This window comes from Siphateles boraxobius, unplaced genomic scaffold (genome assembly GCF_051911475.1).
Source record: "Siphateles boraxobius isolate OS27281-9 unplaced genomic scaffold, OSU_SipBor_1 41, whole genome shotgun sequence".
NCBI lineage: Eukaryota > Metazoa > Chordata > Actinopteri > Cypriniformes > Leuciscidae > Siphateles > Siphateles boraxobius.
This window is the reverse complement of record NW_027509042.1, coordinates 14,991,856-15,464,743: the sequence shown is the minus strand read 5'-3', so window position 1 is coordinate 15,464,743 and position 472,888 is coordinate 14,991,856. Positions and strand designations below refer to the sequence as shown.

Below are 472,888 nucleotides of genomic sequence, written 5' to 3'. Positions count from 1 at the left end.
TTAAACTAAAGAAAGATGTGGAACAACAACTGTTAATTGTCTGTTTATGGTGTAGTCAAATATACATTTTAATATAGCTTATGAGAAAAGACTGCTTTTTACCTGACATAATTTGGAGCCCTTTGTTGCAGTGACTAAAAGCAAAATGATGTTTACAAAGACTGAGACAGAGGAGCTGAAGCAATACACAACAGCGTGTTCAGTGCCGTTCGCACAACCTATACCGACTCAGTAACGTAAAAATGCATCTCATTGATACCTTTAAACTTGAATGTTTTCCTTACATCTCGCTCGGATCATCTTATTGACCGAATACACACTTTATTCTGCATGAAACTAAATATTTCCTTAAAACACCAGCAGTGTTTTTCATCTCTGGACTTCTATAGACTCAGCTTGAGCAATAAGCCATGGGCCCTCTATGTCCAAGTGACATACTGCAATGAAAATAAACATGTTGCTCCAGCTCCGCTTGAAATATCCTTCTATAACCGGTGTTTCATGTCTTATTCAGACAAGTTATGGCACAAAAGTACATGAGACACTGATCTATTATAGATGTCAGAAATCCTCTCTCTCAGTGTTTGAATATCATTGTTGCTTCAGACTTATCAGTATTATTCAGTTACAATTTCAACCACAAAGCATTTTCTTGTATCTGTTTCAATAGTTTGTATTGGTTGTAGACTCTCCATTGTTATGAGGTGAACTCATGTATATATTCAATGGAACTCCACATTATTCAGTTCTCTTGCAGAATAAAGAAAATATTTTGTTCAAAATCTCTATTTCTGCATATTTTTCTGTGGGATCAGTCCTTTTTTTTTTGTTATAGTCTATATGGTAGTAATAGTAATACAATTTTAAATGTCTTTTAACCTTATTTTAATAATTTAAATATTATTTTAATAATAATTTTAAATATGTGTAAATCCTTAAACTCTCTTTGAGTTTTAAGGCTGCACATTTGCTGGTAATGTACCAACTATTTTAGCTACAGTAAATATTAAACGTATTGAGAACTATTCATTTAAATGTAATGCAATCTCTTAAATTAGTAAGTAATACAGTTATTCCCAATTGCTAAGACTCATTTCTTGAAACACAAAGTCAAATCTTCAAACTAAATTCTGGAAAGGAAATATAACTACCATACCTCTTGGGATTCTAATTGAATAACCCTGCTTTAGGAGTTCTGTTCTGTTACAATGCTAAAAAAAAAATGAGAGATTAATTCTGCCTTAGCATCACGTCTTCATGTTGGGTCCAGCCTGGGGACTTTGTCACATCACAGGCAATGTTGTCTCTTGCCAAGCAAAGGGAAAAACCCTCCCCATGCATAGCTCTTGCTCGTTTTCGTCCTCATCCTCTTCCTCCTTGTCCACCACCTCTTACACATACTCTTCCTCCTCTACCTGTCAGATTGTTTCCATCCATTGTTGGTATCAACATTCAGTGTGCCACCTGTGCACTCTGATCTGGCTTATATTTTGTACAGTTGGTTTGATCACAGAAACAAGTGTGAACAATTTAGAGACTATGTGTGTAATTTATGATAATTGTGTTTTAATATAGTGTTTAACTTTATCCGCTCGTTTACGATTTTCCAACACGTGCATCACAGTGTTTTAATGAGTGAGAATGTGTTTAGAGTTTTGCAGAAAGAGCGCGTGAGAATTGCAAATTGCGTCTAACTACCTGAACTCGTTTAAGGTTTTGCCAAATTAGTGAATTATTTGACAAATATGTTTAGGCTACTGAGCATTTGGATCAGAGAATGGGGTTTAGAGTTTTAGCAATATACATATAGTGCTATCTTTATACGGATTAACACTGTCAGATACATAAGTGGAGTTATGTCAAATATTTTAAATATTGACAAATCTTTTACCTTAATGAATGAATTGAGACAATATGATGTTTCAAACATATAACGCATATAAGCATATAACGAGCAGCAGGTGCGTCGCATATTGTTTTACGCTGAGGAGCCGAGACGTGTTCAGCTGTACATCAATGGTCAGCAACCGTGGGGACGTTACATCTCCCGTTCCCTCCTTCAGGGAACGAGGGTTACATCGGTAACCGAGACGTTCCCTTTCAGTTGCTCATGTTCGACGTAACGTCGACGTGACGACGTAATTGAGATCCCATGGAAAACGCCACGGTTGTCACCACATATGGAACCCAGCCTACCACAAGTTCCACAAGCATACGAGCACTACGCCATGCACCGGACGCTCCACAACGTCCGACTGCCGAATGGGTGCGGAGGAACTCTACAGGTTTCGCCTGAGTGGGGAACTCAACTGTGGCAGAGAAGCGCACGTATCCGCTCCATGTGGAGTGGAGTGGCGCCGCAAGCCGACACTAGAGCGGGAACTTCGGTGTTACCGGCTGGTTGAAGGGAGCACAAAGGAAGAAACAGGCGCAACACGTAGGCTATAAAACCTAGCGAACGTGTTAGGTGTCGCCCAGCCCGCAGCTCTACAGATATCTGTCAGTGAGGCGCCATGTGCCAGCGCCCAAGAAGAGGCCAGTGGGTCATCCAGTGGGCCATCCTCTGCTTGGAGACAGCCTTTCCCTTCTGCTGGCCTCCATAACAGACGAAGAGCTGATCTGAGGTTCTGAGGCTTTGCGTTCTATCCACGCAGAGCGCGGATGGGACAGAGAAAAGCCAGGGCTGGGTCTGCCTCCTCCGAAGGCATCACTTGCAGGTTCACCACCCGGTTCCGGAAGGGAGTGGTGGGAGCCTTGGACACGTATCCGGGCCGGGGTCTCAGGATCACATGAGAGTTAGCCGGGCCGAATTCCAGGCACGATTCGTCGACTAACAAGTACGATACTTAACAAGTAACAAGTAACAATACGACTCAACTAACAAGACCTGCTCCTCGTCCTCCCTGACCTTGCACAAGGTCTGTACAAGAAGGCTCACTGGGGGAAAAGCATACTTGCGTATATCATACCAACATACCAGCTGTGTGCCAGAGCATCCGTGCCGAGGGTCCCCTCGGTCAGGGAATAAAACAACTGGTAGTGAAACGTATCTAGTCAGATCTACCTGTGTGGTGTCGAAGCGCCTGAAAATCAGCTGGACCACCTGGGGATGGAGTCGCCATTCTCCCCGTAGCACTCACTGCCATGAGAGCTCGTTGGCTGCACGGTTGAGCAGGCCCGTAATATAAATGGCACGAAGCGACCTCAGATGCTTCTGATTCCAAAGGAGGAGATGGCGGGCGAGTTGTGACATGCGGCGGGAGTGTAGACCACCCTGATGGTTGATGTATGCAACGGTTGCAGTGCTGTCCGTACGGACCAGTACATGCTTGCCTAGTAGTAGTGTTTTGAAGCGGCCCAGCGCAAGATGTACTGCTAACAACTCGAGGCAGTTTATGTGCCAATGCAGTTGAGGCCCCGTCCACAGATCTGAAGCTGCATGCCCATTGTACGTGGCCCCCCAGCCGGTGGATGAGGCATCTGTGGTGACCACAGAGTGCCTGGACACTTGCCCACGGGAACGAAGGGTCTGACCACAAGCTGAGAGTTTGGCGACAGTGCGGGGTTACTTGGACCCGGAACGAGCCGTTCTGCCACGCCCATCTCGGGACTCAATCGTGGAGCCAGTGTTGGAGCGGCCTCATATGAAGCAATCCGAGCGGCGTTACCGCGGCTGCAGATGCCATATGCCCCAGGAGCCTCTGAAACAGTTTCAGTGGTGCCGCTGTTCTGCGTCTGAGCGTGAAGGCTGGGGGACACCGGTCGAACTGAGTCGCATAGCCGAGTCTGATGGTATGGATGAGCCAGCGAGACGGGCTGAGAAGCACTAGCCAGGCTCCCAGACACCGTACAAGCGGGACCAACGGCACAACAGACGTACCCGAGGTGGGGTAGCGTGGCGGAATGCAGGGACCCGACTCGGACGGCATAGCGGCCCAAAGTGGGGTCTGAGTGTGCAGTGCAACACTAACCTGACTCCACTGATTGGCAGGGGATGAGTGAGATGGCATAGGCGCGGCCTCGAGCACATCAGGCTACCGCTGGCGAAGCAAGAGGGGGCAGAGGGTGGCAAGGCATAGCGTCGCACACCGCCAACCTCGCTCTCGGACCCAGAGATAGAGAAGCTGCTTTGCTGAGAAAGCAGCTGACTCTGGGTCGCACGTCTCAGGGCTGGTGAGACAGGTGGTGCCGTCTTCCTGTGAAAGCTCAACGTCACAGTAGAGCTGGCTGTGGCGGAGGTTTTTTTTTTTTTTTCGCAGGCAACTGACACCCTTGGCGACAAACAGACTGAGGGGCAGCCCACCAGTGACTCAGGGAGCACATTGTGGCAAGTTTTTGATTTACCTCAGCCTGCTTTTGAACTGCGGAGAACCGCTGGGCACAGTCTCCAACAATGTCGCCGAAAGGCCACCTCGTGAGATGGGAGCATCGAGAAAGAAAACTTTGGCGATGTGTCACACCTCAGCAAGGTTTAGCCAGGGGGCACTTCTGGACCACTAGGGTAGACATCATCTGTCCGAGGGCCAGTGCTGTGATTTTAAACACGGTCAGTCACCAGGCGCAGCTCAACCCCAACCCAGAACTACCCTCATGCATTATGACTGTTTTGGTCTTCCACACTTTTTTTTTTTGCAGGGTGGCTGTCACATGCAGGGAAGAGACGATCTGCAGTAGCACTGCCGCCCCATCATTGATGGTAGTGAGAGAGGAAAAACTTTTTGCAGTTTTTTTGTGATGGGAAGTCCAGTTCACCAGTTCTTTTACGTCCTCACGTAATGACGTCAATTTTATCATCCTGGCGGATACAAAATACTTTAAATTAAAGGCATTTGTAATCATAACTTCAGTTAAATAATAGTACTCATCGTCATAATCATCTTGTATTAGTTTATTACTTTTACGTTTTGCAAACGAACCCTGTAGCCTACAGGCGATGTGCAAACGCGGATGTTTTACATGTCTTAAAGTTATAAAGTGCATAAATGGTCTTCATCATTTTATTTGTTATTAAATAAACGTACATTTCGCTGAATTCGGCCCCTCATTTAAATCCTCGGTTCACTCGTGCTGCGTGCTCATGTATCAGCACATCATCAGTTGGCCGAAATAAAGTTCAGTTTAGAGACGGTGCTATCACGCATGCGCAGTATCTCCAGCTCATCGGTTCTCGGTTCTGTACTGGTGATCCGAGAACCGCTGTACCTGTGCGTTCGCTAGTACGGGCATGCGCAGTATCAGCTGCTCGTGCTCATCACTTCTCTCAGCACCAACATGTCTCAGTTCAGTGAAGTGGAGTTACTGGAGTAAAATATACTCCAGGATATTGGTTTATTTCGATTCGGAGGGACTGTCAGGCATGTCTGAAAGTGAGTAACTAGTAACTTGTGGATCAGCACTGACCCAAGACGCGAGCTGTTTCGAACGATTCAGTCCGATTTAGTGTACTGGTTCGACCGGTTCACTAAAAAGAACCGGTTCAAAAGAACGATTCGTTCACGAACCGGCCATCACTACCGGGAAGGCACCGGGGAAAGGTGATTACGCGTTGCACTGCGCCCCCAGTGTAACCCGGGAAAGCATGGCTGTCAAGTCTGAATCTGATTGAGCATGAGCATGCACACCATTATAGTGGGAGCTCAGCGTCATCTGCATTTCCAGAGTGTAACAACCATCTCTCTGATGCAGCAATCGACGTCTAATCCTCCCCTGGAGCCCCAAATGAAATGCTAGGTCAATCATGAGAATGACCAGCATCCCATCCAAAAGCTGCCAGGCATGCGAGACAGTGAATGTAGCCATCAACTCGCAACATTGTCACAACATTTTTGCGATGCGATAGAGGAGTGAGGGGCCCATACTGATTGGTTACCGGGTGGGGAAGCCCTCACCATAATCCTCCGGTCACCCTGGCTATACTTAGAAGTAGCCCTTCTCTGGTGCACCAGAAAAGGAACAAGATCAGGGCATAGGCGAGGGGATTCCACCTCGTTAGAGGCACTTGAGTCTCGGCGAACGACGCGCGCAGGGTTGCCGTGACAACCCATGTCAGCAGGCAGCTAGACGGCACACGGCACGCTTATCACTTAAACCTTAATAAGAAAGGCAAGACAAACAACGTGCCCGACGTTGTCATGCTCTCAGAGAGAACATAAACCACCCACGAGCACAGTTTCAGCACACTTAAGCCCAGGCATGTGAAACAGTGATGGTGGCCGTCACATAAGGATAGGAAACGACCGCATCGAGAAACACACGGTTTGAATGACGTCTTAAAAAGACGCAGACAAACCGTGTATGCTCTTTCAGGAAATGCTCTCTCTGGTGCTGAAGCACCCAGGGATGACCGCTACACAAACACAAACAGGACGATGGTGCAAGTCTGATGTGATGTGAGCACTCACATTCTCATTGAAGGCGCAGCATTCTGAGCTGTGAAAACATCTGTTTTGCCGGCTCTCTGTGAGATCGCGGCCAGCGCTGTCTGTGTTAGCCTATAATACCAACACCAGCTTTGAAGCGGCGTTCTCCTGAAGAGCAGATGCGTTTTCTTCTTTTGAAGTTTAACACTGTCAGAAGATTGTAGAACCGCTCGGGTCCGAAGCACAGGGCCGCCGTTAGAAATTTTGGGCCCTATGATTTCCATTACACGAGAGTAGGTGTTAAAACGTCATGCTGATTTGTACTCGGCTTTCGCCAAGATAATCACCAACTAAGACGTAGCTTTACGTAGCTTTTACTCGACTGTGACTCTGGCATCCCAGAGTCACCCCCCTCCGTCCCCCACTCAACTCAGCCCAGCTTACTGACCTCTACTTCCCTCTTGCTGCTGAGACCTAACCACAATCTCTCCGCAACCCAACCATACGCGCCAACCCGTTTGACTAAGGCTGTCGAGCCCCACTGGTGCGTTAATATGCAGTTTCAGTGGCAACGGTTCCGTATGGCATACCACCTACCACAAAACACAATATCTGCCCAAGCACCCGTCATTCACGCAATATACACAGGAACATAATGACTGTAAATACTATACAACCTATACAAATAAACCAACAGACTCTTCAAGTTTTCAAGAAATCTACGAAACCGTAGCATGGCGGCCTGTACACAGCCAGCTAGAATCTTTCCGTCTCAACCTCAGCCAGTTGCTGCTCCTTTCTGCTGCTTCAGATAATTCCTTTCTGTGCGAATTCTTTACTGTGCGACGCAACTCTTGGCCACTGAATCCGACGTCTCTGAGGAACCGGGTTGTAAAGTGTGCCACAAAACCTCGACAACCCACTTCCACTGGATAAACCTGGACTCTCCATCCTCGCTGTTCTGCTTCAGTGGCCAGATGAGCATACCACAGTTTCTTCCTCTCATATGCCTCACTTACCGCATCCTCCCATGGCACTGTTAACTCTATCAGTTGAACAATGCGTGCTGATCCAGAGCACAAAACAATATCTGGTCGTAGGTTAGTGGTGGCAATCTCAGGTGGAAAAATAAGCCGTTGATCAAGATCAGCCAGCATCTTCCAGTCCCTAGCAGCTTCCAGTTGTCCTGGGTGAGAATTGGTGTTAGCACCTTTTCTTGGTGGTTGCTCGCCTGGGCGGAGGAATATTGTCTTCTGCGTGTAATGTTTTGCTAGAACAGGCTGCAACTTATTGGTCATACTACGCTTGCCTTCCAATGCTAAAGCCAAACATCGCAATACTTGGTCATGGCGCCAAGTAAACCGACCCTGGCTAAGAGCCACCTTACATCCTGTCAAAATGTGCCTTAATGTGGCAGGTGATGAACACAAAGGACAAGAGGGATCCTCTCCTACCCAGAGGTTTAGGTTCTGCGGTGATGGGAGAACATCATATGTTGACCTAATAAGGAAACTGATCCTACTCTCTTCCATTGAACAAAGGTCTTGCCAGCCCATTTTGCGTTGTTCCACACTCTCCCATCTCATCCACTCTCCCTGCTTGGCCTGGGAAATGGCCTTTATACATCTCATCCTCTCCTCCTGCTTTCACACCTCGTTGACTACCAGCTTCCTCCTTTGAGCTGGGCCTGCCTTGTGCCATTTAGGAGGAGCTAAACTCAGCCCAAAACCCCCTCTTCCATGCTGTACCTGTCCCACGATATCCCCAATTTGAAGGTCAGCCTTTGCCTCTACTACAGATTTCTTTGCTGACCACTTTCTACCAGTTTTTACCACAGGGGCTGCCTCCCTAACACATTTGTCGCGTGACTCTGCTAAAGTCATTTCCAGTCTGACCTTGGCACACTTAAACTCCTCGGTTAAAGCAGAGACTGGCAGCTGCAATACTCCTTTACTATAAAGTCCCACTCTGCTGAGGCAGCGTGGAACTCCCAACCATTTCCTGATGTATGAACGTATTAACGCTTCCAGCTTATCCACTGTTGTCAAAGAAACCTCGTACACAGTCAGTGGCCACAGCAACCTTGGCAGTAGACCAAACTGAAAGCACCAGAGTTTCAGTTTGCCTGGTAGAGCACAGCTGTTTATGCTCTTCAACCCTTCCACTGCTTGTCATCTAACTTCTCCCACTCGAACTGTGTCCTTTAGATCCCCATCGTACCATCTCCCTAGACTCTTCACTGGCTTCTGAGAAACTGTTGGTATTGGGTCACCATTAATGAAGAATGTTTTATCTACTACCTTGCCTTTAATTATTGAGATGCTCCTGGATTTATAGGGCTTAAATTGCATTCGTGCCCATTCAATATTATCTGTTAACTTCCCCAATAACCGATTAGTGCAGGCTACCATTGTAGTCATGATTGTCATGTCATCCATGTATGCTTTGATAGGTGGTAGTCGCATCCCAGAAGCCAAGCGCTCTCCTCCTACTACCCATTTTGATGCCCTAATGATTACTTCCATTGCCATGGTAAAAGATATGAAAGAATATGAGGTTGAACCCCTACCGCACCCATTCCATTAATAAAACTTTATTAACTTTTGCCCCCATGGCGGCGCCCCTGTGCATGTGGCTCAGTGGTTCATGTAGGTTGTGTACAAACCGAAAGGTTGGTGGTTCTATCCCCGGTTCCACCTGCCAAGTGTCGAGGTGTCCATGAGCAAGACACCTGCTCCCGACGAGCTGGATGGCGCCTTGCATGGCTGACACCGCCGTCGGTGTGTGAATGTGAGGCAAATATGTAAAGCACTTTGGTGGCCATTGGGTCTGTGAAAGCGCTATATAAATTAAGTCCATTTACCATTATGTTCTGAGGATGGGTAAAGAGTAAATGGATAAAATGAAAGGAAATGTAATATATATATATATATTTATATTACATTTCCTTTCATTTTATATTACATATAATATATTTGTGTTAAGAATAATCTGGTTCATGTAGGTTGATGTAGTAGGTTCATGTAGTGGTTCATGTAGGTTGTCTACAAACCGAAAGGTTGGTGGTTCTATCCCCAGTTCCACCTGCCCAAGTGTCGAGGTGTCCATGAATGAGTGAGTGAATGGGTGAATGTGACGCAAATATGTAAAGCACTTTGGTGGCCATTGGGTCTGTGAAAGCGCTATATTTGTCCAATGGAGATTTGTCTAACCCCATACAGCAGCACTTAAAATAAGGTGTAACTGAATCATCTCTGATTAATTTTAAAGTTAATATGCCTATTTTCAAAACTAATGCCAGGTAAAATGGTTGTGTCGCATGTCTGTAGTATCAGTGAGCTGTGGAAACCTGAATTTGTTTTGGTAGAGAAAGTTTGATATTATTCCTGGATTCGTGGATATTGTTCATTTGGCCTTCATAAATGTCCAGACTGTTCTGACCTGCTCATGACTCTGGATCAAGGGCTAAGCTTTGGCTAAGTCCTCTGAGCCAAGTCTTTATCAGTCAGCACCGTGATACACTTTGTGCTAAGACGTGTATCACATTAAACACAGGTGTAATTAATGATAAACGTAAACATCAAATTCAAGGTATTCGTCCAGCTGCATGGATGATCTTCATTATATGATCTGATACAATCTCTGGATTTGTTCAGAAGCTACTTGAAATACTATGAAAACATGAGGCTTTGTTATCGTTTCAGGTTCTCGGCATATTGTACAACCTCAAAATTTAAATATAGTACATTTAGCAGACGCTCTCATCTAAAACTGCAATGCCCTACACAATATATAATTATATTTTTATAATAACTTTTATTATAACAGCAGCCTAACTCTCTTTAAGTGATTTTGCACATGAGCAAAGATGCTAGAATGGACAGTGTTCATAATGCATACGGCAGACCCAGAAGTTATTGTTATCAGGCTCATTAAACTTGACGTAAATCATTTGAAATGGAGATGAGATGTGCTGACAGCTCATATTCGTTAATCTATAAAGGCCAAGGGGCAGCTGATCTTTAGGTCCTTTATCAACTGTACTCGTCCAGTGGGAGCGTGGGGTCATTGGGAGGGATGGAGTTTGTGTCACCTTGCTAGAACTTCAGAAAACACAATAATAGCAAAATCAATAGCCTCCAAGTCATGCTGTTCGATAATATCGTGAGTTGATAGTTTCAGTTATTAAAAGGTGAAGTTTCCCTCAGATCTCACCCCAGATATTAATCTGTGATTTGATTGTTTTGCTGAACTCATTAAGTTTTTTTTCCCCAGTGCTACTTTAGTTGTGTAAATTTGATCGCTTTAAAGAAATGATCGCCTTTCAAAACTGTAACCTTTGAAAACTGCTATCAAGGCATTTTTTTTTAGTTCTGTCAGAAATCATGGCGAGACACTTTTGAGTCATCTCACCTCTCAACAGGCTATCGCTTTGGGCTCTTACCCTGCCTTCATGTCCTCTTTGGATGTTCCCAAGTAAAAAAGTCCCATCTTATTCACAAGTGGCTGGATTGTTAAACAGCTGAGCCAGCTGAGGATCCCACAGCACTATCCTAATAAACTGCAAGAGAAAGAGCCCCCGATTGGATTTTATTGATGTGTCCATCAAAATTGTCGTATTTGCCTTTGTCTCATTACATATAAACAATTTATAAACAGAGATGGAAGCATTTCAGCCAGTATTCAGAATCTATTTCCTAAAATTCCAAAAATAACAGAATCTATTTCATATTATTTTCATATTTCATTTTATTTTTATTGGTGCTTTATTGATGTTGATTCAATGACCTACATTAAAGTCATTACATTTATTGAAAAAAATGAATGAAAAAAAAATATTATCAATGCAACAATTACAGACAGTCTTATGGGGATGACTTTACAAAGATAGTCTAGGATGTTATAAGTGCATGTAGACTGTTTATATACCAGGTTAATATTTTATTACAGTCCATAGTCATAAAACTTACATTGGTTTTCCAAATCAGAAACTGATGCTGTACAATGAGGGTACGTTTATGAGACAACAATGTTCTAAAACCGGAAACGTTTTTTGCATGGATGTCGCTGTCGCTGATTGCTGTCAAAACGATCCCCGTTCACACGGATCCGCGAAAACAATTAAAAATGCTGTATTATGATGCCAGGCCAATAGTGGGCAATGTCACTTTGTAAAAAAACATACACACATATATGACGTCACCGCTTTCACAAATTTACATTTTGTGGTTTATCCGGAGATGATAACGGTATCGTTTTCAAAAGTCTTCGTTTTCAGGCCCCCAAAAGGCCATTGTCGTGTAAATGAACAGCCAAAATGCATAAAAACATTTATTCTTTTAGTTGAAAACTGTTGCATAATCGGCCCCTAAATCCTGACTTTACGTTAATGTGCAATTTCCCAGTGGGATAGCGCTTCAAAACCATTTTGTCCTTGGTTTGTTGATTGGAGGTGTCCATGTTCAGCATGTTCAATTGAAGAGGAGGGAGACATCCTTTAAATTTTGACAGTGATTAAATTGGATCAGAATGGTGCAGACAACCAGTTTAGTCACATTGAAATATCCTTTTTTTTTTTTTTTTTTTACAAAGTGATCATCTATTAAGCCATCCAAATAGCTTCCTGCTGATTGCAATCAAATAACTCAATTATCTAATTAGTCATTGCATCATCCTTTTACCTAATGGGTGCACATTAGATCTCTCTCTCTCTTTCTGTCCATGTACAAGCAACATTCAGTCCTAATAAAAAAATAACTTCATAGTTTTCCATTTCTTGCTCCTTCCATTATTTCATATTCATACAAAGTTTCCTTCCTTTTAAATTAAATGTTGACTTTGTTTTGGTGCCCGGTCGAGGCAGATGTGGACTGTATAAAGACAGTGTGTGAAGCTGCTATGACCATTCAATGACTTCCTTTCTCTGACAGGTTATGGGTTTTGGAATTTGCTGCCAATCCTATCATATTTCCCTGCGAGTGCTTCAAATATCTGGCACAGGAGACTGACATAGAGAAACTGTATTTCTCCACATCCCTCCTTTGGTTGTGCTGACTCGTTTGCTATTGCAGACAAAATGCATGGAAAAGGATGAGAATATCAATGTAGGAGACTAGCCTAACTAACTATACGCAACAGACACTACTAACTTAATTATATTTTACAGTAGTGTGACAGTAGTTCTTCTGTGTTCAAAGCAGTGGTTATTGTTAACTAAAATTTAAATTAAAAATCGAATAATCGAAAAGTTAAAGTAAAATATAAATATTACATTACAAAAATTAAACTTAAAAATTACTAAAAATTACTAAAAATAAATTGGAAAAAAATTAAAGCTTTGAAGAAGAATGTATAGTCATATATATATGAATTTAGAAAATATGTATAACAACTCCTTTAAAATGACAAAAGCACATAACAAAATTACTTAAACTTATACTAAAATTAAAAGATAATACCGTTAAAATAGTTTTTTTCCCAGTAAAAGGCCATTGTAGCAACACAATGCTACATTGCTGTTTAATCTCTCTCTCTCTCGCTCTCTCTCTCTGTCTCTTTCTCTCTCTCTCTCTCTCGCTCTCTCTCTCTCTCTCTGTCTCTCTCTCTCTCTCTATCTATCTATCTCTCTCTCTATCTCTCTCTCATTTTAGAAAGTTCAATTATGCTCATCCAAACAGTTCATAAAGTCATAAATAAACTTATTAAACGTAGTGTATATAACTACCTTTTCAAAAGAGAAGCTTGTTTTTTTTAGAAATCATGGTCTGCTTGATCAGCATAGCGAGCTAGTTTCAAAGTAGCTTCCAGGCCTACTAGACTAGAGAATAGAGCAGAACTACTCCGAAAACTTTTTCGTCAAACTAGTGAGTCCGCTTTTCCCGCTCAGAGGTTGGATGCTAGTTTCTATAATGATAGTGGACAGTTTTCGTTTGACTGTATTTTTGGCTTCCTCACAGATGATCTATTCAGTCTGTTTCCCCAGAAGTGAGTTCCACTGAGGGGGAGCTGCTGACTCTGCAGCCAGGAAGTACAGGTGACATGTGTCAGACTGTTCTGGCAGCCCAAGGCCTCGACTACTCCCAGCTAAGAGAGAAGACGCAGTCTGCCAGATAGCAGTAATCATCTGAAGCCTCTTCACCTATAGCTCTCATATCTCTCCAACATCATGACAAGGATCTTTCCAGCTCCAGACAGACAACCTTCAGAGAAAGGTCTGTGCTGAACCTTGCTTGATGTGATGCAGACCCCCGTGTACTGTCAACTATCACAAACAAGGCCTGAGTTCTGATTAATGTGTGTTCATAAACCGAAAATGACTCACTGGTGATGTGACCGAGGGCAGTCAAAGCTTACACACATAGCATCAGTAAAATGCTAATAAAATGGCATGTAACTAAAGCTGTGCTTGTGATTCATCAGCACTTAGGGTATTACTGGCACAAATTTTACATTAAAGGCACAGATTTTCCATTGAAGTCATTACAAGGAGTAGTTCACTAAAAAAAAAACTTTTATGTCATTCCAAACCTATAAAACTTTCTTTCTTTTGTGGAAAAAAAATAAAGATAATTTATGAAGAATATCCAGGTTGATCTTTTCCATGTAATGAAAGTCAATGGGGACTTGGTCACTGCTTGTGAGAAAATGCTGAAAAAACTTTAACTTTAAAAACTATTCATATAATTCTGCTCGGAAAGCAGAATTCTGGCTAGTTTCCATCATCTTTGCAGCAATGTTTCTTCAGGCACGCGTTTGCTTTCGTTTACACTTCATCAGGTTCTGGAGTTGGATGTTGTTGAGCCAAAAAACCACTGAAAAGAGCCTGGTTAAGGAAAACAGAGAAAGAGGGTTTGTAAAGGGGGGTGTAGAAAGCGAGTAGAAGGGAAAGGTGGATGTTTGTGTTACAGATGTTGACAGCAGTGGATGAAGATGGTGGAAGAGCAGAGAAGAGAGCTAGGCTTTGCATATATCACCAATAAAAGGAAGAATAATCACATATACGTTTAGTTAAGACCTATGGGGTGATACTGCGGGGGTCTGCCAGTGGTATTAATTATTAACTCGTTTTTGTGAAGAAACGAAAATGTGTTAAAGAAAACGTCTCGGTTACGTATGTAACCCTTGTTCCCCGCGTACAGGGAACGGAGACGTGTTGTCGGGGGAGTTCCCTGACGAATTGGGATCACGCTAGGGAGCCAATTGCCTTCGAGAGAATTAAAAACGAGCCAATAGACATTGGCATTCAAGATTTGCATTCCGCGACCCGCCTACCAGCGCGGGTATAAAAGGCGGAAGTAAACATTGCGCAATACTTTTCGCTGAGGAGCCGAACAGTGTCCAGTCCTCCGCGAAGGTACAGCAACATGGCGAAGGGACGACACGTCTCCGTTCCCTGTACTCAGGGAACAAGGGTTACATACGTAACCGAGACGTTCCCTTTCGTCCTGGCGAATTGAGATCCCTAATAAAACGCCATGGTGCTGGCCCCTTCCAGCGCCCAGCTAAGCTACCCTGCAGCAGTTTCTTGTAATAAGTCGCGGGAGCTAGCAAGGGAATCACACTGCTGTTCCGCAAGACCCGCACAGTGGATATTGGATAACACTAGGAAAGCATTCCCTCAAGAGAGGGGGGAACGCTGCGGAAGCCATAGCCTGACTAAGGAAGGCCAGGAATACACATATGTACTAGCCCGAAGGAAAAGTGAAGGAACATATGGCAGTCCCTGAGGTAGTCCCAATCCAAGGGAAGTGGGAGGGTACTCAACAGGGACGACGATCGAGTCCGTCAAGGGGAAGACACGGCTGAACTGCACGTGGCATCATGGGTCACAATAGAGACCACTGGAAGCACCCAGTCTACTAACAACTCCTTACTAGAGGTAGCAGACCTGGCGCCGGGCGGTCCGCCGCGCCCAGCACCGAGGGGTGAAGGAGGAACTCACGAGGCTCACCGACGTAGGGCGCCATACGGAGCAAAGAACGCACGTATCCGCTGCGAGGCGGAGTGGCGTAGCAAGCCGACACAACCTATTCCCTCGACCCACTGGCCTTAGCCAGAACTCGGGAGGAAACAGGTTCCACACGAAGGCTATAGAACCTAGCGAACGTTTTCGGTGTCGACCCAGCCCGCAGCGCTACAGATGTCTGTCAGTGAGGCGCCTTGAGTCAAAGCCCAGGAAGCGGCAACACCTCTAGTGGAGTGAGCGTGCAACGTGGGAGGACAAGGCTCGCCCAGAGACTCATATGCTCGGGTGATAGCATCCACTAACCAGTGGGCTAACCTCTGCTTGGAGACGGCCTTCCCCTTCTGCTGGCCTCCGTAACAGACAAAGAGCTGATCTGAGGTTCTGAAGCTTTGCGTTCTGTCAACATAAACCCGCAGAGCGTGGACAGGACAGAGAAAAGCTAGGGCTGGGTCTGCCTCCTCCTGGGGCAGCACTTGCAGGTTCACCACCTGGTCCACGAAGGGAGTGGTAGGAACCATGGGCACATATCCGAGCCGGGGTCTCAATACAACGTGAGAAAGCCCCGGCCCGAACTCTAAGCACGATTCGTCGACCGAAAAAGCTTGCAGATCCCCGACCCTCTTGAAAGAGGCCAAAGCTAACAGGAGCGCTGTCTTAATGGACAGGATATTAAGCTCTACTGTCAGAAAAGGCTCAAAGGGAGGACTTTGAAGAGCTCTAAGTACCAGAGCTAGGTCCCAAGAGGGTACAGAGTGCAAAACACGAGGTGGATTTAACCTCCTGGCACCCTTAAGGAATCTGACGACCAGGTCGTGCTTCCCTAAGGACTTACCTTCCACTGCATCGTGATGCGCGGCTATTGCGGCGACATACACTTTGAGGGTGGAGGGAGACAGCCTTCGCTCCAACCCATCTTGCAGGAAGGAAAGCACGACTCTGATCGGGCAAGTTCGGGGTTCCTCCTGACGGGAGGAACACCAATCGACGAACAGGTTCCACTTCAACGCATAGAGGCACCTTGTAGAGGGGGCCCTAGCGGAAGTGATGGTGTCCAACACTGCCTGTGGTAGACCACCTAGAACCTCCGCGTCCTGTCCAGGGACCAGACATGGAGTTCCCAGAGGTCCGGACGCGGGTGCCCCAAGAATCTAATTGGGGAAGAAGGTCCTTCCTCAGAGGGATCGGCCAAGGAGGGGCTGTCGTGAGGAGCGTGAGTTCCGTGAACCAAGTCCTGGTGGGCCAATATGGCGCCACTAGAAGGAAATGCTCCTCGTGAAAACCACAGCATGCCTGGAAACCTGGACTTGGGGCACGAGATGTGAAAGTACGCGTCCTTCAGGTCGATCGCTGCAAACCAATCCTGGGGTCGGATGCATTCGAAAATGCGCTTCTGCGTGAGCATTTTGAACGGGAGTTTGTGCAGGGCCCGATTCAAAAAACGCAGGTCCAGGATTGGCCTTATCCCACCGCCTTTCTTGGGTACAATGAAGTAGGGGCTGTAAATCCCAGACCACATCTCGGCAGGAGGGACCGGCTTGATCGCGTCCTTCGCCAGTAGTACATCGATCTCTTTCCGCAAGACAGGGGCATCCACCGACCGCACACTGGTAAAGTGGACACCCCTGAACTTGGGAGGCCGGCGTTCAAACTGAATTGCATAGCCGAACCGAATGGTGCGGATTAACCATCGGGACGGACCCGGAAGTGCTAGCCAGGCTTCCAGGTACCGTCCCAACATACCCACCCGAACCACCGGCGTACCCGCGGAGGGGCAGAGAGGTGGAAGACAGGGATCCGGCTCTGGTGGCGTTGTAGAGACCGAGAGCAGAGTCTGGGTGCGCTTGACACCAACCTGCTTCCACCGAGGGGCAGACGGCAGAGAATGCCCGTGGGCATTCTGCTGCGGGCTGCATGGTGGCAAAGGGAGGGGGAGAGACAAGGAACGAGGCCCTGACTCCTCGTACCCTGGTCTCTGCGCCTCCGGGCCCAGCCGCAGACCGGAGTGACGCAGGTGAGGCAGCGTCACTACTATCAGCGAACTGGGAAGAGGGGAAGGGGGGGTGTTGCCGCATGGGGGCGGCACACGCTACCATTCTGGCCCTCTTGGACGGGGGAGACTCTGTGCCCACCAGTCTCGGCCGTGGATGGCCTGGAAGAGGAAGAAGAAACTGCTCTTTTTTTGAAAATTTGGGTACCGCCGACCGAGTGGTCAGCAGCGGAACAGAAACAAACAACAAAGGATTTTCCGCCCGGCCCTCCCCCGGGGGAAGGAGGTGTGTAGGGGCACCCTCCCGAAAAGCAGAATCCAGGTTCTCAGGTCTCAGGGACGCTTTCCGCCCTTCCTTTTACGGGAAGGAGCCGGAGGCGTCTGAGCAGGCTTGGCCGCCCTCTTACGACCAGACCTCCGTACTCCAGGGGTAGACTGCTGCCCTGAAGGAGGAGTGGCCGCAGGAGGGCGAACGCAGCCGCATCCAGAAACGCACGGGTGAAACGACATCCTGAAAAGGACGCGAAACACCCGTGTTGCTCTTTTAGAAAAAGAAAAGAAAAAAAGCTCTTTCACGTGCCGAGGCACAGCGGGACCACCGCGGCAGACACAACGGGGAAACTGCAAGCCCGTGTGCTGCACTCACCCAATACCAGCCGTTAAAACGACTCTTTGTTTTCTTCAGAGAGGAAAACGGCCAGCAGTAGGAAGCGATGGTCACTAATGCAACGTCACACCAGCACAAGAGGATCCTTTCTTCTTAAAAGAGGACTCGTAAGTTTAACTCACTCTTTGGTACACAGCAGCTCACACAGAGACACACTGGATGGCTCCGAAGCAAAAAGCATTGCGCAATGTTTACTTCGGCCTTTTATACCCGCGCTGGTAGGTGGATCGCGGAATACAAATCTTGCATGCCAGTGTCTATTGGCTCGTTTTTAATTCTCTCGAAGGCAATTGGCTCCCTAGCGTGATCCCAATTCGTCAGGGAACTCACCTGACGACACGTCGAAGTTCCCAGGACGAAAGGGAATTTTAATTTTACATATTTGATGTATTCATTATATCAAGTTAAGCTAAAGTTCAGCTAAAAGAAAAACTGTAATGTACATACAATTTTCTCTTATGCTCATCAAAGCTCAATTTATTTGATAAAAAATACAGTAAAACTGTAATCTTGTGAAATATTAGTTTGAAATAACCGTTTTCTATCTTTACATATTTTAAAATATTTTTTATTCCTGTGATGGCGAAGCTTTCAGTCTTCAGTGTCACATGATACAATCGTCTAATATGCTGATTTGTTGCTCAAGAAATATTTTTTTATTATTATCACTGTTGAAAACAGTTGAAAGAATATTTTTCAGGATTTTTTGTTCTTTAAAATAATAGCATTTATTTGACTAAATTTTGTAACAATGTAAGTATCTTTACTGTCACTTTTGATCAATTTAATGCATCCTTGTGGAATACAATTATTTATTTAAAAAAAAATCTTATACTTTGAACGGTAATGTATGACTCCATACATCAAAATTGTTATTTTTGATTAATAAAAACATGTAAATGCATTAATGTGGTACTATAAAATGCAGCACTCCGTTTTATACAAAATGTAACAGGAAGTCTCTGCGGCATAAATTGGTATGAGAACCAGAGAAGATGTTTAGAATGCTTTCTTCAGAGCCATTTTGTGAAAGCAGTATACATTTGTTCTCAAGACTGAACCTGTCACCTGACTCTTGGGTGGAAAGTGGAGCACTATCCTGTGACAGTGTTTACATTAGGGTGGTGCTGGGTGTGTGAAAGAGGGTTAAATTACAGGATATGTGGTCAGGCCACTAAAAAAATCTGCAAAGTAATGTTTATAAATATAGCAGTGACCTACAGGTCCCTTTCAATGGCCTCCTTTTAACCCTGTGTCTATTTCAGGTCTGTGATGTTGGCTTGCGGTGCAGTGGGCAGTTTCTGAATGAGTGCTAGTGTTCTTCTGGACCGGGGGAAGGACTGTTACACTTCAACGGCTATGTTTGCCCACCCTGTGCTCAGGTTAAAGAAACTCTGGAGTATTTGTTCAAGCCATGGCCTTGTTTTTTTTGATGCTACAACCCAGACCGCATGTTTGAAATAAGCTCTAGTTTCCTCGGCGGTGGCTGAAGTGGACAGAAAAGCCACAACATTATGAGAACTCTGCAGCAGATGTGCAACTCCTATTTCAATGGTTTAATGAATGTTTATTTAATGTTAAGACCTGGCTGTCTATTCTTTCACTAGCTGGACTGCAGCAATGTGAAAGGATGTGCGAACAGTGTGACTGGAGATTAGTTCAGGTATTTACACACTGTTGAGTGCTGTACACTGACATGAAACAGAATATGTGAACTTTTGCAAAGCTGAAGACAAAGACAAAAAAGGCACATAAAAAACTTTAAACTATTCGATTTTATAAATGACATGCTGTTTTGTACTACACAAATTCACCTCACTATAAAGGAAAAACTGACTTAAGAATTAACACCGCACAACATAAGGTGCACTTTAAAGAGTCAACGACAGTTACACAAACTTTCCTCTGTGATACACTAATGGAAGACACAAAGATGTCACTTTAGGAATTTTTCTTAGACCAAAATGCTAACAAAATCAGGGAAATGGGAGTGAAGGAATGGAACAATAAATAGGGGCAGGGTTAGACAAACACAACGGAAAGGGGAAATTTACTTGAAATATCCTCACATGCAAAATGAAAGAGTTTTACATTTAGAAGGGTGTGTACATCTGCTTAGACAGACAATTAATATAATTTTGTTTCTCAATACTCAAGACTTGACACGAGGCATTCAGTTAGACCAGGAAATCAGAAAAGGAGAGAAGACAGACACTGAGGTGTGGCAGTCTAAATGTGTTTACTGAATCAAATAAACTAATTGTATTATTAGTATACGTATTATTTAAAAGCTGGACATATGAAATAATAGTTTATTTGCAGTTTAATGAACCTTCAGACAAACAATAAAAAAAACAAAAAAATATGTATAAAAAATGGTTTGCATGTGTTTTTTGTTGGGTATCATATTTGATACATCAAGATTTTATGGCTCTTATTGTATAACATAAGAGAATATGGAGCTCATACTCAAGTAGGAAATAAGCACCTTGATTTATTTAGCTTGTAATATAAATCAATGAGATCTAGCTATATAGCAGACTGCTTACCTAAAATGCATGTAAATATCAATTGTCCCTCTATATCTCTTAATGATATGTATAATATGTAATATGTATGATATGTATAAATGCTTAGTTTTATGAACAAAGCTCTGTATTGTGGGGGGCAACACATATAATCCAATGCAACACAATGATCATTGAGAGAAGTACAAATTAACATTCCCCTAAAAGACTGATGTATCATATTGGATACTCACATTTTAACAAAGTTGCTTCAGTTCAGTAAGTGTTCATCTTGAAATATTACTAACAATATAAAATTTACTTTATAAAAATCAGTAAAGTTGTTCATGCAAAAATATGCGTGTACCACAATCTGAAGGTGGGCATCTTTAGAATTATACTACATTTATTAGGCATTTTACTTGCTAAAAAGTATATACTATCAATAAGAAGGCAGAAGGCATGTAGAAGATTGTGAACAACAGCAAAGTTTTTCAGCAAAAATTTCATCATGTTGCTAATTTAGAGACCTTAGAAATGTGCATATTAAAATGATCAGTAGGTGAAGTAGTTGATGGTAAGTGCATAAAGGATTAATATTAAATAAAATATACAATTATGATACATATACACAGTTTAAAATAAAAAAGTACACACATTACATGGTTAGTATTTAATATTAAAATTCAAGAATATATCAGTAATATTTGCTGTACAATGAGCATTTAGAGAGGCTCAATCCTTATTTTAAAGAATTCAGACTGCTGATTGAATGAAAACATTTGGATGTGGGTTTTGCAATATATCATTGTGTAAGTGTATTTAAGAGCATCCATGAAAGCATGTTTGTAGTCATATGATAAGACATAATGATAATATCGTATCATGTTTATGTTTGTACATGACTGCTACATGAAGCTAGGGCACATACAAGTATACAAGTGAGTGTGTGCGTGTCAATCGTCAGCTCTTTCAAGCTCTCCCACTCCATCACTCCCAAATGGTGGACCCCACCCCATCAAGTAACACTACCTTTCCTTCACTCACACTAATTATAGCTTGTGTGTACACTACACACATATACACACACAGCCCGCCACACTACTTCTCTGCCCTGAAGGAGAGAGGCGAAAAGCCAGACTTCCATGAGTATTTTTAGAATCTCCGGTTAGCAGGCCTGTTCTGATGAAATGCATAGAAAATGGAAGAGGGAGATTTTTCTTCAACTAGTTTTAGAGTTCTTCTGAAAACAAGGAGCAGGATGGAGGAGAAACAGACTAAATATCAGTTTTTATCAACAAAGACACACATTGTGCAAATACATAATGCAAACATCATCAAACAAGAGGCAATGGACAGAGTGGTTTACGAGGTTTTTTTCTTTGTCACAGTGTTTGCAGTCTTGGCCATATGACTGGATCACTATTGTGCTTCTGTGTGAGAGTGAGAGAATCGCAGAAAGGGAATGCAAACAGAGACAAAAGGCTTCACTGTCCCCGCCTGCTGAATCACCGGTTACACATCTCCGGATGAACCCAGGCCGATCCCCTGGGCCAGAAGCCCAGCAGAGGGGTCTGGAAGTGGAGCGGGGTGAGCTGAAAGGCTCCATACAGCAGTGGAGAGTGGCTGTGTTGGTTGGAGCCGGAGCCCATTGAAGAGCTCAGCTGACCACACATATTCAGTCAGTCGGGCGCTCCTGCCCTTATCACATGCATAGGTCACGCCAACACCTGATACCAGCACAATGTGGCTCTGTTACTGCCAGATTGGGCTCTCTATTTGTGTGTGTGTGTGTGTGTGTGTGTGTGTGTGTGTGTGTGTGTGTGTGTGTGTGTGTGTGTGTGTGTGTGTGTGTGTGTGTGTGTGTGTGTGTGTGTGTGTGTGTGTGTGTGTGTGTGTGTGTGTGTGTGTGTGTGTGTGTGTAATAGCATCAAATGAGTTACTCAGCCATTTCCTAAGTTTGCCTAATCATATGTGTGTCTGAAAGAGAGCATGTGTAATTGGATATGTGCTGAATTGATAATGGATGGTGTAGATCAGTGGTGTGAAACACATGACTTGCAAGATGGATAGAGGAAAAAAATTAAAGGTGTAGTGTGTAATTTTGTGGATATAAAAAAGACGCTTAAACTACAGGTGACTCATATCAAATAGAGTCTGTTGTTATTTCTTAACTGTTATTGTTATTAAGCGTTATTGTCGTATTAAATTAAACATCCCTAAATTCAACAAAAGAGACAAATTCAACTGAAAATGCCATTTTTAATGACTTCTGCAGTCTCAAAATTATTCAACCCCTTCATGGCAAGCATCTTTAATACTTTATAGAACACCTTCGGCTGTTATGAGCTGCTGCAAATGAGATGCATAGCCAAACACCAGCTTCTGGCAGCGTTTCCTGAGGAATCTTATCTCATTCATCATGAGCAATGGCCTCCAGTTCAGTAATATGCTTGGATTTGTGTGCTGAAAACGCATTCTTCAAATCCCACCAGAGATTTTCTATGGGGTTCAAGTCAGGTGACTGATGGACACTGTAGAATATTTCTGTACTTCTTCTGCAACCAAGCCTGGTGGATTTTGAGGTATGCTTGGGATCATTGTCCTGCTGTAAGGTCCAATGACACCCAAGCTTCCTTTTCCTGACCGCATGACATTTTCTTCCAAGATTTCCTGATACTTCAGTGTAACCATCTTGCCTTCCACAAGCTGCAGGTTTCCAGAGTCAGAGGATACAAAGCAGCCCCAGAGCATCACCGAGCACCACCATGCTTAACTGTAGACAGAGGGTTCTTCTCAGCATATGCTTCATTCTTCTTCTTCCAGACATATTCCTGATCTATAGAGCTGAAAAGTTCCAGTTTTGTTTAATCGCTCCACAGAACAGAATCCCAAAACGTATGTGTCTTATTTATATGATTTTGAGCACTTTTCTTGTGCTTGGTCAGTACTGGTGTATGTCTTGGAGTTCTTGGATACATATCTTCTCTTAACTTTTTGGACCATTCTTTTGATGTGTCATGTGATATGTCATGTGTTCTAGCTCAAGCTCACCTGGTGAAACTGATGAAGCCCTTGATTAGTTGCATCAGGTAGGCTTGAGACAACACCTCTTTTGCATATTTGTGCTATGTGAGGGATTCTATTCAGGAGATTTAATAATTTCGAGACTGCAGAAGTCATTAAAAGTATATTTTTCAGTTGAATTTGGGGAAACCACCTTGTGTTGAGCTATTTCAATTACTTTTGTTTGATTTGTTCATTGCAAACAGCTGAAAGTCTGTACATTTTGCCAATAAACCTTATTTGCAATGGGGATTGAATAATTTTGATTGCAATTGTATTATATATATATATATATATATATATATATATATATATATATATATATATATATATATATATATATCACATTTGTAAATAAAAGAAACACTAACCTAACACAGCCACACTAGCTCATCTAGTGGCTTTTTGGGGGCAGGGCTTTATTTTTGATATTCTGTTTGGAGTTTCTAGAAGGACAGAAATTTACTTTACCTACTTTAAGCTATGCTTTAAGTGGACAGGTACGTTGAAAAAAGTACATTTCTCAATTGTTTCTCTAATGGAAAGGAAAAATAAATACTGAGGAGAAAGCATGAAATTAAAAGAAACCCTTATTTTGTGATCATATTTCTTATTAAAGCTTATTAAACAGCCGAGAGCAGTAAGAGATTTTCTCTTTTTCATGTCAATATTGTTTGACTAATATAACCTGTTTACCAATTTTATCTATATGCAATCCGGTGACAACAATTCCATCTGCTTGCTTTTGTTTTATGCCAATATTGTTTTTTAAAGCAGTTAAAATTTGATTCTGGACTCTATCAGCTCCAGAAGAGCAAGTATTGTGCACACTGGTGTAACAAAAAAAAGACAAAAATGTTTCCAGGTTAACATCTCTTAAGGATGTTGCTCCTAAAATTCATTGGGAGAAATAAAAACATAAACAAATGTGACAATTATTGACATATATAGAGGTATACAAAGAGAAAAAAAATAGGATATGGATTAAGATTGGGATTTTCTTACTTGTGACCCATAGTTTTGATTAGCCCCTATTTGCGTGACCAACTATAGATAGATAGATAGATAGATAGATAGATAGATAGATAGATAGATAGATAGATAGATAGATAGATAGATAGATAGATAGATAGATAGATAGATAGATAGAAACAGAGTCAGAGAGCGAGAGAGAGCAGGCGCCTGATCATTAATCACATGAAAATAAACCTCTTATTCTATTTTCCACTGCCGTGAGAAGACTTTCTCCAGACTCCTGGAGTGACATAAACTATTTTCCCCATCATGTGCTTCCAAATTTCCTGCTCTTTTCACCCTGGGTCTGGAACTCAATGGGCGGCCATGTTCAGTCCCAGCTTTAGCTCAGAATCCCACTTAACAGCACATATACCACACACAGAGACATGCAAAAAGTGGTGACAAGTTAAGTTTGTCTATTGCATGCTTAAGAGACATAATGACCTGTATGTCATTTCTCAAGACCATTCAACAAAAATTTAAGTCTGATAATTTCCAGTTTAGAGAGTTTAGTTAAATGTTAAAAAATGCTTTTAAATTAAATTTTATAGTTGTCCTTTTTTTTTCTTCGAAAATTGCAAAACTGCTCCATTCAGAAGAGGTTTCATTATTGTTATCAATATCTGCAAAACCGGCCTTGACAGTACTTCATATTGCATTAAAAAGAATAATGGTATCGCCTCTCCCTAATCTTCACTCTGAAAACAAGATGCGCTAAATGCTGGTTAAAATTACTATTGTTTGCTTTTGGACGTGTATTAGCCTTGTGCTTTGTGCAAGCACAACGATGAACTTATGCAAACACCAGACATGGATAGGTAGAAGAATCCAGACCATCTAGCCAGGCACTCAATCAATTCCTTCCCTTTCCTCCTTTTGCTTTCCTGTTTCACATTATGTAATATTTACAAACTGCTGCCAAACACAGACCATCCAACTTGCCCAACTCTATTCCAGAAAGACAGTGAGAAAAAAAAGAAAGAATGAGTTTCAGAATCAGTTTGCATGCTATCATCCTTCATGTACACTATAGGCTGTCTGGGGAGCAGCAGGTGTCCTATGAGCGCTAGTGAGCTCTGTGTTTAGTACGGATTAGGTTAGCAGAACCAGGGATGTTCCCGGGGTAAAATCCATTTAAATCCAGGCCAATGGATTAGCTTTCTCTTTAATGGAGTACACCAGGGCTCTAGTCTTGGCCCCATGTTTTTTCTGTCCTCCAGGGTTATGAGGTGAAGGCTGGGACAGTCTTGTCCAGTCTATACTCTGACTCATGATAGTTCTGAGCATACTAAAGAGGGTACTTCAGGATACAATATATATGATTTTATTTCTTCCTTGGAACACAAAAAGAGAAATTCTTTAATATAATGAAGGTGAATGATGACTAGAGCTGTCAAGTTCCATAATACCCTATAAAAGTATAAAGTGATCCATACAACTTGTGCACTTTATTCCATCCCTTCTGAAGCCATAAGATTGGTTAGTCATTGAAAATCTGGACATCTATCCTAGCTCATCTTGGCATATTCATGAGAGTTCATGAAAAAAATAACGATGTCCGATTTGTGAACAAATTGTTCTTTTGAGTCAGATCTTTAGAAGGAATTTAGTTCACAAAACTAGTCTTAATGATTCATTCACGAATCAGACTGATCCAGTTCTCGACTCAATACAAGACCAAACAGATCATAAAAACCATTGACACCTATGTTCTCTATATAACAGCTCACTGATCATGCTTTTGAAGTTCCTATTAATTATGACTCCATAAAAAAAAAACATTTAACAAAATGTTTCAATCTGTATTCTACAACAGACAGAAAGTCAATTTGAAAGTAATGAAAATATTATGAGAGAAAAAGAAAATTAGGATAAATGAAACGGTCACAAAGCAAATGTATGATAGACACGCTTCTAATGGACTATTTTGTAAAGTTAGCACAAAACTAACTAGTAACAGTGTTTTTTAAACCGGCCCTATGATTGTTGTGATGGAAGTCATTGACAGTGGAATCCATGATGCTTTCATTTAAAATTAGCAACAACAGGACACCATTTCATTAAAATTGTTCCGCTGCTGAGACGACAGTCAGGCGCACAGTCATCTGTTCGTTTTTACATGAGGTCTTGACCCAGGTTTGCGCACAGTATTGAGCCACTTGAATCATATACACACACTCAGCAATAACACAAACACACATTTATTTCTCCAAACCATGTCAACTACACACACAAATATATACATACGCCTCATACACACAGCTGTCCATCACACACTTCCAATTACATTACTTCCACCCGTATAGTCATCATTATGGCCTCACGTTTCTCTCTATCTCTGCCCTAGCCCACATCCTCCTATCTCACACCAGCACAACCAACCAATACAGTGATTCGGACAGTCTGCGTCTTAACCAATCAGCTTGCCGTTGCTAGCTTAGAGTTACATCTATATCCTGCCCATGAATTTCTGTACATCAGAGCTCAATCCTAAGGAGAGAGAGACAGAGAGACGAGAAATTGATGTGCATCACAATAACGAACAAAGAGGGAAATGGAAAATGAGGTGGTTTACTTTAGAAAGAAGTTAATTAAATTTTTTCTCTCATCTCGATCAACGAATCAAATTATTTCTCAATCAGTCTCCTTGAATCACAGATTTTTGCCATGATGTCCTGGTCACAGGAGGATATGACCTAATTTTTGATATATTGCTAATGCCTAGGATAAAAAATAAAACGATAAAAAAGTTTGAAAAAGTCAAAAGAGTATTTTTGCATATCCATGTGGTAAGATTTTAACATAAATTAGCTTTGCTGCATAGATTTTACAGGATATTTTACAAACATTTGGCTTTTATTTCTATTGTTTGCAATTGTTTTCTGAATTACACTTTTTGCAACATATTCAGGGCAATACTTTTATATTTAAACCATGTGCAATATACCCAATATATGCTTATTAACTTGAACAAACAACAACAACAAAAATCAAATTCACATATTTTAATAAAATTCAACCAAAAGAAAACACAAAGGGATAGTGAAAAAAGTTGAACAACAAAGAAATTTCAGTCCACCTAGTGTATAATTCAAAGCAAGAGGACAATGTTAGTTTGTCATAACTCATGTTTCCAGGGATTCCTAGTCCAAGTAATTCTGTACCAGCTGAGCTACCGAGCAAGCTATGTCAGAAAAGCCAAACATATGGAGCTGGTTATGTGATGCAAACATCTAAGTATTCGTTGACAAATCATGCACTACCGTAAAAAGTGTTTTGAGGTCATAATATAATATTTTGCAAGGAGCTGCATGAAAATAAGTCTTTAATAATCCATAATCTGCGCCAAATAATAATTTTGTATTAATTAAATGTGCTTGCTCTTTTACAGCCTCTAGTGTTCATTTCTGTTGGAAACTGCAGCGATTTAGGCTATGTATTGGTACGTATTTTGCGTTTTTCAGAAATGTTGCCTCGGGTAAGTTTTTCCAATGAGTCTGTGTTTTGATATATATATATATATATATATAAGTGGTGGGCCGTGTCGGCGTTAACGTGCTGCGTTAACGTGAGACTCTTATCGGGCGATAAAAAAAATATCGCCGTTAATCTATTCTCAAAGTTGGGTTGGGATCATAAAATAGCTTTTCTCGAATATCGTTATATTTTCGCGCAATTCCATGTGTAGCCTAGTAGATAACTGACGCCGCGCCTACTGTCACAGATCGCGCAGCAGCGTATTTTCCTTTCAGGGACGCAAGTATACTTTTAGATGTTACGTTGGGCGACGTCCCTCTCGTTACTTTATTTTAATGCAATTACATGTTGTTAAATGAGTTTATTCCAAGCGCTCTGTATCTTTGTATGAGCATGAGCGATACTCAATTTACAAATGAATCACTCTTTTGAGTCGATTCTGTTCAAAGACTTCATCAAACAGTTGGCAGATCTGTCTAAATCGGTTCGCAAATCAGTCTGAATGATCTGTTCAGTTCCTCGCGCACTGAATCGTCTGAAGCGCGTTCAATCACACTCGACACAGAGTCGTAACAGGAAGATTTAAGAACATCAAGAGCGTTGGATGAAGTGGCCGTGGATCTATTTAGTCTAGTGAAAGCAAATCTGCAAATGCATCATATTTTTGCCAGCGATGAAGATCTTTATTAGTTGAACATCTTGCTGTCTGTGAATGAATGATTCCACAGGACGATACATTCGATATCATTTCATTCAGGTAATACATTTTACAACCAAACAGATTATCACGCCACGATAGCACTAGGCCTACTAAAAAGTATGACATTATCCGTTTTTTGTAATTTAATAAACAGTTTGTTTGATGACAAATCGCTAAATATGAAATTGGCCTCCCTTTCTGTCATTGTGAGTGTGCGAGGTTTTTTTTCGAACGATATTCGACTTTTGCTCCTCCATTGTCGAATGGCATTTTTGGCAGAAATTCACATCCCTGCGCGAGGCGAAATATTCTCAAAGACTTACTTTTAGTCATTATTTGGGTAGCACACATATTCTGAATGCCTTCGGCAGAATTCAACTGAGCCATTTTAATCTAGATTAATTCCAAGATTACAGTGAGATTAATCTAGATTAAAAAAATTAATCTATGCCCACCTCTAATATATATATATATATATATATATATATATATATATATATATATATATATATATATATATATTTGACATACAATAGTCCAAATATTAGATGTTTATCAAGTTTGTTCACCAATGTTTATGAAGCATTGTAAAGTGAAAAAGAGTTCTCAGAACTTGCAGGCTTACTACAACTTTTCTTGATACCTGTTTCTTTCCAGTCAATTTAAAAAAACAGAAAACTAATCAGACCCAAGGAACAGTGGTTATGTTTCTTCATAGAGTCAAAGGGAATAGCAGATTTGGCTGGTGAAATTCAGCAAACTTTATTGCGCTCTTTTAACCTTTCTAGAAGAGCGTGACCTTGGAAGGACCTTTTATTGATTAGTCACAAAGTCGCAAAAAGTGACACAAAAAGTCACAAAATGATGAAGAATCAAAGATGCACTTGTTGAATGCATATGCAATGATCTATTCTCTATAATTCATAGCAATATTATTGGAAATAAAGATTTTGGTTGTCAGTTCAGGGAATTAGAAATTAGGTAACTTTACTCATTAATATTCTCACCAAATGAGGCCTTTGATCAGGGTTCACGTAGAGGACATCCAGACCTCCTTTACAGAAGGGCAATTAGTTTGGTAATGCCCCTGGTGGGACGAGTGCGGAAGGCCTCTCTACACGGGGTCCTCTTCATTAGTGCAGTTATGCTAACTGACTCTGGTTCAGCTCAACCAAGAGAATTTAAAAGATTCATGAGGCTGTTATGAGGAAGAATAGCTGATACTGGCAACAAGCCAGACTGTTTCTCTGCTGTCTCTTGTCGATCTGCCTTCGCCCCGCTTACCTTTCTGCCCTCTCTGAAAGTGTTTTGAAATAAATGAAGGCAAGTAACCCCTCTGTGCTTTCTACCTGAATATACGTGTAAGTAGGTGGAAAGCAACTCTTGTGCTGTTGCACCATGTCCTGCTGGTCTCAGAACTTTCAACACCGTACCAGGTTTCAAATGATGAGGGGAGGGGAGGGTGGGGTTCAGGCTTAAAATGCCCCCCCCCCCCCCCCCCCCCCCCCTCAAGGTCTGACAGCTAGCCGTCTGGGCCACAGTCAACCAGAGTTCAGCCTTTTGAAAAGTTCTGGCAAGGGATTGGACAACTTCCTGCCACACAGAAATGAATGAGGCCAGTATGTCTCTCTGGCTCTGCTCTGAGAGATGGGGAGGGTGAAGAGAGAAGCGAAGAGGACCTCATGGGCAACACCTGGCAGTAGTGTAGTGTCAGTCTGACCCAAATGTGGTCAGACCCAACGGAAAACTGAGCGAGTTAGAGAGGTGAGGGAGTAAGAGGAGGAGCCTGTGACTTAACTTGAGACTCACCTAGACAATTAAGTTTTTAGTGGTCTACTTTGTGGTGGACGTGTTTTAATCATGCTAATGTTGTAAATATGACTCTATAGTGACTAATAATGATCAGCTCATTGCAAGACATTTAAAAAAGAATTGTTAGACTCAGTTGCGTAGACAGAATTTTTTTTTGTGGTGGGGCACTTTCACGTAGGGTCTTTCACTTTCCTACATGTTCTCTACATTTTTCTCCTTTATTTTTATTGAAAATAATCCACAGTAGAAGACACGAACAGTACAGTATAACATACCACGTCTTCGTCACAAGCCCGTTTGGAACTCCGTAGAAAAAAGGCATGTCCAATGTCAACGTAACCAAAATGTATTCACGATTGACCCAAACACTAAATCTCTCACATCTCTTCAATTACGAATACAAAATACAGACGTGAACTTTTATCAATTGCGAATTATGTCATACAACATCGTTAAAACAACAGCACCTAGAATAGCTACAATACGTTCACATACAAAATAACACAAAAAACAGCCGGAGACTCCTACTTGGAATTGAAAAGTTTTGCGGTTACCTGCGAGCTGATGGACGGGTTCTCTCCCAAGTCAATGCAAATTGTTACAAAGATTTTTTTTGTGAAATTTTGTTTAAACATACAGTAGCAATTTTTCTTACATTTTCTAACACACAACTGCAAATTATAACTGAATGGGTGAACACAACAAAAACACATTTTATTTATTTAAGTATTTGAGATGTTATAATTGTCACAATTTGGACTTTGTATTCGTTTTGCACAAATCTAATCTGTCGTCATGGACACTGATGTGATTCGTTATTCAGTTCAGGTGTGTGTCTTTAATTGTCCTCATTTACCTGTGTATTAGTTCCCTTGTTTCAGTTCAGTGTTGTCGGGTCTCTTTGTTTGCTTGCCTGCCTTTGTTTGGATTTACCTGTGGATACTATTAAAGCCTGTCTTGGATCTTCATCTTCTTTGTCGTGTGTTAATACAGCCAGTTTGTGACAATAATAATGTATATGTGATTGTATTAAAATCAATGAAACAACCGTACTTTAAAAAAATATAATATTTGTGCAATAACTAGGGGGCTTATTCATATAGTGTGTGGGCCTATGCCCGTCAGGCACGTCCGTTGGCTATGCCCCCGTTGAAATTATCATTAGCTAATACATTTCTAAAGAATGTATTAATCTTAGCTAATGATAATTTCAACGTTTATTAACACATAACTAAAATATATTTTTTAATGGAACTGAGTTAACATGAACTAACAATGAACAGTTAACATGGATTAACTAATGTTAACTAATTGGACCTTACTGTAACGAGTTAACAAAATAATGCAATAAATACTGATAAATAAGACTAATTGTTGACATTGAGAAGTGGTGTTAGGCTTATAACATTTTCCATTAGCATTTTAAGGACATTCATTGAACAAACACATTAATTGTTATTTTGTACTGCTTTGATTTGTCTCCTCTGGTGAAAATCCCCCAAAAAACTCAACAGGAATTAAGCTCTGTGCAGACACACAATAAACTCATGCATGCTATCGTTGCCAGTTTGTGCGTCCATTGTGTCACATAATAAGACAATGTGTTATCAGTTATGCCTCTTTGGTTGATCATATCCATGCATTTCACAAACTGCCTCTCATAAATCATACCACATAAAAAAACTCATTACCATGTTTCCGATTCATTGCATGACTCACTAATCATAAAAATTCCATTCAAAGGACAGACTCAAAATCTGCCGTTTCAACACATTGTCACCTTTAATGGGCGCTTTATGAATTGTTGAAAGAGTGGGATTATTTTGCAAGGTCACTAACAGGTAACAGCCTATAAAATGACTAAAGCTGTTGTCCGTGTCAACTTGAAAAATAAGTAAGGGCTTTGGACCCTTTTTACAGACTAGATTACGCTTTTCTGCAATAATTAATACTATAAATCTAATTTATAAAATGTATTTTCACTTAAAAATAATACATTGTTAACATTAATTTTGTTACATCGCCCTAGCATTAATAAATAAATTAATACGCTGCTCAGACGATGTTTCAAATACATTTTTCTCCTTCTCTCTTCTAATTGCCTTAATCCATCTCTCAATCATTTTGCCCTCTTTTGTAAATGCATGGAAACACAATAGCGGATTTTTTGCTGTTGTAGCAAATGGGAAGGCCAAGGTTATATTCTATGGTCACCCTTTCCCATGTACCTCTATAGAAGATGTGATAAGGGTCCATATAGTGCTGTCTCAACCTCTAATTTTAGAGTAAAATGTAACCCGGGTAACCCAGGCTACTAATAAAATAAAATGAATGTAAAAAATAAGTAAGAAAGAAACAGAAAGAAACACCTACATCCTAACATCTGCAAAGCTTGACGCAACCAGTTATAGGTGGCTATCCAGCCCGTCAACCTTTAATTTCAAGATCCAATATCGTGCAGCCAAACAAAACCTAGACACTGATGGACTCTCCAGACGTCCTCATGGTAGGCCCGCGGATGACCTTGCCTCCCAAAAAGAGCGTGAAAGAATCAAGCAATTCACTCTTCACCATTTAGCAGAATCAGAGCACCCAACAATTCTCCCAGCAGCAGTGAAAGCCCTCTGTGAGAGACACCAGGGGCCTGATGTATAAACGTTGCGTACGCATAAAATGGGCATAGAAATATGCGTACGCATTTTTCCACGCACATATCGGGATTTATAAAAAATAAACTTGGCGTAAATAAGTGCCCACCGTAAGGATGCTCTTGACCGTGCGTAGGCACTCTTTTAGAAGAGTATGTGTTTTGGCGACACCGATGGTGAGCTGGAGTTAAATGTCTTTTTGGTCACTTTTAGACAGAAAATCTAAAGAAAATTATACATATACAGAAAGATAATACAAATATAATTTCACAATCCAAGCCTATCACATGAAGCAAACATTCCATCCCTTCTTAAATGTCCGCGCCAGCGAGCGCGTTTGGCTGTTTAGTGAAACTGACGCATAGCATAACGCATAATCATAAATACAGTTCATGTTCACAATAACAGTTTAAATAAATAAAACAATGATTTAAACTTTGTTTTACTTCTGTTGTAAAGATTTAGATTAAATATGCCATTCTGATTATTTGTAGTTAAACACTTAAATTACATGAAATCCTTACTGAGAAGTTACATTTTTTATATTCAATAAATAGAAATATTTGTTGTGGATGCAATGCTTTCGAACACTTTTCCTCTTGCATGCTGTGTTTTAATGTTTTAACTAAAGCGATAATTGCTTATCATGATAATAGCAGATTGTCTGAGAAAATGGTTTTCGTGCAAATAATGCACAACAAGGTCTATCTGTTTCCATTAAAAACATAAATCAATTAAAAATACTCTTTGGCCAGTGGAAAAGATTAAGAAAAACTTTCTCTGAAATGTATTCTATACTATTTGATTTATTTATTCAAAAACAAGGGCAAGGATAGGCTACTACTTTTTATTAATGTAACTAATGTGACAGCACAGCCGCATTACATATTTTCCTAATGTCTTGTACCGTTAAACATGTTATCACGTGGATGAATAATCATATGCAAATGATATGCAGATGAGGATATGCATAGTAAAACTAGTCGTTGTAAGCTCCATATATGGTTGTTTCGGGGAGGAGACGCATGTGCGCACAATCTTCCACTAACTGGGATTTATAAAGTGAATTCTGCGCAGGTTCTGGCGTACGCACGGTTTTATAAGTCTTTTTTTTTTTTTGCGTATGCCATTTTTAGCTTTCTGGCGCACGTACACTTTTAGTTAGGATTCTATATATGCACAGTTTTATAAATGAGGCTCCAGGTGTTACAGAGCTGTGATGATTCTGACCTGTCATGCTTCCAACCCACTGTGTTTGAGTCACTGTGCATTAATGCTAGTGCAGTACCCCTGGAGTTCCAGCAGGAGGATGCCCATGGCCTTCCGATTCTTCCCCAAATGTCTGAAGAAGTGTTGAGAGAACGTCAAAGAGCTGATCCAGAACTCAAAGAAGTCATTAAGTACCTTGAATATGGGCAAAAACCTGAAGGAAAACTAGAGCCTGTAGAAGTAGCCTTATGGCTGAGAGATTGGAACAGATTAGAGTTCAAGAATGGAGTGTTATTTAGAAGGAGACAAGACCAAGGAGGTGTTCTGTATCAGCTGGCATTACCTGTGGATCTGCGGGAGATGGTCTTGACAAGCTGTGAGCGTTGTGTGAGACGGAAGACCCTTCCCGAGCGTGCCGCGCCCCTGGTGAACATAGCGACCAGCAGACCCCTCGAGCTAGTCTGCATGGACTACTTGTCTCTGGAGCCTGATCGGAGCAATATTAAGGATATTTTAGTGATCACTGATCACTTCACCAGGTATTCTGTGGCGATACCCACTAGGAACCAGAAGGCTCAAACTGTGGCCAAATGCCTGTGGGATAACTTCTTCATCCACTACGGGTTTCCTGAGAAACTCCTCATTGATCAGGGACCCGATTTTGAGTCAAAGTTGATAAAGGAACTATGTGGTATAGCAGGAATCCGTAAAGTGAGGACGACACCTTATCATCCCCTGGGCAACCCTGTTGAGCGCTTTAACAGGACACTGCTTCAGATGCTAGGGACCCTGGATGAGAAGGGGAAGACCTGCTGGAAGGACTATGTGAAACCACTAGTCCATGCATATAATTGCACTCGTAATGACTCGACAGGATTCTCGCCTTACGAATTAATGTTCGGGAGGCAGCCTCGGCTACCGGTTGATCTGGCTGTCGGTTTACCTGCTAAGTCGTTCCCATCTCATTCAAGTTATGTCAGAAATTTGAAAGATCGCTTGCAGGAGAGCTACAGGGTTGCAAGTGAGAACGCCTCAAAAGTAGCAAGACGTAATAAGAAGAGATTCGACTAGCGAGTGGTCGCCTCATCCCTTGAAATTGGATCTGGTAAGGAACGTCAAGCTGAGGGGAAAGCATAAGTTGGCAGATAAGTGGGAGAAAGAGGTATACATTGTGATCAAGAAAGCTGTTGACTTGCCAGTCTATACCGTTCAACCAGAGGGCAAAGATGGGCCGCTTCGAACGTTACACCGAGACTTGCTACTACAGTGTGTATACTTGCGAGAAAACACACCTGAGGAACCAGTAAGACCAAAGACACCTCGGAGGCCTAGAACTCGAGCAAACCCTGGTACAGAAGATCCCGGAAGTGTGACTGAGGATTCTGAATCAGAAAATGATTGTACGGATTATTATACACCCAGGTACTTGCCAAATGTTGGAAACAGTATTCTTGTTGGAGATGACCCAGGACTAGTAGAGCAGAGAGAGGAATCGGATGAATCGGCATCTAAGATCTCCACTGAGGATGATAGGACTGATGTCCTGCCGCAAGACATTGTTGTTGATCAGAGAAACCCTTTGAGTGACCAGACAGTGGTTGAACAGGTTGGAGAAGGTGTCCTGAGGCGTTCTCAAAGGTGCCATGAGCCACCAAAAAGGCTACAGTACCCTCAATTAGGGAATCCCCTTTCCTTGGTCATGCAGTCCTTACTGCAGTTCCCTGATTTGTGCTGGACGCACGAGGTGGAGATTGTATATGGCGAGCCACCCATGGAACCGTTTTCTCTGTTGAACTGGGTTTTGGGCCATCAAACTGGTAGGAGAATTCTTTCTTTTACTTTTGGACAACCGGGACTCGGACTCATTGAGATCATCTTGTTTTTCTATTTTTCCCTTTTGATTCTCAACAAAAGACATTGATTGTGATCCTGAATCATTCTAAAAGAGTCAACAGTTCTCTGAACTCATCGACTCGAGTTATGAACTCAGGTTAACTGAATTGATTTGTCAAATCTTGAGTCTCTGATTCACATTGGACAGACTATTAAGTTTTGAGGAGAAAGTGATTCGTTTGCAACTGAAAGCGAAAGTTCAGAATTTCATTCTGTGTATTGGATCAAACTGATTGTTCATTTGATTATATTTTGAGGTATTTGAGCTATTGATTGCAATACTTTGTGTGAAAGCATTATCTATTGTTCTTTAATTTTGTTGTGTTGCAAGGAATCTGACACAGAGATTTAATTTATTTATTTTATTATTCATAAGTATGTGAGAATCTGTTTCCAATAGAGTACTGTCCAAAACCACGTATCTGGAAAAAAAACAAGAAGAGTGTGAATATTGTCATTTATTGTATTTTAATTGTTTATCTTTGTGATTCACTCATTTTGAGTAAAAGTGTATTTTCTCCTAATACAAAACTAAACTTAATCAGAAGCAAGACTTTGTGTTGATTGTTCACTCACCTGTTGTGCTGTCTTCCTCTCTCCAGTAGTTATATCTTCCTTCTGATCAATTGGCCCATATTGAATGTTACGCTAGTATGACACACTAAACACGTGTTACACGCTACAAAAACGTTTCCTTAAACTTACTGTACACAACTAATGCCACTCTGTGACCAAGTTGAACAAGTTTGAGATAGAAATAGCTGTACACTGAGCTGAATGTAATGGGTTTAAAAGCCCATTACTTCAGCCATGAAATAAGGTGACTTGCCTCAGAGTTGGCTACACTTCAGAGGAAGCCATATCTCTTGTTGTAGTGATTCATAACCCACCTTCCACTTTGGGTTAACCTCAAATTAGGAATCTTCAGGAGTGCATGCAAGAGGCCAGATAAATCCATAAAGGAGAATTAAGTAAAAGGTAATTATTTCTCCATCAGATGAACAGGTAGCCAAGCAGCTGGAGCCATGGGGCTTAGTGGTGGCACCGTTCCAACATGATCACAACTCACATGGGAAACACTTGAGATATAAGGGAAAAGGTTTGTTCTTTATCTGTAGAGAGAAAGAGAGGGAAAAAGAGTGGGGTCAAAGTGAAAAAGGAAAAGAAAAGAACTGAAAAGTTTTGGCTGTAGATATTGTTTTCTCTCCTACTGTAGATCCTTCCCCGCAATATCTTCAGTTACATTTCCTGCAGATTTTAAGGAGCCCCATGTGTTTCCATTTAAATCCAGACTGTAATTGCTACTGAATAATTAGTTTGGGGTGTTGACAGAAAAGCAATACATACCACAGCAATAAGACTAGTTTGTAAAGCAAGGTTGCGGTTAGAAGAGACTAGAGATACCTCTAACCATGTAATCACAAAGACTGCATTTCAGTGAGTGATAATACAGAGAGGGTCAACCGAGGGATTCATTAAAATGGATACGGAGAGCTTTAAATGATACTTTTCTTTTATGGGCAATAAAAGCACATACATGCTGAGCTAAGAAAACCAGTTGCAATTACAACTTGAAATACTCGTGTTTTTGCGGCAGACGGATTTATCTGCATGAGAGCAAGCCACAAACTGTCGATGTTAGCACTCAGAGAAAACAGCAAATGCACCTTTTTGAGGTCTATGTATAACCCAAAATCCTCCTGTACAGTCAGAGGTCTGTTCACTTATCATTTCCAGCCAATGCTCTGCATCTGCAGCACACCCAGATTTTGTCTTCAGGGGATTTGATGAAATAAGATGGTTATTAAAATGATATCTAAGGGTAAGAGTTCATCTGTCATTTGCTAAAAGCTCACAAAAGCTCATGAAGATGACATTCTGACTGGTCGGACCGCTAAATAACTCTGATCATTATATCGCAATCATTAGACAGCCAGGGGAGCGTTGCACACTTAACTCTGTGTGTTTTATAATGGTTGTCTATTCTAATTAAAGCAGCAGACAGATGCCCCCATTATGAGATATGTTAGTGAAGTCAGATGGGAAGTGAACATCATGTCTATCAAGTCAGCCCTTTCTAGGTCATCTCCCCAAAAACTGCTTTCTTATCAAAGTTTCACACAAATTCTTGTCTTTTATCTGCAAACCCGTTAGTCTGGCGTGCACAGTCTTCATCATGGCAACGGCTTCTATCTTATTTCATGATTTTAATTATCCCCTAAGAGACTAAAGCAGTTTGTCGCAAGCTCATTAACAATTCCGCAGAGGGATCAGATAACCCCCTCGTTCTCAGTTTCTCGCTTTCTCACTCACCCTGCCTAACTCCAACTGCTTTTCTCTGCCCTGTCACATTTTCCCCTCTCCAAATCTCAAATCAATGTCATGCACAGGCAGACAACTCAGGAGTCAAACTACGGTCACCACACTCAAATGCATAATTTGAAACTGAAGGGGGTTGAAACTTCCAGTGCATTTCATATCCCAGCTTCTCAACTTTTTATTTTTTTTTAAAGTGAAGACACAAGGAGAAAAGATTAGCAAAACTTCTTTTTTAACTTAGAATAAACTTTTATAAAGTTAACTTTACACCATGATGTTCACACATCAGTCACCAATATGAAGAGCAAAAAATATGCTAATGTTGTCTGATATTTAACTTATAATAATGATTGTATTAATATTTTATTTATATTTGTGTTTTGAGGCAGAATGTTGCTTTGTTTGACAATTTTCAAAATCCTCAAACTTTATTTTTAGTTTTAAAGGGACATTAAGTAAGAATTACTCCCATCTAGCGGTGAAATTGTATTTTGCATTCAAACGAATTGTGCTCTCCAGCGCCTCGCATTTTCAAATACGTGTTGCATCTACGGTAGCCGTTATGTACCAAAAAGCCATGACAGGATGTCTTCTAATAGCACTTCGTCGAGTTTTCCTTCCGGTGAACAGGTTTGTTATTTCAAACAAACTTCAAATTGACACAACGAACAAACGAATGTTACAGTATGAAGTAATGAGTGTCAAAGACATGAACTATTGTTATTAGTAGTTATGCCTTGTTTACTCGTTATATTTTTTTGAAGTATGTGCATTGTTAGATATCATCATCAGATGATTCAGGGAGAGGAAGAAGTAGAGGTAGAGGAAGAGGACAGAGAGGCAGTGGATCAGTGGGATCTAGGCGAGGAGGTGGACGACGAGGAAGAGGAGGAGAGTGAGAGTCAATACAATGACGACAAAGATGCCCGGCAGCTACAAGAGCTACATACAGAATTTATTCGTCTGTATTATTCAATGCGTCTGTTTAACTTTTAACTGTAAATGTTCTTCTGTCTATATAATAAAGTAAACAACCAAGCAATAAAAAAAAAAACTTGTAATCAAGACTGTAACTTGATTACAAGTTACTTTATTATATAGTGTAACATTGATTTACCTGTCAAGGAGAAAGCAGGACTTCAGTGTCTCTTTTGAATTCTTTCTCCTGCATTAGTTCTTTCCACCTGGAAAAAGCAATCCCGACATTCACTGGTGTTTTTTGTATCCTCCGGTCACGTTTCCTTTTACGATCATTTTTGGTCTGTTTTGGCGAAGAGGATTTCTTATCCAGTTGCTCGGCATAGGTGTGGTCCGCCATTAAAGATAAAAGTGACAAGCGCCTCTCACTGCTCTGCTCCTCCGTTTCTGCTGTTTTCAGTTACGTGATGCTGGCTCTGAACGAAAACGCGTTGTGGAAACGCGTTGGTGTACTTTTTGTCCCTCTCTGCTATTATAGTTTTTCAAGATGGTGTAACTACATGGAAGCCTCCATGGACTTACCCGTCCCATGTATATAAATATAATAAATTCTTAGTTTACGAGGATAAATCAGATAATTGGCCGAGGTATTTGTACACCATTGGGGACATATTTATGAATAAAAATATTGATTTTAGATTATAAATTACCTAAAAAGTTACTTATAGTCCCTTTAAATAAGATTTTGAATTGTACATTTTCAATGTGGTACCAGACTTTTGGATCTCGTGGTACATAAAAATATTAAGACCAAGGGTACAGTACATTTACACGACAACAATGTACTAAAAAGGAAAAGGTTTGACAGGACAACTCTGTCAAAATGATCCCCATTTACACGGATTCACGAAAAATGACTTAAAACAACTTTGTAAAGAAACACAATGCACCTACAGTATAGACTGAACATTCAATGTGCATGATGTCACCTATTTCACCTATGTAAACCTTTTTGCGTTTTTGTTGTCTAAGTGGGGAAAATAACGGTATAGTTTTCAAAAACTTGCACTTTGAAACCTGCCAAAATGCATAAAAAACAGAGTAGTGTAAATGGCCCCTAAATTCTATTGCAAATCACTGTCTCAATATTAGAACACAAAGAAAAAAGAATCAATGCAGTCTTCTAATAATATTTAGCTTAGTGTGACTATAAATACACCTTTGTGTTCAGAGTCCTGGCATGTTGACATTTGCATGAATCATTTGATTAGTTCTATTCAATACAAAAACACAGGCATTATGAATCTAACATGACAAAAGAATCAATGGAGATGGATGCTAGTGAGCTGCAGGGGGACATTAAGGATGATCTTACAGTTCATAAATCAGAGATGGAATTGCTAATCAAATCAAAGTGTGATGCACTAATCGAATTAAACTCTGTTTTAGCTAACATAGTGTCTCAAAGGCATCTCAAAATCATCTTAAAGGGTAAAAGGCCACTGAATAGGCAAGAATATGTAGGCCTACGTGTTTGTGAAAATTAGATAATTAGCATCATTGTTACTATGTCTCTGTTTCATATACATCATATGACTGATGCTTTTTTAAAGCAGTTAGTCTTTATCGAACAATAAATGGGTAAAGAAGTGACGAATTTTGCATAAAAGCACCCCAAATGTATTCAGTTCATGCAATTTAGACATTATTTACCATCCTCCTCTGACTCCCAGCGGTTATAATATTAAATGAGATTTATCCCTCCCATCACCAGTCTGCAGAAACCCTGCTGCTGTGCAGGCTTGTGAGGGTCCACACACTGGCACTGATGGCAGTAAAGTAAGCCGTTCCTGGCCCGCTCTGTGACAGGTCTCAGGGTTCTGGGTCACTCTCCTGGGAAGAGCAGGAACCTCAAAGGAGGAAACATCAACAAAAAAATGTGTCATGAAAGCAATGACACCGTCTTAACAATACAAGGAGTCTTCTTAATTATACTGTTTTATAATATTAATCATACTGTTAAGACAGTCATCATAAATCTTCTTCAATGACTAATTAAGATACTCGGCAATTAGATGTCATCATGTTTTTATAAACAAAAGAATGCAATTAACGAAAGTCGAAAAGATTGACATATATATTTTGAAATATATATGCATGCATACAATTTTGTTCATCACTAATAAAAGAAGAATAAGCGAATATATATTCTTTACTCAATTCTGTGAATGTATTTTTTTTTTAAATGAGCTCCAAAGAGAGTTTTGCAAATATTCGTGCATTTCTAATGAAAGAAAATAAAGCAAACGAATGCTGTCTTCCAGCTCTCTCCTCTTTCTCAATGTCCCGCTCAGCTCTTCCAGTGCTGATTGAAGAGGTGTGCCTGTGTATTCTCAGCCTCCATAAACATCCTCTCGGAGATGGTTTACTGGCAGTATATGTGCACACACAGCAGTTACACACAGCAGAGCCCTGAGCTGTAGCATACCACAGATACTTCAGAGAACAGGACAAACGTCTGTGGAAATCATCAGAAAACTAATGTTAGACAAGTGTGTTCCATTTTTTATATTCTTAATCCTCTTTCATTTCACTGTGTAAGATATTATACATGTTTAGTGTGATATTTGATAAAGGCGGTAAGCTACAATGTCTATTTTCCATCTTTTGCCTTTGATTCCAGGAGCTCCAGAGGTATACATACACTACCGTTCATAAATTTGGGGTGGGATTTTTTTAAAGGAAATTAATACTTTTATTCAGCAAAGATGCATTCAATTAATTAAAAGTAATAGTAAAGACTTTGATATAACATTTTATAATAGCTGGATGCTATGAATCAATAGTTAAGCATTAGTAAATAGTTAGTTCATAATTTCTAAAGCATTTATAGACATTAATAAGCAGTTTATAAATACCGCTATAAATGTTTTATTCCTCATTTATAAGCATGTCTATAATGTGTTTATTAAAAGTATTTTCATACTTTATTAATTATCAATTTATCATTTCTAAATTAAGTATTACATTCATTACAAATCAGTTATTTAGGAGTTGTTAGTGGTTCATAAGATAGATAGCAAGTGCAAGTAAATTATTAACAAAATTATTTAAATGTACATTTATATATCTTATTATTTAGACATAGTAATAGTTAATCAGTGTGTTTAATGCTTTATTAACATGTATTCCTACTGTAATTCATGACTAATTCAGGTAGTTATAAAACATTTAGTAGTTTTCAGTTAACTATTTTTGTGAGCTCTAAAATGAGGACTATTTACTTTTACAAAGGAGATTTAAATGCTCAGTTATCTTCTGCACTGCTGTTCTCTAATGTTTGAAAGTTACTGTGGTAGTTTTGACATTTAAATATTTTATTAGATTATTATTCTTTTATAAAAAAAATAATATTTGTTGTATTTTGTCACTCCTGTAATCCAGTGTTGGCACTGGAAAAAAATTATTTAGCAATGTTTATATTTTAAATACATTTATTTTTATATCGGATTGCACAGTTATGTTTTCTGGAGATGTACAGGAATTTTTATTTTCAATGACATTAAGAGGTTTATTGTTCATTTTATATCAAGTTACCAGTAGACAAGTTTCATTTTTTTGCATCTTGAAATAAATATATAAATATTTCTATGTTCTGTATCACTCTGCGTTATGTTTGTTTCCTTTTTTCTGTTTAGAAGATAACTGAGCCTTTAAATCTCCTTTGTAAAAGCTTCACGAGGCATAAATTGTCCTCACTTTAGATGCGATAGTTAACTGACAACTACTAAATGTTTTATAACTACCTGAACTAATCATGAATAATTATAGTAGGAATACAGGTCCTTCGCAAAAAATTAGCATATTGTGATAAATTTCATTATTTTCCATAATGTAATGATAAAAATGAAACTTTCATATATTTTAGATTCATTGCACACCAAGTGAAATATTTCAGGTCTTTTATTGTTTTAATACTGATGATTTTGGCATACAGCTAATGAAAACCCAAAATTCCTATCTCAAAAAATTAGCATATTTCATCCGACCAATAAAATAAGTGTTTCTAATACAAAAAAAGTCAACCTGCAAATAAGTATGTTCAGTTATGCACTCAATACTTGGTCGGGAATCCTTTTGCAGAAATGACTGCTTCAATGCGGCGTGGCATGGAGGCAATCAGCCTGTGGCACTGCTGAGGTGTTATGGAGGTCCAGGATGCTTCGATAGCGGCCTTAAGCTCATCCAGAGTGTTGGGTCTTGCGTCTCTCAACTTTCTCTTCACAATATCCCACAGATTCTCTATGGGGTTCAGGTCAGGAGAGTTAGCAGGCCAATTGAGCACAGTAATACCATGGTCAGTAAACCATTTACCAGTGGTTTTGGCACTGTGAGCAGGTGCCAGGTCGTGCTGAAAAATGAAATCTTCATCTCCATAAAGCTTTTCAGCAGATGGAAGCATGAAGTGCTCCAAAATCTCCTGATAGCTAGCTGCATTGACCCTGCCCTTGATAAAACACAGTGGACCAACACCAGCAGCTGACATGGCACCCCAGACCATCACTAACTGTGGGTACTTGACACTGGACTTCAGGCATTTTGGCATTTCCTTCTCCCCAGTCTTCCTGACTCTGGCACCTTCATTTCCGAATGACATGCAAAAAATTGCATCCGAAAAAAGTACTTTGGACCACTGAGCAACAGTCCAGTGCTGCTTCTCTGTAGCCCAGGTCAGGCGCTTCTGCCGCTGTTTCTGGTTCAAAAGTGGCTTGACCTGGGGAATGCGGCGCCTGTAGCCCATTTCCTGCACACGCCTGTGCACGGTGGCTCTGGATGTTTCTACTCCAGACTCAGTCCACTGCTTCCGCAGGTCCCCCAAGGTCTGGAATCGGTCCTTCTCCACAATCTTCCTCAGGGTCCGGTCACCTCTTCTCGTTGTGCAGCGTTTTTTGCCACACTTTTTCCTTCCCACAGACTTCCCACTGAGGTGCCTTGATACAGCACTCTGGGAACAGCCTATTTGTTCAGAAATTTCTTTCTGTGTCTTACCCTCTTGCTTGAGGGTGTCAATGATGGCCTTCTGGACAGCAGTCAGGTCGGCAGTCTTACCCATGATTGCGGTTTTGAGTAATGAAACAGGCTGGGAGTTTTTAAAAGCCTCAGGAATCTTTTGCAGGTGTTTAGAGTTAATTAGTTGATTCAGATGATTAGGTTAATAGCTCGTTTAGAGAACCTTTTCATGATATGCTAATTTTTTGAGATAGGAATTTTGGGTTTTCATGAGCTGTATGCCAAAATCATCAGTATTAAAACAATAAAAGACCTGAAATATTTCAGTTGGTGTGCAATGAATCTAAAATATATGAAAGTTTAATTTTTATCATTATATTATGGAAAATAATGAACTTTATCACAATATGCTAATTTTTTGAGAAGGACCTGTACGTGTTAATAAAGCATTAACACACTGAGTAACTTTATTATAACTTACTATATGTTCAAATAATGAGATGTATAAATGCACATTTAAATAGTTTTGTTAATCATTTACTTGCACTTTCCAAATGACCTTCCACTGACAACTCTTAAATAACTGGTTTGTAAATAATGTAATACATTAGTAATGATCAATTTATCATTTTTAAATCAAGTATGAAAATACAATTATTAAACACATTATAGATATGCTTATAAAACAAGAATAAAGCATTTATAGCGGTATTGGCAAACTGCTTATTAATGCTTTATAAATTATGAATAAACTACCAATGCAGTCACATGCTTGTGTAAAGTTTACCTCACATGGGATATTCTCAGTCTCCAGTATGACGTCACGGAGAGAAATCCTCTCTCTAATGCTAACCTTACATTAACCCTGGTGTGTCAGAGCCAACACATCTTTATGTCCAACCTAAAGTGTTGATCTCTGTGCATAACCCTACTTTCTGACAAGTAAACAGACTGCCTTATAGATGAGCGTTCTGTCCTCAGCTGACCAGACTGTAGAAGCTTACTAATGCGCTAACGTATTGCTAAAGCCTCTCACACTGCGACCCATGCTCAAGCTAAAGACTTCCTCTTGATGACTATCTAATGTTCCCTCATAAAAGCAAAAGGAAATTACAGTGGGGAGCACTGCTTAAGAGAACAATAAATATCAGTCATTTTCTTCAAGGGTATTGAAAATCGTCTAGCAATAGAAGTGATTGGAATGCAAGAACCATAATGGCTGTGTTAAACTCTGACCTTCAGGTGTCAGCTTTCTCAGACAGCTCTGGTCTAGGCTCATCTCTAGACCCTAAGCCGCCCTGTTGGCATGCTGCAGATTTAACTCCAGCCGATTAGCCTCTTAGCTTGTCAGTTCTGTTAACGTATACCGTGTCAAAGACCATTAGTAGGATTTTGATTGTTCCAATGTACCAGTAATACAGTGATTATGGTCATTAAAAAAGATTTGTTTAGCTTAGTACAGCTGATCTTTGCTTTTTCATATTCTATGTCATTTAGTAATTTTAGAGAGACAACTTTTTACTTTGAATGGAAATCCTTTCCACTACCTAACACAGACATAAAGGAAACAAACCTAAAGAAACTAACAAATCCATTTGTGAACAATTAAACGGTAAAATTCTCTGCACCAGAGGTTGCATTAACTGAACATTTTCCATTATTGACTGAATTTTTTTTTAGCAGTGACAGATTACACAGAGGATGATGTATTGTAACTAGTAACTTCCACCCCCATCCAGTTTGTGGTGAGTGTGCTCCAATTTAGACTCCAGAACAAAATTAAAATTGCCACGAGAATTCGTCTGTCCGAGGCAAAGATGCAAAATCTAATGTATCCTCTGTATCAGTTTCCCTAGATGCATTTGACTACGCAATACGCACAGATGAATACAGATTAAATCCATGTTATAAAGTTATAATGTTATAAACTTTATAATTGTGTAATTTTGTTTCATCTCCAATTCGCTTTTTATAATATAAACATTTAAATGGTGGCTGTTATAAAAACTTGACGGATTTATACATTAAATATTGACGAACAGAAAAAAACATAATAATTATGTATGGTTCATATTTTTTAGCAAAATGTTCCTCTTAGCTGTCTATGGAATGAACGAAATTGTGTTATGCGGCTTAGGTGAATAAATAATATAATATCGCACAGGCTGTGATTACAGCGTGCTGATATACAGCCATATTGCACGGCTACGTGTTTGATATTGCGTTTATGCAACAGTTTGACGCCACAAGTGAGTAAATAAATAAAATACAACAACGGAGTGTCTTTAAAACACTCTTTTGTGCAGAACTACTTCCTTCTGCCATGGATTCAAATCTCAAGTTGACAGTTTAACAGTTGAGCCCAAGCCTCCGTTAATATTTCTAAAACGTCACTTTAGAACTAGTAACAAAGGAGCGTACATCGAAGCTTGATGTATTAGAGTAGAAGCGAGAGATTGACTAAACAACTTTATACAAAGGTTCTTTCTGGTTCTCGATTCTGATTGGCTGAGAGCTTTTTCCAGTCGTGCGATATTTGCGCAGTAACAGCACTCTAACCGTTTCACTGTTTGTATCACTCCGCTTGCTTGCTGAACGGCCGCTGACGGCCTGGAGCTCACATCTGCGAAAGAGTCTAGAAAATTGTAAAATAGGTGCTATGTTTTATGTGAGTCACATATTTAAGGTCTAAATAACAACATTCTCGCCTAAAAAACTACTAACGCATTCTCATCCTTTGAGAAGGATGAGAACGGGCTCAAAACTACACTGCGTGACAACAAGAGTAGTATTCGTAAAAAAAATATGGTGGATTTGCTCGACCGCCATGACAGTCACCGTAAGTGGAAACGGACGGTTCCATTGTTGATAAAGGCTCTTAGCCAATCAGATTCGAGAACCAGAAAGATCTATATACGCACAACCGGCACAACGTCATAGAATGTCTCTGAACAGATTCACGCCCACTTTTAGGAGAAAATAAAAAGACTTTCCCTACATTCACAAAATAGCGTCACAAAACAACGTCTGTACACAGCCGACAGGCGTGAATAACTTAAGAAATCACTAAGATTGAACATGTCAAGTAATTATATGTCCGCCCTGCCTGCCATAGAGCGTGAAAGATGTATCAACAAACTTAACTTGGTCAATTTAAAAACGTCCCTTCATTTTCCCGGCGTCAAATTGGTGTAACAACCCCACCCACTGGCCAGAGGTGTCTTACATGGACATTTACTTACTCATAGTCATACCTCATCGAGTAATCATGGTAAGCCAGTGAATGATTTTACTTCGGACACTCGGAGAATGAAGGGACATGTTTTTAATTTGACCAAAATAAGTTTGTTGATACATCTTTCACGCTCTATGGCAGGCAGGGTGGACATATAATTACTTGACATGTTTAATCTTAGTGATTTCTTAAGTTATTCACGACTGCCGTCTGTGTAGGGACGTTGTTTTGTGACGCTACATTGTATTGAAGTCTATGGGAAGTCTAGTTAAGTCTAGTTAAGTTCCCGGATGTGCCGGTAGTACATATCGGTCAAAGCCCGCCCTCCCATGAATTCTAATGAACGCGATGGAAACTAAACAATCAAATAACACTTCAAATGAATTTTTTCCAAAGATGTTTTCTGTCATTTTAGGTAGTTTTTTTTCACACTGGTGTAAATTTAAGTGTTCGGTTTTTTTAAATAAGTTTGGTCTTAATTAGTTATTTGATGCAATAAAAACGGGAATGTGACGTCATGATTGACAGCTGTGATTGACAGCTTCTCTAAACAAAGTAGTCACTTAGGCACCAACAGACTTTGTTGGGGATTTTCGGAAGGAAATTGGAGCTTCAGCTTTAATTTCTACATGTCCATAACTTCTTCACACCAAGTTTTCATCCACTTGTCAATCGAATTATCTGAAGTTCCGTAAAAAAAACTCATGCGAATAAAGCTGGTGAAAGTGTGTTTCCATCCGAATAAAAACCTGTGCATAATGACGTCACATGCTGTTTTGCGATCAAATTGGTATATCGAATTGATTTGAGACATTTTAAGGTGTTTTCATTCATTTTCGCACTGAATCGCACAACGTTCAAGCAAACATTTGCGAACAAAGTTTTGCTAGACAAAATGGATGGCGCCATCTACCACCAAATGATTAATATTGCACAAGTTGTAATAGTGCTTACAGTATGTGCCAGCTGATAGCGACATATCAAGCTATAATAAGAAAAAGTGAAATGACGTACAGTCCAGATCAAAGCTTAACACGTTCCTCAAAGTAAATGAGAACGATAACGTGATATCTTACTTGAGCTATTAATATTAGAAGCCAAGGAAGCTACGATGGGCCTTTGGCCGAGGATCTGATCCATCTCATCAAAAAGGTCGAACTTGCCTTTTATTTTCCCTCCGGCACCGCTGCGAAGACAACTCTCTATTTTGACACATGTTTCACTGTTTGAGCGCCTTCCATTTACTCCGTAGGACGTCCCACAGCTTGTCGTAACCTTTGCTGGCCATTTCCTTCGCGAGTTCCTTATAAATTATGGGAATATATAGCCGTTATATTTTTCTGGTAAATTAAATTCAAAAGTATCTTGTCTCCTCGTTTGTCTACTTACATCTGTTTTTGTTGACGCCCGCCATGTGTGCGCAAACAGAGCGGAAATACTGGGCTTCTATGTTTTGTGGCGGGTTGCAACCATAAAATGACCTAAAACTTAATCGCAATTTATTATTTATTCTGCAAATAACATTTCCATCAGCGTTTATCGCATAAGCCGTATATCAATCAAGATAAAATCCGATGAGACCGAATGTATTTCATTTGAGTCGATATTCATGAAATTCAATCGAATTTTTCTGTTTCCATAAGGCATTTTTCATTCGATATCACATAATTCAGATAAAAACGTGTTGATGGAAACATAGCCATTGACATAATGAGTTGTTCTGCATTAAACTGTAGGCTACTAACGGTTTCTGTGAGAGTGAGGTCGGAACCTTGTATTGCGGCTTTACTTACTGCTCACTACTGTGCAGACTCGGGTCCCAAATCTGCGCAAGATGTCAACACCATATTAGGACTTTAACGGCTTCAGATTTCACCAATGGAAGAGAATGAAGGGGCGTCATCCATTTTTTTTTTACAGTCTATTGTTCAGAACTTCAGCTACAAAGGTGGTGTTTTAGTGGTTTAACCCGTGGGTGGGTTAAATTTTTTTTTTTTAAATTGCCATTTATTGGTGACCTTTGGTGTGCCATTTTCCCCCCTTTTTTCCTTTATTTTCTTTGTCGAGCACCTAACCCTGAGCATATTTTTGCCGGTCATGTGCGTGCTTTGGTCCTGTTTTGAAGTGTTTTAATGGCCTCCACTGTCACCGTGGGGAAAAAAACAAAGAAACATTCATCTGCTTCGTGTGGTGTTGAACATGAAAGGTGACGCATAGTCTCTGTTCATCTGTTCTCTTAATAAATAAATAAATGCATAATCTAGCCTATATGCTCTTCCTGTAAGTTCACGATTAAAAATGAAAATTTGAATGAAAACAAAAGCTATTAAACTGAGGCTTTGTTTCACAGACAGGGCTCAGACTAATCCAGTAGTAGACCTTAGTTATATTAGGACATTTCAGTAGTTCTTAAACGTGCCTTTAAAAAAAGTATTACTGGTGCATCTTGAGACAAAACATTGGCACTGACACACTATATGTCAGTGCAAGTTGCTTTCAGTTAAAAATTTCATTTTAGCCTGGGACTGTCTAAAAGCCTCGTCTGTGTACTAGGCATAAATGTCTTATTAAAATCTGAAAATTAAAATGACAGGTAATAATAGATTATGACAGAATCTTTACGACTCTGTACATCAAATTTTTACGACTCTGTCCATCAAATTGCGAAAGTTAAATGCAACCTCTGCTCTGAACTCTACATTTATGGCAATTATGTAAAATACAATATCAGTTTGGGAAGAGGAATTACTCTAAGCTTTCTAAAAACCTGCTGAACAAATTAATCAAAGCCTGCTTTAAGCATCTATATGTTCCTTTCAAAGGAACCTTGGGATAATAAAACACTGAAATGACAAGCCAATTGTCCTGCTCATCTAAACATCTAAATATTTTATTATTTTAACACATACATTCATACACAAAGATATAACCCCTGAATAGAATCTTAATTCAGTCTATCATAATTGTTTGTGTTTGCACGGCACTTCTTTTCTTATTTTGTGGCACATGACAGAAAAAAGGAGAGAAATGTCAGCAGTAGTCATTTATTCACCCATTCACCAATTAAATCGCTTAGTGTGACAGACCTCTGACAGAAGAGGGGGATATTTCAGCAAAAAAAAAAAAAGTGGGTACTGACAGTGTGACAACCCTGACCAAAATCGAGTTGTTTCTGGGCAGCTAGTGAGACGTCAGCCTTAGGCAATAAAAAAGCCAGAAAGAGAAACAAACACTCTCCACTTTGGATAGCCTGAGTGTGTGTATAAGGGGATTGTTCACAGCTATTATCTACAATAAATAGGCATATAACCAGCTGACAACCAAGGGGCTGCATACAATGTATAACCTGAACAAAAAGATAAAAATAAAGCTGCTAAACAAAGAAAGGTCACTAAAACAATAGTATTGTCATGAAACTAAAGGTCCTTCTCAAAAAATTAGCATATTGTGATAAAGTTCATTATTTTCCATAATGTAATGATAAAAATTAAACTTTCATATATTTTAGATTCATTGCACACCAAATGAAATATTTCAGGTCTTTTATTGTTTTAATACTCATGATGCTCATGAAAACCCAAAATTCCTATCTCAAAAAATTAGCATATTTCATCCGACCAATAAAAGAAGTGTTTTTAATACAAAAAAAAAGTCAACCTGCAAATAATTATGTTCAGTTATGCACTCAAAACTTGGTCGGGAATCCTTTTGCAGAAATGACTGCTTCAATGCGGCGTGGCATGGAGGCAATCAGCCTGTGGCACTGCTGAGGTGTTATGGAGGCCCAGGATGCTTCGATAGCGGCCTTAAGCTCATCCAGAGTGTTGGGTCTTGCGTCTCTCAACTTTCTCTTCACAATATCCCACAGATTCTCTATGGGGTTCAGGTCAGGAGAGTTGGCAGGCCAATTGAGCACAGTAATACCATGGTCAGTAAACCATTTACCAGTGGTTTTGGCACTGTGAGCAGGTGCCAGGTCGTGCTGAAAAATGAAATCTTCATCTCCATAAAGCTTTTCAGCAGATGGAAGCATGAAGTGCTCCAAAATCTCCTGATAGCTAGCTGCATTGACCCTGCCCTTGATAAAACACAGTGGACCAACACCAGCAGCTGACATGGCACCCCAGACCATCACTAACTGTGGGTACTTGACACTGGACTTCAGGCATTTTGGCATTTCCTTCTCCCCAGTCTTCCTGACTCTGGCACCTTGATTTCCGAATGACATGCAAAATTTGCTTTCATCCGAAAAAAGTACTTTGGACCACTGAGCAACAGTCCAGTGCTGCTTCTCTGTAGCCCAGGTCAGGCGCTTCTGCCGCTGTTTCTGGTTCAAAAGTGGCTTGACCTGGGGAATGCGGCGCCTGTAGCCCATTTCCTGCACACGCCTGTGCACGGTGGCTCTGGATGTTTCTACTCCAGACTCAGTCCACTGCTTCCGCAGGTCCCCCAAGGTCTGGAATCGGTCCTTCTCCACAATCTTCCTCAGGGTCCGGTCACCTCTTCTCGTTGTGCAGCGTTTTTTGCCACACTTTTTCCTTCCCACAGACTTCCCACTGAGGTGCCTTGATACAGCACTCTGGGAACAGCCTATTTGTTCAGAAATTTCTTTCTGTGTCTTACCCTCTTGCTTGAGGGTGTCAATGATGGCCTTCTGGACAGCAGTCAGGTCGGCAGTCTTACCCATGATTGCGGTTTTGAGTAATGAAACAGGCTGGGAGTTTTTAAAAGCCTCAGGAATCTTTTGCAGGTGTTTAGAGTTAATTAGTTGATTCAGATGATTAGGTTAATAGCTCGTTTAGAGAACCTTTTCATGATATGCTAATTTTTTGAGATAGGAATTTGCCATATAGCTGTATGCCAAAATCATCAGTATTAAAACAATAAAAGACCTGAAATATTTCAGTTGGTGTGCAATGAATCTAAAATATATGAAAGTTTAATTTTTATCATTACATTATGGAAAATAATTAACTATCACAATATGCTATTTTTTTTAGAAGGACCTGTATATACAGTAGGTGAACAGAAGGCCAATTACAGACTACAGCTATTGTAAATAATGTTGAGTGCCCGTTCAGAGCTCAGAATTGTCATTATATTTGCTCATTGTGTACAAAGCTAAACCGAACAACTAATTGTTAATGTACTGACACAAGATTTTTTCACAATAATCGCCAACCACTACAATTGATTTGGATCTATTTGATAAAATAATATATGTCTTGTTTTATAATTATTCACCCCATTGTTTCTCAGAAAAAGGCATTAAACCTGTGATGGTCATGAGTTTGCTATAGGATGCACCTGGATGTAAGTGGCTTGGTTGTCATGGAAATTATGCATAACTTGGATAGCTATATCATCCCTTAAGAAATCAACCAATATATTTATATGTACACAAAACCAATGAAAAAGGGATTTGATCATTCAAACATACAGTAACTGAAAAAATATATATTCTGAGAGTGTAAGTGTCAGGTGTCAGGTGCCGGTGCAAAAAGAGCGAGGATTCAAAATGCAGAGTATATAAAGGTCTTTATTTAATAGAAAAATTCAACAAAAATAAATAAAAACTTCTATGAAGCCAGTCCCTCAAAACTACACAATGGGCTCAGATTGGTTAGCTGGCCCAGTGTGTTGTGATTCGCTAACTGTCTAGTGCACGTTCTCCGGAAACGTCACGCCCCATACCTTCACCGGTAGCCTAGTTTGTGCTTTGGTGTATTAGGCCGGTGACACACTGGCTGTGTGGCGTGAGCGTGGCGTTTCTGTTGCGTGTCAGCTGCGCGGCGGCTGCGACGCGTTTTCGGTGTCTTTGCACACCAGAAACGTGTCTGACGTGGCGCTGCTGACACGGATCACTCTTGTTCGACATATGGGAGAGAGTTGTGGAAGCCCTATATAGCCTACTTCATGTTAAGCATAAATATAAAGCTTCCTGATAAAGACACTGTCAGCAGTATTGACAGCAAAATAGACTACAGAATATTTCGTTCTGTATTGACAAGTGTATTTGAAAATTGATAATTATTTATTTTTAAATTATATTTATATCTGAATTTATGTCAAAACCTAGACTTTCAACCATCAAAAAGTAATTTATTAATATGTATTCGTGTACAAAATAACATATAACATTTTTTCCTATTCTATTTTGCCTGGAAACGCTTCCAACACACTTGCGTGTCGCGTGAAAAATAGGCGTCGGTTCTATTTCTAGCATGCACGCGTTTTCCGCGCGGCTCAAGCCGTTCCTGAGACTCGCGTGTCACGCAGGCAGTCTGCAAGCTCTAACCTGTTAACATGGGAGCCGAAATAAAAACAGACAGGTTTGTTTTTTGTTGTTCTCTTATTACTTTTAAGTATGAATGAGCATTTAAACCAGCAGAGCCAAAAGAGCGTTGTCATTTGTTTACTTCCTTGCTACAACGTACAATTAACAATACAAACTATTACAGGAAAACACATAGACGAAAAAAAAACAACAGCTTCTGTTTTTAAAGTTGGAACTGCTCCATCTTTCTGAACAAGCCGATGTGCGAATCCTGCATTGAGCTCGCAAAGATTGTGAAAGCATTCCTCCGTAAAATGTGCAGCACAGAGAGCGAGATTTGGGTCATAATTATGAGGGACCGAGTTAAAAATAAATTTGAACCATTGATCCCTAACTCTGTCCCTAGGAAGGCTGAACAAACTGGACCTGCAACCGGGATGAATATAACAGCAGCGTTTCGACGGCATTGCGACAACTCATCTCCAAAACAGCAATATAAAATGGCCTCGCCCCGCTTATTAATTATTCTCGGAGGAGGGATTTATGTAAATAATGGGATATGCTGACGTCAGCTGATGTCGTGTAGTAGTCCAAAACCGGCTGTTTGCTGTAGTCCTTAGATATTGAATTTTTTAATAGCAAATATATCCCTTTGCTTTGAACTTTGAGCGCTGTAACTTTGCAGATGTTGTTTATACTCAAATAGCAACATTACACACTAGCTAAAGTTAGAAAAGTGAAATCGTGTTTTTCCAACCCTTTAAGGAATGATAATGCAACCCGATCTCATGGCAATTTGTACATATTTTAAAAGTTGCCCAATTTGTATGACCTACCCCTGACAACACCCCTAAACCTACCCATCACTGGGGTTTAGACATCCAACGATTTTGTACGAGTGAGGTTGTACGAATTCGTATGAATTGGTCGTGAGATAGCGTTGGACAATGAGAAATGCCTCTGTATTTCCTATTTTCAGGACAACTGGAATCCGTCACAGTAATTGTTAGCAGTTTTTAACTAAATATCATTGTTTTCATTACTGAGGGTGTTGGATATGAGCATCACAAAATCATGTAAGTTAATTGGTTACAGAGTATATTTATAGACTAATGGAATTACTGGCGTGTTATTGTATTACTGACTTGTATTATTACTGAATTATTTTATCCATTGTCTATATTGCCACTTTACCTCTAAAAAAAAGTGTAATAAAAAGGGGAAGATTTCTATTAGGCCTACTATGATTGCCAAGACAGTGATAAACCTTAGAGCAGGGCAAGAAAGAAAAAGATATGAAAAGATGAAGAAAGATGATTGTAGGCTGTGACAGGAAGAGTGTATAGATTGGCTTAGTGTGCTCATGGCTTTTAATTTCCCTGACTGGCTTTCCACCCTCAGTGTGTGATGGATGAGAGGAGGCTTCAATCACAATTCACAACCTGATGAGACACATACATGCACTGCATACACACACATTGACAACACATCACACATACAATATAAATCCATGCCGTAACACACTGCCTTAAGAAGTTTGACAGTAGTAACTGCAGTGTGCTGACTGCTGATCGAAAGCTACTGCAATTTAACACTGTAGCACAGCATACCATAATATACTATTACAGGGACCCTTAATAATAATAATATTAAAAAATCCCTCAAGTCTTGGCCATTTTGATTTATGGACAGCCCTTTATTAGTCCAGAATAAACATTTACATATATGAATAACATATGAACCTATGAATAATTAACATATGAATAATTAACTTGAATCATTTCTTGTGGCCTTCTAAAGATGGTCGGGCTACTTGCATCTCTAACCTTTCTAGTGCTCAGCGGAAAATTTGGGCAGCATATAATACATGACTTTCAGCACAGCATTTATCAAAACACCTTTTCTGCATTTTAATTTCTTAGAATCAGTGACACATTAGATGAGGTGATCTATCTTGTTCGATGGAGGGAGGCAAAGAGACGAAGACATGAATTCTGATGAGTGGCGGGACGGGCTCAGAGGAGGGTGTGTGGATATGCGTGGAGAGGCCGAGGTAATTAGAGGTCTTTTAGAGTAATTATTCAGTCATAACAGAGAGGCTCTGAGAGGAGATGTTTAGTCCAGACCTCTCATGTGAAAACACTAAGGGACATACACTGATTATACACCATTACTGGGGACGAATCGCGCTGCAAATAACCTACAGATGTTTATGCTGATTTCTGCCTGTCCATGTGTATGTGTGGCCATTCGTTTGAAAGCGTTTTACACTGGACATACAATGGATTTATAGATTTTACAATGGATTTCAAACGCAACCGAGAGCAAAACTAAACAAAAAAGTTTACAAAGGCTGCATTTATTTGATCGTATTTTTTTTATACAGCAAAAACAGTAATATTGTTAAATATTATTACAATTTGAGATAACGTTTACAAATAATACCCTGTCTATGTTGGCAAATCTACATAATTTGGCTGCTGCTACCAAGAGAAAGATTTTGTGTCCAAAATACTGTATAAAAAAAGAATACATGAGAAGCATTGTCTCCTAACTTTAATATTTTTGTGAATACCGGTATTATACAATTTAAATAAGGCAACCCTATTTATTTTGCTATATGCATGATTATGTTGTTAGTTGTTTTATTATTATTTGTATTCAGCAAGAGTTAAACATTTAGTCTGCATAGTGATAACCCTAAACCATTTAACTGTGCTAACTTTATTCACTTTGATGATCAGACAAACTTCTATCGTAAGTGGATATGGGGCGGAAGTTAATTCATCTCAGGACAGAATATTGGAATAATGAGTGAACAGGAGGACCATTATGAAAATGTGCATGCAGAACTTTGCAGAAAGTTTAACAAATTTACAATAACAATAAATATTCTCCTTTTGGAGATACAGGGCACAATAATGAATGTATGAAAGTCAATGCAAAATATGTTTTTTTAAATGCATTTCATTGTCCCTTCAATTGCTTAAACTGTGACATGGCACTGGGTATGCCATACTGTGGCCTGTTACAGCTGATTAGCACAACAGCTTTCTATACGGCAGAGAGAATCCGGTAGAAACCTTTCGCCTGCCATCTGCTGGTTAGGGCTAAGTGGATGAGGTGATAATCCATTCACAGTCAATGCATTTAAGAAGAGCAAAACAAGGGTAGATTTTCATATTACAGCTAAATGTGTTACTGGTGTCCTACAAGATCCTTCACAACATTAAAGTGATGAGGTAATGGAAAGAGACTGGGGGGATAGAAGAGAGATTATGACAAATGAATGATAAAAGGAGAGTAAAGGACAAGTAAAGTTTGAAATAAGGAATGAAAAAGTGACAAAGATAAGATGCAGAAGTGAGAGGGTGCATTGAGAATGATAATGCACCAGAAACAGGCAAGAAATGCCAGTTTTTAAAAAAAGAGTTAGGTTTCAGTGAGATGCCTTGATCCAAGCTTAGTCCCTTTTTTCTTCTGAAATTACAGATAACACTTTAGAATACAGTTCCGTCATGGAACAGTATTCTAAAGTGAAAAGCATGATAACTCTCTAGTAATGACTGAAATAATTGTAAGTTTTGAGTTTTTTGTAAGGTTCTGATAAGAGTTATTACATCCTTCTAAAGGAACTACTGATTATTCAGTATTATTCAGGATCAGTATTGTGAATATCATGGTAACTCACTAATAATGACTCAAAAGTTACCAAATCCATTAGGAAAAATTAATATCTAAAACCTTAGAAAAACCTCTAAAGCTTAGAAGGAATTTCAGTTATTAGTTTTTCACTTTAGAATACTGTTCCAAATAATGAGCAATTCCTTCTGAATGATCTGATAATACTTGAGTCATTACTAGTGGGTTACCATGACCTTCACTTTAGAATTAATTACATTATGCATTAGTCACATTAAGAATGACCCTGTATAGTTCTTAGTAGTCCTCTGGGAGATATGAAAAAATAGTAGTTACTTAGCTAATAGTAAACTACCACATTTAACTGAGTGATAGTACTTAGTATTCATTAATCAGAGTTTAGTAAATTGTAGTTAGAATGTTAATATTGCATTTACTCCTTTTTTTCCAGTGTAGTTATTCTTTAATGATAGAACAGTTTTCTAAAGTGTTACCAAATTATTTATTATAAGAGTTGTACAGCTCTCGTGAGCTAGAGAAGCAAATAAAATATTCTGTGTAATCTGTTTGAATCTTGTAACTAGAGACATTGAACAAGTAAAACTGTAAAATTTTCTTTTAATAAATATTTTCAACCAATTCAAAATGATTTTTTAAATTCTCACACACACACACACACACACACACACACACACACACACACACACACACACACACACACACACACACACACACACCATGTTGTGTAACTATTCACATAACACTTTTTTCTCTGTTTGTGGGAAAATATTGATTGCCCCTTTCATTTTCACCTGGGGCAAAATTGAATTCTCTGCTTTGAAAATATTTGCCTCCCTTAAACAAATCAATTAATCTGTCCCTCCTGACTTACTCTCTGACTCCGCTCTGTTGTCTGAAGTGGCCAGCTCTTAAGAAAGCACCTGCCTAACCCTATTAAGTTCTTCTGCAAAAGCCTGTTCTTTGGAATCCATTCAACTATAAGAACATATTTGGGAGCAAACTCCTCCCTGACATCTTTACATTACCTTACGCAATGATATGGGCATCACTGCTCCAATTACAAACAAGTACAACGGTTTCAACTCATTTGAACAAGCTCTACCTGAGCTTTTGAGAATAAAAGAAATGACGGATATGGGGTAAAAAAATGTCATTCTGGACACTCAGAATGCAGCGGCTTTGTTCTTACATGCAGTTCCATGTGTTTCCACGGGGGGCCAGCAAGACAGCCACACAGATAATGTCTACACTCAGTAATGTTTAGCCTTTCATTATAATTCTATTTAATTTATATTTTTCTCTACCTCAATTATACAGCAATTTTTGAATGGATGGATGGATGGGGATAGATAGATAGATAGATAGATAGATAGATAGATAGATAGATAGATAGATAGATAGATAGATAGATAGATAGATAGATAGATAGATAGATAGATAGATAGATAGATGTTTAAATAACATAATGAAGGTAAATACATCTAAAATAATTAAATAAAAAGGAGACTGGAGACTGAATCAAATGTAACTGATCTTGAATGAGAAATACAGAGTCTGTCTTTGTATGTCACATGACTCAATCAAATACTGCCCTCCCATGGCTTAACTGTGTAACCATCAATACAATGCAAAAGGGATTTCTATTCTTTGTTGATGACATAGTTTGTCACTTAAGGGCACTGGGGTGTGTCTTACCCCTCTCTTACAAAACCAAAGCACTGAAAAGACTAAAAATATTCATATGAGCAGCAAGGAAGCTCAGCGTAGCCTGTAGTCTTGGCTTCAGTCCTAATGTTTATATGCTTAAATGCTGTTTTCACATATAGATGAATAGATGGAGAAAAGACAAGAACTTAAACTTTCTTTTTCAGTACTGAAGTCTGAACTTAGACCTTCATTATAGATATGAAGCCAGTCGGGATTTTCAAAAACATAGAACCTTGATAAATTATTAATAATATCAAGACTGCAGTCTTGGCCCAAACACTGTTGATTCTCTGCTATCAAATTTTAATGTTCTATCAGCCCTGTAATGTAGAAGATGGTGTGACCAGAGGAAAATGAAAATAAAAGAGAGAGAGAGAGAGAGAGAGAGAGAGAGAGAGAGAGAGAGAGAGAGAGAGAGAGAGAGAGAGAGAGAGAGAGAGAGAGAGAGAGAGAGAGAGAGAGAGAGAGAGAGAGAGAAAAGAGCATCAGTTGACTGTTAGAGGCCACGGCAAATCTCAAGAGATACAAGAGCAGGAGCATCTGTGTTTCTGGGGCCGAGAAGTGAAAGCGAGCAGGGAGACCACCTGCAGGTGTGTTTGAGCATATGTACCTGCAGGTGTGTATGTTTCGGAGGGGTTCCTCTCTCACCTTTCCCCAGGGAGCTGGGCTCTCGTGCAGGGAAGACAGGATCTTTTATCTTGGCTGATGTCCCAATCAATCAGAGTGACAGTGATGGAGACCCCAGTGGCCAGACCCTCATACAGACCCGACTCTCCCATCTGTCATTATTAACCCCTACTGAGGGAGAGTTTTGAGACTTAACCACAACTATTTATTCAGTCAACATGAAAGAAAAACAAAGCCATTTCATGAAGATTATCTGCATAGTTGTTTAAAGGAGAAAGACAGAAAAAAGATTTAAAAAAGAACCAGAATGTTCATCTAAATAATGACTTACAACTGCTAACTGTGTAACCAAAGAGGTGTAGAAAGGTTTGTACATCTCTCTGATTGGTCAATGGTGGGATTCATGCTGTCAAATATGACCTCTGGCACTGAGTAGGCTACAGTCATCATGCACTCCTCACTCTCATAAGGCCTGTCCTAAAACCCACAATTGCGCATCTTTGCACTTCACTACTTGTCTACTTACACAGTGTATTTCCTGCATTTGGCCCGTGTCCAAGTAGGATTGCAAAAATGCAATTGCTTACAGAGCTTTATTTTGATTTTCAATACTTTGCATTTTAAAATAAACTTCTAATTGCCTGTTCAGTACTGTTCAAAATTGTGGTGCTTCTAAGTGATAAAAAGCAGTTGCAAATGTTGTACAAAATACACACAGCGTAGGCCTACTCATCTTTACACCAATAAAATGTGCAACACTTTATGTTTTACAACCCAATCATATGTTAGGCTATATCTAATTAATTTAACTTGTACATTGGAATGTTTTTCTCGAAATCTCTGCAGGGCACTTGAATTCCTGAACATAATGCATGATGGGATACGCTTTACCTCAAATACCACTCCGAATCAGTATTCAGGATAGTGCGGGTTTAGTGTGCATTAGGCACAACACTTTGGCATTTTTTGTGTCTACCGCTTTTTGAAAGTCAGTGAAAAATGTAGTGTGGAAGGCTTACAAGAGAAATCTAGGGTTTACAAAGAATGGTGTGAAAAGGGAAAAACATCCAGTATGCGGCAGTCCTGTCGGCGAAAATGCCTTGTTGATGCTAGAGGTCAGAGGAGAATGGGCCGACTGATTCAAGCTGATAGAAGAGCAACTTTGACTGAAATAACCACTCGTTACAACCGAGGTATGCAGTAAAGCATTTGTGAAGCCACAACACGCACAACCTTGAGGCGGATAGGCTACAACAGCAGAAGACCCCACCGGGTACCACTCATCTCCACTACAAATAGGAAAAAGAGGCTACAATTTGCAAGAGCTCACCAAAATTGGACAGTTGAAGACTGGAAAAATGTTGCCTGGTCTGATGATTCTCGATTTCTGTTGAAACATTCAGATGGTAGAGACAGAATTTGGCGTAAAAAGAATGAGAACATGGATCCATCATGCCTTGTTGGATCATAGATCCTACCTGAGCATTGTTTCTGACCATGTCCATCCCTTTATGGCCACCATGTACCCATCCTCTGATGGCTACTGCCAGCAGGATAATGCACCATGTCACAAAGCTCGAATCATCAAATTGGTTTTTTGAACATGACAATGAGTTCACTGTACTAAAATGGCCCCCACAGTCACCAGACCTCAACCCAATAGAGCATCTTTGGGATGTGGTGGAACGGGAGCTTCATGCCCTGGATGTGCATCCCACAAATCTCGATCAACTGCAAGATGCTATCCTATCAATATGGGCCAACATTTCTAAAGAATGCTTTCAGCACCTGGTTGAATCAATGCCACGTAGAATTAAGAAAGTTCTGAAGGCGAAAGGGGGTCAAACACAGTATTAGTATGGTGTTTCTAATAATCCTTTAGGTGAGTGTATGTAATGCATAATCCAATTTTGCCAACCAATATTCGAAGACTTACCAAGCGGCTAAAAACTCAAATGGCAGTAGTACAAATTAAGCTCATTAATGCTGTCTTCACTTGCTTTCGGAAATTTCTTACTTCCCACTTCTGAAGTCGTGATTACGAGCTCGTCACATTCAAGTGATTTGCTGTCGGAACGAACAGAGCCATGGAGTACGAAAGGTTTAGTCTTGCCTATTATTTGGGAAAATGTTATTAAAGCCATTTCATTGACAACTATATAAACATTCACCAATCGCTTTCAATAGTCAAGTTTGCTGATGATTAATTTCTGTCAAATAAAGGATATTTCTGTTGTGTATAGCTAATACATGGCCTCCAATGCGCTTCAAATGATTATTCATATGCAAATGATGTTGTGGAAAAAAATAAATAAAAGAAAACCAGTCACAGCAGCAATCGTTCTCCCCTCTGCCATGTTTGAAGTTTGCGGCCTGCCCATCTCTGGAACTTGGGCATCAAAATTATCTCGAACTTCCCAGTGGTAAATACGACATTCAAATGTAACGAATTATTATTATTATTAATCATGTCAAATACGGCATTCATGTCCAGTTTTTAACTAGGAAACTCGTATTTATGATAATTACGATTGCATGTGAGGGCAGCATAATCTCTAGCTATTCAGTAAAGCTCTTAGAGAATCAGCGTAGGCTACTATTGGTGCGTTCAAGTCCTCCTCGGAAGTTCGCATTTACGAGTTGGGAAGTTGTGTTTACGATTATCGTGTGCGTTCTAGTCACATTTGTCGGAGCAGAATGGCGATGTACCATCTCTTAATTAATACACAAAAATACAGCAAGATTTTATACTCTACTTACAGAAAACGAAGAACAAAGATTGTGCACCAGGTGTGTTTTGCTTTTTTAGTGTTTTTAATTCATTTATGAAGCCACTGTAAATTTGATCATTACATGTTATATTGTTATAAAACCATTATATTTTGTGCAGGGAATTAGCTTATTTTGTTTCCTGACAATATAACTACTAAATACCTATAAATATTGTGGTATTCCTCAATGTTTCTCAGTGACATGACCCCCAACTTGTAAACTTCGGGATAAAATAAAATCCCAAGCATCCCACACGTATTTACGACTTTGTGGTGGCGTTCATGTCCGTTCAGCTTGATCTTTTTTACATGACTTTAACACACCATATATGGTGGCCATGACAACTTCATGTGCTCGCTGCCTCTCCGTTATCATAAAAGCACTTTTAAATTTCATCATGAATATTTAAAGCAGGATTCTCTAAAGTGGAAGTCCTTGGGTAAACGGCAGATGACAACAAATAGGCCTATAATTTTTTATTCCCATTTGCTCCAGGACCCATTTCACATTTCTGAGGTTCTCAGAAATGTAATGTCGTCATACAGTAGCTGTGTAAACTTCTATAGTGCTGAACGGGGGATGACAGTAAACATAATTTTTGTATTCCGATTTCCTGGACTATCAAAAGAAAAGAAAAATTCATGATAGCGCTTGCACGACTTTCCAAAGGGATAAAATATCGAGATTATGTAGGTCAGAAGAGAGAAAGATGTCAAATTTGCCATCACTCCCTCGGCCGTTTTATTAGAAACACCCTTACAGCAGTGCTAATTCTTTCTTTTTTTTACATTTACTGCCAAGGTAAGTATAGTGTTATAAATGTGTATTCCTTTTTTTTTGTATTATTAAAAAATGAAAAACTTTACTATTTGATAACTGTGGATAAGCATCATAACAGTCAGTGAAAAGGCTCCATGGACAATAATGGACCTTCTACTGCTGCAAAAAAAAAAATCTCCTAAGTTTCTCCTGAAGCAGAACAGCGAGGATGGAGAGTCCAGGTTTATCCAGTGGAAGTGGGTTGTCGAGGTTTTGTGGCACACTCTACAACCCGGTTCCTCAGAGACGTCGGATTCAGTGGCCAAGAGTTGCGTCGTACAGTAAAGAACTTATCTGGAGCAGCAGAAAGGAGCAGCAACTGGCTGTGGTTGAGACGGAAAGATTCTAGCTGGCTGTGTACAGGCCGCCATGCTACGGTTTCGTAGAATTCTTGAAAACTTGAAAGGTCTGTTGGTTTATTTGTATAGGTTGTATAGTATTTACAGTCATTACGTTCCTGTGTATATTGCGCGAATGACGGGTGGTTGGGCAGATATTGTGTTTTGCGGTAGGTGGTATGCCATACGGAACCGTTGCCACTGAAACTGCATATTAACGCACCAGTGGGGCTCGACAGCCTTAGTCAAACGGGTTGGCGCGTATGGTTGGGTTGCGGAGAGATTGTGAGATTGTGGTTAGGTCTCAGCAGCAACTGTTGGTTTATTTGTATAGGTCGTATAGTATTTACAGTCATTACGTTCCTGTGTATATTGCGTGAATGACGGGTGCTTGGGCAGATATTGTGTTTTGTGGTAGGTGGTATGCCATACGGAACCGTTGCCACTGAAACTGCATATTAACGCACCAGTGGGGCTCGACAGCCTTAGTCAAACGGGTTGGCGCGTATGGTTGGGTTGCGGAGAGATTGTGAGATTGTGGTTAGGTCTCAGCAGCAAGAGGGAAGTAGAGGTCAGTAAGCTGGGCTGAGTTGAGTGGGGGACGGAGGGGGGTGACTCTGGGACGCCAGAGTCACTGTCGAGCCCTCTTGAGGTGTCGTGGGCTAGTCGACGAAACACTGAGGACGGAAGGTGCCCACTTGAAGACCCTAGAGATGTTCCCTACTCCGCTCAATCCAGGGGGTTGTTATGGGGGGACCGCATTGTGGTTGCAGCCGTTGTGTGTCCTGACGCGCAATATTAACACCAGACAGAAGATTCACGTCACCAGATGGAAAGAAGCGTAAATGAATGGAGAAGCATAGGTTACTGTAAAGCTACGTCTTAGTTGGTGATTATCTTGGCGAAAGCCGAGTACAAATCAGCATGAAGTTTTAACATCTACTCTCGTGTAATGGAATTCATGCCTTAACTGACCATTTTCCTAGGCAGCTGATTTCCTGTACCTGTGTTTCATGTCTTTGTATCTTTCATTGGATTCTTTACCATCTTCACATACTACAATAATTTAATTAAATCAAAGCAGTATTTAATGTTCATTTATTTATTTGTTTATGATTAAAGTGAAAGAGAATATGCGTTGAACAAGAAAAGCTGAACAAAAGCCAATCATAACAGTAGTGTGCAGAACACCTCTGTTTGAGCGCACTCTCAATGCATTAATTGCAAAGAGTAAAACGCATACCGTGTGCTTCTCCAGACAAATTCTGTTTTCCTTGTGAATTTTCAGGGATTTTTCCAATATTTCTCAACTTCCATACTCCATTTCTCCTTGTCCATATTTGATATCCTAATTAATAAACATAAGTTGCGGTACCATCGAAGGAAATTTCAGTATGGTCGGAGCTACCTGGCGTGACACAGAGAAAAAAAACAAGCGACCAACTAAATAGTGTTGCTTAAATGTCGCAGTCTTGCATGGTTAATGTTCATAAAAAATAATGAACTGAAAAAAATTTGATTAAACAAACACTGCATATCACTTGATTTTAGCAAAAGCAAATCTTAATATATTTATATTGTTTTGTAAATGGCTTGCTATCATCCTCCATGTTCTGTGTCATTCTTTATACATCATCTGAATTCTGAGACTTAACTCTCGTTCATATTGTCCAAATGTCTACATTGAAATGATTTAATATAAAATAAAAATCATATTATAATTAAAGGTACTGGTGGAAACTCTCACACTGTCAACGAGCAACGCAAACAAACAGCAGCCACCTTTTACAGTTCCTCCTGAACCAAAACAACGAGCTTGCTGCATTCATGCCATGATTACTGTTAGAGATGGCAACCAGTGACGTTCTACTCATAGCGGTTCACGTCCTCAGGCTCGGATTTATGCATTTCTATTGCAATACTATTAACGGCAAAGTTAATCTGCATCAGTTTATCACATTATTATTGTAACGTTATGTGCTTTGAGTCATGGGGTAATTTTACGGCGCCTTAATGACACTTTGCAGAATCTGCTCTGGCTGTGCTCGTTCATGTGTTTTGAAGGAGGGGTGGCTTTGGAGCGAGAGCTCTGGAGGGAGGTTGGGCTCTTATGCTTTCAAAGCTAGCTTGCTATTGCTAGCCTCTCCGAAATTACCTACCTTACCTTTAACTATTGAATCATTCATGTTCACAGTCTGCAATATACTTAGTTTGTTTTAGGTTCAAGCCTTTTCTAATGACCCTCCAGCCACAGTTCACTCACAATTTCTTTCAGATCCCTCCTTGGCATGCAGTATTAGCCGAGCTAAAATCCCAACACCCCAGTCTATTTCTCTTCTCCACGGGCTAATTTATTGCTCTCAGCAACTGAACTTTCACACTATTTGCCTGGCAGGCAACATCAAGTCTGCACACTGTACAAATTATGTTGTACATTCATCATACAGAATAAGGCTCATTAAACGTGGCACGTGGTACCACAGAGAGCAATTACCCTATAATGCAGCTTCCACCTGCCATTATTCTATGCCATACGATAAGCAGGTAAAACTAATTGCTAACATCTAATATCAGTTTGAACTGATCAAAGCATTTATTATGTATCCTATTATCTATTTTAGAGGACCCAAGTAAGTTTGGAGGGTTAACATTCAACATGTGGCTCATGCTCGTAAATAAGACAAAATGATTCATGTATCTGGGTTCAAACTTGTCACATTTAAATTGAATCAATAGGCAGTGAAACCTCTCCTTCCTTTCCATTTCTTCGAGAAAACTTGGAGGTGAAAAAAGTGAGAGAATTGGGGAAAATAAATTCTGAAATAGGGGAGAATTATTGCCCCCCTGAGGCCCTGCCCTCCTTCGCTTTTCTTCTGAAATCCATTTGGCCTGGTCCCCCCATTAGGCTGGCTGTCAGGCAGTGGATGCTGGGATGGGTGGCTGTGTAGAGAGAGGCAGGAATGGAATGAATTTACCCGGTCATGTAGAGCGGGTGTCAGAGAGAGACTCAGCCAGCAATCCATCAGTGGCACCAACGTCCTGTCAGACGGGGGAGGGGGGAGAGGAAGCGACACATTGGGTCAACAGAGGATCTTCATTCTCCAGCGGTTTGCATGCCGTAGGGAGATGGTAAGCCAGAGGGTCTGAGGAGCAGGTTTAAGTGTGTGCATTTTAGGCCTGCTAATGGAAAACTGGTAAATGAAGGCAGGACAGGGTCCAATTATCCCCTATGGTGGGCACCTTTTAAGCAAACCAGCTAACCTTTGACCCCCTTGTCTTTGGCCTCAGGGCATACTGCTCTCGAACATAACCCATCTGAGAGGCCTGAAAAAACATATACACACCAGAATGTAATGGGCTTCATTATTGCCGGCTTGTCAGTGCTTAGCCATGGCATGCTACGTCTATTAACATGGTGTGTACATCATGTGAGGACTGTCCTCTACATTCATTAAGGTAATGAATTCCCTGAAACAAGCTTATGACAGGTGGGTGAGCAAATACCTATAATAACTGTCCATAGGGATCCATTCAACATGCTTAAATGAAGGGGAAATGGAGCTGGGAGTGAATTCCTCGATTCTAGAAGCTAAAATATGTCCAGATTTCTTACTCCACATTTAACAGACTCAAAAGGCAGCTGCCTGATGGAAAAGGCCACCTTTCTTATGATAGACTAAATCTTTTAATGCAAAAGAATGTCCAGATAGTTTTTGTAGAGCTTTAGACAAACCAACTAAGGTACATTCTTTACTCAATATATATTGTAATAAAATGACGAGGACAAATATATGTTTTCCTATATTTCTTTGAGTTTTGTTTATGCAGATGAGTACTATACTTGATATTCATTATTGCAGTACTGAACTGCTGCTCATACTGTTAGCTCAGTCATTTCTCTGGCACATACTGGAACTGTAACCTGTTGCAATGTGTATGAGAGGCCTGACATTACATTAGTTTGTCTACGCAATGGAGGACGGGAGTGTTTTAAAAACTTGTTTGAAAACACCCATTATTTTTTTTGCAATTCTATTTTGTGCTAACAGTTAGTTATGCTCAGTTAAGCTCATTTAACAAGCATGAAAACATTGTTTAAACCATTTCCAATCTGTAAAACGCACGTGGATTTTACAAATGTATCTTTAAAAACCTGAAAAGGATGTTTCTTTTTTTGCTGAGTTTATATAATTTAAATGAAAAGCTATTGCATGCAACACTATACATTTGCTGTTAATTGCAACATCCAATTTGCAATCCATTTGCATCAACCTAATGCTCTATAGTCAGTGAATAAATGCAAACCACATGCGAGTTACTTAAAAAAGCTTTATTATTCATAAGGTAGGATTAACAACAAACATGCTCTTACCACAATAGAAAATTGTAGGATATTGCACTGGTTTAACTGTAGAAGTTTTTTTTTCTTTGCCCATTTCTTTTCACTTGTGTCTGTACAAGCACACTGTCTCCTTCAGTCTTGGACAAAGCAAGACGGACACATGGACAGTGCCCTAAATTCATACCACTGTATCACCATAAATGAGTGTCAAGTCTTAAAATACAAATAATATTTAGTCATTGTCCCATTCATCTATGCGTCATGTCTAAGGCAATGGCTATTGCACACCAAATAACTTCTTTTAATATTAAAGACAACTCAGAACACTAGACTTAAAAATATTTACATTAAAGTGAACCATCTCATCTGTGCTGCCATTTGGGTCAAACACAGAGACACACAGACATAAGGAGAGGGCAGTGGTTGGACATGGAGTCTATATGGTTAGATGCAAGTCGTGTGTGTATGTGTGCTCCAAAGGTTTTCGTTCATATAGAGCCGAGCTTTACCACAGGTGAGAGGTGAATTTGCTCTAGACGGTGTGTGAGATTACATTTCACTAGCGCGTGCATGGTGGTATGTGGCTGCGGGACATTGATGGATGACCACCGCAGGAATTCCGATACCTGACTTTACCTCAACAAATAGCTCAACCATCATCATTATCCACATCACGTACACGAGATGGCTGTTAGCGCTCACTTTCACAGCCCTCGGCAGCTTACGAGTCAAGGGGCAGAGATGAATTTAACGCATTTTCACACATAAGAAAATTAAAATGGTTTCCATTTTTTTGTGAAAAGCACATATATAATGTAAAGCAGGTCATCAAAAACTACATGTAAAAAAATAAGATACTAGGAGTGAATGCAACAGTTACTTAATGCCTTCACACCCTGTAAAATCTCAAACGCGTTACAGACAGAAAGGAAATCATTAGTGGTCTGCTATCATAAGCAACAAAACGTGCCTGAGCACTTGCGCTATACGACAAATTATGTAGACATAATACACTAGTGTGCCATTTACAAATGTTCTCTCAAGGTTTAACACATGTAAACATTTAAGGGCAGTTTCTCTAAGCCCAACAAATTTAGTTTAAATGGAGATTCAAGTTCTCTGGGTATGAGAATGTAACTTTGGAGTGGGACTGAGTTGTAATTCAACTCTTGTGGACTTAATGGTTAAGGCATTGGTCTTTTTTTAATAACAGTGTATTTATGCCTTGGCTACTAGTGTGTAAGATCGATCAGTGTTCTCTTGACGCAACAGGGCAAACACTGTATAAAACCTGACTGCCCACAGATGCATTTCCAGCTTGATCCAAATGCCATTCTCGCTACAAGTGCATTTTTTTTTCACTGATCTTGGTGCCCAGGTTAATTAGGTTCATCAGGAATTGAGCTTCAGGCAGCAATGCGATCAACAGCTCCATTCCCTAAATAAGTATAAATGTGCAAGACATCCATTCACATTTTATATGGACAAAACATGAGTAAGGTTATAGTGTAACTGTACTGTACATACCATCATCACATGACTTCAATCACAATCAGTCATAAAGTCTAAAAAAAATGTAAAAATAATAATAATAATTTTCCATATAGGCAGGGACAAAGTAGCACAGTAGATGTTGAAAATAGCCTAACTTTTGGAACTGACTTTCTGAGCAACGAGACCCATTTTATATTAGTGGCAAGTGTTGAACTTTAAACATCGTGCATAAATATTGAGTGGTAAACTGAGCAGAAACACAATACCTATGATTGGTTTCGATTAGAAATGCAAAATGTGGTTAAAACAATTAAAGTTCCATAGGTTAAGCTTTGAATACAATATGGTGAACACATTGTAATGTCAAGATAATACAGTATGAAAGTGTACCACAGTCTCATTCACTGGTCAAACCCTTCAGAACCCCAATCGAGTCTGGGATCTAACTGGATACTGTATTTATTGGTTTTCATATTAATTACACACAAAATAAAAAGGGTTTGTGCAAATACTTCTTTGCCTGGTATATTTCAAAGAGCCGAGTCAGACAGAGCTGATATGGCAAAGACAGGACACCAATTAAAAATAAAAACAAACTCCCATTGTTTAGGGCATAAAACTAACAGAGGAACAGACTTTTTTTAAATATACATTATATATAGGAACCCACACCCAAACATTCTCTATACATAGGCATAGGCACACGCACGCACGCACGCACGCACGCACGCACGCGCGCGCGCGCGCGCGCACACACACACACACACACACACACACACACACACACACTGAAAAGAAAGTCAGAAAGGAAAGGAAAAAACGGGGGGGAAAATCGGCAAACAAATATACAGAGACAGCAAATTGGTCCAAATATTAAAATGAGAGAATATAAAATGCACGCTGAGTAAGAAATAAAATAGTCCGCTTGGAATTTTGAACATGGACTACAACCAAACAAAATCTAAACATAATGATGTGCAAGTTACATGCTCTTGCAGTAATGTCTTTAGCTACGATATGTAGCTTTATTGGGATGTGAATGAGGGCCAAAAATCACATGATTCATTACACATAGTAATTCCAAATAATTACTAATAAAAATTTTAATTCTCATAAGAAACAGAGTAACATGTAAAGATGTAATTCATGCCATTAATGACCATCATTCTTCCACAATGTACATCCAAATTTCCAGTTACCATTACAACATTAATGATGGCAGTGCCATGGAAAAATCTCAGGTCGATTTTCATAGACATACATCTCACAGCTGTTTGACAACTGAAAAATGAAATGAGTGAGAAAGATGGAAAACGCAGTTTGGTTTTTCTTACATACTACATGTGTGATGAAATCAACCTGGTGTGTTTGTAAAAATTGCTCGGGATACGCTACTCTTATTGCTGCTATGTGTCTTCCTTCAATGATGAACAGGCAGAAAGAAATACAAGTGAAATGTTGAGATGTTGCTTTAAGGCACAACTATACGTACTACAACAGAAGATTCTTAAAGTAATAATATGAAGAGGTAATACACTGTAAGTGGATAGGGTTTCTGGCTCTCAAGGTGCAGAACCACACATTTTTCCAAGTTTTCTAGCTACTGAGAAAAATACTTAAAAAGGAGGACCAAGAAAAGCAAAACAATTACACAACCTCACAATTATTTTGTGAATGGCAGAGCATAAAACTCTCTGAAATTAAGCTTTTGGGCTCATCTGTAAACACCTCTATCTCTTCCTCTGTCTTATCTTTCCAGAATCTTTTCACAGGGATACTGACATTAAACAGGACAACTACTTTGTGTTAAAATGTCTGTTAATAGGCAAGTTAAATTAAAGCTGGAGAAAATGGGTCTTTATGCAAGGCTGCTACGTTGTCTTGTTAGATTTATCTCGTGAAGTAGTGGAATTGGGCTTTGCCTGGGCCCGTGATTGTGCTTCAGACCTAAGCCTTGGTGTGGTGCCACTTTGTGAAGTCCCTGGTCTTTCCTGATTCTCTTCCCCAGCTTGGGAGTTTGGAGGAGCTGGCCTTTTTGAAGTCTCTTGGACCTCTAAAGACCTCTGAGAAGTTGAGGCTGGCTCAGATTTGGATAATGTTTGTTTTGAGGGAGATTCAGACAGCCTTGGAGACTGGGAGCCTGAAGCAGCAGAGGGACTCAAGCGGTCGGGAGAATCAGGGCGCTCCAGACGACATTCTTTTATCTTTGGGTGGTTGGCATCTACCTGGGGACGCTGGTCCTTTGTCCGCTCTGAGGCCTCTTTAGTACCTGCGATGTTGAGTTTGACAGGGCCAAGTACACTCTTAGCAACAGTGGCCAGTTGAGACACAACTTTGTCCATTCCACTCTCAGAGGCAGTAGATGCAGAGGCGGTAGCAGCAGCAGTGGCTGCAGCCTGTCTGCGGTTGTCGGCCTCCTTCATCTCCTTAGTGATGCCTCCGGTTGGTGTGGTAACAACAGGGGTATCCCAGGCTACTCCAGAAGCATTGCTAGAATCCATTCTACCACTGGTTTTGGACCTGGGCTCAGAAGTTTTGAAGGTCCTCCGGGGATCCAATGGAGGAGTGGTAGGTTTGACAAAGGGGTCTTTGCTGACAGAGGTAAAGGCGCTGCCGTGGGTGGAAAAGGTGCTGGACAGAGGGCTGGGTTGAAGTGGAGAAGGCCTAACACTACAGTCCTGTACCTTTGACTCTTTCTTTATCGAGTCATCCGCTAGCGTTGAATTGGAGTCTTGGGCCATAGTAGAGGTTGTGGGATTCTGTTCTGGGGGCTTGGCTGCAGCTTGCATTGGCGGTGAGGTTGAAGTTTGTGTCTGAGATAGAGTGGTACTTTGGCTTTGTATCTGCAGTCCTTGACCAGGCTGAGGTGAGCCTGGTGGTGCAACTGTTGAGGGCATCAGTCCCAGTGTTGGTGGAGCTGCTGGTCCGATCCTGATGGTATGGGGAGAGGCCATTACAGTAGTAGGCCTCAAGATATGGCTAGGAGGAACGTAGCTTGTCCTGCGTCCATCTTGGCTGTCTTCTGACCCTTCGTCTGTCTCATCCTCTGAGGAATCCACCTCGTGGATGGCATCTTGCTTTTGAAGAGACTCGCGGCGCTCAGCACGATCCTGGCGTATGGCAGACAGCTTGTCTTTCAGTTTACTCTTCCCAGGAACAAGTCCCAGAGTTCCAGTTCCAGATTCAGGACCTTCTTGCCGGCCCAGTTTTCGAACTGAACTCTTCTGCAGGCTGCCCTTTTCTGCAGGAGACACTCTTCCTCCCATTAGAGTCTCACTGGCTGATTCTTGCAGGCTCTGTAGACTAGGGTCACGCTGTAGCATCTCCTTTTTAAAATCTGAATGTGAAGTATCAAGACTGTGTTTGCGGCTGGCCCCAACTGGCAGTTTTTTATCAGCAGCAGAGGAAGGAGAAGGTGAAGAGGATGAAGAAGAAAGAGAAGCTGCAAGTTTCTCAGCCGACTGGACACGTTTGAGCAGAGGAGAGCGTGGAGGATCCGCACTCTTAGGGCGGGATATCTGTCTTACTAAGGGAGGCGAAGAGTGGAGTTTGACAGGGAAGGACTGGCCAATTGAAGAAGTGAGAAGTGCGTGGCTTGGAAGAGGTGAAGGAGAACGCTGGGGGGAGGTGTTCTGAGGGGTGGGCGACGGTGTACGAGCCAGAGGGGATAAGGGGATGTTGCCTGCGGACTTCCGGCGGGGGGAGCGGTACTGGCGCTGCAGTTTGGGGGCTAGACCATGCAAAGAGCTGGGTCTGATCTGCCCAGAACTGGCAGGAGAGTTTGGCACACTGGAGCTAGGTGAGCTACTTTGGGATGAGTTCCCACCAACTGCATTAGAGAAAGAGAGGGTTTAAGGTTACAGATTAACTATTAACAAAACACATTTGGAGATGAATGAAATTATTTTAGAAATTATACTGATGACGCCATGGGGAACTAATACACAATATTTTAAGATGCTGCAATGTAAAATTAAATGAGAATATTATCTGGCATAGCGGTATGTGAATCAAAATTGCAATGACAGTAGTAGGTCTGTATGATGTATGTAATATTTGAATACTGTTTGCTATCTTCATTACTGTATGTAAATAAAGATAAAGGCTTTACCCGAGTGGGCAGAGTCGGGTGTGGAACGACAGCCCTGTGTGGGTGAACGAGGGGACATGTGAGTGGGAGACCCCGGGACACTGTCGCCAGATGAGACCGAGCGGTTCAGAGAGGACAAGCTGCGACTGGTGTGGAGAAGAGTAGCCTGCTTGGTGATCTTACGGAACAGGGAGTTTTTCTTCTTACTGTAATGGATAACCATATACAAACCATAACTGCGACAGTGAATGAAAGCCTGAGGAATTAAAATCAGCTGGACGCAAGTATTTGGAGGATGGTAAATGTTATACATCACCTGTCTTGTCCTTCTCTGGTTTTCGTTCTTTTGTTGCGGCGGGCCATTTTGGACTTGTAGCTGGTTTTGCGTGCAGGGCCAACCTTAATAGATGTATTCTCAAAAGGCGTAGCAGAGATGGACACCTTACTACCACTCTGCAAAAAAAATACAAATATTCTAAATTCCAATAAATTCAAAAACAACAAGGCTCATCAGATTATGGCTGCCAATGTACCTTGAGAATGAGCTCTACAACTTCTGTGTGCACAAGTCCATGGACAGGCTCTCCATTAACATGTGTAATAAGATCTCCCTCTCTCAGTCCAGCCTCATGAGCAGGTCCTCCATCCTCCACATGCTGCAAAGCAATATGTTAGAGCAGTCAAAAGCACAAATTGGCGCGGTCTAACTCCATCATGGGGAATAATTGTAACTGCCGTACTCACCCAGACCATGTGGTGCACAGTATAAATGTCTGTGTCTCCCATGTAAACCCTGATGGCACGCAGGGTAAAACCATATTTCTTGCCGGCTCTGTGAATGACAATGGCGGGCTTAACACAGCAGACAGCTGGGGACAGGTCTCGGCTGGGAGAGGAGTCACGTGACGAGGGGTTGGACGAAAGAGAGTGAGGGGACATGGGACTGGCAAGAGGAGAAGCACCATGGTGATCTGAAAGAGAAGAAAAAAGAATTTGAACATCAGTTACAGTGTGATGGCCACACACATTTCTTCTAAATGATAGGAGACAGCCAATTCAATCAAGAGACTGTGATTTTGACTAGTAGGACATGCTCCATGTTGGTGTAAGCAAAAGGTTTATGATTGCAGCATATCATCATATATCATCATGTTTGTTCTAGGGCTGTCGATTTAACGTGTTAATTTAATTAATTTGTTATGGCAAAAATAACGTGCTAATATTATTAATGCATTTAACGCACCTGCCCTGCATATTTTTATACAGTTGATTGGTGACTAACATGATGCAGGGCAACAACTCACAGTGTGATGTAGCCTATAGAATGCAGTCAATGCCCCTAAAAATCAAGATATCAGGGCAAAAATACCCCTGTAGGAGTTTTGTCTCATATTTATATCATGATATAGTTCAGCAATATCACACAAGTGCTGTTTTTGTCACGAATAGCTCAAGTGCAAATGTGATATTGACTTTATACACCTTATTTAATATTGTATACAATAATATTGTATATTTATACACCATATTACATACCCATATTTAATATAGTGTTATATTTTAGACACAATATTGTTTAGAGACAATATTCCCTGCTTTTGCTCAATTTTATTACCTATAAAACCAGAGCAGAACTGTTGCGCGTCCTTGACCAAAACAGAATTCTGATTTACGTTTTAAGCGAATAAATCGGGTAAACCAATGATTCAATGGCCCATTCATAAAGAGAACCATTTACTTAATTCCTGAATGAATCAGCCGTTTGAACGAATCAAATGAATGACTGAATGACTTACTCATTTAGACATTTACTGAAACATACTGGCAGTTTTAGTTTCTTCAGAGTATAATTTCACTAACATTTTTTAATAAAAACCCATTAAAGAAAATTCTGTCATCATTTACTCACCCTTATGTCCGTTGAAGCCTAAAAGTTTATGTGTAATAAATTCTATATTGAATCAAATAAAATATTTTTTTAATCTACTATTTGTAATGTCTATTTGATGCTTTTCTCATTTAACACAATAATGGCTTAATCTTTTGGGGGTAATTTCTCAGGCAAATTTGATCTGCGATTAATTAGATTAAAATTATTAATAGCTTGACAGCCCTAGTTTGTTCAAGGACCAACAAAAGATGTTGATCTAGAGAAGTCATGCATGGCAAAATCATGATGACCAATCATATGCACTTACCAGCCGGAATCATTAGTGAAAGGGTAGTTGCTGAGGCTGATTTGATGACTTTGTTAAGTGGGCGTGATGCGTGTTTCTCTGTATCTCCTGATAGCAGTCTGTGGCGGGCTCTTCGAGCCGCCAAATCACTGATGGCTTTAGGAGTGGAGTTTTCAGAACTTTCAGCACTGTAGCGAGAAGCTCGATCCAACACATCAGCAGAACTACCAGCTGAAATCACACGCATGCACATAAATTAAAAATGAGAGATGTCGGAGATATGTATACAGAAAATGGCAAACTATCAGAATGATTGAATATGGTGTTACTTGAAATCATAAACCCCAGTCATTTCTTGCACCTTTTTATGAGACATTTTTACACCTCATTAAATCTTTGACTTGTCTTGAAAATCTTTTGAAAATTTTTCTTTGCTAAAAGCTAGAACAGATACTCCCCAGAGTAATTCATAAAGACTGACGTGTGAGAGTGGATTGGCTGATCTGGCTGGAAGAGGAGCCTGGTGTGGTGGGCGATTCATCCAGCCTGAGCTCTCTCTCCACAGGGAGCTCTGGTATGGCCTGAGGCAGATCTTCCACACGTGGGCCCCTTACAGGGGTCTTCCTGCCCCCCACACCACCATCCTCTTCACTGGAAATGGCAAATCGAGGCATTTCGATGATGGCTGAGCAGCAGCGGCGACGTACAGTCAGAGGTGGGCTGGAATCACTCTCAGTGTGCGATGACTCGGAAACAGAGAGACGCTTCCTTAAGCTGCATAAAAAACCAACATGTTTATGACACAATGTTGGACAAATAGTTTTTGTTATTTATTCATCAGATTGATTTGAGGTATTTCACTCACATCTCGGGCGAGCCAACCAGCCAGCTCCGGTCTCTAGACTTTAGGCCACTGAGACTGTCAATCCGCTCTCCTCCTTCTTCACTCAGACTACGCTTAGTTGGAGGAGGGGTGCGCTTCTCCTCATGCAAGGAAAGACGCTCCATACTACTATATACCTGAGAGAGGGAGATCGATAGGGAGAGATGAAGTCAGATGAAGTTAAAAAAGGAAGAAAAGAGAGAAACAGCAACATTAAATTTTGAAAACAGTATAAACGGTTTAAGGCATTAGACTGAACTTATAATTAAGCAGAACAGATATCAACACTAGATTATGATTACACAAGCCATAAGTTGTTGTATAGCAGATACAAAAACTGTAAACTGTGCTGGCAACCACAAACAGTCTACAGTTAATAAAGGTAATAAAGAATTTCAGTTGTCCTCTACAGGTTATTATTCAGGAAGTGACTGAAATGGCGCCCCTCTATCACAGTACTAAAATGGTTTAAAGTGCAAAATTATGTTTCTTTCTCTTCGGTCCCATTTTTCTATATTTTCATATGCCCTATATTCCACCCTGCTTTTAAAGTACCTTACTTAGCAGAAGAATTGTTTATTTTAATTATTATTAATGAATAAACTATTAATTGAACATCTTATATCATTTTGTAAAGAGTGTTAGCATGTGTTACTTCACACCTTGCTAAATCGTGGTGAACAGGAGGAGAACTGACGGATCTCCAGATGGTCATCTTCATTAGTGTCATCTTCTTCCTCCGAGTCTACATGATGATACCGATCTGAGCGTGCTAGAGGGTTGAAGAAAGATATCTCAGATTGCGTTTTAGAGAACATAAGCCCATGTGGTGTGTGCTGTGCTGTAGGTATGGAAGAGAGTAAAGTATCTTGTTATAAATTTCACTCCATTCCCTGCTGCCTGAAGACGTACTGTCAAAGTAGCTAGTGTCATCCTCCGACTCCAGCTGAGGAATGAACTCAGCCTTCTGCCTCAGTAGACTGTTCCAGTCCAGATCAGTGAAAAAGCGATGTTGTTTCACCTCAAATGCACTCCCTGTGAGACAGAAGATCTCTTTAAATATTTCTAAGAGAACAGAGATGTGGGATTCTTCTCAGGTTTATTCATACACTATTAATCTCAGCACATCAGTCAAGTCACTCCTCTAAGACTAAACCAGGGAATAGATCAATGAGAAGTCAGTCTGTGTAAGTAAGTGTGAGTTTGTGTGCTAGAACACCTGTGCCCAGACGTTCCAGAGGGTTTTGCCGCAGTAGTTTGGAGATGAGATCTTGAGCCTCAGGAGGCAAAGCTTCATCACCTTCTGGCCAGATTATCTCATCTATTGAACCAAACATACAGAAATCGTCCAACAACACAATTAGGCTCACAGGTCAGATTTCAAATAAAACAGAATGATTTAATGAGTGTATGAAGTTTTATTTTTCAAAATTTACTACTGGCTGGTTAGAGAAGAGTAAGATTAAAACTGATAAGTGATATCACATGCCATACCAGTCAAAAGTTTAGAAACTCACAACTGTATAATATATGTAATGTTTCTCAAGATTAAATATTTTTTTGAACTTTGTTCTAGATACGACACTAACCACTGATGACTTGTCCAAACAGTTCCTCGGGTGTATCCCCAAAGAAGGGAGCACAGCCCACAAGAAACTCGTACAAGATGACTCCCATGGCCCACCAGTCCACTGGTTTACCATAGCCCTGCCTCAGAATGACCTCAGGAGCAATGTATTCAGGAGTACCACACACCTGAGAAAGAAAGAGTTTTGAGAACTGCAGTTTTATATATATATATATATATATATATATATACACACACATAAATAAAAAACAGAAACAACGTAACAAATTAGAGTCCCAGGGGACACTTGTACCTGTTTGTCAAGGAATTCACGGGCATCTTTTTCAATGTGGCCCTCATATAGATTGGTTGTTAAGCTCATTAAACCAATTTTGGACAGGCCGAAGTCTGTCAGTTTGACGTGTCCCATTGAAGTAATCAGGAGACTGAAGAAAAACAGGAAATTTTTTTTATTCTGACATCAATGAATGTGAAAGTCCATCCATCCATCTAAAACAAATGCTGTCTAAACCAAAACCAACTGATCTGTTACAGCCTAAGCAAGCAAGCATGCTAAACAAACATGTTTTTATATTCTTTGAGAGTTAGATGGAATATAAATATTTAAAACAACCCTGAAGGAGGTCTTTGACTGAATCATAGTAATACTTAAAGATTTGCAAGCTTCAATAGTGTGTGAGATGTAGGGCTGCAACTAACGATTATTTTGATAATCGATTAATCGGATAGAAATTAAATTAGATTTTTTTTTTTATTAGAACTAAATAAAACCGTAAATCAGGGTATTTATGTGTAAAAGTGTACTTTAAAAAGTGCAAAAGCCACACATTGAGTTTTACTAATATCAATATTTGCATTGTTTTTAATGATAATTGCTGATGGCAAGTTGACAAACATGATTATTGTTAAAAAAATGATATCCAACATATTATGTTTTAACACAATTTTTGTTAAAACAAATTTACACAGACATGTTGTTCAGATGTGAATATCTGAACTAAAAACAAACTAAAAACATCTAAAATATATAATTCATTTAATTTTTATTTAAAATTAATTATATAAGGAATATAAGGATAAAGAATATAATATATATATTATATATATAATATATAAAAGAATATAATATAAGGATAAATTGATTAAATAAATATAGAAAGACTGAAAACAATTGTGTGAATGTAGAGCCGCAGTAGATCGCGTTTGAAAAACAATTAAAACTTAGTAGACAAATGCTATAAAAAGAGAACGGAATGGAGGTAACGTTACCCAGCAAGCTAACAGGCTTGAGTAAAGGACAGGAGAAATAATGCATTAGTGCACAAGCATTCGCTGAAAACCACTGAGTACAGTGACTAAAAAACAATATTTTACTGCTGCTGTTATTAACTGCCTTTGTATTTAATGCTTCACTTTGTAAACACCGTTTTAATTTAACCTATTTCTGCGGTAGCGCTATTTTAATCCATCACTTACGTTGCGAGCGAACTGATTGCACAACCTGATGCTCGAGACAAAATACAGACATCCCGGAAGTCCCGGGAGTCTCCCGCATATTGATTGCGGCTCCCTGATGCCCGCGAATTAGTTCAAACTCCCGAAATCTAGAGCGCGCAAGCAAGAGCGTGCATGCGAGACAGATGAGACTGCTCCAAACCGTGTAGCGCGCGCGCTCGGCAGAGCGCCTGAGGGAGAGAGACCTTGCGTGTGTGTGCGTACCAGTAAACGCTCCCCGTGACGTAAGCAGACCAACTAATCGATAATGACATTCGTTGACAACGATTTTCATAATCGATTATAATCGATTTTATCGATTAGTTGTTGCAGCCCTAGTGAGATGTTTAATTTTCCCCCCAATTAAATTAAGAATAGAAAGTGAACTACAAACAGGGTGGTTTGTTGTTGCATTTTCTTACTTGTCAGGTTTGAGGTCTCTGTGCACAATGCCATAGTTGTGAAGGTATTCCAGTGCTAGAACGGTCTCAGCAAAGTACATACGTGCCATGTCCACAGGCAGAGCTCCAATGTGTTTCAGCAAAGTGGCACAGTCCCCACCTGTAGACACACACAAACAGTTTCAACTACAGCATCACTCTGGGGTGTATCCCATATTGAAGTGCTCCATGAACATAGTCACCCTCCACAAAGATGTTGTATGAGTATTTCTTACCCTCCACATACTCCATAACCATGCAAAGATGTCTCCTTGTCTCAAAGGAGCAGAACATGCTGACAACAAAAGGGTTCTCTGCAAATGTCAGGATGTCTCTTTCCACAAAGGCCTGCTGGATCTGGTTTCTCAGGATCAGGTTCTGCTTGTTGATCTTCTTCATGGCAAATCGCTGACGGGTCTCCTTATGCCTCACCAAAAACACAGCCCTGAGTGGAGAGAGGCATGCATCACTTCTAACTGTCTCCTTAACCCTACGACTATTAAAGAGATGACATTCTAAAAGTCTAACACCTTAGCATTTATGATCATTTCTGTAGCTGTGAAATTCAACTGTCTTACCCATAGGCTCCATTACTGATGAGTTTAATGGTCTCAAAGTCTTCCTCACGAGGAGTTTTAGTTTTGGACTGAGGCTGAAGCTGGTGTGGCTGTACGGTGGCTCCTCGACTCTGCATATAAACACAAGCATTTGGTCTTAATTGAATGCTAGCATACAAAATCAATAGAGTATTTGAAGACATTTCTATCCTATTACTCACATCTGTGGAATCGGTCTCTGTCTCTGGGGTTTCAGGGTTTCCACTGTCATAGCTACTCAGCTGGGCCATTTCTAGAGAGCGAGAGTAAAAAGAAGGAATGAAAGGGAAAAGGTGTCATTGAAAAACAACACAAATGTTATTGTAGCTTCTGATAAAAGACTGCAAAACCAATAACATCAGATTTGCTTCATTCAGTCCCCAAAAAGCATTTGAACACTTACACCACACTTGACAATATATGAATGACCTTGCATTAGATAACAAATTATAATTTGTTTCTGAAGATGTTACAACGGATTTTTTACTCTTTTTTTGGGGGGATCTCATAACATTTTTAAGTGTAGCTTAGTGTTCAAATGCTTTTAGGGTGAGTGTATGTAGCATTCTTACCCTCAAGGGGGTCCCTGGTGAGGCCCAGCTGGCTGATGATGTACCGAGGGATGTCAGACTTGATGCCTTGACCTTCTTTAGCATGACCTTCAGCAGCCTCTAACAGGTGGTAGAACTCCTCTGGGTTAAACTCCTAAACACATACACAGGGAGAAATAGGTTTACATAATATGAACATTAAAATCAAAAACTAAATCCCACTCAATCCTCAATCATTATATTTATTCTAGAGATCTGGAGTAGATCGAATGTCAAATACTTCATGACAAACATTTCAAATGATGATGAACATTACTATAATAACACTTTATTTATTATTATTTTTTTATTATTTATTATTAATAACAGTCAAATATCTATAATCAACATATACATAACTCTTTTTTTATTCATAAACATTTTGGACAAAAATGTCTGCTTATTCAGGGATATTCACAAAAAGATGAAACAATGTTACATATACAGTATGTTAACAAACTATCATTTTAAAAATTAAAGAATGTAAGGAAAATAAGAGCCAAATTAAGTTCCAAAATCAATGTCATTTATTTAAGGAACAGTTTAGATATTTTGTGAGTGTGTGTGTGCTTATTAAGGCAGATTTGTCCAGGTGTCACACTGAGGTATTTGGATGCAGTTTAACAGCTCATTTACTCTCTCAGCTGCTGGTCCTCCATCAGTGCTGAGCTGTACTGTATGGTGTCATACTACTGAATGCACCAGATTACTCAAAATACACATGTGACCACAACCATGCAGCTCCGTGTGGAGCTCTAATGTTTGCATGTGTGCAGTTTTGGGCACTGTAAACTATGACATGGTTTTATAATGTACTGCAGTCTGCCATGATTCTTTAAATAAAACAATGAATCACACACATCATTGTTCATTTTGAAGCTTTGCAGTTTGGTCTTTATTCACAAAGTAAATTTTAATTAATTATACTGTACTGAGCATGTGCTTCATTAGTTATGGAAAACCAGTTTGCTCTGAAGCCTCGTTAAAACTTATCTCAAAGATTCCTGATGAGAATCCATTAGTGCTTACCAAACACTCCAGCAGCCGGGCGGGCCGGGCGATGACTATCATCAGTTTCTTTACAAGCTGGGTGACAAATGTCACCTCCCCACTTTCTGAACGCTCATGAGCCTAGCAATAAACAGAGAAGACAATAGTTTTGGAATAGCATTCTAGCACACTAATTCAGTTTGCAGCATGTATACTGTGTACTGCATGACTGGAACACCTAGTAAATCTGTAAAAATGAGCAGTATAAAAATTAGAGAACACAATACAATGTTAAACTGGACCTTCCATTTCCACTGAGACAATTAACCCAGAAGTGATGTAAATCACTCAGTTCTAGAATAAAAGATAGTTTAATGAAGTGTACAGAGAGAGTGCATAAAAAGTAAGAGCGTAAAAGGAGCAAAGGCAGGAGAGTTCATCAATTGGGTAGAGAAGAGCTGTTTAGAGTCGATGGTTAAACAGTCGGCTGATGGTAATAGAGCCATCTCTAACAGACAGCACAGTCACCTCTGGGGATGTCTAATCAACCTCTGAATTATTTATACAGGTAATGAAACCGCCAGTGAATCACACACACTCAGGATAATAAAGGGTCTCTGCACGGAGTAAATACACTATAGAGTGACAGAAGTAACAGGAGTGAGAGGTTTGGTTTAGCACACCCTAAACTAGATGAAAGTAGATGCTCTATACTCAGCTATACATAAGGTCAATAGAAGATTCCCAGGATTCCTTTAGGGCCAGACGTCATGGTGACAGCCAGGTCACTAAAGTGACCCTAACTTGAGATTGGCTCCTGTGGTTTTTAATGATGCAACCATGGGAGACTGAATGTTATAGACTGATCATTTAAAAAGGTACAACTAGTCTGACCTTAAGACAAATGTTCAGTTAAATAAATAAAGCATATTGCTGAGGACAAGAAGAGAAGGCATTTGAAAAAAATCTGGTCAATAGTCCAAGACCACATAAAAAGAAAAGAAAAAGAGAGACGATGAATGAATAAAACTGTTACTATAACATCTTTCAATATGAACTGTATCATATTAGTTATGAGCCAATATTTTGTTGAAATGTCACTATTGGTCCATATGAGGTATTAGCAACTATTTAATTGTGCACTCATTTCATCCTATTTTCGCATTTGGATTACCTCTGCTGTCATTTAGATAATACTGATAATTATTATTTGACTTTATTAAATGTAACATAACACAAAATTAACATTTATTATATTAATATATTTATTTCTTATATACATGATTTCATACCTTTTAAGTAGAATGTTGTGATGCCAAGCAATAAACAATACAGATTTTATTTTAGTGCTTTTTTCATTTATTTTTCTAAATACAAAATAGCATTACATTTGAATTCTGGCCATAATATCAAAAATATTATTGTTGTGTTGGTATCAGTCAGAATTTTAGGCAACACTTTATTTTACAGTGTCCCTGTTACATATGTTACATGTACTTACCATAGTAATAACAGTAAATTATGCATAATTACATGCAACTAACCGTAACCAAATCCTTATATGTATAATTACACTGTAACAATGACACCTTAAAATAAAGTGAAACCGAATTTTAAAATCAGTGCATTCCTTATATGGGTAACCAAAGTCTGGGTTCGAAGTGTCATACTCTATAACAAATAACAAAAAACTACAATGATTCACAATTCAAATTTGAATAAAGTAAACCCTAGCAGGTGAATTATAAACATTAAAATAGTCTAGTTACAGTACATATTTTGTGTGGTAAACTGTCAACAAGTCTTTAAATCATAACATAAAATAGCATCTGAGACTATGACCTTGACTCAATGCAACCCTGGAAAGTAAAAACAATCATAAACTCAACTGTTGGATCCACATGGTTTCTGAGCGTGCTCTGCTCCCAACGCTCTAAAACGTGCTGAAGAACCTCCTCTTCCTCCAGCCGCCTCTGCCACGAAACGTAGGACATCCTTTGAGCGAGCGAGGAAGCGTTAAATGGAGAAGTTGGCAATGCTTTTCTGAGTTCACCTGCTGAAGATGCGATTTATACCGCGTCCCTGTCTGGCCCACCTGTCACCATCAGCTCCCAAACTAAAACACCCAATTAGCACGGGCTGGATGATGTCATCCCTACTCGGCTGAATGCCAAGTATGTCTGCGGTGATAGTGCGGCGACTGCATGAGATCACGATGTGCGCATTTTTGATTCTGGCAGGCAACAGCGACGGGATGGTTATGGACAACCAACCGAAAGAGGGGAAAACCTGACCTAATCCCTCCTTCCAATCTCACTCTCTCCCTTTCTCTCTCTCTCCCGCCTTGTCTCTCACTCCCCGCACCCCCCTCTTGGGTGCCTGGAATACTCATCCGTCACCAGTGGTGGTTACTGGGGTGTGAAATTAAATTCAGGAAGGTGCTGCACCCCCCATTCCAATACACAACAAACACACACACTCTCGTACATTCCTGCACACATACGATTTGTGGGATCAGTATGAGACCTCTGGGAGTCATAACGCTGACCCTGGGGCACTGTAACTGAGCTAATCAAGACATCAACAAAATCTCCTGAGTCCTGTCTAATGCAGATGTGACAGGTGACCACAGACTCAACAGACTAACGAACGAACATCAGGGAACTAAAAACACATGTGATAGAGTTCTTTATGACTACCCAGCAGTATAGATATGACCTCTGGCCTGCTGTGATGACACCATACTTAGGCAGACATGGATTTATGGCTAAGGAACAACAGGAAGGACCTCACTGAAGCTGTGCGTGACAAGGAGTCAATACTCTTGAAATATATGCCATCAGCTTCCAACATACTCTCCACACGTGGCTGTCTTTGCATACTCACATCCTGGTGTAGCTTCTCAAGGTTCTCCTGTAGCTCGTAGAAGTAGCGGGAGGTGATAAGACCCTCACGGGATTTGTCCAGGCAGTCCCGAGACAGTTCGATGACCTGGTGGTGGATGAAGCTCAGGACGCCGTCAGCTAAAGGCATGACTTTGTCAGGAGCTGATGAGGATATGAAATCAGCCAACCGTTCCTCCATCTGAGCAGTAGCCTGTGAGACAGTAAGATCCTAGTTCAACAAAGGCCAAGCTATGGAGAAACAGAGGCAATCCAGCCACCCATAATGCATGACTATGTCTGATATATTTCTATTTAGTCAGTTATATTTCTATTTATAGATTTTATTTTAGAAGTACCACATTTGACCACATTTATGACCCATTTTTCCAAATCCTTTAATTAACAAAATAAAAAAGAAAGTCTGTTTTGTCATTACTTTAAACACATTTTGACATAGCTGAAAAGGCCAGAGCAAATGAAAAAAAGACAAGTAATATTTTAATCTACAGTTATAAAGCAACAGTGAGTGATTTACATATTTATTCATTGTCTGTACACATTTATGCTAATTAATGTCTTTGTTTTCATTTAGTTTAAAAATATTTCACATATTGCTAATTTATTAACAGTACCATTATTAATTCATTTGTAATTATTATTATTATTATTCATATTTTTATATTACAGTTATTATTCAATTAACATTCTGGCACCTTAGTATTTATTAACAGTAAATATATTTTTTCCTCTCTTTTCTGTCGCTGTGTGTATTGGTGCTTTAGCAATGTCATGTCAATAAAGTAGTTTAACGTGTGGAAATTAAACTCTATCCAGTGTATTTGAGTTGTGCAAGTTTTAGACCTCACCTTAGGGAAACGCTCCTTGTAAACATGGTTCATCATGATGATCTCATGGTCAAATGATATGGGTGAGCGTCCAGGGCTAAAGAACAGAAGAAAGAAAGAAAAATAAGTGGAGAAAAGAATCAACAAATGGGACTTACCTTACCTTAGTTTTTGTTGCTGATCATATAGTTCAACCCTAATGTCCCTCTGCCTTCAAGCTAGTGTTGTTTAGCGCCCTATACCTGTAATCTAATGTGGATGATACACTGGAGCACCTGTATTTTCTGATATAGTCAACCTCATTCATGTCAAAGTAGCATCTTCAATCAGAGACGCTCCACAGGGAATATTGAGAGATATGGCTTGTGTAGATATACTAGTATGTGTGTGTGTGTGTGCGTGCGTTTTATTCTGGGACACAGATTACAGATGCAGCTGGGACCACATGAGTCACTCCGGTTAGTAAAGGTAAGCTGGTCATGTGACCCAAGGATGAGGTAATGCTATAAAACGTCATTCGAAGGCTTGCGCTCCCTATTAGCCCACCTGATTGAATAAAAACATACTAACCATAGCCCATCTGGTCCACCTCCAGGGTGCTGTTGAGAAATGTGCCAACACACACACTTACACACTAAATTGGCTCATCTACAGGTGTGTCAATAACAATATGAGACAGGGGAAAATATTCTAGTCAAATCTTCAACTTACTTGAGAGCCATTTCAATCAAAAATTACGATCTGACCATGACTCCGGTAAAGGTTAACTCTGACAGAGATTGATTCGCAGCTGAAGGGAGCTGCATTAACAATCACACTGAGAATATTTCTCCTACTGAGTGAGGTAGAGAGAAAAGACGAGGGAAAATGAACATGCCTTGGAGTGATCCTCTACTTTTATTAAATAAAGAATTTACTGTGTGCAAAGAATCAATGTGAACCTCCTGCGGCGCAATAACATTCTGCATTCAGACAGATGATAATTAGTGAATGTAATTATTTTTTCTCTGATGGATGCAGAAATGTCCTTGCAGCCCCAAAAATCATCATGTTTTTGAGAAATTACCTTGAAAAAAGATTCTAGTTATAGATTTGAGCCACATGGATTTAACTGAAGTAATGTTCTGTGCAGGAACATAATGGAAATAATGGAGGAAATAAAGAAAGGACAGCTATTCATATACGATTTGTTATGGGAGAAAAGAATGTAGGATTTGGGTTAAAGAGTATGCAAAGAAAATTGAGTGATAAAAGGAGAGGAACAAATTTGAACAAATTCCTAAGTAAGCAACTTTGACATGCCAATATTTTCTCTTACAGCTCTTTGAGATAGATGAGTTCTTACTTTTCCAAGGAATTTGGACTTTATTGCATCAGAATATGCCTATGTCCTAATATACTCTACATGAAAAGCAAGTATGTAGGATGTCTAAATATTCAGTATTTACAAAATAGAAAGCAGGCAATAACCAGATCCCCTACTACTTCCGTTAAGATTCTGATGTGCACTTTACCATCCCGAAGGTTGGATTAAAGTGAATTGACGTCAAAGTTAACAATGCCAACACGGCAGATTTAAATGTTTTTGAAAGAAGTCTCTAATGCTCAGCGAGGCTGATCAAAAATACAGTAATATCAGTAATAGAGTAAAATATTATTACAATTTAAAACAACCACTTTTTATTATTATTTTTTTGTAATTTATGTACAAATATATTAAAATAAAAAGTAATGTAAAATTCTTAATTGAATTCATTAATGTTCAAGACCTTTTGTCTCCGGAAACTGCCTGTTATTTGTTACTCGCATCACCCTGGTTAGGACACAGCTTTACAATGAAGGACAAAATATGAATATTTGTTTCAGCAACTGTAAAAATTTAAAGTTATCTGAAAAGAATGTGAAGAATAACCGAGAGAGATGCTATCACATGGAACAAAAGACAAACAAAGGGAGAGAGAGAGGGGAGAGGATGAGAGTGTGTAATTGTGTCACAGTTGAGCACAGAAATGACCTCTGAATCCCTCCGAGGTGCTGGAAACCAGGGAAATCAGCTAGTTAATTGGCCGTGACAGAATGGTCTGCACTAACACAAACACACACAATCGGATGACATCACCAACAGAGCCATAGACCCCGTCATAGTAATTTTAGACATTCTGATATATTATGCATGTTAATTAAAAAAAAAAAAAATGGCATAGCACCCGGTAGGAATACAGAATGAGTCTGTTGTATTTTGGCACTGAGCCCTTTATTAAAATAATATTCTAATTTCCAGCTACAGCTACCAAACCATTTGACGTGGATGATGGATGGTGACCACTGCACATTGAGCTCATTACTCATCGACTGTGTGTTTGAGTGAGTTAAAAGATGTAAAGAGGAAGAATGATGGAGAACCGTGAGTGAACACTGCATGAAGAAGCGTCGCTGTCAATTCTCTCTGCATGTCTGCTGTCCAGGGCGTGAAATTAGCATAATACTGCTACATTTCCTCGTCTCTAATTAACCAGTTTGATCTTGACTGCAAATCCCCTCGACCAGTCTTTTCATCCTTCTCTCCCTTCTTTCAACAGTAGAAATGGATAATCCTGGGAAGCAATAATCTGTAAAATGTGGCAACAACAAACCTCACTATCTCATCCAATATTCATGGATCTAATTCTGGAGTGCTGAACCTCCTGCTGAGTGTGTCTAGATACTAAAAGAGGCAAGGCCAGTGTTTCCTGAATAAGTCATCTTAACAGAAAAAGAGAAAAAGCCAAAGGGGAAGGATAGCGAGAGAGATGTGTTTACAGATAAGAAGCTCATGAAGGAGGTCTCTTTCTTAGCGTTCAGGAGGAAATGATTTAGTCTGTCAGGTCCTGGGCAGACGTTTGAATGACTACTAGGGACATCATACAACTCTACTGCAGGAAAAGAGTGGATAAGGACAATCCAGGTCACACTGCACATGAAAAGGGAAAGAAAAAAAAAGAAAATATTTCACAAAGACTTTAAAGCCTATTGTAGGACTATTAACATTTATATATATATATATATATATATATATATATATATATATATATATATATACTCAGTGCTTAACATATTTATTAGACCACCACCCAATGCAAGGTGTGTGCAACAGCTGCCCTAAACTAACAGTATTAGTGATTACCAAAACCTATTTTTATGTTTCTGTAATGGTTAACCCTCTGGGGTCCAGAAACGCGCCGGCGCGTTTTGCTGTTTTTTTCCCCCACAAAGCAGCAACATAGACTTAAAATACTCCGTCATTTTTGGTCATATAAATAAAATCAATACATGATTATAAACTATAGAATGTCTTCTTTTTTTGTGTACACTCACATTAACATCAAAACCGTGTGCTTTTGTAAAATGAAGAAAATAAACAGGGTGTGCTTTCTGCCTCTCTGTCTCCCGTAAAAAAATTTTCTGGTGCACGTCTCTAAACTTAAACAAAGCTCAGCGAATACTATTCACACAAGCACGAGCAATATATCTTTATAATCATTTAAGTTTGTACTTTTAAAATATCTAATTCAAAACTAAAATAAATATTCTCTGTTTATGTAATCTATAAAAAAAGAGAGAGGTGTCAGCCGATCTCATTATCGTTCTTTCAGCTCATTATTCTGCTAATGTGACACGCCCACGGAGAGCTCGCGGTATTCAAACGCAAATGATCTAAGGCAACACATGCAAACGTGTCAACGCCCCTCATAAACGCGATAACACAACAAATGTAATCATCAGATTAATGTACTATTACTTCTTGCGAGGCTGTGTGAGGAGTAATCCTGGGACATTTACCTCAGAACATGTGCTGGTTTATTTTCATTTCGAGGAGCAACGGATCCATCTGATAAGTAAGTTTTTTATTATTATTGTTCTAATCGCGTATCATAGTGTATGTAAACCGCAAAAAGACTGTTTAAATATGTAAATACTGCCACATTGAATAAGCTTTTGTTCACCAATTTCTGCTCAAATGTTAAATATATTAGGCTATGTTTGTTTTGTCAAAAATAAAGTCAACTAGGATGCTATTATAGTGTTTGTTCCAATGTAGGCTTTATTGAAACTAATGAATCCTTAACTTTGAAATATGTATGATAAAATTTATACTTTAGTTTTTACAAAGAAATATTACACATGAAATATTGTTATTTTAATTGTTGCTGTAATTGTAACCTTTTTAATAAAATAACAAATAATATATTTACAAGGTAGATGTAAACAAAATCTTAAAAGGTCAATATAAGCCTTCTCTTCAAATTATTTGTATTGTGTTTTATTAGTGACACATTTGGGGAGAAGATACATATCCAAAACTTTCTGAAAATACAGTATGAGAATTAACTACACAATTACTAGAAATGTTCACCTTGGATATTATACAATTTGCAAGCAAAAATACAAGTGGAAAAATACTATTTTTTCTAGATGTTTCCAACTGTGAACCAATTTTGTAGTATATATTTCTTTTCTTGTGTCCTTGTATTCTTTCTTGTGGCTCAGTGACACACCTTTGAAAAGCTCATTATGCAGGCTTATTAAGCAGGTCTTTTGTCTTCACAGTTGTGAATCAGACCATTTTACATGAGTCACACCCATTTCGCATATTGCCTTTCCAAACAAAAAGTGTTTTACTAAATTTAAATCAATGTATTGTTTTATGTGAATGATTTGGCAGGATGATTTTCAGATCATTTTGAAGCAAAAATCCTAGGCGAGAACATCCATTAGTCAAAAGTCTTGTAGACACATATCTAGTATGAGTTTTGTGGCCTTATTTCAGAAACTTTAAGTTTTAGTTTTTCCAATAACCATGCATAAAAAATATTCTCTCAGAAATACAAACATGTACATACATCTTGCTCACATATTATGGTAGCCCTGTTTGTGCTATATAGAGTGAATTTACACCTTTGCCATTAACATTTATAAATAACTGAAAAAAGCACAAATGTCAGAGCATGTCAGAACACCTCCAGGACCCCAAAAACACCTTGGACCCCAGAGGGTTAATCCACAAGTATGTGCAAGCTCTTTAGTCACAGTTGGCAATTCAAAAGTCCGGACTTGAATCCTATAGAGCAAATTTTTGATTTAGTGGATTCAAAATAGATCCCACAAAAGCTTCTTTAAAAGCAAGTCTTTGAGAATAACTAGAAACTACTTGGTAGGACTGTCGCGGTGAAGGAATTTCCCTTGCGGTAATTTTGAGTGGCTCAATAGCGCGATACGCGGTTTTACCGCCATTTATTTATTTATATTTATTTGTTGCTATATAAATACGTGTTATGATGTGGTCAGCATACACAAAAACAATGTAACCAATGTAACCGAAACTAAACAGCGTCTCTGCGCATTGAAAGACTGTCACTCAGCGCGCAGTTGTTATGCCAACGGACTGTCTGACCTTGAGTGAGTCATTAAACCGTTCATTCAACAAAAACGTTCAAAAAAGCTGATTCCTTAAATGATAGATGTAATCAAACAAGGTGTTAATTATTTTTTAACTTTGAGCTCCACTTTTCAAGGCTCAGCTGGCCAGCAATGCTTCACTTTTGGGCAAAGCTGAAGCAATGCTTCACTTAATAGAGTGAAGCATTGATTCAATGCGTGACTCGCTGCTTTCCCCCACGGCTTCCTCGCGCTGTGTAATGCTGAGCAGTGCTGACGCCATTCATGGTAAATAATTACCCTTACACGTTAAAAGGATGATAGCCTACGATAAATATTTCGCTTTCCTTGGAAACGGCAACCTTTTCACGAATATACATGACTTGACTTCAAAGACAGACGCAGGTAATCGCACGCGCTCAGTCGAACACATTCACTGTCTGTTTAGGCTTAAGTCCAAATCCACGAATCCTCTGTACAAATCACCATGATAAACAGTCTTTTTATCATTATTAACTTATTTAACATTCAATACACATGGTACGAACTACGAAGGGTGGCCTTATGAAAAAAGAAAACGCGGTTCGCGGTTGCTGCGGTTACTTGCGTTCCTCTGCGGTTGGCCTGTCAGTAGCGCGGTACTGCGATATTGCGGTTATCGCGACAGCCCTACTACTTGGAATAATTCCAATAACAACAGAGACTGTGGAAAAATACAGTACATAAAAACAATGCCAGCAAGAATGCAAGCAGTTTTCAAGGCCAAAAGACGGCATACAAGATATTACGTTTTTGGTTATTATGTGGGAATAAATACTTTTAGTTTTAAATACGTTTTTGACAGATTATATGTATTCCTAATTATATGTATCTTTATAATGACAGGTGGTCTAATAAATTTGTTAAGCACTGTATATATATTTATATATATATATTAGATCTTTTTTGGATATTATTTTCATGACAACTATGGACATTTCTCCTCTATCATGCTCATCAACCATGAATGATCTGGAAATTGAAAACTCTGAGTTTTTTGTTGTTGTAATTTTAATTATTCTTAGTAGTGACACCTTTTACTCATTACTGTAAATATATATATTTTTATATTAAATCAGAATAAAGGCATTAAAACAAATAGTACATATACAAATATAATTATTCTTTTACAGTGATATGATTTTGATTTTGCTTTACAGTAATGAGAATTGGTGAAATAATGGTCATTCAATTAAATTTATTTCATTCCAAATTTACCATTTGCATTATTCTGGGGTTAAATATGACATGGACATTTTATTGACAGGCAGAGAGAGGCATGAAGAAGATGTGAAGGCAGAGGAGTGAAGAGGCATCTATGTGAATTATTTGTCTTCTACCTTAAGGAGGGAGTTAAGAGTCTAGAGAATGAGGTGCCAGAGTCCTGTCAGATCTGAAGATTTGGCCTTTAAGATTGAGTGAGAGCCTGAGGGCCCAGCTGACATCACACACACTCACAACGTCATGTTCACTTGAAAGGCAACTTTTGATTGCTGTGAAATGGGAATCTGTAAGTGTTTGTACCTGAGACTGCGGGAACGCGGCCGCATGGCTGGCGATCTTCTCCCGTCCTCATCCGTGATGCTCTCTGAGCTGAAGTGTTTGGTGAGGAAATGCAGCTCGTCTGCAGTGGGCTGGAAGGGCAACTGGTGCAGCTTCTCCTGAGATGAACATGATGACTGTGAGAAGCAGAGAGGGAGGGATTACAAGGACAGAAGGCATTGCATAGGCTGCCCTGACTCTCAATCAACTGCATTTGTTTGCCGAAAAGTTGTTGATTGTTAGTCTTTGCAAATAAATTTTCCTCAAAATATTCAGGCCAAATGGGAAAAATACTGAATTTTTATTTATTTAACTTTAATATATAGCTTTTAATTTTTTTTAATAAAAAATAAATAAATAAATATTAAAATCATGAGAAAAAAACTATATTAGGACCATTAATTGCATTGTGACATTATTTAACTTCTTTTTACTTTAATACAAAAAAATCATTCTTATAACTATATTACATGACGATAATTGCCATTAAAATAATATGGCATAGCAAAAAATCTTAATGACCCTAAAAATAGACTTTAAAAAAAAAAATATATATTTCTGGGCATTTCTTAAGAGTTTTTTTGTGAATTTTGTCCAATAATAATAATACAAAGACATTTAGTTCTTAATCAGTAGATTTTCTGAGATGTTTTGAGTTGAATAAAATCTCTGCAGCCTTTAGAAAATGTGGCCTGAACTAGAAAATGTATTTTTATCTTTCTGCAGAGACTTTAATGGGGCTTGTGTGCGGTTTGAACTGATTCCCCAATGAAAGCAGCAGCCAGACTGAGTTACAGTCAATTTTCGGGGACAGAACTCTTTTGAAGTGAATGCATTGATATGAAGCTACTGGCTTTCCTTCAGGCTAAGGGGACCTGCTTTGTGCCTAGAGTTTGTCCCACTGTAGGGTCAATAGAATAAACCTTCCGGCCAAGTTAAGGCTTGGGATCAAATGCAATACCAAACAGTGAGGTATATATCTGGGGGTTGATACAACACGGAGGGACTACAGAAAGAACATGAGCACAAACACACAGATACTCACCGAGACTGTTGAGCTGGGGGTGTTTGTTCCATAGCCAGAGGACGGCAGAGAGGCGAGAGACCAACGACGACCATCCGTCCTAAAAGTGTGGATGAGGGAAAGGTGAAAATCTGGTCTTGTAAATCACTGCTGATATTCTTGCAAGTATCAGGACCAGTAGAAATACATAGCACTAGGAGCATTCAGACGAACAACAATACAATCACACTATCAGAGCAGAATAAAGAACCAGATTAAAATGTCCACAAAAACTGACATTTGAACAATAAACAATGACGATGATTATTAAATTCAACTGTGCAGCTAAATAAGGCTTGCATTAGGCTTGCCGCGATAGACGGTGTTGACGGTGTTACCGGTTTTAAGTGCCATCACCGGTGACATCACTTTCCCACCGTGACACTGCGATGTCTTGACTTTTTTAAAGTATTCGTTTTTGCTAAAATATTTATTTGAATTAATTAAAAATAATAATTATCAATTATTTAGTTCAGAAGAGAGCATACATTATAATTAAAAACTGAACTGCGCAGTGCGTGCCAAGAGCCAGTCATGATCAGCAAGCATCAGGAGTCAAATTCCATTTAGCACGTGTGGAGATTTTATATTCGTCTCTTAGACAGACCCCATTTACACCTGGTATTAAAATGAGATCTGTATCCAGATAAGTTATCCGGATAATAAGTGTTCTGATCTTACCGATTCCATTTACACCTGGCCACATAAATGTGTTTTTGCAAAACGGATATAAATCCGACTTCAACTCCCGCGCTATGATTTAATGGATTGCACGCCACCGAAAGCAACAGAGGTGAGCTGCATTTTATTGATCATCAGCTCATTTCAAAATCAAAGACAGCAATAAGAAAAAGTGGCAACAGCCCTGGTAAGATAATTTCGTTTTTTTACTTGAAGATGATTGTGTGTTAAGCGTCTGTGTCTGTGACTTACTTTAATTTTAATTTGCGATGTTTGCACGTTGGCTTGATGAATAGACGCTCAGCTGCTCATCTGCGGTAATGCGTGTTGCAGTAGCGTCGTCATATCTGACATGAAATAGCCTATATAACACTCTCACACGTTTATTTTTTTTAGCATTTTTGGGAGGAGTAAAATATACATATGTGGTTTCAACAACCAGATTGCGTTTACACCTAGTAAAGATCCGAACACAATGCAGCCAGACTACCTCCAGATGTGGTCAGGCAGATCCGATCACAACGTATTTACACCTTGCATTAACATGCAGTTTTTATTATCTGGATAACTTATCTGGATACAGATCGCATTTTAATACCAGGTGTAAATGGGGTCTTATTTATTTCAGGGTTCGTACAGACTCTGTCAAATGATATTCCAGGACTTTCAAGGACTTTTCAAGCACTACTTTTTTGAATTTCAAGGACTTCAATCGGCACTTATCAAACAGTATCTTTATTATTTTTATTTATTTTGTTTTATTTTTTTACTCAAATTAAATATATATATATGGTATCTGATGTTTCACTTCATAGATGTCAATCCATTGACCAGCGCTGTCAGGCATGGGAAATCCCCTTAACCATTGAAAGGTTTCCCCATTAATATATGATTGACCTGAAGAATGAAAGTTGTATTATATACTTATCATACTTAATATCATGCTCATAGCCATGAGAAATAGCCCTATATCTCAGACGGGCTGCAGTGTTGATTTAGCATGAAACAATTGTATGTTTTCAACAACAACATCAACAAAAAATCACAATATTTTGAATTAGCGATGCATCGATACCACTTTTTGCAGAACGAGATACCGATACCGTAACCGATCCCTGAATTTTCACTGCATTTGTAATTTTTAAATGTATTAGTAGATAAACCAAAAGAATATAAATCATATTAGTTGGCTTAATCTGTTCATCAAATATATATTTCTTTAAATTATTTTCATGCTTAATTAAGCCTGCTAAAATGCATTGTATGAGCTTCTGTTACTGTACATTCTATTGCTCTATCTCTATTTTATCTTTCATTGAATGCACAGCACATATTTAGACTAGAGCAGCTCCAGAAGGGTCAGTGCTCAGGATTGGGTCAGTGCTGAGGATTGGGTCAGTGCTGAGGATTGGGTCAGTGCTCAGGATTGGGCCAGTGCTGAGGATTGGGTCAGTGCTCAGGATTGGGTCAGTGCTGAGGATTGGGTCAGTGCTGAGGATTGGGTCAGTGCTGAGGATTGGGTCAGCGCTCAGGATTGGGTCAGTGCTGAGGATTGGGTCAGTGCTGAGGATTGGGTCAGTGCTGAGGATTGGGTCAGTGCTCAGGATTGGGTCAGTGCTGAGGATTGGGTCAGTGCTGAGGATTGGGTCAGTGCTGAGGATTGGGTCAGTGCTCAGGATTGGGTCAGTGCTGAGGATTGGGTCAGTGCTGAGGATTGGGTCAGTGCTGAGGTTTGGGTCAGTGCTGAGGATTGGGTCAGTGGCACAAATGTTTAGACAACAGTGAAATATCAATTATTTAATCCAATTTTGATACTACAAAAACTGCCAGCCTAATTAATTTGAATTTAAAACATTATTAAAGGTAAGCAGCCAGCAACAAAATAAGAACGAATAATCAACTTACAAATAAATACAATAGAACAAAGAGAGGCCACAAATGAAATAAACAGTGTTTTTAGAGTTGTTTGGGTAGATCTAACAGGTAGGCCTACATAAATTTGAATAAAGTAATCAAATGTGAAAAAATTGCATATTCATTACTGGATAAATTAAATATAGATGGATATTTTTGTAAAGTTGAAAAGGGTAGACTATTTAGTCAAGAGCAGTTTGTAATTTATTTGTCCATTGTTTGATTAACATTAAAACAGCAGTGGGTTTGTTAAACTGCTGACCGAACGCACGGACGCATTTGAACATGGTTCACTTGAGATATAACTGACTTTGTTCACTAGGTTACTCACCAAGATAGGCGTTTTTACATAATTTTGTGTGAATTCGTTCGTACAAGCGCAAGACGTGAAAGACATTTTATCTCAGTATTCGCGCGCGGAGACCCCGGTTTGCGGGGCGCGCGCTGATGTTTGCGTTCATGGAACTTCTTGACTGCAAACGTCCAGTAATAATGTAGGGAATCACTCGTTATACATAAATCAGGTAACAGTTCATGTTTTACTTTACTTACATATACGATTTAGTTTTCATCCAAATAACTCGTGCTGAGTGAGCGATCAGCAATCAAGAGCATTCAACAGAACTGCGCGCTCTCTCTCGTCAGTTTACATTAATAATAAGCTACATGCCTCGTTTTATTTTCTTTGATATTGACATCCGACTGAACTACAAACCTGCCACTGATGTCTGTTTAAAGGATGTGCTCGACCAGCTTGTGCGTCTGTGCCGCTGCGCGCTCAATCCACAGCGCGGTTTCCTCTGATCAGCTCGAGCACCACAGCTGTTACTATACACACGCTGCCTGGTAGGCCTATCGGTTGTTGTCGGTATCGGAGCATTTTTACGAGTACATGAGCTCGGTGCATCCCAATTTTTAATAATTCAAGCACTTTTTAAGTACCTCTTCAAAAATATGGCTGTTTTCAAGGGTTTTCCAGGACTTAATTTTCAAAAAGTCAAATTCAAGTACTTCAAGCACTTTAAGCACCTTGTACGAACCCTGTTATTTGGTTTTATCTTATTTAAACTTTGTGTAATTTATTTAGGCCTATTTTATTTTCTTATTCGTTAATAAATGTTTTATGGTTCTTATTTGTTTGGGCCCAGTTTGCCGATTTTCACTTTTCACTTTTTTCAGCCTATGCATGGGGTTATTTTTATTCCTTCGTTATGCTAATAAAAGTTCTGTCTATAAATAAAAGTTTTATTATCAGCGAGTTTTTTTTTTTTTTGTCCATTCAAGCAATTGACGCTGAATTGCCAATTGACGCTTATTTCGAAAGTGAAAGTATAACGCGCACGCATTTAAAAGCTATTTAACTTCCCCGCCCCGCCCCCCACGGTGACACCGCGATTACCGGTGTTGTCACACGTCGATTAACCGGTGGGAAAATTTCCTCACCGCCGCAACCCTAGCTTGCATATGAGAGCCATTTAGCATCTGTTATAATGGCTAAGCTGCCCATACAGGAACTTACTTTTATTTCAGATATGCATATGAAGTCTTTTCATGCAGATCAAATAGATAGAACAGTGTGCATTCACCCTACATGGCATGATAGCTTTTAGCACACAGCAGCAACACGTTGATATATCATTCAAGCACATAAATCAATGATGAATGATATTAGGAATTTAGCAGAGAGTAAGCGTCCCTTTACTTGAACACAAGGAATTTCGCATAATCTATTTGACCCCTGATTACAATGTGCAAAACATACACAAGGTATTAATGATTTTAATAATCACAGGTACAACTGTAGCAAATAAGACATTAAAAAATACAGTAACATTTAAAAGTTTGGGGTCAGTAAGATTTTTTTAAAGACATTAATTCAGCAAGGATGCATTAAATTGATCAAATGTGACACTAAAGACATTGTTTAAGAAATTCAATGCTTCTTCATCAAAGAATCCTTCAATATGAAGAGTTGTTCATGTCAAGTGCATATCAAATTCATGTAATGTTTGATTTCACAAAAATATTAGGCAGAACAATCGTTTTCAAGATAATAAGAAATATTTATTGGGCAGTGAATCAGCATATTAGAATGATTTCTGAAAAATCATGTGACACTGAAGACTGGAGTAATCGCTGTTGAAAATTCCCTTTCGCTATAACAGGAATAAAATGCAAATTAAAATATAAAACAGTTATTTTAAATTGCAATAATCTGTCACAATATTACTGTTTTTTTGACTTTCAAAAACATGAAAAATCCAAAATACCAACCCCAAACTTTTGAATGGCAGTGTACATCTTTAATTTAAATAATTTTGATATGAAAACACACACCCACACACACATATATTATATATATATATATATATATAGAGAGAGAGAGAGAGAGAGAGAGAGCGAGAGAGAGAGAGAGAGAGAGATAGAGAGAGAGATAGAGAGAGAGATAGAGAGAGAGAGCGAGAGCGAGAGAGATAGAGATAGAGATAGAGATAGAGAGAGAGAGAGAGAGAGAGAGAGAGAGAGAGAGAGAGAGAGAGAGAGAGAGAGAGAGAGAGAATATTTAGAATTTAATTAATGCCAAGAAACTTGTGGAATATTTTTGAAGATTGGACATCAGTTCTAAGCACACAGTCAAGCAGTTGGGATGATTAATAATTAGGGTGACCAGATTTCTCGGAGTGGAATACGGGACAGATACAGAACGCATGCGTATAGAGGGAATGCGCGTGACGTCACCGTTGGCCGGAGTGACTGCAGTTACGCCCACAAGTGGCAAAAAGACTGAGCGGCAGCATTGGTTTTCAGTGTGAATGCTGCGGAAAAACACACAAAACGCGTCTAAAACGGGAAAGAGCTTTGAGACTGACTGTACAACTAGATTTGACAAGAAATATGAGGAATATTTTTACAGACTACCTAAAGCTACAGAACAGAGAAGCAAATAGATCGCTACAATTCATAGAAACAACTGGACTCCAGGCAGCGAAAGGTGGATTTGCAGTTATCCTTTTTGTGTCAATATGCTGAATTTAGTGGTAAAATCATTCTCTATATATTGTATTGTTATATATTGCAGTGACAACTCATCAATCAAATATTTACCACTGTATATTCTGTATAATTTGACATTTTTAAATAAACACTGACAAAAAACTATACAAGTTTTAAGTCTCTAGACTATATGATGATATATATAACATTGATAAGTGATCACCTGGATTTAGACCTGCCTATTTTGTATTTATATAAAGCATTCACAGGCAAATTTGCTGTATGTATTTCCCTGGTGTCGAAATCAGGCACATATAAATGTCAGGAAACACGATTCCTGGCTGCATGTTAATATCCATGGATCACTGGATCTTTAGTAAGTTGTAAGGAACACTATATTGAGTTCAATCTTTAGTTTAAACTGATAATCGTTTGTTTTACTTGCGTTTTCGCAGTTTCCCCTATTAAATTCTGCCACTCAGTCCGGCTGAGGGGGCGTGTTCCGGCGGGAAAGTGACGTTAATGCATTCCCTCTATTAATGCGTCTTACATGCGCTTCATTAGGCACACTAGCACACACACACACAAGGTCTCTCCCTCTCTGTCATGCGCGCGCTACACGGTTTGAACGTAACATATATATTCACTTAGCCTTTCGGAAACGAAACTTATTATATATAAAAAAATATATATATATATTAACGATGAAATAAGGGACAAAACATGATTTTTTCAGAATAAGTCGGGACACTAAAATTAGGGTGGAAATACGGGGCTGTCCCGGGAAAAACGGGACGTCTGGTCACCCTATTAATAATGTATCATTCCAATAAATAAATTAAGTTGACTGAGATGTTTTAAACACATCTGACTGACAGCTCTAATGAAATGGAAACATGATGTTTGGTGTAAACAGCCATGCTGAAAGCAGACACAGGAAATGATGTTGTAAGGGAAGCGGGGTAATTATTACCTGTCAGCCCTGTGTCCATGGCTGTATGGAAGAGAGTACAGCAGCATTAAAAAGAGATGCTACTGTGAAGGCATCTGATCTAATGTGCATCTTTTACTTTGTAATGAACTTCACTCACACTAGCAGATTCAGGTCTCCCTTACGTTAAATGTGGAATTCGTATACACCAGAATTGGATACTTGTCTTTAAAGTTATTTTGTAACATTAGTGTGCTGTACTGTCCATTAGGTGGCACTGTTGGTCCATGAGCGATTTGGACTAGATGACTCAATGGTCTTCGCTCTATGGCTGACATTCAAACGAATCCTTTTAATTAAGCCTGGGGTCATCAGCTCTGTGTGTTCTCTCCCAGTTGTTAAAGCATTACCATCTTTTGCTGCTCAATTACCAATTCAGATTTACCCATTAACATTCTTGGTGTCATTATTCAGAGCCACAGTGAAGGATTATGGGATATTACAAATTGAATTGAAAGTGGGGTGCTTAAAAACCAGCAGATGAGAGGCAAACTATGACAACAATATTTGCAAGAAGAGCAAAGAGATTGCTTGCTCAGTACTTGCTCAAACATGATAAAGACTGTTAAAAAGTTTTATTAGAACTTACTCACAGAATGTGAAATATTTAACAATTAAAAGTTTTGTTCTATAAGATGCTGATAAACTGTGACTCACCTGCGAGCTGGCACAAAAGAGAAGTGGGCCGCAGTGTTTGGGGAGAAATTGCGTGGACTGTCCAATGGGCTGGATCCTGAAAAAGACCAAAAATTTGACATTTAGGGAATTATTCACAACAATAAAGCTCAACTACCCATTATCAGGCCAGACTGGTACAAATAACTACCGAAAAAAAAGCACAGACTTCATACTTCACACCACTAGTAGGCATATCATGCCCATTATAAGTAAACATAATTGCCCTACGGTTCCTAACTCTTCTTTTCTGCTTAAATCTGTCCCCTATATTTTATTCATCAAAGCCCTTTTAAGATAACAAAACCCTTCAGAAGAGTGTGCTTCTTATGTAGGCTGTGTTGAGACCAGAGGTACAGGGATAAAATACACTTTGATCTCAGGCCTTTTCTTTTCTCCTGCGCAGCTCTCTGAGAATAGATTAGTGCGTAGAATGTGAAGCACTTATGGTGTTTAAGTGATTTAGACAACAGGGCCCCTTCCATTAAAATGCCTCAAGTAGAGTGATATTTCATAATGAATGTTATAAAATGATTTGCAGACCATGAGCAAAGAATCCTTTATTGATTAACTGATTAATTGATTAGCTTAAAATTCATATTCGGTGCTTTTGCTAAAACATACTCTTTATCTCTATTTGAGTGGTATTTAAATGGTAAGAAGATTTCATAGCCTTGGCTCACACTATGGTATATTTTTTAACATAGAGCATAGCTTATAGATTAAGACATGCATAACTGCTATGACTAATATTAATAGAAAAAAAGTGATAAAAAAAAAAACACTATTCCTAGTCATGTGAGAATTAAGAAGCACAGATCCAGGCATCATCAATCCATCCAGTCAATCCGAGCAACGGGGTGCTCCTATCTGGACTGTCTAGTACAGCTCGAGTCACAATCCCCCATGCATTAATCATGCATTAATGCATTCGTCAAGAAACCTGTGCCAAATCTTAAATATTAATGAGAGCATAATTCTTTGTCAGGAAGTGACTATAGGAACAGCTGCGCACAGCTGGATTGAGACACGGAGCAGTGTGGATCTGTCACGGAGATGCATTCATTTCAAGGAGAATCCCATCACGGAGAGTGTAGGAGAAGGCATAATGGTGTGCTACACAGCGAAACATCTGCTTATTTTTTATCACAAAAACTGTAGAGGATGAAGGGTTAGCTGAAGAGAAGCAGACTCTTTCTCATACGATACACAGCTGAGAAAAGAAAACCAATCAGCACCCTGTTGAATTACACATGCTACGTTCACACCACAGCTGGATGTGGAACGGATCAGTTTTTCGGATGATAGTGTGAAAATCACAGAATCTTGTGTGAAAATAAACAGCATACTAACAGATGTTTTAAAATGTGACTTCACTTAAATGCAATGTTTTCATCAATCTAACTCGACATCCTTCATAAATGCATGCTTAATTTATCCTTGGATCATTCATAATATGAATGTATATATTGCACAATATTATGTACTGCACGGAAAAATTAAAAAATACAAAATAAAAATACAATTAAATAATATTATATACTGCAGCGATCAAATATTATTACATTTCAATACATATTAAAATACTAATGCTAATGAATAAACATATAGTAAACAAATGTTATTCGAATTTATAATAATAAAATTATACAATAACATTTATGAATAAAAATAATGAATTAGTATTAAATAAATAATTAAATAAAGAATAATGTTTAAAACTTACAGAGAGGAAAATTAAGCTGGAGCTGGAATTTACAAAGGATGCTGGATAAATGCCATGACACCAGGCTTTGCTTTTAACTTGGTAGCAGGACACCAAAAAAGTGCTACTACATATCCGGTTAAATGTATATTTAAAAATCAGATGTTTTGTGATCTTCATTTTTTTTCACATAGTGATCAATTATGTATCAATACATATCAATCTAAACTTACTGAAACAACAGCATCACAGTAGTAGCAAGTGCTTTCCAGTTCTTTCAGATTTATTTATCTTAAGCATAATGACTCACAAAGCACTGAGTGCAGCATTTAATTTTTGTGCAGCTGGTGTCATAACCTGGCAAACAGCTTCCTGAAACAGACTGTAATGGGTGCAGTGTAACAGTGCATACCCCCTGTGGATTGTGCTCAGTTGAGTTTGAAATAATTTAGCCTCCGCCGCTTTTGTTGGCAGTCACATTAAAATGCTGCTAATGGCTCTGAAGTGCTTAAAATGAAGCAACATTTGGGTTTATGTTCCCTTTTAGATTTAAATATTGCAATCACACAAAACAAACAATGTTTCCTCATGTGATTTATATCAGGACCGAGCACTTCAAAGTACAATATTAATATAAAAACCCTGAATCTTTATTCTACAATGTGTGGTGACAAACTAAGCTTTTTGTTGTCTCTTTACGCACTGAACTGTGTGTGCTGATGGTTTAATCCAGTAATTCAGTGAGGAGATGGAGTTGACAAGCCGACGTCAATGATTAGGACTGCAGCACAGTATTTACCATTTTAAGAGCCCGGCTGAACAGTGTGAGCATGATCTGAGCGCTTTATGTGTGCCCATGACTGGAGATCAGTTATAAACACACAATCAGTCATCTCTTTAATCTCTCTACGCACAGAGAGAGAGAGAGAGAGAGAGAGAGAGAGAGAGAGAGAGAGAGAGAGAGAGATAGAGAGATAGAGATAGAGATAGAGATAGAGATAGAGAGAGAGAGAGAGAGAGAGAGAGAGAGAGAGAGAGAGAGAGAGAGAGAGAGAGAGAGAGAGAGAATACCTGCTGGCTTTGACAGCTGATCTCTCCATTTCTCTTTTATGGTCAGGGGATACACCCACCGGAGCAGCAGCACCTTTACTAAGTGTTTTTAAGCATTTACTATGCTTATTAAAGCATTACTGTGACAACTGCTGTGACACCAAGGCTCGAAATTGCAACCGTTTTGGTCGCATATGCTCCCGGAAATAATTGTTGAGGTGCGACCTGTTTTCATTTCTTTACAAAACGTTCACTAATTACTGCAGAGAATGTGCCTTCTGTGAGCTGATACAGTGACCGCTCCACTGTTCTATCACATAAGCAATTAAACTTAATCTTTACGTTCTTAACTTTAAAGCAGATTTTAGGTTGGTTAACATTAGCCGTCAATCACGCCCTTTCACTGCCACGTGACAAGCAGCTAACTAGCGTGCAAAATGTAAAGAGCTGAAGAGAGAAGATAAAAAGAACAGTTACATATCTCATACCCAGCACTTGATTCGTCTTGGTTAACTACTTCACTAAAACACTCTCTCCCACACTCCCAACACTTTAGGTGTGGTGCTCCTAACATTTTAGTATACATAAACATTTTAGTTATACATTATAAACATTTAGTCCTAATTTTTTTGCTGGTGCTTCTCACTTTTAACGCTTCTAACTTGAGAGCACCAGTGCTACTGTCACTGTGTGCGTAGGCAGGAAGCACTAGGAGATGAGGAATAACTGCCAACAGGAATTTAATATACAAAAACTCAGGAACTACAACACTTACAACCATATAAACGCAATAACCGACCAGGGGCCTACACCATGAAGCCGGTTTAGGTGGCTAGCCAGCTATGTTTCAGTTTAGTTTGCGTCAACCCTGGGTTTTAGGGACCATGAAAGTGGTTTGGCTTTTAGCAGTGTTCATCGCCATAGTAACTTACGCTCCACGGCTAACCTGGTCTGGGGCAGGTTATGTTCTAGGTAAGAGGTTGCAAACTGAACTTGGACCAATCAGCTGTGAGCAAAGTGACACATGTCTGATGCGATAAAGTCACTGCACCTGTTTCTACTCCAAATTAAAGGTGATTAAATAGCAAATGATTTTTGAAGACAAAATCGTCTGGTTTTTAGTGATGCTTATTTAGAATAATAAATTTGTATGATTTAGATATTATTTATGTAATTATTATACCCTTAATCAATCACACATGTACAATTTTAGTTCATCAATTATTATTACGCAGTTTAAATGAATAAATATATAAAAGTAATATAAATACGCTTTAGCATCAATAGATGAAGCTACAAAATGACTACATGTGAGCTTAAATGTTCAATTCTCTCTATACCTTTATCAGCTGTATAAAATAACTTCACAACTTTTACTTGCACTGATATACAGTAGCGAGACTTTTCCTTTCAGTTGTCCTCTTTCATAGACAGCTGTTTTCTTCTTGCTGTGTAAATTTGTTTAAATTCTTACTATTTTAATACTTTTATTTAATAAGTGAATTACGCTGCTTCTCTCGTGAGAAATTAATCTCAGTTTCACTCTTTCTCAACATGTGATTGGCTGTTCGCTACTGATGTCACACTTAAACTCCCAAACTCAGGATCAAAGCCTGAGTTGACAGAGAAAGTTGATGATCAGCATCATGGTACCAACAAAGCCTGGTTGGATTGGTTTGGTTTTGTCAACTCTAAACTAATCCTGTAACCCAGAGTTTGTTCAACTACCATCATGGTACAGGCCCCAGGAGTGAGGGAGAACACTGGGTTTACATACACAGAGAACAGATAGGGGAACAAGACACAGCTAGAGCGAATTAAGGGGGCTTTTCCACTGGGCTCGTTTGCTGCGGTCCGAGCCCGGGCGCGATTGTTCCCGGCGCCCCCCGCAGCGTTGGTCTGGTTTCACACTCAACTTGATTCTATCGAACTCTGGTGCATTTGCGTGCATCTTACGTCATTGCAAACGTGCACGGCGCATGATAGAAAACACGACGTGGGTCAATATATTGTGTTTTTTTATTAATTTGGTGCTATTATTTATAGCTGAGTAAACAACGCAGGTTAACTGTGTGTGTGTTTCACATAATCTGTCTTTCCGCTGCTTGCAAATGGACTCTTTTGAGGAGACAGTGGATTTCCATTAATTTGTTGCCCTGATTGCACGCACTATGCGTGAATACACTGCAGACTCACTCTTGCTCGTATCCAGGGTAAATCTTCATCCCTTACGTGTGTTTTATTTAACTAAATACATCATAATCGGCTAAGGGTGCTTTTACACTGGGCTCGTTTGCTGCGGTCCGAGGACGAGCGCGATTGTTCCCGACGCCCCCCGCAACGTTGGTCTGGTTTCACACTCAACTTGATTCTATCGAACTCTGGTGCGTTTGCGTGCATCTTACGTCATTGAAAACGTGCACGGCGCATGATAGAAAACACGACGTGGGTCAATATATTGTGTTTTTTATTAATTTGGTGCTATTATGCATAGCTGAGTAAACAACACAGGTTTACTGTGTGTGTGTGTGTGTGTGTCGCATAAGCTGTCTTTCCGCTGCTTGCAAATGGACTCTTTTGAGGAGACAGTGAATTTCCATTAATTTGTTGCCCTGATTGCACGCACTATGCGCGAATACACTGCAGACTCACTCTTGCTCGTATGCAAGGTAAATCTACATCCCTTACGTGTGTTTTATTTAACTAAATACATCATAATCGGCTAAAACGCATTCGCAGGTTACTTTACTTCCTGAACAAGTGCGCACCTGAGTCCGTGTTGCTTTCACATACACGCGAACCGCGGCACGGTTCGGGAGAAACCGAACTCAGACCACCTCCTCCAGGTAGTCTCGGGTTCGGTACCCCAGTGCGCACCCGGGTCCCATGACAGCGTTCACATTAGCGATTTTTCATGCGAACCGTGCCCCGTTCCGAACTAAACTGCCAGTGTGAAAGCCCCCTAAAACGCATGCGCAGGATACTTTACTTCCTGAACAAGTGCGCATCCGAGTCCGTGTTGTTTTCACATACACGCGAATCGCAGCACGGTTCGGGAGCAACCGAACTCAGACCACCTCCTCCAGGCAGTCTCGAGTTCGATACCCCAGTGCGCACCTGGGTCACATGACAGCGTTCACATTAGCGATTTTTCATGCGAACCGTGCCCCGTTCCGAACTAAACTGCCAGTGTGAAAGTCCCCTAACTAGACACAGGTGAAGGAACTGAACACAAACGAGGAGCGGGAAAACTGGGACACAGGACTGAACCAAATACACAGAGACGGGGGAAACTAGATCACAAAACAGAAGTAAACACACTGAAACGTGACAGCTACCAATTAAAAAAAAAAGAGTTAATTTCGAGCCCTAGATACAAGTGCTTTGTAAAGTATTTAACCATTTCTCTTATTTTTCTGAATGACAAATCACTAATATATTGTATTCCTACTTTTGTTTTTATTAAATACTAAAACTCAAAGTGAAAGATTTTAATATAATTAGTTTTATAATTATAAAACAATGGTACATTTATAAACAAACACTAATAAATGCTGAAAAAGGTTATTGTTCATAGTAAGTTCATAATAACTAATGAATTAATGTTAGCAAACTGATTGTAAGCAATAACTCTATCATATTTTTGGTGTTTATTTTGGTCACTGCCATGTTGAAAATACTTCAAGTTCCAATTTTATTAGTGGACTGAGAGGATTTACTGCAGCACTCCCTGTATTTTGCACCATCCATTTTTATTTCTGTTAATAAAATAGCCAGGTGCCCAAAGCAGGAAACTACCATCACTATAATTCACTGTAGATATGGTGTTTTGTGGCCTGAGTTAGATTTTGTACAAAGTAAATCATATCGGTTTTCAGTTAAAAGCTATATCCTGGTTTCTTCTGACCACAAAATATCTTTATATACCTTCATTATAAAAGGGTCACTGTCTAGTTATTACTGGCAAATCCCTGATGTGTTTTCACATGGTGTTTCTTGACTAATGGCTTCTTTTGGTCAACCATAGATTCTTTCCTTATGAAATATTCTTCTTAAGAATGCTCTTTAGCATACTTTCATAGCAGTTCTTTGAAATTACAATTTAAATCATGTTATTTTAACTGTGGGGTTACATAGAGTGCTGGCTATTTTATTGATCCTTCTAACACATCTAATGTTCAATTTTTGCCAATTGCGTACTCCTCATTTGCAAACGATTGCTTACACTCATTGACACCACAGAGGCAACTGAAAATCACTCATCTGTAAGAAAACATAAAACGATCTTCTCCTTACATAAACATTACTTTAGTTTGTGTGTATGTATAACACATGGATTTGATTATGCCTCATGTTTTACAGGGAAATGTTAATAAAAACAAATTCAAACAAGAATGACATAATTCCGACAAGACGGAAGGCAAAAATCTTCCAATCCACAAGGAGGCATCCAGAGAAATTGCATTACAAAATGTCAACTGTCAATCTATTCATGATGCACATGAATTAGATGAGAAATCCCTGCGCCACATTAGAATTACTCCATGGCAAACTGAGATGGTTGCTATGGAGATATAATGTAATATTTTGTGAACAGCTGCCACACAGCTTTCCATTTTTATGTGACAAGATGAACAGCATGTGTGTCCTACTTGTGAAATATGTACAATTTGTATGGGTCTGGTCCAGACTCTAGTAAAGTGCCTACTGTCTAATGTGGCCAGCTACCTACTAAGACAACATGCTAACAAAAAAGAAACCTTGAAAATTACTGAAATGCTCTAAATAGGCATCGACTCTTACAGTTTAAGGAGAACTTAACCTTAAAATAAAGTCAGTGTACCCCAACATGATACTAATAGCACAAACACATAGTATACACAAATATAGGGCGAAAAAGTTCATTTCTAATTAGATTTAACTTTTTTTATTGATACATTTCAGTACTAAATGAACTGCATTTCTAATATATTTATATATAAAGCTACTTGCAAAGAATTCTGCGATCTGTGGATGCAACTACTGCTGTCTTAGATTTTAGCCAAAACAAGTTATATTGTAAGGCAGCATAATGTTTCTGCCTATTGTTTGGAACAGATTTTACATTGGGAACATAAAAGACCTAAACATGTATTTTTTGGTAAGCAGCTCAAGAAAATGGTTTAAAACACATCTCATATAAGGAAGAGAGAGGTATATCTTTTACCTGGGTGTCCGTGCAGTGGAGAATGGGGTCGAGGCAGAGTGGGAGAGGTGCTGGATGTCACTATCAAACTCTTTCTGTTGCTGGTCCGACAGCTGTAAAAAAGAACCAAACATACACTTATTCTCATATACTTATGCATAATAATGACTAAATAGATTAATTGCACTATTGTACCAAAACATTAATTAAGAGGACGATCTTTAGATCAAATAATTGTAAAACCAGACATTGTAAAGTATTGAGTATTGAGAGCATGCCCCTTCAAAAAGATTACAGACAGCAAAGAACGGAATTGTTTCCCCTTTGAAATGGCAGTGGTGTCAGACGGTTACTCTATTATTCAGGTCACACAAACCTGTCTCATTTTATGAGGCTGAGAGTGCACAGAATTATCTGTTCTTTTTTTGTCTAGTGTAAATGCTAAAAGCCTCCAGCTCAAGCTGACAGGGGAAAAACAGCCACCTTCAGCTCAAATGAACCTAGAGACCTCCAGCTAGGACTATACAGTCTTACGCTCCATTGAAGAGAGGAGAGATGACCGGCTGAGCTTTCAGAACTGCAAGATGGAGAGAAGTGTGGTGAAAAGTAAAGGATGAGTGCTCTTTAATTCAATGTGAGCAAAATATTGACACACACAGCGAACGATCAAAAAGGCAATCTATGAGAAACATCAGAGAAATCACGATACTGCTTTTCGCATCTACAATCCATTACATGACATTATAATAATGCACAGTTTTGAATCTGCAGTCTGAATTGAATGTGATGACATTAAATGCATGTGCTCCAAGAAATATTGCCAAGACAGGGTATTTATTAGGCTATATTCTCTTAAGTGACTACACTAATACAAATATGATACGCATACTGTAAGAGTCACAAAAAAGTAATCTTTCAATGAATAAACTCACAGAATCAGTCAGAATTGTTACATTACTTTTAGTAGTGTCTGACTTGAAATGAAGCAAGAACTGTTTTGTGTAGTTAAGGTTGTGAAACTTAAACCACATATGAGCTAATTAAACAATAATACTTTGGTTAATTACAGTGACAATGAATGAATTTATTATAATACAATATATTAACTTTGAATGAACTACAAACTATTAGTTTGCAAATCATTTTGCAGTACTTTATTACTGAAATACTTATAAAGTGTTACCCATTATTCAAAACAATTATTAATTATTCAAATGTCTTTAAAGTCTTTAAAATAAGTGTCACTTGTTTGATATTCTCTCATATCAAAAACAAGTTGCATCAAAAACAAATCCAAATACCCACTGTTATGTATGTGCGGTATGTGCGTTTATAAAAACAGAAATTTGCACCACACACTGAGATTGTCCATAGCTGTGAGCTTTTCACACATTTTACAATATGTTACTGCTGTTCTGTGACTTTTCAGACCATGACAATGACATTAAAAGTGTTTGGTAATGTTCTGGATAATTGCATGAATGCATCTTGGTCCAAACAGTGTTGCAGAAAGAGTAACTATCACAGCAGAGACCTGCACCACTTTCACAGTGGCAGCCATCACTCAGTGTGTAATGGAGGTTCAGAAGTGAGTTGAGTCACAGCAGGAGACATGGAGAGAAAGAGAAAGAGAGGGGTGTGATGAAGAAGAAAAGCGAGAAAGCAGGACAAAATCGATGACTCACAAGCTAACGCTGGCACATTAATACTTAAAGAAAGGCCTTTCTTCTAAATTGCCTGATAAGAAAGGCTTTCTTTTGGTGCTGGCTTAAAGATTATTTTTTTTTTTGTTTTTTTTGAAGGATGTTAGGTAAAAGATCATCAGAAAAGCACTTTGATTTTGTCTGCCAAGACGTGCATGCTGACCACAAAGTGCTTAAAAATGTTTACGATCAAGAAATGTATAAGTGGCATATACTGCATCTATTTACTCTATAATAACAGCAGCATGCTCTGAGATGAGTAGGCTGTTCGTGTCAAAGCAAGACCAAGCAACCTGCAATAATAATGTTTCTTCAATGGATTTATGCTGATATTAACAATGAACACTTGTCCCATTCAATGACCTAATAAAACAGGGCTTCAATAAAGTAGTCTTATCTAAAAGAGCACTTACACTGACAGTGGTCTGCAGCGACCTCAAGTCATACATTTTCAATGAGAACTGGTAATTTTCAAAGACATGAGTGACAGTGGCCACCGCCAAATGGATCTGAGTTGATGCAAATAAAGGGTAGAGAAACAAATATATCTCTATGCAAATAAAATCCAATGAAATTTAAAAAAGATTTTTATCAATGTGTCAACAAAAATCAATAATTACTATCAATAATTAATAATTAAAAAATCTACATATAATTATTTTAAAAAATCTAATCCTTAAAATGTCATGAAATCCCAAATGTCATAAGTATTAGCTATAATTTAGTGCACAAATAAATGCACAGTGGTTTGCAGTTTTAATAACTTTTGAGACTTATTTTGCTACATTTATATAAGCCGTTTGATTGGGCATATCAAAGAGCTCAGAAGAAGGGTTACACTCACAGCATTGATAGACCGTGTCTGTTGAAGGGTCTATAGAAGAGAATATTACGCCATGAACCTCTTGCAAAGTGAAAAACACTGACTTGAGATCCATAAACACGTCTCTCTATGGCAAGCCGTTTTAACTTTTATTCATTTCCAGGATATGAATTCTTGATATCAACAATTCAATTTTTGATATCAACAATTACATTTTTGATATCAACAATTACATTTTTGATATCAACAATTTAATTATTGATATCAACAATTTAATTCTTGATATCAACAATTAGATTCTTGATATCAACAATTGAATTCTTGATATCTGTAATTGTATTTTCACTAGTGAAATGTCACCATAGGCTGCCATTCAAAATTAATTGTTGATATCAACAATTGATTTCTTACTAGTAGAAATATAATTTTTCATATCAATAATTACATTGTTACTAGTAAGAATGTGAATTCCTGATATCAATAATTCAATTGTCACTAGTTGAAATGTCTATTCTTGATATCAACAATTTAATTGCTACTAGTAAAAACTTTTATTTTTGATATCTGAAAATGTATTTCTGATATCAATATTATTTCAGATATCTAAAATGGCTTTCTTACTAGTAACAATCACATTCATGATATCAGAAATTAACATAGTCACTAGTGAAAATGGAATTATTGATATCAAAAATGAACATTGTTACTAGTAGCAATTCAATTGTTGATATCAAGAATAGACATTTCAACTAGTGACAATTGAATTCTTGATATCAAAAATAAAGGTTTTTACTAGTAAGAATTGTATTTCTGATATGTGAAATTGGAATTGCAACTAGTAAGAAATCAATTATTGATATCAACAATTGAGTTTGAATGGCAGCCTATGGTGACATTTCACTAGTGAAAATACAATTACAGATATCAAGAATTATAGTTTTTACTAGTTGAAATACAATTCTTGATATCTAGAATGAGCATTTTAATTAGTAAAAATGTGATTGTTGATATCAAGAATTAGCATTGTTACTAGTGGAAATGTAATTTCTGATATCAAAAATTGCCATTGTTACTAGTATAAATCTAATTCCTGATATCAATAACTATAATTTTAACTAGTTAAAATTGAATTGTTGATATCAAGAATTCATATCCTGGAAATTAATAAAAGTTAAAACGGCTTGCCATAGTCTCTCAACTACTGTATGTGATCTCTCAGTTTGAAGCGTCTGTCATAGGAAAGTGATGCATGCTTGATGCATAATCATTTAGTGACCCGCCTTCTCATTAAACAAGGACGCACAGTCTCATGAATAATTATGAGACACTGATGAGTCGTAGATGTAATATAATGTGAGAAATTATGCAGATTTTAATCCTGGTAGACGACAAAGATTTTAAACCCAGGGACAAAAATATAGCAAAAAGCTCAAAATTTACCAGTTTTGAAATTCAACCGAACAAATTCTTACATTGTATTTTAAAATGTGCAACACAAACACAAGAAAATATAGTTTAGTGTTTCAAACTCTTTCTGGGCTTGACAATAAAGACTGATTGATGGCCCGGGGCCAGCATGAAAGACACTCGGGCCACTTGACGGAACTGTCACTTACCCGATCAGGCCAGTGCTACATCTTCACAGAAGTTGATCATTTGCATATTTTTAAGCCTTGCCAATTTAAATATTCAAGTACTCGTAGACGTGAAAGTACCCACGTCTCGCAGTTTGGTACTCACGTCTAACAGCACGTGAATACTTTTCCTGAGCTTGCACGGACTATTTACACAAAAATTCTGTCAAATCGCCCGTCTTGTTGAGAATCATCATAATCATAGTCACTAATGTCTTAAGTGAACGTAAATGTGAGATAAGATGCATGTGTATATTGGATCTATACAGCTCTTAAAGTGAGTGACAGCAGTCTACTATTCCTGCTGCTGTCTTTTTTATGTTAATCAAACAAAACACAGAAAAAAAATCACTCACTGCACTTGACTGAATAACTGTTACAAGGGTTAATATTTGTACAGTGAAGACTATGCAGTGATATTTTACATTTGATTACTATTTCTATACCTGAAAATCTAGTTTAAACCTACATGAAAAACCTAAAAAAAAACTGTTTAGTGCATTTGTAAATATTTGTTCTGTTGTATTTATTTTGTCCATTTAATACTTAAGATATGAGTGTGTGGGTGGATATCGACATTATTTAGCAACAATGAACAAAATGAAAGTGCATATCGCCATAAATTGAGCTTCAATGTGAAACTCCAGGAGGTATGCTGCTGAAAAGAGCTGCACGTTCTCATTAAAACATCATTCCATCAATAGAAAATAAGGGGGGGGGGGGGGGGGGGGGTGTTGGAAACATGGCAGCAAAAACCCCTGGTGCAATTTACATGCTAATAACATGTGCAGCTGTGCAGGGTTCACGCATGCGGAAATAAAGTTATCCCTTAATTACAGTAATTGGAGAGAGAATTGCTTCCTCCTCCTTATAAACATCAAGAAATGTCAATTCTATTTGAGAGCAAACTTGCTTGTTTTCATTTCCGTCTGAATTCATTTGCATTTGTTTGAATTGATTAAGCTTCTTTTGGACTTATTTGAGTGAAACCGGATTTGTTTTGGGCTGTTTTGAATGACATTATGTGTGGTAGAATTTGTTTAGGTTTGGATACAATTAACGACTATGAACAAAGTATATTTACGAATTTGGTGTCTCCATGCGTCTATAGTTTTTGTTTTACTGTCTGTTTAACAACAAATGGTGTGCATGTGTTAATGCATCTTAGTGAATAAGTGCACTGCTTGTTTGAAATTGTTGTTCACTTTACATCAGTTCAAATGGGCATTGCATCTCTCTGAAAGTGGGTCACCTGAACTAAACAAAAGATAATCCACTCTTTTGTACAAATACTCCAGTAAAAAGCTAACATATAAGAAAACACTCCTGCACACATAGCCTTAAGTATAAATCTTTAGAATGAGAGATGCTATAGTGAGATGTTCGTGAGAGACCGTCAGAGCTGTTCCACTCTATTCATCCGATCTTGATTATAGAAAAGCCAGATGAGACACTATAATAGAGGTTCTTCATTCATGAGAAATTAGGCAGAGTCTCGACAGATAACAGAAGGCAATGACACTCCCCTACACTGCTGGGCAGGATAATGTCAGCTAAACTGCCTTTACTTTGCCCTGCACACCAGGCAACAGAATAACACTGTGTCAAGACACCTCCTGACAGTTTTCCAGCAACAACAAGTCATTTTTCTGTTCTTGCTAAAAGCAAAAATACATGATTACAGCCACGAGGTATCTGCAGAGTGCTTAAATCAAATTTAAGACCTTTTTTAAGACTTGCACAAATATGATTAATACTGTATGGCCATGCAGAGCAAACCACCTAAGAAAGAAAGAAAGAATGATAGATAGATAGAAAGAAACGCATAATGTTAGACTTTTAATTATAAATAAGCCTGAATTACACACTCTTACAACCATCTACAACATATAACAATATAAACACCATGATGTAGACACTGTCATAATTTATCAACAGTAGATCTTAAGCAATCCTTTTGCATATATGCTTGGTAATCATTATTTGTGAACTGTTTTGAAACCGCTAGCATGTAGCCTAGAACAGCACCGCGTTTTCACTTTGAACATGTAGTGTATACATTTGATTCAATCATATCTTTTTTAGGCTTAATAATGAAGTTGAATATGACTTGTTTTATGCGATTTAAAATATAAAGACTTTTAATTACCTGAAATTTCATTAAAATGAATTAAAGTCATTTTAAGACTGTTTTGAGGACCAACGGGATTCTAGAGCCAATCATAATCTATTTGGTGCTAAAGTTTTGTGGAGATTTCACTGTGAGTGGAACAGAAATGACTTACAAAATGTCTTGTCAGATAGATAGGAGACAAACTTAGATTTTACATAGAAGAGATGTCATTTATCACTTGTCGCTTTGACAGTGTGGCTTTTCACATTGTGACAGTGTTATTTCACATCCGCACATAAAAGCATTGAGGACTATGACTTATACAACAAAAGACAAAGATAAACTAACTCACTGCTCATGACTGAATAGCTTTTGTATCTTTTATAAGAATCAGTATTTAATTCATACAGTGAAGCAGTGTTTTATTTTTACATTTGATTATTCAATTTATGTTATGTAATGCTATAGGTTAGTTATAGGGATGTTTTCTTACACAAAAAGTGAAACATGTATCTTGGTTATATCATTTTCAATTTTAAATATATTTAAATATAATTTAAATTTATTTTACACACTTGAAGCATTATCGTATCACATTGCATTTTTCTTCAATCGCGTGCAGCCCTTGTTAAAATATATACAATATATATATATTTATATTTAAAATATTTTTTATGCTGTTTAGCATTTCAAAGGATTATCCACCTTATAGACTGAAGTAGTTTTCGGTCTAGGGCTCATACTGCGAAATGTCATGAGCTGAATGGTGTAATTGCCATGAGCAGATGCAACGAGCCAATTAATACTTAACACTGCAATTATGAGCACACACCTGCTAACCTAGCGCTCCACCCCACTCAATACTGTGGACAGGTTGAGAGGGGGGAAATTATCGAATAAACAAATGCATTGCCTCTTTTATAACAAGCTTGACCCGATTTGTGGTTTGGCAAGCATAATATAATGGAAACAATGGGAATAGCATGTTTAAAGAGATGCAAAAGTGTTGGACAGAATCAATGCTAGCCAGAAATCCAATTACGACACTTTTCTGCCTTGAGTTTCCTTCCTGTAATCAAGGTACTATCAATATTGTGCACAGTCATTTTCATTTTAAATTAGATCAATTTTCTTCTCAAAAGATGGGAATAAGGTGGCCCCAAAGCTGCCACATGTATACTTATTACATTGCCTGTAGCTTTTCGTTTGTGGATAATTAAACTGCATACAACCATCGACCACTGTCTGTAATACAATGAATCAATGACTGAGACCTGCTCAGATGTGACTATGAAGGCTTTCCACAGGCTAAGTGGCTATATTCAATGCAGAAAATTGTCATGTGATGTGACTATAATGACAATGCTGAAGGGAGCCTGAACGATATGAGGCAACAGAGGAAGAGAAAATAAAGTATAAAGTGAGATACAGTTAAAGATTTAGTTATTACACCAATAGTGGCTGTGACAGCATCACATGGGCTCAAAAACGAACTGTTGAGAGGCAGCGTGAACATTCTGCTTGACTTTACATTTTCTACTGTGTAACATGTTACACAGACCACATCAAGACATGATACCTCTGGGAAATTCCATAGTGGAGTCATGTGAGTTGATGCATGTTGACAAGTGAGGTGTCGAGGCTGCAGCAAGTTCGGCATCACCCCGGAGACAGAGGAAGAGGAGACTGGTGTGTTCTAATAGTTTCTCACACACGCGTGCACACGCAAGAGCGTTTGTGTGAGCGGTCAAATGCACTTCTTGGTCAAAATGTTCGTGTTAGCAGAAAAATTTATGTAAACAGTCAGTTTTTTTCTTGTGATTGTAAACAGGCAAATTGGAGCATGTGAATACAATGCTGTTCAAAAGTTAGGGTTTAGAAAGATTTGTATTTAATGTTTTTAAAGCAGCACTATGCAGTTTTTTTTTAGCTTAACTGAACAGCTTCAGAGTTATTGGAATGGTTATACGACTCTTTTCGGGTTGAATGGTGGTCGTCTCGCCCCCCTCTGGTGCCTGTGAGTGGAAAAACCGCACTTGCAACTTTGGGCCTCAAAGCGTCAGGAAGTATCGCGTGATTTCAGCTCTCGCGATGTAACAAATTGCTTTACGGCACTGCACAATTTACACACATACAGGCCCCCATCCAGGATCCGGCTAGCTATAAGAACAACTATCGTCATGGCTGAACTGGCATATAAGCAGAAAGCTCGGAAAGCATTGTCGGAGGAACAGAGAAAGAGGAAACGGCAGACTGACCGAGCAAGGAGTCAGACACGAGTAAATATTGGACCTGCGTTTTCAGAATGGAGAAAAAAACGAAGTAAGCGTGGTCGGAAGAGTCTAGAAAAAGGTAACGAGAATCTGACAGCACGAGGAACCGGACAAGAGTCCTACTCGCTTTCACTGTTAAAGTTGATTCCTGCAATTATCATGAGAACAGTTGTCAATATCTCACATAATTATCAGGACATAAATAAGCCTACACATTGTAAATAGTGTAAATGAGCGCAATTTGCAAACTATTATGATAAATTGCAATAATTATGTCTAACAACATCATAATAACGGACATTGTTATGAAATAATGCAACGCACACAGGGCTCTACAGTGCGACCATTTTGCTCGCATATGCCCCTAAAAATCGATCCGTGCGAACCGGAAAAATGATTTACGAGCACAATGTGCGAGTAACTACAACCTACCATAATCGAAAACGAGAAGATAACTAAATAAAAACTAGTTTTGAATGACAGAAAACTAAGACGAAAATCTATTGACATTTTCGTCAACGAATAAAAACTAGACAAAAATGTTAGATAGTGACGATGTGGGAAGCGATCCAGTCAGAACTGATCTCCTGCGTTTGTAGATGCGCATATTTGTCCTGTAGTATTAGGGACGTGCTGCTGTTCTACCAGCGGCACACGGGTTCTCATGAAATATTAAAAAATGTAAACGTTTGGGAGAATGAGTAGAGCAGCCATATAGATCTGAAAGAGAGTGACGACGACGCATAGTTTTCTGTGCGCACACACTTGACTCGAAGCGTGCAGCCACACACACACACACACACACACACAACACGCGAGGACGGCATTTAGCTCTCTTTCGCGTCTGAATGGACAAATACAAAACATTATGTCGAAATGTCCGTTTTGGAGAGTTTTCTATTTTCGAATACTATTTAGGACGGATAGTATGCGAATTGGGACGCAGCAGTAAACTGTGTCGGTTAAGTCTTAAACAGTTTTGAGTGTATCGGATGTGCATCAGTGCAATTGGATCCGCATGTCATTGGACATGATCCGATGTCTGAAAGTGACAGTGAATAATAAACCTAATGCAGTCTGTGTCCTTAATATTTATCAAGCAACAAAAGAAAAAGAGAAAAGCATTCACTGCTCGTTAATAGCTTTAATAAGGATTCATTATATTTCATTCATACAAATAAATATGTCTGCTGCTTGAAATAATAAAGAATGATGTATGCAAGTAGTTATAAAGAAAGCATATATCATTCATTGAAAGAAGACTATTCTACTTTAGGAAAAGTGGTTTTATTTAATTTTAAGATATTTTTTAAGTCACAGTAGTTAAATCTGTATATGTATTGCATGTTCAAACTTTAAAATCATTCATCTTAACAGGTTAATAGATGTTTTCTCCGGGAGTATATGGGTTTGGACATTTTAGAGAAATTCTAAATGAATGCATTACAATTGAACTAAACCCATTATATTTTAGTCATCTAAATTGTTTTATTTTTAGTCTAGTTTTAGTTGACTAATACTAGTAAATACTAATACTCTCATTTAAACTAGTTTCTCCTCCATGTTGTGGAAAAAGCCTCTGCAGTGAAAGATGCAGATTCACAGGTGTGCCGATGTGCTCCTCCTCCTGAGAGTAACACGTTCCCCTTGTTCTGTTTTACTAAAGTGATTGTAAAGTGTGATTTATACTTCTGCATCAAAACGACGGTTTCACACCATAGTTGAACAGAAAGAGGAGCACACACGTTGTGTTTATATATATATATATAATAAACAGTTTGTTAAACTCTGTTACTTGAACATTTTTCACTGCACTCCAAAATGTCTTTGTGTGCTCCTAGATTTGTTCATTTAGGAGCACATGTGCTCCTTGGGAAAAACCTTAGTGTAGAACCCTGGTACATGAAGTAACTTTATTGATGTCATCTGGCATTTAGGCTCAGATTAGCCTAACGCGGTAGGCTACTTTATTATTATAAAGTGGAGAGGCCGTGAGTGCAGATCATGGACTGTCACGCTCTTCGTGAGTTGTATTTACGACAGTAACGTTAAATACAAGTACTCTACAGCGACTCTAGGGGTCGCTGTTTGACAAAAACGGAATTCCTGCATAGTGCAGCTTTAAAAAGAAGTCTCTTATGCTTACCACGGCTGCATATATTTAATAAAAATACAGTAAAGAATTTTAATATTGTAAAATATTATTGAAATTTTAAATAACTGTTTCTATTTTAATATTTTTGAAAAATTTATTTTTTGTGTCTTGGTAAAGCTGAATTTTCAGGAGCTATTACTCCCGTCAGTGTCACAGGATTTTTCAGAAATCATTCACTATTCTGGTAACACTTTACCATAAGGTTCATTAGTAAACATTATTTAACATGAACTAAGAATGAATACTACTCCTACAGCATTTTATTAATCTTTGTTAATATTATTTTCAACATTAACTAATGTTATTAAAATCAAAGGTTTTATTTTTTTTTACATTAGGTAATGCACTGTGAACTAACATGAACAAACAATGAACAACTGAATTTTTATTAACTAACATTAACAAAGATTAATAAATACTGTAACAAATGTATTGCTCATGGTTAGTTCAAGAATAATTTCTCATCAATCATGGGAAGAGTTGTGCTGCTTAACATCTTTTGTAACATTATAAATGTCTTTACTGTCACCTTTGATCAATGCATCCTTGCAGAATAAAGCTACGTCTGGTAATGGCAGTATAAATGGCAAGTCTATATGATTTTTAAAATGTATTCTCTGCAATACGAAATTCTGATTGCTTAGAAAGTAAGACACCTCTCGTCTATAAGATAGCTACATGATTTAAAGTCTCATTCATCCTTTCATACATCATTCACACCATGACTCTATACAGCACACAGTTCACTGCTCCATCCTCATGGCCACTTGGCATCATTGTGAAAATGACACTACTTCACAGAGATAGACGAAGAGCGGAAAGAAGCAGATCACTCTACAACAGTCTCAGCTCTGTTGCCATGCAAGCACTGTGCCCTCCCCTACATCTGTCTCTCCAGGCTACAGGAAGACAGGAAGAACACAAGCAGGGAAGGATGGAAAGCATTTATAGGTGATCTCTATCTAACTCAACAACACATTTGAGCACATCTGTGTGCAAGTTCACTCTGACATAGTAGATCAGAGCAGAACTGCCCGGTCTCAAGCATCGTTTTACGAAAAACTAACATTGCTTGCCTGCGTGTTTGGGTGCATGTCTGGCCACGTCATAATTTTCACTCCTGGCTGATGGGCGGTCGTTACTTTTACGCACATTGACCGAGAGGAAGGAACATTGTACGATGTGCATGTAGAGTGGCTGAAATGAGTGTGACCACCAGAATACACAACAGTGAGAAAAATCACAGAGCACACAAACATAAGCAAAACCACAAGACTGCCTGCAGCATGCCATTAATTACAGCTCATATGACTAAAAGAACAAGATACCTGACTAACACGATGAGAACAAACAGAAAGAACAGAGATAGAAAAATGAAAATGGAGAGCTGTACCTCTTGGATCGGCGGAGCATGCTTCTCTCTGGCAGAGAGAAATTGGAGAGAACGGTCCAGAAGGAGTCAGACATGATATCGGTGCACTAACATGGCTGTCATCCAAAGATCAAATGTCAAAAAGCGGCAGAGAAGGAAGAACAGCTGGCTAAATGAACAGACTTTCTATCTGATAGCAAGCACTAGATGATGTTCCTACTGCTGCTGCTGCCAGCAACCTGTGACACAACTAAAGCTATCGTGAGATGCTGTCATGTGCTTTTTCTCTCTCTTCTCTCTCCTTAACACCCTCCCCTCCTCTCTCTCCCTCTCTAACTCAGATACACAGCAGCACATGTATAAAGATGCAGCCAACTCTAAATACAACCTCCAGATTACCTCCAGAAGAGTCAGAGTGTGAGAGACTGCTAGTAAAAATAGAAATTTTGAGAAAAATAGTTAAACATTTTAATGCTAGATGATGTGTCAACCAGAAATGGCTGAATCTGACAAGAGTATTCAATACAGCATCCCTGGAAAAAGTGACAGGGGATTGAAGTGAAATGACAGGGGATTAAAGTGCACACACACGCACACACATATGCAGGATTATTCGGTCAAATGGGACAAGCATAAGTGAGATTTTCTGTGCGGTCCAAACTGTTCAGTCATTAGTTCAGCAGGTCAAAGGACTCAACTCAAAAAAGTGAAAAATGAGGAATCAAAAAGATAAACAAGGCTGTTTTAAATCATATGCGTTTTGCAGTTTTGCAGCAGGATAGATGCAGACAGGCATTGGAGGACTGTGTCACCTTGAGCTGACCGACACCATAGGCTCAATCGCTTCAGACACACATCAAAGAACAAACAACAAGGGGGAGAAAACATCTCCACCCAACACCGGTGGAGGCAGACAGTAGACACTGCTCACATTGTATATATGAGTCTGTTTTCTCTGTGGAAGCAAGGGATTTTTTTGGCTTCCTCAAAAAATAGAAATTGAAAGAGAAAATGACAGTGTGCAAAAACAAAACCAAAAAAAAAATAGGCTACTACAAACTTTTTGCGAAAATGATACAGTCCAAAAGTGACTCCAAAGGATTAAAGGGTTAGTTCACCCCAAAAATGAAAATTCTGTTATCATTTACTCACCCTCATGTTGTTCCAAACCAATACGACTTTCGTTCATCTTCGGAACACAAATGAAGATATAACAAAAATAAAATAATAAAGATAAAATAAAGATGATAAAATCTGTCAAATCATTGACAGGTATGCAACTACCTTTTTGACGCTTCAAAAAGTTCATGAAGAGATTGTAAAACTAATCAATTGTTTTGCCTTTTTTAAACCATATACAGTATATACATACATACTTCAAGTTATATTTAGTTTTACTGCTTAGGGTGTCCCCTGTCTGTGGCCTGTAATGTAAAAACGAATAAATAAAGATAAATAAGCAAATCAATAAATAATGTCTAATACTAATATGGGCACCAAAATGTAGTTCATCTGTAGTGTTTCATTTACATTTTCAGAACTTCATTATAGTTCTAGTGTATATATATGGTGGATCAGTAGATGACAATGAGAATATTATTCGAACTGATCAGAGTCAGTCGATCGTAACTGAATTGGGGTTAATTTACTGATTTGTTGATATTTGGGCAGCTAGTCAGAGTATCACAAGAGAGAAACAAAGTCTAGACAAAACAAAAAGGAGCTTTCATTCACTTAAAAAAGTGGAATGAAGAAAACTGAGTGTGATGTGCAGTGAGAGGAAAGACCCAGTGATGGAGAAAAGGAATAAGCAGCAGTCTTTGGAACAGTTCCCTGCCTTTCTCTTGAATGTCCTGTTGAGTAGAGCTCTTAAAGGTTGTAATACTTGATTTCCTGCAGCTTCACTGTTGGTCTAAACCTGTGGGGAACTGTAAAAAATAGCATTTCCACTCATACTATAACATCTTTTAGAAATGGGAAATTATGTCTGGTCAAGCCAATACACATGGGAAATGAGGCTTCACAGGAAAGGAAAATGATTTTGAACATTTTCTATTATTGTGATCATGATCAATAGAGGATGGACAGCGCAAAGAAAGAAAAAAAATAGCTGCCTTTAAAAAAAAAAGCAGACTGTAGTGATTTCCTCAAGCTATACTGAATGTGAATGGAGTTTCCACACGGCTCCTGATCAATGTGCCCTCTAAATAACCTAAAATGTGTCCTTACAATGCAAAAAAAAAGAAAAAGAAAAAAAGAAAAAAAACATGCACACATTGCGTTCCAACATTGTGAACGCAGATATTCTTAACCCAAAGGTTGAAGACGACCCGATAGCAGACTGTGCTCAGCAAACAAGAGATCAGTGATGGATCAAGGTGAACACACAAACACTTGTAGTCAAATGGGAGAGAACATGGAGTTCTGACATTCCAGAGCAACTCATTAGTGCAAAATCACTCTCATTCTGCTCCACCAGCATTCAAAACACACAAATACACAAACTTGAGTTAATGAGCAGGGCTTAAACAAACCATATCAAAGCTTATTGGCAACCATATTTGGTCAAAATAATTTGCACAATAAGGCTGGGCGATAACACAAAAAAATGCACTACAGTTCAAAGTTCAGGTTCAAATAAGATTTATATTTAAGAAATTAATACTTTTATTCAACAAGAACTGCAAATACATGCCTAACATTGTTACAAAAAACTTCTATTTCAGTTCTTTTGAACTTTCTGTTCATCAAAGATGAAGAAATCTTTGTAATCTTGTAAAAATGTATCAGGGTTTCCATAAAAATATTAAGCAGCACAATAATGATAAGAGATGTTTTGTGAGCACAATTTCTGAAGGATCACGTGACACTAGCTATGTTTCCATCCAAAGTTGCGAATTTAACTTAGCCGCAAAATTGGAATATCACATAAAACATAAAGCAGCATTTATTCCTGGGAAAATGGTGCAAAATATCAGTAAAAGAAAAGCTGCTACAATCGAAGAAGCCACTGAGGCTCTTTTTTCCTACATCATAAATGACTTGCATCTCAGAACACACAGCCAAAATGCAATAAACGTGTTATCTTGCGTTCGGATGCCTGGCGTTTGAGAAAGCAATCATGTGAGACACTTCTGGAAGGGAATACAACCAAATAATTTTTAAGACAGACTTTTGCTCAGGCATTTAAGAATGATCAAACCAACATTTGAGATGCTGTGCAATGAAATTGGTCCGCTGGTTAGTCCAGTTATCCAATCACATACACTGTTGAAGCAAAGTCAGTTTACACACAAAGAAAAGTTTAAGCTTTTAAAAAATCTAATGTTTAATAAACTTAAAATGTAAAAATTAATTTACAGAGTGAAATACTTTTTGTGCTGTTTTCTAACGGTTTGGACTTAAATAATAAAGAGAGAAAACCCTTAACCTTTTCACTGGCATTTTGTTTTAATAGTTCATAGATATTGTGATATATTACAGGATTGTCTAGCATTATTTATCGATTATCGCAGAATTGCTGTATCATGATATTATCTTATCGTGAGCCATGTATAGTGTATCGTATCGTGATGTACATTACCACCAGTGGTGGAAAGAGTACTGAAAAAACATACTCAAATAAAAGTAGCATTACATTCCAAAAAATGTAGTGTGAGTAGAGTAAAAAGTACTTGTCCAAAAAGCTACTTGAGTAAGAGTAAAAAAGTAGCTTATTTAAAAGTACTCATGAGTAGTGAGTAGTGAGTAGTGAGTACTGAGCTGCGGATTCTACCCCTTACAATAAACACTGTGCACTACAATTTATAAATTTTTAAAAATTGTACATACTGTAATTCACATTATATTTTGTTCTTTGTTAGAAATATTGAAGAATATCTATCATCCATCTTTTTAAAATGTATCAAATTTCTCTCCAAAACGGTATCAATGTTAGTGTTTTGATAAATGAGAATCACTAATATTATCAGATTACCTCACCTAATGCACTGAAAAAGGCTAAGATAGTGAGCTAACACTAATTACACACTTTAATTCCATGATATTAAATATGTTACAATTTAAATGTAAATGCACATTGTTCTAGAAGGGTGGCATCATCCCTTACATTTTGCACGGCTACATCTACTCACATTGTAATGCTGATAATATAATTTGTAAGGAAAATTGTGCATTAAATAGGGAAGTTATATCCAGGAAACTTTTACAAAAGAAACAAACAAACACACACACACACACACACACAGACACACAAATGCATGTCTCTTTGTAGTCTCGGTGAAGGTGTTTTATCAGCAGCATCCACACACAAAAAAGTTCAACATGAAAAATGTTTTTGCGCAAGTGCACTTGCCAAATGAAGACGGATTGTAATGGATCAATCAAAAAACGTTGTTTATTAACGAGCTGTAGTCACGCACTGACAGAAATGCAGTTCAAGTTAACGCCATGGTTCATAGAGTGCACTGATTCTGAATCTGGCGGCATGGCGAGCGTGAGACGCGGCAGTGCACAGATCGTGACGCGCGTCTCTCTATAATGTGATTTTGAAGTAAATGGGAGCGGAAATCACCGCATTATGAACTCGTCACGCAATACCCCCAGCCTCAGACCAAATGTTAGGCCCTGTAGACAGGCCAGCCTATATAAATATCATATTAAGCAGAAATGTGAAATGTATCTGGATTGATGCGTGGAGAATGCACTTCCACAGCAGTCACGAGTAACAGCAGGAATAGGCGGTTAAAGTTGTCTATGCTTAATTTGATTTGATGACAGTCACGAGACCGCTTACTCAATCCAATCACGTTGATGGATAAAAATAAAATACATTTAAAACAACCATGTAACGAGTAACGACCACAAAAAGAAGGAAAATAGCGGAGAAAAAGTACCGATACATCACTTAAAATGTACTCAAGTAAAAGTAAAATTACAAAAAATTTAAACTACTCAAAAAAGTACAATTTCTGAAAAAAACTACTTAATTACAGTAACGTGAGTATTTGTAATTCGTTACTTCACACCCCTGATTACCACCCCTACAGTATAGCCAAATATATTTAAAAAAAATGAACTAAACTAAACAAATCAATGTAATGTATGTTTTCCACTAACTTCTTCACTAAATGAACACAAGGAAGCTTAATGGCAAATTTAAAAGAACATTGAAATCACTTCAGTGTTGCTTAAGTAGATATATATCGTCAACAAAATCATTGTGAATGTATCGTGATTATTCAATATATTGTCCAGCCCTACTGCAGTATATAAAACTATCGTCCAAAAACCTAATCCAAAAACTCCACAAACCATTCTCATCAACAAGCAAAAACCCATCCATCCATCCATCCGTCCATAACACGCAGTAGCAGAAACTGTCCCGGACAGAAAAATCAGGCTACAGTTATTAATAAGTAGTCATTTCAGTAAAATGCCTTTATGCTTTAATCAAAAATAACAAAGTATATTTATAACATGAACAATCCCACTTGAGTAACCTGGGGTTAAGTGCATTGCTTAAGAGCACAGTGCTGAAGGCACCGGTACATGCAGCATTCCAGTTACCCACTTTAAGCATTTAGCCACTAAACCAAACCACCCCATTAGAAAAACAGATTAGACGAAATAGGAACCACACGATGCCTAGTTATCCAGCATGCTGCTGTAAAGGAGGTTGGATCAGGAGCAAGTGCAAGGGCAAGGGCACTCTTACCTCCAGAAGAAGGGGTTGGCGCTGGGGGCAAGGACAGGGGCAGACGAAGGCCCCTCGGGTCCACCCGGGGATGGAGGGAAGAGAGCAGAGGGGGAGGAGGTAGGGGAGAGGAGATGCTGCAGGAGGCTGCTGTTGCCATGACAACGGTACTGAGCAGTTGGCCAGATTCTTTTAAGTGAATACAGCAAGAGAGGAAAGCAAGGAGTAATGTCAATGCGTGTTTGACCTTGTGAGTCTGTGAAGGGCATGGAAAGGTAGGATGTCCTACGGCAGTTTATAAACATGACCAAGACAAAGGCTTAATATCACACTGTCACAGTTTCTGTCTCAGTGTATATGTCCACAGTTTAACCATCCATGAATTGAACACTCCCTGCCTCTCAGTTCCAGTAAGACATGTCTACGAGCTCCAATTAAACACGTGGCAAAACAAGATCCTGTTTTGAGTTGTTTGCATGACAGTCAGTTGCCCTGGTATTCCTGAGAGATGCTGCTGACAGGCTGTTTCAGCAGTTCAGCACACGCACACTGGGCACACTGAAGTTAAAGCTGGTTGGCACTAGTATAGGATGACAGTTCTGTCAGGCTCTACTATCTCCCTTCGCTTTGGGAAAGTTGTCAAACCATTCACATTTATTCTTGCTACATCAAAACCTTGAATATATTTGTTTTGCTTACATCCTACAAAATGAGGAATACATGTTTGGGGTACAGGATCTTGTTTTTCATTCATTTCATGAGGAATTTATTCCAATACTGCACCCAATGACTTTTAGTTTGGGGAAGCAACAAAGCGTGAGTTCTTCCTTTTGAAATAGCTAGAAAAAGCATAACTCAATGGAAAAGACTTCAGGTACTTGAGATTAACAGGGAAAGAGAATGGGAAAGGGAATGGGACTGGCCCAGGCTGGGCTTGAACCTAATTCCTCAGGAGCACAACAGATCTATATACAACCATGCCACAGCTAGCTTTTTTTTATGGTTTATTTAAGACTTATTATTTGCTATAATACAGGCTTAGACTAACATAATAAAAACAATGGAAATCCACCCCCCCCCCCAAAAAAAACCTAGGAATTGTAGTTTACAAGAATTGATGCATATTTGAAAGAAAGCTAATAACCCATTACTACCCTTAAAACCAATATGTTGTCCGTCCCCAAAAAAGAAACTGTGAAAGTAAAAAAACAAAAAAACAAAGTGAGGAATAATCAAATGTAAAATATTAATACAGCGATAATACAGCTGTAAAATAAACATTCCAATTTGTATGCAATGTTTATTTAATTAACACCACTTCCTTTTGCTCTCTTTGCTGATAAAGCATTTTTATGGTCCTTGCATTCAAAGATCAACAATATCAATATTAGTTCCTGACACAGAAAAGTCATATTTTATCTTTGGAAAAAAATATCTTTAATATTTTCTATATAATTATATTAAAAACTGCACCTATTCAGCCTAAATAAATAAGCAAACAAATCAATGAATGAACGAACAAATAAATACTTTTCCCTCCCCAGCCTGCCCGAGATGCTGGAATAGGCTCCAGCAACCCCAAGACTCTACAGAGGATTTTCTGGAATCCATACAGATGCATTTTGTTTTGACATCTCAGTGTGAACAGAGCTTAAAGTTAGAAAAACTAAAGGGATAAAAACTAAGTTATAAGTATTAAGGGGGAGTCAATCTAGAGATGTAAGTGTATGGACCATCTCACAATTTTTTTAATCACCATGCTAGACAAAAAACTTGGTTTTCGGGGAACAGGGAGCTGCTTCAGCCAGCCAAGACACAGATGTTCTCTCAGAATGAAGTAAGAGAAGCTGACTGGGCATAAGCTGACATTTGACATGACTGAAACATGCACAAACGCACATACACTCTGCTGAGTGAAGACTTCTCATCACTTATCTTCCCCAGAGTCTTTCTGGTGTTCTACTGGGTTGTGTTTTTGAGGCTGTAAACTGAGCTACACACTGTGGCTGTCAATCAACGAGACGAGAGCTAGAAACTCAGCCACCACTCAGAGCATGAAGGGAAAGCAGGTATCAGGTTCCCAAACAGACTGAGACAGAGAAAGAGGAAACCCGGTGCTTCACTGCCAAAGGAGGTCAGAGTCTGCGGTCTGTTTGTGTAAAGCTAATGCTGTGGTCATGTTTAGAAACCTCAACCGATGGAGTTCATTCATTGCAAAAATGAGTGACACTCATTTAAAACTGAACTCAAGTAAAAGTTTAAAAACAAGGACATAATAAAAGTTCTGTAAACAAACACAAGCAACATTTGTTGGCTCATACTAGGGCTACACGATTATTCGAAATAAAACCAAAATTGGGAAATAACGATTTTTAAGTTGCAAGTGCTACAATTTAATGACACAAATACTGTATATGCACTCATTGCGCCAGCATGTTTCAGAGGCAAGTACAGCACTGTGTTCTTTTACACGTGGGCAGTTCATGATCCAGTGTTTTCATCATCTCAGAGCAGGTCGGTTTGAAGTAAATGATCCTCAACATGAACTCATCTCTGCATCTACCGTTGAGCACTTATACATAAGAAAAGCTTAAAGGTCTCCTGAAATAAAAAGGGTTGGGTATCGTTTGAATTTTAACGATTCTGATTCCAATTTCGATTCTGCTTACAGGTTCTTTTCGATTCCTAATTTCGATTTCAATAAGGTAAAAAAAAAAAAAAAAAACACCTTAGATATCATTCACATTTAGTCTTATTCCAAAACATTTAACTGTGGCTGAATATCATGAACAAAAGTCAACAGGCTAAAGAACACTTTTGCAAGGAATTTTGCCTTTGGTTTAAAAATACCACAGAAAAAAAACTAGCCTAACAAATATAAATTTCAAGCATTATTAAAAGGCAAGTAAACACTTCTTAGTTAAAAAATAACAAGTAAAAAATTTGCAATCGCAAAAAAAGTTACAACTGAACAAAGACACGATTGGAATAAACAGTGTTTTAAAATTTTCAGGTATTCCGGTACAGAAACTGTAATCAAATGTAAAATAACACTGCACTTTATCGGTAAAATATACATTACAAATATAGTTACAAAAGTTATTCAGTAAAAACTAGTGTCTGTTTATCTTTCTTTTGTTGTTTGATTAGTGTTATTATAGAGACGCAGCAGGGATATTAGGCTGCTGTCACTTTAAGAGCTGCACCGATTCAATATACGGTTACACATGAAAACAGAGTCGTCTCACGCTTGAATTGTTTAAAGTCATATTTAAATACTCACAAAGGAATCGATAAGAGGAATCGAATTTTTAATTGTATAACAAGTTGGAATTGGAATTTCCCAACCCTAGAAATAAAAGCTTAATGGTTTAATGTTTAAAAATAAAAAAATAAGACTTAATTAGTAAGTAAGTACTTAAGAAGTAAATTAAGAAGTAATTTTACAGATATAATAAAATAGTAATATTCTTTTTTTTATATTTATTTAGTAAAAATTATAGCATAACATAATGAGCACTATTAATATCTTATAGTCATATTGATATAAAATCACAATGTTCTGCCAAATTGTATATCCTTTAATTACAGACACAATTTTATCATAAAAAAACATTAAAAAATGTTCCTCAAATCGTGCAGTCTTAGCTCATACTTATGATCTAAATAAACTCTTACTGTAAATGCAGGTTAGGGGCTCCAAGTCTTTCCTTTCTTTTCTTCATGTTCATGAGTATAATAGATAGATAAGCAAAAAAAAGTCTTTACTCAGAGGTGTAACTGGGAAGAGTCCAGCGACAGGTCGCAAAAAAACTACATGGCGTAGTGTAAAAGTCTGTTACCAAACTACCAACTCTTTTTGTGAAAGTTTCAGTAATTCCAGCCATACTTCCTTTATCTCCTTATCACAAACATCAACTGTCAAATCACAATGTGCCTTCAAGTCTTAGCTTGTCCACGGCCAGAGCGAGTATCCACTTCTGTCATGACGGTATTTGTTGTTAAACGACAGTCCTCTAAAGTTGTGTCCGGGAGCGTTCTCTCTTTCTGAGCACTGTGAAGTACCATAACATCAGTCTGAAGAGAAAAATGTGAAGAGTGTAACAATCCAAATTCTAAACAAATTAGAAGCTTCACTCTCCTCTGAGCTCTACTTCTAGTGGGTGTTTATGTTGGCAAGACAGTCAGAGACATGGAAACACATAGAGTAATGAGGGAGAGGGCATTCGTACGATATCACAAGACCCTGGGGGAGGTGCAGCTGTTGCCCCTACCTCACACCGGTCCATCTCTGTATACACACATACACACAGTTCTGAGAAGCGCGAGAACATCAGTGTCCTATCAACTGTTCCCAGACGAATGCTTTTGGCTAAATGTAGCCTCAAGGAGACAATAGGCAGGATCAAAGAGCAGAGAATCACCAGCACGAGAGTTAAACCTGACTGGTTCAACACTGACACACCACTACAGGAAAGCAAATTACACTGATACATGATCTACATCTCTGTGTGAGTATGCTCAAAGGGACAGAGCACTTAAACATGAAAATTATGATTTACCAAATCCATATGACTTGCTATTTTCTGTGGAACACAAAAGGAGATATTTGCACAATACCTGTGTCATTCTTTTTTCTACAATAAAAAAGAGTGGGAATAGATACTGTCAGTGTCAAGCTCCAAAAATCACAAAAATAAATAAATAAATAAATACTACGGTCATAAAACCATACCATAAAAGTAGGGATGCACTGATACTACATTTTTGGTACCAATACCAATGAGTCATTTTACATATTAAATTCTACCACATTTTAACTAAATAAATGAAAAATAATATATTAAAATTGGAATTAAAAAACTATTTTGAATGTTAAGGTGAATTTAGACATCACAACATTATATTGTACATGTATGAAGTATGAAAAAAAATCATTTTGAGATTTGATAAAGATTTCATTCAACAGTGTTACACGTTTATATCCTTTACTAATGTTGTCGTTATTTTTAATATTATTAATATACACATATATTTTAGATTTTTTTATGTTTTTATAGATTAGCCTACTGGGCATTCGGTGATGGAAAAGGTAATCTTATGGTGCTTGTCTGCTTTGTCTTTCTCTGAGATTGGCAAATGTTTGAAAAAAATTGCTTTAATTGTATGAAAAAAAGCAGCATGAACATTCTGTTAAACATCTCCTTTTGGGTTCCACTTAAAGTAACACAGGTTAAAAAAAAATATTGAATTTTTATTTCCCCTTTACAGGGTTCCCACACCAGAAAGTGAAAAGGTGAGACAAAAAGGAAGGAGATACGAGAGGGGGAGTCAGAAAATACCAAAACCCTAAATGAATGAGGGCTAAAAGGAGACGGACAAACAGTATGGCTGAATAGAAGGCTTGATTTGATTAAGTCCTGTAATCCCGTGGCGGGTGGAACAAACTCGGTGAACCCTCACAATAGCCAGCATTCTTCCTGCCCCTGACAGTCACTCTGAACTATACAAAGACGAGAAAAACAAAACCCCTAGCCTGTGTGCATAAGAAAGAACACAACAATATGCCCACACACAACCTTTGCAGCACTCTATATTACACCAAAAATATAACACCGAAATTTTGTCTGCTCACCCCTATAATCATGATGCTGATAATGCGCCTTCGTATGATTGGCTGTAAAGAGCACATTCTTTGCAGGCAGTGGGTTAAAAATAAACAGAAAAGAAGATAAAGATAGGTGTGCTAGAACAGGAACCGAAATGCCCAGCTGTCGGCAAAGGCCTGCAGTAATCTGTCTGTCACTGCCCTACCAGTCACCTACGACCCCCATGACCCAGTCCATGTGCAGTAAACAGTGTTGACACTGTGATCTAGTAAGAATACTAACCCAACTGATACAGCAGTGTCTGAAATAGGGCTGCACAATTAATCGAATTTCTAATTGCGATTACGATTACGGATGCCACGATTACGTAATCGTTCAAAGCCGCGATTACAAAAGAAAATCCACTCTGCTTGTGTGTGTTTAGAGCATAAATATGTTATGAGAGGCGAATCACGACTACTTCAGAAAACACAGCACAATATGACATACCAGGCAGTGACGTAAGTGTACGCTGAAATAAAAAGACTTTCACCTCAGAAAAACGGACTTTACTGTCCTGTCCCATTCTACTGTGCTCGTAGTGCGCACACTTCAATTGCACGCGCAAATGCGGCGGCGCGCGCTGTGTATCGCTTCACTGTATAAAGTGCAAAAGAAACTATGAGTATGCAACGTCGTTACAATTTAAATTAGTATGTCACGAAATAAAAGTAAAATACCAATAAATCACGTGTAAGCTGAGAAGGATTTGCATGCAGGTATGATTTTCATTCTATTCACCAGGAGCAGTTTCATTAACAGTTCTTGTTAGTATATTGTGTATTCACCATGGTAACTGTCGTTTCCATAACCGCAAAATGCCACTTTATTTTCACTTTGTGTTATTTTTTATATTTTTAAATGACTGTGGTGGCTCATATCAACATTGTATTAACTAAAACTAGTTTGGGACTGCTATATTTAATTGCTTTAGCATAGTCCTAATGTTTTTCTAGTCTTTACTATGAGTCATACAATTAATGTGTAAAGGGGGACAGTACTTGTGTGTGTGTTAACAATTTTTGTGTAAACATGTATTATAATATGCCTATATATTCAATGTAAATTGTGATAATCGTAATTAATAATCGCAATAAAATAAATGACTGCATCATGAAATGAATGGTTGTGGTTCAATAATCAATTTTTAAAAAAGGCTTCTGAAGGAGCAGTAGAAAAAAGTAGAAAAAGGTTAATTTATCGTAAATTAATGTCATGTGAGAGAGCATGCTAATACCTACGGCTGATCTCACAAGATCAGAAGTGTTATATTGTACTGGACATACGTCACATTTAATAATCAGATGCAGGTCTGTGACTGAATTTATCAGAAGCAAAACAAAATGACTGGAGTATCTGCAACATCAATAATACACAATAACTAAATGAGTTAGTAATCATGTGTACACACAATGTACGACAATGAAGAATTCCACAGAGTCTTCCCTGTATTCTTTAAACAGTATGAAAGAGATTCATGTAACTCACGGTGCGTACTAAAGTGCAATTAAAAGAGATGACCAGAACTACACACCTCTTTGCTTAATGGGCATAGCATCCTGTTCACTTAAAAAAATGTATACCATTTCCCAAGGTCAGACTATTCACAATAGACTATCCTCATTCAGAAAAAAATAAATTCTCAAGTACTCACAAACTGCCTCTTCTGGGAAGACTCAGCTCCTTCTGAAATGAAGAAAGAGAAGAACACAAGATTAACTGAAGGCCATAATCAAATTAATGTGTCTGTCACAAAGCAAAGAGAAGAGCTTTTGAACTTGTGCACAAGGTATCATGGAAACCTAAATTGGATTCAGACACTAAACCATCCACCAGGTGGCACTATTCAACTTGGGTCACAATGAAACAGACATTTTTTTTACGAGTTTAACTGGAGGGAACTTTTAACAACAGGCTTTTCTTTAAATATTAGGCTATGTTATATAATATATGATTCTAATAATGGTTGAGTGGAATAGTGGCTTGCATCCAGCATTGTGAGTTTTGTTTTCTCCTATATTGAAGGTAAAAAAAAAAAAAACACCACTAGATGGCAAAAGTGAACCGTTATTACACACAGCCAGATTTACCTTAGAACACTTGCATGCCTACTGATGGCTGGACTTTTCAAAACCTCATTTGATGTCTGGAAAGTTAAATATTTCTATCAAAACAAAATCTGAACAGTGTATTAGCTCTTGACAGATAAATAGCCACCCCAAACAATGGCTTTTAGATAAGTCGTTACATTCAATTATGGGATGCGTTTACAACGCGCAATATCTATTAAAAGTGTGGGTGTATGGGCAGAGGCCACGTGTGTACTGATTCAACTCATCCAGTTACACTACACAAGCGTTTGGTAGTGAGTGATTTCTCTTGACACCATGTTTCCTTTCATCTGGCTTAAGCTGTCACTACAAAAAACAGCAGTCTTTAAATCAGAACTATACTGTATGCAAATACAACTAAATATTGCACATCATAATAGGAGCAACTTGGAAGTGATTTCCATATTGCTCATCATCATCTAGAAAAAAATATATGAATAAAAAATAGGGGTGTGTGTGTGATACACCAGTTGAAACCATAAACTGTCAGAAATTTGGCAACTAGTCGAACTTTTCAAGAATGCTATAAGAAAAAGGAAAACAGAAAAATTGATTTTTTTCAGTTGAGACACTTTGCTTGTTATTAAACGGAATATCAGTGAAAGTGTTACTAGTATCTGATTTCACACATATTTGGTTTCTGTGTTGATTCTATATTAAAATGCCGATACAATGTAAAGAATTTTCTCTGGCTCTTGTTTTGAATTATTTTGTTCCGTTATTATGCTTGTTGTTGTCATCTGTTAACGTTGAACAAGCAGAATGTGGCGGTTGGTCGGTGTGATATTTCTCCCGCCCCTCCTCCACTTTGCTTGGACGGCTGGGTAAAAAGTGACAGTGATATGATGAGTGCTGCGTTTTACCCCAAAGTCGAACATTCTTCAACTCTCGGCAACTAGTAAAAAACGCCGGGCACTCAGCACTTCAGCGTGAAAAAAACGCTCAGCGCCTCGTTACGCTCATGGCATTTAAAAAACGCAGCGCTCCCATTGAAAACAATTGGAAAAATACGCTAGCTGCGTGAAAAAAACGCTTTGGTGGACCGTACACGGCCTTAGTGTTTTGTTTCTGTTGTACTACTGTGGTTGTGTGTGTGTGTAATATATTTATTATTCAAATAAAACTAATTTTACTATAATATGTATAGTATGCATAATTATCTATTATCTTTTTTTTCCAAAAATGAAACCTCGAAATCAAATCTTTATAAAAAATATATATTTTACAGTATTATAATTAAGTCTTTTCAAGATCAAAATTCTTTTTAGTTTTTAAGTCACTTATGATTTTATACATCGTTAAGTTTATGATATATAAAGTTTATATATTCGTGATACATATCTCAAATGTGATAGCTATGATTTCAATTGCGGCTGTCAAAGGAATGCTAAAGACATGTTTGTTCAGAGAATGATTCTCAGTACAATCTCTGGCTGAGAGCATAGCTCATTTCAAGTGCACTAAAAAAAAAAAAAAAACTTCTGCCTCCTACTGAAACCAGCTCTTATTACTGCAGGGATATTTGACAGAAGTGGAGAAAGAATATATTAGACCAGACAACTGCAATATTGTACCGACCAGAGGAGAAACAGCAAGTCAAATTATAGAGAGAGGATAGAGAGTGTGAGAGAGAGTGTAACTGTATTCAGAGCGTGTCTGAGACATCTCTGTCTCCCCACACTGGTGGAGGACTGAGCCAGGGAACCTGCACGCCCTCCTGACCCATCTGCAGAATATTAATACAGCAACTTCTCAAAGTGCAGCCTTAGCAAAACATGAGCCTACTTTTTTAATTAGCAACTCCACCGATACAAACCTGATATGCCTAGAGGCTTCATATAAGGCAGCTTTTCATGTCAACTTGAAATCATTTTCCCTCTGTGCTGTTAGAAAAAGTGCATCTCTCCCTCTCTCTTGACCTCTGTAGCCTCTCCTCTCTCTCCATAACAAGCCTGAAGTGCTCATCAGTGCATTCCCATTGCTCTGACCCGACTCAGGTATGGATGCATCAGCCTTCAAGCACTGTAGATGGACTAAACCTTGTTAGCTTGGGTGTAAGATGAAGTCAGAATCTACACTCGTTGCCAAATCTGATTAGTTGTGGAGCAAACCAGTGCTGCATGATTTCTGGATGGTATGTATGTGTGATAGTGTTCAGGAGAACTGTGACAGGAGTGAGAGCGTGCCATAGAAATGTTCATGCCTATTATCTACAGCTCCACACTGAACGCAGAAAAAAAAACTTTGTTTCAAAACTTTGTAAGCTGTCTACCCAGCATAAGCAGTACTTTTTGAACTACTTTTGGGACCTTTTTGGTTTTGTTTGTCTCTAAAATAGAAGCTAGTAGTTTGCAGTGATGCGACTAATATGCTTGTAATCACCGAAGTTGTCCTTGGATCCCTTTCGGATGCCCCATTCCTATTTCTGTATTTATACTCCAGCCACTTTTCTCTGTCCATCTCTAATAAAATAATTGTATTTTATTTTATTTTTAGGGCTGTTGATTTAACGTGTTATTTTAATTAATTAGATATGGAAAAATAATGTAAATAAAATTATTTAAGGCATTTAACACACCCGCCCACCCCAGACCTGCGTAGGTCATCTTACATTTTATACAGTTAATTGGTGACGAACATGGAGGGCAACAACTCACCGCGTGATGTAGCCTATAGAATGCAGTTAGAATGCTCCTAAAATTCAAGATATCAAGAAAGTTAATAATAAGTTTGTATTGTAATATTTTAGACACAATATTGTCTGTTTTTGCTCAATTTTGCCAACGAAAATATTACCTGTAAAGCCAGAGCAGAACTGCTGTGAATCTAAAACACACAGTGTTGTTTCGTTTCTGAATGAATCTGCATTTTGAGCGAATCAATTGGGTGAACGAATTAGCCTATTCAATGGCCCATTCATAAAGAGAGTCATTTACTTCATCCCAAAAATTAGCCGTTTCAATGAATCGAATGAATGAATGACTCAATGACTTTAGACATTTAACACCACCTACTGGCAGTTTTAGTTTCTTATTTAGAGTATAACTTCATTCAAGAAGTAAAAATTCTGTACACCATCACCCTCAAGTTGTTTCCAACCTCTATGACTTTTTTTTTTTTAAGAACATAAAAGAAGATCTTTTAAAGAATGTTGGTAACCAAACTGTGTTGGTCTGTAAACATATCTAAATACCAATTCAGATGCAGCTTCTGAGAAAGAAAAAAACAAAACAAAAAAACATGGCCATTCTAGCCAAACCGTGTGTGTAATAAGTGCTATGCTGAATCAAATAAAACATTTCTTTCTTAAACATATACTATTTGATGCTTTCTCATTTAACACAATGAAATTATCTTTTGGGGCCAATTTCTCCCCCAAGTTTGATGTGCGATTAATTTGCGATTAATTAGATGAATTAATCGGCACGTCATGTAATTAATTAGATTAAACATTTGAATTGCTTGTCAGCCCTAATTATTTTATATAAGATATTGATTGCTATGAATTGTATTATATATGAAATACATGTTTGAATAACTGTGATATCAAAGCCAATTTGTGACGTTTCTGTAATTCTAAAAACAGAAACATCAACAATTTCGGAAAAGTATTTACATTTTTTTTTTAATGCAATCTGAAGCGAATGCACTGTGTTCTGGCAGACTGATTCCATTAAGGCATATGGAGGGTGGGGTCTGAGGGAGACTAGGGAGCAGTTGCTCTGCTACACAAAGCCACACACATATACACAACAGCATTCTGGCCAAGGCTCTGTCATTGCCATGGGCTAAAAGGCTAGGCAATGAAATTAGCCAGAGTGACAGTTTGGAGCAGGCCCCCTGCTCTCCCACAAAAGCAATCTACCCAATGGAGCCCATTAATATTTCTTAAGTCCGTCCAGCATGACAGGAAGCCGTAGTGCAGGGAAATGTAATCAGTGGGATGGGCCGAAAGCAGCACCACACTGCTTAAATGGACTCCTGGAGACAGTTAAAGCCATCAGTAGCTGCAGCAAGATAAGCATCTCTGTGTTTACACTGTTATAAGAGCTTACCAGAGGTGGCCGATTTCAAGGGTTAAACAGTGTGTCGCATCAAGATTTTATTGTGACCTTGGGTAGAGTAGAACCTGATGGAATCCAGCTATCCTGGGCAACAGTTTTGAGTTTGACTGACAGCTATAAATCTCTTTCCAATTAGTGCTGACTTGTGGTGTTGTGCCCTCCAGGATAGATTTCAAGCTAGTAGAGCTTATTACAAAAGCCTCGGAGCTCTTGAGGCTAAGCAGCCATACATTAAGGCAAAACACACACTGAACATTCATTTAGCATCATTATGATTTGTTACAGGCAGAGTCAGGCTCCACTCATATCAACCTGACCCAGCAAGAGCACAGTACTCAATAATAATGCAACGGCAGTGCTAGAGCACTGAAACAAACCAGAGCTGCTGTGACTGTACTGTGTATATGTTTTTGAAACCATTCTCTTGTGAAAATGCAGTAAAAACAGAACTATTGTGAAATATTACAATTTAAAATAAATGTATTCCTGTGGCAATGAAGCTGTACGTTTAGCAGTTGTTACTTTAGTCTGCAGTGTCACATAATCCTTCGGAAATTATTCAAATATGCTCAATTGTTTCTCAAGAAACAAATTTCTTATTATTATCAATTTTGAAAAAAGTTGTGCTGCTTAATATTTTTGTGAAAACTGTTACAATACTTTTTTTTCAGGATTCTTTGATTACTAGAACGTTCAAAAACATTTGGAACATTTTGGAACATTATTTATTTGTAAAATACAGATTAGAGCATCCCTAGTATCCTTGCCTTGGCGAGCACTGCAAAAGAAAGAAAAAAATGCAGCCACATGTTAGGTTTACACTGACACTTGAAGCATAAAGAATTGTTGACAGCTGTCAAAGTGCTGCCCTGTCCCAAGCCAAGTACAGTGTCCAAAAGCTTCCAGGACGGCAACAGACAGCTCTGGTCAAAAAGTCAGAGTTCACTGGTTCCCTTGAGACCAAACCAGGGACACTGGACAGCCTCTGACACTGACAGGCTGTGTGCGGGACAGCAAGATTGCCAGGACAGGCACTCAACATGTCAATCATGCCAGTTTTTCCTGTCCTTGAGTGAATGGCTGGCATATTTCCTCAAAGGAAGATTACAGATGCAGGAGAATAATCCAGAAGTGTACCCCTGACACACGGTTTTAAGATCAGTTAGCGTAACAAACGGTCTTTTAAAGATGGTTTACAGCTTCTTAACCGTTTAGGAAATATGTGCTGTGCATGGAACTGGTGCAATTTCAAGCAATCAAAAGATATTTCATGTTTAATGCACTGTTGTTGGGAGAAGACCAAAAAAAATCACTGTGGGCGGGACTAGCAATGAGCAGAAATTGAAACAAAATGCCCTGTTGCTTTTTGCTCGAAAAGCAAGAAAGAGATATCTTTTATTGTGTGTAGCTTTATCAAGTCACACCTGGTAGGACACGGTGTGAGAGAGAAGGATACAAGCACGCTAACACCCCTGGACAGGTTGACGCAGTCTTGGCCGATTTCATTACGCAGGACTAATGAACTAATTACAGTGGACCCAAGGGAGGCCTTGCTCGTTGAGTTTCTGGGGAAAGGACAGAGTTACAGAGCTCCTAAAAGCTCAGCAACTAAAACCAAAAGCTTTGCAGGCAAGATTACAACTTAGAAACCAACAAGTCCTCCATTGTTTCCTGCCATTAAATTTAAACAATAAAAGTTCAAGAAGGGTATAGTATAGTGATTGCATGAAGCAGGTCTGAGGCTGTTTGATTGTTTTATGGAGTAAATGGGGCGTAGCACTGCCCGTCTAGACTAATTGCTTGCAATGAACAAGCAAATGAAACTGATAGGGGTGAGAAAGGGAAAGAGAGGGAAAGGCAAATCAAAGAGTTATATGCACTAGGAGGATATTAATTAACTGGGTCATTGTAACAGATAGAACAATATACATAAGAAGGAGAGTGTGACGCCTGTGGCAGAGCAGACATCATTATAATGAGTGATTGAAAACTGTTGGGCTGTAACAAAGGATGATGGACAACTGTGCCAAACAACAAGGGAAAACATCTATAGAATGATATTGATACATTTAGGTTTATAATTTACAAGTGCAGGATAATTAAGAGCTCCATAAGAGCATACTTTTTTTTCAGAATATGAGAGGTGTTTGCCCATGTAAAACTCGCCATCATGATGCAAGAGTGTGTAGATGGAGAGTTGCTAACATCTCGGTTAACCATAGTCATCATTTACCTTAGGATGTATGGAATAGAATTAACCCAGTTGCGTGTGAGAGAACTGAGTGTTTATTCAGGTTGTAGCTCATTCATATTAATTGAAGCTGGTGCTGGGAGTATGTAGGGCAGGAAGATGGCTGAGGCAGGGCCACAGGGGAAGACAGGATGCGCAACAGCTTAGGTACAGGATAGGAAAAGAGTGAATAAAAGAACAGAGGGAGGGCAAGCGGAAGGATGCAGAGAGAAATGCTGTGAAATACTTCTGTTAGACGCAGCTGCAGGTTTTAAGAGATGCCACATCATCATCATCACATACAAAGACAACTTGGCTGCCGCCCGCCTCCCGTCGTACTACGTGAGGGCTAAACCGGTGCAATTAGCAGTCGTGATATACGAGGATCTCCTTGTGTTGTTGGAAGGAAGCACCAAGTAATTATCCCTACTATTGTGGTGCGCTTTTGGCAGAAGAGGACGTCTAGCCCTTAATTCACTCATTCTTTCTTTTCCTGCTCTCCCTCACTCAGATGCTAATCTAGTGATCAGTCAAGCTATTCACACTGACTATCAAACTGTGGAAATTAAAAAAAGAACACGAAAAAAAACCACTAATCCTAATTAGAATTTGCATATTCAAATTAAATCTACATTCCTAAATGGAGATTATGGAGAGTAAAGAAAAACACAATGCTGGTGTGGAGATTGGCAGATGTGTTTTTCTTTTTCTTTTCTTTGAAGAATTCAAATGCAGTAATAATGTACCAGCATGCCAAGCGGGAAGCGTATTTGCAGCTTCTGTTTGACAGCTATGTTGCTTTTACCTTTATTTGGACTTTAACGCTTTAAGCCATTGCCAGCACTGTTTTTTCTACAGATCATTATGCATTAGCATCGAGCTAACGTGAAAATTCTGGAGCTACGTTCTGTCAGATCTCTCCACATGTATAAGCAGGCTGTCTCATTGGTATATCTTGCCGGCTGCGATATTCAAAGAGAGCTCATCCGTCTCCTACATACAAGGTGACAGTCGTCATCCCCCCACCCCACAATGCAGATGAAGGAGCTTCAAAACACAATGTTGGCAGGATTATTCACAACAATGCATTGCCCTCACCACAACGGGGCTTGAACAATACAATGCTGCATGTGGTTTGATCATGCTAATATTCAGTACTGTTTTGGTCAAAGTGAGAGTTGTGTGAATAGAACATTGCACTTGTGAGTGGGAAAGAAATAAAAAAATAAACTGGGTCTTTTGAGGTGCTCAGACATATTAATGAAACCGTAAGGAAGCAGGAAGAAAACTGTAAAGACTGACCCATTTTTGAGTCACTGAAAAGTCAGTGCTGCACTGATAAACTACAAATCAATCAGTAATGTGTTGCATCATATGCCATCGATTCCAGTAAAAGTGTGTTTTGAAATCATGGACTTAAATTATAGATAGGGATTAGGGGTGTAAGAAAAAATCGATACACTTAAGTATCGCGATATTTTACTTGGCAATACTGTATCGATTTTCAAAAACGCAATATCGATTTTTTTTTTTTAGTTTACGTGCAAAAATATTCATGGTTCAAGTTTATGTTGTGTTTAAAATCCCTACCACTAGATGGCTATGGTGAGACGCACCACTAGTCTCTCGCCTAACCGCGTCTAACTTTTTGCTAAAAGCTAAAAACATAGCTATGGCTGAACCCCGCATAAGACCGGCTCCTGCTGCATTCCGTGCTGAAGTGTGGAATTATTTTGGTTTCCAGAGTAAAGAGGGCTCTACAGATATCGACAAGAACCATGCGGTTTGTAAACTGTGTCTGGGAAAGATTAAGTACTCTGGTAATACCACGAATTTGAGGGCACATTTAGCAAGACACCATTCAGACACTCAGTTAAGCGAACAGCAAGCTAAACGAGTCGACCCCTCACAACTCACCCTTGCTCAAGTTCAAACGCACAAATTACCAACGACTTCAACTCGTGCAACCAAAATAACCCAGTCGGTAGTTTATTTCATTTGTAAAGACATGCGTCCGCTCAGTGTGGTTGAAAACGAAGGTTTCCGTTATATGGTGCAAACAATGGAGCCTCGTTACACTATACCGTCCCGGCAACACATCACTGATATCGCTGTGCCCAATCTTTACAAGGAGGTTAAAACAAACGTGCTGGAATGTCTAGCTTTAGCTGAGAAGGTTGCCTTGACATGTGACGCTTGGACGTCTAGGGCTAGGGATTTTTCCGATTTCTTTTTTTATGTATTGTGACAGGGTCTGTATTTATTTTATTATGGCTTACGTGAGCATATAAAAATGTGTTCACCAAGAACCTGTGAGCACAGTCCCAAACTGGCAGTTTGATTTTGCTTTTACTGAATTGTTGTTTACCTAAAGTAAACTTGTTTGACTTTTATGCACATCATGTCTTTTTTCAAATAATACTTTTTTCTAAAATGATAGTCCTACTTTAAAAAAAAAATCGCAATATATCGCATTATGCACAGTATCGGAATATATCGCGATATATTGAATCGTGACCCATGTATCGTGATGCGTATCGTATCGCCAGATTCTTGCCAATACACAGCCCTAATAGGGATGCACCGAAATTTCATCCTCCAAAAATTATCTGCATAAAATGGCATTTTCGGGGGGTTTTTGGCCGAAATATAGCCGAAAATAGGCTATATGACGCCCTGCCGCTCAGTGCATGATTTTTGAATAAGTGCATGATTTTTGATTGTATAAAATACAATCATACAAAATTTACAATAAGCTAATTTAAAATAAGAAATCATTAAAAAAAAAACATTTACAATTTATTAGAAATAATATATAATAATTATTTCCCAAAAAGTTTGGGGCTATTGTTTTTGCACTTACTACTAAACAGATCCCATGCTCCTCTGGGAGAGTAATTAAGTCATATTTGTCCCATCTTTGTCTCTGACATTCTCCCACTATTCCTCCTGTCCCCCATGACTGAGAGTCTGAGTTCATTACTGGTACGCGAACAGACACCTCTCCGGTCGACAGTATTCGACTCCCAGATGCTATCAAACTCCCTGACACACAAACATCTTCAATTCACACTTCTGGGATATCCGCCACCCCCCATAAACCATGAACACAATCCACACACACACTCAGCACAAGCGTCTGCACGTTAGCGAAGGAACCTCATTTGTCTTAGTCAAAGAAAACAGCTACAGAATTTTCCTGAATAATACAATTACTAAAATGCGCCTCTCAGGAAGACAATGAATGAGCGCTTGTAGTAGAAAATGAACACAAGAAATGAAAATGAATTCACAGAAGGTAAAGAAAATGAAAATATAATGAGGAGAGAAAATAGACTGGGAAAACAATAGAAGATGGAACCACGCCACACCCAGACAAATAAAAGAGCCAATGTAGAGAAAGAGCAATCAAGGCATGGAGCCCATGTATGTGTTATGGATGGCAGAAAAGACACCAGATACACAGAGAGACAAAAGGAGCAATGGTGCTCATTACTAGCTGAAGGAGAAACGGCTGTCTGAGGGTGGACTGAGGTCTGGCTCCCCAGAGAGGACACCACACGAGAGGCAGACGATCAAAAACCGCCCCCAACTGCGTGAACAGACAGACAAGCAACCAACATACTGCTATTTTGCTGTGCATTTGATTAATGCCTACTGAGAGAGGTGCTATAGCAGAGACCACTGACTTCAAGTGCCAGACAAAAGGAAAAAAGAGAGATAGAAGCAAAAGGAAGAAGAAAAAGAAACAGAGAAAGGGAAGTGACCGTATTATAGTTTCCATCAAGAGAGAATTGTTAGTTCTTAGTGTAGGAAAGGAGTACAGTGTCCTCATTTGTCCAAACCTGTTGTTTTTGTGAAACTGTTTTGAAACAATATTTAGCCTACGGCCAAGTATAGAAAGGGGGGTGTCCAGACACTATTCTGGAATCTTACTCTATTCTTCACCCACAAACCAATAAAAAACTGATTTAGATTCACTAACTAAATATCTGTGGCAGGCTTTTTAATAAAGGCAAGGTTTTTTGTGCAGCTTGACTTTGATCAAGGGTCTAAAAGGCAAAAGCTTCAGTAGAGGACACACTTTATTTACAACCACTCATTTAACTCTAAAGTCAAAATGAAATTAAAATGTACACTATTTATTTTAACACATGTTCCTGGTCTTATTAGTAATGATTCATTAGTGCATGTCATTCCAACTGAATTTTGTGAAAAATAAATGTTTGCGTACGTAATCTTTCATAAAAATGCAATGACTCACTCTGGCTCTGAAATGACCTTCCTTTTTAGTTGACGTCATCTAGGTTGTGCAGATATAGAAAATTAAGTTAATCAATAGCTATATAACACATTTTGAGGCTAGTATTGTAGGTGATGCAAAACATAATAGTAATGGCAATAACAGTAAATAATTTATTTATCAAATCTTCCTCAATTGGCTGTAACCTTGATCCGAATCCATTTTGATATGGACCAACCACTTTCCACAATTCAATCAATTCCTGATGAACAACATCAAGCAATTTTCTTCTTATTGAATATCGTTACACTGTAAAATGTCACGTTACATAGGCCTATATAAAATTTGCTACTGTTAAATATTTTACACTGTTTGTGATTTGCGATTTTTATGATAGCAAGCCATTTGACATTGATTGAATGTCTTTTAGTGTCTATCTTAATGTTTTATCTCTAAGACAAGGGGGACAAAACAGATTAAGCCTCAATTCATTACTGCTAAGTAATACTGTCTGCCGTGAAGCCACCAAACCAAGTCTGGGTTTGTGTGTATGCATGTTTCAATCTCTGGCAGCTGAGTCCACTCTCTTTCTGGCACTTTCCCCTTCACCCCCCCTGCCTCCCTCCTCTATTCAGTCTAAAACGATGAGCTCATGCTCTCATGTTGGTCTCAAAGTGGGCTTATTGCTGTGCCCATAATGCATGTATCCCAAGTCTTTGACCGAGGGGCCGGCATCATTGCCCATACCCCAAGTAGGAGCAAGGTGAAATGCATATTTTAGACAACATTGTCTGAAATCACAGCCATAGAGCTTTAAAGTCCAGGTTTGTTAAGCGGTCTCAACCATCCTGGAATAAGACTAGGCTTTACTGTGCTGACAGAGCAGCCATAAGTATACAGCACAACAAATGGATGAGAAGTAAATGGAATATGATTGCAAAAAAAAAAAAAAAATTGATGATCACTCGATTAGTCTTTTATATTTATTCTCTGCCTTCTTTATTTGTTACATCAATATCATGTATTTTCCTACCTTCTGCCTTTTTTCAAACACAGGCCACATTTGCCTTGGTTAGGAAAAATCAACCACAAAAAACTGCACAAACACAAACACACTCTAGCTATTTTTTCCCCAGGTTTAGGTTTGATCAGGTGAAACAGCTTGATCATATTACAAAAACATGCAAAACAAGTTTCAGTTAAGAACTTATTTTCAGGGAAACAGGTACTAGGAAAATACAGTGAAAAGTGTTTAGAATGCACTGTACTGTTATGAGGATAGAAAAAACTAGGACACAGGCATCTCGGCAGTCTAAACAACCTTAAAGAGTGAACTTTCTTCAACCAAAGTATGGTGCAATAGAATAATATGACTTCCACAGTGCTGGTGTTCATTCGAGCATGTCTCATACTGGCCGAAATGGGGCTTAGGACAACCTCTACAATTGGAAACAGTGTACATCCATTTTAAAAAGCTATTGTTAGTGTATACTAAGTGACTGATGTGCAGAAAACAACAGGCTTTTATCCTTAATTATGATATCAACGTATTCTTTGGGGTAATTCAGTATTAAAAGAGGAATATTAATGGTAAAGTAAATCTCTGGGGAAACTAGACTAATGCCCATTCTAATACACTGCTGAGTCATCAGAAACCATCCCTTTAGCTTCTTAGTAAGCGGCTGTTCTGGTCAGAGCGCGGTCATGAGTTATTTAGCAGCTCAATAGCCATGACTGTTGTTTTTACAGTGCAAAAATATAATGCTGCGTCAGTATTCACAAAGTGTCAGTAATGCCTCAAGCCAGGATCTGACAGAGACAATAAGAAACAGAATGACGAGATTATCTTTTGAAAATAATTTTGTGATGAATTTTCTAAGCTGAAGGTTTGAAGAGCACATTTATAAAAGAGAGCAGCAATCATTGGCGTCCAAGCATATTAGAAAAGTGAAAAACATGACCACAATTGCCAAATTCTCTGAATAGATAATGTGGATGACTTTGGTAGTGAGTTTCAGCAGATGTTGTATGCCAAATTTCATGTGAATTGCACAAATTACCTCAGAGTCTGCATTACTCTGGTCTGGTGTGAAGATCATTCATAGAAATTAAATACTGTATATCACATCAAGCAGACAAAAGGGAAGGACCTATTTGTCCTAATTCTGTTGTTGCTTTTTTTTAAAAAGTTTTATACTAAATGTGGCTGTAGATGTTGAAAAAAATTGAACATTGAAATATACTGGCAAAAAGGTACTTTTTAGATGGCCCTAAAAACCTGAAGTTTTTTCTAATGAATAAGCACTGCTTACGTGTTAGATTTTGTTTCTCTTACCTGCCCAGCTAGAGATGCAGCCTGTATCGATTCCTTGAGAATGGACAGTCTGACTCCGTACCAGCTCACAGACCGCCTGCAGGCTAATGACTTTCTGTACTCATCACTGTCCAATGGTAGCATCCTAGAGCAAGCCATGGCCATAAGTGACCAGCATACTCCCCAAACACCAGCCCTTCACCATTCCCTTTAGAACAACTGTGCCTGATTAATACACCTTGAAACCTTTTTGACCACTTTAATTCTGCTAAAGTAAAAGCAGATTACTTGATATACCGCTATTTTTGCTTACACAGCCACAACACGATAATTCCTTTCTGAATTAGAACCCTTTCCTTCAATATTGGTAGTCTGCCAGTAGACAGATTAAAAACACAGAAAAAAGTGTAAAAGTAAGAGAGAATTTATTAGATTTTTTTGTTTGTTTGTTTATTATATTTCACTGGTATTAATTTTAGTACTGAAACTTTTTTAACAACAACTCTAGAGAACTTTTTTTAACATAAAAATAAGTTGATCCAGTTTGAAGAAAGGAGGGACAAGTATTTATCAGTGCCAGCAGTTGAAAATGAATAAGCATATAAAAGTGGGTCAGGCCATCGTGGTTGATAAAAAAGCAATAGGAGTCAAAATGTGCCATTACAACCTGAACTACCACCAAGAGCTCATCCCCCAAAAGCTGCACCATCTCCATCACCTCCTCCCCTTCTTTTCCGATTCAATACAGCCCACAGGTACAATCTCCAGATGTCTGAAATCCTCGCCTACAAACGCACCAGGGCATAAGAACAATTTAACACTCTAGCCTGTCAGGAAATAGGAGAAACATAAAGACAAAGAGCCTAGCCGCACATGTACGCTCCTCTCCTCCTGAGCTCATCTGCACCTGAAGACCAAAAGCACTGACACCATCACCTCTATCTCTAGCTCATCAACACAAACAAAAGAGCTAGAGAACAGAGACCTGCATTCTTAGTGTTAATACCTTGACAAAGGGTACACAGTTCACCGATTAACTGCCTGAAACGGCAAGGTTCAAATTAGGTAATATCTTCGCAACACAGATTAAGTCACACAAGAGCATGTATGTAGCACGCAAAACTGAATTCCTGTGGATGCATTCACCTGAGTAATCATGAGAAGAAGAAAAAAATCAATTGCAACATCACCAGAGATAAGAGTGAAGAGCAAAACACAGCATAATCAGATTTTACCGCTCACAAAAAGGTTATTTATTTCACTTTCACTTGGGTGAAATTTTCATTTATTTCACTTTCAATTGAGGTGAATTTCCAAAGAAGGAATAAAAGGGAGCACAAAACCTGGCATTATGTAACATGACGATCTCTACTTAACCTTTAAAAATGACTGAAATACTAAGCTGTCATATTTTTAAAGTCTGAAGTGTTTAAATAGGCTATATCATATGGTTTCATTTATTTACAGTCAAACCAAAAATTATTCAGACACCAGATATAATTTTTGATATTATTTTACTAGTAGGTGCAGGCCACTATAGTTCATTTATGTAAGCGAGGATAGCAAAAGAAAGTAAACTGTGACATATTATACCCAAAAAGTCTTCATACAGTCATACAGACTATACTTTTTAATAAAAATTTGGGACCAAAAATTATTCAGACACTTTAACCTGACCATGTTTTGCTTTAATTTTTTGCTTTAATTGCTAATGCGACCTTTTTATACCACAGACTGAACAAAATTTATGCTAATTGTGTGCTTAAATTTAACAGCTGATAGCTATTCAACCTAATTCATTTGTGACAATTCTAACAGAAGGATGGACAAAACCAGTGAAATATTAGGCTAACTGATTTGATAACTCTGAGTTCTTGTCATATTGTATTACCATTTTCTAAACTATAGCGAATAAACTGTGATAATGTGAGAAATGTTGAAGGTGTCTGAATAAATTTTGGTTTGACTGAATGTGTAGATTAATTTATAATGCTGGACAATGTTTCTTGCATCAAAAAAATCATCATTTAGTTTTACATGAAGATTTAAGCCATGGACCAACAACTTTATTTATCAAACCTTCTTTACGTTGTGATTAGTTTACAAAACAATCTGATATATACAATCACAATGGTAGGGCCGATACCATTTATTTCAATAATAAATTGGGTAAATTACTTTATACACTTTTACAAAACAGTTTATATAAACTAGGGCTCACAAATAATACATTGCGATACACGACGATTAAATAAATTGTGAACAGAGAGCTAGTTAGAAATAAACATCAGCCAATGCAATACAATATTTATCTACAATGAATTGTTTGAGCACTAAAATGCTAATATCCCAATCCCAAAATGCTAATAACTCCATATCCCAATATACTACATTGTTTGCCAAATATGAACAGCCTATACATACAATAAGTTACATTGTCAGAAATAGTTTATACTTATTCATTAACAATTTAACAATTTGTTAACGTGTTTTACGTCATAGTGCCTAATAAACAATTTAAATCTGTGACCAAAGAGTGTTTGATTGTCAGGGGCATGTGGATGACCACTGATATTGAGGGGGAAACATTACCAGGTCTGGGCCTCAGGAGACCACTTAGAAGCATTACGGAGAATCTCATCCCATAAACACCCAGGGCATGGCATCTCGCACTGGCCAGCCATACTGGGCTCGCTCACCATGTGACTAACTGCTCAGACCACTTTAGAGCATTAAGGGAATGCATGGCTTAAAGCCATAATGACCTATTCATCAGCAATCAGTCAATAGGTTCGTAAAAAAAATATGGATTTCAAGGAGCCCCAGAGAAAAATGTGGATACATTACTGTTCAAAATTTGGGGGGAGAATTATTTTGTTTGTTTGTTTCAGACAGTAAAGACTTTTACAAAAGTCTGTTACGAAAAAATTCACTAAAGACTGGAGTAATGGCTGCTGAAAACTCAGACTTGCCATCACAGAAATACATTTAATTTTTTAAATATATTAAAATAGAAAACGGCTATTTTAAATTCTAAAAATATTTCACAATATTACACAATATTTACTGTGATTTTTGAACACATAAACGCAGCGTAAGACTTATTTTAAAACATTAAAAAAAAAAACGTACTAACCACTTTTGAATGGTATTATTTGTGTTTCTAGTGGTGTTGTTCAGATTCTGCTGATGCACTCAGAGTGATTGTAGAAACAGGATATGAAGTTAAATGAGATGTTACAGTAGATAGCGGAATAAGCCCACCGCTTCATCTCACTGTCCGGTTCTGGCAGACAGAATGGCCTACGGTGGATTAATCGAGACAAACCCCCCCACTGCACAGCTGAGTGAACAGACACAACACAGAGTTCAGCTCAACCACATCCAGCCCCACAGCCAACGGGCAAAAACACAGACACCCTACCACAAAAGACAGCACTGACCACAAGAACTGCAAAGTGCCTTAAAACCTCCGCTATTACCCAGAATGGAAGCAAACTGTGCCTGTGCTGCCCTTCAAAAGCGAAATGCATTTCATTACACTTCAGTGCAATCCTGCACCACTCTATTTCACAAGTGTCATTTAAATATTGTACAAATTACAGCCGGACATTGCCATTTCTCTTTTCATCTTGCTTACAAACATCTTATCTTGCTCACTGAAAACCCCTGCGGACAATGAGCTAAATTATACAATCAAATAGTTTCTCAAATAGCAGTCTGAATCGTGCACTGCATTGTGTAGCTAACACTGTGCTTAAATGAGTTGATACTAAATGTATATATGCGATAGGAAAAACACTCTTATACATCTCTTGACAAGTACTTTGCTAAATTTGTGAACATAGCCTCTTGATGCTGAGCATTAACTCATGGTTAATGCTAAGCATTAACTTTTGCTTCATGGACTTACTGAATGCAGTTACACAACACACTCTTGGACTGTTACAATATTACGGAAAAAACAAGACTGGAGGGTGTAAAAGAGGTGGCCGTGCAAAAAGTCAGGAATATTTGTTGATGTGTGTGACTACATTCCCAGTTTAGCATCTGCGTCAGATGGTTAAGTCTTGATGTGTGTGTGTGTGTGTGTGTTTATATATATATATATATATATATATATATACACACACACACACACACACAAACACGCTTGTTTTTATTGCTTCACATTCTAGCTCATAAAACACTGAGTCATGATGATGACTGTTGACAGTTCCTGTAATTCAAATAAGAAAGGAGACAGGAAAGCTAATAAGCAAATTATTTGAAGAATAAGGGCTGTCCCTTATTAAAAGCAGATACAAGAAGGAAAATGCTGAATTTAGCCATGAACTAATTTGAAATCCCTCCCTGAGCACAGTAATCTGTTATCACCGAGACACATTCGAAAGGTACACACTGCTTGACAAAACTGGATAATTTGATCCCAAGGCAGAGTTTTCTTGCTTTCTGCAGTGCTTACATTTTTTTTAATGTGCTGACACATCACAGCAACAGTGAAAAATAAGAAAGGAAGCAAACCGAAAGGATGAAATCTGACTAGTCACATATTTGAAACTGGAGTAAACTGGAGAAAAACTTTCAAACAAGTTTTTTAATAATGTTAGAAGTATCGTTCATCCTTACCTGAAGGCCTCTCCGCCGTAATATACTGGAATCATCCATTTTACTGTCTTGTATCTTGTATCTGACTTTAGTCAAGTTGTCTCACTTTCCTCATCAAGGATAAAGTCCTCTACCCAAGAATTATCAGAAGTCCATGAGACACAAATGATCTGACAGAGACCAGGCTTTGGATATTAGTGCTGAAAATTAGCTCTTTGTTGATGTCATGCTCATCCACAGCAAAAACAGATGTGATCATCCTATAAGATTAGCAAATGGCAATTGAACAACTTTTCCCACTTGCAACAAGTCTTGTTTGTAATATTTCTCACTAAATAGCATCTGACATTCATGAAAATAACAATGCACTCTACTTTATATAGATTTTCTTACAGGTATTCCAAAAATGGACAAATTTGAAGAATATGATTCACCATGAGGACACTGAAAGAGTCAATTGAGAGTAGGAGAACATTTCAGGACAAGTCTTTTTCTCCGTTCACTGTTTGCTTCTGGCAGTTCAGAGAAAGGAGTGCTTTGAGAACAGCGTGTTTTTGTACCTCTCTGTCTCTTCACTTTCTCAGAGTGAGGAATGGCTGGAAAATAAGCGTCTCCCTGAAACTCTTCCTTCATTCATCCATTCAGTGATCTCCACTGTCATCCAAATAGCTTTTCATCCCAGGCTAAAGGAAACAAAACAGATTTATTTTCCTGTACCTCTCCTTCACCTTACTCTGACACTCTCAGTCTCCAGAGATTCCCAGATATCTTCATTTCTATGGAAACTACAGCCTCTGCATAACCGGTGAACAGTTAATGATAAAAATGGCACCTCGAGGGATAGAAAAATATTCAGGCCAGCGCAATCCTCCAGAAATGCAGAATCAGTTTAAGGGGCAACAGACTCCACTAAATCAAAGTTAAAGTTAAGTGTAACCCCCAGTGCATCCATTCACCTAGTAGGTTAATTCAAGTCATCAAGTTAGTTGTTTATCACTTGCTTCTGCCCAAGAGTGGCTAAAAGTGGAATGGTGGAAGCAAGCAGAGAATATTTTCAGCCAACACTCTAGAGATAATCTGGAAACAGTCAGTAGCAGCAGCAGGAGGAACGCAGGCACTGCCTGCCCACTGACAGCACAAGGCAAACAACAACTCCAGTCAGAGCCGCATGGCTGAATTCCATTCCCCTCGGCCGAGAGGCCTCAGTCTCTCATTCGCCAGGAAGGCAGGCGGACCACAAAAGCTGCACTGGCAGAGCTGTCTTTTCAGTGGCAGGTGCAAACAGACGCTGCACTCACGCTGATTGCTTGTCTGCTTTTTCTTCGCATATCTTCCCGGCTTCATTCAGCTTCCTCAGCTCAGCCTGATGAACTGGACTAGAGCCAAGAATGGTCTCCTGAAAACCACTGAGACTGAGGACAAGATAAAAATTCCATGCAAGAGGAGTGTCAGTCAGAGTTTCTTCATCTTCTCCCCTGTCAAAGCGCTTAAAGCGGTCCGCTGTTTGTGAATGGGCTGCCTGCCGGAGGGGCTGCAACGGTAGAGTGACAATCCAGTCACATTCAATCTTGTCATTTAAATCTTCCGTTTGTACAGTCTTCTATCAGTGCACATGCAGGTGAATAAAGGAATTAAATAGCTGTATTTCTTTTCTTTGCTTGTGCTGTACATTAAAGCCTTCTATATCTTCCGTTTTTCTTTCTCTGTTCCTTGTAAGCTGTCCTCCTCCTCTTCCCAGCGCCTCACTGCTGAATGCTGCTTTATCTGTCCTATCAGCCAGCAACACATCCAGCCAGCCAATCAGACGCACACAGGCTCAGAGCTATTTGCATAATATGAATGGGGGAGCCAAAAGGCTCCACCCCTTCACTCCCTTCTATGCGATTCTGCTCACAACACTCTGCTTTACCCCAAAACATAAAAACACACATGCACAAAAATAATATTTCTCTCCTTTTACTATTCTACCAACAAGCACAAAATGATCTATTCTTTGTGCCTCTCCTTCCTGTTCAAATAGCGCGTCTATGAAGAAAAATAAGTGATGATATCAGTATATCCGGTAATGACAGTCTAATGAGATTGTGCATGGCTTTCCTTCAGTACAGTGATACATTAGCAGCGGCTGTGTTCATCTCAAGGGACTACAGGAACAAAAGCAAGAGGGATTATCGTCCATAGGCAGAACATTGCCATTGCCAACACCATACATATATATGAATCACCCACCTCTCCTCTCTCTCCTTGACGTCATAGAAGCATAACAGGCAAGATAACAAACGTGAGCATAGGAGAAAATGTATGTGTAGTGGAGAGAAAGAGAGAGAGTGAAAGAGGGAGAAGTGGAGAGTGAAGCTCTGTCCTCCTACGCACACAGTGAAGAGCGGACAGAGAGTCATTATATGATCAGGTGAGTGCCAGAGGAAAAGCAAATTATGTGTTTGGGTATTCTGTGTGCGCATGTCTTTGTAGTAAGATCACTCACAAAACCATAGTAACTAAGTGAGCAGGCACTATAAGAATACAATCAATAATCTGAACTCTTCATTCACAAGTAGATTTGCAAAAAAAAAGTAATTATTACTAGCTTTGTAATGATTAATTCTGTAATTACTAGGACTGTCAATTTACCATGATTAATTCCAAACAAAAAAATAAAACAAAACGATTAAATCATTTAATTATGCTCCCTGACCTACACACAAATTACAAAAAGAATTTTCTTAAATTACTTTGAAAAAAGACGGAGGGCAGCAACAGCTACTGAAGCTGTGGAGTTATTTTCCACAGCAACATAACTGCTTTTTGGCATTTTCAGCCATGTATGATTGATCACTAATATTACTTTGTTGTTCTTTTTTAAACTCAAAATTTAATAAACCACATGCAAAATGTCATGTGATTCACTCTTTTTTTTTGTTTTTTTTTACAATATGTTTTCACAGGACTTATGTCTATACATGGATGTAAACACAGATGGTGATGGCCCTGAATCTATGAGAGGAGAAATAAATAATGGCGATTAGGTGAATCACAAAAAAACAAGTCAATGACTGACTGTCCATTAAAAAAAATCAATTCTATATCTCTTGAAGAACTATTCCCATTTTTATATCTCTAGTCACTATCCAGTCCAGTTCACGATAAACTCCAAAAACCTGTTTGCAGAATTGCTTTAAATAAACTGTCCAGCTAAATAAGCAAGATAAAGCAGCCAATGTGACCTCATTGCACCCTTTACACGCACTTGTATATACAGAGTCTGATTTATCACATTTAAGTTCAAGGGTTAAAGGTCAAGTCATGGACTAGAAAGGTAACATAGCCCACTGCCACAAGGCTTATCAATGAACTGTTCTCTGAAAAGAGGGCACTACTATCTCATGTTTAGTTACTCAGTAACTGAAATTTTGCCAGTTAGCCAAAGGTGTGAGAATGAGGCATCTGCTGGAGACAGCCTACATTATTAACATCTTCAGCAATATCTGAAGGGCAGTGTGAAACATTGGATCAAGTATTTTTACACAATGTTATCATAGCACTAGCTGATTTATGCATCTAAATCCAGATAGTGTAAGTCAATCCATACAGGTCTGTAAACATTTTATTGAGCTCCTAAACAAAATTTACAATAACACATATGTTCTAAATGTGATGATGGTGAAGTCAGAAAAGAGGGGGGTGGACTGGATCTAAATGCAGATAAAACTCATTTTAGCAAAGGTAAACCCAAACAAGAAAAGAAAAGAACAAGAACTGAGAACTAAACCCTGACAAAGAACAATGAAACACAAGGGCTATGCTGCATTCACACCATGTTGTAATTATGAGATGACAACATGTGACTTTTTACTCTGAGCCGTTCACATCCTCAGACTTGGAATTATGCATATCTACGGCAACACTATCAACGGCAAAATTAATCTGCAACATTTCGGTGGTAGAGTGGTCACGTGGTACAAGTTGGAGCTCTCAGAAAATTCTGAGTTTACAAGTTGAAATTATGAGTTCTACAAGGACGTAAATGCTGTGCAAGTCGAAATCTCACAATTATGCAATTGCAGTAATTCCGATAATTCCAATATGGAGTGAATGTACCTTAAATATACAGGGAATAACAGGGGAAATAGGGAAAACCTGGAGATGATCAAGGAATTAATCAACAAAGATACTACTACTTTGATGCAAAACTAAAACAGTAAACGGATAAATAAGTGTCCAAAACCAGACATTAAGGACTGCTTATAAGTAGATAGGTTTCCATACAGGTATTTGTATGCAAAGTTTGGAATTGGAATTGTGTCCCACAATTTGGAATCAAAGACTCAACCCACATCTCATTTAGGTCACCACTGAGAAAGAAGTCTTTTTACCTTATTATTGTTGGGAAAGAAGGATTCAAATGAATTGTATGCTGTAAATATACATTACTAATGAACCCGCTTTATTGCAACATCCTGTGAGGCTTCAAGTAACCGTATTACATTACGAATGTGAGTCTGGCTCAGTTACACTCACTAACTTCATGGCATGAAAAGCTGACGCATGACAAATATTCAGACTGTTCATGTAATAAGATAGTCCTGACCTAGCACACACTCCACGACACTGCTGCTGTTTCAAATCTGAAGCTACAGGAATGTTCAAAAAAAGCATACTACCATAAGGGCCTGAGGTAACTTAGAATGATAACTATATTACCATGCACACAAAGGGCATTAGCATTATGTTTATTATAAGCGTGCACAGCATTCATATAAAAGTGAGATGGAATTAGGCTGTCAATGTGTTTATTGTTAATCAACAGGGATATTTTTTTATCTCAAATTGACTAACAATATCTATCCTTTTTCTTTATCGCTATTATTATGTAGAGGACTTCACTACTCTCTGAGAGTACCAATTATTTACTAGTTCAGTTACTCTTTTCCGCAATTAATGTTTATGGTCCAAATTTACCACATTTATCTGAAAATAACTTCTGAAGGCATGGGGTCCAGGCAGTTAAACCTCTTCATGATCACTGTGAGAAATGCTTCCCTAAAATAGTAGATTGGGATAAAACTAGACTGGGATTAAAATGGTATAAAAGCATAATTATTTCACACTGAAGTGAACTGAACTGACACACTGATTTCAATGGAAACATTAAGTCGTGGCTCAATTCTACATACAATAATACATAATTATTTTTATGTATACAGTATTGAATATATGGAATACTATATATATATACATGCACAAATACAGATGTATTAATAAACTATATTTAGTTGTAGCAGTTCCTTCTGTCACACTTCAAATTACATGTGAACAAGTCAGCGTGTTAGTGGACTACAGTTCTCATAAAGTTGAGAAGTGATGTTCCAGTGCCATTCGCTGGGCACGTAATGAGGGAGTCGGGAAGGGCTAAAAGCAAACTTGACAGCAGAAATGGATGCCATTAATCTAGTGCGCCATTACAAATATGTGATATATACCACAAACAAAAACATTTAGACCTACCCGGGGGAAAGAGGAAACCAAAAATTAAATTAATTCAACATCTAGCTACAGGACAACATTTCTGTAAAAGCAAATCTTATTCTTGAACCCTCAGGGTTTTTATTGAGAACTAAACCATAAATTAATGATGGAAACATACATTAGCATTTACGAAAGTAAGACGGTTATAAAATAATCATTTAAAGACATATAACATGGCAAAGATGTCATCTGCCTCATTTATAAGCAAAAATGTAATTGTGAACTTGAGCTGTAGGTAAAATGCACAACATAATTTTTTAACTTTACAACCAGTGCACTGAATTGCACAATTTGAATTCCCAGCCAACTAAATGTCAAAGATATTCAAACAAAACTAGACGTCATCTTATGCGACTAAGCGGTCTCATAGTGATGAGGGACTTGTTGAGGGCAGGTTCTGATTAGAGAGCTGATCAGACTGCAGTAAAGAGTGTTATCAAGGGCTCAAAAAAGAGGGTCATGTCACAAAGTATCTGTGGAGAGCAGGCACAGACTGCTTCCAGGAAATGGCATCGTCAGGGGCACTAAATAATGAGTGCTGAGCAAGCTTCAGGACAAAAAAAAAAACCCACATAAGCCATCTTTTTAACTTGTTCTTAGTTTTGGGAGTCGTGGGTGAGTGTGTGTGCTGAACATGACTGTTTATGAAGAACTGGTGGACTATCTGGAAAATCATACTCTACATTAAGTCCTGAAATTACAGAAATAACCAAAACATGTCCTGTAAACCTACTTGAAAAACTCATGGATTAACTGCAAAGGAGGGTGGGGGGTGCTTAATCCAAAGACGATAAGTGATGCAGAATGAATGATCAAGAATTACTCTAATAAACACAGACGATAACAAAACTACCATACTTTTACTTCAGACAATGAACAAAAGGAACAGAGGGCTTAAATTCAGAGGGGAAAATAATTAACGGAACATGGAACAGGTGAGAACTAATTGCAAATCATGACAACTAATGAATGAACAAGAACACAGGCAAAACAGGATTAATCAAAAACAGTCGTTGAGATATTCTCAGTAGGGCTGAAACAAGTAATCGATTTAATCGATTCGTAAAATAGTTGTCAACAAATTTAATCATTGATTAGTTGCTAAATAACTTTTATTTGCCGTATGCGGCTTATTTCGAAAATATTTTAAATCTGCGGTGACAAAGTGTGGCAGTAATGAGCCACCGGAGGTTTTACTCAACCAGTACAGCAGGAGAAGTAGAGAATAGCCAATAGCTGGCCTCGTTTTATGTCACGTGCTTCCCGCACAGCGGCTCTGTGTCTCTGCAGCATTCAGCGAGACGGCGGCGGCAGCAGTGGAGTAAGCTCGAGAAAGAGAAAGAAAAAAGTGGAAGATAAAGCTAATCCAACGAATTAACCAACAAATATATAAATAAATAAATAAATAAATAGATGTTCAGCTTCTCTTCTGCGATGATGCGTGTTGCAGTAGCGCCGTCATATCTGGCTATAACATTTTTATATATTACATAAGCCTATATAACACGCTCTCACATGTTTATTTTTTAGCATTTTTGGGAGGAGTAAAATTTACATGTGGTTTCAACAACCAGATGCATTTACACTTGTCCAGTTTCATCTGGAATGAGTCTCAGATCTCCTCCTGAAGCGGTATGAGCGATCAGATTCAAATCCGTCTCTAATGCGTTTCGGAGGGCATTCACACCTGGTCTTTTCATGATCAGATAGCTATCCGATCTGAGAAAACAATGCTACTGTGTAAACAGCTTTGTTTACTAACTTTGGGAAAGTCACACTAGATCTATTTTGTCTCGAGCATCAGGTTGCGCAATCAGTTCGCTCGCAACCTAAGTTATGGATTAAAATAGCGCTACCAAAGAAATTAAAACGGTGTTTACAAAGTGAAGCACTAAATATAAAGGCAGTTAATAACCGCAGCAGTAAAAGATTGTTTTTTAGTCACTGTAGTCAGTGGTTTTCAGCGAATGCTTGTGTACTAATGCATTATTTTTCCTGTCCTTTTAATCAAGCCTGTTAGCTTGCTGCGTACCTCCATTCCCTTCTCTTTTTATAGCATTTGTCTACTATTAAGTTTTAATTGTTTTTCAAACGCAATCTACTGCGGCTCTACTACGTTCACATGCTTGTTTTCAGTCTTTCTATATTTAATTTATCAATATATTAAGGTATAAAATATAAAAATAAAGATTATATTAGTAAAACTCAATGTGTGGCTTTTGCACTTATTAAAGCAAACTTTTACACATAAATACCCTGATTTAGGGTTTTATTTAGTTATAATAAACAAACAATCAAATTAAATGTTCTAAACAACTTTTATCCGATTAATCGAAAAAATAATCGTCCGATTAATCGATTATCAAAATTATCGTTAGTTGCAGCCCTAATTCTCAGTAATTAATTGTCCTGAAAACTTTTTTTATTATTATTTAGACATTTACGTTACCTTGTATTACTAAATCTTCTCAATCTGGCAACCATGTGCACATGCTCTCTCTGCACTGCAATAAAAGTGCTGATGATCTGACGACACCGACAAACATGTACGTTGGAATTTCAAGATGTTCATTGTGAAATTCTGCTCAAATTAAGAAGTCATACAGCCAGTCTATGTTTCTTCACGAGGCTGGCTGTGACTCTGTGTCTGTGACGAACTGTAATAAATCGAAAAATGATTCAAGACCATATTGTTTGCGATCCAAGTTGGTGAATAAAATGTGGTGTGTGCAACTTCTGTGCTACTATACAAAGTAAAAATTAAACATAATTTTTAATTCTTAAATAGGTATTTCACTTTTGCACCTTTTGAATATCGTTCTCTGCGGTCTGTCTGTATAAATTTGAATTTGTGGGGCGATCTGAATCTATGGTTCGTCTCATTTGCAACTGAATTGCTTCTCATAAAATATCTAATGTGAAGACAAATTAAAAAGCACTCACCAAAATCTTGCATTACCAGAAGTCGCATTAATGGTAAGAAGTTCAATTTACTCTTATCAATACAATTGTAATCAATAAATCAATAAAAAAATAAAAGGGAGACAAGAACGCGCTGCTTGGATCATTGTTTGGAACATTTACTTATAACAAACGGAGTTCGTCAAACTCTAAAGTACCACATCAATGCAAAACATCCAGGAGTGTGTGCGTCAGTCGGTGAGTGTGTCTGAGAGAAAACGCGCTTGTGTGTGTGTGTTGTAACTTTTCACGCGCTCTCACGTCACACAACCATTTTCTCACGCACAGAAAAATCGCGCACCAAAGAGAGGACACGGAAACAGACAAGACAGAGCACGTTACTTATAATATTTAAAAAAATCTCAGCTCTCAGATTCTGTTAATTTTATTACAAAAATCAAACAATACCGTTTTGGCGCTTGTAAATGTGACATGACAGATCCCTATAGCGGCACGTGAACCGATCATCCCTAGCTAATAGTAAATAAACACGAATGACCAATGTTGAAAGATACAGTAGGGCAGCCTAAAACTTACCGAAATGTATATTCCTCGATCAATCAGTGTTTTACAACCGCGAAAAGAGGTCAATAAAACAGCTGGAGAACAATTATGTCACATAACATTTAGCCCTAAGTTACCTCAGGAAAGCCATTTCATGACCATATATGATGTTATAGTTGGCTATAAAAAAAGAGCTATAGAGAGTATTTTTCAAAATATATGTAGCCTACTACTATATTACATATGTATTATATTTTTACTTATATCAAAGTTGTTATTTGTAATAAACACGCATTATATTTAATTTGAGCTATTTTTAACCTTAAATACTACCAGCTGATATGGCTCTCTGTATTTTTACAGCATTGGGTGAGATTTTTTTTCTTGAGAAAAATGAATGCCTATCTTGTGTACCTAATATTTATCCAAATGAGTCAATATTGCATCAAATCACAATAATTAAATTAAATTGAAATCGTGAAATTTGTGTCAAGCAATAATAATAAAAACGTAGCTTGCCAGAAATTGTACCATGTAAACATTGTAAGATTGTGTATGCGATTAATTTAGATTAATTAATTACAGAATATGTAATTAATTAGATTAAAAATTGTAATCGATTGACAGCCCTAATATATATATATATATATATATATATATATATATATATATATATATATATAATATAAAACAGTATGGGAAAAATCAGATTCAGCAAATTATAAATTTTCTATACTATATAAAAAATTGAGACGTTGATTTTTCGCCTACTGTTTTAAAAATATGCATATTTGGACATATTACACGCTTGACACTGCTTTTGATAAATTAAGTTTTGATGAAAAGATTGAAGACAGTAAGATTGTTTTTTTTTAGAAAATGACATGATATTAAGAAAATTGTATTTTTACTTACTTATTTTAACTTTCTTTTTATTAAAGGATCCAGCGAAAAAAATTAAACTGTTTGACTGTTTGAAAACACATATTACACACTTGACCTTTAATAACCTCTTTCCTTCATGTGCACAACTCAGGAATGTTATTAAGCAGGGCTTAAACAAACAAACACTAGTTTCACAATGATGTAAGTATTTTGACAAACAGAGAGAACACCGAGATAAGAGCTCCTGTGATCAACTTTATCTCATCACCATTGAAAAGCTTGTCATTCAACTCAAAAGCTGTCAGACAGCTTCCTCAGGCAAGCAGTAAAAAGTAAGGAAGAGGTTTAACAGCACCAATAGCATCTCTCCTCAGCACATGCACAATAATGAACGTTTAGCCTACTTTTGCATGACTATTTACAAAGAACAATTCTGTTTCAACAAAACATTCTCATAAGGGGAGAGATTATCATGTTTGTGAGATGAAGGCCTGGAGCAGGACAGTCTCTTCTTAAAAAAACAATTAAGCTAGAAAAGTTGACTTATAAACAAACAAACAAACAGTGCTTTCTCTGCCGAGAAAAGCAAAGGAATAGAGGTGCAGGGATGATGTTTTTTATTGTAAGTTTTTTTTATTATCATAGGCCAAAAGTCAGAAACAAGCTTTTTAGTACGGTTTCTTCATCCTGAAGTCGATGTTTTTTTTAAACAGGTTTTTGGTTAAATCTCTGAAAAAAGGACTGTGCTTAACACAAGCTCAAAACATTTTCACGTTTAATTTCTATTACATAAAATAAATCAGTAATACCCCCTTGTGATTTTTGAAAGCTTTTACTTATCTTGAAAAAGTGGCTAAATGGGACTACAGACGTTGTCGAGGAGATTGAACGTCATCAAGCAGGACAGGTAAACTCTTTTTACAGCCTCCCTGTGTTTCTAATCACGCTCTGGGAAAGTATTCTAATTCAAATATAAACTTCATTTTAAATAAAGAAAAGAGTTGTAAGAAGCTTAATGGTGGTGACGAAGTCATGCGGCCATAGTGTAGTTCGTTTATAGTTTAGCTTTTTACATCTGACGATTGTATTTAGACTTCAAAATTCATAGTTGTGTTCATTTGTGAAGATTATCATGATGAACAAACCATGTAAGATTTATAAACTTTTGTTGGTCACAGAGCTTATTTTCAACAATAATCTTAAAGCCAATGGAAAAATCCTATTGTGTTTGTTAAGGGAACTAGGGTGATGCTAATTTCAATGTTGTCCTACAAAAATAGCACTGCAACATTTGATAACCATACACTTCAGCTGCCTATTCATCTACATTAAAAATCAACCACATGCACATATTGTAATATCTGCTTCACACTGAGGTTAAAGCATAGCGAGTTGATCCACAAAGTCTATATGCTCAGAGAGTGCATGTTGCAAGTTTTCAGTTACTTGCATCATTTGCCAATATTGTATCTATTAAAAAAAAAAGATTTTACTGCTCTCAAACCCGCACTGGGAGTTGTATCACTAGCTAAGCACTTTCTTCAAGGATGTTCTTGGGTTTGGTAAGCAGCCAGTCAGAACATCAATGCCAGACTTCATCCACCATAAGAAAGGCTCATCTATCATTGCTCACAATATAAAGACAACTTATTCACCTACCGAATGCATGGGGCAGTGTAATGATATAGCAGTTTGCTGCCTTGAGTGACTGATCCTTCCCAGCACTGCTGTCACATAGACGTTAAGAGTAGATCAAGTCTAAGCAGTGCAAGCCACAGAAGAGACAGTAATTACAAAAAAACAATAAAACAATATAATCCTATTCCTCAAGAAAAACCGTTGCCATCTGCCCTAGTTTTAACTAAAGATGCACCAAGCGCTTGATTACAGCGAAAGGGATACCTCACCCAAAAAAATTTAATCTTTTTTTAAATTTACACAACCTCATGCCGTTCTCTCTTCTGTGGAACACTAAAGGTGAAGAACGTTTGAAGAATGGAGGAAAATGTTTCCTGGAAGTCAATGTTTACCATTGACTTCCATTGTATGGACAACAAAAAAACACTGAAGCAGTTTTCGAAATCCCTTCATTTATGTCCCACAGAAGAAAGTCAGACAGACATACAGGCTTGAAACAACAGGAGGAAACATTAGGACTGAAATCGACCATTTCATATGACAAGAAATTGTCCATTATAATCAGATGCAAGAATCCCATTTGGATACTTTATCTTAAACAACATGTGTATGAGAATATGAGTTCAGGCTAAAAGTTATAAAAAAGAAAAGAAAATCAGACTTGATCAGAATCAAGTGTTACACACAATAAGCAACTATGATTGTAAGTTTACATTTTTATATATATTTTTTTCTCTAACCTTTTTACAAATAAATACAGCATTCAACTCAAGTAAACTCCACAGCTGAGCTCTCAGGTTAAGCAAAAGCACAAGAATGTGTGTACCCTCAGAGCCTAAAAAACAACTCTCAACTGGAGAGCTCAGTGTCTCGGGGTGCTAGCCAAAGAGAGGACTGAAAACCTCGCTGGCAGGAAATGCATCCACATTAAATTTGTAGCAGAGGTGAAAATGCAATAATTATTAATGGCTTAGAGCGTGAGTCAATAGCAGCCTGTAGGACACTGATAGATTGGCAGAGAACGGTTTATCTAATGCACACACACACACGCACACTGTGTATATATATATATAAGCATTGGAGGTAATAAGATCTCAGAGGATGAATGGATCAATACAGCTCAAATAACCACACTGGAAACTCTGTGATGGGTCAAGATCTCAGGGAAGGGAAGAAAGAGGGAGAAAGGCAATACATCTGATGTACAAATAATACTGAGTCTACAAAGGAATCAATAGAGTATAGATTATTCTCTAGGTATCATCAATTCTATAAGGAAAATAAGGAAAAGAATACATTTCTGTCTGTCTGTGCATTTATGGGAAGTTGGTGGGAGTTCACGTTCACCATCATTGTGATAAATGAGATGCCTTTTAGCACAAGAACTATCCTGACAAACAAGCAATAGAAGTGAGTCACCAAGACAAAGTATGATGTCATTTTATTGGATGCTTAAAAGCTCTCACTTAATTAAAACTCATCTATGTGTAAATCACATCTATAGATAAATCACAGTGCAAACTAAACTTTCACGTGTGCAACATTTATGTAGAAGCAGTACAAGATTCACTGAAGACCTAAATTAAAAGTTCTTGACCCAATAGTCAGGCAACATAAAATTATATTCTAGAATATTGTGGAATATCACAAAAACATAATCAGAATTATTTCCTTAATATGCTGCAGCCTGAGTGATGAGTCTCTTTCATCATCCTGCCTCACAGAAAATAGAGCAACACAACCAACACTCTTTATGGTTATCCAGTGAAAAGCATCACAGAGATGCTTTTATTCCTTACGGCAACATTTTATTTCTGTTTTTCAATGTAGCACTTTTCATACAGCTGAAAAGCCTAATAGGAGAATTATGTTTGTGCATAAGCGTCCAGAGGGATGTAAATGAAAAAGTGGAGCTTGTTTGTCTCATTGTCGGGTTTTTTCGTGGTCGGACGTTGGGCTCATAAATGGTGTGAAATCTTAACTTTAAAAGTGTGAGACTCTACAGCGCTGGATGGTAGTTCATTTGACCAGACTTTCCAGGAACCGACCCTACCATTGCCCAACCGCAGCTAACATAAAACTAAATTAAACCAGCAGCAAGTAAAATGGCAAAAACTGCCACTGCACTGTTTATTGTGCAGATTACAAGTATCAAACAACTTGTCCCAATGGGGTGAGCTAATTTACACAGTCTTACAGTGACAATGAGACACAGGGCTGGCTGCTGTATTGACAGACAGTCTGAAGCTACAAGCGGGTTAATTAAAAGGGAGACATCAGTTCCTCCCTGGCTGATCCAGACTTGACTCAATCAATCACTGTACAAATTCAATAACTGTTTTTTCCAGCCCATCACATCCTGTTTGAGAGCATCTGATCAAATAGGAAAGGAGCTGGACAATGCCTCAGTATATTTAAACCCATATTTGGATCTAGGCTCCAAAAGCAATAATGAATAATGAATGAGGGTGCCTGAGCTGAAAGAAGAAAACCACAGGGTCAGCAGTATGTTTAGAAACCTTGCTTTTGTCTTCAATAAGAATCAGAAAAGCATAACAAATATGACATTATATATAAACAACTACAGAGCTTTCATTTTTCCCATTGCAAATTATATTATAAGCATCATTATATTATAACTCAAATTTGTTGAATTTCAAATTTGGTATAGTCCCAGAAACTGATATCCAATTCTGCTATCTGATGCAACTACCTAGGACTATGTAGATACATATAAGGTCAAGGCTGGATGCGACCAGACACGCAGAGGATTCAATCTGTTCAAATAAATAAATAAGTCTCAACCACCAAATCTTGCAACTGATTGTAAGTGAGAGTGACACAAAGAGCAACAGAAAGAGCGGGGGAAAAAAACCTAAATGTGAATCAATTCACAAAGAGACAACATTCACAACAGCCCTGACAGTTTCCACGGCAACCTCATATGGCTTTTATACATGGCTGTGTTGGCTGAAGAAATAGATCTGATCTATGAGTGAAATGGCATTCAGGTAGAGCTGACCTCCAATAAGCACCTGATGCCAAAGCACAGACAGCCACCAACAAATATAAATGACATGCAGGAGACAGAGAAAGTGTATGTGCTGCAAGTGGGAATCAAAGGAATAGTTCGCCCAAACGAAAATTATCCCATGATTTACTCACCCTCAAGCCATCCTAGGTGTATATGACTATCTTTTTTCAGACGAACACAATCAGAGTTATATTAAAATATATCATTGCTCTTCCAAGCTTTATAATGGTAGTGAATGGCGGTCCTGATTTTGAAGATCAAAAAAGTGCATCTACCCATCATAAAATTATTCCATATGACTCCAGGGTTAATAAAGGCCTTCGGAAGCGAAGCATTTGTGTAAGAAAAATATCCATATTTCAAACTTTATAAACTAAAATAACTAGCTTCCGGCAGGCGACCTATGCAAGTCGACTTACGCCAAAAGAGTAACTTCTGACGCGATGTATGACGTAGGATGTAAGAGTGTCCAAAGCTTTGAAGCCTCTTGCGGTTTAAACGAATAGGACTGGCCAACAAACTCAGGCTCCTCTTCTCTTATATCGAAATCCTCCGACATTACTCTTTAAAATTTCTAATTTTAGACTACAACTTCGTGACCAGTGTTATGTTTTACTCTATCCTCTGCGCTTTTCTTGCACAAATGCATCACTCAGCTTCAGAATAGGGCTGTCGCGGTGAAGGAATTTCTTTTGCGGTAATTTTGAGTGGGTCAATAGCGCGATATGCGGTTTTACCGCCATTTATTCATATTTATTTGTTGCTATATAAATACGTGTTATGATGTGGTCAGCATACACGAAAACAATGTAACCAATGTAACCGAATCTAAACAGCGTCTCTGCGCATTGAAAGACTATCACTCAGCGCGCAGTTGTTATGCCAACGGACTGTCTGACCTTGAGTGAGTCATTAAACCGTTCATTCAACGAAAACGTTCAAAAAAGCTGATTCCTTAAATGATAGATGTAATGAAACAAGGTGTTAATTATTTTTTAACTTTGAGCTCCACTTTTCAAGGTTTAGCTGGCCAGCAATGCTTCACTTTTGGGCAAAGCTGAAGCAATGCTTCACTTAATAGAGACCAATGGCATTGATTCAATGCGTGACTCGCTGCTTTCCCCCACGGCTTCCTCGTGCTGTGTAATGCTGACCAGCGCTGACGCCATTCATGGTAAATAATTACCCTTACACGTTAAAAGGATGATAGCCTACGACAAATATTCCGCTTTCCTTGGAAACGGCAACCTTTCATGAATATACATGACTTGACTTCAAAGACAGACGCAGGTAATCGCACCCGCTCAGTCGATCACATTCACTGTCTGTTTAGGCTTAACCCTTCGGAGTCTTGGGCTATTTTGGCCGTTTTTGAGTAATTTTTAAAAAATAAAATATTTTGCAACATAAACAAATGTTTACCATACCAATGTTTGGTATAATTTTTTTCAGCACAACATCACGTATATGATCAGACAACTAGTTTTTCACTTTGATGTACTGTATCAACATACTGGACACAAAATCACACAAAAAACACAAAATCCGAATAGAAAAATTATAGCTTTTCTACAACAAAAAACACAAACATGCTCAATGAAGCATTTTAAAAGGTTTAAAATGTAAACACAAGTTGTAAATGTGAACATATACAGGTACAATTCAGATATAATCAAGCTATATGCAAAAAAAATATGATTTACCAAAAAAAGCGGGTGTAGCCGTAGGCTTTTTTTTTTTTTTTTAGCTCAGCCACTTTTTAAAAAATGTTGTGCACACAATTATACAGAGAGCTATATTTAAGGCATTGCATTCCCAGAGTATGAGGGTTCACAAATAGTGCAAATACAACATAAAAAATGTAAAATTGAGATAAAATTTAATTATATGCAGCAAAAAGCAGGTGTGGCAATAAGCGTTTTTTCTTTTCTTTTTTGCTTAGAAACTCTACAAAAACTTCATGTACAATTACACAGATAGCTACATTACAGGGCTTTCATTCCTTGAGTAAGAGGGGTTCCTCAATAGTGCAAATATACCATACAAAAGGTAAATGAACACAAAATCAAACTATACATACAACTATTTACAACAAATATCAGGTGTTTTGTTTTATTTCTATTTTTTATCTGTGCCACTCCTCAAAACAGTTTATCTAAATCTACTCCTAAACTACCTAAACTAGGGGTCTCCAACCTTTTTTCATTTGAGAGCTACTTTTAAAAAAAGATAGTGGCCGAAAGCTACTCATGTAATACAATACTTTAATCTCTTAAATAATGTCTCATAACTCGCATATTAACAACTATCTAAACTGTTTTAGACCTAAAAGAGTTTTTGTAGGCCCATATATGTCACCCTTAAATGTCAGAGATAAGAACAGAATCAGAGATACATTTTTTTAAAGAAAATTGTACTTTGCATATTATACTGTAAAAACAAAACATAATTATAGTTAATTTTATAGTGCATCTTAAATAGAGATGAAATGGAATGGAAATTTCATTTCATGATTATAGTGACCAAAATGATCACGGTTATCACCGAATCCTGTTCAAAAAGTACTAATACTACACAATAAAATCAATTCAACAAGTTTTATGTCGAAAACCAGCAAATAACAAATATAATTAGCATTAATATGCACTTTTTGTTTACATAAACATTAAAATAACAACATTAAAAATGATGGCCATATTTTAAAGGAGTAGGCTACTGGACATGTTATCTACTAGTATGTAGCGTACAAGTTCAAATAAAGCTTTGACAAAAAAGATTTATAAAAAGAAACCTTGCATATTTCAGCCTTTTAATCATTTTTATAAAAAGAATGAGTCAAAAAAGATAAATTACTGACGTTTACAATGCACATTAGCTTATCTTTAATTATTAATAGTAAAATTCGGTCCGATTTTCCCGTGGCGTCTGTCGTTGCTATGCAACCATGCACTGCGCTCTCCACAATGGCAAAGAAGTTTTAGTAGCTAATGCATTTTTTCATCTCACTGCGCCTGGAAAAAATGAGCGCGTCGCTTCAATTATGAGCTTCCTACATTTGAAATAACGAAATTGAGCGCGCAAAAGACGCGATATGTGAACGGCCCCTGGCGAGCTACCTCCAATCAGGCCACGAGCTATTGGTAGCTCGCGAGCGACGTGTTGGAGACCCCTGACCTAAACTATCTAAACTATCTACACTACTCCTAAACTACTCTCAAAATCTATTCAAACTCTTCCAAAAACTAGCAATAATCTCTCTCTATATATATAACGTATGTATGTCTCTCTTTGTCAACTCCGTAAATCCTCTACCTTTCAATTTCGCTTCTTAGCTCAGTTGGCTCCTCCTCCATTCCCTAAAATGTGCAGCCTGAAGAGCAGAGTCAGCAGATTCACACATTTTTCTCCGTTTTGTTTTATGACAAAAACCGACGAAGTTATTAGAATAAATGCAACGCCTGTCGCATCACATCTGGCGTTCTTTTACGAACACGTCAGTATTTTTTTATATAAAGTTTAAATGATCATATCTCCGTTTTTACTTGGTATATCAATACAAAACAAAAAGTAAAATAGAATTTCAAGCCAGCACTTTCGACAGAAGTGGACGGCAGCGCTCAACGTGACTTTGTTCTTATGCTTCGACGTCTTAAACTGGTCATGTAACTTGATCACGCCGGCGTGATAGGCGACCCCGAAGAGTTAAGTCCAAATCCACGAATCCTCAGTACAAATCACCATGATAAACAGTCTTGTTATTAGTGGTCGACCGATATGGGTTTTTTGATGGCCGATGCCGATATCTTAGAGAGCAAAGTGGCCGATGGCCGATATAAAGCCGATATTTATATATATATATATATATATATATATATATATATATATATATATATGCATACACACACACACATACACACTTTATAATTATATAAATCAATATTTAATAAATTTGATGAATTTAATACATATTTGAAAATCTTTAAAATAAACATGAATAGGCCCTATACTTTAGATGGCAATCTTGAATCTGCAATCCTATTACAGAATTTTTCACAAATAAAGTAATTGTTTAAAAATATATGAATATGTGAATAAAAAGAAAGTAAACACTGTAACAGGGCACTCAGTAATCTGGTAATTAATCAGTAATCACTGATAATCATATTTTTTCAAATAAAGACTTTTGTTTTACTTTGACTTTTGACAAGGTAACGCTAATTTTACATACAGCACATAGTGAAAACGACATGAATATGACACAGTGGGCCACTGGGTATAGCACAGCATATTTTAAAATGGAGGATTTATAGTGTTTCGATAGAGTCTCCTGTGAAGCTGATCTTCTGTTCGCATTCACTCACTGCGCACGGACCGTCACTCCCAGTAACCCGTTTATGCAGGCTACAAATGCACACTTCACAAGATATCACAGCTGGATTCGATTAAATCTGCAAGGTTTGTGAAATTAAATGTTTAATAGATATTCAGAGATTTGTTTAAATTATGTAGATGTGCATTTGCTGAATGTTGACGGTAAATGAGAAAGTATTTAACCCTGATTGTTTGCCTTTTCTGTTACAAATAATATAAAAGCAAACGTATTACTTTTTCGCATACCATTTACTTTCTTTGACCAGTTCTGTAGCCACCGGTTCTGTCTAACAAAGTATTAGATCTGACTGACAGAGATCGTAAACTAATGAAGACGGAGAATGTGAGTGAGTGTGATCAGGCGCTGCCGTTCTCTTCGGGTGCTGGTGTTCTCAGCGCCACCCGTCAAAATAAAAGTCCGCAGCGCCGTCAAAAGTCCCGCTTCCAACACATCGGCAAATCAGAAAAACGTATCGCCCGATGCCGATATTTAAAAAAAGCCAAATATGGGCCGATATACCGGCCGTGCCGATATATCGGTCGACCACTACTTTTTATCATTATTAACTTATTAAACATTTAATACACATGGTACAAACCACGAAGGGTGGCCTCATGAAAAAAGAAAACGCGGTTGCTGCGGTTACTTGCATTCCTCTGCGGTTGGCCTGTCAGTAGCGCGGTACTGCAATATTGCGGTTATCGCAACAGCCCTACTTCAGAAGGCCTTTATTAACCCCCTGGAGTCGTATGGATTACTTTAATGGTGGATGGATGCACTTTTTTGGGCTTCGAAATCAGGACCGCCATTCACTGCCATTATAAAGCTTGGAAGAACCAGGACATTTTTTTATATAACTCCGATTGTATTTGTCTGAAAGAAGAAAGTCATTTACACCTAGAATGATGTACACCATTTTTGTGTTAACTATCCTTTTAAAGCAACAAAATCATTAAAGCAACTAAGACAAAAAAAAGAATAATATAGAGACCTTTTAATAACAGTTAACAGTTTAATTTGGCAATGGATTGATGTCAATATTAAGATTAAGAGATCTAGTTATGTCAGTCCTCAATACATCTGTTTTAAGCCCACATTACCTAAAGATATATTGAATATTAACAACATAAAATTCCTGAAGATTTTCCTGAAGTATGAGAATATTAAGATTGATGTTTTAATAGTGTGTCTGTAATAAACTTCAGTAACATAAATGGTGTCAGATTATAAATTTGAATCAACCTCAACTCAGGTCTGTCTGTTTTGTACAAATCAATTTGAAACTCTGATTCAATGATACTTGCATCATATCTAAAGAGGTTTTCAAAACAGTCGGTTACCTGCTAAATTAACATCAAGCTCAGGGTCTGCTGGAAAAAAAAGAAAAGTGAAACCTATCAAATACAGTGTCAATAACTATAAAACTGCAATAAAGATGCAGACAAACAGAAACGCCAACGGATTCATACATGTACAGTGATATCATTCACCCAGCCAAAGGTTGACACAACCCAGTCAAGACAAAGCCTTAGGCTCAGACATGAATTATCTGCCAACATCGACTGCTTTGTGCAAGGAAACCACTTCTAAGAAAGCCTGTTTAACAAATGTTAATTGATGTATACATATTTACAAGACAGCTGCATATTTTGAAAGCAGACGTACTTCAAACCACATAGTCAAGCCTTTTATCACAAGAAAGCATACAGTGTACATAGTATGGCTCATTGTACAAGTAGTAAATACACTGATCCTTGAACAGATGGGTTGTGAGATCAGCAGGTGAGCTGAAACAGACATTGGTTCTTGCTTTAAGGCAGAAACACAGTCCACCACTGACAGCAATTAAACACCCTCCCTGAGCACCCAGCTAATGCATTTCAAATCAAGCTCTCACAAAAACCATATCAAGCATGCTATTAAAATACACAAACACTTTACACAACACTTATTTTAATTGAACCACACACTAATTGAGCCTCATACATTTAACGCATGAATGCAAAGAAACAAGGTTGTAACGGGGCAAAATAAAACGGTTTAAAAGCAAAACAAAGTCCAGGTCATAGCACGTGTTAAGCCTCTTGAGAGAAATGATAGCTATTTCCATCTCAAACTAATTTCAAAACTGACAAAACAAGATACCCCAAGACCTAACGCCTCGTTGGAGCAGAGAGATGAAGTGTGTATGATATTTAAGCTGGTGTGGGATCGTAGCCTCATTAAAACAGTTGGGAATAAAGAGGTGTGTCAATTGTCACGGAGAACAAACGGTGAAAGAATAGAATCAGCTTTTTTCTGTTATTATTCTACAGACCACTACATTTTTTCCCAGAAAAATGTACAATTCTAGTTAAAAAGTTAAGTGAGTAATGTCTAATTGATGCGATGTCAAAGTTATTTGTACGCTCCAAAGCTGCATTTATTTTATTAAATCTACGGTAATATTGTGGAATATTAGTACAATTTAAAATATCTATTTTCTATTTGAATATATTGTAAAATGTAATTTATTCCTGTGACAGCAAAGTTTAATTTTCAGCAGCCATTACTCCAGTCTCCAGTGTGTCACATGATACTTAGAAATCATACTTAGATAGAAATCATTCTAATATGCTATTGCACAAGAAACATTACTTCTTATCGTTAATTTTGAAACCAGTTCAGTAATAATTTTTTTTTTTTTTTGTCGAAACTGCAAGAATTGATAAATTAGGAAATTCCAGACAGTCTGTTTCGGGGGTGACCAGACACTGAGAGGACAAAAGGACCTCTCTGGAGATTACCATTTGAACTGGCCCTCATGCACCATTGAGACGAAAGTCTCACCTCCGAACCAACTTCATCTACATCTCCCCTCACCCCCACCTGAATGCACCCAAGAAAATGTAGTTTTAATGTGAATGATTATCACAGAGTATTTTCATGTTTAGTATTATTTAAAATGTCACAGTGCGACTGGTACAAATGTCCTATTTCCAAATAAGTAAAACAAAGGGTAATAAGGTTTTTGAGATTTTATGGATAACTAGCACACAAGGAGGTGTTGGCCTCTAGACAAAGGGTCTCCCTACACCCAGAGGTGCTACCTCTGAATGCAAATGTCTCACTGTTAGCAAATGGTTACTAGCAGGTAAATTTCCACTGTGAATGATGTTTAGATCTGAAATGAGGTCTGGGTATATAATGAAACGCAGCGAGAGCTCGGGGCCTTTTCTGTACTTCAGATCGGTCCGTGAGGCTGAGAGGAAGACCTCTCAGCCTCATGTATTTCTTAAAGTCGGGTTTGCATCTTCTCTCTATTCCAGAGCATTTGATGTTTTGTATCGATTATCTTTGAATTGATTATGAAATTGGCATGATACATTTACCTGACATAATAAATTGTTACATTTGATTATTTTAACTGACTCTGACATTGTTTTCATTGAAGAGTTAAACGGAATAGTCAAACATTCGCTCACTTTTAGTGAGGCATAGATATTATTAAAACCTTTCATTTATGGAGTCAGATGAAGTAACGAGTAAATACATATGAGAAAATGTATTGCATTTAACCAAAAATACTTTGCCACGAGAAAAGACAGTAACACGCAGAGACCTTCACCGCTAATTCGAATACCGCCATTGGATCGAGTTAGACGGCCTTACAAAACGCTGATACGTGTATTTCAGGATTCTTCAAATAATAATCACTTTTCTGTAATTTGAGGTGTAAAAACTACATAACACACAAAAATAAGTTTTGTGCCTTATTATTTGTACCTGTCAATCTCAGAGTCTGTCAGTAACACAGGATCAAAGAGCATGAATGCAATCCCTATGTTGTCAATTATGGCACGTGCTAAAAATATGGGGAAAATGCACAGCACACACCATCAAAGTTTCTGCAACTCCTGCTTAGCATCAAACACAAAGAGGAAAAGATTTTCTTTGGCAATGTGACTTGTTTAAGTCCTCCAACAGCACTGGAGCTCATAGTCCTTGAGGAACAGACATGGGAATAAGCAAACAGGAACAAGAGAGCTTGCAAAAAAAAGGAAAAGAAAAAAAGAAAGAAAAGAAAACCTTGTCAGCCGATTATTTTTGGAAAATGAGTTGCCGGAAGCCAAGAGTAATGTTGTGCTGTGTTTATTGACTCTGTGCTCCAAATGCGCACTGATCTCAAGCAGACATGTTTAATTTTTCATATACATCTTAATTGCTATCTGGACTCAGTCAACCAGAATCTCACCATGGGCAGGAAGAAAGACAAAAGGGTTGTGTGAGTCCTGTGGAGACCTGGGTAATTAACTAAATTTGGATCAGCTCGTTTGAAAAGAAAGCAAGTCTCAATCAAAATTAATTCAACAAAATAACTGCTACTGAAACAGACATATAAGCTTGCATTGATAACGCTTGGATATTAAGGATTAACATAGTATTCAGAACTGGCCTATATGAGGTCCAAAGCGGTCATTTCAGCTAAAGATCTTGTCATATTCTGACCAATTAAAGTATGAATTCTGCCCCTAGATATGAGTTTTAAAAGGTCACAGCTTTGACAAATCAGGATAAGAACATGATAGAAAGAAAAAAATACAGCAAGAGGTGATGACAGCAGAGAGAGTGGGAAGAAAGAAAAGGAGGTTAGAAATTAAGCGCATTTTTCAGAAAAAAGAAAATATTTTCAAAGCATTAGCTTAAAGGCCGTGTTGCAGGGTTAATTTTTCAACGAATTTGTGCAATTTGCTTGTTGGTAATAAACATTTAAACTGTTATCCATTGTATTTTATGTTGTTGGGTATTACAAAACGGAATATTATACGAAAAAGTAGGTACTATCTTACAGCGGTTTGCAACGATTCTCCTTTCCCCAACAATAGCTTGCATTACGTCACCTTGCCTATCTCTCTCTATACCGCCCACACAAGCACCTGCCAAACACAGCGACAGACACGCGGCGGCTAAGTTTGCAACAACATTTTCACCGGAGGAAGAGATAAACGCTTAGAAACGCCCATATAGCTAGCATGATGCCTTCAATTTCTAGATGACAAAGACAAAGTTTACCAGTACTACGACACTATGACAAAGGTTACCGATACTTATCTGGACTAACGTCATGATCCCTGCCACTAGATATAAAGAAACCGTTGACTTTTCACTCGGTGCTATTCAATGACAGTAAAAAAAAAAAAATGTGTCGTTATTATGCACTGCTGCTCGTAGACTAGCTCCAGTGCTCATTGCTGCGTTGCTAAATTATAGCAACTCACCAGGACACTTCACCAACTCTCCACTCATTCTCTTCGGACCATGCATTTAATTGGCTTTGACGGCCATCAGTTCTTGGCAATTCCTCATTTGCCCTCTCACGTCTGGCAGGTTAGAAATTATATGGCTGCGGGCCATCATACATGTTGGCTCTTGCCACCTCTTCCTCATCCCAGTCAGTCGCTATAGTTCTAATACTAGGCTGAGGCTACCTTTCCTCCACTTCTCCCCAATGTGACGTCATCACCGAATTGCGTAAAAAAAACCTGTTAATACCAAAAACGTAAAAGCTCTTTAAGACCATTTTTGAGACATTTTAAAAATGATATACATATCTTGAGTGATTTATGTACCCATTAATCGACAGTGGTGGTTAACCTGCAACATGGGCTTTAAAAAGAGGTCTGTTCTTGTGCCTCTAAATATTTGTAAAAAGATTTTAAGAACATCATGGCAAAATATGGACAAATCCTTTTTGAGAGATGCAAAAATTAAACATTAATAATGAATCAGATAGAAAAAGAAACAGTCTGCTTAAAAGAGTTTAAATAAAGAACACCACAAACAAGAACTACAGCACCTGTAAAAGCAAAAGGCATGATGAAAATGACAGTACAGCATGGCACTAGAGTATATTACACATGGGTTTGATACCCAGGGCATGTATGAATTCATAAATGTACACTGTGCAATTTATTTATTGGTGCTTACACTGCATTGGCATCTGTTTATCTGCTTCAGGCCCAAGCGTACAAGTATGAACCGGAATTTTAAGAATAAAACATTACTATCACTCTTTTTTCAGTATATGTATGGATAATGTTTGGTTAGGCAGGTAGTTTTTTGGGAACTTAACCTCTTACATAAGACTGTTCTAGCCTAAATGCATCCTGCAGGATATAGGCTAAAGGTATTTATCCTCAGTCTCTGACCCAAGGCGAGACCAAGTACATCTAGTCTACTTTCAGAGATGAATTATGAATGTGTCATACTGGCTCAACAGGTGAAGTTATCGAGGGCAGTGAAACGAAAAGTATCACTGTTTTGTAAATCAGTTTTCTCTTCCTGTATCTCACTCTTCACTGGTTGTTGAATACTACTTAAAGGGTAAGTTCGGCGTTTTACAAGTAAAGCCCTGTTTTAAGATCGTTTCTGATGAAATCGAACGGTTAAGATTAAAAGGTTTTTGTGTTAGCAGGATGAGGTCGAGGGGCGTGAGAGAGCGGCACGAGGCCGATGGCGTGATTACTGATGAGCACCAACTACGCGACCCACTGGTCTCGTATCTCCCACGGCCCTCGGCCTCGGCCTGCTCGCCACAATATCATTCATTTATTTTACTAAAATAATTAATAATAAATCATTTAAAAATAAAAATAAATCATTGGAACTAGATAATATGTAAAATAAAAATTTACTTTAGATAGCAAAGTTTTAATTCTGTAGACCTATCATGGTATTTTAAAAAAAAATAAACAACAGTGCACTCAATCTCCATAGTCTATGGGAATCATATTTTCTCCAATAAATGCCAGGCAAAGCTAATTTTACATACAGTGAATATAACAGAAGCAAACTGGACATAGCACAGCATAGTTTGTGTCAGCGCTCAGACAGCACTGTCAAAATACAAGTCCTGCTTTATCAGTCAAAGAAAAACATGCCATGATTTTCTCATCTCTTATGAATATACAGGATTTTTAACATTTTGCAAAAGTACTACTATTCAATTCTTCAAGGATACAACTTTTTTTTAATGAAGAAAACACTGCACTTATGCATTATGTAAAGATGCACAGTACTTTCTCATTAACTTTTTATGTAAAGCTCTGCTGTTATTTAAAAATTGACTGACTAACGTTTAGCGAGTCTAACATAATCAACATTTCACAATAAGCAAAAAAAGAATGACAAGAAAAACTTGCTCGATGCTTATCTAAATAACAGTTGAGCTGTATTGTGTATATAGCTCTTGTATTAAAAATGGATGTGCTCTTTCTGCCCACAAGACATTGGCGTGATTTAGATCAGATATTTAAAAAGCGTTAAATGTGTTTTTCCCTCCAGGTACACAGTGAAATCTTGTTTTATTGTTTTGCGTCATAGATCACAATCTGGGCCAAATGCAAGCAACATCAGATTAAAAGCCTGAAGATAGAAACAGAAGGTGCGTAGCAAAGAGCAAAACAACTGTCAGACCCAGATAAATAAAACAAGCAGAGAGAGTATACTATAGGAAAAAAGCTAGCAGCACAGACACTAAAAAGACAGATCCCAGCAGCCTCTACCGCTGCCATGAGTGTCGTCACATTGGGTAAGTTGGCAGCACAGTGGAGGGCCTTTCAAGTAATTATTCATAATTGCCTTTTGAATATTTAATCCTGTACATAGTCACTCACTTCAGTTTTTGGTGACCTCAATGACGGGAGATGAGCGATCATTCTGGTTTTCTTTGTCTTCTTTGTGTCTCCTTTAAAACCTATTGCCTCTGGGTAACATTTTTCACACCACCAAAAATGAATCGATCAAAAAAGGAGGTAGAGAGGACAGCTACATTTTTTTTTAAAGGATGGAAACCAATTTCAATATCCCATTAAAAGATTTAAGTGATAAAGGATTGACTGTGTATTCATGAGGGCCGCAACTACTTATGTGGGCCTCCGAATGCTTATAAAAGCTCCATTAACCACACTAAAGACCAGATTCCCTGGGAAGAGAAAAACAAATCACTATTTAAAATATACACAACCATGGCACAATTTAAGTCTGGTATCCTCTGTAGAAAAGTCACTTCAACTTCTTTATCTGTTGTTCTTTAACTGATTAAATACAATTTTAGATTTCCATGGCAGACCAGCTCTTTAAATCCTAATATAATATTTGAACATAAAACTAGAACAACAATAACATGCACAAAAAAGAAATGGCAGGAATGAATTACAATATCGCCTACAGCAATAGAACAACCCTCCCTGCCTATATGCAAATATTATGCAAATATCACGGTATGTTAATGCCACTGTTGACTTACTCCAGACTCACTGCCATCACAAATTGGACTGAACACCAAAGGAATAAACCAAAATAACCTTTTTCTTTCCTAAATGCGTGCTATAAAAATGTGAACAGACCACACTGACCTGTTCATAACAAAAGAGCAACTTCCTGCTATCATTTCCATTAAAAAATAAGAAAGAAGCAGACAAATTCCCTTTAATTATAGCATATGTCCGTATAGTGGTCAGCCGATATTGTTTTTTTTGGTGGCCGATACCGATATCTTAGAGAGCAGGTTGGCCGATATATATATATATATATATATATAGTATATCGGCCGATATTTATATCGAAGAAAATGATATGAATATGACACAGTAGGCAACTGGATATAGCACAGCATATTTTAAAATGAAGGATTTAAAGTTTTTCGATCGCATTTTATGTGAAGCTGATCTTCTGTTCGCATTCACTCACTGCGCACGGACTGACCGTCACTCGCAGTAACACGCTTAATGCAGGCTACAAATGCACACTTCACAAGATATCACAGCTGGATTCGATTAAATCTGCAAGGTTTGTGAAATTAAATGTTTATTAGATTTGTTTAAATGATGTAGATGCGCATTTGCTGAATGTTGACGATAAACGAGAAAGTATTTAACCCTGATTGTTTGCCTTTTCTGTTATAAATAATATAAAAGCAAACGCTTTACTTTTTCGCATACCATTTACTTTCTTTGTTTACCAGTTCTGTCTAACAAAAGTATTAGATATGAATGACAGAGATCATAAACTATTGAAGACGGAGAATGTGAGTGAGCGCTGTGTGATCAGGCGCTGCCGTTCTCTTCTCAGGCGCTGGTGTTCTCAGCAGTGTTGCCAACTATTTTCAAAGGAAAGTAGCCAACGCCTTCCCTAAAAGTCGCTAAATGTCGCTAGATGACGCCATACGTCAATTAGCATATTCATGACGTCATCGCGTCGTACTTGCGTTCTCCCTGCCTAATGTGTTATGCAATTAAATTCATGCTCACATACTGTATTATAACTTAATTTAATATAATATAATATAATATAGCCAAATGTCCAATAAAGCTGTTTTCATTTCCTATATTTTTTTGTCAGAGTAGCTAGTGAATGACTATTTTTTATATGTGTAAAATTATCTGAATTGAGAGAGTTCGGGAACTGGGTGAACTAAAGCACTGTGATAGGGAGTATTACAAGTGATAAGCAGAAGAAAAGAAAGGAAAATAAAATGATCAAAATAAATTCTTTAAATATAGAACGAAAGAGAAGCAGATAAGTGATAAGTCCATGGAAGTAACACTGCTCCTTCATGTCTATAAGCTGTCGTGCTGCTGCTCCTCTCAGCCATTCACTGAACAGGGTAGACGCAGAGAGAGGTGTGACGACAGAGACAAAGCAAACTTTGTGCTCGCAGGACTGTGCTGTGCAACATTTGGAGGTTAGTGAGGTGTGTCCAAAAAGTTGCTAGAGTTTAAAAAAAAAAATCGCTAAAGGGGTCTGAAAAGCCACTAAAAATAGCGATAAAGGCGCTAAGTTGACAAGGCTGGTTCTCAGTGCCGTCAAAATAAAAGTCCAGCTTCCAACACATCGGCCAATCAGAAAAATTGATCGGCTAATGCCGATATTTTAAAAATAATATAATAAGTTATAATAACTTACTGTATGTTGGATGATGTTGTCAAAGACAAAACACTCTCTGTGCAGTATAGCTTTGGTCAAAAGATTCTGATGTCCTATAAGGAGCATTCATATAGACTAATACAGATCTATTAAAATTCAACGATTATGCAACTTTTAGAATTATATTTTATGTACATAATGCTATGTGGTTGCTAAATTTTTGTTTCTGATTGCTAGGGTATTCTGGCTGTTTGTTTCCTGCTCCAAGTCAAAAGAAACCATCCTCAAATCTATTTCTGGTCCCTAGAAATGACTCGGGTCCTCTTTCAATGTAAATGTATTTTAAATCCTTGGTGTTTGTTCAAATCCCTGAGCACAATGAGTAATGAAAATGCCAGCACATTGTCTGCCCCTTGGGGTAAACTTAATGGCAGAATGAAAAATCTTTTGAAAACTGATCAGATGAATCAATTTGCATAATCAGTTATGGTTCATGTCAGAACCAACAACCCCTCCCCCCATCCGTCATTAAAAATATGTGCTTGCCCAACACACACACACACAAACACACACACTCCATATTAGAAGACAAACACCATCTGCCTGTCCTGCATGGCTCCCTTTAAGTCATTCCATCCCTGTGTCTCTCCCACACCTCTCACAATAAAGCCCCACAGAAGCAGCCTGGACCTGAGGATTACGAACTACATCACCACAGGATAAAACAACCCTGGGTCATTTCCTTCACCACACTGTAATGCCTATGAATATGTAGTCAGAATAACATCTCACTTGCATGGCTGTGAACCTATAGAGATTTATATCCGAAAATATACAAGTCAAAGACGAATTACATAATGCAAATTTTAATTAGCACCATCATACTTTTTAATTTGTTATGAATAATTTAATCTTTTCGTTTGCATCCATTAGCCATCAAATTCCAAATAAAAAGAGAAAATAAATGGATACAATCAAGTATCTTTCATTTATAAAATATGAAATTTACAGCATTATCCAAATGATAATTTATATAATTTATTTTTACATCAAAAATAAGTACTGTTGATGTATACCGCTACAGGTATATAAAATACTGATATGGTATAAGATTTTGGTTATACTGTACTGTCCATCCCTACTTACCTCTACGGTCAACACAAAAATATATTTTTAATTTACCGATAATTTCATTTTTGGTACTTGCCGATACAGAGTACCGATACCTGTATTTTCACCGGATTTGTAATTTTTAAATGTATTGGGTAGAGAAACCAAAAGAATATAAAGTTGTAGTGGTCGACCGATATGGGTTTTTTGATGGCCGATGCCGATGCCGATATCTTAGAGAGCAGGGTGGCCGATGGCCGATATAAAGCCGATATTTATATATATATATATATATATATATATATATATATATATATATATATATATATATACACATACACACACATTTTATATTCATATAAATCAATATTTAATAAATTTGATAAATTTAATACATATTTAAAAATCTTTAAAATAAACATGCTTAGGCCCTATAAGCTACTTTAGATGGCAACTTCTTGAATCTGCAATCCTATTACAGAATTTTTCACAAATAAAGTAATTGTTTAAAAATATATGAATATGTGAATAAAAAGGAAGTAAACAATGTAACAGGGCACTCAGTAATCTGGTAATTAATCAGTAATCACTGATAATCATATTTTTTCAAATAAAGACTTTTTTTTTACTTTGACTTTTGACAAGGTAACGTTAATTTTACATACAGCACACAGTGAAAACGACATGAATATGACACAGCGGGCCACTGGGTATAGCACAGCATATTTTAAAATGAAGGATTTATAGTGTTTCGATAGAGTCTCCTGTGAAGCTGATCTTCTGTTCGCATTCACTCACTGCGCACGGACCGCCACTCGCAGGAACACTTTTATGCAGGCTACAAATGCACACTTCACAAGATATCACAGCTGGATTCGATTAAATCTGCAAGGTTTGTGAAATTAAATGTTTTTTTTAGATATTCAGAGATTTGTTTAAATTATGTAGATGTGCATTTGCTGAATGTTGACGGTAAATGAGAAAGTATTTTAGGCTGATTGTTTGCCTTTTCGGTTACAAATAATATAAAAGCAAACGTATTACTTTTTCGCATACCATTTACTTTCTTTGACCAGTTCTGTAGCCACCGGTTCTGTCTAACAAAGTATTAGATCTGACTGACAGAGATCATAATGAAGACGTAGAATGTGAGTGAGCGCTGTGTGATCAGGCGCTGCCGTTCTCTTCTCATGTGCTGGTGTTCTCAGCGCCGCCCGTCAAAATAAAAGTCTGCAGCGCCGTCAAAATAAAAGTCCCGCTTCCAACACATCGGCCAATCAGAAAAACTTATCGGCCGACGCCGATATTTAAAAAAAGCCAAATATCGGCCGATATATCGGCCGTGGCAATATATCGGTCGACCACTAATTAGTTGGCTTAATTTGTTCATCAAATATATATTTCCTTCCGTTATTTTCATGCTAAATTAAGCCTGCTAAAATGTATTGTATGAACTTCTGTTACTTTCCCTGTTTATTCTATTGCTCTATCATATTTTATATTTCATTTAATAGCACAGTGCAAATTTATAGCTGCTCCAGCAGGACTCTTACCCCTTTTCCACCAAAAAAGAACTGGTTCGGAACTGGCACTGTTTCAAAGTTGGTTCGGAGTTGGTTCAACTTGCGAACCTTCTCAGAAACTGTTTGTTTTTCCACTGACTAGAGCGCTCAGCGAACGACGTCGTTACGCCACTGTGTACGTCGCCATACGTCTTAGCTAGAAACGCTTGCAAGTACAACATTGGGATTATCTCTAACTTGTGTACCAAGAAGGCTTTAAAAACAATTGATATATGTAAGTCTTTTAATCTTTTCCTTTGATATGTAATCTTTTCTGATTAGTTATGTACCCCGTCTTGTGTCTTTTTTGTCTTTTCATTTATTTGTTCTATATTGTGACTGTTTTATTCTTTGCTTACATAATGTTGTCAATAAAAAAATTAATTAAAAAAACTAGAAACACTTGCGCCAACTTCAAGCATAACAATTACAATGGCGTACTACGTCGTGTTTCTGCAAATGTTTCTCCTGGCTTTGCGATCCTATATTATGGTCAGAAAAGATGTTTAGAACACATCTAAACCCGCCCCCAGCCCCCGACGTAAGCATGACGTGGTAAAAGAACGGTTCTCTGGTTCTAGTCCAGCAAAGAGTTGGTGCCGCTTTGGAACCAGTTTTCCTGGCCGAGAACCGGTTCTTTGGCTGTCGAAACACAAAGAACTGGTTCGCGCGCAGGCACCGGCTCCAAACCGGCTCTCAAAATGCTTTGGTGGAAAAGGGGTATCTAAGGATTGGGTCAGTGGTTCAAATGTTTAGATACTAGTGAAATATCACAATTCTCTATTTCAATTTTAATTCCTACAGCAAAACTACTAGACTAATTAATGTAAATTTAAAACATTATTAAAGACAAGTTAACAGTCAGTAATAAAATAAGAACAAATAATCAAATTACAAATATAATTTTTCTATTATATTCTATATTACAAATAGCACAAATAAATACAATAGAACAAAGAAAGATGTATAAATCGCATTTCATTATCGTATAAATGAAATATAGATGGATGGATCATTATAAAGTTACAAAAGGTATTTAATATTTATGCAAAAAAGGTTATATTTCCTCTAGCAATTTCCTAGAGGCTGCTTTAAATAGGCTAGTATTTGAACATAATTTATCAACTAGATTGCACACATAATAAAATGAATAATTTCCTTTTAAAAACTCAATATACTGCTGCCTTATGATTGATATTATATTTATTATGTTGCTTGCTTGATGCGTATATGAATATATCATCCAATGGTTATTTGTCATACAAAAGAGTGATGAATTCGAGTCACATTAACAGGCCTTCAAATTACGTTTGAGATATGTTGATGCACAAACAAACTACATTATCCTTCACACCGCAACAAAGTACAAAAGAGTTTCCTAGCAACTAAAATAACTGTGGAATATTAAATCTTAATAACAGCATGCTATTGTTTGCTGCTGGCATATAAATCCTAATAAGCAGCAATTAGTGTGTCCGTGGCTTCTCTTTCAAAAGACAAGGCCTTAAAAGAGGGCCAGCTGAAGCACTGGCATATTAATTACCACTTTATTAGGACATCCTGCTACACTACGGTGCTGAGTATATTTTTCATCCATAAACATAAGGGCTGAGATAATAACACAGCCCATGTGCAGCACTTTACCCATTCAAGATTTGTACCGTTTAGTTCTACATCAGTGGGCAGTCAGTGCCTCTATGTGTTCAGGACGTGGGCAATGCTGCCATCTGAAGGTTAGAAACAACCATGAGCATGACAGAATTCTCGGCATTATTTCAAAGGCTAGATTTCTAGATGTTCAGGAGTTTTAATGTTGCTTTTAATGTTGTTTGTCTATGTGGTGTTTTTAATGAATTTTTAAAATGGTTTGTCTTAAAGCATTAGTCAACACCATTGCTGAAGATTTTAACTTTAAAACTCTTTCAAACTAAAACATTGAACCAAAGACCATCTCAAAAACGCTTGCAGAATATTTTTTTAAGGAAAAAAGGATTAAATATGTCAGTTTTAAGGGACTCCAGAGGGACTTAAGTAAAATATATGTAATTTGTCAGATGCCAGTAATGGACTTAAAGGTGCATTGCGCAACAATTCATGTTAAAAATACACGTTTTCTAACCCATACATGCATAAACAATTGCCTGATGGACTGAATGAGCCCTTCTCTGATCACTGCAATTGCCTGTATAATCCTGTACAGTAAAATAAATAAGAGGGATTCGGGTTCGAATTTGAGACTGGGCGTGACGTCATGCGCGTTCACGCTCACCAGGCTATGTCTCGCAGGTTTGTGTTTTCGCCGGCGCCGCCATTCTCCGCATCAGCGAAGACAACTCGTGCGTCAAAGGTAGAAGATGGATTCAAAGAGACCGGCTTGTAGTCCATTCCAAACCCCAACGCAAACTCCACGTAAAGTAAAGAAAAGAAAATTGTCGTCTAGTGCCACCAAAAGGTCCAAATTGGAGTCAGACAGGCGTCGGAGTAAGACGAGAGTCTACCTCGGGAAGGCATTCAACAAATGGAGAGATCTCCGGTCTGCTCTTGGTCTCAAACGGGATCCTAAGTTGGCTTTTTTCTTGATAAAACGGTAAGATATAGCCCAGTCTCTAATGTTTGATACGGCCAATCTATGTATGACAACAAATGACGATGCGTAAAATGTGTAATGCTTTAGCGTAAGCTAGATACATGTACAATCAGAATTGGTTTTACTACCATTGTTAGTGAACAGTTTCATAAACTAGGAATTGTATTCGGAAGAATAGTACAACATGAAACATAAAACATATCCAATAAAAGATGCTAACTATGTTTTTGTGTATGTCCTACCGGTAACGTTAGCCTTGTGTCCATTGCTAACATGCTAAGGTGTTCATGTCATTGACCAACAAGGAAGAACGCCGTTGCATTGGCTATATTGTATTTTTCGGTAAAAATAGTAAATTGTTCCCGTGAATGTGGTACATTTTGTATGTAGTATATATGAGGTATGTGGGAGCTCGTATTCTATCAAAACGAGGAAAACGTAAAATATTTTGGTATTGTGATAAAATACATGTTTTATTCTGAACATTGCAGGAAGGGAAATACAATGGTAAAGGGGTAAATATTTTTACTTTACTCATACTGTTTAGCAGACTAACTATTTACTAAATAAAGTATTGACACATTTCACATTAATGTTTGTCAGTGTGTATTGTCCCTGTCAAAATATCTACTAAATAAATCAGCGCTACATGTAGTTTAGTGATTAGCAAAACAGTTCAAGATTCTTGAGTGTGATATAACATGCTGATAAAATGACCGATAATTAGACAGAAATTTTGAGTAAATTATAACAGAAAAAGGATGTATTTTTATTGGAATATTCTACTTAGCAGATCAATAACAGGCTGAACCCCGCAAGTCTTCGGCGGATTAGCCTGTTTGGCTTTTATGAAAACGTCATGGTGACATTTGATTGTTTATTACCTTGAGACATTTGAGTGAACGTTGGTGACCAACTGTGTATGGTATGATTATTATTTTGAGCTTTTGCGAAGTAATCAATTATATTGTTCATGAACGTGTTTTCATAACAATACAATCATAGGTGGATACAGTAAAAACATAAACAAAGTTTTCTACTACCCCCGTTTTTCCCCTCACACATAAGAGTAATTTACTCAAATGTCTTTCCTTCCATATTTTTGAAATGACTTGCAGATTTATAACTTTATTACCACTGAAGACATTTTGGCTGTACACCAAAGATCTGTGCGGCAGATGCTCCTTTAGTTATGAACAGCTCGTGCTCGTGCATGCGTGCGTGTGCGTGTGGTCCATGAGCGTGCACAACTATGGTTGCAGTTTCGCTTGTCGCCAGAGGGGGCGTAGTTCTGCAAAAACTCAGAGACTTGCGTTTTGCACCTTTAAGGATCTAAAAATAGCAAACTCAGTATTATAGGCAATCACGAATGCTTCGCTATACACAATATATAACAACATATATAACTTAATAAATAAGCTTCCCTTTTAGTATTTAGTATTGCCCACTTCATTGGTGTAGTACTAGCCACAGACAGCAGATGTAGCTATGGCACTAGGCTTTAGACTGCATGACAACTTCATGGTAAATAAATCTTCTGCACATACAGCAAGTACAAGATCTCTTCAGATAAATGGTTAAATTGCTGTAATTGACACACATAGTTTCTTCACTTCTAAACCTTCATAAACAAATGAACCAGCCACACCTAATGCTGCTTTGAGTGCTTTCTATCTGCCTTTTGAAATTACTGATATATACAATGAAAGTAAGGATCAATACAGATTATCCGTGACAATGTGAGTAAATTTGCATTTGTAAGCTACTGTTATCCTAGTCATGCATCATAAGTCGCATCAATGGCAGTTATTTAACATTTAGTCCTTGTGAATTGTCAATGCTCAGGTGTGTAGACACGATCCAAAATTCTCTTTTGCCACACAACACAATGACAAGTGAAGAAAAGTACCTATTTATCACATTTTTAATGTTTGTCACCACATAGTTCTGGAAGGGGGGGGGGGGGGGGGGATTAGTATGCCAAATAAAAATTATGATGGTCATTTTACCACTGAGGCGCAGACTTTCATTCTTACAAATTTTAAAATTCTTACAATTTAAACCAACTATTATGTGACAGTTCCTTGTAAATTTATTTACAAACTCCATTTTTAAATCATCTTATATACACATTTCCACTTGCATTTTGGGTAATTTTGGACCCTTTGTTTGTTTGTGTTGGATGGAAACAGATAGAGGGTATGCTGCATGTGCACTTACCAGTCCCGCAGTGAGAGAGGGGGCAGACTGGCCAAAGGACTGACTCCTCATACGGACCAAGTTATTGGGTTCTCCTGCGTGCTGCTGCCAGGCCAGCTGACTCACTCCGCCATGCATGCTGCTGGACAGAGGCAGAAGCTGCTTTCCTGTGGTACACCAAAGGAACACAGAATCAGGACATGGACTGCACTTGTCTGTATACATGTCTGCATTCTGTGGTTAAGAAGCACATCAAAGCCAAGCTACAGATTCTCTGATAGCTCATCTATTTAAATCTACATCTTTTATATAATGTGAACAAAATTCTGCAGTATTTCTAATCACTTATTAAATGTAAGCAAATTTGTGGTATTGATCCACTTAAATTACCCCGTTTAAAGGTTATCTTCAAAAGAATCCTGATTTTGTTTTGAAGGTATCCTACAGTAGGTTTACATGCATCCAAGGTCAGAAAATATTATTTTTCTCATAATTGCAATCACATCTTTTCTCACAGTGTCTGAAACAGTTCCATGAAGGATTCGGTCTCTCTAAACCCCGCCTTTCCAAGAGTATACACTCTACTCTGCTCTGATTGGTCAGATGGCCCATTCTGTTGTGTTTGGTATAGCGCTTATAGCGCCTCGGAAACAAAATCTGAATACCAGCTCAGGAGGTTTCGTCAGCACTTCTATACACCGTGATAAAGAACAGTAATTATAGTGTGGGTTTTACCATATAAATTTTAGTTCAAGTCCTTGTCCACGCAAAGTGGATTTGCTTTTGCAGCACAGAAAAACAGCATCTTTTCAACATGTCGACAACACAAGCCAAAATCTTCCAGGCCCCAGCTACAACTACAGTGTCTGAGGGCGGGTGAAAGTAGACATTGTTTGAGGGCAGCCAATGAAGACCATAGGTGGACATTAGACAAATGTGTTACAAACCTACGCAGGTTTGAACAGGGAGTAAAACTGGAATTATAATGACTGGAGTTCAGAATCGTTTCTTTCTTTTGTGAGACAATAACTCCCTTTGTTGTGCACTTTGATCTTTGCAGACCTTTTACATTCACAAACAGCTATATTACACACTAAATAAAAGGTAATGTCCAAAAAAAATGATAGAATCACTTTAAATTTGCACAAAAGGCCAGATGTTCTTTCTTCTATTGAACAACAAGATGTTCTTTGGATCATTCTCAAATCATGCAGGAGAACATGATCATCAGTCTTTAAACAGAATCCTGGAGTCTTTTAAGCAAAAGGGGGACATACAAACTACAAGGGAAAGTCATTTGCGGTGTCTCACCGGTGAGGACGCCAGCCATACTGCTGCGTCGGGCTTTGCCGTCATCCTGACTGAGCTGCCGCTGCAGTTTGGTCTTTCCTGCAGCAGGAGACAGGTCGGGGTTACTCAGCTTCCTGAACAGCAGGGGATGTGGTGCCGGCAGCTCCTGCTGAAACACATAGATTCGGTTTTTCCTCTTTTTTAATTACAAACAAGCACACGCAACTGTTTTAACATGCCACTAAAGTGACTATTGAACTTCAGAATATATGAATGGAAAAAGATGCTGCTGTGGGTGTATAGTACCCAATAAAATCACAGAGTCAACTCAAAAACGATAAAATTGATTTAAGAAGCTGCTTCTTCCACACTGTGGCACTGCATCACAGTCACACAGTAAATAATAAATCTCAAAACAAAGGCTTGCTGCCAAGATGCAAGTGGGGGAAAATAATCTATTCATCATTGCAATTCTTTAACGATTCTGAATCAATCCAAATTCAGAATACTTTTATATACAAGCACATACTAAATAGACTGCTTATCCTTTCGAGATTTACAAATTTGTGTCTTGCGAAATGCAAACAAGCACCATCCGGGAGTGAATGTAGCTAAGTTTATTTAACACATAGATATTCTACACATTTGTTCAAATGTAACTGTGAGCTAGAATGCAAAAGGGCAACGTAATAATCTAATAAAAGAAAATTAAAGGAAATAAATTCAGTGTTTTTCATTTTTAAACTTAAAGGCAACATGGAATAATGCAAAAATATACAACAAATGTGTTTTGCCTTTGCAAAGCAGAATAATTAATCAGTAAAAACAGGTGTATCAGAAATTAGATTGTGACTCCCAGAATCGGATTGAATCATGAGGTGCCTAAAATCATTAGATTAATAAACCACTAAAACTACAAAAACAAAGTGAAGCTGTCATCAACACAAGAATTATGATGACAAAAACAATCAAATTTAAGAGTTAAAAAATGTGGGCTCAAAATGAGAGCCAAATAACTTCTTTAAAGATGCCTGCAGATTCATTCATGCTTGCTGTGTCCTTCATCAGGATGGAAAACAGACGTTGCCATGGAAATCTGGCAAGAACCCTGCACTGGTCACATCCTCTCTGTGGTGTCACGAAATACCAGAAACATCTGGAAGGCCTGTTTGTATTAAATACGCAGTGCTCATAAAACCACACCACACCGTTCAAAAGTAAAAAGCCTTAAAGCAAACAGTGTTGTCAGTAGCTCTCACACACACACACACAGAGTGAAAAAAACAACAACAACAAAAAAAAAACAATCCAACCAGTGACCACTTGAGGCACACAAAAAATGACTACAAAGGACTATAAACAAGTTTCACAATCACACTCAAAGTCATTCACCCCCACTCAAAAGTTTGTCAGTAATTTAAAAAAGAGAGAGAAATCAATACTTTTATTCAGCAAGGATGCATTAAACTGATCAAAAGTGACATGTTTTCAATATTGATAACAAGAAATGTTACTTGAGCACCAAATCAGTGCTATAGTATGATTTCTGAAGGATCACGTGGCACTGAAGACTCGAGTAATCGATGCAACACAATCGATGCTGAAAATCGATCCCGAAACTTTTGAATGGTAGTGTTCATTAACTCACATCCAGAAGAAACACATTTTTTTCCTTCACAAAACAAACATAACACTCTGCATCCCTTACCTTGTGCATGTTTACAGCAAAACCATACATTTACTTCACACAGCTATAGCCCTCATCAATCAAGTGCACACTTAATCAAATGACAGGCTAGAAGATGCAGCCGTTGAGAAGTCCTGCCTGAGATGACAGTATCAGATTGCGTTGAGGGGGAGTGGTGGTTTGACCATGACGTCAGTCTGGAGTCCCAGGACTAATCAGATGAGGATCAGGGACACCGGTGAATACACGTGAGACTCTCACCTGCCTCTGTACAAGCATTGCAGTAGGGCTTAAACATTAGCCGCTTTTCCACTGTCAGCCAGTACGAGCCAAGGCCAACAACTTGCCGGGTAGGGCCAATAGCCTCGGACCTCAACTAGGGCTGTCGGCTGTCACGATAACCGCAATATTGTAATACCAATATTACTACAAAGGTTCATTGGATTTGCACATATCAAGCCTAAACAGCGACAGTGTAAAATAGAGAGATTGACTGAGTGCGTGCAGTTACCTGAGTCTGTCTTTGAGGTCAAGTCATATATATGGGCCTTATTCCTTAAAAGGTTGCCGTGTCCAAGGAAACAAAATCTTTGTCGTATCATCCTTTTAACGTTTAAGGGTATTTCCCATAAATGACATCAGCTTCAGCGTTGCCCATGCGGCGCATTGCTGATCTGCCGAGCCTTGTAAAGTGGTGAGTTAAAATAATTTCAACAGCTTGTTTCATTACATCTTTGAATGAATCAGCATTTTTGAACGTGTTTGTTGAATTAACCGTTTAATGACCCACTCAGAAACAGTCCCTTGTAACAATGTTACTGTGCTGAGAGACAGCCTGTCTAGAATGTGCAGAGGTGAGCATTGCTAAAAACTGGTGAAATATCAGCAGAAAGCCTCTCGTCAAGAGAGATTCGAGGATCAGAACTAACTGTTACACATACAACAATAGCCTACTGAGCTTATTGTTAGGTTTATGTTCTGTTATGTGGACCCTTATTTTGACATCCTCTTCTGTTTAATTCACTACCTGTTTCAGCGCTCCGTTTAGTTTCGGTTTCATTGGTTACTGAATATGTCCTCATTTTCGTGCCCGCTGACCACATTGTAACACTTATTTACATAGCAATATTAAATGCATATAAATAAATCAAAATAAATAAATAAATGACGATAATACTGCATATTGCGCTATTGGGCCACTCAAAATTACCCCAAGGGAAATTCCTACAGCTCTAACCATGAGCTGCAAGACCAAAGTCAAGCTGCATTTCCCCTCTGTCAGGCCTGTAGCCCCGCAGCGCTACCGTTCTCGCTTCTCACGAGACTTCCTATTTCCAACTTACCGGGACGTTAGTCCCCATGTTGCAAGGTTGGTTTTCTGCCTGGGAACGCTGGGGGGAGCAGGGAAAGTCACCATTCTCACGAGAACAGGTTATTAAACCATCCAAATAATTTCTAAACGGTTTTATTAAGTTGAAACAGTTGCCGAATGCCCCTTTAATCCTTAACACGCCTCCATAGAACAACATCACACAACCCACCATTTCACTATATGGGGCTCACTGACTGAAAACTAGCTAGATCGCAAAATAAACATGACAGATGGGGACGTTCGGCCTTTACTTAAGAGTCCAGCATCAATATTTGACCAATGATTTGCAATAAACAATATTACCGTGACAGTAATTTATTAATTTATGTCAGGAGTGCAAATCAATCATTCTGAATCAAACTGGTATCATTATCTCATAAAAAGAGATCACACATCCTTATTTATTCGCGCCTGCTTCCATTTACTTGTGATCACAGGAATGCACAAAACAACTCCATTAAGGCTTTTAATTTAAGTCCAAAGGCTTACACATTTAGATAAATTAATGAAATATCATGTTTACATCACATTTCTTTAGAAAAAATTAGCATTTCTATAAATTTTCCATGAAATTATGCGATCTGAGAAGGTTTGAGCGATCTCTCCTGTCTCACTATACTGTTATCCTTTCAGCCAGAGCAACAGAGGGAGCTCACAAGCAGAAAACAGGAGTTATACTCCGATTAACTCACATGTGTCATTTTTGACATGCAGATGCAGTATCAACAAAGACACAGGGAAAAGACAGATGAAACATGAAGCTAAATAAATACATGATTATAATCATATATGATTTGTCTTCAAGTTCTTCAAGCAGTCTCTGGTATTTCCATTTCCAAAATTGTATGTTTATTATTGTAATGGTTAGCAGAAGTAGCCTTCAGCATCGCATATAAATATATTTCTGTCTCATATGGTGATCAGAATCCCTATCGGATTGCAATCGGAAGTTATTTTGGAAAATTGCTGTTGTCTGAAAGTGAGTTTTGAGCTGAAATTGTTTTAAATGTCTTAGCCTAAATGTTGAGGTCAGCTGGTAACCTGATATGAAAACCCTCCTGATTCAGTTAACTCCATCTTTGTTCATCACCACTCCTCTCAAGACCCAGTTGGCCTGCTTTGGACCAAGGTATTCGGTGGGCCAAAAACACCAGGCCATTGGCCCAGAGGAAGGCCTGATGAGGCCCGATCAAGCCCTGGAAGTGACAGTACGCGACTGACCCTGGCACGCACAAGCACGCTCGCTAAGTTTTGGCCCGACAATGGAAAGACAGCGCTTAACTCTGTTCTGATGGCAGCACATAGGCCAGTGGATACTACATCTGGAAAGAGTGGAAGAATGTGAACTAACTAGTATAATGATTGACAGCTGTAAAAAGAACTCAAGCATGTTTGAGTATTACAGTTGTGTAGAGGACAGAAAGTGCACTTAAAAGGTATAATTCATGTAAAAATGACAATTCTGTCACCCTTGTCCTTCAAAAACCTTAAGACTTTCTTCTGTTTCAGTTGTTATTCTCTAAAAAATATTCCCCTTCAACGTAACTCAAGTATAATTTGCTTCTGTGCTACACTACCATTCAAAAGTTTGGATCAGAAAGATTTTTTTTTATGTTTTTGAAAGAAGTCTCTTATGCTGCGTTCACACCGGACGCGAATAGCGCGTCAGGCGCGAGTGATTTCAATGTTAAGTCAATGCAAAGACGCGTTACGCGCGTAAAAAATTCCTGCGGCGCGAATGAGGCGTGGAGCGCGGCGCGGTAGACGCGAATACGCCTCATTCGCGCGTCAAGTTTGCGCGAATGGCGCGAATTGAGCGTCTGGCGCGTTACGCGCGAATGGTGCATTTGGTGCATTCACGCGTTAGACGCGAATTCGCGTCTGCTGCCCGAGTTGAAAAATCTGAACTTTGGCGTCAATTCGCGCCGCGTTAACCAATCAGGAGCCTAGCTGCTTGCTGCTGTCACGTGGTGAAGTATCTGGATGCTTCAATACATTATTTTGTAATGGTTCTAATGCACAACAAAGCAACTATTTTATCACATAAAACTTGATTTCAATATATAGACATTCATTTTGTATTGAATGCTATTTATTCCATATCTAGATTATATTAAATATTATTATAATGTGAAGACAAACATACTGCATTATAAGTTCATGTCTGGACAGTGTTGTGTGTGAGAGAGAAAAAAATCACAGGACAGATTAATCACTTTTGGAGGCTGGCTCCATCATCAAAACAAAAATAAATGACAGATTAGGTGGATGAGGGCGAGGGTGATCCTCGCTCCGATGCGGGACAAAAGGTCATCAAGCTGGGCGCGGGACAGGCGGAAATACCGCTGAAAGCGGCCGTCATTCAGGCGCAGCTCCTGGAGCGAGCAAATGGTGAAACTCGACACACTGGGTCAAAGGGTCAGGTGGACACAAATACGGTGACGATGACCCCTACGCCGCCGTTCTGCTCTCCAGAGCAAATACAGAGCTGTGACTCTCTCGGTGAATGCTCGATCAACATAAAAAAGATGGCCGCAACGGGTTTCGATTGTGACGTCTAGTTTGCCTACCGCGTCTAGTTATACGCTTGACCACTTTGAATCCATCCGTAAAAAAACAAAAGTTTGAAGCGAAATTTACGCGCGTCAATTTCGCTCTTGACGCGCGAATGGATTCAAAGTGGTCAAGCGTATAACTAGACGCGGTAGGCGCGAATTTGACGCGCTATTCGCGTCCGGTGTGAACGCAGCATTATGCTTTACCAAGGCTTCATTTATTTGATAAATTGTGAAATATTATTACAATTTAAATTAACTGCTTTCTATTTTAATATTTGTTAAAATATAATTTGTTCCAGTGATGGCAAAGCTGAATTTGCAGCAGCCATACTCCAGTTTTTACAAATCATTCTAATACGCTGATTTGGTGCTCAAGAAATATTTATAAAAACAGTTGTGCTGCCAAATATTTTTTGAGGAAAATGAGATACATTTTTAGTTTTTCAGAATTCGTTGGTAAATAGAAAGTCCAAAAGAACTTTGTCATTTTTGGAGTTTGACAGCATTCTTCATTTACCATATTGAAAATCTCCTTTTGTTTTAAAAAAATATTTTCTTTAATGAAACGTTCCTTTAAACAGCGATTTGCATCAGCATACATTGCTGCTCAACTCTTACGGTCAACATGCTTTGACAGAGTATGAAAGGCAAAACCACACAGTTAACTCATGACCTCCGAATCTAGAGGCCTTAATGACTCTCTAGTGAATGCTGAATGTTTATACCCAGCTCACGTTGTACACTTGTGGCTGGGCTAATTTCACTTCCCCAGATGTTTTTCCACAGGTCTCCTCTAATCAATCTCTCCAGTCCACTCTCACATCTAGGCATTTCTCTCCATTTAGACCCAATCAGACTGACTGATGGCAGCTCACTGCTCATGCCTCAGGATGGATCTACAATATAGTAAAGAAAGCTCACTGATCACTGATAAAGACAAAGAAGATGCCTGATTGGTGATTGGGTTCAGTCTGATTAAAAAAAAGTTTAAGAATGGACTCAAGTTAAGGAGGATATGACATATGACATAAGAGGATATGTCCTGACGTAGTGCACTTGTTCAAAAGACTCTCAGATTACCATACATTCAAAAACCAATAAAGTGCAAGTAAAAAAAAAGTGCAATTTCCAAGTAAAATCAAATCCAATCACAATGTCACACAAAGATACTTAAACTTCAAGTAAAAACAAAATCAGTGCAATCTTGTGCATCAAGTAACAAATTAGTGAACAAAATTATTAAATGGAATCTGTTCCTGCAGTTATATGCAGCTTTTCTCTACAGAGGTGAGTGAGATTGACATAATAAACAATAAAAAAATACTTCCAAAACATTTATTAATCTTAGTTAAAAGTTGATTTAAACTAACATTTACTAATACATGTACTAATTAAAATCCAAAGTTCGATCTGTTAAGATTTTTTCATTGGACCAGAGCTAAGATGATCCGTTGTATTTTTATTACCTACTGTTATCAAAGATTAAAATATACTGTAACAAATGCATTGCTCATCGGTCATAAATGCTGGTTAATACATTAACGTTATTTGATGAACAGATTTAAACGCAAATGTGCGTGCATCACACGCGAAAACAATGCTCACTGGATCGACATCAAGTCAAGTCACCTTTATTTTTATAGTGCTTTTAACAATACAGATTATGTCAAAGCACTTAACAGTATCAAATTGGAGGATAGAGTGTCAGTAATGTATAATAATAAGATTAAACATTCAATTTTCAGGCATTTCATTATTGAATTCAGAGATGTCATTGTCTAGCTCAGTTTAATTTAGTTTAATTAGTATTTGTGTAATCAAATTGATGATAATCGCTAATGAAGGCAAATTGCAGAATTAAATAATAATTTTAAGAATAAAGTTAATTAAGCACAAGTTCATATCCAAAATATTTCCAGATAGCACTCCTGCTGTGTTCTTTATCAACCAAAGCTGGTCGCGGGGGCGCCGCACTTGCCATCTTTCCATTCACTTCACTTTTGCTATTTAACCAGAGCGAATGAGACGAGTGCGCGTGTGGTGTTTGTCAACGCGCCTTTGGAGAGAAGTGAAAGTGACAGCTCGGCTAGTATCGGTGTATCGATACTTCGGGAAATTAGTATTGGTACCGTTCAGATATTTCAGTATCGATATTTATCGAAATATCAATATTTTTGAAAACACTAGTATATAGTCATATCAGCCAGTCCCTACACACATTTTTGGTTTTGAGGTTTTCATGTCTGACTTTCTAATCAAAAAGAGGATTGGTTTGAAAGTGCCACAAGAGAAGTCAGCCTACACATGGCTTACCGTCTGGTACAGGACAAAATATTTTAGCACAGAAAACATTAAACAAATAACATTTACACCATTAACCTTAAGAAATAAAAAAAAAATTAAGCTGGCAGGGTGGCTAAATGAATAGATAAGTAATTTAAGATGAAATAAATAACAGAATGAGAGAAAATGTTATGCTTCTGATTTCAGTACTGCAGCTATAACAATCAAGGTAATTACAACAACACATGAGATGCATCCAGTTTTCAGCATTTGCCTCCCTTGTGATGCCCAGTGCTTCATCCGTGTATTTTGCTTGGGTTTACCATTGACTCAAACTGCAATGAAATGCACATCTTTATTTATAATCCATCAGCTCTGGTAGAGCATTTTCAAACCTAAACATTTGTTTTCTCTTTCCTGGTTTTCTCTTTCCACCCACTCCTCTTAACTCCTGGACCCACCCTGTGGGGAAAACACTGTTCCCATGAACAACAATGATAAAAAATTGTTCTAAGACACACAGGTGATACTTACAACATGTCCTTGGGCAAACAGTGAGCTAGACAAACAGTGACAAACAATGGACGACATAACACTGATGGAGGCTAAATTAAATATGAACATTTATAAACAAAGAAATAAAAAAATATGTACTCCAATTTTTTTTAAAGGGTAACTAAACCCCTGGTCAGAGCCTGACTCATCCCACTGGCAATATTTGAAAAATGCTGGAAAAGTGGGCAGAGCCCAGCGGAGGGGGGTGTGCACCTGAGATGCATCTCTTTGTATGGAACCTGCCTACGTCACCAACAACCGCTGCGTCACGAACCACCGCAAACATCCAATAGGAAAATACAACTGCAGTAGCAGCCGTTCAACCTGAAGAGGGCAGCACTCAGACGTTTTTATACCATATATTGTAGAATTAAAGCACTTTAAACCCAAATATCAAAAAATTTACTGGAATCAATGAACAGCATTTATGAAGCTCCATTCTAACAGATCATTAACTAAAAAAAGTTGTTTTAGTGTTAAGTTACCCTTTAAATATTTATTTTGTACCCTCAAATTTAAGGCAACACATTTTTTTTAAATCTGTTAAAAACAAAGAAAAGAATGATTTCCCTGATACAGCTGTCCAACAGCCTTCAGCTACATCCATGAGGAATAAAACAGCTCGTAAAACCACTCAATCCCTCAGGAATACCAACATAAACACTCTCACTGCCTGGCAGCCTGCCATCCTGTGATCTAAGAGCTACTGGCCTTTCTGTTTGCCCTAGCAGGTGAGGTGTGCTATATACCCGATCAGAGTCCACAAACACAGTTTAAACATTTCAAATAAGAGATAGCTGCTATTTATTTTCCACACAATGTCAGTAGCAATTCACACCAAGCAGAAGATATTTTATTGTTAGATTTAAAAAAAAAATCTGCCCCAATCAACTGCTTTCTTTTCATTTCCTACTTTAACATCCAGTTAAATCTATTTTTCTGACCTCAATCCTTATATAACACGACCCATTGCTTTTATATATATATATATATATATATATATATATATATATAAACGTGTTGTCAAAAAATAAGAGGAACCATGAAATAAACAATTAACATGGTTATTTGGAAATTTGGATTTCTGACATCATAAACCCGCAGCCTCTGAATAAAAGTTGCCCTTTTTACTCATGTTGAGAAATTAGTAAGTAAAAAGGGTAATTTATTTTGGGTGGGAGGGTGGAAAATGGTCATGTAAAACTACATTAAAAATGTTTTTGGTGCAAAGAACCTTCAAAAATATTATAAATGGACCTAAAGGGAAAACTGAGTGATAAAACCTCTTTGTGATATAACCATTTAATTTTTAAACTCAGAAGAAATTTAAAACAGTACAAATCCAGAAAATCCTTTACAGTGAAAGATGTACGGGAACAATCCAAGCTGCCATGCTGCTGAAAATTAAACCTTTGTGGAAGGAACTAAAACCAAAGTATCTTTCTGAAAAAAGACAGAACTTCTGCAAACAAAAAACGCTTCAGACAGTTCATCTATTTGTTACTCTCCATTTTTTCACTTAAATTGGCACTAAATTGAAAATAAGAAAAAAAGTAACCTGATGGCCTGAACGAACCTTAAAGGGATAGTTCACCCAAAAATGAACATTCTGTCAGTATTTACCCACCCTCATGTTGTTCCAACCCCGTGAGACCTTCGTTCATCTTCGGAACACAGATTAAAATATTTTTGATGAAATCTAAGAGCTGGATCCCTCCTCCATAGGCTTCTTGAGGGATTGAACTTGCCGGCCTCGAAAAGTTATTGAAGACATCGTTAAAATAGTCCAAGTGACTACAGTGGCTCAATATTAAGTTTATCAAGCGACGAAAATACTTTTTGTGCGCAAAAACAAACATAAATAACGACTTTATTTCAACTATACAATTCCTTCTCTTTGGGCCTCGAGTCAGTTAAACTAGTGTAATTGCGTAGAGGTACGTCACACGTAGGCTCACTATTGGCCTATGCTGGTCATGTGGGTGATGCGTGTGACATACAACAACAGATCATACGCTGTTAAACTAGTAACCTGACTCAAGGCCCAGAGAGAAGGAAATGAATAGTTGAAATAAAGTCGTTATTTTAGTTTTTTTTGCGCACAAAAAGTATTCTCGTCGTTTGATAAACTTAATATTGAACTGTAGTCACTTGAACTATTTTAACGATGTCTTTAATAACTTTTCGGGGCTGGCAAGTTTCAATCCCTGAAGAAGCCTATGGACAAGTATGGAGGAGTGATCCAGCTCTCAGATTTCATCAAAAATATCTTAATCCGTGTTCCGAAGATGAACGAAGGTCTTACGGGGTTGGAACAACATGAGGGGGAGTAAATACTGACAGAATTTTCATTTTTGGGTAAACTAACCCTTTAATCATCTCCAGCAGACCTGAGTAAGTAATCCTCAAATCTTCAATCTAATCCTCTCTGCCTCAACTTCCAAATGTGATGTGACTTCTCGACTTATGTGCGTGCCCACAACGTGTGTAATGCCAACTGTACATGTGCGTCGCAGCCAGAAACACAATGTCCCATTAGTCAGTATGAAGTCTGTATGCTGATGTCTTCCAGATGTGGTGTAGGTATTCAAGCTCTGCTGAATGAAAGGGTGGACGTTTGTGCAGTAACTCCATGGGAATGACAGGACGATGTTCTCATTCGATGGGGCTGTGCCAGGGTGTCGGCCCGCCTAGCCAGCTGGGATGGCCTTGAGAAGTCATTCAAGAAAAGTATGATACTTGCATTAACGTGGAAATGCGGCAAAATCTAAGGTCTAATTGCACTTGAAAGAGGCCTTGTTTTTGACAGCTATAAAAGTGTACTGTACAACATACACCCGTTCAAAGGTTTGGGGTCAGTAAGATTTTTTTTTTTATATATATAAATAATACTTTTATTCAGCAAACAATTAATTAAATTAATCAAAAGTGACAGTAAGGACAATTACAGTTTTACAAAAGATTTCTGCTTCTCCGCCATTTATGGGAATTTTCGGCTTTCCACTGTAATATGGTAGGGGCCGCTATGACATCTTCTGAAAAAGTACAGAATCTCCAGATCAAAAGACATGTGAAGAAGCAAAAACAAGCAATAGCATATAAGCAGATGTATATGTAAAATAATGCGATCATCAACATTAAACAGCATTTAAATCAAAACTATCTAACGTTACTGAATGAAATGTCGACCCAGGACGAGGTATAGCACTGTGAGTTTTGGGAGTATTGATGGACTCGATCTACTCCATTCGTAGTTTTTGACAAAAACACGATTTTCACAGCTTTTAGCTCAAAATGTTGCTTTTTTATGAAACTTACCCACATTAAAGTGTTGATAAAAAAGAATGCATTAAGCTTTTTTTGTTTAGAAGCAGATGCTCTAGTTCTTTCTTTTGATATATTGCATGTTCAGATATTCATACAACCAAATATTTAGGGGTCCGTACAATTTTTGTGGAAATGATCAAAAATGCTGCCGGTGGCTGGCAACTTTTTTTTTTAAACGCTGGAGGGGAAAGAGTTAATAAGAATTGTTTCTTGAACATAACAGAATACAGCATATCAGAATAATTTGTGAAGGATCATAATTGCTCCACAATTTCATAATATTACCGTTTTTACTGTATATTTATCAAATAAATGTAGCCTAACACCGTGTTCTAACTACACGCGACACGACGCCACGACACACGATAAAAGGTATCTTTTCTATATTAGTTTTTTCCTAACCAGCCGCGATAGCGACACGGCGATTCTATTTTTGAAACAGTTTCTATTTTTCTGTAACGTCGCGCTGGAGTGTGACTAAGTCGCAAACACAAAGTGTGGCAATGATAATCTCAGGTACTGTTTATGTGCTTTATTTAATGTTAAAAGCGTGTAATGTGACTTTGAATATCATTTAGTGCTCCCAGCTTTGTAGCTGTAAAAGTAACATTGGATAATGGATAATTCACCTCAGATCTTGAATTTAAACAAATAGAAACAAGAACGTTCAAACTGTGAACAAGTGTATTATTTGACAAAGATTGTTTTAGTAACTCAGTAGCCTATGTATTTGAAAAATGTTTAAATGGTGTAATATTTGTGAATTTGATTATGTAGCCTACTTATCCATTTTTTTGCGATTGCCGTCAAAATCACTCTCTGGTGCTGTGCAGTTGCCACGAGAGCCCTCCCACGTGCTGTTCTGATTGGCTGTGGGTTTTGATTGATTTTTCTGCATCTTGCGGTCGCGTCGTGTCTAGTGTGGACAGACAAATTATTTGTCGGTGGAATCTTATCACATCGCGGCTGGTTAGGACACGGTGTTAGTGGGCATAAGAGACTTACTTTAAAAAAAAAAAACACTAAAAAAAACTTACTGACCCCCAGACTCCTTAACAAGTGTAGATGAAACTATTACAATCAAATCCTCAATTAGAAGGGGAATATTTGCTTATCTTTTTTTCTGTAGTTCACTTGCTATTGAGGTCATTGAGTCACCCTGAACACTTCGTACTAGTGTAATATGACACAGAGTCATTTTCTTTGGAAATCTGTAAGAACTAACAATAAGACATCAAAAATCCCACTTGTAGTTTCATAATGTCACAACATGATGCAAATTGCAATTGTGCTAAATTAACATCCAACATCTTAAGTAGTATTGATAAGTTTTCAAGCTACTGTCTGCTCCCATTTTCACAAAATCTATATGGTTGCACCCACAGCTTTTATGCATCTGTAACTTCACTACCTAGTGATAGACGTGCCGTTATCATATTAGCATGTCAAAGCGAGACACATAATGCTTTCAAGAAGCAATGTAACTAATGCCAAAATATTTGAACGTGTAGTTGGAACAAAATTCCTAATCAATTAATGGAACTGTAGCTACTAACTTTTGCAACAAAAACATTAAAATCTAGTTTGTTTTTAAAATAATAAAAGAGAATTCCCAAAGAGAGCTAAATTCAATGCAGCTCTAGAATTCAGTCACAAAGCATTTTTAACATTTGTCTTCTAAGTAGTTTCTCACACAAAGTGCATTTCCTTCCCTAAAAGAAAAATGGTTGTCAAAGAAAGCTAACTGCATAAAAACATGTCAACTATGACTGCATCACCCAGGGCTTCACCTCTGAAATGTGAAAGAACTCTCATCAGAGCTCAAACTGCCAAGCACATGAGTAATGGTTCAGCAGTGCTTCTCCTGGCTTATGTAATTTTGTGTTACACAGTGTAACACGACTCTGCCAGTTCTCCAGTTGAACCCCACCACCCCCTAACTTTCCAAGCCAAGACAACCAATAATGCTGCGTGCAATGGAGAAGTGAGAAGACAGACATCGAGCCAAGACCTGAATGTGAACTGAAAAAGACTGGAATTGACTTATTCAAAACTAGAACCAGGCTAATCAAACAACTGCCTTGTAACACATGCTAAGTTTCTTTGGACCAGTTCTCTGTGAGAGGAGGTCTTGAATGATTGGAATTTATGGAATTGTTTCTGATTATTACATAAATGTGTGTTCGTTTAAAAAAATAACTTCACAGAATAGTCAAAAAACTGTAAAATTGTTAATGGATGTTTTCTTGCCATACTGTGTAAAAGTACACAGATGGTGTAAATCTGCTTCAGAGCTGCTAAAATTTATATATAACCCATTACAGTAAACCATGTTACATCCATTACATTTGACCATTTATACTGTACTAACCAGAATTACAGCATAAAGAATGGTGCACTTCATGTATTCATCTTATGTTCATATCTTCAAGTTTAGTATGTGTTAACTTAAAGCTTCTTTCTGTTTCAGAGGAAAAGGATTACTCTTCTGAGAGAAGTCTGGACAGATGAGGAGATGAAAGATAAGAAAAGAGATAGAGAATGATAATTCTTCAAAAGGATGTATCAAGAGACAAAAATCAGATTTACAATAGTCCTTCCAAATAGACTTGACATGTAATAAGCACAAGGTTTATTGCACACATGCATGTCTGTGAGAACTGATTACTGGAGAGGATTACATAGAACAAATTCAAACTGTCTCTGTATGGCCGAGATCTGAGTTAATACTGTAAACAGCCCCTGATGGAATCTGCACATTTTTTCAGCATTATTGGCACTGATTTCTGCAGAATAGATTTAAAATAGGGATGCTAACTTCAGTCAACGGTCAATTAATTGTCGATAATAATTTAAATCAATAAAATCTATTGATGGTCGATTAAGCAAGGTCATCAGAGTCTGTAGTTTTGAAGTACGTGCACTGCATGTGCAAAACATATGCAGCAGACACAAAAGGAAATATAAAGCGAGCACACCGTGGTTGCGTATTCTAAATGTATTAATGTCCTCAAGCCATGCAATGGATTAGGTAGGCTAGCCATTTATATCCAAGCATAATTAACCTAGGGTCCAAAAAAAACTCCAAACAAGTATTTTTACTGAACATAAGAACTACTTGTGTAAACACCACAATAAAAGTACATATAATAAACAACAAGTAATAAGATCCTGGTTGACGTGTGATGATCTTCTAGGGCTGTTTCAGCACTTATATTCTATGGCACACGGTAAATCAAGACCTGTCAATCTGAACGATCAAACCAATCCAAGGGCGCTCCAGCTGTAAAACGAGTCCGATATGTTGCGTTTGGACTCATTCTAACTGCTCTAAATAAAGCTCTAAATAAAGATACTGTATGTGATCTACTGTGGTTTACGCAACACAGGCTCATTGAAAAAACGTTCCTGTGGCAACATTTCTGCAAAACGCAAAATGCGTACCATTTAGGGCTGTAATGTCCCAGTCGATTAGTCGATTAATTGTTCGATACGTTCTGGTTAAATTCGACTAAAATTCTGATTGGTCGTTTTTTTTTTTTTTTTCGCGTTCATTTCATCAGTTTTGCCGCATTCATTTCATCAGCTTTGCCGCGCTCATTTCATCAGGGGAAAGTACTAAATGCTAATGGGGGTGTTTTCAGAGTACCCCTGTTTCACAGGTAACAGTCTGTCTTCAGAACACCCCCTTGTTTTCACTTTTTTTTGGATTACCCCAACCCACTGGAGAAGAGAGACAGATAAGTAGGCTATAGAAGGTTTGATGCTGAATATTATTTAATTGTGAGCGTTTAATAGTCAGTCTTCTTCTAACATGTCAACAACAAAGACATCGACAGTGTGGCAGCATTTTGTTAAAATTGATAACGGGAAAAAGGTCGAATGCAAAGTTTGCAGGCAACAGTTTGCCTTCCACAGCTCGACGACAAACATGACATATCATCTAAAAGCGGTAAGCTTGTCTGCTTAAGGTTGCCCTGTCTGTTTTGAGTAGGCTATTATGAACATATCGGAATTGGTGTATCAGTTATGCACTTTATTTAGTTTCTGTTCTTGATCTGGTTTGTTTAATAAATATTCTTTTTTTTATTAAAGTGGACGTGCCTTTTGTGTTTATTAAGAGTAAAAGCTTTAAGTTAATAGTCTATTCGTGTATCAGCCACGAAGCTCAGAGCACACACGAGGAGCACAGAGCTCAGCTTCGTGGCTGATACACGAATAGACTATTAACTTAAAGCTTTTACTCTTAATAAACACAAAAGGCACGTCCACTTTAATAAAAAAAAGAATATTTATTAAACAAACCAGATTGATCCAATTAACCAATTTATCCATATATAAGGCGCCCCGGATTATAAGGCGCACTGTCGTTTTTTGAGAAAATTAAAGGCTTTTAAGTGCGCCTTATAGTGCGGAAAATACGGTAATCCATTTAGGCGGACAAAAAGGCTACCAATTACTGCGCACATTGCACAGCTAATTAATTTAATGGGGGTTTTTTAACATCATTTTTAGTCGATTTTTAGTCGAAAATGTCAGGACTTCGTTCGACCAAGATTTTCTTTGGTTGAGTACAGCCCTAGTACCAATACGTCACTGCAGTTTCTAAAAGAAATTAACACTAGACACTAGTAAACAGCAAGCATTTTCAATCGTTTTTACACACAATTATGATTACAGGGGCAGATTATGGATTAATAAAGACTTGTTTTCACGCGGCTCCTTGGACAATTATGTTATGACCACAAAACACTTTTTACCATAGTGCATGATTCGTAAACGAATATATTTTGGAGTTTGCATCACCTAACCAGCTCCATATGTTCAGTTTTACTGACTTATTAAGCTTGCTCGGTAGCTCAGCTGGTACAGAACTGTACTTGTGATCCGTAGAGTTTGGGTACAAATCCCGTGAAATACGAGACACGATATAAGAGCTCAAAGTTCCAAAACAAGCTTAAATACCATGGTTACGATTATGTTTTTATGTCGCATTTGCTTTTGTTAACACTATTAGATAGATTTATGGTATAGTGTAGGTGTAAGTTATTTTAAAAACTGATGGAGCATCAAACTTTTAGCGCCACTCACCGGACATTTCAATTCAGAACTGCAATGATACATACAAACTCCGACGCACACTCACTGGACATTTCACTTTGAAACTGTCGCAAAACATCCGCAACATATTTTGCGTTTGCAAACATGTTGCCACTAGGGATGCAACGATTACAGATTTTTGTAAGTACGATTATTGTCTGAGAAATATCACGATTATTATGCATCAATTAATTTCACAAAACTACTAATGTTTAATATCACATGAACACTCACCGCAGTGTTCATTTTGATTTACTTTAGTCATAGTCTTTTGTCTAAAATGCCATTTAGTTTTAGTCATATTTTAGTCATCTGAATTGTTTTGTTTTAGTCTAGTTTTAGTCGATGAAACACAATAAGATTTTAGTCGACTAAATCTACAGTAGATTTAGTCGACTAAAATATAATGGGTTTAGGTCAATTGTAATGCATTAATTTAGAATTTCTCTAAAATTTCCAAACCCACATACTCCCGGAGAGAACATCTATTAACCCATTAATATGAATGATTTTTGAACATGCAATACAGACACAGATTTAACTACTGTGACTTAAAAAATTTCTGAAAAATTAAAACCACCTTTGCTAAAGTAAAATAGTCTTCTTTTCAATGAATGATATATGCTTCTTTATAACTACTTGCATACATCATTCTTTATTCTTTCAAGTAGACATATTTATTTGTATGAATATAATTAATCCTTATTAAAGCTATTAAAAAACAGTGAATGCTTTTCTCTTTTCTTTTGTTGCTTGATCAATATTAAGGACACAGATCGCATTAGGTTTATTATCCACTATCACTTTAAGACGTCGGATCATGTCCAATGACATGCGGATCCAATTGCACTGATGCACATCCGATACTCTCACAACTGTTTAAGACATAACCGACATAGTTTACATGAATACTCTCCAAATCGGACATTTAGACCGAATGTTGTGTGTATTTTTCTATTCAGACAGAATAGAAAGAGAGCTCAATTCAGTACTCGCGCGCTGTATAGGTGTCTATGTGCATGGCTGCACGCTTCGGGTCGGGTGTGTGCGCACAGAAAAATGTACCGAATAGAGCTCTTTTCTGCATCGGCACTCTTATTCAGATCGATATGTCTGCTCTACTCATTCTCCCAGACGTTTACATTTTTTAACGTTTTAAGGGACCACTGGGTAGATCAGCACGTTACAGTACAAATGTGCGCACTGCTGACTTAAGGCGTTTTTTCGGTGGAAATAGAGCGTCGCTGCTTAGTCCCTCTGCCATAGTGACTGACGAGCACGGCACTTTAAGCTGGTGCACCGCTGGTGTAACTGTTTTCGTTTTGTGTTAGTTGCAAAGTTTCCGTTCCGTGCAGAACACTCGGTGTAGCATAGTCTTTACGATTAATTAACCGTGACATTTTAAAGCGCGGTTAATTGTGAAATCCGGTAATCGCTGCATCCCTAGTTGCCACAGGTACGTTTTTCCAAAGAGCCAGGGTTGGTTTTACCAATGTTTTGCGAAGTTACAAACAAAAACGTGGCACTAAACCATAATGTTTACTGTTTACATGTGTGTCGGCAGCGCCTTCTCATATAAATACTTGGTATAGTTTGGTTGTTGTATTCAGCTAGTTAACCCTTAAAGACGTATACAGCCACTGGTGGCTAGAAAAATTGTTCTTTAATGTTTAATAACTTTTGAACTGCTAATCCAATCTGTATGCTTTAAAAAGTCCCACAAAGAGGAGATTCACAGCTCTTCTGTGGTAACGGGTTAATCGCGTTTGGACATTCAGATGCTCCACAGTGAATGTGATTGCGTCATCAAGTTTTGATCAGCAAATACCACTAGACCATTTAAGAAGATCGATGCATTTATTTACGGGTTGAGCAGAGAGGCTGCACAGTTTGACCACCAGGCAGCGGCCGCACACCAAGCCGCCGGAAGGTGTTGCTAAGAACTTGCAACTTGCAACCTCATAGGCATTATTGTTCTGGATTAGTGGGAGTGGCTTGCAGAGCTGTGCAACGTGGTGCATTGTGGGAGTTGTGGTTTTCAATACAAATGCGCCCTAAAGTTACTTTCTGTCTTTACTCAGTCAAGAAAGCACCAAATTAGAAATTTTTGTTACATTTCGACTACATATATGACCCATTTTCAATAAAGATGAATGTTCCCATGGGTGAAATGCCCCTTTAAGTAACGGGAAAACTTAGTAGCATCTCCATCCCCATTTAAAATATTGTAAAATATGTAAAAGGGAGCTGGGACTGGCTACTTATTAATAGCTGGAAACATCAAATTAGTCTCAATATTTATTCTACAAACACACAAGGAATTTTAGGAACATTGGACGGTTCCAATTCAATGGTAAACTGTGGTGTTCTCCATTCTGTAAGCACAGATTCTGTGTGGGCCTGTTCATAAGCACAACTGCAGCTCCAGAGTTTAGAGAGGAGCTATGTGAGGACAAGACAGTCATTAGATGTTCAACAGGTGAATAAATGGAGTACCAGAAGAATTAAGCTGGGACACTGCAATCATTTGCACAACATTACAGGTATACGATTACACGGAAGGCAAGTCTCAAGTTTAGCTGCATTACCCACATCTGAAACTCTCCGAGCTTCCTTTGTTTTCAGAGGTTATTTAAAGGAGAATATAAAGATCAGGCCACACATACAGGGGATCAGAAATTATCTCTTGGGGCAAGGAAGAAATGCATGATGGCAACTGACATTCATTTTTACACCATACAAAACAACATTAACAGTGAAATATTTGCTTAGTACTATTATAAGTAAAAGTAGTAGGCCTAGTATGGATAAGGGTGTCACGATTCCGTTTTTAAATCGAAATCGATCGAAATTAATTCACAATCTCAAAAATTGAAATAAAAAATGGAATCGTCGATGCTGCCACGCACCCATGTCGCGCCCGTGATGGAAAGTTTGGATCGTTTTACTGACTCTATTGTTCAGTCTCGTTCATCAAAATTAACTAATCTTTTTTCTAGTCATTTCAGGGGCTTTAAATGTTATACTTTTAACAGGCAAATTTACGACACTAGGGATGAGTCGCGATCTTCGAATAGTCGAACTGCGTTCGAAATTCGATCATAAAAGTACTTTTTCGAATATCGTTATATTTTTGCGCAATTCCAATGTGTCATAATTGACGGCGCGCCAAATGTCACAGATCGCGCCGCAGGGTATTTTCCTGTCGGGGACACAAGGTGTCACTAACATGAATGAAACCCCCTACTGCGCGATAGGATGCCAGTGTTTTATACATAGTGCAACCAAACAACAGAAGAAGAGCACCGTGACCGTTAACTCTGCGCCCAACAGAGGTGGGTAGTAACCTTTACTGTCTATGGTAGTAACCGTCTACAAAGTAGGCTACATTTACTTCCTTGCGGTGGGGCGCAGTTCCTCTCGTTACTTTATTTATGCAATACATGCTGTTAAATGCATAGTTTATTCCAAGCGCGCTGCATCTTTTTTATGGGCATGAGCAATGCTCAATTCACAAATGAATCACTCTTTTGAGTCGATTCTGTTCAAAGACTTCATCAAACAAGTTGGCAGATCTGTCTTAATCGGTTCACAAATCAGTTTGAATGGTCTGTTCAGTTTCCTGCACGCACTGAATCCTCTGAAGCGCTTTCAATTCACACTCGGAGTCGTAACAGGAAGATTTAAGAACATCAAGAGTGTTGGATGAAGTGGCCGTGGGCCTAACAGTTACAGTTTAGTCTAGTGAAAGCAAATCTGCAAATGCATCATATTTTTGCCAGCGATTAAGATATGTATTAGTTGAACATCTTCGTAAGCTGTCTGTGAATGAATGATTCCACAGGACGATACATTCGAGTTCATTTCATTCAGGTAATACATTTTACAACCAAACAGATTATTACGCGACGATAGCACTACTACAAGTATGGTGACATTATCCGTTTTTTGAACATGTTAATTTATAGGCTACATTAAATAAGCTACCATTGTCCCCAGTTTATGAAATTAACACCCGCCATCCCGCGGTAATGTGTGTGTATTGCGCAGTGGCATCACACGAATAGTTTTCATTGAAACTAATTTGTTTAAAAAGTAGGCTATTGCAGTAACAAGGCAGGTTCGCATAAAATTATTATGACATATGACATTATTTTTTTATCTAACGAGCATCTGGTTTGGCGATGCAAAAACGGACTGTCGTGCTTATTGTTTTTTTCTTCTATGTTAATTTTGTTTAAAAAAGGACGAAAACATGTTACTTGTTCAATTAATAAACAGTTTGTTTGATGCCAAATCGCTAAAGATGAAATTGGCCTCCCTTTCTGTCATTGTGAGTGTGCGTTTTTTTTTTTTTTTTTTTTTTTTGATTTTCGAACGATAATCGACTTTTGCTCCTCGATTTTCGAATGGCATTTTTGGCAGTAATTCACATCCCTATACGACACCTAATCAATCTTGATCATATTCTGAATTAAGAAATCATTATAATGCAGTCAAAAATAATTTACAGGGAACATTAATAATTACTTGACCTTCCGAGTTCATTTGTCGCATGACAGAGGCAATGAACGGATCGTTCATGAACGACTCATCACGGCGCAGGGAAAAATACACACGTGTTGAAAGGCTGTGATTCCTCTGACTTAGATTCTATGTCCGAGCCCGAACTTGGCCCGACCCGGGCCGATATTTCCCATCACTATCCTCGGGCCGGGCTCTTGATCTATAGACGTGCACTCCCAACGCAATAGAGTGCGGCGCGGGACTAGATTTGATGGCCGAGTGCGAGCGCGGGCGTTAATGCACTCACTCTGTGTGTGCGGGAGAATAAAACGATTCGCAGACTCCCGCAAACTAGAAATATCTATGAATAAAACATAAAAACTAATAAATTTGTATTTATCTGTTGCAGAAAAGCAACAAGAACAACTAAAACAAAATAGAAACGATTTACAGGCCAGAGATTCTATTTATAACATGTTTGCAGCGTTGAGCGTTTTAGCCAATCACAGACATATGTGTTGATTTCTTGAACGCAATGGCCAATCAGAAGCATTTAAGATAGACTCTCCTCAACGCTCAAAACAGACTTTTTGTTCAGTGCTGAATTCTGTAAGCTGGCAAATCCTCTAATTATAACAAACAAAGTGTAGGCTATATATTATGAAAGATTCATTGTGCAGTCAGCTTCATTGATAATAACAAAGATTTGTGAGATTGCGATTAACTGATGTCAGCTTTTTAGGAGCAACAGCAACCTGGGCTTAAAAAAAAAAAGTAAAAATCGATAATCGAATCGAACCGTGACCTTAGAATCGAAAATGTAATCGAATCGAGGATTTGGAGAATCGTGACACCCCTAAGTATGGACTTTATATAATAATTATTATTATTGAATAATAATTAATTTATCATCACCCTAGGGCCATGCGCCACATTTTAAAAAGGTGAAGCCATATATTTAGAGCACAGACTCTAATCTGCCTCTTGCAGATGTGAAAAAGAGCACCAAATTCAGACCAACAAGCCCCAGCCTATTCTGCCCCAAATACAGCGCTGTAAGGCACAGCCTACAGGACCTACAGGGGGGTAATAAGGTCACACTCAGAAATCCTGTTACATGCCCACTATATTATCCATAATATTGACAGATGGCTAGTCAATGTTACTTGCAAACTTAAAAAGAAAGAAAAGAGGTTCATGCTAAACTGTAAACATCCCCTGTAATCGATTATCTTCTTTCATAAATACCTCCAGAGGTCAAAGAGTTTAAATTATTATTCTTTCTGCCAGAGGCGTGCTCTGACCCTGATCTAAAGAAACAGGGTTAAGTGCAATAAAATGTCACAAGCCATCAGTTCTGAATAAAAGAACAAAGCAATGTTAATTTGGCTTCAATGGAGTTCACAGAGAGTAAATAAAGGAACAGAATAGGATTACTATAAATATAAATGTACAATCAATACTTGGAATGTGAAAACTGATCATCTGTTTAATTTCAATTTCAAACATGTAATCATCAATCAACAAATAATAATTTTATTTGGCCAATGTTAAATAATAAATCCAGATCAAGTGGCTATTTGCAAATAGTGTTAAATTTAAACTAAAACTAATATTGGTAGGGAGCATGCAAAAAAAAATGAATAGTTATAAACATAAAACACACACGTACGCACACACGCACAAACACACACACACACACACACACACACAGACACACACACAGACACACACACACACACACAGACACAAACACACACAATAAAGCAAAAATATAAGTAACAGTAACAGAAACGTCCAGTGTTTTTGTCAGTAGTATTAAAATAATTGTAGCCTAGTTCTTACCATGTTTCTTTGGTTGGAATAGATAGCCTGTATCTTTGGTGAGAAAAAACACACCAACAACAAGCTATACTCCTCAGATAATATCAGAATTGGATGATCCTACTTTGGGAAATTCAAACATTGGAATTGGCACAAAACATAGATTGACTCATCTTTCTCGAGAAAATTTAATCTACGGTCCAGTGTACTGTTCGAAGTATGGGAAAACAATGAGTATTTATTTATATAGCTAGCTGGAGGGGTCATCAGTTTCACACCAATCAAAACACTTGGCCCAGAGCATCACCCCCCAACGTGTGATGGGTCTCCGCGAGCTCAAGGCAGGTCATTATCAGGAGAAAAAAGCCTTTGGATGGTCCACTCCCCACTGTGCTTGACTGCAATGCCCTTTCACTGAGCTAATCAAGGGAAAGTTCATAGGCTGCCTGAGCCAGAAGCACAACATCACTGTCTACAACAGATTCATTACAGTGGGAACTGAACACAAAAGTTCCAAACACTGGACAATGAACCGACAATGAACCAACAATGAAGTTAGTTTGTTAAGGCAACGGCCTTTAAATCTGCAGAGGAGAACATTTTCGCCCCTGGATTGTAACTTGACTTCAACATGAGTCTGCATGCGTAATATACAGACATTCTATTATTTTTTTGTGAAAACATCAATTTGCAATGTAAAATTTGAAGTGTCAGTGCGGTTTTCTAGACTACTGTTAATCACATAAAGCCAAGCAAACAATTAAAGCAGAGAACTGCATGTTTCTATTCATATTCTAATGCTGTAATTGTTGTTTTCCACGGGACTGAATTTTATAAGTGCTAAACTAGACGACTGACATATGGAAAGAAAAGGTCTCCCTCTGAAGAATTTTGTGTCCGTCAGAATCTGTGACAATAGCTGTCCTGTCTTTTTTCATTAACATCAAAGTGTCTGAGGTTCTAGCCTAAATGATCATCAGCCTAAGTAGGAATCAGAAATGAGATGGCTTTGCAGCTCTGCCAGATGAACCCCATGAATGCAGACACATATCAGCATATTAAACGTTAATGTCTTTAATGCCTCAACATTTTTAAAAACAAGTTTAAAAGCTTTCGTGCTGCTTTTCAATATGGAAGGCAATAAAATTAACCCTGACACTTAAATAGTTATTCCTGTGTTACAAATATTTAAATTATTACAGAAGTAGCCTACGGTTTATAGTTCAGATATAAACACTGATTTCTACGGAAGCGATCAAAACAGAGCAAATCAACTATCAACTTTTTAAATTAACCTGGCGCTTGTATCGATTACATCGCTATGCCACCAAGTGTAACTGTTAAAAATGTATTTGTCATCAATCTGAGAAAATAAAGTGTTAATCATAAAGATATTTTTGTCATTGAATCATTCATTCTAAGTATTAATAAAAAGAAATACTGATTAATCCAGTAATAAAATTTATGAGCGAGTCATTGAATCATTCATTCAAACTGTTTTTTTTTTAAAAATAATTAATTCAGATTAATTAAACATTTTAAATAGACTGGCATTAAAATTTTGTCAGAACCTCTAGTAAATACATGTTATTTTGATTAGTTGTTTAGGAGAATTGGGATCTAAAAAAATAAATTTAAAAAACTTGATTCTTAATCTATCCAGAATTGTGCAGCTTTTTTAAAAACAAATTTAAGAGAGAACAGTTATTGTTCTCCTGAAATGATTAATTTCAGTGGTCTATATGGTGTGATGGTGTCTACAAAATTAGAACAGGCAAGATGAAGTTTTTTTAATTCCCTCCACCCCGTCTCTGTCTACCGGCAGGATTAAAAAAGAAGAGCAACTTCAAAACCTCCACAGTAATTAGAGGGCGATGGAGCGTGACACTCCAGACTCTCTCAAAATCTAGCGCCTCATTGAAAACCCCAGCCATTAAATGGGATTTTACTTTGCATAAACTGATTAACAAACAGCACGAGATCATTTTCCATTCTATTTCTACATAAATTATGCCCACTGGTGATAAGACTTAATCATTTTCATCTCATCAGTATGAGCTGCTGTATAACCCTCAGATCATAAATTGGAGCCATGAACTTGTGAATGTGTTTGCATGTGTTTTTTTATTCTATATGTGGTGAAGTCTTTTCCATTAAATGATTCAGTGCTAAATCTCACACCTATCAGCTTCTCCCTGCATGCCTCCAGATATTAAATGTAAGGTGAGCACACAAAGCAGATAGAAAAGCCAATAATCTAGAAGAAATTCTTACTGAGCTGAAGTATAGGGTGGGCTTTATGGCATGGGTTATAAAATTTAAATAAATTAAACTGGTTTACGTAGGTCTCATATTTAAATAAAAATAATAGGAGAATATGGGTGCGTGAGCCTGTGTGCTTGTTTAAATACAGAATTCAAACAGGAGGAGGCAATTAGTCTAACTTCTACATAAACTAACATTGACAATGAAGCATACAGTACTCAACAATTTGGCTCTAAATGCAAGTTTGGTTTCAGCCAGCATTGTTTTAATCTCAATATTTTTGATGTGTGACATACACATTCCAGAATCTTATGCTGGATACCCATGTTATGCTGCCCTACAAAATGCAAAATAAATAAAAACATTGTCAAAAGTTACATATGACTGAAATCAGGTCTCTTAAACATAATTTGCTTTACAACAATGACAAGACAATAGCACAACAATAGTTGTGTTTGTGTTGAGGTGCACAGGAACTCTTTGCGCAGTACAGAGTCAGTCAGTCAGTTTATTGTTTCTGCATCACTACATTCTGCATCTGGACAGCGTCAATTCCAGCCTTGCCAGAACCACATAGAGCAGCAATTCCCAAACTGTGGTCCGTGAGGGTACTGCAGGTGGTCCGTGGAAAGGCAAAATAAAACAATATTTTTTTACTTTCATTTTACCAGGAAATTCACCCCAAAAAAAATAAAAAGTAAAAAGTATATGTAGGCCTATATTGATATACATTTTTAATTAAATTGTCATGTTATTGTGCGATTACTAAAATAGGCTAGTGGCACTCGGCCGTGACGTTCAAGTTCAGTGCAGTTAGAACCACAACATGGAACGGTGGATAGCAACAGGTTCTCTGAAGAGAAAAGAGGCAGAGGTTACCATTATCACATGACACACATGGTCTTTATAGGCAGTTTATATGAAACGAAATGTTTATAAATGGAATGAATAAGGCCTGTTATTATTTTAAGTGGAAAAACTCAAGCCTACTTTTTGAGGACTGGTAAAACTGAAGATTAATAATCCCCTAAAGTCGCCAAAGGTTTTGAAATGTTCACTATATCCAAGTGTTCTTATTACTGTACAGATTTCATACTCCATTGCTATGGAAATAAGTTGTTGTTCAAATGAACCTGATTATGCCCTCGGGCGCATGAGTAAATAAATAAATTAAATATGTGGCAGCCGTTGTGTGCAGTAAACTTTCTTTTAACAAGCCTGCTGTAGGCTACTGATGTGATGACCAGTTATAGTTTTAGTGCTAGTAAGCCTATTTAGAGGTGCGGATTAATTCAGGTACGACTGTGTAGACATATTTTATTATGTGTATTATGAGGTGGTCCGTGAAAATTTTTGATTACAAATAGTGGTCCACACACACAAAAAGTTTGAGAACCCCTCACATAGAGAATCACAATCAATACCGATTTACACACACAAACATGGCGAGTGCACACAATAATGAACACTGGACTTACAGTTGTGGTCAGAATTAACCCTCTGGGGTCCTGTGTGTTTTTGGGGTCCTGGAGCATTCTGACATGCTCTAACATTTGTGCTTTTTTCAGTTATTTATAAACATGTTAATGGCAAAGGTGTAAATTCACTCTATATAGCACAAACAGGGCTACCATAATATGTTAGCAAGATGTATGTACATGTTTGTATTTTTGAGAGAATATTGTTTATGCATGGTTATTGAAAAAACTAAAACTTAAAGTCTCTGAAATAAGGCCACAAAACACATACTAAATATGTGTCCACAAGACCTTTGACTAATGGATGTTCTCGCCTAGGATTTTTGCTTCAAAATGATCTGAAAATCATCCTTCCAAATCATTAACATAAAACAATACATTGATTTAAATTTAGTAAAACACTTTTTGTTTGGAAAGGCAATATGCGAAATGGGCGAGACTCATGTATAATGGTCTGATTCACACCTGTGAAGACAAAAGACCTGCTTAATGAGCCTGCATAATGAGCTTTTCACAGGTGTGTCACTGAGCCACAAGAAAGAATACAAGGACACAAGAAAAGAAATGTGTATATATACAACAAAATTGGTTCACAGTTGGAAACATCTATAAAAAAATAGTATTTTTCCACTTGTATTTTTGCTTGCAAATTGTATAATATCCAAGGTGAACATTTCTAGTAATTGTGTAGTTAATTCTCATACTGTATTTTCAGAAAGTTTTGGATATGTATCCTCTCCCCAAATTTGTCACTAATAAAACACAATACAAATAATTTGAAGAGAAGGCTTATATTGACATTTTAAGATTTTGTTTACATCTACCTTGTAAATATATTATTTGCTATTTTATTAAAAAGGTTACAATTACAGCAACAATTAAAATAACAATATTTCAAGTGTAATATTTCTTTGTAAAAACTAAAGTATACATTTTATCATACATATTTCAAAGTTAAGGATTCATTAGTTTGAATAAAGCCTACATTGGAACAAACACTATAATAGCATCCTAGTTGATGACTTTATTTTTGACAAAACAAACATAGCCTAATATATTTAACATTTGAGCAGAAATTGGTGAACAAAAGCTTATTCAATGTGGCAGTAGTCTATAGTTTAGGCTACAGTTAATAATCTATCCAAAAACTAGTCAACGAAATGTTGTCTTTCATATTTCTTCTGTAACATAGGCATATCGTTTGTTGTTTTTTTGATAGCCTATATTAGGGCATATAAATATTAATATACAGTTTAATACGTTGCTAATACAAAGACATTTTAACGTTATTTCAACATATTTCAGTCGATTTTCACTCATCTCAGTATAGCAATAGGGTTTGGTAAAAACTGTTCAGTTTATTCATTCACACACAGACGCGATTCATATTTAAACAGTCTTTTTGCGGTTTACATACACTATGATATCGCAATTAGAACACTAATAAAAAAACTTACTTCTCAGATGGATATTTCATATTTCTTTGTAAAAACTAAAGTATACATTTTATCATACATATTTCAAAGTTAAGGATTCATTAGTTTGAATAAAGCCTACATTGAAACAAACACTATAATAGCATCCTACTTGATGACTCTATTTTTGACAAAACAAACATAGCCTAATATATAACATTTGAGCAGAAATTGGTGAACAAAAGCTTATTCGATGTGGCAGTAGCATATTTTACATTAAACAGTTAATAATCTATCCAAAACTAGTCAACAAAATGTTGTCTTTCATATTTTGTCTGTAACATAGGCATATCGTTTGTTGTTTTTATGAGCCTATATTAGGGCATAAATATTAATTTGCAGTTTAATACGTTGCTAATACAAAGACATTATAACGTTATTTCTACACATTTCAGTCGATTTTCACTCATCTCAGTATAGTAATAGGGTTTGGTAAAAACTGTTCAGTTCATTCATTCACACACAGACGCGATTCATATTTAAACAGTCTTTTTGCGGTTTACATACACTATGATATCGCGATTAGAACAATAATAATAAATAACTTACTTATCAGATGGATCCGTTGCTCCTCGTAATGAAAAAAAACAGCACATGTTCTGAGGTAAATGTCCCAGGATTACTCCTCACACAGCCTCGCAAGAAGAAATAGTAGGCTACATTAATCTGATGATTACATTTGTTGTGTTTATGTTGCGTTTATGAGGGGCGTTGACACTTTGCATGTGTTGCTTCAGATCATTTGCGTTTGAATAGCGCGCGCTCTCCGTGGGCGTGTCACATTAGCAGAATAATGAGCTGAGAGAACGATAATGAGATCGGCTGACACCTCTCTCTTTTTTAATAGATTACATAAACAGAGAATATTTATTTTAGTTTTGAATTAGATATTTTAAAAGTACAAACTTAAATGATTATAAAGATATTTTGCTCATGCTTGTGTGAATAGTATTCGCTGAGCTTTGTTTAAGTTTAGAGACGTGCACCAGAAAAAAATTTAACGGAGACAGAGAGGCAGAAAGCACACCCTGTTTATTTTCTTCATTTTACAAAAGCACACGGTTTTGATGTTAATGTGAGTGTACACAAAAAAAAGAAGACCCTCTATAGTTTATAATCATGTATTGCTTTTATTTATATGACCAAAAATGACGGAGTATTTTAAGTCTATGTTGCTGCTATGTGGAAAAAAAACAGCAAAACACGCCGGCGCGTTTCTCGACCCCAGAGAGTTAATGGCACCCCTGGTAAATATGATCAAAAATGGCTGTAAAAAAATAAATCTGCATTGTTTATCCTTTTGATCTTTCATTCAAAAAATGCGCAAAAATCTAATATTTCATTGAAGTAAAAGAATTGAAAGTAAAAGAATTCAAAGTTAATCACATTATGAAATAAATGCTTTTCTCCAAAACTTTCCCATAATTATTGGCTCCCTGTTCTTAAATACTTTTTGCAACCTCCTTTTGTCAAGATAACAGCTCTGAGTTTTCTCCTATAATGCATGATGAGTTTGGAGAACAACTGACAAGAGATCAGAGACCATTCCTCCATACAGAATATCTCCAGATCCTTCAGATTCACAAGTTCATGTTGGTGCTTCTTCTCTTCAGTTCACCCCACTCATTTTCTATAGGGTTCAGTTTAGGGGATTGGGACAGTCATGGCAGAAGCTTCATTTTGTGCTCAGTGACCCATTTTTGAGTTGATTTTGATGTTTGTTTTGGACCGTTGTCCTGATGGAAGCCGTCAGGTTTTGATTTTTTATCTGTTGGTATTTGCTAGAATCCATAACACCATGTGAACAAGACGTCCAGGACCTTCAGCAAAAAAATAGACCCACAACATATAAGATCCAGCAGTATATTTAACCGTAGGTATGGGGTACTTTTTATGCCTGTTTGCACCAAACACATCCGGTGGGTTTGCTGCCAAAAAGCCCTTTTTTTGTTTCATCTGACCACAGAATCCAGTCCCTTTTGAAGATCCAGTCGTGTCTGACAACTGAATTTGCTGGAGTTTGTTTTTGGAGGACTGAGAAGGATTTTTCTTGAAACTTTAGGCTTTCTGACATCCAAGACTCAAGTAATCTCTGCAATTCTCCATCTGTGGTCCTTGGAGAGTCTTTGGCCACTCAAACTTTCCTCCTCACCATTAAGACAATATAGACACACGTCCTCTTCCTGGCAGATTCGTAACATCTTTAGTTGATTGGAACTTCTATTGCCCTTATGGTCAAAATGGGGATTTTAATTTCTTTAGCTATTTTCTTACAGGAACTTTCTATTTTGTGATGCACATCAGAACTATATTCTTTGGTTTTACTCATTGTGATGGATGATTAAGGGAATTTGGTCTTTGTGTTTCCTCATATTTAAACTCCTGTGAAACAATAAGTCATAGCTAGACAATTTCATGTTTCTAGTCACTCTGGTGTGCTAAAAAAGGTCAATATTAATGGGAATATACTTCAGAGATATTTTACTCTTAAACAATTCTAGGGGTGCCAATAATTGTGGCCAACGTGTTTTGGAGAAAAACATTTATTTCATAATGAGATAATAATGTGTTATTAATCATAACGTGACACTGAGGTTAATAGTATTCATTCTGTATGTAGACCGAGCGGCAACCTTCCTTGAATTAAACTGCAGTTCGTCGAGTGGCCACTAGAGACAGGACCCAAAAGGGAGTCAATTCCCCCCCATGTTAAAATTCCCAACTTTACAGCAGAAAAAAATATGTTTACAGCCTGGAACGAAAATTGATTTTGGTCTATATAGCTAATTTTGCCTTTCATGGCAACTCTGAGGGGGTTGAATGTTTTTATAACTCATCAGTTTAAATTATATTAAGCCTTAAAGTTCTGCATAATTAAGGTCATGGCCACTTGAGTGACAGGTGGATTGCGGCTGCTGTCACTACTAGCCGTTTGTCTGCTGTTAGCATCACTTCACCTCAGCTACAGTGCCTAGTATAAGTGAACACACCCAGGGTCCGAAATTAACTTTTTGGCTCACCTGCCACGGGGACTGGTAGATGAAAAAATCCATCAGCCAAGCATATTTTTTACCGGCCAAAATAATAAACAGCCTTTTTGTGTCACATATACATTCATTTCAGTACATTTAAATGAGATATGTATTATGTTGAATGAATAAGAGTACATAGAAGTCAAATCAGAGCAACAAATAGTAAGACATGGAAGATGTGAGCATGGAACTAGTGCTCATAACAGTACATTTGAAGGTTTTGTAAAACTATCAGATACTTTACCGAAAGTAAACCTTTTTACCGATTAATACTATCAGTTAAACGGATTAAAAGTAAAAAAAAATAAAAAACATATATAGGCAATATATACACACACATTTATCTTTTTTGTTTGTTTGCTGCATGGTTAAAAAAAACAGTATATAGCCTATATTTGTTAAATCATGGGGTGCTTCGACACGCGCAACCACACGCGCCTAAAGACATATTTCGCTGAGCAAGCACAATGAAGCAAGCGAAAAGAAGTAGCTAGCTACTGTGTGGGACCATTTCGACAGAAAGGGTGACGAACTTACTTGCAAAATATGCTACGCGGTATTAAAATAGCAGTAGGCCTAGTGCAAGTACAATGCAATATCACTTGCGAAGCAAACATCCACAAGCAAATGAAAGGCGCTTTCCGAAGTTGGCCATTCTAGCTAGACGTCATCTCTGTATTCCCAGGAAATCTGTGCCATCGGAGACCCAGACTCACCCCACATCATGTAGACGTGTTACTTTTTTTTAAGTAAAAACTAGACAAGCTGTGGATTGAACGAAAAAAACGTGGTCTGATGAAAAAAAAGCTGTTTTTTCAAAGCTTCAAACTGATTTAGTGTTTTCTTTTTGTCATCTTAATTTAATTATTTAAGTTGAAAAAATATATTTAGTGTTGGTCTATTTTTGGTGTGAAGAAGGTTCACACACGCTTCTTGAGGCACACACACACACACAAGGTCTCTCCCTCTCTGCAGTGCACGTGCTACACGGTTTGGAGCACAGTATGAGCGCGCTCTTTCTCGCTCGCTCTAGATTTCTGGAGATTTGAACTAATTTGCGGGCATCAGGGAGCCGCTATCAATATGCGGGAGACTCCCGGAACTTCCGCAAGACTTTGGATGTCTGGAACATTCACCGGCCAGTGTAGCGGATAGCCTTTTGAGATTTACTCGCCAAACGGAAAATCTACCCGCATTTGGCGCTTGGCGGGTGTTAATTTCGGACCCTGAACACACCCATGCTAAAGTTGACTAAAAAAAGAGGAATATCTTTTGGAAATTGATCTTAATGCCTTAATTTAAAAAATGAGGGAAAATCCAACCTTTAAGGACACCAATTTTCTTTGTGAATGAATAATGTATTGGAAATAAATAAATGTTCTTCCTTAAAATATAGGTTGCATAAGTCAGGACACCCCCATGTTAAATTCCCATAGAGGCAGGCAGATATTTATTTTTAAAGGCCAGTTATTTCATGGATCCAGGATAATATGCATCCTGATAAAATTCCCTTGGCCTTTGGAATTAAAAAAGCCCCACATCATCACATTCCCTTCACCATTCCTAGAGATTGGTAGGGGGCACTTTCCATAAGATCATCTCTCCATGCAAATCATACCAGCGATTAGCCTAACTGAAATAACACCATGCCAATCTCTATCTATGGTGAAGGGAATGCGATGATGTGGGGCTTTTTGAATTCCAAAGGCCAAGGGAACTTTATCAGGATGCATATTATCCTGGATCCATGAAATAACTGGCCTTTAAAAATAAATATCTGCCTGCCTCTATGGGAATTTAACATAGAGGTGTCCTGACTTATGCAACCTATATTTTAAGGAAGAACATTTATTTATTTACGATACATTATTCATTCACAAAGAAAATTGGTGTCCTTAAAGGTTGGATTTTTCCTCATTTTTTAAATTAAGGCATTAAGATAAATTTCCAAAAGATGATTTTTTTATTCCTCTTTTTAGTCAACTTTAGCATGGGTGTGTTCACTTATGCTATCCACTGTAATTCCAGCAGCTAAATTTGGCATCTCTGCCCAGGGCCGGATTAACCATTAGGGCAACTGGGCACTTGCCCAGGGGCCCACGACATCTAAGGGGCCCTGGGCACCAGGGGCAGAGTGGCAATCGAGAGAGTCGGGAGTTTCCCCGGTGGGCCGGTAGTGTTTCGAGGCTGCGAGGGCCGGTCTGATAAAATGTATTCATTGCAAGTTCGCCATGCGCACCTGTGGCCCAAGCGAGGGGAAGAAAACAAATATTTTGGATAACAGAGCGTATATTTGCACTGAGTGCCTGTCTTTTTAGCAAAAAGACGCCCTTCACGGAATAGCTACAGTGGTGCAAGTCGTAGCGCGTGAAGTGCAAGAAAGCAGCTTTTGATGCGCTCGACCCGATTTCGAATCCGCCTTTTGCCGAACACTCTCTTCTCCCTTTTCCCAACACATATGAGATGTAAAATGTATAACCTTACCTAACATAAAGGTCTCTAGCGTTATATTTTGCCAACGAACTAAAATCGAAACCATGATATGGCTTTGTGCATTTATAAAACAGCACAAGACTTTAAGAATAGGCATCCTGTTTGTGCTGCGTGATTTAAAGAAAAGTGCGCTCTTTGCTCACGCGATCAGCATTAGGGGTGGGAATCTCTAGGCACCTCACGATTCGATTACGATTCAGAGGCCTGCGATTCGATTCTAAAGCGATTATCGATTATCTGAATCTTTTGTGTGTGTGTGTGTGTGAATATAAATACTTTGCTTTAAAAGTACAAAGTAATGACCCATAAAGAATTAACGTACAATATATTTTATTAACATTGCAAAGAACCAACAGGAAAATAAATGTGTGCCTGAACAAGCAGCATACTTGTAGTAAATTAATAATATAACAACAACAGGTGTTCTGACGATTCATGCTACCCATCGAGATGTGCTACTTACTGGTGCATGTGCAGACTCATTTTTCTTCTGTTTACCACGCCCATAAATCTATGCATCCTTGCTGTGGAGACTTGTAGGAAACTTTGACAGGTCAAAGATGAATATTTGATGATAATTTTTACTTTTCACACCGTTTTAAAAATAAAAACAGTACATTATACTGTACTCTTAACTTCGAATTTTATTATAATTTTATTTCATATAAAAATATCATTTTTACTTGTTATATCAAATGTGATAATTGCTAGTTCATTTAAAAAAATCAAAATATGCTCCCCATACACTTACCCTGATTAAAATGAAATAAACAATGTTATAATATTGTGAGATTTACACCATTATGGAAACAATAGAGAATGAATCAACATTATCTGTGATCGATTCGCGTTTGGGTAGCATTTTTCGACAAGGCAGCAGAAATCGTCTGAACACCGGTAAAGCCCAGAGCCATAGAGAGAAACGGCTCTGGTACAGCCGAGTGTTTTTCCTCCTCTGGGTGGAAACGTGTCATATGGCTTCTCATATTTGTCGTGTTGCCGAAATATTTTAGTTTTATTCTACAAAGCTTACAACTAGTGTGGCTCTTGTCCAGCTCCTTTCCCCCTTCAACTTCATAGAAGCCAAAATATTTCCACACGTCAGCTTTTAACGAGGAGGGTGTTTGGATTTTGCGCTCAGCCATCGCGTCTCTGTTATGTGCGCACGCCACAGACAGACGGTCCGGGCACTGCACTTCCGCGCTTCAGAGTTCCGTCTTTTGCGTTCCGTCAATATTACGTCATTATAAATAGGCTACATATCTAAAAAAAAAAAAAAATTTTTTTTTTGAAAATCGATTTTTGACATTTTTGAATCGATTCAGAATCGTCCACGTCCGCATCGCGATGCATCTAAGAATCGATTTTTTCCCCCACCCCTAATCAGCATGGTTATCTGGTGTTTTCTCCTAAATAAAAGCTCAAGGGTTTATTTCTTGCAAGTGAAGAAATTAGGACAAAAGTATTTTAATTTTCCTGTATTATAATGTAATGTAGACTAAAATATACTTTTGAAATATTCATTTTCATTTATATAGTACATTTATAGGCTATATGGATTTTACGTCATAGGAATAATTATATAAATCATTATTACATTATTATAATAATTGTTTGGCATCCTAAAACACCATTGATAATGTAATGTAGACTGAGACTCTCATAACTAAAAAGATGTTTGAGCCCTCTTTATTTTCCTGGTACAAATCAATGCTTTTTCTTTGTTCAACGAGCAGTTCATGGGTTGAAGCTCTTAATTTTGATCTCTCAAAGAGCACGAGATTGATGTATTTAACCTTAAAATGTACAAAATTTTCTTGCTGGGGGGGCATGCACCCGAACCCCCCTAGAGGCACAGAGGTCCACCCAACATATAGTTTTACAAATTACTATGGAAAAGAACGACCATTTATGAACTTTACTCCAGCATAGTACAACAAGGTTCCTTTTAAGTCAGTAAAACTGTAAATGCCATATTAAAATGTCCTTGGACAAAACATACATTTGGCCTGCCTAAGGGGGGGCCTATAAGACATTGTGCCCAGGGGCCTCTGAACTCTTAATCCGGCCCTGTCTCTGCCGTGTTTGTGCTATTTTCAGGATTATCAGATGAAATCCTGCAGGTGTCAGTGCTTTCTCTCCGCAATACATGCACATCCTTGAATGTGCGTGGATTTCTAGCGCATTTACCTGAACTTTTAGGTAATATGGCTTGACCCATTTGAAAGACGGCCAAAATCAGAATATAAAATGGACTGAATAAAGCTCTATGAACTTGACGTGCAATGCGGCACTGACTGACATGTATGTGCATGAATCACTGTCACACGCGCGCTCAGATCAATATTGTTACAGCTACTGCATAATCCATTTTCAACTAGCAGAATACAGCATCACGACACAAAAAGTCTCACTTTTAGCTATGCCATTTAACTATTATAGTATTTCTGAGGGCAAAAACATGAACTTTAACTATTGGCTTTAAATCATCAAGTCAGCGGTCACTTTAGCGCGAGTCCCTGTGCGGTCACACACTTGAGACGGTACTGCCAGTAGCATTATAGCATTAGCTCCTTAGCCTGAGCAAACTCGATCAAGTCGAGCTACTTGGGTGTAGTTTCAGCAACCAGGCATCTCAGCTCCACCCACGCCCCGCCTCTTTGCCCATTTTCGGTTATCTGGGAGTGACGCGCGGTGATGCGTGCCAGGGTGGCGACAGCCGGCTCCGCCCACTTCAGGCTTCAAAAATGCTCTTCAGAAAGCTATGGTGAGTCGGTGACGCCACTGAGACTACGTCCATATTTTTTACAGTCTATGATGTAGACCTGCATCTCAAAAGAATTAGTCTCTCCAGTCTATCCGTGCTTGGCTTATTATAACATGGATTAAGCAATGCCAAGTGCTGTAATCTAGAAGATTTCTTATAATTACACATGGTGTGCAAATTCAGGGATAAAGGAAGCTGTCGAGTAGCTGTGCCTCTGAGTGGTTTTTATCTGTGCCACCAGCTCAAACAATGTGTGCTCAGCCATAATAATGATGGTGCTGCAGAGCTTTCAATTTTGAGAAATGACTGATAACAGAAGAAGGGAAACAATTTACATGCAGGACTAATTTAGAGAAGAGCAGAATCAAAAAGGGGGAATAGAAGTAAAACAATGGAAGAAACTTACAACGATTTCTTTGGCATTACGCTGCCTTCTTGATTAGTATATGAGGTAACTGTAGGTTTTGCTCTAAAATCTTGATTAAAGGTTTATTTTGATCTATTCATTTATTCGAAGATGTCTCCATAGTTCTAAGGAGTCTTTGAATGGCATTGCTTAATGTGCTAAGAGGGAAGATGGAGGGCAGATTAGGTTGCCCTAGGAAACAAAAGACTTTGGCTGCCTACAGTCTAAAAGAAGCACAGACAAATCCTTATAACACCAAGTAACAGAGCATTTTACAGAGAATGCAGACAAAATCCTCTGTAAAACAATAACTTGATGTCGAAAACTTGATTCCAGAAACAATATTCAAACTGACCATCTGAGAGTAAATGAAAGGCATGTTATTATCTGGCCTATTTTATTTAAAGACTTAATAAATAAAATCTACAATGATAGAAATAAAATGAAACAGAAAAGTGGGCAGGATCCTTCATCAGTGAACATTTGTAAATGACAGAAACCTGTAGCTGAAAGAATTCTAAAAGTGCAGGGACTCACTTAAGTTGATATTAAAATAAAGAAGGCTCTAAATGTCGATAGCACCAAGTGCTAAGTTGCGTATACACCAGTGTATTGTCTAACTGATATCCGGCTATTGCTAAATGCTAGCTTGATCTCAAATAATTGAGAAATAAATGCTACACACAAAATATGAACGCATTTATGCATTTTGTGAATTTTAACTGACCAATGATCTAAAAGGATTGGAACAAAGTGGATTGTTCAACAGGAAACCAAAGAATGGCAGGATGTTTTTTCCAACTATTGATAGTCCTATACACCCCATTAAGAATGTAAAAAGTATCAATGAACAAGTCACTCACTTTTTTGTCTTTATTTCTTACAATAACTATTGGCAAAGGGAAAATCTGACTATTCACAAAAGTGCTCTTTGCTCTTTACACAACAAAAAGATCCTCTCTCTAGTGACTGGTAGAACAGTCAGAGTGCTTTCCACTGCATTAAAACAGCTGTTTTATGACATGTCCTCCAACAGACACAGGCTCACGCTTGTAGCATTCCTCTTCCTTGTCTGATCTACCTCATAATACAGTGCAATTATCTGTTAATCCCAGTTGTGAGCCTTGATAAGACCTCAGACCGGCCAGTTAAATAACACTACCATCTCACAGCCAGACAGCACCGCCACGAGCAATAACAATGCACACATTTTACTATTTTCTATTCATATAACATGTTATGGCTGATTTGTTAAATAAGCTTCAGTGATTTTCTGGAGAAATATTTTGTTTATTAATCACATTCAGCATCTTCACATAGCAGAGAGGTGTTTGTGATGTGTTTTGAACTGGTTGGTGGAACGAAGGCTGTGCCATAAAATTTCAGAGCTTGTGAATGGATCAGTAATTTCATGTCATTTATGATTGCAGAGTGAAGTGGTATGTGCTCCATAAAACCTGGCATGCACCATTGTTTTCATGCCTATTTTGAACATCTGATAAGGGACAACTATAGCCTACGTTTAATCACCCAAAAATCATCTGGTCCTAATGTCAGAGCTTAATTATTCTTTGCCAGTAGAATATATATAGTTGTATATAGTTTGCCAGTGCACTATGCTGATAACTGATATAATGGCCAATATTTAAAAATATATTAAAATTATTAGGATTATTACAGTATTCACCTATAAGCACAATGTTAGTCATTAATATTTTCCTGGAAGAGGACGTCTGTGAATTTTAAATGTTTATAACTTCTAAACGTTTTGTCAACTAAGAAGAGTGCACAAGCTTATAGAGATTGCTAATGTGACGTCATCGTGACTTATTACCAGTGGTGAATGCAAAGCATTTGGGGAATCCGCGGCACAAACAGAAGGCGCCAGACTTGATTGCATGGAGGGAAGAACGCAGTGTTCAAGATGCCGTCTACCTGCTGTGTTATAAAATGCAATAGTCATTCTTGCACAGTTTTGAAAACGAACGTTAAGGGTTGTTTTAAGGACATGTTTGTGTATGCTCAAAGACAGCCACTCTGAAGCGGTCAGAGGCGATTCTAAAAGATTCAAAAAGTCGAGACAGCACCTATCCTCAAAATTCTACCCACCACTCTAGCTTAGTTCATACAAAACAAACTAGAAAATAGACTCAAAGTGCTAAATACCTGAATTATCCTTTAAGAACGGATCAATATATTTGTTTTCCTTAATTTTAATTAACCCTAACTTTATTCTCATTTGAATGGTAAATAATTGATTTTCGTATAAAATAATACTACCATTAAAAACACATTTGATTTTCTTTTTTAATCAATGTAGAATATGTAACTGCTCTAAAGACAAGAAATGAAAACCAATGCGATATGATTAATGACCAAAAGATGTAACCCACAGACTGTTTTAAAATGGGGTTGGATAAATATGTTGCTTTTAAAACTGTGTGTTTGGTTGGGTGACAGTTGTAGGTTAAAGTTTAGAGTGTGACAAAAGCACAATGTTGTGTTTTATTGCGAGTGTGAGTTACACAAATATAAGTAAACACTTTGCAGTTTGAATGATGAACTCTATGAACAAAATGATGGAGTATGTTTTTTTATGTTTCCAAATTCCACTGTTCGATCGCGCCCGCGCCTCTCTCTCTCTCTCTCTCTCTCTCTCTCTCTCTCTCTCTCTCTCTCTCTCTCTCTCTCTCTCTCTCTCTCACACACACACACACACACACACAGTTCGATCGCGTCTCTCTCTCTCTCACTCTCTCTCACACACACACACAGTTCGATCGCGTCTCTCTCTCTCTCTCTCTCACACACACACACACACACACACACACAGTTCGATCGCGTCTCTCTTGACATGAATTCTGACTGCATGCAGATAGATGAGAGAGAGCGAGGAGTGTGGTGCTTAAAACATTACATTAAACTACATTACTTTGAACGGACGACAGTTTTCTGGTATGGTCCGACAATGTTTTCTTTAGCCCTCTGCATTTTGTAGGATTAGCCCATATTCTGTTTTTCACGCTATTTTTATTTTTTTCATGCCAGAACACTAGCCTGCTATGCCAGCCCATGTAAACGGGCCAAACATACCCATAATTCTTTGCGTTCTGATGACGTTGCCGCCCAGTTGGTCACATGTCTTAGCGATCTCTATTGATGGCCTCAAAGCTAATATAAACCTATACTAAAAGGAGTATTTCATGGAGTTTTAAATGATTCAATTCAGTTGAGACCAATGAACACCCCTAAAATAAAGGCTGAGCACAGCAGAATGAGACGAACTAAAAACGCCCTGCTGTGTGACTAACAGCATGCAGCGAAGGGACAATATTCCTACTTTCTTCTGAGAGTCAGCACCTTCTCTACATTACCCAGCCTTAAGTCATCTCTTCATTTCTTCCTATGAAAACAAACATTTTTCATTGCTTCTTAACTCAATGCTAGCAGTGTTTTTGGCCATGTCACATTGGTGTTTTTAATAAATACACATTGAATGTGTTCACACTGTCAAACATGATTTGCTTATCAAGGTAAAACTACCAGTGTCATTTTTACATCAAATGATGAAATCATCACTCACTTGAGAGAGAGTGAGTGAAAATGAGTGATATGGAAGATCTGATTTTAATTGGATGATTTAATTTAATTGTAAACCACACAAACGCACTTGATCAGATGGCCAAGGCATTTTAAATGACAGTTCTGCATAATGCAATGACTAGTGACAGCATCTCTTCCTTTTGCTTCACTGTCTATTGCAGCTCTAGATTTAACCCTTCACTGACTCATTAAGTGCACAGAAGCAATTTCCCAGTTATAGATTCACTATATCATAAAGGCTAGCCGTTAAAGGATAATCCAAATGCTCTCTAATGAACTACGACAAAACTATTCAAGGCTATGTCTACTGAGGCCACTCTCCATAACTTGATTAGCAGACTACCTTACAACACTGCAAAATGATTGGAGAGCATATCTGGCACCATCCTCTATTGATGCAGATGCTACACCGATCAGACAGAAAGCTCTCGACAGCAATGTTTAACAGGCTCACAGTACAGCACTGGCCTATTTTAGCCCTCATTTCAGTATAAGAGTTAAGAGCTTACATGCCAAAAGGGAATTAGTCTTCAGCAACATCAACAACATGTTGTAACCCCATTTTCCATTATCTAACCAAGTCCGGTTATGTCAGTTCATCTCTCAAATGATCAAAAATATTTATTCAAGTAAATGCGAGGATGAAAAGCTGATTTGGGTTGGGATTTGCTTATGTAACAGCTTTTTGCACCAGTCCAAGCCATCTGTGCTGCTGGTCAAAGAACTTTTAAAACATAATCCAACGTCTACTAGGGAGAGGAACTCTTAAAACAAAGTTGAATACCACAGATGTTTAGCTCACCACTGAAAGGTTATAAGAAGGAAAAAACTGAGCCCATAAGGAAACAAGCGCCAAACCTTATAAGATTTGCATTCCAATTCTGAATTATAGTAAAATAGGATTGGATAAAATGTTATACTGCACATGGAGAGCATTCAAAAGAAAGAATCAAAAGGGTGATGTGGATTGTGGATTTCATAGTAATATCAATAGTTTGAACGGTGGACCCTCTTGTTAGCACTAAATGCACTGTTCTGCATTGCAACTGTAATCACAATTTATAATCCAGTTGCAAACTTCCATAAACCTAAAGCATGGACTGATTTAATTTTTTGAATATCTTGGAATAGATTTTCTTTCAGAAGGTATGTTCATATTCTGTCATGTTGGAAATTACTGTAGGGTGATTAATAAGGATAAATTTTCCCTCAAAAGTCTGAAACTTACATGTCAGAATACTTGTCAGGTTTATTGTACTCTACACAATGTCTTGCAACCTAAGCACTTGCACTTTGCACTTTTTACTTTACACAATTACAATATGACTGGTATATGGAAAAACGTGCCAAAATATCAGAGTGAAAACGAGCCACGAGCTTGGAACAATGTATTGCATCACTTATTTTATGCCCTCGGTAACAAATTACTGTTGTTATATTATAGCCCATTATATTGCACATACACACACAAAGCCACTTTGAAATCAATATATATAGGCCTATATATTAGTTGAATTCCACTTAAATAATAGACACTGTGACCACATAAGAAATTTCATTAGAATGGTTTTGCACTTTTAGTAAAAAATTAAGAAACACGAAACTTGTGAGTGTTTCAAAAAAGAACTAAGAGTACTCTCCTTTTTTTATTTCCTTCTAGTGTCACTCTGTCCTATCACCATCAATGATAACACAAGACTCATTTTGTCAGAATAAAACAAGGAGCCAATAAAACTCTTGCAGAACAAATATAATGTGGGTAATAAACTTGAGCAAGTCCCATAAACTTACTCGAATAAGTGTACAAAGCTAATTATAGACAATGCAAAAACACACAAAACCCAGTGTGCACTGATGATGTCCTGGGTGTGTATTGTTTTTAATAATATTCCATCAGTCTGAAATATTATGCATAATTTGAACAAACTAGTCTTATATAATAATTTAAACAAAATAAAGACGACAGTTATTAGATCATCAGTTGAATGCTAAGCAAGCTATAGTAAGTACTATACACAAGCAGACGACCTTACACTTTTCCTCTGTATGCTCCAGCTTTCACTATATCACTAGATGAGGGATTTTTGTTAAAAAAGTTTCAATGCCATAATGCATTTGATCTGTAAGCAGATTCTCCACGGATGGACTGAATGAATGCACCGCGCTCATTCTGCAGGGTAGCTGCGTCACATGCAACACTATCTAAAACGACTGCATTTGTATTGTGTTATGTTGACCTTCTATTTTAAAGTAAACATGCAATGTGTCTGTGTTAAAACGGGTCCAATTTTCAGTGCAAGATCACTCACCTCGTCTTTTCCTTCAGTGCTGCTCTCCCGCTGCTCAGAGGTGCAGAGTTTCCTTTTGTTTTTGCTCTCGGTTCCCTTCATTCTGATGGATGGGGGTTGAGAAATAATCTAATTTACAATAGTAATGTATCGATGAATCCGATGGTCAGAGCATTAGATGGTGAAACAGGTCTTGTTCTGATACATGGTGAGCAAACCTCTCCTCAACTTTGGTCCACAAACACAAAGACAGAATCAATAGTGACAGCAGGTTCGACACCGTTGCTTTTGTGTTGATCTCTCGTCTCGACCTTAAGTAACAATCCGAGTTGTCATGACAGCCCGTAAGTTTTCCCTTCAAATAGCCTACTGTAGTTTTGTTTTCAACTGAAATTTGTTTTCAGTTTTATGTAACGTTAACTAAACTATGCGACTTTAGCGCGGCAAATCAGCCGGCGGAACTCGCTAGCTCGCTAACTGTCTGCTGATAAAGTTTGACAACATCCGCAAAATAAACGTCTTTTCGGCTTAACAAAAATGAAGTGACTGTTTAAAAACAACGTGTGAATAAACTCGCCGGTCTCGCGTCTGTCAATGTGAGATTATGACGACAGGTCACCATTTCGTTGAAAAACGCCGCATTTCCAACGTGCTTGGTGCAGTTTCCAATAACCCAGCGAATTTCTCTTCTCTGAAAACTAATACTTTAGCATTCCGCAGTTACCTCGAAATAACAAAAACCTTAAAACCCGCGATTTTTTTCATTCAGTCAACCGCAAGACTGACGAGATAGGCTACTTTACCTCGGAGCTACAACACAGCGTGAGCTCAACTGTTCATCATGTCTCGTGAGTCAGGTCTCGAGCGCGAGCTCTGTTTTGATACTGATCATTATATCATGCGAGCACAAAGCTCCACTTTTCTCCTACAACTTCACTCTTCTTCAACATAAACCCAGCCGTTGCAGGGAAACGGCTCGGTGGCAGAAATAATTGCTTATCAAAGCCGGTCCATGTCGTTGCTTTTCTCCGGGGAGGAAACCTAGCAGCTTCCTGAAGCTCGGATCGAGTGAACGACGGTGGGTGCGCGCCAAATGCTGATCTGAGTTCAGTCTGTACGAGCAGTGTCTAAGTGGGGTGTCTCGCAAATACACTGGAGCACTGATCTCAGTTCAGTCTGTATGAGCAGAGTCAAGTGGGGGAGTCTTGCATTGCACACCGGCTGATCCTCCAAAAAAGGTTAGGAAAAGATCGGTTTTTGGTGAAATACGACTTTACTCAGTATTTGCTGCCATCTGCTGAGAGTAAAGTGATGCTTTTTTGACAACAATTATTACATTGTCATTCTGCATAAAACAATATTGAAAGTATTTAATTGAGATATACTGAGGGGAAAAAAAACTGAGAAATAGACTTAATTTCTTAATTTTTCTTATTATTAAATGTATTAAATAAAATTATAATTACATTATCAATGACAAGTTCACCATGTGTGTTATGGGGATTTATGACAATTGAATGTTACAATTAGTTGGGTAGGAAGGGGGGGATTCACCTGCACCGAAAGGTATATTTTTTTAACCTAGTTTTTTTGTAATCCTTAAGGTGTCTACAAAAGGAATTTTGATGTTCCCCACGCAAATTATTGTCCCATATGTGATTTTTTGTATCATCTTTTGTGTCCGTGCTTGATTTTCGGCTGTGAAAAATTAAAACTTTAAATCTAGAATCTGAACAATACATCCTACAGACACAATCCACCCCATTTTCTCTTCGTCTTTGCATGAGGAATTATAGATATAAGGAGTGTCATGATTAGATCATGTATAGTGCATAAAAACTCAAATAAACACCAAATAATGGTGACATTGGATCACTGGAACTCCTCCCTATGGACCCTATTGATATATGTTTTCTAACTTTCGTATTTTTACAGACTGTAAGATGTCTAATACACGTTGATCCCCACCTGAAATATTGTTACATGTATCTCTTTTCTGGCTATATTGGTTGCCACCCTGGATTTCCCAAAAAGCAACAACAAAAAATTACATAATGTCTTAACTGTACATTATGTAATGACAAATGTCTTTTTCAAACTGTTATATATTTATAATGCTTTAGGTGTCTGACAAACATATTCCCCACTTTAAAATATTGTGCCAAGTTTTTAATTTAGATTTGAATCAATTTGAAACTTAGAGCAATAATTGTGTTCAAAAGTAACACTGAACGCCATCAGAAAGTCCAGACATAGCAAGCCCAACATACAAAAAAAGCTGTTTGGATAAATCCAATCCCACACTTTATCAGTGCCGGCCCATCTTCCCACCTTCTCTACTGAAAGCCAACGTTGATGACAATCTGGGAAACGGAAAATTATTGATGATAATCTGGGAAATTAAAATGGATGCATGCTAATCATCCTCAAAAAAGAGAACGGAGATATCGATGGCGAGTTTGAAAAATATACTCCTAAGTTTGAAGCTGCCTTGAAGACATTAGGGAAAAAGAAAGTCAACACTGTTATATTATAATAGCTAATTGGCTAGTTGGTGATTGTTGGTAATCATGCCCAAGTGTAAGTCAAAGAAACACAAGGAGGAAAATGATAGTGAGTCTGAAGAGTTCAATCCTGCTACAAGAAATCCAAGAGAGATGATGGTGTGAAATCAAAAGACCATGGTCCTGAAAATTGTATTTCAGAGCTTTGTGAGTGGCTCTTCTGATGAGCTGTTCTTTGAGCCAATCAAGAAGCTGAAGACTATGGATGCCTCAAACAAAACAGTCAAGCTCACTGGTTCCCAAGGAAAGGTATGAGACCCATACTCCTCATATAGAAAATGAATAATTGTTGCCATATTATATATATTTATATAGTTGACATACATGGAATACTAGGATATCAGTATTGTTCACCTATTCATCTTTGCAGGTATTGCAGTACCGTGAACAAAGTGACCTCGCCTTCATGCTGCTCATCAAGTCACAGAACCTGGATGAACCCCTCAACCTTGACGAGATGATGCGGTACTCACTCTTCCCAGTTCCTCCCAGCCTAGGCACAGCTGATGGGTTCTTCAGTAAGACCAACAAGGCTGCAATGCTTCACTACTTGATGGAAGATGTGCTTATCCGAAGGATGCTTTCTACTTTCAGGATGGCAATGCACTCTTCCATGCCTTGATGAACCTCCCACCAACGTTCGAGAGAATTTGTCTCCAGTCCCTTGACCATATTGTGGCTAAGAAGCATTTTGTCTTCTCAACGGACTCCTACCATGATGATTCTGTCAAAGCTCAGGAGAGATTGCGTCGTGGCGTGTCCCAGCGGTACATCATAGGTGGTCCTGCAACAAGAAAGCCGATACCTCAGCTGGAGTCAACCCAGGAAGTGACTGACACCCGGGTTGTTCTGTACCTGCTGTATGCCGCTCAACTGGGGCACAAGGTGGCTGTGGTGAGGACTCCAGACACAGACATTTTCTTCATCCTCCTACACCAAGCCAAATCCGTCCCTCTGACCATCTATGTTGACATTGGGGCGGAAAGCACAGGTGGATCCTAAATGTCAGCGAACTGGCAGAATGTAAGGGGGCAGACTACTGCACAACAATACTCGACCTATACGTTTTCACAAGACCTATACGTCTTCACAGGAGAAGACGTTACAAGTACCTTTAGAGGCAAAAGGAAGGTTGGGCCTCTGAAAAAGCAGCCGAGTAATCCAAAGTACCATGCAGCGTAAGTGAGTATTTTTAGTCAGATATTCTGTAGCATGTTATGGCAATTAATGCTGAACATAGGTATTATTGATACATTGTGACTTTGTAATACTATAATTATTTATGTCCTCAGAAAACTTGGTGGTCTGTGGAGCCAGATGTGGTGGAGGACATCGAGGCATTTACATGTGTAATGTATGGCCAGGCCCGCGAAAAATCTGTGAACAACGTGCGCAGCATCATGCTGAAAAAAATTATTGGAGAGGATGAGACGCTTACCTCCAGATCCAAGGTGGATCTGTCCCGGCTCTCACCCTGCAGAGACAACCTGGTCCCACACATCAACCGTGTCAACCACCGTCTGGCCATCTACAAGAGAGCAGCCACACCGATATTCTGGTGTCCCAAGACCCATGATCCTGGCCAATGTTGGGAAAAGACTGAAGAGGGTACCCTGGAACCAGTGTGGTCTTGTGGACCTATCCTCCCTACTTCACTCACTGACTTGCTGGAGGAAACAGTCGAGGAGATGGATGGAGATGGTGAAGAAGGTGATGAGCAAGAGATCGATTATGAAGACCTGCTGTATGATGAATAGACATCATTGCCCTTGACCTTTTGACCTTTGATTAGAATCACTTTTTTCTATTTCAGTTTATTCTAATGGGGATTTGTTATACCCTATATATACACATATTTGACTATATGAGTGGTTTTCTGTTTTGTTTCAATAAATATAGTACCAATATAACGGTTTGAATAGTAACTCCTTATTATGGGAGATGTTCATTTGGACCAATATGTGACAATATTTCAAGGAGGGATCATCAACATTTGCTTATTAGACATCATAAAGACTATACAAATACAAGAGTTAGAAAACATATATCAATAGGGTCCATAGGGGAGGAGTTCCAGTGATCCACTGTCACATATATATATATATATATATTTTTGGCATTTATTTGAGTTTTAATGCACTATACATCATCTAATCATGACAATCCTCATATCTATCAATTCCTCATGCAAAGACAAAGAGAAAATGGGGTGGATTGTGTCTGTAGGATGTATTGTTCAGATTCTATGTAGATTTAAAGTTTTAATTTTTAACAAGACACAAAAGATGGTACAAAAATCACATATGGGACAATAATTTGTGTGGGGAACATCAAAATTCCTTTACTAGACACCTTAAGGATTACAAAAAACTAGGTTAAAAAAATATACCTTTCGGTGCAGGTGACCTCCTTCCTACCAGACTAAATAGGGAGCACTGAATTCTGCATTGGTGAACGAAGCCATATGGCAGGTTTTTGGCTTGTATCATAAAAATTGTGACGTTGGAGGGGCGTGGGGCACCTCAAAAAGAAACAATAATTTTAAATGTCATGAAGCATCAGAGTATTTTGGTGGATTCTTGAAAGATGGATCTTAGAATCTTAGTCTTAGTTTTTTGTAGTAGGCTACAGTTGCCAATAGTGTACAGTAAAAAAAAAAAGACAACACACTGAGAAACTTTCACCAGCATACACTGTAAAACCCAACGAGTTAGAGCAACTGAACATAAAGCTTTTGAGGAAACCAATTGCCTAAAAACTAATATTTATGATGAGTTCTTTAAACTTATTCCATATGAGTCCACATAATATTAAACAGATTCCACTTAAATACTTTGTGTAGCTGAAACTTTGGCCTAATTAAATTGCATTCAAATCTGAAACCCTAAAATTAACTCAAATATTTTATTGTTAATGTATTACTAATTGGCAAAAACACAAGCACTCCTGCATGTACTAAATAAATAGCAAATAGACTATAGCTGCGTCCCATTTTAAAGGAAAAATAAATAAATGAAAAAATAAATGAAATGTAATTTGTAATTAAATACCTTGAGGGACTTTAATTTGATTTCAAATATTTATTTAAATATATCATTTTATTTCGCATATATTAATTTTCTTCACCGGGCCTAATAGGACCATGGACATATAAAATACGAATAGGACTACCAAAATGCCTATCACAGTTTTTGGCTAGATGCAAGAAAATCACGTGACGTGACACATCCTATTGACCCTGTTAACATTTCCGGGTTTTTCAGAAGTGGAGGTCGAGATAGTTAAATTTCTATAGCAGTGAATGAGATGCTACATTAAATATATTTTTTGTGTTTACATTTGCTCAAATAGCGAAAGAAAAACGCACAAGCAGCTTCAATGCGCTCTGAATATGATCGGAAATGGAATGTGTTTGAGCCATGGTGTGCACACAGACACGTCCCTTTTCTCTGTTCTGTTGTGGATGTGTTATGCTTTCTGCAGGAGCTTTTAGACAAGGGCACAAACGCATCGCTTCACTTCAGAAGGCCTTTATTACCCCCAGAGATGCGTGGAGCACTTTAATCATGAATGGATGCACTTTGATGGACTTTCAAAAACATTCAGCCATTCACTCCCATTATAAAGCTTGGAAGAGCCAGGACATTTTTTAATATAACTCCGATTGTATTCGTCTGAAAGAAGAATGTCATATACACCTAGGATGACTTCAGGGTGAGTAAATCATGAGCTAATTTTCATTTTTGGGTGAACTATCCCTTTGAATCAATGTAAAGCCGGCTTTCCACTGCACACACAGTGGAAATTCGGACCCTCAGAATTCGCCATCTGGTGGCAAACCGGCAGTCGTAATGATCTTTTATTATGACAGTATGCAGCAACATGTATGTTAAAATCGCATCAACACTAAATGGTGATATTCCAATATTATATACTCTTACATGTAAGGAATGGAACAGATGGAAGTCAAGTCAAGTCAACTTTATTTATATAGTGCTTTTTACAATTTTTTCAAAGCAGCTTTACAGAGATAACAGGAAAATAATGTTGTAATAACATTGTTAAATATAAAATGATGTCACGCGTTTTTTAGGCCAAAACATTTTTTGTCACATACAACAAACATCTCCTCACTATCCGCTAGCTGCCTGTCCGCTGAACACACTGTAAAAAAACACGGTCTCTGCAGACGCCCCAGGCAACAAAAACAAACTGGGCTTACCCGCACCACGAAACATAACTGTTCCAGCCAATAACCGATAAGAAGGGTTTGGGGGTGCGGTTTGGGGGGTTAGTGCGCGGATGAGGAGGAGGGAGGGTCTAGCTAGCCTTCGTTTTGTTTGACAATACTTTAAACCTCAACAAGAAGTGATGTCACCCGACATCGCTTAGAGCACCTTTAAATGTCCCCAACTAAGCAAGCCAAAAGCCAATGGCGAAAAAGGCGACAAAAAAGGAACTGGATAATATTCTGATTGTTCTAATCCAACCTGAATTCTGACATATAATGCTGCCTGAATCATAATCATACGCTGTTCGTTCGTTGGCCAGAGAAGAAGCTTTTGTTTGTATTGTAATTACTTGTATTTTAATTAAATACTTTTTTCACAGGAGTATTTTGTATTTAAATGCAAAGTATTTGTAATTGAATACTTTTTGATGTATTTGTGCCCATCCCTGATCACAGCCATTGCTTTTCCTAAATCCTCAACCTAACCACTCTTCAGCACCACCCCCCGCCCCTGACATAACAGAAACTCTTATGAATTCCAACAAAACAGAACATTAAACACTAATAGATCCCCCAACATATTAACATTGATCAAAAACACATAAAATAACATTTAATTTTAAAATGTACTCTCCTTTAACACTTGGACGCAAAGCATAACTTGAAATCTGCTGTAACTTATTCCGTTTGAGTACTAATATAATCAGTTATTGAGTTCACATAAATTTTTCTATTAAGTAAAATGACCTCCAAGTAATATTTCAGTAATTTTATTTAGTAACTGTTATGTTTTAGTGTATGAATGACATGATTGCACAGAATTAAGTTTTTTCTAAAATCATTAAAAAAGATAGATAAAAAAGACAGAAAAATAATCAGACTAATGTTGGAAACTGAAAGTTTACTTTAGAATTTAAAATACAGTTTTTCCATTTCGAACATTTTAGCATTTTGCACTGCATGCTTTTTTTTGTAAAAAATCCCTTAAAATACTTTGAGTGTGCAATTCTAGTTTTATTTCATAGAATTTTGATTTGACTTCCTCCAATCTAACTGACACAGTTTGTGAAGTTATATTTAAAGTCAGGAAAAACTGACTGTTGTCATTTGAATTCACTACTGGAATTTAAAGGGTTACTTCACCAAACACCAGATTTCATCAAAAATATCTTAATTCGTGTTCCGAAGATGAACGAAATTCTTACGGGGTTGGAACAACATGAGGTTGAGTAAATACTGACAGAATTTTCATTTTTGGGTGAACTATCCCTTTAATACCCGTTTGGCCAACCCGTCAACAATAGGAAGCCAAATGGATATTTTATTAAAAGAAAGAGAATGGAGAAAGATTCAGTGATTCAACATGGTGTAGAATATGATCCAACACATTATTAGTGATGACACTTTTAACATGTTTAATATCAATGGACTGACATTACAAATATGCCTAAATCATTTATCAGAGAAATACTTCTTCTCAGGATAAAACTGCTTAATGACAACAGTGCCTATCAAGGAGAAAAAGGCTACAGCTGTGAGGATTGTCCTCAGTGCTTTAAACCAGGCGGGGTATGTAGGCAAGAGGGACAGGTCATAATGCAATGATATCCCAAGCCCCATTATCACAAGCACAGCAGACTGTGTAATGTCATGGCAAAAAAGGAGTGCTGTCCAAGCAATCAGACAAGGAACCACGCTGTTGGCTAAATTGAGCCAGTCAGGTGTGGCTGGACTTCCAGAAGGCAAGGCGAAACCCCAGCGTACCCCACCAAGAAAGGAAACGATGGACGCTCCGTATGCAACTTGAGCAAATGCAACTTCGGGAAGATACAGTTCTGTGACAGCCATAAGTAGAGGAGCGGATACAAAAGGTATGAGACCAGATAATCCGAGATAGAGGGCCGGCTTTGGAGCTTTCTTTAGGTCTCTCATGGCATAACGAACCAACTCAAGTTCTCTTGGTGGACTCTCTTCCTGCGGCCGTTTTTTTGGTCTCTGACCAGACCAGTGAAATGACTGCGCTCCCAGAACAGCACCAGCAACATGTCTTGGGGGCAACTGTCCATATAAACCTCTAGTGAACAGTGTTGAACAATGAGTGGTGCACTGCCCTAAACAGCCAAACTTTCTGGACACCTGAACAAAGAACAAATGAGAATTTAAACAATTGCTTCCATCTTGATGAGGATTCTCATAAAAAAATGTAAAATAAAATACATATAATACATGTAATAGTTGGAGGTCTTTTACATTTAGGGAACACGGAGTGTTATTCATAACAGAAACACGAGTAAATAGAATGAATAAATAAATAAAATTAGAAAAATTATAGAATAAAAAGAAAATTTGGCGAGTAAAATGTTTCACTCACCCCAAAGTTGCCAAGGATGTGACGTCCGATTATACTGCCCAACATTTTACCTGCCATTCAAATAATATGAAAACATTAATCACATCGGATGTCAAGTTGAACTGAATTGTAGCCCTAGATTATAACAGCGAAAAAGCAGTGGTTTTATATCTTATGTCAAAAACAGTATTCGATTAAACTTATTAAAACATACCTTGATTTCATATCATGGCGTCCTAAAATAAAACGTAGATTTTAGTCAGCAGAAGGTCATTACAACGCGTGTGGAAATGTGAAGCCAGACACACCCGAACACGCAAAATGACTGGAAAGTTCTTATAAAAGTCCTACGGAAGAGTCCGGATCATGAATTGAAATTCAAATTAAATGCAGTAATTACTTTTAAAACTACATTAGACTTTTATGGATGTGTTGGAGTCTCGTGGGAATGCAGTGTAAAACAAGCGGAGATTCATGTAAACTTAAATTTAATTAATATAAATGTATTACATTTAAAAATATATATTATTTGTGGTCAGGTTTGACTGAAAATTAATTTAGAAAAAGAAAAAAAAGGGACAGTGGAAGACAGATCAAGAGAAGAATACTGGCACAGAGCATTGCACAGAATAATTTATATCTGTAATATAAAGAACAGGATAGAATAAGTCTATATAATGTTGGTCATTATCATAACCATGTTCACACTTCAAATTTATTTATTTATGATGTTTGTTTATGTATTTATCTTATTCAATCCACTGTGGATATCATATTGTATTTTTCAAAATGTATGTAATTTGATACAATTATGTAGTCTTAACAACAAAGAAAAGCATAAATATATAAAGGCTTGTTTTAAAGTATTTTTATATCCAATTATTATTTTCTTTATATTATTACGATTTTTTTTCATATTTTTTTATTGCAGAAAAGGTAACATACAAATAATAACAAAATATAAACAATCAAGACAAAAAACAAACAAACAAAAAACCATAGTTCATATTCAATTTTAACAAAGGATATTACAAAACACCAGGGGTATTGAAGAGTGTATCGTAGCATTTTAAATATTTCACAGATTTTTTGTTTTTTAACAGTCTTATTGAAGAAATGTAAAAATCAAAGTCAGAACAAAACTAATTTAACATAGGAGATGAATTAAGAAATTTTTGTTTATGTATGTGAAATTTTGCTCAAATAAAAAGGTTAACAATAAATTCCAGATCCTTGCTTTTATTTTCATAATACAAGGTAACATCCTTTAAAGTAAAGCAATAATTAATATTCATCAAATTAAATATAAAATCTCCCAAATCAGTCCAAAACTGGTTCACGACTTTACAGTAAAAAAAATAAGTGAGTCAGTATCTCTTTCTCATTATTACAAAAACAGCACATATCCTCAATATCAGAAAATCTTGATATTAAAGATTTAGAAGGATAAATGGTATGTAGAATTGTGTAGTGTATTTCTTTTATTTTGTTATTAATACAGTATTTTAAGGGAGTTAACCAAGCTCTTCTCCATTCAATATTTTCAATTTCATTTTTTTTTTACCATTAGGCCTATTTACTGAATGACTTCACGTACTGTTTGTGCAAAAAAAGGAATGTGCTGTTTACCTTATTTTGGTATGTTATGCACATACATTGTTGAAATAGATGTTTGTGAATTGTTCGAAATAGTTTTTTCTGAAAAAGCAGCTAGTGCAACGTTCAATATAATACGCAAAGTTGTCACGAAAAACTATCGCTTTTTAGATTTTATGTGACAACTTTGAGCATTCTGCATAGACCAACGCACACCTGGTTATTTTTTCGTTACTTCACGTGTACAAATGCCTGTGAAATCGGACACCGTAAACTCAAGAAATGCTAATTTGCATTTTGCGCCCATTTTTCCATGTTGTTTACATAAGTTTTTGTAACAATTTAACTCTATATATTTCACGAGTAGTTGCAAACTTTAAAAGTCCGCGCTCGGTGTGTTTCAAGCCCTCTCGAGAGACTAATTCCTCCAGCTGGCTTGGCTGGGACAGAATGTTATGACGCGTCGGACGCGCTGTGCTCTGCGATCGATTAGCTCGTCTGTGCAGAGTAGACAGGAACAAGCTAGATGGATTGGCAAAGTCGGAACGAGTGTGATTAAAAACACAAACAAAATACAGAATCAGATATACGACAACCTCCAAACTGTCATATTGACTTGACAAGCGGCGCATCTTTGTCTTCGAATAAGTTATTGGGATAGACAAGGGATCAAAAGGTAGGTGTATAACGAAATGTTTATTTGGTTGATTTGGTGTCGAGAGGGAGCCATTTTACAACACTTTATTCCTGCTCGGGATGCTAGCTTAGCCTAGTTCGCGCCGTGGCTAAAACAATACGTATTTCGTCACGACACAAGTCGGAGTCGTTATAATTCACCCATATGCAGCCGTATAATGATGTTGAAAAGTTTCTTTTCTCTGAAAAGTTTAAATTTAACCAGTCAACGTGGACTAAAAGGTTTATGCACACATCGAATGGCCTACTTACTATGCTAGCTGTGCCGTGCTAGCGAGTGTTCAGCAAGTAGTAAAACGAATTACTATTTACTCGTAATTTGCGAAATTGTCTTGGTATGTTAAACTACTGTATGCGCCTGAACGTTTGCACGAGCATACGAAGTAGGCCTATTGCTTTGCTGTTATCACAAATATATTTCAAAGTTAATTCTACTTCATATACTGCAGCTAACTCTTAACCCTGCTTTTAGTTTCCCTCACTTTACTTTGTTTTGCATTATACAAACAAATTGTTTATCTTTCTGTAATGTTAGTTAGAAAATGTATGGCCATATTTCATATAAAGTCCCCTGGCAAGGAGAGGATTAGCCATGTTAAAAGGGTAGCTCACTCAAAAATGACATTTATTTTCATAATTTACACTCTCTCTCTCTTGTTGTTTCAAACTTGTATGGTTTTAGAATAGGAAAAAGAGATGTTTTACATAATAGTAGACTGACAGCCTCAGTCATCCTTCACTTATACTATTTTTCCATGCAGTGTAAGTCAGTTGTTACAAGAGATGTCATCCAGCCTATTATCTTGCATTTTCCTCTGAGGGAGAAAAACATACATGTTTGGAACAACATGCGGATGATGGATGAGTAAATAATGAGCAGAATGTTTTTTTCCTTTAAAGTAGTTGTAGCACATTTATACCATGTCAAGGCAGCTTATTGTGCTGCCAAACTTTTTTTATGCCTTGGACTGGTGGTTGTTTCAAAGACAGCATTTGGGACATATTCATTAATGTTGGTCTTGCATATATGACACAAATTGATCTAAATGTTGCTTGCCATTTTACAGAGTTGGTCTGCAGATTATTTTTGAAGATCTGGAGAAAGAAAGACCTGTTGGATTTGTGACTGCAGGATTTTAAGAGGCTCAAGATCTACCCACATGCAATAATACAATCTGGAATACACCTGTTGCTTCACAGTGAATGTTCAAGGTTTGCTTGCACCTGGACGCTTGTGTTTTGTCATTGAGTTTCATTTGAATCACCAATGCACGGTGCATCGCGTTTAACCAGAATCTGTGCAAATTGGCTTCAAGTTACTCACCCGTGGAAGTTTCTTCTAATTTGATGAACTGGAAGATCAGAAGTGTTGTTAGGAGGCAAATCATATTTACTTCCAATTTTTTCGGTAGCCTAACGTGATATTGGTTCACCAGCCATTTATCAGCCATGTGGGCCGATAATTAAAGATGTCAAGTTTTCATTGTTTGGTTCACTGAAGCATCCAAAATATGAGCTGTTGAAGGCTAAAGCAATTCTCATGACTTAATAACATAAAGCACTTCTAGCTATTGTGATGTGACAAATCAGCCCCCCTCCCCTTTTCGCCCTGACGTAGCACCTTCGCTGTTTTGATGAGGTGAATATATTCAGATCACCACTTTCCGCAAACCAGCATTGTGTGGTACAAACCCACTCTCCGTTTTTTTTGTCGCTGTGTGTGTCTTCAGCCGAAAATGAGTTCGTAAAGAAGTTTCTGAGTGTCAGAGCAGGCACAACGTGCTGCTACCACAAGCCCCCAGAATAAGAGGCTGGACTTGTATCAGTCGCCCTGAATGCACACGGTCATCGTCGGTGAACTAAGGGTGTCGTGGAGAGTCACTCTGGCATTACAGATCAAACACATCCGCTACTCGTCCACAACTACACGCCATTGATCAAAAACAACACGTCGCCATCTTTTCCATCACCTAACAATTTCACCTTGGGCTGCACAAGTTTCACTTCCATCCCCTTCTTTGCACCTTCCTGGAAACTGGAGTTTGCCTGTGGCAGGAGCTGTGGTTGTCCTGAGGCTTCAAAGCCTGTGAAAGTGCATTGGTTGGGCCCTCTACACAGACACAGCCAAGGACAGGGCCATCGAACTACAGAGCCTTTGTCTCTGGGGTAAGAAGCCACAACATTTAGCTAGAACGTTCCTTGGTATTGATTATTTTACACTCTGAATTAGTTACCTCTTACAGTATGTAATGAAATGTGAGATTTGCCATTCAGTTGAATTAGTTGTTTTAAAGTTTGTTTTCGATAAATCTAAACAAATACAGTCATTCATATCAAGGCCAAGAGAGAAATAAAACAGAAGTTAGTGTTTTTTGTTTAAATGTTTAACCTAGGAACTGCTTGTCTTTAAATAAGACATTAAATATAAAATCGGCATAAAAAAAGCATAAAATTGTTTTAGTTTGATAACACTTTACAATAAGGTTTCATTTGTTAAAATTTGTTACTGTATTTGTTAATCTCTGTTAACATTAATACATGTTGAACAACATTAAAAAAGATTAATAAAGGCTGTTTAAGTGCAGTTCATTATTAGTTCATTAACTAATGAAACCTTATTGTAAAGTGTTAGCCTACCCATTTTTTCACCTCAATGTTTAGATCAAAATGTTGTAACTTTATATTCCTGTAAAAATGACAGACTTCTCTCTGGTGAGGTATGCTAGAATTCTTCAATCATGTATTCCACTTAAACCCTTCCCGTCCACTCAAGTGATTTGCTGATAGGTTCAAATATGTTGGCCAGCTCCTTCACTCTGTATTAAGCCTAGGGCTGTCACAGGTGTAATTTCTAAAGACACATTTTTCAGTAATATCTGTCAAGTTGTTGGGCATATTTTATGCATGGTATTCCAAACATAATTTTTAGCACCTTTAAAATGCAAATATAACTGCAAGCAAGCCATTTGTAGGTTGCTTTCTCCGAAATGTGGAAACGCTGGCCTATTCTCTTCAGCCTGACTCCACAACATTGGCTCAACTAAAGACATGAGTTTCAGGTGAAGACTATCTGTTTGCCTGACCTTTGGCTGATGGGGGTACATTCCAAACTTGTTTGAAAACAGTCATTTTGCATTTGTTGCTGCTAAAATTTCACTTTCACCTTTTTATGGAATATTGCAGTATTTATATAAATTATTTATCCATGCACATAATTTTTTATATGCCCTTGTAATCTTTTATCAAAAACATTAATGTCCCCTCCTCCTCACAACAACATCAAGAATGATGATGTTTACACTGCCGCAAATGCTGGGCAATAAGATTGTCCAATGGCCAGACAAGTTTCAATACTTCCCCACCACCAACCTGTCACTCGATTGAGATTATTACAGAAATTAGCAAACGACAAGGATCCAGTCAAAATCAAGTCCCACCCTACATTTTTAAGTTAAAAAAGCCGTTTCCCTCAGATATACTAATACTTAATAAAAAAAAACACAATTGCAATTTCCATTTAATGCTGACTTTATGGGAGTTATTTGTAGTAGATTATGGTGACGTGACGTTTGTCACTTGCATTGTCAGTTCAGGCCATGAGGTTTGATGCCTCCATCCACTGACGGGAGACACTGGACCTAAATGGCGCAGCATGACTTTGTTCCTGCCTGGCTTAACTTCTCCACGCCTCAGCCCGCCAAGGTATTGTAATTGATTGTTGACTTAGTATTGACTGTGCATTTAAAAAAAAAAAATCAGGACAGCTTTACTCAAAGGACTCTCTTAGTTCTCTTGACCCTAATCATTCTTTTCTAAATTAAGCTTTTTAAAGTAAAAATTGTCTGTTTAATATGTCTGTGTGGTTTATTTATTTATTTCCAGTCCCCTGCTGCCCCTCTTGAGAAGCATGGAGAGCACTTTCCCCGCGGAGACAGCCGGCCGGGAGTTAACCGTCGCAGACACAACTCCTCTGATGGCTTCTTCAACAATGACCCACTAAGAGCCCCTGGAGGTTGCTGAACACGCATCTATCTTCCTCCTCATGTAGAGTTAACCTGCTTTTTGACCTGCCCTGTGTAATAGCTATTCATTTTCTCTTCAGGTGATGGGTGGCAGCAGCCATCTCTATTAAGGCATGACTCTGTAGACTCTGGTGTTGCGAAGGGGAGTCAGGGGGGATTGGGAGGCGGACCAGGGTGGAAGGAGACCCCCAGCTGGCATGGGGTACCGAGGGGCCAGGAAGGTCCTCACCACCACCATGCTAGGCATATCAAACGTGGTGGAGGTGAAAGGGACAGACAAGGGGGCCACCGACAACGTAATGGAAACTTTCATCCACGCAAAGGTGGCTCATATCAGGACAGATATTCTGATGAGGAGCGCAACGATGACAAGCTCAAGTTTGTTGATGAGGATTTTGTAAGTATTTTTTTCCTCTTGAGTTTGTTTACTTGTGTAGTGAGGTCACACCCCTACCAGGCATGAGTTCACTGCTTATGTCATTAAAGCGGTTTACTTCTGTCATTCTTTACATGCTTTTTAATGAACTGACTGCATTCATGCCTTCGGTTTTCATATGAATTTTAGCCCTCCTTGAACCCAGAGACAACTGGAAAGCCAGCAAGTCAGCCTCGTGCTGTCGGGACTCCAGCAGGAGTATGGGGTAAGTTGCTTTCGTTTATCAAGTCACCATATTCCAGTTGCATAGAATTAAAATATTGTTATATTTATTGGTTTGTTCTGAAAAATTTTTTTTGTGCAACTTCTGTTACAGAGAACCCCCCTAGTGCTAAGCAGGCTATGTCGAAGATGCTGGTCATTAAGAAAGTGTCTAAGGAGGACCCCAGTGCTGCTTTCTCAGCTGGCTTTGCCAGTGCTGGCCCTCTGTCCGCCAATGGTTCTAAAGTCCCCATCACTGGACCCAGTGTCTACAAGAATCTGGTGCCCAAACCTGCCACTGCCCCCACCAAGGTACCGAGCTAGGGGATTTGAAAATAGTACTTGCATGATATTTGTAATTTGTTATACCAGCTTATTGAATCACATCACTTATAGTGACGTTTTTTCCTAATGTTGTTTTTATTATATTACGGCAATTGTGTCGTTTTCGTTAAATAAATGAAACATTTGTCTTTTTTTATAGTCTGGCCCATGGAAACCCAATGGAAGGGAAACTAAAGTGGGTTTGCATTTCTCTGGACGGGATTCAGCCTTCACCAGCCCAGTGTCTGTGACCAAACCTCTGACACCCGTCAGTGCACCTGCCCATGGCACTTCTAAAGAGGTAAAATTACACAGTCAGGCATATAGGCTGGTTTTTATTAGTAGGTTGTGATTAAACCAATAAGCTGAGTCATTTTAAAAAGTCAGAACCAATCATTTTTTTGTTATGCAAGAACATGTACAAGAATTATTATTATTTATAAAACGGATAATTCCAGTCATTGATTCTGATTGGTTGAGCCACGTTCTAAGCCGTTGTAAATTACTCAACAAACAAACACCTGTGACAGCATTACATTAGTATTACTGCTAGTGGTGGGCGGATCGATCCTACTGACGTGGTATCGAAAAGGATCGATCCTCACATAAAATATCAATCCAAATGTGTTCTTTTTTTTTACCAGTAATTTTTATCAATTTAGAATGCAATTCAGTGCGTAAAATAAGCTTCTAAGTGGAAAAATAAGTGAATGATAGCGAATAATTGTGTAGGATAGAACTATTTCTCCTAGTCATCTGGATACAAGATGTAACCAATCAATCACAGAGCACTTGATGCTGGTGCTTCGCTGAGCTCACAGGCCCACAGTGAGTTTGGGAAACGAAGCCTTGTTTAGATGACACACTAGAAACAATCAGGAGTTATTTTGCAATAAACAAACTAAAAGTGTACCTAACGGTTTAAAATTTTGACGTCAGTATGATTTTTTTTTTAAATGAAATTAATATTTTTATACAACAAGGATCGATGCATTAAATTGATCAAAAGTGACAGTCAAGGGTTTTACACTGTTAAAAAAATATTTCATATAAATGCTGTTCTTTCAACTTTATTCATCAAATAATTCTGTGTAAAATGTATCATGGTTTCCAAAAAAATATGAAACTCTTTTCAACATTGATAATAATAAGAAATGTTTCTTGAGCAGCAAATCAGCATTTTAAAATGAATTCCCATCATGAAGAATCATGAAGACTGGAGTAATGATGCTGAAAATTCAGCTTTGATAACAGGAATAAATTACAGTTTACTATGACATAGAAAACAAATAGCCTATGCTAAATTGTAATAATATTACAGTTCTTACTGTATTTTTGATCAAATAAATGCAGAAGAGAATAAAAAAATCTCACAAACTTTTGAACCGTAGGCTAGTGTACAATAATGCATTTACTATAATTAGGGTAGTTTGGTAAAAGTCACTGACTAATTACAGGGGAGTTGAGTCAAATCACAAAATATTTAGTGGTCATGAAAACGTATTCAGATTTAGCATATTAATGATGCATTCACCTCATAAATCATGACATGCTGCTCTAGCACAGTTTTTGCTGCTCTGTTTTTAACTACATTGCTATGAGTGGTGTTGGCGCAGTGGATAAGACGCATGCCTTTGGTGTGAGAGACCTGGGTTCGAATCCACTGTGAGACACCAATGTGTCCCTGAGCAAGACACTTAACCCCTAGTTGCTCCAGAGGAGTGTGACCTCTGAAATATAGCAATTGTAAGTCGCTTTGGATAAAAGCGTCAGCTAAATGAATAAATGTAAATGTAAAATGAAAAAGTATCGATATCGGCGATATTGGCCCTGTATTTGCTTGGTATCGGATCGATACCAAATTTGCAGTTTGCCCACCCGTAATTACTGCACAACTGCCGTTTTTGATTTCTTTGTGTTGCTTGGCAACCTCTTTGGAACTACATTGCTTGGCGGAGGAATAAATGTGTTATAACGTTATATTTTTTGTTGCTGGTGCTTATTTTTATGAATAAAATAAATGTTAAAATGAATATTTTTGTGGAGTAACCGTTTTATAAAAGGGTATATATTTATACTCCACTCCGCGTCGTGCCTAACAACGCCCCTTAGTTGTTCTAAATTGTCTGTAAAACACAGCTTTGCTGGCTTATTGCTTTATTCTATAATAAAACAAGAACATTAGTGTTTACAAAATCGTTACCAGATATGTATTTCATGAATCTTGCATAAAACAATTCTTAAATTTTCCAAATGTTTTATTTCCCCCCGTTTTTATCAGCAAGCTATATATTATACAGTAAAACATGGGGAGCTACTTTCTTAAAACTTTAATGCGAGGTTGAGACTACATATTTTTGTCTGCTACAATACTCAATGTGTTAGAGTATGTGATTTTGACTCCTACATTTTTGTTGTGTCATGGACAAGAAACATGTCAGACAACAAGTTTCTTTCTGACCAATCATCTCTTGCTGTCTTTAACCCTTTCGCACGTATGATCACACCAGTGTGATCAGTCTTGGCTAGTCCCTGGAGGTGTGAATAGAACGGTCAGTGCATCACGTGATCAACTTCTAAGTTCAAATGTGCTTTTGCGCGTTGGCTGGCGCTGAACCTGAGACGGACTTAAACAGCGCTTGTCATATATCAACTATTCCGAGTTTTCAACCACATAATGTTTATTTTAGGTTTCAGACATTTAAATTCACATAAGTACAAAAAAAAACAATACATTTAGAGTTTGTAAAATACACACTGATGTCTGGAAGCGGCAATAATAATCCTTTCCATTATAATTAGACGACACGTTTTATTCATATCAGAGACACATTGTTTAAGTAACTTACTCTACCGGCCACTTACTTTCATGTATTTCGGGAGAAGTGGATGAATTCACGTGTTGTAAATCCAAGAGATCTGACTCAATGAACTGAGGCACAAACTAACATGGCGGCGCCCATCGTGCATATAGCTCAACTAACGCGATAGCTATAAAGGTGTTTAAACAACAAAACACATCCAGTTGCACATTTTTGACAATCAGAATATCAGATATTTCATGCTATACCTAACAAATTTGTGAATATTTTGAATTAAAAAGGAAAAATTATATAAAAGCAGATCATCATTCATTCAGTGCTCTTGTGGCTGCGGTGTGTCACGTGACAAGCAATGACGCATCATCATGGAAACAACAAAGGGACTCGTTCTAAATAACGGTCGCCTTGAAAAACTCACGCTTGGGGGTCAGCCAGAATATTTTGAATTTACGTGTGAAAAAGTTTAATAACACGTGTGATGTCATCAAGAAGGTGGAACTAGCGACTAACTTCCAGAAACAAGAGCATAAACAAAACAATGGCTACCAAAGCGAAACCCGACACTGGACACGTTCCAGGATTGGACAAAGAGGACCATATGGAGTATTGTTGCCATACCTCCAAGAAGCTTTTCTCCATTGCATAGTTCCACCAGGCAGCACCAGTACCATCATCTCTTTCGTTTCGCCATATTTAAAAGCTGTGTACGAAAGAGCTTCTGTGCTCCTATTGGTCAACGTCACAGATGTGATAGAACCCATTGTGGAAGACTGGAAAAAAATAAAACATGCTAGTCTTTCTCTTGGGACGTCGTGAAGTGTCACAGGTGTGGTGTCGGTTGTCGTCCACTATGAAACACTATAAAAGATGATAGAAATGGTTTATTCTTGCTTCCTGACGCCCAATTGTCATCTACGAATCACCTCGAAACTCGGGCTGATTTCATGTAGTCTGAACCCGGCATTAAAGGAACTACATCGCAGACCATTTACCGTTCAATAAACACCTTTTTCCAAATCAATAGAAATCTGATTTTATAGGTTTAATGTATTCAGTCCATTTACTCCATATTCTAAAAGATTCTTCTGTCTGGGTCTTTAAAGATTCCATCACACGGTTGGCTCCGTTTTCTTGTAGCCTTTGTGCCAGCAGCATGGAGAATTAACATCAGTTTCTTATCTTTGTTTTTCCACTCAAGTGAACTATTATCAACATATAAAAATGTACAATTACATGGAATTGCCACACACAAAAAAAGGTGCCACACATCTTTTAATCTCTTGCCAATAAGGAACTGGTACCTGATATTCCTAAATAATATGATAGTGGTGTGCTTCATGTCAACAAATTATTTCCTTGTATCATTGTACAATGTGGACATATGCCAAATACACAAATAGATGGTGATTGAATGAAAAATGTTTACTACATCTCTGCATTCTCCAATATTCATTAAACATCAGAATGTTATCATGTTTATCCATAGGAGAATATCAATAATCAGACGCTTACCCACCATTTATATTTATCTTTCCATTTCTCTCTCTCTCTCCCTCCCCCCCTCCATAGCCGCCCTCCAGCACCACCCCTCCCATAGACATCACCCCCTCAAGGCTAAAACTGATGCGCCGCAGCACAGACCGTAAGAGTGAGTTCCTGCGTGGACTAAAGGATGAGAGAAACGGGGATATGAGTGACTGCCACAGCCCAGGAGCTCCAGCAGAGGTGCAGATGTGTTCATCTCTGATCTGCTGTCTGTTAGCTGTAGTAAAATTTATTTTTATTTTAGTTTTAAAAATGTTTTTTCAGTTAGTTATCAAAACAACATTTCTAATTTTCGTTTAGGTTTTAGTTTTTATCTAATATTTACATTTCATTTTACTTCAATTAACAAAAACACTTTAATAGTGCAGAAAACAAATTCAAGAACAAATCTAGTACTCAGAAAAAGAAGAAAAACTATGGGTGCTTCTGGAAAATTAAGTGGATATTTCCTTGCAAAATGAGAGCTTACATCCAGGCACTTTCATAGATTTTGGTATTAAAAGCATTTATTAGAGGGGCTGCTTTAAAAAACACAACGCACATTAGTCCAAACAGGCCTTTATCAGGGTGTAACAGAAATAGTTTTAGTTAACAATAACAACACTGCACTAAGCAGTTGATATATTTTGTTCTGCCTTATATTTGTGTTGTTAAAGCCTTTGTTTGTGATTTATCTTTGTGTTTAGGGAGAGGGAAGCACCCCTGAACCAAAAGAGTTTGGAGAGAGTCATGAAAATGGCATCTCCCACTCTCTCAGTGACTCAGACCCAGAGCACTTGTCCAGCTCTCTGGAGGCGGAGCACAGGTCAGAGCAATCTCATACACATCACACACTTCAACACATCAGACACATATAAGCTCAGTTCCAAAACCTAGTGTTCTGTCTACATGTGCAAATGACTTCTAATAGCTTAAATGGTATGTCGCAAGTGACTGATTTGGAATACATGGGCAACTAAGTATATCATACAAATAGCATTTCTTGTGCATGTGGAAGACAATTGAGTTCACAAGTTTGCCGTTAGCATGTTGCCAAGCTAGCACTGCAAAATTCAAAGCATAAAATACAGTTTTAATTTTACGATGATATAATGTATTTTTACTTTTTGATAATGGAATAGAAAAATGTATCTTAATGCATTTAATTAATAATAATAAAAAAATGAATTCGCTTATTTGCAAGCAAATTTCCCTTGGTTCAACCACAATTTATTCTTTTCACTCAGTTCATTGCAGTTTATTTGAGATTTGATTTCCTCATGAAGGATACTTTCAATGCCATCTTATTATTTTTTGAAACTATGTGTCTGATCATTTGGAAGCACACTTAAGATGTAATGCTACCTCCATAGGCAGCACGCTAGGTTTTTAAACAGAGCCGCAAAAAGACAACATCCGTAATCCACATATTCACACATGTGGATCCTCTCTGACAGGTTGTTGAAGGCTATGGGATGGCAAGAATACCCAGAAAATGATGACAACTTCCAGCCCCTCACTGAAGACGAACTCAAAGAGTTTCAAGCTAAAACTGAACAGGTATGGGAAATGCATATAGTGTCACTTTTATTTTTAGTTTATTCTTTGCTTAAAATTAAGTGCATCATGGATATGTTTTTTTGTGTCAGATGAAGAAGATTGGTTTTGGGCGTAATGGTGTGCTCTTGAAGCCACGTAGTGTGGCCCTGCTAACCTGGAGGAACACCCCAAACCCTGGCCTGGAAGAGGGCTCTGAATCTGAGACAAGCAGTAGCAGCCAGACCTCCGACGATGATGATACCTAATGTGGCTTTAAACACCACTCCCACCCTTTCTCTCAATCTCTCCTCCATCACACCCAGTTATTTCAAACTAAAAGAAGAAGAGAGAAAAGATTATTTTCATGGACAAGGGACATCGGTCATATCCCAGGCGGGGAGAAAAAGAAATCACGTGTCACACCATAGGCGATGTCTTTCTGTTTGATTCCCATCCCCCTCTTTTCTCTCCTTGTCTGCTTTTTGTTCTTTATCCTGAACTAGAAATGTCAAAGAAAGCCACATGGACCCCTCCACCAGATTTTTTTTGTTTTGCTTGGGAAAAAGACTAATTGATAATAATAACACCAATTATAACCGTGATTTAACGTGAAATATGACATCATTCTGAATGTTCTATAAAATGGCTTTGACACCTTTCTAAAAAAAAAAAATTTCTTTTCTTTTCACGAAAACAATTCGTAGCATTAGTGTTAAAATGAAACAATCATTGTGAGCCGCTGACTGCGACGTTGCTCCCTGTCCCTCATAGAAATGAACTCAATCCAGTCATCCCTGCAGCAAGGAAGAACTAAAGCAACACTGAATGCACTGTCACATGCAGTCTGGCAGCTAGAACATCAGTCCACTTCTGGCTCCAGTTTCAGCGAACCCTGCTCATTTTCACGCTTCTCATTCTGCAGAATCATACTAATATACCTGATTTCATATGTCTGCCAAGTACACATGTGAGAAAAAACCTTAAAGCTTGTTTAAAAGTTAGTTGCGGAAGAGTTTGTTGGGAAATATTTGAATAAAGGTAAAGTTTGGATGGAAGGGTCTATGTTTATGTTGCGTTCTGGTACGCCAGATGAACATACAGATGTTCAGTTCACTAATGTTGGGTTCTGTTTTGGAAAAATTGAAGTTCAAAAACTCATAAACTGACTGTCTTTTTTCTTGCCCATATATGGTATAAAAGTTTTTTTTTCCTGAAGAACCTAAAAGCTGTTTGATTTAAACCATACTGAAATCCTGAACATTTCAGAGTTCTATAAAAAGCATTCTTGTGCTCATAGAAATAATGCTGTGGCAATCATATTCAAAAGCTTTACATTCATTGCATGTGGATTGATAAGGGGTATTCAATGAACACAAGAAAGGTTTGATCAACTTATTCCCTCACAAATCCCAAATAAAATCTACCCAATGGAATAGAAGGCATTAAACATTATTGGGCTTATGTAATGTTTACAATGCAGGAATTAATCCGATGTCTGGTTTGTAATGACTGTGAACTTTCTTTGAGCGATTCAGTAAGATGGCTTGCACATTTTGTTCTGCTATGTTGTTCCTTAAACAGTTCATTTGAGGTTCATTTTGGGAGCTGAGTTCTATCCCTGCTGCTGGCAGTGAAGTAGAGATCCATCTTTAAAAGTTCTTTATTTCATGAGGGACTGCTGGTGTAAATTGTGCATCTCCTTTTTTGTACCTTGTTTTTGCTGATAGGGTATAAAATTGCTTTATCACAGATTTAAGTTTCTTTTTTAATTTTGGTACAGCTGTAAAAATTCCCACATAAATAGTTTTTTTTTTTCTTCTTTTGTTTGCATTATATTGTTTCTGCAGCCTTGATATTCAGGGTGGATTGTAAAAAAAAATATAAGAATAAAAAATTGTGAGTTTTGGAAGATTAAGATTATTTTGATTAACATTATTTACAGATTTGAGAAGGTGAAAGGTGTCCTGTATGGGTTTATCTGTATGAGACAAAGCAGGCATAAACTACTGCATCACAATGAAAAGGTCGGAGAAAAGAATTGTAATAAATATTTTGCATCAGTTTGCCAAACATGTCCAGCCTTTCGTTTTCTGCTGAAACACTTGGGAACACTTTTTTTATGTTTTAGGAGGGCAAATGGTAATGTTTAAAATATGCATGGTAAAGATAAAAATATTCAAGGGTTTGATTCCTCTTGCTCTGAACTTCCATTCTTCACCACTCCCCTTTCTCCAAGGTGATTGTAACCAACAAACATAACTTCAGTCAACAAATAGAGTAGGCTACATGTAACTTGAGGAAGACGTTCCAGGTTCCAACATAAGTATATTCCTATTTTGTTTCAAGTTTAAATAGGGAGTAATTGTTGGAGGGATGGAAGGTTTGGGGGAATTAATTTGTCAGAATTGTAACATGGCATTTCATTCTGCTGGACTCTTGAATAAACACAAGGCCAAATTCTGTATTGGCACGGACTTAAAAGATCCAATAGCTCTATGGAGAGGACAAAGGGGATTCACACAAACCGAAAATGCAGCTCTGAAGACGGTGTATCCCAAAAGGGCAAGGACACCTGATTTGATTGTTGTAAGTTGAATATTATTTAATTGTTACAACAACAAAAAAACTGCAGATAATTTATTTACCATATATATATATATATAATTTAAATAAACAATTCTATTCTGTTTTCCATTTCATTATGTCCCTTTATACAATAATGTTTAAAAGCTTTGGGTCAAGATGTTTATGAAAGAAATCAATACTTTAATACGTTAGGAAAGGATATGTTAAATTGTAATAAATGCTGTTCTTTTGAATTTTCTGTTCATCAAAGAATCCTGAAAAAAGTTTTTCAGTTTTCACAAAAAATACCTAGCAGCACAACTGTTCTGTCCAAAATTGATAAGACATTTTTCTTGACCACCAAATTAGCATATTAGAATGATTTATGAAGTATCATGTGACACTGAACACTATGTAGTAATGACTGGCTGAAAATTCAGCTTTGCCATCACAGGAATACATTTTAAATACATTCCATATTACAATTTTAAAAATTAGAATTTTTTTACAGCTATTTAACATTTTTATTTAAATAGTTAATATTGTAATTTTAAAATAATAATTAAAAACAACTCTTACCTACTCCTAACTTTTGAACAGTAGCGCAAGGCCTAATACTGTATGTTTGCTTGTTCCATTGGCCAGTTGAAAGAACAGGGAAACTGCCAAGTGGATCAGAGAGAGAGTTCACAGGAAAATACTGCTCTAAACAAACTCACTGAAGAGGTACTGGACCGCATACAAAGATACTAAATCTCAAGTTCAAAGAGGTTTTACGCAGCATCTGATGATCTTCTGTTTTAGTTTCGAAAACTCAGGATCTCATTTGAACACAACCAGCCCAGAAGACAGACAGAGGTCAGTTTCATAAGCTTAGTTCTTTAAATCTGTTTAGATTGTGAATAGTGTTTGTATTATCTGTATTGGACATTCTCCTTTAGGTCTCTGAGGAGCAGGGCTCACTCCAGCAGAAGGCTGATGAACAGAGGGCTCTTGACTTATATAAAGATCACGAGCAGAGACTGGCTGAGATCAGGGCACGCAACCATCAGCTGGAGAAGGAGAGACAGGGTAAGCTGGGGAATGTTGGAAAGTATGTTAAAAGAAAGCAACACTCTTAAAATAAAGATGTTTATGCTTTCATGAAGAACCTCTAACATCCATGGAACCATCCCATTGCACAAGGTTCTTTATGAAAAAAGTGATTTAGATTATTAAAATGTGCTCCACACTGAGGCAAAAATGGTACTTTTCAAAACCCCTAAAGGGACATCATGGTGGGGAAAAAAATCAATGCTTTTGCGTTTCTTTTGAGCTCTTTGAGAGCGAACGCAAAGTTTCTTGGCAGAAGTGAACGCGAAAGTTTTTGCAAGGGAACGCAAAAGCGTTGACAAATATTTACATATATAATTAATATGTAGGCTACTACACCTTAAAATAAAGTGTAATCAAAGTTTTTTACTGTTAATCATTTTCAAACATTTAAACCAGGCAGGGTTAACCTCAACACTGATTACTGTCAGATTTTCAGAATCCTTCATCACTTGAATTCAGATTATAATCATTTAATCTTAAAGCACAGCCACTACAAAATCAAACTTTAGCACCTCTTTTTACTTTGAGATCATTCTGAGGTTACGGATCTACGGATTTCTGGAATGCATTTTTATCACTCGTTCCTGGGCACTTACTCGCCGGTTTGGGGTCAAGCATTCAATTTAAGGCAAAGTGAGAGAAAAAACTAAAAAGTAAAAATTTAAATAAAATTTAATCAAATTAAAATAAAATGAAAATATTTACTGCTGACTTAAATAATAAAAAAATATAAAAATAAATTAATGGTGCTGGCAACTCTCAGGTTGTCTGAAATGATGTCACACTGTTTCACCTATAGCAACTACAAACCCATGGTGTGATTGTTTGAAACCCCTCAAGTATTTTAAAGGCAAAGGAATGTGTTAAGTGTTAATTAGCCTAGTTAATTAGCGGGCGCTGCACAGACCGATCTGTGAATGACATCAAAATACCACGAGAGCTATTAGAGAGCTTTGGAATGGCTCTCATTGTACTTTGATGTCCTACATCGATCGGTCTGCGCAGCGCCGCTTCAAGTCGAACACGCCTATTGTTCATTTGTTCTGCGCTACTCTTTGTATTCATAATAAGAAATAACATAATTTCTGAAGGATCGTGTGACACTGAAGACTGTGGAAAGCATAGTTTTGATGGCCATTTTAAAATATATTAAAATAGAAAACATGTTAATGTTCATTTGTTCTGCACTACTCTTTTGATGATGTGTTTATCCCAGCTATCGAACAGAGGCTTGCCGAGCTGGGAGGGCGGGAGAGGACGGCTCATCTAGAGGAAGTGCTGCAAGAGCTGAGGAGTCAGGAACAGAGGAACGAGGAGGTGCTGCATCAGCTCAGCTCTCACATCAACTCAATGAAGGGGTAAGAGAGAGTGGAGGGAAACCAAGTGTTCCAAGAAGCTAGCAATCACTTTGTGCATGTTTATACTGTGCTGATATTGTAGGTTTAATCCAAATGAAGTCCAATCTAACCCACCAGAGGAAAAGAAGACCCATGTCTTGATCTGTTCTGTGGACGGGCCACTCTCTGCTCAAATAAGGTCTTTTTTGACTTGTTTTTTGCATGAAAAAAGAAGTGAGAGAAACATGTACTTACATTGAAAGAATTCATGCAAACTAGGGACAATAATATTGACTGGCCAGTTATGAACTGAAAACCCCTAAGCAATCTAGAAATCACTTAAAGGGTTAGTTCAACCAAAAATGAAAATTCTGTCAGTATTTCCTCACCCTCATGTTGTTCCAACCCCGTAAGACCTTCGTTCATCTTCGGAACACGAATTAAGATTTCCTGAGCTGGCAAGCTGGATCATTCCTCCATACTAGTCCATAGGCTTCTTCAGGGATTGAAACTTGCCAGCCCCGAAAAGTTATTAAAGACATCGTTAAAATAGTCCAAGTCACTACAGGGGCTCAATCTTAAGTTTATCAAGCGACGAGATTACTTTTTGTGCGCAAAAACAAACATAAATAACGACTTTATTTCAACTATTAATTTCCTTCTCTTTGGGCCTCTAGTCAGTTAAACTAGTGTGATTGCGTAGAGCTACGTCACACGTAGGCTCACTATTGGCCGACGCTGGTCATGTGGGTGATGCATGTGACATACAACAACAGATCATACGCTGTTAAACTAGTAACCTGACTCAAGGCCCAGAGAGAAGGAAATGAATAGTTGAAATAGTCGTTATTTTTGTTTTGTTTTGCGCACAAAAAGTATTCTCATCGTTTGATAAACTTAAGATTGAGCCACTGTAGTCACTTGGACTATTTTAACGATGTCTTTAATAACTTTTCGAGGCCGGCAAGTTCAATCCCTGAAGAAGCCTATGGACAAGTATGGAGGAGTGATCAGGCTCTCAGATTTCATCAAAAATATCTTAATTCGTGTTCCGAAGATGAACGAAGGTCTTACTTCTTTTTGTAACAGAGCTTTGCGTCTGGCATACATGCAGTCTGGTGGTTCTGATCCAGAGGTTCTGGCCCACATGCATGACCTTCAAGCAGAAGCTCTTACACTGGAGCAGGCAAGACCTAGAGCTGACGGCAAGACAAAAGGAAGAAGTGAGCAAAGACAATGAACTGTGGCTGCAAATAGTGTTTGGAAACTTACACTACCGTTCAAAAGTATGTTTTTTGTAAGAAATTAATAATTTTATTTAGCAGGGATGCATTAAATTGATCAGTAAAAGACATTTACACGGTTACAAAAGATTTCTATTTTAAATAAATATTGTTCTTTTGAACTTTCTATTCATCAAAGAATCCTAAAAATTCCAATCCCAAATCACAATTCCAACATAAAAGATTAATCAGAACATCTGTTTTCAACATTAATAATAATAATAATTGAATGTTTATTGAGCACCAAATCAGCATTTTAGAATGATTTACTGTGAAGACTGCAGTAATATTTTACAATAATAATTTACCATATTTTTGATCAAATAAATGCAAAGTCATCAAAGGAGGCTCGATCCCTGAGCTTATAACAGTACTGTGCAGAGGAAGAATAAGAGAAATAGAGGAGCAGACGGGGAGGAAGCGCAGAGACTGCTGCTTATATATGCTCATGTTTGACAGGACTGAATGCTTAGGCTCCTCCTGAACCTACTCTTGAAACTTCATTTAATTTTGAACAGTGTATTATATTTTATAATCTAATGCTATTACATTAATAGATTTTTAAGTGTGGCTTAAGTGTCTGCATATTTTATTGTACAGTACACTATTCTTTCAAGCCCAAGGTTCATTTCTCGTTTTTATCCCAATCAGGGACGAAGTCTCCTCACAGAGTTTTGGACCCTGATGTTCTTGCTGTGGAGCAGGAGAACCAAAAGCTTGAGGAGGAAATCTTCAGAATCCAGCTGGCCAGAGAGAGGCACAAAGGAGAACACGGTATCTCTGTTCCTCACATGATAAAAAAATAAAAGTGATGTGAAAATTTTCATAGAAAACTTGTGTTCTAAATTTTATGCTTATACTATGCACTAAAAGTATATTAAAGGTGGGGTATGTGATTTGGAAAATACACAATTCAAATGGTCCCACCTTCTTTCCTCCAACGCTGGCCCTGACTCCGGCCATTCGAAGAACATGGACGCTCAATCATGCACGAGCGAAAACTCAGATACGCGAGAGATTGTAATGACGATTTACTACTAATCACGGAACCGGCTTTACTGACGAGATGCGCATGCGTCACGAGCTTTGAGTATGAGCACAAAGGGGGTCACACGCGCTGGGGGGAGGGGGTTATGGTACAACCGTTTGATTGACGAACTTACTGTCCAATGATTTCAGGTGGTCTTGGAAATGATTGGCTGGAGTTTTTCGAGTCCTCCCCGTTCCACAGATGATTAAATTGTTTAATTTTCATTTCAGTGCTTCTAACTCAGTGGCTGTAAGTGGGTTAGGAATAGGATTTCAAGTTATTTTGAAAAATTGAAAGAAAAGAGAATCACATACCCCACCTTTAATATTTGATATTTTTTTGAACATTTTAAACATATCTGAATACATAAATACATTATTTGAATATTTGATATTATATTGATCAGGGCTTATTGATATCCAGAAAGACCACATCCATCAAATGGCAAGCCTCCAAACTGAGATCGCCTTTCTAAAAAGAGAAATAGACAAGGGGCGAGAGAGAAGACCACCCCATCCTCAACCTCTACTGCCTGTGTTTCCTGGATCTTCTATGGCCCACTCACACTCTGCTCTGACACTGGTGGGCTGACAGTTATCCAAAGCTTAATTCATCGCGTTACTGACAGCTAATGTGTATGTTGAGTTAAAGTGATATTTAGGAACCTCAAAATTCAGTTAGATACTATTTTAATGGTAAGTCTATAACCGATGAATGGCTGATATTACAATTGTTTATTGTATTAAATAAATCTAAATAAGTAAATGAGCTGTTTTAAATACTGCAAGTAAATTTAGGCACCACAACAGTAAATATAGAATAAAAAATGGATATTCATTTTAAAATTCACTAAAGATTCAATTTAGCAATGTTATTAAAATATTTGTGTTTTAAAAGATTAACTTTAGGTGAGTGTTAGGTGATGGCAGTATCCAATAATAATAATAATAATAAGAATTTCTCATATCAGCCAATAACCAATGTGGTACCAATATATTGTTCATTCCTAATGATAATTACTGTTCAATTTTGGGGTCAGTAGATTTTTGTGTTTTAGAAAGATCTGTTATGCTCATCACAGCTGCATTTATTTGATCAAAAATACAGTAAAAACTAATATCGTAAAATATTTTCTATTTTAATATATATGTGTAATTTACTAATATTATATAGTTATTATATTAGTGTATGTTGTTTATTCTTGTGATAGCAAAGCTGAATATCTACAGTGCCACATGTTCCTTCAGAAACCATTCAAATGAACAGTTCTTATTATAATCAATGTTTAAATTTTTTTCAATCATTTTTTATCAATAGAAAGGTCAAAAGAACAGCATTTATTTAAAATAGAAATATTTTGCAATGATATATAAATGTCTTTCTTTACTGTAATTGTTTTTTAATCAATTTAATGCATCCTCGCTGAAGAATTAAAAAAATCTTACAGACTCCAAACTTTTGAATGGTAGTGCATATAGATTTTGTTTTTACCAATATTGCAGGATCAGAGTTCAAAACAGCATTCATTGATGGGTTCCCATGTAACTGATCCGATGGAACCTCTTGGTCCAGCTCCTTATGATCCTGTGTAAGACACATTTTCTCTCGGGTTACTTTTCATTTTCTTACTTAGTCCCTATTGATGAATGCTAGTAACACTAAATGCATTACGATATGATTTAAATCTTGGGATTGTCTGCATGTGTGTGTAGGGCGGGTTTTGTGATCTTCTATGACCTGGTGATGGGTATAGAAGCTACTTTGAGATCAGTGCGCTTGTTGGAAGGGTTATACTGTAATGGGGAGAAGTTGGGACAGACCACCCCAATGCCACCTGTGCAGTGCCAACCATTACCCTCCACCAAGAGTCCTGGAAACTATGCCATACTGGCTATTAAACAGCCTGTGCCAAGGTAGTTTGGTTCAGACATAAATATGGACAGAGTGGATATATGTTTACATGATTGAATTTGTGCTTCATTTCAGAGTACAACCATCTCCAAATCTCACTTTGGTCTTGGAGATTCAGGCGTCTAGAGGTCTCCATTTGAACAACTATGAAACTATGGACTTGGTTACTTGTGGCTGGGCTAAACTTGAACTTTTTGACGAGCACAACCAGGTGCACAGCGGTCACTGGAGGCTTCCCTTCCGTTCTCTCCCAGTTCAAGCGTCCCTAAGTCCAGTTCAACTGAATTCTGTGCCACAAGTATGTTCACCAAATATTAAGAGCTTAAGAGACTCATTAGTCTTTAGTCTAGGTTAAATGCCCATAGAGCTCTAATTTACTCTATTAAATCAGACTAAACTGTTTCTTTCTTTCTAAGCTGGGTAACATGGAACTCTGTCTTCGGGTAGCACGCGCTTGTCATGGAGATGTACAGAGTCTTGCAAAGATTGACATCAACAACACCAACCAATACAAGTACCAATCAATGGTATGCAAAATGTTTATCAAGATATTTCCTATCTAAAGATGCTTTTTAATAGCAAAGCTTGCAAAGGTTTTGATGAGCCTATACAGCAGGGGTGTCCAATCCTGCTCCTGGAGGGCCACTGTCCTGCAGAGTTCAGCTCCAACTCCAATTAAACACTCCTGGACAGCTAATCAAGGTATTACTAGGCATACTAGAAACGTCCAGGCAGGTGTGTTGAGGCAAGTTGGAGCTAAACTCTGCAGGACAGTAGCCCTCCAGGACTGAGATTGGGCCTACAGCTTAATAAATGTGTCTTGTTTAGGTGGTCTCAAACACATCTGCAATCCTGGCAACACAAGAACCATCTCACACATTACAACCCTCAACCAATCCATTACCTTCATCACTGCCACAGACAGATCATGTCGAGGAGTCCAATTATATTTGAATGACTTGAATTGATTACTGTACAAATAAATTCTGCTGTAACTTCACACAAATTGTATTTCAAGTGACTATAAACAGATCACACATCTGTAATGAATTATTTTATTTTTAAATCACGTTTCATTTACTTGTGTACATTTGTACTTTTTGGCACCACACTGATCTAGAAACAATTATGCACACACAGGGGCTGGACAATGAAACTGAAACACCTGGTTTTAGACCACGATCATTTATTGGTATGGTGTAGAACCTCCTTTTACAGCATCAATTTGTCTTGAAAATGACAGCTTGTCACAGTGGCCAGAGGGATTTTGAGCCAATCTTCTTCCAGAACTGTGACCAGGTCATTATGTGATGCTGATGGAGAAAACGTTCCCCGACTCGCTCCTCCAAAACACCCCAAAGTGGCTCAATAATATCAAGATCTGGTGACACTGCAGGCCATGGGAGAACTTCACTTTCATGTTCATCAAACCTTTCTGTCACAAGTCTTGCTGTTTGTATTGGTGAATTATCATGCTGATACATAGCACCCCCCTTCAGGGTACAATGTTTGAACCATTAGGTGCACATGGTCCTCCAGAATGGTTTAGAAGTTCTTGTTAGTGACGCGACCATCAAGCATAGCGGCGAAAGCCATGATTCTGCAGCCCAACAAGTGACCAAAGGATTGGCTATAGCAGCCCGACCATGAATACTGACTCTGTTGAGCTCCCGATAAACAGTTTTGGTGGAAACGGGAGTCAATGTGTGCACTTAATTCTGCAGTGAGTTGTGGTTTTGTTTTTTGGATTCAATCCAGGCTAGTTCCTGGACACCCCTTTTAGACAGCTTCCTCTTGTGTTGTTACTCCTGTTGGAAGTGGTTCATCCTACGTGGGGGTATGCCGACATTACCCTGGATACCATAATCTTGATACACCACAAAGACTTGCTGTCCTGCACACCAACAATTTACCTCCTTTTGAACTCTGTATCTCCCATTAAATTGTGTGGATTGCATTATTTTAGTTACAGCTGTGCTAATCTGAACCTCAACACTATATTGGCCAGTTTCATTGTCTAACCCTGTATGCAGGGTTTGAAAATAACACCCGTAAACCCATCAAATGCAGGTGAAAATCCCGTGGCAGATAACGCATTTCAACGCACTAGCCAATTTGTCGACAGCACATTTTATAGCTAATATCATTTAGCTGCTTAGGAGTTTTAAGTCCAATTAATTTATGACTCCATTGAAAGTCAGGTTGTATTTAGAGCAGAACATTCTTTACCAAAAAATGGGGGGGGGATAAAAGTATTAAGAGCCCACGTTCACATATGCAAATATCCTTTATTGAAAGTTTACTACAATTATACAAAAATTGGACAAAGAAAACGGGTTATTTACAGAACAGAGACAAGTTGTTCATGGAGAGTATATGATGCAGGCATGCTCTGCTGGTTGGAAGGTAAGAGGTCAGAGGAACTCCATCACGCTGAGGTATTCACAGAGGAAGAATTGGCTGACTACAAGAGAAAAGAAACACTATTAGAAAAGAAAAAGTTTTAGGCACTAAATTGATGTTACTCAAAGTTAAAAACCCAAAACAATCCTCCAACCAACACATTAAATGCAAGATAAAGAATTTAACATCCTCGGACACAGGACTTCACTAGAATGTATTTGAGTAAATATACACCCAGATGAATTAGTCCTGAAGTTTGACTCTTGTAACTGTATTATTAAATAAGATTACAACTCCAATTTAGAAAGTTTTCACAATTCCAATCTTGATAGCACAGCAAAACTAAAACTAGCCTACCTAATATAAGTGCTCAAATTATTAAAAGTAAACAGTAAGATCAAAACAAGCAATAGCACATTAATACAAAAGATAAAAATGAGATGATTTAAAGTTTTTCCAGGTAGATAGTATACAGGTAAGAAACAGCCTATTACTGAAATTGTATGTAATCAGTGTACAAACACTGCACAGTCTTCACTGTATTAAACCTACACATACTCTTAATGCTACAGTAGGCAGTCATGAGCAGAGCACAAGATGCAAAGAAGAACTTGCATTCTTTGTGCATGCGCACAAACCATCACACAGTGTGAGTACAGAATAGTTCTTATACGAATGTCTCAAATCACTTATAAAAAAAAAATCCCTGTAAAGTCAAAATGAAGTACGTGTTCTGAGTTTGTCACACCACAGAAAAAAAAAAGTGTTATTAGCCACCCATACAAATTTGAATGATTAAAAAAAAAAATCCACCAAGTAATTAAAATAAGCTATCAGAATTTTGAAAAAAAGGGGGGGGGGGGTCTGCTGGTGGCACTGAAACCACGGGAGGATGAGGGCCGAAGCGGGAGATAGTCGGTTCAGCCTCATTCATCAGTAACAGCAGATTATCAGTGAATCCCAGTCATCTCCGACGAAAGTTTATAAAACTATCCTGTGTAAAATGATCACTACAGAGGTAGGTGTTGGTGGTGATCCTCAGCTCTCCATCAAGGTGGCTCTTCACAAAATGAATCCACCTCTTCTTATGATCGTTTTTCTGAAGTATTAACAAGGTCTGTTATCAAGTATTAACAAGTATCAACACGGATCTGTTTTGTAAGTGATGGCATCCAGATAATACGCACTTCCGTGACGAAGGCACAGCTAGCAAGCAAACTGTAGGCTGTAGTAACTAATAGTACTGAAAGTAACTCGCGATTGAGTGGCAAACTAATGCAAAATGTGCTCTAGTTATATTGTTAGGGGAGGGGCCAGCCTCAGTGGCTCCAGCGTGTCATCGACAGTAGGGGAGGGCCAGGAGCTCAGTGGCTCCAGTGCAGAGCCACCGTATTAGCCCCACCCAAAAAAATCCTGAACACCGCAATGAAAAATTGTTTAACGATTTAACTCCACAATTCAGTACTTCAGTTCCCAGTCTTTATAAAAGGTTAGAAATGTATTGCTAAAACATTCCAATGTGTTCAGAATTGCCTTTACAGGGACTTGTAAATGGAAATGCGTGATTATCGAAAATAAGCGAAATTATCAACTTTCGATGCAGCAGTGACAGTTTCTGTCCACTGTCTAGAGCATCTTTCACACTGGCCCCTAGGCCATCGAACATTATGGTCAAGTCCTGTGACCCTCTCAGAGGAAAAAGCAAGCCTATCAACTCGCCTCCTGCTCCATTTTCTCCTGGACTCCATTGCCGTTGTGGGCGGAGTCATCACTGCCATTAACTGAGGTCTCCTGTTTTGTCTTTTTAGCATCACTGTCCTTTTTTGGACTCTCCTCGTCTGGTTTCCTCTGTGCAGGAACAAAGCAGGACAGAACACGTACTTTATTTTTTTTGCGCTAAACACCCATTCTCTACATGCTACTCAAGCATACATGGCCACTTCAAAACCATGCCAGAACTAGAATATGCCAAGCCACAATATTGAAGCACAGTCACCACAGAAACACTGAGTAACACCAAATCTCATCTAGTTGGAAAATTCAGCTCATGATCCAACATGCATAATTGCAATCAGCAATGGGAAGTTAGCAAAGCAGATGCTCCTTCAAGGGCAGACTACTCATGCAATCCAGTTAATGCACTTTAATCATGCTAGTTTATCCACCTCTACTGCAAAAGGTTAAAGCAAGTTGCAGTGGATGGATACTAACCTTTTTGCGGACAAGGTGAGAAATATCAGATGCAGATTTTGAGGAAGATGCACCATCAGCTGGCTTCACAGGAATCTGAAATAAAACAGGCATTTTAAGGGTGCGCAATATTGGTGGTTGACTGATATCAGCCAATATTTGGGATTTAAGTTATCAGCACTGGCCAATAAATGTCCGAATCAGCTTTTAATTTGACAGCACTAAGAAATCAAGATTTTAAAAATATGGTTATCAAATTTCTTACATCATAAGCATGTATATGTCCCTGGCTGTGTCTGAAATCGGCACCTATATGGTCCAATGTGGGTACAGCGTAGTAATATACAGGTATAAATTAGAGATGCACCAATGTGTCAGCGGTTGATATTTATCGGCCAATTTTTGTTGAAAATAAAACCACCGGCAACAGCATGAAAAAGCGATTCCGATGGTTTATTAACTGCACGTGAACGCAATGAGTTGCATGTCTGTTGCGTAATCCAACTAAGAGTTTAAACATCCAATTTAAATTTGTCACCTGAACAAGCATCCTGAGTCCCTCAGTGCTGCCAAAGAAAGAAAAAGGAAAAGAAAAAAAAAAGCCACCAGTGTTCCGATAACTGTGGCTCAATTTTTTTTTTTACAGAATTCACACTCGACGATCAGCCGTAGGGGTGTGAGATCACAAATTTTTATCCTGGACAATTAAAATGTGTCCATGATCAGCTTTTGAAGAAATATTGTAGTATCATGCAACAGTGCATTCAATCAGTTGCAGTTTTAGCACCCCCGTCTCAACATAAGGTACAGCGTGAAGTACATTCACGCCAAGTACACGCAGAGGTAGGAGTTACACTCATGGGACACTGCAATTCACAAGAGTTCATTATTTGCATGCGCTTTAAAGCCATGCTGGTTAAACATTGCATTCGTTTGCCGATGCGCAGTTCACACACATTCACCCGAAGAGCACAGGCACTTAAAAGCCTGCCAAACCACCTGGTTAATAGACTAATTTATATTTCGAGTCCTGCTCGAATACACAAGGTTTACATAAACAGTTGGTTGTGTCTAAATACCCATGCGCAGGAGGTACACAAAGCATCAACACACCTGACTAGCGGTAGATGAAGACGGGTCACCATTTTCAGCTGGGAAAGCAGAGGAAGTGGATGCTCCTGCCTGTAACAAACAAGTTCCAAACTATACGGAGTCTCTTAACTTTAGCCATTTTTACTTGGTTTTTTTCTCTCCTTCATACTTAGAGCTGCATGCCAGATCAGTATCACATTGATTAAAGGACAAGTTAAATTATCAGTACTGGGCAATGAACAATACAAGTTGATATTGAATTCAGAACTGAATCAGCCATTGAACAATATGCATTAGGGCAAGAGTTCAAGTGCATGAAGCAACTCACAAGGGTCTGATGGATGGCCTCAGAAGCCAAAGCAGCAGTCCTCTGGCCCTCCTTAGCATCTTCAATTTTCTCAGTAATTTCTGGCAGTAAATGTTTCAATTCCTCAAGCTCCGTCTTCTCCTCCTTTGCTGCCTCTGCACCTTCCGCCTTGTCTATCTCGTCCTGAAGCATAGCTGGAGGAACAGGGATGTGGTAATCAATTAAGTGTACCGTTCATGGCAACTAATGTTATCAACAAGCAGATCTTCAGTTAAAAGGAATGGACCAGCAAAAGCCCTCTGTAAAAGCGTTCCTACCAAGACGGCTCTCGATGACTTTGATCGATTTAGAGAAGTGCTCGATGGCTTGGCTGTACTCGGCTGTGTAGCTGTAAGTTGTGCCCAACTGGTAATGAGTCTCAGCCAAAAGACGACTATGAGAAGGAAGGTGTTTCAGCTGCAAGGCTAAACACTCATTGAAGTCCTCGAGAGCCTGGCTGTAGTTACCTACATGAATCAAATGGAGAGACTAGGTGAAAGATGAAGTAACTTTTCAAATTTTAAAATGGAGGCTTGTGGTATCCTAAAGGGTCCTTAAATATCATTGTCAGCTACTCACTCTACATACACACCTGATTCAGCCCCAACTTCTCCAAGTTTCAGGTAAATTTGTGCTGCCATTAGCTGATCTTCTTTGCAGTCTTTTCTACAAACAGAATAAAACCAGTGTTTTGAAAGGAGTTTGATCAAATGCAGTCAATCACTAGAGTTAGACATACCTTTTATAAATCACCTTTGCGACCTCAAGCATCTCCCATGCCAACTGCAGGTTGCCAACTTCATCCTCTTCACTTTCCTAAAAACACAAGGACACAAATAAGCCACTAAATCAATAAAGGGTGGAGAGGGATAAAGAAAAACAAACCTTATCCTTTGTGTCACCCTCAGCATCCTCATCATCGTCGTCCTCCTCCTCTTCGTCATCTGAAATATAAAAATACATAACTCACCGCCAATTATTTAATGTGAAGCCCATCACCATGTACACCATCAGAAGTGATGCAGCTTAATCTAAATATTCTGTGGATTCCACAAGCAGAAGTAGATTCACCAGGTGAAAAGTCATTAAATACTAAAATCTTGTGCTCCCCAGACTGCCACACTTCACTACCTCCACCATCCTCTTCCATGGGTTCTTCAGTATCTTCATTTCCATTTTTCTCCTCATCATTTTCAGCCTTTTCGGTAACCCTGTTTGACGCAGTGATATCTTCCTCTTTAGAAGCACCTTCATCTGCACCATTTGACTTCACATCATTATCAGCAGGTTCCTCATTTTCAGCGGGTTTTGCCTCGTCTTCAGCTAGTTTCTCCTTTTCAGCAGGCTTTGCCTCATCTTCAGCCAACTTGGCCTTGTCTTCAGCTAGTTTCTCCTTTTCAGCAGGCTTTGCCTCATCTTCAGCTATTTTCTCCTTTTCAGCAGGTTTTTCAGAGTGTTCAGCTGGTTTCTCAGATTTAGGTGATGCTGCATCTGCTTCCTTTGGCACTTCAACTTCCTTCTGCTTCTCATCTTCTTGGTTCTTCTGCTCACCTTCACCCACCTCTGTTTCTACCTCTGACTGAGTTTTGTTGTCCTCTGACATGGCATCATAAACCTGTGCTCGAAGCTCATCTCTGGTTTCCTCTGCATCAGTACAAATGGAGGGAAATTTCTAGGTTACAGTGAACATACCTTTTGATTGGAATAATCATTTTCAATTGTGCTATATTCTTTCAATATATGCTGCCTTGAGCAGAAGACTTTGATAACGGTCCATTTGGAGGTTCTTTGAAAATATCCTTTTTGCAGATGTGATGTCTAGCCTTGAGCATGTATGAAAAACAAAAACAAAGCGATCAGTTTTAACAAAGCTCTTTAAACACAAACCATCCAAGTTGTCAGCACTTTCAATCTTAGAGTCATTCAGTTTCTCGCCCTCTTCAGAGGATTCTTCTGGGACTCCCTCTAAAGCATTACCGAGCACAGTATTCTCCATCCTAGAAGAAAAAAAGTTAACGTTAGCAAAAGTTAGTTTAAAAAGAACCCATTAAATGCTAATTCAGATACCTGGCAAGCTCCAGAAGGGCCTTTCCACACAAGAAAAAAGCTTCCCCACATTCATCTGCAGTGTCTCCATACTTCTCAGCTCTTAATAGGGGGTGAAAATGTACACACCATAATTGTAATATTAATTGGTATCTGGCATACTCTGCACAGATGACATTCTCTATCCATAACAGGTTTTATCCCCATTCACTACTCACAGCATGGCACAAGCCTCCTGGAAGACACTGACTGCCGACACAACATCACCCATCACTAAGTGCCGGTTGCCTGTGCCAATCAGCTTCTTTGCTTCCTCAGTAACATCGACGGAGCTGCAAAGTTCACAAATATGTGTGTAACGAACCTCAATAGTTACTTTATTGAAATAAACACAATTTATTTAAATTAGTATAGTAATTCCAGATACCAACTCACCTGTCAGCAGCGCTTGAGGAGCAAGGTTTCACCCCCATACTGCAAAGACAAACAATAAAAAAGGGTCATACAACTATAAAAAAGTACTGATGAGTCTCAAGATTATTTCTAACGGGAGTAAAACGGCAACAAAGTTACTTGGGAAAAAAAAGGTTCGTGTGGAGCAGGAGCACCAAAGTTAGCGCGATCCGACTGGTATTAATCGACAGAGACGAAACATCTACACGCGGACATGAATGACATTTACAATCACCACTTAATGCCAGTATAATAACCAAAGACGGCAATTTAAAGTGTTACTTGTGTCGTTACCGCCACCTTTTAAACTTAACGCTAAACTTCAGCGCGTGTGCAGTCATTTCATTGCAGCGCCAAGCTCACTGACTGGCCGTGAACAAAGCGGGAATTTCCTCATTTATGGTCTATAAACAAGCTAACAGTTCATATTAATCCTTCTCCCGCCAACAGAAAGCAGCCAAACACAACACGGCGACTGGAACTAACGGTGATGCCATCCCGTCATGTGCGACGATGTCCGGGTGCGGAAGAAAAGCGAACTTTAGCACGAGCGCGAGGCATTTTTCCTGACAAGGACGCAGTTGCTGCAGCTTAGTTATCAAACGAAACCAGCCGAAACCTCTCACGGTGACTTCATTTAACTTCTGTTTACTTCCCTGGTTTGAAAACGCAATTAATTCAAACATGATATTTTACCTTTCGGCAGTTGAGGCAGATGCGGTTTCTTCGGGCATCTTAATGCGTTAAATAAACTACGCCGCAATGTGCTATTGGATGATGTATGTGAAGATGGCAGGTTTGTGAAGCTGCTCCTGAATTAGTCTTTGTTGGCGCCTTTAAATACGGATACAAGCTGTACTTCCGCTGAACTACGACCCTCCTGTCACAAAAACGCGGGAGAATAAATTTAAAGGGCAAGTAACCGTATTACGCTGCCGCTACAGGCACAGGCACTGGAATGAAAAGTATTTTTATCCAGATTTTCTGAGTTATATTTCCCCTAGGTCAACTTGAAATTAAAATAGACTCTGTTTACTTTCTTAAAGCACGTTCCTAGTGTTATTGTGAATGAAATATAAGTTTATATATTTTTAGTATTATTATATAGCCTACAGTATATTCCATTATTATAATAATGTAGCCTATTAAATATCAACTTTACTTATCAGCTGACCTTACCGAGATAATTTTTTTCTCTTTCCTTTTTACAATCTAATACGGGGTGGGGGGCATTTGCATTATGTCATGGTGACTCTTTATTTACAAAGTATTTTATTGTAATGTGCCTGGGTGTTTACATTTATTACTGTTATTATTTTAATTTCCATTAATCTCAATAAAGGTATAAAATAAAGGTGGTTCATGTAATACTACCATGATATTTTTGCAATGATTTCACATAGCTTTTCACGTGTGTGTCTGTGTGGATAATTATTTTCATTATGCAAAATAGCAATTTGCTGATTAAGTTTTTTAGGGGTAATAATCAAGACATATCCTTAAAAGGTTTCATAAAAGTGACCTGTAAATACATCTAAAATAAGCCCTTGTTCATAAATACCATTCCATGCTTTGCAAAAACAAACAAGCACATATTTCAATATGTAACAAAAAGATTTATTGTGTTTATATGTACACAGTGTAGTGAATGGACATTGGTGTCAAGGCACAGAATCTTGCAGAAGTGTGCATTAATAGGGGTCATTAAAAGGGTAGTGAGGATGTCCTGCGTCTCGGGGTACAGGCTTATTATCAACCTACAAAAAGTAAAAAGACACAACAAAACTCAATTCAATTTAAAAACAGATACAAAACATACATTGTTATGGAGTGCGTTTGATTTGGCACAGTCTTAAATGCAGCAGATTCAGCATCAGATTTACCTTTGAAGTAACCTTTTTGTTACTGTAAAATGTAGTGCTATGTTGTGGCTTTATAGTAATATAACTTACAGTAATGGTTGGCACAATGTAACGCCAGCCTCTGTGCAATGCTGTCACTTGACTAATTTCCTCAGGTTCAAGAGTAAAATCAAAGACCTGTAAATTAGGAGAGCAGTGCATTGTTACAATACAAGATCATAAACAATGAGGTGGAAGAATCAAGAAAAACTTTAGAAACCTGGATATTCTCTTTGATCCGAGACTGTGTAATGCTCTTTGGGATAGTCACAACTCCTCGCTGAGTTTGCCATCTGCCAAAATAACAATGAAGAAATACTATGTAATATTCGGTCAGGAAATATGAAATATGACAACTAGTGCAAACGCATGAATTTACCTGATGATAATTTGCGCAGGAGTCTTGTTGTATTTCTTGGCTAGCGCAGCAATGGCTGGTTCCTCCAACAGCACAGGTTCCTCTGGATGCTTCCAGGCTCGGTCAGGAGATCCTAGCGGACTGTAGGCAGTCATCACCAATCCCCGATCCCGACAGTGAGCCAACAGCTCAACCTGGGCAAGGTATGGATGGGACTCCACCTGCAAAACACTATTGTTACTCTACCGACTGATATAATAGACTATAAATTAGGACATCACATTTTCTTCTGACCTGTAAAACGGTGGGTTTGATGCTTGCAACTGCTAAGATGTCATCGATCTGCCTGCTGTTGAAGTTCGAGAGCCCAATGGCCCTGACAAGCCCCTTTCCAACAAGTTTTTCCATAGCAGCCCATGTAAGCTTGTAGTCTATATCATCATACAGCAAAGTTCCATCCTCCTTCCTAGGAAAAGAGGTATCGCCTCGTCTGGACAAAAATAAGAGGAACACTAGACTGGCATCTGAGAAAAGACATTAAAGGGGTAGTCCACCCAAAAATTCTGATATTTTACACAAGAAGATATTTTGAAGAATGCAATTCAAACAGTTTCAGTTCCCATTGACTTCTATTATATATTTTGACCATACATTACAATAGAAGTCAATGGGAACCGAAACTGATTTCATCAAAATATCTTCTTTTGTGTTACACAGAAGAAAGAAAGTCATACAGGTTCGGAATGACATGAGGGAGTGTAAATGATGACGAAATTTCCCCTATCCCTTTAAGAGCACTTTATAGTTCATTCCCCAAAGGAGATAGGAAAATGTCACATGTTTATATTACCAATAAACAAGACAGATAAGACAACAGTAGACTTTCACAGAGTCTTGCAGCCTTTCAATCTCTTTTCAGAATTAATTTGTAATCTTTTTTTTTCATCATCTTTAATTTTTTATCAAGTTAACACACATCTTTAATGTGTGTATATTATATATGTATATATACATACACCATAACCGAGGGCTTACTGGAAGGCATATGGCCAATGGATGAGGTAGAGGTCCAGGTACTCCAGCTTCAGGTCTTTCAAGGTCTTTAACAGAGATGGCTCCACATCATCTGGGTGGTGTTTGGTGTTCCACAGTTTGGAGGTCACAAATACATCCTCTCGCCTGATTCCCTTGAAAGAGGACAGAGGTTGTAAAACACACATGATTCCTTTATATAATACACAGTAAGTGTGGGTATATTTCATATATGTTTTCAACTTAGTTGACCTACTTTGTCAGGCCCCATCATTTCCTGGAAAGCTTCACCAATCTCTGGCTCATTCACATAAATGGGAGCACAGTCAATGTGCCGATAGCCAGATTGCAAAGCCCAAATGACTGCCTGTTTTACCTGCAGATGACAACATATTTATACAAAATGCTAGTTCTACATTCAAATCAAACACAATAATTTATATAAATGTTTATCGAATAATAATATATATATATATATACACATATATGATACATCATGAACTGTATATCCAGGTAAACTCGCCATCGTCCTTAAAACATCATAAAGATTCCAATTATGTCATGATTACAGTTGAGCTGATGTACTAAACTACACTCACTTGTCCAGGTTCACTCTTCCATGTCCCAAGTCCCACAAGAGGCATCTTTCGCCCAGTGCTGAGGACAGCAAAGTCATTCATACTCATCCTGTGTGCCTTCAGAGAAAAGAAAACCAAGAACACAATATGAACAGTGTTCAAACAGAAGAAAGCATGGAATAGACTTTAGTATATTAAGTTTTTAATTTAATGTACTAGTAATTCAATCCAAACCCTAAACACTCACAGAAAGGCAGCAGAAGGCGTAGGGTGAATGAATGCTAGCTATGCAGTGCTCAAAATTCAGGATCAGAATGAAAGGAAGTGTAACCTGCTGACTTATCAGCTGACTTCCACAGCAGCTCTAGCAGGAGATTGTAAAACACCCTGAACTGCAATTTTGGGGAAAGCATATACTTTGGGTTTGCAAATTGCAGAAAATTAATAATAAGAATCTTTGAGTCTTTGCATTGTATATAAAGGGAGGTTATATCATGTCAATTTCACTCATTACTGGCACACCCCAGTCATTATTCTACAACAGTTTCCTCTAGATTTTCTAGTTAGTGCAGTAAATCACCAGACATTTGGTTAACGTACCATTCTTCGACAGCAAAACTTGTGAGAATCAATGACAAAACGAAGGATACGTTGAATATGCTGCATTTCTCTCGGCAAAATCAGGGCAACCAGAGTCCCATGTGGCTTAACGTAACAAGGAATGTAAGGTATAACGTTAGTTCTTTAAATAATATTGGTTCAGATACTTACTTGGTATGAATAGGATAAGAAAATGTCTCCACTATAAAGCTATCCAGGTTGATAATTTTTTTTTGAATATTTTCTCATAACGTTGACGTATTTACTTCCTGTTCACTGTCATCTAAAAATACCCGTCAAAATAAAAGTCCCCATAACAACAAACAGAAACTGTATTTAAATTTGCATTTAAACAATTTCTTCATCTTAAGATTACCTTTCCTAGTTTAGGTGTCAATAAAACAAATTAAAATGTACTGTACATGATGGAGAAAAAAAATACCATGTAATTTTAGTTGAAAATAAAAATAAGTAAAATAAATAAATAAAAATAAGATGATTAATCTGAAACTCATTCATGTGTTTCTATGTGAAAGTGATCTAAGTGAATCTTTAGTCAACTACCTTTGTACTCTTCTACACAGCTTTTATTTTGCAGATTTCCCCATTTTATATTTAAAAGAAAACACATATTTCATCTCACCCTGAAATTAGGTGCAGTTTTGCCAACTCTATCCCAAAGCACTAAAATAGTATGAGTGGTTATGTCCAAGCTTCTCTTTGCTCTAGGTGTTTAATTCGGTTATAGAATCAAATGTACCTGCAGAGAATTCACCAAATTAAGAGACTGAAATCATATACAAAACTAATAACAATGAAAAAAAAATGTATACAAGAAATTTTTTTTCAATCGTTGTCTTTATAACAGGAGAAAGTGAAACTACAATACATCAAATGTTTATTGTACATGGTACAGTTAATTCAGAATGAAAAAAAAAAAACCATTCATGGTTGCCAATTTCAATTAAAAGTATAAAACAGCATCAAAAACCCCAGAGAACTAAATTGGCCTTGGGTGATTTACACAGAATAAGGTTCAAGCTATTTACGACAGAAATTGATCTCCATATAATTCAAAGCACAAAAATTTCTATAAAAACAGAAATAAAAATAAAAACGGAAGAACACAGAAAACTGAGATCACTCTTTTTCTCTTCGACTTCTCTTGTGACTCTTCTTCGACCGACTAGAACACACAGAGATAAATGCAGCATTAAAATAAGGAAAAACAAGAATGTAATAATGAAGACAACCATTTAAATTGAGCATTACCTTTCTGGGGACTTGGAGTGACTGCGATGCCGGTGACTTCTGTGGTGTCCTGAAAAAAAAGAGACCAATATTTCCCTATTGATCAGTTTTGCAATTTACTATAATAATTTTTAAATAACATATTGTGATGTCTTATTTTCTTTGTATACTTCAAAACAGCTTGACTGTACCTGGAGATTTGGAGCGATGCCTTCTGTCCCTGGATCTGCTGCGGTGTCTACGGGGACTTTTGCTTTTGCTTTTGCGGTGGCGGTCCCGATCCCGGTCGCGATCACGTCTGGGTGATGGGCTGAATAAATCATATATAAAGTAATCAGACAAATATTTTAAATTGTATAATCACATATAATAATGTGCCAAATCAATAATGAATCTAAAATACACTGCCAACATTTGAATTGTAATTCCATTATATACCTTCGTCTTTTAGGTGATCTGCTCCGTCTAGAAAAAGACAACCAGAACACAAATTATTCAACTGTTCAGTTATGTCTCAGTTATGAATATTATCAACCTGAAATAATGACAGCATTTAAATGACAATTAGCACCATCACTAACCTTCTGGGTGAGCGGCTGCGTCTGTAGCGTGGAGATGGAGACCTGCGTGGCCGGTCCATATCTCTGTAACTTCTTCTGTGTGGCTCTGGTGTCTGCACTCTCTCTGGCTGCAGGACACGAGAGGTTGTAAAACAATTATATTCACAAGATATCATCAGTTATTGTCAGACATTGTGAGTTCCCTTTTACCTTCTCTTCTTCATCATCCTCATCTTCACTGGTCTCCACCTCATCCAGGTCTTCTTCCAGGGCACTAATACGAGTATCCAGTAGCTCAGCTTCCTCCAAAACCTGTCTTTTCTGTGAAGAAAAAAACCCAACAAATGAACACGTGGACACATTATTTTATGACATATTTGACTCAGTACACTTCAATTTACGTTACTCCAAATAACAACACAAATAAAATAGGGTGTACATGTGGAAAAAGAAAGTACACCCTTTTGAATTCTATGGTTTTATGTATAAAAGCCAAAATGAAGAAGCAATGTGTGACAAAACTAAGTACACCCATTATTTTATAGCTTGTAGAGACACTTTTAGCAGCAATTACTTGAAGTTTTCATTTTCTATACGACTATCAATCTCTCCCATCATTGTGGAGGAATTTTGGCCCGTTCTTCTTTACAACATTGCTTCAGTTCATTGAGGTTTGTGGGCATTTGTTTATGCACAGCTCTCTTAAGGTCCCGCCACAGCTTTTCAATCAAGTTGAGGTTTGGACTCTGACTGGGTCAATGCAACACCTTGATTCTTTTCTTTTTCAGCCATTCTGTTGTAGATTTGCTGCTGTTCTTGGGATCATTGTCCTGCTGCATGACCCAGTTTTCGGGCAAGCTTTAGCTGTCTGACAGATGGCCTCTCATTTGACTCCTGAAAACATTTGTATACAGAGGAGTTTATGGTCGACTCAATGACTGCAAGATGCCCAGGTCCTGTGGCTGCAAAACAAGCCCAAATCATCACCCCTCCAACAACGAGTTCGACAGATGGTATGATTGTGCTGATATGCTGTGTTTGGTTTTCACCAAACGTGGCGCTGTGCATTATGGCCAAACATCTTCACTTTGGTTCCAGAAGTCTTGTGGTTTGTTCAGATGCAACTATGCAAACCTAAGCAGTGCTGCCATGTTCCTTTTTAGAGAGAAGAGGTTTTCCAAGCAACCCTTCCAAACGTGCCATTCTTGTCCCGTCTTTGTCTAATTGGACCGCCATAAACTTTAACATTTAACATGCTAACTGAAACCTGTAGAGTCTAAAGTGAATACCTTGAGAGGTAAGGCCTAATCTTTTTATTTTACCTTAGATCCCATGCGTTTTTTTTCGTGTTAATCACGGAGATCACAGAAATGGCCACTCAAAAGACAAACGAGGTGCAGGAGTATTTTGAATTAGTAATAAAATGGAAAAGTTTTAATGTAAGCTGCCTGTGCCAAGTAAAACTGGCATAATTCCACTAGAGCCATGTGTAACCATATTCAGGACATGCACGTAGGTGTAATAGCCGAAGCAAGCAATTGCCCATCGCGTATTCACATAAACTCCGAAAAAATAGCTGAGCTTCTGAATCAGATCAAGAATAACATGCAATTTGCATGATCCCTTTTATTTTGTTAAAATAATGAACATCTTGCAGATTCTGAAAGGTGTATGTAAACTTTTGACCACGACTGGCACTACATGTAACAAGTGCAACCAACCTGAAGTCTTGGAAGGATGATGTCACACATCCGCTCTGCATGAAGAAGCTCATCTATGAACTCATCGACATGCATCAACTCAAACTCTATGTAAAGAAGAAACATTATTTGCATTTTTTTTCTGCAAGGAAGAAACTTTCAATGCATTTACCTAATGAATATTGAAATGTATCTATAAAGTGAATTGATCACCTCCATTTCTATTCTGGCTTTTGATTTTTCTGTAGTCATTGTATAATGGTTCTAAATACTTGTAGCAATCCACAGAAGTTCCAGTCAGGCGCATATACATCGCTCCAAGCAAACGGACATACCTGGAGTGGGGAAAAAAGCAGTACAGTAATACATAAAGTGTAAATGGCAATTAATACAGATAAGAGTAGTAAAGTGCACACTAACTTGAAGTCCTCATTCTTGATGAATTCCACAATGATGTCCTTTTCAGGCTGAATCTGCAGCATCTTTAGTGTCAGGCATAAGAATGGAGTAGGCTTGATGTTTCCTCCATATACACCACCAACAAACTTTAGCTCCATTGCTTTGTCCACTACAAGCTCAGCTACATTTTACAGAGAGGCAATAACAGGGACAATTACAAATGGTGCTTGGAACATTAATTCCACAAAACAATTCCTATGGAAATATATATCAGGTAAATGTTATATAACAGATCATAACCCAATAAAGGATACTGAATCATATTTAATATATGAACTTTTAAGGCCTTTAAATTTTCATTATGATGATGAATATCACAACTATGCTGTAAAAATTGCTGTGCACAATTTTGTAATTGCCTCCTTCCCTCTAATTGACAGTTCATACTTTTTAGTAAGTAAAATACCTTTTACTATAATTCTAAAAATGTCCACCTACAGGTTGGTACATTTTTTTTGCTGTGAAATCATTCATGATTTTATAAAGTAAACATAAGAATAACTTTTTAATTTTGTTAGTAATATTTCAAGTTGAACATTTACTGGACAGAAGTAACTTGGGTTCACTTGATTATCCATACATATTTTTTTGAAAAATCATGTTAAAATGTAGGTATCAAATATGATACATCATACAACATTTCTTGTACACAACACAACCTCCTACAATCTACTGAGCTTTGATCATAAAATTAATTAATTATTATTAATCATCTTACTGAGACATATTATTGGGAGATATGGGGGGTCCTGTTTCACGGACAAGGCTTAAACCAGGATTATGACTAAATTAAATTAGTACATTTATGTAGCTTTTATAGCTTTTACTATGATTAAGCCATGTCTGTGAAACCGGCAAATAGAGTGACAACCGATATTTGTATGCATTTAATTTAAGCAGTCAGCTATACTATTAATATAAACATCAAATTGATAAACATATATTTCAGAATTTCATCTAACATTTTTAGCCATATTAATAACAAAATCTGCACCAAATTGCATTTTTTTGCTCAGTTTGGCCCTATCAATAAAATGTATGTTTCTTCCCCCTCCTCAAGTTTGAGCTTTATCATATTCATACTATCTGGGCCATAAAAGCATTTAAAATATTATTAAAAGCATTTAAAATATTATTAAAAAGAAAGAAAAGACATATGCAAACTTGTTTTTAATGATCTGTTCAATCTCTGACTAGTGATTTGACTATACCATAGTGATAGATAATCATACAATAAGATGAGTTAATCACTTCCACGGCTGTATGAATTCCTTATTCTCAATTCACATTACTATTGCTGCCAACAGTAACGTTAAACACATAACTGTTACGCTTCAAAATATAATGAAAAAGGGAGAGGAAGTCAGTAAGCAGGCTCACTTCGGGGTAATTTTGTAGGTACGGTAAATAACTACGTTACTGTTGTTTGCGATGTCACATTAACAAATACAGTATCATATGTAGTCCGGCACACTTGTCTCACCTGTTAGTCCAAAGCATTCCTCTTTCCAGTACTTGGACTCATATATACGTGTCCGTATAATCTTCTCGACAAGATACTGGGGGTTTGTTCCATGTATACTATTTGCATCTTTTACCGTTCTATTTGCCATGGTGGCTTAAATTTTTAAAAGAACAAACGAATCAACGATACACTAATGTGCCATGGAAAATACTGACGAAAGACTTCCGGGGAAAAGCGTGCGTCACATCCCTAAGGTCAAGCGGTATTTTACTGTCCAATCAAAAACTCTTCTACGTCATCTGCGCGCGAAAGAGTCGAGTTAGCTGTTTGATTGTGTTCTCTGTCCCCTGTGCTGTAAGATGCTTTTAACTTCATGCATATTTACATTTTAATTTCCGAGTTTCTAAGTGAGACGGAGACGCAATACTGTTTTATTTATACGTTTAATAAGAACGTCTGATACGGTTGCAAATATCAGCTGGTGAGTAAGAAAGGAGCTGGGGATTTAAAGTTGTGTACATACGGAACGATTTTGCTATTTGATACCTTAAAATAAAGATGTTTTTAACAGTTTCATAGGTATTCTTAACATATCATTATAATATAATAAGTAGGTCATAAACTGATGCTGTGCTTTACAGACCTAGTATCAGATCTGCACCATGAGCCGCTACATCACAAGACTGAGAATGAGAAGAACATACAAATGGAATGGGAGACCAGTCAGTGAAGACAGGAAGCTAAGAAGGCAATACTATGAGTATGTGCAATTATCACGTTTTTATAATCACTGAGACAGCCATGTGCATAGATAGAACTCTAGATATTATTCTACTTTAAGGGAAAACTTGTAAAAATGAGGGAAATTAAGATTATTTGATTGTGGGGCCTTGAAAGTAATGGAAATTGTATAGTGTATATGCAATTTATTGGTTAACGTTCAGTTCTAAAATGTCTTAATTGGGTAGAAATTGGTCTTTCTGAGTACAGTCTTTAAAATGTTTCCAGTAATCATAAGCAAAGTCATGAAAATTCATTAAAAGATTATATAACCCCTGATGTAACCGCAATAATGCTTGCTTTGATCCTCATACAGATCTATGTCCATTTCTGTGGAGGGAAGGACTAAAGATTCAACAGTGTCTTTAGGCCAGTACATTTTGATTGAGGGTGATAATGATGACAATCCCTTTGTGGCGCAACTTCTCAAACTGTACACTGATGGTAGGAACATGTCATGTCTTTATCCAAAATATGTATATTTGCATGCTTTCTGAGTCTGACTATAATCTGTGTTTGTTGATGTTATATTTGTACCCAGATTCAGGAAAGAAGAAGACTGCTGTTGTGCAGTGGTTTGTGCGTATGTGTGAAGTACCTCAGAACAAACGCAAACTCTTGGGCAGAGATTCCCATCCACAGGAGGTATTTTTCTACCAGGACCGCTCTTGTGAAAATGAGGTGGATGGAGAGACCATTCTTTCAGCAGTACAGGTACACATGTTATAGCTCATATTTTTAAACAGTGAATGTGGATCACATTAGTACAATCAATAAGTGCTTGTTTAGTTGTTTCAAATGATTTATTTATTTTTAAATTTTTGTCCTCTAGAAAAGTATTTGAATTAGTGCTGTCAAATCGATTAATTGTGATTTATCGCATCTAACACACAAGATTTTGTTCATATAATATATGTGTGTGTGTGTATATATGTGTATATATACACACACACACACATATATATATACACACACACACACACACACACACATATGTATATATATATATATTACAATTCACATACACTTTATATAAACAAAAACGTATGTTCAGTGCTATTAATCACGATTCATCGATTTTACAGCAATAATTTGAATTAATTTTATTTTATAATAACATTTCTATAGTGTTTATATACACGGTCAAAAGTTTGAAATAATTAAGATTTTTTTTAATGTTTTTGAAAGAAGTCTCTTATGCTCACCAGGGCTACATTTATTTGATGAAAAATACAGTAAACCACTTATTTTTTAAATTGTAATAATATTTCACAATTTTACTGTTTTCTATTTTAATATATTTAAAAATGCAATTTATTCCTGTGATTTTAAGCAGGTATTTCTCCAGTTTTCAGTGACGCATGTTTCTGCAGAAATCATTCTTATATGCTAATTTGCTGCTCAAGTTTCATTTATTATTGTCATGTTGAAAACCGTTGTGGTGCTTAATATTTTTGTGAAAACTGTGATATACTGCCTTTTAAGAGTTTGGGGCAAGATCTTTATAAAAAAAGAAATTAATACTTTAATGCATCAAATTGAATAAAATGACAGTAAGACATTTAGGTAACACTTTGCAATGAGGTCTCATTTGTTAACATTAAATAACTACTTTAGTTATCATGAACTAACAATGAACAAAACAACATTTATTAATACATTTTAAAAATAAAAAGTTGTTTTTGTTAATATTAGTTAATGCACTGTGAACTAACAATGAACAACTGTATTCTTATTTTTCTGTTCATATTAGTTAATACATTAATGTTAACAAATGAGACCTCATTGTAAAGTGTTACTGACATGTATAATGTTACAAAATATGTATATTTCAAATAAATGCTATTCTTTTGAACTTCTATTCATCAGGGAATCAGCAAAAGCAAAAACGGTTTTCAACATTGATAATAAAACCATTATTAATCCTCGAGCACCAATAATAATTGATGATAATTGAGCACTAAATTAGCATATTAGAATGAGTGTTGTGATATTTCACAATATTACTGTTTTTACTGTTTTTTTATCAAATAATTTCAGCCTTGTTGAGTAGAAGACTTTTTTTCCAAAAACCTTAAATTAAATCTTCATTATTCCAAACTTCAGAATTATTTGCCCCCTTGGTAAATATGATCAAAGATGGCTGTAAAAAATAAATCTGCATTGTTTATCCTTTTTATTTTTTTTATTTTTTTTTAATGCAAAAATCGAACCTTTTATTGAAGTAAAAAACATAGTTGTGTTGATTTTGATGTTTGTTTTTGGATCACTGTCCTGTTGGAAGATCCAACCACGGCCCGTTATAAGATTTCTAGCACACGCTGTCAGGTTTTGATTTTTTTATCTGTTGGTATTTGTTTGAATCCATGATGCCATGTATCTGAACAAGATGTCCAGGACCTCTGGTAGAAAATTAGGCCCACAGCATTAAATATACACCAGAGTATTTCATTTTACACATGGGGTACTTTTTTATCCCTGTGTGCACCAAATCGATCTTAAGTTTTTTCTGCCTTGTTTGTTTCATCTGTCCTTAGAACGTTTGAAAAGTAACTGACACTACTGGACTTCAAACGGGATGGGTTCTATGGTCAGATTAAACAAAAAAAAGTGCTTTTTTGACAGCAAACACTTAAGATGGGTTTGGTTCATACAGGGATAAAAAAGTACCCCATGTGTAAAATGAAATAATGCTGTATCTTTAATGCTGTGGGCCTAATTTTACATGATATATGGCATCATGGATAAAAGGATACATGGCATCATGGATTCAAACAAATACCAACAGATAAAAAATCAAAACCTGACAGCCTGTGCTAGAAATCTTATAACAGGCCATGGTTGGATCTTCCAACAGGACAGTGATCCAAAAACAAACATCAAAATCAAAACAAAAATGGGTCACTGCGCACAAAACCAAGAATCTGCAATGGCCATCCCAGTCCCTGACCTGAACCCTCTAGAAAATTAGTGGGCTGAACTGAAGAGAAGCGCCAACATGAACTTTTGATTCTGCAGGATCTGGAGATATTCTGTATGGAGGAATGGTCTCTGATTTCTTGTCAGGTGTTCTCCAAACACATCAGGCATTATAAGAGAAAACTCAGAGCTGTTATCTTGGCAAAAGGAGTTTGCAATTATTTTACTTCAATGATTTTTGCTAATTTTATAAATAAAATATCAAAAGGATTAACAATGCAGTTTTATTTTTTACAGCCATCTTTGATCATATTTACCAAGGGGGCAAATAATTCTGACCAGCACTGTACCTACATATTCAATAAAGAAAAATAATAAAAATGTATATTCAATAATAATTAATGAAAACTTTGATTCTAGATTGAGTATGTCCCCGCTGAGGATCCTTTCCCAAAGGGCAAGAGCAAAGACACATTATTTGTCAAACTCTTGTGGGACACCAAGTCTTTTAGAGAATTGGATCCTGAGCTGATGCAGCCCCATCAGAGCCCTAAATCTCCCCCACCAAGCTCCCGGGGTTCTCAGGCTCGTGCTCTTCCAACCCCGGACCCATCAATCATCAAAAGGGCAATGTCAGGCACCCTCACCCATTGTAGCATGAGCACCGGCAAAATGGGCACCAGTGAGGCGGAGTCTCTTCATTCTGCCTCCAAACTCTCTGCAGCTAAAGCTCTTAGTGCAAAGAGGAGAGGCAGAGCTTGCTCTGGTCCACATGTTCGCAAGAAGCTGAACTTGTACAGTGAGTGCCATGCATCCACATACATTGTGCTTTTAATTGTTTTAATAGAACTAAAATGAATAACAGTTTCTCTTTATATTATGGTAGGTCCAAATAAAAACATGTCCCGAGATGATGTTCTGGGGGAGATTCTTGATGAACGCACACCTACGGAGAAAATACTGACGTCTAAGTTGAACACGTCTCCAACTGGCCGCATCTCCATTTCTATTAGATTGACTCCACTTAATCAGAATGAGGAGGAGCATGTCTCTCCTCTGTCATCACAGAGCCCTGATAAACCCAGATTGACTGCATATGACAAAGACAATGCAACTAGGTACATCTATTTATATTTGAAATTATGTCTTGGTTCTCTTTTGTTCTGCATGCTTAGTACTTCATGTCTGTGATTATCATTTTATTTAGAAATAAGCAAACTAATTTTGTTCTTTGTATGTTGAAGATGGTTTTAAATGTCGTATATAACTGAAAAAGTAAAGTCTATTTATAAAAGTCCTGCTGCCCTCCTAGTGCCTTTCTTGGTGTGCAGCCACTTGGGGGTGATGATCCAGAGTCACTAATAAGCACAGGCAGAACTCCCCGGAAGAGAGAGGCAACCCCCAGGAAAGCAAGTCTAAGGGCCCTCAAGTAAGTCATGTTCCTCTATCCCTGCACAGAGGGGGTACAGAATAATTTTTTTGATGGGGGTTTGGCTGTCTTTATTAAACACTAAGGCATTATGTGGCTATTTTCATGCTTAATGTACTGTTTTTGAAGTGCATAACTATGTCCATCCAGACCACTGGTGACCCCTGCTTTACTTTCTTCATGTTTTGATATGTCTGATGTGAGTTTAAAATGATCCATAGAGTAACCGTTATGTGTTTGTCTCTGTTCAAACCAGGGCAAGAACTCCATCCAGCAGGAAAGATTCAACTGCTCTCAGAGAACCAGCACTGGCTGCTTTGTAAGTGTTGGAATTGTCTGTCATCATATTGAATTCAAAAACTATTGAATTCACTACATTGTGAAATTAATTTCAGCTTATTTGAATTTCAGCTTTTACTTTTGTGTACAGATGTTTTTACAGGTCAAAGAAAAAGAAAAAAACGTTTTAACCCTTAAATGTTTTAACCCATGAATGTTTCGGCTCTTTATATCTGATCTACCAGATCTATATCTAACACGGATGAATTTCGACCTGTCGCGATAATATAAAACTCTCCTGATATTAGAGTAACAATTACAGAAAAATAAAATAAAGCATATTTTGTTGCCTTTTGGAGCTTGGAAGGGTTAAGTTTGAGCAGATGTTTTTTTGTTATATTGTTTATAATGAATTGATTGAGGTACTATGAAGGTTGATTTCTAACTGTAAAAAATAAATTAGGAGGAGGGTAGTGAATGACGTCCCGGGTCACTAAAGCACTACAATGTATTTTTGGGGTTAAACAGTATACATATTTAAGACAATTCACCTTTATTTGTATACAGTCCAAATTGTTTCAAAGCAGCTTTACAGCAATAAAACGGGAACAATGATTTAATGGTGCCAAACAATTAAATTCTGCTTTTAACCAGCTCTAAAAAGACAATAGAAAACATTTATTCAGTTGAAATCAATTCAGTCAGTCATGAAATCAGTTGAAATATTTTGTTTTAACTTTATGTACTGTTATTTTCATCTAAAAAAAAGTTTTTTTCTGTCTTTTATTTTTTATTACTTTTCAATTTGCCTTTGAATTACATTTTCAACCAGCAGGGAGCAGAATATAACAGTTAAGATTGTTATAATACAGTAAATCAATGGTGCTTAACCATGAACAGTTCAGGAGGCAAGCAGACAAATTTCTCAAGAGCCAAATTTAAAAATACTCTGAATGCACACTAAATATGTTCTACTTGATGTCACCATGTTTCTTAAATGATGTCTGTTACAGTGTAAGGTAAAACTTTCCACTGCATCACTGTTATTGAAGAGCTACATGAGGCGCACCTGCTGTTGTATGGGAGTAAAACATTGTATTTTTTACATGTATGCATTCATTGTATTTTTAGGGCTTGCATTTTTAAGGGCTTTATGGGCAATTCAATATGGTTATATATTTAAGCCTCAAATATTTCAATTCAAAACATTTCACACACATTTTCATTATTAAAAGTTAAATAATCCATATTCACCTTACAGATTTCACTTCCAAAATGTTCATTCTGTTTAAAAAGTGGTTGAAATTCGACAGAAAATTCAACATCCTGGAACTGCAGGAATAGCAGTAGGTTACCAATTAATAATCTCAATCTACGGTTAGTCGGCCTCACCAGCAGGAGGTGCAAACGGCTGATGATGAAGACTAGAGCAACGGGTGAGAGAGTCATTCATTCATAAAAACTGATTTACAGAAATGGAGCAAGCGGTTAGTATTTGTGATGATTCTCAGGGGCTATATATGGAAAAGCTGATAAAGACACAAAAGCTCTGTTTACATTTAAGTCTTCACAGTTATTTTTGTAAATGTAAGCAGCTTTCTATACCTTGAACAAGATGTTATTTCCCGATACTGACGTACAGATTAAACGTTAAATCTGAGGTAGTAGATATATAGCCTAATACTCTCGGTTGTTTATTTTCCTTTCCTTTATATCGCAGCGCTGTGCTGCAGAACTGGGAGTTAAAGGGGCATTCGGCAACCCTAGCTATTTCTTCGCTGATTTTCACTTTTGTTGTTGCATTTTTTCTCAACGAGCTCCCCCTACAGCTGTGAGGCGTATATTTCACAACAATGTCGCAAAAAAAACTCACTTGCGGCACACTCTTCCCCATTTCTACCGCTGCATGTGCATTTGTTATTATCCGAGCCGGCCAACTTTATCGTGTGGAGCTATGTTTATAGAGGTGGGTAATACATCATACACATTGAGGGCGGTGTGTGTGTTTATGTCGAATTGCCATAAAGTTTGTGTTTCTCGCTCTTTCTCGCTTCTCACGAGACTTCCTTTTTCTAATATACCGGGACGTTAATCCTCATGTTGCAAGGTTGGTTTTCCTCCTAGGAACGTTGGGGGAATGGGGAAAGTCACCATTCTCACCAGAACAGGTTATTAAACCATCTAAATGATTTCTAAACGGATTTATTAAGCTGAAATAGTTGCCGAATGCCCCTGATGTCCCTCAATACGTCATACTCCAGGTTTCCCCTGCTGTCGGGACGTTTAACGTAGCTTAATGGACTAAAACAGTGACCTTATTGGGAATGAAAGCTATACTACATAGGAACAGGCAAGCAGACTCAGAATATGAACGTAACACGCAAAGTTTCACACAAAGCGTTTTCCCAGTGAAAAACTGGCATAAAGTTGGCTTGACATTCGCACATTAAGGGACAGTCTCTAAAGTTGCATACGACATGGGTATACAGGTTTCTAACTTCAATAGCATTTAAAGAGAATGACTTACAGTTCTAAAACCTGTAAAGTATTCATGTAGGTGTCAGGCATGATGCACACTAGGCTTGGGCGGTATCCAAATTTTGATACCGTCAAACCTCCTCCCTATTTTACCGGGGTATACGGTATTACCGTGACTAATTAAAAATGATGACATAAGGCTCAGACAGCGTCACCAAACTGTTGGCTTGTGTCTACACCGTTCAGAAACTGAATACCAGATCGGGCATAAAAAACACACAACAAAAAATCAAGGCCAACCCGTGCACGTTGTGTCTGATCCCTGTTGACGGCATTAAATGTAATATGAGCCGTAGACCTATTTAGACTCAACTATTTTTAATACATGGGCCGTTATAAGATGGTGGCGCCAAATAATTGTTTAACCCAGGTGCTGAGGGGGTGGTAGATATAAATACTATTTATAAATGAGCAAAAATGGGACAATTAATAATATTTCCATCCATCCATCCATCTTCCTCCGCTTATCCGGGGCCGGGTCGCGGGGGCAGCAGTCTGAGCAGAGAAGCCCAGACTTCCCTCTCCCTGGACACTTCCTCCAGCTCTTCCGGGGGGACACCGAGGCGTTCCCAGGCCAACCGGGAGACATAGTCTCTCCAACGTGTCCTAAGTCTTCCCCGGGGTCTCCTCCCAGTGGGACGTGCCCGGAACACCTCCCCGGGAAGGCGTCCAGGAGGCATCCGGAACAGATGCCCGAGCCACCTCAGCTGACCCCTCTCGATGTGGAGGAGCAGCGGCTCTACTCTGAGCTCCTCCCGAGTGACCGAGCTTCTCACCCTATCTCTAAGGGATCGGCCAGCCACCCTGCGGAGAAAGCTCATTTCGGCCGCCTGTATCCGGGATCTTGTCCTTTCGGTCATGACCCAAAGCTCATGACCATAGGTGAGAGTAGGAACGTAGAATGACCGGTAAATCGAGAGCTTTGCCTTACGGCTCAGCTCCTTCTTCACCACAACAGACCGGTACATCGACCGCATTACTGCAGAAGCTGCACCGATCCGTCTGTCAATCTCCCGTTCCATCCTTCCCTCACTCGTGAACAAAACCCCAAGATACTTAAACTCCTCCACTTGAGGAAGGATCTCTCCACCAACCTGAAGTGAGCAAGCCACCCTTTTCCGACTGAGGACCATGGCCTCGGATTTGGAGGTGCTGATTTTCATCCCAGCCGCTTCACATTCGGCTGCAAACCGTCCCAGTGCATGCTGAAGGTCCTGGTGTGAAGGGGCCAACACGACAACATCATCCGCAAAAAGCAGAGACAAAATCGTGTGGTCCCCAAACCTGACACCCTCCGGCCCCTGGCTGCGCCTAGAAATTCTGTCCATAAAAACTATGAACAGAACCGGCGACAAAGGGCAGCCCTGCCGGAGTCCAACATGCACCGGGAAGAAGTCTGACTTACTACCGGCAATGCGAACCAAGCTCCTGCTTCGGTCATACAGGGACCGGACAGCCCTTAGCAAAGGACCCCGGACCCCATACTCCCGGAGCACCCTCCACAGGCCGCCGCGAGGGACACAGTCGAATGCCTTCTCCAAATCCACAAAGCACATGTGGACTGGTTGGGCAAACTCCCATGAACCCTCCAGCACCCTGTAGAGAGTATAGAGCTGGTCCAGTGTTCCACGGCCTGGACGAAAACCGCACTGTTCCTCCTGAATCCGAGGTTCCACTATCGGCCGTATTCTCCTCTCCAGTACCCTGGCATAGACTTTCCCAGGGAGGCTGAGAAGTGTGATCCCCCTGTAGTTGGAACACACCCTCCGGTCCCCCTTCTTAAAAAGAGGGACCACCATCCCGGTCTGCCATCCCAGAGGCACTGTCCCCGACCGCCACGCGATGCTGCAGAGGCGTGTCAGCCAAGACAGCCCCACAACATCCAGAGACTTGAGGTACTCAGGGCGGATCTCATCCACCCCCGGTGCCTTGCCACCGAGGAGTTTCTTGACTACCTCGGTGACCTCAGCTAGGGTGATGGACGAGTCCACCTCTGAGCCCTCAGCCTCTGCTTCCTCAATAGAAGACGTGACGGCGGGATTGAGGAGATCCTCGAAGTATTCCTTCCACCGTCCGACGACATCCCCAGTTGAGGTCAACAGCTGCCCACCTCCACTGTAAACAGCGTTGGTAGGGCATTGTTTCCCTCTCCTGAGGCGCCGGACAGTTTGCCAGAATCTCTTCGAGGCCAGCCGATAGTCCTTCTCCATGGCCTCACCGAACTCCTCCCAGGCCCGAGTTTTTGCCTCCACAACCACCCGGGTTGCAGTCCGCTTGGCCTGCCGGTACCTGTCAGCTGCCTCAGGAGTCCCACAAGCCAACCAGGCCCGATAGGACTCCTTCTTCAGCTTGACGGCATCCTTTACTTCCGGTGTCCACCACCGGGTTCGGGGATTGCCGTCTCGACAGGCACCAGAGACCTTACGGCCACAGCTCCGAGCAGCCGCTTCGACAATAGAGGTGGAGAACATGGTTCACTCAGATTCAATATCTCCAGCCTCCCTCGGGATCCGGTCGTGGCTCTGCCGGAGGTGGGAGTTGAAGATCTCTCTGACAGGAGACTCGGTCAAACGTTCCCAGCAAACCCTTACAGTACGCTTGGGTCTGCCGAGTCTGTCCAGCCTCCTCCCCCGCCATCGTATCCAACTCACCACCAGGTGGTGATCAGTTGACAGCTCCGCTCCTCTCTTCACCCGAGTGTCCAAGACATACGGCCACAGGTCAGATGAAACGACCACAAAGTCGATCATCGACCTGCGACCTAGGGTGTCCTGGTGCCACGTGCACTGGTGGACACCCTTATGCTTGAACATGGTGTTCGTTATGGACAAACTGTAACTAGCACAGAAGTCCAATAACTGAACACCGCTCGGGTTCAGGTCGGGGGGGCCGTTCCTCCCAATCACGCCCCTCCAGGTACCACTGTCGCTGCCCACGTGAGCGTTGAAGTCCCCCAGTAGAACGACGGAGTCCCCAGTCGGGGCACTTTCCAGCACTCCTCCCAGAGACCCCAAGAAGGCCGGGTAATCTGCACTGCCGTTTGGCCCGTAGGCACACACGACAGTGAGAGACCTATCCCGACCCGTAGGCGCAGGGAAACGACCCTCTCGTTCACCGGGGTAAACTCCAACACATGGCGGCTGAGCTGGGGGGTTATAAGCAAACCCACACCAGCCCGCCGCCTCTCACCATGGGCAACTCCAGAGTGGTGAAGAGTCCATCCTCTCTCAAGGAGTGTGGTTCCAGAGCCCAAGCCATGCGTAGAGGTGATCCCGACTATCTCTAGTCGGAACCTCTCAACCTCACGCACCATCTCAGGCTCCTTCCCCGCCAGCGAGGTGATGTTCCACGTCCCTAAGGCTAGTTTCCGTGTCCAGGGATCGGGTCGTCGAGGTCCCCGCCTTCGACTGCCACCCAATCCTCTCTGCACCGGCCCCTTACGTATCTTCCTGCAGGTGGTGAGCCCACGGGAAGGCGGTCCCACGTCACTCCTTCGGGCTGAGCCCGGCCGGACCCCATGGGGAGAGGCCCGGCCACCAGGCGCTCGCATACGAGCCCCAACCCCGGGCCTGGCTCCAGGGTGGGGCCCCGGCTGCGCCATACCGGGCGACGTCACGGTCCTTGAATGTTTGTCCATCATAAGGGGGGTTTGAACCGCTCTTAGTCAGACTCGTCGCCTAGGACCTGTTTGCCTTGGGAGACCCTACCAGGGGCATATAGCCCCAGACAACATAGCTCCTAGGGTCATTCGGGTACTCAAACCCCTCCACCACGTTAAGGTGGCAGTTCAAGGAGGGGTTAATAATATTTAATTATTTTAATTATGACAATTGTATTCATTTTATTAATTCATTTAAATTAAATTAACAAGCAACAAGCAAGAAGTGCATTTGTAAATCCGGTGACACGCGTCCATTGATTTTTATTAATACAACTTTTCTGTCAGTGCTGCAAAGATTAAGTTGACGATCGCCATCTCCTAGTGGACGCGCATATATAGAGAGAAATGCAAATCATGGATAACATAATCAGAAGGTATAGGCTAGCCTTTTTCTTTTCGTTTTGAATTGTTTCGTTTAAAGAAATTGACGATTGATATCTCCGTGGTGAACGCGCGTATAGAGAGAAATGCACATCCTGGATTAATCAGAGAGTATGCTGCCTATATTTCTTTTCCTTTTGAATTGTTTCGTTTAAAGAAATTGACGAATCGCCATCTCCATAGTGAACGATAGAGAGAAATGCACATCATGGATTAAATAATCAGAGAGTAGGCTAGCCGATTTCTTTTCGTTTGGAATTTCGTTTAATTTGATGATCGCCATTTCTGTATAGAACGCGCATAGAGAGAAATGCACATCATGGATTAAATAATCAGCGAGTGGCCTATTTCTTTTCGTTTTGAATTGTTTCGTTTAATGAAATTTCAAGCTTTATTTAGATATCTGTCATGTCTGTGAGACATACACTGAGTTTCGGTTAATTTATGATGAGATTTCAATGCAAGTGACCGCGGCGCGCCAGCGCACGATCATGTCATGATTATGTTGTCTGCTATATTTGATTCTTATTTATTATTGGTTGATAAAAACAAAAAAACAAAAAATTTGGGATACAATTTATACAAAACGAAATTCACTTTAAAGAAAGGCCTTTTACAAAATGAAACTTAATTAAGTGGTAAATGTCTGACTCCCGATGCATCCCATCTTACTCGTGCTGTTCAGTTTTCATTATCAACGTAAAAAAAAATAACATTATAATATTTTAACAAATATAAACAAATGCGCTTATTTAATGAACTCGGGCCAAAATGCATCCTCGCAGCACTGAGTGGGTGGTTGTTTCGGAGATGCGACATTAGGTTAGAGGTGTTTCCATCTCTCGCGGTCACCTTTTTATTGCAACATTTACAAATTGCCTAGTCAGTATTTACCGCCTCTCCCTTCTCTCTCTCTCTCTCCTCCACACTGTCACTTGATGACAACTACATAAGCATTTTTAGGCATTGAATAAATTATATTTATTTATTATATATAAGTGCCGGTAATGACGGTATTGAAACTGATACAGTTGCTATTTTAAGACCCCGCGGTATACGATATTACCGAAATACCGCCCAACCCTAATTGTTCATGTCAAATCATGTGTAAATATAGTTTTGAATTGAAATATTCACAGCTTAAATATACAACCATATTGAATTCCAGGCCATAAAAATGCAAGCCCTAAAAGTACAATGCATTAAAGGTGCAATGTGTAATATTTCTGAGGATCTATTGACAGAAATGCAATATAAGATCCATAACTATGTTTTCAGTGGTGTATAAAGATCTTGCATAATGAACCGTTATGTTTTTATTACCTTAGAATCAGAAATTTTTATCTCCATAACCGCGGGCACCCCCTTCTATGGAGGTCGACATATTGTCTCGTCATGTTTCTACCGTAGTCGACAGCGAACAAACAGTGTTACAGACCGCGTTTCGTCAGTACCTTGAAAAAGAAGTTTTCAGTGGTGTATAAAGACCTTACTTAATGAACCGTTATAGTTGTATTACCTTAGAATGAGCAGTTTCTATCTTCATACACCACGGCTCCCCTTACATTGAAATGCGCCGACATGTTTCTACAGTAGCCCTAAACGGACAAACGCGTTTCGTTACTATGTTGCTCTTCGTGCAAGGAAGCAAGCTTAGTTCAGCAAATAAAACACTGACACAATGACGAACAAGCAACAATAATATTCACAATAACATATAGTTTTACTGAATAATTAAGTAAACATCATTTCTTAATTTATCCTTGTAAAGAAACCTCATTGCTGCACTGGCTACTCTCTGCTGTCTCAGACGATGACATATTTCGCTGTCGGCCACCGTAACTTTTGTTGGTTGCAATTCGTAACCTCACCACTAGATACCGCTAAAAATCACACACTGTACCTTTAAAATGCTAGCGCTGTAGTGCAATTCAGCAAGCTTTTTTTTCTCAAAAAAATTTGGCCTTATTTTACTTCCATACTGTTGGTCTGTCCTGGGTTCCAGCATGTCATAAGAAGTGTATAAATAATGTAAAGACCTTAATTGATGGCAAGAATATAATGGAAAAACTATTTAATTAATTTAATGCATGCACATGCTCCTGGGAAAAGATCAGTTTTGCCTTGTGACCTGTAGTGAAGCAGAGGCATGTTCTGTGCAGTGTGTAAAACTGTGAACTGCTTTGGCTTTTAAGTTTCCTATTGTGCCATTTGAACCCTTTGACTTTTCTATTTCAAAAGATTTTCTTATCAATAAATTCAGTTATCCAGACCAAGCTCTTATATGATCTTACAGTAGTGAGAGATTGTGGTTAAACATGATATACGTGCATACACACTACTTGTCATGCTGTTGTTTTTTTAATCTTACTCTATTTTCTTTATATTTCTGTGAACAAACTGATAGAGCTGAAGAGGAACATGAAGATTCACCCATCCTGACTGCTGCCACTCCTCGCTCTAAGAGGAAGTCTGCCCAACTTGTGTCCTCACGCATCAGAAAGCAGCTGTAGGTATTTTACTTGATTGACTTGGGCTGTCAGTCAATTAAAATAAAATAATTTAAATAATGCTGATTAATCAAATTAATATAAATATTTAATGATCATACATTTTCTTGCTGAGAAAAGCTGCCAAATAAAGATAATTTACAGGTTTACAGTTCCCCGCAATCTATTTTGCAATCAAGTTTCTCAATCAGTCTTGGTTTTTAATTGAGTAATCTGGATATTGTTTTGCACTTAATCTATTGAAATATATACATTTCAATGTAACATATTTAGGTGCTTTTCGAAGTGATTATTTTAAAGGTATATATGATTGTCTGTTTTTAAAGAAATTTGCTACAAAACAAGGTTGACCTGCAGTCTGATGGTGAGGATGGCGGTGATGACGACTGCTTCGTACCTACTAAGATTGACCTGCAGAGTAGCAGCGATGAGGAAGAGGAGGCAAAGATCGACAGTGAAGATGAGCTTGTAGTGAAGAAGCGCAGAGGCTCTCGAACACCCCGGCCTTCAGAGGAAACCCGTGTCTCTGCTAGGACCCCGCGTAAAACACCCAGCAAGAAGGTAAAACTGTTGTTTTTGCCATGCTTAGTCTTCTTGCTAGCAGATAATGTTCCTTCACAGAACCCAAGCTGCATTTCACATGAAGATAACGTTGCATGGCAAATAATTTATCTTTTATTTAACTCCAGACTGCTCCAGCCACCCCTCGTACACCACGTCATGCCACTCCCAGCATACCTAGCAGAAGCGCTCCAGCCAGGAAGCCAGGGAATGTTCTGGAAGAAGCACGGGCACGGTAGGCAACTGCACAGACAAAAGTACCACAAGGCCTATCGAAGTTTGAGTGAGAGACAGAGAGACAGAGAGACAGAGAGACAGAGAGACAGAGAGACAGAGAGGCAGAGAGGCAGAGAGACAGAGAGAGATTCATAAGTTTGGGGTCAATAGCATTTTTAAATAAAGCATTATTATTTTTTTTTGCAATAGGTTGCATGTTTCTTCTGTCCCTGAGTCTTTGCCATGTCGAGAACAGGAGTTCCAGGACATCTACAACTTTGTGGAGAGTAAAGTCATTGATGGCACTGGAGGGTAAGATTCTGTCATTTAAGGTTTAACTAACTCGTATCTGTAAATAATAAAAAAGGGTAATACAATTAATTTTGCTTTTGCAGGTGTATGTATATCTCAGGTGTTCCTGGTACTGGTAAAACTGCCACAGTACATGAGGTGATCCGGTCCCTTCAGCAGTCCACTGAACAAGACGAGATCCCTCACTTCCGCTTCATTGAAATCAATGGCATGAAAATGACAGACCCGCACCAGGCTTACGTACAAATACTGCAGGTCTGTACGCCCCCTCACCTTTCTATCATTTTAAAATTCTTACCTCATTATTGTTACCGCTATATAGTATTTTCTGTCAATTTGTGCTCTGGTTCTGTTGTAGAAACTGACTGATCAAAAAGCAACAGCTGATCATGCAGCCGCCCTCCTGGAGAAACGCTTCAGTGCTCCTGCACCAAAAAAAGAGACAACTGTGCTTCTAGTAGATGAGGTAAGACTTTTGTTCTCGTGACATTATTAATCACAAACATGCCCTCTGTTTTCCCGATTAGCTGTTCTTATCTGGTCTAGATCAGTGGCTCTCAACCTTTTTGAATCAAAGCCCTCTGTTTTCCAATATTATATTCAAATATATAAATATTTATTATTATAAATAATAATAATTGTATTATCCCCCATATATAGGCTGTGATATTATCCCCCATATACGCTATGATATTTTCAGTATTTCTTCTGTAATTATGACAGTTTCAAGTAGTTATTGGGAAGGAGGGCTTTTATGCTTTTTAGAATTTTATTTAGTTTAGAGTTTGACAATAATTTATTAATTTAAATATGTTTTTAATCGTCCTGCAGGGTCCCAAAAACCAGCTTTACTACCTTAAGCTTGTATGAACCGGTTTTTCAGAGTAGTGCTGGAAAATCATTTTGTCAGTCATATGTTGATCTTTACCATGAAGTATTTATTTTCTTGGTCTTTATTTCCACTTGTTTCCTGTCGATAATTGGTTAATTTGTACTTAAAAGGAATAATATATTGGCAATCGTCTATCTGAAAGAATATCTGTTTTTATCTCTCTTATATCCATCTTTTTTCCAGCTTGACCTCTTGTGGACCCGTAAACAGAATGTGATGTATAACTTGTTTGATTGGCCAACAAGGCGCAATGCTCGTCTGGTGGTTCTTACCATCGCAAACACTATGGACTTGCCTGAAAGAATCATGATTAACCGGGTTGCCAGTCGACTGGTAAGAAAGACCATTTCACAACATTAAGATGCGATTCGATTATGATTGAAATTATGTTGGCCAATGCAAGTAATGGAAACGAAACATGAATGTTGTTTATTCACTTTCAGGGACTGACAAGAATGTCCTTCCAGCCATATACCTTTAAACAGCTACAACAGATCATCACGTCAAGGCTAAACAGAGTAAAAGCTTTTGAAGAAGATGCTCTCCAGCTAGTCTCAAGAAAGGTAGGAGCACTTCCTTGTGAAGCCATGTTATCTTAGGCACAGGTGACTGAGGCATTGTGGGTTACCTTTTAAACACTCCAGTAGTTTCTAGGGGTGGGACAAATTATCGATAGGGCAATATATAGTTGTCCTTCTCCATGTGATACGAGAATCGATACGCTGGCGCCAAATATCGATATTTTAGTTGATAAAATAAGCTGCTTTAAACAGATTTCCCTGCTCCCATTGTCGCTACTTCATGGCTCCTCGAGGTTGCGCTCAACATATGAATGAGGGAAATGTGAACTTAAGTTAACTTACCTAAGAAAAAGGTGTTTTTAACGGGATGGCGGACAGCAGTGTGAGTAAATCGATGAGAAAATAATAGATGCCCCAGCCACGTTAAAGTCCAAAGTCAACCAGCAGCTGTGAATGCAATGTTTAAAACAAAACTTCCTTTCTCATCCCTGAGAGCTGTCAGTTTTATGAAGTCAGTTGCTGTATTTATTTGCAAGGACCGGTATTGTGAGCCATGTATCGTATCTTGAGGTACCCTTTTATTCCCACCCCTAGTAGTTTCGGTAACGCTTCCTTTTACAGTCCTGTTCCCCATGTACATACTATGTACTTATTATAGTAATTACAATAGGGTAATAACTAGGTACTAACCCTGAACCTACCCCTAAACCTACCCTTAACCCATGTACTTACCTTATATTACCCAGTACTGTCTTTGGTAAGTACACGAAAGTTAACGCACTATGAAATTAAGCATTATAACCCAGTACTTTCTTAGGTAAGTACACTGCAAGTACACGTAATTTAACGTACTGTAAAAGGAAGCGTTGTTCTATGGCTACCAGGTTGTGGTAATCGCATATCATTAAGAATCAATGAGAGATTATTTGTGGTCTTCTAGGTGGCAGCACTTTCAGGCGATGCGCGACGTTGCCTGGATATCTGCCGACGGGCCACAGAGATTTGTGAGCTCTCTGGAAGTAGCAGTGGATTGGTTGGAATGAGTCATGTGATGGAGGCTTTGGATGAGATGTTCTCCTCTTCCTACATCGCAGCCATCAGGTGAAAATAAAAGTGAAAGAATATGAACTCTCTATAGCCCATTGTTCCTTAATCTTAATGTTAAAATAAGTTACAGAAACCCATTCACGCTGCTCCAGTTGTTTGGCGATAAGTAAAAGAGACTAATTTATTCTGCCTTTTTCAATGTTGTTATTATAGGTGTGCATCTGTTCAGGAGCAGCTTTTCTTGAGGGCTGTAATTGCAGAGTTTCGTCGACTTGGTCTGGAAGAGGCCACTTTCCAACAGGTAGCTAAACTGTTAAATTAACTCATTTATAACAGCCTTTATTCCAATCATGAAACTTGTATGCTAAATACAAATTCGCTCTTCAAGATAATGTCTTAATTCCTGAATTTTCTTTTTTCGCCACAGGTGTTTGTTCAGCACCAGGCACTGTGTCGGGTTGAGGGTTTGCAGCCGGTGAGTGTGTCTGAAGGGCTGGCGGTCTGTCAGAGGCTGGGTTCCTGTCGCCTGCTTCTCCTGGAGGGAAGCCGCCTGGACCTGCTGCTCCGTATCAGACTCAATGTTAGTCAGGATGATGTGCTTTATGCCTTGAAGGCTGACTAAAACTCTCCCCTACTGTGTCTCACGCTCCACCTGCCGACCAGTGTGGATCCCCTCAATGTCTGACCACTTTTTTTGGACATTCAGTGAGCAGATTTTGAATGAGCGTTATTATGAACTGAATGTGAGATATCTTATTAAAGGTTTTGATTAAATTATCAATTTTAATGCTATAAATTATACATATGTAGCTCTATAAGTATGTTTTAAATGTGCCATTTTTGTGTATTGTGATTGTACCTTTTTGCTTTAAATCATGTCTTTCAGTTCACTCTTTAATGTCTTTAGAGCATTTGCACAAATGTTTATTCTAAAGCAATTTTTATGCATTTTAGTGTAGGAGAATAAGACTCACACATTTCTTGTTTAGCATTTAATGACTCTGTCATGTTAAAATGTACAATTTTCATTCGAAGCACCAAAATGTTGGATATTTGTTAGATTTTATTTGTTTGATGTCTTGATACAATAAAGCTGTTGACTGATCAGACCAGATAAGACATTAATTGCTGCTTCTGTTGTAATCAGTACAATATTACAATTATTATAATAACAAATATAGCAAGCATAACTGCTAAAGAGTTTTTATAACAAATACAGCCTAAATGTATAACACAGTACCATTTAAAGAATATTCATGGTTAAATGGTGCTTAAGCTCTATATAAAATATCGGTCACATCCTAAGTTACCAACAGAAAAAAAATTAATATCTCCTTTTCCTAAAGCCACAATACTTCTACATCACATTAGCATGAGACTGGTGTGATAGATATGCTAACCAACTTTGTGTGTTCAAAGTGCAGCTGACTTAATGGCAACTATTTTAAAACCATATAAACCTGGTAAAATGTGTGTGTCCATTTAAAGTCTCCAAGAAAAATATTCTATCTGTAACAATCTCACCCACAGGAATAATGATGACATTCAACTAGAAAAGTAGTCCTACAAAGTTAAAACTTAAATCTCAAATATTTTACTGAAGAGTCAAATGTGTCATGTCTAGTTTTTGTTCCTGAATATTGTTTTCCATCTTAATGATGGTTAAGGTTTATGCATTAAGCAATCTCCAATTTCAGACAGTACAATAACTTCAACAAGTGCTCTGTATAGTCATTGTCTGTTCCTGAAGGTCTCACAGGCCTCTTCTCTCATTCAACAGAAGCTGAGGTGCTTTTGAATTTGTGAGTAAAGCTTCACCCAAAACTCTTAAATATATACATTTTTGTGATTTTATTTATCAAAGATTAAACCTCACTCTACACTTGCTACACATGGTATTGCCGTGATCTCCATATTGGTGTACTGGCGACTAGCTGAGTGATACTCTTCAAGTTTAGACTGTTCTGCCAGAAGGAGATAGGAATGGTTGAGGATATTTGTGGAGCATTCTGGGGAGGTGGTAGAACAGGTACTGGGGCAGGAGTGTGGTTTTTCATTAGTCACATGAGATAAAGCAACATCCCTGTACACATAGTCATTCCCTGTAAAGCATGTGATTTTATCGTTGTTCAAAATCACATAATCTTGAGCCATCTCCAAATCCTCTCTGCAATTTTCCCCATTTTTTTCACCAGATAGGAAGCCAAGCTCAGATGGGGAAAGACAGGTAGACTTCCTATGGGGTTTTACTGTAGCTTCCCTCTCGGGCAGAATCTCCATCACTGATGTAGCAGTGTCATCATCACATTGCTTAATGTTGAATGTTGGCTCCTGAATCGAAGACAGTATGACAGTAATATGAGAAAATCTATTTATTTAAAATCCGTTAAAAAGTTTTCACTTGCAATTCTTCAAATAGCCACAGAAAAAAGTTATATATAAAAAATGCTGATGATAAATAATGATACATTTAAAAAGTAGTCAATTAAAAAATGTTCTCAAAGTAAAAATTATTATCAAAGCTGAAAACAATTACCCAATGTGATCCACTGATATCAGCCAGGAAGCTTTCCAGCACCTTGTTAAGGTTTGGGACTGATGGCCACAAGGACTTCTTGACCTTACTAAAGCAGAAAATTAACCATATATTTTGTATTTCTTAATATTTGCATTCTTTAGATATATTTTTTGTCATAGGTTGCATACAAGTAGTGTTCTAAAATAATCAACAGAGAATTAGATTACCGGAAGTATCTGGAGAATAAAGAGATCATTGCAGAAGCAATGATGAGCAGTGCCGCTGGTATACAAACAATAAAGATCCACTCTGTGATGATAATAAAAGAAACGGTTTAATGAGTTTTCAGGTTGTAATAATGCATTTTGTTCATGACTGAGTCAGATATTTCTACCTTTGTCTAAAGGTAAGAGGACAGTGAGAGGTTTTGACCAGTCACTCCAGTCTCCGCTGTACACAGATTCATTGGGTTGGGCTCGGACCTGGATGGTGTATTGGCACCCTTGGTGCACATCCAGACAAGTGCTGGTCTTTGAACTGAGTGTTGTGAAATCCTACCACAGAATTTAGTTTCAACATGTGTTATGCAACCATTTAATACTCCTATTTCAAAGCAGAAAGAAGACATTGAATAATTGCCATATATGTGTTCTATCCACTTTAAATACTATATATGAAATTCACATGATTTAAACTCACCTTCCACTCACTGTCTCCTTTACGTTGATAACGGATCTGGTACTTAAGATACTGGGAGATCTTCAAAAAGGGTGGATCCCATGTCAAACAAAGCCTTCCTTCCTCAGGCTTTGTTTTCAGACCACCTGGAGGCCTCGTCTTGACTGTCAAAAACAGCAAAGAAACCGACCAATGGGTCTTTGACTGGAATTGGCATTATGATATAATGATGTCATTAGTAATTCAAGAATAATTAGTAACTAAAATTAGCATTTCGAGTCCATTTTTGTAATATTACCCATACAAAGAGTAGTGTGGTACAATGCTGGTCCTGTATTAGATGCCAAGGAACTCTGATATAGGGGAGACCAAGAGCAACACTTTGCTTTAGTTTCTGTAAATCTGTGGTTTTCATGTGGACTCATGTGTATGACACTACTGATATCATTTTCCCACGTTTATATGATACCAGACAGTTAACTTTACTTTAGAAATACAACTTATCGCTAAACTAAATTAAAGGGGACCTATTATGCAAAATTCACTTTTGCATGGTGTTTTGGGCATAAATGTGTCATGGCAGTGTGTGTGCACAACCACCCTGTAGTGATAAATATCCACCCACTCCTTTTTTTTTAAATCCCCATAAACCATAAGCAGTGTCTCCCAACGACCTGTTTTCAGAATGCGGCTTTAGTGACGTCACTAAAGCCACAGGCCCTGCCCACGAGTGTTGACAGACACTGCTGTTTTAACATAGAACTGCCCTGATCGAGTTCACAGCGAGTTGAGAGTTGTTTTTTTAACAGTCTATGGTTGAGAGTTGTACACATCCGCCATTGCTGCACTGACGAGAATGTCTCCCAAGCGTTGTCGGTGTTGTGTAGCTGGATGTATTAATCCACATAGCTCTATTTATTTACTGGAGCGATAGGCCTAACGTTATTGATCATGGCAGTCATTAAAGTGAGAGTGCGCACTTTATTACAGTTCATAGGAGTTTTTTACGGATATACAGTTAACCAGTTTATTAAGCACCCCCTGAAAAGGTGTGTATATTTGTTTACTGTTAGCTGTAACAAGTGTTTTTTGAACTTCGCTGTGTATGTTGATGATAATGGAAGGGAGAGGGAGAGAGGTTATGGATAAGACTTTAATGCGGACTTCTTAAGGGGCTTTCACACAGGACGCGGAATGGTCTGCGCTGGCCGCTGGGTTGAGCGTTGTTCTTCAGAAACAACGTGATTTGCGCTGTGCTGCACTATGCCATATGATATATGGTAAATGGACTGCATTTATATAGCGTTTTCACAGACCCAATGGCCACCAAAGTGCTTTACATATTTGCCTCACATTCACCCATTCACTCACTCATTGATACACCGACAGCGGTGTCAACCATGCAAGGCGCCCTCCCGCTCGTCAGGAGCTGCTGGGGTTAGGTGTCTTGCTCATGGACACCTCGACACTTGGTCAGCTGGAACCGGGGATCGAACCACCAACCTTTCGGTTTGTAGACAACCTACATGAACCACTGAGCCATATGTAATAAATAATGTACACATATAGAATGTTTTATAGAATGTTTTATAATAGTACGCGGTCCGCTACAACAGGCTTGTACTAATAGTTGATAAAAGCAGAATCAGAATCAGAATGAGCTTTATTGCCAAGTGTGCTTGCACACATAATGAATTTGTTTTGGTACTGAGGCTTCCAGTGGACATATACAAATACAAAAACAACAAGAAACATAATACTACAAATTATAAGAATAAAAAATAAAAATATAAATATATGAGAATAAAAGTATCACAGTTGGGTTTAGTCAGAATAGACATTTTCAGAATTACAGATTATGAACATATTTACAGTGTTTTGAATATTATAAATAAATAAATCTACATATAAGTATCACCTGAGTTGATTTCCATTACACGAGAGTAGATGTTAAAACTTCATGCTGATTTGTACTCGGCTTTCGCCAAGATAAGCACCAACTAAGACATAGCTTTACAGTAACCTATGCTTCTCCATCCATTTATGCTTCTTTCCATATGGTGATGTAAATCTCCTTCTGTCTAGTGTTAACACGCGTCAGCACACACAACGGCTGCAACCACAGTGCGGTCCCCCCATTACAACCTTCTGGATTGAGCTGAGTAGGGGCCATCTAGTGGGCACCTTCCGTCCTCAGTGTTTTGTTGACTAGCCCACGACATCTCAAGAGGGCTCGACAGTGACTCCCAGAGTCACCCCCCTCCGTCCCCCACTCAACTCAGCCCAGCTTACTGACCTCTACATCCCCTCTGCTGCTGAGACCTAACCACAATCTCACAATCTCTCCTCAACCCAACCATATGCGCCAACCTGTTTGACTTAGGCTGTCGAGCCCCACTGGTGCGTTAATATGCAGTTTCAGTGGCAACGGTTCCGTATGGCATACCACCTACCGCAAAACACAATATCTGCCCAACCACCCGTCATTCACGCAATCTACACAGGAACGTAATGACTGTAAATACTATACAACCTATACAAATGCAACTCTTGTCCACTGAATCCGACGTCTCTGAGGAACCGGGTTGAAGAGTGTGCCACAAAACCTAGACAACCCACTTCCACTAGATAAACCTGGACTCCCCATCCTCGCTGTTCTGCTTCAGTGGCCGCAGTTTCTTCCTCTCATATGCCTCATCTCCCATGGCACTGTTAACTCTATCAGTTGAACAATGCGTGCTGATCCAGACCACAAAACAATATCTGGTCGTAGGTTATTGGTGGCAATCTCAGGTGGAAAAATAAGCCGTTGATCAAGATCAGCCAGCATCTTCCAGTCCCTAGTAGCTTCCAGTTGTCCTGGGTGAGAATTGGTGTTAGCACCTTTTCTTGGTGGTTGCTCGCTTGGGCGGAGGAATATAGTGTAGGGTCTGGACCAATCAGACACACACTAATTATTCATATTCACTATATTTAATGAATATAAAGGTCTATGAAACTCTCCCCCAAAACTAACCTCACAAATGAAGTTACTTTGTCAGCCGGGTGTCCGGTTACAGAACACTTTAAGACTGATAACAGACTTTACGACCTCAAAGGAATGTGGCCACATGCGCCACATGCTTAAGAGAGAGAGACCATCTTTAATTAAATAAACTTTGCGGTGTTACTCTGATCTATGAAGGAACATGCCTCACAGAAACTGTGATGATTTACTGTCTCGTGTACTATTAGGTATAACAACATGGTATGTTTGATTGGGGTGTATGTGGTTGAACAACCACCCAACGGTCAATATAACCTCACCTGTATCATGCTTCCTAGCAAATTAATCCTCATTTAATGACACACACTTTGATGTACATCACCTTCTCTTAGAATGCAATGTGAATTTGTTATGTCTATTTGAGCTTGAATGAACAGTCTAAGCATGCTGGGGACAAAGACCATAAATCAACTAAGAGCCGCTTCCCCTCTCGGACATGTCACCTTACTCATAGGTCCATTCAAACCTTAGGGGTTGGTTCTTTCTCAGGGTATATCAGAGGCAGGCAACAGTGACCGCCCTCTCTTAGTTTTTTCATCCAGCCGCAACACTGTTCTGGTGAGACTGGGGAGCCCCCTCCCCCTCCACGGGGGCCCCAGGGCCCAGCAGGCCTCGATTCCAACCAGATCCGGCCTCATGGAAAAGAGAGAAGACTCTCTCACAAAGAACCAAGGACAATCTCAGGAGTTTTGGAACAAAGACTCCAACCAACAAAGACTCCAACCAACAACGACTCCAATCACCCATCCTTCCGACTTCCTCACTTCTCCTGGGTGCTCGGCGTGGCCTCAACAGAGTCCCAGGCCTTCACCAAACCAGTCATGCGTTCCTGGAGAAAGAGAACGTTCAACCAACTTCCACTTGACACTGCCGGAACCATCAACGACTCCAATTTTCAACAACTTCAAGAATTGTTCCCATTACAAATGCAAGTATTCAATTCAATGAAATGTGAAAATGAAATTCTGATGGTTCTTCTCATAGACCCTCTTCCAGTTTCCAATTTCATCCTATCACTAACCTATTTATGTATTCATGTGTGTATGTTGTTTAGTTTATTTATATTCATATAAATATCTATATTTAGTTAATAAAACTTGTACATAATATGTATTTGGTTCTGTTTTGTTTGCAATACAAGTCACTTTACGATCACGGTTTTTGCTACTGGCTCAAAGTACTGTACAGGCGAAGAAATAATTATTCTTCGGTGGCCATGGAAGATACCCTTTATTAGAATAAATTAATAATCAAAATAGTTCGTTGGAAGAACTGATTAATTGATTGTAATATTAATTCAGCCACATCAAGTTAATCCAATTAACTGACCCAAATATTTATAATTAATAATAACAAGATATTATTGATTATTAATATTTCCAAAAAGCTGAGTTCCTTACAATAGTCTTCTGCGTTTAATGTTTTACATCCTGTCAAAATGTGCCTTAATGTGGCAGGTGATGAACACAAAGGACAAGAGGGATCCTTTCCTACCCAGAGGTTTAGTTTCTGCGGTGATGGGAGAACATCATATGTTGACCTAATAAGGAAACTGATCCTACTCTCTTCCATTGACCAAAGGTCTTGCCAGCCCAGTTTGCGTTGTTCCACACTCTACAATCTCATCCACTCTCCCTGCTTGGCCTGGGAAACGGCCTTTATACATCTCATCCTCTCCTCCTGCTTTCGCACCTTGTTGACTACCTGCTTCCTCCTTTGAGCTGGGCCTGCCTTGTGCCATTTAGGAGGAGCTAAATTGAGCCCAAAACCCCCTCTTCCATGCTGTACCTGTCCCACGATATCCCCAATTTGAAGGTCAGCCTTTGCCTCTACTACAGATTTCTTTGCTGACCACTTTCTACCAGTTTTTACCACAGGGGCTGCCTCCCTTACACATTTGTTGCGTGACTCTGCTAAAGTCATTTCCAGTCTAACCATGGCACACTTACACTCCTCGGTTAAAGCAGAGATTGGCAGCTGCAATACTCCTTTACTATAAAGTCCCACTCTGCTGAGGCAGCGTGGAATTCCCAACCATTTCCTGATGTATGAACTTATTAACGCTTCCAGCTTATCCACTGTTGTCAAAGAAACCTTGTACACAGTCAGTGGCCACAGCAACCTTGGCAGTAGACCAAACTGAAAGCACCAGAGTTTTAGTTTGCCTGGTAGAGCACAGCTGTTTATGCTCTTCAACCCTTCCACTCTTTGTCGTCTAACTTCTCCCACTCGAACTGTGTCCTTTAGATCCCCATCGTACCATCTCCCAAGACTCTTCACTGGCTTCTCAGAAACTGTTGGTATTGCCTCACCATTAATGAAGAATGTTTTATCTACTACCTTTCCTTTAACTATCGAGATGCCCCTTGATTTAGAGGGCTTAAATTGCATTCGTGCCCAATCAATATTATCTGCTAACTTCCCCAATAACCGATAAGTGCAGGCTACTGTTGTAGTCATGGTAGTCATGTCATCCATGTATGCTCTGATTGGTGGTAGTCGCATCCCAGAAGCCAAGCGCTCTCCTCCTACTACCCATCTTGATGCCCTAATGATTACTTCCATTGCCATGGTAAAAGCCAGTGAAGAAATGGTGCATCCTGCCATTATTCCAACCTCTAAGCATTGCCATGCGGTGCTGAATTTTGGAGTTGAGAAACTAAATTGCAAATCTCCAAAATAGGCTTTCACTAAATTTGTTATTGACATTGGTACTCTAAAAAAATCAAATGCTGCCCAAAGAAGCTCATGTGGCACTGAACCATATGCATTAGCCAAATCCAGGAATGTCACATGGAGCTCCTTCCTCTCCTTTTTAGCTGATTGAATTCGTTGCCAGATAACATTGATGTGTTCTAAGCATCCTGAGAACCCTGGAATGCCCGCTTTTTGAACTGAAGTGTCAATGAAGCCATTCTTTAATAGGTAGGTTGACAATCTCTGCGCAATAATGCTGAAGAAAATCTCACCTTCGACGTTTAATAGTGAAATAGGACGAAACTGACTGATGCTTGTTTCATCTTTTTCTTTAGGTATAAAGACTCCACCTGCTCGGCGCCATGCTCTAGGTACAACCTGCTTTTCCCATGCCACTTTTATCAACTTCCACAGAATTCGTAGAACTCCTGAAGCACTCTTGTACACTCGGTACGGAACTCCATTAGGCCCTGGAGATGATGAAGCCCTTGCCTTTTCACAACCTGCTCTATCTCTATCCACTTAGGTGCACATACCTCCATTTGGTATTCTGGTGGATTGATAGGGGGGATATCTGACGGAATTGCCATAGGCTCATCCCTTTTTGCATCTGTATGCGTTTCCTCCAAATATCCCTCTAGCTCAACCCTAGATGCTTTTAAAGTGCCATTCTTCTCACTGGTGAATAACTTCTTTACGAATTTGTATGGGTCTTTATAGAAATTAGCCCTTGCATGCTCCTTCTTTTTGTAGCTTTTCCGTAGGTGCTCAGCTCTTCGTAATGTTGCAAGCTTCAAAAATCTTTTATGGCCCTTTGTAAGAGATTGAGTCCCTCCTTCTGACTTTGTTCTCCTATTTTCCATTGCTTCCTCAGCTGTCTCCTTTCTCTAACTAACCCTTCAATTTTCTGCTGCCGTCTAGATACAGCAGGAGTAGTTTGTACTTTTTCCTTCCTTTTTTCCACACCAAACTTCTCACTTCCATATGCGTAAATGATGTCCCCAAATTTATCCAGCTTCTTTTCAACTTTACCAAGCACAGGATATTGCACTAAACAGTGGGAGTATTGCACTTAAAGGCATATGCCTTGGGAGGTGTGTTAACTGTTCTGGAGGGAAATGGCCTGTGGGAAGAAATTGTTCCTGTGCCGAGATGTTCTAGTGGCCAGTCATCTGAGTCTCCGTCTTGTCGGTAATAGTTCAAACAGGTGGTGTCCAGGGTGAGTGGAGTCTTTGATGATTTTACCTGCTCTCTTCCTCACTCTGGAAGAGTACAGGTCCTTAACCGTAATTAAACTAGACTACACCTGTTCTATCTAGATAAAGCATATATTATCTGGCTCTGTGGGTATTATTGTCTGACTCCGGGTCGAAATCATAGAGGTTGAAATGAACTGAACATATACTGAGAGTTTATGTTTTGATATCATTCCGTGAGATGAGAGATTGTCCTGACGTGCGAGCTCGTGAGGCTCCGCCCTCTGGGCCGGCGGCAGCTGGTCATTTGCATTTAAAGGCATACACTAAAACGGTGCATTCTGAGCTTCTGAGCCCCAAAAAGTGACAATTTAAACATGCTGTAAAAAATGATCTGTTGGGTAATTTGAGCTAAAACTTCATATACTGTAACGTCTGCCAGAGAGTTTGAAGTCTGCCCAGATGAAGGTTGGGAAAGACAGTGCAAACGAACTGGTTGTCCCACGAGTCTTTTATAGTTTCCTTTCAGTTAAGCACACTCTTAACATACATGTCATAGGTCGAATGTTAACAGAGAAAAGAAAACAATCTGGAAACGCCACAAATAAAAATAGAAGTAAACAGATTAGTAACAGCAGTCAGCGATAGAACGATCATCTTCCTCTTTGCGTGAGCATTCTCACTCTCACTCAGCGTGCGCGCTCACATAAGAACAGCACGCATACAATAACGTACGCCATAGAAGTCATCTTAAAGGCATATAAACATTAATATCATGAACACTATTTAACACTAGGTGGCTGTTACAGATCCCCCCCAGAAAGGTAAAGGCTGCCCTCAGCCGTGCACAACTGAGTACAGCATCATTTCAAACTACCTCATACATGAAAAGTTGCTAAAATAACAGAACCATACAGGAGTATGTATTATTAAAGTACACACTGGCATACATGACAGTACAGATGGACCAAAATACATTGTTTGCAGCGGCATTTTTCAAACAAATGAAAATGTAACCAAACAGAAACATAATATAGGACATATCTTTTTTTTTTTTTTTTTACAAATTCTGTTCTCTTTTTGTGTTCAACAGTGTAACAAACAACATATCAACAGACTAATTATTAATGCAAATTCTCAATTTTCCCCTTTTTTCATTTTGTTTCTGACAGTGTAAAACCTTCTCCCTTTCACATGCATATGAATGCATGTTCATGCATATGAACTCACATTCACATAACTTGAACACTATTTGAGGTCCAGTCTGTCTGTGTGGTACACATTCGTCCACCTATTACTCGACCAGTCTGAGGTGATTCTTGGTGCATGTCGAGGTCTCAAGTCATAGTGGTATCTGTCAAGATCATTATCATTAACAGTCAAGTCATTGTTCTGAGACCCAACGTCAACCTGCAGGTCAGGTAACCAATCAGCACTGTCCACATTTCCAGATAGATCATGAGCACTGGATGTCACAAGGCAACTACAATCATTGTTGATTCCAAAGTCTGTCAGGTCTACGGTAGCACCACCTCTTGTTACCTCCGGCACTTCATCAAGCAAAGAGCTGTCAGTTGATGTTTCTACAACAGAAACCCCTGTGGGCTCAGTTTCTGATTCAACAAGTGGGTCCCAGGTACGAAAAGGAAGCAGATTTACAACATGAAACACACCTGCGTCCGCTCCTGTACTCGCATCTATGAGTCTGTAGTTCACTTCCGACAGTTTTTGTGCAATTCGGTAAGGGCCCGCATATAGAGGTGCTAGCTTAGCCGTGAAGTTTGCCAGCCCATCCGAACGGGGATGAGTCTTTACTCTGACCAACTCATCTACGGAGTAAGACACAGGCCGATGCCTCCGGTCGTAGTACTTCTTCCTTTTATCATGGTTTTCATCCAAAATGGACCTAGCATGATCATGTGCTTCTCTGATCGATGACTCCAAGCTTTCCGGGTATTGGATACCTGGTTCATCCCCACCATCACTGTTCGGCTGAGTGATAATGTCAAGAGGGGTATTCAATTCTCTTCCATACAGCAACATGGATGGGCTTTGGCCAGTGCTTTCGTGTGGTGCAATCCTCAAAGCAAAACAAATTTGGGGCAGGTAACGATCCCAAGCTGTGTGCTTGTTACCGACGTAAGCACGGATGGCAGTTTTCAACGTCCGATTCACCCTCTCCGTTGCATTTGTCTGGGGGTGATACGCAGTTGTAAGTCTGTGTTCCGACCCCAGGGTGGTGAGAACATGCCTGAAGAGTTCACTCACAAACGGTGACCCTCTGTCTGAGATCAGGTAATTAGGTACCCCATGTCGTGCGAACACCTCGCTAAGCAACTTGCTGGCAGCAACTTAGGCAGTCGCTTCTCTTACTGCACTAACCTCCACCCACTTCGAAAAATAGTCCACAAAAACCAGTATGTATGCATTACCGCAGGGTGTGTGCGGTAAAGGACCCACAAAGTCCACCCCAGTATACTCCCAAGGTCTTTGAGGGCGGATGGGAACCATAAACCCAGCAGGTTTCCTCTGGCTTGGTTTTGTGAACTGGCAGAGAGTACAGGAGGCGACATACATCTCAGCGTCAGACGACATTTTCGGCCAGTAAAATCGAAGTTTCAGCCTCGCTATCGTCTTTGTCATACCCAAGTGACCAGCCATTGGGTGATCATGATAATATTCCATCAAACTCCTTTTCATAGACGTAGGTGTGTACAGTTTAAGGCGCTTCATAGGGTGGAGATTACAAGCCACTTTGTCATCCACAAAGTACAGGAGTCCATCCTGGATCTCATACCGAGACAACTCCTCAGTGACACTCTCATCCTGTCCCTCCAACATCCGCAGAAGCTTTCCGGTCTCTGGGTCGTTGAGCTGCAGCTGCCTAATGTGCTCTCGATCCGAAAAAATGACGGGGTAAAGTTGCAGGTCAAGGCCCCCAATACTGGCATAATCAAGTAGAAGTCCCAAGGGTATATTGCCGGAAGGAACAGGGTTACGAGAAAGTGCATCAGGCACTTTGTTACTTGTCCATGGCTTATGGACAATGTCAAAGTCGAAGTCCTGCAATCTGAGAGACCACCTAGCCAGCCGGCCAGAGAGGTTTGGGCGCGACATAAGCCATCTTAAACTGCTGTGATCAGAAAAGATAGTCACGTGTAGACCCTCAATATAAGGCTTGAAGTGTTCAAGGGCCCAGATGACTGCTAAGCACTCTTTTTCCGGAGTAGAATAGTGTTTTTCAGACTTATGCAGGGTACGACTTGCATAGGCCACCACAACATCCCTGCTATTGCTGTCCTTTTACATGAGTGCGGCGCCAAGTCCACTGTCGCACGCATCCGCATGGATAGAGAAAGGAAGAGAAAAGGCGCAGAAGTCAGCTTTTCTTTGAGAAAATTCATGACCGTCTGACATTCATTTGACCATACAAAGGGAACATCCGTCCTGGTCAACGCAAAGAGTGGCTAAGCATGGCGGGCATAATCATAGATGAAATGCCTATAATAGCTGGTCATTCCCAGAAACTGTCTGACTTGTTTCACATTAGCTGGGGTATGGAAGTCCATCACTGCCTTCACTTTCTCCTCATTTGGCAGGATACCATTCCGGGTTATCTTATAACCTAGAAAGGTGAGTTCGCTCCTGCAGAACTGGCACTTTGCAAGCTTAATAGACAGTCCTGCAGATTCCAGCCTGGTAAGAACACCTCTCAGGTCCACAAGGTGCTGCTCGAAAGTAGGCGACGATATTGTCTAAGTATACGATAAGCACATGACTTGTAGATGAGACCCGCAAGGACTGTGTTCATACGCCTCTGGAATGTGGCGGGCGCATTGCACAATCCAAAAGGTAAGACCCGAAACTGAAATAACCCACAGTGGGAAATGAAAGCAGTCTTTGGCTTGGAGTTCTCCGCCACCGCCACCTGCCAGTAGCCTCTGGCCAAGTCAATGGTTGAAATAAAAGTCCCTCTAGCCAGGAACTGAAGAGATTCATCAATCCTCGGGAGGGGATAAGAGTCTTTGACAGTGAGCTTATTTAGTGCACGATAGTCGACACAGAACCTTGGCTCTCCTGAATGTTTTGGGACAATTACAATTGGGACAGCCCAAGGACCAGAGGCAGGTTCAATTATTCCTTCCTTCAACATGTCCTTGATTTGAGACTCAATGAGTTCCTTTTTAGCAGGAGAAGTGCGGTACGGGGCTAGGTGAACCGGTTTTGCATCACCCGTAACTTTTACTTGCTCCACTAGAGAGGTGCATCCTAAATGTCCATCAAACAACCCGCTGAAGGTCTTGAGCATTTCAGTCAATTTGTTTTTCTGCTCATTTTTTAGGGATGATTCTTCAACCTTCTCAGACAGGGCAGAAGAATCAAAATCCAGGCAAGACAAATCAGGATTCATCAGACGGAACACTAAATCGAAACTGAAGATCTCAACATAAAATCCATTCCCAAGATAACGGGAGAAGAAAGATTATGGACAACAGCAAAGCGGTGATAGAAACGCTGGCCCATGAAACCCAAAGACAACCAAATGACACCCAGCGGACAACAGGATGCTCCATCTGCAAGCTGAACCGGAGGTGCAGACCACGGTTTTAATCGCACGTCCCCCCAGGAATAGTCTGGACAACCGCTGATTGCACCGCAGAGAGAGAAGCACCAGTGTCAAGAGTTGCATCAAAAACTTGTCCATAAAGATTAACCTTCACTCTGAACGGGGTATTCCAACAAGATGTGGAAACATTATCCTCCACATGACACAGCTCAGGTTGATCACTCATGGAATCATCAGGTAAACAAGGCACATTTATCTTCTGGAGGGAGGATTGCCCCGTCTGAACGTCCTCCCTCCCCTGAAGTTTCCCCTCTGGGCAAAGTCTGAGACCACATTTCCTTCACCAATGGCTTGGTCAGAGCCATCCATCCCTCCCACGTCCGACACTCTGTTGACTGTATCTCTTGGTAGTTCAGGGGGCTCCATTGGAGAACAACGGGGCTTTGCTCCTGAACTACAATTTGGGCACGTACGAGTGTGAATCCTGGCAAGGAGCACTTAAAACAGTGAACATCCTTTGTGGGCGTAATGCTAGCATGCAATAGAAGGTCCATGACTGACGGTATGGGTGTGCCATAAAGAGCAACTCTATATTTCTCAAGCACATTCTTCTGTATCAAGTCTATTTGGTCTAGTTGAGGTGGAGGGAACTTTCGCCTACGAAACTCATCCAACATATGAGCGACAAAAGTCGGCAGTGGCTCATTAGGCATCTGCATACGGTCATAAATGCCCCTCAGGACACGTTCTTGATTGTCCGAAGGCAGAAAGACTGTCCTAAAGAACTCACAGAACTGATTCCAAGTGGTCAAATGTGTGCTAAGTGCTGCAAACCGTTTTCTTGGCTTTTTTGACAGAAAACGTGGGAGCTCAAGGAGAATTTGGGCATCTGTGAGGTCCTGTGTTCATTGAGTGACTGAAGCCATTCCTCAGGATTCAATGAACCATCTGCAGCGAACACGTGTGGCTCAAGTCGTGATTGGTGAAGCATAGTAGTAAGTGCATTTGCTGTTGCACTCATATCCACAGTGACTGGCTGAGCAAATGTAGGTGCATTACTATAAGTTCACATTCACTGGCACTGACCTTGGAGCCGTCGACTTAACCTGCACCAAACTGTAAGGCGTTGAGCTGGCTCGGGGAGCTGGTTGTGGGGTAACAGGCACGGTACACTCTTGAAGTGTCAAGCGGTCCATCATGTCTTTTTGTAGGTCAATCGAGTCGTGAAGGCACCCCTGCAGCAGTGCCACTTCTGCTTGTAACAGCTTGACTTGAGACCGTAAATCTCCAACAGTATACTGTGATGCCTCCTGTTGTAGAAAAGAGTCTGCATCTGTGGGCCAGTCAGTTAGGTCAGACTGAAAGTCAGGGTGAGTAGCCATTATGTATGAAAACACAACCCAATCAATTAAATCAAATAGTAAATCAAAACACAGTAAATTTACACAAATATATGAGTCAAAATCAATAATAACTCAGTAAAATGTTACTTTTCCACACCCACAAGAAAACAGCAGTATTTACGTAAATAAAATGTTCTCAGAAAATTAACATGTGCCTTGATTTCCCCCGTTAACTGCAAACCAAGATATGTTTTCCAACAGTGTAACACAGCAATGTGACCCACATAAAAAAAAAAGAATAAAAAAAAGAAAAAAGAAAAACAAAGTGTCCTTGCCAATAGCGATCTATTCCGCACGTGCTGGCTTGAAATGAGCAGACACGCACACAAAAACTAGAAAAGAAAAACTGTGTCCCAGACGTGTTTCACACAATCTTCACTTTTCACCTGTCCTTATCGGCACTCCTGCATAAATGTCCGATCAACACAAAAAAAAAAAAAATATATATATATATATATATTTTTTTTTTTTATGTACCGATGCAGTAGGCTACAATTAGGGTGGCCATACGTCCGGATTTTAGCCGGACAGTCCGGATTTTAACCCCCCTGTCCAGCGTCCTGCGCAGCCTCAAGCCGTACACTCATTTGTCCTCCTTTTTGGAGTTGATCTGAATTGTTTAAAAAAATTTACCTATAAAAATCCTGCATATTGATAGCGACTCCCTGATGCCCATAAATTAGTTAAAATCTCCTACATAGGCGCGGGAATCCCCTTCTATGAAGGTCGACATATTGTTACGTCATGTTTCTACCGTAGCCGACAGCGAACAAACAGCGTTACAGAGCGTGTTTCGTCACTACCTTGAAAGAGAAGCCGCAGAAAGCTAGAAGCTAGCCATAAACACCGTGAGTAATGACTTTTCCCTTGTCAGTGGTGTAAAATATGTAGTTGGATTGTTTCATGTAACTTAATTCTTCTCCCTCGCTGTGTTATGGCTTTGCTATGTGGGGATAAATGTGCTGGTTACGTTCGTGAGACAGCTGATTAGCACTCTTGTCATTGACCGTAAAACAGTTACAGGAATCACCAACCCGTCGATCTGGGAAGCATTTTAAGTCGATCGAGTTTCCAAAATTAGAGAAAAAAAGCCTATTTTGTGTAGTAAATGGTGTCTAGGGGATGCGGAGACGCGCGCGCTGTTACAATCACGTTATTTTTGCCGCAGGCAGCTTTGGGCTCATGCGGACGCGTCCAGTATAAACAAGGCTTAACGCTTTAACCAGCTCAGCCACAGTAACAGCTCATATTAGCCAGCTAAACTTTTACTACACTGTTAGAAAAAATATATAGTTGCATAGTTTCATGTGGTTCTTCTCCCTCGCTGTATTATGGGTTTTCTATTTGGGGAGAAATGTGCTGGTTACGTTCGTGAGACAATCAACTAATTACTATTATTATATTAAGTATTAAGACCCTTGATCCTCACCTGACTATGGCTTTGTAAACTTTATCGATGATGTGGTTTATAATGGACTGTGGTACAGAAACTTGGTTTACTCTGGCTATTCTCTGCCGTCTCAGACGACGATGTTTGTCCCGTTTTCGCCACGGTAGCTTCTTCGAAAGGGAGAGGTGAGCGGTGGGCTGAGCCCTTAGTGTAAACTCGCAACCGAACCGCTAGATGTCGCTAAAAGTCACACACTGCACCTTTAAGGAGAAAAAGCGAACGGACTGCTTCCCCAAACTCGCACTGGGCCCCGCCCATTCATGAAAGTACATGAAAACATGAACATCAGTTTAAATGTTGTACATGTATGGTTAATTTTTTTAAATCAACCACTATCCCCATTTAATTTTAAGCATTTAATTAAAAATAAACAAATAGGAAAATAAAATAAAAAAGTCTCCACTATCGGCATGTATTCACATGGTAATGAATGGTTAACATATTCAATACTTCACTCAGTATATAGGATGTGTTTCAAAAATATAAAATGTTGGAGATTGAGAGTATTTGGACAACATATGGGTGCAAAAATGACTTTCAACCATTTCTTTCACACTTACTGCTTCTGTTCATTCGGAAAGTCTCTTCATAAAAAGTTCGACCATATGGTTGCAATCCAGCACTGAGGAAAAACTGATAGACACTGGATTCCTGGCCATTTAGGACACACTGGTGGACAGTGTTGTTGTCTTTGGAACACAACTTCCAAATGTCCCATGAACTTCTGAAACACAAGACAAGAAGGATTACAGTTAATGAATCAAACTAACTGCTTTACTTTGACTTCTGTAAGAGAGGACATTAAAAAACATAACACCTGTTCATTTGCCTGTAGTGGAAGCTGTATCTGCCGTCATCATATAATTCTCCTCTCCATTTGCACAATGCTTGACTCAGATCAGGAGTGTGGCACCTCAATTCTATGTCACCTGAAAATTAACCAGATACTGAAAGGTGATTGGCAATCACTGTTTTTTTTACCTGTACCTTTCTTTGTTTGTAATTGTTAAAGGAATAGTTCACCTGAAAATTAACTTTCTGTCATAATTTACTTGCTCTCATGTTCCAAACCTGTATGACCTTTCTTCAGTGGAACACAAAATGAGCTATTAAACAGAATGACAGCCTCAGTATCCATTCACTTTTCTTATATTGGAAAAAAAATGCAATGAAAATGACTGAATCCCAAACATTCTGGCTGTCTTCCTTCAAAGAAACAAAGTCATACAGGTTTTTTAAAAAGATGCGAGTGTGTAACTGTAAATGACGAAATAATGTTCAATTTGGTGTGAGCTATACCTTTAGGATTTGAATTAAGGAAAGGAATTAATGCTTGCTTAAAGCTAAACAGAATCTTTATTATTACAATGATTTTATTGCTGACAGTGTCAACAAAAAGTATGGATATTAAGTTATGCTTAAAAATGTTATGTCTTAGCATTATAAAACATGTCAAAACATTCATTTTCAGGTAAAACCAAAGTGATTCTCTTGGACCTACTGACTTTTAATGTTAGTCATTTTGACCTTGTTTTATTAATCCTAATATGTAGCCCTATAGGAAAAGCTCTGATTCGTAGTGTAGCCTACTAATTTATTTTTGTCTTTTAATTTAATGTTCTGATTTTGCATAGGGTACAGCACTTCAGCCAATCAGGGTTCTTTTAAATGTGTTTTTTTTTTTTTAAAAAGAAAAGAAAATGAAATGAAATTAAACAAGTGGATTTTTTATCACTCCACCTGGAAACAAGGAGCAGGCTGCAGTTCATAAAACAACGCCGTGTTCTCTTGTTTTTGAAGTAATTTTAACTTTTTGGCTCATGCAAGAGACGCTAAAAAATCAGCGAGAAGATACGGGGTGGAACGCTAAGCTAAAGACGTCCAGTAGTGAAGTGGAGCGCAAAAACGCGTTGGTTCTGTGTGAACCGGAAGATACCAGACTGATACTGAAGAACTCATGAAAGGTTAATCGCATTTTATTTAAAACACAATTGAAAACTCTTCTATTTAAAGAGGCTTTTAGCTAGACTGTAGGGTGGTTAGGCCAGTCTGAAGTGTATTTATGTTTGTTTCGGTTTCTGCTTAAGTTATTTAAATTGGATCATGTATTGTATTAATGTTGCGTTTTCTCCTTTCGTTGTGAAGCACTTTGTGATTCTTATCTGTGAAATGTGCTATATAAATACATTTTACTTACTTACTTACTTACACATGCTCTTTTCAGCTCTCACCTGCTGTTTGTGGCACCATTGCTGTTACAGGACTTGACCAATCACTCCAAAACATGTTTAAATCACTAGGCTTCGCTCTCATTTGAACTGTGCAGTTTTCTCCAGCGACCAAAGAGACTAGCTTATGCGGGGGTTTTGACACCTGTGAGGAGTGAATATAGATAGCATTTACTAGGCTAAATGAACTGCTATTAATAGGCTATAGTTACTGCTGATACAGTAACATTTCAAAAAGGATGTGTCAAACTCACCTGTCCAACTGTCCTTGACGTGTGTTTGGAGCTGTAACGAATTTCATAATGTGCACGATTTCTTGTTTTTTTCCATTTAACTAACAATTGGCCCACCTCGCCAGTTAGATGAACAGATATATTTGATGGAGGATACAGTAGATCTGGGAGGAAGACATAAGCAGATATATATTTAATTTGATTTCATAAACTATACAGGAACGAAAACTGCAGAGTAAATTCATAAGAGCATCTGTAGCACTTACGCTGATTCTCCACATTGACAGTGCGATTGTAGACGGTTGTGTTGGTGTCTCTGTCTATCACTATGAGTTGTGTGTCGATAAACAAAAAGACACCACTCGATGGGAATGTGCAAATATACAGGTCCTTCTCCTCATAAATTTGTTGTTTCACATCACATCTATTTTCTTTTCTGTTTGACACAAACATGTTTGCTTGAAGCTGGTCCGCAACCACCATAGAAATTAAAGTGGGATGCCCCCCCAATCCCATTTTTCATATGATCTACTGATTTTTCAATCGTTTTTTCAATGACCGATTCATAATTGCAAATAATAATATATAATAATATATTTTATGAAATATTTTATGAAAATCAGTAAAATATCATATGCAATGTTATATATTTTAATATAGAAGATGAAAGTACTTTGAACCCTTACTGATTAATTATGTAGAGAAAATAATAGGACTTTCCAACAGGTGCTTCCCAAAAACAAGTGAAGTCATCTTGATCTCTGGTGAAACATTTTGGGTCCTTATCCATGGCCAAGATAGCAAACTCTAAAAAGAAGAAAACCGTTTCAGTTACAGAACTGATAAAATGCATAGTTTCAATGCATGTAGCATTTTACACTTTGCTCTATAAATAAACCTCAACATTCATGTCTTGAATTAACTCTTGATTTTCACTTCTATAACACAACTAGAACAATTATAATAACTCCTTGGCAAAACTAACTCATAAAATATATAAAAATTATAATTTGTTACATTTATATAGAGCTTTTCTGGGTACTCAAAGCGCTTCACATATGGACGGGGAATCTCCTCAACCACCACTAATGTGCAGCATCCACCTGGATGATGCGACGGCAGCCATATTGCGCCAGAACACCCACCTCACACCAGCTTATTGGTGGAGAGGAGACAGAGTGATGAAGGCAATCAGTATATGGGGATGATTAGGATGGACAGAGGCCAATGGGCAAATTTGACCAGCATTCCGGGGTTGAACCCCTACACTTTTTTCCGAAGGACATCCTAGGATTTTTAATGACCACAGAGAGTCAGGACCTCAGTTTAACGACTCATCCAAAGGACGGTGCTCTTTGACAGTATAGTGTCCCCATCACTATACTGGGGTGTTAGGACGCACACAGGCCAGATTGTGAGCACCCCCCTGCTGGCCTCACTAACATCTCTTCCGGTAGCAACCTAGTTTTCCCAGGTCTCCCATCCAGGTACTGACCAGGCTCAGCCCTGCTTAGCTTCAGTGAGCAACCAGTCTTGGGCTACAGGGTGATTTGGCTGCTGGCATGTATGCAGGTAACACGTTACAATAAGGTTTTATTAGTTAACATTACAGGGTTCCTACACATTTTCAATTTCAAAATTCCATACTTTTCCAGACTTAAATTTCCAAACCTCTCTGTAGATTGTCCTACCATATTTAACATAAAGGGTTCATACAGCATTATTTTCAGCTTTATATTTGGTATAAAGTACAGTCATCTGTAAATATTGTCTCCGTTTGTTTTCATTGATTTTCTTGAAGTGATAACATACAGAGCCCCTAAAATAAAATAATAAAAGAAATATACAGACTTTTGCATGTACACGAGAAACTTTTTCGTGCCCTCAATATACTGTTGGAAAGTGTTACAGGCTCTGTAATACGGAGCTAAGAATATTGTGAGAAGAAACCTAAAACGCTTTAACCTGCATTTTTGCATAATTGAAAATTGCACCTTGAATTCATTCAGTCGTGTTTGACAATCACTAAAGAATCACTAAACATGCTGCCATGAAAACATATTTTTTTCATGTGTTTTCAATACATTTTTCTTGTATGATAAATTTATTTTCATTAAATTTGTAATTTTCTTTTATAGAAAACTAAATGGGGACAATAGTCTGGAAATGCAAATATTTTTCCATACTTTGCTTTATTTTTTCGATACTTTTCCAGACCTGTAAATTACTCAAATAAATTTCCATACTTTTCCTAACTGCGTAGGAACCCTGACATTAGTTAACTACATTAGTTAGCTAAATTAGTTAACATGAACTAATAATGAACTGCACTTCAACAGCATTTATTACTCTTTGTTAAAGTTTATTTCAACATTTACTAATACATTATTAAAATCAAATGTTGTATTTGTTAACATTAGTTAATGCACTGTGAACTAACATAAACAGCTGTATTTTTATGAACTAACTTTAACAAAGATTAATAAATACTGGAAAAAAATATTGCTAGTAGTTAGTTATAGTTCATGTTAGTTAAAATTATATATATATATATATATATATATATATATATATATATATAAGTGAAAAATACAATAAATAAGTGAGAAATACAATATATAATGGAAAAATCTATTAAAAAAAATATATCTGACCAACTCACTCTTTTGTCTTACCTTGCTTTGATAGGTGAAACTTTAAATGCACCTGTTTGATCAGACAGGAAAGGAGAATCCACCATGTGAGCACCAGATCCATTATGTACACAGGTGATCCATACACAACACTTTTTTTTTTAAAGTGTCTAGATATGTTTGTGTTTAGTACTTAATGTTTAAAGGAGAGGGCGGGGAGGTTGGTAGGTGGTCATCTGACAGGGCCCAATGCAATAGGAAGTGGTTGGACTGAGGATTGAGGCAGGCACCCGGACTGACAAAGTGCCTCTTTCACACGCAGATATTTACCCAAGCCATCTTAATGTTTTTATATTAAGTTTCATTGAATTATATCAACATAAATTACTAATTATTTTTCCTTCTTTATTTTAAATGTAAAAATGTTATATTAATTTATATATTATATTTTTATTGTAAATATTGTAAATGAATGTAAATTGTAAATGATTATGTTATATTATTATAAAATGTGTAGAAGGATACAGACTAATTGAAGAGGTCACACTTTATATATTTAACACCCTAGGCATGAGATATCAGGCCTCTTAAAAAATATAATCTTGAGTTCCCTTTTTTGATACTGTCTTTCATGAGAAGTGCAATAATGAAAATATTTTTTTTTTAAGTTGTGAACATGTACTGATGCCTTTGGATTAAATATTGTATTTTTCATTTATATACCAAGGGCAGTTTTGGTGGGAATCAGAAGTAAAAAAAAAAACTATGCAAAATGTATAGGCATGTGTGCCATACTAAAAGTCGGTTGACCACTAAAACCGATTAGTTAATTAAGTAGATAGATTACTATTGAATGCAATACTTGACTGTGAAGTTTAAGGAGGGACGTTTTTTTTCTCGTTTTGTGTGTGTGAGTTGAAGGAAACTGAGTTGCCGTACCCTGACTGACAGATCTTGGGGCTGTGGCAGAATAGGAGGAAATACCCTTGACAGATCAGCAAGCTGCAGCAGGGAAAGAGGGGCCTGACCTCAACCCCACTACTTGAAAAGAGTGAAAGAAAAAGTAGTTTCTGTTCCTATCAGTGGAGTGTCTACAGTTGTCTCCAAATGCCTCTGTGATGAGTCCTGTCACCACAATGATGCTTTATTTATCAAAGTAAACATTCTCTAACATTCATTAAATGGTTATAGGATGGATATAGAATGTTATACATACGTAAAAAAAAAACATATTAAAAAGAGCTTTCTACGGTCTGATAAACAACATAAACATTATGTAGAGAACTCAATCAAAGTGACCAAATGAGTTACATCGCTTTCTCAAGTGCTACACTGAAATATACTGGTGCTTTTGACCAGTTGATGTATGTCCATTCCAACAACTTCACAATAAAATGATGGAAAAAGAGTTCAATGCATGGTCCAGATCCCCACAGACCCAGCGTGCTACATCCGTAGCTTATATTGTAGGTTCCACTTCCTCTTGAGTAATCCAAGGCCAACATGTCCTGAGATATGAATCCTAGAGTCACAGCTCCTAAGAGTGTCCTTTCACAGTCTGTTCTCTATAGCCATGTGGTCTTGGTGGAGTGTCTGTTTGACTGATGGAACCTGGCCACAGGGGAGTGACAGTAACGCAAAGCCCTACTGTGATGAGCCTCCCTTGGGCGGTGAACCCTTCTTGGGTCTGGGGGGGCTGGTAGTCAGGCCTCTTCGGCTGTAGCATCTATTCCAGCATAAGTGAAGTTCTCAAATAGAGCCATGTTGACATAGGCCTGGATGAAAGACAAGAGTTAGAGGTCTGTTGATGGCTATATGCAGATACAACTGGACCTGAATTATTGCTCATATTTGTGCTATTGACATGAAATATAAACCACTGTTTAAAACTTTGTGGTCAGAATTAGTTTTTTTTTTTCTTAAATTGATCAACGGTGTTAGTACGCATTTATAATGTTACAACAGATTTCTATTTTAAATAAATGCTGTTATTTTGAACTTTCTTTTCATCAAAATATCCTGAAAAAAGTGTCACGGTTTCCACAAATAAATAGCAAGTCGTTTTCAACATTGATAATAATAAAGTGTTTCTTGAGCACCAAATCAGCATTTTAGAATGATTTCTGAAGGTTCATGTGACACTAGCTATGCTTCCATCCACATATTTATAATTTAAATGTAAAAAAAAAAAAATTTTAATCCAATCGATTCCTCAATGTGCAACAAAAAACTCACATGACTTTGCCTCAGCAGTGGTTGTGATTGGATAACTGGACTAACCAGTGTAAAATGTTTCATTGCACAGTATCTCAAATGTTGGTTTGATGATTTTGAGATGCCTGAGCCAAAATCTGTCATCAGAATGATTTGGCATAATGACCTCCCAGAACTGTCTCACATGATTGTTTACCCAAACACCAGGCATCCGAACGCAAGATAACATAACAGAGTTTACAAATTACAAATGCAAGCATCAGCCTGATTTTCCTTACCTTCCTAGCCTCTTGCATCCGATTGAGCTGAACAGATATTTGTGAAAATGGTGGTCGCTCATAGGGTCTATCCCGCCAGCACTGCCTCATAAGTTCATACCTGTATGGATAATTATTATACAGGGGATTATAATTACAATTATTAATACAACTACAGTTGATCATTATGGAAAGTGGTTACTAGAATACATGAACGTCTGTACTTACACTTCATCATCACAGTTCCTGGGCTGCTCCATTCTGTAGCCCTGAGGAAGCTTCTCATAGAGCTCAGCACAGGTCATCCCACAGTATGGAGTCCCACCTTGAGGAGAACAGATTCATAGCCTTCATCACGCTGAAACATCTTTACAATGCATTGAGGCAGTAGACAATTCATTAAAACTAAATGAGCGAACTTACCTAAACTTACAATTTCCCACAGAAGAACTCCAAAAGACCACCTGAAAGCCCAAGACAGATATTGAAATGAAAGGATAATAAAGATTAAAGAAGAAGCTACAATATTATTAAAAGAAATGGTGCTCATGGTGAGAGACTCAGTGCAAAGGCTAACATCTGTTTAGCACATTTACATACAAATGATTAAAAATAGCTCAGAAAAACACAAGGACAAATAAGGAAACCTGATCTACACTACCGTTCAAAAGCTTGGGGTTTGTACGATTTTGAATTAATGTTTTTGAAAGATGTCTCTTATCCTCATCAAAGCTGCATTTATTTGATAAAATGCATTTTAATATATATATTTTTTTATTTATTTAAATGTATATGTCCGTGTCATGTTTATTTTTATTGTGTTTTTATTCATGTGATTTGGTTTCCTGTATATCCTTTCAGTGTTGCATTCTCATCACCCTTGTTAGTTTACTTGGTTTCTCATTAGTTAATTATTACATTCACCTGTCTTCTAATTAGTTCCCTTGTTATCTCTGTGTATAAGTACCTCCTGTTTTGCTCTGTTCTTTGTCTGTGTTTTGTTAACGTTACCTGTGCAAGTGTTTTATGTTTCGCCTGAAATTCTCCTACGTATTTCTGTTGTTGGATTAAAAAGATGATTTAGAATGAATTCTGGTATTCTTCGTGTTGGCTTGCTACCACACGTGACAGTATATTTATAAAGATAATGACAAAGCTGAATTTTCAGCAGAGTAAGGAAGCCCATTCATTCCTCTACTGTCAATTACTGTATGTTAAAGCTAACGCTTGGTTCCCAAACTTTTTTATAGTGAGTCATTTAACATCCTTCTTATTAGCCCCTATCTTCCACTTAGACTGAAGTCATACTTTTTCCATTCAGGGACAATATTTAACTGGCATTAATGCAATTAGAATGGCATAAATAGTGTTTTGAGATAATGTTTTAAATGAAAAAGTTCAACAGAGAAATATGAAATAATGGTAAAAACTAAGTGATACTTTTAAATATCAAACTAAAACCGCCAGTAGGTGGAGGTAAACCACTGTATTAATAAGTGAGTCATTAAGTCATTCATTCATTCAGTATCGAAGCAAGTGGCTGTATTTATGGCTGTTTTTATAGCTTAGCGGTTTAATGATCTATAGCAAAATAGAGTGAGTTCGATGATAACTAAACGAATATTTTTTTTAATACAATAGTAATTTCTCGCTAGAAATGACATGAGAAGTGAAAAACAGTCAAAACATTTACACAAAAAGTGACCATCAACCGGCTCTTTCAGACACAATCTTTATTTTTCTTAGCTCAACTGTCTCAGAATGGAAAGCATAGGATTGTGGTATATCAAATGCACGCCATGCATCTGTGCTGGCTTCAAAAATTCATCAGATGAAGGTATCTTAGGAGACAGGAAGTGAATTCAGACATGCCTTGATGCCTTCCTACCTGGGAATGCATCAACCAAGGGCAGCATTTAGTCACTTAATGTTATCTTTTCGTTTGTTGTAACTGTTGTATAAAATCGATGTCACATTTGCAATCATGTGGATATTCGGGGGAAATGCTTTCTTGTTCTTATATTATTAACGTTAAAAACAAGATCTCACAAAAGGTATGTTTCTGTATCGAATAAAGTTTGAGTCTTAAATCGATCTCTATGCACAGTTTGTGTGTATATTTGTTCACACCTTTGCGGTAGTGCGGACTCGGCGAGTATAAACCAGGGATTAGGCAGCATTAGAGCTTAGATCGGGCCCAAAAAAATCAAGCCCGACCCGACCCGAGCCCGTTGTGTCCGAGCCCGGCCTGGCCCGACACATTAACTGTAATTATGAGCCCGAGCCCGATTTAAACCCAACCATTTTTAATATGTGGGCCGTTATAACCAGGGGCGACGACAGATCATTTAACGCAGGTGCTGAATGGGTGCTAGACCATTGACAGTGGGGAGCTGCGCAATATATATATATATATATATATATATATATATATATATATATATATATATATATACTATTAATAAATGTGCAAAAATTGGCCACTTAATATTTTATATTCAATTATTTTAATTATCACAATGATAGTTTTAATTTTATTAAATTGAACTAGTAAATTCGGTGACAAGCGTGCCGAGAATTGATTTAATTTTATGATGAGATGCTCCAGTTCACGTGCTATGGTGAACATGGCTAGCCGGCGCCTCCATGTCATGAATATTGCCTGCTATATTTGCTTCTTATTAATGCTTCTTCTTCTTCAGGCAATTGGTTGATGAAAAATGTATTAAAATTAAGATACAATTTATACAAAACGAAATTCACTTTAAAGAAAGGCTTTCTACAAAACAAAACATAATGAAGTGGTCAAAATCATGCCTGAACCACTCCATGTCTCCTGCTATTGCGCATCCTCCTATCTACTCTGTTCACTTTCATAATCAACGTAGATGGAAAAAAATAACATTATAATATTTTAATAAATATGAAACTAAATGCCCTTATTTAATGGCTACAACACGTACAGACTCTCTAGCAGCGCGCCGCACTTGGACTCAAAGCCAACACATATGTTGTCACTGCCCACGAGTTTAAAATATTTCCATACCTCCGACTTTCCTTCATACTTGCTCAAAGTTAATTCTCCTGTTTTAATTTTTTTCTTTACTTCTTCAAGCTCCATGTTGCACTTAAGCTACACAATACAGCACAGCGTGCGAGTGGAGGAGACGCTGCGCGTGACACGTGACGTGTTTGATCACGGGCCCGATCCGACCCGAGCATAGTGGCGGGAAATATCGGCCCGGCCCGGCCCGCGGGTCGGGTCGGGCTCGGGCAAAGAATCTAAGCTCTAGGCAGCATACTCTGCACACATGATTTGCATGCTGCTTGTGTGGATGCAGTCAGTTTTGACCACAAAAGATGAGGTAATTTGATTGGATGTCATGTATTTTATGTTTTATGGCACCTCCATTTTCCTTTTTTTTACACGGTTTAAAATAAATGCAGTTGTAATGTTATTTTAAGGTGGGGTAGAATTAAGTGAACGGAAAAACTCATTTTCACGTAACCCAGTTTGGGAACCACTGGTCTATGCAATTAAACTCCAGGCTTTCTGGGAAATCAATAACTGATCTACTGGAGAAAACTAAGCTTGTATGTCATGTTGTTTTCGAAATGTTCGGTGCACAATGTTCTCAAGTGGGTAAAAATAGGTCGTTTTGATAGAGGCACTGTGGTCTTGTGGGGCATGCAACTCTAAATTTGAGCTTCCTGGTTTGTTATCAGTTCCTTCCTGCTTATTTATCAGTTGCCCATTACAAATTGAGGAGGATCAAGGCATGTTAATTTGGATTGAAATATTAGCATATCATTTGGTGTTTTAAATATTTAATAGACAATGAATTACTTTGTCTCACATTTTCTTTAAGTAGAAATTAAACGGTCAAACACTGACATTTAAAAGTCAGATAATAAGGCATGAGATGTTCATAACGATGTTTATCTCAGCAAAAACCACACAAATTATTCATTGCACTTACACATCACTCTTTGTAGTGTAGACACTGTAGTTTAGTGACTCGATGGCCATCCATCGCACAGGCAGTCTTCCCTGAGACAAAGAAGGAGCAACTTTTAACCAGTGTCATGAGTAATTTTTGCATTTCAGTCAAATTATTTTATATGTAAGTCCACCAGAACACTATTTAAGAGTGAACCTGATTGATAACTGATTTGATGCACTCAAAACAATGCGCTGAGTAAGGAAGGACCAATGAGTTTTATCATCTAATATCATCTCATAGACATAGTCCTCACCATGGTCTTTTTGACATAAACCTCCTCACCACGTGAGAGGCCAAAATCTGCGATTTTCGCAACTAGGCTTTCTCCCACAAGTACATTTCTGGCAGCCAAATCTCTGTGGATGAACTGTTTACACACAAACAAGATAACCAGGCACAGAATTAGGACATACTGTATAACAACAAAAAAAGAAGAAAAAAAGCATAAAATCGATATTGGCCACATTAAATTGAAAGATACATTTTAAAATATGTAATTTATATGTATTTATGTAGTTTATAATTAAATAAAAAAACTACTTATTATTAATAAAAATGCACTAAATTATTTCAATTAAAAAATGTTAAATAAACAAACTGCAACATTGTGGGCAATAAATATGACACTTGGCCAGTGTGTCAATTAATTTTGCCCATTACATATGTGTTCTTAAATATACACCTCTTTTTATACCTGTTTGTCACTAAGGTAATGCATGCCAGTTGCTACATCAGCAGCAAACTGCAAGAGCTGCTGGGAGGTGAGTGTGGAGGCAGTTCCGTGCTCCTTGGCAAAGGCAGGATCGGTCTCTAGGACACGACTCTTCCTTAGGAAGTCTAAAAGATTCCCATAAGCTGCATATTCAATAGCAATGTAAAGGTAACCTGTGGATAACAGAAGCTGTCACATGTCTGCACTAGAGGAAAATATATACATATGGCATCCAATGACGCACTTTGACAAAAGTGATATGAAGTCTTATTAACATTACTGTGTCAAACGCTCCTTTGAATTTCTAAATTCAACTCTGTGAGATACATTTTTATTATCTGACCATAAGTCTATGTAATACCAGTAGGTGGTGTACTCACCTCTGTTCTCACAGGCACCAATGAGATTGATTATGTTTTGATGCTGTCCCAATTTACACAGCACTTCTAGTTCACCGGCAAAGTCTCGATGGTCATTCTCTGAGGCGAATTCTGCAGGTGCACAAAATGGACACACAAGATCACAATCATGTAAAAACCGACCGTGTCTAACAATGCTGTGTCGGCTTGTTGTCTTACCCTTGAGCATTTTAATAGCGGCACTCATTTTTACGCCGTCTTTTTTGACCATGGCCTTGATGACCTGACCAAAGTTCCCTTCTCCAATGACATCCTCAAACTTAATGTCCTCCCAATCCAATATGGGATAGGTGAGGGGCTCTGGGGAAGGCTTTGGTCGTCGGGTCAGTGTGAGAGTCCCTGAGTTGAACTGTAGGATAGTCTCTTCTCCCTGAAATTGCATGTGTTGACATTTAAACATTTTTTTTGTGCTTATTATTGTTATAGTACTTATTATAGTCAAATCCACTTAAGGTCAGTAAATATAACTAATTCTCACCAGCTGGAGTGCCCTTGAGAGCCACCAGGGGGCCCTCCATCACAGACTATTCTTATTCCCTCACAAACTCACTGTCTAGAGTAGACTCATCATGTGTAATTGCATTCAGCTGTGTCTCATTAGCTCATTATCTCTGCCTATATAAGCCTGGTCTACTCAGTCATTCATTGTGAAGTCTTGTATTTGTCAACACAGCAATTCTGAGCGCTCTATCTGGTTTTCTGTTTCCTTTGTTTTGATCATCTGCCTGTTTTTTTGTGGATTATCCTGTTTACCCGTGCCTTCTACCCTGTTGTGTGTTTTGGATTGTCTGCCTGTGTTTATGACCTTTGCCTGTTTTTGGACTTTCAATAAATACTGCGTTTGGATCCACAACCTTCGAGCAGTACAAGACAAGAACTATTTTACATGAAATTTATGAATATATACATTAGTGTTGAAATACAAATATGATTTGAATATATTGCATATGTATATATATGCAGAACCATAGCTAGGGCATCAGTGGGCAATTTAAATCACGTTTCTCTCCGTCTGTTCGTGATTGCTTTCTGAGGGGTGGGGTTCTTACTGCTTAATATTTTTATGGAAACCATGATACATTTTTCTTTTTTGTGGAAACTGTGATACATTAAATAGAAAGTTCAAAAGAACAGCACTTATTAGAAATAGTTTTTTTTTAACAATGTAAAAGTCTTAACTGTCTCTTTTGCTCAATTTAATGCATCCTCTCTAAATAAAAGTACTATTTAAAAAAGAATTCTTCTCATGTCATGTCTATCCCACGGTGATGAAGCATTAAGTTTGTCAACACAGATTTCAACATCCATAGGTTGTTAAAAATATGTTGCTGCCATTGTACATACACAACAAGCATAAGAGTAAAAAAAATAAAGTACATAATAATAAAATAAAGTGTTAACTCACTGATCCAGACTGATAGGTGAATGTCCGTCTTCGTTTAAGGACAGATTTCCGAACGCAGAAGAGAGCCAGGAGGGCCAGAAGAATGGTCACACAGGTTACACCCACTGACCCAACCACAGCCCAAAGAAGCTGATGATCCTCAGCCATTGGTCGCCCAACATGTTGAGTGGTTGGAATAAAGCTGGAGAATCCTGAATGATATGAAATAAGGTAGGTGCCTTTTTATGAGAGAGAACATTTTAGGAGAGGATTTACAGTAGGCTTTCTACCATTCATTCTTTCTGGTCTCTTACTGTCTTCACGTGTCCTGGCTTGTACGAACTTGCTCCACTCCCCTGGCGCCTTGGAGAAAGCCCTCACCCTAAACTGGTACAACGTGCTCCCATTGAGGGAGGTCACATCCTTCGTGGTTTTGTTGCCATCGTCTGTGTCCACCCAAGGGTGCAAACTGCCCTGGCCCACTGGCTGGTACTCAATGCTGTATTTCACTATGCCTCCATTGGGGTCCTCGGGGGGCTGCCAGCGAAGTCTAACTGCATTGATGGACAGGGCATCTGCATGAACGTTCCGTGGGGAAGAAGGGCCTGGAAAGAGATCATACACAATTTTGCCTTCTCAATTTAATTTCACACTATGACCCACTTATGAGTTTGTTCCTTTCTACCACACCCTATCTAGTGTCTAATATTAATGTCATATTCTATAGTCAGTCATCTACTTGCGCCTACTTGGGGTCATGCAAGATTTCTGTTACCCTGCTTATAGATGTGAATATGGTGTGGCTTTGAAGGGGGCCCATGGCTGCCGCAGTTTACCAGCCGGACGATCACTTGGTAGTCCCTGTGGTACTCCAGATTGTAGAGCTTGATGGAAAGCACATTAAGCAAGGTGGTTTCCTCCCACAGCTTCTCTCCGCGTGGTCCGTAGAGCCGCACTAAAAAGCCAGTGGCCTTGTGGTACCTGCCAATCAGGGACCACCTGATGGTGGCATTACGGCCCTCCAATGAGTTGGAATCAATCTCCGGCCTGGCCGTGGGCTCTAGCGACACAGAATACGCAATCAGAAGCTGTGTGCCGCAGCTGAAATACGTAAAAACTACACTGCTCTCAAAGTCAGTGCTTCAGTCAAAATAGACTGATAATCAACAGTCAAGATATTGTTTATCTAAAGACCTGTTTCCAGTCCGTTTCTCCAGATTTTGACACATCCATGTCAACATCATCCAAAACTCCATCTTCTCCCCAAAGAATCCCACTGTTCTTCTCATTATAGGGTAAGACGGGGGAAGATGCTCCTACCTTTATTCATTCTCTTGACCATAGATGTTATTTAATCGCATCTGAACACATTCATATAATGTTTAGAAATTTTTATCAGAACATCTATTTATTCTGTCTGAACAGTTTTGATTTGAAATGATCTAATTGTTTTCATTAAATAATAGTGATCATTATCTTATTTTATGTTAGATATTAGATGGCCGTTTGTTAATGGGGGACTTGTGGACGCAGAAATTAATTTGATGAATTTGTACAATAACTTTTTCACCTAAAAAATAAGCCCAATATTTGTTCAAATTAGACTCGGTATTGTTATCGTTAACTAAAGCCATTGAAAATTGTTTTTGGAAATTAAAATAAAAGCTGAATAGAATAAAATAAGAAATGTTGCCTTGGCATCTTACTGAAATATGTTTTAAGTTAATGTACAAAAACTACAGTAAAACTGAAATAAAAATGAATTAAAGCTATATAGAAACATATTTTAAAAAATAATAATAAAAATGACAAAGCACATAACAAAATTACTAATATTTTAACTAAAAATAAAAGCTGATAACTAAAATGTTAACTTAAAATAAAAGCTGATTCAAAATATTAATATATAGTATAGAAATAAATAATATGATTGTGATAGTATATTAATATGATTACAATGAGATCATTACCTCTGGGGTAAGATGTCCCACTAAGAAGTGGCATTTTTGATATTTTTTATTATTTTATTTAATAATTATTATAATTCCATTCATTACATTTATATTTATCATGTATTTTATATATATTAGATGTTTTTTACATGTATAGTTGGGATAGGTTTACTGGAGGTTTTTATTGTGTGCCACAGGTAGGGGGCCATCTTACTCTAATAGTGGTCCTCTACATCGTCATCCTTTACATGCTAAGCTGAAAATCATCTGTAAATATGTTATTAAGGGGGGCATTTCCCCCATCTTTCCCTACAACCAAGTCATTTTTAGTTCTAGTTTGATTGATTCTCACCTGGACAGTCAGTCTCCATGATTGCCGCTGGACCCAAAGGACCCTCTCCACCGTTTCCTGGACGAGTGAGTTGTACACGCACATGGTATCTGGTTGAGGGCTTCAGGTTCGGTAATGTGATTTGATCATTGCCATACACTTAGTAAAAAAAAAATTTGATTATACTGTATGTCTATGACTTGTACATTGATATGATTCTACATGAGAATGAACCTAATGTAGGAATTCCTAAAAACAGAAGTCATTTATTCCTCACCTATGATGGAGGACCAGGAGTCTTCTGTATCCACTGGTTTGTAAAGCAGTTTAATGGAAATAATGGGACCGTCACCCATGTAAGTGTCCACTGGGTTTACAACCAGTTGTTTGCTACTTCTCGACAGCAGTATAGGAGCTGTGGTTGGGTAGGGTGGCTCTAATTCACAACAAAGTGCAAATTTAAGGGTCTTCAGGTATCGAGAGAACATCACTAGAACAAACCGATTTCTATAATGAATCTCACCTTTCACAGTTAAGGTAAACTTGAAAGAATCCTGGCCACCATTGGTGGAGACTCGACATTCCCACAAACCACTATGCTCTACAGACAGCCGTGGGATCTCAAAGTGAGCCGTGCTTTTTATGGAGTCCATGTTAGTGTGGGACGCCTGAGGAATTAGTAAAAACAGTAGACAATCAAAAAGATTAGAAAGATAGACACGACAATACTGTCTAACTTTTTACTCTACAAACATTCTTTCTTTAAACATCATATGCAACTTTTTATTACCCGTCAGGCAAACCTTTACTTAAAGCCTTTATATATAATACATTATAAAAGTATTGTAATGCATTAATTATGCCTTGTAATATAATAATTATGTTACACCTTTAGAACATATAGTGCATTAAAACACATGACAAACAACCAATTTCAGATGTAACAAGGAATCTACATATTATTTGTATTATTATATGTATATATGTATATAATATTATTATTTTTTACTTTGGTTGCAATTATTTATTAAAAATATATAATGCATTATAATGCACATAATGAATTACTCTTAATGCATTTTACATAAAGGCCTTTAATTAATAGTTCACCCAAAAATGAAAATTTTACCCACCCTCATGTTGTCCCAAACCTGTATGAGTTTCTTTTTTCTGTTGAACACAAAATAAAATATTATAAAGAATGTTGGTAACCAGACAGTTGATGGACCCATTGACTTCCATAGTATTTCCTACTATGTAAGTCAATGTCTTTAAAATATCTTCTTTTGTGTTCAACTGAATAAAGAAACTCATACAGGTTTGAAGCAGCTTGAGGGTGAGTAAGTAATGACAAGATGTTAATTTTTGGGTGAACTATCCCTTTAAGTAAAGAGTTACCAAACTTCCTATACTTATGACTCTTCCACCTTAAGAACGGTGCTTTCCAGCTTGCGTAGCTCGATACTCATATGGCTAGGCAGCGGATGGCCTGTTGCAGAGCATGTGATCTTGTGGCTGGAGTTCAAGTTTCCCTCCAGATAACTGGCCATATCCAAAATCTCTGGAACACTATCTGAAAGAGGGATAAGGTTAGTCAAACGGCGCCAAGAGGAACAAACTCTATAGATTTTGGAGTAGATGGAAAAGTAGTCTTGAAGACTTACCTGATTTCTCACAGTATTGCCCTCTCCAGCCTATGGGACATTGGCAGCCACTGAATCGATTGCATTTGCCTTTGTTCTCGCAGTTGCAAATTAAAAGACAGTCAGCGCCATACATTCCTTCAAGACAGGCTATGAAAATAAGAGCATTGACAAGTCTGTAAAGTATTGTTTACATCAAATAAACATGCATTTTATAAGAATTCAATAAGACATGTTTTAATGCCTGAGCTCTGACCTCAAGAAGTTTAAGTGTAAGCGTTTGGAAATGTTTTGTGTAACCAACAGTATGGAAGCCTGTTTTTTCTGCAATTGAGACTCACAACTGAAACATCATTTGTCATAATTGTGACTTTATATCTCACTTTATATTGTTATCATTGTAACTTCTCTTAATTGCACCTTTATTTTCACAGTTGCAGATTAATTTATCTTAATTGCAAATCTATTTTCACAATTGCAACTTTCTTTTCTTATATTTTACAAAGTGACTATCACACAATCTGATAAATAAATCTGATATAATGCTTTCTTGTGACTTTATTTACTGTAATTGCCATTTTATATTTTACAGTGTGACTTCATATCTTACAGTGTGACTTTATTTGTTATTTTAATAATAATAATAATAATAATAATTTGTTACATTTCTATAGCGCTTTTTCTGGGACCTCAAAGCGCTTTACATAGAAGGGGGACTTTTAAACTTTATCTCACCCGCTTTTTTACTCTGATGTGGAAACTACACCACAAATAGTATAACAAATGCACAGACCAGTATGAAATATTTATCCTGGTCACTTTGATGGACGGTGAATTTTTACTGGCAGACTCCAGCAGCACCTGTTTAAACTTTAATGCACAACTGAATCCTTCCTGCAAAGTATAGATGATACATGGAGGGAACAGTTATTATATAAAGGGATCTCATGTTAAACTCACGTTTACGACAGCGGTCTCCATGCCAGCCACTGGCACAAGAACAGCCGTAAGGATCAGTGAGACAGAAACTCAAGCCCTGGCATCCATTCCCTGACGTACAGGATTCCTGGCAGTTCCGACCAAACATTCCTTCACGACAGGCTAAAAGCCCAAAATCACAACAACAAAAAAATTCTTAAATAGACATTCTCTGCAGACATGAATGATCAGTTTCATAGAAATGGTTTTCATTTACCTGTCTCACAGCGCATTCCCATAAACCCTGGAGGGCAAACACAATCTCCATCTTTGTCATGGCACACGCCTCCATTCAAGCATTCGGGACAGTCCTTGTCACAGTCGAAGCCCCATTTGTTCTTTGGGCATTCTGAAAAATACATAGGTAAGAAAATCAAGCAATAAGATATAAAATCCAAAGTCTTGAATATATCTAAATCGGTGATATGATACTGATTAGGATACCACGAACGATGAGGCGCATCCAGGCACTATAAAGAGCACTGTCCCCAACATAGCTGGCACTGTAAATCCCTGCGTTGTTTTCATCAACTTTCTCCAGATGCAGAACTGCAGTGCGGTTCTGAACATCAGCAACCGGAGTCATGTAATAGTAGTTACCTAAAATAAATCAGAATATAATTGCATGTAAATTTCTCATCCATTTACTGATATGCAATATATCTATATCTATATATATATACACTTTATGCATATTGGTACAGCAAATGATGAGAATATGTTTTAAATGTTATACACACAAACACACAAACACACACACACACAGACACACACACACACACACACACACACACACACACACACACACACACACACACACACACACACACACACACACACTATATATATATATATATATTGTGTGTGTGTGTTTGTGTGTATAACATTTAAAACATATTTGCTGTACCAATATGCATAAAATGTTGCATGCTTGCTCTTTGTAAATGTGTCTTGTGAAATCGTAAAGAATAAGATAAAAGCTATACTGACCTTTGCTGTACCAATATGCATAAAATGTTGCATGCTTGCTCTTTGTAAATGTGTCTTGTGAAATCGTAAAGAATAAGATAAAAGCTATACTGACCATTGAATTTCCAAGAAATGTCTCGTCTTTCTTCCTGAATGACATCCATGATTAGAAGCGCTGTGTCTCCTTTACTGGCTGTCAGAGTGACCCTTGCAGGACTAAAACGACCTAATAAGACATAATAATAATAATAATACTAATCATATTTTTTAAAACTTTCTTTCATTCTGATTAGTTTTGCCAAACTGTTTAGGTTTTAAAGGGATAGTTCATTCAAAAATGTCATTAACCCACATTATGATGTTTTATTAACAAAGTTCTGGAGGAGCACATTCAGATAATCAACCAACTCTGGGTTCGGGCCAAATTCCGAGCTCAGAGCCCTCCCCTCGGACAGCACGCCAAATACGCATAACCTTTACTCTGATAATCTGATAATATGTATGTGTGAACTCCTGAGAAACATTTACTTTACCTTTATTTACATTACATTACATTTACTCACCCTTGTGTATAGTTCCAAACCTGTATGACTTACTATCTTCTGCAGAACACAAACAAGATGTTTTTAAAAATGTCATACAGTCAGTGGGGTTTAATGTTGTTTTCGACCTCATTGTAAAGAAAAAAACCAGCTGAAACATTATTCAATATATATAATTTTGTGTATTCTTTTGAAATAATTTTTAGTTTTTGGGTGAACTATCCCTTTAAGTTAAATATGTTTTACTCTGGTCACCATACCTTTGCTGTAGTTGTTGATAAGTGTAACATTGGCAGGTTGGTCAGAGCCCCTTTTTGATTGACAGTTAAAAATCCCACTATGGTCAAAGCCTGTAAATCCAGTAGCCACCACTTCTTTAGTCTGTGGCCTCTGCACAGTAAATTTAGGAGTATCTGCACGAAGGACAATGCTGTTGTCCTTTTTGATGCTCAGTTGTATGCCGTCTGTGTCACGCTCTCCAGAGATGCAGGAGAGGCGGAAATGATGAGCAGATATGGCCCTGTTAGAGGTCATGGTGAGATCCATAACTGCATCTGGTAGAGGACACATTTCATACAGATTAATACAATTGTAAAACAATTGCTGGTGGGATCAAATTAACATCATTAGAAAGTTACTATTCTCATCACTTAAGTATGAAAATTATACTTATTCGGTACCGTTTCTTTACATTAGGATCACAAAATAACAGCAACAATGGAGCCACTATATAGTGGAACATCCACATCCCATGGCTTTCTGCCACTCTGTGCCCTTCTCAACACAAGAACAATACGAGGAAACAAAGAAGATCCGAAGCAACCATTCCACCACAAATAGATGAAATAATGAAAACATGTACAGGAGTCCGGGGCAAGTTATCACACTATTTACTTAGAGAATATTTCTCAGGGCAGGTTTATTTTTGAAAGGCACATGCCTTAAATTCTAGGCTACAAAAAAATAAAATAAAAATAAATAAAAAAATAATAATGATAATATATATATATATATATATATATATAATTAACTTTCCCACTGCTATTGGCTAAGAATTGACCTGATATTTAGGCTGTTTCTACAATTTCTACATCTGAACATTAAACAACCTATTTTATGCTTTTAAGTAATTAAAACAGTAAGCCAAATATGAACCACAAAATGAAGCATACACAGGTACCATACAAAAATATCAATAATAATAATAATAATAATATTTTCATGTATACATTTATTACATTTAAAATGTGACAACAATAAAAAAGTGACTTTCCCTGACATTTCTAAATAAAAAAATACCTTCTTTCTAATAGCTACCTTCCTAAAATAGTTCAAACTTTCAGTTAAATCTAATTCCATAATAGTTGAACTGTCCCATGTCAGTGTAGTTTTATTGCGTGTGTGTGCGTGTGTGCGTGTGTGTGTTGTATTGTGAGCTTAGTGTTTTATAGTATGTTGTATGGAGCCCCTAAAATGACCTTTGCAAAAATAAAAATATACAGACTTTCGCCAACTTACGATAATCTTATCTCGTGCGCATGAGAAACTTATTTTTTGCAAAGGTCCCTTTAGGGGCTCCAGTAGAAGTATTGTCAGAGTAGAATTTAACAAAATTATTCTAATATAGGCCCTATGCCGTAAAGTTTTTTTGATCTGAGTATTGGAAACCATAATTGAACTTATAACCTTACAGATAGCTTCTGTGATATTGCATGTATGACAACGAGCCCTGGGCTTCTCATACCAATCAATCAATCAATCAATCAATCAATCTATCAATCAATCAAAAAAATTTCAGCTAGTCCAAAAACAGATTTTTAGAAACAACTTCTCTGCTAACGCTTATATATTCCTTCAGCTATAAACTACATACACCTTCATCGTTATGCAAAACAGACTGGCCCATTAAGTGAAAGAACTTCAATATAATTTAATTTTGTATGACCATTTTCCACCATTTCATTATTGTCATTATTTTTTATTATCAAACTAATCACCAAGATTGCCAATGATGAGCAAATTACTAAAGATACAAGTATTAGGCCTATCTGGTAACTTGGATTTAGTGACCATTTCGTCATATATCATATCGTTAAATTAATAAGAAAAATATCTGATATTAAATTATATGGCTTTACAAAAGTGAGGCCTAAAGTAGGCCTAAATGGTATTTTAAAGGGAAACTATTTTATTATAGTCATTCGTGGTAATGATTAGAAATACATGGATAACGTAAAATAAGAAATAAGGCTTTTTGTTGTAGAGAGGAAACATGCAGCTACAGTAGGCTACTCACCAGAGATGTCGACGAGGCACAAGAGGCAGATTAAATGCAACATGACTGGAGTTTTGTGTTCTCTTAGATAATCCGTTAAAAATGATCCAAATACAGGATCTGTCATTGCAATGGAATTCTCCAGCTCGACAGGGGTATCCACACGTTATATCGCATTTCTAAGATCACTGTGAATGTACGAGTACGTGCACTGATTTACTCTACGCGTGGAAATCTGTGCTGTTCACATGCTGAAAACTTCACTCTTCTGGCTACTCCACAGTCATACTTTGGGTGGGAAAGGAAGGAAGAGGCGTTGAGGATGTGTGAGAGAGAGAGAGAGAGAGAGAGAGAGAGAGAGAGAGAGAGAGAGAGAGAGAGAGAGAGAGAGAGAGAGATTGTCAAGGTACTGTAAATATCTTTACAGAATTTCACTTACACAATATTCGATGGGTCTATTGATCTAAAGTCAGTGCATCATGGGTTATTCTTCAATTATATCCCTGCATAACATTTACATTGGTCCTAAATTATGTTATTAAGCATAAAAAATACCATCCAAAGACCCATTCAACTGAAAAGTAAAATGACAGAAAAGTAAACAAAAATGTCCTGTAAAAATGTTAAAAATGACAATAAATAACAAAATGCAAATTTGTTAAGACGGTCCCACTTTATATGAAGTGGCTTAAAGTACTATGTACTTACATTGAAATTAATATTTTTTATACAATGGACTAATTGTGTACATACATGTTTTTACATTGTACTTATATTTTGAAAATACCTACATGTAATTACAGCTGTAATTAATTTATGTAATTACATTTGTAATTACACAGTTGACGCTTCCCTTACACCTTAACCCAACCTTTAACCAACCTATTCCAACACACCTGACCCTAGCCTTATCACTCCTCAATAGCAGCACAAGTGTTTTACAATACAACCTGAACACAATAAGTACATTGTACTTATTTTTCGATGTAAGTACATAGTACTTAAAGCCACTTAATATAAAGAGGGACCGTTAAGACAACATAGGCCGAATAGGAAATTTGAAAATGCATATGAAACAGGAGAAATATTTTATTTTATAGCATATCATTTTTATATTTTCGATCTATTTCTTGTTATTAGTATAGTACCATTACTAAACTAAAAGTGCATTTATTGTTGTTGTTGTTGTTGTTATTGAAAGGTGCAATTACCCACATTGTTACCATGGCACAGTGTCAAGAGTTTTAAATGCACATAGATACCTTTTTATATAAATTGGTTAAAGTGCACCCAAAGTAACATTACATGGGAACTGATTTAGTGGAGTCAGGTGATCTTACATAAAGTGACAAATTCAGATCTTCCTTTGTCAGCTGTTCTTTTTAGGCAGCTTATGATGGATCGGTACAGTCTAGATGCATAGCCTACCATGGGTTTCACAGACAAAGTCCCAGAATAAAATGCATGTTTGAGCTATTTTAACTGAAATGAACTTGCACTGATATATTTTCAAATATATCAGTGCCACCGTTTTGTCTCAAGATACACCAGTAATTTTTTTCTAAGACACATTTATAAATACTTTTTAATTTCCTAATTGAACTAAGGCCTAATCCTGGCTTAATCTAAACTCTGTCTGTGAAACCATGCAGGCCTTTACGTTAATATTTCCTGTCACTCAAGGCACCAGACCATCATAAAGAACAGAGATTACTGTCATACTCAAGGTCATATGTTTCTACTGAATGAATAAGCTCCACGCTGCTTTAGGCATCTTGTAACTACTCACATCAGTCATGGCCAGGAAACAAGAAACAATCCCTGGCTGTATGTTTTGTCTAAATGTTCAGTCATTTTGAATTTAATTGCAGAGGAAAAGCCCACCGCCACACGTCTACAGGCCCATTTATACCGTCTTTGCACACTTCAGTAATTTGTGGATGGATGGTTTTTGAAATGAGCGCGTATGTTTTCTGTCTGTATCTTGATAACATCACACAATTGAAGCTGACTCGGATTGACATTGTTCTGACTTTCCTGTTTTCCACTCCATGAGCAAGGGACAGATAAAAAAAGTAAAATTTTTTTTTTGCACACAGATAATAAAACAGTTTTTGATTTGTTAGTGCTGATTTAGACCAGACATATCTAATGTGTTACTGTTTTTAGAATTGTTGTCTGGGGCGGCGGTCTTCTTGCTTTTGTGTGAACTGTCACCTTTGGTACACATTATCAGCCACAAATAGCAGGTCACACTCACGTCCTGCCCATTTGATCACCAAAGCCAGACACCTTTACATTGTTCATCAAATTTTATAATCATTGTTTAAAATGGATAAATTCAATATAGATATTTATGTATGCCACTTACATGCACAGAACACTTTTTCTTTGGTATAATTGAATAAAATCAGTAATCATATTAATAGTACAAAGAACAATAAATACAGTAAAAGCAAAAATATTATTTGTATGGTTGCTTTTGTAGTTTCATTGTATCCCAGTGTTGTGTCGTGGCTAGAATGTGTGTGTTTTTGTATTTGGGCGTATGTATGTTTGTTTATACATACTGGCTGATAAAGCATTGGAAGTGTTTGGATGAGGAAGCCACACAGGAAAGTAATGGACTCTTGTGTCAACATTTTCTGTAGTTGTGTGGTGCCAAGGTGGAGAGAAACACTCAAGAAAACAAGGTTCTTAGAGGGACTAGATTTAACCTCCACACTCCCCCCAGACTGCCGCCTATTGTCCCAACCACCTTTTGTAGTCCAGTAGTAATTGCTTTATACCGTCTCTTTCTTATGAAAGTGATGATGAATGCTGATTATTTTCTCTTGTCGACAGACAAAGACTCAAAGCATTTGTCCAGCCTCATTTTCCACCCTGAGGTCAAGAGACAATGCACACACAGGTGGCCAGTACACATGTAAAGGAATCAAAAGTCTTTATGTAACTTCTGTGTTCAGAAGTTTTTCCTGTGCAAAACTCCCCCACAACACTATACTGGCTGCTAGAATGTACTGGGAGGTTTCTAGGACGCTGCTAGGGTGTTCTGTGTGGTTTCTAGGTGGTTTCTTACTATACCAAGTCAAAACACCCCCAAGTAAGAGCAAAAACAGTGATACATTCTTTAGCAAACGTCTAATAATCAGTAACTTCATAAAAGTCTATAGTTTATTTTAAAGGGATAGTCCACCCAAAAATGAACATTCAATCATCATTTACTCACCCTCATGGCATTCCAAACCTGTATGACTTTTCTTTCTTCTGCGGAACTTAAATGAAGATATGTTGCTAACCAAACCATTTCAGTTACCATTGACTTCCATTGTATGGGTAAAAAAATACAAAGGAAGCCAATGGGAACCGACATTCTTCAAAATCTCTTCCACAGAAGAAAGAATGTCATACATGTTTTGGAATAACATGAGGGCGTGTATTTGGCAGAACTTTTATTTTCGGGTTGACTATCCCTTTAAGCAAGTTCAGTAGTGGAAATCTCACACATAGGAATAACTTAATTGTAAGTGTTATTGAGTAGGGAGAGGACAGCTTTGAGTGTTATTAGATGCAGTGTGGCTATGTGAGAAAGTGTGTATTAAATTCCCATTTCCACCCATTGTGAACGGAGCTGGCAAGACTCCACACGCACTGCATTGAATGTGGAAGTGTGAGAGTGTGAGCTGGCGATACAGGAGCCGGTCTCATGGGCATCTAGCCCTCGCGAGGAAGCTCACCATGGGACCCTTACTGCTATTGGTACTCCATTATACACTTAGGTCAGTGTCGGAAGTCCTCTTGTTAAAGCGGGGGCTAAAATTACAGAATCAACCATTAAAGGTACAATATGTAAGAATTTTATAATAAAATATCAAAAAAATCACTTCCACAGTGTGATATATTTCCTGCAGTTTTGTACTTACAATATCCCAAAAGTCTCCAAAGATTTTTTATTTCAGAGAAATTCCAATTTTAAATAATTGGCCGTCCCGGGAAAAAATGTTGCCTGTCAATGACACAATATCCGCGCTATCCTCGGTTTCCGCTCCTACCTCTATAGCCATGACGTAACCATGGCGACAGACGTGGACAACTGCGTAGTGCATAACGTTTAGCGGCACGCTGTTCTTGTTTCGTTCAAACATTATAGACCATGGCAAGCAGACTTTGGGACAAAAAATAACTAAAATGAGGATCAATATCGGCGTTGCGTTTTTGAGATGCCGAGAGCTCCACGTCCGCGACTAAATTGGACTTGACAGAGCTTCACGAGTCACGACTTGACAGTGACACCGCTCTTGCACATACTTGATTAGACAGGTGAGCAAATGTACATAAAACAAATCAATATTATATAGCTCAATATGATGAAATGTTAGAATATGATCAGTATGTTATTCTAATGTTGATCTAGCTTAACGCTACTGCTAGTTTCATATAGCAAACAAACTTACACATAGAATAACATTAACTTTCAACACACATTTAAATGTTGTTTGTGATAGTGTAACGTTAGATCAAGTGAAACAGCGCTGCGTTACCTCACAAGTTTAATTCATCTAATAAACTGACCTGTGTGAGTAGTAATCTAGCACTTGCGGGTAGTTCGGTAGAATTAAATGTCCTTATTCCTTTATATCCACTCGCGTGACTCGCGTGTGATATCTGTCTCTTATTAGCTATGGCGACCTGCTTCATAACACTGTAATGTTAAAAAACATGAATGTTTTCACTTATCCATAAACATTATTAGATCCATCAGCTTGACAGCAAGTCCCATCATTCAGCTTATCACTGCGTCATAAACCTACACCTTTGTTATTGTAAGAGGTTAGCGACCCCTAGCGGCAAAAAAACAAACAAAAAAAAAACATATTGTAGCTTTAAAGTCGACATGAAATCCCTATTGACGCATATTACTAGTCTTGTGGTGAACAATTAATCTGTGCAAGTTAATAAAAACATTTTTTGCCGTGGTAATCTTTAATCAAAATCTGAAAAGTTACTTCCGGTCTAGAATGGCATTTCTATTCTAATGACGTCAGTTTGACGGCTTGGGTTGAAAACGCTTTACCACTCCCCTCAAACCGTTAGTCTGCTATGAGCAGAGATGGAGAGGAGGAGTGCTAAAATAAAACCCTGCCCTCTGTTCAATATTCCGTTTCACTTGGAAATACGTCACAACACTGGAGAAAAGTCGTTTGCAACTACGGTTCACGGGGACTTTAAGCCTCTCCTTGAAAATCCTTCATCTATTCCCACACATCTTGAAGTGATGTCGGGTTAAATTCTAATGCAAATTCACTACAGGCCTGATGGAACAATCATGTAAAAATTTCCATCTGGCATGGATGAGTTAACCATTCATATCCATGAAATAATAAACACAGTGGTTTGAGGGAAAGAAGATGTCTTTGTGTTTTTACCTAGTCAGCCAGATGTAGAGTGATGGAGATAAGTGGATCTTTAACAGATAAGGTCAAGGATAGGAAAACTGGAATAGGAGGATGTGGAGTGTGTACGTATAAGAGAAAGAGAGAGAGAGTAAAAAACAAAGGAAGGGGAAAAGAGGTGAGAGGGCACATCCGCTCCTCAGCTTTTGTCTCAAGAGTGCTCGTGTGCAGAGACATCTTCACCCTGCCACTGTTACACTCTCAATTCATATTTCCTTTCACTCTAACACAAACAACATGCTTGGAAACCTCCCTTACCATTGAGCATCCATATCAAGCATTCTCTAACTCTACTTTTCAATACTTTTCTTGGCTAAAAACTTGGATTGGCTAAGAGATTATTCATAAAATGTTTGTTATACTCATATTTATTGAGAGACTGGATGAAATAATTGTAATTAAGCACTGTTTACGTAAACAAAAAAATCTAGTTAATTCAGAATGATTGGTTGATAAATAAATAAATAAATACATAAATAAATGATTAGCAGTAAATTAACAGCACTTATAAATCCCTTATATACATTTAACATAAAATTAAAAAAAGAAAAGGTTATTTATGCAAATAAAATATATACACTACCGTTCAAACGTTTGGGGTCAGTACATTTTTTTACTTCTATAAAACTTACATTAAGGATTACATTGACCAAAAGTGATAGTATAAGACTTTTACATTGTTACAAAAATGTTCTGTTTCAAATTTATGCTGTTCTTTTGAATTCTCTGTTCATCAAAGAATTCTGGGGTTGGTTGATTTTCACTCAATATTAAGCAGCTCAACTGTTTTCAACACTGATAATAAATGTTTCTTGAGCAGCAAATTAGAATGATTTCTGAAGGATCATGTGACACTGAAGACTGGAGTAATGGTTGCTGAAAATTCAGCTGTCGTCACAGGAATAAATTACATTTATTTATTTTAAATAGTTTCTTTCCTCTCATTTTTTAATAAATAAATGCAGACTTGATGAGCATAGGTAACTTTTTTTTCTAAAGCATTAAAAAAATGTACCGACCCAAAACTTTTTATTGGTCTTTCTGTTCACTATAAAAAGTGGTAACCTCCAATTGTTGTGTTACAGAGCTATTTCTATCTGATCTTACCCTAAAGTGTTAGTTTTGTGTAACCTAATATACTTAAAGGATTAGTTCACCTCAAAATGAAAATTTCCTAACAATTTACTCACCCCAATGCCATCCAAGATATCCATGTCTTGCTTTCCTCAGTGGAAGAGAAAATACGTTTTTTTTTGGAAAAAAATTCTCGATTTTTCTTTGAATAATGGACTTCAATGGCAACCAGCGTTTTGAAGTCCACATCAATGCAGTTTCAAAGATCTTTGAAGTGCTTGAAACCATAGACATCATAGATGCCCTATTGGCCGCTGTGGCGCTGTGCCGCCATCTTAAACCGGTCATACTCCTATTTGCGTTGCATAGCAGCAGTAGATGCCAGAGCACTGTGCAGCATATTCCTGCTCAAATCGGCGGACCATCACTCGGGGATTACTTTTCAGAAGTAAGATTTAACATTTAACATTACCGTACTATTGTTTGTATTTTGTGAGTAAAATATTCAATGTGTATCGTAGCTACGTGTATGACCTTTGCAGCAAAAAAGCCCGCGTGAAAATCAGTTCGGTATTCAGTGAGATATGATTAATTAAATGCGCTGGCAGCTCATTGCACCTGCCAAACAGATTACACTGAGCGGAGCGGGTGACCGGTTTAAGATGACAGCCCCACGGCTCGTCCGCGCCAATAGGCAGTAGCGGTCGATAGGGCGTCTATCTATATGATGTCTATGCTTGAAACGGCTGTGCACGATCGCAGCTGAGTAAGAGAATCTTATCTAGCAAAACGATAGGTTATTTAAAAAAAAAAAAAAAAAAAAAAAATATATATATATATATATATATATATATATATATATCGAATTGTGCTGATCTGCAACGCACCGGGAACTACGTCATCACGTTGAAAGGTCACGCTCGAAAAAAAAACGTTTAGGTTTTAAAAGATTTAATTACACAGGATACGCACACGTAAGGACCATTTTAAACAATAATATGACACAAAGACATAAATATGTCATTCAACATACAATACAATTTGAACTATCCTCCTTCGCACGGTGACCTTTCAACGTGATGACGTAGTTCCCGGCGTGTTGCAGATCAGCTTAATCCGAACAATTGTAGTTAAACTACAATTAACTAATCCTTTAAGTTGATGCAGTAATGTTAAATAGCATTTTTATTGGAATAAAATCAATCAATTTAGATTTTACTACATGAAGCAAATTTTTTTAGGTTACCATTTTTTTTACCAAGACATTTTATATTTGCACATAAACCCTGAATTGAACTCATAACTCTCTATGACTCCAGCTGTTCATTTACGGTATTGCCTACATGGTTAGCATTGTCATTTAAATTGTTAATATATAAAACCTTATCTAAGAACAATAAACATCAGTCTAGCCTCTCATGCATGTCGACCAAGGGTGTGGTTTACAGTGGAAATCCATGTTCCGCACACAGCAGGGCATCTCACCATGGGTCCCGCTCTCTGCTAGCTCTTTCGGTGCTATTCAGATCAATGCATAACATGGCATGGAGAGAGGCAGCGGAGGTCAGTGAGGGGTCACTACCCAGACTGAATTTGGAGAGCACATTGGAGGGGATGAACGAAAGAAGCGACGCTTCCTATAGATCTGCTGCTGTTAGATCTGTTACAGCTGTGTTTGTCGTTTCTGACAATGTGTAATTGAATGATTTAGACTGCCACTGGTATACGCTTTAAAGTGCAAAATCACAGAGGGAGCCAAAATGCAACTCCATTATGTTCAACATCAACAACTTGATATGACCCCAGCTGAAAATGATGTGAGTGTACAAGATTTTGGAAATATTTGGTTGATAGGTGAACACATCTGACCCATTTTCCTCAATCAGTAGGCTACAGAATGCCGTGTCAGATCAGATCTGTTGGTTTCAGATCTGAATTCAGTTCAAAGGTGAAACAGGACCTATGGTCAGTAGTGTAGTTTTGTAGAGACCCCTAGAAGACTATTATTCCGCCAGTTTTAAACATGCGCACACACACACACACACACACACACACACACACACACACACACACACACACACACACACACACACACACACACACACACACACACACACACACACACACACACACTATACTTATGGGATTGTCAAAGGGTAGCAATTGTATTATTCTGAAAATCGGGTCCATCGACGGAGACGTCCAATAGATTTCTCAGGCACGCTGAAAGAACACCACAAACACAGAGTAATCGCCATGGGAAAATCTCAGACTAAAACTGGGAGTTGAGAAAAATATGATACACGGGTGTTTTGCCAGATGAGAAGTTATGTATCATCTTTTTAATCTTTTAATTAATTTTATAACTATCATATATCTCTTAATTTTAACTGGTTTAATTTCCCTTGCTTTTATTTTGTGATTATTTTAAATCCTTTCTGTAAAGCACTTTGAATTGCCATAGTGTATGAAATGTGTTATATTAATAAACTTGCCTTGCCTTATGCAGTATTGTTTTTTAAATTAATATGCATGCATTGGCATTCGTCATTAATTAGGTCATTCATTCATTCATTTTTTATTTATGTTTTTTTTTTTTTTTTGCTCTAATCCATGAGGACCACAAGCCATGACTTCAGACTTAAACCCAGGTCACCCATAGCTTTTGTTTTTAATTTATCCTGAATATTAACTTGGAAAAAAGAACAGAACGGCTAACATTATGTATCTCTATAATTTTATCAGACATTTTAGAGTGAGTAAATGTAAACTAATACAAAAACTGCATAGTGCATTAAAAATTCATTACTGATGTTTGTGCTGTTGTTGTCACGGTGCGTGTGGGAATAATTCCGTGGATTCCAGTGCAGAGCGAAAGAAGTGTTTAATGAAGATAAAACATAAAATAAACAAACCAAAACTACATAGAACAAGGCAGGCAAGGCAAGGCAAGGCAAGGCAAGGCAAAGCGCAAACACAAACACAAACACAACGTAACAAATACAACGAATGAGCACAGGACAGCAAACACAGGAAGACTAAATACTACCTCATGCCTGACAATAACCCTCACTACACTCTAGCTCAATATCTTGACATTGCCATTTGGTTAAGCTCTGTTCTTCACATCAAGCCAGAGCCTTGCCACGTCTCAGAGTGCTCAGAGCCTCGCCACGTCTCAGCAGAGCGCCCAGAGCCTTCACAGCTGGTCCCTTCCAGCAAAGAGCCCTCGCCGCTGGCCCCGTCCAGCAAAGAGCCCTCGCCGCTGGCCCCGTCCAGGAACAGACGCCGACCCAGAGACTGTTCACGTCACGTCTGCCGACCCAGAGACTGTTCACGTCACGTCTGCCGACCCAGAGACTGTTCAAGTCACGTTTGCCGACCCAGAGACCGTTCACGTCACGTGTGCCGACCCAGAGACTGTTCACGTCACGTCTGCCGACCCAGAGACTGTTCAAGTCACGCCTGCTGACCCAGAGACTGTTCACGTCACGTCTGCCGTCCCAGAGACTGTTCACGTCACGTCTGCCGACCCAGAGACCGTTCACGTCACGTGTGCCGACCCAGAGACTGTTCACGTCACGTCTGCCGACCCAGAGACTGTTCACGTCACGACTGCCGACCCAGAGACTGTTCACGTCACGTCTGCCGACCCAGAGACTGTTCACGTCACGACTGCCGACCCAGAGACTGTTCACGTCACGTCTGCCGACCCAGAGACTGTTCAAGTCACGACTGCCGACCCAGAGACTGTTCACGTCATGACTGCCGACCCAGAGACTGTTCACGTCACGTCTGCCGACCCAGAGACTGTTCACGTCACGACTGCCAACCCAGAGACTGTTCACGTCACGTCTGCCAACCCAGAGACTGTTCACGTCACGTTTGACGACCCAGAGACTGTTCACGTCACGTCTGCCGACCCAGAGACTGTTCAAGTCACGTCTGCCGACCCAGAGACTGTTCAAGTCACGCCTGCTGACCCAGAGACTGTTCAAGTCACGCCTGCTGACCCAGAGACTGTTCAAGTCACGCCTGAGCGCTCAGCGGAGCCGGTATCTGTTCCTGAGCCGGTATCTGCTCATGAGCCAATGTTTGTTCCTGTGTTTGTGTCTGTCCTTGTGGCCGTTACTGTTCTAGTGCCTGCTGTTCCTGAGCCGGAGCCAGTGCCTGCTGTTCCTGAGCCGGAGCCAGTGCCTGCTGTTCCTGAGCCGGAGCCAGTGCCTGCTGTTCCTGAGCCGGAGCCAGTGCCGTCTGTTCCTGAGCCGGAGCCTGTGCCGTCTGTTCCTGAGCCGGAGCCAGTGCCGTCTGTTCCTGAGCCGGTGCCAGTGCCGTCTGTTCCTGAGCCGATGTCTGTTCCTGAGCCGGTGTCTGTTCCTGAGCCGGTGTCCGCACGATGGGTCGTCTGCTTCGCCCTGGCCGCCCGATGGGTCGTCTGCTTCGCCCTGGCTTCCCGATGGGTCGTTTGCTCCACCCTGGTCGCCTGCACATCCTGCTCCACCCTGGCCTTCCGTCCTGCCACGGTCTCCAGGTCCTTTTCCCCTCCACGGGCCTGGCCCTCCATCCCACCCCCGGGTCCGCCTCCGCTCCACCTCCCTCCTGGAGAATTTTAGGAGCATCTGGAAGCTGCTCCTTTGAGGGGGAGCTATGTAACGGTTATCAGCTGGAGTGCCCTTGAGAGCCAGCTGAGGGCACTCCACATCAGACTATCATTGTTCACTCACAACTACATTTCCCATAATTCACTGCCTGGACTCATCTCTGATTATCACATTCAACTGTGTCTCATTATATTGTTTAGTTCACCCCATATAAGACTGGTTCACCTCATCATTCCCTGCAAAGTCTTGTACGTTATCCCACTGCATTTCTGAGCGTTTCCTTTGTTTTCTTTGTTCCTGGTTTTTGATCTCTGCCTGTGTCCTGGTTTTCCCATTCCTGCCTCACCCTCTGGATTTGTCTGTTTGTTTGGATTGCCTGCCTGTGTATGACCTTTGCCTGGATTCTGATTACGATTTGGATTAACTTTAATAAACTGCATTTGGATCCTCAAACTTCTTGTCTCTGAGCAGATCATAACAACAGGACAGACATGGGACAGTTGTCTTCTCCACCAAAATGATATCACTTTAGCTAACAGGTTGGAAAGTGATATCTAGGACATAGTACAAACCTAACAGGTGAAATTCTTACAAAATTTGAAATTAACCTTCAAATATTAAAACATTGTATAACAGAAAGTTGTGCAGATTTAAGTTGTGAGTTTGATTTATCTAATTATTAGACTATTAGACTTATTAGGCAACTTCAAACTTCACAACTTTCTGTTATACATTTAATGTATAGTAAACATTTCATGTCATCGTCATCCTATATATGTCTTAATATATTAGATTCTAATATATTAAGACATATGATAAGAACATGAAATGTAGGCCCACTGCACAATATGGCCGAACAAAGAAATGAGCATGAAGTTTAAAGAGAGACAAATCAATCAAATTAGAAATATGACCAACAAGTAGTCATTCTGTGCAGACATAAGATGATACAATGAAAAGAGTAAGAAGTGTGCATGAGCGTGACACAGAGAGTGTTTAGCAGCAACAGTCAGAGGAGACTCTGACAGGAAGCAGTGCTGCAGGAGCTGATATGTGACCAGGAAACTGGCAGGAATCAAACAGTGAGCATGCAGAAACAGGAAGAACCGCTGGTCTCCTGTCTGCTGAGTGTTTGCTCAGCCCACCAAACAGTTCCCATGAGACCCAATGGAAAACAGCTCGAGTAATGGACACTCGTCTCTGAACCAACGTGCACTGGGTCCGAACCAGAGCTCACAAATTTCTTTTTGAGTTCCTGCTGGTAGAGTGGTGAGCATGCACCGGTCAGTCCTAAAGAACACATCTGCGCAATGCCTCTTAATGACGTCCCATAGGCTGCTAAAATTACAGAATCTATTACGAGAGTCCTAATGGTGATTTTAATGAATGAGCTGTATGCCGCTGCCATTAGTTTTATGTTTGAGTGTAAATTTGACACAGTTATTTTAAAACTGCACAAAACAGTACTCAGAGCGGCGGTATGTATACATAAGAATGTCCCCTGTTGTCCAGCATGTAGTTTCATTCCCAGAAATGATTATTGCAAGTATCTTGCACTGACAATAGAATCTCTGTTGTATAACTTACGATTGTATTTAAGTTGGACGATTCTGAAGCACATTTTTCTGTCTAAGAGCAACAGTTTCCTCTCATATCATATTATTTGCCAAACCTCTTGTAATATTTTCAAATTGATAAGCTTTTTTATACACATGGCCACATGCAAATTACAACAAATAAGTGCTGTTAGGTAATATACTTAGGTAAATAATCTACAAATTACTCTGTAGAAAAAATAAAAGCGAAAAAGTAGCCTAATCTAATTTTTTTTAAATGCATGTGTACCAAGGAAGTAATTGATTCAGTTTGTCATTTAAACAATTGAATCAGTGAGTCATTTATGCTGGAACCACCATCGATTCAAACGCAAATTGATAACAACTTGCATGGTTCCGACCTGTTCCAGTGATTCATTGAAAAAAATCCATTTAAAATATTAATTTCCAACCTGCGTTGCTTGTTCTTTATCAGCCAAAAGTCTGTACAGTACACATAATTTTCCCCCAGAAATATTGTTAATAAAAATATAATATGGTAAATATACGGCTCACAGCAGTACCCAACAACAAAAAGAGTAACTTCGCTAATGAAAAGCTAAAAAAAATTTTTTTTTTAAAGTGCTACCAATTTTTTTATTAAATATATTGTAGATAAATCAGTAGTGTTGCTCATTTTAGTGATGATGGTGCGGTCACATTAGTTGAATTTCAGTGAAATTTTGGGGGCAAAAAAGGTCTATTGTCAAAAGTGTGGTGAGGTATAAGTACAGCTCACACAAGTGGAAGTGTGTGTTCAAACGAAATGTATGGCCAAGCAAAACATTTCATAAAATGAAGTGATAAAATCCTTGATTAACATGCATTTGGACAATTCACTTCTCTTTTAAAGGGAACTGGGTTTTCAGGTCCCATTAACAGAGGAAATTAGTGTTTTTCAGATGCCAAAGAGGAATGTGAGACCCTCTAAGAGATCAGATGCATGGGCTTTCCCAGCTAAACAATAGGTCTGGGACATGAGATGTCCGGGTCAAATTTTCAAAAACATTGGGGCTGATTTCAGGAAAATTATAGAGGTTAAATGCATTTACGTTTGACAGATGCTTTTATCCAAAGCGACTTACAGTCATAGTCAGAAATATTGCAACCCAGGCTCATTGGAAATACGTTACTCTGCCTACATTTTTGCAAAACCTGAAATACGTACCTCCACGTACGTTTCCCTGCACTTTTCGAGTGAAAAGTCCACTAGAGGCGCTAAGTGGTATCATTTTTTCTCCGTTCCAGATCAGTGGCGTCATGCCCATTCAAAGGGCAAAGTGCCCATTCAAAGTGCACGTGCCATTTTTTTTGTCACAACTTTATTCCTATTATGCTCCATAATTACCAGAGCCTATAAAGACTCAAATGTATTCTCAGGGATGTGATTTTTCCGGATTAATTGGATTAAAATACATGAATTGGTTATGTCTAAACTGAAAGCAAACTGAGAAAATTGAGAGAAATCTGCTTGTCAAATGCGTGTATATTAGACGCGTCGCGTACAGGTCTTAAAGAGACAGTAGCCCTAATAATAAACATGCAGCCGCTTTTCCTTAAAGGGATAGTAATAAAAATTAAATTCCAAAAATAAAAATTCTGTCATTATTTATTCACTGTAATGTTGTTCCAAACCTATATTAATTTATTTCTTGTGCTGAACACAAAAGAAGATATTTTGAAGAACGTGAGTAACCAGACAGTTGCTGGTCCCCATTGACTTCCATAGCGAAAAATATACTATGGAAATCACTGGGGTACATCAACTGTTTGGTTACCCACATTCTTCCAAATAACTTCAACAGAAGAAAGAAACTTATTCAGGTTTAAAACAACTTGAGAGAGTAAATGATGACAATTAAAGTTTTTGCGAGAACTATCTATTTAATGTTAATAAAACAACAAAATCGGTATATTTTCCTGCTTTTTTGTCCTTAGCCAATCACATGCCTGATTCTTCTGGATGTGTAATAAATCGGTCAGCAGCAGCACGCCCCTTTTTCCTAATATGGTGTGTGTGTATATCAAATCAGCGCTCTAGAATCTTTGCTGTGTATGTTCAAACAACTCACTCGTCTCGCACGTTGAGCTGGCAATGTTTTACAGATGGTCTTGAAGTGGTAAGTGGGCAAAGCAACAAATCGGCATTTAATTAGTTATCGGATGATATTAAAAGGTAGTGGGATTATTTGTGGTTGACCTGGAAATTTGAACTTGATCAAAAAGTTATGGATTTGATATTAGCTGCGAATTCAGAGCATTAACTTAAGTTGTGTCAGTGTAACGTTATCGATATCTAGCCTAGTCTAACCTTCAGAAAACAATTACCTCAGATTGTGCCCCCCCAGAATTTTGGCTTGCATGACGCCCCTGTTCCAGATGGTTAAATAAAGGTCTTAAAAACAATAATATGAGTAATGTACAGACTTCTCAGTAGCCCTATACACTCATTTTAATATAAATTAGGAATTTTTTCCACGCTTTTGAGGTGCCACACAGCCTAGTCGCATGGCAGTTTGTGATATGGTCACGTCATTTAATCTACTGGTTCGTGAGTAAACGTATTTAATCTAACGTTTATTTCGTTATTTTCGTGATATCAGCATTTTTATTTATTTATTTAATTATTTAATTTATTTGTTTACTAATGTAATGCACGATTCTTTCTGCCAGTCGGGCAGCTGTTTAATCGACATTTATTCACGATATCTTATCATGTTTAGGCTTATATATGTATTTATTTTAATGTTATTATTTCGGTCTTATTGCCAGGGAAGCTGGACTGCTTTGCTGTTTATTGATTTAAAAAAAAAAAGTATAAACGACTACACGAATTTTATCCAATATTAAATCACGTTGAAGAAGTCTCCTTCCGAACACATCGCGATATTTGGCATCAGTTCATGTGTGCCAAATGTTGGTAAGTAGCAAAATACACTGTCCTAATAATGTTTGATATAATGTCTTTTCTGATGGTCGAAATGAATCAGATTATCTCATGTTCAGTCACTGCATTATCTGTCATCTCCACGGAGGCTTTGCGTTTCATTGCTTTCTAATTCAAAACAAGGTGATTAAACACTATCTGTCACGTGTCGTGCTACAGGCCTAGACCTTCTATCAGTTAATAATATTCAAATTAGGTTTAAAGTAAGTTAGTACAATTAGTTCCAAAGTGGTATTTGTAGTAGAATCACAGTAAAAACAACACTTACCTTGCTTTTACCACAGTAACCTTAGTTTTACTGTGATAGGTGTGGTACAAGGACAGTAACCACAGAACTTACCATGCTTTTACCACATTATTTGTAGTTTTAATGTGATATTTGTTCTAAATGCATATTAACCACAACACTTACCATGCTTTTACCACATTATTTGTAGTTTTAATGTGATATTTGTTGTAAATGCACAGTAACCACAACACTTACCATGCTTTTACCACAGTAACCTTAGTTTTACTGTGATAGGTGTGGTAAAAGGACAGTAACAAAACTGTCCGTGCTTTTACCTCAGTATTGGTAGTTTTAAAGTGATATTTGTTGTAAATGCATATTAATCACAACACTTATCATGCTTTTAATGGCAAATAATGTAACAAGAAATATTTGTAAGTTAAATCAGTAATTTTTCCATTAAATAATCCGATATGTTTTACATAAAGATATTTTCTTTTCTCTTTTTTTCAGCTGAAAAGACCAAAAGGGCCTTTCGGACTCAGTCAGCTCATTATTGTTTGAGGAGAAGTAAACGGGAGACAAAAAGCTACAAAGGCAAATATTCACAATGGTATGTATGTGTTGGTTTTAACCCTAAATCAAACATTTTATCAAGCATTTGTTGTTTCTTAAACCTTTTCTTACAAAACCCAAAGCCCAATCAGTACAAACATAGTCTCAAAGTCTTAATAATTCACAAGATTTAACAAGTTGTCAAATTCGTACAATACTTGTACATAATCATGCAGCTTTTACTCCTAGTGCTGTCAATGGCTAGTGCCTCAATTCCTGTTCATATTTATCTCCATATTTGTAAATCAGTTGCGCGCGTTCTTGGAAAGTAGTCGGATGTCCCAGACACTGTCAGAAAAGTTTATATTAATTGCATTGTATTCATTAAAATTATTACAATTTGGATCCTGTCTGTTGATGTTCCAATGATACATGATGTCTCTCCACAACTCATAACCTTCCTCTGTTTGCAAGAGCGGAAAAGCTAATTTGACTTGTCACATGACATCAGATACTCGATTATTTTGTCGTAATCAGATCAGTTACACTGCTGATAACTGTCCCGTTTGCATGTAAATCGTGTTATTTTTAAACATGTTTATATGATTATTGCTTGCTATTAAAGACATGCTTGTTTTCATAGAAATGACCACATATCAGTGAGCTTATTACATAAATGCATTTAACATTTAATTATGCAATACTCCTTACAGAAAAATATCCCACAGTTATGGATAAACTCAACCCATCATCAAGTCCTGTGCTGGGCACATTGGGCAACAAGTGTCCTCCAACGTATTCAATCCATGGTCCAGTTCTCCTCATCTTCCCATGGGACACTGACATTCTTCAGTTGTCCGTGAAACATCTGTATCCATGTCTTCCTTGGTCTTCCCTGTCTCCTGCATCCTCCTAGTGGTGTCCACTTCATAACTGTTTTTCTGTTGTGTAGTTTGGGCATGTGTATAGGATGGGTCCAGCGAGGTGCTCCCTTTGCTCTGTCACAGTTTCTGAAATTCTGCATGTGGAGTCCCACTCTTATGATCTCTGATATATGCAGAACCATTATTTAAAATAGTCTTTTATCTTTTTCCATATTGTTAAAGAATTTTGTTTTTCATCTTCATAAACTGTACTTGAGGTCTGCCTAATGCCTTTATCAAATAAGCGTCAGTGCTCTTCAGGAGTTTTGGTAAAGGACATATTCATTGACATCCATTAGTTCTAGTCATGCAGCGACTTCATGGTGCAATAGTCAAATGTATATTTCTGCAAGTGCATATAGCCGGTGTTTGTCCGAACAATTGAAGATAGTGAGAGTGTTCAGGACAACCTTTTGAAACAAGCAATATTTATGGAGTTCTGTTTGGTGCTGAAAGAGTATTACAAAAGATGACACACTTGACAACTGGACATTATTCTGTGAGTTTGTTACCTTTACATTTAGATGGACTTAATGTCTTACATTTAGCTTCATTAAACCTTTAATTACAGTGGTCACTATTTATCCACCATAACTACATCTATGTTATCATTATATGACTACCTGGTTAATGTAATTGTAATACAGGCCTACCTGTGAATGTATTTTATAGAAGCCTTTTCTTGCTGACATTTATAATAATTAACTATTTTAGATTTCCTTTCATTTAGTTACAATAAAAGTGACCAATAATCACAAGGATATAGAATTAAAGTTGAGAATGTAAAATGTTGTGCTTAAGTTCTCACCTATTTGTTCTTTAAAGGGAAGAAACAAATATATTTTCACATAACAAAGTTGAATTTCAACTCGTGGTTTGTAAAAATATAACTTCATCAGTGATTTTTTTAAAGTAACTGTATGTGTCACTATAATAGATTGCCCCTGTATCTGGATTTTATGATTTGTTTACAATTAACTGATTTTTATTCTGTTGTGCAGTAGTTTTGGCACTACATTTGTCTTTAAACAGTTTGACATTAAATATTGTAATTTGCTTTAAAAATTGTGTGCATTCATTATGCTTTTGTTACATTTTGTTATATAATATACTTGATATACTATACATACACTGCAAATGTTAGAAGCACTTTAGTACATGCAATTATCTTTAATTTAAAAAAAAACTGCAAACTACCCTGCCATTGCTTTCTCTTTCAAATGTATGAATCAGTCTAATCAAATAAGCAAATTTGTGTCATGATCATATGAATCCAACGTTTTTGGATGGTAACCACACAAAGGAGTCTTTTTGTTTTTAAATGTGAGTTTTATAATTTAATTAGAATCAATACATATTTAACAGCCCAAATATTAAATATTTAAGGAATCTATCCCTGCAGCCGGAACCAGAAGAGATCTGTCATCATTTACCATAATTGGGCAAGTAAGTGAGACGCATTTGTTCAGCTGGGTTGTTATTGGCTGTGACTTTATCGCAGAACTCGCTGTGATTGGACTATCTTTTAACCCATATAAAACAGCGCTTCATGTTACAAAGTATGTTTTGGTGTTATTATTACGTTAGTTATACATTAAGGTAACTAGAAAGTGTCTCTATGTTGTGAGAAATTTCTCTTTTACCGAGATCCCAACCCTAACCCTAAGCATGTCTGCACATTTCAATGAACTACAGCAAAATGTTTCCTGTTCCATTGATATAATGACAGAGATATGTGGGTAATGTAGTTTAAAACGTTTAGTAATGAAACAGTAAATGTTAAATAAATAATATCTTTAATGGGCAACTGGATATCTAAATTTGTTAATTGTGCAAACCTTTATGATATATATGAGGGATAGGTTGCAATTTGATATTTTACTGTGAGCACTTTTAAAATAACCTTTATGCCAGCTTGCCATATATGTCTGAAAACTGTGCCCAACATTATTTAGCAAACATAGCATAAGCAGTTGTCCTTCATATTGTCTCTTTGATACACTAACCGGACTTTGAGTTACAGCCATTTGAAATGTGCATTCTTTTGCTCTTCTGGGGGCCGTTGCTGGGCCCCTGAGGGTGGATGGGCAGTACAGTCTACACAGATTTTAGATTTTGAACTATTACTATATCACAAGGATAATACACCATTCAGTAAAACAACAAAACAGTGCCAAAATATCCTTTTCACCCCATCTGACTGCTGATTATTTGCCTGATATCAGTAATGTCTATGCTTTCATTTTAAATGCAGTAGTAGATGTACTAGAATGATCAACATGGATCATCTTCAATTATACTTTTAAGTATTTGTAGCAAGATAGCCCACTGCAGCCTCTTGTTATTCACACACCTTCTCTTTATTTCACTGAAAACTGGCATAAATGCAAGTATGTGCAACTTTTGCTGCATTGTTGTCCCAAATATCATTAACCACAACAAAATGTTTATGTCCTAAGTAAACTAATTATGGTAATTAATTATATTTAGTTGTTTTTAAATTATGAACTAAACTAAATAAATGAGAAATTCAAATTTCTTAAATAAAATTCTGTCCCAAACATCACTTTCAATACACAATATTCACCATACTTTATTACACAACACTTTATTTAAGGACACAACATAAAGTTGATAAAGTAGCATAAAGACAAATGAGATTCAAGATAAATAACAATGAGCCTTCAAAAATACATTAATATCATATTAATCCATTCACAACTGCTGAAGCCACACAAATGAGTGCCAGAGAATCATATTCAGTCACCTATGATACAGAAAACAGATTTGATATTGTGTTTGAAAATAATGATTCATTATCACAGCTAAACTGGTTTCTCGCTCTTCCCTGTACGTCTCTATCGTGTTCATATTCTTCTTCCTCATCTAAACAGTTTGTTCAGTTGTGCCCTACAGTATAACTGATGAGCAGAAGATGTGATCACTGATGTGGTGTAGCTTTTTCTCAGAGGAAGAAGTCTCAACATCCCATCGTCAGGCGTTCTCCAGTCCTGCTCTGAAAGTAAAACAAAAAACACAAACAATTCCAATTAAACTGTTTAATGGACAGTCAGGTCAGCTTATGTTCTGCGTTATTTAAAGCTACATTGTGTAAGATTTTCTCCCATATAGCGGTGAAATTGTATAAGACTACCAACTGAATATTACTTTCTAGCCCCTCCCATTCCGAGGGCGTTGTAACTCCTACTGTGGCCGTATTATTATGAGTAATCTCCCCCTCGCATTCGTCACGGTGCCACTAAGTAAAGGCACGAAAGGTGACGCTTGAATTTCCAGGTATGTCCCTCTTTGGCTAATGTATTTTCAAGATGGAGGCGCAACATGGCTGCCACCATTCGAGTGACTCGCTCATATGTATTCTGAATGGCAGATTCTACACTTAGGAGAGTACTTGATTAGTTGGTGGAAGAAATTACACATGAATGAGCACATATAATTTTGAAAGAAAAAAGTGTTTTTTTTGCAAAGAATCAACATAAAAAATGACACAGTGTAGCTTTATTTAAAGCAGTGATGGGCTACTCTGGCCCTCAGCGTCCACTGTCCTGCAGATTTAGCTCCAACCTCAAACCCTCCTGCCTATTGTCTACAAGTAAACCTGAAGACTTTGGTTAAAATGTTCAGATGTGCTCAATTAGGGTTGGAGGTAAACTCTCCACCTCAAAAAGGAGAACGCAAAAGGGCCAGAGTTGTCTGTTCCTTAAATTTACAAAAAGCAGCAGTCAGTACATTATATAATATACACATTGAAGTATTATATACATATATATATATATATATGTATATATATATATATATATATATGTATGTATATAATATTGCAGCGCATAATATAAGCTAAGTACTGAAGAAAAACAGTTTTACCCCTATAAAAATCGAGTGATAATCTGTACAATGTAAAATTGTCAAGATCAAATTATGTAGTACACAGCATTGTTTAAATACAAGACATACCAATGGACTTACGCACCTTTCTGTCTTCTTTGGGCACCAGATGTTTCTTCCTCACCCGAAACAAAGGACTTATTCGATTAGCTTGCGTGGATATAAGGAATGGTCTTCCTTCTCTGCTGTAAAACAAGAAAGTCTCCACTTACTCTATGTGCAATTACTATTGTTCTTGAAAAATACCAATTAACACAGTTATAATTAAGTTAATTTACCATACGATTCAGGGGAGAACATTTGATAAGTAAATACTGATTGAAATATTGTAGAAACTTTACCTGGTAAGGGCTGATCACGGCAAGATTTGCTGCGACTCACTAGTAGATCTTGTGAGGGTTGGTTCCTAAAAGAGCTGTTGAGTTTGATATTGTAGAGCTTTAAAAAAGATAATCCTGCAAAACAGAAAGGAAGGTAATTTTAATACATTACTTGCAAGTAGTCAGTTTATATATAACAGTAGGATTTATTTATGTAAGGAGTGTTGCATAATTATATATTAAAAGCATTTTTATGTAATAAGTTCACTGATATGTGAGCATTTCAATGAATAAAAGTGTGCCTTTAATAGCATGCAATAATCATATGAACTTAAAAAAGTGATTATGATAACATGATATAATATGTTATATGATAACATGTAAAAAAACAACAACATGATTTACATGTAAATGGGACAGTTATCAGCAGTGTAACTGATCTGATTACGACAAAATAATCGAGTATCTGATGTCATGTGACAAATCAAATTAGCTTTTCCACTCTTGCAAACAGAGGAAGGTCATGAGGTGTGGAGAGACATCATGTATCATTGGAAGATCAACAGACAGGGACCAAATTGTAATAATTTTAATGAATACAATGCAATTAATATAAACTTTTCTGACAGTGTATGGGACATCCGACTACTTTCCAAGAACGCGCGCAACTGATTTACAAATATGGAGATAAATATGAACAGGAATTGAGGCACTAGCCATTGACAGCACTAGGAGTAAAAGCTGCATGATTATGTACAAGTATTGTACGAATTTGACAACTTGTTAAATCTTGTGAATTATTAAGACTTTGAGACTATGTTTGTACTGATTGGGCTTTGGGTTTTGTAAGAAAAGGTTTAAGAAACAACAAATGCTTGATAAAATGTTTGATTTAGGGTTAAAACCAACACATACATACCATTGTGAATATTTGCCTTTGTAGCTTTTTGTCTCCCGTTTACTTCTCCTCAAACAATAACGAGCAGACTTTTGGTCCTTTTTGGTCTTTTCAGCTTAAAAAAAGAGAAAAGAAAATATCATTATATATAATATATCGGATTATTTGATGGAAAAATTACTGATTTACCTTACAAATATTTGTTGTTACATTATTAGACATTAAAAGCATGATAAGTGTTGTGATTAATATGCATTTACAACAAATATCACTTTAAAACTATGTGATTCTACTACAAATACCACTTTGGAACTAATTGTACTAACTTACTTTAAACCTAATATGAATATGATTAACTGATAGAAGGTCTAGGCCTGTAGCACGTCACGTGACAGATAGTGTTTAATCACCTTGTTTTGAATTAGAAAGCAATGAAACGCAAAGCCTCCGTGGAGATGACAGATAATGCAGTGACTGAACATGAGCTAATCTGATTCATTTCGACCATCAGAAAATACATTATATCAAACATTATTAGGACAGTGTATTTTCGACTACTTACCAACATCTGGCACACATGAACTGATGCCAAATATCGCGATGTGTTCGGCAGGAGACTTCTTCAACGCGATTTCCTACTGATAAAATTCGCGTAGTCGTTTATACTTTTTTTTTTAAATCAATAAACAGCAAAGCAGTCCAGCTTCCCTGGAAATAAGACCGAAATAATAACATTAAAATAAATACATATATTTAAACATGATAAGATATCGTGAATAAATGTCGATTAAACAGCTTTCTCTGCTCCAGCCCGACTGGCAGAAAGAATCGTGCATTACATTAGTAAAAAAAATAAAACAATAAAAAAATAAAAATGCTGATATCACGAAAATAACTAAATAAACGTGTCAGTATCACGATCCAGTAGATTAAATACCGTGACCATATCACGAACTGCCGTGAGACTAGGCTGTGTGGCACCTCAAAAGCGTGGAAAAAAATCCTAATTAATATAAAAATGAGTGTATAGGCCTACTGAGAAGTCTGAACATTACTGGTATTGTCATTTTTATAACCTTTATTTAACCATCTGGAACGGAGAAAAAATGATACCACTTAGCGCCTCTAGTGGACTTTTCACCCGAATTTCAGGTTTTGCAAAAATGTAGGCAGAGTAACGTATTTCCAATGAGCCTGGGTTGAAATATTGACACCCTTGGTAGATGATCAAATATGACTGTGAAAATAAATATGGATTGTTTATCCTTTTGAGCTTTCATTAAAAAAATCACAAAATAACTACAGTGATGTGAATAAGTTGCCTAAAAAGAGGAATAAAAAATCATCTTTAGGAAATTGATCTTAATGCCTTAATTAGAAAAATGAGGAAATATCCAACATTTAAAGGACACCAATTTTCTTTGTGTATGAATAATGTATCATAAATAAATAAATGTTCTTCCTTAAAATACAGGGTGCATAAGTCAGGACACCTCTATGTTAAATTCCCATAGAGTCAGGCAGACTTTTATTTTTAAAGGCCAGTTATTTCATGGATCCAGGATACTATGCATCCTGATAAAGTTCCCTTGGCCTTTGGAAATAAAATAGACCCACATCATCTCATTCCCTTCACCATTCCTAGAGATTGGCATGGGGTACTTTCCATAAGATCATCTTTCAATGCAAATCATAGACTAACTGAAATAAAACCATGCCAATCTCTAGGTATGGTGAAGGGAATGTGATGATGTGGGTCTATTTTAATTCCAAAGGCCAAGGGAACTTTATCAGGATGCATAGTATCCTGGATCCATGAAATAACTGGCCTTTAAAAATAAAAATCTGCCTGACTCTATGGGAATTTAACATAGGGGTGTCCTGACTTATGCACCCTGTATTTTAACGAAGGACATTTATTTATTTATGATACATTATTCATTCACAAAGAAAATTGGTGTCCTTAAAGGTTGGATTTTTCCTAATTTTTCCTCAATTTCCAAAAGATGATTTTTTATTATCCTTTTAGGCAACTTTAGCATGGGTGTTCAACTTATTCACATCACTGTAATTGTTCATTGAAGTAAAACAATTGAAAGTGGGGAGAAAATCACTTTAAGAAATAAATGTTTTTCTCCAAAACATGTTGGCCAAAATTAATGGCACCCATTCTTATAAGTAAAATATCTCTGAAGGATATTCCCCCTCATACTTAATTTTTTTAGCACACCAGGGTGAAAGAACATGAAATAATCCAGCCATGACTTCCTGCTTCACAGGAGTATAAATATGCAGAAACACAAACACCTTAACTGTCACCGTCCCGCTACCGGGATGCCTAAGTTTACTTCACTATATTACAATTAAATCCTGATCTAATCATGACAAAATTAATATCGAGGGAACATTCTACTCCTTAATAGAAATTTTAGCACTGTTTTTTGTTACAAATCATGTAAGAATGGTAATAGAGGAATTTATGACAAGAGTGCCTCAAAAACTCTCTGACATTTGTCACAAAAAGACGACACACTTCGAAAACACACACTTCGAATAATTGAAATTTTGGTTTTCATGCTAAAAGTTCATACCAAAAAATATAATCTAGTATTTGTCAATAAAAATTTGACAAAACCTTTTCTAATCTTGACAAAACACATTTTGTCAGAAATGTTCCATATTTTGTGACAGAAGTGATATTTGGACAGAAATGTATTAATTTATTATGGCAGAATGCATACAATTAAATGCAATGGAATGTGTGTCATCCGGTGGCTATTTTTTGTATTACACCTAAACAAAATCTTGGGAACTTAAATTTTTGTGATATCAACTTCAAATTTGGAACACAACTTGGTTAGATTTATGGCTTTGATTTTATAGTAGTTCTAGAGTAAAAAAATATTTTGTAAAATATTTATTTTATATAAAAGAAAACATATTAAGTACAGTACATTTGATTTACTGTAAATTTAAACTTCTATAACTTTTTCATACTTTAATTTTCACTGCAATAATCTGCTAAGTGTTTTCTTTAAAACAAGACCAAACTTTGATTCTTTGTAATTCTTGAATTACAACCATTTAAGTTTGAATAGTGCATTTTAATGTCCATTCTCAAAAAGAGGTGAGACAGTTATCCATCACAATGAGTAAAACCAAAGAATATAGTTCTGATGTGCAGCAAAAGATTGTTGAACTTCACAAAATAGAAAGTGGGTGAAAGAAAATAGCTAAAGCATTGAAAATTCCAACATCAGGGAAATATTTTAGAAGTGCTAATCAACGGGAAATGTTAAGAATCTGCTTGGAAGAGGACATATGTCTATTTATATTGTCTTAAAGCTGGGGTATGTGATTTTCTTTTTTGACCATTTTTTCAAAACTACTTGAAATCCTATTCCTGACCCACTTGCTGGCTGTAAATTAGAAGCACTGAAATGAAATTTAAGCAATCATCTGTGGAACGGGCAGGACTCGAAAAACTCCAGCCAATCATTTTCAAGACCGTCTAGAATCATTGGACAGAGAATGAGTCACTCAAACGGTCTTACCATGCCCCCCTCCCCCCACCACCCTCGCGCGCGTGTCCCGTTCGTGCGCATACTTAAAGCTCGTGGCCCAGTCACATGAACTGCAAGTCGCCTCGGTACAGAGAGAGAAGGAGGAGAAGGTATAGTTGCTTCCGTTTGGAAAATGTCAGACAAGACACCATCACAGAAAAGGAAATCTATTTTCGAGAGAGCAATTGCGAACAAAACGGCCGAAAGAGAAAGGTCTAAAACAAGGGTCATTCTAGGCGATGCTTTTCAACGTTGGCGGCAACTGAAGGACCAGGAAGGACTACCAACAGATGCGGCTGTGGCATTTTTTCTGCTTGACAGGTGAGAAGCCGATTATCTTGTAGTCTTTACTGACGATATGCGAACGAGAATTGTAGCTGTTCTAACGTTATAGCCCAGCCATATGTAGAACTAGCTAGCTAAACAACCTGTTTGGGGAGGAAGCTAATGTAAGCGATTGTATCTATGTATGGGCATCTGCGTTTTCGCTCGTGCTTGATTGCACGTCCATGTTTTCGAATGGGTGGAGTCAGAGTAGCATCTGCCTGCAGACACGGAGGCTGCATTTTCAGGACCCCACTTCTAGGACCCTAGGTTTTTAGTGACAACGCCACCTATCGAATTAGAGGACCAGCGAAGATGAATGACATTCAGAGTGTTGAGTATCAAATGCGAATAAATTTTTATTTGTTTAACTTTAAAAACAATTATGATGCATTTCATTGGAAAGTTAACGTTGCCAACGTGCTGGTGATTTGCTAAACAGTCTTGAATGCATAGCCATCATATATTAGCCTCTAATGCTGGAAAATGAATTGTTAGCACGTTCATTTAACGGAACTGTTGCATGATAAGCCTGTGTTGACTTATTTACAGCACAATAAACTGTAGCATGTTTGTTCTGAAAGCTTGTTTATTACTCATTGTTTTTCCATTTTAATTCAGTTAAAATAATCTTAATGTTTTCACTGTCACCTGCTCACAGTCAGCCTGTTTAACGTTACCCACAATACATGTTATGTGTACGTCTCTTCATTTTGACATGGTTTTATAAAGTTGGTTGAGACATATGACATTTTAATAGTCAGACATATCCGAGAGGCCATTATAATAATTGAAATCCCACGTGTTAGATTGTGTCATTTACTGTATTCTGTACTCTATATGAAGTGCTATCAAGGAAACAGCTCAGGGTAGGCAATAGTGTGGCAAAAGATAAATAAATAAATTGGTTAAGCACTAGGCTTAGGCCAAATTTATGTCTATTTATTTATATGAAATTAACTTAAAAATGTTTTTCAAGAAACGACATGAGTGTTTAGAACCTTTGTTCCGAGAACATCAAAATCATTTTTTTTTTCAAATCTTTGAACAGTATGCAATAATTGTATTATGAAAATTAATTGGTATGGAGATTGATATCATTATTTTTATCATTATCATTACTCTGTGGTAACTAAGGTCTTTTAAATATGAAATTTAAAATTAGAGAGTAGAACATGGTCAACTAAATGTTCCTTATTTAAATCACTTCTCTTTCTCTCTCTTAGGAGTCAGTGATGATGTTGTCCATGTGTTTGTCCATCCATTGAAGTTCTGTCTATGTGGTTCAGGTCATGATCAAATTTGTTTTTTTGTGTGTTCAAGTTCAGTGGTTATATATTATTTTGTAAAATATTTTGTGTGTTCAATTTCAGTTTTTATATATTATTTTGTAAAATATTTTGTGTGTTCAATTTCAGTTATATATTATTTTGTAAAATATTTTGTGTGTTCAAGTTCAGGTGTTTTATATTATTTTGTAAAATACAAAATCTTAAATCTACCCCCAGAGTCATCCTTGTCTTCCCTCTGTACTTGAAAATGTGGCCCATAGTGACTGAAAAGACTATAAAATGATTCCTTGTTTATTTTACTTGAGTTATTATATGCTACTTAGACCCAATAATTTCTCAACATTCCTAGGAACCTGGTTTAATTGCAATAAAGAAAGTAGTATTTGGGTGTAATAAAACTTGAAAGAAAAAAAAACACTCTAATGTAGTTAAAACTGGGTGGAAATATTGCATTGGTGGCACTTTTTTCGGTCCTCCAAAACTAGGGTCCTGGAAATGCGTTCCTGGGACTGCGGTTCTCCGACTCGGTAGGTGGCGCTGTCACAAAAAACTAGGGTCTTAGAAATGCGGTCCTAGAGGTGGGGTCCTGAAAATGCAGCCTCCGGGACTGCAGACAGATAATATTGAGCGTTGCAGGAGAAGTAGGTAGGACCTTATGAGTTGTGTATTTTCAAAATCTGCCGGCCGTTTTGCAAATCACATACCTCACCTTTAATGTGTGGCGAGGAGGAGAGTTTGAGTGGCCAAAGACAAGGATCACACGAGAACTGTAGAAAATGATTTAGTCTTGGGGTCAGAAAGCCTAATTTAAAAAAAAAAAAAATATTAAAACTCCAGCATATTTAGTCATCAGACACAGACTTCAAATGTGACCAGGTTAAATGGTCAGATAAAACAAAAAATGTAGCTTTTTGGCAGCAAACCCACCAGATGGGTTTGGTGCAAACAAGGATAAAAAGTACCCCATGTCCAAAGTTAAATATACCGCTGGATCTTTAATGTTGTGGGCCTATTTTTTTGCTGGAGGTCCTGGATATCTTGTTTAGATACATGGTATCATGGATTCTATCAAATTCCAACAGATAAAAAATCTCTGCCAGAAATCTTATAATGGGCCGTGTGGTTGGACCTTCAATCAGGACAATGATCCAAAACAAACATGGCCTTCCTAGTCCCCTGACCTGAACCCTATAGAAAATAATGGGGTGAAGAACTTAAGAGGAGGAGCACCAACATGGATCTGGGAATTTGAAGGGTCTGGAGATATTCTGTATGAAGAAATAGTCTATGATCTCTTGCCAGGTGTTCTCAAACACATCAGGCATTAGAGGAGAAAACTCAGAGCTGTTATCTTGGCAAAAGGAGGTTGAAAAAAGTATTTAATAAAATAACAGGGTGCCATTAATTGTGGCCAATGTGTATTGGGAGGAAATATTTATTTCATAAAGAGATTACCCCCATTCTCAATTATTTTACTTCAATGAAATATTAGATTTTTGTGATTATTTTTTTTATAAAATATCAAAAGGATTAACAATGCAAATTTATTTTCACAGGCTTCTTTGCTGTTTTACCAAGGGTGCCCATAATTCTGACCATGTATATTGCATTCAAGGTATACATTTAATCAATTCATGCATTCCCTGACTCAAACCCATGACCTTGGTGTTGCAATCAAAAAAGCCTGTAAGAGAGACAGAGAGAGAAAGTCAAATAATGGTTTTAAATGCCGGTTGCTGCCAGACGCTCTCATGCAAAGAGCAATAACAGCAATTTAAGTGCCAAACACGGACACCTTGACCATTCGTGACTCCTATAAGAAAAACTGTCCATTGTTGTCGAGCTCATGTTGTTTTTTCCTGTTAAACAGAGTGAAGCCATCGCAGCTGTACTCGTACTTGTCAAGTGCTGTTTCTCTATTCTTCCTTTCCTCTTAATTTTTTTTGCACACATGACAAATCTTCAGAACAGTAACAAAGTTGAGAGCTTTAACACTTAATTATTACTTATTTTAAAATATAATTAAAACTCTTTAATTAATTCGACATGTTAAAAATGGTTAAATGTAAAATATAGTTCAAATGTAAATTTTATAAATATTAGTATTATGTAAATATTAAAATATAAATATAGTTAAATACAGTTCAAATGTGTGATCAATTTGCATGAAATGTATACATTATTTGCATAATGTAATAATAATAATAATAATAATAATGCATAACATAGTATGTAAAGAATTCTGTCTGTTTTATATATGATAAATAAACACTTATATTTACATGGAGTTTATGTCAACAAACAATGCAGTCCGTGTAATGTTGTAAACTGTACAAATCCTATAAAAACATTCTTTCAATATAAATTTGACATGAAGTACGATAGTGTCTGAGAACTAAACTGACCACCAACTGCACTGAAGACTTCAGGTTAAGATCATTTATTTGTGCCATCAGTTCAAATGTCACCTGCAAGGTGATAGAGAAGAAGCAGTGATCCATTCGACATTTAGTTACAAATTAACTTTCTCTGAGAATGGCATGCTAAAGACACACCTCCCGCAACCTTTGCACAACCTACCTGCCATTTCCTTAATCTTGGAAATGGCTAAAAAAATGAACCTGTCCATGATAAAATGTGACTTCTGAAGAGAAAAAAACATCAGTTTTGACATATTCTTAATAACCGGAAGAGCCAAATCCCAGGTTAGTTGCCGCTCTATGCTCTTTTTCACTGAATTCTGATGTTTACATTCATCATTATGTATGTATATGTTTGTTATAGCTTGTAACATGACAATAGCATTGCAAAGTCCCATGTGTGCCAAATCTCTTTGGCACATTGGAGCAGGAGGACAATATCTTAATACATAATTCTAGGTTGCTGGTTTAATGTTAAATGTTTTCACATTCTTATCAACCCTCATGTTATTACATTCTGTTGTCAACCACAACATGGCAACTGCAAGGGAAGGTAAGGTGGACTATTATGGGAATCAATATAGTTAGCCGCACCTATTTGCTAAACTGACGGATAAGACTTTACTATATTGTCTAATGTATCACAGGAAAATTTGAAAAGGTAGGCTTCATCCAACTCCTATTCTGTTGTTATATTGTGTATTGCAATAATGCTAATTTTAAAAAGGCATATATTAAGGATAAACGCAAACATAGAAATTGTAAAAAAAAAAAATCTAAAATTGCAGGAACTTGATGCAGGTTGTAATTTAACTGATAGGTCAAAAGCTGTGTTGAACAGCATAGTTTACTCTCTCTTTTAAATGTGACAACAACAATGCAAAGTTGTTAGTGCCAGTGTAATAAGTAACAAACAACACAATACTATGGGGAGGGTTGTATGTAGTGTATACATGATCTGGGGGAGGTCAAGTGAAAGACTCATTTTTGTGGAGTGTTTGTTTGAACTCATACAGTGAGATCTGAGAAAGCATCTGGGAGCTGTTAATTTACAAGTAGCGTAAGAAGATAAAGGACAAGTCGAGATCCAAGCAGTTACTTCTACCACACCTTTTCTGAACTTATCTTTCTCGCTTTTATAATGAGACACACATACAGACACTTCCTTTTGGCTGGCTTTTAGATCCTGCAGGTATGCTGTTACGGGGGCGTCCTGAGAAAGGAAGAGATAAAAGCAGCTCCAGTGGAGTGTTTACGGCCAGCACTGCTGAAATGAATAGTGGGAGAGTAAGGGAGTGAGAGGAAGGGCCCCTATAAAAAATGATTGAACCCTCTATGAAAAGCAGCCGCTGTGGAAGTCACAAGGAGATAAGCAGGAAATGCTGAGAGCCATGTTCCATCTGAACATAATAAAGCACTCTTTTTTTTTCATACATATGCAGTACATAACACAACTTTAATGTTTTGGTCAATTGGTTGCTAATTCATATGTTCTCATTTGTATGTTTTCGTACAATTTGATTATGCCCCACTGGCAGGGTTTAAGGGTGACCAATCATGCTTACTTTTTTTTTCTAAAAATGAATCACACACTGTACGAATTCATACAAAATCAGCATCTCGTAAAATAGTCATGGTTTTTAATGCGATGTGTGTTGTGTGTTGTTTCGTTTTAGAAGGGTGTTTACATGACATCGTTTTCAACTAAAAACAGATTTTTTTAATGCATTTTGGCTGTTCATTTACGTATTCGTATTGGGGGCCTGAAAACACAAACTTTTGAAAATGGGTTTCAAAGTGCAAGTTTTTAAAAACAGTACCTTTATTGTTTCCATGTAAACTACACAAACGCGAATTTGTGAAAACGGTGACGTTATACACATGCGTATTACATGTTCAGTCTATAGGTGCGTAGTCATAATACATAATATTAATACATAACGCATAATACAGCGTTTTAGTTGTTTTCATGGAAGGGGGATTGTTTTGACATTGGTGTTGTCTGTACGTGAAAAATGCAAAGGAAAAACTTTTCCATTTTTAGTACATCGTCGTGTAAACGCACCCTTAGTTATCATTGTCTTTGTCATTGCCTGAGTTCTAGTCATTCATTTGTTGTCCAAGTTTCTAATTAGTCCTCACCTGTTCCCTGTTCTGTTGATTACCTTCCTTATGTATTTAAATACTCTGTCTTCCTCAGTTCATGGTCTCTCGTTAAACATTACCTTTGTGGTTCTTATGGTGTTATTGCTCTTCATGTTTACTACAAATGTATTCATTGTTCATTCTGCGTCACGCATCATTCTATACAGTCAACACATGATAATCGGGTTGTTTATTCTTCTTTAGTAAAAAAAAATTGTATTTTAGTGTATCACAAATTTAAAATGGCAGTTAATCTTTCATTTCCAGGAAATTTTATTTAAGAGACAGTAGTGAAAATCATTATTGGATTTATGTTTGATTTTTGATCTTACATATTTGCAATCATTAACTACCCAGATTTGTTTTTGTGTTATTTAACTGGTCATTTGAACAAGTTCCTTGAAATGCATTGTAGCAGAACACATTGACTTTATTGTTTTGTACAGCCCTTTTTATACCTTATTATGTGACAGTTGCAGCATTCTGTGGTTAAATATGTTTGCATAATGTTAACTAAACTTTACAATTGACCATTGTCCTATACAGTCAGTTTCCTGAATAGCTGGTGTTAGTTTCATGTCTCTGGTATCACTCTTTCTTCACAAATCATAATAATAACAAACAAATATATATTTAATGTCCATTTATTTATTTATTTGCTAAAAAGTGAAATAATGTGTAAAATATACCAATTCAGGCTGATAAAAATAATGCTTTGTGTTCTAATCGACCCATTCAGGGATTTTTTGGCACAACTGACTGTGATTCCTTACATAGTGCTACACTGTATACTGTCTTGTTGTTTACATTGTGTGTCTCATACTGTATATGATGTTGTTGTTTGCAGTAGGGTTTATGCTGAGTCTTGTGGTGGGGTATTAAATGTGTCAGCATGTAAGAGTTCCTGATTATTGGTGTCGTAGATTTTTCCCTAAACCCAAATATGTACCTGGAACCTAATTACCTTCGTAAATAAATTTATCTGGGGTGTCCAGTCAACACCCAAGCGTCTACACGTCGACACTTAATACATATATGGGGCATGTACTCGTCAACACCCAAGCGTCTCCAAAGTGACACTTAACCAAGCGTCTCCAAATCACACTTAATAACCTTTATACTCTAGCTCCTGCGTCTTCCGTCGACAACTGGCCGAGTTCCCTAACTCTAACTTACTTGCTTCCCTAAACTGACCTGCTGTACAGCAGTAATTTCAGACAGACTCCAGAAAATGTCCTTTAAATGCTTTAATCACGGCCGGAAGAGTACTCGAGCAATTCCCAGAGCATCTCTCCCAAGAAGAAGCTTTCAGCTAGGCCGGAGGATCTCAGACAAATTCCATCGAGAATCCCATCAGTAGAAATCACTAATACAACAGTATTTTTTAGTATGGGGGTATGGCAAAATGACATGATACATTACATAATTTCTCTATAATTTAATTGGTTTTTCATTACTTCATAATCACAAGTTTTCAAACCTAGACATCTGTCTAGTTTCATTTCCCATACATGTTATTTATACACATTTTTCAACTAAAGGCGAAACATACATTTCAAATTCAAGTGTTAGATGTTAAATAAGGTTAGATGCTAGAAACATGGTTAGTTTAATATACAATGTAAAATTTCCACCACATTGGTGAATTAAAATTTTCAAAAATGAGTGAAAATGTTGCAATTAACAATATGCTGCAAGGTCATAGAAGTTTACACAGTCACATTCTTTTTAAAATAATAATAATAATAAAATATTAACAATGTATATTAATTGAATTTATACATTAGCCTATATTAATATTTTTTTTTTAGAAAGAATAAAAAACACTTTCACAGTCAACCTTGACTACCCATTAAAACAAAATAATTAGTGATGTCAAATTGATTAATTGCATAACATAAAAGTTTTTGTTTATATGATGTGTGTTTGTGTGTATGTGTGAGAATGTATGTATATATATATATATATACCAAATGAGTGAGTAAACCCCTCACATTTCAGCAAACATTTTAGTATATCTTTTCAAGGGACAATACTAGAAACGAAACTTGGATATATTTTAGAGTAGTCAATGTGCTGCTTGTATAGAAGTATATATTTACTGTCCTCTGAAAATAACTCAACATACACCCATATTGTCAAAATAGCTGGCAACAAAAGTGAGTACACCGTAAGTGATAATAGCTGTACGTCGTTTAACCATGCAAAGCCACATGTCCTCATCATTTTCATGTTTTTGTCTGCTTGACAGGACCACACAAATTTGTGTATCTTGTTTTAGAGCAGTTCAAATTTGTGCTTTGAGTACAATTGTCTCATACTGACCACTGGATGTTCATATAGGTTTATAGCATGACCTATGGTATAAGAAGATTGGTAACACCCTGAAACTGAGTTACAGTACAGGCCAGGATCATACAGTTGTTTTCCAAGATGTTTTCCACTTGGAACAGGCCTCGTGAGGGTCAATCAAAGAAGTTGAGTCCTCGTGCTGTGCGTCAGGTGCAGAAGCTGGCTTCAAAAAACATTGGTATGAGTGTATGTCTCCCTCATCAGACACACCTAATTCAAGTCTTGCAGTCTGTACTAATTAGCTGATAAGTTGAATCAGGTGTGTTAGGTGAGGGAGACTTGCAAAATGTGCAGTGTGTCGAGAGGTCCCTAGGACAGGTTTGAGAACCACTGCTTTAGAGGTTGCAGAAGCGGAATATCAGCTTGTCAGTGCTCAGACCATACGCCGCACACAGCAACAAGTCAGTTTGCATGGCCGTTGTCCCAGAAGGAAGCCTCTTCTGAAGCTGGCTCACAAGAAAGCCCGCAAACAGTTTGCTGAAAGCAACCTGTCCAAGAGCCTGAATTACTGGAAACATGTCCTGTGGTCTCATGAGACTAAGATAAACTTGTTTGGCTCAGATGCTGTCTAGCATGTGTGGCGACGCCCTGGTGAGGAGTACCTAGAAAATTGTGTCTTGCAGTGAAGCATGGTGGTGGTATCATCATGGTCTGAGGCTGCATGAGTGCTGCTGGTACTGGGGAGCTGAGCTTCATTGAGGGAAACATGCATTCCAACATGTACTGTGCATTCTGAGGCAGAACATGATGCCCTCCCTTTAGAAACTCTGCTGAACGGCATGATAACGACAACAAAAACACCCTCAAGATGACAACTGCCTTGCTGAGGAAGCTGAAGGTGATGGAGTGGCCAAGTATTTCTCCAGACCTGAATGCCTATTGAGCACCTGCGGTGATCCTCAAGTGGAAGGTGGAGAGGCGCCATGTGTCTAACATCCAACAGCACCATAATGTCTTTATGGAGGAGTGGAAGAGGATCCCAGCAACAGCCTGTGCAGCTCTGGTGAACTCATGCCTAGGAGGATTAAGGCAGTGCTAGATAACAATGGTGCTCAAACAAAATATTGACACTTTCGACACAGTTTTGACATGTTCACTGGTTTAATCACTTTTGTTGCCAGCTATTTTGACAATATGGGTGTATGTTGAGTTATTTTCAGAGGACAGTAAATATATACTGCTATACAAGCAGCACATTGACTACTCTAAAATATATCCAAGTTTCATTTCTATAGTATTGTCCCTTGAGAAGATATACTTAAATGTTTGCTGAAATGTGAGGGGTGTAGGCTACTCACTTATGTTAGATACTGTGTATATATATATATATATTAGTAATGTCAATTACTATTAATCACAATTAATCGATTCTAACATAAAAGTTTTTGTTTATATAATGTGTGTGTGTGTGTATATATATATATATATATTCATAATTTTTTTTATATTTACGTGTGTGTGCACAAATCATATGTATACATATATAAAAATGTGTGTATATGTATATATATATACACACAAACACAGACACACACACACATATATATATATATATATATATATATATATATATATATAACATATACACACATTTTATATAAACAGAAACTTTTGTTAAATGCAATTAATTGCAATTAATCATTTTGACAGCACTAATGTATACATATATGTGTGTGTGTTAGTGTGTGTGTAGTATAATAATATATACACACCCATATTTTATATAAACACAAACATTTATGTTGGATGCGATTAATCAATTTGACAGCACTAAAAAAGATGATGTTGTATATTTATAAAGTTGCAGAAGAACTTAAACTCTAGCAGTACTAAACCCCACTTCTGTGGTTGCTATTAAATTGTGATTTCTACAGGAAGCAGGAAAACATGGGGTCTGCTGCACACACAGTGTGTGTGCTCCTGTGTTTTTGGGTCTCAGGATCATGCTACACACTCCAGACCGTGGGCCCATGTACGGTCAAAAGAGAGATGGTGAGGAAAAACAACACACACTCTGGCCTCTTTTGTTCCCAAGCCAGAGCAAGTGCTGCTACATCAGGAGTATCCTGTTTGTAGGCACTTGTTTCCTGTTTTTGGTGACAGAGGTTTACTCAGTCTGTAAGTAGTTTATCTCGTGAGAAAATAAAAGCCTTGTTTCTTATTTGAAATGACAAGTGGGTAATCTTCTCTTTTTTTTCCTTTTAAACCTTCAACAGGGCAAAATTACATTTTATGTAAATGCAGTTTTTATATTCATATGTCTAATAGGCCTACTATTTCATTGCACAAGACTGTTTGGTGCTAAAGAAGTACGTTTCACAACCGTATCATTCTTAATTCTTTCTCCAGGCTGCATTTGACTGCAGTGGGAAAACACTTACGTCGGTACCACAGCACATCTGGATGAATGTGACCGAGTTGGATCTGTCTGACAATCTGTTAGACTTAACCCACAGTGACAGCTTCAAGCGCTTGAACCTCTTCAGCCACTTGCTCAAACTGAACCTATCAGGCAACTACCTCCCCCTACTGTTAAAAGAACATCTTTACAGCCTTTCTTCTCTTGAAGTACTAGATCTGAGTAGGTGCAAACTGGCCACAGTGGAGGCAAACGCTCTGACTAGCCTCTCCAGTTTACAGATGCTCTTCCTGGGGAACATTGCATCTGCTGCAGTTCAAGACCTGACACTGAACCAGTTTGTTCAACTCAGAGGAGAACTGAATAACAGACAGGAAGTGAGAAACAGACTAAAGATGATCAGAAACACAAAACACATGACACAGGATCACCACAATGATGGTATGAAAACTATGGTCTTCTGTTTATTTTGTTCGTTACTTGGGTCAGCGACGTATATCGTCTAGTTTCTTTTCCTTATGAATACTCTTTGATTTCATGTTGTTCACATATGGATTTTATACCATTTTCAAGAAAAGGTTTAATAACCAATAAGTAAATTGTAATAATTATCCTTATCATTATTTTCAAAAAAAAAATTTAAATATTGAATGATTGAATTCATAAAACATTGTTGTTATCATGAATTTGAAATTCATAAACATGATTAAATTTTTTGGCAAGTCATCCGAAATGACATTTAACAATCTGAGCTTACCTTGCCTTGTTATAAAAATGTAAAATTATCTGATATTTTAAAACTTACTGACATTGACAAACAGTCGCATAGTCCTAGTTTTATCCTTTTTTACCTACCACATTGCACCACGTTGTCTACATCGGTGGATAAAGTTTTTCAATTTCTTAATATGCAGTGAAGTAATTCCCTATAAAATAAATATAGCCTGCAAGATTATGCCAAACTACTTAATAATGTTTTCTTTCTTTTTTTTCTCAATTATCACGGTATCACGACCGATATATCACCCTGACATTTTTGCCCCTTCCAAAATAATACCATTTAAATTCATTTTAAAACAATTCATCATAAACAACGTGTATTCCAGAAATTATGAGTGAATTGCATTTTTGCAATGTTGGACTAAATTCAATCAAAAAATGAAGGCAACCCAGTCACATCTTACAGTCATTTCTTAGTGACATACATTTTCTCTGCATTAACTACACATGGACAAAAATATCTATTTGAGTGCCCCAAGACATTTCTTCTTTATTGAGGTATGGAAATGGACATTCACTATCATTTCAAAATTATTTATTTTTCTCATGGCAGAATATTCAAAGGATGTCAAACGTGGAGCCTTCCTCCGCAAACTACTCACAGCGAGAACATATAGGACTATGGATATTACGAATACAACCTCAAACGCTACAAATAATGGTCAAAATCTTTTTTCCTTTATTAATGTAGATTATTACCTGTGATTTCCTTTTTAATTCATACATACAGCTGTGACTCAGCTAACCATTATAAATACCTTCTTTTTTCAGACTCAAAGGCCACTGATGATCCCAAAACCTCTTCAGAGAGCTGGAAGGTCCTTGTGGCTGTTCTGGTGTCAGCTATCACCCTCTCCGTTCTTATCGCTGTGATGGCTAAATGCAAAGTCGTGCACAAGTATCTGGCAAGCTACAGACACTCCAGACTCAGCGAAGTAGATGGCACGAGTCAGTGTGACCCTGCCAACTTTGAGGTGGGATTCTCGACCCACGGTGGCCCAGGGACTCGCGCAGCTGCACATACTGATGACATCGAAGAGGATGACGATGGGTTTATTGAAGATAACTACATTCAAGCAAGTGAGAATGAGAGAGCCACAAGAGCAGCATCACTGACTGATGATGATGATGAGGATGAGATTGAATTTAGTATTGGTTAACCACATTAAGTCTAATCTTACTTTCGTAAACTATTCATTGAATAATTAATTGAAAAAACTAATAGTGTCAATATTTGAACACTTAAGCCACATTAAAAGACGTATGACACTGAGAACCATTAAAAAGCCACTTGGTGTAATATCTTATATCTAATGCAATGAAATTCATAATTTTTTTATTTAGATGTCCAAATAGTTTCTAGGGACACTTTATGAAAGTATTTGAAAATGCATAAATCAAAGTTTAAAATTTACATTTGAATGTAGGCCTTAATATGTTAAGCATTTTATACAATATTTGTTAACATTATTAATGAAAGTTATTATACAACTTTATTTTAAATCATAATAATTAACGTTTAATGATTTGTCCTTCTTGAATTTGCATTTCTATTAATTCCGTTCTGGAAAATATACATTTTGTTTCTTGTATGTTTCATTTTATTTCTGAATTAAAAAAAATTCTCCAATGTTCTTCTTTTATTGGCCACTGGGCGCGGGCAATATCTATATTGCCTATATATTAATGATTATAATTTTATTACAGTTTATAAATGGCCTTATATATAAGACAAATTAAACATGAAATGGCATTCAAATTATCCTAAACTAATGCAGTGTTAATAGGCTTCTTTTGTGTGTATTGTCACCTGAAAGTAGTTGATGTTACGTCACACCGCTTCTATCTGCAATTGAGCGACGCGTCAAAACTTGAACAGCATTGGTTAACAATAATGGCAGTGTTCTAGTTTGGACGCGTCGCGTCTCGCAGTGTACAGAAGAGCAACAAGCTCAAGCTGCACAACCGGTTAGACGCCTCTAAACCCGGAAGATGCGTGTATAAGGGATGGGGAAGATCTCGCTTCATTTCGAGTGATTAAACTTTACTAGAATTGACAAAACTTCAGCACCTGTCAGTTACTTCTTGTCATACAACAGCTTTGATAACGATGGCAGCGTCCGCGATCTTCATCCTGGACTTGAAAGGCAAGGTAAGAGCGCGTGCACCTGTCGGAGGAAGGTCGAACACTGTATACTCTCAGACTGTTTCAGTTTATTTGAAACCTTTATAGCTACAGATAATCGAGGTTTAAATATCAATTGCAAAAGTAAATTCTATGTACTTACTCACTTAAAGGTTTCTAAAACAACTAATGATGTCAAAATGGCACAAGACAGAGACACTCTTTTTAAAGTGACCAGCACTTTTCACTAAAACACTTTCACTTGCACTGTTCATGGTTTACATATTGTATGTTTCTATATATAAATGCTGTTGCAATAAAATATACAGGCTCCTGCTAACATTTTTTTAAAAATTATTTTGTACATGTGCTATAGTATTTTTTAATCCAGAAATTACAGTTTGCCTGACATCACCACAATACCGTTGGTATTGTTTCACAATGGCAACTGCCTCTCATTGGACTTTAAAAATGACTGACATTAATTTAATGACCAAATTTAACACTTTTATGGAAATATGATACTTATTTGTAATTATCATTTAAATCTGACTAATTTTTGAATTGTTTGTCATCAATAAAAATCTCAGGAAAGTGTTACGACTGTTAAAGACTCTCTGTTACGAAACAATACATCGCTTTTATACATGTACACTGTAGCGGACACCAAGACTTAAATCATGTTTATCAGGCATTTTGGGAGACACAACAAGTGAATTGGGAAAGAAATTATATTTCAATATCCCTATGAAATATTAGATATTATTATGAAAATCATGCCAATTACTATTTCCATTATTTCCAAGAATACATTAATACACAAATTAGATACAATGTATAGATACATTGTATAAAATAGGAAAACCCCCTTTTCCACATATATTGAATACATTTAAATGGTATATCATTCTGTATATCATTCCGTTATATCTTTCTTAACATAGTTGAGAATCATCTTTATACAAAGTTTGGTATATAAAAAATCCTTTAAACCTAAAAGTTGATTGCCGATTAAAAAAATATAGCATTGCTTTTGCCTATTTATGTTTATTTATGTCTTTGTATTTAAAGAAAATTAGTCCTGGTGTCCTCTACAGCTGTTATGCTATGCCCTCTGTAGAGGACACCAGGACATATATATATATATATATATATATAAAAGAGAATATAAAGATATGTATATAGAGAGAGAAGCTCAGAACACATTAGTTTGTAATGGATGGATAGAAGTGTTTCCATGAAAACGGATCCTCAGGGTCTCAGTGGAATGGATTACCTTCCAATATACCCCTGGATTTTGGCAGTGCTGATGAAAGCACTCTTGTCTGTGCCCTAGAGCAATTCAATATCTTCATCTGAAGGAATACCTTAACACCAGCCATGTTAAAGTCAGATTTCTCTGATCCTTTAGGTTTCACCATACTATACTTTCAATGCACCTGTAAAGTGCAAAGATTAAGCATTTAATTGCATCTTGGATATTGGTTGATAACTCTTATTGATTTAGCTGTTTAACATTTCCTCAGTCTGGTTTGAGTCTATGCAAATAAACCTTGTGCTGTAAGTGTCCTTTTGGCCTTTTGAATTTTATTACAATTGTTTACTTTTAATGACATAAGAAATCGTGTGTGATGACTCGTGCCGAAATATTTTAAAAATAAATAAATAAATAAATAAAAACTCAAACCAGAACAAAACAAAACACAAAATCAATGTCTGTCATTTTCCGCCTAAAATGGAGAGATTGGGGTCTTCAAGGAGCAGAATTGGGATACTTATGACATTCTTATGCTTTCAAATTTGTTTCCATCTCTAAGGTGCTCATATGCCGGAACTACATGGGCAACATAGACGCCAATGAGATTGACCACTTCATGCCCATAATGATGAAGAGAGAGGAAGATGCAGATTTGTCTCCAGTGGTTATTCATGGCTCCACCCACTTCCTCTGGATCAAGCACAGCAACCTGTACTGTATCCTCCATATGCTTGTAAATGTAAAAATATAATATCTTCCATCTTCTTTTGTGAATATTTGTCCTACTGTTGTACAGAAATAGCTCTGCAAATTTTTACCGTATTAACCACTTAACAGATTGTACTCAGTGGTTGCAGTAACAAAGAAAAATACCAATGCTGCTCTTGTATACTCCTTCCTGTACAAATTAGTTGAGGTAAGTGAATTTTATATCTATCAACCTGACAACGCCTTCAATAAAACCTTGCACAGTACAATCTTGTTGACTGTGTAAACATCAATACCCTAAAAACACTGCCGTAGCACAATTCCTCACTATAATATATCCTTACCAAATGTATGTGCATTTACTGTAATTTAGTTTTGACCGTTTGTTTGCAGGTGTTCATTGAATATTTCAAGTCACTGGAAGAAGAGAGCATTCGAGACAATTTTGTGACAGTATATGAGCTAATGGATGAAGTCATGGACTTTGGATTCCCTCAGACCACTGACAGCAAGATCTTACTAGAGTAAGTTTTGACAGACTCACCATTCAACCATCACTCCTCAGAGAACACTATTCATCCTTCACTAACAGTGCTATGAGGGATCGCCATTCATTATTCAAGCTCAGTGCTATTCATAAGTCACTGTATATGCTCTGTGCAGAGCACAGTTTGACGAAATGCAGTAGATAGTTTTTTTTATATTACACAGAGAGATGATTGGACCAGAGAAATGTAATGTATGTAAGCATAAAGAGACATTTTAAAAGATGCAATAAAATGAAAATTTATCCTATCTGTTTTCTAAAACTATGTTATTGGTATTATTGTGAACAATTCATACATGCATATGTTACATTTTGAAATATCATAATTCGAGCTCCCAGTGGAGCAACAGACGGAAGAAAAGATCTATCGCTACTTCCTATTTAATCATGACTTCTTCCCGGTGGTTTATCTATTTAGAAGATTAAAGAATAATTCAAAATGCAAAATGTGAGCTTGTTTAGCTTATTAAAAATGTTATTAAAACAAGCTGCTTTATTTTACATCGAGAGGGCAAATGATAAATGATAAAAAGGCTAAAGCCAACCAACAAAAAAAACATTGTACATATAATTTGTTTGTCAGTTCTTTATAAACATATTTCAGGTTTATAAGGGCTTATTAGTTTTTTGTCTTTGCAAGCAACCACTTAGCGGATAGCTAATTAATGCTAGGTCTCACTGACAGAAACACAATACCCTGTCAGCTGGAGACACTTGAGGTTTGAGCACACACACATACACATCTACAGTTCTCAGACCTTGTTCTAAAAACAACATTGATGCAGAATCAATTTGGAATGAATGAGGGAACCTATGTATTGAATATTTAGTGGTTTGTTTTGGTGTTTTAAATGGGACACTGATGTTCAGCAGGGGTGATTGAACACTCACGCTAATGTTAGTGTTCACACATTTCTTTTTGCATACGTATTTTTCATGTGCGAGGTGAAGGATGTGTGGTAAAGAAAACATTACAGTAATATAAGTGATGAAAAAAAAAAGACAAACAAGGTCAGGTGTTTTTCAGTCTGTCCCTAGGGGCAGCCATGTTCTTCTCATGAGTCCTTGTTCTCTCAGAATTCTAACACCAGCGGGTCTGTTTACATACCTGCTGAAGTTACTTGCTTCACTGACTCCTTTTAATTGAAATCTAATTAGATCTGTGGAGTTAAGTCTGTGACAAATGACAGATTGACATCATGACATAATAATAATGTCCATCACATAATAATAGCTGGCATACACTGGTGGGCTGATATAATAATTAATCTGCATAATATAAAATAATATATATATATATTTTTATGCTGACTGTTGTTTTCTTGGTCATTGTTAATGTTACTATGACCTAACGGCCTTTTTTCACTTCCATGACAGGTACATCACCCAACAGGGGCATAAGCTGGAGGTGGGAGCGCCACGGCCCCCAGCTACAGTAACAAATGCTGTGTCTTGGAGGTCAGAGGGCATCAAATACAGGAAAAATGAAGTCTTCATGGATGTCATTGAGTCTGTTAACCTATTGGTGAGCTGATTTAATTTTACTGTAGGGACAACATTCCTGAATCAACCAATCAGTCTTTAGGGTGTGGTTTAGGGTTGAGGGTTCAACACTACTCTTTTTAACCTATGATTTCCCTATGACTTTAGGGAGTTTAATGGATAGGGTCGGGAAGAGGGACTATGTTGTTCCAGGACTAACAAAAGATTCAGGAATACATTCTAATTGATAAAATTACAGTCATCATAGATGCTGCTCATATTAATTTTAAATATTATATTGATAATGCGTGGGTGCAAGTAATTACTCTTGTCCCATTAGTCCTTATCAAATTTCAACGTGAGGAAATTTGTTCGTACACTACCGTTCAAAAGTTTGGGGTCAATAAAATTTTTCTTTTTCTATTTCAAATAAAAGGTGTTTTTTTAAAACTTTCTGTTCATCAAAGAATCCTGAGAAGATGTATCACAGTTTCCACATCCAAAAATAATAATATCCAAAAATATTAAACAGCCTAACTGTTTTCAACATTGATAATAAGAAATGTTTTTTGAGCACCAAAATTGACATTTTAAAATATATTAAAATATTTCAAATTGTAATAGTATTTCACAAAATGACTTTTACTGTTTTTTTTATCAAATAAATGCAAGAAAAAAGTTGTTTTAAGTAAATACATTTTAATAAATACAAAAGCATAACATGCATTATTTATTTGAAAAAGTAACTTGTTTTATAATAAAAATCTAAAAATGAGCACAAAAAAGCACAGCTTTCCACACACTGGATCGGTTTTGCTTATTCTGTACAGACATCAAACAGCCCACGCTATCGCCCCATCCTCCTACTGTACCTCAGCCGACCTCCTTCATGTTTTCATGGTCAAAAGGGTCAAGTCTCCAGACTTCCTTAGATTGAGAGAGGGGGGAAGCAGCTGCCGTCTTTAAGTTCTTGTTGCCTTTCTTTTCTGCTCCTTAACTCTCAGCCCCCCCCTCAAACTGAACTGGTTTTTGATGGATTCATTAGCGCTTTTCAGAGTCAGGGTCTAGCTCTGGCAGACAGTAGCTCTGAGCAGCACCTCTCTTCTGATTAAGAGCTAAATCACGTCTCATTGCTTTCTAATTCTGCATTGCTATTCATCCGTGCAGCTTTCTCGCTCTGGCTTTTTCTGTCTCTTGTATCTGAGAGCCCTCAGAGGTATTGACTCCATGTTGACTTTTTTAGGTTTAGATCTATCTTTAGAGTCCAGCTTGTATACTTTTAATATTTCAGCATAATATAATATATTACATTCTCATATTCGTAGTTATCACAGCATACATCAGCCCTCTCTTTGCAAACGCATTATAGCACAAATCACACAGTTACTGCCTTGCCCGACAGAGCGTAATAAATTGTGGATGGCAGTAATGGTGATGATGCAATATCACACCTTGCCACTCTTGATTGTGCTTTGCATTTGTCTTCTCTGTTTTATTCGTTATAGGTCAGTGCTACAGGCAGTGTTCTACGAAGCGAGATTTTGGGCTGCATCAAGCTCAAAGTCGTTCTGACAGGCATGCCTGAGTTAAGACTTGGACTCAATGACAAAGTTCTGTTTGAGACCACTGGCCGTGAGTACACACAACTATCAGTAAACTGAAATGCATATTTTTTCGATGTAAAAATGCAGCTTAATACGCAGAGACAACGATAAGTAAGCTATTTGATTCCCGCTCTGTGGCAGTAGCAATATTGGCTCAACCAATGGCATAACTTTGGGGTGTGGAACAAAAAAATGTTCAATCATTATTTTTTACCTTTTGGTAAAACAAGTGGTGACCAAAATTACACATTTCAGACTTTTTCTAGTAGTGCAGAAAGTAACTAACCTAGTAACCTAAGTAACCTAATTCCCAGGGCTGATAGTCTCAAGCTGTCAATTGATTGTCTTAACATATTTTATTCTAAGTGTCTCGCTCATTTGCACTTGTTAGGTGAATTCCATTCATCTGATTCTCTTGGTTAATCTCCACCCCGGGCCTAACCCAGCGGGTGTTAGTTTCACAGTAGACCAGGATTCAGTTATGCAGTCTGCATGTGCTCTATACATGCAGCTATGCATTCTAGAACATGAGCGCTCCAGACTTACTATCCAACAGAAAGGAAATCTCTATCAAATTGAGCAATGATATTCTGTTCAATTAAAGGTACACAATGTAACTTTTGACCCTTTAGCTTAGGGGTGTCAAACTCAGTTCTTGGAGGGCCACTGTCCTGCAGAGTTTATCTCCAACCAGCTCCAAAAACACCTGCCTGGAAGTTTCTAGTAATCATGAAGACCTTGATTAGCTGGATCAGGTGTGTTTAATTAGGGTTGAAGCTAAACTCTGCAGGGTTGTGGCCCTCCAGGAACTGAGTTTGACTATGTTGGTTCTCATTTTCTCATTTTATTACGAGCTGTCGTTCTTTTTTTGCCAGCAGACTATTCTCTTTTCTACGGTTTTGTTTATTTTTTAAAACAGGTGATTCCACGGAGGTTCAAGATTTAGTGTGCTCCATGTCAACCTTTCTCACTCATTGTGACAATTAACATATGCCACTCCCATATGGGTCAAAGTAGCCAGATCAGCTTTTCTCTATTTACAGATATGACGAGACACGCACGGACGAGTGACACAAGTTCGCAATTTTGCGTGAGAAGCATCCCGCTCGGTCTAAAATATAAACACTTTTAACGGACTCACGGTGAATCAGGGTATGACAAAAACACGTTTTGGGAGAAGGATTGATGGTGTATTTACTTTAAATTTTGTTAATTTTCAACAAAATAAAAACAAAAAAAGTTACATAGTGCCCCTTTAATATCTGATGCATTTTAGATGCATTTATCAACCAAGCTGTGCTGTAGCTTGCCAACATTTCATAGACATTTCAAGTCACATATTATTTTACTTCTACAGGAAACTGTTTTATCAGATATGGTTTCAGGGAAGTGAAATCAACCTACTTGTTTCCTGTACACTTCCCACTATAAAGTTGCACTGTGGCACAAACTATTGTAAACATAGCTGAAGGTAAAGGTGCCATTCTGGTCTTGCAGTTTAAGTCCTAATATATGGCAAGCCGTTTTGACTTTTATTCATTCCCACGATATGAATTCTTGATTTAAACAATTACATTTTCTTAAAAAGAATCTCTACTTTTCTTAAAAAGAACTGCTACTTTCTTTAAATGAATTGCTACTTTTCTAAAAAAAAAAAGAATCGCTACTTTCTAAAAATTAATCACTAATTTTCGTAAAAAGAATCACTACTTTCCTTAATGTGAATCGATACTTTTCTTAAGAAGAATCTATACTTTTCCTAAAGTGAATCGATACTTTTCTTAAAAAGAATCGATACTTTTCTTAAAAAGAATCGACACTTTTCCTAAAGTGAATCGATACTTTTCTTAAAAAAGAATTGATACTTTCTAAAAAGTGAATCGCTACTTTTCTTATAAAGAATTGCTACTTTCTAAAAATAAACCAATGCTTTTCTAAAAAAAAAAATTGCTACTTTATCAAAGTGAAGTGCTACTTTTCTTAAAGAATCACTACTTTCTAAAATTAATCAATACTTTTCTTCAAAAGAATCGCTACTTTTCTTAAAATGAATCGCTACTTTACTTAAAATTAATCAATACTTTTCCTAAAAAGAATCAATCCTTTTCTTAAAAAGAATCTCTACTTTCCCTAAAGGGAATCGATACTTTTCTTAAAATTAATCGATACTTTCCCTAAAGTGAATCAATACTTTTCTTAAAAATAATAGCTACTGAATCGCTACTTTTCCTAAAAAGAATCACTGCTTTTCTTAAAAAGAGTCAATACTTTCCTTAAAGTGATTCGATACTATTGTTTAAAAAAATGTATACTTTTCTTAAAAAGAATTGCTACTTTCTTAAAGTGGATCGCTACTATTCCTAAACTGTATGGCTACTTTCTTAAAATGACTACTCTTCTTAAAAAGAATCTACTTTTCTTAAAAAGAATTCCTACTTTCCTTAAAGTGAATCGCTAATTTTCTTAAAAAGAATTGCTATTTTCTTAAAGTGAATCGCTACTATCCCCAAAAAGAATCAATACTTTTCTTAAAAAGAATCGATACTCCTCAGTGTGCATGCAGTTTAAATGAAGTTACACCAATGAAATGATAGTATTCCGCGGCCTCACCCCCCATGCAAATGATACATCCCACAGTGCAAATTATAAGATAAGAAAAGGAAAAATATATAATCGGTTAGATTTCATTTATTCAAATGCAGTGTTGTGCCTGAACGTGTTCATTGAACGATAGTTCATTAACTCCTTCATATTTTGGACGAACGTGAACTGAAAGTACTGTATTACTGCCTGATGGACGTTATTGTGAACGCGTTCATTCTGGTGTCTGTGAACGCACGCTCTCTTACGGTACTGATCGACTTTTCCGTGCGACACTTCAGTCGCCCCGCACTTCACTTTATTCCTATGGGTGACGTCACGCGACTTTAACGCGCCCGCAAAGCATCCCGGGAAGGTGGCGCTTCATTGGGAAAAATGCTGCGTGTCAAAAAGCTGGCCGATGCCCATCTTTATGCAAATGAATCCGTCAAACGCGACGCGTCTATCCAATAGAAGTAGTCTCTCGAGGGGCCTTTGTTCTAGACTGGCCGCTGGGTCAAAACCACGCCCATAGCGGTAAACTTGAATTCAGTCGTGTTGCAAAAGTGGATCAGTACCATCAGTTTAACTTCGTTCAATAGGGTGCCAGATTTCTATAGTCTTCCAGGCGAAAACCCGGATAAAACACACGTAAACAGGCCTTATTATGTAGCGAAAAAAAACACCCAATTTGGCAACACAAGCCACCAGTGTCGCACCGCGGCCGCCGCATGCGTCATCAAAACAAAAAGCAGCATGTAGTCGACAAAGCAGCGAGGAGGCGTCGTATCGTATGATCAGTTTTAAGACAAGGTCGGTGAGGATGGGAAAAATCTTACATTTCTGTGCAAACTTTGCCCGCCGACTCAAAAAAGTCTGTGGTTGTGTATGGGTTGTGGCAATAATTTTAAAAAATAGCTCGCAGCAACATATGGAAAAAAATAACTATGAACTAGTTCATTTTTTGGAACCGTAAGCTTAGTTCAAAATTGTGAAGTATGAACAATGAACTGAACTATTTCGTTTTAAAATTTGTGAACTGAACTTTGAACTAGTTCATGTAGAAAGTGAACTTTCCCAACACTGTTCAAATGATTGTTTCTGAAGTCACAATTTAGCAAAAGTACACGAAAAAAACTGGTTTAAATTTTTCATTTTTGCATTTGCATTGTATTGTCTGAAAACTGAACTGTGAAGCATTACACGGACCATAAACATAGCTCAAGGTAAATGTGCCATTCTGTTCTTGCAGTTTTAGTCCTAATATATGTCAAGCCGTTTTGACTTTTATTCATTCCAACGAAATGAATTCTTGATATCAACAATTAAATTGTCACTAGTTAAAATGCAAATTTTTTTATATCAGGAATTACATTTCCACTAATAAAAATGTTCATTCTTGATATCAACAATGATGTCATCACTAGCAGAAACACAAATTCTAAGTAGAAAAAAACTATAATTCTTGATATCTGTAATTATATTTTTACTAGTTAAATATCACCATAGGCTGCCATTCAAATTAATTTATTGATATCAAGAATTGATTTCTTACTAGTTGGAATTCCAATTTCACATATCAGGAATATATTTCTTACTTTTTTATAGTTAATATCAAGAATTCATATCCTGGGAATGAATAAAAGTAAAATCGGCTTGCCATACTAATATGAACCAAGAAATATCTCTCCTCAGCAGTAGAATGAAAATTAGACAAGTGAAACACTGCTCTCTAGAGGCTCAACCTTGAAAATGCAAATTTTTAATTGTGAAGGTTAAAATATAGGACATTTTCCTCTTTGTAATAATCTTGATATGAAATGATTCTGTAATTACACAGATTACACATTATAATTTATTTATTTATTTACCAATAATATTTATTTATTGCTTTTATCTAATTTAAAGAAAAAACTACAAATATTTTGAGTAACATTTTGATTTAATTTGTAAAAAAAAGTTAGTCTTTCTTTTGCTTTAATGACAGCTGCTCTCTACCTAATTTGAACTTGACAAGTTTGTGTAAAACCTAATTATCATGTTATCCAGCATGATTTGACAATATCAAGTGTCTTGTGCTTCGATGGAAGCAAGAATAATGTGACATTTTGTACATTCAATCCATTCATCCTCCAAACCGCTTGTTCTCTGTAGGGTCGCAGACATGCTGGAGCCTATATATATTTTATAAATGTTATATTTTATGTTCTAATTATACTAATATTATATAGAACATTATCTTCAGAGCACATTTACTGCCACGTCAAAAGATGTGTACCTAAATGTGTACCTAAAAATGTACCTCTGGTTCTGAACACCAATCACTTTCTCTGAAGCCTCTGCCTGTGGACCCTGGGGAGCCAATCAGAGAGCTAAAAGAGAGCATCCTAACCCCTTCCCGACCTTTAGTCCCTGCGGTTGATGTCATCATTAGGCCAGCACGTCTCATCAGCGGCAGAGGACATAGACACCCAAAGCTTCTGATCTGACCTCTGAGTTCCAGCTCAAACCTCTGAGAGCTCTTTCATGTTCCACTGTAAATGTCATTCCTGGACAGAGCGGAATACATTCATAAATATAAAGAGAGGCTCATGCGCACACACAATCCTGCAGTGAGAGTGCTGGTGAAATCCCACAGCTCTGTGGTATTAGTGTGTTTTGGGGCTCAGAGGCCCTGACTCATTAAGAAGCTCTTCTGTAGTCACTGGCTTTCTCTTTGCTGAGGTCAAACAAATAAACTACCTTCACACTTACCTGGCTGCACAAAAGTGCTATTGTTTGCAATATCCAGGAAACACATTAGAACGCTCTGTGTGTGAATATGGTGCATGCGTGTGCAGCTTTCAATTTGATTAACTAGCTTTGCACAAATTATAATCATCAGCAACCACTTTTCTTATATTAGAATTCACCCTGCTCTTTCTCAGACCTCTGTTTCTCTTTTTCTCAGGAGAGAAGAGCAAATCTGTGGAGATGGAAGATGTGAAATTTCATCAATGTGTGCGTCTCTCTCGCTTCGAGAATGACCGGACTATCTCTTTCATCCCACCGGATGGAGAATCCGAACTCATGTCTTACAGACTCAACACCACGGTCAGTGCTGCATCTACACTAGTCTCCGATCAATGAGTTTAGAATATTTTGTCAAAGATAGATATTGTCATAATAATGTTTAATCATTTAGAATGTGAAAGTTTATCACGTGATTAATGCATGTGTGAATCCATTATAGTTTTTTTGTGCCATTGTAATGATGAGATCTCAGAGAGCTTTATTTAAATAAAAACATACAAGAATCAAAAAAACAAATATGATGAGAAAACAAGAAAGGAACTTCAAAGCAAAACCCATACAAAGAATTTGAAATTAAAAGAATATGAACTTGAAAGACCGAAAACAAAAACATGAAACAAATGTTATGTTTGGAATAGCATACATGTACTAGCATACTACTCTTATTATTTCTGCAGTATATGCCGTGTAAAGCATTCAAATGTATCTTCTACTTCCAGTGTGAGCAATAAACTGCTAGTAGTTACACTACTTGTTTTACTCATAATTTACTTTGATAATTTACTCATTCTTTAAATACATTTTTTATTTCAAATATGATAACTGACAAGATACAGTTTATACATGTATACAAGATAAATACAAACATTTAAAAGTTTGGGGTCATTAAGATTTTTTTATGGTTTTGAAAGAAGTCTCCTTTGCTCACCAGGGCTGCATTTATTTGATCAAAAATACAGAACTACAAAACTGTAATATTGTGAAATATTATTACAATTAGTTTCCCATTGGAATACATTTTAATTTATTCTTGTGATGGCAAAGCTGAATTTTTATCAGCCATTGCGCCAGTGTCATTACTTCAGTGTCACATGATCTTTAGAAATCATCCTAATATGCTAATTTGGTGCTCAATAAACATTTCTTATTGTTTTCAAAGTTGATGTTATGCTGTTTGAAAATATTTCTGTATTTATTTAAGAAGATTATATTTCAAAAAGGCAAGTCAGTGGCTCAATAAGTGTCAGCAGACTCACTGCTCTCCTGTCACTCCTCTGTCCTGACAGGTGAAGCCTCTGATATGGATTGAGAGCGTAATAGAGAAGTTCTCTCACAGTCGAGTAGAGATCAAGGTTAAGGTAGAGCTGCACACATATACACAATCTACACTTTCCACTGATTCTTGCTTTGCCTCCTCCAGCACACTCCCTGGTTTCAGTAATTAGCTTTCAGGCTTCTGTCCTGAGGAATGGCTCAGAGTTTACCTGAGCTGTGTAAAAAGAATTGTTAGATTCTGACATAAACATGCATTGTCCTATTGCCTTTGCCATACTGAAACTTTAATTTCTGAAAGTGTACTTTGGAAGTTTTACTTGGAGTGTGAAGTTGTGCTATAGTTCCTCCATCTGTTCTCCAGGCCCGCAGTCAGTTCAAGAGCCGCTCCACTGCCAACAATGTGTCCATCTTAGTTCCTGTTCCAAGTGACGCTGACTCCCCCAAATTTAAGACCACCACAGGCCAGGCTAAATGGGTTCCTGAGAAGAGTGCGGTAGAATGGAACATTAAGTCCTTCCCTGTAAGTACCATATAATATGTTATGCAGGATGTTGGTGTTGCTGCAAATCACTGAAAAGGTTATTTGATCTATTTTTTAGATAAAAAAACAAACAAACAAACAGATAATCCATCACCTCACATTTTTGCTGATTTCACAGAGAGTCTATGTGCTGCTAAATGATTAAATGTAGTGTATATGTCCTCTATAATCGAAGGCAAAAGCCTTGTGAGAATGTATGAAAAATAAACAAAAATAAAATGTTTGCCAAAGGAGCATGTATACAAAATATAAAAAATGAATTGCTTGCGAAAGACATCAAACATAGTACAAGCAAAGACATACTAAATAAAAAATGTAGTGCCTTATCATTACCATTAGTTGCAAAAACAGCTTTTTCTAGAAGACAGACATGTGGGACATTTAGCCAAGAAATTTTTTCAAATCCTGATTATGTCTTTGGTGTTTTAAGGCTATAAGTCAGTCCTGGAGTTTTGTGCTGTGGCAACGTTGAAAAGAGAGAATTTTTTTTTTTATCAACCATGGTTCAGAAGACTCATTTAGAACTGAACTGTTAATTAGGACTTTTTACTGAAGTGATGGTTTTTGCTATGTTAATTAGACAGTTAGATGTGTCAAAAACTAATGATGTGTCTTTACTCGTTGAAGGGCGGAAAAGAGTTCATGATGCGAGCTCATTTTGGACTGCCAAGTGTGGAAAGTAATGAACTCGAGGGCAAGCGACCAATCACAGTGAAGTTTGAGATTCCATATTTCACCGTGTCGGGCATTCAGGTGCAACACACATTCACCTCACAAAATATTCTTTGATAATAGTCACTATGCAGTAGACTTAATTTTATTTACCAACACAGGTGCGATACTTAAAGATTATCGAGAAGAGCGGATACCAGGCATTACCGTGGGTGCGTTATATTACTCAGAGTGGAGGTGAGACACATTCAGAAATTCCCTCTCACACACTGTCATTCACTTTCTCAAATATCATTCTGATATAAAGTTTACCTTCACCCTGCATTAAGAGTTCAGTGAACATGAGCCTCACTCTGTCTTCTGTCACACACACACACGCACGCACACGCACACACACATACACACACACAGTTTGAAATAGTGTAGACTATCAGTTTTCCATTTGCATCAGCGATACCAGAGGAGAGAGAGTCAATCTAATCCTTCAGCCCTCTTCACTTATTCATAAGAAATGCAGAGCAGACATCAAGCCACAATAGAATTCTTCAGATATATCCAAACACTCAAATGTCAATAACATATTCAGATGCCCTTAAATAAGCTTTCATGTACTAGTTTTTATATTCAATTTATGAGTTGTGCTTTTCTGACTTTGCTTGAACATTTTTGACAGATTATCAGCTGAGGACCAACTGAGAGAGGACAATGCCTGTGTATGTTGTGTGTTCTATCTATCCTGTTTCATCAGTGAGACAACTACTGCCTTACACACAACAGTCAGGTGGCGGTTCCCATCTGATTGCTTTTGTCCGAGATCAGGTTTTACAAATTAAACAAGTCAGACTGCAAAGTTACTGATAAAAACAATTGATTTTGGATTATAATCCAGAGGTCGTATTACAGAAGCATCCATGAATCTACCTATACATGTTCTAGGCTATTTAAAGAGATTTTTTCATATCGTTCCAAACCATGTATGTATTTCTTCTATTTAAACGCAATAAACTGATTTTTTTTTTGTCCATACAATAAAAGTCAGTAGGGTCCAATGTTGTTCATATTTTGGACCCCATTGCTTTCATTATAAACAAAAGCAGCTGAAACATTCAAAATATATTCCACAGAAGAATAAAACATTCAGACAGGTTTAGGGTATTATCATTAACTAAAATTAAAACCATAAAAAACATTTTCATTACTTGACTAAAATAAAATAAAATATATAAAAAAATAAATTTATTTTTATATCAGCTAGTTGCAAAGGAAACATTTCTCATTTTCATTTAGTAAGTTGAAGTACCAGAATAATTAAATAATACTAAATAAACTAAAAACTAAATAAATTAAAAACTAAAACTTAATAGCAGCCATAAAGACATACTTAAAAAAACACTCCCACTTTATATTAGGTGTCTTTAACCACTATGTACTAACATTTAAATGAATAATTTGATACAATGCACTTATGTACATAAATGTTTTACATTGTATTTATGTTATTTATTACCTGCATGTAATTATATCTGTAATTGATTTCTGTAATTACATATAATTACACTGTTGAGTTAAGAACACAATGTAAAGAGTGACAAAAAAAGACCAATAAAAATGACCAAAACGCAACAAAATGCCTTCAACTAAAATGAAAATAAAAAACAGAAAACATAAAAATCAAATCAATGATACTAAAATATCACTGTACAGGTTCGGAACGACATGAGGGTGAGTAAATGATGACATATTTTCATTTTCTTTGGGTAAACTATCCCTTCAACTTGTTAGATTTTAACTTAAGCTGCTTATTTTCATTTCTGCTGTAGGTGGAGGGACTATATCTCAGTGTTATATGATCTTATGTCTGTGGAGCTGTAAACACAACCACAGGCCCAATGAAATGAATACCTTGTGCTCAAAATCAATGATTAATAAGGCTGCAAACTGTTAGGACAGCACAGTAATGCTATATTTTCACCACAGTAGCTTGTATCTTTATCTTTGGTCTAGGTTGGTTTGTGCTCACTCAAAATACCACAAATGCCAAGACTTTTAAAGGTGAAATAAAAAGTGGAAATGCTTAATGGCATTACCATGAACCTATAGCAGCAAATAACTCGGCTCCATGTTGATGCTGGATTAATTATGATTGTGTTTGTTTCTTTAATCCAAAGCAGTCAACACATCTTATCACACAAGATTTTTTTGTATGTTATTGTACGTGTTCACACTGGGAAAATCCTCCCCGATCTCGTTTCATTCGGCATGCATTGCACCAGTTGTTTTATCAGTGAGATGTGTGTGTGTGTGTGTGGGGAATACTGTCTGCCACCTCTGCAGAGGCAGCAGAATATATTATTTGTCACGTCAAAACAGCTTCCTCCCTCGTTTATATACCAAAGGTCAATGCCGTGACAATATCTGATATTTATTTCACACTAAATCTGAAATATGTATTTTTGATCATTTTGTATTGACAACTTTTTTTGCTCAATAGTTATACTATACTAATTGTGAGAAAATAAATGGATTTTTGTCTTGGCAAGCATTTTTGTGATTATTTTCTGCGCTGTGTGGAAAGGCTCATTTTTTGTTTATTCACCGATGGATATTCCAGCTATTGTAATAAATTGCTGTTTTATGCAGTGGTATGGGTGTTTTACGCATTGCTATTTTTGCACGCCTTATTTCTTATCAGTCTCAACACATTACAAGCCAGTAGATGGGTGACAATGGGTCACAAAGTCAGCTATTGTTTACATGGTGACTGAGCAGCTGTTGCACAATAGTCAGCTTGTTGTGGATAAGAACAGGCAGTGCCCAATACGACCCAGCCACCCATGATTACGGTCCCCCTCAACCCATTACTGGCCTTTTCAGAATTTACTTCTGTCTTCACAGGACAGGGTATGGATGAATGACTCAGTTGCATGGTTTCTCAAACACAATTCCTCAAACAAGAGGGACCAAACTAAACATATTTAAACCAGCCAGTAGCTTTCTGTTATTTAAATATATTTTTAAATAATACATACTTGTGATTTGCAAAATAAAGGATTGCTTTGTGAAGAGAACAGTTTGTGATGATAAAAAACACTCTTTCAGACTAAATCCCAAAAAGTATGTGGACAGAGTTAATGCATGAATGTCAATTCATATAATATTAAAAATCAATCCATGTGGCATGTGCAATCAAACATGCTTGGCCTTTTCTTAGACTCATTTCTGCAATGGCTTTTACCCAACCAGTCCCAGGATCATTTTTAGTAGATGTTTGAGGTGCATGAAGTCATGCTGCCTTCCCATTCTATCGGACACGTACTTCCCACTTCTGAAGTCGTGAGCTTGTCAAGTGAATTGTTGGAAAGAATAGTAGGCTAATCACGGAGGACACAAGGTTTATTCTTGCTTTTGTATTGGGTCATCTTATCAAAGGCAAAATGTATTGACGATATTTAATGTTTAATCAATTTTTTGTGTCACGTTTGTTGACAACCATATTGCAGAAGCTGATGTTACTGCAGAAGCTGCACCGATCCGTCTGTCAATCTCCCGTTCCATCCTTCCCTCACTCATGAACAAGACCCCCAGATACTTGAACTCCTCCACTTGAGGCAGGAACCCTCCACCAACCTGAAGCGGGCAAGCCACCCTTTTCCGACTGAGAACCTTGGCCTCAGACTTGGAATTGCTGATTCTCATCCCAGCTGCTTCATACTCGGCTGCAAACCGTCCTAGTGCACGCTGAATTTCCTGGTCTGATGGGCCAACATGACAATAACATGTGGATTAGTTGGGCAAACTCCCATGAACCCTCCAGCACCCTGGAGAGGGTATAGAGCTGGTCCAGTGTTCCAAGACCGGGACGAAAACCGCACTGTTCCTCCTGAATCTGAGGTTCTACTATCGGCCAAATTTTCCTCTCCAGAATATTCCTTCCACCGTCCGACGATATCCCCAGTTGAGGTCAACAGCTTCCCCCTCCACTGCTTCCCCCTCCTAAGGCGCCGGACTGTTTGGCATAATCTCTTTAAGGCCAACCTATATTTCTTCTCCATGGCCTCACCGAACTCCTCCTTCCAGGCCCTATTTCTTGCATCCACAACCACCCGGGCTGCAGTCCGCTTGACCTGCCGGTACCCGTCAGTTGCCTCTGAAGTCCCACAAGCCAGCCAGGCCTGATAGGACTCCTTCTTCAGCTTGATGGCATCCCTTACCGGAGGTCGGATGAAACGACCACAAAGTCAATCATCGATCTCCGGCCTAGAGTGTCCTGGTGCCATGTGCACAGATGCTTGAGCATGATGTTTGTTAATGGCAATCTGAACACCACTCGAACTGAACAAAACTGAACAAACTGAAAGAACAGAAGACTGCTCGGATTCAGATCAGGGGGGCCGTTCCTCCCAATCACGCCCCTCCAGGTTTTACTGTCGCTGCCCACATGGGCGTTGAAGCCCCCCAGTAGAACTTTTCCCAGGGACCCCAAGAGGGCCAGGTAATCTGCATTGCCGTTCGGCCCGTAGACACACACGACAGTGAGAGACCTGTCCCCGACCCAAAAGCGCAGGGAAGCGACCCTCTGGTTCACCGGGTGAACTCCAACACGTGGCGGCTGAGGTGGGGGGCTATAAGCAAACCCACACCAGCCCGCCGCCTCTCACCATGGGCAACTCCAGAGTGGTAGAGAGTCCAGCCTCTCTCGAGGAGTGTGGTTCCCGACAGAGTATGTGAGCAGAGTGGAGCGGCAACAATTTTCCCTCCGCGCTCCAAGCATTTAATAATCACTCCGCTACAACATTTACCACTCCCGCTCCACTCCTCGCTCACTGATATCAGAAACACCGCTCCGTCTTCGCTCCCCGAGGAAATTGCGAAAAAAGTATTCAAGTAAGCTTTGAAATCACACAAAGTTTCTCCTCATCATAATATATAGGCATATCAAATAAAGAAAATAAAAAACAACATTAGGAGAATAGTTTCAATGTGGTTTATTGGATACTGTGCAAACTTTTCCTATGCTATGCTTATTACATGGCTATCAGCATTAAAAGTTAAATATCTTTGCTGCTTTTTGCAGAGCACATTTTGTTTGGAAAGAGGAAAATAACTACATTTTCATCAGTTATTTTATCTACGGGTCGCTACATTTCTTAAATATTTCTGCTCATTAGAAATCAAATACCGACAGCACAGTAAGATTACATTTGTTTGAATGCAATGCATTAGTGAGAAAGCGATTGCGTGTGTGATCTGTTTAAAATGTGCTTTCACCCGATCCAGCCCGATCTCATGAAAGTGCGTATCTATAGCACAAATTTTATTTATTGTACCATTTACAAAAATAGTTTTTGCTTGCATAGCCTATGATAAATAGTTTTCGTGTGCATATGATACACACAAATGGCTTGCAAGCACTTCACATCCCTAATCCTAACCAAGGGGTTTAGTGTGTTTCATTTGCACACAAAAATTTTTTTTGCCGTATAAATGGCACGAGAAATAAAATTTGTGCTTTAGATAAGCACTTTCATGAGATCGTGTTGCCCGGTCATATTCAGTAAGCTCGAGAACCTCCCGCAGTCACTCATGTCCATCGGCGTCATCATAACCTTCAATTTTTTTATTAAATTGAGTGATCCATCTGTATCATGCTAGCGTAATGTGTTTAACGTGTGAATCCTTACTAAAAATGCAGTTCTATAATGAGCCGTTGGCATGATTTGTACTCGTGATGGAGCGGTAGTGGAGCGCTCTCAGAGCGAGTGAAAACCACAACACTTCGACTTTTAAAAAATCCGCTCCGCACTCCATTTAAAATCATACCGCTCCACTCCTCGCTCCGCTCCCACTCCACTCCGCTCACATACTCTGGTTCCAGAGCCCAAGCTGTGCGAGGAGGTCATCCCGAATATCTCTAGTTGTTACCTCTCAACCTCCCGTACAAACTCAGGCTCCTTCCCCGCCACTGAGGGGATGTTCCACATCGGGGATGTTCGTTGGGGCCTTAAAGTAAAGTAACGCATTACACTAAAAATATCGGTAACTACACTACTTTACTATACTATAGGAACGCGCTTTCCTGCGTTACCCAAGCCGTGTTTGCTTGTGTGTAAAGTTCTATCTAGTGGTGTGTGCGCACCGTTGCCATATAAATCGATTTGAGTGACATAGCTGCCGGTGCGAAGGAGAGAGGGAAATGGAGACGGAGTGCAGCGCGAGTCTCCGCAGACTGCGCGCTCACCTCCCCAAATGGACGAGGCGTTTATACTCGACGCGCTCGCCTCGTACTATTCTGTGAAACGATGGGGCGACTCGGGTAATTGTCCTCTTAACCATCAGGAATCAACGTGAGAAGAAGAAAGGTCCACACGTGACAATGTTTATTTTAGTACATCACCACCAATACCACTACAAAAAGAATCGTGTAAAATCAAGTAGGCCTAGAGATTATTACTTGTGATATTAGAACAAATATGTGGATATAAAAACATGTATGTAGGCTATAGAACTAAATTAACGATCTCTTAAATATTTTCTAATTTCACAAAAAAATTCATTAAGTTTCGTGGACATTTTATAAAACATGGATCTTTTTATTAAAATGCTTATTATGCTATTGTAGGCTCATTTTTTAAATTTATTTATACCGGCACACAGTTTGCGCGTCTAAGCAACTGATTTAGACGCGCAAACTGTGTGCCGGTGCGGTGAGATGTACGTACATGCTTGGGCAGATTCGGCTTCTTGAAGTCGTTCATCCTCGGATTCAGCGCCGCGCGCGCTATTACAAAAAAAAAGTCGTGAACACAGCCAAGCGAAATGGGGTCTTGTGCACCCAACGCGCACGACCGCCCACACCACAATGACATAATTTTTGCCGCACGCACCTTCGCGCTCGTGCGTACGCGTCGAGTATAAACAAGGCTCACTTTTCTCAAGTCTCGGAACGCAGCAGGTAACACAAAACGAAATGAACAGGCTTGTTGCAGGGTTCATAAGAAGACATGCTTCCCCTGTCGACCATTGAATCGCCCAGGTTTAGAAAAATGCATTTTAAAATCAAGATTAAAAATTTAAAAGTGACCTTTATTTTATTATTTTTCATTGACCACTTCATTTTTTGTTTTTATTGCCATGAGTCGAATAAAAATATGGTTTTGTTCTCAGGAGAAGAGTTTTATTCTCATGTTTCCCAAAGCCTGTGTTTTAAAACTACAAGATGTACACAAGGCGATGTCGCTGTTCTTAAATTTATTAAAAACGTAAGAATACCAGTCACTGCAGCAATCGTTCTCCCCTCCGCCATGTTTAAAAATAATGGCACGCACAACTCAGAAAAAACTCAGGTATCAAAATTCTCTGTTTACCAGTGGTAAATTCGACTTGAGAGTGCATTCATATCCAATTTCAGAATAGGAAACTGGTATTTATGATAATTCTGATAGCATGTGAGGTAGCTGGTGTCCTAGCAGAATAACCACTGGTGTAGCTTATTACATTTACTATACAGACATAATACTAACATGAGTTTCACAATACTTTTTTTAAAATTATTTTTTTAAATAAAACCCATTTTCTAATTGCTTTGTTTGAAAAGTGTGCTTGATCTTTTTAAATACCATTTGGTTTGATATTTTGGTTATAAATATACTGACATTCATATAAATGTGGCTTAGGTGTTTCTGAAGTATTTCTCCAAAGTTGTCAAGATGGCAGAGCCGAATGTTTGTTTATTATGCGTACAAATTGAAATAGATTTCCACTAAATGCTACAACCTACCATCTGTTTATACCCATCTGCATGTGAATGTTTTTCATAAGCCCTTCACAACAAAATACCAATAATTTGCATCAAAGTGTAAATCAACTTCCGTGTATTTCTACAATCAAAATAGCCCTCTTTTCTTTGGTGGAAAAAATAAAAAAAGATAAGAAAACTGTGCTCACATCCTCTAGATTGACATTCTGATCTTTTATTTGATACATAGCTTTGCCTGCACAGGTTGTAGTGTAAAATCACAGGCATGCAAAATGACAGTCGGTCGATTCACGCACACACACATATCAGAGCCGCTGAAGACATCTCCAGATGGACAATCACTTGGTATGCTCACCTTTGCCCGGATACATGAAGCCATTATGGATACACATACATAATAATGTAGTAGTCCAATAGCATTGAAAAGAAAGCAGCATGTTTTATCTAAAATCATTTCATTAAAGATCAAACTTTAGATTGTTTTTTGTGCTTTGTCAGTACTTTTAACTGTACTTTATTGGAGTGAAGCATATAAAAGATGAATGTTTGTGCTTAAACCCTCAAAGGTTTAATGTCTGAAACCTTGAGCCAAAATGTAAATCAGTTTGTTTGTGAAATGCAATTGTAAATGTCACATGTGATTTGTGCCTTAGTTTAATAAATGCAAAGTTTCTTTGAGAGCATTTTAGTTCCTGTTCAGTAAAAGAATGTCGTATTTATTTTGTAGCCACGGTTATATCAGATGAGCCAGACTCGAAGCAGTCTCTCTTCTCCTTGCCTGCATCTGGCCTGAAATGCTGAAGATCCCCATTGTCCTCTCCCACCGTCTCTGTCCCGGCCCTGTCCTCTCTACGAGGAAAACTACTGCTGCATAAATGCTGACTACTAACACTGTGAAACTCCCACCTACCAGCATCACCACCCCAGATATAAACATGTCATTCAGCGCCTTGCCGGGTTTGGGCATGTGGTAGGCCAAGGCCATGTCTAGGAGCACAGCTCCACAGATGAGCAGGGAGATTCCTGTGATCAACACGATGAGGACATCAGATAAACCGCCGCTTTTTAGCATGTTGATCCGGCGCCTGCTGCGCACGCAGTTCATGTCCTGGACAGCGGAGCTCAGCAACTGCTTGAGGAGGACGGCCAGAGCGAGAAGGCAAAGAGTGGTTCCGGCGCCCAGCCGCCACTCGCTGGAAAAGCTGGTGGTGGTTGAAAGGAGGCCTACGCCACCCAGGCCGCAGCCTAAGATCAAGGCCACTGAGGCGCAGTAGCATAATAAGGATTTGCGTGGCTCATTGAACCACCAGAGCTCCACCTGCTCCTCCAGGAGGTTCTGCTGGATGCGAGCCGGGTCAGGATGGGGGTAGCCCCTCGGAGGGGAATAGTCCTCCAGCTCTGACATGATGTTTGCTGCTAATGGTGCTCAGGACAGGTCCCAACTTTGAAAGGACACCTGGCCAGAGTTCCTGGAGAAAACAAGTTGGAATTTAGGTAAGATGCCACGTGAACAGTAGACAAAACAAGAAAAAAATCCTGTTCAATTCACAATCTTACAGGCATTGTGTAAATTAATTTTGGCCTGTATATTTCACAGTTCATAACTGAATATTTCATTATCATTGATATGCTGTAATAAACCAACATACTTGAACATAAAAATCTGAATTTCTACCTTAAAATACATACTGATAACCACCATAAAAAAAATCAAGTAGTAAAATACTGTTGAAGGGCACATGATAAAATTAAAGGTTGTCAAAATGCCATCAGGGTAGCACATATCAATAATATATATATATATATATATATATATAAAAGCAATAAGGTACGAGAGGCTGTGCTGTATCGTGAATAAGTCACGGTTGAAGGGCGTTGTTAGGTATGACGCGAAGCGGAGTAATACAAATATATATATACAGTATATATATATATATATATAAAAACATACATACACACACATATTTATACATATATTTTAATACAAATATTAAAGCCAAAAAATATGTATCAATGTTACTTTCATGAATTAAAATCATTAAAAGCCTTTCTTCCGCTTGAAAAAACAGTCCCTGACTGAATGAATAAATGAAATGTTTTTAATGCATTAAATTATATTTAAGCAATTAACAGGTTTTTACTTTAGCATGATATTTTCTTTTTGTACAGATTTTTCAACTCAAAGGGGTTGAGGGGTCATAAGCAATCAAAAGCAACAGACAGAAAAGGGGAAATGAGGTATGTTAAACTTCGCATCCTTCTCCCCACTCCCCAAAATAAGCAAATTTTTACAAAATGTTGCAAATATTATGTAAATTATTCAGATTGGGGTTTCAAAACACCATTCTGGAGTCAGACCAAGCTGCTTAATGATTAAAACGCAGCTTTATTTATAAAGATTTTCTTAAAATCAATTTATGATGTAGTCAAACAATGGTTTAATTTAAGGTTTAATTTAAACACTTGTGTGTAGTCTAAAGCCTGTTAATGTGCCTGGGGACGACCATGGGGATGTGTGTAGAGAGAAAATAAAGATTTAAAGTAGTTAGAGAAGACAATTTCCCTCCTGCTCAGGGGCTCAAGCCTTAATTCCGTTACAAATGGCCTGTCTCTGTGGTCCCAGTGACCCTCAAGGTTACAGGACAGACAGCTTGTCTTTACAATCCCGTAAGTGGCTTTGCCTGCACTGCTGCACCAGCAAACTACATTGCATACATTATAATCACGGACCAAGACAAACTCTATTTTTCTTTATCCAGGACCAGTGTCATTATTCTGCACTGTTTGTTCAAAGTCACTCTCCTCCCACATGTGAAACCATAGGGGTTGTGTACATGTACTTTGTGCTTTGATAATTAAGTCCCTGTGGAGTCTCATATCACTGACATACTGCTTCCCTGTGACTGAGGTGAGGCATGAAGAGGGAAAAGTAAAACAAGAAAGCCCATGAAAACAAAAACACCAAAGTCCATTCTAAGATTACAATGATTGTCAGAGATAAATCACCTAAAATGAAAATTCTGTCATTCATCATTCATGTCATCCAAATCCATATGGATCCTTGTTTGGAATTAAAAAAAGATACATTTGAAAGATTAATAATAGTCACTTTATTTCAAAACCATTATAAATGGGGACTTTCAAGCTTAAAAAATAATAATGAAATAACCATAAAAGTATAATGAAAGTGGTAGATAAGACCCGTGTTTTATATTGTTTCTAAATCTTATGTGTGAAAAACAGACCAAAGATCAATTCAGTAACTGAAAATCCTGTCTTGGCTCTTCTTGAAACGTGAATCTTTTCAAATAATATGTTGATCCAATTCACAAAACCAGTCTGTATGATTTGTTCATTACTCAAAATCATCCACTTCTTGAGTTCAACTCACTGATTCATTCCATGTTTATCTTCACTGGAGGAAAAGATTGTCAGTGAGTAACAACTTAAATTTTGGTCTGTTTTACACACAGAGTTATAGTCATCGGAAGTAGGAAGACTTTGAATATAGTCAAATGGACCACTATATCGTGCTTTTATGGAGTTTTTGAAGTTTTTGAAAGTCAAAATTTGAGTGCTAATCCTAAAATAATCAATAATAATTGTTAATGTTTCTTTTACTGCAGCCCAGAAAGCAAAAATTACATCAAAACACCGCACTGAATTTGTATGTTTTTGTACTATGTTTGCATTCCCAGTTTATAGACATATAGCAATTTAACCTGCATACCTGGTATGAGAGCTCTTCAATCATAAGTAGACTCAGTCTTTTGAATCTTTTATCAAAATATGAACGTCATCTTGGATGTGCCTTATGTTACAGTAGAAATATACTCACCCTAAAGAATTATAAAGTATCTGCGATGAGAATGTGGCAGTTTATCATTCACTGGTGCGTTCGCTTTCAGTCGTTTGCAGAGTGCGGAGAGAGAAAGGACAGCAAGGACATTTTCCTCACCTCAAATCACCTCAGGGTTGGGACTTGCTTATTATTTGTGTCCTTCACCATACCTTATACTTTAAAAAATTTCTAATAATATACTGACTTTTGGTTTTGATTTGCAGTGGCTCCTTGGAAAGTTTTCCTCTTTCATTTTGTGATGTCATTGGCAGGTGCAATCCAGACTCCAGAGTATATTTATAAGATTGGCCACGTTAACACAACCAGGCCGACCAGAAAACTGAAAGTGTGCAAGATGCAATTGTTAGTTTTAATTTGTAATTATTATTATTAGTCAGATTCCTTTAGGCTGACATGGTATCGATGGAAAAACCTGCCTAAATGGCTGATCTGTCATGTAGTGGCCTTGAGGCTTGACAGCCGTCCAACTTAGCCCTCAATATAAAAAACAGTCCACAGTCAGTTTGCCTGCAAGGTCTCTCTGAGGTTATTTCATAGGCAAAATGTCCCTAGCAGTCAGTGCATGAGTGATCCACAAACCAGGACAGAGGTGTTCAAGTTTAGTAACCTCCTGACAGTGTTCCTCCTTCTCTTTCTTGGCTCATGTTGCTGTTGGCTATTGAAGTTTGGTGGTTTTCTTGAAGATTTAGAGCAAACGGCATCTTTCCCGACAGGTGTAAATGCTGAGCATTGTGGCAGGCCAAGCGCACTATTCATTCTCTAGTCAAGCGGTACACTGTTGTATCTCTGACTGCAAGTCTCTGATGTATCTGCTAAAGAAGCGTTCATAAAGCAGGCTCTTGTCTTGTCTCCGGTCACCATACAACAGCTGATGCCTTGTCTAGCATACTCTTCTCTGCCTGGTTGCTAGACAAAAACAATGGAGCAAGTCTCCATGTCCTTCTACAGGCCAGGAGGAAACCGGTCACTATCTGTGTGGAGACAAAAGAAGCAAAAAATGCCAGCTTGATGGGAAGGGGATGTGTAAAGGATATGCAGTTTGTCTAATTCATCAAAAGCAAATTGCTTTTGATTGTTAAGAGAGGAAACCGTTGTGAAAATCTGAGCAGGGGTGGAACTTGCCTTTTCCATATGGAGGTAATAGAAGAATCTTTGCGACAAGCTGGAACTGGATGGAAAATGTCCAAAAAACCTTCATGAAATATATTTTTTTTTCCATAGCCATGTCTGCTAACTTTATCCATTGAAAGCTCACTATATATTAGCTTCTATGGAAGCACCATTTTCAAGTGCACACTAGCCACGATGGTTGTTCCAAAAAGAAGGGAATTTAATCATGTTACCTTCTAAGATACATCAAATAAACCACATTCCAAGTCAACACTGCATGTGTCCTTCACAGAGTTATCAATCCAATAATACACTGCAACAAGTTCAGTGAAAAACTAAATCAAAGATGGTGGATGAAGTGAGAGAAATGTTAGCTCCATCCGAATAAGCATACTTCCCTACTATATACCCAGCTAACAAAAATATGTACAAAGAACTTTTTGCTAACATTCTCATTAAGTTTTGAAAATGATACTTCTGATTGTTCTCAGAATGTTTAAAAGCCCAGTTTTAAATGTTAGCTGCATCTGAATATCCAGACTTCCCTACTAAATACCCAGCTAACAAAAATATGTTCAAAGAACTCTAAAGGCCAATTCACACCGCACAGACAGATGGCAACAAACAAGTTGGCAGTTGGATTTAAAATTTTATGAAATAACTGTCATGTTCACACTGCCCCAACAAACACTGACTGACCAAGGTCAGTCAGGTGAAAACAAACTCTCTCTGACCAACGCCAACAGGCGTACTGATCAGATAAAACCCAACAAATGTGTTTGTTGGTGTTTGTCTGTGCGGTGTGAAATGACCTTTAATTTCACTCATTAGTATCAAATACAGGTAAGTTATGTTGTTCCATACCTGAAAAGGAGGGAATAAATCACAAAATATTGGTATAAGATTTGGGTTCTGGAGGGTCAAGAGTGAGTTGTTAATGTTATGCTTCTTGCAGCCCCTCTCTCCTTCTTGCTTAATCCACATTTTATCAGCCTGCACACATGGCTCAAGTTACTGTCAGGCATAACCTCAGGAACAAACCGCAAACAGCAGCTGGTCTAGACCCTGCCTTTAAAGCTGTATAAACCACCCTTGATTTTTCACCCCTAATCTCTTATTTCAACTGAGAAATCCTCCCTATTTCTCTGCTTCCGACTCAATTTCACTATTTTATTTGTCACTTTATTTCATGTTGCAATGCCCCGTTTTGGTGGCTGGGGAGGGATAGCCTTTTTGTTTTCATCATAAAAGTTAACATATGCCATGTACCTTATTCCATCATTTCACTTCAAGACTCAGTGGTGTCATTACATCTTCTTTTTCCATCAGTACACTTTCCCTAAAGAACACTCCTTCATTCCAACCCTTCACTGCAGCTTACCACCACATTCGTAGAAGGAAACAGAACACAAAATGACATTATAAAGACAGATTCCTCAATCTTACTCTGCACAAAATCTCAATGTTCTCTATGTATGATTAACTCAACAACAATAGACAATATGGCTTTTATGTGTGTGTAATAGTGTAGAAACAACAAGAGTAATATTTCTCAGTAAAGACTGGAAAACAATACACGATTTTTGCCCCAATTTACAGTTTGGACACGTCAGTGCTACTTGCCAAAAGTCAGAGCCAGTATTCAGATTTTGGGTAGTCTAAAGTCTTGAATACAGTACACAACTTTTAAAATTAGAAAAGATTATAAAACACTGGCATCATACACTAGCGACTTTGTAAAAGGTTACAGAGAAAAACTGTGCATCATAGTCTAAACAACTGAGGATCACACAGTCAGACTTTCAACTCACACAGAAACATGCGCCTCTGCTCAACCCCCAAACCGGCTCAAAATATCAAACATGTTGGATATCCTCCGAGTGGATGGAAGCTAAAGTCTGAAGCTAAAAAATTGGAGTCTGTGCGCATCATACACCACTATTTTATGCGAAATCTGTCAACTCCGACTGGCACTGACTGGCTCTAACTTTAAGCAACAAGGATTGACTCTTCTGGACTGCAAATTAGGACAATAATATGTGCAAAAATCATCAGTGTATTCCAGCCAAAAGTTGACAGATTTTACAGAAAATGCAAACTTCAGACTGTGATTGATTCCTGTGATTCCGTCAGAGGATATCATACTTGTTTCATATTTTGAGCCAATTTTATCACACAAATTGTTTTCATTTGTCATCCATCTCCAAGCAACAAGGCGCATGTTTCTGCATAATTTTTTGTGTTTAACACAACGTGAAAGTCTGGTAGTGTGTGATCCTCAAACATTTATCACTGTAATCATTTGCAAAGTCAGCAATTCCTAGTGTTTTCAAATCGGTTCAGATTTTAAAAGTCATGTAGTGTATTCCAGCCTTAAGGGTGCTATTTTTTTCTGGTAAGGTTCTGTATTCACTGCTGTTTGGTGCTTGATTTTCCTGTTTTGGGCACAGCTGCAATATTAAGCACTAATTAAATCACCAATTAACAGGCCCGTCCACCCAGCTCCACTCTGCTGACAAAAGGAAAAACATTCACTTCTCTTCCCGCCTACCTCTCTCCCTTTCATTCTCAAAACAGTGATAGCATCTATAATGTTCAGTTATGGCCTCTAGGACAGTAAAAATGTGAGGATAATCCATAATGCAATTCAAAAAGGGCAACTATTCAACTTGGCCACTGAGCTCCACTCTGTGACCTGACCTCCATCTGTGACATAGACACCAGCCCAGTTAAGACACCTGGACCTACTCTTTCACTCTTTAGGGGCATGGTTTCATTTTCACTGGCTGTCTCTGTGTGTGTCACAGAATATTCTGGAATATACACTCTCGGGATGTTTGGAATGGATGTTGCTGAGTGCTGTCATACACCTGTCGTTTTTAAAGATCTGTACGATCTCTGAGGAAAGGATGATGAGGAAGGAGCCAAGAGTGTGTTGGTTTGCTTGGCATCTGGAAGCACAACTTTGAGATTCCATTCTTTCTCTGCAGATAAATGTCAAAAAATCTCTATTTTAACTCCAAATATGGATGTTCATCCTTTTTTTTTTTTTAAATGGACTGGCAAATACTAGTAATGATATCAGATGGTGTTACCATGATTGAACTGAAAGAACATAGGGCTATTCATCTGCCATTGTATTTACATGACATCCCTTGATACTTCAAAAAATGCCAAGGTAATACGATGGAACATTTGGTACTCTTTCTAGAATTATTTGACATGTTTGTTTGTCCTACTTTCTTTGTCATATTTTGTCATGTCTTTTACAGGATGGCTATAATAGGTCATTGTATGTGCATGCTCACGAATCAAATCACAATAAAATGTCATAAGTCATTTTATTTTCTATCCATGACATGCCATTTTGTCAACACCTCCAGTGTAGCTGATATGTCACATTAACAATTGTTAAATGGAAGAAAGAGCATAACCATGATTAATTACAATCTTTTTCTCCCTAAACTATTACCCTGTCAGTGTAAAGCACTGTTCACACTCTGCATAGAAAGGGCACCTACAGCATTCAAATAATTTGCTTCACTTTTATTTTATGATACAGAACAATTTTAACTAAACAGATGTGAGACATTACCTTTTTTTTCCCTATAGGCTGTTATGTAGAACTGTTACAGTTCTGCAGCTCCTCTTTAGTATTTTGCTCTCACTTGACTCGTATTAGTTACTCTTTGAAGCACAATGTTCTTAAAATGTCCACAATAAGCATTATCTGATCATTCTATTACTTCCATATTCCAAATATCTAATACTGGACAAAATTGTTTTCGATTATATATGTTCCCTGTCAGTTTCTGGTGTTCTTCTACACAACTCTGAACACATTGAGTGAATATTTATTTTGGTCAGCTCAGGAATAAAATCAGAAATGGCAGCATGTGAGAATGACACTCCACACTTCTGAAACTAAATAAGTTGTATGTACTTTGTGTATTTGTCATAAATAATCAATCAATTACTTTTATAAGATGTGGGAAAAAAGAAATAGCATGTATACTGGATGTTTGTTATCAACTGCAAAATGACTAGGCTAAAGTGTGACCTGCTCCAGGATATAAATCTATGAATGTTGTTCTAATGTATTACTAATGTAATACTAATGTATTAATGTAAATAATTAGATTATAATGTTAAAATTGTATTAAAATGCATTATTAATTAGCCTATATGAGATAAGTTTAATAATTATTAATATTTTATCTGATAAAGTTGATGCAGTATATACAGCACTTTTTTTTTATCATGTAACAAGCGCCGGCGGTGATGATTCATATATTTACATTTAATTTATCAGGATAATATATTTTGTGTGTTTACGTCCATCTAGCCCGTATATAGGTGAACAGTTAATTACAGTCCTAACGTGATGTTTAGGACTGATAAACTGATATTCTGTATAATAGCTCTGAGACGCTTAACTGTTTTTATCACTCAACTTGACTGAGCTTGAGGCATCTGGGTGACATAAAATTTGGGAACTATTTTCCTTGGTGTGAACGAAGTGGCCAAATTTTGCCTAAACACTCCACTCTCAGTCCTACTGTAGGCTAATATCAGCACAACATGTCCATATTGAGTACAGCACTCTTGCTTGTGCGATATTGGTTAATTTATTAGGCAATATGATTCCCTGTCACATAAGATTTGAATTTTTGCTATTTTATATGCAGAAATTAACAATTTTCCATAAATAAACATTATATGTTTCCCATCTCAGTGTATAGATGCTATAAATAGATTTGAATATCAACCCTTAATGAATTTGTTTACAAAATGTCCTTTTGCACATGTTGAGATGATTTTCCAGAAGTGAAAGTCCTAAAACTCCAGTACAAAGTGCCCTGCGTTGCTCTATGAAGGTGTGGATCCTCATATCTGTCTAATGTATAACAGATACATTTCTAGGCTATTCAAACCTAAAAGAGTACGAGGGCGTACATCAAAACGCTTCCGTTCTTACCTGCGCATCGCATCGCTGGCAGGCAGCACACCATCCCGAACCACATCAGACACAAATATACACAGCAAGAAATCTACACAGCCGGTCCGTCTGAGAGGGGAAACGCGCTCAGCTAGAAGAGACGTCAAGTTTAATGTAAGTCTCGCACAGTAATCCCGACCATATCAGGTTGTCATTGCGATTGGCGTTGCAGGTGCACTGCTCGTTCAGCCCGGACTTTTGCCCTCCGCTCGGAGGAGTGGTCTCTCCTCTCATTGCTACTCTGATCGCGGAGCTTGTAGTTCAGCTGGGGAGTGTGTGTGTGACCTCGCCGCTCCCCGCCAGTGGGACACCTGCAGCGATAAGAAACGTCTAGTCCAAAGGTCTGACGTTAAATGATTCCAATTGGAAACACAAACAATTTCCTGTATGTTTGTTAATGCTGCGTCGCGTTCCAGCACTATCTGCGCGACAAAACGCGCTAACCTGGAAATCTTCGCGGTTACCTGCTCTATTTGCTGTTTAACCGGAAACGCTTGCAAGACCAGTGCTTATCAATAGATCATTCAGGGTACTGATATAATTGTGTTATTGAGATGGTTGTTTTCACAAGTAATTGTGATTGTTTTAAAGTCGTTGTTGCCTATAAATCTTAAAAATAGTACAAACTAAAGTTAATTTTAAATTGACTTTGATGGCCTACACAGTTTTAATTAGCCTACATGTTTGTAATCCATTTTATTTCAGTTAACTTATGTGATAGGCTCTAGCCTACTTAAAGTAGATATTAATGCGAAAACAGGGCGGTGCTTAATTTAATCCATGGAGAATTGATCGATCATAAAAAAATGACAGGGGTAAAAGGGCACTTCTTAGACTATGGGCACTTTCATGTCCTTAGATCATATTTTATAAAAACACATTTAATTTTGAAAAATTCACTTTCATAGTTAACTTTACAATGAAAGTACTTCAGGAACTTTTTACCGGTAGGCTAGTCTACGATGATTTTTTCACCTTTTTAAACATCATTATAGATGCAAATATTGCTGTTTTGTGCTTGTCCCACAGCCAGACTTCTGATCTTCAATAATGAAAAAGAAGTGTAAAAAAAATGATTTATCTATTTTTTTTAAATATGACTGTATACAATATCAGTAAAATAATCAAAACATAATTGTGGTATTTAAGGTCAGACAACTATTAATGTGATTTTATATACAAAATGTAGTTGTCCCACAATATTGCCGTCATTTCCTCCACAGTGCTGTAATGTCCCTCTTAAAAAGCTTTTTTGAAAGATTGTTTGTCTAGTTTCTATGGAAATGAACAATGACATCACAGCACATGTCTGACATGGAGGAGATTTTTAATTTCTTCACCAACTTGGAGAAGAAAACTCAAGGTAAATATTGCTTGAAATGAAAATATTTTTTATTGTATGTCATTTCCAAACATCAAATTGTAAGATCAATTGAGTTTGTAAATAAATAGATTTTTTTACATAAATAGATGTGTTTTGCATGCATGCAATGCTAGGTACCAATTCATAGCTAATCTCTAATACTAGCTTGGATTTTTTTTTACAAAATACTGCAGGATTGTCATTTCCACCACCATCATTTCCAGCACATACCTTCTTGGGTGGAAATGACGAAGGCGAGGTGGAAATGACATTTATGCTTACAAGGTGCAATTCAGATTGTGTGGCTATGTATATATTATTTATTGAAATGTACAATGCTAATGTATTTATTCAAATATATATTTGTTGAAATGCCTTTTCATCTATTTTTAAGATGCCGCGGAAGTCAACCGCAGAAAGGTCTCATTCCTATACCAAAACAGAACCAAAAAAACTAATGACTAATGAGATTAATGATTTGTTAAATGGAATTGTCTGCTTCAGAAACTTTCAAATAAATGTCTTCTGTTTTTCTACATGGACGTCCATTCATTGTCATTTGCACAACACTCAGTCGTTTCCACCCCCTCATAACTTTTTAAAAAATATTTACAAATTTCTAATCACTCATTAAAAAACTTTTGCATAGTTTATGGGATAATGGTCCACTTAATGTAATAACACAAGTAGTTTATTTTTCTTAAATGTATCTAACCAATCCATATTTCAGGTTGTGGTGGATGTAAGCTTTGTGTTTGGGCCTCATGACAATTAATTTACTTAATCCACAAATCTATGGTAATTGCAATGTAGGTATAAACTGGTAATACTATGTGTGAAAGTCGTCTTACACTGTTAAGAAATGATCTATATCATAATATTTTAAAATAATAATCAACTATTTACATGTGATGGAAATGACATTTGTTCAGTGCGGATCGGAAAATATGTCAAAAAACACCAATTTGTCTTATAATGTAAGTGCGTTCTCTTATGGATCATTAAACTAGACTAGTTATATTTAACTGTTAGACTGTGACAATTTAGCCTGGTTAAAACCAGACCCTTCTCAGTCGTAACTGAGTTAGGGTCTGGGGAAGGTTCATTCACAGCTCATTTCCAAAGGGGTGTCACCAACGGACGTTGCTCAAATGCCACTGTAAGCAATTGCATAGACCTTAAAACCAATCAGATCGATCGTCATCTTGTAAAGCCGCCTCAACGTTTGTGATTGGTGCCTCGATTTGGAGGGATTGGAAATGAGTTTGAATGGGCTCTTCGCCAGACTAACTTGCAGAGCAAATCTAAATTTGCCGGGAGTTCGTCTGGGTTTTCCCAGGCTAGTGAGAATTTTGATTTGAATACTTTTTTCCCCCTCAAGTTCACAAGGCCAAAAGTGCCGGTTGTTTTCCCAAAAATGGGTGGTGCTGCGAAAAAGTAAAGTTGTTAGATGTTGAGAAAAGTCTTTACATTTTGATTACAGTTTTAAAAAAATGCAAATCACCATAAGATTAGGAAGCGTGTATTAATAAAATAGGATAGATATATGATCAATTCTGTTCATGTTGACTTTAGGCCCGGGTGCAGGATGAAATGACTGCATTATGTGAAATTGTTAAGGGGGCTTAACTTTATACAAGCCGGGAACTACGTTATCAGTAAAAGGAAAAGTAATATCCATGTTGCCGGCGCCAGCGGAAGTACCGCCCTACTGTTTACAAAGCGACCAATACAATTTGAACTATCCTCCTTCGCAAGGTCGAGTGGCGCCGGCGACATGGACATGACCTTTCAACGTGATGGCGTAGTTCCTGGCGCGTTGCAGATCAGCTCAATCAGAACAATTGTAGTTAAAAAGTATATATATATATATATATATATTTATATATAGGCTATATATATATATTAAATTGACCTATCATTTCGCTAGATAAGACTCTCCTCCTCAGCTGCGATAGTGCACAGCATTTTCAAGCACTTCAAAGATCTTTGAAACTGCATTGATTTTGACTTCAAAACAGTGGTTGCCATTGAAGTCCATTATTCAACGAAAAATCCAGAAATGTTTTCCTCAAAAAAGTTAATTTCTCTTCCACTGAGGAAAGAAAGACATGGATATCTTGGATGGCATTGGGGTGAGTGAATTATTAAGAAATTTTCATTTTGAGGTGAACTAATCCTTTTAGTTTAAAAATGTCTAATTGACCTATGGCTAAACCACGCCCCCAAAAGCGATGAGCCAATAGCAGTGCGCATAGCTAACCCATACACTCGGACATTCTCTGCTTCCACGTCCATTGAAATGCATTGCAGTTAGTCAGTTTTAATTCGTGTTTATATGTTTTTTCTTGTCATTTTAAGTTTAAAATGGTCAAACGGTGTGCATGGGGTACATACAACTCTGACACTAGGTATTCCGAGAGGCTGGGCAACGGTGTGTATTTTTTACCCTTTCCTAAGCCACATCTCAACTGAGATAAGTGTCGCTCTGGATTAAGTTATTAAGTTATGTTATGCGGTAGACCATAACACCAACTAAACGTGGATAAATTAAACAAGGATGTGTACATCTGTTCTAAGGTAAATCAACAACGTATTTGAACGTTATCTTTAACATCTCTAACGTAACGTTAGGCTAACATTAGAAAACGTTAACGTTAGCTTCTAGCTGCTAACGTTAATAAAGGCTGGTTTCTAAAGTACTTCTTCCTGCCTCTATGTATTAATGTTCATGGGTAGCCTAAATGTGTTTAGATTTGTTGTGGTATTTATGCAATATTAGCACATATGTAATTAGATTATGCACCGTTTGTCCATGTTAACAAACAATTTCAAAAAACGTGTAATACATTTTTTGTTTGTCTTGATGTAGGTAATCAACTCAGTAATTTTCATCATGATATTGTCACGGTTGAGAAATTCATGGACGCTTCCTCGCGCTGTGTGTGTGTATTTTTGTGAATGAATGTGTGTGTGTGGGCGTGGTCGCTGATTATCCTTCGGGATTATCAGCGACAGGTGTTGTGCATTACCACTGCTATTTATACTCATCTAGTGCGTCTTGTGTTTGTCAGATCGTTGTTTTGTGGATGTTGCCTGTTGTGTTCCTGTCTCTTCGGCTCCCCGTGTTTCCTGCCCTGTCTTCGTCTGGAGGTTCGCCGTTGCAGTCCTTGTCTTCACTTCTCACCATCACTGGGTTCATCACTTCACGTCTGACCACCAGATCGAGTTGGCCACGCAAACCTGCGCTGCCTTGCCATCACCACCACTATCGGATTACACCGCATTGTGAATCATCTTGTGAACTGCAGCTGCGACTCTCTTATACCTCTGAGACCTTGTCTGTTTCTCATTTCTCTGAGACTGGTGATACTTACTCTAATAAAAGATCTGTTTACTTGCTATTGTCCCCTCTATCCATTCGTTACAGAACGATCTGACCATGCAGGGGGCAGCAGGTGGATCTGATGTCAATGACTACTTCGCACATAACACAGCCCGAATGGAGCAGCAGGAAGAGAATCTCGCTGCAACTGGAAGAGCGGTGCAGGCATTGGTAGCGCAGGTGTCTGGGCTCACCCAACAGATTCAACAACTGAGACTGCCCATTGCGCCCAACCCACCGCCGATTCCCCCCGCACCACCCGCACCCGTCCGTCAACATGAGCCGCGTCTGCCGACGCCGGAGAGTTATTCTGGTGAGCCAAGTTATTGTAGAGCTTTCTTGACCAAGTGCTCTATGTTTTTTGCTCTCCAACCCCAGACATTTCGCACTGAAGATTCGAAGGTGGCCTTCGTGCTTACACTTCTGTCCGGACGGGCTGCGCTATGGGGGACGGCGGTGTGGGAAAATCATCGACCCTGTTGTGACTCGTTCGCGGCACTCTCGGAGGAGATGAAGAGGGTGTTTGACCGGGCAGTCGCAGGCAGGGAGGCGGCTCGCCAGCTCGCAGACATCCGTCAGGGAGAAAGATCCGTCGCCGACTATTCAATCGAGTTTCGCACCCTCTCCGCAGAGTGCCGCTGGAACGAGGAGGCGCAATGGGACATCTTCCTGCATGGGCTGGCTGACCGCATCCAAAACGAGATTTATACCCTGGACCTGCCAGAGAAGCTCGACGACCTGATCGAACTGGCCTTAAGAGTGGATGCACGCTTGCATCGGTTGGAACAACGCACTCGTACGACGCCTACACAGAGGAGCCTTGGGGTTGCCCCACTCATCGTTCGTGATGCGGTCGGCCCCGTCGACGATCACGAGCCCATGCAGGTGGGTCGAGCCCGGCTCTCCCGGGAGGAGAGAGAGAGGAGGAGGTCCCGAGGATTGTGTCTCTATTGTGGCGGGGCTGGACATTTTCTCAATAATTGCCCAGTAAAAGAGCGTGCCCGGCAGTGAGGAAGAGGATCCTGTCGGGCGGGGTCTCCATCCAGAAAACCTCTTCCACCCTTCTCCCGGTGAGATTGCAGTGGTCAACTCGGTCACATCACTGCCAAGCTCTTCTCGACTCCGGCGCAGAAGGTAACTTTATGGACTGGTCACTTGCACAACAGCTTCAGATACCCACCATACCACTCACTAACAAGATCTCTGTCAACGCACTCAATGGTCAACAGTTACCCACAGTATCCCACACCACCAGTCAGATAACACTCATCACATCCGGCAATCATTCAGAAGAACTGTCATTTCTCCTTATGGACTCCCCTCAGGTTCCTATTGTCCTCGGTCACCCCTGGCTGGTGCAGCATAATCCCAGGATAGACTGGGGACATAACTCTGTTTCTGCCTGGAGCACGGAGTGTTATGCGTCTTGTTTAGTGTCTGCTGGTTCGTCTCTGTCTTGTTCTGTTTTGCAGGAAGAGTCGGTGAATTTGTCAAACGTGCCCGCTGAGTACCTCGACCTGAAGGAAGTGTTCAGTAAGTCCAGAGCTGCTTCTCTTCCTCCGCATCGTCCCTATGACTGTGCTATAGATCTACTGCCAGGTACGTCTCCGCCCAAGGGCAAGCTTTACTCTCTGTCTGTTCCCGAGAGGGAGGCCATGGAGAAATATATTTCTGATTCTCTGGCATCCAAATTCATCCGACCTTCCTCTTCTCCAGCGGGGGCGGGGTTCTTTTTTGTGGGGAAGAAGGACGGTTCTCTGCGACCTTGCATTGATTACCGAGGGCTGAACAACATCACGGTAAAGAATACTTATCCTTTGCCGTTGATGTCTTCAGCCTTCGAGAGGTTGCAGGGAGCGTCGGTCTTCACAAAACTGGACTTACGTAATGCTTATCATTTGGTCCGCATCAGGAAGGGGGATGAATGGAAGACCGCTTTTAACACCCCCAGGGGGCACTTTGAATACTTGGTTATGCCTTTCGGACTTTCCAATAGCCCGGCGGTCTTCCAGGCACTCGTCAATGATGTGCTGAGAGACATGGTCGATCAGTTCATTTATGTCTACCTGGATGACATATTGATTTTTTCTTCGTCTCTCCAGGAACACGTTCAGCACGTCAGACGAGTGCTTCAGAGGTTGCTAGAGAATGGGCTTTTTGTCAAGGCGGAGAAATGCGCTTTTCATGCACAGTCTGTCCCTTTCCTAGGTTACGTCATTTCGTCTGAGGGAGTGCGTATGGATCCTGACAAGGTTAAGGCTGTGGTGGATTGGCCAAGTCCAGATTCCCGTAAGGCCCTACAGAGGTTTCTGGGGTTTGCCAATTTTTACCGACGTTTCATTCGTAATTACAGCCAACTAGCCGCACCTCTGACTGCCTTGACCTCCCCCAGAACGACGTTCAGGTGGTCCGAAACAGCCGAAGCTGTATTCGCCAACCTGAAGAGCCACTTCGTTTCGGCTCCCATTCTTACGACCCCTGATCTGTCACGTCAGTTCGTGGTGGAGGTCGATGCGTCAGAGGTGGGGGTAGGCGCAGTGCTCTCGCAGCGCTCTTCTTCAGACGACAAGATGCATCCTTGCGCGTTTTTTTCTCATCGCTTGTCGCCTACCGAACGTAACTATGACATTGGTAACAGAGAATTGTTGGCAGTCAAGTTAGCATTGGAAGAATGGCGACATTGGTTAGAAGGGTCGGGGGTACCTTTTATCGTCTGGACTGATCACAAGAACTTAGAATACATTCAATCTGCCAAAAGACTCAACTCCAGGCAGGCTCGGTGGGCTCTTTTTTTCGGTCGTTTTGATTTTACTCTTTCGTACCGCCCGGGTTCTAAGAACATCAAACCCGATTCTTTATCTCGTATTTTTGATCCATCCGAACGCCTGTCTACTCCCGAGTGCATTTTACCGGAGACTCGATTCATCTCCACACTCCGATGGGAGGTCGAATCGAAGGTCAAGACGGCCTTAGAAGAGGTAACGCCTCCGTCCCGGTGCCCACCGAACCGATTGTTTGTGCCGGAGGGATTACGGGCCGACGTTATTCAATGGGGTCATTGTTCCAATGTAGCCTGTCACCCAGGAGTAAACCGAACTAGATTTCTAGTTAAGCAACGATTCTGGTGGCCATCTATGGCTTGTGACATTCGAGATTTTGTTTTGGCCTGCTCGATCTGTGCGATTGGTAAGACTTCCAATCGACCCCCAGATGGGCTTCTTCAACCGCTGTCTGTCCCTTCGAGACCCTGGTCCCATATAGCGCTAGATTTTGTTACCGCCCTCCCGCCCTCCCAAGGCAATACGGTTGTTTTAACCGTAGTGGACCGGTTCTCGAAGGCAACTCATTTTATTCCCTTGCCCAAATTGCCTTCAGCCAAGGAAACAGCGGTGACTGTCATCGATCACGTCTTTCGGTTACATGGCCTCCCGATGGACGTGGTCTCTGACAGGGGATCCCAATTTGTCTCCAAATTTTGGCAAGAATTTTGTAAATTACTGGGGGCCACTGTCAGTCTATCTTCGGGTTACCACCCCCAGAGCAACGGGCAGACCGAGAGAGCCAACCAAGATTTGGAGAGAATGTTGCGATGTGTTGCCGCCAAGAATCCTTCCTCTTGGTGTCAACAACTCTCAATGGTGGAGTACGCACACAACTCGTTACCTGTGTCATCCACGGGCCTATCTCCGTTTGAGGGTAGCTTAGGATACCAGCCACCTATTTTTCCTAGTCTGGAATCCGAAGTCGCGGTCCCCTCCGCTCACGCTTTTGTCCAGAGGTGTCACCGTACATGGACCAGAGCCCGTGAGACTCTGCTCCAAGTAAGGGCGCGCACCAAGGTTAAGGCCGATCGCCACCGGTCAAGACCTCCCGTGTATGTCGTCGGTTCCAAAGTGTGGCTTTCTACTAAGAACATTCCACTCCGCTCCGTTTCTAATAAGCTAGCTCCCAAATTTATTGGCCCATTTCCTGTTACCAAGATTATTAGTCCGGTGACAGTTCGCCTCAAACTCCATCCTGCGTACAGAAGAATTCATCCCGTGTTCCGTGTCTCCAAATTGAAACCCGTATTTTATTCACCCATTAATCCGCCAGCCCCGGTTCCCCCACCGCCGCGACTCGTAGATGGGGAACCCACGTATTCGGTACATCGAATTCTGGACTCGAGACGGAGGGGACGCGGATTTCAGTATCTGGTGGACTGGGAGGGTTACGGTCCGGAGGAGAGAAGTTGGGTTCCTGCTAGGGACATTCTGGATCAGTCCCTTATTGATGATTACTATCAACAGGTAGGTTCCTCTGGGAGCTCCAGGAGCCGCATTTAGGGGGAGGGGTACTGTCACGGTTGAGAAATTCATGGACGCTTCCTCGCGCTGTGTGTGTGTATTTTTGTGAATGAATGTGTGTGTGTGGGCGTGGTCGCTGATTATCCTTCGGGATTATCAGCGACAGGTGTTGTGCATTACCACTGCTATTTATACTCATCTAGTGCGTCTTGTGTTTGTCAGATCGTTGTTTTGTGGATGTTGCCTGTTGTGTTCCTGTCTCTTCGGCTCCCCGTGTTTCCTGCCCTGTCTTCGTCTGGAGGTTCGCCGTTGCAGTCCTTGTCTTCACTTCTCACCATCACTGGGTTCATCACTTCACGTCTGACCACCAGATCGAGTTGGCCACGCAAACCTGCGCTGCCTTGCCATCACCACCACTATCGGATTACACCGCATTGTGAATCATCTTGTGAACTGCAGCTGCGACTCTCTTATACCTCTGAGACCTTGTCTGTTTCTCATTTCTCTGAGACTGGTGATACTTACTCTAATAAAAGATCTGTTTACTTGCTATTGTCCCCTCTATCCATTCGTTACAGATATTTAAAGGTTAAAATTTGTACCCCATTCACATGAGAAAGAGAATGAATATGCGTATGAATAGGCTATATTTGGGTCTTTTTCGAAACTTTCCCCTGATGGGATTCTTCGGGGCTTTTTTTCCTTACTCAGGACATTTTGAGGATACAAAATCAGTTGAGTTTGCTTCTGTTGGAATTTGTTCAACCTTTTTTCATAAAATGACTGGACTATTAGTGCGGATTAGAACCCAGAACCTCTGACACGCTTGGCAAAAGTTCTACCACTGGACCATTACAGTACCTGGAGAGAACAATCAGATCTATGTATGTAATCATGTGAAAATTCTCGCCACTAACACACTTAGTAGAATACGGTAACGTGATAAAAAGGCTAATATTTTAATTAAATTTAATATTTTGCTTTTGAATAGGTTGACAACACAACAACGGTATTAGCCGAATAATAGTTGTTGCCACTTGTGTTTGTCCTCTTGAAAATAAATCTGTAAGCACATTTGGCCGCATCCTCCTCCAATGCCTTTCTTTTTTTCAACCTGGCTTTTTCAGCCCCTCCTGGCCTCTTCGTCCCATCCATTCTCCCTGACGCGTACCGTTATGGTAGGGCCGGCCCAGCTATCAGTAGCCTACCTGAGAAAACGTTTTGGAAAAGACGGGCTATGGACCCAACCAACTCTATTTGGGAGGAGAGGGGAGATCTCCGTCATAGGCTGCGCGCTGTGGTGTCAGAAAGCGGAATGTGTGTAGACTAATTTAAGAGAAGATAGACTAACGAACATTTTACAAATGTAAAAAAAGATAATAATAATTTCCTCGACCGGCCCAAAAGTGAAGCGGCCCACCGGGAATTCTCCCGACTCTCCCGATTACCCACTCCGGGCCTGGTTGTACATCATGTCACTTAGCTTCACTCAGTAAATCACACTTCTTACCCTGCAGTGCATGAAAAATGCTGATCCCTCTATCTTGTTGTCTGAGATGGTGATGTCAACGGCAACGAGATACGGTTTATCACGTTTACACTGTGACCTGTAAATTTTTGCCTGGAGCTGAAGCTTTTCATCGACCTTCTCAACAATAAAATTATTAATATAACCCTCCAATGCATAGTTAAGGCCCTTTTGGTGACTTCGAGATGATATATAATCTTTCTGTCTCCAAAAATCATCAATTGGCTCCTGTGAAATGTCTCCTACTGTGACAGCTGCCATAGCGCCTGTGTCACTGAGTGTTGACTGTTTGTCCGAGGGAGTGGAGGGGGCGTGGCTTAGCCTTAGGTCAATTGACTCCCCAGTGTGAGTTTTTTTCAATGCGACCGTTATTTTAGAACGTTCCCCACCCGAGTCATATTTGTCACGTGACACACCACAGCCGCAATAACACTGTATGACAGATGTATAGAGAGCCTAAGTCCCTGACCTCTACTTCCGGCTCATGAGACATAGGGTGCTTCTCAATATCCCTCCTCGTCTCCTCGCTCCTCCGTCCTCCATCCTATGACCCGGAAACCGATCGAGCTCGGCCATCTTGAAGGACGTCTCAATTCTCTAATTGCACCGCGAGGAGGCGAGGATCGAGGAGGGAGGAGGCTTCCTGAGGAGCGATGATCGAGGATACACAGGTGTATACTATGTGGAAGTGTTCTATCGACTTAACGTGAAGCACGTATAAATTATCCTCCCCCTTCACATCTGCTCCAAGTGCTAACCATGGCAGAACATTCAAACACACATAAATGTGAGTATTAAGCATGTTATTGTAAATGTGAGTTATATTTTGACAGTGTCTTAACATACTTTTCAGCAGTTTTAATTATGTTTATTGATTTTAGTGCTTATTGCTTTTAATTGTTTAATAATGCCTCTTATATTGATAAATGGAGAACAGAGAATGATTTTAATTTATGCCTGTAGTTAATTTGTTTTGATGTGTTGATTTCACAGTATATTTGTAGTTTATGCCTGCAGGGGTTAATATGCAACACATTAACATTTCGAACTGCTTCACTGTGGTGTAAAATTCTTTCTTACAGGGACTGATGAGGAGATAGAAAACTTAATTAGATTGCGTTTGGAGCTTTATTCTGACTTCACTGGGAAGAGGAACAGTGCCAAAAAAGCCTGGATGTGAGTTATGTTCTAGTATGCATGGGGAAAATATGCTTTGTCTTCATTTTTTTTGATAGATGCATTAAGGTTTTGATAATATTCTTACACTATCTTTGTCTGTGTTTGAGTAAATAGTTTGTTGATTTTGATTGTGTAGTAAAGTTCTTCAGAGGATTGGTTAAGATGGAAAAGTTACACCAAATCAAATTTCCAAAAAATGGGACAATCTAAAGAGAAAATATAAGGTATGTACAAAATGAATGCATGTATTTATTTCAATTGGTGTGAATTTTCTTCTTGCTAGTTTAATAGAGAATATATTTATTTTATTTTAGGAGCTTCGCTGTCCTCCTACGGGCACAGGAACAGATAATGGGGAGGCCACAGCAGCCACATGGCCGTGGTTTTCTGCCATGCATGAGGCTATTGGGGGGAGGCCGTCTATTGAGCCTCCCATCCTCATAGACTCATGCGATGCAGAAGTCACTTGCTGTTCTGCTGTGTCCAAAGACCCTGGCTTGCCACCATGATCCGCATCTGTGGAGGAAAGGGAGGAGGAGGACACAGCGTCCTCTGCAACGCCTGGCACAGGCAACTTCCAGGAGGAAAGACCCTGTACTTCTTCGGGTCCCCCGCCACCTAAAAAGAAAAAATCCAACAGAGTGCTAGATTTTCTAGAGAAGGAGACAGAAAAAGAGGAGGAACGTTTTCAAGCCACGCATGAGTTAATGCAATCTACGTCAACTAGGTTCCTTGACCTCTTTGAACAGCTGATTAAAAAAAGTTGAACACAATCTCTGTTTGTCGTTTTTGCTTTGAGATTTTTTTTTGTGCCATTATATGCCTTAATAGATGTTTTATGGTAAACAATGTTGCCAGATGAGTACAAAACAAAAATATAGGCATAATTGGCAAACATGTTTATTTACATGAAACTATTTTATCTATTGATAATATGAATATTGCAAATAAATAAAAAAAGTAATGCGTGAGGCTAGAGACATGGGTATTTTTTTTTTTTTATCCATACACAATCTGAAACTAAACATTGTGTGGAGCAACATTTGTCTTCATGTAGGCTATCTACAAATAATCATGCTCATTTAACTCCACCGGATACACCTGAGGAGCTGAGAGTTTTGCAGCCAGTTTATCACGCCAGGCATTTCCACTATAGACCCCTCTCACTGGACAGGGTGGAGGTAAACCCACATCATCCACAACTTCAGGGGCTTCAATTATGTCTCCTGTTTTCAGGCTAATGTTATGCAGAACTGCACACGCCACGATAACTGTTGGGGCAAAGGTGTGGTCCACCTCAAGAGACTTGAAAAGCAGGGACCTACAGCGTGTTTTCATCATACCAAAGACCCGCTCAATTATGGAGCGAGCCTTGGCATGGTAGTGATTGAAGCGGGCCTGCACTCTCCCTTGCACTGGCTCCCGGTACGGAGTAATGATGGCCACAGGATGGATGATGCAGGGGTAGCCTCCATCCCCCAAAAGGAAGTATCCTTGTGGAGGATACAATGCCTCTTTATAGATTTTGCTGTTTCTCAGGACTCTAGTGTCATACTCTCTGTATGTTCTGCAATTTGGTGAAGAATGTGTTGTAATGTAGGGCACAGGATATACCTACTATCGTTTTCATCGTAATTGTAGATGGAAATGTGTAATGAAAATTGGTTTATACAGAATACACACCTGACTATTATAAAACTCCAAGGATGATGTAATGGAATTAACAATAATACTATTAGGCTAACAAGTTGTAAACAATTGATCCTTGTATGTTTGCATAGGCAAAAAAATTATGTACAAGGTATTGTGCATGAATTCATAGTTAAATAACCCAGACCTTTTGCAAACTTTTATTGTATTTTGCTTTAGTAAGAATGGTGTTCTTGCCACAGTTTATTAATTATTATTATTATCATTATTGTTTACATGTAAGACACAAATGTATGTGAAATCAACACAACTCTAGTAGGACAGTTGCAGAATTATATCAAAGCACTAAAATTAAACAAACTGTAATACTATAGCCTACAACAAATAAAAAGCAGTTAATAACTGGGAATAATTCATTGTTAATAATAACTGGTAATATAAAAAATAAGAACAAATGTGGTGTTTTGTTGAGGTTGAAACGGTAACAATATAAATAATTATCTCTAATGTTCAAGAATCCCGACATGCAAGCTAAATCCAGCGGTGTAGAGTCATCATTACTTGACAACGCTTTGAAGTGACGCTAAAGGGGGCGAGGATATATCATTTCACTTGCTTCAATTCACCCGTCCTCGCGTCTTTTCCTTGCTTCCTTCCCTCGCATCCTGAAGAGGTGGAGCTAAGACGCGAGGAAAGGAAGCGAGGAAAGGAAACAAGGATGCACATATAAGAAATGAGAAGCACCCCTTATTTCGGAAAAAAAATTGTATGGTAGTCAATGGCGAGAGACAACTTATCTTTTTATTCCGTCTGAACTGTGCCCTGAATTACACATATGATGTTTGTCAATTTAAAAGATAATTATGAAGGTCAAGAAAGTCACAGTTTGTCTTAAAACAGAAGAGTAACATTTAGTTTTATGTGAAAATCACTCAATGAACTACATCTCTCGTCTCGCACTATGTATGTCACCAAGCTCGTGTGTGTGCAGTCTGGTACAAAACACACAGGCATGACGGCGTAACGTTACGATTATAACGTTAGACTATAAAAAAATGACAGACGTTAGCTTCAGTAAAGTTAGCTTCATTCATTGAGAGAAAAGGTAAGACGTCACATGCGCGTCTTTTGGGTTTGTAGTCTTTGTAATTATGTATTTTCACAGTCTTATACCTCAACAGTTTTACATCAAACTGCAACTTTCTTGACTTTAAAATGTATCTTTTAAATTTACAAACATCATATGTGTAATTCAGGGCACAATTCAAACGGGATCCAAATATTTGTTGTCTCTCGCCATTGACTATCATACAATATTTTTCCGAAATAAGGCCCCATTGTGGTCCATCGAAAGGGGAGGGACTTATAGGCTCTCTATTGCTTAGTTTTTCCTTTTTTATTCTAAATATTCACAAACTTGCTTACCATGTCATCTGACATTCCAATTCTCAAAAATATGTAAGTGATTGTGTTGGTCGTTTAAAAACCTTTATAAATAATATTGATCTCGATCAATAACGTGAGATGGGCGCCACCATTCTTTGCGCCACAGTTTAGAGTCCTGTCAGTCATCAGTTTCTCCCGAAATACATGTAAGAAAGTGGCCGGTGAACTGTGAGAAGAATAGAGTAAACTTTATAGTTACTTCCAATATTTTTGTCTGATATGAATGACACACGTCGGCAAATTATATTTGAATATTATATTTGAATAGATTGTTATTGCTGCATCCACGCACTGTGTATTTTACTCCAAATGTCTTGTTTTACTAGTGCTTATGTGTGTTTAAATGTCTGGAACCTAAAATAAACATTATGAGGTTGAAAACACTGCATAGTTGTTATATAAGGTTATAACAGCACTGAGCTCGTCCATCTCTGGCTCAGCGCCAACCAACGCGCTTGAGCACAGTTTGTTGAATCTGGCAGTTATTATGTCACGTCACTGAACATTCTAAATCCCATATGTGGGACCGTACTCTCAGGGGCAGAGAAATAAAAATCACATATGGGACCGTACCGCTTAAAAAGTTAAAAGGGGTGGTAAAACACGATTTCACTTTTCTAACTTTAGCTAGTGTGTAATGTTGCTGTTTGAGCATAAACAACATCTCCAAAGTTACAGCGCTCAAAGTTCAAAGCAAAGGAAGATATTTGCTTTAAAAAAAAAATCAATTTCTAAGGACTACAGCAAACGACCGGTTTTGGACTACAGAACATTCCATAGGATATGCTGACGTCAGAATATCCCATTATTTACATAAACCCCTCCTCCGAGAATACTTAATAAGCGGGGCGAGGCCATTTTATATTGCTGTTTTGGAGATGAGTTGTCGCATGAGTTGTTGATTTGGCAGCCGATGTTTAGTGTTCATTTTGGGTTTATAGTTCTGTCGACAGATATTTGTCTACAATCGTTCTAAAAATACAAATGTAACGGTGGCATACAGTCAGAAACGATCACTATTGTCACGGTTCACTTGCTCATTCTGTGTGTCACTTGCTCGTTCTGTGCGTCATTGCTCTGATCTGATTGCCCAGGAGCGTCAGCTGTGCTGACGAGCAATCAGATCAGTCGCAGGTGTCCCTCGTTTGTGAGTCCTATATGTAGTGTTGTGTTTGTCATGTTCAGTGTCAGATCGTTGTTTCCCTGGTCCTGTTGGGGTCTCATGTTTGTTTGCAGTCTCGTTCTCAGTTCCTGTTCTCACGGATTCCTGCATCTCTCTGCCAGCCTGTTCACTCTGCTTCAGTGGATTATCTGGTTCGTGTCGTTCTTACTCTGCTTCAGTGGATTATCCTGTTTGTGTCATTCTCACTGTGCTTCAGTGGATTATCCTGTTCGTGTCATTCTCACTCTGCTTCAGTGGATTATCTGGTTCGTGTCGGGCTTACTGGTTTCCTGGACCACGCTTCACCCACTGCAGTCACCTGCGCTGCCAAGGCTCTGTTGTCTGACCAATGACTTAACCAGCCTTCCTGTTTTGCTGTTCACTCAGTTTATTAATAAATACTTTTACTTGCATTTGGATCCTGTGATTCTTACCCTGACATAACGATCTGACCACGTTATGGCTCCAGCAAGTATGGCCGAGCTACGAGAGATTCTTAACAAGAACAACGCACGTTGATCGTTGATCGACAGGACGAACAAATCACAGCAACCGGTCGTGCTGTTCAGACCTTGGTGGCGCAGATGGCAGAACTCTCCTCCCAGTTACAACAGCTGAGAGTCGAGTCTGCCCACGGGACCACTGCACCTAATCCACCACCCGCTGTTCTACCCCCGGCCAAGCCTTCCAACAGTCCGGAGCCTTGTCTACCTCCTCCTGCTGCCTATTCGGGTGAGCCACAACTGTGTCGTGCATTCCTGACTAAATGCTCATTGTTTTTTGATCTCCAGCCGTCATCGTTTCCCACCGAAGAATCCAAAGTAGCCTTTGTAGTCACACTACTCTCTGGACGAGCGGCGCTGTGGGGAACCGCTGTATGGGGGCAAGGGCATCAGTGCTTGACGTCCTTTCAGTCCTTCGGCGCAGAACTCAAGAAGGTGTTTGATCGCGCTGTCTCAGGGAGGGAGGCGGCCAGGTTCTTGGCAGACCTTCGGCAGGATCACAGGTCAGTGGCGGACTATGCCATCGAGTTCCGGACACTGGCCGCGGAGTGCAAGTGGAACAGCGAGGCGCAGTGGGACATCTTTCTGCATGCGTTGGCCGATCGCATCCAGGGTGAGATTTACACTCTGGACCTACCTGCATCTCTAGATGGCCTGATCGATTTAGCCATTCGAGTGGACTCAAGACTGCAACGCTGAGATCTGCTAATGCAGAGGAGTTCGATTCCAGACGTACAGAACCATCCTGTAACATCCTTCCTGTGATGCGGTCGGCCCTACATTCGACCCGGAACCCATGCATGTGGGCAGAGCTTGGCTCTCCCGGGGGGAGAAGGAGCGGAGGAGAGCCCAGGGGCTGTGTTTATACTGCGGGACCGGGGGACATTTTGCCACAAAGTGCCCGGTAAATGCCAAGGCCCGTCAGTAGCGAGGAGGTTACTGACGGGTGGCATTACTTTTGAGGAAACCTCACGTGAATCGACGCTCCTCCCGGTCAGACTGCAGTGGGCCACCTCTCATCACATCTGTGATGCGCTCGTGGACTCTGGAGCGGAGGGGAGCTTCATGGACCGAGATCTGGCACAGCGCCTCACATTAACTGGCGGCAGAGCTCTATCATGTCTTGGAATGAGAATTGTCATGCGTCTTGTTTGGTGTCTGCGTGTTCTTCTGTGTCTTGTTCTGTGTTGCAGGATGAGCAGGTGGACCTGTCTAACGTGCCCGAGGAATATCTCGACCTGAAGGAGGTGTTCAGTAAGTCTCGGGCTGCTTCTCTTCCTCCTCATCGTCCCTATGACTGTTCCGTGCGTCCTTGTATTGACTATCGAGGGTTGAACGACATCACGGTAAAGAATACTTATCCTTTGCCAATGATGTCTTCAGCCTTTGAGAGACTGCAGGGCGCCTCCTTATTCACAAAGTTGGATCTTCGTAACGCCTATCATTCGGTCCGCATGAGGAAGGGGGATGAGTGGAAAACCGCTTTTAACACCCCAAGGGGGCACTTTGAATACTTGGTTATGCCGTTCGGGCTTTCCAACTCCCCCGTGGTTTTCCAGAAACTCGTCAACGACGTGTTGAGAGTCATGGTCGATCAGTTCATATATGTCTACCTGGATGACATATTGATTTTTTCTTCGTCCCTCCAGGAACACATTCAACACGTCAGACGAGTGCTTCAGAGGCTGTTGGAGAATGGGCTTTATGTCAAGGCGGAGAAATGCGTTTTTAATGCACAGTCTGTCCCCTTTCTAGGATACATCGTGTCGTCTGAGGGGATGCGTATGGATCCCGACAAGATTCAGGCAGTGGTAAATTGGCCAACCCCAGACTCTCGCAAGGCCCTGCAGAGGTTTCTGGGCTTTGCCAATTTTTACCGACGTTTTATTTGCACCTATAGCCATCTAGCCGCACCTCTGACCGCCTTGACCTCCACCATGACGACGTTCAGGTGGTCTAGTGCAGCCGAGTCTGCATTTTCCAAACTTAAGGACTGCTTTGTTTCAGCCCCCATTCTGGTTTCCCCTGATTCTTCTCGTCAATTTGTGGTGGAGGTCGACGCGTCAGAGGTGGGGGTAGGCGCGATTCTCTCCCAAAGCTCACCCGCAGACGACAAGGTTCATCTGTGCGCGTATTTTTCTCATCGCTTATCTCCTGCCGAACGTAACTACGACATTGGTAATAGAGAATTGTTTGCAGTCAAGTTAGCCTTGGAGGAGTGGCGTCATTGGTTGGAGGGCTCGGGGGTACCTTTTATCGTTTGGACCGATCATAAGAACCTCGAGTACATCAGGTCCGCCAAATGTCTTAACTCTAGGCAGGCTCGGTGGGCACTTTTTTTCGGTCGATTCTATTTTTCCATCTCCTACCGTCCAGGTTCCAAAAACATCAAACCTGACGCGTTGTCCCGCATTTTCGACCAGTCTGAACGCCCGGTTTCTCCCGAGTCCATCGTTCCACAGAGTCGTGTGTTGGAAATGCTGACCTGGGAGATCTAGTCGAAGGTCCGCACTGCCTTACATGGGGTAGTGCCTCCGCCCGGATGCCCTCCAGGTCGATTATTTGTGCCAGAGAGATTGCGGTCCAACGTTATCCAGTGGGGTCATTGTTCCAAGCTAGCTTGTCATCCGTGAGTCAATCGTACCATCTTTCTCATTAAACAACGGTTCTGGTGGCAGACCATGGCTAGCGACACTCGTCGTTTTGTATTGACCTGCTCTGTCTGTGCTAGCTGTAAGACCTCCACTCGTCCTCCGGCTGGGCTCCTTCAACCGTTCTCAGTGCCTTCGAGACCCTGGTCACACATTGCGCTAGATTTCGTCACAGGCCACCCTGCCTCACAGGGTAACACAGTGGTTTTAACCATGGTGGACAGGTTCTCGAAGGCAACTCATTTCATTCCTCTGCCCAAATTACCATCAGCCAGAGAGACAGCGGTGGCTGTCATAGACCACGTTTTTCGGATTCATGGCCTCCCGACGGACGTGGTCTCTGACAGAGGTCCCCAGTTTATATCCAAATTTTGGAGAGAGTTTTGCCGGTTGCTGGGGGCGAATGTTAGTCTTTCCTCTGGGTTCCATCCCCAGAGCAATGGACAGACGGAGAGGGCCAACCAAGATTTAGAACGGGGGTTGCGATGTTTAGCTTCACAGAATCCGTCCTCTTGGAGTCAGCATCTCATGGGTTGAGTACGCACATAACTCATTACCAGTGTCGTCCACGGGCCTGTCTCCGTTTGAGTGTAGTTTAGGGTACCAGCCACCAATCTTTCCTAGTCTGGAATCCGAAGTTGCTGTTCCCTCCGCTCACTAATTCGTCCAGAGGTGCAGACACATCTGGAGAACGGCCAGGGAGAATCTTCTCCGGGTGGGTTTGCGCACCAAGGCCCAGGCCGATCGCCACAGGTCGAAGCCTCCCATCTACGTCGCTGGTCGAAAAGTGTGGCTTTCATCTACTGATATTCCTCTCCGCTACGCTTGTAGAAAACTTGCTCCTAAATTTATTGGCCCGTTTACCATCACCAAGATCCTTAGTCCGGTGACGGTCCGCCTCAAATTTCCTCCGGCGTACCAGAGAATTCATCCCGTTTTCCATGTTTCAAAGATCAAGCCCTTTTTTCGTTCTCCTAGTAATCCGTCAGTCCCGGTTCCCCCACCGCCGCGAATCGTAGATGGGGAACCAGTTTATTCGGTTAACCGTATTCTGGACGCTAGGCGGAGGGGACGCGGATTCCAGTACTTGGTGGACTGGGAGGGTTGCGGTCCGGAGGAGAGGAGTTGGGTTCCTGCCCGAGACATATTGGATCATTCCCTTATCGATGCTTACCACCGCCAGGTAGGTTCCCCTGGGAGCGTCAGGTGACACTCCTAGGGGGTGGGGTAATGACACGGTTCACAGGTTCACTTGCTCATTCTGTGTGTCACTTGCTCGTTCTGTGTGTCACTGCTCTGATCTGATTGCCCAGGCGCGTCAGCTGTGCTGACGAGCAATCAGATCAGTCGCAGGTGTACCTCGTTTGTGAGTCCTATATGTAGTGTTGTGTTTGTCATGTTCAGTGTCAGATCGTTGTTTCCCTAGTCCTGTTCGGGTCTCATGTTTGTTTGCAGTCTCGTTCTCAGTTCCTGTTCTCACGGATTCCTGCATCTCTCTGCCAGACTGTTCACTCTGCTTCAGTGGATTATCTGGTTGGTGTTGTTCTCACTCTGCTTCAGTGGATTATCCTGTTTGTGTCATTCTCACTCTGCTTCAGTGGATTATCCTGTTCGTGTCATTCTCACTCTGCTTCAGTGGATTATCTGGTTTGTGTCGGGCTTACTGGTTTCCTGGACCACGCTTCACCCACTGCAGTCACCTGCGCTGCCAAGGCTCTGTTGTCTGACCAAGGACTTCACCAGCCTTCCTGTTTCGCTGTTCACTCAGTTTATTAATAAATACTTTTACTTGCATTTGGATCCTGTGATTCTTACCCTGACAACTATAGATCCGCAGTCTTTACTCAAAAAAATACCTTTGAGTACTGTATTATAATTTGTTAGAACGATTATATGAAATTCTTGTTTATGAAGTTTATTTTTTGTAATTCTATAATAATTATTACAATTAAATAACAGCATTTCTAAAAAGTAATGAGAGAACAACAAAAAAACAAACCTTTCTGAAACGTCGTTTAACAGCCGTTCTTGAGCAGATTCTGCTCGATCATCTTCACTAACGTTTCCCCGGGTCCGATTGGTTTTATTGACGCCATTGTTTATAATACACCTAAGCGCAAACTACCGGTAAAGGTACGGGGCGTGACATTTCCGGGAGACGTGCAGTAGACGGTTAGCACAACACACTGGGCCAGCTAACCAATCTGAGCCCATTGCGTAGTTTTAAGGGACTGGCTTCACAGAACCAGGAAACCATCAGACCGTTTTTACAAGGAGGGGAAGAGCAGTGTAGAATAAAGGTAAAATATATGAAAAATAATGCAATTTTTAAAAAACGAAGCATGAACACATGTTACAGTGCACCCCACAAACACAATCAAGCCTTCAAAAAAATGCGTTTTACCACCCCTTTAAACATTTCATTTGTAACCATGAGTACAAATATCAAACTGAGGGGGCAATGCCCCCTTTTACCCCCTTGTGGCGCCTGGCCTGCTTTAAAGTCATTGCCTTTATAATTGCATTAACATACAATTTTTAATTTGCAATTCATCTGTTCTCATTAGCTACAGTATGCTTAGGATTTAATCAACCTGATCTTGGATTGAACAGCAAATTATTTGATTTGCACAGGCCTATAGATTTTCAACCTTTTAATTGTGAATTTGTAAATGATAAACATCTAAATTACATGGCAACTTTTTTTGACAATTTATCTGATTATTGCAATTATTTACCATCTATGTGTGTGTGTGTGTGTGAGAGAGAGAGTCACATAAACTAAATGGTCCATTCTCTTGTTCTATTAAGATTTATACTAAATGTTTTAAGCAGTAGTTTTTCCTACTCATTTATGATTTTTTTGCTTATTCGGATTATTCATTTCAATTTGATGGCATTTTACTATTAATTGAAAAGCGTAAAAAAATTTAGTGCAATATTAGTATTGCTTCAGGAGAAAAAATACAATAAAATAACTAAAATAACTTTCATTCCCTCCCAAAATGGCGATACCCAGTGGTTCAGTAAGGTGACACATTATACAAGCGTCAGTCAATGTATAGGGCAAGACCACAAACCACTGAAGTCTGATTTCCCCGAAACTTCGCAATTAACGGACACATTGTGTGACACATTGTGGAATGTCTTCCTCCGTGTGCATCTAAGGTATTACCATGTATTTAATGACGGAACAGTCAGAAAAGTGCACCAGTTTGGGTGTCTTCTAGTCTCTTATTAGAGTAATATAATGAATGTTTGACAAACCATGTTATTTTTTTTGTTTGTCAATCAGAGGTGTCCTATTGCACATATAACATATTGCAACACTCTCTCTTAGGACACTAAAATGTTCCTTCTTTATCTCGTGACAGATGTTGGCTTCGCCACCTCATGCTGCCTGATGTACTGGTCTTTTGGATCTTTGATGTTGTCCCTTAGTCTCTTGGGCTCTTGGGATGAAGCTTACATATTTATGAAGGTCATGCATGAACCTGTGCAATATAGTCTCTCTTCATCACGCTCCTGTCAAGGGAAGGAAAAGATACACACACGCACTCTTTGTGCATCATCGGTGGCGTGAAGTTTTGAGTGATGTTCTGCTCTTGGTGAGCATTTCTGTTGTGGAAAGAGTTCAGTTCTTGCTTCATCCACCCAGAGGAAAGCAGCCCAAGCATCGATCTTTTTCTTCAGCCATTAGTTCTGATCTATTCCCCCTCTGCCTCATCCAGGGTTCATTTGTATTCTAATTGCCAGGCCTTGAAGTGACATGCTACGTTCCGTACAAGGCTGTTTTCTGTCAATTCCAAGCCAATATACGAGTGTAGTGCTGTCTTCAGCTGCTTTGATGTTAAATGTGGCATTTGAGCCTTAAGGAGGTCACATATATTTGTGTATATAATATGTTGTGCATGGTGTTCAGTAGGACATGAGTTAAGATTGAAATTGGACAAAATCACTTTTTTTTCTATGTGTGTTCACGGTACAGTCTCTGCAAAAGCCATGTCCTTCTTCAAGTCCTCATCAAACTGGTCCAACTCCAACAAGACATGCATATTCCAACAAAACAGATCCGGAGTAAAACACAAATCCTCTGATGGCTCGGGACTGACTGGCCTGAGAGCATTACAGGCCAGTTCTCTGCCCAATCGCTCCATAAGCCTACATTTATTGATTTTTTTTCTCTCTGAACATTGCTTCGTTAATTTAGATGATGTAAATATGTTACCAAGGTAACATCGTCTAGCTGGTTAACATACACTATTTTTGTTGAAATTACAAGGGTGAAATTACTTGTCTTAGAAGCATCAGTTAGAATGGATTGAAAATTATTAAAAATAATTTTACAAAAAACAAATAAATAAATAAATAATCATTTTTGTCTTGACTGGTGAAAAATCAGGACAGGTCAAGTAACAATCTGAACTATTTGGCAAAACTGGGCCACCAAGTAGAAACACTTATTGTTGTGCCCCATTTATGTTTTAGAAATGATCAAGTCCATGACTTTGGATTTCTGTCTTTGATAACTGGCCTAATTTTATAGCCAATTATGTTTGTAGCTTTCTTCACTCAATCCAATTTTTACCCAAAGATGATAAAGCCCATAAGTCAGGGACATTTAAAAGACAAAGTAAATTCTCAATTTTGCATATCTGACACTGAGCACAGAGTGTGCTCTCTTCTCTCTCATAATGCTGATGAAAAAATACGGCACGTCTCTCGCAAGAATAGATGTATGCAGAGTGTCACACATCAGTTGCGACACATCAACAAGCTTGTGTTGGCAGTTATTATTCATGGACAGGGCTGTGGTTGATGTTGAAGGCTTTGAGGAATGAATAAAAGACAGGTAATAGATGTGCTCTTTCAAATGCTTTGCGAGAGAGATACAAAGACAGCTGAGCAGTTACTGTTATCTGAAAATGAGAGAGTGTGTGTGTGTGTGTGTGTGTGTGTATGAGGGCGAGGGATTATTAAAACAGGTGTGTGTCTCCACATGCTGATGGTGTGTGATTATTCATTACTTGCGGACTTGCTGCTAGCTCTCTGCTGAGAGCAAGTCCCAGAGTCACCTTGACTGAGCCTCATATAGAAATATCACACTTATAATAACTGCTACCGTGGCCTAACCTATCCAACCAAATGAGAGACATGAGGATTCTGTTCTTGATATTTGATTTAAACAAACTATATGATTTCATACAATGCACATGTATGCTTATATGTCTAAATATACTGCCCTAAAAGCTCATCTTTTTTATATCTCTGTCAAGGTGAGGATGCCTGCAGTTTCTGCTGGTAATACCTCAAATGTTTAGTTTGCACATTTCGCATCACTGATCCCTTTTTATGGGCTGTTGAACTAAAGAAAGACAGACAAAATAGAGAAAATAGGATGAGACCTTTTGCTTGTTCGCAGTCCATTTATCTCTAAAATCTTAATTATAGTAAATATTACCGCCCAGGGACTTAGAAGCAGCTATTGTATGTGACAGTAAGACAATGATAAATGGTGCTTTAAAATCCATTTAACTGGATTTTTGTGTGTGTTGCTCACAGTTCTTATCCAGTGCAGACATTGATCGTTTCTAGCTTCAGCTCAAATTTTAGAATTTATAGTCATCCAGAATTAAAATTCACACTGTGTGCTCTGGTCCCAGATGAACTGTGTTCTTGGTCAGCAGATATGTAGCAGAAAACTCCTTACTCAAATACTTTGAAATTAGCTAAGCTAATGTAGTTTAAGGAAGCACTTCTTATAATTTGCCCATATTCCATCGCTGTGCTGAGCTGAGAAATATTTTCATCATGAATCTCTTACCTCTTTTGTCGTTTTTGAAACCTAAAGACCATGAAATCAAAACTGACATTGTAACGTTATTTGTTTATGGAATATTGCAGGGTAGGGGTTCTGATACTAGAATGGAAATTCTGATATTAGAATAGAACTACATGCTGTTTAGTTAGCAATGTTTTTTGAAACAACTTCAATGTCTATGGTAACATCCTAATCTGTAAAATGACTTTAAAAACTACTAAACAACTTTACATTTTGAATAATAGGAGATCTGACGAAAACAAAATATTTTATACAATGGTAAAACTTATATTTCAGTGGTCTGAACAAGAACGGCAGACTGACTGAAAATGAAAATTAAGTCTCTGAAGGTGGTTACCCCTGTACAAAGCAGTACTGCCCTATATGGAGGTAAGATGAAAAGAAATCTAATTGAAACAGAAGACAGTCAGTTCCCTTCAGATGTATACACTTGTATAACATGAATGGCCTATTTTAAGGTCTGAACAGCGAATTTGCAGGTAGCCTATGTATTAAACTTATGGGATATCATATTAAATAAATATTTATGTAAACATTAATATTGAAGGAATAGAAACAGCTGAATTTGGACTGTCAGTAGAGTTCATCTGAAATACACTAGGGATTATTTACAGTAACTTGTTTGGTCTCAGACAAGATTTACTGTATCATAAGATTTGAAATGTTTAAGCAAGCAACATAACTTCCTATTTGTATAGTCTGCATGAAACGTAAGTTTCGATAGTCTTTTCTTCCCTATTGTGATGTATATCCAAGTGAAAAAGATTCTGAACAAGAAAAAAGGTAGGGCGGGACTTGTTTTTTTCCTTCAGGAATTGATTGGATAGTTGGATTGTTGTGGTTTGCTATTGCTGTGATGTCATATGAGTGACAGTTTGTCCCGCCCTCACTTCATTAAACATGTTATCAGATAAGAGAAGAGGTGTCATTGCAAGAGGGAGGGGAAGTTATTTTGATTAAAGATTACAAGGGGACATGAATTTAAAAAAATGTATTAGTCATTTCTAATAAATAGCCTACTGCAATATAAATAAAATAATAATAACTGTCAATTTTGATTTCATGGTGGTGACTTTAAGAGCCCTCCAAGAATCAAGCATTGGCACCGGTCGAAGTTTTTATTGTTGTTCGCAAAAAAATTCAGAACACACTCATATATTTGAATGGCCGTCAATGGTGAGAATGGCTTTTTGCAGCCAGATGTTGTAGTTATGGCATCCTATCAGCAATGGCTAACCTTGACCCATTGGTCTGAGTAAACAAAGGAATTCTCAGCTGTCTGTTCACAGAATGAAAAGTCACAGAATGAAAAAAAGCACAAAAATCTCTTTTATTTTAAAACATCAAGGAAAATTGGATTGACCTTTAACAAGTTCAGGATGATACATGCTAATCTTTAAGATCTCTGTGTCAATCCTCAGGCTGGTCTGTATCTCAGCTGATATGTATGTCCTGAATCTGTCTTTCTTCTTTCTCCTCCATCTGCCGCTTTAACAACTCAAACCTGGATACGTGGTCTTCCTGACAGTGTTTTTGTTTGTGCGTGTGAGAGAGAGAGTAAAGGGCTGTGAGAAAGACTGCATGCTCCATTACTGCGCAAAGCCCGTAGGGGACGGGGATGGGGATGAAGAAAAGAAAATGATGATAATATTGAAGGTAAAGGAAGAAAACAAAAAACAACTACGCAAGCAGAAAACATAAAGAAAAAAAGTAAAGAAATTGGAAAGCGTGTGAAAAAAAGCCCAATATAGACAGAGGCATATCAAACACTGACAGAGGGTTGAGTTCATATTGAGGACAGCTCATCCATAAACTGGACACTCTTTAAATCCTCATGCTGTTCACTTAAGCCACATCTCGAAGTCTAAGACATCCTCCTTCATTCAGACTGGAATCACTTGCATCAAGGGATAATAAGGTAAATTTTTCAGGAGCTGGAGAGTAAAATAACAGAGATTATAGCCCGGCTTTCATCACTCTGTCTTTCATCCCGCCGCTCTTTCTAGCCCCTCCGGATTTATGGAAACCGACGTCGCATTTCCTTCGCGATTGTGGTGATGTCCTCTGTGAAATGCCAGCGTTCTCTTGATTAATGTGCCTGCTCTGTTCCAATCAGTGTCACAGTGGGAGGGAAATGCCATGTGTTTTAAATGGCCAGCTTTCGCACACGGGCCGGTTTTATGAGCTTGGCCTCCCGCGGACTTGCACAAACACTCTTTCCTGTCGGTGAGACAGCTTGGGTGTGAAAAACAAAAACGACGACAGAAGATTGCAAGTTAGATGGCAACAACCTGTCAAAGAGGTCCTTCTAATAAACATATATTGTCCATTTCCTGCAGTTTAAACCAGGTTTGACATTCTGAATTTATTCGATATGTTAAACATGTCCACGTTTGACCTTTCTATTTGTTGGTGTCAGTAGTAGGGAGGTTAAGTGACTTTTGACTTCAAGTCATGATGCAAAGGTCCCCTTTGGTATGGAAGTACCTTAGGGCCATAGAAATAAATTTATCCTAAGACACAAGTGAGATCACATTTTGTATCTTATATACGCACATTTTTAAAAAATGGCCGCCGACCATACTTGAGAGGCCCATATCTTTGCATCTGTTATAGCTATATTGACAAATTTGGTATCAACGGGTACATTTTTGTGGTCAAGGAGTCCAATAAAATAGGTTCCAAGACTAAAAAACAATAATGTTGTCCTTAACATGACAATTGGAGGTGAAGTATGCAATTTTTATTAAAAAACGCATGCCAAACACACAGTCCATTCACAATTTAATAATTTCTTCATTTAGGTCTGCTTCGCATGCGCCCTTTACAGCACTGGCTGAAGACGCGGGTCCTGCGTCGAGCATGGGCATCCGGTCGTTTACGTCTCAAGGTAACTCAGAACTGTGTCACAGCTCTGGAGCCCTGGAAGGCGGTCGACTGGTATCAGACAGGTGTAAACCTGGGAGTAATCTCTAAACTGATAGTGGTTTCGACAGACGCCTCCAATTCGGGCTATGAGTGCAGACCGACTTTTGGCCTGTGGTCAAGCCAAGAAAAGAGCTTGCACATAAACTGTCTAGAGATGAAGGGGGTCGAGAACGCCTTGCGGTTCCTCCTTCCCCTTCTAAAGGGCCACCATGTCCTTGTCCGCACGGACAACATGTCGGTGGTTTCCTACATAAATCGCCAGGGCAGTCGGAGATCACGGAACCTTCATGCACTGGCAGAACGCATCCTTGTATGGGTTCAGCGCAACCTACTCTCGCTGAGAGCGGCGCATGTGCCAGGCCATCTTAATGTGCGTCCAGACAGGCTGTCCAGGGACAACGTTCCCCCAGGGGAATGGTCCCTCCACCCTCAGACAGTTCAGCTGTTGTGGGACACCTTTGGCACAGCAGAAGTCGACCTCTTTGCGTCTCAAGACAACGCTCAGTGCCCAATATGCTTCACAAGAACAAGGACGCGCTGGCCCATCACTGGCCCAGCCGCCCTCTCTATGCTTTCCCTCCGATCATGCTGTTACCACAGGTAATCAAGCGTATAAGGGAGAACGGTTCCTGTGTACTTCTAGTAGCTCCGTTCTGGCCGAACCAAGTTTGGTTTCCGGAGCTGATGCAGCTTCAGAGCTTGCCTCCGTGGCCTGTCCTGTTGAGGAGAGATCTCCTCTCATAGGCCGGGGGTACGATTTGGCACCCACGACTCGAGCTTTGGGCTCTGCATGTGTGGGCCATCAACGGGTACCCGTCAGTCTCCCCGACGGAGTGTTAAACACGATTACGCAAGCTAGAGCACCCTCTACTAGACGGCTTTGTGATTCCAAGTGGTCAGTGTTCTCAGGTTGGTGCTCAGCTCGCAACCTGGATCCACAAGATTGTGGGGTGTCGGAGGTTCTCTCCTTCCTACAGGAGCTCTTGGATAAGGGTAGATCCCCATCCATGCTCAAGGTATATGTGGCGGCTATTGCTGCGTTTGTCAAACATTCGCATGGCCAGTCACTGGGTAGGAACGACCTTGTAGTCCGCTTCCTCAGGGGAGCTAGAAGGATGAACCCTCCTCGCCCCCCCTCGGACCTTTCCTTGGTCCTGGAGGTCATGAAGGGTGTCCCTTTCGAACCTCTACAGTCTGTGGACCTTAAGTATATCTCATTGAAAACAGCCTTTCTGGTAGCTATCGCCTCAGTCAAGCTGGTGGGTGACTTACACGCACTTTCTGTTAGCGCGTCGTGCCTTGAGTTTGGGCCTAATGACTCCAAGGTCATCCTCAAACTAAGACATGATTATGTCCCCAAACAACTTGCCACTCCTTTCAGAGCAGAAGTCTCTGTGGATCTGACAGCGAGTCTGACATTCTCTCGTCAAAGGCGATTTTTGAGATTCGCCTTCGAGGGCCAGGCATATCAATACACAGTCCTACCATTCGGCCTGTCCCTGTATATTATGATGTGCATGGACACTGCTCTCGCGCCCCTGAAACTTCAGGTCATTCAAGCTTTGAACTATTTGGACGATTGGCTGATTCTAGCTCGATCTCATTCAGAGCTCATAGAACACAGGACCATATTACTCGAACACCTCGAGAATCTTGGTCTCACAGTCAATTGGGTGAAGAGCTTGCTGTCCCCCAGCCAGGAAATATCCTTTCTGGGCACAGAGCTGAACTTGCTGTCAATTACAGCGCGACTATCGCCAGAGCGCATACTGAACATTGCGGCACTATAGTCCCGCTCAGGAGATTTCAGAAAATGCTGGGCCTCATGGCCTCATCATCATCAGTACTCCAGCTGGGTCTACTTCGCATGCGCCCACTGCAGTGGTGGCTGAAAGCCCGAGTGTCGTCTCGAGCTTGGGCCTCCGATCTGTTTCGCCTCAGGGTCATTCAGAAATGTGTCGCAGCTCTGAAACCTTGGAAGGTGACCGACTGGTACTGGTACCACCGCCTCTTCAATCTGACATTCTCTCTTCGGATCTGACTGCGAGTCTGACTTGAATCTTCTTTGCCTGGTTAGGGCCCTTAGAATTTACGTGGAACGTTCGGCTGCTTTCAGACGGTCAGGACAGCTATTTGTTTCGTTTGGTGGCCGATCTAAAGGTCTAGCTACCCATTTTTATATCCCCATATCATATGAACTCAGGGCGCTCGCCCTTGGGTCAGTGTTGTGGTAGATTTAGCACGCACGGCATTTTAAATTGGATTCCCGTAGCTAGCTTACGCAACATGAGAGTACTCTCGTAAGAGAACGTCATGGTTACTAACGTAACCTCGGTTCTCTCTAGAAGAGGGAATGAGTGTTGCGTAACCCTGCCGTGCTTGTGCTACCATCTGGTTTCGCTTCAGTCGATGAAAACCAAGGAGCATCTTATCGAGCTCTGGCTTATATAGGCATAAGCCACACCCATTCGCCCACTCATTGGTGCTTACGTCACGTGCAGTGCCTCGATAGGTTTGCAGCAGTCGCCGCATAGCATCCAATAGGCGCGCGAGCTGCCTCACCTAGGTCTGCTAGCTGCAGCAAGTGTGTTTTAAATTAATAAAAATTATAAGGATAATTTTTGGCTTCAGTATTCTCGAGAAAAGAGGTTTTCCCTCTAAGGTTTTTTTTTCCATAGTCAACTAGCTAGCTATTTATTAGTTATCTAACATTAAAAACATTTTTCTATTTAATGAGAAAAAGTCATACGAACCTCAAAGTGTTAACCTGTCACCTCTGACCTTCAACAGCTGTCACAGCTCCTGGTGCAGATGGGATGTGTTGTTGCAGGTACTGATATGCTATAGGCTACTCCTGACTGGTGGAAATCTCATGCTACTTAGGACAAATGTAATGTACAGAAGTAGCTGCACTGCTTAAATACAAAATTAAAGTTTTTGAACGAAAAGATAAGTAAAGTCACTCTGATGACATTTTTTATGTGAAATGTGCATATTTACCCCCAATTGTCATGGTATGGGGAAAATTATTATTTTTTTAAACTTGAAACCAATTTTATTGGATTCCTTGACCCCAAAAATGTACACTTTGACACCAAATTTGTCATTATAGCGATAACAGAAGCAAAGATATGGGCTCTAGAGTATTTTCGGCGCATTGGCGGCCATTTTTGGAAAAAAAAACATGTTTATTTCTGATACAAAGTGTGATCTCACTTGTGTCTTAGGAAAAATTGATTTGTATGACCCTAAAGTACTTCCATACCAAAGGAGACCTTTGCATCATGACTTGAAGTCAAAGGCCTATTTTTTGGACTTAACCTCCCTACTACAGGTCAATAACTAAATTTTTCTTTAAAAGAGGATCATGCACAATACTACATTAAAGGAATTATGCACCCAAAAATCATTTACTCAAGTTACTCCTTTACTCAAGTTGTTCCTAACCTGTATGAATTTCTTTCTTTCACTGAACATAAATAAATTTTGAAGAATACAGATATTTGTATTGTAATAATATTTTACAATATTATGGTTTTTATTGTTTTTAAGACCTAGCAAGCATAAAACGTTTTTCAAAAACATTATAAATCTTACCGACCCAAACCTTATGAATAATTTTATATTAAGATGCTATTATTATATTATGATCTAATTATAATTTCTTTCTTTAAAAAAAAAAAAAATGTACACTAAAAAGAATCAATCATGTCCACAATACCTCAGTGTGTGACTGCGAATAATACTTCCCTTTCAGGGAACTAGACGCTGCGTCAAACGCTGTGGGAACGCCCCTGCGTTGTGCGTCATGAAGCACGTATGGAATCAGCCCAATGGAGAGATGGAACGTCATAGGCGGGTGATGTCATCGACCAGGAAACTATAAAGCACCCCATAAACACAAGCACAACAGCTTTCTGTGCCTTCAGTCGTGCTATATGTGAATCTGTCCCTGTGTGAATATTGTCTGTCTTTACATACTCTGCACCACACAAACAATTTATATATATATTAAGAGAGATATGGCGAACGAACAGCAGTTTAGGAAGTGTGTCCCTCCCTGCTCGCGTTATTTTACGAGTGGGGATACACACGTTCTTTGTGTTGTTTGTTTGGGAGTGCAGCATGCCCAGTCAGCTCTCAAGGGAGCTGATTGTGAGCATTGCGAGCGTCTGCCATTAAGGACGCTCCGCTCCCGCCGGGCGCTCTTTGAGGAGAGCGGTTCGGTGCGCGCTCCCCGCGGTTCGGGTCCTGCTCTTGCCAAGGCAGAGCGACGACGCGTATCGTGGGGATTGCATATGGATCTCTCAGCGGGGTTAGAGACGGGCTCTGCCTTATCTCTCCCTTCACCTGTGAGATCCAGTGCCTCAGTCCCGTGTTCGGAAGCACGCGCTGCGGTTTCTTCCGCTCAGGCTGAGGCACCAGATGTGGAGGATTCGCCACCTTACACTCCCGAAAGTGATGAGCTAGTGGAGGTATTAACAAGAGCTGTAGAAAAACTCAGCATTGTATGGCCAGTGACTAGACAGGAGTCTGTTTCTAAATCAAAATTAGATGAGAGATTTTTGCCGTCACGAGTGCAACCTCCACGCCGGTGCTTGCCGTTTTTTCCTGATCTCCACACTGAGGTGTCGAAATCGTGAAAAAAAATAAAAATAAAAAAATAAACGGTGTCATATAGAGTGTTTAGTCCCCAGACTTCAACATATTCTAATATTATGGGGGCAAAATCATATGGTTATTCAGCTATGCCTCGCGTGGAAGAGACGCTTGCGAGTTTTCTCTCCCTCGAGACTGCGTCATTTGTTAAGGCACCGGCATTACCCACCAAGCCTCTTAGAAATATTTCGGTTTTTGTGGGTAAAGCGTATTCGGCGGCGGGTCAGGCTGCGTCATGTCTGCATACTATGTCTATTATGCAGGCATACCACGCTGACCTGCTGAGGGACGTGAGTGAGAGTGAGGAGGTCAGTGCTGACGTGGTTCGCGAACTGCGTCAGGCTGCTGATTTATCCCTGCGCGCAACCAGAGAGTCGGCCAAGCTAGTGGGTCGATCTATGGCAGCTCTGGTGGCCGCAGAAAAACATCTGTGGTTAAATCAGACAAATATAAAAGAAAAAGCTTTGCTTTTAGACACTCCTCTCTCCCCCCTGGGTTTATTTGGCGATGCTGTAAATTATGTCATCGATAAATTCCAGGAGAAGGAAAAGCAAACAACAGCTTTTAAGAAATTTCTCCCTTTAAAAATTCATGTCCCTGGGGCTGCTGGGCGGGAGCAGGCCGTCTGCGAGCTCATCATATAGGGCGCTGAAGCAGAGTGGCCCCACGGCGCGCAGGACACTGGGGGTTGTCCCCACCGAGGCGGGAAGGTGTGCACCTCTTTCTACGGTGCCCATTCTTCCTCTGTGCCCTCAGGGGCCCGTTCTGCCAACCCCGCCTTAATGCCGGGGCGCAGACGGTCCCAGCGAGCGATTTCCCGAGGGACGCTTGCTCCCTCTGAAGAGGGTTTCAGAGCGGTTAGACCAGTTGTTCCCTGCCAGTGTGCCGTTACAGGGCGCTGCGTTTGCTGCTCAAGTTACACCAGAGGCCAGTCTCGAGAGACTGGTACCCTTAGTAGAATTTCTGGCAGAGTGGAAAAGCCTTCCAAAAATAGCTCATTGGGTCCTGCAGACAATAGAAAGGGATTATGCTATCCAATTCAGGTGTCGTCCACCAAGATTCAGAGGGGTTCTGCCTACAGTGGTGGGCCCCGAGCAGGCTCTGGTTATGGAACAAGAGGTGAAAGCACTCCTTCAAAAGGAGGCTATAGAACGGGTTCCTCCTCCCAGTGTGGAGTCAGGCTATTACAGCCGATATTTCATCGTTCCAAAATAGGATGGGGGGTTGCGTCCAATTTTAGACCTGCGCCTATTGAATCGCTCGGTAGGGAAGCCAAAATTCAAGATGCTCACTATCAAGCAGATCGTGTCACAAATCAGATCCGAGGACTGGTCTGTCACGATAGATCTAAGGGACGCGTACTTCCACATTTCCATCCTTCCACAACACAGGAAGTTCCTGAGGTTCGCCTTCGGGGGCGAGGTGTACCTGCACAGGGTTCTTCCGTTTGGGCTAGCTTTATCTCCCCGCACTTTCACGAAATGCATGGACGCAGCACTAGTGCCCCTGAGGCTTCAGGGTGTTCGTGTCCTCAATTACATCAACGATTGGTTGATTTTAGCTCAGACAGAGCAGATGGCGGTTCGACATTGAGTCGTTCTCGTTCATATCAGGAAGTTGGGGTTGAGGCTGAACGCAAAGAAAAGTGTATTATCTCCTCAGAAGACCACTTTTCTGGGTGTCGTTTGGGTTTGGGTTTCGATGCAGGAGCGACTCGCTCCGACCCGCATCGTTTCGATTCTCTCAGCTGTGAAACAAGTAAAGCTAGGCCAGCTACTTACTGTAAAACAGTTTTAGAGACTGTCGGGTCTGATGGCAGCAGCGTCCGACGTTATACCTTGCGGCCTGTTGTACATGAGATCGCTACAGTGGTGGTTCAGGACCAAGGGATTCTCCCTGAGTGGAAATCCGCTCCGCACGGTCAAAGTCACGCGGCGCTGCCTTCGTGCTCTGGTCATGTGGAAAGAAACTTGGTTCCTATTCAAAGGCCTGTGTTGGGGGCTCTTTGTCGTCGCGTAATGCTAACGACGGATGCTTCCCTCACAGGGTGAGGGGCGGTCACGAGCGGTCGTCCAGCCCAAGAGCTGTCGCAGGACCATCATCTATCACGGCTTATAAATTGTCTAGAGATGTTGGCGGTGTTCCAGGCTCTGAAACACTTCCTAGCAGACCTGAGAGGTCATCATGTGTTAGTTCAGTCAGACAACACGTCGGTGGTCTCTTATATAAATCATCAGGGGGGCCTGCGGTTTCGCCGGCTTTACAAGTTGGCCCGTCAGATCCTCCTGTGGTCCCAAGGGAGGTTACTATTTCTGAGAGCAATGTATCTTCCTGGGTATTTGAATGTGGTAGCAGACTCCCTGTCGAGACAGGGGCCGAGGCCGGGGGATTGGAGACTCCATCCCGAGGTGGTGGAGCTCCTTTGGTTGAGTTTCGGTCGCGCCGAGGTGGACCTATTCGCTTCCAAGGAGACCATGCATTGTCATCTGTGATTTTCCATCAGCCATCCAGCCCCTCTGGGGTTGGACGCTATGGTGCAGCCGTGGCCGAGGTCACGTCTGTTCGCCTTTCCCCCGATTGCTCTGCTACCTGGAGTTCTGGAGAGGGTTCGCCGGGACGGGGTCAGCCTAGTATTAGTAGCCCCGTTCTGGCCGGCCCGAGTATGGTTTGCGGACCTGATTTCTCTCCCGGTCAGGAGGGATCTACTCTCTCAGGCGGGCAGCATGATATTTCACCCCCGCCCAGTATTGTGGGCTTGGCCTCTGAGGGGGCCCAGCTCATGAACTCTGGTCTCTCAACCGAGGTTGTTGAGACCATTCTTCACTCCAGAACTCCATCCACGAGGAAGCTTTATGCCTTGAAGTGGAAACTCTTCACTTCTTGGTATGGAGAGCACCTGCAGGACCCAGTTAACTGCCCAGTGGGTGCAGTGCTGGAATTCCTGCAGGAGCGCTTCTCCACAGGGCTATCCCCCTCCACACTAAAGGTGTATGTGGCGGCACTGGCTGCTTACCACGTCCCTTTCAGTGGAGTTTCTCTTGGGAGACACCCGCTTATAACTCGTTTCCTTCGTGGCACACTGAGACTGAGGCCAGCAGTTCGTACGAGGGTGCCGGCCTGGGATCGGGCCATCATATTAGAAGGTCTTTCCCTAGCTCCTCTTGAACCTATCGAAGAAGTTCCTGAGAAGTTTCTCACGTTTAAGACTATCTTTCTTCTTGCTATCTCCTCACTAAAGAGAATCGGAGATTTGCAGGCTCTGTCGGTTTCACCCTCTCGCCTGGAATTTTCACCTGGCATGGTTAAGGCTTTTCTGCATCCTAGACCAGGTTACGTTCCCAAGGTCCCTACTTATGTTGTTAGTCCTACAGTTCTGCAGGCCTTTTGTCCTCCTCCATTTCTGTCGTCTGAACAGGAGAAACTTAATTTACTCTGCCCTGTTAGGGAGTTAGACACATATGTCCACAGAACTGCCCTGTGGAGGAAGTCAGAACAACTATTTGTGTGCTTTGGGCCACCCAAGAAGGGGTGTCCCGCGTCTAAACAGAGAATGAGCAAGTGGGTGGTCGAGGCTATCTCACTTGACTATGAGTCGGCTGGTCAGCCTTCACCTTTGGCTGTACGAGCCCACTCTACCAGGAGTATGGCGGCTTCTAAAGCCTTACTGTCAGGAGTTTCCCTCAGTGACGTTTGTGATGCGGCTGGATGGTCTTCACCGCATACTTTCATTAAGTTCTACGACCTAGACTTAAGTTCTACCCCTGGGGCACAGGTGCTCTCGTCCTCTGTGCGCTAGTTCTCACATGGCGGTCACTTGGTCCTATGGCGACGTGGGTATTAGCGTTCCCACAGCGTTTGACGCAGCTCGAGTTCCCTTGAAAGGGAACGTCTCGGTTACGTATGCAACCCTAGTTCCCTGATAGGGAACGAGACGCTGCGTCATTCCACCATACCCCCGGCATTCCTGCTAGCGCTTCTTTCAGGCCTATCAGAAGCTGTTGCGCTTGTGTTTATGGGGTGCTTTATAGTTTCCTGGTCGATGACGTCACCCGCCTATGACGTTCCATCTCTCCATTGGGCTGATTCCATACGTGCTTCATGACGCACAACGCAGGGGTGTTCCCACAGCATTTGGCGCAGCGTCTCGTTCCCTATCAGGGAACTAGGGTTACATACGTAACCGAGATGTTTTCTACAATGGCGTAACTGAAAACTTTTGCTCCTGCGTGTCAGTATAACTCCCAAGATCACTGTGCTGTTGACATCATAAAAAAAATACTGAAAAAAACTGAGCGCACCAGGAAAAAATAAAAAATGCCAATTTAAGAAACTTTAACATCAATAACATTTTATATCTCCAAAGAATCATTTATCCAACTAACATCTTGCCAACTAAGTAAAGTCAACTAATGTAGAAGAATCTAATGGCCTAGCGTGATCTTTGAAGCCATTTGAGTGCTATATCTCTGGTGAAAGTCCATCAATGTGTTTAGTCTGCCTTCATAAAATAGGTTCCCAGGGCAGTCATGAGCCTTCGTCAGTGCTGACTCATCAACTAGCACAGCTGCACCAGCGGAACAAGTAACTCAACACACCAATCTGCCCAAACACATATAACAAAGGAAAAAAGAAACATAAATTGGTCCCTCAACTGACAGCACTGGGTCTTTGTAATTTCAGAAAGATGTGTTCACCCCGCAGCAAACATGCATTTCGTTTCTGATGAGACAACAAGTCCTGTGTTACTACAGAGCTTAGCCATGCTTTCAGCTTCTGCTTGCTGGAGAAGACATTCCATGCAAAACCAATCAAGAGAAAACAGCCTTTATCCAAACTCCATGCTACAGAGCTGCATATATTCCAACAGAAACACTTCAGTAGTTGAAGACCTCTTTTGAATGTGCGTGGCCTTTGAGCCCTCAGATGGCATTGCACAAGATACCATCACAGATACCATCACAAATCACAGATTCTTGATTTTAATGCATTTTACAAAATGTCCCAACTTTTTCTGATTTGGGGTTGTAGAATATTGCAGTATTTATGATAAATTATTTATCCATGCACATTATTTTGTGTTAAATTCATGTGCTTTGGTAATCTTTAATCAAAATAACTTCCCCTCTCACTTGCTGTGACATCTCTTCTTTAATGACGTCTTTTGTAGAACATCCTGTCACTCATTTGACATCACAGCAATAAACAAGATCCAATTAATTCCTGATGGACAAAATCAATTCCAGCCCTACATTTTTTCATGTTCGAGAAACCATTTTACTCAGATGTTACAATAATGAAGAAAAGAATATCGCAAATTCAGTTTCAAACTGACATTAAAGAATGTTTTCGGTTCCAAAGTTACGGAAATATTACTTCCGTATATTCTGTGAATGTTCAAAACGTCAATTTTATAAATGTTTTATGGACATTTTTTGGTTACCCGAACATTGTGTTGGCAAAATTTCTCTTTTTATGTTCTAAGAACGTTTTCTTAACATTCCCAGAGGATGGTTCAAGACATCAGGCTGCAATTGCGAGATAGGTTTGCTAAGGGAAAGCGAAAATTATTAGAATAGTCCTTTTTTTAACTGCATAATAAACCCTCGAAAGCTGGACTTCAGTTCAGGCACCAGTTTAGTGTGTGATTCTGCCCACAGATACAGCATATTAGCTTTCAGGTACAGTCAGCAACCCTCCACTTTGCAATTTCCATCGAGACAGAGATGACAGACTCTGTCAGTGCTTGCTGACCAAAGTCACGTAAGATGAACTAATCATCCCAGACACGATCTGATGCTGCTCAGCCTGACTGCGTTCATAACTATAGTGGGCTGAGGGGATCTGTGTCTGTTGCTCAGAGGCACAGATACACATCAGAATACAGAAGCATGCCAGCTTTAAAGACATTTCTATAATAAGAAAAAAGCTGCACAACCTGCTGTGAAAAACACCCAGTGGTGTAAGGTTGTATTTTTGTAAAACAACAAATGCCCCAGTGTGTAAATATCGATTTGATATGTTGAAAGATAGGCCTGCTCATTTTTTCCTGTCCTCATATTTCTTATATCAACACAGTCCCAAAGCAAAGCCTTGTGAGAATGCTGTAATGTTTGAAACCAGTAGTGAACCAAACTGACTTTGAGTCTATGCCACACTTCAAGCTGTGAGAACATTTTTCCTAACACATACACGTAAATGTTTCAGTGACTAACTACAGCCGATTCATTATTTAAAACTCTTTCAGATAAAAGTGAAATGTGGTTTAGTAGGGACCAACTTTTTGTGTGCAGTTGATGTAGTCACAACCAGCAGGGGGTAACATAAGACAACCCCTAAACCCCTTGTGATAGTGGAGAAGGATTTTTATAACTCCATTACTTTACATCAACCTTTTTCTATCAAGCCTACTGAGTTTTATATTATGTTAGGCACTTACGGTATGGGGAAGATCCACTCAAAAAGATTGAAACAAATAATCCTTATCTGTCAGTTTGACCTAGTGAACTGTACATCTTCTTCATGATTTTATGTCCAGACTTTAAGAGAATAAAGTAACGCTTGGTATTTTAATGTGACATGGTAACAAGAATATTTATGGCAAAAGATTTTTTCAGTCTGCTGCGTTCTTTCCTGATTATTTTTCTTTTTTCCTTTGTATTCCGCTGTAACAGTATGAAAAAGACAACATATACTGCACATTTGTGGTCTGTTCCCGATTTAATATACGAAATAGCCCATGAATAATTCACTGGAATGCACAAAGTATCTCTCGTTTTTCTCCCCAAATCCTCACGTCTCTTTCAAGGTTTGTTTTCACACGGATGCTTTAAAATGTAATTGTCCTTTTCACTTCTAAATTAGCAGTGCTTATTGGAATGTTTCTAAATCCAGTAAATACAATGTTGTCTGTCAAAATGATGGAAACCACTTTGAAATATTATCTATTAATGTTCTAGTTAATGAACATTATTAATCAGGCAATGAGTTACATAATACAGACATAAGCCTTTCCTAGTGATATATAACACGTCCGTAATATTGCTTCGGAAATAATCGGGGGTTATTCACTCTGTGGCAGTAATTTGTTAATGTTTTTACACTTTTAGGCCTAAATGTTCTTTTAATGTTCGATGGTTGAAGGCTTAGTACAATAATGTCATCTCATTGTGCCCAGTTTTTGAAAATGCTTATTATTGAGCAAACCTTTCGCTGATTGTTTACAGTTTAACAGAACTCCCATAATTCAGCAAAGCATCATAGGCATGGGGTCACCAAGGCTGCGTTTATTTGAACAAAAATCCAACAAAAACAGTAATACAACTGAATATTATTAGTTTAAAGTAACTGTTTTTTTATTTTATGTAATTTATTCCTTTGATGGCAAAACTGAATTTTCAGCAGCCATTACTCTTCAGTGTCACATGATCATTTAGAAATAATTCTAATATGCTGATTTGGAGCTCAAGAAACATTTCTTATTATTATCAATGTTGAAAACAGTTGTGCTGCCTTATATTTTTGTGGAAACTGATATACATTTTTTTCAGTATTAGAAACTCAGAAAGAGAGCTGGATCCAAATGCAGTGTGTTTAATAAATCAAGGTAAAGGTACAAAATCAACTCGAAAGAAACCAGAAATCCAATGAACAGAACTGAGGACACAGGACAATACATCCATTCATGGAAGACCAGAAAAAAAGAACACAAGAAACACTGGGGATTAAATACACAAGGGCTAACAATCTAACATGTCAAACTTGGGAACAATCAAGACTAATGAACAGGGGGAACCAATTAACAAAAGGACATCCAAGGACTACAAACATGGCACAAGGAACAGGAAACACTTCAGAATAAGTCCATGGGCAAACAAAGGGAACATAAGTGCGTTCACACCATGCCGTAATTACTGCAATTCTGAGATTTCAACTTGTAAAAAACGTTCACTTCCCCGTAAAGCTCCCAATTACAACTTGTAAGCTCCTACTTGTACCATGTGGCCGCTACAGATTTATTTAGGTTGATAATGTTGCCATAGAAACGCATAATTCCCACTCAGAGGACAAAAACAGTCCTCTCAGAGTAGAACGTCACATGTTGTCATCTCTAAATTATGGTAATTACGACATGGCGTGAAAGCAGCACACGTAACATCTGGCAATATCTATTCAGTAAAATCACTATTTTTTAATTCCCTGATATTTCCAGGTTTTTGGATTTGTTGTATTTTTCTGTGGAACACTAAATCCAATGGGAAGGCCTGCTTTTACTGTATGGAACATTTAAATCATTTCATCACTCACTTACTAACAATTCAGTTGCTATATCATGTACTACAAAATATGTGCTGTTTACCTGCTAAAAGCAGTTTAACATGCTGCCAGTGTTCTTAGTTGGCGATCTAATGTGATACACTTAGATACACACAAGCAAAGAAAAAAAGAACAAGAAAGGAGTGATAAAAATTAGTTTGTTGTGTGTTCACTGAAGTGCTACACAGTGTAGGCCCTAGTGGCTACAGATGAAAGCAGTGTTAGCACTTAATCGTGTCTACACACTTCAATAAATCACATCAAATTCAACAAATGTGTTGCCAACAAGGGGCAAAATAACTTTTCTGATCTTTAGGATCAGAATGAGTAAAAAACTAGGAAGAATTCTAATTAACCTTTTAAGACCTTATTGAGCATCTCGATGATGCAGTGCAATACATTTCCTTTTTCAGATACAGCATATTGGTGCTGACTTGAGATATCAATTTAGACAGGCACCCCCTCCTACCCTTTGCTGACAAATTGATTGTGGCTGATGTGACTAATCAAAGGAAATTTTAAGACCTACACAGTCTAGCCTCTCATTTTGATGCTGATGGGACACTTTAACTCCTTACAGATTCAAATTGTTTGATTATGTTTATATATAAAAAATATATATAATTTAACGTGACATACTTTTGGCGTTTTGATATCTAGGACACACACAGAGTTGTGCATGTTCATGTCACACAAAAAAGATGAATTAATATAGCATTATTTGTCACATTACTGTTAAATATATGGTTTCAAACCAACAATCTGTAAGGTTACTTTAAGGTTCTGGAGGGCTGTACATGGACACAGGACAAGGAAAACTCTAATTGTAAGTAATGCTCACCTCAGCTAAAGGCTAATGAACATTAATAAGATCACCAATTATTAGCCATTCATTGGAGTGGAAAGAAGTTTTGATGACTCAGATAAGGAATTATTTAGAGACTTTAATCGAATTAGACTTTTCTAGTCACTATATGTGCACATCATAAAAGCATTTTTTTAATTATTTTGAACAAATTGCAAATGCTTTGCTACATTAATGTTGATTATGTACAATTGTCTGCTGTTCCCTTTCAGTCGCTCACGTTCGACGTAGTCGATGTGTCGACTGATTGGGATCACGCTTAGGGAGCCTGACATCTTTGAGTACTGTTAAAACGAGCCATTTTGCGTGTGAGATCTGCATCTCACACTCCCCCCCGCGGTGCGTGTATAAATACAGAAGTGGATGCACGCACCAGTTGCCTTTCGCTTCGGAGCAGATCATTTGATGTCTCTGAAGAGTGCTGTTGTTTACAACGAGCGAGTGTGTCTTCTGGAAGACTCTCCCAGTGCTGGTGGTTTCTACAGCGCGAGTGTAGCGGTGACAGCGAGCTTTGAGCTCTCAACTGCTGTTTTCACAGCAACAAATTTCTAAATGTTTGTGTTTGTTGACGGATGGATAGAGGGCGGAAAGGTGAGTGCTTCACTGTTTCAGTTCACTGTTCAGTGTTGCCGCTGTCATTCCCCTGTGTACTCCAGCACTAGTGATGGGTCCTATTTCCTGAAAGAGCAACACGGATGCGTTTGCGTCTTTTTCAAGATATCATTCCACCCGTGCGTTTCTAGATGCGGTCGTTCCCTGCTCCTCTCTGACTGTCACAATTGTTGCATCATGTGTTTGGGCTTACAGCGCGATGAAGCAGCTTTTGTAGACAGTTCATGTTCCCATTGCTGGAATATGACTGTCACAGTGTTTAGATCAAGACTCGGCTTCGTCCGCGAAGCTGGAGTCCCCATTACCATCCCCCATTACCTGTGGGCTCCTCACTCCTCCATCACACCGCAGCCGGTGGAATTTCCTGTTGAACGTGCTGGTCCCTCTTTAATGGACCGATCAGCCGTTTCAATTGGGGTCCCCCCAGAGGATAGGATGTCGATAGCAGCATCGGAGGGTGAGCTGACCCCTGGAGATGGGTTGCGAGGCTATCCCTCCAGTGGAGCGGCCTGTCGCGACACAGGTGCACCTGTGTCCGGCGGCCGCTGCATTTTGGATGGGGGATCCTCGTCTCCCAATTCCGACGGGCAGAGCTTACACAGCCTGTGGGCAAGCCGCCTCCTCTTTGCGTGCCATGGCGCTGCTACAGGTCCATCAGGCCACGGGACTCATGAACATGCACGAGGGTAGCCCAGACTGTGCGCTCACAGGTGAGCACCGCACTGCATCCGATCTCGCCCTCCAGGGCACGAGTGTCATGGCGTACGCAATCGGTCTGGCAATGGCCATCTTAGTGGTTCAGGAGCACCATCGTTTGCTCAGCCTGGTTGATATGGCGGATACGGACAAGGTTTGGTTCCTGGTCTCCCCAATTTCCTAGGTTGGGCTGGTCGGCGACACGGCGGATAACTGCACCCAACAGTTCTCTGCCGCCCAGGCGCAGACGAAGGCCATCTGGCACATCCTGCCCCGGCGGCCCGCTGCTGCCTCCACCCTGCCGCCGGTGGCAGTTCCCCCGCCTGCTCGTCACCGAGGGCATTCCCCTGCCGCCACTCCTGCTGGGCCTCCGCAGCAGCCTCCAGCTAGGCCTCAGCATAGAGCCGGCCGAAGTAGGGATGCCCAGCCCGCTCCATGCGCTGCCAAGCCAGGTGGTAAGCGACAGCAAAAGCATTCCTGAGTGGGCCGCTCAGGGAAGGAGGAGGTTGCTTTTGGAGTTGGTCACCGATCCACTCCCTCCCCCCAGGAGAGGGCCGGGTGGAGTCTTCGCAAAGAAAGAGCAAATTCCCCTGTTCGTGGGTCCCAAAAGGGCAAGTCTGGCAGTGTGAAGGCAGGCTTCTATAAGCCTGTACCTAATGGTACCATAGAGAGGTGGGTCACGACCATCTTGGTCCTGTGTTAATTGAGACGGGCCCTTTTTCGAAAGCTCCCGTTCAATTTGTTACACAGAGATGCATTTCCAAATGCTCCGTCCCCAAGATTGGTCTGCAGCGTTCGACCTGACAGACATTTACTTCAGATCTCTATCCTTCCGCACCATAAGCCATCCTGTGTTTGTGCGTTTGAAAGGTGTGAAGTATCAGTACAAAGTCCTACCCTTCAAGTGCTCATAGACAGTTGGGTCCCTCAGTCCGTAACAGATCCTTTGTTTCTCCGGGCCAACGGTCCCTAGAACGAGTGTCCATCAATATCGGCTGAGGGGCCACGTACAAAGGGCATGCAGTAACGGAGGTCTGGGCGGCCCTCCGACTGCATTGGTATCCATTGCCTTGAGTTGCTTTTGCTTACAGTTCATCCTGTTTTGAGACACCGCTACTCAGCAAATTTGTACTGGTCTGAAAAGACAACATTGCGACTGTTGTGCTACGCTTCCCTCGCATGTCAGAAGCTTCTGAGGTCACTTCATTTCACTTCTGGCCTGCTCAATCGTGCCGCTGACGAGCCTCACGACAGCCTATGGCCCAGGGAGAGTGGAGTCTCCGTCCCCAGGCGGTCAAGCTGTTTGGGACCACTTCGGGGCTGCACAGTTACATCTGTTGTCCCTCCGGACTCGTCCCTCCGCCAGTTGTTTTTTCTCCTGAGTGGAACGCAGAAATGCGCTCCCCAGTGAGCCTTCTTGCAAACAACTGTGGTAAAGTCAGAGAGGAGATGGAGCAGGTCTTGCTAGTTGTCCCTTATTGGCCCAACCAAACCTCTCCTCTCGACAGTCCTTCCTGACTCCTTCCTCTGAGTACATTCTCAGGGATGGGGCATGATGACACCCGCGTTTAGACCTTGGAGAGTTCCAGGTCTGGTTCTAAAAAGAACGGGACGCGAAGGTTCTGGTTCCTACCGCAATAATTTTTATGTGGTTGAGTCCATCACTTCTGCGAGAGGACCCTCACAAAATGAGGCACACTCCTCCTTAGAAGTGGAACCTATTCGTTGAATTGAGTCTTCTCTCCAAGAGGAGATCCCGAAGGTGTTCGATCACTTCAGTGCTTCTTTTCTGCTAATGGGTTGGAGTGAGGGCTGTCTCCTCCACCTCAACTGTTGTTGCCTCTGTATTGATGCACATCATGATGCAGTGGATACAAATCCGTGGGAAGCATCACTTGATCATCAGGTTTCTGAGGGGAGCAAGGAGACTGAATTGGCTTGCGCCCCCTCTTTACCCTCTTGGGACTTATCTCTGGTGCTACTGCACTGCAGAGACCTCCCTTGAGCCCTGCAGACAGTGAGTTAAAAATCCTGTTTTTAGAGAAACAGTTCTTCTGCTTTCTTGTTCTCTATCTAGAGGGTAGGGACTTCCACGCATTTTTGGTTGACGAATCATGCCTGGAATTTGGGTCGGCTAACTCTCATGAAATCTGAAAACCCGGCCTGGATATGTGCCCAAGGTTCCTACCTCTCCTACGGGACCAGGTGGTGAGCCTGCAACCGCTGCCCCGGAGGAGGAGGCCTGGCTTTTCTCTGTCCGCCCGCTCCATTGCGGCTATATGTGCTCAGAATGCAAAGCCTGGACCTCAGACCAGCTCTTGTCTGTTACAGAGACCAGAAGAAGGGAAGGCTGTTTCCAAGCAGAGGTTGGCCCACTACATGTGGTTGCCTTCATCTTGGTGAAGATGCACGTGGTTCTTTAGATCCAAGATCCAAGATGGATGCAAGATGCACGTGTCCACCAGGGTGGTGAGCTCCTCCTAAGTGGGTGTATTGCTCCCTCCTAGGCGTTGACACAGAGTGCCTCGCTGAACAGATGTTAAATAGAGTTGGGGGCTGGGTGACATCTATTACATTCGCTAGAGAACTAGCCTATGTGTTGAACCACTGCTTCCCGTGGGGTCCATATATGTATCATCCACATGTTACTTCCCTACGGGCAGGAAGTGGCTTCCGCAGCGTATTCCTTTCCAAAGAAAGGGAACGCTTTCCCAGTGGTCTTGTGGAACAGCAGTGACTTCCCTGGCCTAAGCCCTATCCCGTCTCCTCCTCAATAATGCGGGGGGATCAGAAGGCTTTTGTCTAGGCACTGGAAGATGGCAGCACTAGTGGCGTTTTAATTGGGATCCCAATCAGTCGACACGTCAACTAAGCCGAACGTGAGCGACTGAAAGGGAACGTCTCGCTAACGTATGTAACCATCGTTCCCTGAAGGAGGGAACGGAGACGTAGTCCCGTCGCCACTATTGCTGGACCACCGCTGACTCCGGGCTCCGCTCAGCTCCTCAGTGAAAAACAACTGGTGCGTGCATCCACTTCCGTATTTATACCCGCACCGCGGAGCGGAGTGAGATCTCGCACACAGAGCCGGCCAAGCCACTAAGCGACCGTTGCAATTGCATAGGGCCCCGTGGCCAGCAGAGGGCCCCCTAGAGTCACTGCTAGCTAGTGAAAAAAAAAAAAAATTCACAAACAAAAGTAACATAAAATAAATAAATAAAAAGAAATGGGCCTACAGGCGCTCTTTATCAGGCATCATGATAAGCACAGAGTTGTTATTTATTAATTAGTTCTTTATTATGGCAAATCAGCTGGGAGCTCCCCGCGAGGGCGCGAGCGAGTCTTGACCCTGACTGACCTATGATGTCACTCGTTGTCACTTGGTCAGTCAGTTAGCGACTTGTCGACGATGTCTGACAAGAAACGCAAATATCTTTCTGGCCATGAAAAACGGCAAAAAAAGAGGCTGGAAGAAGAGAAGAAACAAGAAGATAAAGGTAGGTAAGCATGTAGGCTTAATTTTCACATATTTGTATGGATAATCTGCACTAAAAGTCTTATATTAACATTAGCCTAAATCGTGCTTGTATTAATTTTCGTTATGATATATTTGTTTACATGCTAATAATATGCTGCATAAAATTGGTTTAGTATCAAACCTATACCATTTGATGTGGTGTTAAAGCATTTAACAGAACAATATAAACCCAGTTTGGCTTCTACACTAAAGGGCAAACATTAATTTACTCCTTATGTCCCCTTTCCAGGAGCACTATTAAAGTATATGCTGCCAGTGCCAGTAAGCAAAGCTCCAGCTGTTGGTGAGTATAAAGGGGCTGTAAAATGATTTAAAAAATTAAGTCTAACTTTATGTATAATTATTTTCTTTATTTCATTGCAGCTCAATCAACCACTTCTATTCCTGGTTCACAACAAAGTCATATCACCCAAGAAGCTGACAATGCTGGTAAGTTCTGTGTTTTAGTTTGTTTAACCTATAGAGATAGATACATTCCCCACTTGTTGTAGTGTCCTGTCCTTTGCTAATAAATGAAATCTGTCATAAAGGTGAGTGTGTAGTAGCTGTTTCTATTGAAATGTTACCTTATTCTTGTTATTGTTACTATTGATCTTCTTTGTGGTGTTTCAGATGTTATTGTTAATTTATTTTATTTGAAAATTCAAACATTTTAAATGTTCTATTTATTATTTTATATAATATTTTATTTAAATGTTATTCTATTTGTTCTATTTAATTTAAATTATATATGCTGTATTTTGTGTGCCTCTTAAACTCTGGTGTCAATTAAAAAATTATATTTGGTCAATGAAAATCACTTTATCAGTCTTTTTATTCAGCAAGTTCATCAGTGTTTGTTCGGTCTTGCACTGCCATTCAGCTCAGTGGTATCATAATTTTCCTGTTAGACATCAAACACAGTAGATATAATATAGCTGTATAGTATGGTGTAGTTATATGGTAGTCATTGCTTTTCTTTAGGCCTTAGATAAAACGGTCAAAGGGGCCTCCAATCAAATTTTACTTAGGGCCCCCAAAGGTCTAGGACCGGCTCTGCTCGCACACCAATGTGCATTGGCTCGTTTTAACAGTACTCGAAGATGACAGGCTCCCTAAGCATGATCCCAATCAGTCGACACGTCGACTACGTCTCCGTACCCTCCTTCAGGGAACGAGGGTTACATACGTAACGAATAGGGGTGTCACGATTTCGACCGAAATTAAGTCACAATCTCGAACTTCAAATAAAAAAATGGAATCGACGATGCTGCGACGCCCCCATGTCACGCCCATGATGGGAAGTTCGGATCATTTTACTGACTCTCTTGTTCGATCTCATTCATCAAAATGAACTAGGCCTAATCTTTTTTCTAGTCATTTCGTTCATTTCAGGGGCTTTAAATGTTATACTTTTAACAGGCAAATTCCCCGAACAGATCCACTTACACAATCTTGATCATATTCTGAATTAAGAAATCATTATAATGCAGTCAAAAATAATTTACAGGGAACATAAATAATTACTTTACCTTCCGAGTCTTTTGTTCATTTGTCGCGTGACAGAGGCAATGAACGGATCGTTTATGAACGACTCATCATGCCGCGAACAAGAAAAAAACACGTGTTGAAAGGCTGTGAGTCCTCTAACTTGGCTTAGAGCTTAGATTCTCTGCCCAAGCTTGACCCAACCCGGACCGATATTTCCTGTCACTAACCTCGGGCCGGGCCCTTGATCTAGAGACGTGCACTCCCAACGCAATAGAGTGCTTGGCGGGACTAGATTTGATGGCCAAGTGCGAGCGGTAATGCACTCACTCTGTGTGTGCTGGAGAATAAAACGATTCGCGGGACTCCCGCAAACTAGAAATATCTATGAATAAAACATATAAAAACTAATATATTTTTATTTATCTGTTGCAGAAAAGCAACAAGAACAACTAAAACAAAATAGAAACGATTTACAGGCCAGAGTTTCTAAACATGTTTGCAGCGTTGAGCGATGTAGCCAATCACCGACATATGTCTTGATTTTTTTAACGCAATGGCCAATCAGAAGCATTTAAGATAGACTCCCCTCACCGCTCAAAACTGACTTTTTGTTCAGTGCTGGATTTTGTATCCTGTCAAATCCTCTAATTATAACAAACAATGTGTATATATTATGAAAGATTCATTGTGCAGTCAGCTTCATTGATAATAACAGAGATGTGTGAGATCGTGATGAACTGATGTCAGCTTTTTAGGAGCAACAGCAACCTGTGCTTAAAAAAAAAAAAAAAGTAAAAATCGAGAATCGAACCGTGACCTTAGAATCGAAAATGTAATCGAATCGAGGATTTGGAGAATCGTGACACCCCTAGTAACGAGATGTTTCCTGTTATCAATTTTTTGTCATGTTGATCAAAATATATTATACAGGTTCCCTGTTGAATAGTCTTACCCCTCAAAACATTAGTTCCTTGCATAAGTTCCCCTTCAGGGACTACCGCTGCGTGTAATCGCAGTGGGAACGCCCCCCAGCGTAACGCGTCTGAAGCATGAATGAAATCAGTCAAAGGAGAAAATGGAGCGTCACAGCAAGTGAAGTCATTGACCAGGAAGCTACAAATATCCCCTGAATGCACAAGCCGCCAGCTTCTGTCACTTCAGCAGCGCTCTGTGTGTGTGAACTGAAATCTCGATTGTGTTTGTCTGTTCTGTCAGGAGTTTATCACTATATATATATATATATATATATATATATATATATATATATATATATAAAAACCAAAGAATATGAGCGAGCAGTATAAGAAGTGTGTTTCCCCCTGTACACAATACATCACGGGTGGAGATTCACACCAGCTATGTATCGCTTGTTTGGGAGTTCAGCATGCCCAGTCGGCTCTCGAGGGAGTCGATTGTGAGCATTGCGAGCGCTTTCCTCTGAGAACTCTGCGCTCGCGGCGATCGCTCTTCGAGGAGAGCGTTATGCTGCGAGCACCCAGAGGCTCGGGTCCCGCTTCTGTTGAGGCAGAGCGGTGGCGCTTGTCTTGGGGCTCGCAGATGGATCTCACCGGCGACGTTGAGACGGGCCCCGCCCTACCTCAGCTTTCTCTGGCGGGATCCAGTGCCTCTCACCCGGCTCTGGAAGCACACGCTGCGGCGGTTACTTCTACCCGGGTGGAGGCACATGATGATGTTGATTTAAGATTGTCCAGTTCTGAGGAGCTGGATGTCGAAAGCTTTTCATCTGAGGAAACTAGTTTGCCACATTATACTGCAAATGATGAAGGTTTGATGGATGTGTTATCTCGGGCTGTTGAAAAGCTTAGTATCGATTGGCCAGCTGATAGACAGCAGTCTAGAAATAAAAGTAAACTAGACGATAGATTTCTGTCTGAATCAACTCAACCTTCTCGCCGGTGCCTACCGTTCTTCCCAGACCTTCATGCTGAGGTTTCAAAGACCTGGGTTAGACCGGTTTCTAGCAGGATTTACACAAATCAGTCTAATGCTTATGGTAACATTTCTGGTGCTAAATCTGCTGGTTATGTGACGATGCCGAAGGCAGTGGAGACGCTCGCGAGCTATCTCTCGCCTGCTTCATCGTCTTCACTTAAAGCACCGGCTCTTCCATCGAGACCACTAAAAAATACCTCTGTGCTGGTGGGGAAGACTTACTCGGCGGCTGGGCAGGCGGCTGCTTGTCTACATACGATGGCTATTATGCAGGCTTATCAGGCCGACCTGCTAAAAGATGCGTGTGAGGGGGGGGAAATTTCCGCTGATATGATTAGCGAACTCAGGCAGACTGCCGATCTCACTCTTCGTGCTACCAGAGAGACCGCAAAATCTTTCGGTCGGTCTATGGCAGCCATGGTGGCCACAGAAAGGCACTTATGGTTGAGTCAGACCTCCATGAAAGAAAAAGACAAGACTCTCCTTTTAAATGCTCCCGTTTCGCCTGCGGGCCTCTTCGGTGACGCTCTTCTTTCTGTCACGGAGAGGTTCCAGGAAGAGAAAAAACAGGCAGCTGCTTTTCATAAATTCATTCCTCCTAAAGTGCGTGTCACTGGGGCTGTTGAACGTGGACAGTCCCAGCCGTCGAGCTTCGTCCTCCAAAAGAGCACAGCAGAAGCGGAGTGTCGCATCTCGTGCCCCCCCGCAGAGAGACTGGAGGGACGAGGCGGGGCGCTCTCCGGCGCGGCCTTCCCGGGGCAGGACTGATCTGAGGACAGTCATTGTCGCTAGGAAGGCCGCGTCGAAAAAATGAGGGTGGTCCCCATCGGGAAAGACTTGAGTTCACTGCACAAAAACACGGTGCCCTGTCTTTCTCGATGCCCTCAGGGGTCTGTTCTACTAACCCTGCCTATACAGGGCGTAGAGAGACTCGGCGACCGGTTTCCCGAGGGACGCTCGCCCCCTCTGAGGAGGGTTGTGGAGTGCTCAGACCAGCTGTTTCCTGCCAGGATGTTACAGGGCGCTGCGTCTGTCACTCGGGATGTTCATCCAGAGGCCAGCCTCGAGAGGCTGGTTCCCTTAGTAGAGTTCCTGGCGGAATGGGAAATGCTTCCCAATGTTTCTCAGTGGGTCCTGAATATCATAAAGAACGGGTACGCTATTCAGTTCAGAACGCGTCCACCTCGGTTCAGAGGGGTTCTGCCTACTGTGGTGGGCCCCGAGCAGGCTCTGGTATTAGAACAGGAGGTAAAAACGGATTCCTCCACCCAGCAGGGAGTTAGGATATTACAGCCGGTACTTCATCGTTCCGAAAAAAGATGGAGGGCTGCGTCCCATTCTAGATCTGCGTCTCTTAAATCGCACTGTTGGGAAGCTCAAATTCAAAATGCTAACTCTCAAGCAGATCGTGTCTCCCAGATCGAAGCGTACCAATATCGGGTTCTTCCGTTTGGCCTAGCACTGTCACCCCGCACGTTCACGAAGTGTATGGATGCAGCTATAGCTCCGCTCAGGCTGCAGGGCATCCGTATTCTGAACTATATAGACGATTGGTTAATTCTAGCTCAGTCGGAACAGCAGGCGGTTTGGCATCGAGATGCTATTCTTGCTCACATCAAAAGATTGGGGTTGAGGCTCAACGCCAAGAAGAGTGTTCTTTCTCCATTACAGAGAACCACCTTTCTCGGTGTAGTATGGGATTCGACGACGATGCAGGCACGATTGTCACCTGCTCGTGTTGCTTCGATTCTCGCCACAGTATATCAGGTCAAGCTAGGCCACTCCTCCACCGTAAAACAGTTCCAGAGACTGTTAGGTCTCAAGGCGGCTGCGTCCAACGTGATACCCTTTGGCCTCCTGCACATGAGACCATTACAGTGGTGGCTCACAACCAAGGGTTTTTCCCCGAGGGGAGATCCTTTTCGCATGATCATGAGTGCGCGACGGTGTCATCGCACCCTGGTTATGTGGAAAGATCCTTGCTTTCTGTCCCAAGGACCTGTGTTGGGAGCTCCTTGTCGTCGCGTTTTGCTAACGACAGATGCCTCTCTCACGGGTTGGGGAGCGATCATGAGTGGTCGCCCAGCTCGGGGTCTGTGGAAGGACCATCACCGTCTATGGCACATAAATTGTCTAGAGATGTTGGCAGTATTTCAGGCTCTGAAACACTTCCTCCCAGACCTAAGGGGCCACCATGTCCTTGTCCGAACAGACAACACGTCGGTGGTCTCTTATATCAACCATCAGGGGGGTCTGCGTTCTCGCCCGCTGTACAAACTGGCACGTCAGCTCCTTCTATGGTCCCAGGGGAAAATTCTTTCTCTGAGAGCTATTTATCTCCCGGGGTATTTAAATCAGGGGGCAGACATCCTGTCGAGGCAGGGGCCGAGGCCCGGGGAATGGAGTCTTCACCCCGAGGTGGTGGAGCTCCTATGGGAGCATTTTGGTCGTGCCGAGGTAGACCTATTTGCTTCCCGAGAGACATCTCACTGTCCACTTTGGTTCTCTCTCAGCCAACCAGCCCCCCTGGGGTTGGACGCGATGGTACATCCATGGCCGAGGTCACGCTTGTACGCTTTTCCCCCGATCGCTCTGCTCCCGGGAGTTCTGGAGAGGGTTCGCCGGGACGGGCTCAGTCTTCTGTTAATAGCCCCGTTCTGGCCGGCCCGAGTATGGTTTGCGGACCTAGTGTCTCTCCTCGACGGCTCTCCCCTAGAGATACCGATCAGGAGAGATCTACTCTCTCAGGCGAGTGGGTCGATCCTTCACCCCCGCCCAGAACTATGGAGGCTGTGGGCTTGGCCTCTGAGGGGGCCCAGCTCGTAGACTCTGGTCTCTCGACTGAGGTCGTTGAGACATCCTCCAATCCAGAGCTCCCGCCACGAGGAAGTTATATGCCGCGAGGTGGAAACTTTTCACCTCTTGGTGCAGAAAGCGCCAGCAGGACCCAGTTAACTGCCCAGTTGGTACAGTGCTGGATTTCCTGCAGGACCGTCTCTCCACAGGGTTATCCCACTCCACACTGAAGGTGTACGTGGCGGCCTTAGCTGCTTACCACGCCCCTTCAAGCGGAGGTTCTCTCGGGAGACACCTACTTGTATCTCGCTTCCTTCGTGGCGCCCTGAGGCTGAGGCCTGCAATTCGCACGAGGGTACCATCTTGGGATCTGGCCATTGTCTTAGAGGGTCTCTCCCTAGCTCCCTTCGAGCCCATCGAGGAAGTTTCGGAAAAGTTCCTTACACTTAAGACTATCCTTCTTCTCGCTATCTCGTCTCTAAAAAGAATTGGAGATATTCAAGCACTCTCGGTGGCTCCCTCGTGCCTGGAATTTGCTCCTGGTTCGGTTAAGGCTTTTCTCTGTCCTAGACCAGGGTATGTTCCTAAGGTGCCAACCACTTCCGTTAGACCTATAGTACTGCAGGCCTTCTGTCCTCCGCCTTTTTTGACGTCAGACCAGGAGAAATTGAATTTGCTGTGTCCCGTTAGGGCTTTAGATGCTTATGCCCACAGAGCTGCCCTGTGAGGATATCGGAACAGTTGTTCGTCTGTTTTGGGTCACCTAAGAAGGGGTGTCCTGCATCTAAGCAAAGGATGAGCAAGTGGGTGGTCGAGGCCATCTCACTCGCTTACGTTTCGGCCGGTCAGCCTTCACCTTTGGCTGTAAGGGCCCATTCTACCAGGAGTATGGCTGCCTCTACAGCTCTTCTTTCAGGGGCTTCTCTTCAGGACGTTTGTGATGCGGCAGGCTGGTCCTCACCGCACACTTTCGTCAGGTTGTATTCCCTCGATTTTAGCTCCACTCCTGGGGCTCAGGTTCTCTCTTCGGCTTGTGTCTCCTAGTCACACACGACGGGGACCTGTTTGTATGGTGATGTGGGTATTGCGTTCCCACTGCGATTACACACAGCGGTAGTCCCTGAAGGGGAACGTCCCGGGTTACGTATGTAACCCTAGTTCCCCGAGGGACGGACGCTGCGTGTCCTGCCATACTCCCGGCATCCCCTTGGGTCGCTTGCTTCAGTAACATTAGAAGCTGGCGGCTTGTGTATTCAGGGGATATTTGTAGCTTCCTGGTCAATGACGTCACTTGCTGTGACGCTCCATTTTCTCCTTTGACTGATTTCATTCATGCTTCAGACGCGTTACGCTGGGGGGCGTTCCCACTGCGATTACACGCAGCGTCCGTCCCTTCGGGGAACTAGGGTTACATACGTAACCCGGGATGTTTTCATGTCATGTTTAGTTTTCCCAAGTCTTTTGTTTATTTTGCTTTTGGTTCATGGATTGTTTGGTTCATGGAACCATGGATGGTTCATTGTTTAATAAAACTGCACTTGGGTTCACACTACAACTTGCCTCAGGGGAAATTGGTTACAGAAATGTAAAGGGCTAGATGAACCAATGATCAACCCGTTCTCTAAAATAGCTCAGAGATGCATGAACCTTCATATGGAAAGCATAGACAGAGCACAACATAGTGTTACAAATTCTGACAATGGAGGAACAAGGAAACAAATGAGGTCAACAGCCACTAAGAAGAAGAGGAGTAAGAATGTGTGGCGGAATGGTATGGAAGCAAAATAGTGGAAGAGGTAGAAGAGGCCAAGATTGTAGCATGTTTCTGATGGAACAAGGGCCACTATTGTGGACCATGTTCTCAGTCATGATCTTATGGCCGAAGCGGGTCGAAAGGTACAGCCGAATCTTGGGAGCACAACTGTGTCCTCAATAATTCAAACGTCTGTAGACAAAACAGGTATGCAATGCTCACTAGACAATGTTCACAATACTGTAATACTTACTTCAATGCTATATTTAGTCCTCTTGCATTTTACATTATACAGTAAATATACTTTATAGAGACATCATGTAACACACATATATATATTTCACTGGTTCACACTTACATATAGGGAGTAGAGGGAGTAAGTTTAATGCATGTTTGGTGTGCTGTCCGGGGGGAGGGCTTCGAGCTTGGAATTCGGCCCGAACCCAGAGTACTTCCCCCCGTATGTAATGGTTAGGACATGAAGTGTGGAGAAGGGGTGGTGGAGGGACGCTGCCAAACTGTCAATGAATTGAGGTGAGACTGTTGAGTATATATATACCTCTTATCGTTGATTGCTGTTAATTATCTGCGCGTGCTCCTCCCGAACTTTGTTAATAAAACATCATATATTATATACATACATTCACACACATACTGTATTGCGTGTGTTACATATTTTCTCTATACAGTATATGTAATGAATAAAGTGGACAACTGAAATATAGCATTATTTGTTGCATAATTTGTTGACATACCAACAGTAAAAATCTAACTGAATCCTGTCCATGCAGTCTCTTGCAATCAGTATCTCACATTTTTGATAATTGTCATCAAAATCGTAGCCATAGTTTACATCTGAAAATACTGACAAGAGTACACTGTTATATTGACAACATGACTAAGCATTTTGACTATCTTGTTTGTGAAAAATGACACAAGGACTTGTCAATCTGATGCAAATATGTTTTACTTTTGTTTTACTCTTACTTTTGAGAGATGAACTAAGGATTTTGAGTAAATTACAGGCTTTTGCAGGTAATCCATTGTGTGGTGCTGTTTGTATGAACTGTTTTGAGAAATGCACTTAATGGTTTGCAAATCTTAAGTATGATTCAAGAAATGTACCAAAGCGACTTGAGAAAAACTAATATATGTTTAGATAAAACATAAAATGTATTAAGCACTTAATCAAACATGAAATACGGCTTTAGGTTTTCAAATCTCTTGAAACATTATCTCAAAATATATTTTACAACACACTGAGCATTGAGAAAGAAGCAACAAAAATATGACTGTATCTTTATATAAAGGGCTGTTTTTCTTTTGGAGGAAGTAATGTAATAAATCTTGACCTGAGTGGCCGATGGTTTAAGTGTAATATGCTCCAATAGCCAGTGAATTATGGTCACAGTTATGGATTTTTCTTGTGAAAAAGGCATATTTGCAAAACAAGCTGTATGAATCCTGTTTCTGTATAATATGACATTATCTAAGATCGATTAGTTATGATCTAATCTCTTTTGCTTACTGTGCAGAGATTTTGCTAGACAGGAGCAGTTACATTCATAGTAATGAATGGTGGCCATTTGACCCACTTTTACATATCTCCAGATAGACGATTGAAATTCTAAACACCCAGGCTGTGTCTTAAAATCGAATGACCTGCCTTGCTAGATGGTAAGAACACATTAGTTTGTACATTTAGTGTTTATTGTGATAACAAAGAATGTTCACTTTGCAGTGCTCACAGATGCTATCCAGACTTGTTTATCTGCATTAGTGCTATATGGCATCAGGAAAATATAGCCAAAACTGTCATCCCAAATTTTTTGTCTGCTCCTTCAACCGCCAGGCAGCATCCATGTATTTAGTGATTTCAGAGTTCTGCCGTGGAAAGTTTAATCTTCTGTCACTGCGATCTGAGACAAGCTGAAGTGTTGCACAAAAGAGCTGATTAGTAGGACGATTATGAAAGATGTTTTACATTTTATTCTGTACAGCTAATGGTTAAAGTCCATACATACTGTAATCTTGGATACTATAATATGCAAATTGGTAGTAAATCCACTATGGGGTTTGCAAATGTAAAATAAAGTAAATTACAAAACCCCAAAAAACAAACAGGTTATACTTTAGATTAGGGTCCAATTCTCACTATTGACTAACTATTAACTACAACTTTTGCCTCAAACTCCTAATTACTTCTTATTATTAATAGTTAGTAAGGTAGTTAGTCAGTTTAGGTATTGGGTGGGATTAAGGGATGTAGAATAAGGCATTCATATGGGCTTTCTAAGTACTATTAAACAGTCAATATACTAGTAATATGCATGCTAATAAGCAGCTAGTTTAAGTAGTGAGAATTAGACCCTGAACTAAAGTGTTACCAAGGTTTTGTAGCAGTTAGATTTAGAAGCAAAAGCTGCCAGATTTTAGCAGATTTATTAAAATAAGCATTTCAATTTTTTTATGTATAGCTTAATAAATAAATAAATAGGTAACACTTTACAATCAAGTCCCATTTGTTAAATATTAACTAACAACGAGCAATACATTTGTTACAGTAGTTATTAATCTTTGTTAACGTTAGTTAATAAAAATACCGGCACAACTGTTCAGTGTTAGTTCATGTTAGTTTAGATCTATTAAATAATATTAACACATTGATTCATGTTAACAAATGTAAACTAATCTTAGCAACTGGGGCCATATTTAAAGTGTTACCAATAAATACATCTAAATTGTATCCTAAATGTTAATATAAAATCTAAATATCTTGAAGCTAAACAATTATAGAACATTAATGACTCTTTTTAGATAGATAGATAGATAGATAGATAGATAGGAACTTACTAGAGGAGTGGATATCCATCCTATCTCTTGTGCTTCAGTCTGAGGGTGAGAGTACTTCTTTGCTGGCTCCAGACGGGCCCCGTGTACGGCCTGGAGGAAAGCAGCTGTACAAAAAGATTTTGTCGATACACTTTACATGCTAAGTTTAGAATTTAAGTTTCACGAGTTCCTTTGCCCATATAATCTTTAAGCTAATAAGGTTAAGCGTATTTGGCTTGCTGTAAGCAGTGGAGGGGCTCGAGGAAGCGGCTTCAACTCGAGCTTAGATATACCCCCCAGTGGGACTACTAATGCTTGGATGATGAGTATGGTAGCAAAATGCCTAAATTATATTGGTGTTGGGGAGGAGGTGGAGGTGGAGGGATGCCAAAACAGCTGATGCCAGGTGAGCTGCTGCTTATATGCTGTTAATTGAACGATTAGATGGGTTCACTCCTCCCGAAATTACGTTGTGAACTTCACTTATGTCACTCCTATGTAAATGTATGGTTATATTTTGTGGCTCTAACATAACTGTAGTTTTGGCGGCAACTAGGCTACATTCAATTCTGCTAACTTACGTCAAATGTAGTTGAAATACTTACGGTCTTCCTCTTCCCTTCTGTAGGTGATGTTGGACATGGGTTTGTCAGTCAAAACGTGCACTGCAAAAACAAAGAGGCTCTTTTAAATATTTAGTCAAAGTTAACAGCGAGACGTTTGAAGCTCTGCACTCACGTTTCTTGGAGGGGTTTATGTTAAACTCCGTGTAAAGCTTCTGGGTTCTCAGCTCCTTCATTATTGTCTCGACATGAATAGCATTCTGGTGAACTATGTCCACGGGCTCTTTTTCTTTAGGTTTTGCCATATTGACTAAAGTGTTATAAATTATTTTTCAGTTGATGTGTACTGTGATCACCGAATCACTTCCAGCAGCTTACCTCTTCTCTAAGAATTGTGTTGCTTGGCAACCGTAAATAAGCGCTAAAATGCTATAATATGTTTTCTCCACACGAGAGCGCACAAACCCCAGCAATTGGCTTGCAAAAGAAGTTTATCACATGAATTGTATTTTCTGTCCTAATGTATTTCAATGGTAGCCTTTGTAAGGCCGTTATTATATTACTCCAACAGGGACCATTAGCTTCTTGCGATTGACATTTTTTTAATGTAAAGTGCTGTTTAATGTGCAAAAGTTGTTGTGGTATAAGAACCAAGAATATACCAAATTAATCATGTTTTGTAGAAAATCAATCAATCAATCTTTGGCAAGGGAAATTTTCAAATGAAATATTCAGAAAAATATCCAGAAAATCCAAAATTATTAAAATTAATTGAATATTGGTATATTAAAGTGTCCATCGTATGCACACATTAGAATCTTGACAGAAGTAGTAGGTCATCCGGGTACTTTTTGCCTACATGAGTACTGTGAATTTGGACATTTTTGTCACATACAGTTTTTCACCAACTAGGCTATATATAAGGCCTAGGATAGGGAAGTATGTGATTTCTGATGCAACCGAAGTGGTCGGAAGCCTTAGACTTAAACTGCTCAGAAAAAGTGGTGGAGAGCGGGCGCCATCCTGCAAAGAACGAAAGATAAAAAGTGCTGAGCGTGTCTATGAGGGAGAGCTAAGAAATATATCTCATATGTTTCTATAATTCACGTGTGCAGCTAATTTAATGTTTTCAATATTTTTAAATATTGTATGCTATCACAAAACCTTTTTAGCCTTCCTGTGGATAGTATCGGGCCACTGCCCTCCTAGTCCCCCTTAGACTCTCCTCTGGTTTTCATGTAACTTTGCTCTTGTATCTAATGTATCTTGTATCTTATACAATTATTAGCATTTTGCTCTTTAATATTGTGTCTCTTGGTGGATTCAAATTCCTTAGTAGCCTACACTCAAAACGCTGGTGATTAATTTTGTTCTGCGCATCACAACCACATGTAATGTACCATTGTTGTGAACTTATTTATTTATTTATTTATTTATTTATATGTTTTACCATTTTATTAACAATTCTTTGTTTTCCACCGAAGTTTTACTTCATTTTAAAAATGCTTGCTGAATTGTTTCTATGGAGGCTTAAGAACGTGAGAAAGTTTCCAGCACATCTAACCATGAGTCATCCATAACCACAATCTGTGCCAAAATACAAACACACTCGCTCAAGGCCTATTGTCTACACGCACACCATGATAATTCTCTATCTCATACACACAGGGATAATGTGAATGCATATATGTAAGTGTTTGTTCAGGTGTGAGGAAGTGTATGTTGAGGTTCAGATAAACGCCTACCATCCTACCATCATTTTTTGTCGCCCATCTTCAGCTGAAATTATGCTTTATTCCCTCAGTCAGACAGGCAGAGAGGGAGCAGCCGCAAAATCTCGATCTGCTAGAGCTAGATAAACCCCAGGAGTCATACACCACTGATGGCACTGATTATACTGAATACACTCGCCATCACTGGAGACGCCACCTGGTCATGGGAAACGCTTGAAAATCAGATTGGCACGGCTTTTTAAGTGTTCCCTCAGCCGGATCAAAGTTTCAGCAGCATGTTCTCTGTTTATAGGGCCATGTAAAGGATTCAGGGTGAAAAATGAGACCATGTACCTAAAAGAATACAACCCTGCAGCCCAAGTGTCTCCTGAATCTCTGTGTTTAGTCTTTAAAATGAAATTGGGCTTGATTGGTTTGATATAAGGATATATTGCAGACTGCAAACATTGGCCTGAGTTTGCTCCCAAATGATCATTATAGAATAAACAACACCAGGTCTAATCATGCTGGATTTATTTTGATCTATTTTCACAAACCCAAATCAATTCCTAATACTGATT

General features: G+C 38.8%; 14 protein-coding genes across 40 annotated transcripts; 5 read left to right on the top strand and 9 right to left on the bottom strand.

The window, feature by feature from the left end:
- Window positions 1-68,307: 68,307 nt before the first annotated feature.
- Window positions 68,308-234,319, bottom strand: mast2 (microtubule associated serine/threonine kinase 2). 12 transcript variants are annotated; one of them, XM_077198608.1, is made up of 31 exons: window positions 233,458-233,574; window positions 233,261-233,368; window positions 190,242-190,389; window positions 188,952-189,097; window positions 134,731-134,762; window positions 109,682-109,773; window positions 101,703-101,778; window positions 101,028-101,048; window positions 94,448-94,526; window positions 93,385-93,539; window positions 86,428-86,503; window positions 85,563-85,772; window positions 82,716-82,817; window positions 81,669-81,801; window positions 81,279-81,349; window positions 81,079-81,188; window positions 80,737-80,945; window positions 80,483-80,621; window positions 78,859-78,991; window positions 78,568-78,733; window positions 78,198-78,299; window positions 77,891-78,013; window positions 77,641-77,750; window positions 76,961-77,115; window positions 76,577-76,869; window positions 76,117-76,326; window positions 74,663-74,889; window positions 74,452-74,574; window positions 74,235-74,371; window positions 73,940-74,124; window positions 68,308-73,657 (listed from the first exon to the last, which is right to left on the bottom strand). In XM_077198608.1, the coding sequence occupies exons 2-31, from the start codon at window positions 233,339-233,341 to the stop codon at window positions 71,700-71,702; spliced, it is 5,802 nt and encodes a 1,933-aa protein (XP_077054723.1). In that variant the 5' UTR covers window positions 233,342-233,368; window positions 233,458-233,574; the 3' UTR covers window positions 68,308-71,699. The 12 variants fall into 12 exon arrangements, with proteins under 12 accessions (XP_077054723.1, XP_077054724.1, XP_077054725.1 ...); XM_077198609.1 differs by having other exon boundaries at window positions 190,242-190,386; window positions 233,261-234,319; XM_077198610.1 differs by having other exon boundaries at window positions 93,385-93,521; window positions 233,261-233,498.
- Window positions 234,320-239,769: 5,450 nt separating this feature from the next.
- On the bottom strand, window positions 239,770-242,736 carry tmem69 (transmembrane protein 69). 2 transcript variants are annotated; one of them, XR_013192993.1, is made up of 4 exons: window positions 242,599-242,736; window positions 242,406-242,455; window positions 241,299-242,170; window positions 239,770-241,153 (listed from the first exon to the last, which is right to left on the bottom strand). XR_013192993.1 is itself a non-coding variant. In XM_077198570.1 (3 exons), exons 2-3 carry the CDS (start codon window positions 242,448-242,450, stop codon window positions 241,487-241,489), a joined length of 729 nt encoding a protein of 242 aa, XP_077054685.1. In that variant the 5' UTR covers window positions 242,451-242,455; window positions 242,599-242,736; the 3' UTR covers window positions 239,770-241,486. The 2 variants fall into 2 exon arrangements, 1 of the variants encoding a protein (XP_077054685.1); XM_077198570.1 differs by having other exon boundaries at window positions 239,770-242,170.
- A 1,709-nt stretch (window positions 242,737-244,445) lies between these two features.
- gpbp1l1 (GC-rich promoter binding protein 1-like 1) lies at window positions 244,446-257,614 on the top strand. The gene is made up of 12 exons (XM_077198588.1): window positions 244,446-244,656; window positions 245,744-246,842; window positions 248,265-248,378; window positions 248,559-248,688; window positions 248,779-249,095; window positions 249,264-249,339; window positions 249,451-249,647; window positions 249,820-249,960; window positions 254,051-254,206; window positions 254,713-254,831; window positions 255,463-255,565; window positions 255,655-257,614. The coding sequence occupies exons 3-12, from the start codon at window positions 248,319-248,321 to the stop codon at window positions 255,808-255,810; spliced, it is 1,455 nt and encodes a 484-aa protein (XP_077054703.1). The 5' UTR covers window positions 244,446-244,656; window positions 245,744-246,842; window positions 248,265-248,318; the 3' UTR covers window positions 255,811-257,614.
- A 303-nt stretch (window positions 257,615-257,917) lies between these two features.
- Window positions 257,918-265,807, top strand: ccdc17 (coiled-coil domain containing 17). The gene is made up of 14 exons (XM_077198587.1): window positions 257,918-258,130; window positions 258,755-258,835; window positions 258,914-258,967; window positions 259,051-259,180; window positions 260,421-260,562; window positions 260,645-260,740; window positions 261,631-261,764; window positions 262,476-262,598; window positions 263,261-263,436; window positions 264,357-264,442; window positions 264,567-264,767; window positions 264,841-265,063; window positions 265,182-265,292; window positions 265,594-265,807. The coding sequence occupies exons 1-14, from the start codon at window positions 257,918-257,920 to the stop codon at window positions 265,717-265,719; spliced, it is 1,896 nt and encodes a 631-aa protein (XP_077054702.1). The 3' UTR covers window positions 265,720-265,807.
- A 1,226-nt stretch (window positions 265,808-267,033) lies between these two features.
- nasp (nuclear autoantigenic sperm protein (histone-binding)) lies at window positions 267,034-274,163 on the bottom strand. 6 transcript variants are annotated; one of them, XM_077198568.1, is made up of 16 exons: window positions 273,992-274,163; window positions 273,278-273,316; window positions 273,061-273,174; window positions 272,864-272,944; window positions 272,684-272,793; window positions 272,240-272,440; window positions 271,928-272,200; window positions 271,682-271,740; window positions 271,536-271,612; window positions 271,389-271,462; window positions 271,075-271,263; window positions 270,779-270,951; window positions 270,472-270,540; window positions 269,380-269,454; window positions 268,884-269,016; window positions 267,034-267,225 (listed from the first exon to the last, which is right to left on the bottom strand). In XM_077198568.1, the coding sequence occupies exons 1-16, from the start codon at window positions 274,027-274,029 to the stop codon at window positions 267,194-267,196; spliced, it is 1,737 nt and encodes a 578-aa protein (XP_077054683.1). In that variant the 5' UTR covers window positions 274,030-274,163; the 3' UTR covers window positions 267,034-267,193. The 6 variants fall into 6 exon arrangements, with proteins under 6 accessions (XP_077054683.1, XP_077054680.1, XP_077054679.1 ...); XM_077198565.1 differs by having other exon boundaries at window positions 271,682-271,729; window positions 271,920-272,440; XM_077198564.1 differs by having other exon boundaries at window positions 271,928-272,440.
- Window positions 274,164-274,890: 727 nt separating this feature from the next.
- On the bottom strand, window positions 274,891-278,055 carry akr1a1b (aldo-keto reductase family 1, member A1b (aldehyde reductase)). Of its 3 annotated transcripts, none has more exons than XM_077198562.1 (9): window positions 277,936-278,055; window positions 277,186-277,281; window positions 276,843-276,962; window positions 276,590-276,741; window positions 275,849-276,044; window positions 275,576-275,775; window positions 275,417-275,489; window positions 275,248-275,334; window positions 274,891-275,052 (listed from the first exon to the last, which is right to left on the bottom strand). In XM_077198562.1, exons 2-9 carry the CDS (start codon window positions 277,270-277,272, stop codon window positions 274,987-274,989), a joined length of 981 nt encoding a protein of 326 aa, XP_077054677.1. In that variant the 5' UTR covers window positions 277,273-277,281; window positions 277,936-278,055; the 3' UTR covers window positions 274,891-274,986. The 3 variants fall into 3 exon arrangements, with proteins under 3 accessions (XP_077054677.1, XP_077054676.1, XP_077054678.1); XM_077198561.1 differs by having other exon boundaries at window positions 277,765-278,003; XM_077198563.1 differs by lacking the exon at window positions 277,936-278,055 and adding an exon at window positions 277,412-277,556.
- Window positions 278,056-278,645: 590 nt separating this feature from the next.
- prpf38a (pre-mRNA processing factor 38A) lies at window positions 278,646-283,439 on the bottom strand. Its single transcript, XM_077198560.1, has 10 exons — window positions 283,218-283,439; window positions 281,696-281,855; window positions 281,489-281,610; window positions 281,297-281,382; window positions 279,786-279,896; window positions 279,597-279,703; window positions 279,454-279,480; window positions 279,207-279,325; window positions 279,037-279,085; window positions 278,646-278,950 (listed from the first exon to the last, which is right to left on the bottom strand). Exons 1-10 carry the CDS (start codon window positions 283,345-283,347, stop codon window positions 278,905-278,907), a joined length of 957 nt encoding a protein of 318 aa, XP_077054675.1. The 5' UTR covers window positions 283,348-283,439; the 3' UTR covers window positions 278,646-278,904.
- Window positions 283,440-283,496: 57 nt separating this feature from the next.
- Window positions 283,497-302,364, top strand: orc1 (origin recognition complex, subunit 1). Its single transcript, XM_077198552.1, has 19 exons — window positions 283,497-283,680; window positions 283,841-283,959; window positions 284,296-284,423; window positions 284,521-284,693; window positions 287,319-287,697; window positions 287,785-288,016; window positions 288,211-288,327; window positions 288,584-288,646; window positions 297,594-297,695; window positions 298,023-298,257; window positions 298,386-298,492; window positions 298,684-298,785; window positions 298,869-299,040; window positions 299,144-299,251; window positions 299,861-300,010; window positions 300,121-300,240; window positions 301,139-301,299; window positions 301,459-301,546; window positions 301,673-302,364. Exons 2-19 carry the CDS (start codon window positions 283,862-283,864, stop codon window positions 301,865-301,867), a joined length of 2,730 nt encoding a protein of 909 aa, XP_077054667.1. The 5' UTR covers window positions 283,497-283,680; window positions 283,841-283,861; the 3' UTR covers window positions 301,868-302,364.
- On the bottom strand, window positions 302,223-324,150 carry mpl (MPL proto-oncogene, thrombopoietin receptor). The gene is made up of 12 exons (XM_077198553.1): window positions 323,937-324,150; window positions 321,948-322,068; window positions 321,528-321,697; window positions 321,283-321,425; window positions 321,032-321,173; window positions 319,618-319,729; window positions 319,361-319,524; window positions 304,463-304,605; window positions 304,158-304,317; window positions 303,991-304,072; window positions 303,782-303,869; window positions 302,223-303,576 (listed from the first exon to the last, which is right to left on the bottom strand). Exons 1-12 carry the CDS (start codon window positions 324,016-324,018, stop codon window positions 303,118-303,120), a joined length of 1,866 nt encoding a protein of 621 aa, XP_077054668.1. The 5' UTR covers window positions 324,019-324,150; the 3' UTR covers window positions 302,223-303,117.
- An 852-nt stretch (window positions 324,151-325,002) lies between these two features.
- Window positions 325,003-341,866, bottom strand: tie1 (tyrosine kinase with immunoglobulin-like and EGF-like domains 1). 2 transcript variants are annotated; one of them, XM_077198543.1, is made up of 23 exons: window positions 341,596-341,866; window positions 339,560-339,853; window positions 338,873-338,983; window positions 338,233-338,388; window positions 338,006-338,137; window positions 337,771-337,911; window positions 336,832-336,960; window positions 336,595-336,740; window positions 335,691-335,835; window positions 335,445-335,603; window positions 335,189-335,326; window positions 333,660-333,944; window positions 333,199-333,489; window positions 332,906-333,096; window positions 331,660-331,870; window positions 331,462-331,572; window positions 331,064-331,254; window positions 330,623-330,736; window positions 330,346-330,416; window positions 326,789-326,829; window positions 326,594-326,690; window positions 326,387-326,486; window positions 325,003-325,669 (listed from the first exon to the last, which is right to left on the bottom strand). In XM_077198543.1, the coding sequence occupies exons 1-23, from the start codon at window positions 341,699-341,701 to the stop codon at window positions 325,598-325,600; spliced, it is 3,432 nt and encodes a 1,143-aa protein (XP_077054658.1). In that variant the 5' UTR covers window positions 341,702-341,866; the 3' UTR covers window positions 325,003-325,597. The 2 variants fall into 2 exon arrangements, with proteins under 2 accessions (XP_077054658.1, XP_077054659.1); XM_077198544.1 differs by lacking the exon at window positions 333,660-333,944.
- Window positions 341,867-371,829: 29,963 nt separating this feature from the next.
- On the top strand, window positions 371,830-380,940 carry cunh1orf210 (chromosome unknown C1orf210 homolog). The gene is made up of 5 exons (XM_077198542.1): window positions 371,830-371,959; window positions 378,046-378,163; window positions 378,521-378,971; window positions 379,864-379,971; window positions 380,082-380,940. The coding sequence occupies exons 2-5, from the start codon at window positions 378,059-378,061 to the stop codon at window positions 380,468-380,470; spliced, it is 1,053 nt and encodes a 350-aa protein (XP_077054657.1). The 5' UTR covers window positions 371,830-371,959; window positions 378,046-378,058; the 3' UTR covers window positions 380,471-380,940.
- A 243-nt stretch (window positions 380,941-381,183) lies between these two features.
- ap1m3 (adaptor related protein complex 1 subunit mu 3) lies at window positions 381,184-397,434 on the top strand. 2 transcript variants are annotated; one of them, XM_077198554.1, is made up of 12 exons: window positions 381,184-381,462; window positions 383,253-383,409; window positions 383,542-383,609; window positions 383,795-383,925; window positions 385,326-385,473; window positions 386,936-387,062; window positions 392,565-392,707; window positions 393,694-393,765; window positions 394,044-394,202; window positions 394,851-394,976; window positions 395,057-395,132; window positions 395,569-397,434. In XM_077198554.1, the coding sequence occupies exons 1-12, from the start codon at window positions 381,421-381,423 to the stop codon at window positions 395,589-395,591; spliced, it is 1,272 nt and encodes a 423-aa protein (XP_077054669.1). In that variant the 5' UTR covers window positions 381,184-381,420; the 3' UTR covers window positions 395,592-397,434. The 2 variants fall into 2 exon arrangements, with proteins under 2 accessions (XP_077054669.1, XP_077054670.1); XM_077198555.1 differs by having other exon boundaries at window positions 381,286-381,457.
- A 5,411-nt stretch (window positions 397,435-402,845) lies between these two features.
- Window positions 402,846-412,865, bottom strand: tmem125a (transmembrane protein 125a). 4 transcript variants are annotated; one of them, XR_013192991.1, is made up of 3 exons: window positions 412,602-412,865; window positions 406,490-407,484; window positions 402,846-404,120 (listed from the first exon to the last, which is right to left on the bottom strand). XR_013192991.1 is itself a non-coding variant. In XM_077198556.1 (2 exons), exon 2 carries the CDS (start codon window positions 404,054-404,056, stop codon window positions 403,385-403,387), a length of 672 nt encoding a protein of 223 aa, XP_077054671.1. In that variant the 5' UTR covers window positions 404,057-404,120; window positions 412,602-412,727; the 3' UTR covers window positions 403,258-403,384. The 4 variants fall into 4 exon arrangements, 3 of the variants coding, with proteins under 3 accessions (XP_077054671.1, XP_077054672.1, XP_077054673.1); XM_077198556.1 differs by lacking the exon at window positions 406,490-407,484 and having other exon boundaries at window positions 403,258-404,120; window positions 412,602-412,727; XM_077198557.1 differs by lacking the exon at window positions 412,602-412,865 and having other exon boundaries at window positions 403,258-404,120; window positions 406,698-406,803.
- A 26,173-nt stretch (window positions 412,866-439,038) lies between these two features.
- Window positions 439,039-470,975, bottom strand: cfap144 (cilia and flagella associated protein 144). 3 transcript variants are annotated; one of them, XM_077199953.1, is made up of 4 exons: window positions 470,771-470,975; window positions 470,638-470,697; window positions 470,054-470,157; window positions 439,039-439,138 (listed from the first exon to the last, which is right to left on the bottom strand). In XM_077199953.1, the coding sequence occupies exons 1-4, from the start codon at window positions 470,898-470,900 to the stop codon at window positions 439,052-439,054; spliced, it is 381 nt and encodes a 126-aa protein (XP_077056068.1). In that variant the 5' UTR covers window positions 470,901-470,975; the 3' UTR covers window positions 439,039-439,051. The 3 variants fall into 3 exon arrangements, with proteins under 3 accessions (XP_077056068.1, XP_077056069.1, XP_077056067.1); XM_077199954.1 differs by lacking the exon at window positions 439,039-439,138 and adding an exon at window positions 467,252-467,392; XM_077199952.1 differs by lacking the exon at window positions 439,039-439,138 and adding an exon at window positions 468,490-469,129.
- Window positions 470,976-472,888: the final 1,913 nt, after the last annotated feature.

Coding starts and splice junctions, on each gene's coding strand:
- mast2 (XM_077198608.1), bottom strand. CDS start 233,341: ATGAAGGGAACCGAGAGCAAAAACAAAAGGAAACTCTGCACCTCTGAG. Junction 81,350..81,668: donor CACCAGGGACCCCCTTGAGG/GTAAGAATGCTA, acceptor CTCGCTCTCTAG/AAATGGCCCAGCTGAGTAGC. Junction 78,014..78,197: donor TCTGGAACGTCTGGGCACAG/GTGTTCTAGCAC, acceptor TCTGTCTCACAG/GGAGTGCATTTGAGGTGAAA.
- tmem69 (XM_077198570.1), bottom strand. CDS start 242,450: ATGTTGGGCAGTATAATCGGACGTCACATCCTTGGCAACTTTGGG. Junction 242,171..242,405: donor ACATCCTTGGCAACTTTGGG/GTGAGTGAAACA, acceptor TTCTTTGTTCAG/GTGTCCAGAAAGTTTGGCTG.
- gpbp1l1 (XM_077198588.1), top strand. CDS start 248,319: ATGGCGCAGCATGACTTTGTTCCTGCCTGGCTTAACTTCTCCACGCCT. Junction 249,096..249,263: donor AGTTTGTTGATGAGGATTTT/GTAAGTATTTTT, acceptor TATGAATTTTAG/CCCTCCTTGAACCCAGAGAC. Junction 254,832..255,462: donor TCTCTGGAGGCGGAGCACAG/GTCAGAGCAATC, acceptor CCTCTCTGACAG/GTTGTTGAAGGCTATGGGAT.
- ccdc17 (XM_077198587.1), top strand. CDS start 257,918: ATGGAAGGTTTGGGGGAATTAATTTGTCAGAATTGTAACATGGCATTT. Junction 264,443..264,566: donor CCAGCTCCTTATGATCCTGT/GTAAGACACATT, acceptor ATGTGTGTGTAG/GGCGGGTTTTGTGATCTTCT. Junction 264,768..264,840: donor ATTAAACAGCCTGTGCCAAG/GTAGTTTGGTTC, acceptor GCTTCATTTCAG/AGTACAACCATCTCCAAATC.
- nasp (XM_077198564.1), bottom strand. CDS start 274,029: ATGCCCGAAGAAACCGCATCTGCCTCAACTGCCGAAAG. Junction 272,945..273,060: donor CAGGAGGCTTGTGCCATGCT/GTGAGTAGTGAA, acceptor CCCCCTATTAAG/AGCTGAGAAGTATGGAGACA. Junction 270,952..271,074: donor AGTCATCGAGAGCCGTCTTG/GTAGGAACGCTT, acceptor CTGTTCCTCCAG/CTATGCTTCAGGACGAGATA.
- akr1a1b (XM_077198561.1), bottom strand. CDS start 277,830: ATGCAGCATATTCAACGTATCCTTCGTTTTGTCATTGATTCTCACAAG. Junction 276,045..276,589: donor CATTGGCCATATGCCTTCCA/GTAAGCCCTCGG, acceptor ATTTTTGTCCAG/ACGAGGCGATACCTCTTTTC. Junction 275,335..275,416: donor GGATCAAAGAGAATATCCAG/GTTTCTAAAGTT, acceptor CCTAATTTACAG/GTCTTTGATTTTACTCTTGA.
- prpf38a (XM_077198560.1), bottom strand. CDS start 283,347: ATGGCAAATAGAACGGTAAAAGATGCAAATAGTATACATGGAACAAAC. Junction 279,481..279,596: donor CGCAGCCGCTCACCCAGAAG/GTTAGTGATGGT, acceptor GTCTTTTTCTAG/ACGGAGCAGATCACCTAAAA. Junction 278,951..279,036: donor CACTCCAAGTCCCCAGAAAG/GTAATGCTCAAT, acceptor TGTGTGTTCTAG/TCGGTCGAAGAAGAGTCACA.
- orc1 (XM_077198552.1), top strand. CDS start 283,862: ATGAGCCGCTACATCACAAGACTGAGAATGAGAAGAACATACAAATGG. Junction 299,252..299,860: donor CTGTGCTTCTAGTAGATGAG/GTAAGACTTTTG, acceptor TCTTTTTTCCAG/CTTGACCTCTTGTGGACCCG. Junction 301,300..301,458: donor TCCTACATCGCAGCCATCAG/GTGAAAATAAAA, acceptor TTGTTATTATAG/GTGTGCATCTGTTCAGGAGC.
- mpl (XM_077198553.1), bottom strand. CDS start 324,018: ATGGATCTGGTGCTCACATGGTGGATTCTCCTTTCCTGTCTGATCAAA. Junction 303,870..303,990: donor TTATTCTCCAGATACTTCCG/GTAATCTAATTC, acceptor TTTCTGCTTTAG/TAAGGTCAAGAAGTCCTTGT. Junction 303,577..303,781: donor ATATCAGTGGATCACATTGG/GTAATTGTTTTC, acceptor TCTTCGATTCAG/GAGCCAACATTCAACATTAA.
- tie1 (XM_077198543.1), bottom strand. CDS start 341,701: ATGACAGATCCTGTATTTGGATCATTTTTAACGGATTATCTAAGAGAA. Junction 333,945..335,188: donor CATGGAGACTGACTGTCCAG/GTGAGAATCAAT, acceptor CTGTGTCGCTAG/AGCCCACGGCCAGGCCGGAG. Junction 333,490..333,659: donor TATTCACATCTATAAGCAGG/GTAACAGAAATC, acceptor ATCTCTTTCCAG/GCCCTTCTTCCCCACGGAAC.
- cunh1orf210 (XM_077198542.1), top strand. CDS start 378,059: ATGGGGTCTGCTGCACACACAGTGTGTGTGCTCCTGTGTTTTTGGGTC. Junction 378,164..378,520: donor GTACGGTCAAAAGAGAGATG/GTGAGGAAAAAC, acceptor TTCTTTCTCCAG/GCTGCATTTGACTGCAGTGG. Junction 379,972..380,081: donor CTCAAACGCTACAAATAATG/GTCAAAATCTTT, acceptor TTCTTTTTTCAG/ACTCAAAGGCCACTGATGAT.
- ap1m3 (XM_077198554.1), top strand. CDS start 381,421: ATGGCAGCGTCCGCGATCTTCATCCTGGACTTGAAAGGCAAG. Junction 387,063..392,564: donor TCTGTTTGAGACCACTGGCC/GTGAGTACACAC, acceptor TCTTTTTCTCAG/GAGAGAAGAGCAAATCTGTG. Junction 392,708..393,693: donor CTTACAGACTCAACACCACG/GTCAGTGCTGCA, acceptor CTGTCCTGACAG/GTGAAGCCTCTGATATGGAT.
- tmem125a (XM_077198556.1), bottom strand. CDS start 404,056: ATGTCAGAGCTGGAGGACTATTCCCCTCCGAGGGGCTACCCCCATCCT.
- cfap144 (XM_077199952.1), bottom strand. CDS start 470,900: ATGGCAAAACCTAAAGAAAAAGAGCCCGTGGACATAGTTCACCAGAAT. Junction 470,698..470,770: donor CATAAACCCCTCCAAGAAAC/GTGAGTGCAGAG, acceptor TTGTTTTTGCAG/TGCACGTTTTGACTGACAAA. Junction 469,130..470,053: donor GATGGATATCCACTCCTCTA/GTAAGTTCCTAT, acceptor GCAACACTTCAG/CTTGTCTCAGATCGCAGTGA.